Raw genomic sequence first — 576,716 nt, forward strand, 5'->3', positions numbered from 1 at the left:
AAGACTGATTGCTCTTTCTGTAAGCCATACTAATGAATGGCTGTAACTCACCCCAGCTACTCTGATTGTGTTACATAAGCATTGATAACATGGTAGTTAGTATTCTATTCGGCCTATCAGATTGGGGGAAACAGGGTTGTTCAAAGTTTATTAATTACTAAGCCATACATGGCTATTTGTATAGGGCAGAATCAAAGTTACTGCCTTGCTTCAGTGTTGTCAGTTCTCACAGTTTTATTACCAGTCTTGCAATATTTGCTCTTATGATTAAACTGCCAATTCCTGGAGTCATGTGAATATGGGAGAATCTTGGAGTTCATTTAAAAATAAAAGAAAGTTTATAGCCCTCATTGTTACAGAGAAAAGCTTTGAAAATTTGTCCCAAGTGCAACCTAAAGGCTCAGAAAGAAGGTGGCAAATGCAAATTAGTTACAAACAAATCTCATGATTTCAAGCCAATCTCGTGATTTGTAGGTGCCTGACTACTGGATGAATGGACGGTAAGGTGGATCGAAAGTTGGCTAGATTGTCGGGCTCAATGGATAGTGATCAATGGCTCCATGTCTAGTTGGCAGCCAGTATCAAGTGGAGTGCCCCAAGGGTCAGTCCTCGGGCCGGTTTTGTTCAATATCTTCATAAATGATCTGGAGGATGGTGTGGATTGCACCCTCAGCAAGTTTGCAGATGACACTAAACTGGGAGGAGAGGTAGATACGCTGGAGGGTAGGGATAGGATCCAGAGGGCCCTAGACAAATTAGAGGATTGGGCCAAAAGAAATCTGATGAGGTTCAACAAGGACAAGTGCAGAGTCCTGCACTTAGGACGGAAGAATCCCAGGCACCACTACAGACTAGGGACCGAATGGCTCGGCAGCAGTTCTACAGAAAAGGACCTAGGGGTTACAGTGGACGAGAAGCTGGATATGAGTCAGCAGTGTGCCCTTGTTGCCAAGAAGGCCAATGGCATTTTGGGATGTCTATGTAGGGGCATTGCCAGCAGATTGAGGGACGTGATCGTTCCCCTCTATTCGACATTGGTGAGGCCTCATCTGGAGTACTGTGTCCACTTTTGGGCCCCACACTACAAGAAGGATGTGGAAAAATTGGAAAACGTCCAGCGGAGGGCAACAAAAATGTTTAGGGGACTGGAACACATGATTTATGAGGAGAGGCTGAGGGAACTGGGATTGTTTAATCTGCGGAAGAGAAGAATGAGGGGGGATTTGATAGCTGCTTTCAACTACGTGAAAGGGGGTTCCAAAGAGGATGGATCTAGACTGTTCTCAGTGGTAGCTGATGACAGAACAAGGAGTAATGGTCTCAAGTTGCAGTGGGGGAGGTTTAGGTTGGATATTAGGAAAAACTTTTTCACTAGGAGGGTGGTGAAACACTAGAATGCATTACCTAGGGAGGTGGTGGAATCTCCTTTCTTAGAAGTTTTTAAGGTCAAGGTTGACAAAGCCCTGGCTGGGATGATTTAGTTGGGGATTGGTCCTGCTTTGAGCAGGGGGTTGGACTAGATGACCTCCTGAGGTCCCTTCCAACCCTGATATTCTATGATTCTATGACTCATGAGTCTGAATGCTTTGGATTGGCAGTACTGCTGCTTCAGACTTTGAGGGGCTCCAAACCTGCAAATTAATTCCTCAGCTAGGGTTTTTGTCATAGCACCAGCTTCCTGGTCTGATAGCCTGTATTTATTACCAAAGGGTACAGAGAAGACATTGAGGTCAATGGTAAATGGGACAAAATACAACATAGTTTTACAAAAGGTAGATCGTGCCAAACCAACCTGATCTCCTTCTTTGAGAAAGGAACAGATTTTTTAGACAAAGGAAATGCAGTGGATCTAATTTACCTAGATTTCAGTAAGGCATTTGATATGGTGCCACATGGGGAATTGTTAGTTAAATTGGAAAAGATGGGGATCAATATGAAAATTGAAAGGTGGATAAGGAATTGGTTAAAAGGGAGACTACAGCGGGTCATACTGAAAGGTGAACTGTCAGGCTGGAGGGAGGTTACCAGTGGAATTCCTCAGGGATCGGTTTGGGGATCAATCTTATTTAATCTTTTTATTACTGACCTTGGCACAAAAAGTGGGAGTGTGCTAATAAAGTTTGCGGATGATACAAAGCTGAGAGGTATTGCCAATTTAGAGAAGGACAGGGATATCCTACAGGAGGATCTGGATGACCTTGTAAACTGGAGTAATAGTAATAGGATGAAATTTAATAGTGAGAAGTGTAAGGTCATGCATTTAGGGATTAATAACAAGAATTTTAGTTATAAGCTGGGGACGCATCAATTAGAAGTAACGGAGGAGGAGAAGGACCTTGGAGTATGGTTTGACCACAGGATGACTATGAGCCACCAACGTGATATGGCTGTGAAAAAAACTAATGCGGTCTTGGGATGCATCAGGTGAGGTATTTCCAGTAGAGATCAGGAGGTGTTAGTACCGTTATACAAGGCACTGATGAGACCTCATCTGGAATACTGTGTGCAGTTCTGGTCTCCCTTGTTTAAGAAGGATGAATTCAAATGGGAACAGGTACAGAGAAGGGCTACTGGGATGATCCGAGGAATGGAAAACCTGTCTTACGAAAGGAGACTCAAGGAGCTTGGCTTGTTTAGCCTAACCAAAAGAAGGTTGAGGAGAGATATGATTGCTCTCTATAAATATATCAGAGGGATAAATACCGGAGAGGGAGAGGAATTATTTAAGCTCAGTACCAATGCGGACACAAGGACAAATGGATATAAACTGGCCATCGGGAAGTTTAGACTTGAAATTAGAGGAAAGTTTCTAACCATCAGAGGAGTGAAGTTCTGGAATAGCCTTCCAAGGGAAGCAGTGGGGGCAAAAGACCTATCTGGCTTCAAGATTAAACTCGATAAGTTTATGGAGGAGATGGTATGATGGGATAACATGAATTTGGCAATTAATTGATCTTCAACTATTAGCTGTCGTTATTCCCAATGGCCTGTGATGGGATGTTAGATGGGGTGGGATCTGAGTTACTACAGAGAATTCTTTCCTGGGTACCTGCCTGGTGAATCTTGCCCACATGCTCAAGGTTCAGCTGATTGCCATATTTGGGGTCAGGAAGGAATTTTCCTCCAGGGCAGATTGGAAGAAGCCCTGGGGGCTTTTTGCCTTCCTCTGTAGTGTGGGGCATGGGTCACTTGCTGGAGGATTCTCTACACCTTGACGTCTTTAAACCATGATTTGAGGACTTCAATAGCTCAGACATAGGTGAGAGGTTCTTCGCAGGCGTGAGTGGGTGAGATTCTGTGGCCTGCATTGTGCAGGAGATCAGACTAGATGATCATAATGGTCCCTTCTGACCTTAATATCTATGAATCTATGAAAAACAAGATCCTTGCCCCAAGCTTACAAACAAAGACCCTGGTCCAAACAGTATCAGGGCCTAAGCCCATGATCCAGGAAACTCCTTCATGTGGGCAGACCCCTGCATCTGCCCAGTGGGATCCACTATTTTGCCAATTAGGTCAATAGATCCTACTTTAGCCAAAAAAAGTATCTACTCCTTAATAATCAACTGTTCTGTCACCCTGAACAGAAGCTACTGTCTGAGGTATTTAGCTATCAGACACAAGGGCTCTCCAGGCAGTTTCATGAAGCCTAGGCTTCAGACTAAGAAGCACAGACTTTATTTCCAATAAATCCCACATATTTTTGTAAGGTGTGAGCCCAGGATTAATTTTTTGCCCTTTGGGATGGTCCTGGGTTCCCATGCTCTGGCTTTAAACCTTACTCTTATGGAACCTTGTATCTTGTCCAGTTTTTATGGCAGTTGCACCCACGTAACTGAGAGCAGGAACTGGCACATAGTACCTCAGCTAACCCTTTTTAAAATATCATGTCATCCTGCTCAACACATCACAGGCAGAAGTCACCCAAATCGGAGGCCTCCTGGACTATGACTGGGGAGACTGGGTGGATCCCCTGAAGCTCACTCAGGGCATGGGGCTCTCCACCCTTCGTACTCCCCAACGCGTACTTCAGGAGGTAAGGGCAGCCTTATCGCCTGCTGCTCGGGTTTACCTCGAGCGGGTCCTGCAGGAGGGTGCTTCCCACCAACCCTACACCCCAGGCCCTCCGGATTTCTTCGTAGGGCCCCTGCCCCCGTGAGGCCTCCCCCCACCGCCCCACCCACACACCGTGAGCCGACTGCATGACCTGCAGCCAGTTCATTTTCGAATTGTGCCAAGGGTGCATCTGTACACAATCGTGCGCCATACTCTCCATTTCCTCACCCACGTGTCCCGCCCCGATGCTAAGTGTCATGACCTATTGCCCCTATTGAGGGTGAGGAACCCCTTTGGGCCAACCTATATTCCACCTTGGTTCCACAGCCCACCGGGGATATCAGTTGGTGGCTCCTCCATGGAGCCATGAGCACGGGTGTGTACTTGGCGCCGTTCACCCCCGTCCCTGACGCCTGTCCCTTTTGCAGTGTGAGGAAGACCCTGGTGCATGTATACCCAGAGTGCACCAGGTTGCAGCCCCTATACCAGCTCCTCCTAGACAGCCTTTTATGTTTTTGGCTGCACTTTTCCCTTCACCTTCTTATATACGCACACGCTATCCGTGGCCCCACAAAGTCGCAGGACCTCCTTGTCAGCCTTCTCCTAGTGCTGGCCAAAGTGGCCATCTATAAGACCAGGGAGAGGAGGTTGGCTGAGGGAGTTTCCTGTGACTGTGGGGCCTATTTCTGATCCTCCCTCCGTTCACATATCCGGGCAGAGTTCCTTTGGGCGGAGTCCACTGGCTCCCTTGACACCTTTGAGGAGCAGTGGGTGCTGTCTGATGTCCCATTCTAAGTCCTTATTTTTGGTCCTTTGACCTGCACATGTGTCCTTGTTATTTTTTTCTGTTTGTCCTGTAACTACTCGAGTTCCTGGGCCTTGTGGATCCTCCTCATAGGCTGGGTGAGGGTCCTTTAGCAGTGGGAACCCAATACGAAAGACCTGAGTACAGAGAAAGGGCCAATTAACCCTGTGACAGGCTGCACCTGGAGGAGAATCAGGGCTGATGATGGAGACCAGCTGAACAAGAAGCAAGCTAAGCGGCTATAAAATCAAAAGGTATGATATAAGAGCCCTAAGAGGGCTGTAAGACAGGAGGCCTGTAGTTGATTTCTGGGCTTAGAGAAGGAAGCTAAGGGAGAACAGAAGCCCTAGGATCCTGGCCCTGAAGGAAAAGTGTACTCAGAGGTAGGCAGAGAAGGACTGTGATAGAGGTGAAGTAGGAAGTACTCTAGGGAAAAAGTATCAAGGTTTGGGATAGTGTGGACCTTATGTAGACTGGCTGTAGGGTCCCTGGGCTGGAACCTGGAGTAGAGGGTGGGACTGAGTTCCCCTGCTAGCCATTGAGGAGGTGGTACAGACTGGATAGTGGAGCAGAAGACTGTCTAAGACAGTTTTTTTTCCAGTAGGACTTCCTTATCCTAGAAGGGGAGGACTATAGTGACCTGGCTGGAGGACCAAGCCAAGATGAAGGAGCACCCTGAGTGATGAAGAGGGTATAACCTGACTCCTGAGAGAATGAGACTATGGGCTGAAACACTGAAAGAAGGAGTGTGACTAGTTATGAGCTAATCCCTGGATAAGTGACAAGGAGGTACCCCAGCAGTGAACCACGTGACAGGCTCCCTCCAGGTATTCAAGCCCCCCTGCCCCAGGTATTGGCCCTAGTTTCCTTCCTCTCCATGCCCATTACTGCTAGGTTTCAGTGGAACAGTTAAATTGTTGACCAGCAGGAGATGTTTGTGTAGTAGCATAGAAGAACTTTCACTGAAGCTGGACTTATATTATGGAACAAATTCCTATGACAGATGATGAGCATAGACTTAACTGCTTTCAGAACTAAATGCAACACTCCTTCCTTTTACTTAACTTTCCTTCTGTAAGTTCTTCCTTCTTGAACACACAAATTGTGAACTCGGAATGCTGTTTCTCCTGTAGATTGGAAAAAATGAAAGACAGATTTACTATTTCTATTTTTAAGTACTTGGGCAGTGCTCAGAGACCACAGTGATGTGGGCCATATAAGTACATTGATCTCTTAGATAAGTTTTAAAGCTACTAGTGCAGCACAATTTGGGGGTTATAGCAGTGTCTTGAATTTTGAGCTCTTATCTGCTCCAGCTCACTGACACATTTACAGCCTCTTTTAAAAGTCCTGCGTTGGTTGTTGCGTAAATGAACTCTGACATCTCCATTGTGCACGTAAGTAACGAAATGATCACAGGCTTAGGGCTCTCCAGTCACATGCTTGAATACAGTCTGGCAGGGAAGAAGTTAATGGAGGATGGGGGTGTGGGGAACAGGAAATGCTCCAGCTGCAGGTATAAAGGAACATGTCTCAGAGTATAAAGGTTCTCTAGACAGGAATGCTTCTGAGCATGAGAAGGCAAACTAACAGAAACTCATGGTGCTCACAGAGGCTCAGGATAAAAGAGGCTTTAAGTTCTGGGAAAGAGTGGGTGTCTTGAAATGTATGTAGTAAAGGGTAGTTGAAATAAGCTGGCTGTCTGAGCTGGAGGGAGCTGTGTATTATACTTCTAGGAGAGGTTAAAACCACTTGGCTTGTCCTACATGGTTGCTGGGGTCTGGATGGTGATGGGAAGGAGTTGCAAATGGCTAAGGAGCCAGAGTGGCTAGGAAAGCCCTTTTGGCCTTGCCTGCCTACCAAAGAAGGGGTACTCATTAGCAAGAATTGACAGCAGGCTTGTGCTTTTTCTGCAGCAATGCAGCCTGGCTCCAGCATCTGTGTCCTGAGCATTCAAACTGCTGCTCTTCTGTGTTTGAACCTCTCACCTTGAAGAGAGCTACAGCATTCAGGAGTCCACTAGAAGCCCTGCATGCTTTTAATCCTCCATAGGCAAATAAAGGGATACTTGACTGGTGAGTCTAAGTTACTAATGAATGGTTCTAATTCATGGCCTTTTCTCAGTTCATGCTACTCAGAAGATGCTCCAAGTCACCTTATACAAAACTTCAGAGTAAGAATCCTGTTTCCCAAACCACTGCATGCCTATTACTGTCTGTATTACAGTGGTGTCTGAGGGCCACAAATGAGATCGGGGCCACGTTGTGCTAGACACTCTGCAAACACCATAGTAGACAATCCCTGCCTTGGAGAGCCTGTAATCTAAAGAGGTAACTCACAGGGTGGGAGAAAGTAGCATCTGCCCTTAACAGAATGGGAAATTTGCACAATTATAGTGTGATTTGCACAATATCACATAGAGGCTGTGGCAGAGTTAACTGATCCCAGATCTCCTGAATCCCAGTCAATACCTTAATTAAAGATCATCCTTTAACAAAAAGCATACAAATATACTTATGTACAAAAAACAAATAACTAAAAGTATAAAACCACTAGCTCTTGTCTACTGCTTTGATGGGGTTGAGCAGTGCGTGTTGGGATCAAATTTCCAGAGCTTTCATAGTATGTCTGTTGCAAGAATACAAGAGAAACATATGGAGCAGGATGCTTGAGCAGGGGGAAGTAAGATACTTCTGAGAAGGCTCTTTGAAAAACTACCAAATAAAGCTTAAGCCTTAAACCATAATGTCAACCTTACTATTTAACGTGCTCAGCATGTGTCCAACTGACCTCTACTGGATGGAGTCAGAAAAACTTATGTGGCTGAGCCTATATTTAAAGGCAGGTCACTAGCACTAGAAATGGGAAAGATTTTTCACATGAAGCTTTCTGTGGATAAATGAAGATTTGGTGATGTCCAAACATTTGCTTAATTTTGGGGGGGAGCTTACAAAACTTCAGAATGGCCAGTTTCAACTTTTTTTAAAAAAAAAAAAACCAAAACACTGGGCTTTTTTGTTTAAAATGGCATGTTTCAAACTTTCCTCTCAGCTTTTAAAAAATCATAAAGCTCAATTAACCATTTTTTGGACAGCATTTTTTAAAATTTTAAGTTACCTATAAACTGAAGAATCCATTTTCCCTTCCTCTTCCCCTTCCCTTTCCCCCACCTGCACTGCCTCAGTTTTACTAAACACTGCTGCGAATGGTGATTCTTCTTGAACCGAATCCTTAGAGGGCTGTGGTTTTGGAGCAAATGTCTAGAAATTTTTCTGGCACTTGTGAGGTTTGACTGACCATTGCTGTGACCTGTGTGTGGTCATGAGTTTGTTATAATGGATGCTGTAACAAGTTGTGCAATTGATCCTTTGTTTTGGGCTCAGAGAGATCATGATACCCAGCTGAGTCCTAGGTGTATCAGAGACGCCAAGACAAGCACCTAAGGCAGTGGTTCCCAAACTTGTCCCGCCGCTTGTGCAGGGAAAGCCCCTGGCGGGCCAGGCCAGTTTATTTTCCTGCCACGTCCGCAGGTTCGGCCAGGTAGTTTGGCCCATGCCGCTTCCAGCAGCTCCCATTGGCCTGGAGCAGCGAACCGCGGCCAGTGGGAGCCGCAATCAGCTGAACCTGTGGATGTGGCAGGTAAACAAACCGGCCTGGTCCACCAGGGTCTTTCCCCGCACAAGCGGCGGGACAAGTTTGGGAACCTAAGGATATAGTCTACACTAGATGGAGGGGAGGAAGGGGGAACAACACTTAACTTTTGCTAGCTAACCTGGGTTAAAATATCAGTGAAGACATGGCAACTAGGCTTTTGACTCAAGCTAGCAGCTCTGGATATGTCTACAGTGCAGCTGGGAATGAGCCTTCCAGTCCAAGTAGATGGAAATGTGCTAGCTTGGCTCCACCTAGTGTGCTAAAAGCAGCAATAAGAAAAGGAGTACTTGTGGCACCTTAGAGACTAACCAATTTATTTGAGCATGAGCTTTCGTGAGCTACAGCTCACTTCATCAGATGCATACCGTGGAAACTGCAGCAGACTTTATATACACACAGAGAATATGAAACAATACCTCCTCCCACCCCACAGCAGGACAGTGGGGTGGGAGGAGGTATTGTTTCATATTCTCTGTGTGTATATAAAGTCTGCTGCAGTTTCCACGGTATGCATCTGATGAAGTGAGCTGTAGCTCACGAAAGCTCATGCTCAAATAAATTGGTTAGTCTCTAAGGTGCCACAAGTACTCCTTTTCTTTTTGCGAATACAGACTAACACGGCTGTTCCTCTGAAAAGTAGCAATGTGAATGTTGGGTCCTTGGGTTTTCGAGCTCACCTAACCCCCTGGGTCTAAGCTCAGGTAACTATCCTGAGCCTCCACTGCAGCTGTGTTGGCTACACTGCTATTTTTAGCCAGGCTAGGGCAAGTCTGTCTACCTGGGCTGGGAGGTTTGCTTTTGCTTCTAGCTACAGTACAGATACCCCCTCTAGAGAAGCCGAAGGTTGAACTTGAGTTGCTAATGTGAGTTAAAAGCTGATTTGTTTGGGTCTTTGCTGTTCTGATGTGAATTAAAAACTTATTTGTAGTATAGACAGACCCTATGATAGTTCAAGTCCTCACTGAAAAACAGCACTGTTACTACTAAGTGCAAAAAGAACAGGAGTACTTGTGGCACCTTAGACTAACAAATTTATTTGAGCATAAGCTTTCGTGGGCTACAGCCCACTTCATCGGATGCATGCAGTGGAAAATACAGTAGGACGATTTTATATACACAGAGAACATGAAACAATGGGTGTTACCATACACACTGTAACAAGAGTGATCAGGTAAGGTGAGCTATTACCAGCAGGAGAGCGGGGGAAAAAACCTTTTGTAGTGATAATCAAGATGCGCCATTTCCAGCAGTTGACAAGAACGTGTGAGGAATGGGGGGGGGGGGGGGGGAAATAAACATGGGGAAATAGTTTTACTTTGTGTAATGACCCATCCACTCCCAGTCTTTATTCAAGCCTAATTTAATGGTGTCCAGTTTGCAAATTAATTCCAATTCAGCAGTCTCTCGGAGTCTGTTCTTGAAGTTTTTTTGTTGTAATATTGCAACTTTTAGGTCTGTAATCGAGTGACCAGAGAGATTGAAGTGTTCTCCAACTGGGTTTTGAATGTTATAATCCTTGACATCTGATTTGTGTCCATTTAGTCTTTTACATACAGACTGTCTGGTCTGGCCAATGTACATGACAGAGGGGCATTGCTGGCACATGATGGCATATATCACATTGGTAGATGTGCAGGTGAACGAGCCTCTGATAGTGTGGCTGATGTGATTAGGCCCTGTGATGGTATCCCCTGAATAGATATGCTGCTACTCTGAAACCTGCTTCTAAGTGGGGTCTGTTAACTGCCTTAAGGGTGAGGTTCAAGTGTTGTCTATGCTAGGTAGAGGGCGCTGGTTCTCTGGACACTGTTTGCTGTGGCAGTGGTTAAAAGCAGAAGCACTCTGATTCAGAAATGCTCTTGCTAAGAGTTTGCGTGACATAGGAAATGTAGTGACTCAAGACCTAAGCATCATCACCACACTGCCCTTTCACTGAAGGCATAACAGTGTTTTAGTGTCACTGCACATGGCTCACTAGTGCTGAGGGCTTTTCACACCAAAATTGCCTCTTAGTCATTTCTATTCATTTCAACTAGACTAGACTTTGGGAAGTCAGACTAAACCTCATGACTTTGTTTAGCCACCTTGGCAGAATAACATAAAACATAATGAAAGAAAACCAAAGATTTAGTTAAGGGAGAAGCCTAATATTAAAACTTGGACTGCCTTGGTAGCAGCAACGTATTAACGCCTAGGCAGACAAGGCCTAGGCCTAGAGGGATTCTCTGTTTTGAATCTGATTACCCTGTAAGGTATTTACCATCCTGATTTTACAGAGGTGATTCTTTTACTTTTTTTCTTCAATTAAAATTCTTCTTTTAAGAACCTGATTGCTTTTTCATTGTTCTTAAGATCCAAGGGTTTGGGTCTGTGTTCACCTATGCAAATTGGTGAGGATTTTTATCAAGCCTTCCCCAGGAAAGGGGGTGTAGGGTTTGGGGAGGATTTTAGGGGGAAAGACGTTTCCAAGCGGGCTCTTTCCCTGTTATATATTTGTTAGACGCTTGGTGGTGGCAGCAATAAAGTCCAAGGGCAAAAAGTAAAATAGTTTGTACCTTGGGGAAGTTTTAACCTAAGCTGGTAAAAATAAGCTTAGGGGGTTTTCATGCAGTTCCCCACATGTGTACCCTGGAGTTCAGAGTGGGGAAGGAACCTCGGCAAATTTATAATAGCAGCCAGAGGCTGCTTCCCCCAGCTCCGGTTCACACCCTCTGCCCCTGGCCCCGCCCCAACTCCACCCCTTCCCCACCCCCTCCCTGGCCCTATTGGTCCCCTTCCCCAAATCCCTGCCCTGGCCCCGCCTCCTCTCCTGAGCAAACCACATTCCCCCCTCTTTCACCAACCTGTTTTGCGCACAAGCACTGGCAGGGAGCTGGGAGAAGCAGGACCTGGCGGCGCCCTCAGGGGAAGAGGCAGAGCGGAGGTAAGCTGGGGTGGGGAGCTGCTGTGGGGGGGGGGCGGCAATTATTTCAGGGCCTAGGGGCAGCAAAATCATTAATCCGCCACTGCTTGGTAGTGACTCTTCTTCCATTGGAAATGAGGTGCTGCCCTGTTACATAGCAGAATCAATCCAATAAACCATACACTAGTAGTCTTCCTTCATAACTCAGTTAACAGGTAGGTATAAGTGCATTATTTCAGTGTTACACAACAAGGATGACAAATAGAGGGGCTGGTTACAACTTCCATCACTTAATAATGGTGATGGTGGTAAGTATGAAAGGGGGAGGGTATTGACTACAGTAAGCATGAAACAACTCCAGTCAAAACTAACAATTTTGAATATAAATGTTAAGGTGGCAGAAGGCCCAATACTTTTTTAAAGCAGTGAAACTGGATAGGAAAAGAAAATACAGCATTGTATTGGGGGTGGGGGAGTAGGTGGAAGAAATACAGAATTATTAGTAGGGCAGTGAAAATACATGACTACAGAACTATATGCAGGTATCTTAAAGGTGGTCTTTCATCAGGGTTGTCTATGAATGCAAACTAAAAAGTGATAAAATGGTAGATTCAAAAAGGGGCAAAAATACCTGAGTCTACCAGGCTGGGCAAGCCACTTTAAGAAAGGTTTTTAAAAAATCAGCCTGGATTTTTGCCCATTTCCTCAAGGCAAACCTTTAGCTACAGGTAAGGAATTCTCTTGTCTTTCTGACCTAAGTTTGGCTGCTGCTCCCTCTGACATTCATTTCTCACAAGCCTGCAGCAGATCCAGGATATCTGTACCTTTCTTCCATCCCTCCCAAAAACCCAGTGCCTTAACCAAAACCCCAGACTGGAGTAGTCCCGTTCTTAGGGGATGTGTGGAGCTGGATCCCTGCTTCGTGACTCAAGTCTCTCTACTAATAACACTTAGCTTCCATCTTCCTTCCCCAGTCCTTATGCAAAAGGATAAAAACTAATAAGAATTAAATTAATAATCTATAGCTGGGGTTCCCAGACTTTTTGCCAGAATGACCCCATTTAATGACTTCCCTAGACAGCATGTTTCTTTATCAAAATGCTGTGTAGTACCAAGTCAAATGCTTACAGAAGTCTAAGTATATTACATCAGCACTATTACTTTTATCAACCGAATTTGTAACTTCTTAAAAAAATGTTTTTGTTTGACAGGATCAATTTTTCCATAAAAATATATTGATTGGCATTAATTATATTACCCTTATGTAATTATATATTACTCAAGTCCCATATCAGCTACTCCCTTATTCTGCCTGGGATCATTTTCAGGCTGACAGACCAATAATTACCTGGGTTGCTCTATTTATAATTTTTAAATATTGGCACAGTGTTAGATTTCTTCCAGTCTTCTGGAACTTCCTAAGTATTCCAAGAGTTACTGAAAACCTACACTTATGGCTCAGAGAGCTTCTGTAGAGCTCTTTTTTAAAACTTTTGGGTGCAAGTTATCCAGGCCTGATTTAATTTTTCTTTACTGATAAAGAAAAACATCACTCTTTAGTTTTAATTTACTACATATGTCTGAATAAATCTGATTTTTTTAGTAAATATCAGAACTGAACTACAGATTTTCCTTCTTTAAATACTTACCAAGGGTTTGACCTTTGAGCTCCTATGTGCTTAGTTTCATTGACTTCAATGGGGAGACTCATTTGAGTAAGGGTCACAGAACCTGATCCTTAGAAAAGTTTATTACACACAAGCTAACACATTTTGGTGCCAAAAATAAACTGTTTTTTGTTTTGTTGATGCTGGATTCTATTTTAACCTTCAAAAAGGTTGATATAAATGGCAGAGCGCAGAGGATTTTAAAAATATTTTAAGCATACTGGGAGATAACATCGCTGCTAGCTTTGTCATTCTGTCTGCATATTTGACAAGAGGGTAATTCCCAGTTCTCTCTCATTGTTGAAGGCCTTCTTAATCAAGAAAGCCAATTATTTATTGAACTTGCTAACACTGACAAAGATTCATGGTTGATATTAGCTGTCAAAAAGTTGGTTTCATACAACTTAGTTCCTTAGGCTGGGATTGGACTCCTGGTTTGAATCTTGCTCACATTTTACTTGTTTTGCTTACTGACATTTCAGTTTGCTCGAGTCCCTAGGCTGTGTGTACACTACAAGGACTGTAACAGCATAGCTATAGCACCGTGGCGATCCTGGCATAACAGTGGAGTGTAGACAGAGCCTACAGTGACAGAATGGAAGCATTCTTCTATTGATCTAGCTGCATCTGCACTGGGGGTTAGGTTGGCACAGTTACAGCTGTAGGTATGTCCACCTAAATTTAAAGTGTAGACCAGGCCTTAGTACAATCCAACCAAATGATCCCAGGGGTCTGTCTCTATCTAATCTAACCCATTTATTTTCAGTGCCTTCATCCAAGGCTATATTCTAACTAAACATTCAGCCCACTTCTATAACTTAGAGAAAATCAGCCGAATGTTGCTTTCCCACAGGAAACTAGAATTTAGCCCTGTGGTAGCTGTATATCAGGAGGCAAGATGGCCTATGAAATGTTGAGGTATAGTACATGAGAGGCAAAAGTTGGGTGGAGAACAAAGGGCCAGTCTTGGTTATGTTTGCAACTTGCAAGTACAAAACATAAACATGTTACACAATTTGCTCCATCACCATCAACTTTTGTTTGTGTGAGTATGTAGGCAGTAGATAAGCCCATTTGCATTGACTATCAGAGCAGTGTGGTGGTGAGCAAAAATAATTCATGTAAAGACTGAACAAGAAGAATGCATTTGACACAAACAGGCAGTCTGGAACATGAGGCACACATTATCACCTTCTACCTTTTGTCCCTTGAACAAACATAACCATTTGTGAATGGCAGGAATCTGCCATCACCTCTTTGCTCTCAAGTCCCCCATCTCACTTAAACAGCGTCTCAGGGAAGTGCTACAATGCCAGTGGTGTTACACATGGTGCTGGAGGTTGGAAGGCAGAGATAGTATTTGGAGTCCACATGCTTACTATGGCTGCCATCAGTGTCAGCCTTGACCGATCACACAGTAAGACCCAAATTTACCATGTTTCCCCTGTGTTTAAAGGGTGGGATTTTCACAAGCATTCGATGCTGTCCTAACTCTGGTCCTGTTGAAGCTGAGGGGAACTCCCGTTGACTTCAGTGGGAGGAGAACTAAGACATGCTTGTGAAAAATCCCACCGCAAATGCACAGGCAACATCTATGGTAATTGTGTGGTGTAGCCTGGTCTACAGTTCTGGGTTACTTTAACCAAATACCCACCTCAAGGTGAGGGTTTACACACAGTCTGTGAGAGTTTAGCCCCTTAGTAGATAACCTGCAGTAGAGAGGTATCAATAGAAGAGGGACCCCATGATGCACAGCAGAGACTACAGTTCCTAGTGGGTAGGTATCTACATCACAAAGCACGCGATCCTGTTTGCCACTTCGGAGCATCCTCTTGGCAGGCTCAGCACAGAGGCCAACTATGGACCACGCTCTCTTGATGTAGAGATGGTCTCCCTTACTCAGGGTTGAACCATGTTATCAGGGCAAACTGGCGAAGCTTGCATTGCAGGGTGCCCCTTTTGCTTAGTGCAGCTGTGCAGGAGACAGTCCTGTCCCCAGGTGCAAGAGGGTGGGGTGGCAATAGCGCTGCTAGAAGCACTGAGTAGCCCACATGGCTCACATTTGTGGGGTACGGCTCTCCCTGCATACCAAACAGCACGGAGAAGGCTGCAAGAGGGGCATCACAGGTTGCACCTTTATAAAGAGATAGCAAGTGTCAGCTGTTACCACCCTGCCCCTGCACAGCTAGAGGCAGTATGCCTTAAACATGCTACCAGGCACTTCTGCTCGGGCCCAGCATCCCCTCCTGTGAGTACCTGTACCTTGACAAGCCTCTGTTGGCTCTTAATATGTGTCTATTTACATTAATTTGTTTGAGTCCTAGAGCTACCCCATCAAGCTAAACTATATGTCCAATATAAATTATATATTTGCTATGTAAAGTGTGTGTATATCTTCACATCTACTACTAAGAATACCTCAGATTGTTTTTTTTTAAAAATCAACTGAACCTTTTTACCATTTGTGCTGTTTCTATTTTTTGTGTAAACAGTCTGAATGAGCTCTCCCCTGACATCTAGCGGTGAGCTGTGGAAAAAGACTTCAGATCATTTGGGCAAGCAATCCCATCGTGCATGAACACACCCATCCTGCCTAGGTGCTCAGCATGATGGGATTGCTTGCCCAAATGATCGTTTGTGGCTGCTGTTGGATCCCCGGTCACCTTGTTATTGGGGCGGGGTAATAAAGAGTTGTTATCCTTGTTGTGTGAACCAAGGGCAGAAGAACTGTATCTGGCATACACCCAATGGAGGGACTCGCTCTCAACGGAATGTCACTTCCTAGGCAGGGGACAAGGGTTCCAAAGCCCAATGAGTTGACAGAAGGTGGGCCCTGTTTAAGGGTCCTAGATACTATTTGACCTACCTGCTCTCCATAGTGTAATAAAAGAGCTAATTTAGATTCAATAGAGTCTTGTTACATAACTGATAAATAACTGATACTTAGATCTAAGTATTAGACCTGCTGTGGATAGTGTCTCTATTGCAAGAGACTGCCCAGTGTGAACCAGAAGTGAGATTCCCCAACTAAAAGCTGAAATCACTGAGAGATGTGTTAAGTGTAGGGGGCACTGAAGACATCTTAGCAAGTGGCCAGCAGAGTGGCTGGTGGAGAGGTGTGGCAAGCAGTCAGCAGGGTGGCTGGTGGAGAGGGCCAGAGCAGAGCCCCACAGAGACACGGCAATCCGCTTTTGGGGCAATGAACGAATGCCTGAGCAGTAGAGCATGTAAGGTGCCTCCTTACCCCCCACCCAAGGTGGGAGGTGATTTCTGCGGATGAACCTCTGAACTCTGGGGCTGCACTGGCCAAGGACAGCAACTGTGAGTGGGGTACAGGGAAGGGAGAGGCACATTAAAGAGACTTTTGGGTTGCTGGACTTAAGACCCTGAGGGGAAAAGGACACTGCCCAACTTACTTGGGGGATGGGTCTTTTGCTCAGGGTTTGTGTTTATGAACCCTAGTTGTGGTGTTTTCCCAAATTAATGCTGAGTTACTTCCCTCCTTTTATTACAAGTTTTTGCTACACTCAGACTCTGTGCTTGCAAGAGGAGAAGTATTGCCTCTTAGAGGGGCCCGGGGATGGTGTGTAATTGTCCCAGGTGACTGGGTTGGGCTCGAGCCGGTTTTGTGTTGTGTTGTTGAAAAGGAACCCCTAGATAATGAACCTGGCCCTGGTTGCTGCTGGCTCCACCTGGCAGAAGTGTTACATTTGCATAGAATGTTTTCATTATCCAAATAGAGAAAGACGCCTCAGTTTTGCTACTGTTAATTGTTCCTGTTCTGTTTCTCATGTATTGTTAGCTCCATGCAGCAGTTACTGGATTGCAAAGGCTGAAAGGGAATGTCCATTTGTTTAACACAAGAAAACGCTTTCTATTGGAATTTAAAAATCCTCAGTTGTGTGTGTTAGAAACAATGCTTATACCTTCTGTATATTCAAGTAAGCACTCTGTCTCTTCAGCCACCATACTACGCATGTATTTTATTTCCCTATGTTGTATGCAGTGTTGTATCTGTGTCAGTCTCATAATATTAGAGACAAGGTGGGTGAGGTAATATCTTTTATTGGACCAACTTCTGTTGGTGAGACAGACAGTTCTGTGTAAGTTCGAATGCTTGTCTTTGTGTAAGCTCAAAAACTTGTCTCTCTCACCAACAGAAGTTGGTCCAATAAAATATATTATCTCACCCACCTTGTCTCTCATTTCTCTGGCTTTCCTAGTGAGAGAGTACAGGTACAGAGGCAGGTAGTGGGTAAAGTAGCACCAAACCTTCCTTTCCTAACCCCAATAGTGACTTCTTGATATTGATTTAATTGGCAGCAGCAATAAAGCCAGAGAGACACAGAGTTAGAGGTGACTGTTTCATTCAGCCACACTGTTGCATGAGGTGGGCTTAGCTGGGGAATACTGCATTCAGAGAGAAGCTAGTTTAAGGGTTATTTTAATTTGTCTCAGATGTGGAAAAGATCTTATAGGTTGCTATGGATGTAAATGATCCTGGCTGAGTAACAGCCCAGCTGTCTGTGGTCAGATGCTGCACCCCACCTAGTGCATCTGTAAAATAAAAATCATTTTGAGGCATGATTTACAATCTAGACCCATAAAATGTTTCCTGGATAGTACTTGTTTCCCTTGTATAATGTGGTTTTTGAAAGCCTCTTGAAATCTGCTTTCTGCTCCAACTGAATGCAATCATCTTTGAAATCAGTTTGGTGATGGATGGTGGCAAGCTGCCTGAAGCTGACTGGCATTTTGCCTTTCTTGTGTATATCTCTGGAGTGGTGAGTTAGTGTCTAGTATCATCTTGGTGTCACAAACCGAGGTGGGAGGAGACACTAATTAAAAATACTTCTAGCTAGAATCAGAGGAGGAAAAGACCTAGCAGGCGAATTAGTCAATCTAGATCATCTTCATTGAAGCTTACAGAGCCCTAGTTCTCGTCTCAAAATCTTTATTAGCAGAGTTGCCTGGAGAATGACAGTGGCATTTAAGAGCAACTTTCGAGGTTGCAAAAATCTGTTTTGTTCTACATTCATTGGAACCAAATCTTTCAACTATGTTCACAAAAACAGAATTGTGTCAAAAGGTGGGGGCGGGGGGAGGGGTGTTTGGACTGAATCTGAAGCTTTCAATGTGGGAAGAGGTGTTGATACCAGAGAGAGGGCATGTGTTAGCAGCAGCCAGCCAGGTAGGGCACTAATCTGGGATGGAGGAGACCCAGATTAAAGTCCCTGCCTGATTCAAAGTAGAGTCTTTCATCCTAAATCACTTTGATGCAGGGCAGCGAAGACCTGAATTTGTCTCCCAGTCACCAGACTACAGAGTGTGAGAGAGTCTCTTGTTTCCCTTCCCTTCCACCCCCCACCCCCAAAAAGTCTTTAGTGAACTAGTCTATGTTTGATTAAATTTTATTCCAGCCAGCTCTAGTTATTATTGTAGGATGGCCACAACATGCTTAGCATCACTGTTCTGCCACTTGCTTTTGCCACTTCCTCTCCCCTTCCCTAGTCTGAATGTCCAATTGTTTGTCCTCTTGGTGAAGCTAATCCTCACCCTCAGAAGTGCTGTCATAAATATAAAGGGAAGGCTAACCACCTTTAAATCCCTCCTGGCCAGAGGAAAAACCCTTTCACCTGCAAAAGGTTAAGAAGCTAAGATAACCTCTCTGGCACCTGATCAAAATGACCAATGAGGAGACAAGATACTTTCAAAGCTGAAGGGGGGGGGAGGGGGAAAAAGTCCTCTTTGTCTATGTGATGCTTTTGCCGGGACTAGAGCAGGAATGCAGGTCAGAACTCCTGTAAAGAGTTAGTAAGCAATCTAGTTAGATATGCGTTAGATTCTGTTTTGTTTAAATGGCTGATAAAATAAGTTGTGCTGAATGGAATGTATATTCCTGTTTTTGTGTCTTTGTAACTTAAGGTTTTGCCTAGAGGGATTCTCTGTTTTGAATCTGATTACCCTGTAAGGTATTTACCATCCTGATTTTACAGAGGTGATTCTTTTTTATTTTTTTTCTTCAATTAAAATTCTTCTTTTAAGAACCTGATTGCTTTTTCATTGTTCTTAAGATCCAAGGGTTTGGGTCTGTGTTCACCTATGCAAATTGGTGAGGATTTTTATCAAGCCTTCCCCAGGAAAGGGGGTGTAGTGTTGGTGAGATTTTTTTTGGGGGGGAGACGTTTCTAAGTGGGCACTTCCCCTGTTTTTGTTAGACACTTCGGTGGTGGCAGCATAAAGGTTCAAGGACAAAAGGTAAAAGTTTGTACCTTGGGGAAGTTTTAACCTAAGCTGGTAAGAATAAGCTTAGGGGGTCTTTCATGCAGCTCCCCACATCTGTACCCTAGAGTTCAGAGTGGGGAAGGAACCTTGACATGGTGGCAGAGCGGTGGGATCATTTTGAGATCAATTTGAGATTTTTTTGAACCAGAAGCACAGATTTTAAGAGGACATTTTTTTTCCTGTGGGCTGAAAACAGGTTTTAAGCTGAAAGTGGTTAGAGTTTTTTGTTTCTGCCTGGGGGCCAAAGCAGAGACAAAAGGGATTTGTCTTTTTTGAGCTGGAGTTTTCTCTACCTCAAGGCAAGGTAGTTAACCTCCTGCAGGGAAATTCACAAGTTTTTTCACAGACCTGAAGAGGTTTTGTTTTTTTGTTTTTTAGCTAAGAGCAACTAGCGGGTTTTTCTGTCTATTTGCCTGGAGACAAAGGAGTTTTCTGTAGGCTGAGAATACTATCTGAGAACATAGGTATCAGGTTATAGCATAACCTATCTTTTTGACAAGCCGCTTTTTTTTTGTTTTTGTTTTATTTCTAACTCTTGGGTGTAAAGTTAGTTAAAAACAGAGAGGCAAACATGGCAGTGCCCAAGGCAGAAAAAACCAAAGAGGCTGCCCACAGGAGAGCTATGGAGGCAAGGGAAAAAGAAATGGAGGAGAAGGAAAAAGAGGAAGCATGCACTGGAGATGGAGAAGGCAAAGGCTCAGCAGAATAGCAATCCTTCTCCAGGTACTGCTTCATATCCCAGGAAGTTCCCCACCTATAAGGCAGGAGATGATACTGAGGCCTTCTTAGAAAACTTTGAAAGGGCCTGCCTTGGGTACAGCATCTCTAGAGACCAATACATGGTAAAGCTGAGGCCACAGCTCAGTGGACCCTTAGCTGAGGTGGCGGCTGAAATGCCTAAGGAACACATGAACCAGTATGAACTGTTTAAAACCCAGGCGAGAGTCAGAATGGGGCTAACACCCGAGCATTCCCGTTGGCAGTTCAGAGCCCTAAGGTGGAAACCAGATGAGTCATTTACCTGACATGCCTACCACATTGGGATGCCTGGATATTGGGAGCAAGTGTTAAATCTCCAGAAGATTTGCCCTTCCTAATGCAAATGGAGCAGTTCTTAGAAGGTGTTCCTGAGGAAATAGAAAGATACATCCTAGATGGGAAGCCCACAACTGTAATCAAGGTGGGGGAGATTGGAGCCAAATGGGTGGAGGTGGCAGAAAAGAAAAAAACTAGTAGCAGTTGGGGCAAATATCAGAAGGGGCAAACCGGAACAAAACAGGTGGAGGGAGGAGAGAGAAACAATCCTGGTCACAGTTGGAGTGGATACCAGAAGGGACAACCTCAGACCACACCTTACTGCCAGGGGCAGCCCAAGGCCCCAGCTACACCCCAAGGAACACTCCAGATACCTTATTGTCCCACCACACTGTTCTCCAGCAACCCACCTCACCCCAGTGACCCATTAGCTGGATGATGTTTTAAATGTAACGAGCCAGGGCATGTAAAGGCCAACTGCCTCAAGAACCCCAACTGATTACAGTTCATTGCACCAGAATCACACCAGAGGTCCTCAGGCCCAGATACTCTTGGAGTAGAGGGAAACTGTGAGTGTGGGTGGGTCGCATGGAGGGACACCGGAACACAAGTATCAGCTATCCATGCTTCATTAGTGGACCTCAATTTAATCGACCCAGAGATCCAAGTGACAATTCAACCCTTCAAGTCCAACTCTTTCACTTTGCCTACAGCCAAGTTGCCTGTCCAGTACAAAGTCTGGTCAGGAATGTGGACTTTTGCAGTCTATGATGATTATCCCATCCCCATGCTGTTGGGGGAAGACTTGGCCAATCATGTGAAGCTAGCCAAGAGAGTGGGAATGGTCACCCGCAGCCAGGCTAAGCAAGCCATCCCACCTAGCTCTGTTCCAGAAACTTCTACCAGGACCCCGTAAGATGGAACCAGACCCCATGCCAACGTCTGCAACAGCAGTAGTGAATTCAGTCCCAGAGACCCAGACAGAGCCAGTCCCAGAACCGGAAGCAGTGGAACAACCAGCACCTGAACCATTGCCAGCACTGAATCCAGTACTTGCAACCCCAACACCAGAGGGCCCCACTGAACCTGCACCAGCAGCAACAGATAACCCTACACAAAAGTCTCAGCCAGAACCTGAACCCCAACATAGTGCACCAGTGGAGAGCGGTTCACAGTCAATGGAAACGGTCCCTCTGGAAGCGATGTAGGGGATGCGACTAAGCCTAGGGCCACAATCCAATGAGGAACTGATGTCTCCAGCATCAAGGGAACAGTTACAGACCAAACAGGAAGCAGATGAAAGCCTCCAGAGAGCTTGGACGGCAGGACGGAGCAACCCACCGCCTCTCAGCTCTTCTAATCGATCCAGTTTTGTTGTAGAAAGAGGACTTTTATACAAGGAAGATCTTTCTGGTGGACATCAGGAAGACTGCATCCTCAGAGACAGTTGGTAGTTCCAACTAAGTACCGGGTCAAGCTCTTGAGCTTAGCCCACAATCATCCTAGTGGCCATGGGGTGAACAGGACCAAAGACCATATGGGGAAGTCATTCCCTGGGAGGGAAAGGGCAAGGATGTTTCTACCTATGTCTGGTCTTGTGAGGTATGCCAAAGGGTGGGAAAACCCCAAGACCAGGTCAAAGCCCCTCTCCAGCCACTTCCCATCATTGAAGTTCCATTTCAGCGAGTAGCTGTGGATATTCTGGGTCCTTTTCCAAAAAAGACACCCAAAGGAAAGCAGTACATACTGACTTTCATGGATTTTGCCACCCGATGGCCGGAAGCAGTAGCTCTAAGCAACACCAGGGCTAAAAGTGTGTGCCAGACACTAACAGACATTTTTGCCAGGGTAGGTTGGCCCTCTGATATCCTTACAGATGCAGGGACTAATTTCCTGGCAGGAACTATGGAAAGCCTTTGGGAAGCTCATGGGGTGAATCACTTGGTTGCCACCCCTTACCACCATCTAACAAATGGCCTGGTGGAGAAATTTGATGGGACTTTGGGGGCCATGATACGTAAATTCGTACATGAGCACTCCAATGACTAGCACAATGTAGGTGTTCTCTGTATTAATAGAATAATACCAGTGAAGAATTATTCCTTAACAGTGAGAGGAAGGGTTGCCTTGTGGATAGGGCACTGGATTGGACACAGGAGATCTGGGCTCAGTTCCTACGAGTGCCAGACTGCCTGGGTGCCCTTGGGCAACTCACTTGCTTTGGGATTTTCACAGGCAGTTAGGTATCCAGATCTCATAACCGTAACCCTTTTAGGCTAGATCAGAAAGCAGGTCCTGACTCTGTTTCAACCCAGCCTTTTTATACAAAAAGCTTTGTCTGTTGGTCTGTGGGAAAACCCAGTTTGAACTAGTATATGCCAATGTCTACAGGGGGTGGTACCTCACTCTGTAGTAAACACCTCCAGTGATTTACCCTATTCCTCTTCCACCACTGTTTTCACTTCCTGTACGAGTGTTGGTCCCTCTGACTTCCACCCGAGTTGCCTATGCTTCTTGGCCCACCGTGATACGTAAACAATTCATAAGTTTAATACAATGTGGTCCCCAAAGATTATTGCATGTTGCAATATCTCACACTTGGCACCCTGGCAAATCAGGCTGTTTATCTAGGTAATTAAATATGGATTTTTGTTGCCTAATTTTAACCACCCATGTTAAAAGGTTTTATTCTGAAAGACTGTTTCTTCCATTACTTTACTGGCTTGGCAGAGTTAGTAGTAGTAAAAAAATTGTTTTTTTTAGTGAAGTTAGCAGCTGTGACTCAACGACTCACAGGGAGCACATCTGTTGAGGAAGAAGGGGCAGATCTTGCATAATCCCTTTTCTGACCATAACCACACTGTAATAGATTGGAATGCAAACTCCAAAATACATGACTGAGCGTCTGGCTCTCTGCAGAACATCTCACCCTCAAAAGTCCGATGGCGGCTGTTTGTGTAGTCACCTTGTTTAGCAAATTGTCCAGGACAGCCCATCGTTCCGTGGTTGTGACTTTACGTAGTGGGGTGATCTGCTCTTTCACAGGTCTGGAAAGTCCCATCTGCAGTGTAGCATCTCTAGTGGAACAAAATACTGCAGGATGCTTTTGACTCTAAGCGTATAATAATATTCATAACAAGAGTGTCTTCTTCTCCCACACCAAGAAAGAAATGAGGGCTGGAAAGAGGACTCTTCTATGATCCTCTGGTAGATGATCTTAAAAGTCCTTGAAACATTAACATCTGTACAATTTGTGCGCTATTGTCACAGTTCAGGGGAACTGCACCCTTATTTCCCCCTCCACGCTTGGAGGACCACGGCCACTCTGGGCTCCTGGCTCCTCACTCGTCACCTCTCTTGGGCAGAGATCTGTCTCTCTCCCTCCTAACCAGGGATTTTTCCAGGCTGCACATTTTCCTGCCTACACAGTTATTTCCAGCAAGCCAGACTGCCTATTTAGGTAAACATCTGCACTTTGCTCTTTCTCCGGAGGCCATAAACAGCATAATTTCCCTGTTCTAAATTACCAAGCAGTTCTTTCTATGTAAGCACATTTATTCTTAGGGTGAAAGTGTTACAGGGAGCTTTTTAAAAACAATAAAAGAACCTCCACACCTGTTAATAAGCTTACCAGAAATTACCCCACTTCCAACAAGGGCTCTGGTAGGAGTCAGTCCTTCAATCCCTGCCACTGTTTTTTTTTCTTTTTTTTTTTCTGTAGTTACAAGATATAACAGCCTTGGCTCAGAACAAGCACACCTATGAACGTTAGTCTTTCCTTTATACAGTGTGGGTCTTCAGTTTCCGGGAGCAGCAGACAATGGTCCTGTCTCAGGGCATAGCTTCAAAAGGCTGTTTTTTTTCCACAACTAGGAGGGTGGGTGTGGGGCAGATTTGCATTCACTTCCCCCCTAGAGATTTCACAGGAAATCCACTTCAGAGGTATACTCCCAAAAGACCATTCTTGTGTCCCAAGTTGTTCAATTATAGTCCTCTGATTGTCCAGGCTAACAATAATACATAATCTTTGTGTTGAAAACAATGGATTCCAAAGACACTCTAGCTGAATTCAGTAAGGTTTTCCAAGGCTAGTGCAGGAAATAGCCATAGCTGTCACACCTAGAAACTGAAACATTACTGGAGAAGGCAGCTGTAGGCTCCCTGAATCCAAAGAGTCAGTCATGGATTCCCAGGATAATCTCTCTCCAGAATACATTGTTCATTTAAGGGCAATTTAGAAAGTCCATTAGTATTTTGGGCCTGATCTTGCAAGGTGTTGGGTTCCTCTTGAAAGATGACTAGCAGCCTCAGTTTCCCTTGGCTTCATTTAAGGGTGGAGGGAGCTCAGAACAAGGGTTGCATGCATGAAGAATGATCTAGTATTCCATATCCTACTGACATCAGTTGGACGGCTTGTACAGCTACAAAGGGGTGATATTGATTAAACTGGAATTCTTTTAGTTGGCCCTAAGAGAAAGACAAGAAGTGTGATTGGCAGTCAAGGTAAATTTTCAGATCCGATTTAATTAAACTTGTGCACTCAAAAAAAACAAAAAATGAGAGCTGTTTCTCCATTTGATCAGGATGCTGTGCAGCCAGTGCTGGGGACTTGATAAGGAAGCATTGAGCTGCCCTCACCCCCGACAGAGAAGTATTTAATCTGAGTATTTCTAACACTGATTGCTGGGCTGTGCTCAGTTCCCAGAAAACTTGCTTTGAAGAGCAGTTTCATCAGGGGATATTTACCAGTCTGTGCAGAGAATCATAGAAATGTAGGGTTGTAAAGGACCTCAAGAGGTCTTCTAGTCCAGCCCCCTGGCAGGACCCAGTAAATCTAGATCATCCTTGACAGCTGTTTGTCCACATGTTTTTAAAAACCTCCAGTGATGGGGATTCCACCTCCCTTGGAATCCTATTCCAGAGCTTACCTATCCTTTGAGCTATAAATTCTTTCCTAATATCTAATGTAGATCTTCTTTGCTGCAGATTAAGCCCACTACTACTTGTCCTACCTTCAGTAGACATGGAGAATAACTGATCAGCATCTTCTTTATAACAGCTCTGAACATATTTGAAGACTATCAGGTCCCGCTCAGTTTTCTTTACTCAAGGCTAAACATGCCCACTTTTTTTTCTACCTTTTCTCATGGGTCAGGTTTTTGAAACCTTTTATCATTTTTATTGCTCTCCTCTGGACTCTCTCCAATTTGTCCACATTTGACACGCAATAATGGACACAGTACTCCAGCTGGGGCTTCACTAGTGCTGCATAGACCAGGACAATTACCTCTCCTTGGTCTTAAATACAACACTTCCATTAATATAGCCCAGAATACTAGCCTTTTTTGTAGCTGCATCATATTGTTGACTCATTCAATTTGTGATCCACGATGACCCCAGCATCCTCTTTAGCAGTACTAACACCTATCCAGTTATTCACTGTTTTGTAGTTGTGCATTTTTTTCTTTCCTAAGGGTAGTACTTTGCACTTGTCTTTACTGAATTTCATCTTGTTGAATTCAGACCAATTCTCCAATTTGTCAAGGTTGTTTCGAATTCTAGTCCTATACTCCAAATGCTTACAATCCCAATTGGTGTCATCTGCCAATTTTATAACCATACTCTCCTCTCCATTATCCAAGTCATTAATGAAAACATTGAATAGTACTGGACTCAGGACTGACCCCCCCCCCCCGGGGGGCCCCACTAGATACGTCCTCCCAGTTTCACCACAAACCATTGATAACTACTCCTTGAGTTCGGTCTTTCAGCCAGTTGTACACCCACCTTATAATTTATCGAAACGAAATTTTCTAGTTTGCTTATGAGAATGTCATGTGAGACTACAGCGAAAGCTTAAAATCAAGATATAGCACATTTATTGCTCCCCTACTAACAACAGGCAAGTAACCCTGTCAAAGAAAGAAATTAGACTGGGTTGACATGATTTGTTCTTGACTATTCCTTATAACCCTACCATCCTCCCAGTGCTTACAGATGTTTTGCTTAATATTTTTGCCAGTCCCTTTCCAGGTATCAAAGTTAAACTGACTGGTCTGAAATTCCCGTTTTTTTTTAAAGAAAGGCACTTTGCCCTTCTCCAGGCTTCTGGGACCTCAACTACCCCGTAAGAGTTCTCAAAGATAATGGCTAATGGTTCTGAGATTGCTTCAGCTAGTTCCTTAATTACCCTAAGATGAATTTCATCAGACCCTACCAACATGAGTACATCTATCTCATCTAAATATTTTTAACCTGTTCTTTCCCTATTTTGTCTTGCATTCTTTCTCCCTTGTTGTTCATATTAATTGTATTGAGGATCTGGTCACTACTAACTATTTTTAGTGAAGACTGAAGGAAATAGGCGTTAAGCACCTCAGCTTGCTTGATGCAATTAATTATTTGCTGTCCTTCCCTGATAAGTAGAGGACCTTTCTCCTAATGTATTTAAATAATTGCTTTTTATTGCCTTTTTGTCCCTTGCTAGGTGTAACTCATTTTGTGCCTTAGCCTTTCTGATTTTGTTCCTAGATGCTTGTGCTTTTCTTTTATATGCCTCTCTAGCTATTTGTACGTTTCCACTTTTTGTAGGATTGCTTTTTGATTTTTCAGGTCATTAAAGAGCTCCTGATGAAGCCATGTTGGCGTCTTACTATTCTTCCAATTTTTCCTTTGCATCATGATAGTCTGAAGTTGTCTCTTTTAAAATTGTCTCCTTGAGAAAGTACTAGCTTTGCTGAACTCTTTTTCCCCTTAGATTTTTTCCCATAGGCCCTTACCTACCAGTTCTCTGAGTTTGTGAAAGTGTGCTTTTTTTTTTAAGTTCATTGTCCTTATTCTGCTGCTCTCACTCCTTCCTTTCCTTAGAATCCTGAAATAATCATTTCATAATCACTTTCACCCAGCTTGCATTCCACCTTCAGATTCACTACTAATTCCTCCCTGTTAGTCAGAATCAAGTCTAAAATGGCTGTCTCCCCCTCCTCCCCCGGTTACTTCCTCCACTTGTCAACACTCAAAGTGTTGTCCCAGACTAACCAAAAGTTGTCCCTAATATATTCCAGTAAATTACTGGAAAATTTGTGTTTTGCCAACAGATGTGTGGGTAGTTAAAATCCCCCGTTGCTACCAGGTCTTGTGTTTTGGATATTTCTGTTTGTTCAAGAAATGCTCATCCATCTCCTCTTCCTGATATGGTGGTCTGTAGTAGACTTTACCATGATGTCACACCTAATTTTTACCCCTTTTATCTTTACCCTGAGACTCTCAGCTGGCCTGTCTCCTACCTCCTGGACCTCAGAACAAGTGTGCATATTCTTGATGTATAACCAGCATGTCCTCCCTGAGCAAGCTATGCTCCTCTATACCAATATTCCAGTCATGAGATTTATCCCACCAAACCTTGAGTGATGACAATTAAGCCACTGTTTAGCTTATGTACTAATACTTTCAGTTCTTCCTGTTTATTCCCCATACTTCTCGCATTTTTGTCTTGACATCTAAGATGTAGAGCAGATTCCCCCTCTGACATCCAGTTGATGGATACAGACGGGAGTACAAGGAAACAATGAGACCATATTGGTCAGCATGATAGGCAGTTTTCCAATCGCCAGCAGAAGGAGGGATTTGAAAGAGGATAATGAAGTAGCTTTCCACATTTGCTGCATGCTCCCCAAAATCATGGACGTTTTGGGATCACACTGTTAACATTTCTATTACTCATACTACTGGAGAGCATTTGATCCTATCCCCCTGTCTGCTCCTTAAAGTTTGGATGATAAATGTTCTAAATTAACTTGAAAGACTTATTGCAACTTCTGATGTCTGTTTTGTGACTCATCTGGAATTCCAGTGACTGCTAGGAGATACAGTTGATGATGATGGGTGGTAAGAGAAGCTACACTGTGGAATGATTATACATTTTCAAATTAGTAGTGTCTCATAATATCAGTTCTTATTAAACCACTGAGGAAGTCGCACTTTATTTCAACAGACAGTGTTTTATGGTTCTAGAAAAAAATAGTAGCCTGACTGTGCTTTGGTTTAAAAGGAATCTAAGCTGCTGAAGCATAGATGGCTTTTCAGTCATATGTCTGGCAATTTTATAGATTGTTTGAGGCCAGAAAGGGACCATTATGAACATCTAGTCCAGAGGTGGGCAAACTACAGCCCGTGGGCCACATCTGGCCCATGGGACCGTCCTGCCTGGCCCCTAAGCTCCTGGCCTGGGAGTCTAGCCCCCGGCCCCTCCCTGCTGTTCCCCCTCTCCCTGCTGCCATGCCGGCAGCACTCTGGGCAGCAGGGCTGTGCGCTCATGCAGGGCAGCGCAGCAGCAGTTCTGGCTCTGGCCGGGCAGCGCAGCTCCAGACATGCTGCTCTTAGTGGCATGGTATGGGACAGGGGACCCCCAGGGGCAGTCAGGGGACAGGGAGCAGGGGGGTGGTTGGATGGGGCAGAGGTTTGGAGTGGGGGTGGTCAGAGGACTGGGAACAGGGGCGTTGGATAGGGGGTGGGGGTCCCAGGAGGGGTGGTCAAGGAGCAGGGGGGTTGGATGGGTCAGGGGTTCTGAGGGGGGCAGTCAGGAGGTGGGAAGTGGGAGGGGTCGGATAGGGGGCAGGTGCCAGGCTGTTTGGGGAGGCACAGCCTTCCATACCCAGCCCTCCATACAATTTTGCACCCTGCTGTGGCCCTCGGGCCAAAAAGTTTGCCCACCCCAATCTAGTCTGACCTCCTGGGTAACATAAGCCATAGCATTTCATCCAGTTACCCCTGTATTGAATCTGTGTTTATCCAGCACTAGATTCTATCAAATCCTTTCAATAATTATTGGCTTTTACTCTCCCTTCTCCTTCACCAGACCAATCAGGTCTATCTTTCTTCGAATGGTATAATATTAAAAGGAAAGAAATTATTCATTCTTGCTACCAACTCAGCCAGAGTATTTATATAAAAGATCTTCTTCTACTCCAAAGCACAGACATGCTGTCAGCAGTTGTTACTAAGCTAAATTTGGCTCTAAAAATATGTTGAGTCAAATCATTGTAATTGTGATTTTAATTTTTTGGCCCTTCATTTTCTGTCACATAAGCACTGGAGTGGAGTCTGATTCTTTACACTTTAATTTTAGCCAGTCATAAATCAGAATTCGTAAGTGAGCATCAGACATATTTTGCTACATTATTTTTAACAGAGTGATTAGTTACACTTTAATTTTAGCCAGTCATAAATCAGAATTCGTAAGTGAGCATCAGACATATTTTGCTACATTATTTTTAACAGTGTGATTAGTTAAAGGGACACTATAAAGGATGATAGGTATTGGAATAACAGCTATTCACTGACTTTGCTGCTTGTCCTCTCCCTGCATGACTGCTCCACCTCCTGGCACTGATGGTAGGCATAAAACAGGCAGCTCGCAGGCTTCCTTCTGTTAGCTGTGCCCTGCTCATCTCAGCTGTTGAAGACCCAGTTTGGCTGATTGACATTTCAACGTTTTTTATTACATAATTGTCATGAATTTCAAAGTTGTTTCCATTTCACAGAGTTCAAAATGGTCAGTTTGATCCATTTTCTATATTTCACCAACATTCTCACTATTTTTTTTTACCAAAAATCTTTTTAAAAAGTCTTCATTTTTTTTTGCTTACTGAAAGTCAGTTTTCATGCTGCAAAGCACATTTTTAGTAAATAATGATTTTGATAAAAATGTCAATACAATTGTCGACAAAAATTGCAAGAAATTTCATGAACAGAACATTTTGATGTTGACAGTTTACTTTTGAGGAAAGTTTGGATTTTGGGAAAACTCATTTTCACAGTCAGAGGAATGTTTATGCAAATAATTTTGACCAGCTCTGTTCAATGCATTTGGCTGCTCTTCACCCACTTCCTGTGAAACTTTGGCTTGAAGTGGTTGCTCTGATACTGGGTGTAAGAGTAACTCCTGGAGTCAGTGGTACCCACTCCTGTTGGTTGGTGACTGGGTATTTCTCATACAAGTTTGATGACAAGTGTTAGGTGACCAGGGTCAAGAATAAGAGTTCAGTCTCATAGCAGCACTCCTGTGTGTCAAGCCTGAATTACATGGGGTTGGAGTAAATTAAATCTCTGGCAAAAATGGAGCAAATGAAACTAGGCAAATTGCTTGTTCTGGAGGGGAACTGGAGGAGGTGGCTGCAGATCCTCCAGACTTTTCTGGAAGAATGTGGTATCACAGAAAACTCAGAGTTGGTGAAATCCTCAGCACTGCTACATAGGGATTTGCAAATCATGGCCACAACCCTCCAAAGGGTTCCACTCCTGAGAAGAATCCCAATAAATCCAACGGGACCCTGTGCAGACAGAGGTTTGCATGGGTGGATTTCTTTGTACACCCAAGTCTCAGACCCATGCTACTAGGTATGGGGCTTACTACCAAGAGCAGTGGTTTTGAAATTGGAACAACTCACGGTGATGAACCTTACAATGGGATTATTCATAGTAGTAAGGATGTGTGGGGTGAGGCCCAAGGTTTGCACATTTTATTGGTTAGTATTTTGACTTTCAAAGGGTGAATGAACGTGCATACGAGCAGAAAAACACAGCATGCCAGCTATCTGGGGGGTGGGGCAGGAGTTTCGGAGTCTATGTTAAAACGACTCTGGAATGAGGATGAAAGCTTCACTGATGAGGCAGAGTGCTGCAGGAAGGGAGCCCTACAGGGGGGAAGCAAAGAACATAGCCCTGCTTCCTTTGCCCCTCCCCCACCAACAATAGAATAAAATTATTTGTTACATAATATTAAAATACTTTGGTTTCAAATGCTTTTAAAGAATGTTAACAATAAAACACAATTGTAACAATAATACATGGATTTGGTTTCATTATGTAATAGAAATGCTTCAAACTACTCATATATGACAGATCAAACCTGGGTTAGTTCTGTGGGTAATACTCCATGTGGCAGGTTCACATCCAGTGACCTGCTGTTGTCACTGTGATGAGTAGACTTGGTGGGGAGCAGCTTCTTCTTTGCACAAGTGTCAGTTGTGTAGCCTCTGAATCTTGGTGGATCCACTATTTATAACATCTCATCTTTCTACCTCAATTCCATGTGGCAATCAAAATTATAGTGCATTTCAGGTTAATCTCCAGGGGTCAAATCCCACAGTCCTTACAGATTATACTCTGGCAAATTACGCTGGAAGTCAAGGGAGTTTCCCTATGTAAGAACACGCTAAAGACTTAAGAGTCTGATTTGTATTTACGCTAAGACCCCTTGACATGGATTAGGCATTTAAAAGGGCGTAAATGTAACATACATCCAGTCTAAGGCTGCTTTATGCTACCCAAGTGAGTAAAGGGGCCTTCGTGTACATAAGAATCAGGCCTCTGAAGATTTATCCCTTAGTAGATGTGATAATCAGTCAATATTTCCCTACACAAATTCATGTACATCCAATTTGTGGGGGGTGATATTCATGAGCCTTTACCTTGGAGAGTGCTGAGTGCCCTCCATTATCCCTGCATCTGGCCTCACGCAACACACTGGGATAAACTGCATTTCTCATATGCCTTTGTCCCTCTCACTGGCACTACCCGCTATTCCCTCCTTACAAGAGTGACATCTAATATCCAAAGCCTTTATGCAGCTTTCTAGCTGCTACCATTTTTTTTACAACAAGCAGCCGCAAAATGTTGTGACCCCAAATTCCAAATGATACTAATGTGAGATGCAGAACAAGGGATGGACTTGGTCCTGGACCAGAGCCAAGTCTGAAGGCCAATATCTCACTAGTTAGCTGGGCTAGGAAAAAGAGAGCATAGCCCTTTGGAGAGCTGGAGCTCCCCAGCTGTCCAATGAGAAACCACACCTGTCTGTAGCCCTGGCAGGTCATAAAGTACCAGCCCTTAACATTTCATCACTGATACTTGCAGAACTTTGATACTTGTAAAATGTATTAGCTCTAATTTGTTCTTTTCCTTTTTAAAGTTGAGCTCATAGTACTTATGCTTGTACAGATGGAGGAGTACAATAGATGGGCCAGACGGTCAACTAGTGAAAATAGTGTAAGCAGGGCTGCCCTTACCATGAGGCAAACTGAGGCAACCATCTCAGGTGCCAGACTGGGGTGGGGGGATACCACTAGGACCAAGAGTTTAGAAAATTGCGTCTGCTGTTGGTGCATATGTATTTTCTCTGCTCTAAATGCACAGAGATGGTGGAGTGCTGTGCTGGAGGAAGGAGGGCACAAGAGACATAACAGGCAGGCAGGAGAAAAGGTGAGAGGGAATAACAGAAAGCAGCAGAAGCTGCAGGGAGAGAGGGGAACCTCTTATATACCTCTCTAGCACCCCCGGGAGCCTGGACTGATTAACTTCTCAGGGAGCTTTCTGTTTTCTGTTGCTTCCCTGAACCCACTTGAGGAGAACAGGCAGTCAACTAAAGTAGTAGGAGCCAGTTAGGCCCTTAAGACACTGATATCTTCCCTCACTCAGGCCCTGCTACCAGCCTGCTTATTTGTCCCCTTCAATTGAGTGTTGAAAGCCACTATAGCTGGCACAGAACAGCAGTCATGAGTGAAAGAAGAAAACGCCCCTCTGGGGCAGCATTCAGAAAAAGAAAGGAAGCAAAGGAAGCTTTTCTATCTAAGCAGGAAGGAGCTCTCCTGAGATACATAGACACACATGTTCATGATGAGCCTTCCGGCCCCAGTGAGGATGTGAGTGGTGAGGAGATGCCTGATCTTCCAGTTAGAGTGCAGTTGACCTGGCAGTTACTGCAGCATCCATATCTCCATCTCAAATGGATGTAACCATGCACATTCCTGAAGAAAAGTATAGATCAGAGAAGAGTGTGGTGGAGGCGCAAGAAACAGTTTCTGCTGAGTTTAGTTCCTTAAGTCTAGACGATCCAGGAATGTGGACCCACTTGAGCAGTAACCTGAGGGACTTCCTTATACTGCATGGGCCACAGCAAGTGAAAAACTTCATGTTCCCCAAAGACAATGAAAATAGAAGTTTCCATCCAACACATTACTGGCGTGAAATCCCCAATGATGACAAATGGAGAGGCCATGGCTTATGTACACAAAAACCCAGAATGCTGCAGACTGTTTTTGTTGCAAACTCTTCCAGTCCAATGTTCCAGCCACACTGGGTTCTACAGGAACAAAGGACTGGAAAAATCTGTCTAGAAATCTGGAATGCCATGAGAAGGTAGCAAATCACCAGAGAGCCTTCCATGGGTGGAAAGAGCTTGAGATGAGACTAAGGTTAAAGGCCACCATAGATGATCAGCATCAAGAGAAGATTGCATCAGAGTCTCTTTACTGACAAAATGTTCTGAAAAGGCTCATTGCCATTGTGAGAATGCCTGCTACCCAAAACCTAGCACTGCGTGGCACTTCAGATCAGCTGTATGTGCCAAACAATGGAAACTTCCTTAAAATTGTGGAGCTGATGGCTGAGTTCGATGCTGTACTCCAGGAGCATCTAAGAAGAGTGACCACCCAAGAAATGTACACACATCACTACCTTGGAAAAACAATTCAAAATGAGATCATACAGTTACTGGCAACAACAGTCAAACAGAAGATTGTGGCAGATCTGAAGTCGGCCAGGTATTACTCTGTTATTCTGGACTGCACACCAGACATCATCCATACGAAACAAATGCCTTTAATGGTGCATTTTGTAACAACAACAGAACCTAGGGAAAATGTCCCTGTAATGGTGACTGTCAGCATTTTCTAGAATTTATTGACATTGATGATACTACAGGAGCTGGTATGACAAGTGTGCTTCTTAAAAAGCTGCAAGATACGGGCATTGCGATAGCTGACATGAGAGGTCAAGGCTTCGATAATGGTGCCAACATGAAAGGAAAGAACAGAGGAGTGCAGACACGGATCCGAGAGTTAAACCCTCAAGCTTTTTTTGTCCCATGCAGTTCTCATTCATTGAACTTGGTGGTCAGTGATGCAGCATCAGTTTCTAGTGAGGCTGCTGAATTTTTTAATGTAATTCAAAGCATCTTTGTATTTTTCTCTGCATCAGCTCATCAATGGCAAATTTTGAAGCAACGTCTGGGAACATCCTCTCTGACACTGAAACCACCGAGTGCCACACGATGGGAAAGTCGAGTGGAGGCAATAAAGCCTATCAAATACCAAATTGGGAAGATAGATGATGCCATAGTTGCCATTATGGAGGATAATGCTATGACAGGAACTGTTTGTGGGAGAACACTGGCAGAGGGAAATGGAATCGCCAGAAACGTACATAACTTCAAATTTCTGTGTGGCTTAGTGTCGTGGCATGACATACTCTTTGAAAGAGAGACTCCAAGGTGTTGACCTTGATATATCTGGAGCAATGGAACAACTAGACAAAGCAAAGTCATACCTACACTCTTACCGGTCAGATGAGGGATTTCAAAACGTTCTGAAGAGTGCACTGGCAGAGGAACCTCACACTGAAGCTATTTTCCCACCCATTCAAGAATACAAAAGTCACCGAAGAAGACGACATTTTGATTAAGAGGCACGGGATAATCCCATAAGAGACCCCAAACAACAATTCAAAATAGAATTCTTTAACCAGGTGCTAGATTGTGCAATACAGTCAGTGGAAGAATGTTTCATGCAGCTCAAGGAACACAGCAGTACATTTGGGACCAGCAATGCAGGGCACTAGAGACAGTGTTGACACATGAGGACATGCGTGATATTGATGAGAGTGATTTAGGTGATGAACTGAAAGCCCTTTCAAGATACATTTCAGCAGGATCAACTCCAAAGGCTGTTCTGGAATATATGTGCACAAATAAGATGACCACCCTCTTTCCAAATGCTTTTGTTGCTCTGCACATACTTCTAACAGTTCCTGTAACAGTTGCCCGTGGAGAACGCAGCTTCTCCAAGCTGAAGTTAATAAAAACACATCTACACTCCACAGTGACACAGGAGAGGCTGGTTGGCCTTGCAACCATCTCAATAGAGCATGAGCTGGCCCAGACTGTGGACCTTCAGCAGGAAGCAGTTCAAATCTTTGCAACCAGGAAGGCACGGAAAGCACCACTTTGATTATTCAAACAGATAAAAATGCCAGTGTTTACTATGCAGACAAGAAAAGTTACATTTGCTGTTCAGGCGTTTGAAAGTTAAGTGTTACTTCAAATTTTTGAACAAGGCATTTTAAGTTGTTAGTTCTCCTTTATTGGGGTAGGTAGCAGAGCAGTACCATGAGAGGAGCAGAACAGGAAGAAGGCAGAATTGAGACCTTTCAAAGTTTTGGCCCAAGCGAGGGGGCATGGGAGAGTCATTTGAGCTCCCTGCCTCAGGTGCCAAAATGTTGTGGGCCGGCCCTGAGTGTAAGCCTATTGAAGTAAGTGGAGCTTTGTCACCAGCGGAGGATCTGACCGATCATTTTTAAACATTCCAAAACATGTCTACCTTCTAAAATAACTTTGGGTTTTTTTTCTGTAAGATATATGGTGTAACTAATGTACTTGATGAGAGTTGGTATAAAGACTTCATTGGCATGAATTTGTACAGTTTGGAGGTGGGTTGCAGGTGAGATTGGGAGAGCTGCTGTGGGCTACTTCTCATGTGTATATATGCATACTTTTAGTTCTCTCTTTGGTTCTTAAATATATTACCTCTGACTAAGTAGCTACCAACACGTGCTACATTCTAGTAGCAGCAAATAGGGCCAGGCATTAGGCAAGTAGCAAAAAAGGAGTCTTTAGCAACTAGAGAAAGATTGTGATAGATAGATGAAGGGCTGTTTCATAGTGGTTAGGACCGATGGCTTCAATTCCAGTTCTGTTCACTTCCATGTCAACAGGATTTGTATATGGGAAGGGGTAGAGTGCCCTTTATGAAATGTTAACTAATGGCACTGGTTATTGAAAGGACAATCCTTGTTGTCTGAACTCGGGTAGACTCCTAGTGATAGACTTCCAACACAGAACTCTAGACTTTCTTTTGACGCAACAAATATTCTTGGAACAATGGTTGCCATGTAAAAAAGAAAATTCCCAATGGTTATTAAACTACACTGAGGCTTCTGAATTAGAACGTGAAATAACTGAGACAAGCATAGCTGAATAATTGCAGTATCCTCAGAGACCACTATGCAGTAGCTAATGGCAATCATAGTAATCATACTGTGGGACCTATTCTTCCTTCTGCATGCTTATAGGGCCTGATTCTTCTCACAAAAATGTAATTCATTACTGAGGTCAATAGATGCAAACAAGTTTGATACTGGTGAGAGGACAGAACTAGCTCTCTGTTGTAATAATTCCCATTAGTGTCAATGAGGTAAGGCTGGTGGAATAGTGCCCACTATTTGCCCATTTCATTTAAAAAAAGATGCTTTACGGTATCTTTTTGCATATGCACAGAAAGATACAGCATGCCAGCTGTCAGCATTTGGGATGTGGTGTTAGGAAGAAGGTTAAAAAACCCTGGAGTAAATGAAGCAGGCAGGTGCTGAGTGAATGTCATGGTCCCCCTTTGTCACCATATTCCCTTTTGCTTTAAAAAAACAAACAGAAAAACCCCACACACTTCAAGACTTTTCAGTTTCAAGTATATATTTTAATCAGTTAGCAATAAACAGGACAGTCTACATATCAACTTTAGTAACGCATGTAAAAGAAATACTGAAGCTCAAGAGAGCTCAAACAGTGGGTAGTTGAGCAGTTCAAGTTTACTGAGTATAATACTGAGTTTACCAAGTTTACTGAGTATAATACTCCATGGAGTGGACTGGAGTGTCGGTTGACTTCATGTCCCATCTGATTTTCCTATTTATTTATTTTGCTTGCAAGAATATGTCTTCATCTGTGCACAAGTGGCAGCTGTGTAGCCTTTGGCTTCTAATAGACAAATCCAGAATATGCAGCATGTCTTATCCTTGTACCTTAGTTTCATGAGGTAACCAAGAGACATTCCACAGTGTTCTAAATTAATCTCTATGGGACCAATCCTGAGTTCATACTCAGGTCATACTCTGTCAAACTCCTCTTAAAGTCTATGCAGTCTAGGGGAATGAAATAAAGGCCTGCAGATTTATCCCTCACTAGCACAAGCTGTGATTGTTGCAATATTCAGTAATGGTTTCTCTAGATGGGTTCATATAGAGCGTGTGTGTGGTGGTGATAATCATTGGTTTATTTGAAGTACTGAGCAGCCTTCAGCTCTGGTGAGCACACGTAAGGTGCTGAATATACGCTTACACACTATTCAATGTGTAAAACCACCTGGGAAACTGCAATCATGCAACTTTGACCCTATCCCCTGCATTTTACTGACTAACCCATCTGTACAAGGCCAATATCTCTCACACAGACTATCTGCTGCCATTTTACCTCCTTTGCTCTGAAGGGCACTAGCTGAGAACTAGTAATATCTTAGACCGGAGACTAGGTTGAAGTTCAGTATCTCACACATCTTCCAAGCTACGAAGGACAGAACACTTCCCAGTGGAGAGCAGGGACTCTTCCTCCCTTGTCATTAAATAGTGAACAGCAACTGGCCCCAGCACTGTCTGGATACCAGACTTTAATACTATAACATTAGGATTCTGAGGAAAATTGGTTTGGGACTATTTTTAGGTCAGTGAAAATTAACTACAAGAGGCTAGTAGCATTGAGTCATTCCAAATGGAGTGATGCAATATAGTACCATTAACATTTTTAGAAACTCTCCCTAACTGTCTAACTTCTAAATTAGTAAATTGTACAGTGTGTAGTGGAAAAAAATTGTGTGGTGGTTGGTATAAAGGTTTCATATCAGCATAAATTTGTCAGCATTTCCCCAGTGTTTGAGGAGGAAGGGTTTGGATCAGGTCTGGGCCTATGTCTCATTACATCTATATAATTACACACTTTTAAATGTCATAATTTCATCTTCATCACATAGTATTTCATGCCTCTTTTCAAAATCCCCACAAACCCATGTGTCCCTCCTTGTGGTCTACTATCTGTGTCAGAAACATGGATCCTTCACAACTCTGCCCTATTGTGATGAGCATTCTGAGAGTGGGGCATCTGATCCTGCAGTATCTGCAGCCCTGCCAGAGTTGCCACAGGGAATGTGATGATTCCTTGGAGGCTAGATTGCTATGTGATATAGAAAGAAACAATTCAAGGTTGTTGGCAGCATTCATGGGGTAGCGGCAGATGGTGGAGCGCTGGTTCTGGACCCGAGAAACAAGCACTGACTGGTGGGATCACGTTGTCATGCAAGGTAAGGATGATGAGCAGTGGCTGCAGAACTTTCAGATGCGCAAGGCCACATTCCTGGATCTGTCTGCCAGACTCACCCCAGCCCTCTAGCACAGGGACACCAAAATGAGAGCCACGTTGACAGCTGAGAAGCGAGTGGCAATTGCACTGTGGAAACTTGCAACGTCTAATTGCTACCAGTCAATTGGGAATCCATTTAGAGTTGGGAAATCCATTGTGGAGGCTGTTGTGATGCACGTGTTCACAGTCATTAATTACCTCCTGCTATGCAGGACTATGACTCTGTGCAGGACATAGTGGATGGTTGTGCAACAATCAGGTTCCTAAATTGTGGTGGGGCAATAGATGGCACGCATATTCCTATGCTAGCACCAGAACACCTTGCCACAGAGTACATCAACAGAAAGGACTACGTTTCTATGCTAATGCAAGTGCTGGTGGATCACTGGTGACACTTTACCAACATCAGTGTGCGTTGGTGAGGGAAGGTGCCTGACACGTGCATCTTTAAGAACACAGGACTATTCAGAAAGCTGCAGGGACTTCAGTGATCCTGGGAGACCCAGCCTACCCCTTGCTCTCATGGCTCATGAAGCTGTATGCAGGCTACCTCAACAGCACCAAGGAGTGCTTCAACTAGGGGCTTAGCAGCTACAGAATGATAATTGAACGTGCCTTTGGTCATTTTAAGGGTCGCTGGCATTTTCTACTTAAGAGATTAGACCTCAGTAAAAATATCTCCATGGTTATAGCTGCCTGTTGAGTTCTGCATAATATCTGTGAAACAAAGGGGAAAGTTTCCACCGGGGTGGAGGGTGGAGGTGGAGCAGCTGTCTGCTGGATTTGAACAGCCAGATACCAAGGCTATAATAAGAGCTCAGTGTGGAGCTATATGGCCCAGGGACGCTTTTCACCATTTTAATAGTGAGCTGGCATAGTGTGTGTTGCTATAGTGTGCTCTACCTGGCCTTGCTCTTTTGCTGCCCGGTATGAACCTTGTAGTGATTTCTGGGCATGTAGGAATATAACATTGCCAGTGCACCTATTAATACTGTCGATCAATGATGTATGGGTTCTGTGACAAAATGAAGTAACAGGAAATTGGTGGGTGTCAGACCTGCGCAGCACATGTTGTGAACTAACAAAAGGTGAATTATGTTCCAAAAAATAGAATGTGTCTGTCGTAGGTCAGTGTATGTGCAGCTGTGATTGTCTTTAATGTTCCCCCAGGGTGGAGTGGTCAGTGTAGTGCAGCAGCCCTTGATGCCACATGGAATGTTGAGGGGCAGTGTAGGGAGGTCCCGATATTGAGTTCTCAGTGGGCTGCCAAGGGAGGTGAGCATGGGATTCTTGGACCTGCAGGGCTACCAGAGTCTGCAGCATCTGTGTTTGCTGCCTGGTGCATCTCCCTCTCCTTTTCCTGCTTGGACTGCCAAACCTTTCTCCTCTCCACTCTTTCTTTCTCCATGCTGTCTGCAAGGGTCATCCTCCAGGCCTTGGTCTCAGTCTCTGATTCAGCACAGGCTTGCAGCATCTCCTGGAATATGTCCTCCCGAGTCCTCTTCTTTCTCCTCCTTATCTGGCTCAGATGTTCTGTGGGTGTGGAGGGGAGACCCTGAAGGCCGCAATGGCAGCAGTTGAAGATACGACACACAGAGGTATCACTGTCAGTTATTCATGACAGAAATCGAAACTTAGGATATTATACTCACTCCTGTTGATCCCCACAAGGCGTAAGCTCTACATTCTCACTTCTCCTTAGGACTGATACAGCAGGACACCAGTCACAGCACCAACCATAGTGAGTATGGGCCTCAGGGTAGGGAGGGGTTGGGGAAATGAGGGATACTTGGGAATAGCTCACAGGCATGAGTATATGTGTATAGGGCACTGGGACTGAATACTGGCACTGTTGTCAAAAGGCAGTGGTGATTTTAGCTGATACCTCACTCCTGGGGGTAACAGAGGCAGAAAGAGCACAGTTGCTGCTGGCCTCCTGATGCCACCCGGGCCCCACTGTGTGCTGCAGTGGTGCCTGCCAAAGTAATCACTGAGTGGCATGGGAAAGTGTCCTACCTGGCAGAAGAAATAAGGCAGCCTTTCCCAGAAACCTTCAGCTGAGGATTGCAGAGTACCTCTGTGAAAGTTTCACTGAGGTCTCTATGGAGGATTCATGGGATCATAGAATCATAGAATATCAGGGTTGGAAGGGACCTCGGGAGGTCATCTAGTCCAACCCCCTGCTCAAAGCAGGACCAATCCCCAATTAAATCATCCCAGCCAGGGCTTTGTCAAGCCTGACCTTAAAAACTTCTAAGGAAGGAGATTCTACCACCTCCCTAGGTAACGCATTCCAGTGTTTCACCACCCTCCTAGTGAAAAAGCTTTTCCTAATATCCAACCTAAACCTCCCTCACTGCAACTTGAGACAATTGCTCCTCATTCTGTCTCTGATACTACTGAGAACAGTCTAGATCCGTCTTCTTTGGAACCCCCTTTCAGGTAGCTGAAAGCAACTATCAAATCCCCCCCATTCTTCTCTTCTGCAGACTAAACAATCCCAGTTCCCTCAGCCTCTCCTCATAAGTCATGTACTCAAACCCCCTAATCATTTTTGTTGCTCTTTGCTGGACTCTTTCCAATTTTTCCACATCCTTCTTGTAATGTGGGGCCCAAAACTGGACACAGTACTTCAGATGAGGCCTCACGAATGTTGAATAGACGGGAATGACCACATACCTTAATCTGCTGGCAATGCCCCTACTTATACAGCCCAAAATGCCGTTAGCCTTCTTGGCAACAAGGGCACACTGTTGACTCATATCCAGCTTCTCATCCACTGTAACCCCTAGGTCCTTTTCTGCAGAACTGCTGCCTAGCCATTTGGTCCCTAGTCTGTAGCGGTGCCTGGGATTCTTCCATCCTAAGTGCAGGACTCTGCACTTGTCCTTGGTGAACCTCATCAGATTTCTTTTGGACCAATTCTCTAATTTGTCTAGGTCCCTCTGTATCCTATCCCTACCCTCCAGCGTATCTACCTCTCCTCCCAGTTTAGTGTCATCTGCAAACTTGCTGAGGGTGCAGTCCACGCCATCCTTCAGATCGTTAATGAAGATACTGAACAAAACCGGCCCCAGGACCGACCTTTGGGGCACTCTGCTTGATACCGGCTGCCAACTAGACATGGAGCCATTGATCACTACCCATTAAGCCCGACAATCTAGCCAGCTTTCTATCCATCTTATAGTCCATTCGTCCAGCCCATACTACTTTAACTTGCTGGATATCCCAGTGCAGATAAAAATATTGCTCTGCATGGCACCCACTGCCTAACTCAGTTTGTCTTGAAATTGCAGGGCTGGAACCCCCAAAGTAGCAGGACCCATCTGTTGATTTACTCTTTTTCACTTGTGCTAGAAGAGGTAGTGAAACAACCAATAGAGGTAGAGTTGCTATCAGCTTTTCAGGAGGATGAAAAGCTGATAGCAACTCTACCTCTATTGGTTGTTTCACTACCTCTTCTAGCACAAGTGAAAAAGAGTAAATCAACAGATGGGTCCTGCTACTTTGGGGGTTCCAGCCCTGCAATTTCAAGACAAACTGCATATTTATCAGAGGTTCCTTCCCCTGCCTCAGGCTCGCCTGTGCTCAGGATTGGCTGGACTGAACTGGAGTCAAAAACTTGTCCTGGCTTGCTGCACTTTTGGATCCCCCAGTCACCTGTCCCCAAGAGTCATCCGCTTGCTCATCCACCTCCTCTGCCTCCTTGCTGTTCATGGCAGGGGCCTGTGACTTGGGCTCTTCTGAAGTATCCACGGGGCTCTTGGAGGTGGTGGTGCAGCTCTTTGTAAAAGCAGCAGGTCTGTGGCTCCGCACTAGATCAATTGCTGGCCACCCTTACCTTCTGGACCCCCTGCTACAGCACCTTGGCTTTCACATGGCACTGCTACAGGTCCCTCTTGTAACACTTCTCCTTCATTCCTCAAGCAATCTGCTCATAGATATCAACCTTTCTATAGCTGGATCTGAGCTGTGCCCGCACAGCCTCTCCTCCCCACAAACCCAGGAGATTCAATATCTCCTGAGTACTCCAGGCAGCTGTGTCTCTGCAGTGTGTAGTTGGCATGGTCAGCTGGGCAGTTGCACCCAACAAGGGAGAGTTTCTAGGTCACTATGCCGGACGACCAGGAAAAGGAATTTCAAAAATTCACAGGGCTTTAAAGGGGAGGGGCAGCTTCCTGTTCACTTGGCTCCGGGGCAGCAGAGTTCACAACGATGATCAGAGGGTCAGGAAGGGGCATTGTGGGATACATCCTGGAGGCCAGTAACTGTTGATATAAATAAGGCAATGTCTACACTAACACTACGTTGACCTAATTACATCAACCATGACTCTACATTGCTGGGGAAGGCAGTGTTAAGTCAACATAGCAGGGCAGTTATGTGAGTGGGAGCGAAATTTAAGTGTAGACACATTCACAGCTAGGTTGATATAAACTGCCTTGTGTCAGCCTAACCGTGTTGTGTAGACCAGGCCTTACAGTTGTCAGATCTGCAAATAGTAGTCTGTTCAGAAATTCAAAGCCCAATACTGAAATCTCTACATCTAGTTAGTCAGCTGACTATGTATCAGAGTCAAAGGCTGCAGGATTTGGGGAAAGTTATGTTGGCTGGATGCAGGCTTCTTTCATAGTGGTTAGGATTAATGGCTTTAACTCCAGTTTCTTCACTTTAGGTGGACACCCTTTATGAAATGTAAAATAATGACAATGTTTATTGAGACAACTTTCTTTCCCTAAAACTCTGATATTTTAATATGCTTAAGCTTTCCAAAGCAGAATATTTGTTCCTCCTGTAGGTCCTTATAGATTGTAATCAGGTACCCGTTAACCTTCTCTATGAAAAGCTAAATAGATTGAGGTCTTTGACTCTATCACTATCAGGCAAGTTTTTCCATCATTCTTGTGGCTCTTCTCTTAACCCTCTCCAGTTTTTCAACGTCATTCTTAAATTATGGACACCAAAACAGGACAAAGTACTCCAGCAGTAGTAAACCCAGGGCCAAAAACAGAGGTAAAATTACCTCTTTACTGCTACTCAAGATTCCCCTCTTTGTGCGTCCAAGGATCACATTTCCCATTTTGGCCACAGTGTTGTTCTTGGAGAATATGTTCAGCTGATTATCCACTGTCATCTCCACATCTTTCAGAGTCCCCCTCTTCCCAGGAAAGAGTCCTCATGCTGTAAATATGGCCTATATTCTTTATTCCAAGATGTATACATTTAGCCCTATTAAAACGCATATTGTTTGCTTGCACCCTTCTTACCAAGTGATCCAGATTGCTCTCTATCAATGACCTGTCCTCTTTATTATTTACAACTCCCTCAATTTTTGTGTCATCTGCAAATTTAATTAGTGGTGATTTTATGTTTTCTTCCAGGACATTAAGAAATGTTAAATAGTGTATGGCCAAGAACAGATCTCTGCAGGTCTCACTAAAAACACACCTGCTTGATTATAATTCCCCATTTACAAATACATTTAAGGGCCCTACTGTCAATAAAACCCTAACCCCACCCCTTGACACCTTAAGCCCCATCCCTTGACCCCTGCCCCCCCTTCACCGGAAGTCTCGCTCCATGACCGGAAGCAAGGTGTGTCATGTGACCCCTCTAACAACTCCTCCCCCCACCCTCTACCAATCAGGATGGGTTTTGCCCCGTAGGACCACCCAGAGAGGAGATTTGACCAATCAAGGCGAGTTCCGGGGCGGGGTGACCTGTCCAGAAATGATTCGTTTGACTCCTTTAACAACTCCTCCCACCAACCTCTACCAATCAGGCCACCCCGAAAGCAGATTTGACCAAAATAGGGCAGGTTCTGGGATGGGGTGAATTGCCCAGAAGAAGGGCATGTGACCCCTCTGCCAATCAGAGCACAGCACCATCACCCCATAAGTCCCAGTGTCGGGCAGAAGAGGCCATCTTTTACCAAGAGCGTGTGTTTTAGAAATCGTGGGAACGTGGACTCCTTCACCACCCCCGTGAGAACTTCGGAATTTGTTTTAGCCCCAAGGGTCTTCGACAAACCACAGAGACAGCGCTACATCAGTGAGAGTTCCAAGGAGGACCCTTTGGCCCAACCGTTGGTGGATCCATTTAATGTGTATCATGTTACTTTTATATCATTCTAGTATTTTTAATCAAAATGTCATACAGTACCAAGTCAACATTTGACAGAAGTCTAAGAATATTACCTCAACACTATAATCTTGATCAACCAAACTTGTAATCTTATCCAAAAAATAGAAAAATCAAGTTAATTTGACAGCATCTATCTTCCGTAAACCTATGTTGATTGGAATTAATTTTATTATTCTCCTTGAATTCTTTATTAATGGCATTTCATATCAGCTGTTCCATGAGCTCTCCTGGGATTGAAGTCAGAATGACAGGTTTATAATTACCAGGGTCATACAATTTACTCTTTTTTAATTTATAGGCACATTAGCTTTCTTCTGGAATTTCGCCAGTGTTCCAGAGTGTATTAAAAATCAGCATTAATGATCCAGCAAGCTCTTCAGCCATCTCTTTTAAAACTTTTGGATGCAAATTGTCTGTACCTGCTAATTTTAAAATGTCTAACGTTAGTAGCTGCTGTTAAACATCCTCCTGAGATACTAGTGGAATAGCAAGAGTGTTGTTATGTGATATGACTACATTGTCTCATTTTTTCACAAATACAGAAATATTTATTGAACACTAGTGCCTTTTGTGCATTATTATTGATAACTCTAACATTTCCATCTAGTAATGGACCAATAGCATTGTTAGGATTCTTTTTGTTCCTAATATACTTAATAAGGAGCTTTTTGTCCTTAATTTTGCTCATCATAGATTTCTCTTTGTATTCCTTTGCTTCCGTTATCAAGTTTCTACAATTCCTAGCTTCAGATTTATATTAATTACTACCTACTTCTCCTTTCTTCTGTTTGTGATATATATATTTTTTATTTTTATAGCTTTTTATAGCTTTTTTTTTAACCAGGTCAGTTTTTTTTTCTCACCAATCTGACCTTGTTTCTCAATTGTTGCTTTTTGGGCATCTAGTAAGGGGTTCTTAAATGATTTCTAGTTGTTGTTCACATTTTTCTGATTAAATTCTTCCTTCCAACTGATTTGGCTCATAATTGTTTTCAGCTTTGTGCAACTGGTCCTTGTAAGGCAATGGCTACATATATTACTGGTCTGGATTATATTCTGTTTGCACATTATAAATGTGATCAAGTCATGGTCACTTGTATCTAAACTACCACTAATTTTTAATTCTGTGCTTCACTTCTCTTCATCTGGCAAGACAAGGTCTAATATTGAATCCCCCTGTGTTGGTTCCAGTACTTTTTGAGGTAGGAAATTGCCAACCTGGGGTCTGACTTTTGGAAGTGTGGAGAATTCACAACTCCAACTGAAGTCAGTGGGAGCTATGGCTGTTCAGACCCTCAGGCAATGGGGGTTGAAGGAATGATCATAGGGTTGGTGTCAGAAATATCTGAGTTCTAATCTGAGTTCTGTCATTGACAGTGTGTGATCTCTGGGAAAAGACTTTATCCTTGTCTCAGTTTCCACCATCTAAAATGGGAATAACAGTTTCTTTTATCTTGCAGGAGAGCTGTGAAGATAAATTCATTAATGCTTATGAAGTACTCTGTGATGTTACACCCCCATATTCTTTATGGAAATATGCTTATGATATGGATATGGCATAACTGAGATATATTTTATACAAGATGCATCTTGTAAGGTATCATTAGAAAGGTTATAATTTACTAATGTGATTATCCAATTTGTATGCATGTATCACTTATGTATCTAAAGTTAGGAATATTTGCTATGTAACAATTACAAATGGGTGTGTACTTGGGGAAACACCCACCAGGAAACAGTCCATCAGCCTTGATGGGCCTGTAGGAAGAAACAATAAGACTCTGAAGATACTAATCTCTCTCCTTCCTGAGAAGCATCCTTGGGCATTGCTTTGACACTACAAGGTCAGGCGGTCATGTCACCTGGTACTAGACATCACCTTGGACACTGCTGGTACTTTTCCACTGGAAACAAAGGCTTCTGTCTAATGTAAATTCTATTTAAGGCTGGGGAGTAAGGGAAACAGTACTCTTCTCCATTGCCGTCCTGCCCAAGAAGAAAGATTGCTGAAAGTACCGGAAGAGACAAAGGAACTGAGCAGTGGGAAAGCCAAGGGCTGAGTCCAGACTAAGACAGGAGTCTAGTCTGTAAAGAGAAATAACTGGAACTCTAAACTACAGAAACTCTTCAACTTGCCTAAAACAACATTTAGGGTGAGAAATTACTTCTTGAAACCAGTCTCTTTAAGATCTTAAGCTTAGTATGCATATTTTGTTTGGTAATCTGCTTTGTTCTGTTTGCTATCCCTTATAATCACTTAAAATTTACTTTTTATAGTTAATAAACTTATTTCTTGTTTATAACATAACTCAGATTGTGTAATTCATATCTGGGTGTTACTATTTTGGGGATTGCCAGCACAGTTATTCACTTTGGGAACATCCAATGCCCATGGGGGGATCCAGTGGTTTAATTTCACCTCTTGGAACCAGATCCAGATGATACCAATATCTAACTATATGTTACATGGGCCCTTTGAGTTACTTACACTACACATCTGGGTAAACATCATACCTAATGACCATGATTGTATATTCAAGTTTAGCACATCTACCCAGCCTATAATAGATTACAATAATCATTGTCACCCCGTCCTTCCTGGATACCATACATTTCCACCCTTTAAACCAGGACCCTTAGAGACTCGGACAATAACAGTATGGGTAAACAGAACTAAATTGGTCGGAAATGTAACAGTACTGTTTTTAAATGGTCCACAACCCATACAAGTACCTCGTCCTCATTTGCTTAAGATGCAGCCTCCCATAGAGGTACAAGTAGCGCCACTAATCATAACCCTACACATTTCAATAAACTGGACCAGGAATAATTTGACTTTAACTCAGCTGGAATGTGCATAATATAGCTCCCCCCTGTTTGAAGCATGGTTCAAATCCTTACAACCAGAACATCCCTTCCCTTGTCAGCAATGAGGTATAACAGATACTTTATTAGGAGGCATAGGGACAGGAACAGGCATTCTAAATTCAGTCGATCTGGAAGCATTGAAAAACAAGACCAGAGTGGTAGAAGTATTGCCTCGTACTATTGTATGGGGGCAAGAGCACCAGATCGCTGACTTAGTACAAACTGGGGTAGATACAATGAACTTGCAATGGCATACTTGGGAACATGTTAACCAGGCATTCTGGGCTCAATACGCCACCATGAGGGACACAGCAAACAAAACGGCGTTAGCTTTGTGGTGTTCTGAACAACAATTATTAGTTATTAAGCTGACAGAAAGGGAGATGGATTGGGTACGAGCTAAAGATATGACAGTCTTAATTCCTCTGCTGACAAAACATAAAAATAACCTTTTCTTTCCCTCTGTTTCTGGATGGTACAAGGCCCTGGAATCTAGTGTATACACATTGACCCTCATGGGTCACATCACTATACAAGTAATATGGGTCCAGCTGCACAAGCATAGAGTCTCTCTGTGGCCATTCATAGCCCTTCTAGTTCTCCAGGGCAGTCATCTTTGGGCTCCTCAGTTGGTAGGAACATATTTAAATGAACAAGGGGAAATCATAGACCATCGTTTGTGTTCAAGGTGGACTGCAAAACAATGGGTATCCCCTACGTTACCAAAATTAGAAGAGCCCTGCTCTTTACAACATAAAAGTCTGCCAACCTGTTACTGTCACAACCCAATGGCCCCCCTCCCTCAGGGGGTTCCCTGGGGAGGCAGATCAGGATTGTATGTTGCTAAAGCTGTTGCAGGCATTGCAAGACAGTTTGGGAAGAGTTAAAGGTGTGAGTGTGGAATGAAAGGTTGCTTTGCAGGTTACGAGAGGCCAAAGAGGGAGGAAAAGAGAAGGGAATGGGTTAACTCGACGCTCCAGCTACGTTCGAAGATAAGATGCTGACTCCAGCCCAAGGCCACGGCACACAACCGACTCTCGGCTGCCTGCCAAGGAAGACAGGGGCCTGGATTCCACGCCGACCAGCCGTGAGAAAGGAGGATTCAGCTGAACAGAACTGCAGGGGCTGAGAAAACTAGTGAGACAGTGAAGGTCAGCCAGGGGGAAACAACAGTTTTTGTGTCCCTGAAGGCGGTATGTTTTGGGAACACTGAGGAAGCCACAGAAAGCTGTTTCGAACTGGTACAAAGAGCACGGGGAACAGAGGTCCCTGAACAAAACGCCCCCAAAAGACCCCAGGACTTAAAACCCCCCTAAGAGCTGAAGCAAATCGGAGATCAACAGCGGACCCTGGACAGCCTGTGCACAGGACAGGACTCCCATCCATCCTTCCCCCTCTTCTTCTGATGTTACACCCAGGCTTAGCCAGGCTCGGGTCGTGCGTGTGTGAGTATGAAAGTGTGTTAGGGCATGGGGTGCTAACACTTTCTTTCTTCCCCTGAGTGACGTGGGAGCCCCCAGCACTCACCGCTGTTATTTTATTAATAAAGCTTTAAAACTTAGTCACTTGATGTGCTCCTTCATCTCCTTCCCTAACGATCCTGCGGCCTCAGCCTGATCACCTGATGCCTCAGGCAGATTGGTAACAGAAATCTGTCACACTACTGGAATGAACTAGATAACAGTACCACAAAATTGTATTTTGATAGAAAAAGTTGTGTCTGTGCCATTGGCAGGATAAATACAACTCAGAACCGCCAGTAGAGCAGTGTATATGTAATATAACTATGTTAAAAACTCCCACCTTAACCTATTACTTTCCAACTCATGAGGATAAAAGAACTAATACACTTGATACCAGTAATAGTCTATACTTTAAGTTTTCTTTGAGGGTCAATTGGACAAGTCTGTACAAGCTAATGAAGGAAAATAAACAAGTTAGCCAACTGACTGAAGCCACACAAACCCAGGTTCAGACACGCAGTTTGGCTATTCTACATCATGGATTTGAAATATTGAGAGTATCCACACAAGTAAAGCAAATAATGGTACCATTGGTATGATATTTTTAGAGGATGGGCCCCCTCTTGGTCTTCAACTTTAAAAATTATGTTACACCTAATTTTTGTTTTCTTTATTCTGATAAATTTAATGTTAATTGTAATGTGTGGTATGTGCTGTTGGATGAAAAAACTGTATTTTAAGATGAAACAACAAGCTCACATTGTTTCACAATATATGGCCTTGAAACAATTACATAAGTTTGATCCATTCAATACCTCTGGATTGAAGGGTCAAAAGGGGAACAATGTAGAGCTGAAGAGTGAAAATTATTTTTCATATTGTAACTAAAACTCCATTCTGAAATGCTTACTCCATTTTGCAAAACTCTGCATAACCTTATTAACTTAGTTCAGATGTGTGAATGAAGTATGCATGGATAATGGAATCAACCTCCAGCCCCAGCCTGTCCTGATAAAGTGAAGTGCAACCACCAATGGCTGAAGATGCAGACAACAGCCCTGACAAAGTGAAAAGAGTCCACCCTAAAAGAAAAGAACAAAGGTGCAATTGAAACAAGATCAAAGTCAGGTCCAAGGCTGAAAGTCACATCTGCAATTGACGGGTGATCAATCACACAGTACCCAGAGGCAGTGTGACCCATAGACTCTTGTTCAAACTAAAACCTATAAGAAGAATGTGTAAGATGGAAGACTTTGGGGTAACATTCTGCTGACAACATCGAAGGGCATCGGTGCACATCCGACAGACACCCAGCTCTTCCTTGTCCCTGGCTATCCTAGCCAGTTAGCCACCACGAGCTGCAAACCCAAGCTACGGACTCAAGCTACATTCAGGACTGGTAACTATAGAGCAGCTGCAGAACATTTGATGTGTGTGTGTGTGCGCGGGGGTGGGGGTGTGTGTTAGCTATTGGTTATAAATCAAATTCTGTTCTCATAATAAATGTGGCATATTGCCTTGTGCCCTGAAAAGATCCTGTGTATTTTTATCAGCATAACATGGGAGGGGGGAGCTGTGCATAGCTCTCTCCACATTGAAGGAAAGGGCGAATTTTTATGAGCTTGCTCTGTGCAGATCTTTCTATACAGCACAAGACAATATTATTTTGGGTTTACTCACCAAAACAGGTGTGCACTTGAGTGCTGGGCAATTTTCTGGCTGAATCTCACCATAGAAAGCTGCTTGCAGACTCCGTGTGATTCTATAGCTGGTGTGCCCCTACCTGTGTGTGTGTGCTTCCAGAGGCCGTAGAGCCTGATTCAGCAAAACAGGGAGAGGAAGCCCAGGCTAGTGGAGCAGGCCAGCTCAGTGAAACCCCAGCACATCAGATGGCATCCCGGACCAGGGCATGGGGGGAATTCAACCCATCACACACTCATATGCAATGGTGAGGAATGCTCATGAGGAAATTATTAATTCAGCGTAGGGTTTGGATGATGTGCATTAAAAAATATGTGGGGACACATTAAATGATAAGGATAAAAGCAGATGTTGAGCAGCTGCCTCATTCCCTGAGCACTCTCCATCCTGTGTATTGAATATGGAGAAATAGTGTGTAATTGTATAATTAAAAGACTTAATGCATACATGCAGTGAGGCAGAATTAAGATTGCATGGGCATTTCCTAAATTTTCAGTGCTTGACTTTGCAACTTAAGTAACTTTCTTTTAACATATCAGTAGGGTCAGAATATTGACATTTGCATAGTGGCTTCAATGAGGACTGTCAGGTGTTCCACAGTTTTGAAAATATAACCTTACTTTTAGGCAGGGCCGGCCCTAGACCATATGACAGCCCAGGCAAGGAGTGTCATCAGTGCCCCCCATCTCCATTTGTTAAGCTTTGGAATACCTTACTTTTTATTACATTTGTAGCCCATTTCATGACTTTGATGCACCATTTGCATGCATGATTTATCCCAGTCATATAAGACAATAAATTTGCATGCTAGGATCTGTAAAACTGTATTTATTCATGCCAGATATAAGAAAATAAATTTTGTTTCCTCTAAGCTTATAGAAACTTTTTAATTTTAAGAATAACTGATATGTACTAATATCAAGAAATTGAACTGTGCACCAACATTGGGTAGACGAGAATTAAATAGCATTGCAGTAGGTGAGAGCCTTAGAATGTTAACCCTAGTCCCTTAGTTAAAAAGGTTGCTTTTCTCATCTTTGCTCTGGTCAGAGAAATCCAAAGACAGGCCAATGGCATTTTCAAGTGATAAAATAGCAAGTGATGTCAGTCTCCGATCAGCCGTCATCTATCGAAGATATGCTTTAATGAGCCTGAGCTTCAAAAAGCTGTGCTCATCACTCACAACTGTGACCGGTAGCATGAGCAGAATCCTCCAAGCTATTCACACATTAAGAAAAGTGTCTTTCCACTCTGCATCATGAATGGACTGGAGAACATGGAGTGAAAAGTGCTTCCCATGTTGCAAAATGTGACGGATGTTGTCCAGTTCGACATAGAGGTCTTTATCATTGCTGAAAACAGGACATATATTCTTTGCAGTACTCTGAAGAGAGATACTGAATCTAGAGAAGATGACACTGCATCCGGTGAAGGTCTGTATCATTGTTCAAGAGTGTTTTCCTGTCTGCCAGCTACTTACTAAGGTCATACAAAAAACCCACATCTTTTTGTGGTGCTTCATTTGTCCAAACCTTTATTCGATGGATATTTGAGCAGTGTCAACAAGTGAGCAAAAAAAAACTCTTGAATTTTTCTTCCAAGCTTCCCATCACCTCATCTCTGTCTCTTCTTTTGATGAATGAAAGTTTCCTTGAAGATAGGCTCAACTCCTAAGTTTTCTGCCATTTCTTTGGCAGTGGTGATGGCATTTTCAAATCCATTGTCTCTGTAGGCCACAACGAAATCAAGGCAACTTTTCATTAAAGTAGTAGCGGACATGATGTCCATTAACTGATTTTGTAATGCCTTGTTTACAGTGTTTACTTGGAACAGGATATCATGTGAACCCACAATTGAGACCAGAAATTTGAAGTCAGCAATCGCGTTTGCCAGACTTTGTGCCTCGTGTGGGATTCCAGCCTCGTCTTTACTTGACTGTGCCAGTTCCATCAGGTCGTCCTAAACCTCAGTCACTTGGTACCTCACTGGCCTTATATTGTCAATGCAGCTCTCCCAGTGAGCGTCACTTAGCGGCTTCATGGTCAGATTTGTAACATTGTCCATGAGGATTTTCCATCTTATAGTTGATGCTGAAAACAGGATGTATATTATTTGCAGTACTCTGAAGAGAGATACTGAATCTAAAGAAGATGACGCTGCATCTGACACAACCAGGTTGCAGGAAAGGCAGCCATAAGGCATGAAGAAAGCTCTCGGATTCAGCACAAGGATCCTTGCCTGGACGCCACTGTTTATTTCTTCCCTTCATTTTTGTGCTGTTGTCATAGCCTGGGCTGCGGCAGTCCTGAAGCTTTATTTTATTCTCATTCAAAACATTCATGATCAGTTCTGTTAGGCCTTTTCCAGTAGAGTCATCCACAGACCAGAAACAGATAAAGTGTTCCTTTACTGGGATACAGCCATCCTTGTCATCAATAAAACTTACTGTAAATGACATCTTTTAACTGTCATTAACTAGTGTTGGGAGTGCAGTCCATTATTATGGCATAGTACTTCACTTTGCGGAGCTGCATAAATGTATTCTCATGCACCCTCCTTGCCCATAAGGTCAATCAATTTGTTTCAAATTGTTTTGCTGCTGTAATGGTCTATAGGTTTTTTTACAAACTACTTGACATAGGTGCTCATGCATGACGTTGTCGTATTTCCCAAGGAGCTCTACCAAATCAAGTAAATTACCATTCTGTTCAGTGAACAACTTATCTGACAAGCCCCCAAAAGCCAAATTATTCTTTGCAAAGAAGAGGGTAATTAAGATGAGATGCTCAAATATATTCCTCCAATGCTAGGTTTCTACATTAATAATGCACTGGTTTTCTGTGTCTATGCATTTATTCAGCATGAACCTGGAGTCATCCGCCATCCATTTGGAGTAGGCCATAAATTGGCTGGGTGACTTTTCATGTTGCTTCAGAGCATCAGCTAAATTATGCCAGTAATTGTACCTGGAATGCACAAGCAACAATATGGCATTCTTGTCAAATATTTTGCAACAAAACCAGAACTCTTTGTCAGTTGATTTCAAGTAAACTAACTAACACTGATTCAGATTCTCAGCATTCTCGAGCACTCTTTTGCAGTATAACTTTGAAAAGTATTGTTTCTGCTTATTTACCTGAAATATCGTATCCTTGATTTTGCCTAGCCCATTCAAAATTGTACAATCAATATCAGCAGAGTTTGGGATCACCAGCCATAAAGCAGGATCTGATGCATCAATTTGTGATGTGCAAATTTTCTCATTGTTGTGTTTGTCATCATGTGACACTGATTATTCTTTATCATTTCTCTCCTTTTCATGTAAACCAGATTTTTTTTTCACTACTCTCCTTTTCATGTGAGCCACATTCTTCTTTATCATCACTCTCCTTTATGGCACAAGGAACACAGGGAAATTCTACATCACTTTCCTCACATTTCCATGCCTCAAATTCAGGTAAATCTGCTGATTCCTTAGCAATAGGATTTCCATCATTTATACTTTGCTCCTAAATTTCTTCTGCAGTGGGACGATCGCTACTGCCTAAAGCCCGGTCTGTGGTGTTCTGTTTGAGATATTTTCCCATCAAATTTGCCCCTTGCTGCAAACTAGATTGTAATTGAGATTTTTGTTTCCTAAACTGAGCTCCTGAAGGTTTCTTCGGGGGCATCTTTTATTTTTTATGGGGGGAAACAGACAGTATTAAGGAGAACAAAAGTTTATGTTCCACAGTCTTAGAACATGATTAAACATGGCAAAAGAAGTAACAGTATTTCTTTTGTATTGTTGCGTAGATAGGGATTTGACAGATATCTCTCTTTAAATGTCCTTTATTGGCTGCCACTTACACTCCTCAAGTCTTAAAATACAAAAACACTTTCACAATTCCACAATAGAACAAGGTTCACAATATCGCAGCTGGGCTTTCACGTAGTTCTTAGATCTCACTGACTGACTGGCAATGCCCCATGCCTTATATATCAGCGAAGGCCTGGCTGACAATATTCTAGGAGCTTCAAGTTAAATGTAGTTCTCAAAGTCTGGAAGGTTCCATGAGATTCTACAGAGGTCCAGAACATTCTAGGAGGTTAGTGAAAAATGAATCCACTTACGGACTACCTGAACATTTTACTTCAAACATTCTATTTTCTCTTTTGTAACTAACTACAAAAATAGCACCCCAGGTGATTGCCTGGGTCATCTGGCCTACTTTTAGGTGCCTAAATATGGACTTTGCCTCATTTCACACATCCATTTTTTCAAGATCTTGGCCATTGTGCCCACAGCCACTGCCTTCTACCACCAAGAGTACAATTCTGATTCTAATAGTCCCAACAATAAAAAAAAAAAACCACTTAATTTGATGGAACCATCTATATATAACAATTTATATGGAAAATGCAAAGATTTTCTTGAGATGGAAAATTTGTAATGCAATCCTGCACTGATTTGCATCTACTTCACTGGAGCTGCATCTCTGTTGTCACAGTAAACCTATCTGCTGACAGAGTCTGCTTTTAGGAGAGCATCTGTCATGGCTTTCAGTCTTTCTGGCATTATGGGAAGGCTTTATTGCTCTTTGACCAGAGTCATGCTGAGATGCTGAGACAGTGTGATGCATTTGTAGTCCTTGTTTGGACTAATTTGGGGAGTTAGAGTTCTGTTGATCGCTATACAGATAAAATATACCAGGACTTTACAAAACATAAGCATTTTCCAGGCAAGTCAATCTTTATATATTAAAATTGAAACCTAGTTTTGAAGTGTGAGACCAGCAGGGAACCTGTGCAAACTATGGAGATAAATTGATACTTGTCAACACAGGCTTTTGAAATTCTTATGGCAGTATTGTGCAATAGGAGCAACCTATGAATGGTATCCAAGGCTGCCTAAAATAGAAAGAATAGCAGTAGACCAATCTGAAAACAAAGGAAAAATAATAATAAATAATCAGGAAAGATCAATAGAAAAATATCTGTGAAGTAGGGCACAGACAGTCACTGCACAGCAATGAGGAAGAAGATATACAAATAAAAGGCAGGAGAAAGGAGTAGATCACCACAAATGTAATAGAATCTTTCTGAGATTTGCATTCCAACAAACACACCTGAGTCTTCCACATTCAATAGCTGAAAAGATCTCCCATCTCACTTTTAGCTTGATACAAAGGCAGGACATTACAGGTTCCGATAAGATACTAGAAGCCTGACATTTCAGTGAGGCATTTTCTTCTGGGACAATTTATCTTGAAGCTTCAGAAGCTGGGCAAGCATTAGTGACCACAGGCAGAACCATGTTTCCTGCAATTATTATTGGTTTGATCGTTTTAGGAATTGAGTTCATTACAGGGATTATAGCAAACGGATTGATGATCGTTGTGAATTGCAGTGAGTGGATCAGAAGCAGAAAACTGACCTGTTGTGACATGATCCTGACTAGCCTGGGCATCTCCAGATTTTTCCTACAGTGCACGATAATCATTAACAATATCTTATTTCAACTACCTCACACTATGAATGAACAGTGTGCTATGTTGAGAACATTGGCTGTTGTCTGGATGTTTCTAAATACTCTCAATCTATGGTTTGCCACCTGGCTCAGTGTCTTCTACTGTGTGAAGATCGCCAACTTCAGCCAACCTCTCTTCCTCTGCCTGAAGCGGAGAATATCAGGGCTAATGCTACAGCTACTCATAGGATCCTTTCTGGTCTCCTTGGTCACCTGTTTCCCTTCAGTTAATGGCATAGACAGAAAGTACATAAACAATTCAATGAATAATCTGTCAGAAACCACCACCAGCGAATGTCAATATAAGGTTGATTTATCTTCTAGCTTCTTTATTTTGTCCATGCTTGGATATTCCTCTCCCTTCATTATATTTATGATGTCCTCCATACTGTTAATCATTTCCCTGTGGAGACACAGCAAGAGGATGGAAAAAACCACGAGCAGCTCCAGGGACACCATTACCGAGGTTCATTTCAGAGCAATTAAAGGACTGATCTCTTTCATTTTCTTCTACATTTCTTATTTTGTGGCACTAGTAATATTTTTGTTAGAAATATCTACCATCAACACCTACTTCTTATGGATAGTGATAATGGGTGCGTATCCCTCTGGGCACTCTGTTATCCTAATTCTGGGTAATCCCAAACTGAAGAGGGTAGCAGTGAGGGCTTTGCACTATGCTGGATGCAGGCTGAGAGATGCGGTTTCACAGAACTGCTCATGATGAAACTTCAAAAAGACATCCCCTTCTCCCCTCTATTTATTTATCAAATATTTTCCCCTACTTCAGCATGCACTAAGATTAGAAGATTTCCATCTAGAGCTTTGCTTCTTGTGGATAGTGATAGAGGACCACGTTAAACTTAGGGTACATGATTTTTTTTTCTTAAATGTTTGTGAATGAATAACTCATGGAGGTCAAGGGCAAAATCCTCTTGATTGTGAACTATATTTCCTGAGATTGAGGAGTCGAAGTCTTTGAACTTATACAAGTATCCAGTCATGCAGGGGTCCTAAAATGAGAGAGGTGGAATGGACCCCCCCCATCTCCAAGCTGCAAGATCTCCACAATCCCAGATGCCTGCAATGACCTCCTAATGATCTGAGGGTCTTGACATGAAAAGACAAGAACATCACATTAACAAATGAAAACAAAAGATGGCCTAGAAGATCCGCCCCCGGTGTGATGAATGGTGCTAGTGGCTGCCACCAGGTGAGTCTTTGATGCAGAGACAATCACAGATCTAGTTAAAGTCAATGGGTGTGCTAAGCATTCTTTCAACCTCTACCAAAAATTAATCAAGTCCCTTTAGATACTAGATAACTACAAACAAAGGAGGGGCTATCCAAGGCATATGGCGAGTCATAGTTAAATTGTGTGGGCTGAAGAGTTGCCCTGATTGCAAATGCAGGGGGTAAGATTTTGGTTTTGCAGCCTTTCTGTGCTGGGGCACAAAGCCAGGGGAAAGCCTGGGGAAGCAGTTGTGAATATGACCCTGACAAGAAGCAGATAGAGAGTGTTTCTGGGGCACAGAACTGCTGGAGTGGCAGACCTGGGAAATTTTGAGCCAGGAAACTGCCTGAAGTTCTTTGTTCCTACTGTATTTAGGGGAACAGGAATTTGTATACACTTCTGTAAATAAACCAGATTACCCTAAAAAATATCACCCAGCTTGTATCACCAATTTCTCATCCTAACGGAAACAACCTGGCAAGGCCCTGAATATTGGCTAACTGCTCATGCCAGTTGGGCAAAATTGGTACTGGGACAGGAGAGAGCTGCTGACCCCAGTGGGAACAGATAACGAAGGTGCTCCCAGAAATCAAATCAAATCAATATCAAATTGGGATTTAACATTAGCCAAAAGAAATTAAAACAAAAGCTGAAGATGTCCCAGAAGGAACGAAAGGAAGAGCTGGAGATATTAAGTAAGATCTGTAGGATTACTAGAAAGAACTGAAAAATGACCTGGAGTCAGAAATAAAAACTTTTTTGGAGCAGCAGCTAGAAAATTCCTAATCTGGATGTAAGAAATCAAAATATAACCTAGAGAAGGAATTCAAAGTGTTGCAGACCACTTTGGACATCAGCCTCCTGGGTGAGGAATCAGGCCAGTCAGAGAGCTTGGGTACTTTACAATATTTTTCTACCCCATTTGCGTAACCCACAGAGGCCCAGCAAGGAGAAGTTGACTTGTTCCAGCTCAAGTAATACAAAAGACCATTCTCTCTGAGAGAACAAATCCTTGTAAGTCTTATTTGGCTCAGTTGAACGTCATAGCCCAAATGAATGGTTGTAGAGATGGGGAGAGGCAGCTTTCTGGCTGCCAATTTGAGTGGTCAGCTCGGATGGTGCTACAGAATTTACCCGAGAAAATACTGTATTGTCTGGATTTGTTACAAGCTCTTGACAAGCAGTTTGGAGCCAGCCATCAGTCTGAGCTGGCAAGGCACAGTTGAGGGCTAGAAGGAGGGGGAAAGAAGAGACCCCAGACAGAGGACCCGAGGAGACTTGTGTTCCTGGAATATCCAGGTACCAGTGAGGACTTCCAATACAAGTTAGCAGTGTTCATAAAAGCTCAGCTGAACTTCATCCTAACATAAGAATGGCTATACTGGGTCAGACCAAAGGTCCACCCAGCCCAGTATCCTGTCTACCGACAGTGGCCAATGCCAGGTACCCCAGAGGGAGTGAAACTAAGAAGTAAGGTTCAAGTGACCTCTCTCCTGCCATCCATCTCCACCCTCTGACAAACAGAGGCTAGGGACACTTTTCCTTACCCATCCTGGCTGATAGCCATTAATGGACTTAACCTTCATGAATTTATCTAGTTCTCTTTTAAACCCTGTTATAGTTCTAGCCTTCACAACCTCCTCAGGCAAGGAGTTCCACAGGTTGACTGTGCGCTGTGTGAAGAAGAACTTCCTTATATTTGTTTTAAACCTGCTACCCATTAATTTTATTTGGTGGCCCCTAGTTCTTATATTATGGGAACAAGTAAATAACTTTTCCTTATTCACTTTCTCCACACCACTCATGATTTTATATCTCCATCATATCCCCCCTTAGTCTTCTCTTTTCCAAGCTGAAAAGTCCTAGCCTCTTTAATCTTTCCTCATATGGGACCCGTTCCAAACCACTAATCATTTTAGTTGCCCTTCTCTGAACCTTTTCTAATGCCAGTGTATCTTTTTTGAGATGAGGAGACCACATCTGTATGCAGTATTCAAGATGTGGGCATACCATGGATTTATATAAGGGCAATAAAATATTCTCCATTTTATTCTCTATCCCTTTTTTAATGATTCCTAACATCCTGTTTGCTTTTTTGACCACTGCACACTGCATGGATGTGTTCAGAGAACTATCCACGATGACTCCAAGATCTCTTTCCTGATTAGTTGTAGCTAAATTAGATCCCATCGTATTGTATGTGTGATTGGGATTATTTTTTCCAATGTGCATTACTTTACATTTATCCACATTAAATTTCATTTGCCATTTTGTTGCCCAATCAGTTAGTTTTGTAAGATCTTTTTGAAGTTCTTCACAGTCTGCTTTGGTCTTAACTATCTTGAGCAGTTTAGTATCATCTGCAAACTTTGCCACCTCGCTGTTTACCCCTTTCTCCAGATCCTTTATGAATAGGTTGAATAGGATTGGTCCTAGGACTGACCCTTAGGGAACACCACTAGTTACCCCTCTCCATTCTGAAAATTTACCATTTATTCCTACCCTTTGTTCCCTGTCTTTTAACCAGTTCTCAATCCATGAAAGGATCTTCCTTCTTATTCCATGACAATTTAATTTACGTAAGAGCCTTTGGTGAGGGACCTTGTCAAAGGCTTTCTGGAAATCTAATGTCACTATGTCCACTGGATCCCCCTTGTACACATGTTTGTGGACCCCTTCAAAGAACTCTAATAGATTAGTAAGACATGATTTCCCTTTATTACCTTTTGAGTTTTTGGCTAACTGTTCTTCAAACTCCTTTTTGGCTTTTCTTATTACATTTTTACACTTAATTTGGCAGTGTTTATGCTCCTTTCTATTTACCTCACTAGGATTTGACTTCCACTTTTTAAAAGATGCCTTTTTATCTCTCACTGCTTCTTCTACATGGTTGTTAAACCACGGTGGCTCTTTTTTAGTTCTTTTACTGTGTTTTTTAATTTGGGGTATACATTTAAGTTGAGCCTCTATTATGGTGTCTTTGAAAAGTGTCCATGCAGCTTGCAGGAATTTCACTCTAATACTGTACCTTTTAATTTCTGTTTAAATAACCTCCTCATTTTTGCATAGTTTCCCTTTCTGAAATTAAATGCCACAGTGTTGGGCTGTTGCAGTGTTCTTCCCACCACAGGAATGTTAAATGTTATTATATTATGGTCACTATTTCCAACCGGTCCTGTTATAGTTACCTCTTGGACCAGATCCTGTTCTCCACTCAGGACTAAATCAAGAGTTGCCTCTCCCCTTGTGGGTTCCTGTACCAGCTGCTCCAAGAAGAAGTCATTTAAAGTATCGAGAAATTTTGTCTCTGCATTTCGTCCTGAGGTGACATGTACCCAGTCAATATGGGGATAATTGAAATCCCCCCACTATTATTGAGTTCTTTATTTTGATAGTCTCTCTAATCTCCCTTAGGATTTCATCGTCACTATCATTGTCCTGGTCAGGTGGTCGATAATAGATCCCTACTGTTATATTCTTATTAGAGCATGGAATTACTATCCATAGAGATTCTATGGAACATGTGGATTAATATAAGATTTTTACTTCATTTGATTCTACATTTTCTTTCACATACAGTGCCACTCCCCTGACCTGTTCTGTCCTTCCAATATATTTTGTACCCCGGAATGATTGTGTCCCATTGATTGTCCTCACTCCACCAGGTTTCTGTGATGCCTATTATATCAATTTCCTCCTTTAAGATGAGGCAATCTAGTTCACCTATCTTATTATTTAGACTTCTAGCATTTGTGTACAAGCACTTTAAAAACTTGTCACTGTTTATTTGTCTGCCCTTTTCTGATGTGTCAGATTCTTTTTTATGTGAATGTTTCTCGTCTGATCTGGCCCATACTTTATCCTCTTCCATCCTCTCCTCCTGACTAAAACCTAGAGAATCTCTATCAATAGACTCTCCTCTAAGAGAAGTCTCTGTCTGATCCACGTGCGCCTCTGTAGCAATCAGCTTTCCCCCATCTCTTAGTTTAAAAATTGCTCTGCAACCTTTTTAATGTTAAGTGCCAGCAGTCTGGATCCACTTTGGTTTAGGTGGAGCCCATCCTTCCTGTATAGGCTCCCCCATCCCAAAAGTTTCCCCAGTTCCTAATAAATCTAAACCCCTCCTCTCTGCACCATTGTCTCATCCATGCATTGGGTTTCATCTGAAGCTCTGCCTGCCTACCTGGCCCTGCACATGGAACTGGAAGTATTTCTGAGAATGCCACCATAGAGGTCCTGGATTTCAGTCTCTTTCCTAGCAGCCTAAATTTGGCCTCCAGGACGTCTCTCCTACCCTTCCCTATGTCATTGGTACCTACATGTACCACGACCACTGGCTCCTCCCCAGCACTACACATTAGTCTATCTAGATGCCTCAAGAGATCCGCAACCTTCGCACCAGGCAGGCAAGTCACCATATGGTTCTCCCTGTCATCACAAACCCAGCTATCTATGTTTCTAATCCTGCAGCTGAAGATCATGAATGTGTAATAGGACCCATGGAATTCACAGGAATGGTGGACATGGGCTCAAAAGTAACAGCTATTAACTCAGACATGCTAAAAAGGCTAGGGAATGGGGGATCCAGAACTCAGACCTGCCTGGTCTCAGATAGACAGAGGAACTAGAGAACAGGTACCTATCCAAAAATGGGGAAAACTGGGTTTCAGAAGTGGACCTCAGGGATGGAGCATGAAATCTGGATAACCACGATAGCGGATTAGCCAGTGATTTGTTTGGATTCCATTTACAATAACTGTGTAAAAATACCAGCAGATTCAATCTGTAGAACTTCCCTTTAAAGATGGGTTCTGGTGAAACAAATTACTTGTAGACAATTGATTTTCAGTGAACAAATTGTCCTATCCCTGTGGAGTAGAAACCTTAATGTGCTTTCCAGCAACGGAAAGATATGGAATGGTTGAAACCTGATTTGAGACCCAGCATCTCAGGGGAATTTTAGTTGGTAAAGATCTTGTAATTTCTGTCTATTCACTGAATGTTTCTAACTCACAAATGGGCAGAGTTTTGTAGGGATCTGCTGCTATTATAGAAAGTTTATTTGGGAGTTCACCAATATCAGGAAACATTGCATAGCTGAGTGAGAAAACAGAACCCTTTCAGTGGTCGACAGAGTGTGATTTGGCATTCCCAGAACTGAAAGGGATCCTTGTGACTGTTCCTCTCAGCCTGTTCATGTTTCAAAACCCCTTTCATGTTGCACATGGATACTAGTGCTCACAGATTGGTAGTTGTATTGACACTAGACTATAAGGACCATCTGAGAAGGTGGCAGGGAAACAGAATTTCAGTTTGGCTGTCTCAGAGACTGAGTGTAGCTGTGGAACTGAGGCTGGAAGAATTGTGATGCTCATGAATTCCCCATGAGGATAGAATGTGAGAAGTCTGTTGCAACTTAGTGACTCCACAGAAACTCTCCCAAAATGTGGAGTCTCAGTCATGTAATCCATTTAATCTTGTTATTTGTAACCTAGAACTTCTTGTATCCATCTGCCTGCTAAACACTGGTCAGGTGCTTAAGAAAAAACAGTTGATCTGAAACTTCTTCTCATGTTCGGAGTTGTTACTTGAATTGTTCTGGCTCATTGCTGTGGTCGCATAATGATGCATGGCACCTCAATAGAGGAGTAAATTCTGATCACTTCATAATAGCGAGGAAAATAGCTTATCTTGCCACTTCCTGTAGTGTTTAGTTATTAAACTTTCACTAAAAGAACAGTGTTGTGGTTCTCCGAAGTGGTGTAGCATATCACACTGATTAGGATTTGCACACACAAGGTTGTTTTATATCTGACATCTCTGCGGGATACGTGTGAATGATTTGCACAACATAATATTGAAGAACTTCAAGCACTTGCTCACTCTAGTGACCAACAGTAAAAATTGCAGGTTTCTCTGTATAGTGCAGTTATTACATTGCAGATGAAGCCAAATTTCTGCTCTGAATTACACAAGAGGAAATATGGAGTATTTTCACTAAAGTCAGTGGAGTTATTCCATATTTACATTGATTTACATTGAATCTGTTTCAATGGCTTTAAATTTGGGAGTTTATTGTGCTGGTCAAATGTATATGGTTAATGATTTTTCTATTCTATTTTATACACACAAGCAGGGTAATTGGGCAGCACCGGACAAGATGTCTGGCTGGGCTCCCCCCATCATGACAGAGCTCTGAGGGGCAGGAAGGAGGATAGAGGAAACACAGGGACATGCCCAGAGGTTGGAATCTCTTGGGATTTCCCAGGTTCTAGAGTCAAAGTTGTAGAGTGTAGGTTCTAAACCCATGGGCAGGCTGCAGGCTATGCAGGGTTGTGGGATGGGGGGTGGCAGGCAGTAGCCAACAGAATGTGGGTTTCCCCTAGAGGTAGAATGTAACAGATCAAACACTTTTGTGTCCAGCTCAGAGACAGAGCCAAATGCCATTGAAAGAGCTCCCTCTGCGAGGGGGGTGGGGAGCATGCAGTATGGTGATACTCCACAGGTAATAGAAGCTGGGAGACTGAGGCACACTCTGGTGTGGTGGCCATGATTGAAATTAAGCTGGGGGATCAAAATGGGGGGAACTGAGGTGCATTTCAGGATGGCTGCAGCCAAGATTCCAGCAGAAATGGAGGACCAAAATTAGGGAAACAGACACAGGTTGGGGTGGCTGCAACCAAACTCCCACTGGATATTGAGAACCAAAATGGGGGAAACTGAGGCACAGCTTAGGGTGGCTGCCTATAGAAACTGGGGACCAAATTTGAGAAAACTGAGGATTGCAGGGTTAGGTTCTGAGGAGTGTGCTGGCATGCTGTCTGCATTCCAGGCCCTGGCCTGTGAGATGAGGATACCTATGGCAGATGAAAAAAGCAGAGAGGCCCTCTACTAAGCTGATCTGCTTAGGCTTTGAGTTAGATGTGAGGGCTGGTATATCTAGACTCCCCCAGGATAAACTGGGGGAACTTCTGGGATTGATTGTCCAGGCTAGAACAGCCAGAAAGTTGCAGTCCATTATTGGGCATCTTAACTTTGCGTGCCAAATGGTGGCCCTGTGGAAGGCACTTTGCATCTCACTGTCAGCTGCCACCATGGGAATAGCAAAGCCCAGCCATTTTATGAGAGTTAATAAAGAGAGGAAGGCAGATTTGGGAGTGTGGGAACAGTTTCTGAATCATTTTAATGGAGTGTCTTTTTGGAGGGAGGATGATAGAGGCAGATTTAAAGGTTATTCTACTGCATTGGGAACAATAGGTTTTGGGATATTTTACTCAGGCAGGTGGTTTGGCCCAAAATGGCCCTCAGTTTGGATACAAAGAGGTATAGTAAAGGATATTACGTGCTTTGAATTATTCCCTATTTTGGTAGCAATAACTATTTGGGGGATGGGTTTTGCCAACAAAAGTGTGTCCTTTTGGAGTTCCAAGATGGCTCTTTAAATCTTAACCTATGTTTCTGTGCTAAACACATGCCTGGGATTGATAATGGCAAAGCCAAGGCATTGTCTCTACTTCAGGATGACAAAGTGTGGGCCCTGGCTCTGAGGGCCAGCTAAGAACCCGAACAGATGCTGGCAGGTTTCTGGAACATTGGCTCTTGGGGTCATACAGAGATTGGTACGGCCACAAGTGTTTAGGGCCTAGGACAGGAAACGTAATGATTTTGTGTAATTTCAGAGGAGGGAAGGCCTGTTGATGACATGGCCTATTCCAGGACACCAGATACTTCAGTAGGGGGTGTTGCTGGCAATCTGGTGGCTACCATCTCCAGGTGCCACTTGGGCTGCCGGTAAGATGAGAGGATAGCCAGATCCTTGTAGAGAGTTCTTAATTCAGAGGCTGCTGTGGGGTGGTCTTGGGACATGGGCTCTAGAGAAGATCCCTGTCCTCCCATCACTGTTTAGATGCTTGGGGATATGGGGCATTTTCTCAGTCCGATATGCAGACGTGAACAGGAGGCAGCACTGTTAAAGGCTGTATTCCTGGTAGTGTTTTCTGAAGCTTTTAAAGTTAATGAACTAGTGCCTGGGTCACCTCGGTGTACTTCAGGAAGGGCTTTGCAGTGGAGCGATTTACAGTGGGAGGAACAATTGGACGTCTGGACCCTGAGGATCTCAGAAACAGCTCGGCAGGCGGGAGGGAGGTGAAATGAGTACATAATATGGCAGGTGATGAGGCAGATATTTGCCCAGAAGGGACATTGATGAGACCACTTGGGGAGGGGGGCCCTATTTATTCATGGTGATGGAAGGCCCCACACAACATACCAGTTTGTTACAGTTTTAAGAAAGGGACTGACAAAATTGAGGCTACAGGCCCTTGAACTCAGTTAGCACTCATTGCAGACTGTGTTCTGCAGCCCAGAATGAGGGGCTAGGCAATTGGGCGATGGCATTCAAATGCATACAGGACGTATGTAGGTGAGATCCTGGGTAGAGAATCAGAGCTAATTTTCCTGTGTCTCCAATTTCAGAACTGGGCAAATGGGCCGAGCGAGCAGTGGTGTGAATCTGGAGGTTCCTAATTGGTCCTATGTGGTGAGACCATCACGAACTGCCATGGATGGAGGGGCAAGCTCTGGGACCAGCTGATGCCCCTTGTACACTCTTTCATAACCTGGGAGCAGGCACCGGCTGCAATTATTGTTCACTTTGGCAAAAAACGGCGTGGGAATGCATAATGGACTCAAAGTGATGATCCCTTAGGAGGGATTTGGGGGCAGAACCAAGAATTTTCCCCTGGGGTGTTGATTATTTGGTCTGATGTTGAATCACTGGATATGGCAGGGGGCTGGGAAGCCTCCATGGGTCAATATGATCAGGAGGTATGAATAGGGAACTAGCTAAATTAATACATAATCAAGAGCATTTGGTAATTCCTCTTCTGCACATATCTTACTGGGAAACCGAGTTATTCAGGGAGGATGGGTACACCTATCTGACAGGGAAGCAGATATATTTTTGGCCGAAGGAATCAGTAAATATCTAGGAACCCAGTGGAGGGGAGGTGGGAGTCAGCCAAGCTAAATTGCTTGTGCCACCTTGTGGCAGATGCCTAGTGTAGGTACTGGCTATGGCAAGAACATGGTTACTGGATTAAAGGGAAAGTAGAAGGATTTTAAGGACAGCATCCCTTAAGCAAGCAGGGGGAGGAGGGTCTAGTGCAGTGGGGAGCCAACCCCCGCCTTTTTTCTAGCCCCTCCTAAGGAAGTGGAGGAAGTGAGATTCAGGGCTCCTATGTCTGGTACAACAGAGAGCTGATTTCCCACCCGCACACACAGTTTATAGCCCATTTTAACCTCACAGGAGGGAAGGGTGAAGGGGTCCTAGCAAACTATGTGGCTGGGACCTGGTTGCAAGTTATGTGGAAATGATTAAGAAAATTATGATGACCTGCACTGTACAATTCATTGTTGGGGAGTGACTCACAGATATTTTAAGTGAATAAAGTTGCTGCTTATTGAAACCACATCCATTGCCTCATGCTTTCTTCTGTGCAGCCAGATAATGTGCTCACCCCAGCTCAAGATGTTGTGTCCTTGCTCTGTTGGCTGGAGGAAAAGGGATCCCTGCCCTTATAGAGCTCTCCTTTACAACAGGTGATGAAGTGGGGACGTTTAAAGGGATGCGCTGGGAAGAACAAGAAGCAGTTTGACCAAGGTATGTGTGTGGAGGGGATGGGGTGGGGTGGGGTGCGGGGGAGATCTCCCTGCTTGTGCTGACCGTGTGCGTGGAAGGTATTTATACTCTGAGTGGTCGTGGAGAAGCCCTCTTTTACCGGTAATGGGCTGGTAGCACTCACTCGCCCATGAAATTTGCAAAGGGACTGGGTTTCCTCATGACCTACTGTGGGCATTATGCTAGTGACCCTTTTCTCCTTGGGGGCTAGGAGGGAATTTTTTTCCTCATTGCTGGATTGGCTTAGGCAAGGGTGAGTTTCTTCACCTTCCACACAGCTCGGTTGGGGGTGGGGGGGTTAGATTATAATATTGCAATTTTGTATGTGGAACTTGTGGCAGATGTCCAGTGCAGGTATGTGGCATGGAAGGGATATGGTTTTTGGATAAAAAGAACGGAAATGAATTTCAAGGATACCGTCTCTTAAGAGAGCTGAGGAAGGGGAGATTGGTACTTCTAGGTTTGGCACAGCAGGGAGTCACCCCTCTTCCTTTTAGCCCCCCCTTTAATGGAGCAGAGGAAATGGGATTCAGGGTTCCTACATCTGGTACCCCTTTTATAGCCCCCTTTAGCCTCATATAAGAGGAAGATGGTGGGGTCCCAACAATGGGATGTCTGAGATCAAGTTGGGGATTATATGAAAATAATTAATAAATAAAAATGACCTGTACTGTACAATTTATTGATGGGGACTCCCAGATACTATAAATGAATAAAGTTGCAGCCTAGTTTCACCACATCCATTGCCTTCTGTGTTTCTTCCAGCGTTGCTGGACAATTGCATTGCTTGTTCCCTTTAGGTGGCTACACAGAGGATCATTCTGCTGGGTTATCAGTCACTCACCTTTCACCAGCACTAAACTCTCTACAAAGAATATAAAGAAACTTGCTATAAGGTGCCTTGTTTTCAAAAGTGCTGAGCACCCCCAACTCCCAATGACTTTAATAGGTGCTGGAGGTAATTAGCACCACTGAAAATTGGGCCAGTCCTGTTAGATATGCAGAGCTTGTGCTGCAGTTTTCCAGTTCAAAGTGTTATGCTCTGAAGGGTTTGAATTATACTAGTCAGGTGCGGTTTTAGTATCAATATTAGCCCACAAGTGTATTGATCTTTGTACAAATATTTGTAAAGGTCATCCTGGTCTGTTCACAGTGTATGGCCTCTTAGACAATTGCTTTCTTGTTCTCCTGATTCCTGGCAGAGACTTTTTGTTATCTCTCGTCAATTCTTGGAACTCCTGATGTGTCCCAAAGCTGCAAGAGGCCAAGCCTTAAAATACTGTAACAAATGCTCCAGAATTCTGTCCTTGACTGTGTCTACTTCTGCTGTGCACACGTTTTTTCTTATAGAAACTTTTCCTTCTCAGTTCTGCACAAATAACTCTGTTTTGTTCATTTTTCATAATCACCAGATGGCAAAATAAGAAGATGTATCAAAATCAATCCAGATTCTCTCTCTCACTTTGGTACTGTTGGAAATAAGGAGAGAGATTTTATTTGCATTGCAAATATTGATAATGTTTGAACTGTATATTGTTCCAAAAGCTTCAGATGGGTCTTCACAGATTCAAAGGCCAGAAGGGATCATTGTGATTATCTAGTGTGGCCTCCTCTATAACACAGGTCATAGAACGTACCCAAAATAATTCCTAGAGTATCTCTTTTAGAAAAACATCCAGTCTTGTTTTACAATGTGTCATGGATCTAGAATCCACCAGAATCCCTAGTAAACTGTTCCATTGGTTACTTATACTCACCATTAAAAAAATTTGTTTTCTTCCACATCTTCTTCCAGGTCTTCTTTTGTGCCATGTTCATTTTCTTTCATTCTAGTTTTTTAATCCAATGTTGCATGGTACCAAGTCAAATGCCTTCCAGAAGTCTAAGTATATTATATCAACAATATTATATTTGTCAACAAAACTTGTAATCTCATCAAATACAGATATCAAGTTACTTTAATGGGATCTATTTTCCATAAATCCATGTTGATTTGCATTACACTCCTTGAATTCCTTATTATTCAAATCCCATACCAGCTGCTCCACTATCTTGCCTAGGATCGATGTCAGGCTGACAGACCTACAATTACCTAGGTCATCCCATTGGTCCCCTTTAAAAATTGGCACATTAGCATTCTTGAATTCTTCTGGAACTTCCTCAGTGCTATTGAAATTCATCATTAATGGTCAAGCATAATCCTCAATCAGTTCTCTTAAACTCTTGGATGCAAGTTATCTGGACCTGCTGATTTAAAAATCTCCAACTTCAGTAGTTTCTGTTTAACATATTCCAGAGATACTAGTGGAATGGAAAGAGTGTTAGTCTTATCATATCATTTGTTTTCCCCATATACAGAACAGAAATATTTACCACTTTTGCTTTTTCTGCATTATTATTATAATTAATATTGCTACCATTTCCACTACTAATGGAGCAATACCATTCTCATGATTCTTTTTGTTCATAATATCTTTTTTAAAACCTCCTTATTTTCCTTAGACCTGATGGCCAGAGAATTCTCCTTGTGTCCCTGTGCTTCCCTTATCAATTTTCTGTAATTCCTAACTTCAGATTTATATTCATTATTATCAGCTTTCCCTTTCTTCCATTTGTTACACACACACACACACACACACACATTATATATAAAAATTGTTGCCTTCACTTCCTCTCCAAACCAGGCTGGTTTTTTAACCAGAATGGCCTTCTTCCTTGATTGTGCTTTTTGGACATCCTCACAAGGTGTTCTTAAATCATTCCCAATTATGATTCACATTTTTTGGATTAAATTCTTCCTCCAAGCTGATTTGGCTCATAATTGTTTTCAGTTTTGTGAAGCTGGCCCAATTAAAGTACTAAGTATGTATATTACTGGTCTGGACTTTATTCTACTAGCACATTATAAATGTGACCAAGTCATGATCACTTGTACCTAAGCTGCCATTACATTCTAGTTCTGTGATCAGTTCTTCTTTATCTGTTAAGAGCTAATAAAGAATTTTCCTGCATCAGCTGCAACACTTTTTGAGTTAAGAAAGTGTCATGTGTGTTTAGAAATTCCAAGCATGTTTTAGTACTGGGAGAATGAGACCTCCAGCATATGTCATTCAAATTGAAGTCCCCTATGTTCAGGCTTTTTTCCCTCTACATGTTCTAGATTGGTGTGTAAGGAGCCAGTCATCCATTTCCCTAGTCTGATTTGGTGAATCTAGTGCATTATCCATTTCTGGTAGTGTTCAGGAAGCGGGAAAGTTAATGCCCATAGCTGAGCCAAACACCACCTTGTTCCATGATTTGTTAGCTTTCTAGATACAATAAGGCAGATTGGCTAGAAGGTAAAAATACTCTTACCATGATGGAAGGAAGCTTTTGGAGGGAAAAATATACCTGCCTTGGCTTGGAAAATTGTTCATAACCACAACACAGTGAGACCGTCAAAAAGGACATGTCTGTCCATTAACCAAGCTTCAAGAGGAAATGATTGGTGTTAGAAAAAGAAAGAAGGGAGATTCTGTCTCAAATCATTTTATGCAACATATATAAGCTTCTCGAATTGAACATTGACCTAACCAGCTTAGTAAGATTTTCAGAGAGTTAAACATCCCTGCCTCAGTGCAAACAACATATTAATGCAATTTTAAGGTTGACGTTTCCACTAGGGTGACCAGACAGCAAATGTGAAAAATTGGGACAGCGGGTGGGGGGTAATAGGAGCCTATATAAGAAAAAGACCCAAAAATCGGGACTGTCCCTATAAAATCGGGACATCTGGTCACCCTAGTTTCCACCTGCACTAACATCAGGAAATTGAATGTTAAAGTTTTCACCGCACCAGTAACTCAACCCTATTTACCAATGTAGAGATGGGTCAAAGCTGGAGCCCTGCCACCTGAGCAGCACCACCTTTTGGGAAAAATTAGATACATATGTAAGCTTCATGGCTCATTTCTACACATTATAGTTTGGATTACTGTTTGTGCTGTTCAGTTTGATATACTAGACAGTATTTAAGAAGTGAGACATAATTATGTTTTCCAGAACAATCACATTTGAATTTTCTGACTTATGTACACTTACATCTTCTAACTGCTCCTCTTGCAGTTTCCTTTTGTTCTTAAAAACAAAAAGGGAATGTGACGAGGTGTGCATACCCAGCACCAGGCAGGAAAGGGTTAATCCCACACTATGGTCTCCTGCACCCCAATCCCCTGCCCCAGCCCTGATCCCCCTCTCGCCCTCCAAACCCCTCAATCCCTCCTGCACCCCAAACCCCTTATCCCCAGCCCCACTCTAGAGCCCACACCCACATCCTAGACCCCTCATTTCTCGCCCTACTCCAGAAACCACATCCCCAGCCCAAAGCCCGTACCCCCTCCCTAACCCCAACCCCCTGCCTCAGACAGGAACCCCCTCCAATACTCTGAACCCCTTGGCTCCATCTCCCCAGCCTGGAGTCCCCTCCTGCACCCCAAACCTCTCAACCCCAATGTGACGCTGTATGGAATCTGGGGGACACTTGAGGATATTGTGAATATCAATATTGTAAAATTGTAATAAATTATGCCAACTAGGTCATGTAAGATATCTGCAAAAATGTTATAATTTGCCAGATATGATAATCTCATTTATGTCTTTGTATTATGAGTTACAGATATATATATATATATATATATGTCTGTATTTCAAACTTGGGCTTTGCTTCTGGGTGACACCTCCAGACAGTTTGGCATCAGCACTGCCTGGCCTGCTTGATGATTCATTAAGGACCATTGACCCATTGAGAGAAGGCAGATACACGTTATGACTCAGCAAGGGGCATGCCTATGGACAGAACTCTAAGGCATCAAGCCAGGTGCTGGGCAGCTTGTGTTTGAAACAAAGGAAGCACAGGCCACAAGGCAAAAGACTATAAAAGGCAGCTTCATCTTCTCCATTTCATCTTCAGTCCTGCTTCTTACCTCTGGGGGAACTTTGCTACAAACTGAAGCTCTGAACAAAGGACTGAATGACCCATCCAAGCTGTGGATGTGTTCCAGAGGGACTTTCAAACCAGCAGACTCACCAGTACTGCTAGGAACCTGATATATGGACTTTGAAGTCTTTGTATGTATCTGACTGTTTCACCATTTAGCATCCTCTTCTTGTTCTTTCTTTACAATAAATATTTAATTTTAGACACTAAAGGATTGGCTGGCAATGTGGTATTTTGGGTAAGATCCAAACCTATACTGACCTGGTAATGTCACTGACCCTTTGGGGTCAGAAGAACATTTTGTGTATATGAGTAGAGTTTTAAAGTAACTTCTCACTGTACTGGATCTAGGTGGTGATTGGGAGCCAGAGACTGGGGGCTGTGTGATTTCTTTTTTTGCTTCTTGATAACCAGGGTGGGGGATCAGAAGCACATTGCTATCTTTTTCTGTGAAGAAAATTCTTTAACGATATACCATTAGTTCAGACAAATCAAATTCCTATGTAATTCTGAGTCATTCCTATGTAGCTGTGAGTGTTTCTGGAGAAAATCTCAGGATTATGCCAACTCTTCGCTTCCTGTAGACATACATGCTTACTAAAATCTGGCCTATTTCTGCATTCAAAACCATTGCCCATGTCTTTGGTCACCTCTCATCTTGAAGCTTTAGTACTAACTTTCCTGTCTCTTTACTTCTCCTATCTAGTCTATTCAACTTGCTGCTGTGAGTAATTTTCCCTTCTATTGACAACAGCAATTCCCTGTTTGAATACTTTATCTCTTACTGCATCAGATTCAAGCCACTTGTTTGAACTTCAAGGCCCTACCTAATCCTGTCCCCACCTTGATCTACGCTCTTATTTATGTCTTCCTGTTCACAATCTCTCACACTAAGCATCTGCCAATCCTCTCTCCTTATTGCTTCCTTTCTCTAGTCTTGGCTTTGTACCGTTCATGCTGTGTCCCATACTTGGAATGCACTCCTCGTTCCTGTAATTCTCTATACAAGTTTGGCCCTAGGATCTCACTGAAGACCACATATGGTAATAAATCCCTACACACTGAACCACAGGGTTTGCACAGGTCTTACTTCAGGGCATAAGCCATCAATGACCTGATGGGGTTAGGAAGTAATTTCACCTGTGGATAGGTTATTCCCTGACTATCTGTTACAGTTTCTTGCACTTTCTCTAGCGCAGTGTTTCTCAGCCTTTTTGATACCAAGAACCAGCTTGCTGCCTTCCTAAACTGTCACAGACTACTTGAGAGAGAAAAAAATGAAGTGTATTTCACTGGTATTTCTTGCTGTTTTTTCAATATTGCCAGGCATTTCTTTTTTGTACTATCTGCATGTAAGACATTTCTTATTTGCTTGCCAACACGGGTCTACTAGTACAGTTCTGATTATTTGTTAAAATAAAGTCTATTTCAACCAGTTATGTAATACAAAAATGTTAAGCTGATTTTTAAATTTTGTTTCAGATGAAGAGTATCAAAAATTTTGTCTACAACCATATATCTAATTTTCAGAGTAACAGCCGTGTTAGTCTGTATTCGCAAAAAGAAAAGGAGTACTTGTGGCACCTTAGAGACTAACCAATTTATTTGAGCATAAGCTTTCGTGAGCTACAGCTCACTTCATTCGGATCCGATGAAGTGAGCTGTAGCTCACGAAAGCTTATGCTCAAATAAATTGGTTAGTCTCTAAGGTGCCACAAGTACTCCTTTTCTTTTTGCAGATATCTCATTTTGTACATTAGAGATAATTCAGTTGATTTAGTTTAAAAAAAAAATCACACGTATTCACTCACCATACTGTTAATGAGATGTTTGTGCCTGTCTTGTAGACACAAGTCTTTCAATCTGGGGATGAATGTTTGACAAGGATACTCGGACTATCTTTCCAATGCTCAGCTGGCTGTGGTGTTTTCATTGCAGTCCTGGCTGACAATCCAATTTTGCAGAAGGATGTGGAATCGAATGGGAGGAGAGTTTTTACAGAAAGTTCACCGAGTTGTGAGTATTTGCTTCTGACTTTGATCCAGAAAACAGGTAGAGTCACTTCAGGAAATTGTAATTTAAGAGTCTTATCACTTGACAGTTCCAGCAACTTGTCCTCCAATGATGGTGACAGAGGTCTCAGTGTCTAGAGGCAAATGGATCACAAACCCATTGCTTTCATTTCAATGGATCAGAATCTGATGGGAAATAGTCCTTGAACTTTTGGAGAGTTGATTTTAGATGGGATGCAATTATTTCACATAGGAGATGCAGATCGATACCTTTATTGTCATCAATAGCCAGAAATGCAAAAGATGGATCATGTCATTATAGTCACACCCAACTCTCTCTTTCCAGACTTGGAGACTTTTGAAGGCTGTGATTTTGTCAGCCAGAACAAAGATACTCAACATACTTCTCTGCTTAGAGAGAATGAACTGATTGCAGTGATCAAATATATGTGCCAAATATGCAAGTTTGGCGACCCACTGTAAATCTTGAAAGTATGCTAGAGGAGACTTCTTTTGAGACAGAAAGGCTTCAAGTTCACATTGCAGTTCATACACTTGCTTTAATATTTTGCCATGGGCTAACCACTGCATGTCAGCCTATAAGAGTAAGTGATGGTGTTCAGACACCATCTCTTCACACATTGTAGCAAAAATGCAAGAATTGAGTCTATTTGCTTTCACAAAATTCACAATTTTAACTATACCGAGGACATCGTTAAGCTCTGAAGACAATTTCTTGGCTGCCAAGACCTCTTGAGGAATAAAGCAGTGTGTTGCTTGAGCAGTCGGTGCCACTACACCTGAATGTCTGCCTGTCCTTGTGACTGCTCCATCGGTGCACATTCCAACACAGCGGTCCCACTGATGCCCGTGTCCTCTCACATACTGTCATAACCATAGGGGTAGCCTAAATTCCTCCTTACCTGTAAGGGGTTAAGAAGCTCAAGTAACCTGGTTGGCACCTGACCAAAGGAACCAATGGGGACAAAAGATACTTTCAAATCTGGGGGTAGGGAGAGGTTTTGTTTTGGGTTCTTTGTTTTTCTGCGCCGTTTGCTCTTGGGACTAAGAGGGACTGGACATCAATTCATATTCTCCAAATCTTCCTGAACAAGTCTCTCATATTTCAGACTTGTAAGTAACAGCCAGGCAAGGTGTATTAGTTTACCTTTGTTTTCTCAACTTGTGAATTTTCCCTTTGCTAGAGGGAGGTTTATCCCTGTTTTGTTGTAACTTTGAAACTAATGCTAGAGGGGGGTCCTCTGTGCTCTTTGAATTTTCTGCTACTCTGTAAGGTTAACTACCAGTCTAAGTTTACAGAGGTGATTCTTTTACCTTTTTTTCTTTAAATAAAATCCTTCTTTTTAAGAACCTGACTGATTTATCCATTGTTCCAAGACCGAGGGGTTTGGGTCTTTGATCAATTTGTAACCAATTGGTTAGGATATTATTCTCAAGCCTCCCCAGGAAAGGGGGTTTATAGGCTTGGGGGAATATTTTGGGGGAATAGGACTCCAAGTGGTCCTTTCCCTGATTGTTTGTTAAATCACTTGGTGGTGGCAGCGATCCCAAGGCAAGAAGGGAATCTCTGCCTTGGGGAAGTTTTAACCTAAGCTGGTAAGAATAAGCTTAGGGGGTCTTTCATGCGGGTCCCCACATCTGTACCGCAGAGTTCAAAGTGGGGAAGGAACCCTGACACATATTCATTTAGGACCCAAAAGATTTCAGCAACAGTTGTGTTTTGTGGCAATTCTTCACAGCAGAGTAGATCTTCGTGAAATGCACCTTCATAGACACTGCACGCACAAACAAATGCGTTAGAAATGTCCATTGATTCATCCAACTGAATTGCAACCCAACTTGATGCTCTCACACTTTCTATCAACTGAGCTTCAATATCTTCTGCAATATCAGTGATTTGTCATGAGATAGTATCATTTGATAGTGCAATTCAACTCACTTTTTTGGCAGCTGCATCACCCAAGACTTCACGACAGGTATCTTTTACTGAAGATATGATTAGCTCTTCACCAACTGTAAATGGCAATTTGCATTAGCTATGAGTAGGGACAGCGATATAATGCTTTTAACATACCTTCATTTGATGTTACAGTGGTGTGCAGTAGTTTCTTTTGCCCCTTCACTTTCTCACTTCCATTGGAAGAACTCTACTGGCTTTTCTGCTTTGCATATCTGCACCATGGCAACTGATGTCAACCCAGTCGGTTGATTTATTTATTTAATTATTGGTTTTAATGTTCAGAAATAATTGGATGAATACAGTGATGTAAAATACAAGTACAAGAAAACTTTACATTTTAAATATTACTATTCTGTGTCAGGAAAATCTCAGGGATCGGTGCCTGTCCACTGACCGGTCATTGAGAAATGGTCCCAAATTCAAACTCCTCAAATTCTGCAGAAGTCTTACTCTGGATCACATTTTAACAGCCCAAGCCCAGTTTTAAGTGCAGGGCAGTCACGAACCGGACACGCTAAAATTCTGTGTCTATCGCAGTAACTCTCATCTGTCTTCTGGACTTTTCCCAATGAGACTGAGGTTTAGTGGCCTCCCAAGAAAATGTCTCACTCTAACATGTTTCAGAGTAGCAGCCGTGTTAGTCTGTATTCACAAAAAGAAAAGGAGTACTTGTGGCACCTTAGAGACTAACAAATTTATTTGTCTTTAAAACAAACTCTACATGAGAAGGCCTGATGACCTCATAAGAGTAGAGTTACAGCATAGAAGAGGTTGTAATGTAATCAGTACTCTGGGATGCATCTTATTAAAATGTTAATACTGAGTACTGAGATGCAGTCTGAGCTTTTTTGACCGATGCACCCCACAGGAAACCATAACTTGAGTGCTGTCACTGCCTACAGATAGCACAAGGTGGCAGCATAATCCATGGACTCAATGGCTAGGCCTACATTGTTACCAAATATGCCCGTTACTTTGGGGTATGCTTATTTATTAGAGTTACTATTCTGGAGGGGGAATGGGTTCTGTAATTCTATTAATGTACTGCTTATGTCACCTGTGTGTTCATATGGAGCTCTACTCCTCCCTTCTGCAAGTCCCCTCCCAATGGAGCTATCCTGCAGGACCTAGGTTCCCCAGGACTGGGTTCCTCCAGCCCTAGAACTAGATGAACACACACACACACTAACAGAGCAAGTCTGAACGGACCGGGTCAATCAGCATTGTCCAGCGCATTCCCTTATATGTCCCTGTACTCAATGGGCTGGATCAAGCAGCACTTTCCGCTGCCCCCTCCCTTATATGCCACAGGTTTAGCACGTCCCTATCCCACTTTCACATTACAATGGTACTGGTAGTAACCCACTTGGTGAGCAAACCCCACAGTATTTTTGTGCGCTACAGGGATCTTTAGCGTAAAAGAAGCGTTGCTGCAGAGTACATGGGGGAAGCTAAAAACACAAAAGAGTAAAGTTCAGAGAGAGAGAGAGAGAGAAGCAACCAGCTTAACCATAAAAGTTATTTATTGAATGACAGTGATAACTACACAAGGAAGGTTAAACCAACATAACAGTTACATTATTAAAGGTTAATACCTGAGGTAGAAAGGAAAACACAGAGAGAGAGAGAGAAAGAAGGGGATCTCACCCGCTCCATGAGGCTTGAACTGGTCAGGGTTCCCAGGTGATGGTGGTAGCTCAGGGTCCTGAGTGCTGGAGACAGGCAGAGCCCACAGCACAATCAGTCAGGAGAAGATGGATTCCCAGTGGAACTGTTGCATAGTTTGGATCTAAGCATCAGAACATTTACTTGGGCATAGGTAGGGGTTTTTGTAGAGAAAATACAATGGTTTAAGGGAGAACACTAGATTTATTTATGGGTAAACTGATGACTTAAGGGTTTTCTTTAGGTTGGACAATAGGAGCTGATCACTCTTGGCTCTGGGTGGTGTTTTCTTCCAGGGAGCTCACAATGCAACTAGGCTGCTTCAGTATTTTGGATATGAATCGAGGATTTATGACGAGAATTGGTCTGATAATTGCTGAGCTGGGTGGGTGCAGGCATAGGTTCATTAACATCTGGAGCAGAGATTCCCATGATGCAGTCCATCCCTGCTTTTCTGATCCCAGAGTTCAGTGCGGTTCTCTGTTCTCCATTCTGTATGCAAATTGAGATGTCTCCCTGTCCCATCTTTCATGCAGATGAGGCTAGGGGAGTTGTCTCTGTTTTCCATTCTGTATGCTAATGGAAATGTCTTAATCTTGTCACCCTTGTCAGGAGGGGTCTAGGTGTGTCTCCCAATGCCCTTCACTGCTCTCTGCAAGCCTTTTCATAGAATCATAGAATTATAGAATAACAGAGTTGGAAGGGACCTCTGGAGGCCATCTAGTCCAACCCCCTGCCCAGAGCAGGACCAATCCCAACTAAATCATCCAAGCCAGAGCTTTGTCAAGCCTGATCTTAAAAACTTCTAAGGAAGGGGATTTCAGCACCTCCCTAGGTAATGCATTCCAGTGTTTCACCACCCTCCTAGTGAAAAAGTTTTTCCTAATATCCAACCTAAACCTCCCCCATTGCAACTTGAGACCATTACTCCTTGTCCTGTCATCTGCTATCACTGAGAATAGTCTAGATCCATCCTCTTTGGAGCCACCTCTCAGGTAGTTGAAAGCAGCTATCAAATCCCCCCTCATTCTTCTCTTCCATAGACTAAACAATCCCAGTTCCCTCAGCCTCTCCTCATAACTCATGTGTTCCAGTCCCCTAATCATTTTTGTTGCCCTCCACTGGACTCTTTCCAATTTCTCCACATCCTTCTTGTAGCGTGGGGCCCAAAACTGGACACAGTACTCCAGATGAGGCCTCACCAATGTCGAATAGAGGGGAACGATCACGTCCTTCGATCTGCTGGCAATGCCCCTACTTATACACCCCAAAATGCCGTTAGCCTTCTTGGCAACAAGGGCACACTGTTGACTCATATCCAGCTTCTTGTCCACTGTCACCCCTAGGTCCTTCTCTGCAGAACTGCTGCCTAGCCATTCGGTCCCTAGTCTGTAGCGCTGCATTGCATTCTTCCGTTCTAAGTGCAGGACTCTGCATTTGTCCTTGTTGAACCTCATCAGATTTCTTTTGGCCCAATCCTCCAATTTGTCTAGGTCCCTCTGTATCCTATCCCTAACCTCCAGCATAGCTACCACTCCTCCCAGTTTAGTGTCATCCACAAACTTGCTGAGGGTGCAATCCACACCATCCTCCAGATCATTAATGAAGATATTGAACAAAACCGGCCCCAGGACCGGCCCTTGGGGCACTCCACTTGATACCGGCTGCCAACTAGACATGGAGCCATTGATCACTACCCGTTGAGCCCGACAATCTAGCCAACTTTCTACCCGCCTTGTAGTGCATCCATCCAGCCCATACTTCTTTAACTTGCTGACAAGAATACTGTGGAAGACCATGTCAAAAGCTTTGCTAAAGTTGAGGAATAACATGTCCACTGCTTTCCCTTCATCCACAGAGCCAGTTATCTCATCATAGAAGGCAATTAGATTAGTCAGGCATGACTTGCCCTTGGTGAAGCCATGCTGACTGTTCCTGATCACTTTCCTCTCCTCTAAGTGCTTCAGAATTGATTCCTTGAGGACATGCTCCATGATTTTTTCGGGGACTGAGGTGAGGCTGACCGGCCTGTAGATCCCAGATCATCCTTCTTCCCTTTTTTAAAGATGGGCACTACATTAGCCTTTTTCCAATCTTCCGGGACTTCCCCCGATCGCCATGAGTTTTCAAAGATAATGACCAATGGCTCTGCAATCACATCCGCCAATTCCTTTAGCACTCTCGGATGCAACGCATCCGGCCTCATGGACTTGTGCACGTCCAGTTTTTCTAAATAGTCCCGAACCACTTCTTCCTTCACAGAGGGCTGGCCACCTCCTCCCCATGCTGTGCTGCCTAGTGCAGTAGCCTGGGAGCTGACCTTGTTCGTGAAGACAGAGGCAAAAAAAGCATTGAGTACGTTAGCTTCTTCCACATCCTCTGTCACTAAGTTGCCTCCCTCATTTAGTAAGGGGCCCACACTTTCCTTGGCTTTCTTTTTATTGCCAACATACCTGAAGAAACCCTTCTTGTTACTCTTAACATCCCTCGCTAGCTGCAACTCCAGGTGTGATTTAGCCTTCCTGATTCCATTCCTGCATCCCCGAGCAATATTTTTATACTCTTCCCTGGTCATTTGTCCAATCTTCCACTTCTTGTAAGCTTTCTTTTGTGTTCAAGATCAGCAAGGATTTCACTGTTAAGCTGAGCTGGTCGCCTGCCATATTTACTAATCTTTTGACACATCGGGATGGTTTGTCCCTGTAACCTCAATAAGGATTCTTTAAAATACAGCCAGCTCTCCTGGACTCCTTTCCCCCTCATATTATTCTCCCAGGGGATCTTGCCCATCAGTTCCCTGAGGGAGTCAAAGTCTGCTTTTCTGAAGTCCAGGGTCCATATTCTGCTGCTCTCCTTTCTTCCTTGTGTCAGGATCCTGAACTCGACCATCTCATGGTCACTGCCTCCCAGGTTCCCATCCACTTTTGCTTCCCGTACTAATTCTTCCTCATTTGTGAGCAGCAGGTCAAGAAGAACTCTGCCCCTAGTTGGTTCCTCCAGCACTTGCACCAGGAAATTGTCCCCTACCCTTTCCAAAAACTTCCTGGATTGTCTGTGCACCGCTGTATTGCTCTCCCAGCAGATATCAGGATGATTGAAGTCGCCCATGAGAACCAGGGCGTGCGATCTAGTAGCTTCTGCGACTTGCTGGAAGAAAGCCTCGTCCACCTCATCCCCCTGGTCCGGTGGTCTATAGCAGACTCCCACCACGACATCACCCTTGTTGCTCACCCTTCTAAACTTAATCCAGAGACACTCAGGTTTTTCTGCAGTTTCATACTTGAGCTCTAAGCAGTCATACTGCTCCCTTACATACAGTGCAACTCCCCCACCTTTTCTGGCCTCCTTGTCCTTCCTGAACAGTTTATGTCCATCCATGACTGTACTCCAGTCATGCGAGTTATCCCACCAAGTCTCCGTTATTCCAATCACATCATAATTCCCTGACTTTGCCAGGATCTCCAGTTCTCCCTGCTTGTTTCCCAGGCTTTGTGCATTTGTATATAGGCACTTGAGATAACCCGCTGATCGCCCCTTGTTCTCAGTATGAGGCAGGAGCCCTCCCCTCTCACACGCTCCTGCTCGTGCTTCCTCCTGGTATCCCGCTTCCCCACTTACCTCAGGGCTTTGGTCTCCTTTCCCTGGTGAACCTAGTTTAAAGCCCTCCTCACTAGGTTAGCCAGCCTGCTCGCGAAGATGCTCTTCCCTCTCTTCGTTAGGTGGAGCCCATCTCTGCCTAGCACTCCTCCTTCTTGGAACACCATCCCATGGTCGAAGAATCCAAAGCCTTCTCTCCGACACCACCTGCGCAGCCATTCATTGACTTCCACGATTCGACAATCCCTACCCCGGCCCTTTCCTTCCACGGGGAGGATGGACGAGAACACCACTTGCGCCTCATACTCCTTTATCCTTCTTCCCAGAGCCACGTAGTCTGCAGTGATCCGCTCAAGGTCATTCTTGGCAGTATCATTGGTTCCCACGAAAACCTTTTCTCTGATCGGTTTTGATTCAAACAGAGACTGGTGGTGGGGGGTGTCTTTCATGAGTCAGACAGGCTCCATACTGCGTCCTCGTTCCCCAAAAACACAGAGTTGATTGGTATCAACATCTTCCTATAAAACAGATCAGTAGCTATACCCATAGCTAAAGTTATCTAATTATCCATTATAAAGGTATCCATTATAAGCAAACAACCAGGGCTCAGATTCATACTGATGTAACCTTTGGGTGGGCTAGAGTTTACGTCATTGCATTTCTGCAGTGCAAAAAACAAAACAGAAACCCAACTCCCACGGAAAATCACCTGGAAACCCAGAATTCCATCTTTAAGGATTTTCAGCAAGGATTGCCCAGGGTCAACCTCCCCACATTCAAGTCCAAAAGAACAACAGGCATTAACTTAATTATTTAGTACCAAATTTTATAAAATCTTATGACAAAAACATAACAACATAACATTTACAAGATAACATGGCTACTTTATAATCCATATATATTGTCTTCACAGTTATACATAAGCATAAAGAAAATAAACAGGTTGGTCCCCACAGAAACACACTGAGAAGATACCTAGAGTTCCGAAAAGCTTAGGTTGAATTCACCTGAGTCTCAGTTACAATCTTTGATCACCAAATCGATCCAGTCTGCTGCATCAAAGCAACATCTTCCCTCCATTTGCTTGTAGAAATTTTCTGCTGGAATCCATGCAGTCTCCTCCTCTGCTGAAATCATTCAATTAGCTAGTCAGCTAACAAGTTAACCAACCCCTCAGTTAAGTATATAGATTTTAAAAAACATTGTTACAAGCAAAATACAACTGATAATAACAAAATAAATGACTCTTTCCCCATCATTACATTTAAATAAAAGAAAAGTTGGTGAATCATACTAGTTTAGACAATTTAATTAAAACAGTCTGGCGAAAATCAAACAACATTCAAAGTATACAATTAAAATAAAAGTAAAAAGTTTTCTCTCACAGTTTCCCCTTTCTATGACTAACTCTGCCAGGGCTTCCCTCATGGAGGGTTAACAATATCATTAACCTGCTGAAAAATGCCTCAGGGTTAGGAAAAACAGCCTGCTTTCTGCCCCTGGGCTCAGCTTCTCCTAATCCACACACTATGAACTTGGTCTTTTGCAAAGCAGCTGCCCTGACTACTTGCCTTCAGGGAGACTGAGTCCAGCAACAGGGAACCTATTGAGCATATCCATAACTACCACACCCAATTCCAGGAACTTCTGGATGTGGAGAGCTAATTGTGCATCTGGTCAGCAACAATGACCCAGAAACAACTCATTCCTACCCACTTTGACGGGTTGGACCCCCTGGGATGTCACCTGGTGTGCAGAGATGCCACTGAGGCAGACTGTTCTGCCAGCCTCAGTCCCCTTTTACCTGGACTTGCTGGGCTAGGCTCCTCAGCCTTTTCCAGCCAAGCACTACTGCACAGAGAGACAGAGATCCGCTCTGAGAAGGTTCATCTTAAGGGGCTTGCCACAGCACCCAGATGTCCACCCCCCCCCCCTTGAAGTTCAAATCCAAAATTATATAAAATTTGCCTCTTCCCTCAATGTGGAGGAGGCTATGCACAACTTCTCGCCTACTTCCCCCTCCCCCCTCCACACACAGTTAGAAATCACATAAACTGGGTTATGCTGTAAACAAGAAATAAATATATTAACTATAACAGGTGTATTTTAAGTAGTTAAGGAGGTAGCAGACAGAACAAGGCAGATTACTAAGAAAATAAAATGGAGCACACAAACTAAGCTTAATACACTAAAGAAACTGGTTACATCTAAGTTCTCACCCTAAATTAGGTTTTAATAATCTTCTTCACAGGCCAGATGCCCTTCCAGCCTGGGTCCAGTTCTTTCCCCAGTTCAGTCTTTGTTGTTTCCAGCAGTCATCTTGGGTGGGGTAGCAGGGGAGAACTGATGACCAGGATTACCTCACTCCCCACCCTTAAATAGGATTTGCATAAGGCAGGAGTCCTTTGTTTCCTAGTTTGACCGCCCCCGACCCCCAGCTTCTTGTGGAAAAGTACAGTATTCAAGATGGGTTCCAGAATAGGGTGACATGGTCCCATGCCTCTGTAGATCCCCTGTAGCCATTCTTCACAGGCTGACCCACATGTTTACAGGAAGACTAAGCTCTTTTACAGTCCATTGTCTCTTGGTGATGGGCCATCCACATGGTCTAGCTTTTTCACTGTTGTACCTGAAGTGTTAGCAGTGGGGGGGGGGGGTCACCCAAAGTAGCATAGTTGAACTACAGCTACATAGTAAATATTCCTATGTTCAGATACAGAAATGATACAGGCATATAAATTGGATAATCGCATTCAGTAAATCATAATATTCCCAATGATATCGCACATGAGCCATCTGGCATAAAGTATATCTCAGTTATGTCATATTCATATCATAAGCATATTCATAAGGAATATGGAATGTAATGTCATGCCCACCCCACACCCCCCAATAGATGTCTTAAAGAGATATCTCCCTATTAGGCACATGGGTTACACTGGCACTTGTCTTCATTTTCTTCTTCAGAATCTCAGCCTCCATTTATAAAACAAAGAAAACCCTCTAGCTATTATGTTTGTGAAGAAAACCTTACAGATTTGAATATAGTGTAAGTGTTGCAGAGAGTTCGTGAGCCTGCAGAAAGCCTGGAATGATAACTTTGAGAGTGTTCACAATACTGACACTTAAGTTATCTAGTTAACTTTCTATTTCTCGGTAAGTAAGGAGATCAGCCCAACTTAGGTCTGATCTATGCTTAAAATTTAGATCAACCTAGTTATGTCACTCGGGGGTGTGAAAAATTCACTCGTGAGCGCCCTAAGTAAGCTGAGCTAACCTCCACTGTAGATGCGGCTAAATTCACAGAGGAATTTTTCCTTTGACCTTGCTGCATCTACACTGTGTGTTTGGTTCACTTAACTATGTCACGCAGGGTGCAACATTTTTCCATGGCCCTGAGCAATTTATCTAGGTTGATCTAATTTTTAAGTGTAAACCGGACCTTCCTGGCAAAGTGTGAATTGTAGCTTGCACTAGTAGCTGAGGCAAAGCAATAATAGCCTATTACTCCTATCAGCTGAATGACTCCTTTAGCTCATGTGATCAAGACCTGTGCGGTGGACTAGACAGGCTCTGGTTCAAATTCTTGCAGAGAGTCAGCACGTTTGCAAGTTATCTGTACTTGCTCATTTAAAAATATCTACCTTTAGTAGCTGCTGTTAAACATTCTCCTGAGATACTAGTGAAATGGAAAGTGTGTTCTTATATGCTATGACTACACTGTCTCTTTTTTCACAACATAGACCAGAAGTATTTATTGAACATTCACAGCTTGTGTGCATTATTATTGATAATTCTACCATTTACACCCAGTAATGGCATTGTTAGGATTCTTTTTGTTCTTAATATTATTTAATAAGAAGCTTTTTGTCCTTAACTCTGCTGGTCATAGATTTTGTGTTCCTTTGCTTCCTTTATCAATTTTCTACAATTCCTAGTTTTAGATTTATTTTAATGACTACCACTTCCCCTTTCTCCTATTTGTTATTTATATATTTATATAAAATAGCTGTTTTCACTTCTCTTCTAAACCAGGGCAGGTTTTTTTTCCCACCAATACAGCCTTCTTCCTCAGTTGTGGTTTTTTGGGCATCTAGTAAAGTGTTCTTAAATGATTCCCAGTTGTTATTCACATTTTTCTGATTAAATTCTTCCTTCCATCTGGTTTGGCTCATAATTGTTTTCAGCTTTGTGCAACTGGCCCTTTTAACGCAATGACTACATATATTACTGGTCTGGATTTTATTCTATTTTCACATTATATATGTGGTCAAGTCATGGTCATTTGTATCTAAGCTACCACTAATTTTTAGTTCTGTGCTTAGCTCCTCTTCATCTGCAAGACAAGGTCTAATATTGAATTCCCCTGTTTTGATTCCAACACTTTTTGAGGTAGGAAATTGCCAACCTGGGGTCTGATTTTTGGACATGCGGAGAATTCACAACTCCAACTGAAGTCACTGGGAGCTGTGGATGTTCAGACCCTCAGGGAGTGGGGTTTGAAGGGATGAGTATTGGGTTGGTGTCAGAAATGCCTGAGTTCTAATCCTAGTTCTCTCATTGACTCAGGGCTTGTCTTCACTACCAGGGGAAATTTACCTAAATTACTCTACTTCAGCTACATGAATAACATAGCCCGAGTTGATGTAGCTTTGGTTGACTTAACCGGGTGTCTTTACAGTGTTGCCTTGATGGGAGATGCTCTCTGGTTGACTTACCTTACTCTTCTTGGAGAGGCGGAGTACCGAGGTTGACTGGAGAGCGTTCTGCCATCAATTTAGAGGGTCTTACTAGACCCCCCCAAATCAACACCTGCTGCATCAATTACAGGAGCATTGATCTCCCCCGTAGTGAAGATAATCCCTCAGTGTGTGATCTCTGGCAAGAGACGTTATCCTTGACTCAGTTTCCCCATCTAAAATGGGAATAACAGTATTCTCTTATCTTGCAGGAGAGCTATGAAGACAAATTAATTAATGTTTGTGAAGCTGAGATGTTATGAGTGTAATATAATATCTCATTGAAAGGTGACAGGGCCAGAAAGAGTTAATTAACTCACTGAATGACCTGACCCCTAGCCAAACGTTAGAGACTGGTTAGAAGATATGTAAATGAATAGAGCTTTGAAATGCAAGCCTGCATTTTTAAAGATAGAAGAGTAGATGTTTGTTCAGGTCTTATGATGTAAGCAAACAAGTCTTGTCTATTGCTATAGCTTTGATTCAAAGATCAAAAAAGGAATATTAACATTTAGGAAGACACTTGAGTGAAATAGTATTATCGTCTATATGTTTCTTTGAATGTTGTGGTAACCTGTATCTGAACTGTTTAATGGATAAATTACCTTGTGCTAATTGCCAGGATGTTTGGGAGAAGGAAAGTTAAGCCTATTGTTTTCTCAGGGCAAAAGGCTGCTGGAAATGTACAAAAACCTTGGGATATGATCCTTCTTCATCTCAGATCTGCTTTGGGTTTCAAGAGAGGGAAATCTTAAACCATAAGGATTGAGATCCCCAGTCACTGACTGGAGTCACCCTGAACATGGACATTGGACTATAACCTATGGACTATTTCTAAAAGGACTTTTGGCCACTACAAACTCATCTCTGCTCTGTATCTGAACTCAAGAATTGAACTCAAGTCTGTATGTATATTGATCTTTTAACCAACACTCTCTCTCCTTTCTTTTTAAATAAATTTTAGTTTAGTTAATAAGAATTGACTGTAAGCATGTATTTCGGGTAAGATCTGAGTTATCATTTGACCTGGGTCTGGGGCTTGGGATGAGGAGAACCTTTTCTTTTATATGATGAAATAAGATTTTCAGAATTCATCATCATATGTTAAACATGTGTGTCTGGGCAGAGGCCTGAAGCTGGGTACTTTAAGGGAACTGCATTATTTGGACTTCTGAGTAACCAGGGAGGTACTATCGAAGCTGTTTTGTGCTGGCTTGGCAAATCTAAGTATTGGAATATCCACCAGCGTTTGGGGTTTGTTTGCCCCATTCTGTCTGAAGTTCACTCTGATTGAGTGACCTCAGCTGGCTCCCACGGGCAGCACCGTCACAGAAGCACTCATATTCTATGATGAGGAATGCCCATGAGGAAATTAATAACTGAGTGCAGATTTGGATGGCGAGCAGTAAAAAAAGATGTGGAGACACATTCAATGATAAGGACAAAAGCAAATATTGAACAGCTGCCTCATTCCCTGAGCACTCTCCACCCTGTATATTCAATGTGGAAAAATAGTGTGCAATCATGTAATTAAAAGACTGTCACATAATGCATACACACAGTGGGGCAGCATTAAGATTGCACAGGCATTTCCTAACTTTTCAGTGCTTGACTTTGCAAGCTAACTAACTTTGGCTTCAATGAGGACTTTGTGGTGTTCCACAGGTATGAAAATGTATCAGCTTACTTTTAGGTGCTTAAATATGGACTAGAAGCCTCATTTCACATACCCATTTTTTTCAAGATGTTGGCCATTCTGCCTGAAGCCCTGCCTGCTACCACCCAGAGTACAATTCTTGTTTTAATAGTCCAAACAACAACAAAAAGAGCACTTAATTTGCTGTTTGCTGGCACCATCTATACATAATAATTTATATGGAAAATGCAAAGATTTATTTGAGATGGAGAATCTGTAATGCAATCCTGCACTGATTTGCATCCACTTCACTGCAGCTGCATCTCTGTTGTGACAGTGGAACCTACCTGCTGACAGAGTCTGCTTTTCTAAAAGAGACTGTGATGGCTTTCGGCCTATGGACTATTCACATCCTTCCTGGAATTACGGGAAGTTTTTATTGCCCTTTGGCCAGAGTCATGCTGAGACGTTGAGACAGTGTGATGCATTAGGAGGTCTTGTTTGGACTAATTTGGGGAGTTAGGGCTTCTGTTGATCAGAATACAGATAAAATATTACCTGGACTTTCTAGGCAAATCAAGTCAATCTTTAAATATTAAAATTGAAACCTAGTTTTGAAGTGTGAGACCAGCAGGGAGCCTGTGCAAACTATGGAGATAAATCTGATACTTGTGGAAACAGGATTTTGAAAATCTTATGGCTGTATTATGCAATAGGAGCAACCTATGAATGGTATCCAGGGCTGTGTAAAATAGAAAGAATAGCAGTAGTCCAATCTGAAAACAAAGGAGCAATAATAATAATAAATATTCAGGAAAGATCAATAGAAAAATATCTGTGAAGCAGGTCACAGACAGTCACTGCACAGCAATAACGAAGAGGATATACAAATAAAAGGCAGGAGAAAGGAGTAGATCATCACAAATGTAATAGAATCTTTCTGAGGTTTGCATACCAACAAACACAGGTGACTCTTCCATGTTCAATACCTGAAAACATCTCCCATCTCACTTTTGCCTGTGATACAAAGGCAGGACAGCACAGGCCCTGGTAAGATACCAGAAGCCTGGCACTTTAGTGAGGCATTTTCCTCTGCGGCAATTTCTCTTGGAGCTTCAGAAGCTGGGCAAGCATTAGTGACCACAGGCAGAACCATGTTTCCTGCAATTATTATTGGTTTGATCATTTTAGGAATTGAGTTCATTACAGGGATTATAGCAAACGGATTGATGATCGTTGTGAATTGCAGTGAGTGGATCAGAAGCAGAAAACTGACCTGTTGTGACATGATCCTGACTAGCCTGGGCATCTCCAGATTTTTCCTACAGTGCACGATAATCATTAATGGTACCATCTTTCAATTATCGCAAGATATGAATGAACAGTGTGCTATGTCGAGAACAATGGCTGTTGTCTGGACGTTTCTAAGCATTCTCAGTCTATGGTTTGCTACCTGGATCAGTGTCTTCTACTGCGTGAAGATTGCCAACTTCAGCCAACCTCTCTTCCTTTGCCTGAAGCAGAGAATATCAGGGCTAATGCCACAGCTACTCATGGGATCCTTTCTGGTCTCCTTGGTCACCTGTCTCCCTTCGGTTAATGCCATAGACAGAAAGTACATAAACAATTCAATGAATAATCTGTCAGAAACCACCACCGGCGAATGTCAATATAAGGTTGATTTATCTTCTAGCTTCTTTATTTTGTCCATGCTTGGATATTCCTCTCCCTTCATTATATTTATGATTTCCTCCATACTGTTAATCATTTCTCTGTGGAGACACAGCAAGATGATGGAAAAAACCACGAGCAGCTCCAGGGACACCATTACCAAGGCTCATGTCAGAGCAATTAAAGGACTGGTCTCTTTCATCTTCTTCTACATTTCTTATTTTATGGCACTAATATTGGCAGAATTATTTACCAACATCAGCCCCTACTTGATATCGTTGTTGGCAGTGATAATGGGTGCTTATCCCTCTGGGCACTCTGTTATCCTAATTCTGGGTAATCCCAAACTGAAGAGAGTAGCAGTGAGGGCTTTTCCTTTGCTGGATGCAGGCTGAGAGATGCGGTTTCATAAAACTGCTCATGATGAAACTCCACAAAGACATCCCCTTTCTCCCTTCTATTTATTTATCATATATTTTTTCCTACTTCAGCATGCCCTAAAATTACAAGATTTCCATCCAGAGCTTTGCTTCTTGAGGATAGTGGTAGAGGACCATGTTAAACTTAGAGTGACATGATTCTTTTTTCTTTAATGTTTGTGAATTAATAACTCATGCAAGTCAAGGACAAACTCCTATTGATTGTGAGCTAGATTTCCTGAGATTGAGGAACCCTGGAACTAATACAAAGATCAAGTCATGCTGGGGTCCTAAAATGAGAGATATGGACTGGAACCCCATGTCCACGCTACAAGATTTTACAATCCCAGATAACTGGAAGGACCTCTAATGATCATCACATTAACAAACGAAAACAAAAGATTCCTAGAGAATCTACCCTATTGTTATGAGAGGTGCTAGTGGCTGCCACCAGCTAAATCTTTGATCTTAAGACAATCACAGACCTAGTTAAAATCAATGGGTGTGTAAGCATTCTTTCAGACTCCACAGAAGGAGCTTTTAAGTCCCTTTATATAGTAGAGATAGCTATAAACAAAGGAGGAACTGTCCAAGGCACATGGCAGGTGTGACGTTACTGACATAACCTGTAACTGTATAGATCATTGGTGTAACCACTGTTATATATTTGCTACAAAGGTTGTCAGGTAGCTGTCTATGGAAAGGTTATGATTTGATGATTATGATTATGCTATCTGTATGGGTGTACCATTTTTGTAGTTGAAGTTATGAATATTGGCTATGTACTTGTATATCAATGTGTTTTGATTCTAAGTAGCCTCAGTGAAGCATTTGATCAGCTTCTTGAGAAAGAACTATTCTCAGTAAGTGTCCAATCAAGAAACACTTAACTGACAATGGACTTTGGGAGATGCCAATCCACTTCTGAGCTTTCCTGGGAACGTTCAAACTAACATGTAAACAATGGTGTCTGTCTGTAAAGAACTGAGTCATGCATGGACATGTGACTTGCCCATGTGACTCCAGGCTCCATCTTGCTGCTGTGATCTTCCATAGGGCAGAGAATGTAAAAGGCTGCTGCCTCTCCTCCATTTTGCCTTCAAACCTGCTTCTTACCTCTGGAGGGACTTTGCTACAAACTGAAGTTCTGAACAAAGGACTAAATGACCCATCCCAGCTGTGGATGTACTCCAGAGACTTGATTTGTGCCTGCAGTTTATTCCATCACTGCTACAAGCCTGAACCAAGAACTTTGCCATTACTGTATGTAATTGATTCTATTTAACCAATTTTAGCTCTCATCTATCTTTCTTTTTATGAATAAACCTTTAGATTTTGGATTCTAAAGGACTGGCAACAATGTGATTTGTGGGTAAGATCTAACTTGTATATTGACCTGGGTCTGGGGCTTGGTCCTTTGGGATCAGGAGAATCTTTTTTCTTTTACTAGGGTTTTGGTTTTCATAACCATTTGTCCCCATAACAAGTGATATTGGAAAACTGGAGTGTCTAAGAGAATTGCTTGTATGACTTCTGAATAGCCAGTGGGGTAAAATTGAAGTCTTCTCTCTTTAGCTGGTTTGGTTTGCCTTGGTGTGCAAAGGAACCTCAGCCTTGGGCTGTAACTGCCCTGCTCTAAGCAATTTGTCCTGAATTTGTCCCTTGGGCTGTCTGAAGTGTCCCACCAAAGGGAGGGAAAGGTCGTTACAGCATGTCAGAGTTAAACTGTGTGGGCTGAAGAGTTTCCCTGATTGCAAATACTGGGGGTAAGATATTGGTTTTGTAACCTTTCTGTGCTAGGAGAAAAAAGCCAGGAGAGAGCCTTGAGAAGCAGTTGTGAGTATGACCGTGAAAGGAAGCAGATGGCAGTGCTTCTGGGGCACAGCACTTGCTGGAGTGGCAGACTTGGGGAATTTTGAGCCAGGAAACTGCCTGAAGTTCTTTGTTTCTACTGTGTTCAGGGGAACAGGAATTTGTATACACTTCTGTAAATAAACCAGATTACACTAAAAAATATCACGCAGCTCATATCATCAATTTCTTATCCTAATGGAAACAATCTGGTGAGGCCCTGAATACTGGCTAATTGCTCAGGCCATTGGGGGCAACACTGGTGTTTGGGGCAGGAGAGAGCTTCCAAAGAGAGACATTGTGAGCAGATATTCATGTTGACCCCAGTGGGAACAGATAATGAGGGTGCGCACAGAAATCAAAGCAAATCAATATCAAATTGGGATTTAACTGTGGCCAAAAGAAATGAAAACAAAAGCTGGAGATGTCCCAGAAGGAACTAAAACAAGAGCTGGAGACATTTCAAAAGTATTGAAGTAATATCTGGAGGTTTCGTAGAAAGGACTAAGAAATTACCTGGAGTCAGAAATAGAAATTTTGTTGGAGTAGCAGCTAGAAAATCCCCAGTCTTGATGTAAGAAACCAAAATATAACCTAGAGAAGGAATTCAAAGTGTTGCAGACCACTGTGGACACATGGCCACATTCCTCACATGGATGAGGAATCAGGCCAGTCAGAGAGCTTGGGTACTTTACAGTACTTTTCTACCCCATTTGTAACCAACAGAGGCCCAGAAAGGAGAAGTCAGTTTGTTCCAGCTCAAGTGATACAAAAGCCCTTCTCTCTGACAGAATAAATCCTTGTGAGTCTTATTTGCCCCAGTTGAATGTCATAGCCCAAATGAATGGTTGGAGAGATGAAGAGAGAGGGAGTTTTATGGCCACTAACTTGAGTGGCCAGCTCTGATGGTGCAGCAGAATTTACCCTGGAAAACAGACTGTATTGTCTGTATTTGTTACAAGCTCTTGACAAGCAGTTTGGAGCCAGCCATCAGTCTGGTCGGGCACAGTTAAGGGCTAGAAGCGGGTGGGAAAGACCTCAGATGGGAGACCCAAGGAGATTTGTGTTCCTGGAATATCCAGGTACCAGTGAAGACTTCAGGACAAATTAATAATTGATTAGTTCATAAAAGCTCAGCTGAACTTCAGTTTGCAGCTGAAGATCAATAAAGGAGACCTTTTAGATTCTGTGGAATTTGCCACAGACACTTTTAAGCAGTCCACCAGAAAAGAAAGTAGCCACTAATGGAGAAGACGGAAACTGATCACTAGATCTGTGTGTAATGTACACTGTGGAACAGAAATTCTAATTTGGTTCATGACATTTTTTTATGGGTTGAAAGCATTGTTAAATGTCGTTTGTAAAACAAGGGACATTGGCAATAAGGGAAAGATTAAGGAAAGCAGTTCTGCTAAATGCCAGTACTGAAAAAGTTGGGTAACAAAAATGATTGTTATACCTATGAATCTGGTGAGGACAGAGCATCACAAATGCCTAGTGAAAGTCCCAGTTTGACAAATGAGGGAACATCAGGCTGAAGAGCCAGAGCTTGAAGATATAAGAGTCAGGCAGGCCCCACAGTATTTGTTTAGATCTGGGCAGTTAAACAACAGTAAAAAGAATTTAACTACTGAATGTGTAATAGGAACCATGGAATTCACAGGAATGGTGAACATGGGCTCAAACGTAACAGTTATTAACTCAGACATGCCAAAAAGGCTAGGAAATGGGGGATCCAAAACTCAGACCTGCCTGGTCTTAAATAAAGACCGGGACTGGGGAACAGGTACCTATCCAAAAGTGGGGAAAACTGGGTTTGAAAAGTTGGACTCTGGAATTAAGCAGGAAGAGTGGATTAGCTCATAATTTGTTTGGATTCAATTATGTCCAATACCTGAATAGAAATGCCAGCAAATTCAGGCTGTGGAAATTCCTTTTAAAGATGTGGTTCTGGTTTAACAAATTACTTGTATGTACATGGGTAGCGGGTATAATAGGCAAAGCCTTCCCTGGCAGTGCCGCTGACCCACCACCGGACAACTGGGCCGCGATGACCCCCCCCTTCCCCAAGACCCCCACCACCTCCTCCATTCCACCCCACCCCTGAAGGTCCCCACTGTTCGCTGCACTGGGGGCGGGGGGTCTTCAGGGCAGGAGGAGCAGGAGTTGGGGAGACTGCCAGGAGTTGGGGAGACTGCCAGCTCAGCCCGGCGCTTGGTGGGGCTGGCCTGACTCTGGCAGCGGTGGGGCTGGCTTGGCGCTCGGGGGACCAACAGCTTGGTCTGGTGCTGGTGGGGGGGCTGGGTGAGGCGTGCAGGCTGGGGCTCCTCTGGTCGGGGAGGCCCCTCAGGGCTTTTCCTTTTACAGGGCAGTTTCAGGGCTCCTGCATGCGGGGGTGCAGGAGCCATAGGCAGAAGGGGCAGGGCCCTCCCCAAAACGGGGTGCACCCGATGCCCATGTATATGTAGACAATTGATTTGCAGTGAACAAGTTGTCCTGCCACCATGGACCAGAAACCATAACAAAAGCTAACTGGTGTTTTAGCTTTCAAGCAAGGAAAAGATGGAGAGTGGTTGAAACCTGCTTTGAGACCCAGTGTCTCAGGGGAGCTTTCGTTTGTAACGTTTTTGTGATTTCTGTCTGTTCACTGAATGTTTCTAACAAACAGAAAATGGTAAAAGAAGGAATTTCAAGTGAAAAAAGGAAAACAGGCTGTGCAGAACTGGGCCTGTCTTCAGACACTCACAGATGTGCAGAGATTTGTGGGCTCTGCTGCTATTATAGAAAGTTTACTTGCGAGTTCACCAATATCAGGAAACATTGCATAGGCTGAGTGTAAAAGCAAAACTATTTCAGTGGTTGACAGTGTGTGATTTGGCATGTACAGAACTGAAAGGGATCCTTGTGACTGTTCCTCTCAGCCTGTTTGTGTTTCAAAACCTCTTTCATGTTGCACATGGATACTCATGCTCACAGATTGGCAGTCGTATTCACACAAGAATAAAAGGACCATCTGAGAAAGTGCCAGGGAAACAGAATTTTAGTTTGGCTATGTCAGAAACTGAGTGCAGTTGTAGAAGCTCAGGCTGGAAGAATTGTGACATTTATGAATTCCCCATGAGGATAGAATGTGAGAAGTCTGTCGCAACTTACAACTCCACAGAAACTCTCCCAAAATGCAGAGTCTCAGTCACGTAATCCATTTAATCTTGTTATTTGTAACCTGGAACTGCTTGTATCCATCTGCTTGTTAAACACTGGTCAGGGACTTAAGAAAAAACAGTTGATCTGAAAGTCCCTTTCATGTTCAGAGTTGTTAGTTGAATTGCTGTGGTCACATAAGGCATGGCACCTCAACACAGTAGTAAGTTCTGATCACTTCATAATAGCGAGGAAAATAGCTTATCTTGCCACTTCCTGCAGTGTTTTGTTATTAAACTTTCACTAAAAGAACAGTATTGTGGTTCTCCAAAGTGGTGTAGCACATCACACTGATTAGGATTTGCACACACGAGGTTGCTTTATATCTGACATCTCCACGGGATACGTGTGAATGATTTGCACAATATAATATTGAAGAACTTCAAGCACCTGCTCACTCTAGTGATCAATAGTAAAAATTGCAGGTTTCTCTGTATAGTGCAGTTATTACATTGCAGATGAAGCCAAATTTCTGCTCTGAATTATACCAGAGGGTATATGGAGTATTTTCACTGAAATCAGTGGAGTTATCCCAGATTTACATTGATTACTGAAGCAGAATCTGTCTCAATGTCTTTAAATTTGGGAGACTATTGTGCTGGTCAAATGTATATGGTTAATGATTTTTCTATTCTCGAACACACACAAGCAGGGTAATTGGGCAGCGCCGGACAAGATGTCTGGCTGGGCTCCGCCCACCATGACAGAGCTCTGAGGGGCAGGAAGGAGGATAGGGGAAACACAGGGACATGCCCAGAGGCTGGAATCTCCTGGGATTCCCCAGGTTCTAGAGCCCGGACACAAAGAGCTAGCCAAACAACCCCATGGGCAGGGTGCAGGCTACGAAGGGCTGTGGGATGGGAGGAGGCAAGCAGCGGGTGGCAGAGTGTGGGTCTCCCCAACAGGCAGAATGTTACAGACCAAACACTTTTGGTCCAGCTCAGAGACAGAGCCAAAGGCCACTGAAAGCACCCCCAGCAAGGAGGAGGTATGCAGTATGGTGAGCATCTCCGCAGGTTATCGAAACTGGGGAAACTGAGGCAAGATCAGAGTGACTCTGGCCAAAATTCCATCCAATGCTGGGGAAACTGAGGCAGGTCTCAGGGAGGCTGAAGCCAAGAATCCAGCTGAAATTGGGGAGCAAATTTAGGGAAACTGAGGCATGGGTCAGGGTTGCTGTGGCAAAGACTCCAGCGAAAATTGAGAAAACTGAGACAGAATCTGGGGTGGCTGGTGCATGATTACATCTAATCTGTGAGGTCAAAATTGAGATGCATTTTGGGATGGCTGCAGCCAATATTCAATCAGAAATGGGGGATCAAAATTAGGGAAACAGTCACAGGTTGGGTTGGCTGCAACCAAACTTCCAGTGGATATTGAGAACCAAAATGGGGGAAACTGAGGCACAGCTCAGCATGGTTGCCTATAGAAACTGGAGACCAAATTTGGGAAAACTGAGGATTGCAGGGTTAGGTTCTGAGGAGTGTGCTGGCATGCTGTCTGCATTCCAGGCCCTGGCCTGTAAAATGGGGGTACCTATGGCGGATGAAAAAGGCAGAAAGGCCCTCTACTAAGCTGATCTGCCTTGGCATTGTTAGATGTGAGGGTTGGAGGAACTTCTGGGATTGGTTGTCGAGGCTAGAACAGCCAGGAAGTTGCAGTCCATTATTGCATTATTAACTTTGCATGCCGAGTGGTGGTCCTGGTGCAGGCACTTTGCACCTCACTGTCAAGTGCCACCATGGGAATAGCAAAGTCCAGCCATTTTATGAGAGTTAATAAAGAGAGGAAAGCAGATTTGGGGGAGGCCCACCAATACCAATTCTGGACTCCGGGGGAGAACAGTCAATGGGCCCCCTAGAAAGGGATGGCTGAGGTTTACCACACTACTTTTTATTCTATTGATAACACATTAGAACCCACTAAATGTAAATTGTGATGTTGCTTGATGTAGTTAACTTTTTTTTCCAGTTACAGCAGCAGTATTAAACAAATGGTGAGCCTAAATATAAGATGTAGAATTTGTTATTTTGAATTAAATATTTAAATTAAGTAACTACATTATGGCAGGAAATTGGAGAGATTCCAGCGGGGGGCAACAAAAATGATTAGGGGGCTGGGGCACATGACTTATGAGGAGAGGCTGAGGGAACTGGGCTTATTTAGTTTGCAGAAGGGAAGAATGAGGGGGGATGTGATAGCAGCCTTCAACTAGCTGGTATGAAATTAATTCTTTATAAGCTATGAAGGATCGCATACGGTACATATGCTATGGAAGAGGAAGTTGAAATAAAACATACAACACAAATTTTCATTGCTAGGAAAAGCACTGGACTTTGTCTGATCTTGAGAGGAAAGGTCTTTTGTATGCATGTGCTGAATGTGGGGTTTTGTATCTTTGGACAGAGACCAATCCTATTTATAGTGATAAACTGAAGTGCCTGAAAACATCATAGCCAAAAATGCCTTCCTGAATATTGCTAGATATTTTTTTAAGATACAAATAAGTGAAGTGACAATGGCAGTCACTGAAGTGTGTGTGTGTGTGTGTGTGCATATGCGCGGTGCTGCACCTTTGCTGGCTGGTGCCCAGAGAGCTGCCAGCTGCACTGCTGGTCCCCAGGGAGCTTCTGAGTGCGCTCTTCCAGCACGGCCAGGGCTTCCACGTGCCAGCCCGGCAGCCTTCGCCACCACCATTACTACCCCGTGTGCGCGGGGCCGGCCTTCGGGAAAACGGCACCCTGGCTAAACTTGCATTTTGGTCCCCCTGGCCCCTGTGGGCATGGTGCCCCCCCATTGTCTCTGGCCCCTGTGAGCTCCCAAGGCTCCCCACCCTCCCTTCGCTTATTTGTAATGAGACCCAATGTTTGGCTTTCTATGCAACACACAACCCTTCGTGTGGAAAGACTGTGGTGTCATGGTCCATGCAACACTATCCTTTTCTGAGCAAGGACAAAATGGACTATTGTAGAATGGTCAGCTGACTGTCTGCCTACGTGTAGTAAATTACCCTTGCAGCTCTGACTCTTATTTGGACAAATCGGATGTCATTCAAGCTGCATTTCTTTGTCAGCATGTCATAACAAAATTGAGTGCTGGTGGCGGGTTTGTGCTATAAAAGGTGCATAGCACGCTTCTGATCCCACTTGTAAATGTGAACTGGGTGGCTGAGCTCAAAATAAGGGCCACACAGCCTTTCAGAGCTCACACTATAAAAAAAGAGCACCATGAGGAGAGTTGGAGGAAGGTTCTGTTTTGGCACATTTGGGGACTTTAATAGCTTGGGAGGATGGAAGTATTTACGGTGAATTAGTGTTTGTGACCTATGATGATTCAAAGAAATGAGGACTGGTGATTAAAAATTAAGCGATTAAAATGGTAAACATAGAGTTCAAAGTTGTTTACCTAAGAAATAAAATAAATGTGCAGTCCAAGTTCCATAAACCAAATAGGATTTGAATGAAGCAGTGTCTCATCCTGATAGTACAAGCATGTTACAGATCTTCAATATGCAAGTCGAAACTCTCCTTCAGCCCAGGACCACCTGCACTATACTATTTGTAATAGTACAAATATTTGTAAAGGTCATCCAGGTCAAGGCTCAAAACTTGTGGGCTAATATTGATACTACAGCTGCATCTGACTAGTTTAATTCAAACCCTTCAAGGATAACACTTTGAATTGGTAAACTGCATATCTAACAGGATTGGCCCAATTTCAGTGGTGCTAATTACCTCCAGCACCTCTTAAAGTCAGTAGGAGTTGGGGGTGCTCAGCACCTCTGAAAATGAGCCACTTTATAGCAAGTTTCTTTATATTCTTTGTCGAGAGTTTAGTGCTGGTGAAAGGTGAGTGACTGATAACCCAGCAGAATGAGCCTCTGTGTAGCCAACTAAAAGGAACAAGCAACGCAATTGTCTGGCAACACTGGAAGAAAGACAGCAGGCAATGGATTGTGGTGTAATTGGGCTGCAACTTTATTCACTTAAAATATTTGGGACTACCCCAGAATAAATTGTACAGTGCATATCATCATAATTATTAATTATTTCCACATACTTCCGTCCCTGGTCTAAGACAGCTCATTGTTGGGACCCCACTGTCCTCCTCTTGTATGAGGTTAAAGGGAGTTATAAGAGTGGTACCAGATATAGGAGCCCCAAACCTTACTTCCCCTACTCCCTTAAAGGGGGGCTAGAAGAAAGAGGGGGTGGCTCCCTGCCGTGCCAAACATAGAAGCCCCAAATCTCCCTTCCTCAGCTCTCTTAAGGGATGCCATCCTTGAAATCCTTTTCCATTCTTTTATCCAATAACCATATCCCTTCCATGCCACGTACCTGCACTGGACATCTGCCACAAGTTCCACATATGAAATTGCAATATTATAATTTAAACCCCTACCCCAGCCCATCAGGTCCCAGCCCAGCTGTTCAAAAAGTGAAAAAAATCCACCCTCACCTCAGCCAATCCAGCAGTGAGGAAAAAAATTCCTTCCCAGCCCCCGAGGAGAAAAGGGTGACTAGCATAATACCCACAGCAGATCATGAGGAAACCCAGTCCCTCCGCAAATTTCCTGGGTGGGTGGCTGGGTGCTGCCAGCCCAATACTGATAAAAGAGGGCTTCTCCAGGACACCTTAGTCCAACTGCTTCCTGCTCTTCCCAGTGCATCCCTATAAACTTCCCCCCTTCATCACCTGTTGTAAAGGAGACCTCTATAAGGGCAGGGACTCCTTTTCCTCCAGCCAGCAGAGCAGAACGTCTTGAGCTGGGGTGACCACATTTTCTGGCTGCACCAGAAAAGCAGGAGGCAATGGATGAGGTTTCAATAAGTAGCAACTTTATTCACTTAAAATATCCGGGAGTCACACCCAAGCAATAAATTGTACAGTTCAGGTCATCATGATTTCCTTAATCATTTCCACATAATTTCCAACCAGTTCCCAGCCATACAGTTTGCTGGGAGTCCTTCACCCTTCCCTCCTATGAGGTTAAAAATGGCTATAAATTGTGTGTCTTGGAGCAGGGGGAGAAATCAGCTCTCTGATGTACCAGACATAGGAGCCCTGAATCGCACTTCCTTAGGAAGGGCTAGAAAAAAAGGCAGGGGGTCAGCTCCTCACTTTACTAGACCCTCCTCCCCCTGCTTGCTTAAGGGATGCCGTCCTTAAAATTCTTCTTCAATCCCTTTTATCCAGTAACCATGTTCTTGCCATAGCCATGCATAAGGTATCTGCCACAAGGTGGCACAAGCAATTTAGCTTGGCTGACTCCCATCTCCCCTCCACTGTGTTCCTAGATATTTACTGATTCCTTCAGCCAAAAATATGTCTGCTTCCCTGTCAGATAGGTGTACCCCATCTTCCCTGAATAACTCAGGTGCCCAGTAAGATATGTGCAGAAGAGGAATTTACCAAATCCTCTTGATTATGTATTTGTGATCAGGGCTGGGGGGGGGAGCACACTGAGATTGCTGTTTGCCCTGATTTAAGCAAAGAATGGAGCAGACAATCCCCAAAGCTGGTGGTTATTCCACCATTAGATCCACCAAGCTAGACACAAAACAGCTCCTATAATACCTTACTGGTTACACAGAAGCCAAAACCCAGCTCCCTTGAAAGCAACTCAGCCTTTGGGCTCTCCCCCAGATGGCCAAATCAAATATGAAAGTTCTACCAATCCCAAAGGATCAGACACATTACCTCCCTGGTTAATGAATATTTCAGATCTTATCCAAATACATGCTTAGAGCAAATTCTTATTAACTAAACTAAAAATTTTAAAAAAGAAAAGAGAGTATTGGTTAGATGATCATTATACATGCAGACATGAGTGCAGTTCTGAGATCAGTTTATTGTAGAGATGAGCAGCTTTGGTGTTGCAAAGAGTTCTTTCAGAATTAGTCCATAGGTTATAGTCCAATGTTCATATCCAGGGTGATCCAGATGGGACTGGAAATCTCAGTCTTACGACTCATGCTTCCCCTGAATAAAGCTCAAGCAGATCTAAAGATGAAAAGATCAGGTCCCAAGAGTTTTTATACAGTTTTCTGGCAGACTATGATAGCATCTTTACAGCAGGGATTCCTTGGGCGAAGAATAGCAGCTTTGAAGAAGAACTGCCTATTGTGTATGCATACCCAAGTAACTAGTTGCATTCATCATCATCAGGTAATTATCCATTAAGCAGTTTATAGACTATTTACCACAAACTTCCAAGTGAAATATAGATAATGACATTATCACACCCACATTTCATCTACATGTTAATATTTCCTTTTGATCTCTGAATCAATAGCTATAGTAATAGACAGGAATTTTCTGTTTACATGGCTAACATCTAACAAGATATAAGTAAACACATACACTGAGTATTACCTCTAATTCTCTAACAATACATGTTTGCATTTCAAAGCTCTAGTCCATTTAGCATGGTTATGTTAACTACTTCTAAGGAATAGCCCTAATTACCATTTACATACTTTTCTAACATGTCTCTAAAGGTTGAATTTGGGTTCCTGCTAGTTGCTTAACCCTTTCTGGCCCCACATCACAATATTAATTTACTATTTCCCTATTCACACCTCCTGATCATATTGACCCATGGAGGCTTCCCAGTCCCATGTCCCAGGCTGCAACATCAGACCAAATAATTGTCACCCTAAAGAAAAATTATTGGATCTGCCCCAAAACCCTCCTAACTCTGATCATAAATTCAACCCATTATGCGTTCCTACACCATTTTCACCAAGGTGAACAATAATGCAGCTGGTGCCCACTCCCAGATTACGAAAGAGCATTGTAACAGGGTTCACAACCCGCCTCTCTTCTTGGGGCCCACTTGCTCTTCCCAGTAAGGCTCAAGGAGGCTTCAGCATTGTGCAACACCCGTCTCTTTATTTACTTAAGGTTGTCCCACCACCAGTGTCCATCTATGTATGAGCTTTACAGGCAGTGTTGGCCTTCAGCTCTCTGAGTGACTTCTCCCTTGCTGGCCCCCTGCCTTCTGGCTCCCTTCCAGCCTTTATAGCCCTTGGCTTGTGTCAGGCCAGCAGGTGTTGCCAATCCTCAAACCGGCATCAGGCCTCTTCCATCAGCCCCAATCTGCTTCCCTTGATTGGAGCTGACCGGGCAGGGGATAAATAGGTGCTTCTGCACCAGTACCCTTCTACAAGTGTACAAGGGGCATCAGCTGGTCCCAGAGCATGGCTTTCTGTCCATGGCAGTTCATGATGGCCTCACCACATAGCACCAACTGTGAACCTCCAGATTCACACCACTGCTCCCTTGGCCCATTTGCCCGGTTCTGAAATTGGACACAAAGGAAAATTAGCTCTGATTCTCTACCCAGGATCTCACATACATACGTCCTGTATACATTTGAATGCCATCGCCCAATTGCCTGAATTGCCCTAGCCCTGAGTCCTCATTGGCTGGTACAGCCCCGATCTGGAATGAATGGGAACAAAATTCATGCACCGGTAGCCTCCACTTTGTCAGTCCCTTTCTTAAAAGAGTAACAAACTGGTATGTTGTGCAGGGCTTTCCGGCACCATGAATAAAGAGGCTGCCCTCCCCATGTGGTCTCATCGCTGTATAAATCCTCAATGCCCCTTCTGGGAAAATACCTGCCTCACCACCTTCCTGCTGCATGGACTCATCTCAGCTCCCACCCCCTCCCGCCGAGCTGTTTCTGAGAGCCTGTGGGTCCAGATGTCCGATTGTCCCGCCCACTGTAAATCGCTCCACTGCAAAGCCCTTCCTGAAGTACACCAAGGTGACCCAGGCACTAGTTTGCTGATTCTAAAAGCTCCAAAAACTGTGACCAGGAATGCTGTCTTTACCCGTGCTGCCTTCTGCATATGCCTTCTGCATATCTGGTTGAGAACTTGCCCCATTCCCCCTCAGGTGTCTAAACAGTGATGGGAGTTATTGCTACCAAAATGGGGAAGAATTCAAAGCATGCAATAAGCTTTACCTCTTTGTATCAAAGCTGAGGGCCATTCTGGGCCAAACCACCTGCCTGGGTAAGATATCCCAAAACCCATTGCTCCTGATGCAGTTGAATGAACCTTTAAACCTGCCTCTATCATCCATTCCTCCCTCCAGAAAGACATTCCATTAAAATGATTCAGAAACTGTTCCCACTCCCCCAAACAGGCCCGCCAACAGGGAGACAAAGACAGCAAATGCCCAGGAGCCTGGGCAATATAAAAGGGTGAGGGGGCCCCTGCTGCCGCCACCGCCATGGTGGCAGCCGGGAGCTCCGGGCCCTTTTAAATCACCCGCGTGAGTTGCAGCAGGCGCTGGTTCCTCTACACCCAGCCCAGCCCGTCCCCCGGCTCCTCTCGGCAAGCCGGCCACTTGGTGGAGCGAGGCTTGGTGGAAGGGGGAGGCTCGGTGGCAGGCCCAGGGGCTTCTGGCTGCCGCGCGCTGCAGACATCTGGGCTCCCCAGGTAGTGCGGCCCCCACCTCCTCCCTAGGCTCTCTGGCCCCTACCGGGCCTGGGGCAGCGCTGGTGGGAGGGTGCTGCTCACGCAGTTTCTCGCGCCCCCCCGGCCCCACCATTATTCGAATGCGGAGGCCGGGGAGCGTGGCGGGTCCCGGACCATGCTGGGCAGGAGGTAGCACTGCACCCAGTGGATACATACCCTGACCAGTGGGTGCTCCTTGCTCTAGGTAAGCCCCCTCGGCACAGGCCCCATGGAGCAACTGGAGTCCCTTTGTCCCATCCTCCCACCAGCACCCCTGGGGTAGACCCAGTGCCCCTGGGCCCGCCCCATCCCCCCATCAGCACCCTTGGGGGAGAGTGGACCTCCTGCATTTCCCCCTGTCCCATCCCCCCACCAGCACTCCTGGTCTAAGAAGGGATGTGTGTTGGGTCCAGTTCATGGGGTTCACTCTGGGGAGGGATACAGGTCAGGTCCAGTTTGGTCTGGGGAGGGATGTGGGTTGGGTCCGATTTGGAGGATTAACCTGGTCATTTGGGGGGCACAGCTGGTCCTGATTCTAGTCTCTGTGTCTCTCTCTGCCTGCGGGGGAAGGACTAGCAAGACTAGTATAAATAATGACACTGTATATAAAATGTATTAAAGTTTTTTATATTTTTTATTTTTAAAATGCTGTAAACAGTTTTTAAATTTGTCCCAGTTTCATACAAAAAATTAATTCAAGCCCTGGTAGTTCATATGAGAAATGTGAAGGATGAGATAGTGTGATGGTTCCCTTTTTGTGGGAGGGGCACATGGCTGGTGCTTTGGCCAGCTTTGGCTTTTGTTAGCTGTTTTTACCCACACACTCTCTCTCTCGCACACACAGTCTCCTCAACACACACACCAGGGCTTCCTACATCCAGATCACTTTCCCCAAGCTGGGCTATGCTGTGGGACATCAGGAGCTGCTGATCGCTTGCCCTCTCCTTAGGCATCCCAGGCGGGGGCAGTGACCTGGATACAGGGAGCCCTGATGTTGCTCCTCGCTCCCCACTCACAGCCCCCTAGGGGCAGCAGTTTGGGGTGGGAGCGAGCAGCAATGCCAGTTCAGTTTGTGCATCCAGGTCAGTTTCCCCACATGGGTGCAGGAGGGGGATGCAGGGGTTAGGAGTGAAGGGGCTGCAGGGACTAGTGGTGCAGGAGGAGGAGCAGGCCTCTAAAATTCTGTGCCTATCATGATAGCTCTCATCTGTCTTCTGGACTCTTCCCAATGAGACTGAGGTTTAGTGACCTCCTGAGAAAATGTCTCGCTCTAACATGTTTGCTGTCTTTAAAACAAACTCTACATGAGAAGGCCTGATGAACTGACAGCCTATCACTGGTACAACGTTTTTACAGGCTGGTCCCCGACCTCTAAGGGCATATTGTCTATTATGTTTCACCCGTTACTAGTTGTGTTAATATTGTTCTGTGTGTGCTTGCTAGGAATGTGTTGTCTGTGCTGCTGGACAAAAAGAATGTTTGTTAAATTACAACCACAAGCTCAAATTGCCTCTCAGTTATATAAAATATGACCCACTCAAGAATTGTTTTTGAGGGGTCAAAAGGGGGACATGTAGTAGTAGGATTTTATGTTTGTATTTTGTATAATGTAGCATGCATTAAATGTATTGATGTATGATTTAACCATATCCTGCCAGCCACCCTTTTGAATAACAGAAAGGAATGGCCTAATGGGCCATTGGTAGAGCGCCATCAGCCAGAATCTGTGTCTGGGCTGATTTCAAGGCAGTAACAGACCTTTTAGGGTCACCATTTTGTTGTAGGTTTAGCATTTTAAAATAAGTAAAAGAATGTAATGATTGTGTTTTTTTTATTTTCAACTTGATGTTTCTGTTCAAATGCTCTGTGTAAATCAATTCTGTTTTGTGTGTGAATGAGGAATGTGTGTGTTAAAAGATAAGCGTGAGGGCCATCACCGAACCAGATGTTCTAGGGAGGAACCGAGGACAGATGGAAGGGTACCAGAAGATTACAACACACCCCTGTTGAAATGTCAGAAGAAGGCAGATTGACAACACTAAAGATGAGACAGGCACCTATCAATGGGGACAAGATAGCTGTGATCAAAACCAGCATGGGGTCACTCCCTGAGAGACCTGATGAAAGAACATGATAAAGGATGAGAAGGACAATTTAGGAAAACAAGCACTTGTCAAACAACAATTGATTACAGCATGACTGTGCAAAACTCATTGGTCCCAATGAAGGAAAATCACTATATAAACAGGGTGCCTTGCCATAAAACTTTGGGTTCGTCCTGTCAAGACTTCCCCGGAGTATCATGTCATGACTGACAGAACCCGGCTCCTACCTACCCGTGATCAACCTAGCTGGCCACTAGATTAATCCAGACTCAGGACTGGTGGGAGAGAGAGAGAGAGAGTGTGTGTGTGTGAGATTGAATGCATATGCTAATTGTTGTATCTTCCCGCTCTCCTGCAGGTATTAGCTCATCTTAAGTGATCGCTCTCCTTACAGTGTGTATGGTAATACCCATTGTTTCATGTTCTCTGTGTATATAAATCTCCCCACTGTATTTTCCACTGAATGCATCCGATAAAGTGAGCTGTAGCTCACGAAAGCTTATGCTCAAATAAATTGGTTAGTCTCTAAGGTGCCACAAGTACTCCTTTTCTTTTAGTCTTCATTTAGCAAACAAACAAATAAAACCCTCTAGCTGAGATATGAGTAACCAAATAGCTTCCTTAAAGCAAAATATTATTTATTTAGAGCAAAAGCATTGCAGAGAAAATATCCCAAGCACTAAACTAGCCTAAATGCAATGCCTTCCTTTCCCTAACTCTTACCATTCCCTGGATCTGGGAAGGCCCCTTTCCTAAATGCAGTTAGGAAAGCAGTGCAGTTTGTTCCTTCCCTCTTTGTTCTTCCCCCAGTCCCCATTAATGTACTGACACAGGAAAGCCTGCTAACCCAATACAGCATAACTTTGCCACATTGACCTGATCACAGTGCTAATAAAGTGGTTGCAGCTGCACTTCAGTTCACATACCCACAGCCCACCCTCCACCCCGACAATGTCGCCTCCTGCTGGGGCTTGGGTTCCCCTCAATGGTTTGTAAGTAGCCCCCTTGTGGTGGCAGTGGCTGTTTTTACTGGAGATCAGCTTAGTGCTTCACCAGCTCTCCTGTGGTGGACTATGAAGCTGAATGACACCGTACAGACACCGGGTGATGCTGTGCATATCAGATTTAAGGATCTCACAACAGCCATTCCTGGCAGTACATCGTAGGTAGGGCCTTACCAAATTCATGGCCATGAAAAAAGCTTCACAAACCATGAAATCTGGCTATTTTGGAGCAGGTTTGCGGTATTGCCACGCTTACTTTTGCACTGCCTTCAGAGCTGGGTGCCTGGCCAGCAGCCACCATTCTCTGACCACCCAGCTCTGAAAGCAGTGCAGAAGGAAGGGTGGCATCATATGGGGGCAGTTGTCACTTGGGGCAGGGGGAGCTGGGCTGGCCTTATACGTGGGTGACTTGCGTGACTGCCCAGGGTGCCGTGGTCAGGGGGCACTGTTGTCACCCCCACACACACAGGCAGCCCAAGGCCCCTTTAACCCACAAGCTCTGGGGAGGGGCAGGGTTGGGGGGGGGTGCCCCGGCTGGGGGCTCCTACCATGTACCAGGTTCCAGCTGCTAGTCCGGGCCAGGCTGAGGAGGGGTGGGACTTCCTCTTCTGCTGCACAGGCCACTTCCAGGGCCTGGTCAGATGCACCTCCACGAGCCGCACAGCAGTAATGGCAGCAATGCCATCCCATCCCATCCTCACTTCCGTGCTGCTTCTGGCTGAGGCTCTGCCTTCAGAGCGGGGCTCCCGGCCAGCAGCCGCTGCTCTCCGGCTGCCCGGCTCTGAAGGCAGCGCTGCCAGAGGCAATATTACAACCCCCTCTCCCATGACCCCCATGTGGGTCGGGACCTCCACGGTTACAACACCGTGACGTTTCAGATTTAAATGTCTGAGGCCATGAAATTTAAGATTTTTAAAATCCTACGACCACGAAATTTATCAAAATGGACCGTGAATTTGGTAGGACCCAAATCCTAAGATCTTATGGAAGACACATCTCTGGTGTATCTCTGTGAGAATGGGGCTGTGTAGCTAGTCCAAACCTGGCACAAGCCTGACCGGCTAGTGGCAGTCCAGCAACCTACTGTGTACAAGGTGTACACAACACCTTCCACCACACCTGCCCGGGAAGCCAACTGAAGGGGGCTGTTGGCTCTTACTGAAACTAAGGCTATGTCTACACTAGAGAGTACAGCGGTACTGATGCAACTGCATCACTGTAAGATCATATAGCTGCTCTATGCCAATGGGAGAGAGCTCTCCCCTCAACATAATTAATCAACTCCCAACATGCAGCGGCAGCTATGCTGGTGGGAGAAGCTCTCCTGTCGGCATTTCACTGTCCACACTGGCACTTAGGTCAGTATAACCTACCTTGCTCAGGGGGGTGATTTATTCACTCCCCTGTGTGACATAAGTTATACCAACATAAGTGGTAGCGTAGACCGAGCCTTTGTGGTTTTTTTGGTTGTCCTTCTCCCAATACCAAGAGAAAGGGGAAGGGCCAAAGAGGAGTCCTGATGCTGGGAGTGATAGGTCAACAGGGCCAATCGGGAGAGGCCAGCACACTAAGGTTGATAGGGTGGGCAGGCCAATGAGGGAGCTGAGAGACTAGGGCCTGTCCTCTATGTGAGATGGGGCTGCCACAGCAGAGTAAGGTAGAGCCAGGGACAGAGCCACAGCTCAGAGCTGGGGGAGCCAGAGCAGCAGCCCAGAGCCGGGAGCTGAAACAGCAGAGACCAGCCATGTGTGTTGGATCAATCACCCATTGCTTTTTACATTGGTTTTAACCACATATGTGCCAATCTAATTAATTACAGGTGGTTCCAAAATCCACACTTCTATTCCTTTGGCTCTACGAGGTCCCAGAAGGGGCCATTTTCTTGTCATATTGAGCTGCATGTTAATAACCATTTTACCTTATGTACCATTTAACCACCCTCTTATCAAAACATCCTTTATCCCTATTGTAAATTTCCTGAGAACCCAGGGCCTCCCAAGTGCAGGGCAAAAGATTTTCCCATTGCCCTCCTGGTGTCACTAACTATAGTTTTGCTTCCCCAAAATCTTCTTGCCCAGCATATAGGAACAAAAGGGAGTGTTTCAGCCTAAAATGAATTGTCCCGCTTAGCCATGTCATTCCACAAGTGAATGCACTTGGGCTTACTACAACTAAATAGCAGGCTGTCCGTTCCCACCCAGCGATAACCGTCTTCTCCTGGGTAGACTTTTATTCCTCCAACTAATAAATTCACTCTCCCACCTCCCCCATGTATGCATAAGGATGGTGATGTTGCTGCCACAGTGCTAGAAATGCTGTAGTCACCAGTGTAAATCCTTTGCAATCTAAACCATGATACATTGCCAGTGCTTGCTCATTCCCACACTACTATTTACTTTGTCCAAGTCCATGCCTTTCAGTTTCAGTTTTATTGAAGTGGGATCATATCCATCCAAGGAGCCTAAAAGAGTGATTATTTCTCCTGGGATGGTGGGATCAGTGGTAATGTCGAGCATGTTGTTCACTTTATTTTCCACTGTCATCCACGGGAAGTCTCCCCAGCCTCGAATACAACAGGTTTTGGATTCACACCACCAAAGGAGGACGTCTGCAATCCAAATGCCAGCTAAAACAGCACACAGGACTGCATCGTCTCCAAAATCTTCCAGCATCCACGCAATTAGTAATCTGAAACACAAAGCAAAATAAAACTTTTGCCCTCCCTATATAGAAGGGCTATACATTAATATTTAAACTAAACTTATTAACTTGTACTCAGATATTGCTGGACCTGAGTTTCACCCCCTTCTCGGGAGTGGGCTCTTGAACAGCCCACTGTGCTCTGAGCACCCTCTTGGGCTTCAGCATGTGCAGTGATCTTAATTTGTTTGGAGTTGGTCAGGGCTATCCCCTGTCCAGCATTTCAGCTGTGAGGAGCCAAGCTCTACGATACAACTGCATTTGCTCCAACCCCTCAGACAGAGGCAAACACCTACAAGATCTCTATCAAGCATTCTTACAACTACAGTGCCCACCTGCTGAAGTGAACAAACAGATTGACAGAGCCAGAAGAGTGCCCAGAAGTTACCTACTACAGGACAGGCCCAACAAAGAAAGTAACAGAACGCCACTAGCCATCACCTTCAGCCCCCAACTAAAACCTCTCCAACGCATCATCAAGGATCTACAACCTATCCTGAAGGATGACCCATCACTCTCACAGATCTTGGGAGACAGGCCAGTCCTTGCTTACAGACAGCCCCCCAACCTGAAGCAAGTACTCACCAGCAACCACATACCACACAACACAACCACTAACCCAGGAACTTATTCTTGCAACAAAGTCCGTTGCCAACTGTGTCCATATATCTATTCAGGGGACACCATCATAGGGCCTAATCACATCAGCCACACTATCAGAGGCTCGTTCACCTGCGCATCTACCAATGTGATATATGCCATCATGTGCCAGCAATGCCTCTCTGCCATGTACATTGGCCAAACTGGACAGTCTCTACGTAAAACAATAAATAGACAAAAATCAGACGTCAAGAATTATAACATTCAAAAACCAGTCGGAGAACACTTCAATCTCTTTGGTCACTCGATTACAGACCTAAAAGTGGCAATTCTTCAACAAAAAAACTTCAGAAACAGACTCCAATGAGAGACTGCTGAATTGGAATTAATTTGCAAACTGGATACAATTAACTTAGGCTTGAATAAAGACTGGGAGTGGATGTGTCATTACACAAAGTAAAACTATTTCCCCTTGTTTATTTCCCCTCCTACTGTTCTTGTCAACTGCTGGAAATGGCCCATCTTGATTATCACTACAAAAGGTGTCCCTCCCCGCCCCCCGCTGGTAATAGCTCACCTTTCCTAATCACTCTTGTTACAGTGTGTATGGTAAAACCCATTGTTTCATATTCTCTGTGTATATAAAATCTCCCCACTGTATTTTCCACTGTATGCATCTGATGAAGTGAGCTGTAGCTCACGAAAGCTTATGCTCTAATAAATTTGTTAGTCTCTAAGGTGCCACAAGTACTCCTTTTCTTTTTACAGATACAGACTAACACGGCTGCTACTCTGAAACATTTCAATGTGGTTTTCTTCCCCAACCAGATTTCTAGCTGATAAACAGTGGGACTTGCTTTCTCACAGGTCCTGCCTAGACTGGCCTTACAGCGTGGGCTCTCTCTTTAACCAGTTGGTACATAACCATATCCCCTCTCTGCCACTCCTGGGGATTCAAGATTAGACCCATTCTCTGATCCATTTTTCAAACATTGGCTCCTAGGGCAACAGCAACCTGCCTATGAGTGCTAGCAACAACTTTTAACAGCTGTTGCGTCCACTGGTCTGTAAGGACCTGTGGTTGCAGGTTATCAGGCAGTGTCCCATCTACCCACCATTGAAAAAATTGGAAAAACCCATTCCTTCCCCACCCATTAACACAGGACTAGACCTGTTTGGCATGGCTGATAAAGCAGTATTAGAAAGGCAGGTGAGTTCTGTCAAAAGCAGAGAAATTCTTGTTATACACTTTTCAATTTAGTGGTGGAATTTTAACACTGAATTCCTGGAAACCTGCCCAGGAGGGTTGGTAAATAGATAAATTGAACAGTAATAAGTCACCAGGACCAGATGGTATTCACCCAAGAGTTCTGAAGGAACTCAAATGTGAAATTGCTGAGCTAATAGCCATGGTATGTAACCTAACATTTTAATCAGCTTCTGTGCCAGATGACTGGAGGATAGCTAATGTGACACCATTATTTAAAAAAAAAAGACTCCAGAGGCGACCCTGGCAATTACAGGCCAATAAGCCTAACTTCAGTATTAGGCAAATTGGTTGAAACTATAATAAAGAACAGAATTATCAGGCACATGGATGCACACAATTTGTTGGGGAAGAGTCAACATGGTTTTTGTAAAAGGAAACCATGTCTCGCTAGAATTCTTTGAGGTGGGTTACCAAGCATGTTAACAAGGGAGATCCACTGGATATAGCGTACCTAGATTTTTTAGAAATCCTTTGACAAGGTCCCTCACCAAAAGCTTTTAAGCAAAGTAAGCTATCATGGGATAAGAAGGAAGGTCCTTGCATGGATCAGTAAGTGGTTAAAAGATACGAGACAAAGGGTAAGAATAAATGTTCAGTTTTCAGAATGGAGAGAGGTAAATAGGGGTGTCCCACAGGGATCTGTACTGAGACCAGTCTTATTGAACATATTAACAAATGATCTGGAAAAAGGGGTAAACGGCGAAGTGCAAAATTTGCAGATGATACAAAACTACTCAAAATAATTAAGTCCAAAGGAGACTGTGAAGAGTTACAAAGGGATGTCACAAAACTGGGTGAGTGGGTAACAAAATGGCAGATGAAATTCAATGTTGATAAATGCAAAGTAATGCATAGTGGAAAACATAATCATAGAATCATAGAATATCAGGGTTGGAAGGGACCTCAGGAGGTCATCTAGTCCAACCCCCTGCTCAAAGCAGGACCAATCCCCAATTAAATCATCCCAGCCAGGGCTTTGTCAAGCCTGACCTTAAAAACTTCTAAGGAAGGAGATTCTACCACCTCCCTAAGTAACGCATTCCAGTGTTTCACCACCCTCCTAGTGAAAAAGTTTTTCCTAATATCCAACCTAAACCTCCCCCACTGCAACTTGAGACCATTACTCCTTGTCCTGTCATCTTCTACCACTGAGAATAGTCTAGAACCATCCTCTCTGGAACCACCTCTCAGGTAGTTGAAAGCAGCTATCAAATCCCCTCCCATTCTTCTCTTCTGCAGACTAAACAATCCCAGTTGCCTCAGACTCTCCTCATAAGTCATGTGTTCCGGACCCCTAATCATTTTTGTTGCCCTTCGCTGGACTCTCTCCAATTTATCCACATCCTTCTTGTAGTGTGGGGCCCAAAACTGGACACAGTACTCCAGATGAGGCCTCACCAATGTCGAATAGAGGGGAACGATCACGTCCCTCGATCTGCTCGCTATGCCCCTACTTATACATCTCAAAATGCCATTGGCCTTCTTGGCAACAAGGGCACACTGCTGACTCATATCCAGCTTCTCGTCCACTGTCACCCCAGGTCCTTTTCCGCAGAACTGCTGCCTAGCCATTCGGTCCCTAGTCTGTAGCTGTGCATTGGGTTCTTCCGTCCTAAGTGCAGGACCCTGCACTTATCCTTATTGAACCTCATCAGATTTCTTTTGGCCCAATCCTCCAATTTGTCTAGGTCCCTCTGTATCCTATCCCTGCCCTCCCGCATATCAACCACTCCTCCCAGTTTAGTATCATCCGCAACTAATATATAATCCCAACTATATATATAAAATGATGGGGTCTAAATTAACTGTTTGCGCTCAAAAAAGGGTCATTGCAGTCATTGTAGATAGTTCTCGTCTTAAAAACATCCACTCAATGTGCAGCAGCAGTCAAAAAAGCTAACAGTGTTGGGACTCATTGGAAAAGGGACAGATAATAAGACAGAAAATATTATACTGCCTCTCTGTAAATCCATGGTATGCCCACATCTTGAATACTGCCTGCAGATCTGGTCGCCCCATCTCAAAAAAGATATATTGGAATTGGAAAAGGTACAGAAAAGGGCAACAAACATGATTTGGGGTATCAAACAGCTTCCATATGAGGAGAGATTGATAAGACTGAGATTTTTCAGCTTGGAAAAGAGACGACTTGAGGGTGGTGGGGAGAGGAGAGATATGATAGATGTCTATAAAATCATGTCTGATGTAGAGAAAATGGAAAAGGAAGTGTGATTTACTCCTTCTCATAACACAAGAACTAGGGGTCACCAAATGAAATTAATAGGCAGAAGGTTTAAAACAAACAAAAGGAAGTATTTCTTCACACAATGCACAGCCAACCTGTGGAACTCTTTGCCAGAGGATGTTGTGAAGGACAAGACTATATCAGGGTTCAAGAAAAAACTAGATAAATTCATGGAGGATAGGTCCATCAACAGCTATTAACCAGGATGGGCAGGGATGGTGTTCCTAGCCTCTGTTTGCCAGAAGCTGGGAATGGGAGTGAGGGGATGGATCACTTGATTACCGGTTCTGTTCATTCCCTCTGAAGCACCTCGCGTTGGCCACTGTTGGAATACTGGGCTAGATGGACCATTAGTCTGATCCAGTATGGCCGTTCGTATGTAGGAGCCTCCTCCAGTATTTTACTGGAAGAAAGTCAGTTCATGTTAAGACTGATAGATTCTGCTTCAAACCGGATTCTTAAGCCATTGTAATTTGTCATTTTTGCCAATAGGTGGCACAACATACCTCGTGGTTTACTGTAAAATTGAGATGAACTCTTTCAACAGAAATGTCTAGAATAAAATGTTTTTTATTAAACACCTGGCGTCTTAAGAAAAGGTTGACCTAGTTTTTGTTTTAATTCACATTCCAAATATCTGTGGCATGTATGTACTCCATAACACAACTGTATTTGAGCTTTATAATTTGTGTCACATTCCTTTACGTGGAAAGCTTATGAAATATCAACCAGATGGGTTTCCTCGGTAATAGAAGGAGCAAAAAAAAAGTGAATCTGAGTGCTAAACATTTTGGGAATAGAGGGGAGAGAGCTCAGGGAGCTCTTACTTGGGCAATGTATTTGGACAATGACGATCATCAGTATTACTTATGTCACGCCTACAAAAGCAACACACATCAGGCAAATTAAATACCAAGAGTCATTAGTTACACGCCAGTTTTCTAGTTTTCCTAAACACATAAAAATGAAATAATGGAGCAGCGCATACAACATAGCAGGCTACAGACCAAACCACATTGCTCTGCAATGAACCCATTAGCCTTATCTCTCTCTGTTCCCACACAGCCAGTATTCGTGGCCAAACAGATCAATTATATTGAAATACCCTTTCTTTTTCTGGGTGGCTTTTCATATTCCAGTTCCCCTGTTACTCACTAAAGCATAGGCAATAATTTTAAGAGCACAGGCCTAGGGACTGGCTGACCTGGTTCTACTCCTAACATACTCATTACATGACTGAAATCAAGTTTCTTAGCCCCTTCACACCTCAGTTTTCCTCTCTGAAACTTTATAAAGCACTTGGAGATCATGGGAAGAAAAGCCAGTTGTGATTCTTAGCCCTGGGGTGTTCAAAGTTTGCCCAGCTGAAGGAAAACCATACCTAAATTGTATAAAATAGGCCAGCTCGCAGCAAGCTTAATTTTTACAATGGATGTGTAGCCTGGGGAGTATGCAAGCCCCATTAGATAATGCTCCATCTTCATCAGGACAGCCTGGCTGAAATATTCACTGGGAACTGTATGTTTTATGGGCTGCACTTCTGTACTAAAGATGCGGCAACTGCAGGCCACCTGGCAGACCTAAATTCCACCTAGGCCAGTAAGGGGTTCAGTCAGTGTCTGCCTTGTAACCCTTGGTGTCTTGTGGCTGTGCAACTTTGGTTCAGGACTCTGAACCCAACAGCTTAACAGCACCCAAAAGCCTGACCCTGGCTTTGCCCAACTTGGATACTCCTTGCAGGCTGATTTTAGAACACTTCCAGCTACTGATGAACTGGAGCCAGTTCGCACCGGTTCACATGAACCGGTTGTTAAATTTTGAAGCCGATTTAGAACCGGTTGTTAAAAGGGTGGGCAAACTTCGGCCTGCGAGCCACATCCGGCTCGCAGGACCATCCTGTCCGGCCAACCTGAGCTCTTGGCTGGGGAGGCTCCCCTGGCTGAGAATCCCTTTTTAATTTTTACTCACCAGGCGGCACTCCGGGTCTTCGGCGGCAGGCCCTTCACTCGCTCTGGGTCTTCAGCGGCACTTCAGCAGCGGGTCCTTCAGTGCCGCCGAAGACCCGGAGCGAGTGAAGGACCTGCCACCAAGGTGCCACCGAAGACCCGGAGCAACTGAAGGAACCAGTTCTTCAGATTTTGGCAGCTCATCACTGCTTCCTGCCCAGAATCTGCCCCCAAATCCTCCTGTCACTCTCACTGGACCATCACAACGAAGGTCTTAGGTACATTGCCTCTTCAGAGACAGCGTGACATTCTAACCTACAAACTTTACTAAGCTTATCCAGCACTGATGATTTAAAACAAAAGAAAAACAAGTTCATTAACAAGAGATCACGGATTAAGTGATATCAAGTGTCACAGGGCACTTCTTCAGCTGTCCCATGAGCAGTGCTGCTTAGCCTGCTTTCATGATATCTCAGTTACCAACACACCCAGGCTGCTTCCCTTTCAGTACATGCACATGTATCATTCAGTTCCCCAGCAAAACAGAACATGACACAGGTAAGCAGAAAACACAACCTCATCATCTCCCCTAGAGCACTGCCCATGATTACTTGTTTCTCCCAAATATAGATACACCCAGTTACTGTGTCAATTGTGTCTAGCCCAATAATTACCACCATCCAGCTCTCTGTAATGCTCCAACAGAAAGTGGCTAAGTGATACCAGCTGGACCTGAAGCCTTTTCGGGGTGGCAGCAATGTCAGTGTGTGGGATGCTCCTGCTAGCATTCTTCTGTCAAATCAAGCAAAACAGATAAAAGATAGGGACGGTTACAAGCAAATAGAAGTGAAAACATGCATCTAAAAGACTAAAACTTAATCTAGCATGATACAGTCTTTGTTCAAGATGGTTTCTCTCACCCACAGTCTCCTTTCCAGCTTTTTATTGGCCAGTCTGGGAAGGTTCCAACACAGAAATCAAATTGCTTTGTTTCTTGTCTCCTTGAAGTGAAGGATCATGTGTGGATTTGCTCTCCCTCTCTTCATAGTTCAATGAAACTTTGAGATGTCTTCTTCTGAAGGGTGCCCCCACATAAAGTTAATTGGTGCATGATCAGTAAAGGTGCCATGAGGTCTGGGGAATTCCGTTGCATGCTGATTTCTCCCTCCATAATGATTGTTACAATGCTACTTATCTCTTCTTGCAGCAACCCCCGTTACAAACGAGTAGCCCATTGAATATGGGCCACACCCCTGGTTTGATATATCAGCCTCTTTGTCTGGAGAAAACTTGTTTATCAACTCCCTTTGGCATGCCTGGCTTAAACACCTTTTAGTCACAGCCTTGAAAGCATAATATTAGTAAGTATCCACAATGTCACATACAGCATTGTTACATTTCTTTTGCAATTGTAACCCTTCTGCCAGGCCAAGTTGATAGCAGCAAGGGCCGGGTTCAGTACACAGGGGTTCCCTCTCATCAAAGCAAATGCAAAACTGGCTCGACCTGGGAAAATCTTACACACCCCCTGGGCGCCTCAAAGAGGCAATACTTCCCCTCTCGCAAGCACAGAGTCTCCGTGTAGCAGAGAATCTTTAATAACATGAGGTAAATGACATCAGCATTAAATTGGGGAAACAACACAACTAGTGTTCATTAACCAAACCATGAGCAAAGACCCACCCCAGCAAATTGGGCCACATCCTTTCCCTCGGGTTCTTGAGTCCCAGAACCCAAATGTCTCTTGAGTCCAGCAATCCACAAATCACCCAAAGTCCAAAAAAGTCCAGCCCCAGAGTTCAAAAGTTCATCTGCAGAGTGTTACTCCCCAGTCTGGCTAAAATGTGCTTGTGTGTGAGGGAAAGAGGTAAGGGGCACCTTACATGTCCTGAAGCTGACTGCCCCACAGGGCTCCGCTCTGCACAGCTCGCCACCTCACAAACAGCTCTGCTCAGCTCACTTCGCCGCCTCATGAACGGCTCCGCTCTGCACAGCTCCATCTCGCCGTCTCACGAACACTCCACCAGTCTATCCATGAACAGCACCACTGCACTCTAGATCTTCCGGCTCCCCACTACTTGACACAGTGCTCGGTGATTCTAGCTCATAGTAGTGGAAGCCTTAGTGCTGGTGCACCATAAGGCCAAAGTGAATTCAGCACAGTACCTGTAGCAAGACTCCTAATAGACCCAAAATTAGCTCTGACATTCTACAGTGGAGAGAGACAGAGGTGCAACCGGTGTTTCAGGCCCTCACAAAGGGGCCCACACCACCAGGTACTAACACCTGCCTCAAGCCTCTCTCAATTGACAGAATTTTGGAACCCATGTCCCTTGCCTAGCGAGTGCTACTTAGTTGATGGTGAGTCCCTCCATCATAACAAAAGGCAAAGTACAGTTCCAAGCACAGTTCCCATAATCAAGGTAATAACAATTTATTCTTCCCGCCCCAATAACAGAGACACTGGGGATCCCACAACAGCCAAAGTGACCATTTGAGCAGTTATGGCCTCATTCTAGGCAGGGTGGTGTGCCTATGCAAATGAGATCAGCCCCTGAAGTTCTTTTTCACAACTTGCCACACCTCACCACCAGATGTCAGGGTGGAGCTCATCCTGACTCTGCTTACACAATGATATTTTTGATCAGTGTCATTGTTTTTTAAATACCTCCCAAGGCATATTTTGCATGAAAACCATTGCAGTACTGTGTTGGATGTGAATACAGAGGTGCCTAGGGTCACAGAGATATACCCAGATAATCCTGGCAAGTGACCAGGACCCACACTTTGAAAAGGAGACAAAAAAAAAAAATCCAAAGGCCACTACCAGTCTAACCTGGCACTGGGGGAAAATTCCTGCTCGACCCCACAGAGGGCACTCAGACACTGAGCACGTGAGCAAGAATCAGCCAGACAAATAGCTGAGATAGAAAGTCCTCGGTGCCACTGTAGAACACTAACCCATCCGTCCAATGTCCCGTCTCTAGCCATAGCCATCACTGATGCCTCAGTGGAAAGAGAGAACTACAAACCTCCAAGAACACATGGCGTGGGGTGGGGCAGATACCTGCCTGTAATTTGTGGGTGAGCAGCTGAAACCCTGAGGCATCAGTGTTTATGGCTGCTGAGCCCTGCCCCCCTGGCCGGACAAGCACCCCCATTGTACAATCACATTCATACATGTGTCCAACTCATGTAAAACTAAGTCAGTTGTTTATCCCTACAACTCCAACCGGGAAGCTGTTCTGGGACCTCATTCCTCTGGTGATCGGAAACAGTCATCTAATAGATAGCTGTAATCCATATGTGGCCAGGTTACAGCCATGAGCCCCTAGGACATCACTGTATTTTTCTTTCAATACCTCTTCACCTTCCTTGATGCTTGCCCCTTAAAGAGAGTAAACATGTCCCCTCTCAGACTTGTGTATCCAAGACTGAACAAGCCAAACGCTACCAGTGTCCTCCTAGAGGAAAGGCCCTCCATTCTTCTAATTCTCTGGGACCCCCTCAGAGCACCTGTTCCAGTTTACATGCAGCTGTCTTGAGCACCACGGAGGAATGAACCCAATAGAGCATGGGGCAGGAAGGAACATGCCGTACAGCACTGAGAGGCAACACCCACAGGGCCACGGAGGCCGAGGACAGCCTTCCCCCACAACAGCAGCCCACGTGCATTCTCTCCCCACAGAAACTCCCTCTGAAACTCCCCTGTTTGCTGCTCCTGTTTGCCAGCTGAGGACTTTGCCAACCACATGGGAATATATACCACACTCCACAGATTAGCCCCACCCCATACATGTGGGGTAAGTGGAAAACATTCACACATATCACACTCCAAAGAAGATGAGCCAAACATTCACATCCACAACCGACACTCGAAAACACAGAATGGCTACTGCTGTCTACACTATATGAAACTCCATCACCTCACATAACAAGAAAAAAGAAAAAGTTACAAATTCCTTCCACATATTAAGCCTTTTCAGCAGCTCCTTTCTGAAACCAAAGAAGGACGATGCCTGAGCATGCCTCTCTCTGCCAAAAGCAAGCAGAGGAATCTGCAGCAGGCCATCAGCCGCTGTGTTTATGCCGCAGTCTCCTCCAGAGACGTGGGCTCGAATCCCACTCCTGACAGCGGCGTGCCGGCCTTTTGTTCTATTGGGCCTTTCTTCAGTTCTTTTAGGGCGGGTGGGTGGTTGCTCTTGATCTCGTCAGAAAAGGAGTTCCCAAGTCCTCCCCTGGGGCCTCGGAGAAAAGGCTCCGACATGCTGGTCTGCGCCCTGTTGAAGTCAGAGAGGGACTCTGGTGGGTGCGGGGACCCTGCCACCGCCGCAAGTGGTGGGAAAGAGAGTGCCGGCAGTACACCGCTCCCGGTCAGGGTGGCCGAGCGGTCCAAGGCGCTGCGTTAAGGTTGCAGTCTCCCCTGGAGACGTGGGTTCGAATCCCACCCCTGACAGCCTCTTCTCTGCCTGTCGTGGCAGGAGGCATTCCCTGGCCGCTTCTTGGTGGGAGGGAGCCAAAGGCCCTTTTCTTGGTGCGAGGTAAGGGGCCGTGGGAGCAGGCAGCGACTTCCAGTGTGCCTGAGCGTTGGCCACTCTGCTGAAAGCTAGCAGAGGGACTTCTTGCAGGCCAACAGAGTGGCTGAGCGGTCTAAGGGGCTGCGTTAAGGTTGCAGTCTCCCCTGGAGGTGTGGGTTCAAATCCCACTCCTGACAGCGGCATGTCAGGCTTTTGTTCTCTTGGGACTTCCTTCGGTTCTTTTCGGGCGGGCAGGCGGTTGCTGCTGATCTTGTCAGAGAAGGAGTTCGCACGTTTTCCCCCTGGGCCTCGGGGAAAAGGCACCGCCACGCTGGCCTGTGCCCTGTCGAAGCCAGAGAGGGACTCTGGTGGGCCCATGGCCCCTGCTACCGCTGCAAGTGGCGGGCAAGAGAGCGCCAAGAGCATGCTGCTCCCAGTCAGGGTGGCCGAGCGGTCCAAAGCGCTACATTAAGGTCGTAGTCTCCCCTGGAAGTGTGGGTTCGAATCCCACTCCTGAGAGCAGTGTGTCAGGCTGCTGTTCTCTTGGGGCTTGCTTCGGTTTTTTTCGGACGGGCGGACGGTTGCTGCTGATCTTGTCAGAGAAGGAGTTCGCACGTTTTCCCCCTGGGCCTCGGGGAAAAGGCACCGCTACGCTGGCCTGTGCCCTGTCAAAGCCAGAGAGGGACACTGGTGGGTACGGGGGCCATGCAGCATGCCACCCCCAGTCAGATTGGCTGAGCGGTCCAAGATGCTGTGTTAAGGTCACAGTCTCCCTTGGAAACGTGGGTTCCAATCCTACTCCTGACAGCCTCATCTCTGCCTGCCATGGTGGGAGGCGTTCCCTGGCTGCCTCTTGGTGGGAGGGAGCTGAGGGCCCTTTTCTTGGTACTAGGTAGGGGGCCATGGGAGCGGGCCTCGACTTCCAGTGTGCCTGAGCGTTGGCCGCTCTGCTGACAGCTAGCAGAGAAGCTTCTTGAGGGCCGTCAGGGTGGCCGAGCGGTCTAAGGCGCTGCGTTCAGGTCGCAGTCTCCCCCGGAGGCGTGGGTTCGAATCCCACTCATGACAGCGGCACGCCTGGCTTTTGTTCTCTTGGGGCTTCCTTCGGTTCTTTGCTGGCGGCTTCTGTTGATCTCGTCAGAGAAGGAGTTCTCACATCCTCCCCCGGGGCCTCGGAGAAAAGGCTCCTCCGCTCTGGCCTGCGCCCTGTTGAAGCCAGAGAGGGACTCTGGTGGGCCTGGGGCCCCTGCCACTACTGCAAGTGGTGGGCAAGAGAGTGCTGGCAGCACACCACTCCCGGTCAGGGTGGCTGAGCAGTCCAAGGCACTGCATTAAGGTCGCAGTCTCCCCCGGAGACGTGGGTTCAAATCCCACCCCTGACAGCCTCTTCTCTGCCTGTTGTGGCAGGAAGCGTTCCCTGGCCACCTCTTGGTGGGAGGGAGCCAAGGGCTCTTTTCTTGGTGCTAGGTAAGGGGCCGCGGGAGTAGGCAACGACTTCCAGTGTGCCTGAGCATTGGCCGCTCTGCCGAAAGCTAGCAGAGGAACTTTTTGCAGGCCGTCAGGGAGGCCGAGCGGTCTAAGGTGCTGCGTTCAGGTCACAGTCTACCCCAGAGGCATGGGTTTGAATCGAAGCCCTGAGTTTCCGCCCCCTCGGAGGTGGGACACATGGAGGGAGAGTTCTGGGGTGTTTTTTCTCCCTGTGCCACACGCGGGTGCTTTTTCTTCGACTCCCACTCAGAGGGGTCTCTCTCTGCTTGGTCAGGCTGGCCATGCTATCCAAGACGCTGCTTTTAGGCCACACTCTCCTCCGGAGACTTGGGTTCGAATCCCACTCCTGAGAGCAGCATGCTGAGCTTTTGTTCTCTTTAAGCTTCCTTCGGTTCTTTGCGGGTGGGCGGCTTCTGTTGATCTCGTCAGAGAAGGAGTTCTCACATGCTCCCCCGGGGCCTCGGAGAAAAGGCTCCTCCACTCTGGCCTGAGTCCTGTCGAAGCCAGAGAGGGACTCTGGTGGGCCCGCGGCCCCTGCCAGCGCTGCAAGAGAGCGCTGGCAGCATGCCGCTCCCAGTGAGGGTGGCCGAGTGGTCCAAGGCGCTGCGTTAAGGTCGTAGTCTCCCATGGAGGCGTGGGTTTGAATCCCACTCCTGACAGCGGCATGTCAGGCTTTTGTTCTCTTGGGGTTTGTTCGGTTTTTTTTGGACGGGCGGGCGGTTGCTGCTGATCTTGTCAGAGAAGGAGTTCCCACGTCCTCCCCCTGGGCCTCGGGGAAAAGGCGCCACCACGCTGGCCTATGCCCTGTCAAAGCCAGAGAGGGACTCTGGTGGGTACAGGGGCCCTACAGCATGCCACCCCCAGTCAGGTTGGCCGAGCGGTCCAAGGTGCTGTGTTAGGGTCGCAGTCTCCCTTGGAAACGTGGGTTCCAATCCTACTCCTGACAGCCTCATCTCTGCCTGCCATGGTGGGAGGCGTTCCCTGGCTGCCTCTTGGTGGGAGGGAGCTGAGGGCCCTTTTCTTTGTACTAGGTAGGGGGCCATGGGAGCGGGCCTCGACTTCCAGTGTGCCTGAGCGTTGGCCGCTCTGCTGACAGCTAGCGGAGAAGCTTCTTGAGGGCCGTCAGGGTGGCCGAGCGGTCTAAGGCGCTGCGTTCAGGTCGCAGTCTCCCCCGGAGGCGTGGGTTCAAATCCCACTCCTGACAGCAGCATGCTGGGCTTTTGTTCTTTTGGAGCTTCCTTCGGTTCTTTGCGGGCAGGCGGCTTGCGTGGATCTTGTCAGAGAAGGAGTTCCCACGTCCTCCCTCGGGGGCTCGGAGAAAATGCTCCGCCACGCTGGCCTGTGCCCTGTCAAAGCCAGAGAGGGACTCTGGTGGGCCCGGGGCCCCTGCCACTGCTGCAAGTGGCGGGCAAGAGAGTGCTGGCAGCTCACCACTCCCGGTCAGGGTGGCTGAACAGTCCAAGGCGCTGCATTAAGGTCGCAGTCTCCCCCGGAGACGTGAGTTCGAATCCCATCCCTGACAGCCTCTTCTCTGCCTGTTGTGGCAGGAAGCGTTCCCTGGCCGCCTCTTGGTGGGAGGGAGCCAAGGGCTCTTTTCTTGGTGCTAGGTAAGGGGCCGCAGGAGTAGGCAACGACTTCCAGTGTGCCTGAGCATTGGCCGCTCTGTCGAAAGCTAGCAGAGGGACTTTTTGCAGGCCGTCAGGGTGGCCGAGCGGTCTAAGGCGCTGCGTTAAGGTCGCAGTCTCCCCTGGAGGCGTGGGTTCAAATCCCACTCCTGACAGCAGTGTCTCAGGCTTTTGTTCTCTTGGGGCTTGCTTCGGTTTTTTTCGGACGGGCAGACGGTTGCTGCTGATCTTGTCAGAGAAGGAGTTTGCACGTCTTCCCCCTGGGCCTCGGGGAAAAGGCACCGCTACGCTGGCCTGTGCCCTGTCAAAGCCAGAGAGGGACTCTGGTGGGTACGGGGGCCATGCAGCATGCCACCCCCAGTCAGATTGGCTGAGCGGTCCAAGATGCTGTGTTAAGGTCGCAGTCTCCCCTGGAAAGGTGGGTTTGAATCCTACTCCTGACAGCCTCACCTCTGCCTGCCGTGGTGGGAGGCGTTCCCTGGCTGCCTCTTGGTGGGAGGGAGCTGAGGGCCCTTTTCTTGGTACTAGGTAGGGGTCCATGAGAGCGGGCCTCGACTTCCAGTGTGCCTGAGCGTTGGCCGCTCTGCTGACAGCTAGCGGAGAGGCTTCTTCAGGGCCGTCAGGGTGGCCGAGCGGTCTAAGGCGCTGCGTTCAGGTCGCAGTCTCCCCCAGAGACGTGGGTTCGAATCCCACTCCTGACAGCGGCATGCCTGGCTTTGTTCTCTTGGGGTTTGCTTCGTTTTTTTGCGGGCGGGCGGGCGGTTGCTGCTGATCTCGTCAGAGAAGGAGTTCTCACATCCTCCCCCGGGGCTTCGGAGAAAAGGCTCCGCCACGCTGGCCTACGCCCTGTCAAAGACAGAGGGAGACTCTGGTGGGTCCGGGGCCCCTGCAATCACCGCTAGTGGCGGGCAAGAGAGCGCCAGCAGCACACCGCTCCCAGTCAGGGTGGCCGAGCGGTCCAAGGCACTGCATTAAGCTCGCAGTCTCCCCGGAGACGTGGGTTCGAATCCCACCCCTGACAGCCTCTTCTCTGCCTGTCATGGCAGGAAGCATTCCCTGGTCCCCTCTTGGTGGGATGGAGCCAAGGGCTCTTTTCTTGGTGCTAGGTAAGGGGCCGCGGGAGCAGGCAGCGACTTGCAGTGTGCTTGAGCGTTGGCCGCTCTGCTGACAGGTAGCGGAGGGACTCCTTGCAGGCCTTCAGGGAGGCCGAGCGGTCTAAGGTGCTGCGTTCAGGTCACAGTCTACCCCAGAGGCATGGGTTTGAATCGAAGCCCTGAGTTTCCGCCCCCTCGGAGGTGGGACACATGGAGGGAGAGTTCTGGGGTGTTTTTTCTCCCTGTGCCGCACGCGGGTGCTTTTTCTTCGACTCCCACTCAGAGGGGTCTCTCTCTGCTTGGTCAGGCTGGCCATGCTATCCAAGACGCTGCTTTTAGGCCACACTCTCCTCCGGAGACTTGGGTTCGAATCCCACTCCTGAGAGCAGCATGCTGAGCTTTTGTTCTCTTTAAGCTTCCTTCGGTTCTTTGCGGGCGGGCGACTTCTGTTGATCTCGTCAGAGATGGCGTTCCCACATCCTCCCCCGGGGCCTCGGGGAAAAGACGCTGCCACACTCGCCTGCGCCCTGCAGAAGCCAGAGAGGGACTCAGAGAGACCCGCTCCCGTGGCCCCTTACCTAGTACCAAGAAAAGGGCCCTCAGACTTTTGATCTCTTTAAGCTTCCTTCGGTTCTTTGCGGGTGGGCGGCTTCTGTTGATCTCGTCAGAGAAGGAGTTCTCACATGCTCCCCCGGGGCCTCGGAGAAAAGGCTCCTCCACTCTGGCCTGAGCCCTGTCGAAGCCAGAGAGGGACTCTGGTGGGCCCGCGGCCCCTGCCAGCGCTGCAAGAGAGCGCTGGCAGCATGCCGCTCCCAGTGAGGGTGGCCGAGTGGTCCAAGGCGCTGCGTTAAGGTCGTAGTCTCCCATGGAGGCGTGGGTTTGAATCCCACTCCTGACAGCGGCATGTCAGGCTTTTGTTCTCTTGGGGTTTGTTCGGTTTTTTTCGGACGGGCGGGCGGTTGCTGCTGATCTTGTCAGAGAAGGAGTTCCCACGTCCTCCCCCTGGGCCTCGGGGAAAAGGCGCCACCACGCTGGCCTATGCCCTGTCAAAGCCAGAGAGGGACTCTGGTGGGTACAGGGGCCCTACAGCATGCCACCCCCAGTTAGGTTGGCCGAGCGGTCCAAGGTGCTGTGTTAGGGTTGCAGTCTCCCTTGGAAACGTGGGTTCCAATCCTACTCCTGACAGCCTCATCTCTGCCTGCCATGGTGGGAGGCGTTCCCTGGCTGCCTCTTGGTGGGAGGGAGCTGAGGGCCCTTTTCTTGGTACTAGGTAGGGGGCCATGGGAGCGGGCCTCGACTTCCAGTATGCCTGAGCGTTGGCCGCTCTGCTGACAGCAAGCGGAGAGGCTTCTTGAGGGCCGTCAGGGTGGCCGAGCGGTCTAAGGCGCTGCGTTCAGGTCGCAGTCTCCCCCGGAGGCGTGGGTTCAAATCCCACTCCTGACAGCAGCATGCTGGGCTTTTGTTCTCTTGGAGCTTCCTTCGGTTCTTTGCGGGCAGGCGGCTTGCGTGGATCTCGTCAGAGAAGGAGTTCCCACGTCCTCCCTCGGGGGCTCGGAGAAAATGCTCCGCCACGCTGGCCTGCGCCCTGTCAAAGCCAGAGAGGGACTCTGGTGGGCCCGGGGCCCCTGCCACTGCTGCAAGTGGCGGGCAAGAGAGTGCTGGCAGCTCACCACTCCCGGTCAGGGTGGCTGAACAGTCCAAGGTGCTGCATTAAGGTCGCAGTCTCCCCCGGAGACGTGGGTTCGAATCCCACCCCTGACAGCCTCTTCTCTGCCTGTTGTGGCAGGAAGCATTCCCTGGCCGCCTCTTGGTGGGAGGGAGCCAAGGGCTCTTTTCTTGGTGCTAGGTAAGGGGCCGCAGGAGTAGGCAACGACTTCCAGTGTGCCTGAGCATTGGCCGCTCTGCCGAAAGCTAGCGGAGGGACTTTTTGCAGGCCGTCAAGGTGGCCGAGTGGTCTAAGGCGCTGCGTTAAGGTCGCAGTCTCCCCTGGAGGCGTGGGTTCAAATCCCACTCCTGACAGCAGTTTCTCAGGCTTTTGTTCTCTTGGGGCTTGCTTCGGTTTTTTTCGGACGGGCAGACGGTTGCTGCTGATCTTGTCAGAGAAGGAGTTTGCACGTCTTCCCCCTGGGCCTCGGGGAAAAGGCACCGCTACGCTGGCCCGTGCCCTGTCAAAGCCAGAGAGGGACTCTGGTGGGTACGGGGGCCATGCAGCATGCCACCCCCAGTCAGATTGGCTGAGCGGTCCAAGATGCTGTGTTAAGGTCGCAGTCTCCCCCGGAGACGTGGGTTTGAATCCTACTCCTGACAGCCTCATCTCTGCCTGCCGTGGTGGGAGGCGTTCCCTGGCTGCCTCTTGGTGGGAGGGAGCTGAGGGCCCTTTTCTTGGTACTAGGTAAGGGGCCACGGGAGCGGGCCTCGACTTCCAGTGTGCCTGAGCTAGCAGAGGGAGATGCAGCAGGCTGTCAGGGTGGCCGAGTGGTCTAAGGCGCTGCATTTAGGCTGCAGCCTCCCCTGGAGGCGTGGGTTCGAATCCCACTCCTGACAGCGGTGTGCCAGGCTTTTGTTCTCTTGAGGCTTCCTTTCAGGCGGGCGGGCGGCTTCTGTTGATCTCGTCAGAGAAGGAGTTCTCACGTCCTCCCCCGGGGCTTCAGAGAAAAGACTCCGCCACGCTGGCCTACGCCCTGTCGAAGACAGAGGGAGACTCTGGTGGGCCCGGGGCCCCTGCAATCACCGCTAGTGGCGGGCAAGAGAGCGCCAGCAGCACACCGCTCCCAGTCAGGGTGGCCGAGCGGTCCAAGGCGCTGCATTAAGGTCGCAGTCTCCCCCGGAGACGTGGGTTCGAATCCCACCCCTGACAGCCTCTTCTCTGCCTGTCATGGCAGGAAGCGTTCCCTGGTCCCCTCTTGGTGGGATGGAGCCAAGGGCTCTTTTCTTGGTGCTAGGTAAGGGGCCGCGGGAGCAGGCAGCGACTTCCAGTGTGCTTGAGCGTTGGCCGCTCTGCTGACAGGTAGCGGAGGGACTCCTTGCAGGCCTTCAGGGTGGCCGAGCGGTCTAAGGTGCTGCGTTCAGGTCACAGTCTACCCCAGAGGCATGGGTTTGAATCGAAGCCCTGAGTTTCCGCCCCCTCGGAGGTGGGACACATGGAGGGAGAGTTCTGGGGTGTTTTTTCTCCCTGTGCCGCACGCGGGTGCTTTTTCTTCGACTCCCACTCAGAGGGGTCTCTCTCTGCTTGGTCAGGCTGGCCATGCTATCCAAGACGCTGCTTTTAGGCCACACTCTCCTCCGGAGACTTGGGTTCGAATCCCACTCCTGAGAGCAGCATGCTGAGCTTTTGTTCTCTTTAAGCTTCCTTCGGTTCTTTGCGGGCGGGCGACTTCTGTTGATCTCGTCAGAGATGGCGTTCCCACATCCTCCCCCGGGGCCTCGGGGAAAAGACGCTGCCACACTCGCCTGCGCTCTGTAGAAGCCAGAGAGGGACTCAGAGAGACCCGCTCCCGTGGCCCCTTACCTAGTACCAAGAAAAGGGCCCTCAGACTTTTGATCTCTTTAAGCTTCCTTCGGTTCTTTGCGGGTGGGCGGCTTCTGTTGATCTCGTCAGAGAAGGAGTTCTCACAGGCTCCCCCGGGGCCTCGGAGAAAAGGCTCCTCCACTCTGGCCTGAGCCCTGTCGAAGCCAGAGAGGGACTCTGGTGGGCCCGCGGCCCCTGCCACGGCTGCAAGAGAGCGCTGGCAGCATGCCGCTCCCAGTGAGGGTGGCCGAGTGGTCCAAGGCGCTGCGTTAAGGTCGTAGTCTCCCATGGAGGCGTGGGTTTGAATCCCACTCCTGACAGCGGCATGTCAGGCTTTTGTTCTCTTGGGGTTTGCTCGGTTTTTTTTGGACGGGCGGGCGGTTGCTGCTGATCTTGTCAGAGAAGGAGTTCCCACGTCCTCCCCCTGGGCCTCGGGGAAAAGGCGCCACCACGCTGGCCTATGCCCTGTCAAAGCCAGAGAGGGACTCTGGTGGGTACAGGGGCCCTACAGCATGCCACCCCCAGTCAGGTTGGCCGAGCGGTCCAAGGTGCTGTGTTAGGGTCGCAGTCTCCCTTGGAAACGTGGGTTCCAATCCTACTCCTGACAGCCTCATCTCTGCCTGCCATGGTGGGAGGCGTTCCCTGGCTGCCTCTTGGTGGGAGGGAGCTGAGGGCCCTTTTCTTGGTACTAGGTAGGGGGCCATGGGAGCGGGCCTCGACTTCCAGTGTGCCTGAGCGTTGGCCGCTCTGCTGACAGCTAGCGGAGAGGCTTCTTGAGGGCCGTCAGGGTGGCCGAGCGGTCTAAGGCGCTGCGTTCAGGTCGCAGTCTCCCCCGGAGGCGTGGGTTCAAATCCCACTCCTGACAGCAGCATGCTGGGCTTTTGTTCTCTTGGAGCTTCCTTCGGTTCTTTGCGGGCAGGCGGCTTGCGTGGATCTCGTCAGAGAAGGAGTTCCCACGTCCTCCCTCGGGGGCTCGGAGAAAATGCTCCGCCACGCTGGCCTGCGCCCTGTCAAAGCCAGAGAGGGACTCTGGTGGGCCCGGGGCCCCTGCCACTGCTGCAAGTGGCGGGCAAGAGAGTGCTGGCAGCTCACCACTCCCTGTCAGGGTGGCTGAACAGTCCAAGGCGCTGCATTAAGGTCGCAGTCTCCCCCGGAGACGTGGGTTCGAATCCCACCCCTGACAGCCTCTTCTCTGCCTGTTGTGGCAGGAAGCGTTCCCTGGCCGCCTCTTGGTGGGAGGGAGCCAAGGGCTCTTTTCTTGGTGGTAGGTAAGGGGCCGCAGGAGTAGGCAACGACTTCCAGTGTGCCTGAGCATTGGCCGCTCTGCCGAAAGCTAGCGGAGGGACTTTTTGCAGGCCGTCAGGGTGGCCGAGCGGTCTAAGGCGCTGCGTTAAGGTCGCAGTCTCCCCTGGAGGCGTGGGTTCAAATCCCACTCCTGACAGCAGTTTCTCAGGCTTTTGTTCTCTTGGGGCTTGCTTCAGTTTTTTTCGGACGGGCAGACGGTTGCTGCTGATCTTGTCAGAGAAGGAGTTTGCACGTCTTCCCCCTGGGCCTCGGGGAAAAGGCACCGCTACGCTGGCCTGTGCCCTGTCAAAGCCAGAGAGGGACTCTGGTGGGTACGGGGGCCATGCAGCATGCCACCCCCAGTCAGATTGGCTGAGCGGTCCAAGATGCTGTGTTAAGGTCGCAGTCTCCCCTGGAAACGTGGGTTTGAATCCTACTCCTGACAGCCTCACCTCTGCCTGCCGTGGTGGGAGGCGTTCCCTGGCTGCCTCTTGGTGGGAGGGAGCTGAGGGCCCTTTTCTTGGTACTAGGTAGGGGGCCATGGGAGCGGGCCTCGACTTCCAGTGTGCCTGAGCGTTGGCCGCTCTGCTGACAGCTAGCGGAGAGGCTTCTTGAGGGCCGTCAGGGTGGCCGAGAGGTCTAAGGCGCTGCGTTCAGGTCGCAGTCTCCCCCGGAGACGTGGGTTCGAATCCCACTCCTGACAGCGGCATGCCTGGCTTTTGTTCTCTTGGGGCTTCCTTCGGTTCTTTGCTGGCAGCTTCTGTTGATCTCGTCAGAGAAGGAGTTCTCACATCCTCCCCCGGGGCCTCGGAGAAAAGGCTCCTGCGCCCTGTCGAAGCCAGAGAGGAACTCTGGTGGGCCTGGGGCCCCTGCCACTGCTGCAAGTGGCGGGCAAGAGAGTGCTAGCAGCACACCACTCCCGGTCAGGGTGGCTGAACAGTCCAAGGCGCTGCATTAAGGTCGCAGTCTCCCCCGGAGACGTGGGTTCGAATCCCACCCCTGACAGCCTCTTCTCTGCCTGTTGTGGCAGGAAGCGTTCCCTGGCCGCCTCTTGGTGGGACTGAGCCAAGGGCTCTTTTCTTGGTGCTAGGTAAGGGGCCGCAGGAATAGGCAACGACTTCCAGTGTGCCTGAGCATTGGCCGCTCTGCCGAAAGCTAGCGGAGGGAGTTTTTGCAGGCCGTCAGGGTGGCCGAGCGGTCTAAGGCGCTGCGTTAAGGTCGCAGTCTCCCCTGGAGGCGTGGGTTCAAATCCCACTCCTGACAGCAGTGTCTCAGGCTTTTGTTCTCTTGGGGCTTGCTTCGGTTTTTTTCGGACGGGCAGACGGTTGCTGCTGATCTTGTCAGAGAAGGAGTTTGCACGTCTTCCCCCTGGGCCTCGGGGAAAAGGCACCGCTACGCTGGCCCGTGCCCTGTCAAAGCCAGAAAGGGACTCTGGTGGGTACGGGGGCCATGCAGCATGCCACCCCCAGTCAGATTGGCTGAGCGGTCCAAGATGCTGTGTTAAGGTCGCAGTCTCCCCTGGAAACGTGGGTTTGAATCCTACTCCTGACAGCCTCATCTCTGCCTGCCATGGCGGGAGGCGTGCCCTGGCTGCCTCTTGGTGGGAGGGAGCTGAGGGCCCTTTTCTTGGTACTAGGTAAGGGGCCACGGGAGCGGGCCTCGACTTCCAGTGTTCCTGAGCTAGCAGAGGGAGATGCAGCAGGCTGTCAGGGTGGCTGAGTGGTCTAAGGCGCTGCATTTAGGCTGCAGTCTCCCCTGGAGGCGTGGGTTCGAATCCCACTCCTGACAGCGGTGTGCCAGGCTTTTGTTCTCTTGAGGCTTCCTTTCGGGCGGGCGGGCGGCTTCTGTTGATCTCGTCAGAGAAGGAGTTCTCACGTCCTCCCCCGGAGCTTCGGAGAAAAGGCTCCGCCACGCTGGCCTACGCCCTGTGGAAGACAGAGGGAGACTCTGGTGGGCCCAGGGCCCCTGCAATCACCGCTAGTGGCGGGCAAGGGAGCGCCAGCAGCACACCGCTCCCAGTCAGGGTGGCCGAGCGGTCCAAGGCGCTGCATTAAGGTCGCAGTCTCCCCCGGAGACGTGGGTTCGAATCCCACCCCTGACAGCCTCTTCTCTGCCTGTCATGGCAGGAAGCGTTCCCTGGTCCCCTCTTGGTGGGATGGAGCCAAGGGCTCTTTTCTTGGTGCTAGGTAAGGGGCCGCGGGAGCAGGCAGCGACTTCCAGTGTGCTTGAGCGTTGGCCGCTCTGCTGACAGGTAGCGGAGGGACTCCTTGCAGGCCTTCAGGGTGGCCGAGCGGTCTAAGGTGCTGCGTTCAGGTCACAGTCTACCCCAGAGGCATGGGTTTGAATCGAAGCCCTGAGTTTCCGCCCCCTCGGAGGTGGGACACATGGAGGGAGAGTTCTGGGGTGTTTTTTCTCCCTGTGCCGCACGCGGGTGCTTTTTCTTCGACTCCCACTCAGAGGGGTCTCTCTCTGCTTGGTCAGGCTGGCCATGCTATCCAAGACGCTGCTTTTAGGCCACACTCTCCTCCAGAGACTTGGGTTCGAATCCCACTCCTGAGAGCAGCATGCTGAGCTTTTGTTCTCTTTAAGCTTCCTTCGGTTCTTTGCGGGCGGGCGACTTCTGTTGATCTCGTCAGAGATGGCGTTCCCACATCCTCCCCAGGGGCCTCGGGGAAAAGACGCTGCCACACTCGCCTGCGCCCTGTAGAAGCCAGAGAGGGACTCAGAGAGACCCGCTCCCGTGGCCCCTTACCTAGTACCAAGAAAAGGGCCCTCAGACTTTTGATCTCTTTAAGCTTCCTTCGGTTCTTTGCGGGTGGGCAGCTTCTGTTGATCTCGTCAGAGAAGGAGTTCTCACAGGCTCCCCCGGGGCCTCGGAGAAAAGGCTCCTCCACTCTGGCCTGAGCCCTGTCGAAGCCAGAGAGGGACTCTGGTGGGCCCGCGGCCCCTGCCAGCGCTGCAAGAGAGCGCTGGCAGCATGCCGCTCCCAGTGAGGGTGGCCGAGTGGTCCAAGGCGCTGCGTTAAGGTCGTAGTCTCCCATGGAGGCGTGGGTTTGAATCCCACTCCTGACAGCGGCATGTCAGGCTTTTGTTCTCTTGGGGTTTGTTCGGTTTTTTTTGGACGGGCGGGCGGTTGCTGCTGATCTTGTCAGAGAAGGAGTTCCCACGTCCTCCCCCTGGGCCTCGGGGAAAAGGCGCCACCACGCTGGCCTATGCCCTGTCAAAGCCAGAGAGGGACTCTGGTGGGTACAGGGGCCCTACAGCATGCCACCCCCAGTTAGGTTGGCCGAGCGGTCCAAGGTGCTGTGTTAAGGTCGCAGTCTCCCTTGGAAACGTGGGTTCCAATCCTACTCCTGACAGCCTCATCTCTGCCTGCCATGGTGGGAGGCGTTCCCTGGCTGCCTCTTGGTGGGAGGGAGCTGAGGGCCCTTTTCTTGGTACTAGGTAGGGGGCCATGGGAGCGGGCCTCGACTTCCAGTGTGCCTGAGCGTTGGCCGCTCTGCTGACAGCTAGCGGAGAGGCTTCTTGAGGGCCATCAGGGTGGCCGAGCGGTCTAAGGCGCTGCGTTCAGGTCGCAGTCTCCCCCGGAGGCGTGGGTTCAAATCCCACTCCTGACAGCAGCGTGTTGGGCTTTTGTTCAGTTCCCACGTCCTCCCCCCGGCCTTCAGAGAAAAGGCTCTGCCATGCTGGCCTGTGCCCTGTCGAAGCCAGAGATGGACTCTGGTCGGCGCAGTGCCCCTGCCGCCGCCGCAAGTGGCGGGCAAGAGAGCGCCGGCAGGACGCCGATCCTGGTCAGAATGGCCGAATGGTCCAAGGCGCTGCATTAAGGTTCGGAGGCATGGGTTCGAATCCCACCCCTGACAAGCCCTGAGTTTCCTTCTCCTCGGAAGTGGGGTACCTGGAGGGAGAGCCCTGGGCCGGTTTCTCTCCCTGTGCTGCACGTGCGTGGTTTTTCTTCTACTCCCACCCAAAGGGGGCCCTCTCTGCTTCTCTGCCTGCTGTGGCGGGAGGCGTTCCCTGGCCGCCTTTTGGTGGGAGGGAGCTGAGGGCCCTTTTCTTGGTGCTAGGTAAGGGGCTGCGGAAGCGGGCAGCGACTTCCAGTGAGCCTGAGCATTGGCCGCTCTCCTGACAGCTAGCAGAGGGACTTGCAGCAGGCCGTAAGGGTGAATGCGCGGTCTAAGGCGCTGCATTCAGGTCGCAGTCTGCCCCCAAGAGGTGGGTTTGAATCCTACTTCTGAGAAGCCCTGAGTTTCCGCCCCTTCAGGAGTGGGGCACATAGAGGGAGAGTCCTGGGGCGTTTTTTCTCCCTGTCCCGCACGCGGGTGTTTTTTCTTCGACTCCCACTCAAAGGGGTCTCTCTCTGCTTGGTCAGGCTGGCTGTGCTGTCCAAGGCACTGCTTTTAGGCCGCACTCTCCCCCGGAGGTGTGGGTTCAAATCCCACTCCTGACAGCAGCATGTTTTGTTCTCTTGGGGCTTCCTTTGGTTCATTGCAAGTTCCCACGTCCTCCCCCTGGGCTTTGGAGAAAAGGCTCCGCCATGCTGGCCTGCGCCCTGTCGAAGCCAGAGGGAAACTCTGGTTGGCCTGGGGCCGCTACCATCCCCACTAGTAGCGGGCAAGAGCGCTCCCGGTCAGGGTGGCTGAGCGATCCAAGGCTCTGCGTTAAGGTCGCAGCCTCCCCCGGAGACGTGGGTTTGAATCCCACCCTTGACAGCCTCTTCTCTGCCTGTCGTGGCAGGAGGCATTCCCTGGCTGCCTCTTGGTGGGAGGGAGCCAAGGGCTCTTTTCTTGGTGCTAGGTAAGGGGCCGCAGGAGTAGGCAACGACTTCCAGTGTGCCTGAGCATTGGCCGCTCTGCCGAAAGCTAGCGGAGGGACTTTTTGCAGGCCGTCAGGGTGGCCGAGCGGTCTAAGGCGCTGCGTTAAGGTCGCAGTCTCCCCTGGAGGCGTGGGTTCAAATCCCACTCCTGACAGCAGTGTCTCAGGCTTTTGTTCTCTTGGGGCTTGCTTCGGTTTTTTTCAGACGGGCGGACGGTTGCTGCTGATCTTGTCAGAGAAGGAGTTCCCACGTCTTCCCCCTGGGCCTCGGGGAAAAGGCACCGCTACGCTGGCCTGTGCCGTGTCAAAGCCAGAGAGGGACTCTGTTGGGTACGGGGGCCATGCAGCATGCCACCCCCAGTCAGATTGGCTGAGCGGTCCAAGATGCTGTGTTAAGGTCGCAGTCTCCCTTGGAAACGTGGGTTCCAATCCTACTCCTGACAGCCTCATCTCTGCCTGCCATGGTGGGAGGCGTTCCCTGGCTGCCTCTTGGTGGGAGGGAGCTGAGGGCCCTTTTCTTGGTGCTAGGTAAGGGGCCACAGGAGTGGGCCTCGACTTCCAGTGTGCCTGAGTGTCGGCCGCTCTGCCGAAAGCTAGCGGAGGGACTTCTTGCAGGCTGTAAGGGTGAACGCGCGGTCTAAGGCCACCCGAGTAGCCCTGAGTTTCCGCCCCCTCGGGAGTGGGGCACATGGAGGGAGAGTCCTGGGGCGTTTTTTCTCCCTGTGGCGCACGCGGGTGCTTTTTCTTCGACTCCCACTCAAAGGGGTCTCTCTCGCTTAGTCAGGCTGGCCCGTGCTGTCGAAGGCGCTGCTTTTAGGCCGCACTCTCCTCCGGAGACGTGGGTTCGAATCCCACTCCTGACAACAGCATGCCGGGCTTTTGTTCTCTTGGGGCTTCCTTCGGTTCTTTTCGGGCGGGCAGCTTCTGTTGATCTCGTCAGAGATGGAGTTCCCACGTCCTCCCCCGGGGCCTCGGGGAAAAGTCTCTGCCACCCTCACCTGCATCCTGTAGAAGCCAGAGAGGGACTCAGGTGGGCGCGGGGCCCCTGCTGCCGCCGCAAGTGGCAGGCAAGAGAGCTGCGTTGTAAGGTGTAATGTGCGGTGTAAGGCGCTGCGTTCAGGTCACAGTCTCCCCCGGACGTGTGGGTTCGAATCCCACCCCTTACAGCCTCTTCTCTGCCTGCCGTGATGGGAGGCGTTCTCTGGCCCCCTCTTGGTGCTTGGTAAGGGGCCATGGGAGCGGGCCTCTACTTGCAGTGCGCCTGAGCGTTGGCCTCTCTGCCGACAGCTAGTGGAGGGACCTGCCCAAATCATTCTTCCTGGAACAGCGTCCCAATGTCAAGGAAGCCTAAGCCCTCCTGGTGACAGAATTCTCGCAGCCAGTCATTGACCACCAGGCATTGACCAACCTCTGTCTCTGCTAAGTCTCAACCCTTGACTGGAATAATGAAGAGATCACCACCTGAGCTCTCAACTCCGTCACCCTTACTGCCAGACCCCTGTAGTCATTTCTGATCTGCCGAGGATCATACCTCGCTGTAGTATTAGTGCCCAGATGGGTGAGTTGCATGGCTAGTCGTCAGAGGGCCGGGTGATCCTCAAATATCCCTCCGTAATGTCTTGGATACTGGCTGCTGGCAAGCAGCATACAGCCTGGGATGCTATGTCAGGGCTCCACATGGGTGTCTCCATCCCTCTCAGAAGAGAGTCTCCAACCACCAGTACCCTACGGTTCCTCCTGGGAGTGGTGGCTGTGATCCTCCCAGCCTTGGGGTATGTGGCTTCTCCTCCTCCACCTTTGGGGGTGATTCCGCATGGCTCGTTGCCAGGGCAGCATAACAGTTCTCCATCACCATGGTGGGTGGGTGGGTTAGAGGTAGGGGTGGAGCATTGCCTGGTTCCAGAAGTAACCAGTAGCCAGTGTCGTCCCTGTGCCAGAGCCTTAATCTCTGCCCCCACGGGCATGAAAGCAGTCGTCTCTAGCTGGGTATCATCCTCAGCCTTGGAATATATCCATATGAATACTATCAATGAATTCATCATGTGCACGTATGCTCCTCAGCCTAGCCACCTCCTGTCACTCTCCCACCTGCTTCCTGAGAGAGTCCACCAGTAGGCACCTCTCACACTGGATGGTCCCCCAAGCCTGGGTTTCTGTGAGTGGGAAATGCAGGCCACAATCTCTTCAAATCCACACCAGGCTCTGGGTAGAGGCATCCATGGTTAGGTTCTCTGTCTGGATACTGGCGGAGGTAGAGGAGACAGGAGCTGTGTTGGCGCTGGTGATGAGGCACTTCCTAACCATAAGGCTTGTATTATGACTCCCTCTCTCAAACTCCCCTGTTTGCAAGCTCCCCTTGGTCACTTCGCCTCTGGGTTTTCAGCCCTACCCCCTCCATTAATCACACAATGGGTGTGTGCTCACAAGGCTGATTGAGGCTGATCAAGGAAACAAAGGCTTAAACTGTCCCCAACACACAATCCCAATTGAACCAATTTACCCTCTAACCAATGGCAGATTAATGATTTTGCCGCCCCTAGGCCCTGAAATAATTGCTGCCCCCCCATCCCCCAGCAGCTCTCGGCCCCCCAGCCACAGCTCACCTCCGCTCCAACTCCTCCCCTGAGGGCGCCGCCGGGTCCTGCTTCTCCCCGCTCCCTGCCAGTGCTTCGCAAAGGAGGAAACGCGGCGCACTCAGGAGAGGAGGCAGGGCCGGGATGGGTATTTGGGGAAGGGGACCAATAGGGGCAGGGAGGGAGTCGGGAAGGGGTGGAGTTGGGGCAGGGCCAGGGGAGGAGGGCACGAACCAGCACCAGGAGAAGCAGCCTCTGGCTACTATTATAAATTTGCCGCCCCTGCAAATTTGCCGCCGTTGGCCTAGGCATTAATACGCTGCTGCCTGTAACTGAAATAACCTGAAAGAAAAAGAAAAAAACAAACAGCCAAACAAACTCATTTACCCCAAGGTTAGTACTTGCACCTTGTTTGTTCAGCAGGGGGATCTCCTTCGCCCACTCTCAAACTCCCCTGTTTGCGGTCCCCTGTTCGCTAGCTACATGCTATAATGCATCTGTATAAATGCATTCAGACTGCGACATTTCCTACCTTAGAGAAAAATTATTCTTTCAGATTTAATTTCCCAGATTTCGCTCTCCTTTCATGTGTGGATCGCCTTTCCCACTGGGAATGGGATATCCTGGTCATTCCATGCATGGAAGGAAAGCAGAATGTTGGGGTTCACAGTTACTGGATGACTTAAAGGGGAATAGGTTGCCCTCAAGATACAAGATAATAAATTTATTCATTTCATTTTCTGGTTTACATCATGAGCTTCCAAGTTCATACGTGCAGATAGCTCCATCAACAATGTGATGTGGCGCATCCTAAACAGAAATTGTGATTGCAGAATGTTCACAGTAAACTTGAGATATGTGATGTGTAACACTCTCCAAATGATCCTAATAGCAATGGAAATGAGTTCCACTCAGCATGAACAGCAAGAGCTGCTAACTAAAGGTCTCTAAAGTGGGTCTGTTAAGAAAGAGTGAAATAGTAATTAATGAGATGTTGTACTTTTTTTTTTAACCTCATTAATGTGAAACAGCTGTTGCTTAACACTTATCTGCAGAAAACAGATGCCAGGAATAACAGATACTGCAACTAAGTATGGGTGACTAACTGTCATTGCTTTTATGGCAATACCCAATATGCCTTACAAAAAAAAACCACCTTCCATTTTTATGGAGCGTATAACCTAATTAGAGGCATAGCCGCAAGCAGCTAATCTTGTATTTTTGGAGATGGTAGCTGCCCTGCATCACACTGAGAAACAAAGAAGATCTAATGAAGAATTTCCAGCAGAGACACAGTCCAGCCAAGGTAGCACATCCCACGCAAACAGTAGCCAGGTGTTTAACATAATTTTCTCTGTATTGTTATGCCCAGTGTAAATCCATGTGGCCTGAAGCTCATGGGGTAAGGAACTCTCCGCTTCCATCTGTTGGTGAGCAGTGGGAAGAATGGCCACTCTGCTGCTTCACCTGTATAAGCCATTTATCCAGGACTCTAGATGGACAGAAGGGAAGGACCTCTCTGACCTCATCTACTGGTGAATAGGAGGAAGTATGGCTACAGAAAGAGTTTCATCGGTACAGGCTTTTGTAACAAAGCAGCCTCTGGCGGGACACAACTGAGAGTATCAATTCAGGATAAATTGCTTAGAACAGGGCAGTTACAGCCCAAAGCTGGAGTCCCTTTACTGTTAAGGCACACCAAACCAGCCAAACAGAGAGAACTTCAGTTTTGCTCCACTGGCTAACCAGAAGTCATACAAGCAATTCCCTCAGATACTCCAGTACCCTTGTATCAGCACGAACACCACTCCTTATGGGGATGAATGGTTACGAAAACCAATACCCCAGTAAAAGAAAAAAGATTTTCCTGATCTCAAAGGTCCAAGTCCCAGACCCAGGTCAATATACAAGTCAGATCTTAACCACAAATCATGCTGTTGCCAATCCTTTAGAATCTAACATCTAAAGGCTTATTCATAAAAAGAATGAAATATAGATGAAAGTTAAAACTGGTTAAATTGAATCAATTACATACAGTAATGGCAAAGTTTTTGGTTCAGGCTTGTAGCAGTGATGGAATAAACTGCAGGTTCAAATCAAATCTCTGGAGTACATCCACAGATTTGGATGGGTCATTCAGTTCATTGTTCAGCGCTTCAGTTTGTAGCAAAGGTAAAAAGCAAGATTGAAGACAAAATGAAGATGATGCAGCTGCCTTTTATAGTCCTTTTGCCATGTGGAAGGACCCTTTGTTCTTACTGTGGAAAATCACAGCAGCAAGGTGGAGTTTGGAGTCACCTGGGCAAGTCACATATCCATGCATCACTCAGTTCTTTACAGGTAGAGCAGCCATTGCTCACATGCTTCCCAGGGAGGCTACTCATATGTGGATTGGAGTCTCCTAAGGTCCATTGTCAGTTAAGTGTTTCTTGATTGGGCACTTAACCTGAAGAGTCCCTTCTCAATAAGATGGCCAAATGCTTCACTGGTGCTACTGAGAACCAAACACATTGAGATACAAGTATATAGCCAATATTTAGAACTTCAAATACAAAAATGATACACACATACAGACAGAATAATCATAACCAGCAAATTACAACTTTTTCATAGACACCTTACTTGACCTCCTTTGTACAAGATTTGGTGCAACTATAGGACCTTGGTTGCAACAGTGTTCTGTACGGTCACAGTTCACGTCAATAACATCACAGCTTTCTACCCAGAATTCTTCTGGTGACATTTTGGGAGCCACCATACCTCTACCTAAATGCAAGAATAAAGAAAAATAGGTCTTCAGCGAGAGTCCTTGATTTCAAAAGGGCAAACTTTAAAAAATCAAGGGAATTAGTTAGGGAAGTAGACTGGACTGAAGAACTCAAGGCTGAATGTGGAGCAGGCTTGGCATTACTTTAAGTCAAAGTTGCAGAAGCTAACTGAGAAGATAACTGATTTTTTTAGACAAAGGAAGTGCAGTAGATCTAATCTACCTGGATTTCAGTAAGACATTTGTACAGTTCCACGTGGGAAATTATTAGATAATTGGAGAAGATAGGGATTAATATGAGAATTGAAAGGAGGATAAGGAACTGGTTAAAGGGGAGACTACAACAGGTCATAATGAAAGGTGAACTGTGAGGCTGGAAAGAGGTTATCAGTGGAGTTTTCCTCAGGGATCAGTCTTGGGACCAATCTTGTTTAACTTTTTCTTTCATGACCGTGGCCCAAAAAGTTGGAGTGTGCTAATAAAATTTATGGATGACACAAAGTAGGGAGGTATTGCCAAAATGGAGGAGGAGCATATCATATAAGAAGATCTGGAGGCCTTTGAAAACTGGAGTAATAGAAATGGGATGAAATTTAATAGTGTAAAGTGCAAGGTCATGGATTTAGGGACTATCAGCAAGAATTTTTACTGTAAGCTGGGGATTTATCAGTTGAAAGTGACAGAAGAGGAAAAAGACCTGGGTGTATCGGTTGAGCATAGGATGTCTATGAGTTGCAAATGTGATGTGGTCATGAAAAAGACTAATGCAATCCTAGGATGTATCAGGCAAGGAATTTCCAGTAGAGATAGGGAAGCATTATTGCCATTATACAAGGCAAAAGTAAGAGCTCACATGGAATACTGTGTTCAATTCTGGTCTCCCATGTTTAAGAAAGATGAATTCAAATTGGAACAGGTTCAGAGAGGGTTATTAGGATGATCTGAGGAATGCAAAACCTACCTGATGAGAGGAGACTCAAGGATCTTGGCTTGTTTAGCCTAACCAAATGAAGGCTGAGGGGAGATTGCTCTCTATAAATACATCAGAGGGATAAATACCAGGGAAGGAGAGGAATTATTTAAGTTAAGCGCCAATGTGGACACAAGAACAAAAGGATATAAACTGGCCATCAGCAAGTTTAGGCTCAAAATTAGGCAAAGGTTTCTAACCATCAGAAGAGTGAAGTTCCAAGCCTTCCAAGGGGAGTAGTGGGGGCAAAAAAACTAACTGCTTCACGACTGAGCTTGATAAGTTTATGGAGGGAATAGTATGGTAAGACTGCCTACAAAGACATGTGGCCCATCTGTGACTGCTAGTAGCAACTATCCCCGTTGGCTGGAGATGGGACATTAGATTGGGAGGGCTCTGAGTTACTACAGACAATTCTTTCCTAGGTGTCTGGCTGGGGGTCCTGCCAACATGCTCAGGGTCCAACTGATTGCCATATTTCTGACCAGGAAGAAATTTCCCCCTGGGTCAGATTGGCAGAGACCCTGAGGGGAGGGGAGGAGGGGTTCGCCTTCCTCTGCACCATGGGGCATGGGTCACTTGCTGATTTAAACTAGCGTAAATGGTGGGTTATCTGTAACTTGAAGTCTTAAAACCATGATTTCAGGACTTCAGTAACTCAGCCAGAGGTTATGTGTCTATTACAGAAGGAGGTGGGTGAGGTTCTGTGGTTTGCAATGTTCAAGAGGTCAGACTGATGGTCCCTTCTGGGCTTAAAGTCTATGAGTCTGTGAGCTCAGAATTGGTTGGCTAGTGGAACTGAACTCAGAGGGAGGAAAAAGTCTCCTTTGTGGTGAGAGCTACTCAAAGGCCCTGCATGCTAGTGCTTCTCCTATGCTGTTCGGGGGACTCTGTCAGCAGATGATGCGGAAACAGCTCTTTGACAGGGTGCAATGCAGAAAGGGCTCTTCATTGACGCCCATCGGGGTGGTGGCAGCAGCAGCCCCTCTTGCCCACCCACAAAATAAACCCAACTCCAAACCCATTCAAAGCAAAACTCATTGTAGCTGGTTAGGTTGTGGAGACAGGCGTAGGCAGCACTTCCCCAGGGGATTGGAGATGGGCCTGCTTGAGTGCGTTGCGGGACTCTGGGACTGTGCTGTCCACTGACACCAAACCAAGGGTGGGGTTTAGTGGCTGAAGAAGGGGAAATGATGTGGTAAAGAGACATTTACCTATTGGAAGTTCACACCAGCAGGAAGGGAACCAAGGTAATGGACTACGGCTAAAGCTACTGGGAGGCAGACAGTTTTACTTAGTGTGTTCTCTTTTCACCCAGTAAAGCTTTCCTTGTTTTAGACACAAACTCAGGGCTTGTGAGTGGGGAAATATTGCCTAGTAAGGACACCCAGGAAGGTAGCTAGTGATCCCGAAGCTCTGGCTAGGGGATTGAGCCTGTGGTGATGGGTAGTTTTAAGAGAGACCCTGATCTATTTGAACTCAGCCCTTGTTGATGCCAACAATACCTCGGAGAAGGGTTACTACAGCATCGTGGATGGAAAATGCTTATTGGGCCCTTTCGAGTCCATCCCCAGTGAGCTCTTCAATCTGACAGAGAAAGGTATAACATGATTCAGTCGTAAGCAGGACAATAGTGGGACACCATCCTGACTTACACACTGCCCCGATGGAATTGTTTAACAAAAGGATCTGAGTCCCCACCCCAACTCCAAACCCATATGACTGCCTGACCTCAAGGATGCCTCTTCCTCTCTCTCTTGTGGCAGAGTCCTCGTAACCCCAACAAGACTTGGCCCAGGATCCCTGGGAGGCTTGACCCCCAGTTTTGTCATGGTCACTTAGAACAGGGGCTAGGGCTTCCCCACTCTGGGGTGCTCTCCCCTCATTGTCTGCTTCCTTGACCCACGGATCATTACATTAAGTTCAAAGCAAATACAATTTATGAAGCAACAACAGTAAGAAAAATAAGGAAAAAATAGAAAAGGTTAAGGGAAACAACAAACCCCGCCCTGTGGGCACAGGGAAGCCAAAACAGCAGTCTCTGGGATGTAAGAAAAGTGGACAATCTGTTCCTCACCTGTCCCAGGCCTCCTTCCCAGGCCTGGCTGCACTGCAGTGATACCACAGGTCAGACACCTATTCTGGCGGTGGCCACGTGCCCTCAGGCTCCAGATGGCAGGACCCTTCTCCCCAGCATTGGCCCTCCATTTGCAGTCATTATAATTCCCTCTCAAATCCAGCCTGCAAGACCTCTTGTCTGACGATGTCTCCCTACTCTTGGCCTTCTCTGCCTAAGGTCCCACCTCACTCTCGCCAACTGCTTACTGCATTCAGCTCCAGTGTTACTTGTGGCACAGCGGGCGTCCACTCCCCGGCTCTGGACCTGTAGCTCCTCATTGTAGCACAGCCCTGGCTCACCATTGGCATGGGAGGTCTGTGCGGTTTCATCTCCTGACTCTGGGCTGCTCTGGTTCCAGCTTCCCAGCTCTGCCTCCAGCCCACGTCTGCCTGCTGGGCTTAGTGTTGCCAACTTGCTATCTGCAGAAAACAAAACACCCTTGCCCTGCCCCTGCCCTGCCCTTTCCCCGAGGCCCAGCCCCTGCCCTACCCCTTCTTCAAGGCCCCACCCCCCACTCATTCCATCCCCCGTCCCTCCTTTGCTCGCTCTTCCCCACCCTCATTCACTCGCTCATTTTCACGAGGCTGGGGCAGGAAGATGGAGTGTGGGAGGGGGTACGGGCTCTGGGCTGGGTGCTCCAGAGTGGGGCCAGAAATGGGGGGGGTTCAGGGTGCGGGCCGGGGTCTGGGCTGGGGCAGGGAGGTGGGGGTGCGGGAGGGGGTGAAGGCTCTGTGGTGGGGCTGGGGCTGAGAGGTTCGGGGTGCAGGAGGGGGCTCTAGGCTGGGGCTGAGGGGTTCAGAGTGTGAGGGAGCTCTGGGCTGGGGTAGGGGGTTGGGGTGTGGGAGGGGGTGCAGACTCCAGGAGGGAGTTTGGGTGTGTGAGGGGGCTCAGGGCTGGGGCAGGGGGTTGGGGCACAGCAGGGGATTCTGGGAGCAGACTCCAGCTCCTGGCCAATGGGAGCTGCGGAGGTGGCACTCAGGGGCAGTACACGGAGCCCTCTGGCCGCCCCAGCCTCTGATTAGGAGTCATAGGGAAATATTACCACTTCCAGGAGTCACGTAGGGAGCCTGCCAGCCCTGCTGTGCCGCAACCAGACTTTAAATGACCTGGTCAGAGATGCTGGCCAGAGCCGCCAGGATCCCTTTTTGACCAGATGTTCTGGTAGAAAACTGGACACCTGGCAACCCTAGCTGGGCTGCTTCTCTGGCCCCTCTGGTTCTGGCTGCTGCTGCTCTGCCTCCAGCTCAGCTCAGGCTCCTGCTCTCTCCTTAGCTCTGCCCTACTCTGGTTCCAGTTCACACACAGGATGAGACCCCGAGCTCCTGACTCCCTCATTGGCCTGCCTGCCCTGTCTATTGGGCTTACCTAGAGCACTGGCCTCTCCCCATTGTCGCTGGGGACTGTCAGTCTCAGGGACCTCATTTCTCATCGGCCCTTCCCCTTTCTTTTTGTGTTGGGAGAGGGCCAACCGAAACCCCCACACTAAGTTTCAGTACAGGGTCAACAGTCGCCTTACACAACGGCTGGAGGTTGAAGCGAGACAAATTGAGATGGGAAAAAAGGCATACATTTTTCATGGTGACAATAATTAATCACTGGGATAATTTACCAAGGTGGATTTAAATCAAGAGCTGTGTTGACAGCTCTGCTCCAACTGGCCAGGTGTATGTGTTAGGGGAAATTAACCTAGTTAGCATATGTGACTCCATCTTTGGGTTTCCTGTCAGCCATTAACTAGAAGCGAGCACATCACATACCAAGGAAGGATCCTTCAAGGTGGACAGCTGGACAGTTTCAAGATAAGGGAAACAAAGGAGACAGGAACCAGCTGACATGCCTGAAACAGTTGCCACTTCAGGTTTTTTGCAGGGGGAAGGTGTCTGCAGGGGATTGGTGATAGATAAGGAGAAGGCCTGTTTATTGGTTTAGCCCCCCCCCCCCCCCCCCCCCGAGGCACACAGGCAGGATGTTTTGCCAACAGTATATAATCTTTGTGTAACCTGTAATCGGGGTCCCGTTCTGCTTAACTGGGCGGTACCACGCTCCAGCGTAATAAACCTACAAACTTTAAGACACTCTGCAGTCTGTCTTTATTTGGTTGCCTCAGCCTAGAAACGAACTGTACGTGTCCTAAAAGGAATAATTCGTAACAGTATGGAGTGCAGTGAAGTTAGCTCCATATTGCCAGTCCTCTCTGTGGGAAAAGTTTAACTATTGATTCCGCCGCCGCCGCCACCACATGCTGCTCTAGTCAGTGCTCACTGTGGCATCTGCTTCTGCTGCTCAACAGGTTCTTTCACACAGAGCAGAAAATTCCCAGATATGGAAACCAGACCAAAACATGATCCCTGGACAGGATTCCTATCCTTAAACAGCACTTTTCATTTCCAGGTCAGAGCCCTTTCCCCTTCTTTGTAATTAACCTGAACATTACGACCCAATCAAAAGCCATTATTTGTTCTATCAGGATGACCCCTCAATCAGGGTATATATGCTGAAGAATTCTTTGCACATTCGTGAGTGTAGTAATTATAGTAATCTGTTATCACATATACTCATCAAAACAAACAAATTGCAGCCAAAACAACAAAATGCAGTAGGTGCAATTATGTGTAAACAACATTATAATTTATGTAAATGAGTCTGGCCAGGGCTGGCTTTTCCCCTTCTCCCCAATAGCAGGTGCAGAGAGCTCTATCCCTCTAAATCTTCTAGGCCTGGGGCTTACATAATAAAATGCTAATTTCTCTGCTTGTAAAGCCAGCAGTCCTCCGTTCATGACAATATAGTCTGTAGGTACTAAACATCACACCTAGTTTTTGTATTTTACTTGTCATTATTATTTATTTTGAAATTGTTCTAATTAACATTGTTACTTTAGAGTCACAGTAAAAAATATTTACAAACGTATTTCCTTATTCTACATATCTTTCTTCAATTGTACTGGGTCTTAGTTTGATTCTTTAAAGACAAATAATTTCAAAATAATCACAAGAGAAAAGTCCTGTATTTAAAAAGGTATTTAAATTTATAAAGGTTATTATCTTAATCTTAATCTCATTATTTTAAAGGTGACTTATTTTTGGTAGGCTTAGCATTTAAATAGAGAAGTTAGTTCCCTTTGACCTTTTTCTTATACTAACCCAAGATTACTGAAATTAGTTTTTGTTAAGAGTACTAGACAATTTGATCCAAATGACTAATTCACTATTAATCATTTATCCAACGAGCAGAGCCTCTTTTTCTGCTAGTGAAATATCCATGAGCAGATCAAAATTTACTCAATTTTTTTTTTTGTTATTCAAAAATATTTGACTGTCATTTTTGGTCGACAGTTTAAGTCTGTGGATTGATCACAGTTTTCTGCAGCTGGTTAGCTGCGACTGGTCGAATAAATGACATGGATCAGAAGCTGCATATGCACATAAATCCATTTTTGTCTCTTTTCTGAAATAAAATAAATAAAATAAAATAATAATAATACTACATAAATAAATAAATAAATAAATAAATAAATCCAAGCGTCCACAAGGGCTGCTACAATTTACACTTGTACTTTAGAGCTGTCAGAGTTGCAAGTAAGGGTTTGTCTGTATATAGTATTCTCTCTGATTAACTGTCCCTGATTAATTCCATGGGGCAACACTCTTTTTCCAGATCAAGGGTTCCTAGTTCCATAAAGTAAATTAAATTAACCAGGAACAAGGCACTTTTGTTCCAGACACATGGAGTTATTCAGGATTAGCTGTTGAGTTTTCACACCTTCCTCACACCCTACCTTAATCTGTGTTAACATTCAAGTGCAGACAAGATTAAAGTTGAAGAGTTCCAGATAAAGAACTCCTAAATCTACGGTATGTATTAGGGTTGTCAACCCTCTAGGATTGCCCTGGAGGCTCCAGAAATTAAAGATTAATCTATAAGTAAAGATTATGTCATGTGATGAAACCTCCAGGTAAGTGTCCAACTAACGTTGGCAACCCTAGTATGCATCATAAATTCTCCTGGAGCACACACACATATCGATCCAACAATTATGGTCCAAGGCTCAGGAAAGATTTGAATTCTCAATTCCCTGAAACCACATCAGAACATAACACAGTCCACACTGTTTCTGTACATAGCTTCTTAATATTTTCTTAAGATCGCTATTTGTATGTTGAGCCTTCCAATTTCTACATCCTACTGCTTCTCTCCATTCACATGTCCTGGATGCTTTATGTCCTTTGTACATAAATGAAAGGTTACTCGACTAGTGAAGCTGACTGACTGCTGGACTGTCCTCTTTCACAGTTCATGGTGTGTTCTTACACTCCAAATGACATAAAATATACTCTCAAGTTTGGTTATACTTAAGTTTATAAAAAACCTTTCAACGGATACAGAGATAAATAACTAAAATCCCAAACATTTAAAAGTTCAGAGCTTTATGTGGATAGTTTATCCCAAATGGACAAATATGTCCATTACAAAGGCTTACTTTTTTTTTTTCTGTCCCAAAGCAAGACTTTTCTACAGCTACATCTGCTCACATTGAAAAGTACATCTTAGAACTAAGCTTCCAGCATTTCACAGTAATTCTGTTACATAAATGAAACTTTAAACTCTTTATCTTTCTCAGGCTGATGAATATTCTCTCCATCTCATTTCTTTCTGTGAATATATCTGAATATATGTTAGAGCTGATCAAATAATTCATAACACTTCAATTACTTGCCAAATTTAGCTTCTTTCTTCTTGCAGAAAGCCCACAAGCAGATCCCAATGTCCCCAAATTTATTTGTTGTTCAGACTGATTTAACACATATTTTGTGTGAGCTTTTATACTCTTTTTTGACTGATCATGAATAATTTGCTGTAAATATTCGATATACATGTGGCAATTTGGTGAATCTGTCTTTGTGCTACTATGTACCACTGTCAAAAAAATGAGGTGAAAGGAAACTGTGTGGGAAGCTGTGGGGGCAGTGAGGGCAACGCCAGCCCTGCGCTGAAGGGAGCGCTAGGGAGAGCGGCTTGGGCTGGCCAGCTTGCCCCACGTACAGGGCCTACAGGGAGGCCTTGGGGGGCCCCGTGCGTGGGTGTGTGGCAGAGGGCTCAGACCACCAGCACAGTGGGAGGGTGGCAGGGGGGCTCAGAGGACCAACCCCATGCACAGAGGAGGAAAGGGAGCTCAGACCAGCCCCGCATGTGGGGAGTGGGGGCTCTGGGGTGAAGGGGAGGTCACAGGTGGGTGGGTGGGGGCGCAGGACAGCCCGGGGCGCCAGTGAGGAGTGGGACCTCAGGCTGGCCCCATGTAGACAGGAGGCAGGGAGGGCTCAGGTGGCCCCGCATGTAAGGGGGTGGCTGGGGGGCTGGGGCCAGGTGGGGTGTCCAGTTTTCCCTTGGGGAAAATATGGTCACCCTATAACGATCATACATCCCTGGAGCAGAAAACTGTAAACCATAGAGCCCATGAGGGTGGGGCTCTGGAAAAGGGTGTGTGTAAGCTACTGGGGTGTCTTGGGAGGGTCTGCACTGCTCCTGGGGGCATAGCATAGCTGGACTGTGAAGGAGTAACAGACAGAATTTATGTCAGAGACGACATGTACCTGTTGATAGTGGCGGGGGTGGAGTGGGCATACTGTAAAGGTTCTGGTGATATGCAGCGGAGTTTAGGGCAGGGCATATAAACCCTGGCTGAAATCTTGGGGGGAGGCTGTGACCCTGCATGCCTCCCCTCCCACACCCACGTTGCCTCTGGTTTATGGCCAGCAAGTGTGCCAGAGAAGTCAAAGAAAGTGATAGTGTTGAAGCCAACACTGACTCAGGAAATTTAAAGCACTTAGGTCCAGCATGTTGAGAACTAACACCTGAACCTGGTGAGGGAGCTCGGCCGAGGCTCAGACAACACAAATGGCAATGAAAATGTGTGATCCCCCTTTTGGCAGTGGCTTAATACCCATATGATGTGTGTACAGGAGATGGGTACCTCACAGTCTTTGGACAGTTCCAAAGTTTCTGTCGCCTGGGCTTGCTGGTAGGTGCCCGACTTCTCCTGCTGGTGTGCGAAAGAACACAGCTACTTGGCAGAGCTTCCAGTGAGAGAATAAGCTAACCACCCTAAGGCAGTGGCTACAGCACTAGAACTACAAATAACTGAAACTCACCCAAACAAACAAACTGATAACAATCACTATAAGCTTTACATATGGATTTGAGTAAAAAGAAATGTACAATCAGTAAAAATACGGAATAATTAAAATGATGGGAGATATTAATAATGATTTGTAATTACTAAAGGCTATGTGGGCAAGCACACTAGGTCAGGTGACCACACGCTCCCCAGTGTTCCTAACCAAAAGCGTCAGTCCCTCAGTTCTGTCCCCTCACGTCTCACGTCCCCAGGTGGTGCACATGGAGAGATGGTGGAGGCCTGTAAGGAGATGCTGTTAGACACACACTATTATCCTGGGACTTCACAGTGCAGATCTTGATGCTCCAGGTAGATGAACGTCCTGTTGCAAATGCAATGTGCCTTAATGGTACAAAATTAAACCCTAACTACCTCTCTGAAGATAACACAGGTACTCATTCAGATTCCTTTTCTGCCTAAGTGGTCAGAGAGGCATGAGGGGTGGCTGGGGATGGGGTGGAGGTGGAGCTCAGGGGAGATTGTGGAGAGGTGTGAGGTACTGGGGGCCTTGGGGGAGGGGGAAGAGAGGAGTGGGCGGGGGCTCTCAGGGCAGAGCTGAGCAAGTGGCATGTGTGTGGAGCCTCAGGGGTTGTGGGGGCTGAGCAGGAGTGGGACATGAGGTGGAGTGGGTGGAGCACGGGTGTGGCCTTGGGGGGAGGAGGCCAGGCGGGGGCGAGTCTTGCGGTGGGGCAAGGGGCGGGGCTATGGTCCAGGCACCAGTCCCCTCCCACTTCTAGAGAGCTTCTGGTGCTCGCATCCAACCTCCCCAAATACAGGAGTCACACTCTGACCATGGCCCCGACCCCTGCTCTTCCTCTTCCCCCTGAGGCCCCGCCCCCTGGCCAGGCGGGAATCCAGAGGCTGATGAGCGCACTCCCCCCACTCGCCCCCCCATACCCAGAGCTGACTGAGCCACAGGCCCAAACAACTATCCCCCAACTCCCCACATGGGGCTGTCCCGAGCCCTGCCTCTGGATCCCTCCCCCCAAAACCTGCTGCTCAACCCCTCACTCCCTTCACCCAAGCCCCTTTTTGTTAAAACTGGGCATTTGTTCTGTATTCTCGTGCCAACTGATGTAATAAGAGTCACTCATGGAGCCAGGGTAGCTGTGGGGAGACCCAGACCCCCCCCCACCTACCCTGGGCAGGGTACCGGGGTGCCTGAAATCAGCCCCCAGCCCATGTCCCTGCCCCCCAGGGCATTCCACACATGGCACGAGGAGGGTCCAGGACTCCCCACAGTGGCCTGGCTTCTGGCCAGGCCAGCGGGTGAGGCTTGGGGGAAGGGGAGGAGCAGGGGGCAGGGCCCCCTGGTGGAGGGTTGGGTGGGGAGGCCCAAATGTTCTTTATGCCCAGGGCCCCAATAAATCTTAATCCACTTCTGCAAGCAGGTCTCCGGAGCCAAAATCCTGGATCCGGGGTGGGCTGCTGCAGGGCCAGCAGGCGGCAGCAGGAAAGACTGGCTGTCTCCTCCTGTTGCTGGCAGGCTGGAGGAGCAGATTGTCCCCTCCGAGGGTTGACAAGTTTCTAATCACACAAAAGCGAACACCCTTACTCCTCCCTCTGTGCCGCCCCTTCCCCCAAGCCCCACCCTTGCCCCGCCCTTTTTCTGAGGGCCTGCTGCTCACTCCATCCCCCTCCCTCTGTCACTCGCTCTCCCCCACCACCACCCACTTTCAGCGGGCTGGGGCAGGGGGTTGGGGGTTGGGAGGAGGATGTAGGGTGCAGCCTCTGGGAGAGAGTTGGGGTGTGGGAGAGGGTTCAGGCTCTGGGCACTGCTGACCTCAGGCAGCTCCTGTAAGTGGCTGGCATGTCCAGCTCCTAGATACAGGGGCGACCAGGTGGCTGTGCGCTGGCCCTGGCTGCAGGCACCGCCCCTGCAGCTCCCACTGGGCGTGGTTCCCCCATGGCCACCCCTGCGGTTAGGAGTCGGACATGCCGGCCTTAGCCCCGGCCGCTGCACCGCCAACCAGCCTTTTTAGTGGCTCAGTCAGTGGTGCTGACTAGGGCTGCCAGGGTCCCTTTTCGACCAGGCGTTCCGGGCAAAAACTGGACACCTGGAAACCTTATCCCTTCCTGAGGCTTTCCTGTAGGCTGAAGTTACCGAGAGGCTGGTTGCTGGGCCTGGCAGTGCTCTGTGGGCAGGCTTCAGGGAGACCTTCTTGCCCCTCTGCTCCCTGGCTGGTCTCGCCTCGTGCAGGGAAAGCCAGGCTACTCGTAGCCTCCCTCCTGCTTTCCCGGGTGGGGCTCTGCAAGGGGTCAGCAACTGCTTGCAGTGCTGCCTGGCTCTCTTCTGCCCTTTAGTGACTGCTGAGAATTGCTGTTGTCTCCCCTCCTCCCATTGGATGAGGGTTGTCATGGTGACTGGGGGCTGCATCCTCCCTCCCCTTCCCTCCTGCTGTCCAGGGAATCTGGGTCCTGGACCCCTCCCCGGGGAGCTCGGAACGTGTGTCTTGGGGCACAGCCCTCTTGCTAAAGGGGGAGACCCTACACATGTATCTTTTCCCCCAGAGGTTTTGGCCTATAAATTTTATAAATGCATGAAAACTATGTACAGCTTGTGTCAAGGCCTCTCAATCACCAGTTCACAAAGGGAATGGTTTATACCTCCCAGCTCATTTCGATCTCCCACTCCCCATTTATAGCTACAATAACTTTTGCTACTGTTAGCTTTCAATTGAATTCATTACCTGATTGCTGTCCTCTGTAAATAAATAATGGTTGGTTGCCCCAGGGGTTAAGTGTAGGAGGTCTGGATACAGTGCTGTGAAAGCATCTGATGTGTGGAGAATTCAGACTGCAGACTGCACAGAGCTCCTTCTCCTTCAGTGACTCACTACCCAGATTGTCCTTTGGGCTGCTTTTGGTATAACTTTGCATCAGTTATCAATTCACCTCTCTACCTTGAACATCACTTTAAAGCCAAGGGCATTATTTATGCCTGATGTTCATGACAGATTTGAAATGGTGTCTCTCGCCTTACTTAGCAGGCCAGAAATTACAAATGGATTCTGCTCTGGCTTTTTGCTCCATGTAACATTATGAGTAAATGTTGTTACAGCCAAGAAATTTGTGTTCTATAAACTCCTAGATGGGACAGATTAAAACTCTATAAAGTGTAACTTACTGGCCGCATTACAGCACTTCATTTTTCTCAGCCGGCCTGTTTGGACGAATTTACTTGGTACAATGACTGCAAGACTAAATGATACTCTAACAATGGTTACACAAAAATGTGTAGGCTATGTTGATTTTGACACACATCACCAATGGTGAGAAGTGATGGGCTCTTGGGGCTAAATTTGCCATGGATGTGCACCTGCAACTCCAACTGACTGTGATGGCAACCAGGAACACAGATCAATGGCGGGATTTGGCCCTTGTTCTACAAGTTATCCCATTTTTTGTAAGCTCTAACACACATTAGGTACTATGCATTCTGCTTTGGGAACCCCTGCAATGCCTAGACACACAAGGATACGTTAAGAAAGACAGCTTTTTTTCTTTTCTTTTTCTTTCCTTTACTTTTCCTGGGTTCGAATAAACTTTTAACATTATTTAAAGGGTAATTTTATTGTGTAAATTTGATTGTTTTTTTTTTAACTCAGTTTAGGGAAATTTATGATTATCATCATTGATTAGGGTGGTTTTCTGAGACTGTTATAACCAATCAATCGCATTGCTTTGCATTCCATAGCCCATCCTTCAACCGAACATCAACCTTACGCATGTGAGTTGTCCTTGCTTATTGGCCCCAAAGGCACTATTTGTATGAGTTGGAGTTTGCAAGCTCACGCTTTCAGATTACAAACTCCTTGGAGCATGACCCTTGCCACTTTACCTGCCTGTAAAGTACCCAGTCTGTTGCTGGTGCTACATACATAATAAATACATTTTTAATGGGCCATCCGTAAAAGAGCTTGGAGGATTTTCCTCGCTATATACTGTATCTGGATAGATAGGAATGCAGACCCAATACAGTGTTAGAGCCCGATCCTTCAATACTCCAGGGAGCAGTCTCATTGATTTAAATAACACTTCTGGTAGCATCAAAGGTTCTTAATTTGTAAGCACAGAGAAGCTCTGCTAACATTTTTGGACTATTATTAGTCCAAACTATTATACTGGCCCTGCATGAGCAGAGATGCTCTACGCTATTACAAGCGCTTCAGAATGAACTCTTGTTAAACTGGTTCTACTCCAGAAGATGTGACCTTTCTAATAGCATATGAAAAAACCTTTGAGAATATCCGTTGAACCAGCAGAATGAGTGCATAATCTCAAGCAATGTTATGTACGCCAACAGGAAAGTAGATTAATGAATTGTTTTCATGCAGGCTCAACACCGGCTAGAGTGCAATAAGGATACAAACCAGTAATTTTGGAACGTTATTCTGACCTTTGTCGCCAGAGTACTGACTGATACTAACACCTACCTGTTATTTAGGGTAATGGGGAAAATAACAGCATTTCTGATGGCACTATGTAAGCTTCATACCCACATTTTAAACTACAGAGATGAAACAAGTTCTATTATACATTTATTTTTCCAAATTGTATTTTATTCAGGGGAAAATAAAGCAATAAACAATGTCATCATGTGCTTTAGTAAGCGACTGGTCTGTGCTTGGAGAGGAATAAGCCTGAAGGCCAATTGAGCTGTTCCTGAAGTGCACCAATAGTCGGCCAATGAACACTCTGAAATAGCTTACTGCTGTTTGTTGTTTTGTTTGGCTTCTTCCACGTCTTCTATACACCTCACTTAAGTGACCAAGCTTCAGAAAAGATGCAAGAAAGGAGGAATGATGCTAATGAGCCAGGATTAGCTCTGCGAGGATACCCTATTGCATGCAGCTTGTAGGAGGTGGAGCCTGTACCTGAGCCACATCTAGCAAAGTTCAACATTAGCCTGGTTTTTGGTGTGGAATCATAGAATCATAGAATATCAGGGTTGGAAGGGACCTCTGGAGGTCATCTAGGCCAACCCCCTGCTCAAAGCAGGACCAATCCCCAACTAAATCATCCCAGCCAGGGCTTTGACAAAGCCTGACCTTAAAAATATCTAAGGAAGGAGATTCCATAACCTCCCTAGGTAACGCATTCCAGGGTTCCACCACCCTCCCAGTGAAAAAGTTTTTCCTAATTTCCATCCTAAACCTCCCCCACTGCAACTTGAGACCATTACTCCTTGTTCTGTCATCAGCTACCACTGAGAACAGTCTAGATCCATCCTCTTTGGATCCCCCCTTTCAGGTAGTTGAAAGCAGCTATCAAATCCCCCCTCATTCTTCTCTTCCGCAGACTAAACAATCCCAGTTCTCTCAGCCTCTCCTCATAAGTCATGTGTTCCAGTCCCCTAATCATTTTTGTTGCCCTCCGCTGGACTCTTTCCAATTTTTCCACATCCTTCTTGTAGTGTGGGGCCCAAAACTGGACACAGTACTCCAGATGAGGCCTCACCAATGTCAAATAGAGGGGAATGATCACGTCCCTCAATCTGCTGGCAATGCCCCTACCTATACATCCCAAAATGCCATTGGCCTTCTTGGCAACAAGGGCACACTGTTGACTCATATCCAGCTTCTCATCTACTGTAACCCCTAGGTCCTTTTCCACAGAACTGCTGCCTAGCCATTCGGTCCCTAGTCTGTAGCGGTGCATGGGATTCTTCCATCCTAAGTGCAGGACTCTGCACTTGTCCTTGTTGAACCTCATCAGATTCCTTTTGGCCCAATCCTCTAATTTGTCTAGGTCCCTCTGCATCCTATCCCTACTCTCCAGCGTATCTACCTCTCCTCCTAGTTTAGTGTCATCTGCAAACTTGCTGAGGGTGCAATCCACACCATCCTCCAGATCATTTATGAAGATATTGAACAAAAACGGCCCCAGGACCGACTTTTGGGGCACTCCACTTGATACCGTCTGCCAACTAGACATGGAGCCATTGATCACTACCCATTGAGCCCGACAATCTAGCCAACTTTCTATCCACCTTATAGTCCATTCATCCAGCCCATACTTCTTTAACTTGCTGGCAAGAATACTGTGGGAGACCGTGTCAAAAGCTTTGCTAAAGTCAAGGAACAACACGTCCACTGCTTTCCCCTCATCCACAGAGCCAGTTATCTCGTCATAGAAGGCAATTAGATTAGTCAGGCATGACTTGCCCTTGGTGAATCCATGCTGACTGTTTCTGATCACTTTCCTCTCCTCAAAGTGCTTCAGAATTGATTCCTTGAGGACCTGCTCCATGATTCTTCCAGGGACTGAGGTGAGGCTGACTGGCCTGTAGTTCCCAGGATCCTCCTTCTTCCCTTTTTTAAAGATGGGCACTACATTAGCCTTTTTCCAGTCATCCGGGACTTCCCCAGATCGCCATGAGTTTTCAAAGATAATGGCCAATGGCTCTGCAATCACATCCACCAACTCCTTTAGCACTCTCAGATGCAGCGCATCCGACCCCATGGACTTGTGCTTGTCCAGCTTTTCTAAATAGTCCCGAACCACTTCTTTCTCCACAAAGGGCTGGTCACCTCCTCCTCATGCTGTGCTGCCCAGTGCAGTAGTCTGGGAGCTGACCTTGTTCGTGAAGACAGAGGCAAAAAAAGCATTGAGTACATTAGCTTTTTCCACATACTCTGTCCCTAGGTTGCCTCCCTCATTCAGTAAGGGGCCCACACTTTCCTTGACTTTCTTCTTGTTGCTAACATACCTGAAGAAACCCGTCTTGTTACTCTTAACATCTCTTGCTATCTGCAACTCCAGGTGTGATTTGGCCTTCCTGATTTCACTCCTGCATCCTCGAGCAGTATTTTTATACTCTTCCCTGGTCATTTGTCCAATCTTCCACTTCTTGTAAGCTTCTTTTTTGTGTTCAAGATCAGCAAGGATTTCACTGTTAAGCCAGGTTGGTCGCTTGCCATATTTACTATTCTTTCTACACATCGGGATGGTTTGTCATGTAACCTCAATAAAGATTCTTTAAAATACAGCCAGCTCTCCTGGACTCCTTTCCCCCTCATGTTATTCTCCCAGGGGATCCTGCCCATCAGTTCCCTGAGGGAGTCAAAGTCTGCTTTTCTGAAGTCCAGGGTCCATATTCTGCTGCTCTCCTTTCTTCCCTGTGTCAGGATCCTGAACTCAACCATCTCATGGTCACTGCCTCCCAGATTCCCATCCACTTTTGCTTCCCCTACTAATTCTTCCCGGTTAGTGAGCAGCAGGTCAAGAAGAGCTCTGCCCCTAGTTGGTTCCTCCAGCACTTGCACCAGGAAAATTGTCCCCTACCCTTTCCAAAAACTTCTTGTATTGTCTGTGCACCACTGTATTGCTCTCCCAGCAGATATCAGGGTGATTGAAGTCTTCCATGAGAACCAGGGCCTGCGATCTAGTAACTTCCGTGAGTTGCCGGAAGAAAGCCTCGTCCACTTCATCCCCCTGGTCCGGTGGTCTATAGCAGACTCCCACCACGACATCACCCTTGTTGCTCACACTTCTAAACTTAATCCAGAGACACTCAGGTTTTTCTGCAGTTTCATACTTGAGCACTGAGCAGTCGTATTGCTCCCTTATATATAGTGCAACTCCCCACCTTTTCTGCCCTGTCTGTCCTTCCTGAACAGCTTATATCCATCCATGACAGTACTCTAGTCATGTGAGTTATCCCACCAAGTCTCTGTTATTCCAATCACATCATAATTCCTTAACAGTGCCAGGACTTCCAGTTCTCCCTGCTTGTTTCCCAGGCTTCTTGCATTTGTGTATAGGCACTTGAGATAACTTGCTGATCGTCCCTCTTTCTCTGTATGAGGCAGGAGCCCTGCCCTCTTGCATGCTCCTGCTTCCTCCCGGTATCCCACTTCCCCACTTACCTGAGGGCTTTGTTCACGTTTCCCCAGTGAACCTAGTTTAAAGCCCTCCTCACTAGGTTAGCCAGCCTGCTTGCGAAGATGCTCTTCCCCCTCTTCGTTAGGTGGAGCCCGTCTCTGCCTAGCACTCTTCCTTCTTGGAACACCATCCCATGGTCAAAGAATCCAAAGCCTTCTCTCTGACACCACCTGCGAAGCCAATTGTTGACTTCCATGATTCGACGGTCTCTACCCAGGCCTTTTCCCTCCACGGGGAGGATGGACAAGAAGACCACTTGCACCTCAAACTCCTTTATCCTTCTTCCCAGAGCCACGTACATGCAATTAGCAACCATTTATCAGAAGCAAGCACAATTCCACCACCTTATCGATTATGACATGCACTGTTCTGTTCCTTTCAAACAAGTGGCATTACCAATTTGTGAAAAGAAGGAGATGCGTCCATATTTTACTTAATACCAAAACAACCTAGGCAATCCATTTATGCACACCAGAGACAATTCATTGCCAAGCTGCCTCAGGTTACATACCCATAACCTATCAAGGTTGCATCACTGCGGCACAGTCTTAATGACAAACACAGTGAGTGTTCAAAGACAAGGGTATCTGTGTCCAAAAATAAATAAAAAGCTGATAAAGAAGAAAGGACTTGATTCTGAAGGGTGCTGAGTGCTTGCTCAGGAAAGTTCAGGATCAACCCCAAAGTAAATTCCCAGCCAAAGAAATGTACACCATACAGTGGGCACTCTTTAAAAGTTCATTCCATTTGAAAGATTCTGCTTTTCTGCACGTTATGCCCTGTACTTCACATGGAAACCTCCACAGGAAGGGGCAGTCTCTCTCAAAAGGCAACGGACTTTGTCAGTGTGCATGCTGCCTTGTATTGTACATAAACTCTGCCTGTCTAGGATTAGGAGCATAGGCGCCAGCTTTCTCATTTTCCTGAGGGTACTCGACCTCTTCTTTGCCCCAGGCCCCGCCCCACACCACCCCCTTTCCCCAAGGTCCCACCCATGCCTTGCCTCTTCCCTCCTTGTTCCATCCCCTCTCCCGAGCATGCCCCACCCTCACTCCAGCCCCTCTCCCACAGCACCTTCTGCTGTGCTGGGAGGAAGGGGGAGGAGTTGATCGGCGGGGCCCAGCGGTGCGTGATGTGCACCCACAATTTTTTTTCTGTGGGTGCTCCAGCCCCAGGGCATCCACGGCATTGGTGCCTATGGTTAGGAGTCTAGGCACTCACTCTGATGATCCAACAGTTTTTTTAATGTGTTTGAAGCCCCTCATTTGGTGTCTTGATTTGCAGTGCATGCCATATTGTAGCAGTTACAACACTGCTTCAAGTGACCATGTCTCTGATCTACTACATTAGTGTCTAGGTTTGAAATCTAAACTATATTAATTAAATGTGGAGGAAGAGATCCAAGTAGCCAAGCATCAGTGACCCTGCCTGTCATTTGCTATAATTAGCAGCAGCGGTTTTGAAAAAGACCATTATACAAAGCAAGAAACAAAAGTGAGTACAGCAGATGACAGAAATCAGACTACACACAAAGGTAAAATATATATTATAATTTTGTAATGTTGTGTACTAGTCAGTTTGGGTCCACACAGCAATTTCCTAGCTTTTTCTTTCCATCTCAGAGTGCGTGTCTTTCAACCAACTCAGCTCTCATGACACATCTCTGAAGGCCAACAGTAAATAATGGAGCCTAGGCAGTTGTTGCAAGCACCTGTCTTTAAAAAGAAAAGACAAGAAGGGGGCCACATGACCAAGCAGAGAGGATCATTAGCAGCTACTTGACATTGAAATATTAATTTTCAGTCCCATTCATGATCTCTAAGAAATTCTTATCAATAGTTTGGAAATGAGGATCGGAGCTGATGCTTTTCATCTTAAGGAAGAAGAATAGTCTAATGTTAAAACACAGGAGTGTGGGGCAAATTCCAGGTCTACTACACATTGCCTTCTGGGTGACTTCAGGCAATAAAAGTTAATCCTCAAGCTGTGTGTGCTTCAGTTCCCATCTGTAAAGCAGGGCTACTAAGACTTCCCTAACTCATACGGATCTTATGAGGCTAAATTAATGTATGTGTTTGTGACTAAAGCATTTTGAGATCCTGGATAGCCAGATGTCTAATCCTGAGTGCACTGACTTCACTCAGTGCCTATAGGAATGGACTCTAAGAATAGCAGAGTAGTGTTTGTAAAAGATCATCGTCTTGCAAAATATTTATGAGAGGACAGCAAAAGGGAGCTGCTCTGAGATGGTACAATGAAAAGGAGACATAAATAGATTTAGATTTACGGCAGTGCTCTCCTTCAGAGCAATCTGTGCTTTCTCTTTGTACCCAACTCTACAGGGACCCACTATTAAATTTACTGACTTATTTTATTAGTATCAACCGTGAGGTGATATGGATCATATTTCAGTCAGCTACAATTTTCCTCACAACAGATTGCATAGTCAAAAGCAACCTTTTTGTAAAAGCTGTTTGGTACCAATAGGCACAAACAGCTGTGAGCAAAAGTAATGCAGTCATCCCAGGAGAGCTTTTTAGTGGGGTTCTTCTTTATTACATGTGCTGTCAGGGTGATTGTTTTTTCCAGTTGCCTACCCATTCCTCATTAAGATGCCACTCCTTTTAAAACTCCCAGGAACACAATGACTCACCCAAGGTCACAGAGAATGTTACTTGCTTAGAACCCACTTTAAATTCTGAAACCACATGGCTTCCAGTAATCTGTTAAAACACAAGGGACTTCATAGGCCAGGTCCAACTTCAGATGAAATGAACTATCAGTTGAGACTCAGTAAAGGGAATGAATCAGATGATCACACCTTGTGTTAAACAATGAAGAAAACTTTTAGGTAGATGAAATGGAATAAGCCATGCTAGAATTTGGCCAAGCAAACAACTCTTTGTTGCAAACAGTGCCACAAACAGTGCCATTGGGTATTTAAGGACCTTAACAATGATGGGGCAGCCTCAGTTTCCCTTCTGCTCCTTGTTCTCTTCTTCCTTTTCTATTTTTTATGACATATGAAAATATTATGGTAATTTTATGAATAACAATTTCTGTATCAGTATTGACATTTCACTTCTGCATCTATTACTGTCTTTTACATTTCCATATAAAAATTAAGGCCAATATTTTCAAGCCTGGGTGCCTAAAGTGCTGCTAAACCCATATTTAAGCGTGAAAGTAGAAGGGTGCTGAGCTACTCTGAATCCCACATATGTCACATTTTGCAGCCCTCACATCAGTTGCTGGCTTCGACATCAGCAAGAGCTGGGGGGGAGGGTCCTCGTCGAAAGGCTCTACCCTGATCTTCACTAAAGGAGTTTGTAAAAGAAACAAGTCAATGGAAACATTAGCCATAACATGAAGCGAGTACTGCATATGGTGAGTGCTGCCAGATGGGCAGACAAATATTATTAGCCTCAGTTTTACCAAGGGGGAAAGTGAAAGGGGTAGGTGATTTGTCTACTGCCATACAGTGAATCTGTGGTGGTCAGGATTGGAACTCAGGCATCCCTGGCTCACTGGGCTGTACTCAAACCACTAGACTTCTTAAACCTACAAACTACATAATAAACAATTTCTCATAAACGCACTGTCTGTACAACCTTGCCACAAGATATTATTACAGCCCACGCACAGGTTGAGGTCCTGGAGATGGGTCTTACAGTGGTTTTGTATAATGTGGTGCTCTGCTCTCTTTCTCACACACACAAATCAAATCCTAATAGAAGAAGGAGAGGTGGATCACACAGCACAAAATACATAACATGGATCTATAACTTGAACAGCGTCACAGAGCTATGATGGCTCAATCATAAAGTAGTAATTGGGGTTAAAAACCTTCTGCTGACCAAAATGGTAACTAATAGAAATATGTTTGAACAATGGATGAGCCACAGAAAGCTTAGGCTTTATCTAGGTGCCCTACTAGGTATTATAATGTTATTCCCTAGTCTGCAGGTATCAGGATGCTCTTCAGGTGTTCTCAGGGGAAGCCTTTTCACAGCTTCAATCAAGCACCTCCTGTAGACCCCACTCACCAGCAGCTGTGAGGGAATCCAGCCACAGCTAGCTCTCCAGGTGTTTTAAGCATCTGCAGTCTGAATGGAGCCCAGGTACTCTTCCTGATTTAGAGCCTCTGGGCGCACTTCTATCTGCACCCTCTGCTAAGAGCTTATGTAACACCAACAGACCCTGGTCAGCGGTGGGCAAGATAGAATTTGGGACCTCTAAAGCTTAGCGCATAAGCCTCTACTGCATGGCTAAAAGCAGTATGCCTGTTAGCTAAGACTGTAGAGCAGACTCATTTAACTCTCTCTCTCTCTAAGTGGTCTCGGTGCCAATAGATGGGACAGACCACCACACCCAGGAGACGTGTGGGTTACACTTAGGCCACATGGCCCATTACCCAGCCCCTGGAACCAGTGCTGGCATGTAAGGCTTCTCCTGTAGCTTAACCATACCCTCTCCCAGAACTCCACCTGAAGGTGTGAACCTGCTGATGTAACTCTTCAAGGGGCCACAGAGTAACTGTAAGTTATACACACACAGACATGGTACATAGGATTCTATCACATCATTGCTCTTTCTTTAACAGCACAGGAAATACATAGTTCTATACAAAAATAAACCCTACCCCCTTTCCCTGCCTCAATTTCTTCCTCAGCCCAGAGCATTCTTTGGGCTGGACTCAGAGTCATCGGTGGCCATCCAGAGTCCTTCTATTCACAGTGCTTGGGTTCTGAAACATGGAGCCTTCTCCCCCAACTTGGCTCCTCTGGTGGCTGGACCGTTCCCTTTGCTTCTCTGGCCCAAAGGCCCTGTGTATGTGTCTCCCTGAAGCTTCCCCCCATTGAGTCCTCTTACAACCTTTTAGCCCCTTAGTCAGGAGACTCCCAGATCACAGAGTTCTACCACACAACTTTGTTGCCAGATATCCTCTCCCCCTGACAAACCAGTTCTCCTGAGTGGGAGTCAGCTTATTATGTAGGGTGTTTGATTTTGAATAGAGGACCCTCTAGAGTTAATGATCATCTATAGTCAGCCCTCTTTGACACTACCTTTGGGAATTTCAGTCCAACATGGAGGTAAGATGACAATAGAGAGGGCAAAGGGCTGCACATTCAAAAAGTTTGCAGATTGGTACAGCTACATGCAGTGGATTCATAATTTTACACATAATTCATAAATTGTAGAGGCAGATTTCCCAAATGTTCACAAGGTCTAATGGTCAGTGGTGCACTCAGGATAGCAGTATTATCAGGATAGCAGTATTATGAGACTTTCCCTCAGTCTCGCCTAGGATTATTCAATCCATATGGTCCTTTAAAGTGCTCTCAGGCAGTAAGCACACAAGTGTACAGCTTCATGAAGAATATACAAGATTTTTAATTCAGCTGAGGGGTATGTCATTGAGTGGAAGTCAACAGGGACTACTGCAAGATTATGGAGAGTGGGGGGGAGCAGTGTGATGCATTAGAAGGTGGCAAAGAGCAAGATAGAGACCATGTTGGGGGACCATCCTGTCTCCATTGCACCCCCCATATCTCTCTCCCCCCCGAAACATTTAATGGAACTGCTTGGAACCTCTGAAAAAGTTCATGTTTGAATGGAATTTATTGCCACTTAAGTGTTAGACAGGCAATCAAATGTATATATTCTATCCTCAAACCAGGCTTCCAAAGTAGTAACAAACATAGCAGGAGCAGAGATTGCTCTGTACCACGAATCTTGTTTGTGTACTTTCAATCATACTGCAAGAAGCAATCTTAGCCTGTAGAAAATGTCTATTTGAGAGGTGCTTTGTGCCAGAGGCATAATTCTACGGCTACGGAAATGGAGCACAAGCCTGGTCAGACAGTTTGTATAAGAGCGAGGCATGTGAAGCAATTTGGGTCCTCAGCTAGAGATGCCCTTCTTCACCTTCTTGTGGCATGCTGATAAGGGAGCTCTCTGGATGATTTCTTAATTGAAAAGACTACAGCAGAGGATGCTGCGGTTTTTATCCCAGACTCTACTCACACAAGATTTGTTGTCTCTCTCTTGCTCTTTCTAAAAGACGTGAATGTGATAGCTCACACAGACATTATGGGCTTCGTGCAGAAATTATGGGGTGAGGATTTTTTGGCTTGTGTTATGCAGGAGGATCAGAGTACATGACCATAATGGTCCCTTCTGGCCTTAAAATCTAGGAACCTCTCTTCTTCCTTATGATTTCTCTTTAGCTTTATGAGCTTTCTTCTAGTAGTAGTACATGACCACCTGGGGATAGGACCATGGTACAGTGCCCTCCCTCCCCCGTAAGTAGGGACCTACCAAATTCACAGCCATGAAAAATGCATCACAGACCATGAAATCTGGTCTCCTCCTGTGAAATCTGGTTTTGTGTGTGCTTTTACCCTCTACTATACAGATTTCAAGGGGAAGACCAGCGTTTCTCAAACTGGGGGGTCCTAACCCAAAAGAGAGTTGCAGGGGGGTTGTGACGGTGCACCCCATAAGGCTCTATAGACATATGCTTATGAATGTATATATGACATTGGAATATGTTTTATGCTACATAGGCCATGTAACATATCTCTGTAAAGGTTATGAGCTACTGAATCTATTCATTCTGTTTGTATGCATGTGTCATTGTTGTATTCAAAGTTATGAATATTGGCTGTATACTTGTTTGATTTTAAATAGCCTTAGTAAGGCATTTGGTCAGCTTCTTTAGAAAGGAATTTACAAGTTAAGTGCCCAATCAAGAAGCACTTAACAGACAATGGATCTTGGAAGAAGAAGTCTACATGAGGACGTTCAAGGTAGCATGTGAACCATGGCTGCTACCTGTAAGTTCTGAGTCATGCATGGACATGTGACTTGCCCATGTGACTCCAAAACTCCGTCTTGTAGCTGAAATTCTACTCAGGGGGAGGGAGGGGTATCCATCCATAAGAAAAAGTCTATTTAAACCGCTGGGAGACCCCTCCATTTTGTCTTCAGCTGGCTCAAGAGATAGCCTCTCCACTCCCAAGGATACATGAAAGAAACTGGAACAAAGGACAGTAACTACAGGGGGTGTGAGTGATTGCTGGACCCAGACTAGAAGGAGACTAGTCTGTAAAAGGAAGCTTACTGGAACTTCTCTGAGGGTGAGGTTTTTTCTGTGTTCAGTTTTCTTACTGTATTAAGCATAGACTTGCAGGTTTTATTTTATTTTACTCAGTAATTCACTTTATTCTGTCTGTTACTACTTGGAACCACTTAAATCCTACTTTCTGTATTTAATAAAATCACTTTTTACTTATTAATTAACCCAGAGTATGTATTAATACCTGGCGAGGTGGCGGGGGGAGGGGTGCAAACGGCTGTGCATCTCTCTCTATCAATGTTATAGAGGGCGAACAATTTATGAGTTTACCCTGTCTAAGCTTTATACAGGGTAAAATGGATTTAGTTGGGGTTTGGACCCCATTGGGAGTTAAGCATGTGAGTGTTAAAGACAGGAACACTTCTTAAGCTGCTTTCAATTAAGCATACAGCTGTTAGGGTACGTGGTTCAGACCTGGGTCTGGGTTTGCAGCAGGCTAGCGGGTCTGGCTCAAACCAGGCAGGGCACTGAAGTCCCAAGCTGGGAGGGCAGGGAAAGCAGGGGCAGAAGTAGTCTTGACACATCAGTTGGCAGCTCCCAGGGGGTTTCTGTGATCCCGTCACAGGGGTTACAAGAGCAATGGCTGTTGGCTGGGCGCCCAGCTCTGAATGCAGTGCCCCACCAGCAGCAGAGCAAAAATCAGGGTAGCAATGCCATCCTTACTTCTGCGCTGCTGCTGGCCGCGGTGCTGCCTTCAGAGCTGGGCAGCTGGAGAGCGGCAGCTGCTGGCCAGGAGCCCAGCTCTGAAAGCAGAGCCACCACCAGCAGCAGTGCAGACGAAAAGGGCAGCAGTACCACAGCCCCCCTACAATAACCTTGCGACCACCCCCCTCCCCCAAACACACAACTCCTTTTCGGGTCAGGACCCCTACATGAAATTTCAGATGTAAATAGCTGACATAATGAAATTTATGATTTTTTAAATCCTATGGCCATGAAATTGACCAAAATGGACAGTGAATTTGGTACAGCCCTACCCATAAGCAAGTCCTCTCTAGGCTGGCAGGACAGACTCAGAGAAGCCCAAACTCCACTGTGAGCCAGAGTGCAGACACATGAATGGGATGAAGGTAATAATGGTGTAGCCAGGCCCAACGCAGAGATGTATCATTAAGGGTCAGAGTCTGTCGCCTTTCCTCTCACTGGTTTCATTGAGACTGCTCATGGACAGAGAAACTACTCACTTTGAGTGTGGGTGAAAGAACTGGGCCCTAAGATAAGGAGGGGAAGCCTCCAGTAGCAGTCACAAATACCTGGACTAAGAGTACCAGTGTGTGAACCAATGATTGGAAACCACAGGGCGAAGATACATGAATCCAAGCTAGGTTAAGTGAGTGCCAGCTCTAATAACTTGGAAACGAATAGGAAAGCATAATATATTGAAACGGGATTCGTTTATTTCAGTGAAATACAAAGAAACAGTAGATATTTTGCTTTGAATGAAAACATTTGATTCTAAAAAAGACCCCAGATGAAATACATTCCATGTAATATTAGGAATCCTTGGTTATCAAAGCAGTGAAAAACTGATGGCTATGATACCCCAGCATTAAAATCAATATTTACATACCTTTAAAGCAATGCATTATTTTTTATTTGATTGAGTGTTCTAATTGGTAACTTAGTTTGCAGCAGTATAAATATATTACGCACCTTCAAACACTGATAGCAATACCATGACCAACTCGCTCACTTAGCCAGTGATATACTCAGGTTCCAAATGTACACTGTACCAGAAATATTCTCTCTTCTTTCAAGTCAGCATGTCAGCTCAAGTCAATCAGGTATGCTGAACTTTGGTTACGTTCAGTAATGCTGTAAACAATGGGCCAAGTTCACAATCAGATAACACCAACTCATTGCATTAAGCTTATGAAAAAAAATATTTAAAAAAAAATGCTACACTGCCCGTCAGCTGGCTGAACCAAACATAACACTCCTCAGTTTTGGCCTCTCAACAGAACAACGTAAATTAAAGCATTATTATTTAAATTGAGTTAGGACAGGCCTTGTCTATTTCTACAGCTAGTAACTTCATTATGAGGTTGTTGGGTTTTTTTTAGCAAAACCAGTACTTACTGACAGATTGGTTTTCTGCAAGGTGGTTAGCCCCATTGACAGATTCAATGATGTTACAAATACAAACACTAACTAAGCAGGTATTGCTGTGAACCAAGCCCATTGTTTGAAGGAAGCACATTTCTTGCCAAGTTTAAAAATGTTTACATAAGAACATGTTCTATAATGGATCTAAGCAGTTATTATATAGTAAGCTATTAAAATCATATGTTTTCTTGGTTGCACTTTATACAAACACAAAAAATAACAATGGTTAAATCATGCAATAAAATGTAGCATTCTTCGAAAATAAAGTCTAAAAAAAATTCAGTATTCTCATATTAAAGCATTTACACTGCATAGGCATTCGTATAAGAGTGTATCATAATAAAACTCATTAAATATACAAGCATGCAGCAATTGCCTTGTGTTCACAGTTTCTAGAAATGACCGCACATTAGTTTCCTCAAATATAAATTGGTAATCCAAAATAGACTTTGCAACTACTCTCTTTTGCAGTGACAAATTTTATATTCTCATGTGTGCATTGTAGATATTGACCTATACAACAGGCCTAAGCTATGCCACTATCTATATGCTACGTGTCTGTAAATGTGTGTGAGGGATATTAAGTTTGGAGTAAGAAAGACAATGAGAAGTTACCCCTGCTTCTCACATTTGAGCTTGGAGACTACAGAATGCTTCAATTAAGTAAATAAAATATTTAAGCATATTTACTGTATTCTCCTTAGAGATTAACATTGCCACCTTGTCACTTATCTAGCTACTGCATAAGCTAGCCATGCAATTTTCAAAGTAAGTTTAGACAACTGTACTGTATGGTATACTAGTCCTTGAAGTAGTACGTTTATTTATACAGTACATACCATTATTGCCCTGTAAAGTTCACAGAGGACGTCTATTATTTTGAGGCTATAAGTGAAGCTAAAGTAACACAAGTTAAAATTTACACCTACAGTTTAAAATACAATTACAATGAATTTGTTTTCCTGATTTACAGCAAAGGCAAAACAGTTTTGTAAGGGTAGATACTGAATAGAGCTATGGGCTTACAAGGTTTTTAGACAATCTTGTAAATGAATCCAAGCTTATACCCTTAAATTGACAAATGCAACCAAATGGTCAGAGACAAGGTCACGTAACCTCAAATAGCTCAGCAGGATTGACATGTTCACTTGTCAGTCATGTCTTAAATCAACAGGCTAGCAATTGAGGTCACCTAATTGTGTCTCTCCCAATTGTGTTTGGGAGCCCATGGTTCAAGCCACAAATTTCAGATTTGGATCTTGGACAACATCACAGGAGGAGCTTGCAGGCAAGGTTTTTGGCTTGGTTCATTATAAAGCTAGGAGACACTTAATCCCAGTTTGGATTTCAAACCTCTCCCCGTAGTTCAGGGGGGTTGGATTCAGGATAATGATTTGGTCCGACCTCTAGACCAGACCATTTACAGCTCCTCTTCCCCTTCCTTCACCTACTGTGCCCTACTTTGACCTGACTCCCGTTGTTCCTAAAGATGGTTAATTTTTGTGTCTTCCAAGGTCGCATGTGTATTTGGCATCTTTGTGGCATAGCTATTGTGGCACTTGAAAGGAAGCCAGCAGAAATTATCCTGCCAGAGGCTAGATGTACCTCCATGGGGATGAGGGACCTTGCTTGGAGGCACAGGGAACAATGTGGGCAAAGCAGCTTTTTTATTATTATTTTTTCTTTTTTTAAAAGGACAGAGAGAAAAAAGTTTATTGAAGGCAAGATGTGTGAGAATGCTCAGGAGGTGCCTGAGGCACTGGTTGCTGTTCTCTTGCCATTAAAAAAAAAGTAAAATAAAAGATATATGACCTGCAATATTTAGTTTACAGGGGAAATCACTGCCCTTTGGCTTGAATATGTGAGCTCTTGAGTGCTGGGGGGTAGAAATGGCTTCAATTTGTGGCAGTGCAAATTTTTAGTCTGTCACATTCTCACTCCAAGGCCAATGGTTCTCTGCCATAGCTCTCATTACGAGTCTCTCACTGTGGGATCCCTAGTCTTTCCCCACCCCCTCAAGGGGTGTGAAAGATCTTGTCCTGTAGCAATACTTTTCTCTTAACATATGAAATATTTGTTTCCCGTTAATAGGATGATTTAATCACAAGGCAAACATGGAGCAAGTCATTGCTGACTGATGGTATCCGATGTGTTAGCCAATTGACATGGGTATCCCTATTTCCCAAAATGTGAGAGTGTGTGTGTGCCATTTCCACATTTGGGATCTCAGATAGGCACTTGGGCACATAAAATGGGTATCTGGGCATCTAAGGGCTGTTATTAGTCCAAGGAACTAAGATGCCCATGCTTGGAAAGTGAGCTCAAAGACTGCTTTCGCTGGTTTGCATGCTGTATGCCTGATGCTGTAAATATTGCTTTCATGCTGTTCTCAGGCTTTGATCACCTTTGATCACATCTGTAGCCTTCTGAAAACATCAAGACTATGAGAAAGAGCTGTTTTTTAAACAATACTTGACAGTGAGATCTATATAAAATACACATAGAAACATATATGGCCCTCTCCACCTTTTTCTCTCATGTTATTCCTATATTATAGATATCCATACATGGACCTAAAACTTTCAGTACCAGGACCATCTTTGTACAACATATTGTAGCTTGCAGTTCACTCATAGCCTACTGCACCTCAAGGAACTTAGTAGGAAGCAGTTCATAAAATTTAAGGCTAGAAGGGACCCACCAGATCATCTAGTCTGTCCTTCTGTACATCACAGGCCACCAACTGCACCCAGCACCCAACAACCAAAATTAGACCAAAGTATTACAGCCCACCAGAGATTAGACTGTTATGTGCCACAGGGAGAGAATAGAGGGACTGAGGTGCACCAGTGCCTGAGGCCTCTGCAAAGGCAGGGAGATGATGAGGTGAGATATAATCAGATGATCCTGGAAAGTAACCTGCACCCACACGCTGAAGAGGAAGGCTAAAAACTCCCAAGGTCTCTGCCAATCTGGTTTGGGGGAGGGGATGGGGGGAGGGGGGGAAGAAGGGTAGTTCCTTCCTGACCTCATATATGGCAATCAGTTAAACCCTGAGCAAATGAGCAAGAACCAGCTAGCCACGTACCTGAGAGAGAGAGTGCTTTGTGCCACTTCAGAGCCCTGCCCTACCCTGTCAAATATCCCATCTCCAGTTGAAACCATCTCTGATTCTTCAGAGTAAGACCTAATGAACCCCCTGACCACATTTTGTGGGGGGGGGAGGGGAATCCCTTCCTGACCCCTGCAAGTGACCAGCTGAAACCTTGAAGCATGAGCTTTAGGAATTTAAGACATAATCCAGAAGGGACTCTCAGAACCGTTGAGCTCTACCCTCACACCATATGCAATCCATCATACTATCCCACTCATAAATTTGTCCAGCTTGCTCTGAAAACTAGTTAGGTTTTTTGCCCCCTATTGGAAGACTGTTCCAGAATCTCACTCCTCCCGTGGTCAGAAACCTTCTTCAGATCCAGGCATTTTCCCCTAAAGTTTGACAGAAAAATATTGTAGCTGCCGTTTCTATCTGCAAATGAACATTTTATTCATCTGTAAACGTTAGCTGGTCTTTTTTTCCCCCAACTCATTTTTTTAAATGATGATGCAAATGAGTACACAGACAATCGTGGTCTTGATTTAAAATACATATTAATGTTAAATGATCTGGGGGCCCTGACTGGCCCTCTGTCGTTTCCTTCTTGTGGTAGGTAAAGATAAAAACCTCATCTACACTGGGAATTTCTTAAACCCAAAGAATCTGGGGCATTCTCTAAGAGAAAGGACACAGCCATCCAGGGAGAGGAGTAAGAAAAAGGAGGTTTCTAGGAGCTCAGGAGTTTCATTACAAAAAAGCTAGTCCTAAGCACTGAGGCCCACATTCTCAAAGGTATTTATGCACCCATTGAAATCAATGGGATTTAGGCACCCAAGTATCTTTGAGGATTTGGGCCTGAGTTCTTTTGCTCCCCCTGCAGAGCTACTGGCCCATTCCTACCACTCCTTGAAGCACTTTGAGCCACCACAGGGAAGGAGAAGAGGGGAGTACATGATCCGTGCATCTCCCACTTTGTTCTGTTCCTCTCAAAGTGAGGGAACTCGAACCACCATCACTCCATTTCAAACTGGAGAGAAGGAGAGGAATTATGGGATTGGGTGGCACCATACCTCTCAAATATCCCTTGTTTGGTCCCAGAATTACCTACACTTCACATATTTGATGTCTCCTTGTATTGTAGAAAATTATTTACCTCAGAAATGAAGAATCATGAGAGCTGAGTCCCAGGAAGAGAGAGATTTACACCAAAGGATGGAATACCACATGATTTTACATTTCTTGAATAATAATTTTTTCATGCTTCCCCCTCGCCCCCATTTTGGATCTCTGTCACAGGCTGGTGCCTTGGCAGGTAGACAGGGGATGGTAGGTCATGTACTTTCTCTGCTCTTGACAATAGATTATTAGCTCTGACAAGAGAATAAAAGTGGGCTGGGCAGATAGCAGTGTTCATTAGGAGCAGACAACTGTAAGGACCTGTTTACTGTAATCAACCCTCTGAACTTCTCAGGAGTTGGGAAGTGAGCTCCAAAACCCTGAAGGACTCTAGGGAGAGTGAGGGGTGTGAGAGAGATTTGGGTGTCAAGGAGAGGGGAGTAGCCTCCTCACTTGCAGAAAGAAATTGATGTAATATTCATAGGCACCCTGATTTTCTGCCACATTTCTTAAAATCCCCCAAAGATCTCAGAGTACTGTTGCATTTAAAAGCAAATGCCAGGTTATTTCCCATTTACAAAACTGATCACCAATCATAGAAATATGCATTAAACTATTTTAGTTATTTGTTAGTCAGTCATTGAAAACAAGCCCCATACTGTCAGCTGAGAAGTCTTCTTACATTCTGAATGTGGATTGCCTCAGAAAATGCCACCTGCAAAGTGAGGTTCATATTATTTCATTTTTAGAATAAATACCAATTGCCGTTAATATTTTTGGGATAACATTTTCAAAAGCACGTAAGTGACTTAAGATTGTAAGTCATTTTCTATGGGAGTTAGGCACCTAAATACCTTTGAGGATCTGGGCCAAAGTTCCATTTATATTCAACAGCACTTGGATGTCTAATTAACTATTAATAATAATTATCAAGGCATAGAAATCTGAAACTTTTTCATATAGATGGACAAAACTTATAGAAATAGCCGTTAGTGCTAAAATACACAACTTTATAATCCCAGGACGTTAGTATTATTCCTTTGTATTGTGGCATGAATCATTAATCTGCTATCAGCCTGATTTCTGATCTCAGCAAAGAAGAGTAGCAGGTGCCATATTTCACAGGATTAAAATGTCAATACTGTTGAGTTCACTAAAATATAGGAGCCAAATCTGAAAATGAATGGTTGGCATAAGTAGAACTAATTTCCATCTAGTATAATGGAGTTGTACTTGATTAGTCAGAATCAAAACTGATTTACAACCAAATTCAAGGTGGCATTGAGAAATAAATGGCACTAACGTTTTCCCCCCTACCTTTATTTTGAACCTTAGGCTAAATGTAACCTCAAGCGTTCTAAGGCAGTTGTAGTCCATGTACATGCAGTAGAAATGCATCTTACATAAAAATCTGAGCTAAGGGGTGGGCTGACACCTCCCTTATGGAACTCTTTAAGGGACAACTGGATGCCTTCTATAAATTGCCTTTAGGCCTGATCCAAAGATCATTTAAGTCAATGAAAAAACTCTCACTGACTTTCATTGGCTTTGGATCATGCCCTAAATGAACTTTGAACAAAATTTCTCTAGAAACCTCTTGGATATTGAATGTGGTCATTTAAGATAGGGGTTCATCTGCTGAAATTGGCCCATAGCACAGGTTTCATTGTATAGAGTAATAGCACATTACCATTAATTTGAAAAAGCCCGAACACCCACGCAGCATAATCAAATGCTACATGAGGTTTTTCTACCCTTGTCTAACTCTATTTTGAAAAGATATGTTGTTTTCTCATGCTAGTCTGGCAAGCTTCTAAGGCATATGTGCAAAGTGATGATGCAAAAGCAACTAGATCTGACAGTGTAAAATTCTTATATACTACACAGCAATGTTTAACATAAAATATAAAGTCAAATGTCAGAAACCATTGTACAATATCAGTTTCGCTACTGTAACACAAAACATATTAAAAGTTGAATAAGGGTACTGGTGCACTCAACTCAGGAGGCAAGGCTCTGACTTTAAATTATATCAAAAATTTGTTCAACTTTTACATAAATTCAAATGAACAGAGCAATAATGATTAAATAAATCAAAATTACAGGAAAAAGGAAGGAAGGGAAGAAGCAAAATACAGTGACAAAAATTAGCATCTGAAAATATATGTATATTTTATCAGTATATCTTAGGCTATAATGAAATAGTTGTAATAATTATGAAGTCCACAGGGTTATTAGAAGTCAAGTGTAGATAACAGTAAATTAAGCATTGCTCAAGAGGAGGACATTTATCATGGACTTCAGTTTGAAGAACTAGAATAGCCAGCTGATGTCTTATTACTGTATTGAGAAAAGCAGCTCTCATTTGGGGAAGTATGCACTACAGTCACAAAAAAGTTAGAAATCTTAAGTCTGGATTTCATCTTCAGTTAGGGCTAAATGGCAAGAAAATCCAATTTTTATGCACGTAAAACTCCCATTGACATTAATAGAGGTTAAGTATACGTTAGGAATGCAGAAAATGGGTAAATCTCAAAAGAAGGATTCTAAGATTTCCAAACTCGTTTCTCAGACTCATACTTTGGGCCTGTCATACACACGGAATTCAATGGGAACAGGATTGGGACCTGTATCATGGATGACACAGGGCCCAAATTTGACGCTTTTTAAACTTAATATGGTAAAAATATGCATTTATTGTAAAAAATTCAGACAAACTTTGGGCCTGATCTTGCCAGAGAACAGGCAAAGATACCCATTACAGCAGCAGGGGACTTGTATACCAGCAGGCTCTAAGAGTAGCCATAAAAACTTCCTCATGCTCCACTGGGTTATTTAAGGTTTATGCGCCCTCTATCGACCTCCCATATAATCCCATTTGCTATTTAGTCTGAGTAGGAAAGAAGTGTGTAGTGGAGGCAGAAAAGGGCTGTGACAGGCCAGATCACTTAGTTCCTATGCAGGATGTTAGAGAGACAAAGTGGCTGAAGTAATATCTTTTACTGAACCAATTTCTGTTGGAGGAAGAGACAAGCTTCCGAGTGTCACAGAGCTCTTCCACAGGTCTGGGAAAGGCACTCAGAGTATCACATCTAAATGCCAGGTGGAACAGATTGTTTTGGAGTTAACACATTCAAGGAGAGTCTCACGGCTTGGCTACACTTGTGAGTTACAGTGCATTAAAGCAGCCCCGGGCACCCTAGCTAACTACCTGTCCACACTGGCAAGGCACGTAGAGCGCTCTGGCTCCACGGCTAGAGCGTTACTCCACCTCGGTGAGAAGATTAACGCTTGTTGTGCCTTGGCTGAAACGCCCGGGTGTCAGTGTGAACGAGATGTTGCATCACTGTGCTCTGATCAGCCTCCAGAAATGTCCCATAATGCCCTTAAATCAAGTGGCCACTCTTCTCATTGTTTTTGAATGACAGCCAGCTGCTTATCTGCTCCGAGACAAAGCAGTCTGTGTGGAACGCTGTGTGTGAGAGAGAGAGGCGGGAGGGAGCAGGGGGGTCTGCTGCTGCTGTCTGAACTTAGAAGACAGCAAGCTGACATGCTCTCAGCCCCCCAAAAAGCCACTCTCTCTCCCCCAACATACACACAACACACTCCCTGTCTTACCCCACCCCACCCCACCGCACCCCCATTTGAAAAGCACGTTGCAGTCACTTGCATGCTGGAATAGGTACCACAATGCACTGCTCTCTGTGGCCGTTGCAAGAGCTGCTAATGTGGCCACACCAGTGTGCTTGTAGCTGTCCGTGTGGACAGACTGCAGCGCTTTCCCTACTGAGCACTCCGAAGGCTGGTTTAACTTAAAGCGCTCTACATCTGCAAGTGTAGCCATGCCCTCAATAAAGACATTGGATTTATGGCTCATTAAAACAATCTGCAATCCATTACCCCTCCTTTGTCCTATGATTGCAGAGGTGTTAACTGCGCACTTCACCTTGAATGATCTCTTTCACCAACAGAAGTTGGTCTTCATCCACCTTTGTTTCTCTAATATCCTGGGACCAGCAGAGCTACAACAAGACTGCAAAGAAATACGCAAGTAGCTGTGTATCAGCCTTTGTATGTGTCTGGATTTACCCCACCCTCAAGCTTGAAAGAACTGCCACAGTATTGTTGCTTCTGATTGGAGTCTGATATTGGGGAATGCAGATTTTGAATATCCCCAAAATCAGGTATATTTTGATTTGGGATTTGCATCATCTCATAATAAAGATGGGTCAATTTATGAAATTTGGATCCCAAGCTGGGGTGGCATTTAAAACACCCCGAAGTTCAGGTGTGTTCATATACAAGGTTTTGATTTGGGCCCAGCTCTTGGCAACAGTTTTGTCTTTTTGTGACTCTACCACTAGGTACTGACTTCTAAACATTCACAATATGTAGGTCTTTTGTCTTTTTTAGCAAGCTGTTTTTATGCTTCAGTATTAAACACAAGATCTTAGCATGGTTTCACAAGAGAAATAGTTAAATAAAACCTTGTGCATGAATAAGGCACTAGTAAATGTTTGCAGCAAACAACAATTACAGTGTATATTCTTTAAGAATAAAGCTGATCTCTTTAGAAAAGCCTTTGTAATACGACAGAGTTACCAATGCCAGTTAGAAGGGAGTTAGAGAAAGTGCATCTTCTGGATCCTGTTTGTGAGATCTGTGAGAAACTACTACAGGCAAATTCCTATAGGCATTTGAAAACATGCCATGCAGTGGTGGTGCTCTACAGAGCTAAAGCCAAAGGAAACAGTGGTTCTGATCTCAAATGAACCAGTGCAAATTAACTTAAATGGAGTTACTTCATATTTACTTTGGTGTAATTGCGATCAGAACCTGGTCCACTGCATTTGATCTATTTGAACTACAATAGTACTAACCCAGAAAGAATGATTGGTTATTATCCCCTTTGATGTGTTCTAAAAACTAATAAGATTTCTTTTAAACTCCGTTTCCTCTTTTTTAAATCCAAGGATGCACTTTATCTTTTGTCTAACATACCATACCAAAGCCTTCTGCACTTCTTTGGAGCTGCTGTCATTTGAAACAACTATATTAAAACCATTAGTACATATTTTATACCAAACGAAATTTGTGCCTGCCAGTCCCATTGTAGAATGGCTGACCACTATTTACTGATTAAAGTTATTTAAAAATAAACCCTTCTGTTCATAAATCAGATGGTTCATAAAAACACAGTATACTTTAAAAAAAAAAACAAAAACCTGTACTTTTTTGGATGACTGAAGTTCACAAATTTGTTCTTCTAGCACATGGGAATCCATTATACCATAATGGACCAGTACGCAATTGTGACTCTACTGCTCCAAAAATCTATCAGATGAAATGACTGCATGTGTGTCATTCATTTGGTATCAGAATTATAAGGTCAGTGGCAACCCAACAATGTCATGAAATCACTTTCTCCTGCCTTGAAAACAAATGCCTTTGCTTTCTTGTTTGACAAAGTTTTGCTCCATTGACATTTTCCATTATCTGTATAAAATGTACTAAAAATTCAATGCATTCCTAAGATCAACAATGCAAGGAAGGGAAATATATCAGTGGTTAATAATTTTTATCTTTTTATGTGCTATTGCTAGCAGAAGCTATAACTGCAAACTCTGGAATTTTTGGCTCTTCTGCCTTTGTGCAAGCACTTAATATTAAGTTTATCCCAAGACACATGATTGAAAGATATTCACCTCTAGAGCTTCTCTTGGTCCTTCAGTGAAATTTTGCAAATAAACAGATCTGATTTAAAAAATGATCTTCAACTTTGAATATACTGGATGAAACTCATTGCTGGTGTAATTGCTGAAGTCAGTGAGTCATGGAGTTACACCAGAGATGAATCTGTCCCAATTTCTTTTATAATTATAAAAAACATGCAAGAAATTGAATGACCTATTTTGACACAAAAACACCATTTCACAAAAGGATACTTTTTTGTTTGTTTGTTCGTTTTGTTTTTAAATTAACAAAACAAAGTTTGCCAGGTATGAAATCAACTAGAACAAAACTGTGAAAATGTTCAATAAAATTATTGTACAGCTTTGCACAGCCCTTCATCATTTTCAAAAAGGAGTATTTAAGGGTTTAGGTTTTTTTTCAAACAACGATGCTACACAAAATTGCTGCCTCACTCTTGAGAAATACTTCAAATTGGGAAGATCACATTGTACAGCTAACAAGAAAAGACAGCCCTTCATCTTTATAATAGATTTTTAGAATAAAACATCCTCAGAATCCAGGAATTTCAAAATTAAAGAGACATTGGTATAACAAGAAATAACCATTGAAGGTAGAGGGAATTAAAATTAATAAAAAATTTTGAAATGTGTTAGGTAAGAGGTTTGGGGGAAGAGGTTATCGTGAAAGTTGTCTGGACAAAAGAAAACGTATGGTTTTATTAGGAGACGACAAGGAAGTTGACAGCTAGCTTTAATACATTTTGAGGATAGTGTGAAAATGTAATTCGATACTGATATCAAACTATCTGTTCAAAACTATCAAAATCTCCTTGGATGGCCATATACTTGGACGGAACGATTTACATGGGAGAATACTTGCTCAAACTAGTATCTTTTGCTATGGGGGGAAGTCTGTCCTCCATTATATATCAATAGCAGCTGATCTTAGAATGACATTTCATAGCTCAGCTTTCAGTTCTGCCTCAAGGTTCTGCCTAACCAGGATGGGAGGTATGAAAACTGAAGGAGAGGAATCAAAGTACGCTTAAATTCAAATGTGAAAAATCAATGTCGAAGCATAAATGACATTCAATGTAAGAAGTAACAAATTTAAAAGTCATAAATAATTCAATATAGAGAATATAGTTTAGAGAACATTTTATACAAGTGTGCTTTTTTCCTAAAAAAAAACAAAAAAAAAACAAAAAAAACCCAAACAAAAACATTTTTTTGCCTTTTTGTAGTCTCTTATCTGTAAATATGAAATAGGGTTACAGCAGCCCCGATGTATTTCTTCATTCATCATACAGTAAAATAGTCTTTTTAATTCATGGCAGTCTTATTTGCCACTGCTTTGTTAAGTTTGTGGTTTAAGCAGTTTGGGATTTTTGTTGGTTGCAAACTTTTGGCATAGTGTGAATACCAGTCCCTTTCAAACACAGCTTTAAGTTGCTTAATGATGCTTGTGTTGTTTCCCACGTCTGCTTGGTTGATAACGAGGCCAGCTCCAGCATTTTGAGTAAAATCATTTCCTACCCAGTCAAAATTACCTATAAATAAATGAAAAGAATATGTAGTGAGACTACAACATAAAAAAAGCCAATCCAACAGAATGCAGTATTTCTTCCCACCCTCACCCTCTAGAACAATTACAGGAATATATGTATTTTCTATAAAAAGAAAAGGAGTACTTGTGGCACTTTAGAGACTAACCAATTTATTTGAGCATGAGCTTTCGTGAGCTACAGCTCACTTCATCAGATGCATCTGATGTAAAAAAAGCTGTAGCTCACGAAAGCTCATGCTCAAATAAATTGGTTAGTCTCTAAAGTGCCACAAGTACTCCTTTTCTTTTTGCGAATACAGACTAACACGGCTGTTCCTCTGAAACCTGTATTTTCTATGACAGCTCAGGAAAAAATTACTTATCTAAAGTATACTGCAATTCATTTCTGCATTTTTGTTACCTTTGCTCAGTCTGAAAGCCAAAACAGGTATTTCACTGTTCTCAGGACTGAAGTCCCTCTCCTCTGACAGAGATTCCACAATCTAGGCAATTTGTTCCAGTGTTTAACTACCCTGATAGTTAGGAATTCCAAAGCAGACTGCCAAGAGTTACAATGCGATCTCACAAAACCAACACTTCTTTATTCACTTTCTCAACACCACTCATGATTTTATGGACCTTTATCATATCCCCCCTTAGTCGTCTGTTTTCCAGTTAAGAATTACTTAACTGCTTTGGATTTAATTATCTTGAATTATTTTGTATCTGCTGCAAACTTTGCCGCATCACTGTTTACCCCTTTTTTCCAGATCATTTATGAATATGCTGAACAGCACTGGTCCCAAAACAGATCGCTGGAGGGACACCACTATTTATCTCTCTCCATTCTGACAACTGACCATTTATTCCTATCCTTTGTTTCTTGTCTTTTAACCAGTTACTGATCCATGATCCTTTTATCCCATAACAGCTTAGTTTGTTAAGAGCCTTTTGTGAGGAATCTTGCAAAGGCTTCCTGAAAGTCCAAGTACACTATATTCACTGGAGCACCCTTGTCCACATGTTTGTTGATCCCCTCAAAGAATTCTGATGAATTTGTGAGGCATGATTTCTCTTTACAAAAGCTATGTTGATTCTTCTCCAAGACATCATGTTCATCTATGTGTCTGATAATTATGTCCTTTACAATAGTGTCAACCGATTTGCCTGGTACTGAAGTTAGGCTTATCGGCCTGGAATTGCCAGGATTGCACATGGAGTCTTTTTAATAAATTCACCTTACATTAGCTATCCCCCAGTCATCTGGTATAGAAGCTGATTTAAGTGATAGGTTACATACCACAGTTAGTAGTTCTGTGATTTCATATTTGAGTTCCTTCAGAACACTTGGGTGAATACCACCTAGTCCTGGTGACTTATTTCTGTTTAATTTATCAATTTGTTCCAAAACCTCCTCTACTGACACTTCAATCTGGGACAGTTCCTCAGATCTGTCACCTGAAAAGAATGTCTCAGGTGTGGGAATCTCCCTCACATCCTCTGAAGTGAAGACCAATGCAAAGAATTAATTTAGCTTCTCTGCAATGGCCTTGTGTTCCTTGAGTGCTCCTTCAGCAATTCGATCATCCAGTGGCCCCACTGATTATTTGGCAGGCTTTCTGCTACTGTTGTGCTTAAAAATCCTTTCATTGCATAGAAAAGTCAGTGATTAGTATTTATCTTTACTGTGTGCGACTGCACATATGCTATGTCTGAATTCGGGGTAAATTAATGTCAAACTATGCCAGTACATCTAATCCTTAACTGCACAATCAACCTTCATTTGTTTATAGTCAATGTAACAACGAAAGCAGCATGATCATCTCTGTGATTATGTGCTGTTAATTGGTTCAAGTAAGACTTGATTTTTATCACCATGGTTTACTATCTATATTGTTTGAAAACCATTATATTATTATTCATTCTCAGTGTAGAACCAAGTATGGGCTAGGTTCTTTACTGACAGGTAGCAAGAGAGTGTCCATATCAGAATAGCTTAAAATCTAAGGAGACAACAGACAGAAGAGAAGGATGAGGGGAAGGTGAACTCTTGAAAAGCAATGTAGCTGAAGGATGTTAAACATGCATCTTGGTTCATTATTTCTGTATATTTTGTTTTGTTTATCATTTTCTACATGTTAAGGGAGTGGGGATGGATGGAGTGAAGAAGTGTGTTTTCAGGAAGGATGGAAGAATTTTGGATTGGGTCGGGGAGGAAGTTCCAGGTGTGTGGAGCAGCAGAGGAGGAGGTGCAGAGAAGGATATAGGAATTTAGGAGTTGCTGTACTGGATTACATCAGTGATCTAGCTAGAATCCAGACAAGTATCCTTTCTCTGATAATGGCCAGTACGAGATACGTCAAAGAAAGATGCAAGAATTTTGAAGTGAGCAATTATGGAATAACTTGCCCATAAAGGAAGTTTCTTCCTTATCCTTCAGTTAGAGGATGGCTCATGCCCTGAAGCATGAAGGTTTATATCCCTTACACACTTTTGATTCTTGTTTTTTTCTAAATCCTATCAGTTGTAACTGCAAATGGACGCAATGCTGTACTTAGTTGGGTGGCTTTAGAAGGGTGGAGTGGGTGAAGACCGTGGAAAGAAACACCAGAGTGGTAGAAGACGGAGCCATGTTGTGTAGGACCTTCAGTGCATGGAGCTGAAATTTGATCTAGGGATCTGAAGAGCAATTGGACATGGTCAGAGATGCAGAAAAGAGTGATGATTTAGGGGACATCATTTTGGATAGTTTGAAGAGGGTAAGAAAGGCGTGCAAGAGGCCAGAGAGGAAGCGGCTGCAGTACTCGAGGTGAGACATAATAAGGATCTAGAGAGGGCTTTGGTAATGAGAGCAATGGGTATATTTTGCTGACCCTATACAGAAAGCAGCATGATTTAGTGACATTACAAATGTGAGGAGAGAGGGTGAAGGTACAGTGACAGAACACAGGACATTTCACATGACGAAGAATTTATGATGAAATGTTTATAACAAAGCATTAGTTCTTTTGACCCTCAGCTATGGTCTTGTAACCGTGACAATTTTAAAGAAGGCACGCTACACACTGGCCCTAATCTCAATTCAGTGTACAGTCCAAGAAAATGGGTTTATGCTCAGGAGTTCTTCAGGGGCTACAGCTTCATCGAAGAGGTGGAGCGGAGGAGCCATCACAATGTCTGTACTCCTCACCTGTGTGAGGGGAATGGTTGCTGGATGTCTCATTACAACCCCAAATCCCTGGTGCGGTGGCTTCACACAGAGAGTGCCCACAGTGATAGGATCTCTGCTGCACACGGGGGCTGGACACCCCAATTCCTGCCTTACCCTGCCCAGTGGAATTGAACCAGTTCTGCTACAAGTAGGGTCCTCCATGTGAGAGGAAAAGAGGATGGATATTGTACATTTTGCCTTTGAAGGGACTATACCTGACTAGCAGTACAGAACACACTTTTGGAAACAACTATATGTAGAAATAACCTCATCTTGCTGTCCACATATCTCTGATAATGCCAACACATGGAGAAAAACCAAATGACCTTTATGAAAAAGTCAAAATAATTTATTCCAGCTCCAGACAGGGGACACTGCATCTTTGCGTATTCATTTAATTTTAAATAACGTAAGTTGAGAACCCGTCGCCAAAAGGACCCTGAGTGCTGTATATAGACATAAATCCTTGAATTGAAAAAATGTAATCATTTAATTTAGTTTAATCATCCTTGGCACATCGACAAGTCCACAGCAGCTATGCCTAACCCGATGCCTTTTGTACAAAAAAGGTAAATGGAAATAGGGAAAATGGTAATGTTTACACTCACCCAAACAGAAGGGAATGAGCTCTGGAAAGAGGTAAAGGATGGGAGATCAGGCCCTTCTATTCACCCTTACTTAAAATACAAGAACAAGGGGACAGTCAATTAAACTGAAAGTCAGACAACTTAAAACTACTAAAAGGATACACTTTTTTCACAAAACACAGAAGTAGTCTGTGGAAATCATTATCACAAGATGTTACTGAGGCCAAAAGCTTAGCAGGATTCAAAAAAGAGTGGATGCTTATATGATAATGAGAATAGCTGGAATTATAAGAGTAAAGATTTTAAAAATGAAAGGAAATAACTGAAGTGTTTTATAAAAGATATAAACCTTCATGATTGAATGGGTATTAGGAAGAAACTTGCCCTAAGGAGCATATTATTCCATGAATGTCTATTGTGGGGTTTTCCGATCCTTCCTCTGAAGTATGAGCATCTGGTATTGGCCACTGTTAGAGTCCATAGGATACTAGACTAGATGGACCACTGCTTGGTTTGGGTATGGCAATTTGTATGTATTTATGACTGAGAGATGTGTATCCTTAAGACGGGACTTAACAGGCAAGGCCCTGCATCAAGTCTGGCCCAGGCAGGATTTTGGATGTTAAGCTAGGCCAAATCAGTTGATGTTGAGTTTCAGGAGATAAGTCAACTACTAAGTGCCTGAATGAGAAAGATATTTCACCGATCTACCCCTTTCTTAGCTCAGCTACTTGAGCTGTGCTCTGCATTTTTTAGGCAGTGAGGAAACTCCCTATGAATTAAAAAGTAATAGATTTTTACTCAGGAGAGTTAATAAATCCAAGAATGAAAATTTCCATTCTAAATAGATTATAGTGCTTGCTTTTGCTTCAAGTTTCCAAAGGGTAATTTTACTACTCCATTTAATAAATATTTTAATCAAAATGAACGTTTACACTTAGCTGCATACAGACATTGTTTAAATATACACTTACCCTCTGGACAATGCCTTCAGATTATGAACCAAAACATGCACAGTACAATGCAGGTATTCTGAAATCAAGCATTACAGTACGCAGGCTGTGTCCCTGGGGTAAATTGCAAAGGATGAGTAGAGTGGCAACTTGTCTTTATGAAGATACCCCAAACATAGTGATGACATGGCAAATTGTAAGGCTTGTCAGTCTTCACAGAAATTAGAGATTGACACGATCCATTAGATCATCCAATCTATTCCTAAACCAATGCAGGACTGTTCCATGAAGTACATTCTATAGTTGCTTTTTCAGGCTACTCTTATTAATTCAAAAAACAACCACTTCCCTTGGGAAACAATCCATTGGAAGGAAGGAATTCAACTCTTCTACCCCAGCATTGACAAACAGCTTTGTATTGAAAATAGGAATTTTCCACTTAATGTCCAATCTTCAAAGACACTGAATGGGGTTTTTAGCTACTTAATACCCTGCTTACAATCAATTGTTATTTCAGACTTTGGGCTCCAAAGCTATAATGTACTAATCAGAACTGACTGGGATGTGGGATTACTTACCAATATAAGCAGCTCCATCAGTCACCATATATTTATTCCGATTTAATTTGGGAAGGGACGTATTCTTCTGTTCTTTGAGAAAGCAAGCATTCTCCTCTTCAAGATCAAAAAATTTCTGCAGTCAAGAAAAAAGACAATCAGGTTAATGAAAGTTCCTCTCCACAACTTTGCAGAAGAAAAAACAGAAAAATTACAACCCACCCCCTATTTTAAACTGAGAATGAGCTAGTCTTATACAACAACTAACTTCGGTTTATAGGAGATTGTTTAATTCTTGTAAAACTCTACACTTTATTTTATACCCAAACTGTTGTTCTCGATATCACATATGCCTTGGTAGCCAGTAGAAAAATTAACATATACAAAATGTGTGGCTATGGTATAATAGCAGCAGTGCAATGGCATGTAAAAGAGTGAACACAAAATCCATACTTTTCTACAAGATGAGAGCCAGAAATTTGTTCAACTCTCATTTCCTCATTCATCAAGGGGCTATAGAATTTGAAGTCAGCCTCAGGATACAGTTTGTCAGGCATGCCAATAAACTGAATTAATATTTTTATCTTATATATGTCATAGTTTATAACAGGCGATGTGCCCACCTCAGTAACTTCTTAAGAGTGAGTCTGCAATTTGCAGAGGTCAGACTTTCCATACAACAAGAAAAAAATACATTAATTTTACAATAAGGGAAAATGTCTGAAAGGGTGAGTTTTATGGAAGTACCACAAGTGCATTCTATTTACAGCTCTCATTTACAGTTACTCATTAATACTATTGTCAATGACCTTGCAGAGGTACATATAACAGAGGACAGAAGTTAGCCTGCAGAATCTTTATTCCTTGTGATGACCCTGAGAAGGGCAGAAGCCAGTTTGACTCTCGAAATTCAGATCTAGAATCTAGAAAAAGAACCCTTTTTACTTGTAAACTAGCAAAATATATGGCTCCCATGAAGAGTTTATAGAACATGATCCAAAGCCCACCGATACCAATGAGCGTCTTTCTACGGACATTAATTAGTTTTGGATCAGGCCCATAGAGAGGGGAGCTCATTTTACATTAGTCTGGATGTAAAATATTGTATCTAGAACAGTTAAAACCACTTTCATGGAAATCTTTTTGTTAAGGTAACAAATACTGCAAAATTTATTATGCAAACTGTAATGTAAATATCTCTAGTACATTAAAACTGCAAAAACACATGCTCAAATAGATAGACTTGGCTTCAATAAATATGCAGCTTTGGATGAGAGGCAAATAGCTATTTTTAGCACACTGCCGAGAATTTTTCTATTTTTTTCCCCCTCAAAGCTGCAAAATGTTTTTGGTTACAGATGTGTGTCTCTCTTTGTGTTTCATAAAAAAAAAGAAAGGTTTTTTATACTGAATTTGTTTACTGTAAATACTGCGTGACTTGAGCCAAAATTACCCATGTAGCTACTACTCAACATGGTACATCATGCCAAAAATGTGCACTCAATTCTGAATATACAGTATCAGGTACACTTGGATGTACCCCCAGTGATAAGCGGATGGCCATGAATACTTTCATGGAAAGAAGAAAAGCAAATCAGGGAGCAAAACAGTTCATTTGAACTAAGGTTACTGCTCTGTAGTGTTTATATGTGTGCTGCATTCATACAAAGAACCATCCCTCCATGGGGTTACAAATGGAATCAGTCTCTGTAGAGTTATCAAGTCAGAGTTTAAGGACAGAATGGGTCACCAGCACCACCAGACACCCACACACTAAACCCCAACAACCGAAATTAGACCAAGGTAGTGCAACCCTCAGGAGACTATTACTTGCCACAGGGAGAAAATAGGAGGGACAGAGGTGCACAGTGCTCGAGGCTCCCACAATGACAAGGAAATAACTGAGATACAGTCAGATAATCATGACAAGTGACCCTCACCCACACACTGCAGAAGAAGGCAACCCCTCCCCCCACTCCAAGTTCACTGCCAATCTGTTCCAGGGGGAAATTCCTTCCCAACCCCACATATGGCAATCAGTTAGACCAGGGGTCTCAAACACACGGCCCACGGAGTTCTTTGCCGTGGCCCACCAAGATCCCTGCGCACCCCCGCATCCCTCCCGGTGTTATTTCCTGTGGCCGCTAAGCTCCCCTCACCTGCCGCCCCCCCAGCACGCAGTGTCCCCACTCCTCTGCCTACCTCCAGGCGCTTCCCACCGGCAAACAGCTGTTTGGCAGCACTTAGCGCTTTCCGGTGGGGAGGGGGAAGGAGCGGGGAGCCACGCACTCAGGGGAGGAGGCAGAGAAGAGGCAGCGCAGGGGCAGGGATTTGGGGAAGGAGTTGGAGTAGGGGCAGGGAGGGGGTGGAATTAGGGTGGGGACTTTGGGGAAGGGGTTGGAATGGGGGCGGGGAAGGAGTGGGAAGAGGCGGAGCCTCATAGAAGGGGTGGAGTGGGGGGGCCGGGGGCACCAGGCGGGGGGCCTTTTGTACCTTTATATGAAAAGGTGTCAGTGATGCAGCCCTCGGGCCAATGTACTAGTCCTCATGTGACCCTCATGGTGATTTCAGTTTGAGATCCCTGAATTAGACCCTGAGCATGTGGGCAAGCATCAGTCAGCCAAGCACCTGGTAGAGAGAATGCTTGGTGCCACCTCAGAGCTAACGGCCAGATTAAGATCCCTAGAAGTCACAATAGATTTCACCAGAACATACAGATGAAGAAAATATTTAAATGATTCAAACAATGATCATAAAGACCTCTGCACTGTGAAGGAGCTTGCAATTAGCTGCCAGATGAACCTTTAAAGATGATACCTGAAGCCTGACCAGCGATAGCAGATACTTCAGCAATATTTGTACCGAGCAAGGTTCTAGAAATGATCTGCCGTACTTCACTATAGTGTGAACTGTTGTTGTAGCCGTGTCGGTCCCAGGATATTAGAGACACAGGGTGGGTGAAGTAATATCTTTCATTGGATCAAAGAGCGATGAGAGAGACAAGCTTTTGAGCCACACATGTCGGAGGAAGAAGTTGGTCAAATAAAAGATATTACCTCACCCACCATGTCTCTCTAATACTTCAATATGACAATAATAAAAGATGATAAAGCAGTATCCAATATCTTTGGTTCTGTCAAGGAGTCCTTTAGGTAGATAGCTTTGGGGACAAATACAGGACACAAGAGGTTATACTAGCTATGGCCAGGCCTGATACAGATCAAATCAAACCTTAATTTCTTCAGACCAAGAAAATGGTTAAGTAACATTAACTGGGGAGGTACACATGTAGTAAAAGGATTGAGAGGCAGGGTTCGAGTGATACATCTTATGGGGGGGGGGGGAAACTGAATCCACTAGAGAATTCCTTCTCAACCTCAAATGGAAAGGAAGCAGAGATGATGGTTTCAGCAAAGTTTCAGCAATCTTTGAGGGGCAGGCAAGGTCATTTTGCGATGAGATCATTGGGATGGGGGTACTCCCAGGCCAAGAGAATAAAGGAGGGTTTGATCCAGAGACAGTCTATCCTGTTGGAAACAGAGTTGATACTGAGCAACCTGTGTCTGTACCATACTGTCTCTACTTTACCACCGACAAGGGAGGGGAAGCTGCATTCTTGAAGTCCATAGGCTGATGGAACTGCTTTGAGCTTTTGGGTTAAAAAACAAAACACCCTCCCCCCAGTCCCACCCAAAAAAACAAACAAAAAAACCCAAAAACCAGGCTTGGGTTTTACTTTGCAAACAAAGGAGGAGCTGAATGGGAGAGCAGCCACAATGACCCTTTAACTGATACAACCTTGGCCCGAGACAGTGCATTTATCAAGGTACATAGCGATATCTGGTGTTAACTCCTTTTAATGCTTCTAAGGTCTGCACATCCCATTATGTGAACACAAGTGCTATCATAAAGATGATTTCATGAAGAAAAGCAAATGGATATTTTATCTTTCCAAATGACAAGGTCTGAATGCCAGGTAATTTTGTTTTGCTTTTTGTTTCCTTGCATAGTTATGTTACTTAAGGTAAAATAACCTGGCCTCTTATCACATGCAAATTGTGGGCTCTTCCTGAGATCAGCCATCAAGGTAGTATCTTAATGCCAAATTACTAAAATATTTTCAGCCAGTCTGGCTGAATTGGACAAAACTTGTATTAGGTTACTGTGTGTAGCATCACAGGCAGGGCTGGAAAGTGTGAACCCAGCAGGACAAACATAGATGGCTTGAAAATGTAATGCATACTTCAAGCAAAGCAGATAACTCATTAACTCTTTGACATCCTGGCTATTGTTCGCAGAAGCTCTCTCCTCTCGCAGAAGCTCTCTCCTCTCACAAAAGCAATAATGCAACTGGAACTTTGTTACTGAAACAAGTCAGTTGTTCAAAGGCATTCAGTACCACACACTAAATCCTCCAGTGCACACCATCAGTTAAAGCACTGCATTAGCAATGATCTATTTTGGGCTGAGGAGGCATTTCTCCTTTAAAGGCCGATTGCAAGAGTTTATAGCTGTAAAAATAAAAATGTTGCCACCTGAGATTAAATCTCCTCTTTGCTCATCCAAAAGGTGAATTTTTGTCTACATGTGAGAAAATTATATTTAGACATTTTTGGGTTATTTGGGGATTAGGAAAAGGTTTTATTATGCTTCACTCTGTCAGACAATTACCATGGGCTAGATCCATGAAGGAACTTGGATGTGACAATACATTTTTCTGGGCACCTTTCCACACAGTGGAATCTACAGCCCAAGTTAGGTGCCTAGGCTCCCTCTGCGATGCATGTGGAATGCAAAGTGTCTAAGAATTGGATCCACAAAATCCAACATGCTGAGCAGGGAGCTGTTCAAACTAGCCAGCAGGAAATATTGAGGAGAGGGGTGTGGCCTAAATCCGTACCCCTCATGGAGACTTAGGCTTTGTCTACACTACCGCTTTTATCAGTAAAACTTTTGTCAGTCAGCAGTGGGGAAACACTTGACCAACATAAGTTATACCGGCAAAATCGCTGGTGTGGACAGAGCTATGTTGGCAGAAGAGGCTCAACCCAAACAGTATGGAGGATAGCATGGAAAGCTGGCATTTCTATGGGGGGCAGAGTTAAGGCAGTATGGTTACCTTAACTATAAATTTCCATATTTGCATAGATTATAAGGCCAGAAGGGATCACTATGATCATCTAGTCTGCTTGGTTTTCTTGTAGATGCAACTTCACTCTGAATTTTCTGGGTTTCTAACTTCAGTTCACGGTTAAACTCTAATATTCTTGAAACGTAACATACACATCACAACACTGAGAATTTAGGGTGTAGGCTCACCCAGTAAGTTTTTTACATGGGATTTAGTTTGGGTTTAAATTCCTTCATTCTTGTGAATAGAATATGTGCCCCAGGGCATGAGAGTGTCATATCAGACTGACAGACAGGAAAACCAGTCAAAATAAAACAACCACCAAACTGAACCTTTACCCAAAACGAACACTGAGTGGAAACCAATTTTTTCCAGAGTTCAAGTTTAACTGTTCTTCCCCATCTTTTTTTATTTAACGTTTTTCTATAATGTTACCCTTTCTGATTCTGGCTAGAAACAAAAATGTACAAAGGAAATAAGCAAGCAAGCATAATTTAAGGAAGTATAAGCTCAGATAGCTTTGGCTGAGCTTTAGGATGTCAATCACAACAAAACAACCTCTGTAGGTTAGTCTGTCATTAGTTAAAATTCAGTAACACAGCCCACTATGCAAAAATCTTTTTGATGGACAGCATAAAGCTAATTGGAAGTTCTTATCCCATCTCTGTACCTGGGTTTAAATCTGAAGGTTGTAATTAGTGTGTTGAAAGTTACCTTACCATATGTGTTTCAGACTGAAAATCGTCTGTATGCAATATGTTTCAGATAGTATTATCACCAGGAATAAGAAACCAATAATATACAAGGAGCGTATCACAGAAAACCATCCCTGCTTGTTGTGTTCATAATTTTATATCTTACTGTACAAGTATCATTCAATGTATGAAACAAAAGATGTGCAATGTTAATACTGGTGTTCTGCAGTCAGCACTTAGTTTTCCTTTGGTTGTTACTGCGAGTCCTGCTCAGGCAAAGAGTCTAAGGCTATATTAGCCTTTCTAAGAATGAGAGGAAATATACCAGCCCAGGAACTATACTAATTAACAAACACTGTACATTATTCGGTGCTCTAATTGTTCCGAAAAAAAGAAATTACCTACATTTTCCCTTAAGTACTTAGTGGCTGAGCACTGGAAAAGATAACATTTAAAAGAACTGTACTAATAAGGTTCCACAACATTACTGATACTAATTGCATGTGTAACAGTCTCACAGACCTGTAGGCTGTTAACTAACATTAGCTCCTAGAAACTTCTACTCTCCGAATGGTTCAGCCTTTTTCTTAACTTTGCTACTATAGTCAAGAGTGTTGCTGTGACAGCAGAGTGTGGCTCAATAATGGAATTGTTATGTTATTTCATTTTAAAAGACTTTTGGAGGAGAGGAGTAGCAATTGTATGTCCCGGGGAAGAAATGTATTTCAGGTGAAACCTGAAAGAAGAGGATGGAGGCAATGCAGATTGGGATGGGAACTGCAGCCATTGATGACTAATGCCTGAACCTATCTTGGAGAACTTTATTTTACTTTTCTCTTTAGTTTTTATTGTATTTACATTATTTGAGAGCTTTACCTGAGGAGTGGAAGGAGAGGATGGAACTAGAGCAAGGAGTGGAGAAAACTTAAGTTGTGGAAAGTTAAGAATGGACATAAAAAAAGAGAATGGAGGAAGATTGATCCATAAAGGCCGGAAGGCTCTGCCTCAGACAGGTGAGTTGGGTGTATGTAATTCACATGGGAGCCATATGAACACCATACCAAAGCTGTCATGGAACTGAATACTGTCCTTGTGCCAAACTGCCAACGCTCTCATTTGCTCCAACTTCCTTCTGCATGTTTAAAACTCAGGGGTAACTTGTCCCTATGGTTTAAGGGGAATTCAAAATAATGGGAGCTGTGCTAACTGTGCCCAAAACGTATCAAGTCTGACACTGGTATATTCAGACCTCACAGGGAAAATGGATCTAGTATTGGTTGGCTTTATTTACTGAGTGCAAAAGTACATACATTCAGTGATGTACGTAACCAGCTTCCATATCAGCTATTAGTCTAATTAACAATAACCATCTTATGTGAATTACTGAAAAAAAAAATCAGAACTTCAGCAGACAATTTTTCTCAAATGGGATGGGTGCCTCAGAGAGGACTGTTCTTTTACTTCCAGTATCGTTCACTGAATTTCATAAATATCTTAATTCATTAATAATTATGTCAAATTTAATGCAACAACAATCATAACTCTACCCACTACTGTGAAGTGCAGCACATGTGGTGTTAAATACTTCTTTATACACTGCATGTGCAATGTGGCCAAGTAATAGTTCTGCGTTCAGAACTTTGAATGAACTGCATAATGTCCATGTAAAATCTGCATTTATTTTATTTACTGTGATAAAGAGGAAGAAGGTGCTAGTGTATTTGACAGTCAGATCACTTTATTCCACAATCATATAAGCAGTCCAGTGATGGCACATTCTCTTCAATTTAAACAAGACGTAAAACTGTGACTCACTTGGTTCCGTTTCTCCAGGAGAGACCAGATTTAGTGTTCTGAACACAGGACTGGGAGCCCGGATCTCCTGAATCCTAACCCTGGCTGTGACACACCGAGTCATGGGACAGTCATTTAACTTTTCTTCCTCGGTTTTGATATGTATAAAATGGGGATAATACTGATCTACCTCACAGGGGGGAGTGTTAGGACTAGTTAGTGTTTGTAAAGTTCCGGAAGATTAAAAACACCACACTATGTAAGTGATAAATATTACTATCTTCCTCAGTTTGGCTTAGCAGAACAGTGCCACTGTACAAACAAATAACAGAGAGAGTCCCTGTCCCCAAGAACGTGCATTATATGATTATAGCATGTATGTTGTTACCACTGCCATGTGAGATCCAAATTCTGCACAATTGTTACCAAAACTGAAGAGCATTCAGGAGTCAATACAGTAAAATGAAAGGAATTGTTACAAAAGCGGACCAAATTCAAACTTGTAAGGGTGTGTAACACATCACTGAAATCTATCTAGTAACTTGGCCACATTGATCATAAATTACAGTGAACAGTGTGCAGGATACTACAAAATATTTTACTTGCAAAAGGGGACTGAATTGGGGTTAATGATGCATTTACCCTTGCTACTAGTTCACTAAAGTCTATTGCAGTAAGTCAAGAGTTGTGTGTACACCAGGGCTAAATTTGGCCCAAAATTATGCATTTCTTGTGGTTTTCAATGAAATGTTAAGGTTTCCACAGCAACCCAGATAATCTTAATATACTTATTGTTAGTATTTATTTTTGTGCACTGAAAACATCTTAGACTCATTCTGAACCAATATGGTGTATACTTACAACTTTTAAACTACAGCTGGGAACCTCAATACAAATAGCTTTAAGAGATGAAACAAAGTTAAATGTAAGGGGATCTGTGTCTTTTGAGAAACTTATGAGGAGCCGGACTTTAATGCTTCGTAATACTAATGCTTCTCTTATCTTCCCATCCAAATACGGCCAGTACCTGTGGAGAAAGCACACAATACATTCAGGTAAAAAGCAATCAATTAGATTTTTACCCTGGCAGACCTAGCCCCACTAGGGAAAACTAAATACAACTAAACAAAACATGAACAGCATTTGTCTGCAGTCTAAGGAATCAAACTGAGGTGGCAGGAAGTTGTGCTAGACCCTTACCACTCTATCACCCTGCTTCACACAAAACCAACCAATCCTGGGGGCAGTGAGGCCCTACTGGCCTGTGTGAGTTAGTATGCCCAATCTCTCCCTGGGTGGGTGGTTGCAGAGCTGCCCCTGTAGAGGCAAAGACTCATTCAAAATGAACTTCTAGTCCCCCCACACCCAGTGGAGTGATGCACGTCATCAACAGTGTTAAAGTAGATTGGAATAGGAAGTGCAATTCCAAAGAAGAGGGTGAGCTATCAGAATGCACTGCTTACCCAAGCCAGGGAGAGAACAAGAACTCCTCTCAGTTTTAAGCAGAAGGAGCTGCCAACTCCTTACTTTTTAAAGCCCTGATTGTCAGCCTCTCTCCCATTCTGGGATCTCAGGCCTAGGATTATAATAACCTCAAGAAGTTCCTGCCGGGGGGAAGGGAGGAAAAAGAGGAAGAGAGATACCCAAGAGCAGGGTCCCTATATTCTTTGGGTGGGACGGGAGTTTGCTCACATGAGGACTCGGTCTCTCCCCCACCGTCACTGTCCAATTCCTGGGGAGTTGGTGAATTCTTACCCCAATGTGACAGCTGTCTCTGTGGCACTATTCCTATGGTCCTTGGCCCAGAGCACTCAACATGGGTCTAGAGATCCCACTCCTGGAGAGGGAGCAGGCCAGAAGTGAGAGAGTCTGGCAAGAAACCCAAGGGAGATGTGCAGCTCCCTTCTACCATCAATCTAGGGAGATTGCCGAAGAAACTCCTTTATTGGGAGGCTGGGGGGATAATGCCAATGGGGAAGCTATGGCAGTGCATTAAGTTTAAAGCCATGCTGCCAATAAAACTGCAAGGGACCTCTCTGTGTAGGTGGTCCTATGCCTCAAGCCACATGGATCTTTGAATTAATCAGGATAGGGGCACAGATCAGCTGGTTCCTCTATAGAGTGGGGAAAATCCTTGCCTCCTCCCTAACAGAGCAACACTACAATTAAAGTTACAAAAGATCTATTCCATTTTAAACCACTAGTATAGCTTTAGACAGTAACTTTCTCCAAAAATGTTCTTGTGGGTCTCAAAGGTCTCACATCCGGTCTCAGGTTTTGGAAGGGTTACACATAACCCCCCCTTTTTTTTCAATTATGCAAGGGTGAAAAAGGCATAAATACAGATTTTCAAAAGAGCCAGCAACCATCATTAAGGCGCCTGATTTAAGTGGCCAGATATCCAAAAGGTTCAGCTCCCAGCACCTTCCTCTGAGTGCAATGGGAGCTACTGGATACTTGGTAGTTCTCAATTTAGCCACTTATTCAGCTCCAACTGAGGGGAGGGGAAGCTGAATAATTTTATTAAGATTTGGCTCCAGTTGTAGGTCCTGAGCACTTTTGTAAATCTAGGCCATAAATACATTGTGCATAAACTTTTTTGACTTTTTTTGCTATGAGCTAGCTATAATGTAATATTGGTGGAAGTGCAATCTGTGCTGAGTTTAAAAAGGTCTGTTTTTTAAAATAAAATTATGACAGTTTCCATACTGTGTATTAGATCCTTCAATATGTTCTCTCTCTTTCATACACACAGACACTATCTGGTATTCATAAAGTGCCAATAGCCATTGTATCTAGGTGCTGAATACAGTAACATAGGAAACAAAAGTGAGTTCTACTGTTGTTTTCCTGGATCTGTCACGTCACTCATAGATGGTCAGACTAGACACATTCTGATCTCCTTCAATAGGGTGATCCACAGCTTAGAACCCAGAACTTGGAAATTCCATCTTAGGTCCCAATTCTGCTCCCAGTTAAGTCAATGGTAGAACTCTCATTGATTTCAGTGAGAGCAGAATTGGGCCCTAAGAAATTGATCCATAACGAGTAACTAAATGCCTGCTGATTTATTTTCACCAGCAAGAGCTTTCTCTCATTGCAGCAATGTGCTAAATACATTGTGGACACTCACTAACCTTTTAGCATTTGTGTCAAAGACAATAGGGAGGTAATCCATGACAGCTATATAAACAAACTGTTTGGCATCATCTATAACATTGTAGATAGCTTCAATATCCAAGACTCTGTCTTTTGGACAAAAGAGTTTGGGAGAATTCTGTGAAGACAAAAGGTCAAATGTTACACTTAAAGTAAAAGGAGAGGTGTTTCTTTGTCATCTCGAGGTGAGATTTGCAAATAAAATTACAAAATTTAGTGGAGAATATTAATCACTGGTATGTTAAACTATACAGCTGTAATTTCAAAGGTGCAAAGGGGGAATCAGATACCTAAATGCGGTTTGAGCATTACACAGAATTATAGCTGTATAGAAAGATTTTCAAAGGGGTCAATCGTGAAAATAGCCATTGCTATCAAAGTAGCTCTACTTGAGAGGAAGGTGTTACATGACACATCACAGGATTATGCTTTAAAGATTCACAGTACTGGTTACATTACAAAGTAGTAGATGTATCCTGGCCACAACACTAACAGGGCACATCATTCATCAATGTTATGAATTAGTGTTTATGACCTTAACCTGTTTACTGTTTCATGCCAGGTAACACATTGCTAAGAAAATCACCGTTGGTGAAAGGTCTAACAAGGGTCTAACCTTTAAAACGTCCCTCATTCATGTTGTCTACAAATCATCAGGCATTGCTTAGACAAGTGGGGAACATGCTAAACTCTTTATTTTGTTACCTCATCTTCCTACCTTCCCCCACTCTCTTTGTCTGCTTTGTCCACATGTTGCATACTGACAACTAATCTACTGTGGTCTGTCTGGTACAGAGTCTTTCTTCTTTATTTGTCAGTACAGTAACAAGCACAATGGGGCCCTGATCCTTGATTGGTGTTCCTAAGTGTTATTTTAATAATAAAAAAATACATAGTAGAGTAATTAAAATCATTGGCAGTTCAGAGTATCCATGCTCTCCCTGGACTGAGCCCCGAATCCTCAAAAAAAGCAACTGCATTTTCTTTTGTCTCTCTCAGCCACTCAGGAAGACTGTACTGTTGCTAAGCAACTGTACCATGAGGATTCCTGAATGGAAAATCATTGATTTACTGTGATGTTCACATCTTACACAGCAAGAAAGACTGGAAGAGAAGAATTTTTAAGACAATGAATTTAGATTCACGAAGCAAGGTAAAAAATAAAAAAATATCACTTAGGTGATTTATTTCTATTATCTGAATCTGTTTTCTCAGGATATTGTATACACAATTTGATTTACTCCAAAGATAACCGACTATTTTCTCTCTAGAAATGCTCAGGGGTACAAGTTAACAGCAAAAAGACAAACTAGCTACAGAATCCAGAGCTGCTGCAATCTCTCTTGTAAGCAGTTTGATAACTATTGTTGATCCAGAGGCATTTTGAGTCCAGCGTAAATTGGGAGAGTAAAGGTAATAGACTTGTCTACCATGTTTATTTTCCACAGGAAAGGGTATATGTTGGACTTCCTATAGTCCCATCATTGGCACCGTTGCAAAAAAAACATTGTAAAACTATCACTAACATTCATGTCTGTGCACAGATACGAAATGCAAACTGTCCATTACGACATTGTTAACATGATTACAGGAGAGACATACAAATAAATTTCTGACCACCTGTGGTCATTAAAGATCCCAGGGCATTTTTTCCCCCCAGGATTAGGATTGCTGCCCTGGCCAAATTCCAGCTTGGATAACTAGACACTAATAGCATAACTTCTCTGTGTCCTTTCAACGGGCTATAGAATACTTCTGCAGTTCCTTTCTTAGACCTTGAGATGCTTGGTGCGAGAAATGATATATTGAAAATCCTGTTTTCAAGAAGGGAAGAATCTGATTCTGGAAACCGCATCTTTCTTTCCTTCTCATTCCCACTTCCTGGACAACATTGTGGTATAGGAAAAAAAGCAAACATGAAGAAAAGAAGATTTATCAGGAGAAAGTGCAGCACAGTGGATGGGGGAGGGAAGGAAGGTGAGGTGGTGTAGAACTACCCTTCCATGGTTCAAGTCAAAACTAGATGGTAAGTATCAATCAATATCAATTATGGGGTCTCACTGAGAAAACTGAAGTGCAATATCCATTGTAGGTCTATCCTAACTCCCATTGTCTTCAGTGTATATAAGGCCTCTTGCAGAGGTCATTTCAAAACTGAGGACAGTTAGCTGGTGATATATAATTGTCCTATAGGCCCTACATGTTTAGTCTCCACCCAGGAGAAACGCTGGTATGATACGGCAGCTGGGCGCGTTGGAGTGGATTCGCTCGTGGGAAAGGGGAGAGTCGCTGGTAGGTTAAGGATTGCAGCATGAGGATGTGCTCTCTTCTTTCATGCATGCATTTATCAAGAGGACTTGTTTGGAAATACTTGGCTTCACTTTCACTCACGACCATGCTAAATGTGGTATGAAAGGTATCTTTCCCTCCACACTCCACTTGCTCAGGGTGTGTCATTCTTTGCCCTATGAGAACCTCGTAAGAGCAATACATTCTCTGTGACTACTGGCTCATTACTGTATTCTCCTCCAAGAAAGGATTTCACCAGGACTCACCATTTGTTCAGAATGGGGCAACAGGTTTGAAAATTGGTTTGAACAACTAAAATCGTATTACACCCACACTACATCTGCTTATAAAGTCTCAGACTGACTAACTTGGTGGTGGTGTTTTTAAAGTCCTTAATGGCGTTGGCCCTGGCTCTGTTTGAGATCTTCCTTGAGCATCTTCTCAATAGGTATATGCGCTCACATACCAGCTACCTTTCAGGGATTCAACCATTGCACATTAGGTGGACAGGGAATCATGCCTTTGCTGTGGGGAGTCCAAGAGTGCATTCTATTCTTCCATCTCAGTCCATTTCTCCCCATTAAAAAACAGCTTTTTAATATGCTGGGTCTTTTAACTTTCTCCTATCCCTTTCCCCTCCTCTCCTATTCGTACTGGGCATTCTCAACCAGTTTTAGTTGTTTCGATGTTGGAGATGTTTAAATGATCTATAAATAAAAGTTTCTGTTGTTATATAGCACTCTGAATGCATTCATGGGGATGTAGAAGAAGTGCTACGTTAATAAGATGATTATGATAATTAATCAACCAAAAGTCACATTGCAAAAAACAGATACTGGGCTCTAATTTTAGCAAAAATGTAACAGGATTTGGACTAGCTATAATTAAAATATTAGATTCAAAGTTAATCCATTTAGCTACAAATTCTTTGCTAAGCTGAAACGTACAGATAATAAGTTAGCGACATGAGGGCTCTCCTGTTGTTCCTTGCCTTTAAGGAACAATGTTGAGAATTACAGTACAAGGAAAGAGTAATAATACAAAAATTAATTTTCAATGCTCTACATTCATGACAGTGCTCCACATGTAGTTAAAATGTCATGAAAATCACAGTGACTTTACTATTCTTTGCGTCCGTGTAATATGAAAAGTGGGGAAAAAAGTATGGATTTCTCCACATTTGGTTACAGATTTTCCCCACAAACAATAAACCTATTGAAATGGTTATTTTCTCCCCTGAGGAGAAAGTGATCCAGTCTGTCAGCAACCAACGATTTCCCATGCACAGTTGATAACTATGGTACTTTTTCTGTAGCTCAGTTTCAGTCACTGCCATGACTCTCAATTTCAACAGCTTCTCTTGGTTAATGAAAAATCCTGGTATGTATATTCTTGTTAGGCCACATTTCAGAGAAATACTTGAGCATGTGCTTAAGTTCCATTATTTCTCAAGGACTTAAGTGCTTTCCTGAATAGGAATGCTTCCAGGGTGTTAAAAACCTAAAAGCGGAAAGGTTATACGTAGAGAACATTGGGTACACAAGAGCGCTGGAGCACGCGTAGAGACGAGTCTTTCGGAAGTGAGCTGCTGTCAGGCAGTAAGCAGCATCATGGTAGTTATTCACATGTTCTGTAAACATGTGTTCTGTCTTTTTGTGTGTGTGAAAAGACATGTGATATTTTACATGTATGGTATTAAACACCAGACTAACCCAACGTCTCTATTCAGTTACGCAGTAAAGACAATGTTGTAATAGAAGGTTCAACTGAAGCCAAATTTCTGGGTCCCAATAAAACTCGAGTGTTACATAATACTGCCCCCCCTCCCTCTGAAACAGGCAAAGAACAGATATTCTCTTAAGAACTCACCGACACAAAGACTTCTGATTTTGTCTCATTCAGCTGCAGCATCAGTTTATTTTGGGTATCATATACCCCATACAATCTCTTAGACCAACTTGGAGGCACTTTATTCTTGTATTTTAATGAGCTATACAAGGCAAATATCCTTTGTAAATCTAGGACGAGGCAGCTGCAGTTGTACACAATGACACCAAGTTCTTTCATCTGTGAAATTAAAGTTCATACCATTAACAGGGTATTGGCTGGCACATGTATCTTTAGAAATATATAGTATGCACATAAAATACATTTTTCACAACTATATCCTGTATCTGTAGAGAAATATACACCAGACAAGAACAGTGGAGAACATAAACAGTAATGGTATGTTAAAGGCTAATAAATAGACTACATGGCTAATACTAAAGTCTTGATTCAGACAAAAATATGACAGTGTGCAAAAGTTCAATGTATTTTTTTCTGAATTGTGCACCATAATAAAATATAATGCACCACTAAAGAAACTTCTGATAAATGACATCTACTTGTTACTTGTAATCTCCACTCTGAGATTATTTATAAAGGCTATTTCTTCTGTAGGTGTTGCTTTAGATCTGCTCCTCTTACAGGTGTGGGTTTTTTTTGTTTGTTTGTTTTTTTGTGCTTGTTTACAATAATAGTATTCAGTCTCTGCGGGGTGGCATGATAGCAGGTTGTGGCAGTATATCAATATCCAAAGCCAGGAGCAGTTTTGGTTTTGTAGGCACTGGGAAAGCTGAAAGAATAGAAATCTCACTAAAGGAAAGTGAGTTAATTCGCCAAGGCAGAAAGGATATGATGTTCATGCTTTATACATGGCAGGCATGATGAAAAACTGAACTTTTGTCTCTACCAGTAGTTAAATTTACTGTGGCTTTGGGTGACAGCACAGTCCAGTGAATAGGACATTGTAGTTGGAGCCAGAAGAACTGGATTCTATGCCTGATTCTGCCACTGGCATGGTGTGTGACATTAACTAAGTCACTTCATCTCTTAATACCTTAGTTTCTCCATCTGAGAAATGAGGATGATATTTTCTCTTCCCTTGAAAAGCACTTTGCATCACTTGAAAAGCACTTGAAAAGATCTATGCATAAAAAGAGCTTTATAAGGTGAAAAGAAAAGGAGTACTTGTGGCACCTTAGAGACTAACCAATTTATTTGAGCATGAGCTTTCGTGAGCTACAGCTCACTTCATCAGATGCATCTGATGAAGTGAGCTGTAGCTCACGAAAGCTCATGCTCAAATAAATTGGTTAGTCTCTAAGGTGCCACAAGTACTCCTTTTCTTTTTGCGAATACAGACTAACACGGCTGTTACTCTGAAACCTGTCATTTTATAAGGTGAAGTATTGTTATTTCCAATTCTAAGTTAGAAAAAAACAAAAATACCATGGTAAAGATAAATACTACCATGCAGTAAATGTCTTTTTCTTTTATTATCATTAGTACCACACTAGCCACTGCATTTACTGAAGGTAAAGCTCCTGGTTATCTATTGGTTGATATAATTTCTTCTATAAATGTCTACATCACATCCTGTCTGTAGTCACATTTTGTCAGTACACATAATTTCTTTCCCCTCTTTTTTTCTATAAAGGCTCAAGAAAGATTTTCACTGCTGTGGGTCACAGATACTGCTGACCTCCCAATATCTGCATTGCACACCTGTTTAAACATCTCCAAAAATAAAGGGAGATGCCATTCACATACCTAGTTATGGCTTGGGAAAAAATATCTGTTTATTCCATATTAATGCTTAAAGGGTCCATGCTGCCCTCTGACAAGTACAGGGTAGCATAACCCAGAGGATGTGGCATGGGGGGGAAGGGGCAAGTGCCAACTCTGCAGCATGCTCCACTTTTCCCCTAACATCAGAGAAGCCCCTTTGCCCTCTGTAGTGTCCCTGGGAGCAAGGCAGTTTTAACAGGAATTGACCTGGTTACAGCATCTTTCCTAAGGATCTGATCCTGCACCACTGAAGCCAATGGGAACTCTGCCACTGAAATCAAGGTGCAGGATCAAGGCCTCCCGTCCACACTGTGAAATCCCTGAGGGGAGAAGCCAGAGGGAAGCAGCTTTACAGAAACTTTTAGCAATGGGGCCTAGTGCCAATGAGAAGAAACAGAGCTTGCTCATGGATGACACTTGCCTCTCCTGACTCCCACAAACATCAGGTGGGATTTTGGGGAATTGGATATATTTCTTTATCTTTCAGTGGGGAATTAAGATAATGGCTGGATCTGATCTTCCTTCCATTTCTGTGGTGGCTGAGAGGAACAACAAAACCTAACACCCTGATAGAAAACTACTAGAAGAAACCTGATGAATGAAAACGTACATTTCCTAGCCCCTATTCTGGAAAAATCACATACAGCGGGAGCATCAGGCCTCAACATGTCACACTCTAGAAGTAAGTTATTAGTCAGCTTCAACATTACTTAATGAAATTGCATAAACAACAAGACAGCCAGCTTTTAACTTAATTCAGAAAAAAGTGGAAAATTTCATAATTCTGTGAACATGCACAAACATGGCACTAGCATTTTAGAATGTAGACTGTACTATAACAGTTCATTTTGTCAGGTTTCAGAGGAGCAGCCGTGTTAGTCTGTATCCGCAAAAGGAAAAGGAGTACTTGTGGCACCTTAGCGATTAACCAATTTATTTGAGCATAAGCTTTCGTGAAATTTGGCATAACAACTATACTGTGATAGATGCTCTGTGTCTACTTGCCTGTATGTTTGAGATTTCTCCTGCCTTCTGTTTTAGCTCAATGTTCTTTTACCATCTGAAATTATATTAGCTGTACATCATTATTTTCTAACCCTACTTTGTGCTGTCAGTGCTGCTTTCTTTTTAAGCTCCATTGCAATGGACTTGCTTACAGTATGTTATACTGTACATCAGGACTGTGTGACTTAACCCGCTTTTCATGACTACTTCTCGATTCTGTCTCAGTTATATGGTTACAATTTTTCTTTGTCTGTACTCATGGTATTCCCTCTCTCTGTCCTTTATTTTACCAATACTCTCTTTACAACTCCACTCTGCACCCTCTTCCCATTAATGGCAAGGACATAATTATGTCCTAAGAGTACACCTCAATTTGCCAGGCTTGCAGCCACTGTAATGATTTCTCTGGCAGGGAAATGGAAGAGAGAAGTTCTGTTCCTCTCCATCTACCAGCTCAGGGACTAACCCCATTGCGTGGCCTGACAGAATGAACATGATGCCGGGTGACAGTGACCAATGTTCTATAAATAGTTTTTGTAGCTCCCCTTATGTTCTGTAACATGGAAAAACAGGAAACCATCCAAGTCGCTGAGGGTGTGTCTACATTGCATGTAAAGGTGTGACTGTAGCAGTGGAAGCAGGTAACAATAGCAATGTAGATGTGGCAGCATGGACCTCAGAAGGGGCTAGAAACAAGAGCACATTCGCAGGCACCCCAGAAGGGTTGCTAGCCCATGGTGAAGCCCGTGCTGCCATGTCCACCCTGCTATTGTTACCTAGGACTATGCTAGCTAGATTAAAGTTAGCAGGGATATGGCGACCTGCACTACTATTGCAGCTTCCCTTGCAGTGTAGAGATACCTTTGGTGATAAGAGAAAAGCTGCTCTGTGACAGAGGGGATCCGCTAATCACTCATCAGTCATGCCAGTGATAACCAATCAATTTCCAGATCGGAGCTGAACCATTTCAAAAGTGCGTGCTTATCACATACATTTATTGTTTGTTTTTTTAACATTATTTAAGACTTGATTAGAAGACAATTATGAGCAATCCCTGTTTGTATGCAATCAAGCAGTCAGCCTTCTCCTTTCTTCATCTTTAGTCAATTCTACAATCAAAGAATCCTTCCTTTCCTGTGACAGAAACATCTTCCTCTACATTGAGTTTATTTTTACAGCTATGTACAGAATTCTCTGTGGTGAGGAGAGGCTGCTCTTTTCCCAGTTAATTACAAAGCCCACGATCCTGCAGGCATTTCAGGGCCTGGGCAGTGAGGATATCTGGCAATGACAGATTTTGCATGAAGGAGTATGTTGCCCAATTAAGAGGAAAAGACTCCCTTGTTATAATGTGAGGGCTGTTATTGTTATAGACATGACTTTTTAAAAATAGTTTAAGAGGAGAAGTAGAAAGAGAGGGATTTATATTGAAAGAATAATTATCTGAGGATTACTCTGTGACTTGCTCTGACTGGAACATGCAGCCAAGCATCATCTTAGAAATCTACTGCCCTGGTAAAATCCTCCAGGGTGAGAGCTGATTGGGTGAAGCAACACTACTCACCCTGAGTTTTGGAAGTTACTTATATCCTAATGAAAACCCCACTAAAGAACAGACTAGAGAGAACTCACAGCTTGAAGGGAAAAAAAAAGTCTGCAGGAAGTAAATCTTCTGAAGTGAAAACAAGAGTGACCAGTGGTGGGTGGAGCAGGAATCTCTAGGATCCTCCTTGAGTAATCATTTTAATAAAATGTGTTCTAACTCCTGTTTGCTCAAAGAAATGAATGGCCCAGTCCTGAAAGCGTTGGACATCTTGCAAGGTGCTCATTACCATTAGCTCCAAGTGTACAGGGAGCTGAACACACTGGGCATCTTCCAGGATAACATCCACAGCATTCATTTATTGCACTGAAAAGAACCTTTTAGCAAATTCGTATGACCTTTTAGACCTTGGCCTTTTAGAAACATTGCTATGCATAACTTCCACTATGTTTGAAACTAGATCCCATTGCAAATGGATGACTGAAGCAGAAGCAGAACACCACCACAGCACATTAATGCAAAAACCAAATGCACGCTACACAGAGTGTAACACAAGCCATTAGATCATGATAACTCAATTACTAAGGTTTATAATGACCTAAGCTCCTTGGCAGCTTGTAAATAAGAAATCATATAATAATAAAAATATTTAAATGCCATTCTAGAACTAAATGGAATTAATCCAATTTTAAAACACTTGCATACAGACGACACAATTCATTGTAGTGCACTGACTCCATATTTATTGCAAACTCTGAAGTCCTCTTTCAAATTGAAATAACTCTGCTGTGAAGCGAGTTAGTCCAGGCTATTGTTCGTGTGCACACAATGCTGTTGCAATATAATATATCTTATTCAGCACACAATGCTGAATCCTCCAGCTGCTACCCCCACACTGCTTTGCGGGCGACCATTACTGACCTGTCTGTTAACCTGTGTGCCCTCCCCTGCTCTGGGGTCAAACTGACTGGATGTCCCCTCCCCAGTTTATAAACTGGCGCTCAGCCAGATTTTCTCCATTTGCTCCTGGATTCCAGTTTATCACAATATCTGCGATAAGACTCCAGAAGCCCTACAACATGCCTCAAGCAGCTGCTCGGAGGCACACTGAGATCTCATCACTATCTAGGGAGACGCATCGGTGCAGGAAGCTCCTGCAGCCGGCCACTGGAATAAAGACCTTTCGTGGACATTGATAGATAGATGTCCATGAGAGGCCATGACCAGGATGCTAAATAGTGCTGGATAAAGAGCAAACAGCTCAGGAGCACCTACATGAAAATGAGGGATAACAGGAAAAAGTCTGGCAGGGGACGTGTAACCTGTCCATTTTTTAAGGAGCTCGACAGGATTTTACCGAACCATATGACCCAGGAACCTTGTGAAGCGTGGTGGCTGCTTTCTGCCTGTCCCTCCCAAGAATGAGCAGCAAGACTCATCAGAGGATGAGCACCAAGAGGGAAGTTAAGCGATCTCCCCAGAAAGCCAGGATCTCTTTGGAGTTTAGGGCACTGATGCTGACCAAGAGAAAGGCAAGCCTGATTCCCAGGCAGCAACCAGGGACCAGGACTAAGGAGGCTGATCCTATGGAGGGAACCTCGGCATGTAAATCTTTTAATATAATTTTGGTAATAATTTAATAATTATGTTTCAATGTATTATGACGATGTTATACTGCCATGCTAGCTTCTGTTCCAAGAGCCCCAATGGCTCAGCTGCAGCCACTGTAGGTGGATGTGAGCTAGAAACCTGAGTCTGAGGTCCCCACCTCCCTCCATTGACTCATACTGTCCGTTTGTGCACCTTCCCAATGTACACCTTTCCAAAATGGCAGCTACTCCGGCCAAGCAATCAGCTCCATCTCATGCTAAAGCCCCAGCTACCAATTATTTTCAGGCCCACACAATGGAGGGAACATGCCCATGTATTTATTTTCCTTTTCCCTTCCTTCAGCAGTCCTGCTGGCAAATGCCACCCCTCCCTCCCCCCGCCCCCCCCAAAAGTCACATTCACCATCTCAAAATGGCTGTCAGCTACACTATATGTCCACAGCCTCTATCCCACCAACTCCCAAGGCAGATTCAAATAAGGAAAACATTCTTTTGTGCAAAATTCAAAAGAATATTGAGACACTTGCTACAGGAAAAGAAGTTCGCCTAATGTTCTCACTTTACATCGGGTAGACATTGGCAATGCAAGCTCTTAACGCTACAAAGATTGCAGCTCCCCTGTAAATGCCCTGTAACACGCATTTTTACAGACTGGTAACAGCAAGTGCTTCAGGTAATCATTACAGACTCCTGTCTATTTTTTTCTGCACTTTTAACATGTCTTCAGGGGAGATAAAGCAAAATCTAAGGCTGAGAAACCGCTCAATTTTGATTCAGAGATTATGAGAAATAGGCGCGGTAGAGCTTGCGACTCCCTTCCACTCCTGGAACACTTCTGGGGGGACGTTATTCTTGGGGAATAACTTCACACGGTATCTTGCTAGTCTGACCTTTGCCTTTTTGAACAAGGCCATTCTCTGCCTCCTAATTCCCTGCCTCACGATTAACATCATGGACAGCCTAAAGGGGATGTAGGAAGGATTACTAACCAGCTCATCCCCAGATTCACCCTGCTAATCCCGCCGACACCAAATAAGCACCTCCAAGGCACAAAAAAGCTTGCAAAGCCAACCAGGGAACAAAATTCCCCAATGCCCCCCCACCACCACCACCACCCTAGATGCACAACTGTAAAGCCAAACAGCATATACTGCACAGGCAGAAATCCTAATACAGCCCTCCTCATGCACACACCACTTACCGTCTCCAAAGTGCTCCCAAGACTGGGAAGAATCTCAGGGCGGTAAAGCCAGACCATGCATTTAAAAAAGTGCTTAGCACAGGCTCCCTAGAATTTGAACAATAACCGCTGGTCTTTTGTTTTTAATACCTCCACAGCTATGGCACCTGCATTGGCCAGACCCTCAAGGACAGTCTGGCAAATAAGAAAGGGAGAAAATGGAAAACTCGTGATGAAATATTACAGACATCAATACAGAGTCCCAAAACACCCCCAAAATGCAGAGAGGTGGAGGCAGCATCTGGGGATGGAGGGACAGCCTGATCCTGATCAGGAGAATTCCAAGGAGATTGTTGCAGTGGCAAAGAAAAGCCTGGCAGTTGCCAAGGAAAGCATTACCATGGTCAAGGATGGTAATACAGAGGCAATTCCTGGAGGGCGTACAAAGCCACAATGCCCTATTGCAGTGCATATTACTATTAAGGCAGCAGGCAATACAGCACTGTAAACCAACACCCAGCCATGTTCTGCAGCCCCTGAACAGCACAGTTTACTGGTGTAAGGATCCACGGGTCTAGAATTTGGGGTTGGGGAGGGGGGTCTTAGGCAACCAACACCTCCATGTTGAGCCAGGTGAAGCACCACCCACCCATTCCTGGAGCATTAGATACCACAGGAAGGACTGCCCAAAGAGGTCAGAGTGACAAAACCCTGCAACAGCCTGATTGGTTCACATCAACTATTTAAACCAGCAAGTTAAGGAAGTATGGGCTGGAAGAATGCACTATAAGGTGGGTAGAAAGCTGGCTAGATTGTCGGGCTCAACGGGTAGTTATCAATGGCTCCATGTCTAGTTGGCAGCCGGTATCAAGTGGAGTGCCCCAAGGGTCGGTCCTGGGGCCGGTTTCGTTCAATATCTTCATAAATGATCTGGAGGATGGTGTGGATTGCACTCTCAACAAATTTGCGGATGATACTAAACTGGGAGGAGTGGTAGATACGCTGGAGGGGAGGGATAGGATACAGAAGGACCTAGACAAATTGGAGGATTGGGCCAAAAGAAATCTGATGAGGTTCAATAAGGATAAGTGCAGGGTCCTGCACTTAGGACGGAAGAACCCAATGCACAGCTACAGACTAGGGACCGAATGGCTAGGCAGCAGTTCTGCGGAAAAGGACCTAGGGGTGACAGTGGACGAGAAGCTGGATATGAGTCAGCAGTGTGCCCTTGTTGCCAAGAAGGCCAATGGCATTTTGGGATGTATAAGTAGGGGCATAGCCAGCAGATCGAGGGACGTGATCGTTCCCCTCTATTCGACATTGGTGAGGCCTCATCTGGAGTACTGTGTCCAGTTTTGGGCCCCACACTTCAAGAAGGATGTGGATAAATTGGAGAGAGTCCAGCGAAGGTCAACAAAAATGATTAGGGGTCTGGAACACATGACTTATGAGGAGAGGCTGAGGGAGCTGGGATTGTTTAGCCTGCAGAAGAGAAGAATGAGGGGGGATTTGATAGCTGCTTTCAACTACCTGAAAGGGGGTTCCAAAGAGGATGGCTCTAGACTGTTCTCAATGGTAGCAGATGACAGAACGAGGAGTAATGGTCTCAAGTTGCAGTGGGGGAGGTTTAGATTGGATATTAGGAAAAACTTTTTCACTAAGAGGGTGGTGAAACACTGGAATGCGTTACCTAGGGAGGTGGTAGAATCTCCTTCCTTAGAGGTTTTTAAGGTCAGGCTTGACAAAGCCCTGGCTGGGATGATTTAACTGGGAATTGGTCCTGCTTCGAGCAGGGGGTTGGACTAGATGACCTTCTGGGGTCCCTTCCAACCCTTATATTCTATGATTCTATGATAAGTTAGCCCACAGTGCCGGTCAGTATGCTTGGTGTCTTCCTCTTCTTTTTTGTCCACGTTTCAGTACCAGGTGCTGCTGGAGAAGCTGCTGCTGCCACATCATCTGCCCAGGGGTGTGGTAGGCACAGTCCCAAGTTGAACTGATCCATCTTTGAGTGCTGAAGTACAGCCCAAGCAGCCTCTGTGTACTTGAGATTGCCAGCACAGTGGCATGGATATTGTTGGGTGCATGCTGACCAACAGCAATTAGAAAATAGTATTAGCCTACCCAGAGAGGAAGCATAGGGCAGAGACAGATGAATCATGGGATTTTTTAAAAATCTGAACTATCCTCGCTTCCACTGTGCATCACACAATGCATTGTGAGAAAAATCCCAGAATACACACTGCTCAGCACAGAATAACCTCCAAGAATGCTATACCTGCAGTTTACAGCAAACCACCACTGTGTGTACACAACAGTGAGCATTGACATAGGGCATGCTGTCCCATGTGCACACTTTTACTGTGGCTTGTGTACTGTATGGTACCTGGCACAGAGAAAAAAGCTGCAGATTAAAGCCCTATGTAGAAAAGCCCTGTGTTTCCAGGATGTTTTAACTAGGGCTATACAGAATGGTTTCTACACAACAACTCATCAGAAAACACGTTGAACACATAGGAAGCTCCCATCCCATTGTAGGCATAGATACCATGATAATAGGTGCCTGTAGTAATAATAAATAATAATGTGGGAGGAAAGGAAAGTTTGCATTAATAGGAATTACAGAACCTGCATCACTCACCAACGTATTGATAGGAGGATCGATTCCATAAAGCCAAATTTGTTTTCTTGTAAAATATTCTTCTTAATAAGATTACTGTGGCAGTCTCCGCTATAACAGGATTACAGAAGAGAGTGGTTCTCATCACAAATCCAGCATGTATAATATATCTTATTCACAGAACCATCTTCTTGATTTAAAATACAAGAAGGTGTCAAGACTGTGAAGAGGCAAAGAAAGCTCCAGCATAACCTTTTCTTAGGTTTTACCGCCGGTAATGTCTACAGATTTTAGTTTCCTGCAAACTATTAAAGAGTGTCTTAATTAACACTTAGCTGGCATTTGAAATCTCTGTGAGCTTCCTGAGGCAAAAACAAACAAACAAACAAACAAACAAACATATACTCAATATCTGTCCACTTGGCTTACCAACAGTGAATGCAGTACAAGATGTTCCTCACTATTTTATATTAAAGGAAGAAAGAAAAAAACAAAACTAAGCAATAAGCCAAACAGGAATCAAATCTAACACTTTGCTGCCTCTCTTTCATAACTGTTCCCTTTTACTAGTGTTGGCAAATGCTGATTAGAAAAACTGAGTACAAATCACACACAGCAGTAGAGGCTGCCTATCCTTTCAGTCAGTGAGTAAAACAAAGAAAAGAGAAAGTGACTAGGTCATAGTATCTGGGACTGAGTAAATGGGAGATCTCATTTTGTATTTTTCTCCCCACAGAGCAATACAAAATATAAAGCTTAACCCGTGAGTCTTTTTATTTTGGAAACTGGTAAAATTTCTACAAAAGTGGCATAAAGGAATGCAAAAAATCTTAATTTTTAAGAATATTAATGATTAAATGGTTTACTTTCATTTAGATATTCCTGCACAAACTATTTCCTAAAAATAATTGTTATGGAATAAGTGAATGTTTCAATGTTTTCTTCTACACTATAATCGTATATACCCCACATTGAACCATCTTACAATAACTACACACAAATAGCGACATCTTCTACCCTGCTCTCGGAAGCTGCATGGATCATTTCTGGGATTTTCCAGTGCTCAGATTATGTTGCTATGATAGCTTTTTTCAGGGAGTTTTTTCCATACCAGATACATACTATTTTTTAGCACGTTCAGTATTTCAGGAGTAAATGAGCTCAGGGCTGCAGCACCATTCAAGTTGTGAATTTTAGTCACAAAACAATTAACAAAACTACAGATATTCATAAAAGTTATACAAATGTACATAACTTAATCATCACCACTAAAAAGAACAAATTCTTGCCTCCCCAGGAGCCTAGACTAGCTTGAAAAAAATTGTTGAAGAACACTTTTTAAAAATCTTTTAAGAAGCACTGAGATCCCCCCTTTTATCCAAATGAATGTATTTACCAGTGCTATATCTTTAGAAAGAGGGTCCAAATAAGCAAACACTATATTGTTGACATACATACCAGTATTATGCATATGTTAAAAGAGCATTATCAAGGTTACAAAGTAAAGCACTCAAAAGACAGGTAATGCCAGAATTCAGGTTGCCTGTCCAAACTTAATTTGGCCCCGTTATGTGTATGCTTTATGACGGTGTCTTTAATTGCATGATCACATACTATTTTTTCCACAGGCCAATTGGCCTTATCCAGTGTACATAATAGACTGTGCTCATTGAATGAGCAGCTATGCAATATTTTGTTTTCTCCTCATTCTTCAGTGTGTGGCTTGTGGCAAATGGCTGACACTATTATGGTGGGTACCATGCTTTTCCTTGGTGTGATGGGTCAGGGTGCTGCCCCTTGCCCCTATTCTTGGGAATCTATGGTTCTGCTAGTGCCCTTGTGTGAGAGAGAAAGGGAGCAGGGAAGGGACCCAGGTCTGCCCCTTACTCCGGGTCCCAGCCCCTTCAGCTTCTTGGGCTTCTTACCCTCTTTCCCCCTGGGCAGGGTTTTCGTTCCCCATGTACTCTGATACTCTGGTCAAAACAGCACTCCTCCAAACTACAGTCAGCTCTCCTTCCTTCCTCCTGTGTGACTGAAACAGGGTTTTTTTTATTAGGTCTCTGGCAGGTCCTTAATTGGCTCCAGGTGCTCTAATTAACCTGTAAGTAACCTCTCCTCAGTCCACAGGGAATAAGGCCCTGATCATCCTGGGGCTTATATACCACCCATCTATCACTCTGCTGCTGCCTTCTGTATCACAGGCTCCAGGCCTTATTTACTGAACCCTATTCAAACCCTGCTCTGAAGACAGAATTATTAATTTCTTTGTGGCATTTTTTAATTGCAGTCTTCACTACAGTCTCTCTTGGTTTCACAAATATTAATGAAATGTAGCTTTATGGCGCCCAACCCACTGGTATCCTAAGGAACAAGAGAAGACCACAACAAACTGGCATCAGTCCCAGACGTTCCACAATGGAGCAAATATTCATAGAAGCGTGCCAGTTTATTGTGAAGGCACAAGAATTCAAGTGCCCTGTTCACATTTCGTTTGTGGATATCAAGGCTGTGTTTGATTCTGTTGACAGGGAGTCTCTTTGGCTGATCTTGAACCTTGCAGGCCTCCCTGACCAGCTCCATAGAACATTCCATTTCCTATTAGATGACCCCTCAAGCTGCATTCTTGTAAACAGGGAAAAAGTGCTTTCTTCGGAATTAGGTCAGGTGTCCAACAAGGATGCACTGCCACCCCAAAACATGTCAATACCATCCTACCATGTAACTTGACCAGACACTAGGTAAATGCATTTTAGGCATAAACCTTTATGATAAGGACTCCCCTGATGTTGACTTTGCTGGCGGCGTGGCGCTAGTCGCTGAACCAATAGATGAGCTAGCTGTGACACTTGAGGCCCTAGAGAGCTCGCTGGCAAAAGTCAGAATGAAAATTAAGTGGGGAAGAATTCTTCTGGTTGGCTCCTTTGAACAAGCTGGGGGCTCTAGTATCTTAGCGGAAGACCATTCAGCTGAGATTGCCAGTGATTTCACCTACCTCCGCTCTGTCGTCAGTAGCATGGGACATCAAGAAAGAACTTGAAAGTTGCACTACAAAGGTGTCATCAGTTATGGGATGCCTCATCAAGAATGTCTTTCACAGACCAAACACCCTGATAAGTAAAGGGATGAAGATACAAATGGTTTGGTGGTCAGTGTTCTGACCTACGAGACTGAAACATGGCCTCTCACTATCAAGATTGAAAATCAGTTGTACGCCATTCAGATGAAGCATCTTTGAATGACCAAAACCATCAAATGGTACGAATTCAAGTAAAATGAAGAGATCCTTTTTCTAACTAAACAGGTCCCACGCTCTTAAACAATCACTGAATGCTCTCTACAGTGGTATCTATGCTGAATGCCTACCAACTTCCATGCAAGAATCATCTTTGACTTTGACCCAATGAAAGCAGAATGGAAAAGATTCCCCAGAAGACCTAAAACATGATGGCTAGATAGTGCCAACAGAAACATGCCCCTCACAGGCATTTTACCCTGTAACATACCAGATTTGGCTCAGGACAGAACATCATGGAGGTGCATAACACATTAGATGGCCTTTGTGCTGTCTAAGCAACAAGGAGAAGTAACCAACACCCTTGTGAGGTGAGCAGATGGTATTATCCCAGTTTTACAGATGGGGAGCTGAGACATAGAAAATTAAGGTCAAAATATCTACTGGTTTTGGGTGCCCAAGCTGAGATGCCTATGACCTGATTCTTCACAGTATCTAGAATTATATAGCACTTTATAGATTTGAAGTCTGCTCCTAATGACTTCAGTTGCACTTGTGAGTGCTTAGCACTTCTGCAAATAAGTCTCAAGTTGGGCATTCAAAAAATAAGGAACATAGAATTAGCAATCACCTGTGAAAAGTTTGGTTTAAATGACCCGCCCAACATCACAAATGAAATCTGCAGCAGAAGCACCGACAGAATCCAGTTCTCCTGGGCAGCATTCAACTGTCTTAACCATGACACCTTCTTTTCTCTTCCTGCAATCAGTTGCCTCATTCACTACACACCTTCCAAATGCTGCAAAAATTGAAGCATTGATCCCACAGTCTCCTTCACCACATAACCCTGATTCAGTCCCGTAGGGATCCATTGTGTACACTGAATGAGTCAGGAGTCCTGTAGAACAAGGAGTTCACAGATATTGACTGACTGTGACACTCTGTACCTCAAAGTAGCACCCTGGAACCCCCATATTCACCACTGTCACATGATGATATGTTTTGTACAAAGTATGCCTTGTGAGGTATCATTTTAAAAGTCTTAATCTGTTGAACATTAATATCTGTTGGATTGTATGTGCTATCATTGTATGTAAAGCTTTGAAGCATTGCTATATGTGTTACTGATGCCCACAGTTAAACTTTCAGTTGCAACAAAGGACCAGCCAGATGTGCTGATAGCCCATTAAAGGAAATCCCAATGGCCATCCAAAAGACTTTTCAGAGAGATCACATATACAATGGGGACTGCTTAACCAGTGGGGACTGCCTGATCTCCAAGTCACAGAAAAGATCTTTCCAACAAGCTGGAAAAGAATATAAAAGAGGGGACATGACACCATCACTTGGTCTCTCTCCCCCCCACAACTCAGCACCTGGAGGAATGTCTGGAGGTCTAAGACTTTGAACTGGGGAAGCGTGGTCCCAGGCTGTAAATGGAGTCCATTATTGAGGATCTGTAACATGCTTGTATCATCTCTCAGGGTGAGACACTGCTTGATTCAAATCCTGCTTAGTTTGTAGAACTTAGACTATGGATTTATTTTTTATTTTTTGTTTAAGTAACCAGCTCTGATCTCTATGCATGCTACTTATAATCATTTACAATTTATCTTTCTATAGTTAATAGACCTGTTTTATATTTTATCTAAAACAGTGTGTTTTGGTTGAAGTGCTTGGTAAATTTCAGATCAGTTTACAAAGACTAGCATGTGCCCATTCCACATTGAGGGAGTGACCAACTACTTAATGAACTTACACTGGACAGGCTTCACAGTACAGTTCTGGGGTGCAAGGCTGGGGAGTTGGAGGGAATTGGCTGGAGCCTCTCTATTGATGGTTCATGAGTACCCGGGACATCATTCATGTAACACAGTTGGGTGTCCCCCTGCCTGTGGATGTCTGTGTAAGTGCAGTGCCTATCAGAGGTTTGTAGCTTGACATCAGCATCACAGTGTGAGAGGCAGCCTGGATTGGTGGATTTGAAGGGCTCAACAGTCCCACAGTCCAGATTGCACCCTGGGGATCCCGTCACACTGCCATCAGAGGAATAGTGAGACTCTGGAATTTTGGGTTTCATTCTAGCCTCTGGGGAGGGCACAGAAACTTCTGCCTATTCTTGCCCTAAGCAGAACCCCTTCTTTTTCTTCAACTCATCCCCCTCTCAGTCCCGTCTCTCCCCCCGCCCACCTGCTTCTCATTCCAGTCCCATTTTGCTCACCTAACGAGTCCCGTCTCCACTCTACAGGCTTCTTAGCCCAGACTCCTTTCCCACCAAATCCTAGTCCCACCCCTCTTAACTCTCCATTCCAGTCCCAGTACCTTCACATGCCCAGTCTCCTTGCCCAGCCGCGTCCATTCCCCCCAGCCCCAACCCCTTAGGTCTCTGTCCACAGTCTCCTTGTCCAGTCACTCCCAGTTCCTCCCCTCCTGGCTCCTCACCCAATCTGTCTTTCTTCCCAACCCAGGCTTCCAGTTCCACCCCCCCCCCCCCGCCCCCACAGCCGGTCACAGACACATTTTCCTTCCCCACTGGCTCCCATTCGTCCAATCTCAGTGCCTCTCCTGCACCCCCAGCTCCTCGTCCCAGTCTCTTTGTGCAGTGAGTGCTGGCTATTCAAAGAAAAGGTCACAAGAATGTTTTAGCTTGAGCAAAACAATGTATTTTTTCACTAGTCTCGTTTTCAGAAACAGCAGATCCATTTTGGCTGAAATTTTCCAGTGAAGTTCAGACACATACCACAAAAAATTCCAATCTGAACAGTTAAAGTTTGGCAAGTTATAAACAACTGAAATCAGGGTCTGATAATGGGAAGTGTTTGGCAACCTTCATAATAGGCAGTGCTACAAGTCCCACTTAAAATAACCTCTACTGTCGAGAGCCCATGTATCTTAAAGGGCAAGAGTCTAGTTGCAGCACTTACAAGTGGGGCATGGAGATGGGCTCAAAAACATTCTCAGCTGGCTAGTTGTTTAGTTGCAGCTATAATTATGCTCTGTCCCTTTTAATTATAACCACTTGCAAGCCGTTCTCCTAACATTTCACTCCTAATAAATTGCAATCTTAAGATCTTGTGATCCTGTTAGATTTCCACCATTTAAACTGGAAGTTCTGTAAAAACAACTGTCTGACAAGATTAAGCTTCTGCTGGACCAAAACAGGAAAACAATTCCTTTGCAGTTTTGGTTGGTATCAAAATGCATTCTGAATCTGTGATTTGGACCAGATCCCAGTGGTGTTAAATTCTGAAGATTATCATTCAAGCCAGTGTGCTGAAAATAAACCAGGAGCACATGACCAGAGTGAGATAGTGCTTCCCATACTCAATGCACACATAACACTTAAATGAATTTGACCTAACATGACAGGGATATTCAGTATAAAATCATGACATATGGTGAGTGAAAGTCAGAGAATAAAGGGGACACATGAATGGGCCAATTTGGGTAGATTTGCTCCATTACATTTGGAGTGCCAACCACAGTCAGCCCAGTGTTTTCAAGTCTCATCCCCCGTAAGTAATTAGACAGAGGCTGTATTATGTGTAATTCCTGCACACTTAAAGTCCCCCAAGAATCACAACTTAGTACTTTCATTTCCACTGCTTACTGTAGAAGAGCTGCCTCAAAACAATATGGTAAGGTGGATGCTCTAGGGTGCTGACAATTCATTATATCCTGCAAGCTACTGTCTACGTTTCCTTTCCTGGTGGTGCTGTGGGGCAAGGGTAACAAACTGAAGAGTGATGTGCTATTATTTCCAATTCACAGTACAGCGTCAAATAATGAAAGATCAGATGGTACTACAAGCCACCATATTTTGCACAGCTGCTGTAATCTTACAAGGGAATTTACTAAAAGAAAAGTACACTGAGCAAGAACATGATTCTGCACTTCATCTGTACCAAAGAATACTGCAACACAGAGAGAACGGAAGTCAAACACAAGTAAAGAGGGATGTTTTGCTTTAAAAGGCCATAAAATATTAATGAACAAAAATTAGGAGGAGGAGTAGTATTTGAGAAGAATGGAGTAATCATGCATCCTTGATATAGAAGAAATCCTTTAAGTACTTAATACATTAGGGGATGTCAGTCCCCACTTCTCCCCCTGAACTATACATTATTTCTTCAATAACCTGCCCAAGTAATATGAAAAATGCTCAGTGTAAACAAGATACAGCAATACAAACACCTTACATCACAGACACAGGAAAGTCACACCATCAATAATCACACACACTCCCGTGCAATAAGGAGATAAACCTGAGTTCACCTGCTGCTGATGATGGTGCAGAATAATGAACAGAAGTGTGATGCTGAGGGCAGAAGTGACTCAGCGATATTTACTGCTATGCCCCATAATTAATACCACTTAACATAATCACAGCTCAATTTATCATTTACAAATGAGTCTTCAGTTTACATTTTCATTACTCCCTAAAAGTGGGAACAAGTGTTACTTCAGTTTTCCCTACCAGGGAAAAAAAAATATTTGCACCTGTAAGAAAATCTCCCAAGATGGTGCTTGATTTAGTTTTAGTTTTACTGCAGGACATTGAATGATTGTGAACTCTAATTTGATTTTGTTTCTGTTTTCAAAATTGGTTTTTGTTACATATGTCAAGAAAAGAGATTGTCCTGAAGAGTCAGACAAGGGAACACATTGTTCTGGCCTCCATTTCATTGCTAGTGAGCATCATCATATTTCAAATTTCATTTGTTACTTACAGGACATTAAACAGTTTGCTAATCAGTAGATTACCAGAAAATAAAAGTAGCTCGAAAATTCTATTTGCTTCTGTAAAAACTGGCATCTTGCATCCCTCCCCCTCCATCTCACCCACACATATGCTCCTTCCTCTGTTTAGCTCTACATAATGGAATTCTATTACGCTGGTCTGTCAGAACATCTCACATCTTCCTCACTCAGTTGGAACTCACAGCATGAGCATTTAAATGTTTTGAGCTTTCTCCCTTGCCATAAATAATGCCAGAAGGGCCAGCAGTCCATACTTGCCCTGCTGTACAACATAAAAGAAGAATGTGAGAGGACTTTTCTTCAGCACACTTCAGAATAAAGAAAATATTTATGTACCAACACATAGTCAAAGTGCAAGGGCTGGTGGTTTTTTTGTACTTATAGATTAAATGGAGATGTGACAGCATGTGATTGGCTAGTACAATGCATTATTGATAACACTACTGCCACACAACATGATGGCATTTCCTTTTACATAATTGATTATGGATTAATGGCCAAGTGGTGATTCCCTAAGGTTGCTGAATCACAGAAAATAGGAAAATGACAACATTTTCTTCTATACTATCAGCTGGGTACTGTTATAGTTTTCCTGAGCCATAACAGATGTTCTTTTTTTAATGTACATAAAAGGACGTTTTGCCACTTATAGAATCGTATGGGCAAAAAAATGGAAGCATTGCAGGCTAAAGATGCCAGAGATTAAACAAGTTAATGAGAAGTGGCTATAACATACATAGCTTTTACATAAATTCAACATTAAACAAAAACAATTGGAAGGAACAAATTTAACTTTTTAAAAATCTTAAATATTTATAGGCTAAAATGGATAATATATCCTACCTTAATATCAGTACAGGTTCACACAAAAACTAAAGTTTCAGTTGGAAAACTTCTGCTCAAATGGTTGAAGTTTGGCACACTTATAGACAAAGGAAAACCGGGTTTTATAATGAGAATTTTAGGCAACCTTAAGTATAGGTGATGCTACCAGCTCCAAGAATGATACTGGATGATCAAAATCTCAATTTTATACAGGAAAGGAAGGGAAGACAAGAAATATGTAATTTAAAGATACTTGGGAATTTTTAAATCCTGTTTAGCATTAAGAGGTTTACTCCAAATCTTAAAAACAGAGGATAAAGCTTATTTCTCACTGGACTTCTGTTTCTTGAACTACAATATAGGACTTACAGACAGTAAAATGCCATTGACAAAGACAAAATGCTGAAAAGATTATTTGCTAAATTACCTCAGTATATGGATACTATAAAATACAATAGGATATATATTTCTAATATATATTCATCGCCTCCACATATGCAACAGAACTACATGGAAAAGCAAACAAAAATGTTCGTTCCAAAATGTTTTAAGACTATCATAAAATTAGATTTGCAAGAAATGCCCAGTTAATTTTCTTGTTGCAAAAATCTGACTGGCAGGAGTTTCTACATCTCACTCCATATTTGTAGATAAACATCGTATTTTTGATTTGCACATAGTTGCCTGCTTAATACATTCAGCAAAATGACTCAGCTGTGGTAACTTGAAGACCTAGCACAGAGATACAGCTTGGAGATTTGGAGATTTTGGTGGCAGTAGTCTGCTCAGCAGAGTAAAGACAGGTGACAGTGACTCTCGAAAGGATCCTCTTAAGTTTATTAATAGAGGTTGAAATTTGGAAAGGGCTGGAAGTGCCATGAGTGATGCACATTTTGGTGAAGAGAACATTTTGTCACTCTATGTTTGTTCAGCTTGGTGATTTATGTATATAGAATGATGAGATATTATACTGATCTCTGGCCTCATTTTTTTCTTAGAGTGACTGATGGAGATCTAATTTTTCGCACTTGAGTATGATTTACCATATGTTTCTTCTTACAAGACAACACAACATTGTGTTTTCCCTGTGTTAGTATGGAAGGCTATTGGGCTGTTGCACTGGGGAACTCAACTGGTGCTGAGGTAATTTTGATTAAGGTCTTTTCTAATGGGCACTGTCATCTGTGCAATGTCTAGTTAGGGTGATAATCACTAACAGAGACTCAGGATACACTTTTATTATGTAATTCCATTATTTTAACTGTCTAAGTGTACATCACTGGTCTGATGTAGTATAGTGATACCGATGTCCCTATGAGATGAATCTGACCCCCATCCATCCTTTGATACCTTTGACCAAGAAAAATTGGTGAGCTAATAGCAAGATCTTGCAGGAGAGGACAGGATCTCCTACAGTGTATTTGCTTTTTCTCAGAGTCCCCAGTGGATAGTAATAAGTATTTAATCTTCCTCCTCTTGGCTGTTCCTAGACCTATGAAGGATCCTGTATGGCTTCATTCAGTCACTCTTTCTGTTCAATGTAGAGCTGTTAGGAGACAGTGCGATATTTGCAGATGATCAAGTATCAGGGGGTAGTTGTGTTAGTCTGTATCCACAATAACAACTAGGAGTCCGGTGCACCTTAAAGATGAACAGATTCATTTGGGCATAAGCTTTCATCGGTAAAAAAAACACTTCTTCAGATGCAGATGATATATTTCTACTTTTTCCTTTTAAGTCCAGATGTTTACCCAACATCCAGCAGAAGTAAAGATTGGGATAGCTACCCTGGCTTAAAAATCAATCTAGATAAAATGGAAATAATGCTGAACAGCAGAGGGAAATGTGGAAGCCTCTGCAGGGATGTGACTGCAACTTCTATTTGAGGAGTATGCCTAGCTTTTGCTGCAGAGTAAATCACATTCTTGTGGTCATAGTGGATTCACTGCTACTTCTTCATTTCATTTGCATCAGAAACACCTCATTTTTTTTTATTATTTAAGGATCTAGTTCCACCACAAATTATTGGACTTGATGCAGAAATCAGCGGGTGAAAGTATACGACCTGTGTCATTCTGCAACAGGACAGATTAAATGATCATAATAGTCTATGTTGGCCTTAAAATCTATGAGTCTACAAAGGCTGGTCTGGAGACTACAAACACTCCCATATTATGTGGAGCTCATCACAGTGGCCTATGTGTTGTGTTCTATAGGCAAAGTACACTGAACAACACACTATTCGGACTACCCTTGAAGTGCTCCCAGAAACTGCACCTTGTGCAGAATTCAGTAGCTCACTTCTTGACGGGTTGCTCTGAGCAGCTCTCACCAGTGCTATCAGGTCTTTTACACTGGCTGCCTGTTTGATTCTGAAAAAAGAAAAGGAGTACTTGTGGCACCTTAGAGACTAACCAATTTATTTGAGCATGAGCTTTCGTGAGCTACAGCTCACTTCATCAGATGCATACCGTGGAAACTGTAGCAGACTTTATCTGTGTATATATAAAGTCTGCTACAGTTTCCACGGTATGCATCTGATGAAGTGAGCTGTAGCTCACGAAAGCTCATGCTCAAATAAATTGGTTAGTCTCTAAGGTGCCACAAGTACTCCTTTTCTTTTTGCGAATACAGACTAACATGGCTGTTACTCTGAAACCTGTTTGATTCTGGACGCTATTCAAGATGTTGGTGATAAACTCTAAATGGTCTTTGGCACAGTTATCTGAACAATCACGTCTCCCATGTTTTCTCATGGAGTGTATAATCTTGATTGCTGACAGTTCCTTGAATGGACTTTACTAGGATGAGCAGCAGGATTTTCTCAGTAGAGAGCCCACATCTCTAGAACCAAAATTAATTGATTAGAGTTATTAGAGTTATTTTTGCTGAAAAAGAAACTTTGATTAGAAGACAAGAAGATGGATTTATAACCATGCAGGTCAGCGATGGAGCAATGAACAAATGATTAGAGTCAGCTGAAATCATAAATAAAAAAATCTCACACACCAAGCTGGAAACTTAATTTCAATATATTTTACAGGCTTGAAGAGACCATTAGATGATCTAGTCTGACCTCCTGGATAACACAGGCTATTCAGTTTCACCCAGTTGCCCCTGCATTGAGCCCAGTAACTTGTCCTTGACTGAACTTATCTTCCAGAAAGGTATCCAGTCTTCATCTGAAGACACTAAGAGATGGAAAATCCACCACTGCTCTAGGTAATGTGGCCAATTCTCATGATTTTATTGTCAATCTTGTGATATTAGGTGTTCTCTTAAACCTCCAGTTCCTGAAGTCCTGTGATCACATGAGAACCTCAGGTTTCCTTTAAAAAGAAAGTTTCTAGCCCTTGTAGTTGCTGAGAAAAGTTTGAAAACACGAACAAAGTGTATGCTAAGGGCTGTTTTCAGTTACACTCTGTGCAAACCTACTGAAGTCAAGGTGGATGCGTGGGAGTGAGTGAGACTAGAACAGATCACTAGAAAGGCTGGGCAACTAAAAGAATAGAGAACATACACATTAAGCTAAAATAGCTTTTCAGGAAGTTTTGAATCACACTGGGTTCTGCCTCTACACAGATCAGCAAGCTGGGAGAGTGCAAGAAGCCCCACTCTTGGGCTCCATGTGCAGGGAGAGCACACAATCCAGAGATGAACATAAGCCAGTACGGTCTGGTACAGCATAACGGCAAGAGCTGGTATGCCGTGGCAGACCAGACTGGCTTCCCCAGGCCGGCAATTTAAAGGGTCTGGGGCTCCTGGCAGTGGCCAGAGCCCCAGGCCCTTTAAATTGCCACCAGAGCCCTGCTGCCAGACCCCCTGGATAGCAGAGGTGGCTTGGGCGGTGAGTTAAAGAGCCTGGGGCTCTGGCCGCTGCAGGGAGCCCCGGACCCTTTAAATTGCCGCTGGAGCCCTGCTGCCGGAGTCCTGGGGTAGCAGCGGTGGCCAGGGGCTCCGACAGCAATTTAAAGGGCCCGGGGTGGTAGCGGTGGTCAGAGCCTTGGGCCCTTTAAATTGCCGTCCGAGCCCCACTGCCAGAGCCCTGGGGAAGCAATGGTGGCCTGGGGCTCCGGCGGTATTTTAAAGGGCTCGGGGCTCCCAGCCGCCACTGCCACAGAGGAGCCCCGGGCCCTTTAAATCTCCGCCAGAGATCCGAACCCTGGGGTAGCAGTGGCAGCTGGGAGCCCTGGGGCTCTGTCAGCAATTTAAAGGGCCCGGGGCTCTGCTGTGGTAGCAGTGGCCGGGAGCCCCTGGCCCTTTAAATCGCCCCCAAGCCCCGGGGTTCCCAGCCACCTCTGCAGCTGGTAGCTCTGGGGGTGATTTAAAGGGCCAGGGGATTTAAAGGTCACACCTCTTCCGGTTAAGGCCACGCCCCCTGCTCAGGACTCCTGGGTAACAGTAAGTCCTTTCAATTACTTTCACCCTTGACACAATCACAGTTTTTTCACTCATCTGAGCACAAGGACAGATTGTGGATATGGTCCCCAAAGGAGAAGGGGAAGAAGAGAGGCCATCGGCAGCTGTGGAGGAAGAGCACATCTCACCATAGGAAAGGCTAGCACAGCAGCTATGCTTCCCTGGGAGTCTCTGGCTTTCCATACTCCTCCACCCACAGTGCAGGGCAGTGACTAGAAGATACAATACAATCTGAAGAGTCCAGCTGTGTCACTGAGGTTCATTTGTAAATTTTAGACAATCAATTGTTATTCATTTTCAAGAAGGGCAGGCTTACTGGGTCAAATTTTGCTCTCGTTTATGGATGTAATAGAGCAGATTTTGGTCATTTTGATTAACTTGTATCAAGACCTGGACAGTTTCTTCAACAGTCTGAGACTTCCACCAATTCCAAAAATCCTACAACATTGTATATGGCCCAGAAACCAAAACTGCCATCTCAGAGGAAGGAAATGTTCATTAGTTTAGATCTTGCTAACTATATAGACATTGAAAAGGTTAAACTGGATTTTGTCATAGGCACCCAATGAAAACAACAAATAATTTTCAGACTCCTATTTGCAATGAAGTACATTAACACTATTTACCCCTTCAGATAATACAAGAAACAGGGATCACCCAATGAAATTAATAGGCAGCACGTTTAAAATAAACATAAGGATGTATTTCTTCACACAATGCAGAGTCAACCTGTGGAACTCATTGCCAGGGGATGTTGTGAAGGCCAAAAGTATAACTGAGTTAAAAAAAGAATGAGGGAAGTTCATGGAAGATAGGTTCATCAATGGCTATTAGCCAAGATAGTCAGGGACACAACTCCATGCTCTGGAGTGTCCCATAATCTCTGACTGCCAGAAGCCGGGAGTGGATGCCAGGGGATGGCTCACTTAATAATTGTCCTGTTCTATTCATTCCTTCTGAATCATCTGGCTCCAGCCACTGTCTGTCGGACGACAGGATACTGGCTAGACTGATCATTGGTCTGACCCAGTATGGCAATTCTTATATTAATAGCACCACAGCATATTTTTGATAATCCTTCCATGTGTTCTACAATTAGAAGAGAAATACTTTAAAGGAAGATCGCCATTACATCTTTGTAATATCCACTGAAAAATCTTGTTCTTTTAAAAATATTATTAATCATTCATAAATACTCCCAAAAATCATGGCCTGATCCTGTTAAATCTTACTCATGGGAATAATCTCTAGGTGTGTGAATAATTCCATTGAAACCAATGGAATAACTGACATGAGTAAATAAGTAGATTTAAACTGAAAACTGCTCTCTTATCAGGGCTTTTTAGATGTGGAATATTGCTGTAATATAAGCAATGTTATTCTAATATAGAGATGTAAACATAACACAGGATATGAGAATTAACATTAAGGGCACTGATCGCCTGTTGTAGTGCATTACATCTGAACGATAATATTGACCTCCTCTCTGTGCTTGCTGAACCTCTCAGCGGGGCCAAGGTTAGTACCATTTTTCCAAGTATGCAGGACACTTCAATGCCGTGGTCATCTTCACTTTACTAAGAGTTCTAAGTTACAGAACAGCTCTGAGATAGAAAAAGAATTAAAGGAATTATTAGTAGGACATGGCAAAGATTTGCAACTGTTTAAACAGAACATGAGGGACATAATTGTAGCTCATTCTAAAATAACACTACACCCAGTGGAAATATGAGAGAATGAATACTCTCAATCTAACTTTTGCTTGATGGAAAGGGAAAGAATTTAATTCCACTAAATGCCAGACAGAGAAGTCTTATCATAAAAGTGCCAGATGCGCCATTTCATAACTTCAAAAGACTCATTTAGAGATAAGAGGTCTCAGAAAACTGAGAGACTGATAATAGTTTTCTTTTCACTCCATGCAGTTCTATAAAGATCAGATGCAACTGTCATTAACAGAAATGAAAATGAACAGATTCTGTCTCAGCTATCCATGCCATGGTGGCTCCATCATAATAAGGTTATTGGAAAACTGGAAACAAATGTGGCCACCACAATATATTTTAAATACTGCACACAAATACACTCTTTATATTAAGAAAAGGAGTACTTGTGGCACCTTAGAGACTAACCAATTTATTTGAGCACAAGCTTTCGTGAGCTACAGCTCACTTCATCGGATGCATGCAGTGGAAAATACAGTGGGGAGATTTATATACACAGAGAACATGAAACAATGGGTGTTACCATACACACTGTAACAAGAGTGTAAACAACGTCATTCACTCCTAAAAATATTCTTGGCAAAAATGCCTTCTTAATATTTAATGTAATATTAAATTTCTACTTATTTGTGTAATCAAAATTATGCTAACCTATAGTGTGTAATATAAATAGTTTTCAGAGTAACAGCCGTGTTAGTCTGTATTCGCAAAAAGAAAAGGAGTACTTGTGACACCTTAGAGACTAACCAATTTATTTGAGCATAAGCTTTCGTGAGCTACAGCTCACTTCATCGGATGCATACTGTGGAAAGTGTAGAAGATCTTTTTATATACACACAAAGCATGAAAAAATACCTCCTCCCACCCCACTCTCCTGCTGGTAATAGCTTATCTAAAGTGATCACTCTCCTCACAATAAGAAAAGGAGTACTTGTGGCACCTTAGAGACTAACCAATTTATTTGAGCATAAGCTTTCATGAGCTACAGCTCACTTCATCAGATGCATGCTGTGGAAACTGCAGCAGACTTTATTTATACACAGAGAATATGAAAAAATACCTCCTCCCACCCCACTGTCCTGCTGGGAATAGCTTATCTAAAGTGATCATCAGGTGGGCCATTTCCAGCACAAATCCTATTACACACTATAGGTTAGCATAATTTTGATTACACAAATAAGTAGAAATTTAATATTACATTAAATATTAAGAAGGCATTTTTGCCAAGAATATTTTTAGGAGTGAATGACGTTGTTTACACTCTTGTTACAGTGTGTATGGTAACACCCATTGTTTCATGTTCTCTGTGTATATAAATCTCCCCACTGTATTTTCCACTGCATGCATCCGATGAAGTGAGCTGTAGCTCACGAAAGCTTATGCTCAAATAAATTGGTTAGTCTCTAAGGTGCCACAAGTACTCCTTTTCTTAATATAAAGAGTAATGGCCCACCTGATGATCACTTTAGATAAGCTATAACCAGCAGGACAGTGGGGTGGGAGGAGGTATTTTTTCATATTCTCTGTGTATAAATAAAGTCTGCTGCAGTTTCCACGGCATACATCCGATGAAGTGAGCTGTAGCTCACGAAAGCTCATGCTCAAATAAATTGGTTAGTCTCTAAGGTGCCACAAGTACTCCTTTTCTTTTTGCGAATACAGACTAACACGGCTGTTACTCTGAAATCTCCTCACAATGTGTATGATAATCAAGTTGGGCCATTTCCAGCACAAATCCAGGTTTTCTCACCCTCCCCCCCCACACACAAACCCACTCTCCTGCTGATAACAGTTTTCTTTGACAGGGTAACAAGCCTTGTGGATTGGGGGGAAGTGGTAGATGTGGTATATCTTGACTTTAGTAAAGCTTTTGATACTGTCTCACACGATCGTCTCATAAACAAACTAGGGAAATGCAGCCTAGATTGTGCTATTATAAGGTGGGTGCATAACCGGTTGGAAAACCATTCCTAGAGAGTAGTTATCAGTGGTTCATAGTCAAGCTGGAACGGCATAACGAGTGGGGTCATGCAGGGATCAATTCTAGGTCTGGTTCTGTTCAATATCTTCATCAATGGTTTAGATAATGGCATAGAGAGTACACTTTAAAGTTTGCAGATGACCAAACTGGGAGGAGTTGCAAATGTTTTGGAGGATAGAATTAAAATTCGAAAGAATCTGGACAAACTGGAGAAATAGTCTCAAGTAAATAGGATGAAATTCAATAAGAGCAAATACAAAGTACTCCACTTAGGAAGGAACAATCAGTGCACACAAACAACATGGGAAATGACTGTCTAGGAAGGATTACTGCAGAAAGGGAACTGGGGGTCATAGTGGATCACAAGCTAAATATGACTCAACAGTGTAACACTGTTGCAAAAAAAAGCAAACATCATTCTGGGATGTATTAGCCAGGAATGTTGTAAGCAAGACACAAGAAGTAATTCTTCTGCTCTTCTCTGCACTGATTAGGCCTCAACTGGAGTATTGCATCCAGTTCTGGGTGCCACATTTCAGGAAAGATGTGGACAAATTAGATAAAGTCCAGAGAAGAGCAACAAAAATGATTAAAGATCTAGAAAACATGACCTGTGAGGGAAGATTGAAAAAAATGGTTTTGTTTAGTCTGGAGAAGAGAAGACTGACAGAGGACATGATTACAGTTTTCAAATACGTAAAAGATTGTTACAAGGAGGAGGAGGGAGATAAATTGTTCTTGTTAATCTCTGAGGATAGGACAAGAAGTAATGAGCTTAAATTGCAGCAAGGGTGGTTTAGGTTGGACATTAAGGAAAAACTTCCTAATTGTCAGTTAACCACTAGAATAAATTGCCTAGCGAGGCTGTGGAATCTCCACCACTGGAGATTTAAGAGCAGGTTAGACAAACACCTATCAGGGATTTCAGCGTTTCTCAAACTGGGGTCCGTGAGGATACTTTAGGAGGTCTGCGGGCCCCACTGATCAACTCCTCCCACTTCCTCCCAGCATCTCCTGTACGCCTGGGAACAGCTGTTCAGTGGCGTGCAGGGAGGGGGAGGAATGGGGGATGGGGCAGAATCATGGCTGGCCATGCTGATTCAACTCCTCCTCTCCCTCCCAGTGCCTACTGCATGCTGGGGAACAGCTGTTCAGTGGCATGTAGGAGACGCTGGGAGGGAGGAGGAGCAGCGGGAACAGGGTGCACTTGGGGGAGGAGCAGAAAGAGGAGGTGAAGAGGAGGGGCAGAGGTGGAGCAGGGGCAGGAAGGGGTGGAGACTTGGGGGAAGGGGTGGAGTGGGGGTGGGGCCTGGGGCTAAACAGGGGCCTTGGGGGGGGGTTCCACAAAAATTTTTAAATCAAAATGTGGGTCCTTGGGTTGCTAAAGTTTGAGAATCTTTGTGAAAAGTTTGAGAAAAGATAATACTTAGTCCTGCCACGAGATGACCCCTTGAAGTCTCTTCTAGTTCTACAGTTCTATGATTTAGAAACTATATAAGACAACGAGTGAAGAAACCATCCTGATTGAGATAAAATTGATACCAGTGATCAAGAATTACTTGAATTTAGCATAAGAAGAACTGGATTCAAAGAGTGCAGTAGTACAAGAGTGTTAGATATCAAGAAAGCAAACTTTGGGATAGTAGGGGCTTTGTCTACATTCAATTTTTGTTCCATTGTAAATATATCAGCTTAGAAATGAATTTGTCAAGAGGGTTACAGAGATTTACCTATACTAATCCCTAAACCAATATAATTAAATTGGTACAAAAGCTGGGTGTACAATGGTCCTATAAATCCTAAAAAGAAATGTGCAATAGAATGTAGTATTAGAATCTATTAGTGTGAAGAAGCGTGGAAAACTTTGAAAGATACCATAATTAGAGTATAACAGGCTACAATTCCTCTCAAAAAAGAATAGAAGAAACTGTTAAAGCGGTGAAGTTAAAAGAAAGAACATTTAACTGGAAATAGAAAAAGGGGGAGGCAACTGAACAAGAATACATGGTCAGTAAAGGTTTGAAAAGAACAGATAATGGCACAAAGAACTGTAGAATGGGTACTTCTTACCCAAAGAGGATAATAGGAATAAGAAGGGATTTTACAGAAATAGCAGGTGAAAAAAAATACTAGAGAAAAAGTAACAACAGGGGGTCAATAATAAGGCCCTGCTTCAGCAAAGCTCTCGAGAACAAGTTTAAAGTTAAGCACAACCTTAATTGCTTTGCTGAATCAAGGCCTAAAGTAAAGAGGGGGGAAGATAAAATCATTGATGATTCTAACATGGTAATGATTGTGTACTAGTTTTTAAAAAAAATGTTTGACACCAAAAATAAAGAAGAGATTTATTTAAAAATTGATAAAAACTCAGGTAAGGAAATACTATTACAATTTGCAATAACGTACATCAGTGCATCCAGATGACAAACTAAGTTAAGAGAAACATCCTTGGGGATTAAGAGATTTAGCAAATGAATTTATCATAATAATGACACTCATCTTTGAAATGTTGAGAACAGCAAAAACATGGGGGGAAAGAAAAAGCAAACATAGTACCAGTTTTCAAATCAGGAAAGAAGAATGATCCTGGCAATTACTGAATTTACTCCCTAGAAAAGTAATGGAGCAAATGAGAGAAAATACCTATAAGTATCTGGAAAAGAACAGAATCTTTAGCAATAAGTAGAATGGCTTTGTTATGAAGTCCACATTGTGCCCGACAAACACTGATAGCTTATTTTGACAGAATGGTCAAATTAGTAGAATGCAACAGACGTAATGTGTCTCCATTTGAGCAATGCATTTAATAGTTACTTGGTATAGGAACAATCTCAAATGAGCTGAAAGCTGCTGCAGGACTACATGCAAGGGATAGTGAGAAACGGCATGTATAGAGATGGGGAAGTGAATGGTGTGATGTCATGGTGACTCATGATTGAACTGGATTTACAGAGACAGTCTCATGTATTGCAAGGCTCCTTCACATTGCTCCGGCATTACTCAGAGGCCTTGAAATGGTCATGTGTAAATAAGGCCCTAAAATACAGTGACAGGGAGGTATACAGTAAGGGCCCTTTACATGACAACCAGGGTCACAGTATTAGCCACTCTTAATAATCTTGTAAAAAAGTATAAATAACACATTAATGACATTTGTAAAAGTGAAATATGAGTGCTGACAAGCAGAAACTGGCAAGATTGGGTAGTATTACATATGCCCCTGAGGCTAGATAATACAAAGGGACCTCTGGAGAGGTTAGATAACATGGGCAAAAGTAAAATGAGATTACATTTGGAGAGCACATACATCTGATGAAAAATAACCTATAACACAGATATTCAATTGATTGGAAAAATATGAGATGCAGTGATGCTGAAAGAGATCTAAGGATCATAGTGAACAGCTATTTAGACTTGAAATCACTGATATGGGAAAATGTTGGCCCTCAGATATTCACACCAAGTTATTAAAGTCACAACTTGCCTTGTGAAACTGGATCTTCAATTGCAAAAAATGTACAATACATGACTGGACTGCAAATATAAATTTATCACCTCATGGGGTTAGGCAATAATGGTTCCTTATAGTCTCTGTATTATTACACAAAGGCTATATTAAAAGAACATTAAGATTACAAAAGACAAGTATTAAAAAATTAGCAAATGTCAGCGTTAAGGTTTCCTTTAAAAATAGTATGTAGTCAAGTAATTGACTGTATCAAATACTGTATCATAATACATACGCACAAGGGAGCTGAATTTAGGCTGCACAGGCAAACTTAATTCTGGCATTTTCTAATCCTGAATGCTTGATTTTGCAACCTTAAAAATGTTCTTCTACCATATGTTGTATGTAATTTCCTAGGTTTATAAAAAACAAACTGAAAAAGCAAATTCCATACTGTGGCTCTATATTGACACTCACACTGGTCATCAGCAGGGTTGTGATCTTTAGATCCACCACACAGTTCTGCACTTGAACTAGCAGAGTAACTGACAGCAGCAGTAGGTAGTCACCCTGTATACGGACTAGGACTAGAAAGAGATGGGACACCTTGCCAGTGGGTTTCACAGATATTTGCTGACAGCAGAGAAATGGTGAGACTCAGGAATACTGGGTTCCATTCCAGGCTCCGGAGAGGAGTGTGCTCTGGGGGGTAATACTCCTCAATCACCTTCTTCTTCAGCCCTCCAAATTGTTCCTGTCTTCATCCAGTCTCTTTCCCACCAAAGGCTCCTCATCACAGTTCCATTCTCCTCATCGAGTCAGTCCCAGTCTCTACTTCACAGGCTTCTCACCCCAATCCTAGTCTCCTTCCCCCTCAAATACTGGCCTCATCCTTACAATTTGTCAGATGGTTATATCCTGGCCAAATTTAGAATGATGTTATTGGAGGTGGCAAAAGACATATCCCTGACACAAAGGCCACCTCCTGCCAAATTTCAAGTACCTGACCAAAGGAAGAGAATACTAGAGATGTTCAAAGAAAAGGCCACCAGAATTTTTTTTTAACATGGGAAAAACAATTTATTTTCTCCTAATTTCATTCTCAGAAATGGCTGAACCATTTTGTCTGTATTTAAAAAAAAAATCAGCTTGGTCTAAGGCAGATACCCAACATGGGAAATGTCAACCAATAAAGTACACATTTGGTAAAGTTATGAGCAACTGAAAACTAGGCCATACAATGGGAAGCTTCGGGGAACTTTAATATATAAATGCACTACCAGCCTCCCCTATAATTTCAGGGAGTTTCTCAGACAAATTTACCACTGCCATGAGTGGCTAGTTTTAGGGTAAGTAGCATTTAGTTTTAGGATAAGAGTTAAAAATGAAGATGAAGCTGAGATTCAGACAAGAATCAAAATGTTGGTGGTAAAGACATTAGCCAAATCACTGAACCTTTACATGTTCATCCATAGCTAATTCACATGGCATACAAAGTATGCCTTCCTGATATAATTTTTTTTCTTGCTCTTTAAGCAAATAGATTAATGCCTATAATCTTTGTCAAGGACAGCAAGAGGAGAAAAATGGCAACAAAGCTCAGTAAACTGTGTAGGATTGATTTCTACTTTCCTCTTTGAAAACACGGATAACAATTCTCCAGAGATGATGTTAAAATGAATCTAACACAATGGTTCATTTAAGACGACACCTGATGCTGATTTCCAAGTGTCCATTTGCAGTCAATTTATTATTTCAACTTTAGACTCTGGCTCCCAAGAGACAAATAATGCTAACAAACCCGTTACAAAATGGCATTACAATTCAGCTATAAATTGGACTTAGTTCAGCACCCTTAATTGTTAAATGTTCTGTGCTGCACTTATCTCCTCCATGTTAAGTACTCTGTACTGACATGCAACATAAGCATATTCCTGTGTCTGGTCTCTTGGTCTGCAGGAAGGCAAGAGATGGGAAGAGTGAAGATTCAGGAATTATTGCCCCGATGATAATAAAAGGTGGATTTCTGCTCAACAGTGGGAGGCTATGGAATGAAAGGATGGTCGTGTGGCCTCTGGCTAGTAACTCAATCTACAAGATGCATTTATTCACTCAGGCTGCTGTGGAGGGTGCACAAGGTCTGCATAGGGAGAAGGAATCATGAGTTTGGTGCTGCTGTATAAAAATGTATGTGTTCATAACTTGTGTTGGGGTGCCTACCCCTTTAAATAGGTGTCCCTTTTTATTATTGTAGAATCCAAAGACAAAGTAATTTTTCGGAGTTTCAGTTCCACACCTATAAAATAGGAGTAAACAATACTTTCCCACCTCATGGGGGTGTTATGAGGATAAATTAATAAATATTGGTGAGGTGCTCAGATACTACACGAATTAATTAGGTAGGTAGATAAATAGAAATTCCAACATGGGAATGTATGCATGTGACTTCAAAAGAGTTCTTTTTACTCAGAGACAGAAGTACAATATGTGCAGATACAATCATAGTAAGTTACATTTTTAATGGAATAACTACATTAAGTACCCTAAATAGTCACAACGATTCTTGTATTCATTACCATATTTCACTCTTATTGATTTGTACTATGCACAGGTTTGAGGCAGAATAAGAATTAAGTCCTCTTGGGCCTACTGGATGGTTAAATTAAAAAAAAATCCATATTTTGCAATCCACATCTTGCAAGGAAAATCCATGTTTGCAAGCAGAAGAGTATAGGTCTCAGATCTACCACCCTCTAGATTGACACGACAGCTAATTCTTATCATTAACTGCTGCTTCAACAGAAGCATGATGGTTTTTCAGTGAAAATTTCTCCTCAGAACCTATCCTAAGAGGGCAGCAGAAATCATTTTTTAAAGTCACTGACAGATACAACCCCAAATCTCTCCCAAAACAGAGTTAAATCAGAACTTTACTACCAAATCTGTAGTAAGACACAAGGTGGGTGAGGTAATAGCTTTGATTTCTGTTGGTGAAAGAGACAAGCTTTCAAGCTCATCCTGGATATTCTCTCTAATATCCTGACACCAACACAGCTACAACAACACTGCAAACAATATTTATATTAGTGGGAAAGAGTCCTGCGGCACCTTATAGACTAGCAAACGTATTGGAGCATAAGCTTTTGTGGGTGAATACCCACTTCTTCAGATGCATGTCTGAAGAAGTGGGTATTCACCCACGAAAGCTTATGCTCCAATACGTCTGTTAGTCTATAAGGTGCCACAGGACTCTTTGCTGCTTTTACAGATCCAGACTAACATGGCTACACCTCTGATACTTAACATTTATATTGTAAACCAAGGTCTGAGGGCCAAAGTCCATTCTCATTTGCACTGGTGTTAATGAGAAGTAATTCCACTGAGTTCAGTTGAGTTGATCCAGTTTTATACCTGACGTAACTATGAGCACCACTTAATCCGTAGTGTCCATCAGGCAGAGATAAGGAGAGCAAACCCGACATAAGCCTCCAGAGTGCACACAAAGTAACCTGTATGTGCTCTCTGTGGAAGCACAGTGTAGATCTACTGTATCTGTAACTCCACTGCTACACCAGTAAAATCAACTGTTCCACATGCATGTGTGTTATGCAGCGTATGAGCCTGAACAGGTACAAATTCCAATACGTAAGAAGCTCTGAACAAACATTACATATAACTAAGTAGGATGGTAAGACAGGACAATCCAGTGCAATTTGAACCTTAATGTTTTTATTGCTCTTTAGTTTTTATTTGACGTAATGAGATTTGATGCACTCAAATCATTTATCTTGTTCTGGAACATTCAGCTGTATGGGAAAACATCACCGACCTAGAAAGCTACTGACTCAGGTTGGATCTTTAGTTTGGGAGAGAAGGCAATTACTGTGCTTGATGGTTCATACGGACCACATGCCCTTAGAAAGCAGACACCTTTCAATTGATCCTTTGATTTGTTGGAAGGGGTGGAAGAGGCTAATTAAATCAGTCACCCTGCATACCTTAAAGTGTTGTGATGCTGCAGAAACCATATAGATGCTGCTCAAAGGTATGATGAGTTTTCAACTGCAGAAGTCCCACTTAACCCACTCCACATAGTCATGTCTCTGCAGGTCTGTGGGATGTGCCAGTGTGGGAAGGGGGCTGCTTTTGGCAGTCCTCTCCATTCTAACATGAGCAGATTTCCCAATTAAATCCTATGCAGGAGACAATACTAGCCAATATCAGCATTATCTCACCTATATATCCAGGAGATAAAATGCAGGTGGCAGGGAAAGGGGATCGAGTCCCTGACCGGCACTACCCTGGGATCTATGTAGGTAACCAGGTATCCTAGTCTCATCCATCCCCTGGCTCCTCCACAAATCTCCAGAGCCTTCTCCTTAAGGGAAGCATGCAGAGAAATTAACGTCACAGAGTTTTCTGCTTATTTCTCCACCACCACCACCACGTAGGTTTTCCCTGAAAGGGGAGAATGCAATCCTAAAACAACAATGAGTCCCTTTAAGAGTAGTCCTTATTAACTATGGCTGGAAGTTTTAAAGGATCCTAAGGGTGTTAGATGACCAAGTCTCACTGAAAGTCAATGGGAGTTAGACATCTGATTCCCTGAGACCCCACAGAAATCCCAGTCTATATTTCTTAACTTTCCAAAATGAGATCAGACAAATATTTTTAATCAAGAGAAAATTTCTGCTGCATGTCTTTGCTCTGTATAAATGCTGGACTTTCTGACAACATCCTATTTAATAGGATGGCAAACTCTCCATATGTCTCTAGAAAGCACATGGTAAGATGAACAGTCAGGGAATGAGTTTGAAACACAGACCCACATAAATCTGGCTCCAGCCAGGCCATTAAAAAAAAAAACAAACCAAAAACACAAATATAATCTGAGTTTTCACAGGAACTTGGATTACTTCACTATGATTAGTTTGATCAAACAGGGGATTGTGGTGTCTGTGATGGAAGTCACTGACCATGTCACTTTGACACCTTCAGCTATACTGAGTGACCGATATGCTCCTTTTCTACGTCCATTGTTTTGACTGTTATTCGAGGCTCACATTTGGCAGGTCCCGCATAGTTAAAACAATATAATTTACTATGTAACTATTTTATAGTATAATAGATGTGCTATGAACAGATCTGAATTATTTTGCTTATGACAGACGAATAACTTGTCCTATTGCTTTATACTACATACAGAAATGATAAACATGAACAGTTGAGAAAAATATTCAGCTTCCTTACCTCATTTAGAATAGCTCAACAAAGTTACCCTTTCTGACGCAGTTCATATAATCTCTCCAATCAATATTAGTCAAAAAGCTAATCCTTTGTTCATTCCAAAGAAGATTCCGGAAAGATGCCCGTTTCTGTTTGCTCCTGAATTCTTTCCTTGTGTTTTCTTAGAATACACAACAGGTGGGATCCAAAAGAGTAGAGGGCCAGATCCTTGACCCAGACACATCCTTTTTTTCACATTCCACGTCTCACAGGATTTGTCTAGGCTCCCATTTGTTTATGGGCATGCTGGTAGCATGGCCAGCACACTTTACACGTCAGTAATCCCAAGCAGTGTAACAGCCCATAGGGAGCTGTTCCCAGCTGGCATAATTTACAACAGCCCCAAGGCTGGAATTTTCACTGGGTCACCAAAAGATAGATCTACAACCTAGGAATTAAGTCTCTAGCAAGGTTTCTACCACAAACTTGTGATGCACTATAATTGTTTTTTAAAAAAAGGTTACAAACATTTTTTTATCATGGCAAAAGTATATTTACTGCACGCTTGTTTCTCAAGTGGCTGAGTTATTTTTGTTCAAACATTCAACCCCTTAGATCAAAACAAGCCTGGAAAATTTCAGCACGAACTGTCTAGTCAATCTTACGTACCAATATTGTTACACACTATGCCCATAATTAGTAACATATTTCCAAAGCTCTCGTATATTTAGAAAGCAAGTTATTTTATTGTAACTCATCTATGGCCATCTAGGACTTTGTAGTTTAAACCAGTGATTCTCAAACTTTTTTTTTCATGGAACACTTGAGGCTGAGGCTGGGAAGGAGGGCCATTTCTCCCCAGCAGCCGCAGCCCTGGAGTTGGGGAAAGTCACCGCTTTCTCTGGCTGCCGCAGCACTGCACATCCCAAATTCCCCCCAACCCCACTTCTCACCCCACTGCCCCCTCTCATCTACCCTCTATTCCCCCCAAGGGCACCACCTCACCTTACATGTGTGTCTTCTCCAGGGTCCAGGCATCTAATTAGTGTAGTCATGCCTGTGCGGCTCCACTAATTAGGTGGGTGGCCCTTCATTCTCTCATGTGCGGCTGCCCAGGCATGTACGTTAGAGGGAACTATCCACGGACCACCTGAATGGAGCTCACGGATCACTGGTGGTCCACGGACCACAGTTTGAGAACCTCTGGTTTAAACCATGCTGCATATCCTGGTTACCTATAGCTCCAGGATGACACTGGGGATAAATTCAGACTACCTAGCTCCAAAAGCACAGTCCCCTATCTCTTGAGCTGAAGGAAAGTCTATATTAGCTTTTAAAAAGTACAAGACCAATGGCACACAGCTGAGCAATTCTGGTTCCACCAATAGAAGGCAAAGGTACACAATCAATATTGGCATTTTTGCTATTCTTGACACACAGGAATTTGCATGTAAAACTCCCATGAACACAGAAAAAATGTTACTACCTTTTTATGATTTCAACAGACAACTACTGCAAAAAAGGTGCATTAACAGGTGGACTATAAAAACTGTTTACTACAGAAATCTTCAGAAGACAGACTGGCTTTGTAAATAGCATGTTGCTTCTTCAAAACAATTTTGAAAAAGAGTCTCTCTCAAAATTAGGGAATTCACAGCACGGATATACTGATGAAGAGGTGCTTATTTATAAGCTTTGTATTGTTTGGCTCTAACACACATACAAACTCTGGGTTTCATGCTACAACTTCTCTGTGCATGTAACTTCCGCTGAAACCGTCAGGAACTCCACACATTGAATTTTTTCAGGATCAGACTCACTATATGGGAAAGAACTTCCCAATTTCAGTCTTACTGTATCTAGTTTGCAGACTTGAACAACGAACAAAATTGGTTCATGCTCGAAATGTTACAGAGGAGCTTCCATTATGGATAAACTCTAAAAGGAAATCCCAGTGGGTGATCTTCCAACTTTTTATGAATGGGCCTGTACCTGCACTCTTTCCTCAGTCAAATTCATCACTGAAATCAGCGGGAGTTTTATCTGAGTAAGGACTGCAGGCTTGATGCAATGTAAAGCCAAGATTTCCAGTATGATTTAATTTGCTTGTGGTTTAATGCCTCCTCTTCTAGGAGGAATTGCTGCCCTTAAGTGACTGTTAATGGCAGGTTTCACTGTGCAAAGAAGTATGACTTACAGCAAGACAGCCACTCTTCCATATAGGCAAAATAGCCACCTATTTATTCTTACCCCAAATAAAGTTATATATTTAAAAATAATAAGCAAGTTACATTTTTCTACTATATTTTTCTTTGGTGTAGATTTACATTAAAAGTATAAAGTAAATCTGGTTTTTCATTCATCAATAAAATTACCTGTCCCAATGACCTCCAGTCTAAGCTGGCACTTCCAATGTATACATGCTGTTTATCAACAATCCAGAATGATGATTGAAGGCGACCTTCATTATAAGCAGTCATATTCATATACAACACTTCTGCACCTAGGAGTTCAAAAAGGACACAACAATTAATCATTGTCCAAAAGAATGGAAAGTACATGCAACAAGCAACAAAGAGGAAACAGTTAAGGATTCCAGTAACCAAACTATTGGCTGACATCAGTTAGACATATCGTAGCTTTTAAAGCAGTCTGCAAATTTTATTTTAAACAACGTTACTGCCCTATTCTTTTAGACCTGCTGCTGTGCTTATCGATGAGTTCAGTGAGCGTATGCTCAACCTACCAAATGTCCCAAATAAACGAGAGCAGGTGGCATCTCAACACATTACTATTGTTTACCTATTTTGTCTCCTTTTATAGATCCATAGAGTTCCGACAGTGCATAATTACCAGTTCCTGCTCCATGCAGCACACAGACGTACTCTATTGGAGACATGACATTGCACATACCCTAAAGAGTATGTGCGGGGGGGGGAAGGGGGGGCGGAGGGAAAGAGACTGATCATTGGGCTTCCTTATATCATGTTGCTTTTCCAATACTGTTCTTGCAAAAACAGTTTAAGTTTTAAAGTTTCATGTCTCAAATCATACAGGTTATGAATTATAATATTAACATTTTTTAAAGTGCACAACAAAACCCACTCATTAATATTACATCCCCAAGCAAAAAACCCTTGTTATTATTTTTGTTTCTGTACCAACTTAGAAGTATGTGGACCTTTGCAAAATGTGTAAGAGTTAGTGGAAAAAGCTTGTCCCATGTATGAAAAATGCATTTCTAAAGAAGATAAGCTGATAAACCCAATAAGGAACACTTAGAAAAAAGCAACTTAAAAACTTCCAACCGCTATCCGAAAAAAAACTAAAGAATCAATATACTTTTGACAAACGGCCGGCTAAATTCAGGAAACTGAAGAAGGCTCTTGGGTTTATAGAATCTTTTTACAAATTGCCCGTCAAATTTCAGTTTAATCTGCTAATGCCAAATACAGTGAAATATCTCAGTGACATCATTTGCCCCATTGTTATGTTCTGTGGAGGTTGCAGAGGAAGGCAATCTTCTTCCTCACTTTAACACACAAATACACACACCCAAGCATGGAAGGCCCTGGACACCAAAGAAGCTATGTGTGTGCATGTAGAATGAAAGGCAGGACCCCTGAAACCTGTATAGATATGAAGTAGTTCAGTCTAGATCCACTGGTCATTCCTCGTATACAGGGATGTGTACCCACACACACAGCATGCGACTGCAGCCTGAGGAGTTACAAAGGTTACGGTAGGTAGACACAGAGACTTAGGGCTAGTCTACACTGGCAGTGCTTTAACGTGGCTTGTGCGGTTGCAGCGCAGTGCCGGGAGAGAGTTCTCCCAGCGCTCTAAAATAACCCCAAAACCCTCCACAAGGGGTGTAGCTCCCAGGGCTGGTGCACAGTCAACACTAGTGCTCTACAGCACTGAAACTTGCTGTGCTCCAGGGGGGTGTTTTTTCACATCCCAAGCAAGAAAGTTGCAGTGCTTTAAATTGCCAGTGGAGACAAGCCCTTAGGATGGCAGTAGTGCAGGTTTTCTTAGTAGAGAATGCCTGCCCTAGGCCACGTTCTTGGGTTTTCAGTACTACCCAAAACAATCAAAAATCATGACTCAGGCCCCCCAAAATCATGATTGTTTTCAAATAGAGAGCAAGATAGCAAGTGCGAAAAATCAGGACTGGAGGGGAGGGGGAAGAGATAATAGGGTCCTATGTAAGACAAAGTCCCTAATGTCAGGGCATCTGGTCATCCTAGTTTCAAATCATGAGATATTTTTAAAATAATAAATATTGAGTTAATTTCATTTAACTTCTGGTTTCTGACCCTTTCACATTTTTAAACTTCTGTGCATCAGGGTTAGAAATTTATTTTTTGGAATGACAGTTGTATTTCTCACCTAATTAAATGATTCAAGGAGCTGAGAGATCAAGAAAGACACCAAATATGACAAAACTCGTGATAAAGTCACAAGAGTTGGCCACAGTGGGCTTTGAGCAGTTTACGGGATTTGGCTCTCTAACCAGAATTGCATTTTGTGCAACCTGGATGTCATCTGCGAATATTCCAGGCATGTCATCTTTCATTCTCATCTATGCTTGGAAGCAGTTATTTTCTGAGCACTTTATACATCCGAATAAGAGCTACAACGTGTGCTGACTTTCAGTATGTGCCTTAACAAGTAGAATTAATTCTGTGTATAAATCAGAGGGCAAACAAAAAGCAATAGAGCAGGTGTTAAATTGTTTCTGGCAAAACAAAACAAAAACAATAACTTTCTTATATCTGAAATAGAGATTCACAATCAATTAGATAAGAGAAACACACCACTGCAAAGTGGTAAAAGTTTAGGAATTATTCATTATAAATAGAGTTCTCATCTAATCAACTTTAACATAAGCAATTTAGAGTGAATCAGATTTTCTTAGCATATATCCAATTTCCCACATTAAGCAGCAGCGTAAATTGCTTGGCACCCACACGAAGTAGGTTATAAATGAAATGCTGTTTGAGCTGGAGGAGGAAACACTGGTCTGAAGCAGCTACTTACTTCTTCACAAATGAATTGTTTTCTCAGATTTGCTTGAAAAAAATATTCAATCTTGAGCAGAAACTTTGCATGCCATGTGTACAACAGGAAATATCTTACCAGCTGTGCTAAACTCTATAAAATATTAGAGCTCTGTAATGATCTGAGCCAAAACCCTGGACATGAATCCCCCTGAATTTTGGAAGAAGATTGGATGACACGAGCCCATCTCTTTAAAATATCATTTTTAATTGCAACCGCTGACTCATCAATGAATGCAGTGGTATAAGACAGGCTGTGATAATACATCCTATTAAAAAACTGTAACCCACATTTTGCCAAGGAGTCTTTCAACTGAAAACAGCCAACTCATAATCAGAGCAGACAGTATCTCCAAGATATATAAAAAAAAAAAAAAAAGGTCATCTGTTGAAAGCATCTATCATCATCAGCTGCTACAAGGACTACTAATGAGACCCTAATTTTTGATGAAAGGCAACATTCATCAGTACTGATAATCGCTTGTTCTCTACAAGCCCTTGAGATGTTCTCTCAAAGTAGGCTTATCAGATCTTCAAGAACATCCATCATCCCCAGCGCAGTCCGTGTCCCCTGAAAAAATTAAATTGGACTGATTGATATGGGTAGCCATGATAGATCTCAGAATTGTACCTCAGGCTCTGTTATCAAAACTGAAAAGGAGTACTTTTGGCACCTTAGAGACTAACCAATTTATTTGAGCATAAGCTTTCGTGAGCTACAGCTCACTTCATCGGATGCATCCGATGAAGTGAGCTGTAGCTCACGAAAGCTTATGCTCAAATAAATTGGTTAGTCTCTAAGGTGCCACAAGTACTCCTTTTCTTCTTGCCAATACAGACTAACACAGCTGCTACTCTGAAACTTATCAAAACTGGTGGGTCTACTAAGTTTAATCAGAAGACAGAATTTGTGGGGTTGACTGCCCATAGAGAATGCTAGATTCTACTAACAGTCAATCATAAAAGCCTTGGTTCACTGAAGATATAGCGCCGTTGCAATGTCAGGGGCACAACTACTTACATACCAGTGCAAGTGCCTAGAGAGTTATACAGTGCTGTCACTTAAAAGTATGGTGGATTTGTATATCCCTCAAGATTTTGCATAGTATACTTTTGGCCAGACTGTCCCGCTCTTGAAGAAAAAGCCACTGATGTGAACAAGGTATGTTTGAAACTCTGCAAAGATTTCCTCACATATTTTCCACTACACCGTTCCCTCAAGGGGGAGATGTTTTAGACCGTGTGGAGGGGGAGTAAGTGGCGAAGTCTGGTAGCCCAGCAGTGTACACAGGGAAATGATACTCCATCTCTGGAGACCCTGGTTTTCTCTGTCTCATGGCAACCCAGCACCCAGGGTAGCCATTCTGCTATTGGCTTTCCTTCCCTGTCTAATGAGTAGGTAGGAAGTATGGCAGGGAAGTAATACGTGGACAAGCATTCATTTCTGAGCTGATTTCCACCAGGAACTCTGTTGGCTCACTGCAGGAGCACTTCTCAGCAAATGGCTGTTTCCCACTTCCACCTCTGGAATAGAATCATAGAATCATAGAATATCAGGGTTGGAAGGGACCTCAGGAGGTCATCTAGTCCAACCCCCTGCTCAAAGCAGGACCAATCCCCAATTAAATCATCCCAGCCAGGGCTTTGTCAAGCCTGACCTTATAAACTTCTAAGGAAGGAGATTCTACCACCTCCCTAGGTAACGCATTCCAGTGTTTCACCACCCTCCTAGTGAAAAAGTTTTTCCTAATATCCAACCTAAACCTCCCCCACTGCAACTTGAGACCATTACTCCTTGTCCTGTCCTCTTCTACCACTGAGAATGGTCTAGAACCATCCTCTGTGGAACCACCTCTCAGGTAGTTGAAAGCAGCTATCAAATCCCCCCTCATTCTTCTCTTCCGCAGACTAAACAATCCCAGTTCCCTCAGCCTCTCCTCATAAGTCATGTGTTCCAGACCCCTAATCATTTTTGTTGCCCTTCGCTGGACTCTCTCCAATTTATCCACATCCTTCTTGTAGTGTGGGGCCCAAAACTGGACACAGTACTCCAGATGCGGCCTCACCAATGTCGAATAAAGGGGAACGATCACGTCCCTCGATCTGCTCGCTATGCCCCTACTTATACATCCCAAAATGCCATTGGCCTTCTTGGCAACAAGGGCACACTGCTGACTCATATCCAGCTTCTCGTCCACTGTCACCCCTAGGTCCTTTTCCGCAGAACTGCTGCCTAGCCATTCGGTCCCTAGTCTGTAGCGGTGCATTGGGTTCTTCCGTCCTAAGTGCAGGACCCTGCACTTATCCTTATTGAACCGCATCAGATTTCTCATCAATACCTCCTACAAAGTCTACAATGCTGGAAAGTTTGGTCTCTGCATCCGGGAGCAAGCCTCCCAGCCCTGGGTTTGACAGAGGGGGTGGATCATACTATGGCTGCCACTCAAGTTTTGCCTATTTCTGCTGTCATGTGGGGGAGGGGAGTTCATAGTGGCCTCGGCAGGTAATGATGGACACTAATCCCTCCCTCAGTTCTGAGGTAACTTGTGCCATCCAGTAGACCTGATGCTGTGAGAGACAATATTTCCACAGTATTGGTGGCTATTTCACCACTTTATCTAGGCCAGCAGCCAGCTATAGTCTAAGTTAGCTTCATGCAACTGACTATTAGCTATAAACCATAAGTTCACAATGGAATTCCACACTATTTATACTGATCCGCTCAATCGAGCAAATGCAAACTCTACATCAGAGCTCAGTGGACCAAATTAGATAGGGAGCACTAAGCCATCCCTCCATGGCTCTTACTGCAAGACTTGTGAGTGTTCTAGAATCCCACCATGTTTATGAGAATGCCACTCGGTGACAGTGCAGCATCTTTGAGCCAAGCCATCCCTGTAGTAGATATAGTGCAGTCTTCTATGTCCAGAGGTGCTGGAACAATTTTTATAGTGGGGGTGCTGAGAGCCATTGAACCAAACTGCAAGCAGATAGCCTCTTGACAGCAACTGTCAGAGCAGGGCCCTCCTCAGATGAAGAATAGGTAAAGTGTATTGTTGCTTTGAAGCTATTTCCTATACATACACAGGTAAGTAGTTGTGTTCATTAACATATGGCAATTAATCATTCAAACTATCTAGGCAGTTCATTATGGCACAGACAATTAAGCTGAACACAATATAAATAATATTAGTTCTGATGGTATTTCACAGCTTTGATCTTTGAGTCAATAGAATACAGTAATGAATCATTAAATGAATCAATAAAAGACAGTAACAGGATTTTAGCAACTACAAGCTAATTAGATCACATTGTTAAACTTCAAATAAGAAAAAGTAAACACAGACAAATAGAATTAGCATATTATCTTGATTCTCTAACAATACAAGCAAACATGTTAAAGATTCGAATCTATACATTTATTTGAAATTCACATACAAGTAGATTGTTTTGATCCATTTCAGTGCCTCCGGTTAAGTTATTATGGGTCAAACACAAGTTAACCAGTCTGTCAGTGTCACAGTAAGACATTCTGCATCTTTGTATGTTTAGCTTAAGGAAAATTTCAATAGTCCTGTGTACCACAATGCAGGGGAATGGATGAAAGAGAGGAGAGGTATTTGGGGAAAGCAGAAGGTAAGGGGACAGATGCAGCAGCAATGAATGAGCCCAGTGAACCTCAATGCAGAATGCAGAACCTCAGTGTGCAGAATAGTGATGAGAAAAACAACTGGAACCCTCACCACATTAGTACCAATGTGAATCCACTGCCATGTTGCAGAAACAACAAAAATCCTAGCAGAGTAGGTAACTGTCCTGGCACTGACAGAAGAGAGACCACATAGTCTCCTCTCTTTGCTGAACAGAGAAAGACATAAACAAGTAATTTCTATGAAATATCTACTCAGAGAGCAACTTTTCTGAGCCCATACACCTCATCCATCAAATCCCCTGATTTACTGAGCTCAAGAGTAACACTCCTGCAGAACATTACTGGCCTGTTTTAGCACAGTTAGACTGTAAACCCCTCCTTGGCACACCCCTCTGTTAGGGTTCCCTCAGAGAGTACACTTAGGATTACTAGGGCATGCTGTCTCATCCCCGTTCCAGACTGGTCGGTATCATTGTCCAGTAGCTAATTTCTCCCCACCCCCGCCCACAAAAATGCAATCTCCTCCTTTTGGATTTTCAGTAAATTATTGGCCACTTGCAAGGCTTTATTTAACTTGATGGCCTTTCTGTGTTTGGATGGAGGACCCTGGTATGGGGGAAAAAGGGGGCACACACAGAGCCCCTGACATGCAAGAGACTGGGGAGCCATACAGAGCCTCTGGCAAGGCAGAGATTGGGTGATCCTGCTACAGGGTGGTAGGGGAAGCAAGGGGATGCCTGTGGCCCCTGGAATGGAGGGAGAATGGGAGGAATGGGGATGCACACAGGGAGCGTGGCAAGATGGAGGGGATGACACACAGGGAGCTTGTGAGCGGGAACGGAGTGATGCAAGGAGCACTGGTATGTGCAATATGCTTGGCCACCAGTAATGAAGTGTGAAAACCTCTAGTTTTATTTTCAGTTTCTTCTTAACTACCATTTCTACACTGTGCATCTCCCAGCCACCCTTCTGTCACCACTGGCATGATCATAATATTTAGAGCACAGTTCTCCTCTCTGCTTCTTCTGTTCTTTCTCCTGTTCCCTCACTCTGCTGAGCATCATGGTATGTATTTGTGCATCCTCTTATTGTTCCTACAGTAGTTTTTTTCCAAATCTGGATGTTCCCAAACAATTTCCAAATAACGTGACTTTCCAACAGGACTGCCCCCCGTGAACCTAAACAGCAGCCTATTTGTCCATCCCTACGAATGACAGACCTTTGGTGCATATCTATGCCTGTGTATGCTAATTTGGGCAGAAGAACAAAGATCATTCAGAATGACCGCATGGGCAACAACTTTTTAATGTAAACCAATGAAGAATTTTACCAGCACAATGTTCCCTCAGGGGGAAAAAGAAAATGAGTCTCCCATACACTGATTCACTACAGGCAGAGTAACCATCTCATATTGGACACAATCCAGTGACTCAGGCAGAGGATTATATCCCCAGAAATTTTTTAAGTTTCCTTCTTATCTGTTAGTGAAAGATCTGGAGTTGTTCCAGAAGTTCCATTAGTATGACCTGCCAGCACTCAAAGGAGGACAAGTGCAAAAGCGGAGGAATGCCCAACTTGAAAACACAATGTTCTTTTAACTACGACTCTGAATGATGAAATTACAAACTTCTTAAACTACACCATTTACTACTTTATGGCCTCTTTCAGGAATATTGGATTTTGAATGCAGTTTTAAAAAGACTTCAATGTTCTGTCTGTTCCCAAGAGGATTAGTAATTCAGATTTAGGTCGAACACAGGACAGATCAAGACTTTTAGAGAAACATCTGACTGCAATGCCTTAGTTAAGAATCAGTTGCCCTTTTCCATAACCCTGTTGGTGACACTGGGGCATGGCCACTAGGTAACTCGAGGGGATGGAAGACCACGAGTGTCGATGAAGCCCCCTCGCACTAGGCCCAGGTGTCCTTGCCCCCCCCCCTTGCCTGGAGGCACTCGCAGCAGCTCTGCGTACTAGGCGCAAGTGTCCTTGCCCGCCCGCCCCGCCTGGAGGCACTCACAGCAGTTATGCTGAGGATCTGCAACAATATGTTGCAGAGTCAGACTGCCTGAAACTAAGCAAGGCTGAACAGGGCAGATATGGAAGAACAATGCTGAATAAAGCAGCTTTATGTATAGTTTAACAAATGATACAAAAAACAAGGGAACTAGCTGGGAACTGGATTGGCTGGCTATATGGATACTTAGGGCAGCTTGCTATTGGATAAGTATGCTGAAGAAAGGATGTATAAAAGCCTGTGTAACTTTCTGCTCTGGGTGCAGGATTTGAGATCTTATTTTCCCTGTACCTTTTTGCAGCTGCAAATAAACTTTTCTGCTTCTCCACCCCGTTGTGATTATTGGGTGTAGCACACCAGGTAGCGAACCAACTCCAGCTGTTGTTTAGCCTCTTGGCACTGGGTGCCGGCAACAACCCCCTTCCCTTTTAAAAATTGTCTGGGCTGAAACTTGCTATTCTGGGACCATGTAGCATTTATCAACCCACACCCATAAACAAATCACAACAGACAAACAAAAACCCCAGTACATTTGCTCTATCACTGACAATTTTAAAATCACGGCTGGATGGTTTTGTAAAAGATATGCTTTAGGAATTATTTTGGTGAAGTTCTGTGGCCTGAGGTCAGACTAAATGATCACAATGGTCCTTTCTGAACTTGAATCTATGATCCACAGTAGCAAATTTTGCAAAAAGATTTTGAAATTTAAGTGCAACAACAGGATGAAATTTTTGCAAAAATTTGGACCCATATTTCCACTTGCTATATATGTTAGAAAAGACTTGAAGTGAAACATCATAACTTACCCCACCCAAACCTGGGAGAAATTTGAATCTGAAAATTTGACGTTTATGACACCAGTCTACCTTTATGGCTAGATTGTGCAACACAACTATATACTGATATAAAGGGGTAGTCAATTCATAGAATCATAGAATCATAGAATATAAGGGTTGGAAGGGACCCCAGAAGGTCATCTAGTCCAACCCCCTGCTCGAAGCAGGACCAATTCCCAGTTAAATCATCCCAGCCAGGGCTTTGTCAAGCCTGACCTTAAAAACCTCTAAGGAAGGAGATTCTACCACCTCCCTAGGTAACGCATTCCAGTGTTTCACCACCCTCTTAGTGAAAAAGCTTTTCCTAATATCCAATCTAAACCTCCCCCACTGCAGCTTGAGACCATTACTCCTCGTTCTGTCATCTGCTACCATTGAGAACAGTCTAGAGCCATCCTCTTTGGAACCCCCTTTCAGGTAGTTGAAAGCAGCTATCAAATCCCCCCTCATTCTTCTCTTCTGCAGGCTAAACAATCCCAGTTCCCTCAGCCTCTCCTCATAAGTCATGTGTTCCAGACCCCTAATCATTTTTGTTGCCCTTCGCTGGACTCTCTCCAATTTATCCACATCCTTCTTGAAGTGTGGGGCCCAAAACTGGACACAGTACTCCGGATGAGGCCTCACCAATGTCGAATAGAGGGGAACGATCACGTCCCTCGATCTGCTCGCTATGCCCCTACTTATACATTGAAGTCAAAGCCACTAGTCTTATTAGTAAAGGACAGTTAACCCAGGTGCAGGCTGGGGTGGGTAAATTACATGTTATCTCCACCCTTAATTCAATAACCCCAAAACTGTTAACAAAAACAGTATTAAATATCACTAAAGCAAAAAAAAAAAAAATTGCAGTAAAATCTAGCATGTTCAAAAATTCAAAATGTCCTGAATGACCAGCTAATGGCCATTCAGAGTAATCTTGAGAATCAAGCTTGGCCCACTGCCCTTACTAGTGCTCAAAGGTGCCATCTAATTTGTGGCCGTAAAAACATACTTAAAAATTTTCAGAATAAAAGTGCAGGCACTCACAGTGCTCTTTCCAAGCATACAGGCCGGTCGAAGGGGTATGGGCTCCCATATACCACATCCTGCCGGGCCCGTGGGGTAAATGCATATAAACTTAAATAATTCACCAAAACATTAAAAAAATTAAACCACCTGGTATGCCTAGCTGATTTGTTGTTAGTGCTCCTAAAATAACACCTAATATTTAAATTAAAATAAAAAATAAACAAACATTATGGCCCTTAAATCCCACACAGCTTCAATATGTGAAAAAAACTGAAGCAAGGAAAAGTTGTCACAGTGTTTAACAAATACCCTTTAATTGGACCACCTTAGTAATATGTGGTTATTACTATAAAAATGTAATAATAAAATACCTTTCATGTTTATACTAATCATGCATTATCATTATATCCAGTTCAGATGTATGGGGCTAATCTTCATCCTTTTAATTACTAGCACTTTATTTTGTTTTTGTTTTTTTGCTGTTTAAAAGGAGGAAAAGAAGTACTAGAAGGAGAGACAGGCTGATTAGTAGTTGGAGTGGAGTTATTTTGAGACAGAGTGTGGGTTTTTTGCAGTGAGAAGCATGGGATTAGGCAGTTAGTTTTTGGCACTTTACAGCAGTGTTTGAAATTAGCAGGATTTGGTAAGAGCAGCTTTTTGCAATTGTTATGTAGACCCAGTTTTTTTATTTTAATAAATGACAGGGTTGCTTAGGATTTTTGGGTAGTGTTTTTTTTACCTATGAGTAAAAAGACCTAACACATTTTATTAATGCTTGGCAGTGTTTTGCAGATTTCACGGCTGCTTGGGCACATTTAAGCACCCCCCCTTTTGGGGGAGGGGGACTGTTAGCCAAGTTTTAGCTGTGAGCAGTGTTTTTGGGCAGGCCAGCATCTTATTTTTGGACCAAGCCTGCCAGCTACAGCCAGGCAGTTATTTTTTTGTTTGTTTGTTTTTTGGCTTTTTTTAATTTATAAAGGAAACTTTTATTTTTTATATACTTTTGTTTAAAAATGAACACATACACTGCTTATTATACAGCACTTCAGTTTTTTATTTAATTTATGCTATCTAGCTATACTTTTTAGTAAAATGACTTTATTACAGTGCTTTGGAGCAAAAAGCCAGGACAAGCACACTCACTTTTGAGGAGTTTACTTAGTACAACTTTTGGTGTCCAATAGCTTTTTTTTTGCCCTTTGGCTAGAGATTTGGGGTAGCCAGAAGGATCCCATGTGCAATATGGGGAGTGGGTTAACTTTTTATGTTTTTGCTTTTAAAGTTTGTTGGTGTGCAATTCGGTGCCGTGACTTGGATGGTAACGCCTGACTAAAACAGCAGCACCGCAGCTGCTACGGACCGTCCCCCTTCGAACCCCAAGCGCCAAATAAAAAGTAAAAGACGTTTTGACATTTCTGTTGGGGTATCGAAAAAAAACTGCCCGTGAAGCCATCTGTCCCTTTTGGGCTCACACCATGCGAACTTTTGCTTATGCAACTAAATCAAATGCAGAACAGGGTTGGGGAATTGGTTGCCCCATGTAAGGTTAGTTGTATGCGTACGTGGGGCTAAAAAATATGTTGTTGCCCCAGGGTAAGCCAATGTGTGGCTTAGGTCAGACCTATGTATAAGTTGAGGGGTTATGGTAACGCCCTCAAATTAAAAAAACAAAAAAAAAAAAACAATGCATCATAATACAAAAAAATAAAGGCCTTGGTGTGTGTGTAATGTACGTATGCCAGTGTAAATAAGGGTCACAAAAAAAGCCCAAAGCTCTCTGCAAAGCCCACAAGCTTGTGACCAAAAATGTCTCTCATGCAAGCCCTGTAACTGCACCTAGTAAACCAGTAAAAGGTCCTGACCAAGGCGGGCTGTCTCTGCATGGCATATCCGGCAAGGGGCCTGCCTGGGTCTAGAATTGTCTAATCCCATCTTTCCTCCCCCTCTCCTCCCTGCCTAAGACACTAACTGGTCTGACCATCTCACTAAAAGCAATCAAAGTAAGCAGCGCCGTCTCTCTAAGACTAGCCAACGCTCTTTGCTAAAGGAAGGTGTAAAAGGGTCATGGACATCCTCAATAAACCTTTTCTGTGTATGTAACCCAAAAAGGTGGTGTGGTTATTTTAGCTTTATAAGCCGCTAACTTAGTGGACAGGGCACCCTATACGCTTGGAACTGGGTAAAAATCAGTCCAAGACTACTCCAGCTCCACCAAAGGGCACACCTGCTTATTATATGTATGTGCATTACAGTCCTAAAATTTGTAGGTATTTTAAAAATTAGAATTTTTACAAGCGTAATAATCCATTTAAACAATTCCCACTAAAAGCTACCTTCAATTTAAATAAAATCATACACCTCAAAAAAAGCCACAAAAAACCTCCATAAGTTTCAAGTGCAAAGTCTAAAAACCTCCCAAGCAAAATTAAAACTCAAATGCAAAATTTAAAACAAAATGTAAAGCATCCAAACGCCTCCCTACCCAAACTATTTTGCTAACCCCCTTGACTTCCCAGTTAATTAAAGCTAAAATAAAAAAAATTAAAAAATTAAGAAACGGGTTAATTAAAAAAATTAGCTTGTCCTAAAAATAAAAAAAAGCTGCTTTGCATTCAAAAATCAAGACAAACCATGCCAAGCACAAAAAAACTGCTTTCAGCACCAGCTAGCTATAAAAAAAATATAAAAAAAATAAAACAAAGGCAAATAAATTGCAAAATTAAAATTACATTTGCAAAGGTTAGCCACCTAGTAAAACCCAACATTCTGCCTTTGCAACCCTAAAGCCGGTGTGGTTTGGGGACACTAAAAAAGCCACAGGCAGCCGGCCTGAACTAAAATAGCTCCCAAAAACAAAAGCAAATTCTAAACTTTTGCAGCGTATCGCTAAATAATCTGTGCACAAAATAACCTCCCGTCCATCTCTCTCCCTCTCTCTCTCTCCTACCCCCAAACCTGGCCAGCCCCAAAAGCCAATGTTTGTAAGTATAAAAAGGTGTCAGGGTTTAAGCATTAACGTTTTTCTTCCCGCAAATAATAAGAAAGTGTTCCCAATATTCTTTGCTATTATTTTATTAATTAATGCTCTAAATTCAGTCACATGGTGTGTTCTCGTCATCTCCGCCCTACAAGCCTGTAATCTTAGCCTAATCAACTAAGGCACAAGCAAATTAATAATAAAAATCTATCACAGTTTTAATAATAAATTAAAAAAAAACCTGCAAAATGCACACCATCTATCTTTTTGCCCTTAATATTTCACATTTGCTTTATTTAGCACAATTAATATTACATGTTAAAAATTGCATAATTAAAGGTAAACCCCACTCTCAGCCGCAGTAAGTCTAAAAACCAAAAAGGGGCTTAGCATTCCTCTCTCTACCCCGGTCAATAGTAATAAAGTGCAAATAAATGTACTCCTCGTTGTAAAAGTCCAAAATGGTAAAAAAAAAAACCCTCAGAAAGTCTCGCTCCACGCATATAATCCTTAGTGCATACAACCTTAGCCGTAGCATGCCTAAAATACAAAAAAAAAAAAATTAAAAAAAAATATATATATATGTACCTAACAGCTAAAGTTAAGCAATTAAAAGCACAAAATATAAACCAAGCAGCAACTCAAACCTACACGCCAAACAAGTTGCAAGCCTTAAAACAAAACTTCCAAGCAAAAAAAGCAAAAAGCACCTGTCTAAAAGCACTGGCTAAGCAAGTACCAGTCCTTCAAAAACTTGTCAAAATTTAACCATTTATGCTCAGCATACGCTGTAACAGCAATGTATCTGCCATAAAAAAAAAAAATTAAAATGCCAATTGGCCGTGCATTCTGTCCATGTAACAAGCCTCACAAAAAACCCTCAAATAGCCCTAATAAATAAAAATGTTTAAAAAAACAAACAAACCCCAAAAGGGGTGGGGGCTAATTGAAAAGTTCACCCTCCTTGCTAATTAATAGTAAAACAAACTGGCACCCATAAAACGTTATGTTCAGCAAAAAAAGCAAAATCAGGCCCAAGCAAGCAAGAATAAAAAAATTTCAAAACAGGTTAAAAACTCTAAAAGCATAATAATAAAAAAAATTACAAGCATAAAAAGTGTCAATCCCAAAACAATAATTAAAATAATAAAATCTAAGTTAATTAAAATGGCATTAAAAATAAGCAAATAATTAAAAAAAATTAACTCTGTAGTTGCTTAAAAAAATTCAGTAACATTTTATAAAAATGCTAAAAAAAATCTTAATTTCTTTGCAGCCATTCTAAAAAAAATTAAAAATGAGCCCTTTTCCAAAAAAAGTCTGTAAATAAATCCAAGCAAAAAAAATTATTTAATTAAAATCATTTGGCTATAAACAATTTAGTCAAATTAGCTAAAAAAAAATAAAAGGTTTTATTAAAATTCAACCGCCCAAATATATAAAAAAATATAAATATATAATGCAACTTAACTAAAATCCTATTAGGCTCTAAGGGGCTACAATAGGTGGTGTTTTCCGTTTTAAAGTTGTATGTTGTAAAAGGAAAAATTAAAAGTAAAAAGCAATCAAAATTCTAATAAAAGTTAATTGTGTCCCTTTTTAAGTAAATATCTTTAAACTATAAATAGCTTTAAATCCAAAAGCAAGCCAAAAAGCATATGTATTAATGCAAATTACCTAATAAAAATAAAAGTCACTAAAACCTAATCTGCCTATAAAACAAACAAAAATATATAAAAATAATTCCTCTTTTTTTGCCTGCAATCAGCAATATGTATATAATATAATATAATATATATATATATATATATATATATATATATATATATATATAAAAGCAATAACTAATCCACCCCCCAAAAAATAAACATATGTTCTTTTTGTTTTTCAAAAAATTCACTTTTAATTAAAAAAATTGTTGTTTAAATTGCACACCAACAAACTTTAAAAGCAAAAACAATCTTCACTCTTAAATTAAAAACAGCTTTTTTCAAACAATTACAAAAAAATACAGCTAACAAAAAGCATCTCTGCCTCAGTTTCTTCAAAATACAAGCAATATTACACAAGCATTTATACTCTTTTATAGCATGCATTAATGAAAAACATTTACATTTTATTTATATTATATCCTATCTATTTTAACACTTTTTTACTTTTATTTTTTAAAATATTATTATTTCAAAGCTAGGTCACACTAACTTTGCATTGCTGTTTTCCCACCCGCTTTTAACGTAAGCCCTGCTTCTACAAATCCCGCAATATACAGCTAAAACTTAGCATAACAATTGCTCTATTTCTAACAAATTAAAATAGCTGCACTTAAACCCTCTCTTTCCTGTTTGCACACCATATATTTGTGTGTTTGCCTTGAGAAGTACCTTAAATTTTGAGAGCCTTCACTAATTCTGAAATCACTATGTTTCTAAACATAGATGCCTGAAGTTAGATGCAGACATCAGTGCTTACAAGCCTGAACACTGACACAGGCACCCAACTTTAGAAGTAAGACTTGAAAACTTCCCCTGCTCCCTTACTAAATTCTGTGATTATAATGTCATCTCAGGGCTACCTGCCATATAAGGGCATGTAGGCGGCAATGGTGTGTTTTGTCAGTTTCAAAATCAATCAATAGTTTTGGCTTCTTCATCAATCTTAAGACAATTTGGCTGTAAAGCCACAAACCCCTAAGATTCCAAAAGTAGGACCACAACAATGAATACAGTCTCATTCATGTTATAAAACAGAATTACATACAGTATAAGACACCATGTCTCCTGTATCTCAGTCAAATGTAGGGTGGATAAATACATTGATTAAAAACATTTTTTATTTATATCATGATTTTTTGCATTGCTAATTCTTTACTTTCTTGTTTTGCACTTTTTAAAAACTAATTTCCTAACTGTTAGTAACACTTCAGATTTTGTATTTTTTTACCAAGAAGTTTCACACTTAAACACTCATCTATTGTGAAAGAGACATGTCCAGGGTCTGATTAACATCCTTACTATGAGATCACCACAAGCTCAAACATAAAATTGCTCAGCAAATAGTCCATACTATACTTGCAGCCAAAACCAATTTCTGATATATTGCACAAGTCAAGAATGCTGAAATGCTTCTACATTATATTTCTCCATTGGGGTTTGCAGTTTGAAGTTAGTGGGATTCCTATTCTTAAATTACTCACATGCTTTTGAAAAATCCCATCTTTAGGTGCTTAATCATGGAGTTTAGGAGCCTAACTTTAGGCTACTGTTTTTGCAAATATTGGCCCGTATGTATAACAGTTCACAATGATTTAGTTAATGTACTGAAAATCTGAATAACTTTTTATCACTAGTGAAGTGGTATTGTTTTGAAATGACAAAGATTTTATGCCTCTAAATCTTAATAAAAAATATGTTAGCCCTGTTGCTTCAAATGCATAAGTACAAGTAGGTCCACTGCAATTAATAGGATTTATTCATGTAAATAAAGTTACATATTTGCTTAAATGTCTGTAAGAATTGGATCTTAATTTTCAATACTTTGTTTTGCCTAGAGCAGTTGTGTAAAATTCGAATAAGGTACCCAACCAGAAGTGGCACTTTAAAAAAAAGGAATGGAACTTATAATTTAGTTCATTATAAGTTTTAATTGCAAATAACACAAATTTTCACATTAGTTTTACAATGCCTCAGCCTGATTTAAATCAAACATTTTAATTTTTTTAAAAAAATCAAGGGACTAAAAATTACTTCACCTTGCTCCAATGTCTAATCTACTAAACCACACTGACTGTCACACAAGTCACTGAGACTTCCTGTTTCTCACTTTCCCTATCTGTAAAACAGGGATAAAAATGCTTACTTATCTACTCTGGTATATGTAGTTGTGTGCACTGTATCTTAACTGATTCCAGGAGGTGAGAAGGAATGAGTATAGGATGTTTGAAGTGACTTTGCCTATGCTTTTCCATACTTTTTTTTTATGGTTAGGGACAATGTTAATTTTAAATTTTCTGACTTGCTAATGATTGTTTGATTTTCTTCTTAAAACTACAAACTTATGAGGCATTTTTTTTCTCCTTAAGTAACTAACATTATTTTCAGACTTAAACATAGATTAAAAATTGTTTTGTGTGTGTGTATAGATAGATAGATAGATTGCATATGCATAGTTTTGCATGTACATATACACAGATTAGGGCAAACAGGCAAGTCCTCTTATATATGGCACAGCAGATATGGATATGACATCAATGACAAGCCATCAGAAAATTAAAACTGTATTTAAAGTTGTAAAACTATTTCATAATAATGAAACCTGATGGGAACAAATTGTTTTCAAATGCAACTATGTGCAATGGAGTACACTGTTTGAAAATCCAATTTTATTTCTATCATGCAACTTAGTAGCCTCTTAGCACCAGTCGTCATCTAAAGAAAATTTCCTGAGTATAAAGCTATGCATCGTTGATTCTTATGACACTACAGATAATAGCTTACAACAGAAATTAGTGGAAAGGATGTTTTGTTTTTTAATTTTTCCATGTGTTTTTTCTTCCTTATTATTTGAGGGAAGGCTGTTCATTTAGCAAATGCCCCTATAAAAAAAGATTGTTGGGAAAAGTATTTTTTTTCCTCAGATGATTTTGAAGACAGGCATATTACTTCTTAAGGAAAGACTTACTACATTCTCAGTAAAACCATTGCTACAGTAAGACTGTGTTTTCTTTGTAAATGAAAATAGCCCTCTTCTGTATTAAAAAATTCAACATTGTTATGCAATTACAAATATAATAGAGGGATTAGTAAAAGGGATTAGATACACTGCTTTTTCCATGGACAGGCATTTGCTATCTTTTTAAGTTACTATTATGAAGAACTGGAGTCATTTGTAAAGCTCCTGAAACATCCTAACATTCATGGACAAGTTTTCATCACAGCATATGGGTACATAGGAACCTGACCTCCTACATGCAAATGAAGCTAAATTCCTATTAGTTTTCATTTATCAACATAATTTCATACACATATTTATACATTTTAATATCCCCAACAAACATAAAATTAAAGAAACAACATGGGTGAGGCAATATCTTTTACTGGACCAGCATCTGGTGATGAAAGGTATTACCTCAGCCACCTTGTCTCTAATATTCTGGGACCAATACGATTATAACAACATTGCAAATAACATTAGAGAGAGATTTCGGAGGGCTTTGGTTAGCATGGGATAATTCTTAGAAAATTACAGGAATATGGTGTGAATGAATGCCTTTAAACTAGTCTGCCTCTCTAATTATTTCAGTCCAAGGTCCACAAAATAGCCAAACATCATCCGCAACCTATCATATCCCATAATGCTTTGAGTGTAAAGGGTTTGGTCCCGTGTTAATTTTTCAACCATTTTGTGGGTTTCAGCTCAAATAAGATGGCTGGGGGGCTGGTGCTGCTTGGTGGGGGTCCTCTGGAGTGGTGCAGTTTGGTGGAATTGAGCATGGAGGCTGCTGGGTGGTGAAGTTTGAAGAAAAAGTGGTTGCACCATTTCCTGCTATTTTTCTCTCCCCTTTTCCTCTTAATGTCATTTCACTGCTCTCTAATTTTCTTCATTTTATTGTTTTCTATCTAAGTGGGTACCTTCCTGACCCCATCGTAATAGTAATTGAGCCTCTCAGGAACATTCATGGACTGATTTTAGAACACTTTTGTGGTATTGTCCCCACTTTACAATGGGGAACCTAGGAGCTCACGGAAGTCAGCGGCAGAGCCAGGAACAGACCCCAGACCTCCAATCCAGTGCTTTAGACAGATGGCCATTCTTCCTCTCCCTTCTGCTGGTCTCTCCCTATCCTCTTGCCCTCCCCTCTTTCCTCTGGTCCCCACCCACACCCCTGCCCTCCCTCTTCCCCCTCAATTCCTCATTTCTCTCACCTGTCTACCCGCTCTCACATCCACTGAGGAAGCCCTACTTTTTACTAGCTGACATTCTTTCTGCGTTCGTCTTAGATTTTTTTTCTTCAGTTTTCTCTGTGTTGGCTTTTCACATTCTCCCTTTGGCTTGCTTTGTTCCTGGTATCTTGCTCCTCCCGGACCTTTTCCCATCCCACTTTCCCTCCTGTTCCTTCACTCTTTCCTCCTTCCTCCCCCACCCATCCACTTATTCACCCACATTCGCTCACTCAGTCTCACACATTCATTCATTCATTCATTCATTCGCCCAGTAACTCCACTTCTTTCACTCTCAAACTTGCCTACCATGTCTGTGTACTCAACTGATGGAATGATCTCTCATTTTTGTCAGAGGCCTGTACTCTAATCCATACCCTGAAAGACTGGTGTGGTTATTATTTTATTATACATACCTAATTGCACCCTCCTTAAAAGAGAAAAATAGACTGTTTTTTGTCCAAATCTCAGAACATACTAGCATAAGATATTGACCCTAATTCACCCCTGGGGTTAACTCCATTGAAGTCAATTGATTTACAACAGGGATGAAGCAGACCTACAGCGTCAGCTGATTTCAGCAGCACAACCACCTTCAGCAAGTCAGCTTAATTATCAGCAAATACACATTATTGAAGACAATCTACTAAGTACATTAGTCAAAAATTACGAAGCAAGACAAATGAAATGTAAGAGCCAGTTGCAAATTGGAATTTCTGTCCCACAGGAAATTCCAGTGTTTGAAAATTTGTTTTCATCAGAAATCACGTCAAAAAGTGGAAATATCCTCCTCACTCCACCCTACCCCCGCCCAGCAGAATGGAAGTTCTGAAAAAATTTGTTTTGGAAATGTTGCCATGTTTCATTTAGACATCCCTGGATCAATATGAAATGTTTTGACATTACTGGATTGAAATGCTTCCTTTCAGTTTAACATTGATCTGTGTTCCCCTGAGTTGCTGTGATGCCTCATGGAAGCTGTATTTGTTCATGTTATGTCATGCACTGGATCTTCTCTATGGGCAGGAGTTCCCGGCTGCATTATATGTCCCATGATGCACTGCAGGAGCTCAGGCAAATACAGATTAACATCAAACTAGTCTGAAACTAAAAGTTTCAATTTGGTCTGACAAACAGAAATATTTTGATTCAGGGCAACCTGAAATAAACAAAATAAATATGTCAATGTTCTGTCAGAAAAATTGCAAAAATCAAAGTTTTCCAGTGAAAAATGGAAAATGAAAAATAATTTCAATGGAAAATTCCTAACCACCTGTATGAAATATCTACAACAATCTTTTACTTCACATACTGCAAGTAATGGTTAATTTTTCTGTTAACATATTATATTTTTCCTTTTCACAAACTGTAAACCCAAGTAACCCTCTGATCATCAGGCACAGAAATGCTGATGATCCATGTTGGTAGCAGGCTGCTCATTCCCTGAGGAGCATATAATATTCTGTAAACCTGTGGCAATGGGATTATGGAAGGGATACGGCTGGAGGAAATCTGGGTCAAAGAATGGTCACTGATTTTGGGTGCCCAATTTGGTTCTGATTTTCACAAGTTCTCGGCACTTCAGTAGAAGTTAATGGATGATATGGGTCCGTGGCATCTCTGAAAATTAGGTTTAAAGTGTCTAAAGTTGGGAGCACAAAATCACTGGCCACTATGGTAAATGTGGGCCCTGGGAGTTTCTCTTGTTTTCTCAGCCTGAACAATACCTGAAGTTGGACTTTTATTTCTTACCATGGGCCAATGGGCTTTAAAAGGGCATGACATTTTTATAATCATTTCTGTTTTAAAATAAACGATGCAAGACAGATATTTGAACTTGACTGTAGCATGAAGAGTCTTATGGATTTATCACTGCTCAGATCAGCCTGTCACATATTTTATGGAGTGCCAACATTTTGTTTTGGCTCCATGGCTAATACATACATAAAATGGAAACTATGAAGAAACACATGGACTTGCCTTAATGTCACAAGTAGGAAAATGCATGCAGTACACTGAAGATAGAAATAAAGCACACAGAAAAATTATTCTGCTGCTTCTATCCTTTAAAAATACACAGGAGACACAAATCAATATAAAGCAATACATTGTCAATTACATGGTTTCTTAACATAGCTTGACTTCCATCCAAACAGTCTATCACAACACCAACAGCAAAAGGCTAGAAAACTAGTGGTCCAAAATCTCTTTGTTATTAGGCAGGTGAGGGAAACATGCAGAGTACAGTCAATAGAAACAAAAACACCCCGAAATCACAGGTTAAACCCTGCTGTTCGAGCCACACAGCAAAAAATAGAAAGAAAACACTGTATGGTAAGAGCTCACAGAAGAAAGCAGTACAAGTTCAAAGATGTGGCATTCAGACCCACAAGGTTGAATTTGTACTGTTTCTGTCATAGCCCCTGTCTCTTCATAGAATTCTACACTAGGCTCCCAGTGCCTCAAATAGAGCAGAGCCCAGTGATCACCTCACTCTCTCAGGAAGTACAGACATTTCAGCTCAGAGCATCAGCAGTTGCACTATGCGGTTGGTGAAGAAGGACCCAGCCAGGTTCCTCCCCACTGAGACCTTGGTCAGGCCAGGAACTGGCAGCATTGGACCTTCAGCACCATTCCTACTTCTCCCACACCATGTGGTATGCAACCCTAGTAGCCACCTCTCTGGGGAGGAGTCAGACATTTGGGACGCAGATACTCCCCAGTCCAGAGCATTTGTAGCTGTCCCATGGGACAGAGTAGAGGGCATTATCTGAGTCCCTTGTGTTTGGACACCAAAGGGCATGGGATTTCTGGGGATGCTAGGGCCCTCGGTGCTCACAAGGCATCATGTGGGGCTGGAGTCCCAGTGCCCATTTCCTGGGGATGGACCCATACCCTGTGGAAGCACTGACTCTCCAGCTGGATGCCTTAAGAGCTACACAAGAAAGCACTTTCACTTGATGTCAGCAGCATTCACCAGGCTATTTACACAGGAAAGGAGACTTGTCAGTTAAGAGGGGAAGAGGAGACAGAGCAGGCCTGGGGTATCAGGGTAGGCAGGAGAAAAAGGGAGAGGCTTAGATGGAGGCTTAGATAGTATGCATGGGTGAGGCATGATAAGAGGGATGATAAGAGGCACAGTGAGTGTATGGGCGACTGCAGGATAAAAAAAATAAAGGGAAATCAGGCTCAAAATACTTATAGGCTAGGCTGGTAGCACCACCTTTTATTGAGGCTGCCCAACACTTCCTATTATAAAACCTTGTTTTCAGTTGATTATAACTTTTCCAAACTTTAATTGTTTGTGCTGAGATTTCTCATGCCACATGTCTGCCTCAGGATGAATTTTACTGGAAAATTTCAGCCAAAAGGGTTCAGCTGTTTCTGAGAACCAGGCTAGACTAAAATAAGCAATGGCAAAAGGACTTTTTGGCCAGTCTGAGTCTACGCTAAGGCTTTTGCTGCCTTAGTTGGAGATGTAATTTTTTCACACTCCTAACCGACAAACTATGTCAGCAAAACATTGCAGAGACCACACTTAAGTCCCATTGAAAGTCAATGTTACTTAGGCTCCTAAGTCACTTTTGAAAATTTTGCCCTGCACCGCCAATGTCACGGTATTGCCTCACCACAGTCATGCTGGTGTTCTGGTGGATGCAGCATATGAGGAAGTCTTTCAGTTTGGAACTAAATCTTTGATCGCTTGCCAACGATTGAAAGTCCTACCTTGAGAGACATCAGTAAAGAAAATATACATGAAAACAATAACTTCCACCAGAAACTAATGAAAAATAAATTCAAAGTGTACATCTATTTTACTGTGGGTATCTGAGGACTATGAAATAATAAAATAGGACCAATCCTATGTCACAGTAAATCAAAATGCCAAGTGGTGTATTCTCAAACTGACTATCAAAGGCTTAGCAGTGTGACTTCCATTAGCCGCTCTTTTGAAAAACCCCAGTTTCAAAGTGTGGCTAGAGCTGTGTTTTTAAAAAGTCAACATTCAAAATAAGGAAGCTCCATGAAGACACTGGGGGGATTTATTTTTCTTCTTTTATTTTTTTTACAACTTGTTTTCTGTAACCCTGTGAAATAGCTCTTTATTTCATGCCCACATTATTTCCTCTTTGCAGGATGACTTACCCCCATTCTGTTGGCCACCACAGCACAGGATCCTGTTTCACTCTTCCCTGCAAAGTGAATGAAAAAATGAGCCTGTTTCTGCTGCTGCTGCTGAATTTCAAAAGGACGGGAGTCTTCACATTGCACCCCCAGCCTCTCCTACAGACCCTGCCATCTGATCCTGGGTCAGGAGGGACTGACAGGGAAAACACTGGAATTAAATCTGCCTCACCCCCATATCAGTGGAGCCTTATCTGTCAAGAACACTCACAGTCCCATGGAGCATCCATAATTCTGAATGTTGACATTGTAATGGTACTGTGCACAGCTCAAAGCTTCCCTTATTGAGCTGAGGATGCATTATACCCATGCAGCACATGCAAAGCCGGGCATAATAACGAGATAAAAGAGGGGCAAACTAAGCAAAAGAGCCAGGCCAATGACAAAATGGAAATACAGTTCCTGACAAATCAAATATAACCCCCTCCTCCCCACCTTCAAACCCTCAAGCTGGGGATACCCCTTATCCCTTACAGGCCACTCCGGCTTCATTTGAAAGTACTGAAAATGGTTGATCATGCTATTATAAATCAAAGTAACACACTGGGGAAACGGAAATGTTATGCCATGCATTCCACTGATCCTTTTTACTCCCCTTTTATATCAAATGCCACACGGAAGCAATTGCCAGGAAGAAAAACGTTTACTTTTCTGTCCTCAACATTGATAACTAAGAGGAAAGCTGGCCTTTGAATATTTTGGCAGGTCTGAGACACAATTCCCCCTCACCCACCATCTGCCCTCCTTCCACTCTTAATGTAATCAATTCCTGTTCTTTATCACACCAGTAGGCACAGGACACCCCTAAATTTAACTCACTCTAATAAGCGTGTGTGTGTGTGTGTGTGTGTGTGAGAGAGAGAGAGAGAGAGAAATGTCTTTAGGACCTTCATTCCAATTTCCTCCTGCACAAGTGGAGCCCCACTGCTTGTTCCTTTCACCCTTTGCAGTAGGTTTACATCAGTTTCCCAGGCTCTCATCACAAGCACAGCAGTTGGAGGGTTACTTTAACCCCCCCCCCCGGACCCCTTCCCCCCAAAAAACCCCCTGGGATTATCTTGTAATTTCTATTTCCCTGAGATGGGAGAGTTTGTAGCCTCAGGCTTTGCATCACAGAAAGGCCACCTCTTAGAAAACCTTAAATCAAACCATATCCCAGGGTACAACAGGCTAAAAAAAAGAACTGAAACACCCCCTACAGCAAATGTTCTCAACTTTTTCTATGCCATGACTCTATGTTTACAACAGAAAGAAGTTTTGGCACTCATTCTCCCATCTGAACATAAAGAAAGGGAAGGTGGTCATGACCCCTTGCTAAGAACCTACAAGTAGAGAGGAGGGGTTTGTACGGATATCGCCTGTATACCGGTCCCAGTGCAGGCAGCAGGAGGCTTATGCTGGCTGCAAAGCACCTTTCTGCACTGGGGCTGCAGCTGCTGTGGTCAGTTAACCGGGGGGAACATGGTTTGCACAGAAAAGGGGAGGGAAGGAGGCAGCTGTGGGAACTTTTATTGCAGCACTCCAGAGCCTGCCAGGTGTTCCTCCCTCAGCAGCAATGTGCCTGGGATCTGCCCACTGCAGCTGAGTCCCCTCAGTGTGCAGCAGGAGGGAAGGGCAGCCGGGTCCCTCTTCCATAGCTGGGCACTCCCACTCCCCCACTTCTGCAAGCACCACTTGGAGCACAGCCAGGCAAACTCCGGGGGGCGGGGGGGCGGGAATGGGAAGAGGACAGGATGTCCAAAGTTAGGCCACATGAGGAGGATCACCCCCTCCCACAATTACTGCCTATCTGATTAGGGAAAGGAGTTATTGGTACGATGGGATGACATGATTTTGGCAATTAATTGATCTTTAAATATTCATGGTAAATAGGCCCAATGGCCTGTGATGGGACGTTAGATGGGGTGAGATCTGAGTTACTACAGAGAATTCTTTCCTGGGTATCTGGCTGGTGAATCTTGCCCATATGCTCAGGGTTCAGCTGATCGCCATATTTGGGGTCGGGAAGGAATTTTCCTCCAGGGCAGATTGGAAGAGGCCCTGGGGGTTTTTCGCCTTCCTCTGTAGCATGGGGCACAGGTCACTTGCTGGAGGATTCTCTGCACCTTGAAGTCTTTAAACCATGATTTGAGGACTTCAGTAGCTCAGACATGGGTGAGAGGTTTATTGCAGGAGTGGGTGGGTGAGATTCTGTGGCCTGCGTTGTGCAGGAGGTCGGACTGGATGATCATAATGGTCCCTTCTGACCTTAATATCTATGAATCTATAATAATGGGTCACCCTGGCTCTAGGAGCAGGTGTTGATTTGCTGGTTTTCTCCTCTTGTGAATTCTGTGTATGGTTGCATCTAAATTTACGAAAATGCAGTATATCATTTTTTTCATTAGCAGTTTATCACCTCTGTGAACATTATGTTTCTTCTTGCAGTAAATTGCCTGTGCTCTGAAGTTCGGGAGGAACCAACATACAATGAAAGAAAGACAGATGTATAAATGAAGCATGCACACAACCAGTTGAAGCATAGCTGGAGTTTGGCAAGGAAAAAAAAAAGAATCATATCAGAAAGTGACACTCCAGCAAGAGCTGAATATAAAAGGCACTGATCAAACACTGAATTTTCTGTTAAGTGCTTCGTATCTCATACAGCACACCCCTCCACATAGCATGATGGTTTTATATAGTATGCAAAGTACAATCATGGATCACAAAAAAGCAATCATTTGAGTGAGAGTTGAACATCCCTAATTCAACATGCTCCTGCTTTTGTTAGTCTCTCACGGTATACGTGTGAGAAGCACCTCAGACCTTATTCTATGTCCCATCATCATTTATATTACAGTAGCATTGAGCATTTAGCACTGAGATTGGAGCCCTATTCTGTGGGGCCCTGTACAAAACCACACCAAGTCGAAGTCCTTGCTCTAAAGCACTAACAGTCTAAACAAACAAGACAGATGAAGTACATACCATTACATCCACCTTGAGATGTGGGCCTGAGGGAGACTGTGTGACACACTCAAGGTTGTCCAAGAAGCCTGTGGTAGAGCTGGGAATTGAACCCACCTTTACTGCAGCCCAGTCGAGAGCATCAACCACAAGCCTGTCCTTTGCCTCATGGGAAAAGCCCCCTAGGTTTGCACCAATGACAATCTTTACAGTAAGACAAAGTAGGTGAGGTAATATCTTTTGTGGGATCAACTTCTTTTCATGAAAAACAAGCTTCTGAGCTACACAGAGCTTGTCTTCTTCGGATCTAGGAAAGGTATTTTTCCCAGGTACCTTTCCCAGACCCCCAGAAGAGCTCTGTTCAAGCATGTCTCATTCGCCAACAGAAGTTAGTCCAATAAAAGATATCACCTCACCCACCTTTTCTCTCTAATATCCTGGGACTAATATGGCTACAACACTGCAAACAGTCTTCTCATGTGAGTAATAAGAAATTTGTCCTAGCAGGAGTGTATTTCAAGCTGAAATATCACTGACTACTTTGTGAAGTCCTTCAATGGCCATGTCAGATATCAAGATGCCATGAGAAATGAGTAAGTTCAGCTTATAATAAAACTGTCAATGTCACATTCACATTGTGGATTTTGATGCTCACTCTCAGCATTCATGATATCTTCACATTCACGTTTGAGTTTCACATTCATTGTGGATTCCTAAGAAAAACAAGAACTGAACACACCTGCCACCACGCTTCTACTTTTATAAAAAGAAAAGGAGTACTTGTGGCACCTTAGAGACTTATAGAATTTTTTAATTTGTAGGCATTGCCTGCATCATCTGTTTCATAGGGAAAGTAGATTCAGGTTTTTTACTTTTTAAAAAAAACTTTCATGCTTTACCTCACACTGTCGGTATTGTTTATATTACAGAAACTGACACACTGCTGACAAAGGCATGGTTACAGTGGCACAGTCTGGCTAGGATCCACAGAACCAAGTCAATTAAGCTTTAGATCAGAACCCCACGCTATTCAAAATTTGAAGTTTGATATCGAGAGTTTTAAAGGTTAAAGTTCAGTGGCCAGCAGATCGAGGGAAGTGATTATTCCCCTCTATTCGGCACTGGTGAGGCCACACCTGGAGTACTGTGTCCAGTTTTGGTCCCTCCACTACAGAAGGGATGTGGACAAATTGGAGAGAGTCCAGCGGGGGGCAACAAAAATGATTAGGGGGCTGGGGCACATGACTTACGAGGAGAGGCTGAGGGAACTGGGGTTATTTAGTCTGTAGAAGAGAAGAGTGAGGGGGGATTTGATAGCAGCCTCCACTACCTAAAAGGGGGTTCCAAAGAGGATGGAGCTAGGCTGTTCTCAGTGGTGGCAGATGACAGAATAAGAATCAGTGGTCTCAAGTTGCAGTGGGGGAGGTCTAGGTTGGATATTAGGAAACACTGTTTCACTAGGAGGGTGGTGAAGCACTGGAATGGGTAACCTAGGGAGGTGGGGGAATCTCCATCCTTAGAGGTTTTTAAGGCCTGGCTTCACAAAGCCCTGGCTGGGATGATTTAGTTGGTGTTGGTCCTGCTTTGAGCAGGGGGTTGGACTAGATGACCTCCTGAGTCTCTTCCAACCCTAATATTCTATGATTCTATGAATATAGAAGGCAGCAAACAAGCAGCAGTTTGAACATGAACAAAGAATGGCATATCTTTGATTGCAGGAACTAGACGCTAAGGCAAAAGTGGACAGACAAGCTCCAACTCAAGAAAAAAAAATCAGGGCCCTATTCCTGCACCACTAAAATCAATGAAATCAATGGGAGCTTTGTCACTGATTTCAATAGGCAACAGGTGTCAAACATAGAACTTCCTCTCTGCTGTTGACCCTAGTTAGTATTGAAACAATGATGTCTAAGATGGCAGTTTCTGCAGTGTAAACAGGATCCTAGACATGATATTATTGATGTAGTCAACACTACAGCACAACTGTTGTAAACTATTCAGTTACTAATGAAACTGCAATTCAAGAATAAAACTAAGTTACATCATTCTCTTGTGCTCAACTCCAGGCTGTAGAATGATAGGAAAATGAGCATGTAGAAGGAAAGGCACAAACACTTGCACTCCTGCAGTTTTGTCAATTAATTACATAGTTCAGCAGTTCACAACATAATGAAAGACAGTGCTAAGAACCATGAGCATCCTGGAGAAGTCCTGTCAGAGCTTCTTTACTAAGAGCATAGAATGTGACTAGACATTTAGGGTAGGATTTTCAAAGTGCTCAGCACTAAACATTAGTGAGAACAGAGTTAAGCCAACGCTGAATACTTTTGCCCATTGACTTGAAAAGAAGCAAAGCTAGGCCAATACTGAGGAGGATAGAGTTAGCCAAGGTTTTGTCGAAGAAATATTTGTTGGAAAATACCAGTTCACCAAAACCAAAACTTTTTGCAGGAAAGAGTCAGTGTCAATGAGTTTTCTGTTTAGAAAAAAAAATTAAAATTGTTGAAATATCCTGTTTTGACATTTTCAAAATGCAGATTTTTTGGTCCAAAATTATTTTTTGTTTCTAAATGAAAGTTAATTTATAGTTAAAAGGTTAGGAATACTTGTGGCACCTTAGAGACTAACCAATTTATTTGAGCATAAGCTTTCGTGAGCTACATGCATCCGATGAAGTGAGCTGTAGCTCACGAAAGCTTATGCTCAAATAAATTGGTTAGTCTCTAAGGTGCCACAAGTACTCCTTTTCTTTTTGCGAATACAGACTAACACGGCTGTTACTCTGAAACCAGTTAAAAGGTTGAAATCTAAATAAAGATTTCTGACATGATCAAAATGAAACAATTCAATTGCCCCAAACTGGATTTTTTTTTCTTCCAGATTTTTGGTCTACAATTTTTAGTTGTTGAGATTTCAGCTTTTTGGTCTCATTTGGGATGGGAAAGTTGTTTCCCACACAGCTCTAATGCTCAGTGCTATTGAAAACCCTATTATATTACATATAATATCTTATCACAACAACTATTCATTTAAATGTCAGAGGGGTAACCATGTTAGTCTGTATCCACAAAAACAATGAGGAGTCTGTTTTTTTACCTCTTTTTTATACCCAAATAATTTTGTTAGTCTTAAAGGTACCACAGGATTCCTCGTTGCTTTTATTCATTTAAACATTTCAATAATAGCATAAACATTTGGGAGCCTTCACAAGCCCACAACACACTTGGACTGTTGGATGTCTGGCCCAGCTGCTCACACTCTTCCTACAGCTCTGGAAATATCTGTTTGTCAGCATATCAAGTGAACGTGCAGAAACTTATCTATTTCTATATTAAGCCAACGTTTATGTATCTTCAGACTAGTGTGACATGATTCATAGTCACATGAAAGTGCTCGATTCTGTTTTGTGGTAGCTGGTAAACATGTCAAATAATTAAAACAAAACAAAAAAATGAAGGGTGATTAAATAATAAATGTAAACAGAATTTATTATTTCAAATACATTATAATTTAAGTACCATGAATAACTGGTAAATTCAGAAGTCAGAGCTGTACTTATTAAGCCCTCTGTCCCCTACAAATACAGAAGTCAAACTCCACCTATGCCTACAGGCATGATAGCTGTAACCTGTGCAGCACCTCAGAAGTGTGTTAAGAGAAGCAGAAAGAGGTACTAACCACATTTCATTTGATCTGTAAGACATCAGAGTGCTCTCTATTGTCATTCCTGAGGTACCAGTTTTTTTTGAAAGCCACAGCCTTTATGGCATCTTGAAGTAGCGGTAACTCTAGCTGCACGAAACAAACAAAAAGTGCACATCTCTCTCCCTACTGATCTAGCCCTCTCCCCTTTCTCCTTCTTCCCCACAATGGGCTGAATCTTCCCCCGGTCTCCCTGTTGTGTCCGTTCAACATAGAATGCAATTTTATTCAAGTGTTTAGTTCCCCTGAACACTATGGGGCTATTCAGATGAATAGAGGCAGCAGGATCGAACCCTTATACTGCAAGTTTCTTAGCACAGGAACTTTATTTTATTTCAAAGTCTCAATAGTGCCATATGATACATAACATACTAGCTGTGCTGGCTGTTGTGAGAATATACCTGCTATTTATTTATTTTGTTCTTGTGATTCATGTCAGTGTTGCCTATCAGATGGATAGGGTCCCCTTTTTATACCTGCATCAGTCAAAATAAATAAATACAATAAAATGAATATGCAAATAATAAATAATTAATGGGAAATTGATATAGTAAGAAAGGAGGGAAACTGCAAATAAAACAGAAAAAAAAAAAAACAAGACAGACCAACTGAGCAAAAATCCACCACTATCTCTCAAAGAGAATTAACAGTCACTATCAGCTAAAATAAGATCATAATTAGCAAGGGATTCAGATTTCATACACGTAATAACTGACAAAACAAACTGCTAATTGCAGACAATAAATCTACACTATTGAAGGACAAAGACTGGCACAGAATTATGCACAAGGAGTGGGAGGTTTACAGGAAGAGAAACATTTCAGTCTAGTAGACTGAAAATATAACATACTAGCCAAGAAAAGGCTAAAACCACCACCTTGAAAACAAGCTGTAATAAGCTACTAACAGAAAGCAAAAAAGGTACAGAAAAGAAGTATTTATACAAATGCTGGCCCAAATTCTGGCCCTGATACAGGCGTAGCTCACAGGGGAAAAACTCATGCTGGGGATATATGCTCATGGGCACGAGAAACAAGGGGGATAAATTCTGATTCCACAGAAGCTAATGATCCTGGATTTCAACCCAGGACTTTGTATAATGTAATGTTTTGAAGTAACTGTATAATGAGTTATTGTTCATCTAGTAACAACTTAGGCAATATTTGCCAGAGATATGTTTAAGGTTATTTACCCTTTCATCTGATGAATGAACATTTGTAATTAAAACCCCTTGATTTGACTTCTGGTGTCTGCTGAACTTAGATTAATAATTGATAGAGCTACGATTTTGTCATGGAGGCCATGGGAGTTATGGAGCCGCCCTGGATGGCTGGAGCGCCCCAGAGCACGGAGCTGCCCCGAGGGGCTGGGGGGCCCCAGAGTACAGAGCCCCACCATGGGCAGTGTGGGAACCCTGCAGCTTTGAGCCAGGCGTCCCCTGGGTGGTGTGGGGAGCCTGTAGTTCCTTATTCTGTCAGGCATATTTTTAGTAAAAGTCACGGATAAGTCACGGGCTTCCATGGCTTTATTACCCGTGACCTGTCCGTGACTTTTACTAAAACTATGCGTTACAAAATCTTAGTTTTAATCATTGACAACTGTCCTGTATCTTCTGACTTTAAAGGAGGTAGAACATGGAGGGAAGAAACTGAGCACTAAATCAAAGCTGAGGGAACTGAATAATCTCCTCATCGAAACTGGCACAGGCTGCTGTCGGCATAGGGACAGCATAAGGGTGTTAAGACATGTTTAAAAAGATGGCTGTCCAAACCCATCTCTGGTATAACTCTCCTGAAGTCAACTGAATTACACCAGAATGGATCTGGCCAAGGAAAGTACTTGTTCTCTCTCCATGATGCTCCTCCCACATATTAAGAACATAGCTGCTACTAAAAGCTATAGCTCAGAAAGACAAAGCCAGGCCTGGTGTGGAGAGCCAGTGCTAGGCCCTCTGCACCACTTTTGCCTTGCATAGAAGCTATACAGGGGGGATGACTGGCTGTGCAACTGAATAGGGACACTTATGGCCTCCCTTCCCTTTGCCCCCCATCCCACCCCACACCTCCAAGTGCAGAAGAAATGCCCTCCACTCTGACTTATGTGAGGATGGCATAGAAGGTCACTTGTGTGGGGCAACAAGATTGTGGGGAACTGGGAATAGGCCACAGATCTATTTCATGTGGATCCAGAAGCCTTGGTATCCAACACAATCAGCCTGGAGGAGCTGCATGGAAGCCCAGCATCCTGGCCCTGAGTTGTGATGAGAGAGAATTTCACCTCCCCAGTCACCCAGCACTCCACTTGCAGAAATGCTGAATGCTTAGGGCTCATGCCAGTGGAGTGAATTTGGCCCAGAATCCTCATTTCTCCCCCGCTCTCTCTTTGGCAACTGGACAAAATCCACCTGACAGTGAAAGAGGAGTCTGTGATGCCAGGCACTTTCATAAGCATCAGAGCCAACTGGAAGCTCATTTTACTTCATGGCCCTGCACTTCTCCAAGCCACATCACACCTGGGTTCTCTAGGTCTCTAGACAATCACAATAAATGAGTTGAGTCCAAATGGCTTTGATTCTCTCTATTGGGACTAGTCAATAATGGATTTTTCTCCACTCTCCCAATTATATTTGTTGGATCAGGAGTTGAACTAATAAGAGCTAACACCTATGCTTAGTACCTAATTTACAGACGTGCTGAGCACTCAGCTGCAAATGAAGTCAATGGGAGCTGTGCTTTGCATATATAAAGTGCTATAAAAATGCTGTACTATGAAAAATCAGTGTCTCAAGCCTGGTACTGTCATTTTTGGCCTTAATTTTATGTGCCTCAGTTTTCCACCTGTACAATGTGGATAATAGTACTTGCCCACCTCACAGGGAAGCTGTGAAGATGAATTCATTAACATTTGTGAAGCACTCAGCACCAACAGTGATAAGCACCATAGAAATGCCCAGAAGGAAATTAATTATCTATTCTGTGTGGGATTTGGATGATGTGTGGTAAATAAAGCCTGGGGCCACACATTGAATGATTAAGATAAAAAGAAATATTACACATTTCCCAAAGAAAGAATGCCCATTGAGGGAGTGCTGCCCATTCTGTGCACTGGGGGCTTGAGTCTCCTCTCACTCAAGTCCATGGAAAAACTCCCATTAACTTCAGTGGTGCAAGATCAAGCCCAGAGTGAAGAAGTCGTCCTGTGGAAATGTAATCTTCTCATTAAAGACTGTATCCTAGTGCACATGCACAAAAAGGCTGAAAGAAGGTTGCACAAAGAACCTTAATTGTGACATTTCCGAACTTTTGAGAGCTTAACTTTGCAACCTAAACAACATTCTTTTAACATAGATTTATTAATGTAATTTATATTGCCATAGCACCCACAGACCCTAATCAGAATCAGAACAGCAAGAAGGCACAGACCTTCTTCCAAGGAGTTTGCAGTCCGGGAAGCCAAGTAACACACAAAGGGTTGGGGGAGAGAAATTAAACAGTTTTATTCTGTCTCCCTCTCAGTCAGTTCGGTTCTGCTCTCCCATTCATGTATTCTCTACTTCTTGTTGCCCAACCAATTAAATTCTGTCCCCAGATTCCATCTCTTCCTCCCCTTCCCAACATCATATGTTTACTTCTGAGGCCCAGGCAGCTCATTCCCAAAATTCCCCTTAGCTGGCAGGGATTCAGATAGATATGAGGGAAGGCTCCTGGGCGGGGTGGGTGGGGGTCCACACTGGGACTCCTGCTGGCTAAAGCTGCCAGGGTTGGGCGAGGGCTCAGCAAAGCCACCCCCACAGTGATTCACACCTCTCCCCATTACTGAACAGGAAGAGTCCTGGCAGCTTCCTGCTGTTCAGCACCTCTCTCTGCTTCTCATGAGTCCCTGCTGAAGGAGCAGAGTGAACCCTCAATGACAGCAGCACTATTGTAGATGGCTGGGAGGCCCTGGCTGCAGCACCTTCAACTGCTTCCAGGCAGCACATCAGCAGGTATGTGCTGGGACTGGAGGCAGAGTGGCCCTCTTCTGACCCCAGGCACCAGCCAGCACAACATGGGAGAATGGGGGTGCACTGAGTGCCCAGACCACAGGAAGAGAACACACAGCTCTCCCCTTATTTTCCTCTGTACATCTGTTGTCTCCTGTATTTGTCAACATGCCTGCACCTGCTTTGTCCATGTCTCTGGCTAGAAATATCTACCTGAACTTATCTCACTGTCTGCCTGTAAAGAGACATGGCCCCTATTTTCTTATAATTTTCTTTGAACTTTTTTCTATCCTGTTTTAGATGTGAGCTATTGACAGACAAATATTCATCTGTTACAGTTCTGTTAGAAACTTATAATCTGGCTGTCTGGACAACTCTGATAAACACTAAAACTTTTTGTATGACCTACATACACACCGTCCTAAATAAGCCATTTAACATCTGGTAACAATCCATATTCGTTCCAACATTTAGCAGCACTACTGTGGGAAGATTTTTTTAAAAACCAATCTGATTGCAGTAGCTATCAAATATGCAACAGTAAAACTATAAAACATATTTTCCAAACCATCCAAACTAAAAACTGATCAGTGCTGCATCTCAAATATTACAGGAGGACAAAGCTACCCCTTTTTATATTCTGATGGAGTCTTACAAAATTTTCTCCCTGAATGTCAAAAGAATGTCAATCCTCTGAAAGGAAAAATGTTCCTTCTCCTATCTAAAAAACCTAAAAACTGATCTTGCCTTTTGACAAGAGACTAAAGCATTATCCAAGGAAGATGAAAAACTCAGGAAGTGATGGGTGTTGGATGTATTTAACGTTTTATATCTAACCAAACAAGAGGGGTATTTATTATTATAAATAAAAAAAAAAGTACTATCTGCCATGCAGTGTTCTTCCTTAGACACAAAAGGCAGAGTTCTTATACTGGCTGGGAAAACAACAATAGACCGAATTATACTTTACTTATACATATGTTCCAAATGAACAATCACAGGTCTTTTTAAAGAGTCAAATCTAACTGATTTCTAGGGATGCAGCTGGCCAGGGTATCACAAGAGGAGATTCTAGTAATTCCTTTAGACAGACCTGGCAGGGTAAATGGCAGAGAAAAAAATGAAATGCCTGTCAAAGCAAGTAGCTAAGGCAGCACTAGGAGATATTCGCACCTGTGTCTGCAATGGACAACAGAACATTCATTCATTTAATATTTATATATTTTCTCCCATTCACTGTGCTTTTGTTAAAAGCATTAGAGAACTGGAGAAATTTCTCTTTCTGCTCATGTACCAATTAGCTTCTAGTTGACAAGAGCAAGTAGTACATACAGAATTGTATGGACCATAAATCGCCTGTTCATACAAGATCCTTTAATTTCAACAAGGCAATAAAAATCGCCATAACTGATTAATGGCACACTAGAAACTAACCTACATCTTCTCCGGGAGCCAGCAGAAGTGGTAATTAGGGGGAAATGATTTCCCTAGCTTCCAGGAGATAAAATTTAGCCCAGACACAAGTGAAAGAGCTGTATGGCCAATTAGCACATTTGGAAAACATCCACAGACTGATTCCATAATCAAGACATTCCCCAGAGATATTGAAACTTAGCAGAAATAAACAAACCAAACATGGAATAAGAAAAACAACAAGATTTCATTATGAGAAATCCAACTCCACCTTAGTATGTCTTGGAAAAGGACAGAAAAAAACTTGACATGTCCTCCTTCCTCAATTACAACACTCCAAACACAGGACTGTAGTCTGATACACCAAAATGATCAGATACAAGTGACTTCCTTGGATTCTAAGAGAATTGCTATAATTTAGAACAGTCAACTGATATATCCACAAACTCATTAGAATACTTTAAAATTTCCTTTAGCAGAAACCTGAGCGAGACAAAGGAAACTGAAGCTAGCAAAATTATAAAATCCTTAGACTTAGGAAAGGCTTGCAGCCCTGATGAGATTGCAACAGACTTTGATGAAATCCTTACTGCAAATTCTCCTCCTTGCTGAAGTTTTTAATTGTTTGTTTAAAGCATACAGTTCCAGTTTTGATGTTAAATTCTAATATCAGCTGGTGCCTCAAAGAGAATAAACCACCAGAAGAATGTTCTCACTGCAGACTCCATTTATTCCTTCAAAATTAAATATCATAGGATCATCTACCAAATGGTCATGGTGGACTCTCCACCACAGGCAATTTTTAAATTAAGATTGGATGTTTTTCTAGCAGATATGCTTTATCAAACAAGCATTAGTGTGGGGCACTTCTATAGCCTACGTGACACAGGAGGTCAGAGTAGAGGATCACAGTGGTGCCTTGTGGCTTTGGAATCTATGCATCTATTCCTCCACACTGCTGGTGGATGTATGGCAATGAGGCACTCAGCAACATCATTGGCAGTGGCCATATCCCCAAATCCAAAGTTTTTATAACTCAAACAAATGTAATTATAAAAATCACAGATCTAGATATAACTCTAGATCCATCAGCCTACTTACTAGGGGCCTTCCTGCAAATATCCTCTGGTGGGGCAACATAGAGAAACCTGTTCTTGGCTAATTATGAAAAAAAATTAAATGCAAATGTACAGATCCCATCTCTATAACTGGTTGGCTTGAAAGAATCTGGAACATTCTAACCATGGAGAAATGAACCCGTTCTCTCAAAGGGTATGTCTACACTTTGAGCTTGGGGTGCTATTCCCAGCTCAGGAAGACATACCTGCGATAGCTTTGATTGAGCTAGTGTGCTAAAAATAGGGTGTAGCGACCGCACCCGGAGCAGCACGACAGGCTAACTTTCCCAAATATATGCCTAGCATCTTGGATGGGTATGAGTCGAGGTGGCTAGCCCCTCTTGCCACTTAAGCTACTGTGCTATGCTGTGATACAACATAGGGCCTTTTTTTTTTTCCAATCTGTGAGAAGAGAAACCCCATTGATTCACTTGCTGCAAACATATTTTAGAAAATGTCTGTCTCGCTCTGGTTGACATCCAGATTCTTCTCATAGTCATAATGGAATAAATAACACCTTTGGACTACAACAGAAATAACCAATTGTCTGATATGGGCAGAATGGTAATGTGATAGAAAGTGATCTCTTTTAGCAAAGCAAGAATTTCATTAATATTTCTCTTGTTCCATATCTAATTATCAGCTTAAAAGAAACTTCATAAAATACAAATTAACAGTTTTCATTTGGAAAAAGATTCTTCACTTCTTTTCTTAAGCAAGTATGTAATATCGCTGTGCTCTGTTAGACACAGGGATAGTCTTAAGTACATGCTTAAAGTTAAACATATGTTTAAGCACTTTGCTGAATTAGTGCCTTGAACACCTGCTGATTTCTGCATTTCAGAGGTGGATGATAGGATTCATATGGAGAGTTTGTTTTTAAATTTAAAATTGTACCTGAAATTAAAAAAAAAACCCACCACTTCTAGCAGATTTTTTACATCACTGTTCTACTTTTGCTTCAAGTAACACCTAAGATTACCAAAACTGAAAGAGATTTAAAACATTCTCTATTTTTCCAGTTTCCAGTTTGTTTATTTGTACATTTGACATTTTCTATATAGTCAGTTTCATTGTTTTTCATGACTAGTCAGCAAGCTGCCCCTGCTTGGTTAGTTAGAACATTTTTTAAAAATACAAAACTGTGATTGTGAAAGCTCAAAGGTCAGCAGGGTCTCAGAGACAGGTGTAGTACCTGAAGCTACATTTGACTTTCATTTTTTAAATTGGCTAGATTTCAGACAGGACAGTGTATGTTTCAGTTTCTAAAGAGCTTTACAATACTTCACAATGAAATGCATGATGTATATGTGAGAGATCATTGTAACATACATTGCAGATAAAAAAATCAGATAACAAAACAGTCGCTCATTATAGAACAGGTTGCATCTTGCCATCAATTGCCTGGGGAACCCCCACTGAAGTCACCGGGGTTTTCCATAGAAATTGATGGCAGGATTTGGCAAAAGTTACGTCAATACCATTGACATGTTATTTTATTTGTTTCACTGTTCCTCAGAAGAGAAGAATATCTCATCCCAGCGTGCAATAATTCTTTCAGGTTGCATTGCCTACCATTAGTATGGTTGCGATGACTTAAAATTGTAATCACATGGCCACCTTTTTACCACTTACAAACTGCAAATATCTGCTCCATCTAAAGTGATAAAAGAGTTTTTGGAAGATGAATGAAAACTCTGAGCCAAGGTAAGCTGAAGAATTGTAGGGTATCACCATTGAACAAATAGGTTTAGATTTACACATATTTTATTTGCGTCTATGAAGCAACAGCATTTTAAGTGAAAGAAAAGAGTTATGCTAATATAGCAGTCAATGGTATAATAACGTAAAGACCTTGGTCTTACCCTTTGCTTTCAAGTCGTTTAATACCTTTGATTCGGAGGGCAGTATATCACTCACTAGTTTTATCTCAATATTTCGAGACGCCAGTTCTAGCAATTTTTCAAAAAGACGCTGGCCCTGGGAAGAATAGTAAAGGAAAGCAAGGTTAATAAAACTAAGAACTGTTCAAATTACACAGCAATAAACAAAAGACACATATAAAAACAAAATTATATTGGACAGTAACTGGAGTAAACAGGAGTTAGTCCACAGCTACGCTGAAAGCTGCCTAAAGACTGTCTCAACCCCTCTCTTGAAAAACCATTTTGAAGATCAAATTTGCCTCTCACTTATTCCAGATTGTGGTCAGTGGTGTTGCACAAGTATAACTGATCAAATTTGGCCCTCAGTTCTTAATACTGCATTAACAGTTTAGTATTTCATTTCCTTGGTTTAAATAAAACAGAGACAAATGATTTATTTTGTACTGAACAATTAGGGAGGTAGTCCAGGAGTAGTACTAAGAGGGTTCAGTTGGGCACTGGTTTGTCTTTCTGCTGTTCTTGAATATATACAGTTAAACTGGTAATGAAAGTGGCAAGTTGTGCATGCTTAAGTGTATCTTGTTCAAACATTCATACCTTTTCTATTTCAGCCACATTTTGAAGATTTTGCAAAGAGTGAATTTCTCACTGAAGACAAGATACATGTTATGTCTGATCTTTCAAAACAAAGCTATTTTGGAATCCAATAGGTTTTTTTAAAAAATGCATTTTTAAATACTTATATAATTGTAAAAGCTAAAAGGGATTTTGGCTAAACTTTAAAAAAGGGAATCATTGCACTGAGACCAAGCATGAAATATTTAAATCCAAACAAAATATGCTGCTAAATTGTAAATACCTAAAATGAAGGGTCCAGAATATAATGTCCAGCTCACTATTAACTATGGTATGCTACCACAATATAATGAGGATTTGTGTTTAATTGCTACTATTTTAACTCATTAAATACAGATGTTATAAGTGATTAGAAGAACATAAAATAAAAAGCATGCAGAAGTCTTGCTTTTATTCAACTGACTTAGCCAGGGTTTACCCTCAAAATACACATACGTATTTCCCAGGAAAGTTAGTGGGAGATGTGCATGAACATCCCGGAGTAAAATCTAGCACAAAAACTTTGAAGAAAAAAATAAGCAAGTTTTCAAGAATCACATCATATTAACCTGCGAACAAAACATTCTATACAACACCAGCAAGAGAAAAACATCTACAGAACCACGCCAGTCAGCTCTCGGCAAAAAACGTGCACCCTTCCCAAGTACACTGATCACATTAAAGCCTTAACAGGGATCATGCCAGGAAAATTATCCATGCAAAAAATAGTATGTGATCATGTGATTAAATATCCTAGTGCATATGCACAAAGGGATGCAATTAAGGTTGCATAGGCAAGCTAAATTCTGGCGTTTCCTAACTTTGCTTGACTCTGTAACCTAAATAATGTTGTTTTAACATAGCTAAGGCTCCACTCAAACCCCTTCCTGTCCCTCCCCACCTGCACAGGAGTGAGTAGCAACCCCCAGAAGCTGCTCTCCCTCCCACACACACTTCTGTGGTATAAATAGTCTGCACAAGGAAGTAAGGGAGCATTTTCCATCCCTTTATTCCACTGTGTGGACAGGAAAAGCGGCTCACTATTGAGTCCCATGTCATTGTATGCTTAGCATAAGTGAAGTACAGGACGTCTCTTAACCTGTCTGCAATCCATCTCCACTTCTAACCATTCATTTTCAATGTGCTATATATACATGAAAGCAAAATAAGAACAGCAGGCTTTTTAAAAACAAGTTGAAATGCTCCCTCCAAATTATAGGGAAGCCACAGGGCTGCTATTACAGTAAACAATTGTTTATTTTTTACTTGCGTTACATTCAAAACCACCGCCCAGCTCCTGTCTCAGTACAGAGCTCACAGAAACTCTATGAAACAATTGGGTTCTGCTGCTACGAATGCACCAGTGCATCTTAAATGGGTATAGCTTCTAATGGGGCTTCCCAGTTCATCTCTTTTCCAGGGCAGAAGTCACTGACCAGTTAGATGTAACAGGAGACTCAGAAAACATTTTCAGTCAAATTACAAATTGCTCACTATAATCCTGTTCTGCCTTTCCTAAGATCACTAGATGGCCCTACACACAGTATCCCACTCTCCTTATTCCCTAAGGACAAATGGCATAGGCACCAACTCTGTGGGTGCTCCGGGGCTGGACCACACACCGGCAGTCCCGCAAATCAGCTCCTCCCACACTCCTCCTTGTGTGTCCCGCTTGCCGGCAGGCCCCCACCAATGAGCTCCTCCCCCTCCCCGTAGAATCTCACACCCACTGCAATCAGCTGTTCATCAGTGTGCAGGAGGCCCCCCGGGGGAGAGGCAGAGCGATGGCATAGTGGGCTCAGGGGAGGGGGCAGAACAGGGGTGGGAAGAGGCATAGCAAGGGTGGGGCTTTGAGGGAATCATAGAATCATAGAATATCAGAGTTGGAAGGGACCTCTGGAGGTCATATAGTCCAACCCCCTGCCCAGAGCAGGACCAATCCCCAACTAAATCATCCCAGCCAGGGCTTTGTCAAGCCTGACCTTAAAAACTTCTAAGGAAGGGGATTCCCCACCTCCCTAGGTAATGCATTCCAGTGTTTCACCACCCTCCTAGTGAAAAAGTTTTTCCTAATATCCAACCTAAATCTCCTCCACTGCAACTTGAGACCATTACTCCTTGTCCTGTCATCTGGTATCACTGAGAATAGTCTAGATCCATCCTCTTTGGATCCACTTTTCAGGTAGTTAAAAGCAGCTATCAAATCCCCCCTCATTCTTCTCTTCCATAGACTAAACAATCCCAGCTCCCTCAGCCTCTCCTCATAAGTCATGTGTTCCAGACCCCTAATCATTTTTGTTGCCCTTCGCTGGACTCTCTCCAATTTCTCCACATCCTTCTTGTAGTGTGGGGCCCAAAACTGGACACAGTACTCCAGATGAGGCCTCACCAATGTCAAATAGAGGGGAACGATCATGTCCCTCGATCTGCTGGCTGGGGTGGAGTGGGGGCAGAACGGGGGTCAAGCACCCCCAGGGAAATGAGGAAGCTGGCGCCTGTGACTAAAGGCAGGATCCAACTCCCACTGAAGATCTTAGGGGCTCAAAGATGTTTAAGATTGTACTTCAGTAGCCTGACCGATGGCTGTTGGTGCACAGCGAAAGCAGCAATCTACTCTGAAAATCCTGAGCCATATTTTTACTATCAAAAGACACCCAATGGCATAAAACCCTAGAAAATCCAGTTTTCTTTATCCAAATACAGTGTTTGTATTCTTAAATTGTAAAACATTGAAAATCTCAATATAGAAAATGTTAAATAAAAACCAAAAACATTTAATAAAACAGCCAAGATCATGATGTTAATGAAGGCCATGTAGTGGCTAGAGAGAGTGGTAATATGTGTAAATATGAGTAAGAGTGCTGAGAATTGTTGGAGATATACAAATGAAAAGATTTGCCTTTTTCCTATTTGTCACTGCATGGTCTATGCTCTTGGCAGGTGCTCAAACCCACGCTATGCTGAATTTAGACTCTCAAAACAACTATGAAAAACACTTAACTTTTTGTATTTAAAGCCTCTTACATCCCGTACTAGTAACTAGGGGAAATGTTACAAATATTTCCTAATACAACTCAGGATTAAATCTCTTAAATGATACACTGTATTGGTTAAACTATCCTGCTTTCTTTCCATTTAATATTCCAGACCCAGCTGATAAGATTTCTTGATATGTTTATTTGTAATTTTACTATTATTGTTCTCTGCAAAAGAACAAGGGAGATGATCTGAACAGTTTTGTCACTGCTGTCAGCAGCCTTGAAATGTTTCTATCAAATAAGAGTCCTCATGCTGTAACTCAGGGATTGGTGAGACAACACCAGACTGCTGTGTGACTACACAAGAGTCTCCAATATCATTTCTTACATAGTCAGCTTATGAAATCTGAGAAGAAATGAGGTACCAGACCAAGTACCATGAAATTGCAGCATGCTATTATGTAACCTTTATCAAACCATTCCTCTTAGGAAGCTGGCTATATTCTCTTGCATTTTGCACAATCTATTGCAAAAAACCCCTGAAAAAGGCAAAGTATGATGTAACAAAGTATGTTTCACATGAATAAACTGTCATTCTCTGGACAGTTTTGGATCTAAATTACCAATGATCCACAATGTCAATCCCAGCTATAAATGCCCCAGCAAATGGGTGCATTAAAAGCATCACTGAATTGAAAAATAAAAGTCAAGAAATGAAGCCAATTTCTTCACTTCTCACCAGATGACCTGACTTTAGACTGGCTGATTTCTGTTGCTGCTGTTATCTTTATAAGCATGCATGTCTCATTCAAAATAAAACAGGGGAAGTGCAAGAACAGAGAACTACATTTATTACAGACGCACAGTAAACTGAATTATTTCTCCCTTCAATAACTTGGGTACCTAAAGTTTTGACAGTGCTTCACAGTTTTCTCTCTGTGAAAAAGCAGAGAGTATAATTCATGCAATTTTTATTCATTTATTGCATTAGTACTTTTAATACTTGTCTAATGGCCAACCCTCTGGGTACATTTACAGCTATCAAGCATAATAAATATATCATAACACACTGGCAGCAGCGGATAGGAAAAAAAAATCCTAAATTCAGCAACCAATACTTATTGTAAAACAGAGACACTTCCAATCTTCCAGCTGACCTTCCAAGACAAAGGTGTGAGCATCACTTTCTTGTATCTTCAGCTGGAGCTCAGAAATGTCTCCCCCAGCCTGTCAATGGGGGCCAGGTGCTGGGCTGTTGATCAGATAAGCAGAGGAAAGACAAGCCCTGAGAGTAAGAAGTAGGGGAGGGGCAAACTTGGCTACTCTGTGGCTTGTCCCAGAATGCTGCCTGGATGGGAAAGAGAACAGGGAGGAGAAGAACATCTCTCCTGCTCCTATCCTTGCTTGTTGTGAAGACCTGAGGGCATGCACTAGCCATTTTGGTGGGGTTGCTACCTTGCACTATAATGGAGGTATAGTTTGACCTGTGTGTCCAAAAAGCTGTGGGTCTGAGTGACTCATCAACATTTTTAGGATCAGAAAGGAATTTTTTTCTCCAGGGCAAGACCAACAAGGAGTCTAGTGGGATTTTCTGCCCTCTTTGCAGCACCCTGGAGGTCCAGTTTTAGGTTAAGAAGAAGAGTAAGGACAGGATTTTAAAGCTATACATTTGTGAGCAAGTTTGAAATTTTGTCACAACCTGCAGAGAGTGTCCAGTGTGGATGAGAAGCTCAAAGGGGTAAACATGCGACCTAGGACAGGACTAGTGGACCCTGTTAGCTTGAAGGAATAAGAGGAGACCTCACATTGTTGCAGACTGAGCCACCCATCATGTGTACCCTTATTCCCTCTCAGCTGCATCAGTGTAACTTCTACTCCTGGGGGAAATCTGCTCCAAAAAATTAAAAATTCTGTGCACAATATTTTCAAATTCTGCAACATTCTGTATATTTTGTCAAAATAACACAATATAATCACAGTTTCAATTAGATTTTTTTAATAAACGACCAAAAGTATCAGCAAGTATGTCTAACAATACAGACAACAAAAAAGATTCAGAAAATGTTTTTTGACACAGATTTCCTACTAGGCATATTAATATAGTACTCTTGAGTAATAATTAATTTAAACTACAATACAGAACCATATTTCCTGCAGTCCCCAGAAGCAGTGCAGAGTCAGGGGTAATGGATGAGCTGAGGGAGAGGGAAATAATTGCTGGGAAGGAGCCTGGGTGTGAACTTGGAGGGTTGTTGGGTACGGGTGGGAAAAGTATGGAACAGGGTGTTTTTATGGGGGAGGGTTGACTGTTAGGGAGCTTCCCCCATGCAGACCCTGGCTGACTGCTAGCCTCTCCCATTCAGTCAAGCACGTGTCCCTCCAACCCCACTCAGACACCACCCCACATCCATGTGTCTTGTACCCCCTCCCCATCCATCTCAGTGCTCCCACCCAGCCACTCTCCTGTCCCTATATGACCTTGCACACACACCCCGTCCCTGTGTGTCTCTGTGCCCAGACTCAGCCACCCCCCCTGTCCCTATGTAGCTCTGCACCCCCTCCCACATCACCATGTGGCCCTGCACCTCCCCTCCCCCCGGTGACCCTGTGCCTCCACTCCCATTCAGCCCCTGCACCAGTCTGTCCTCCCCCACTAGCCCTTTGAGTCCCTGTCTGACCCACCCCCCCCCCCCCCAAGCACCCACACTGTCTCCTCCCCATTGCCCATCTCCTGACCTGGCCTGACAGGTGCTGTGAAGAAGGCACTACAGGCTCTCTCTTCCCTTGCTGGCTGGGAGCAACTGCTGTGGTCTATTGCCGCAGCACCCTCTGAGGGGCAAAAGACAGAACTGCAGCAATTTTTCCGCAGAAGCTTTTTTTCTGCGCAAAAAATTAAAAATATGCCTGATTCATTAATTATGCACACATGCAGTGGCACAGAACGCCCCCAGGAATAAGCTTTGTCAGTGTAGCACTGTAGTGTAGACTTGCTCTGAGAAAGTCGCAGACATTTTTTGCAGTCTTTAGTGGAAGTAATCACTCACTGTTATAAACCTGTCAGCAGGCTGAAATAAATAAATAAATAGAGCTGAACATTATGAAAAATACATTTACTTTTGCTTATTTAAACTTTGCATTGAGAGAGAGGGAACAAACCTGCATGCCTCTAATCCCTCACCTTACCTACTCTGCTAATGACAACCATAGCTGTAATTTTTGCTTTACATCTGAATGCATCACAGTGAATTAACTTGATGCTCAACTCCCAATTTTTCAGTTTGCTATTTTTGTTCTCTGTTTGGGATTTGTTAGGCTCTGCTGGTTCAGTAGTAAATGACATGTTGAATTTTTTCAGATTAAAATGGTTTTGCTTCTTTTCTTTTAAATTCATGCACATACCAATAACTGTGAACATCTAAGGCATTTTCTCTTCAAATTCATCTGCTTGGGTTTCAAATATCTTAGAAAATAAAATGTAAATAAATTTACATTGTAGACTGTCTTGCCGTTTTGACATGTACTGAGTTTATTATATTCCAATATTTATATGTATTCTTAAAGGATGAGTGGGGAGTAAATTGTGCCTTTGGCTTCCCACCTCAGTTTTTCACTTATTTAATTAACATATAAATGCACATTTTAGGGCAGCATGAGGTTCTATTTGTTTTTAGGAAAGAATGGAATTATACAGAGTCCTACTGAAGGTTATAAACTTCCTGTTTGAGAAGGAGAATCCAGTTCATGACTGAAAATACTGGCCATCCAAAGCACCATATTTTGTTTGTTTAGAATACTGGTTGTTGTCTGTTATGCAGTAAATGGAATTTTGACCATCTAGTGTGAACAGGACTAGAAAGAAAGAGAATGGTTTGTGACAGTGTAATATGGTGGATTCCTTACAACTGAAATAGTTTCCCCATTTTTCATTTTTCACCTGATTCCCTGTCATTTTACTGAACAGCCTGTTTCCCCCCGAAGACTCAGATAGCGTAAAGTAAGAACTAGAAGAAGATGTGCACTCTACTTATTAGGGTCTGAAATATCTTAGTTCATCAGGGTGAGTTCGTTCAAAAATATATCCTAGTAGTCTATCCAGAGACAGGCTCTTATATGCTCAGTGTTTGATGATGTAGCATAATGAGGAATGCATTTTTGTCCCTTTCTCCATTAGACAAGAACTCTTGTTATTCTGGAAGATTTTGATATCATAGGACTGGAGCAGTCAGAGAAGGAAACTACAGGATAAAATGAGACATGGCCCTTTTTTTTCCCCCACGTAAATTCTGTCCACCTACTTAGACTGAAAAAATAATCTAATAACTTGTTCCTCTATCTAATTGCCAGGTAATAATTAGAAGACCTAGCTTTGACATAGTACTTTTCATGAGTAAGTGTCAAATAATTGTACATCATTATCCCCATTTTACAGATGGGAAACTGAGGAACAGAGTGAGGAAATGACTTGGCCAACGTCATCCAGAATGCCAGAAGCAGAGCTAGGAATAGTCCCAGTCTTTCTACTCAGTTGCTGTGTGATTCCTAAGTGTTCCTCCCCACTCCTGCACATTTTGTTATAGGGGAATGGGAATAATGGTGGTAGTTTGAAATGTTTAGCGGCTAACAGGGCCAGTGAGAGAAATCCCATCCATGGTTTATGTCAGTTTAATTACATGGTGGTTACAGTAATTTAAATCATGAGAGAGAAAACTGGTGTGTCTCACTTCTTCTCCACCATTTCCCACAACATGTAGCCCCCATCAACATTTCCAGATCCTCCTCCCCTTCCCATCTCATTAAGCCAAACTTCAACACTGTAGAACCCATTAACATATAAGAAGCTGCTCTTTGCTCTCTCCTGCTCTATGCCACTGAATTCACATATCGCAGGCAGCAGTTTATTGGACGGTCACACACTACCTTGGTTATTTAGCCAGAGTTGTACACTGAGTTAGGCTCCTCACTCCAACTAACCACCTCCAGTTGGTACTCTTGACCCTGCTTCAACCAGACTTTTCCAGCCATACCCTAAGGTCCACCTAGTCTACACTCCTCCTAAGAAGCCCCCCACTCCACCCTACACACATACACTTTGGCCAGCTCCCACCCCACACAGGGGTGATGTGTACCTTAATTTTAACTTTTTGGATTTCAGATGACTAAATTTGCATTGCCTGTGTGTCTCCCTCTCCTCCCTGCCCAACCCAGCTCACATGGAGGGGCAGGAAGAGGGGCCCAAAGACATCCCAAGAGAAGTAGAGTCCTCCAGAACATACATGGAGCAGGATGATTTCTGTGTAAAGTAGAAAGGTTTTCTTTCCCACTGCCACTGCAGGTGTGTCCAAAATCATAGCTGACTTGATACCTATCTTTGGGATAATGATTAACTAATTGGTTATTGTTTAATAAAGAATACTTTATTAACCACCAGATGTTTAAACCCAACAAGTTCTGTGGCTGGCAATCTGGCCAAAGAAGACATGCAAACAGAGTGTTATATACACACACACACACACACAGTACTTCAATTTTACATGAGAGTTTTACCTTTTTTCCTTTTCCTACTTGCCATATTTTACAGGTTACGAGTATAGTGGGTGGGTCTTGTTTTTAGCTCTACCTTTATTTACTAAGGCCATGTCCACCCTAGAGACCTTACAGTGGCACAGCTGTACCGATGCAGCTATGCCACTGTAACATCTCACATGTAGCCACTCTATGCCAATGGGAGAGAGCTCTCCCGTCAGCATAATTAACCCACCCCCAATGAGCAACAGTAGCTATGTCAGTGGGAGTGTCTCCAACTGACATGGCGCTTCTGTCAGGGTAACTTATGGTACTCAGGAGTGTGTTTTTTCACACCCCTAAGTGACATAAGTTATACCGACAAAAGTGCTAGTATAGACATAGCTTAAGTTACCTTTTACAGTTACATCAGCCATAGAATTTGCTTGAAAATATGATGAACCTTATAAATCATTGCTATATTACTAAACTACTACATTAAATACCCCTAAACAAAAGCAAATAGTGGTTATTAGCTTTGTTTTAAAATATATTATCTAAATTTTAGAAAAAAGATTGTAACATGGCTTTATAGGCAACCAATTTAATTTTAAGCCAAATGTATGTTAAAAGCAATTTGCTTTTTCAGTTTCTTTTTTTTTTTTTTTACATACAGACAAAACTGCTAGGGAAGTTACTTCCCTTTTAGTCTACAGCAACATATTGGCTGCTGGCCAAAGACTTCTAATGACTTTTGACTGGTTTCTGTAAGTTGTTTGTTTCTTTTAAATATAGATTAACCGGGAATTACAAATTAAGAGCACAAACTTAATATCTTTAATGTTATAATTACTTGATAAATTATTAAGATGAAAAGATACTTAATGGAATCTTTTAAAAGGAAATTTATTTCACCCATATACTTTGCAAAATTGTTTCTACCTTTATTACAGCTGGCAGTCCTCCCCCACTGGGTTACAAAATACATAGTTACAAGGCCTCTAAGACCTGTGATTAACTAAGCTTCCATTATTTTCTTATAAGTGGAGATTACTTCTTTTGAGACTCCCACTCACTTGACCATTCCTTTACTTGATTTTTAAGCTTCCTACAATCAGCTTTTTGGAATTCCCCTTGTCTTGCAAGGATGACCCTACTAAATATTACTGACACCTTAAAGGAGTGAAGCCAAACAAAATTATAATTAATAGAGCCCACCTCCAGGGCTCTTCGATACTCTTACGAAAGTATAACTTTCATATCCTTATTTGCTCTCTTATTCAACTGGTTATTTTTATACAAAATTCCTTTAAAATCCTCCACAATTCACTACAGGGACTGTCATTTCCTCCCTTCTCTATCCGCTGCCAGGAAGCATTTGTGATGTTTTCGTCCCTTTCAGCTACTACTGGCCAGAAATCCTTCAGATCACAATGGGCTGGTAATGTATAACCACCACTTGGGGCGTTGTGACCGAGGTGTCCCACAGAGCTTCCCTTAATCTTCTGTCAGGGCACAGTCCAGAGAAGTCTTATATTTCAGGGACCCTCTGGTCTGTAAATGACTGCGGGGTCCCAACACTCCCGTTTATTCAGTTAATATCTGGTACTACTATTCATATATCACAATATCTACCCATTAACATCTGTACATTTAAAACAAAAATAATTCTCTTCTTGCGAAATTGCAAAATGACTAGTCCATTACAATTCACTTCTTTTTCACGGAAGACTTCTCCCCCCAAACTCCTTTCTTGAGGAATTCCAACCTGTGTTTATCTTCTTGAGAAACAAGAGGGCACTCACATCCATTCTCTTATTTCTTATCTTTTATTTCCTTTATGGGCTCATAATTTCACAATGACAAAAGAAAAAGAGATAGAACTACACAAGAATAAAACAGGAACTGAGAAGTGGTAGTGACATTCCAGGTTGATTGCACAGCTGTGGCAGTTTGCCCTGCTCAGAGTCAGACTATGACAAGGATTTTATTCCCAGGCTAGCACCAAGGATGGTCTTGACCTATCCCTGTCTCACTACAGGGTGGTCTTCTTCTCTATGTGCTCTTTCTGGTGCCATCTGGGGTGCCAGATCTGTAATTTAACTGATGGATTTGTGTATTGATTAATCTCTTAGACTGCAGAGGTCAATAAGGGTTCAGTCTCCTGAGTGGTTACAAAGTCAGGAAGTTCATTATTAGTATCATTAGAATGAGACACCCGAGACGCACACAAGCAACAATTACAATTGATCACAAGTTCCTTTATTAACAAATACACTAAGCAAATAAACAATCCCACAACACTGAAGTACAACAGCAGATATAGAGAATGAGTGCAAAGCGATTAGCCCTGCAACTGCCATCATTCATATCTCCTGCTGGGGAAACCTGGAGTGTCAGTCATTATCTTCCTCTTCCTCCTCACCAGAGGGTGTCATCCTGGTGTCTCCCAAGGCACACAGGCTCAGATACAGCTTTTTTAATGTGTTATGCTGACACACACTGGGGTCCGTACATATTTATGAAGGCTTCAACTCCTTTTCCTTATCTATACTTTCACAGCCCACTAAGTTTGGAGTGGCCACTTTTATAGACTAACTTGTTAGTTCCTCTTAGGCTTGTTAACATTTATGTCATTCAGTCATCATAACAACTTGTTGTTAACACATTGCTGACATCCTATGTTTGGAAAAATCCCAAAAATACTATATCAGGCTTTAACTGATACATTGCAATATATATTTCCTAAATATCAGCACATCTATTCCTTTGACTGTTTCATCTCATAACATAGGCTGACATGAGTAACTGATGAGTCACCCTATTTTTAGGCCTGAGACCTTGACTGGCTAAGCTAAATATCTTACAGGCCTGAGGCTTGCAAGTCCTTAATTATAACATTAATAGTGATATTTCACCTCTATATCCTAAATATACCCGATATCTTTTACTATTGGCTACAACCCTCCTTAACCACCCAACTTCCTCTGCTATCACTCACATTCTCCAATCCCTCCCATCCTCGCCCCTCCAACTCCCCTAATCCCTATCCCCTCCCCCTTACCTGAGACCCGCAAGTCCTCTCCCACCCATTCCATTCATCCCCTCCCCATAATACCCTATCCCTCACTACAGGCCCAAAACTCTCTCCCCCATTCCCACTTAATCACACCTCCCCTCCCCAGTGAACATTCACATATGTAATTTGTTAGCTTTTCAAAAATAATGTCAGCACCTTCTGAATATGCTTCCGTACTCAGATTTCTTTTAAAAAAAAAAAAAAAAAAAAAAAAAGCCACACCACTCAACAATTTGACAGTGACAGATTTTTTCTAAATGTTTACAGTTCCTTCTCAGATTTCTGCCCAGGTGGATTTCAAAGTTGCTAGAATCTGTGAACTTGATAAAAAAAATATTTTTGGGGGGAGGGGGGGAAATCTCAGGAACCCCTTGTTCAAATAACCCCACGTTCAAATAACCCCACATTTGTATAATTAACCCTACCCTACAATCCCATAAGGCATAGCTGAGTTGGGTTGTCCCTGCCCCCTCAGATCCTGGCACACAGAGTGGAGAATGTGTGGCTGAGCAGCACACCCTGTCCCTATTCTCCCCCAGTCTCCTGTTACTCACCCCGGTATCCCCTCCCATTCCCCCATCTCCGTCACCTGATCCCCCAACCTGCCTCCCCTATTCCTATCTGCTTTTCCACCCCAGCTACCCTCTCTTCACACTGAGCATTTGTTTGTGTTGTTTATTTTCTTTTCACAAAATAATTTCAGCACATTGTGAAATATTATGCTTGTACTCAGATTACAGTTCCTCAAAATACAAATTGCTCTTTGATGGGGCAGATTGGAGCAATATGCCTGTTGGTTCCCACCCCGGACCTGGGTTGGATTTGAACTGGAAGTAGTACTCAGATTTAATGACCATTAAATTCCCTCAGAGCCACACATGTCCAGGGATGGAGAGGTAGTTTTCCAGATAGTTAGCCTCTCTCTGTGCATGAGTCTTAGAACTGTTTGGCATGTGCCTACCTGCAAAAGAAACAATTTTTCAAATAACATTTTAATTTGATTTCTCGCAAAAAGCTGGTGAGTGCTATACACTCTCTTGGGGGTAACCTGTGAGGGATGGAGATCCATGTGCAATGATGTGAACCCTGGTTTGACCTTTATCTGTCTGAGTAAGTGTTGCCAAAACAAGTCAACTTTAAGGAAAGCTGGGAGATTTCAGGGAGCTGTATCTTGGGAATCTCTTGGTCAAATGGCCCCACATTTGGATCACTGTCCCTTCCCTGAACCCCCAGTGAAGCACACCAAATTTCAAGGCAACCCAACGAACCTTATGGATTTTAGAGCACTGAGAATGGTTGAGCTTTACACATAAAGCTGGTTTTAACCTTAACTATAGCAGAGATCCTACTCTGCTGCTCTGCTATAATAGACTGCATAATTAGGAAGTATTCCCCCCCCCCCATCCCAATATTCAGCCAAACAGCTCTGTTAAGCCACAGCTCCATAGCTCAACAAAGAAAGAACATGAGCAGCAAGATACAAAACTAGATTCCGAACAGAGGGGTGACAGTTTAGACTAAAACATACCTGGCAGGCAGATGGATGACTGTGATGGAGGTCCCATTGGGAAGATACTATGTCAACAGACTTTTCAGCCATATTAAGCAAATTCATCCAGCCTTGGAAAAGAGACAAGTGGGATGGTGCACTGTCTGAATAGTTTATACCTTCAGGAATGTTTTCCACAAGAGCAACCCTAAGAGGAGACAAAAAAAAAAAAAAGACATTTAATAAAGCCACTTTTTACAAAGTCTCCCACTTTGTAAAAGTATTGTTAGTTTGGGGGACTATTTATTGGGCCCATGATTTAGGGCCTGATCCTCACACATGCTCTAAAACCTACAACTCTCAGTGAAGTCACTAAAGTCTGTCTAAACTGCAGCTGGGAGCCTGTTCCCAAGCACCGGTAGACTGACACACACTAGCGCCTCTTGAGTTAGCATGGTAAAAATAGCAGTGTAGCCAGCAGTGCAGGTGGCAGCTTGGGTTATTTGCCTGAGTGTGCACCCAGAGAGTCTGGACAAGTTTGTATTCAGGTGGCTAGCTCATGGTACCCCTGGCTTCACTGCTATATTTAGTGCAGTAGCTCAAGCGGAGCTAGCATATGTTTGTCTAGCCACACTGGGAAGCAGTGTAGACATACCCTAAGAATTTCCAGTACTTAGCACTTCTCAGGATCATGTTTTCTATCCCCATACAATAAACATGGATCTGAACAATTTTTAATGCTATATAATGAATGAGGTTCCTGAAGCCCAGCAATCTCTTTCATGCAGAACTAGCTATTTAACCCTTAACACATTAAGGATGAGTACATTCATCCTGAGGATATTAATAAACTAAACTGGTCTCCTATCTCCTTTTTAGCCCACCACCAGTACCATCTCCCCTCCCCATATCCCCTCTCTCTTACTTGAGCAACACTTCCCTTAAGAGCCCCCCTGCTCCACGTGGAAGAGAGAGACTCCCTAGCACCCTTACAGCTGGTTTTTTAAAGCATGGAACAGCCTCTAGGCTCAGATTAGCAAGCCTCCACTCCCAGTTTCTGCTCTGAGCCACCCACCCTGCTTCTGTTTACCTACATGATGCAGTGATCAGGAACCATCAGCAAAGGAAGGCAGGGGATACAGCTATTTCATCCTGTACCCTTTCCCCTTTTTGCATCTACTTTTAGGAAAGCTCCTTAAAATTGTTTTCTATATTTTGCTTGACATTTGCAAGTTACATATGTCTCAATGTATTGAAAAGTATAGAAATCACTGCTCTAAACAATTGTTCAAGATAGGTCGCTGTCTGTCAGGAAGGAGAGGCAATTCATGCAGCATACTGCTTCACTGCTTGACTTCCTCAAATTGAAAACTTTAGCAAATTATAAGGCCCTACTTTCCAACAAAAATCAGTTTGTTTGAAACAAACAGGTCCAATTATGTTCTCAGATACACAGTTGTATTTTTGTATTGGGAAGCAAAAGGTATGAAAGTAGCTGGCTAAGCCTTCTTGATAGAAATCCTAACATAATCAATTCCTGCCAATTCTGACTCTTTCCAATAAACACATATATCCTCATTTTTTGTCTTTGGTCCAAATCGTGACCCTAACAGCATCCCAGTGCAAGAGGACAAGGGGCTCACTGGTATCTGATAGCGAGTTTCAGATGGCTTGAGCAGTTCAGTGTACCTAACTCACTAATGTCATAATTGTATCTAAAAGGTGTCATGTAAGATATCAATAGAAAGTTAACATATTAATTGTTAATATTATTGCAATATATAATGTACAAAGGACAAATTCAAAATTACAAACATACTGGAAATAGGTTAGTAAAGCGTGCCTGCCTGACGGGGCTAAAGTTACCCCACCCTAGACAAAGGAACGGGGGTCTACCACCTTAAAGGTATCTCCAAGATATTAAGCAACAATGGGAATTCAATTTACATCGAAGGTAAACAAGACCATCAAGCCAACAAAGGGAGGAGACAACCACTCAGCATCACAGCAATGGGAAGAGATTGCAGGAAAGAGTAATTTGCATTTTAGCAAACATCAGCAGGGGAAGAAAACAGCATGGAACATCCTTTACCAGGTGACTCCATGTTGCCTTCCTCACAGCTTGAATGAGCTTTATCTTGTGGGGAGCAACTAATCTTCAGTGAACCTTTAAAAGGGATTCTTCTGGACTATAAAAGAAAGGGGGTAAGAATCCCCCAAGTGATCTTTCATCTAAAGACAACAAAGGAACTGAGCACTTTGGACTTTAGCAGAGATCCTGATCAGAGGTGTGGTCAGCCACCTTGCTGGAATGTAGTGTGATGAGACTCTGACCTTGAACCAGAACTGCAGTTTTATTAAGTCAGTCTCTAGAAATTGTTTTTCACTTTTAATTCCTTGTAACAATATTCTTTATATCTGAACTCATGCAAAATCCTACTAATGCACTTTTTACCTTTAATCTAAATCAACCCAGTGCTACGTTTGATTTAAAGTGAATGTTAACACCAGTCAATGTGGCAAGCTGCTGGGTATTATATCTTTAAAAGGAACAAGCAAACATGAATCGCTCTGAATGGTTCAGGAGAGGACTAGATACTGCAGAGCACATGGTTTTTGGAAAACTCGGGACTGGCAGATGTTGCTATCATCTTGCCAGACGTAACCAGAGCGTGGCTGGGGTGTAACAAGTAGGCTGCTGGAATTAGAGTTGTGAGTCAGAGCTGCTTAACACACAGATACTCAGTGTGCATGCTTGTCTGTTGACTGGAAGCTTCCAGGCATGGGCACTACCATCAGCAGAGCATTTAAGGCACCCAGAGTGACAGAGCAGGCAGTGACAATCCCTCACTGGTCTGAACTGCACCTCAGACCATGACACAAAGAATGATGGGTTAATTCTGGTAAAATGATCCATTCATGTACCTTTACTATTAATACTAGGTTAATTACCTACTTCATTAAGGCAGCTATGCAGGACTAGATTGGAAATAGAACCATTTGTATTTGAAAATTAATATTTAGTGTTTAGAAGCCCTAAACCACCATCTAATCTTTCTGTTTTCACTATAGGTCTTTTTCTTTCCACTAGAAAGATTTAGATTATGTGCTGAATTTATTTTTTTAATAGGTTGGGTGGAATTTTAAGTGGCAGAGTACTAAGACCCTGATGCTGCTATCTGACCCTACTGCCCATGTGAATCATAGATTCAGGGTATGGCTACACTTGCAGATGTAGAGCGCTTTGAGTTAAACCAGCCTTTGGAGAGCGCAGTAGGGAAAGCGCTGCAATTTGTCCACACGGACAGCTTCAAGCGCACTGGCGTGGTCACATTAGCAGCTCTTGCAACGACCAGAGAGGAGTGCATTATGGTAGCTATCCCAGCATACAAGTGGCTGCAACGTGCTTTTCAAATGCAGGGGGGTGGAGTGTGACAGGGAGTGTGTTGTGTGTATGTGGGGGGGGGAGAGTGGGTTGGGGGGCTGAGAGCATGTCAGCATGCTGTCTTGTAAGTTCAGACAGCAGTGCACTCCCTCTCTCGCGCTCTTACTCTCTCTCTCTCTCACACACACACACACACACACAGTAACGGCTTGCTTTGTCTTGGAGCAGATAAGCAGCTGGCTGTCAGAAACGGAGCTTTCAGAGGGCATATCCACATTCCTACAGCAAGTTAAAAAACAATGAGAAGAGCAGCCACTTGATTTAAGGGGATTATGGGACATTTCCGGAGGCTGATCAGAGTGCAGTAATGCAACACCTCATTCACACCGATGCCGAGGCGCTCTAGCGGGGGGGGGGGGGGGCGTGGGTGAGGGGCAGCAAATGTTATTCCACTTACCTAGGTGGAGTACCAGCAGTGCTGTAGCCGCAGAGTCAGAGCGCTCTACATGCCTTGCCAGTGTGGACGGGTAGTGAGCTAGTGTGCCCGGGGCTCCTTTATTGAGCTGTAACTCACAAGTGTAGCCAAGCCCTCAGAGAAGACGAGCTGAGAGGAGACCTTTATGATCATCTAGTCTAACCTCTTGCATAGTACAGGCCATAGAAAAACCCCACCTAATAGTTAATTCATCCCATAACTTCTGTTTGAGTTGTAGCATATCGTTTAGAAAGACATCTAATATAAAGCTCTCATATAGGTGAAGGGAAAATCAGGCATGATGGCATAACCAATCCTGCAATAATAGCATACTAAAAACAAAGTAAAATACTAAGTCTAACCTTTTGGCTAAAATTAACCCTTTCATGATCACAAAGTCACTAGTAGGAGACGACAACACCTTACACTTGATATACCCACTTTTTCCATATTTGATGCTCTTTATATATTTAATCTGATTAATCTTTACAATATCTGTGAGGCATGTAGGTAATTTTATAGAGATGGGGGAAAGTGAACAGAAAATTTAAATTACTTTTCCAAAGTTGCAGAGGGAGTCAGTGCTGGAGTCAGGCTTCAAACTCCTGTTATGGAGCAAAAATACAGTAATCAATGTAGCCATATTTAAAACCTGGCAAAGAACAGAACTAGACCTCATTAATAAAAATCTGAGCTCAGCCATATGACTCATGCTTATTAATTCCCAGTGAGTTCTGGCTCAGTCTCAGGGCTGTTCATTTATCTTTGACATAATTCTATGGCAAGAAAGCCTGAAGGCCTGATTCTGATCTCACTTACACCAATTTTACACCATGGACTAAACAACGCAGATACTCCTAATTTACATTGGTGTTAATGAGATCAGAATCAGGCCTTGGATACTGACAGTGCTCCCAGACCGTGTGTGTCCCCCTGCAAAGTTTTTTTTGTTGTTGTTGTTTTTTAAAATGAGTTTAAAAAATGTGGTTATTTGTAATAAGTACATGATTATGAAAGGTGTGCTTTATTGGTATTCCAGTCTTCATTCCATTTGAAATTATCTGAAGAATTGTATGTAGTTCAGTTTGTCTGAAGTCCTCTCTCAATCCAGATATCATCCTGGAGAACATTAAGTTCTGATGTACTTGAGGGTTACCATAACATCTGAGTTCATTTATGATTAAAGTCCACAGATAGGACATTAAACATTTTTCACCTAGGCATCATTACTGATGTTTCATTTCTTTATTGTCTGATATGATAACTGATGGGTTTCTTGTTTTTTTATTTCTATTGAACTGCAAAGGTTTCTGAGATTATTCATGGGAGTAAACAGTAGTAAGTGTTGCAGGATTGGACCCTAGATTTCTACCTTCTTATTCTTCATGTCATTGTTGACCAAATAAAACAGATTTAAAGTGATTTGTCTGCTAAATTATCTATCTGTATTATGGTGATGGGATCCGTAGTCAAGGGCCAGGTCCTCATTGTGCTATGTGCTGTACAAACCCAGAGGAAAAAGACAGTTCCTGCCCCAAGGAGCTTTCCATTTAAGTAATGTGAACTGTAGAGATTTCTGAAAAAAAATCAGTAAAAAGATGTGAACATGGTTTGCAAGATCAGATCCCTAATATGAATATAGACAGGTTAGTAGTTAACCAGAATATACAGTATAAAGGAAAAATGAAATCAAAAGTATGATGTTACAAACAGTATTTGCTCCCAAATTAATTACATCTAAACCCTCCAATATATAAGAAGCCACTAAATTAACTACACACTGTAGAGTAACTTGATCATTTCTGGCATGAGTGAAACATGTTTTCACATTTTTAATCATTTTATTACATCATGAATTTACTTGAAGTGAATTTGGGAACAGTGGAGACTGGATTTAAATGGTATATGGACTCAAAGTAAAAGTAAAAAGGAAGCTATATAATTACCATCAATTGGACACCATCACAAGCTGTTTGTATTGCAGCCCTCTGTATATGGCTACGCAGGTGGTGTCGGAGAGAAGCCTTTGGATTCTTTGACCATGGGATGGTGTTCCATGAAGGAGGAGTGCTGGGCAGAGACGGGCTCCACCTAACGAAGAGAGGGAAGAGCATCTTTGCGAGCAGGCTGGCTAACCTAGTGAGGAGAGCTTTAAACTAGGTTCACTGGGGGAAGGAGACCAAAGCCCTGAGGTAAGTGGGCAAGCGGGATTCCGGGAGGAAGCACAGGCAGGAACGTCTGTGAGGGGAGGGCTCATACTGAGAATGAGGGGCGATCAGCAGGTTAACTCAAGTGCCTATATACAAATGCACAAAGCCTTGGAAACAAGCAGGGAGAACTGGAGGTCCTGGTGAAGTCAAGGAATTATGACATGACTGGAATAACAGAGACTTGGTGGGATAACTCACATGACTGGAGTACTGTCATGGATGGTTATAAACTGTTCAGGAAGGACAGGCAGGGCAGAAAAGGTGGGGGAGTAGCACTGTATGTAAGGGAGCAGTATGACTGCTCAGAGCTCCGGTATGAAACTGTAGAAAAACCTGAGTGTCTCTGGATTAAGTTTAGAAGGGTGAGCAACAAGAGTGATGTAGTGGTGGGAGTCTGCTATAGACCACTGGACCAGGGGGACGAGGTGGATGAGGCTTCCTTCCGGCAACTCGCAGAAGCTACTAGATCGCATGCCCTGGTTCTCATGGGCGACTTTAATCATCCTGGTATCTGCTGGGAGAGCACTACAGTGGTGCACAGACAATCCAGGAAGTTTTTGGAAAATGTAGGGGACAATTTCCTGGTGCAAGTACTGGAGGAGCCAACTAGCGGGAGAGCTTTTCTTGACCTGCTGCTCACAAACCGAGAAGAATTAGTAGGGGAAGCAAAAGTGGATGGGAATCTGGGAGGCAGTGACCATGAGTTGGTCGAGTTCAGGATCCTGACACAGGGAAGAAAGGTAAGCAGCAGAATACGGACCCTGGACTTCAGGAAAGCAGACTTCGACTCCCTCAGGGAACGGATGGGTTGGATCCCCTGGGGGAATAACATGAGGGGGAAAGGAGTCCAAGAGAGCTGGCTGTATTTCAAAGAATCCCTATTGAGGTTACAGGGACAAACCATTCCGATGTGTCGAAAGAATAGTAAATATGGCAGGCGACCAGCTTGGCTTAACGGTGAAATCCTAGCGGGTCTTAAGCATAAAAAAGAAGCTTACAAGAAGTGGAAGATCGGACAAATGACCAGGGAAGAGTATAAAAATATTGCTTGGGCATGTAGGCATGAAATCAGGAGGGCCAAATCGCACCTGGAGCTGCAGCTAGCAAGAGATGTCAAGAGTAACAAGAAGGGTTTCTTCAGGTATGTTGGCAACAAGAAGAAAGTCAAGGAAAGTGTGGGCCCCTTACTGAATGAGGGAGGCAACCTAGTGACAGAGGATGTGGAAAAAGCTAATGTACTCAATGCTTTTTTTGCCTCTGTCTTCACAAACAAGGTCAGCTCCCAGACTGCTGCGCTGGGCAACAGCATGGGGAGTAGGTGGCCAGCCCTCTGTGGAGAAAGAAGTGGTTAGGGACTATTTAGAAAAGCTGGACGTGCACAAGTCCATGGGGCTGGATGCGTTGTATCCGAGAGTGCTAAAGGAATTGGTGGCTGTGATTGCAGAGCCGTTGGCCATTATCTTTGAAAACTCATGGCGATCTGGGGAAGTCCCGGATGACTGGAAAAAGGCTAATGTAGTGCCCATCTTTAAAAAAGGGAAGAAGGAGGATCCTGGGAACTACAGGCCAGTCAGCCTCACATCAGTCCCCGGAAAAATCATGGAGCAGGTCCTAAAGGAATCAATCCTGAAGCACTTACACGAGAGGAAAGTGATCAGGAGCAGTCAGCATGGATTCACCAAGGGAAGGTCATGCCTGAGTAGTCTAATCGCCTTCTATGATGAGATTACTGGTTCTGTGAATGAAGGGAAAGCAGTGGATGTATTGTTTCTTGACTTTAGCAAAGCTTTTGACACGGTCTCCCACAGTATTCTTGTCAGCAAGTTAAAGAAGTATGGGCTGGATGAATGCACTATAAAGTGGGTAGAAAGTTGGCTAGATTGTCGGGCTCAACGGGTAGTGATCAACGGCTCCATGTCTAGTTGGCAGCCGGTATCAAGTGGAGTGCCCCAAGGGTCGGTCCTGGGACCGGTTTTGTAAATGATCTGGAGGATGGTATGGATTGCACTCTCAGCAAATTTGTGGATGATACTAAACTAGGAGGAGTGGTAGATACGGTGGCAGGTAGGGTTAGGATACAGAGGGCCCTAGACAAATTGGAGGATTGGGCCAAAAGAAATTTGATAAGGTTCAACAAGGATAAGTGCAGGGTCCTGCACTTAGGACGGAAGAATCCAATGCACTGCTACAGACTAGGGACCGAATGGCTAGGCAGCAGTTCTGCGGAAAAGGACCTAGGGGTGACAGTGGACGAGAAGCTGGATATGAGTCAACAGTGTGCCCTTGTTGCCAAGAAGGCCAATGGCATTTTGGGATGTATAAGTAGGGGCATAGCCAGCAGATCGAGGGACGTGATCGTTCCCCTCTATTTGACATTGGTGAGGCCTCATCTGGAGTACTGTGTCCAGTTTTGGGCCCCACACTACAAGGAGGATGTGGAAAAATTGGAGAGAGTCCAGCGAAGGGCAACAAAAATGATTAGGGGTCTGGAACATATGACTTATGAGGAGAGGCTGAGGGAACTGGGATTGTTTAGTCTGCAGAAGAGAAGAATGAGGGGGGATTTGATAGCTGCTTTCAACTACCTGAGAGGTGGTTCCAAAGAGGATGGATCTAGACTGTTCTCAGTGGTAGCAGATGACAGAACGAGGAGTAATGGTCTCAAGTTGCAGTGGGGGAGGTTTAAGTTGGATATTAGGAAAAACTTTTTCACTAGGAGGGTGGTGAAACACTGGAATGCGTTACCTAGGGAGGTGGTAGAATCTCCTTCCTTAGAAGTTTTTAAGGTCAGGCTTGACAAAGCCCTGGCTGGGATGATTTAACTGGGGATTGGTCCTGCTTTGAGCAGGGGGTTGGACTAGATGACCTCCTGAGGTCCCTTCCAACCCTGATATTCTATGATTCTATATTTATAATCTCAGCCTTTGAATTCTCTACCTCCTTCTTCCCCCCCTCCCAGAAGTCATTTGATTGTCTGTTCTCTGTATTTTGTGCCTGAAGCCTTTGATCCACAGATAAAAATGTATGAAACTGAATGGGTTGCTTCAGCTGGTACTTCTAATTAGATCTTCAGTGAATGCAGGCAGAAATCTTCAGATTTCTGGTGTTAAATACAGATCTTCCTGCTGAAACTCAGCACTGGGGTCTGGGGCTTCACATTTGGAGCTGTGGTGCCTCTTCCTCAAGATTTTTGGATTGTGGGTGGAATAGGACAATGTTATCTTTAAGCCATGAAGCCGCTTTCATTTTATCCCTTCTTCAGATTTCTCATCTCTTGCTGTTTTCAAATCAAGACAGGATGCCTTCCTGGAAGATCTGTTTTAGTCAAACAAGTTATTGAGTTCAATACAGGGATAACCATGAAATTCTATGGCCTTTAAGCAGGAGATCAGCCTAGATAGTCTTCTCTGGCTTTATAATCTATGAACCTAGTTTACAGTCTGAGGCCTCAATGCAGAGAAATACCTAAATATATACTTAACTTAAATCTATTAGCCCCCATTCTATTGTTGCCCAACTGTGACGTTATCTGATTAAAGTTTGACCAGGCAAACCATTGTTGCTACCACTGTTATATAATTACAACAAATCTTAAAGTGAGACACATGGCCAGAGGGGGTTAAGCAGTTTGCAGGCTAAATGACCAGAGTCAACCTTTACAGATGTGTTAGCAAAATATACAAACGGTAATTAGAGCCATTCCATGGTAGAGAGGCTAGAACTTTGAAATGCAAATCTATCTTGTTAGAAATTAGAGGTAATACTAATTTTATGTGCGTACTCATATTTTGTTAAATGTTCATCATGTAAACAGACAGTTCCTGTCCGTCACTATAGTTATTGATTCAGAGACCAAAAGGGCACATTAACATTGAGATGAATCTTGGGTGAAATAATGTCATTGTCTGTAGGTCTCTTAAAGTTTGTGATAAATTAACATAAGGCAGTCTGTGCAGTTAATTACCAGTGAGATTTGGGAAAGAGAAGGTTACATCAAAAGCCTATTGTTTACTCAGGACTATATGGTCAAGTGGCTGCTAGAAAACTATATAAGAGACCCTTAGGTCCTGATCCTTTTTATCTCAGGCCTGCTTAATGCTTCATACAGGAGAAGCTTCAGTTAAAAGGTTGAGATCCAGTCCTGACTGGACCACTCTGAATATAAACATTGGACTATAACCTATGAACTACTTCTGAAAGAACTATTTGCAACTACAAAGCTCACCATCTCTGCTATGAATTTAATCTCAAGAACTGTACTCATGTCTGTATGTATACAGATCTTTTAACCAATACCCTCTTATTTTTTAAGAAATTTTAGTTTAGTCAATAAGAATTGGCTGTAAGTGTGTATTTAGATAAGATTTGAAATATTACTTAACCTGGGAGGTAATGCGTCCAGTCCTTTGGGATTAGTAGAATTTTTTATATGATGAATACGATTTTCAGTAATCTTCATCATATTTGACTTGGATATCTGGATGGAGGCCTAAGGGCTGGGTTACTTTAAGGGAACTGTGCTGTTGGCTTCTGGGTGACCAGTAAGGTATACAGAAGCTGTTTTGTGCTGGTTTGGTAAATCTAAGTATTGGAATATCCACCACCTTTAGGGATTTTCTGCCCCATTCTTTGAAGTTCACCCTAATTGAGTGACATCAGTTGGCTACCCTGGGATTCCTGTCACACCAACTCTCAGCCTTTATCTATATTAGATGCATTATTATTTTATCTATTGCTTGTACTCCCCTTAATTTCTGCCCATTCACTCCATACTTTTTCTACAGTCAAAGTCTCTCAGTTTCCCATTGTCATTCCCACATACCTTGCAGCTATATCCATTCATCCAATCTTCCACACTTAAAAGGTTAACATGTCTAGGCACCATATATAATGCTCAAGCTTGGCAGGTTCTAAAGGTCTCTCTCAGTTTTTAAACCAGCTGAGAACCTGCTGTTAATTAATTACCTCAATGAGATTATGTTGTTTTACACTAGCTGAGGGTTGGACCTTAACACTCTCCCCCTAAGAAAGGAATGGCAGTGATCAGTTTTGGACTGCCTTCTTCAAATTCTCCTTTGGAATAAGGAGCTGCCTCTGCATAGTCTGAGAAGCACGAGACTTATGTTCAGCAGCTACAGAAGCAGCTTTTTGCTGGACTGGCCCCTAAATCTGTTTGAAATTTAAAAAGAAGAGGGGAAATCCTATCAAATAGGATGCCATCATTATCAGAATCTACCCAACAATAAAATTCCATTCTGGTTCAATTTTCCTCAAGTGATGACCAACATATCTGTGTTGTAACATCCTATAGTTAAACAAGGCTCCCAATATAAAAATACATTCACCAAATGTGTAACACTGTGAATGAGTTCTAAAGAAAAGTATTGTTAAGTGATAGTGATTTGTACAAATTTGCATTTCAGATGCAACTTTGGGCTGTTAAGAAGGTTCTTTAAGGCAAAACTACATTCAGAAGGAGAGAAAGAATTGGCCTTATTGTTTTACAATGTTATCTCAGCCTCTTGAGGGCATTTAATTTCCTTTGAGCCAACGCAATCCTCCCTCACAGAAGCAAATCTGAATTTTTATAAGAAATTCAGTATGCATTGATCACAACTGTTTTAACACTACAATGAACTAAGATATGTTGGGTGCCAGCCATATCAACACACACACACACACAAAAAGGACTAAATGGAAAATGATGGAGGCTTATAGTAGTTCACCTGTTACTAAACAATCTTTGCTAACTCTGTTTATTGATATTGGCTTCAGTAAAAAGGAAAGTACTGAAGCAAAGCACACTTCTCTTTAAGCACTTGAGTATCCTATTGACATGCATGGGATTTCTCACATATATCAAGTTAAATATATGCTTAAGAACTTTGTTGAATTATGGCCAACCCTATAGGCCAATCTAGCCTGGTACTAATAACCCTCATTTTCCTCTGAAGTCAATAGAAATTTGACTCATCTGGGCTCTTATGTTTCTGACACCCAGACTATAATTACTACATAGTAATTATTTTAAAATGTAGCACACTATTGCTCCCATGCATAAATTATTGAATTTATTGTGATGCACAGGCTCCACCTGGCATAGAAGGAAGCTGCCCACCTTATCAATGACTTGCACCACTGTGGACACATCAGGCCCATGCTCAAGTCCCTTCACTGTCTCAGTCAGCTTTCAATGCCAGTTTAAGGCCTTGGGCCTAACTTTCACAGCAATTAATCCACGAAACACTGAATGAAACTGTGATTTGCCTGTTATTATATTTTACCGGCTTTAACCTCTCAATAACTCATTCTTTTTTCTTACCTAAAAAATCTTTAGTTAGTTTACTATAGAATTGGCTACCAGTGTTATCTTTGGATCTGGGGTAAGTGACTGGTCCCTTGTGACTTGGAGCAACCTGATGTGGGGTGATTTTAGGTATGAATAACCTTTTATCACAAAGTCCAGTTTGTCTGGGTGGCAAGATAGACTCTCAAGCCTAAGGGAACTGTCTGAGACTCTATGGTAAGACTGGTATACTGATCCAGGAGTTCACATTTGTTACTGGCTTGGTGAAATCTAATTATAGAATATACCACCAGTTTGGGGTGTCTGCCCTTGTTTTCTGACAGTATGCCCTGAGACAGGCACTCTCGGTGGTGATTCACTATAGACAGTGAGACAGTAGACATGAAACTTCAAGATCTTTGGCTTAAAGGGAAGTAGTGACAAAATTGCTGACACCTTCTGTAATTCTTGTGTATCTGTTCAAGAACCCATTCAAAATTATAATACACCAAAGCTCTCAAATCGACCTAAGGTTCAATGCCTAAATAAATATGTTCAGAACTCAACATAAAATGAAAGTGTGTCTGGACTGATCGATAAGGCCCCTAGAGATGTCAACCAGGCAAAATTTAAACTAAATTCATACAGCACCCAACAGACTCTCTCAATGTATTGATGGAGAGTGAAATTTCAAGATTAGTAATCAATTAAAAAACCCACCATGATCTGCACATATTGGGCCCTAAGATCCCTCATCGGTTGTCAAACCTTTGATTTTCCGAAGTGTTTTAGCTGAAGAATTCATATATTGTTACCAGAAACAAGTTTTTGAAGGTTTAAAAATAATCTTCTCAGTGAAAAATTTGTTTGTCTGAAACACTCTGAAAGTTTTCATATAAAGAGCAGAAGCATCTTTAGTGTAAAGAAAGTGTCTTGTTCTCCCAGATACCAAATCATTAGTTCCAGAGTGGGTTAGAACAGAGTCTCAAATATTAAAGATAAGAATATAAAGATCAAGTGTTGCTCATGATGTGTTATGCTCACGGCTTTCTTTGTCCGTAACACAGATACGAACCTTGGGGGTGTACATGAAATCCATTTAATGGACAGAGCATGAGAAAGGAAATTGCCATCTGCTCCAACTAAGTATGTGCGCTTTCTTTAAAACCCTTCCATTAGCTCTTTGTACGATACAGAGACCATGTCATACCAAAGTTGTAGAGCTGGTGTGTAACAAAGTTCCACAGCTTCCTGTCACATTCCAGAAGAACAATTTCATATTAGATTGTGTTCTCACATACACAATGTTCAAAAATAGTAAGGAAGAAGCTGTCATGCTAGAATCTTTAGTTAGTAGTATTGTAGTCTCTGAGCAACTAGAAAGTTAAAAGTGGTTGTGTTAAAAACCAATATTAGGGGGTGGAGGGGGAGAACACCTACTCAGTGTGAGTAATATTGAAACAAAAAAAGGTATACTTTTTGGGAAAAAATAAAGGCTATTTATTGCTCAGAAGAGTTTCAAACTCCTCCATACACATGAAATAAAAATAAATACTACTGTGTATGTCATACCATTGTAAAAACTACTAAGCATTTATCCCAGGAAGAAGGAACCACAAATCAATATGAAATTCAGTAAGATTCAACAAGTAATATATCACTTTTAAGGCATAAGTGAAAACAAAACTGCAAAATGTTGGATGCTATAAAGGGAGGAGTGGGACAGATCAAGGACAACAGAATGGAAAAGAGTACAAACATAGAATTTGTGTATTGCACTTTCTTGAATGCCATTAGACACAAATGTTCAAACATGGAACAGAGCTTTTAATCACTCACACCTGGAAGTTGATCCAATCTATCTACATATTGCCAATGGAAACGAGTTCCCAGAAACAAAATGAAAACAAAGGAATAGGAGATACAGGGTTAAGAGAGTAGAGCTGATGAACAGCAAGATATATTTAAGTTTTAAAAATAAAACAAGGGTTAAGTACATTTGTTAGTAGAGGAAACCATTTTCAATGACAGCAAATAGACTCCAAAAGTAAGCCATAAACTGTTCTGAATTTTGTCCAGAGAACAAATTCACTTTGCTTAATACCTATACCCAGAAAATCCACTAAATAGTTTGCCAATGTTATAAAGAAGGAAACTCAGATAATTGTACTCTACTGAACAAACCAAATGTTGCAAGCGTAGCTAGTGCTATTGCAGTCATGTTTCATGCACCAAGTTAAAGCAGAACTTTTGTACAACTCACTAGATTAATTGCAAATATATTTAGAATGCTTTCCTCAAAGGCTTTTATATCTCACCACTTATGATAGCCCAAAAGACAAACAAAGTAATGAAAGGGAGGTGCTGGGTGAATGGAATGTAAAAATGAGATTAATAAACATATAAGTTTATTTTTTATTTACCCTTCAATGAAAATTGTTCCAATACAAAACAGTACTCGGCCATATGAGTAGGAATTTAGTAATGGCACTAAACACTAAGTGTAATCTGATGATCGCAAAGTGCCTTGTAAACACTAATTAAGTTTCTGCACCCTTGGAGATGGGGCACAGTAGAAAAAGATTCTCCCCATATTACCTTCGGGGGAAACTGAAGCTCAGAGAGTTTAGGTGACTTTTCGAATATCACACAAGACAGTAGCCCAGCTAGGATTAGAATCCAGTAGCTATAACAGATAAACTCTTATGTTTTTTCCTAGTCCTGCTCCTTTGATAATGTTGTTCATTATTATTGTATTTTAAATTATCTGTGATTAGTTATTTTATTTTGCCATCTTGAGAGCTCTGATAGAAAGAGGAGACATTTTACAAACAACATTTGTATTATTTTAAAAGATCAAATAATTTATCTTTTATTTGTTATGATTTAGAAATGATCCTGAACGAAATTGCCGTTTGGATTTCTCGAAAACGAGAGCTAGTACAGACTTTGTAGTTTGAACCCATCTCTTAAAACTTGAAATATTCCCCTGTTCATGAATCCAGTCCAGACTGAGGAAAGAGAAGTGCTGTTTACATTATCAACTTTGTAAATTAAATTGCAGTTATAAGAGAAATCACTGATCCACAATTATATAGGATCATGAAGCTGAAGTTACTCCTGCTTTAAGAATCTTTGAATATTAAAGAAAAAACAAAGTCACCTCACTGCCTTCCCACTATGCCCCAAACAGCACTGGTTTAATAACTGTGAGGCTATGCACAAAGACAAGCATTCTGCATGGCTTCACATTTTATGTCATTAATCAGATAATTTAGCGAGGGCCCCAACAGCTGAAATCAAGTTTAAAAAATTACAACTAACTCAGTCACTTGAGGTTAACAACATACCTGTAATGTGCCCAAACTGTTTTTCATGTTAAAAGATAAATTATGTTTTAAAAAGATCATTTAATTTACACTTTTGTGTTTTTCATCTAATGATCATAAAAATCCTTTGTAAACATTAATTAATCCCCATGTGGGGCTTAGCAGAGAAATATTTTCCCCATATTACATTTGGGGGAAAACTGAAACACAGAGAGCTTAAGTGACTTTTCCACTGTCACACAAGACAGAATTCTTTTCTACTTTAGACCTCGTCCTAACAGATAAAGAGGGACTGATCACAGAACTAAAAAATAACAATGCTTATGTAAGGGGACTGTTGCCCCCTTACTAACATTCAGTGGGGGTGTTTTATTTGCTAGCTCCCAGTACTAAAAAGGGGGAAGGGTTGATGGGGAATCAGGACTCTGAGACGGACAGCCCCCAGGAACAATGGGGAGAGGCCAATGCTCCAGGTCAGCCTGAATAAGAGGGCGGGCAGGCTAATCAGGGAGTCAGGAGGCCAGGGAGGTCCCATCCTCCATGTGAGCTGGAATTGCCTGGGTCAGACAGAGTGGGGCCGAGCTAAGGAGAAGGCAGGGGCCCAAGCTAAGCTGGGGAGCAGAGCTGCAGCCCCAAAGCCAGAGGCACAGCCCAGAGAGAGCAGACTTGCCCTGGGAGCAGAGCTGCAGCAACCAGAGCCAGAGGGGGCAGAAAAGCAGCCCAGGAAGCAGGTCAGTGCTGGGAGCAGAGTCACAGAAGCAGCCTGCAGAACAGACCTGTCCTGGGAGCAGAGCTGTAGCAACCAGAGGCAGAGGGGCCAAAGAAGCAGCCCAGAGAGCTGGAGGCAGAGCAGCAGCCGTGCTGAGACGGAGTGGTGGAGCTGGGGCTAGAGCAGTCCAGAGCTGGCTGCGGTGAGCAGCTGGGGAGAGCGAGGAGGACCCTGGGCAGCGGGCCAAGCACAGGGAGACGCCTCAGCCAAGAGGCTCTGCAGGCTAGGCTTGGATCGTAACCCCAACAGGGTGGGGGCGACACTGGGAAGAAGGGTGCTACCACTTAGAGCCTGAGAGCGTGAGGCCACCACCAGAGCAAGTGTCCAACCCACAGCATCCCTGCAGCCAGCCAGGGCCTGGGACTTACAAGGAACAGACTGAACTTCCCTGACATTCCAGAGACACTGTTTGTGATGTTCCCTGCCACAGAGCGGGTTGATGTGTTTCCTTTAACCTTTCCCATTTTTCCTTATTCTTTTTAAAATTGATTCTTGATTAAATAACTTGCATTTGCTTTAACTTGTATGTAATGGTCAGTGGGTCAGAGAAGTGCCCAGTGCAGAGAGAGTACCCCGGAGTGGGGACACCCTAGCCCCTTTCCTAGGTGACCACAGCAGGGTTGGGGGTCGAGTCCTGGGCCCGGCCTTGTTGGGGTTACAAGGACTCTGCCAGACAGGAGAGTGGAAGGGAAGTCCTCAAGGGCAGGGAGGCCACTGGGTAAAGGAAGTGGGAGCGAGGACTCAGAGTCTTTCGCTAGCCCACTTCACTGGGGTAGTGCAGAAGCCAGGAAAGTTCCCCACAATAGCAGGACTATTCCCCCACTTACACTTAGGTACAAATGATCAGGGAAGAAAGGTAAGCAGCAGGATACAAACCCTGGACTTCAGGAAAGCAGGCTTCGACTCCCTCAGGGAACGGATGGGTAGGATCCCCTGGGGGACTAACATGAAGGGGAAAGGAGTCCAGGAGAGCTGGCTGTATTTCAAGGAATCCCTGTTGAGGTTACAGGGACAAACCATCCCGATGTGTCGAAAGAATAGTAAATATGGCAGGCGACCAGCTTGGCTTAACGGTGAAATCCTAGCGGATCTTAAGCATAAAAAAGAAGCTTACAAGAAGTGGAAGGTTGGACATATGACCAGGGAAGAGTATAAAAATATTGCTCGGGCATGTAGGAATGAAATCAGGAGGGCTAAATCGCACCTGGAGCTGCAGCTAGCGAGAGATGTCAAGAGTAACAAGAAGGGTTTCTTCAGGTATGTTGGCAACAAGAAGAAAGCCAAGGAAAGTGTGGGCCCCTTACTGAATGAGAGAGACAACCTAGTGACAGAGGATGTGGAAAAAGCTAATGTACTCAATGCTTTTTTTGCCTCTGTCTTCACTAACAAGGTCAGCTCCCAGACTGCTGCGCTGGGCATCACAACATGGGGAATAGATGGCCAACCCTCTGTGGAGAAAGAGGTGGTTCGGGACTATTTAGAAAAGCTGGACGTGCACAAGTACATGGGGCCGGACAAGTTGCATCCGAGAGTGCTAAAGGAATTGGCGGCTGCGATTGCAGAGCCATTGGCCATTATCTTTGAAAACTCGTGGCGAACGGGGGAAGTCCCGGATGACTGGAAAAAGGCTAAAGTAGTGCCAATCTTTAAAAAAGGGAAGAAGGAGGAGCCTGGGAACTACAGGCCAGTCAGCCTCACCTCAGTCCCCGGAAAAATCATGGAGCAGGTCCTCAAAGAATCAATCCTGAAGCACTTACACAAGAGGAAAGTGATCAGGAACAGTCAGCATGGATTCACCAAGGGAAGGTCATGCTTGACTAATCTAATCGCCTTCTATGATGAGATTACTGGTTCTGTGGATGAAGGGAAAGCAGTGGATGTATTGTTTCTTGACTTTAGCAAAGCTTTTGTCACGGTCTCCCACAGTATTCTTGTCAGCAAGTTAAAGAAGTACAGGCTGGATGAATGCACTATAAGGTGGGTAGAAAGTTGGCTAGATTATCGGGCTCAACGGGTAGTGATCAATGGCTCCATGTCTAGTTGGCAGCCGGTGTCAAGTGGAGTGCCCCAGGGGTCGGTCCTGGGGCCGGTTTTGTTCAATATCTTCATAAATGATCTGGAGGGTGGTGTGGATTGCACTCTCAGCAAATTTGCGGATGATACTAAACTGGGAGGAGTGGTAGATACGCTGGAGGGCAGGGATAGGATACAGAGGGACCTAGACAAATTGGAGGATTGCAAGTTTGGTTGATAAAAGATAATAGTGCCGACGCAAAATACTTAAGACTTCTGTAAGGAGATTGACTTCATACTGCTCAACATTTTGATTAAAAAACTAGAAAGATATAAAATATGGCAGGCATTAAATGGATTAAAATCCAACCAACTGTAACGGGTGGTACTCACCTCTTGAAAGCGCCTCCCTTGTCAGAGTGCATATGCCTGTACTCACTCTCTATTTGTGATGGGTATTCAGCAACTCAGCCCTCTGGCTGAGTCTCACACAATCTGTATGCGAAATACAAAACAACCCCCTTCCAAGCTTCAAGTCCAACACAGGGCATATCTCAGTGCCCTCTGTAACATCTCTATCTGCAGCCCTATCTCTAGGCTTGCTCCTCAATCAGTCCAGCAGGGCCTAGCACAGTACACTGGTTCGAACGATCTCTCAACCCTTTCTAAGCTCTCCTAAATGGCCCCTGCTCTGGTATAGAGTGGTGCCCCATGACTCCCCCTACCTGGAGGCAATGTCTTCACCCTCTTGGGGCCTTTCTGGCCCCAGCTTTCTTGCCAGACCACTAAAAGAGTTCAGTTCTCCCTTCTTGGGTGCATCAAAAGTCCAGGCCAGTGCCTTATGGGGTAGGGGAGAATCCAGGCCTGCCCACTACTCTGGATCCCAGTCCAGGGACCCTATAGATAGCAGCCATTCGCCACATCATTTAAATAAACTGTGTCACTACTACAATTCCCTGGCCACTATCCCACAGCCCCAGCACATTCATCACCCTTACCTCAGGGCCTTGTCCTGGTTGAGTACCAGCAGCCAGCCCAGATCTCCTTTTCACTCCCCCCAGTCTCTACCAGCACGGTTCTGTCCAAGCTCCTATAGCTCTCTCAGCCAGCCCCACCATCCATGCTCCTCCAGCAAGGAGCTGAACTCTGTTTTTGCACTGCAGCTCCTTTTATATGGGCCTGCTGGGCCTGGATTGGCTGCATCCCATGACCCCACTCTAGACAGCATGGAGGACTATCTCCACTGCCCTTTTCTGGGGTGGGGTGTGGCAGGGCCACAAGGCCTCCAGCAGGGGGCCTCAAAGCCTAAGCCACCCTGTCACACAAATACATCTCACAATATAACTGTAAACAGGGAATTATCATCAAGTGAGTGTATTTCCAGTGGCGGCCTGAAGAGATTGGTTCTTGCCTCTATGCTATTTAACATTTTTATCAATGACTTGAAATAAAACATAAAAACATCACTGATAAGGTTTGCAGCAGATGCAAAAATTAGGGAAGTGGTAAGTAATGAAGAGGACGATACAAAGTGATATGGATGATTTGGTAATCTGGGTGCAAACAAACAATATGTGTTCTAATACAGCTAAATGTAAACATATATCTAGGAACAACGAATGTAGGCCATAAATACAGAATGGGGGACTCTATCCTGGAAAGTAGTGCCTCTGAAAAAGATGTGGGGGTCATGGTGATAATCAGTTCAACACTAGCGCCTAGTGTGACACTGGCCAAAAGAGCTTATGAGGTGTTTGAACGCATAAACAAAGGAATCCTGGGTAGACTGTAAACTCTCTGGGACAAGGACGGTATCTTTCACTGAATGAGAATACCAACAGTAAATAACATTTGACTGCAATTTGTCCTTCAAATTTATAGTCATGTAAATTTATAATGATGGATTTTAAAAAGCATTTTGTTTGCTTTTGCTCTCAGAGTGTTATACATGCCAACGAGTTCTCAAGAACTATTTAGTATACCAATTATATTGACATAATAGACCATAACAGATGCTTCAGAACCATTTTTGTTACAATCTTCAGCAGTGCGAAGATGAACTGCTGAAATATTCTTTTCTCCTTCAAAAAAAAAATTGTAAGCTTTTAATAAGAAAAAAGATGCAGAAAAAAGTATGTTCTATAATATATTCTTAATTTAAAGGGAAAGTTGTCCATATGTATGCAGTGCTTTTTAATAAAACACTGATCATGCCCAATTAATGTAATACTTTTAAAAAATTTTTAGATTATCTCAGAAATAATCCATAATATATCATATACTGCAGATGTGATACCTTTAAAAGCAACTGTAGTCTGGTGGTGAATTCATGTTTACAGTCTTTCAGTGAATTCCTCATCGAGTGTTTTCAGTGTACAAATAAAAGGCCATTTCTTCTAACTGCTAGCCCTGCAAGGAGGACCTGGGCTCTTTCCTGATCATCTAACATTGCCAGTAATAACAGTTCTGCCAGGCTAATTAGGGACTGAGTGACACGTGAAACAAATTTAAGTGACTGAACTTTGTAAACCATTCTGTTACTGTGAACGAAGGCACACAATCCATTTCAGTTCCTTCTCCCACTGTTGTTTTGGTTCTGCAGATTTAATAGGAGTTTAAAGTAATCAAGAATTTATTCGGTCAGCAGCTCTGACTCTGCCCGCACAGAAAAGCAGGTTTGTTGAGTAAAAAGGTGCTACTGTAACAGCCAGTTTCAGAGCAGAATCCCACACTCCTGCTTTTTAAGTCTTTTTAGCAATTAGTAATGAAAATATCAGTGTCTTCTACTACTACTATGTAATTGAGAACCTGTCCACACTGACACACAGGGTAGTCTACACTGCAATTAGACACCTGCGGCTGGCCCCTGCTAGAGCTGCAATAAAGTTGCAAGATTTTAAGTTATAGGTATTTGTTTCCTATTGTGATGTTTCATTTCAGGATTATGCCAACAAAGCTGCCCATCTTCCAAACTGCTGAGAAAGATTTCAGGATCTGTATCATGGGTGGAACCATATGAAACTGCAAAAAAGTTTTCCACAAAATGTTATCCAGTTATTTTGCTTCTTTGTTTCAGGCAATTTCTCACCACCCAGGTTTTGATCTTCTACCCATGAGAGATTTTTCTTTCAAATTTCCAATCTGAAAAATTTCAAGTTCAAACTTTATGGACCTATTACAATTCAAATATGCTTACTGTTGCTTGGAAACGTGATCATTTTCTCTGGCAGTTGACATACTTAATAAAACTTGGTAAATTTTGTTATGAAAATAGATGATTTTTGAGTTTGTGACTGAATGCCCAATTGACTCCTTAAAATTTGAGTTATCATTTGTTGTGAATATTTCTCACACCAACCACCACATTAGAGTAAAGTAACCTTTCTTGTTTGGGCAACAAACAATGATTCAATGAACACAGACGTTTTATTGCTGTTGAGCTACTCTTGCTGCCCAGTTATTCACTAACCTCAATCCCGGACATTTGCAGGCCAATCAAGCCACAGAATTCAAATGAGGCAGGTTTGGGGGAAAAAAAATGTATGTGATATCTTAAATGTTTTGTTCAATACCCCCTTTTTAAGAGGGTTATACTTTGAAAAACTACCTTCAGATTAGTTTAAAATGAGGGAGTCTTAGTAGGTGTGAATCTATCTATGCTCTAACATAGTACTTCATTAGTGATCTCTGAAGGCTATGATCTCTGACGATTATACAGATCTGGGCTTATAAACTTTTAATGCTGATTCTCTTCTGTGCTTCAGTTCAAAGCCAACTTCCTAACAGTATTATTATATATTTATATTACAGTAGGGCCTGGTAATCAGTTAGGGATACCATTGTGCTAAGCACTATGCAAACATGATACACCCTGCCCCAAAAAGCTTGCAGTCTAAGGCAGAAAAGATATAACAGGTGAATTAAATAACCAAGCAGCTTGGGGTGCGGGGTGGAGAGAGGACAAAAATAATCGGATATGCCCAACTCTTAGGCTAGTCAGAGCAGCAACCACAGCTCAAAACCTACGTAGCCAGTATCAGGTTCCATTTACTGTATGCATTATGGAAAAGGTATGTTTTGAGAAGTGACTCTCAGGAGGAGATGGTGGCTTTACCGGATAGAATATAAAGGCTTTTTTAAATTTAAAAGGTCCAGGGTTGATGTGAACAATAATTACTGCTCATGATTTTGCTTAGTAATTATGAGTTCCAATTCAGGTCAGGTACAATTCTGTTCAATCAGATCTTACACAGTATTGTGTTAGTATCACACAACCCCCAAATGGGGTGGTTATTGCTTTGCCTAAAACAGTTTTACTTTGTGCTCCTTAAACAGAAAGGGGCATATAGTCATAATTTCATACGTTTTGTGAAAGAAAGTGTTGACAGTTGCATTTTAACTTCCAACAGAAATACAATCCATCTTCATGAATAGCAGTAAAGGGCTTTTGCTTTGTCTCTTCCTGTCTCTGACATAGAGATCCAGTAGTTTTGTTACAAATACATTAAACTTCATTACATTCACACAACTCCAAAGCTAAGCATAATGCTGACGAACAATGAATATGACATTATTATTTAACACACCATGCACAGATACTCTAGAACTCAGTGAACAATGGGACAACACCCCCACTGTGCAATTATAATGGAAAAAAAACTATGGACAAGGGGACGCAAATAGAGGTAACAAAACTTTTCATCTTACAGAGATAATGAGAGACACGGGGCATTTCCTGGGGATTAATGAGTCTTAACCAGAGTTAGTTGGCCCGAGGCATAGCTAAAGGCATCATCTTTTCCTAACCCATAATTAATGCCCAGAAAGTGTCCTGTGCTACAATTATGACTTAACACTCATGCTTGTCTCATCTGGATGGCATCAGAGGACAGCAAGTTAGATATTAAGACAAGCTAAAATAAATCAAACAATTGTCCATCTTCATTACCAGAGTATTAGCCAATTAGTTCAATGGACTTCTTTTTATTTTAAGACCAATACAGTTAGACACACCATCACCACTGTGGATTGCCTGGGAGTCAAGGAATTGATAGAGAAATAAATGTTTAAACAAAAAGTAGAGTGCATAAAATGGTCAGTTATTCCCAGACAAAAACAAAACAAGCCCTCTCCCTTTGTTTTTAGCTTGTGAAGATATCCAATAGGCTTTGGATCTGGCCCATAACGTCCATAGAAAGTCTTCCATTGTCTTCAGTGGGCTTTTGAATCAGACCCTAAGTCAGTCAAAACAAAACAAAACCCTAAGTCAGACACTTTAATGTTATTTTTAAATAAGGTTCCAAAGTCTGAGCTAAAGATCTGCAGACATTATTGTTCCTATTTACAGATGAGAAACTGAGAATAAAACAAGACTGTAAAAAGTATAGAAATTCACAGTAAAGGTTCCACAAACAACTTTAACTCTGACCCTGTATTTCTGTAATGGCTCACTTATCTTGTGGCATACAAGGTACATACATAACAAGGGCTGGTGAGAAATCAGAGATTACATTGCTCAACAAATGTACAGCAAAAGTGTAGCTGGACAAATACTGTGAAAAATCATTCAATACATACATTTTTAAAAACCCACAACATACTATATTAATCATATACTATTGAACCAGTCCTAACAATAACTATCTACCCACACAGTACTGTCTCAAGTCAGGGTTAAGAATCAATAAGGGTAGTATAATGGACTACTATTGTGTGTATGAGGTTAAGTGGGCTCTCTGATTTACAGGGGGACTGTGGATAATTGACCACGGTTTCTGAGAATAAAAGGTGAGATGTTAGAGATTTTCACTATCAATAAGTGATTTAAGGCTTAGGCAAATCTGATTTGTTTGGTGGGCATACATGATGGGCGGGAGGAGGTTCCTTGTAGATCTGTCTTTATAGTAGGTGAGGCAGATGTAAATTGGGTGTTTAAACAAAAAGAAAAAATAAAAAAGATAGTGGAATATTTCCAAGCCCTGTCCACAAACCATGTTCTACCCATTTGAGATTACAAAATGAGAAGATGCTCACAGTGGCTTGTGCAAATATTCAGAATATGCTTGTGCATGCCGTGCTGGCCTCCTGGCTCAGCTGCCCCTCTGTGGATATCAGATGCCCCACTGGACTCTTTAATCTTTGTTCACCTGCATTGGGCTTGGATGCCCTGTTGGACTCCTCTGCACTCCTTGGGTTTTGCTTCTATTGGTATTTGCTTATATGTCTCATTAAGCTCTGCGTACTCCATCTCCCCTCCCCCCCTCCATCCCCAGGTGTGGCTCACGTGCTACTCAAGTATATTGTGCAGATCTTCAGAATATGATTGTGCCTCTCGTTTGTTGTGTGCTTTGTCTGGAAGTGAAATAGTTAATGTTGATATTAATTTATTCATTCATTCATTACTTCTATATTAACATATCTCCGAGATCAATGGGACAGTTCACACTTCTCAGAGCTATTGTTTCAGGGCGTCTGCAGACTCAGACATAAGGACTCGTCACTTTATTTTTTAAACAACAGCTTATATTTTGGATACCAGGATGACAGCCATCTGAAAAAGTAACATCTTGCTAAGCTGACAAAACCCCATGTGATCTCTTAAATAAGGTCTAAGATTCATACTGAAAGCGGAGACGAAGTATATTGTTTTAACTGTACCTAGTGTAAAGGACAGCACTTCAGAGAACATGTCATCTTCACTTTATATCTGAGCAGTATGTCCCATTTTCGGGGATTGAGAACTAGAGAAATTTTGGGGTTGTGGGAGGGGCAGAATGAGTGTTTAGTACTACCATGTTTTTCTTTACTTTTCAACTCCTGATTTTGGGGAGTGCGCGACATCCTTTGAAACGGTCCTGGACATAAACTAACAAACAGACACTCTGCAATTTCAAACTACAGAATTGAGAGATAAAAAGAAAATCAGTATGACTATTTAATCATGTATTATTTTCTGATCAAAGTTGGCTGGCTATACCAAACCAGAGCAGTCTGCTAATTTCATATTCCCTTTGAAATAAAATCCTCACATCATTTCACTTTTTACAGACACCTTTTAAAGAAAAAAAAAACTACAAGAACTTCATCAAGCCAGTATTCCACTGGCATAGGCAAAGGCAATAAGCTATCTTAAAATCCTAGAAATTTAGGACTGAAAGGGACCTTGAGAGGTCATCAAGTCCAACCCCCTGTGCTAAGGCAGGTAAATCTAGACCATTCCTGACACTGACAGGTGTTTGTCTAACTGGTTCTTAAAAACCTCCAAGGATGGGGATTCCACAACCTCCCTTGAATGCCCATTCCAGAATTTAACTATCTTTGTAGTTAGAAAGTTTTTCTTAACATCTAACATAAATCTCCATTGCTACAAATTAAGCCCATTATTCTTGTCCTACCTTCAGTGGCCAGAGAAACAAGTGTAGGGCTGGACGAGATCTCAACAGGTCATCTAGTCCAGTGCCCTGCACTCATGGCGGGATTAAGTAATAATCCTGACAGGTGTTTGTCTAACTTGTTCTTAAAAACCTCCAATGACAGATTCCACAACCTCCCTTTGCAGCAATTTGTTCCACTGTTTAACTACCCAGAAAGTTAGGAAGTGTTTTTCTAATGTCCAACCTAAACTTCCCTTGCTGAAGTTTGAGCCCATTGCTTCTTTTCCTATCCTCAAAGGTTAACGAGAACAAGTGTTCACCATCCTCCTCATAACAACTTTTTATATACTTGAATATTGTTATCATGTCTTCACCCCGCCAGTCTTCTTTACTCCAGACTAAGCAAACCCAATTTTTTCAATCTTTCTTCATTGGTCATGTTTTCCAGACCTTTGATCATTTTTGTTACTCTCTTCTGGACTCTCCCCAGTTTGTCTACATCTTTCTTAAAGTGTGGTGCACAAAACTGGACACAATACTCCAGCTGAGGCATCACCAGTTTTGAGTAGAGCAGGACAATTACCTCCCTGCGTCTTATCTATGACACGCCTACTAATACACTGCAGAATGACATCTGCCCTTTTCACAACAGCAGCACACACTTGCTTCATATTCAATTTGTGATCCACTTCAGCTTCCAGATCCCTTTCAGTAGTATTATCACCTACATATTTATTCCCCATTTTGTATTTGATTTTTTTCTTTCAGAGTGTAGTACAGACTTTTGATTTCAGACCTGTTTTCCAATTTATCAAGGTTGTTTTGAATTGTAATCCTGTCCTCCAAAGTGCTAGCAACCCCTCCCAGTGTGGTGTTATCTGGGTTATACCTTACTGATGCTCTGCAAAGAATCAACGGGTGCCACCAATTAACATGCCCTGCTGAGTGGGGCTTACATGGTATTCAGTTAGTTTCCAGTCTTAGGGTTTGGGGTTTTTTTTTAACTAAGACTGTGGTATCTAAGCTGTAGCAGGGACCCCTCCTAGTGCTTTCTTGAGCATTGGGGAGTCTTTGTTCATCAGCAGAGCAGAGGGCAGCATTTAAGTCCTATATTATCTGGGAAAGGTATAGAAAATGAGTATTCTGCACCAAAGTTACGAAGTACTGATATACAGAGAATCAAAATACCAGTGATTTTACAGAAGGCAGAAATGCTCAAAACTCTGCATTCCAGCTGTAAGAATGCACCAAAACTCTCATGCAGCAGGAAAATATTTTTAAAGCCATTTCTTGGCTTCTTGCCCTTCAGCAGAAGGAAATTTGCATTTTTACAAATGCAAATGCAAACTTCTGCCTGTCAACACTAAAATATGTGAATGGGCTTTTCAGCTGGGCAAGGAGGATTTAGAGATGGTCAATGGACTATTACAGCAGGTTGCGGGGGGGGGGGGGGGAAGGGGAATTAATAATGGTTGATGAGTCAAGAGAAGCCAGTTGACCTGACTAGACTTTGCACTCCAGAGAATATTCTATGGATCAATTTCATCTTTATTAAAAGACACCCACACATGTGATTTCATGACCAATAGGCTCTGTGCAGTAAGGAACATTAAAATCCCTATCATTGCTTGATCTTAATAATGGGAAGTAACTTTTTCAGAAGTGTATAAAAGAGAAAGCATTACCGATTTCAATGTTGTCTCCCATATATTAAATATAGATGCAAATTCTTTTTAAAATGTAGAAATATTGGATCCAATAAACTCCACGAGCTCCACTGGTGGAAGCTGGCAGAACCCTGGCACTAGCAGGAAGCCTACTTTGGAGGAGGCTGCAAAAATGCAAGCTGCCTGCAGCTGCATCAGGGGACAGGAGATAGTTGCACAACCTATAAAGTAAGTAGGGCTAGCCACTCAGGGATGACGAGATGTCAGGAAGCCTGGGAGATGATCTGCACATCTCCCAGAAAGAGTCCCTCACAGGGCTCCTATGGGGCCCCAGCCAGAGTGTAAAGCCACCATTCCCGGAAAAGTTTTTACTGACTATTCTTCCCCAAAGGAATGAGTCTGTTCTTGAACATCCTGCCGTGAGTAAATTAAGCCCCAGGCTTAAAGCAAGAGGCAAGAAGAGGGAAACACGGATCCCACTCCTCTGCTTACAGCAGAGGGACAGCTATCCCTCCTCACCTTGTCTCGGTTAAACAAAGTTCCCCCATATCTCTCCCTGCTCCTAGGTTGGGGCAGGGAGAGCTGCACTTCCTGTTTCAAACCACTTGAACTATTGATCAAACCCAATAACTGCAGTCAGGCAAAGAACCATTATTAGAAGTGTAACAGCATAAATTCTATAACCCCAAGTCTATGTCAAAGATGACATCCCATAGGCACAGTTATCTGATAACCCATCATAAGATGCATTCTGCTCTCAGTAACACCTGTACACACACAGTGAAGTAAATGAGCCAAATTCTGCTTTCAGTTATAGTGATTTGATTTCAATTGAGTTATTCCAAATTTGCACCACTGTAAATAGTGGGATTAGCATTACCTCTTGAGGGTAAGAGAAGATAATTTAGCCTGGAGGTTCTAAAAAAAAATACCATATTTTATACCCCTAATAGAGCCATTGATTAAGCATGACCCAGAAAAGCCCTCATGTGAAATCCTAAATGAAATGCAAGTGTGCTGCTGGAGCTAACAAAGTCATAAACAGAAGAAAGGGAAGGTGGGGAGAGAGAGAGAACAAGGATAGAGAAGTGTATCAAGGAAGGAGGGGAGAAAATCAATGAAAAAGGGAAAGGAGAGCAATCAAAAGACTCCATCTCCATGCAAAATTTCATTAGAGCATCCAGGCCAAGAGAGAATTAAGGCCAAAGAGCAGTAACATTGCCTCACCTCACACATCATGTATTGTATAACTTGTTCAAGCCTGATCCTGTCTTTCTGAGCATTCTTGGGCTTATTACCTTGCAAAAAGAAAACCTGCATAGAGTAAGAGCCAAATCTACTTCATGTGCTGGGGGTGGTATGGTGTGGGGTGTCAGAGAGGGCTGTTCAACCATTTATCCCTGCTGCAATCCCCAGAAGCAGATACAGGGCTCTATGTAAATTTGTGCAGGGTCAGGGGTTTGTTTTTTGTTGGTTTTTTTTTTTTTTTTTTTTTGCATTGGTGTTAAATTTGGGAGGGATGAGGCAGGGAGTTGTGTAGACTCTAGGAAAGCATGATTCCCAAAAACCTAGGATGTCTGCCTGCAACATATAACAGCTAGAACAAAATATCTCAGAAATCCCGCAAATTTACACAAAACCCCAAGGTTACAGAGTTAGTTGTGCACCTGTACTGAACCAGCATAAATACATCACATCTCCAGCTTTGGATGCCCATCAGAAATAACTCTAATCCCTAAATTCTTTTCAGAGTTACTGCTTTCCAGGATAAGGTCCACCATCAGATAAGTGTGACCTATATTCCTTGTTCCTAGATGTATGAGCGTGCATTTGTTTGTACTGGGAAAGCTAGAAAACAGGAGGCTGAAGTGGGCAAGGAAGATTTCATTGCTAAAACAATGGACGAGGACTCAATGCAGTCAGCAGAGTCTGACCCTTGCTATGTAAGAGGAGCATTATATTTTTGTAATCCTCAGGCTATATCATGGGAGATGGGACTGGAATCAGTAAATAAAGATTAACTTTTTCCTGGCCCTCCTGTAATGAAGGTGATACACATGGTTCCAGAAAACAAAAAACAAGAAAACCACCCTAATCTTTACCAAAAAAGAAGCCACCTGAATCCTTGTGTCTGAAGGGAGCGCCTGTATTTGGTGGCGAAAAGAATGGGCCCACTCACTGAAGTTTTAGAACAAGGATCTAATCGTTCATCTTCCGGGGATGCCATACTCCCTTGCAGTGATAGGTGCTCAGATATTACATTAAAAGGTGAGAAGGCTGGATTAGATTAGACATTGAGAAATCTACTTTTGAGTGCATACAGACAAAGTCCCAAATGGCTATTCCGAGTGAAAACTCCATGGAACATATTTTTATGCTCAATTCTCCAGATCATGCTACGACATTTTAATGAAACCAAAAAAGATGAGGCAACAAAGATTAATGAGGCTTCATCTGAAAAAGAAACAAAAATGGACACATTCTGTTGATTAAACTTATCTGTGCAGTACACCTGATATTCTATTTATTAAATCAAATGCAAACAAAGTGTTAACAACAACAAAACCCTCATCATTTCATTCTCATTAGCCTTGATACTGTAATTGACAATCTATAGCATATGCTTCTTAACCATTATACATTTGACTTGTTTGTCTATTTAAAAAGTGTCCACACTCTAGACATGAAAGATTTTTTCTTAAAGGTACACTGTCAGGGTAGAGAAATATATGTTTATGTTACTAATAATAATTTTGATTGCATTTTCTCATTTCCCCCTCTCACTATTTCTCTCAGCTTTGACAACAGACTATCAGTTTCACTTTTGATTAGTCACTTTTTGGTTATTTTATCTTTGGTCCTCTGGGCCACTGACACACTGTTTGGGCTAATTTGTTTCTGTATATCTACAGGTGAATAATACACCTAATCATGGTGATGTCTGGGCATTGTTTCAATTAGGATTTTTTTTTTTTTTTTTTAAAAAAGTCCATGTCTACTGATCTTAGTTTTCTATTTACAAATTCTATATTTTGAGCCAAATTAAATTTTTTGTTTAAAAATTCACCAATTTATTTATAAATAGGGCTGTCAAGCTATGAAAAAAATTAATCTCTATTCATTGTGTGATTAATTGTGCTGTTAAACAATAACAGAATACAGTTTATTTAAATATTTTTGGAGGTTTTCTACATTTTCAAATATATTGATTTCAATTACAACACAGACTACAAGGTGTACAGTGCTTGCTTTCTATTTATTTATGATTACAAATATTTGCACTGTAAAAAACCAAAAGAAATAGTATTTTCAATTCACCTAATACACCTAGTATTGTACTGAAATCTCTTTATCATGAAAGTGCAATTTACAAATGTAGAATTATGTACAAAAGTAACTGCATTCAAAAATAAAAATGTAAAACTTTAGAGCCTACAAGTTCACTCAGTCTTACTTCTTGTTCAGTCAATCGCTCAGACAAACAAGTTTGTTTACATTTGCGGTATATAATGCTGCCTGCTTCTTGTTTACAATGTCACCTGAAAGCGAGAAGAGGTGTTCACATGGCACTGTTGTAGCCGAAGTCGCAAGATATTTACGTGCCAGATGTGCTAAAAATTCATATGTCCCTTCATGCTTCAATCACCATTCCAGAGATCATGTCCCTGCTGACGATGGGTTCTGCTTGATAAAGATCCAAAGCAGTGCAGACTGACACATGTTCATTTTCATCATCATGAGCCAGATGTCACCAGCAGAAGGTTGATTTTCTTTTTAGGTGGTTCTGGTTCTGTAGTTTCCGTGTCGGAGTGTTACTCTTTTAAGACTTCTGAAAGCATGCTCCACACCTCGTCCCTCTCAGATTCTGGAAGGCACTTCAGATTCTTAAACCTTGGGTCGAGTGCTGTTGCTATCTTTAGACATCTCACATTGGTACCTTCTTTGCGTTTTGTCAGATCTTCAGTTTATGTGTTCTTAAAATGAACATGTGCTGAGTCATCATCCGAGACACTATAACATGAAATACATGGCAGAATGTCGGTAAAACAGAGGAGACATACATTCTCCCCCAAGGAGTTCAGTCACAAATTAAATTAACACATTTTTTTAATGAGCGTCATCAGCATGGAAGCATGTCCTCTGGAATGGTGGCAGAAGCATGAAGTTACATACGAATGTTTAGCCTATCTGCCACATAAATACTGTGCAATGCCAGCTACAAAAGTGCCATGTGAATGCTTGTTCTCACTTTCAGGTGACATTGTAAATAAGAAATGGGCAGAATTATCACCCATAAATGTAAACAAACTTGTTTGTCTTAGTGATTGGCTGAACAAGAAGAAAGACTGAGTGGACTTGAAGCTCTAAAGTTTTACTTTGGTTTGTTTTTGAGCGCAGTTATGTAACAAAAAAAAATCTACATTAGTAAATTGCATGTTCATGATAAAGAGTTTTCACGACAGTACTTGTATGAGGTGAACTGAAAAACATTTCTTTTGTTTATTTTTACAGTGCAAATATTTGTAATCAAAAATATAAAGTGAGCACTGTACACTTTGTATTCTGTGTTGTAATTGAAATCAATATATTTGAAAATGTAGAAAATCATCCAAAAATATTTAGTCACTTTAAATTGGTATTCTATTGTTTAACAGTGTAATTAAAACTGTGATTAATCGCAATAATTTTTTTTTAGTTAATCACATGAATTAACTGTGATTAATCAACAGCCCTATTTATAAACATTATTAGAATATTTTTCTAGGTACAGAAATATACAGCATTTGCCCACTGGAGGGTAAGCATTTGCCAACAAGTATCACAGAATGGCACCTGGAGATATGCCATATATAATATGGAAGTTAAATAGCAACTGGTATCTATTAACAATTGCTTCCTTTCTAATGGTGGCCCTGGTACACAAGGACACTTCAGTGGGGGTGAAAGTCAATGGTGTCTTTTTTTGTTTGGTTGGTTCGTTTTTGCCCATGGCATATCTTTTGTCTGGGCTTTTTCTGACAGCTCTTAATGCCACTGTTTCAGCTTACTTGTTTTTAAGTGTAAGTGTTCTATTCCTCCATTGAATGTACAAGGCATTTGAGGCTTGTTCGTAGAAGTTACTGAATACTTGTCAATGGGAAATTGGAGGGAGCTGTGCACTTCCCACTATAAAGTGTTAGGCCCTGATGACTCCCAGGGTCTTCAGATCAGGCCTTCACCTCGTGGAGGCACCAATATTTACTGTTTATATGGGACTGATAGCCTAGAACTCATGAGTTACAACCTGGGGTTTGCCAGGGACTTGCTGGACAAGTCACCTCTGAACCAAGTTGTGTATGCCCAGCACCACTGAGAATCAATCCTTCAGGCATACTCTCAGTTTCCCCATCTGTAAAACTGACCTAGTAATCCTAACATACCTTCCTCACCAGGGATTTGAGAAGATTCATCAGTGTTTGTAAAGCTCCACATACGTGGTATTATTACGTAAGTAGGAAAAACGATACTTCATTAGTTGTTTTCATTTTATTTCTACATTTCATTGGTGCTCAGATAGGCCCACAAAGAACTTTTTTTAGTGAGGACTAAATGTTGCTGAGAAATACAGTATCTCAAGACAGTGAGAGGGAAATTAGTTGATTTTTTTAAAAAAACAGGAAATAGTAATGTATTTTTCTGTCATATCATATAGGCTGTTTTATATGTTTATGATCTTTTGCCATAGCATGTTATGTGGAAAAAAAATTATTCACTGAATATATAATAAATAAAGTTAATTTTAATGGAATAAATGGTCAGATAGCAGTACATTGAGAAATGTGACTATTGTTGCTATCATGCCCTCAGCCTATGTCCTCATTTATTTTTCTTTCAATTTATTAATGCATCTTTTCTTGATTTATGTATCTTTCAACTGTTTACTTTTGTTTCTTGATGCAGTTTGTGTAGGAGTTCTGATACATGGCTGTACTTGCTAGGTCATTGTCAAGAAGAAGAAGATGATTTTTTGTTCTTGAAATCAACACATTTCTGTATTATTATTGCTATTAACTAAAAGAGACTTGCAGTAAGAAACCCCCAATCCCACACAGAACAGGATCAAAGGCGCCACTATATGCTGCCAGCATTTATACAATCCAGCAATCCCTTACATTTAATGCCCTTCATGCAGAGACCAAACAAGATACTTTGTGAAACAATCAAGGAAAATTCAAAGGTAAAAAGCTCTGGCAGCAGCTATTTGCAAGCTGCATTGCTGATTCAGCAGATATACTGTAGCTAAAGATGGTAATAAAAATCCACAAATGAAAGGAATAATGTACTCTTGAAGCATCTATTCCCAAAAGATATAGGCCATACTCAAATTACAGAAACACAGTGTTATGGAAATTCTCCAATATGCCCTAAGAGCACTAACATAGATGCCCATAAGAGGGCTGATACCTACAGGAGTTAATATCTATAATGATGCTTTTAATAAAATTAGGGATTAATTATGGCAAGTCTATGTTGATTTAGATGCCATTAAGAACTGAGAGGGAGAGGGGAGAATCGATGGGTCAGACTCTGGCCAATGCAGGGAGAGTAGAATGAGCACCCCTAAAGAGCTGCACATAATCTATACGTTGCAAAGGTATCATTACTATTCCTATTATTGGCCCATATTTTAGCCCTAAGCAGTTGGGCAGTAATACTCTTTCAGAGTCTATTAAATAGCGTTAACTGAGATACTAATAACTGCTCTGTACAGTGAAATCTGTGAAGTATCTTTTAATAGGAAACCTCCCGTCTTTAGAGACAGTACCAAAAATATCCTCAAATGTACCCAATACAGTTCTACTCTGCCTTTATTAGGCATTCACCTCTGTTATGGAACTGATTTTTCTATCTACCTTAGGTATCTGTATGGCCCACATCAGTGCAATTTATGCTCACATCACCCCCATGAAACAGTACTTACTTCCCTGTCATCCCCATTTTACGGATGAAAAAATGAGGTACAAGACGACTAAGGACAGAAGAGACCACTGTGATCATCTAGTGTGACTCCTTTCTGTCACAAACCATAGAACTTCTCCAAATTAATTCATGTTCGAACTAGACCATATCTTTTAGAAAAAATCCATTTGTGATCGAAAGATTTCCAGTGATGGAGAATCGACCACAACTTCTGGTAAATTGTTCCACTGGTTAATTACCCTGTTAAAAAATTGTGTCTTATTTCTAGTCTGAATTTGTCTAGCTTCAGCCTCCAGCCATGGGATGATGATAGAGCTTTGTCTGCTAGATTGAAGAGCCCATTTTCAAGTTCTCATTTCCCATGAAGGTACTTATAGACTGTGATCAAGTCACCCCTTAACCTTCTCTTTATTAAGCTAACCAGATAGACTGAAAGAGCTTAGTCACTACAAGGCATGTTTTTCCAATCCTTTAGCCATTCCTGTGGCTCGTCTCTAAACCTTCTCCAGTTTATCAACATCTTTCTTGTTGACACCAGAACTGGATACATTATTCCAAGGTCACACAGCAAGTTTGTGGCCAAGCAGGGACTTGAATCTGGTCTCCCAAGTCTCCAGCTAGTACCCTAAATGTTAGCTATTCGTCTTCACGGAGCTTTGTCATTCTTTTTAGTGATCACATAAAAGGCAGAGTTCACCGTATATATAAACAGCACTGATGATTTTGGAAGAGAAACATTTGTGTAAAATTAGTTTTCAAAAAATCTTAAAATTGTTCATATTAAAATATAATACATTTTAGCTATTATAATAAAGAACTTTACATTTAAACTTTTGGCAATTATTTGTGCATGTTTCATATCTCTAAGCTATTAGTTTTCATATATTTTTCTCCAGTACTCAAACAGTAAAAACAAAACTATCATGTTAGACATTGACTCAAGTCAAACGACAAAAGGAGATACCCACCAAGTGACAAAGAATAGCGTAAAGCAATTCTAAACAGTGAGTATAAAGAATGATGCTAAGGGATCAATCAAGATAGATGAGCTACATGATAGATGAGTTTAGCTATATTCCAGCCAGAGTCTACTCTAACTGACAAGAGAGCTCCAGGTATCATCTGTGCTCCTGTATGAATGCAGTGTATTCATCCTGAGAGCTGCAAGGGTTAAAGAGACCTTGCTCTTTTCTAGGAATCCAAGCTAGTGCCATTTAACATACATCACACAGCCAGCCACAGAGGCAAGGTAAGTTCTCCCCTTCTTGCTGGAGGCCAGGCAAATCACCAATGGCCATGTGAAGAACCATTTCAGTACTATGTGCAGAATGAAACCAACTTTGACACTAATCAAATATGATGTTGTCAAAGATAAGATTTGCCACTCCAAGCATTTCAGGAAAGCATATGTCATCAGACAGAGGAAAAAAAGAGATGGTCATCAGATGGGTGTTTGCTAGCTAGAATTTCTTAAGATATTTTTAAAGTCAGGATGACAGGAAGAGATTTCATTTGTGGGAAAAAATGGCTCCAGATGAAAGAAAAAACCAACCAGTTTTGGTAATATAGTGGACTGTCACAGGGTCTATGCCGGCACTCCCACTTTTGTGCCTGCACCCTGTGTTTAGGCTGGTATAAAAACGAGTCCCACCACCTTCGTCAGTGGTTTCACCTTTGTGTTTTTATTTACAGTGTTCTTCTGCAGTCCTAATTCCCCCAACAACAATCACACCACAGACCCCTCCCAGGGTCTTCTGGCCCTTGAGGTTCCTTCCAGTAGGTAAAGAGACAGAGAAACAGCCCTCCTGTCTCCTCCCTGGCCACCCCGTCACTGAGATTTTCCCAGGGCTTTTATAACCCTCCCAGTCTTTAGCTCAGCTGTTCCTACTTGGCCCAGCTTGTTGCGCTGAGCTAGCCCTCATTAGGGCTTGCAGCTGGGCTCCCTGCTGCATACCCATGTCTCTCTACCTGGCCTTTTGACCAGAGACCGTCTGCAGCCAGCATTTTGGCAGGGCTTTAAAGGGGGTTTTACCCCTGCCCTGCCACATGGACCAAGACCTCTAAATGGTCTTTTTTTCCACAGACAAGACAAGAAGGGATCAGAAGTACCAGGGCGTCATTGATTGTAGCAACTAAATTTATCTTTAATTAACAAAAGTATTAGTTTAAAATGCTTTAAGGGGATGGGGACTAGGAGTTTTAATCTGGGTCTGCCATCTTGAATGGTTATGCCTTTAAGGGACAGCCCCCGGTGACAGCAGTGCCCAGGCTAAACTAATCATTGCTTCCTAGATATGCAGGGCTGGAAAGAACCTTTAAAGGTCATCGAGTCAAGCCCCTACACTGGCAGGACCAGGTAATCTAGACCATTCCTGACAGGTTTTTGTCTCACCTGTTCTTAAAAACTTCCAGTGATGGGGATCCCACAACCTCTCTTGGAAGTCTATTCCAGAGTTTATCCATCCCTACAATTACGAAGTTTTTCCTAAGATCTCACGTGAATCTTTCTTGCTGCATATTACACTCTAATTAGTTCTTGTCCTACCTTCAGTGGACAACTGAGAACAGTTGATCACTATATCCTCTTTATGGGAGCCTCTCTCATATTTGAAGAAATATCCGGTCCTCCCTCATTTTTTTTTCTTCAAGGATAAACATGTCCAGTTTATTTAGCCTTCCCTCATAGGTCAGGTTCTCTAAATTTTTTTATCATTTTTGTTGCTCTCCTCTGGACTCTACAGTTTGTACACATCTTTCTTAAAATGGACTCAGTACTGTAGTTGAGGCCTCACCAGTGTGGGGTAGAGTGAGACAATTATGTCCCATGTCTTACATACAACACTTCTGTTAATACAACCCAGAGTACTATCCTTTTTTGTAGTTGCATCATATTGTTGCCTTGTTTAATTTGTGATCTGCTATAATCCTCAGGTTGTTTTCAGCAATATGACACCTAGCCAGTTATTCCCCATTTTGTATTTGATCTTTCCTTCCTAAATACTTTGTGCTTGTTTTTAATGCTTATGGCTCTGGCATCTGGAGTCAGGCAATTACATCAGATTCCACACTTTAATTTAAGGGGAGAAAAGAAATTTCCTAGTGCTCATAGCTGCAAAGAAAAGCTTGAAAATGTGACCCAGTGTAACTGAAGCAGAAATATCTGCAGACAGCCTGACAAAACACCTCTGAGAGGGGCTAACTGCCCCACGCATCTCAATGGAGTGTTAACTCCAAGACCCCCAGCAGAGGGACGTGTGTGTGGCAGGAAGATAAGGGTGCAGTGGGTCCAGCTCACCCAACCAAGCAGATACATATTCCAGGATTTATCCCATCACCCAAACGAGTCCCCCTGCCACCATTCTTGCTCTCCAGTGGAGAGGGGAACTCTGCTGCTGCTCGTGGGGTAGATTTGTCGTCTTCTCACATTTGCGGTGCTTCCCAAACCACCCAACAGCAGCTTCATCAGCAGATTGAAGGGACCTAAGGCCACCATGAAGTCTGGTTAGTTGACATTCATCGACAACATGTGCCATTGACTGACAGATAACACACATTCACAAAGTGGGTCATCACACAGACTCCTTGTGTGGAAGTTCAGAACCTGTTCAGCAGAGACCAAAGGTGACATGGCAGGTCAAATCCTGGTGGCTGAACCATCAGATCAGCAACAAGGAAACCATTCCAAACATCTTTAGCTGGCCACTCATCACGCCATAGGGTTGCTGCTGACAGATTCCGATCTGGCAGTTGAGACTACGATGGGTGCCTCAACGTAAGTCGTGCTCTGGGGTGACTGAAAGTATCCGTGTACTGTGGGAGACCTGGATTGGCATGTAGCTTTTCCATCTGTCTGGCTGTAGACTCCCTGTGATGAATGTGTTGCTCAGAACTGGTAGCCAATGGAACAGGAGTGGGGTGGATTATGCTTGTGATGATGATCATGTTTGAGTTCAATTCAATATTGACCAATTTAGTGTGAGGTGAACGACACCAGTCAGAATTCCGCTGAGGAACAGCACAGCACCAGGGCTGATGTGTGAAGTGTCTGTGCGCCAGCACCCCTGCGCCCCTTGTCAAACCAGCTAATTTGCTGATTAGGTTATTCCTAGCCTGATTTTGGCAGCAGTCTTTTTTGGGGGTAGATAAGGGGGCTCCATGACACTGCTTTTACTCCTTTGGTACGGCAGCTCCTTGGCACCGCACTCCAAGTGGTAAGTGAGCCAGTCACAGGAGGCACCATGTCATCATAAGCCTAAGGGCCTGGGATTGTCTTCATCCAGCTCTGCTTAGTTTAGGAGCACACTGCTCAAGGGGGAATGCCATGAAGCATTCTGGGATTAGACATAGCCTAGCCCTACATTTAAACTCAGAGCTCATTATATGAGCAACAAACAAGACTAAATCTAAACTATGGCACGTTCCTCTTTGATTCATTGCTCTAATGGTGGAGAAGTGATTAAAAATAATTGGTGTCATTGGCAGATGGTTCCTGGAATCATAGGCAAAGAATAAGCCTTGGTTGAACAGTCAAAGAACCTTGGGGCAGAACAAAAATTCAAAGATTCTAATGGAAATTTTAACTGCAACTAATGTCATTTCCTTAGAGAACAATACTGAAGATTTATGTAGGAAGTTTAATCTGGACAAGTGGTTCACCGGCCACAAAGCAGGATAAAAAGACCCCCATAAACTGAACACATTGATCTACAAAGAGATAGGGACCTACTTTCTCAAGGTGACAAGATTTCCCCTGACCAGAGTCCACAAACGCAGAGCAGAGAATTGAACCAAATGCTGTTGTAACCCTTTGGCCAGGTGGAGTCAGCTGCAACAAGGGCTGGGTTCAATATCCAGGGGTCCCTCTTAACAATACAACACAGAACTGGCTTGAGCCCCAACCCAGTAATCTGGGAAAATTAAACACCATCCCTGGGCGCCTCTAAGGGGCAATACTTCCCCACTCGCATGCACCGAGTCTGTGCATAGCAGAGAAAAACTAAATAAAAAGGGGAAAGGAACCTGGCATTAATTTGGGAACACACCACAACCACGATTTGAACACATCTGACCATGAGCAAAACTCCCACCTCAGAGTACATTGGGCAGTGTCCTTTGCCTCCGTTTCTTACCTTGCAGTGTGAAAGTCCAACAAACAAATGTCCCCTTAACACACCACACTCCACTCACAGCTGCTGTCCTTGGTCAGCGAAGACCCAGAGCTCACAGGTGCATTCACCTGAGTTCACCTCCCACCTGGCAGGGGGTGGGGAGGAAGGAACATTGAACAATGCCCCTGCTGCTGCTACTGCAATGGGCTCATGGTTGCTGCTGTTCACTCTGGGTTGCTGCATGCTGCCTCTGCTGTACCGGTATTCACTCTGCTGCTGTCATTTGTTGTGCCATCATTCACTCCACCATCCCGTTGTCTGCTCCACTGCCAACGGCCCTGTGCAATCACCACCTGCCTCCGCAAGTCAATCTCTTGAAATTCCATCCCGTTCTCCGTGATTTCAGAAGCTAGTGGGGAAACCTCACTGCTAGTGCGGGCTGGGCTGTCTCACAGAAACACTGTCCCGCAGCAGGTCTAAGGCTTAACACTTAAACCTGCTTATCAGTGATTTCAGCTCTGGTGATCACTTAACAAAACAAAAGACTATCGAATAATCAGCTCTGTCTTTAAACACTGGAGAGGAGCAGGTCAAATGGTCCCTATGACTCAGGCAAAGCCCACACCACCAGACAGAAACACCTGCTCCCATCCTCTCTCCCTCCACTGGGATCTAGCATCTGAACCCCCTGATTAGCAAGTTCAGTTCAGTTGAGGATGAGCCCCCGCCATCAGAACAGGCTGAGTGCAGTTCTGTTGCCCTTTACTCACAGAATGAGGAAGCCAACATTTCATTACCCCTGTATTCAATACTAATGTGATTTGTAACCCAAAATCAGCCAAAACTGATCACTTGGGCAACATAGCTCCGTCTGCTCATACCTAGGCAGAGTAGGTGTAAATATAGTCTGGCCCTGAAGCATTTCCCCCCCAGCTCATCATTAGCTACCAGGGGAGAGCTCATTCAAACCTTGCTCACACTCTTAAAAAAAAAAAAAAAAGTCCCAAGAAAACAACACAGAAATGTCCCTTTTGTCCCCAGCCAGGTGGGGTGTGCAGAATAATAAGAAAAACTTACACTTTGGAAAGCACTAAACCAGCACTTCATCTTAATAAACTCAGGGGGAGAACACTAGGTTCAGCCGGGACTCTGAGGAAGACAGTGATTCATGAATTCAGAGAAAACTAATTAAGGCCCAGTCTTGCTCCCACAATTGAACCAATGATAGTCTTTTTATTGACATTAATGGGAGTTGGATCAGGCCTTGAGTAAACTTGGTAAACTTTTTTACTTTTATTTTCTCCTTTTTGAAAATGTTTTGCATAGGATTGGACTAGAAAAATGAAACCCTATACCCTGAATTTGGTTATATGGCTAGAGAAGACAGAGCAATGTACACTCTAAAGTTACAGGTTTATCGTTAATATCAATAGGCATTCTGTTTTCATACATCTTCTTAAAAATAAAAAAACAGCTGCTTACTGGTCGACACCTGCAAGGTTCTAAACCACCTCCACTGAGGTGCTGAGCATCTTCAATTCCCTGTCAATACAACGGGGGCTTGAGATGCTGACCAGCTTGCAGGAGGCACCCAGCTCTTTGCAGTATCCAAGCCATAGGACTCTTTTTGTTACTGGGGGAAAAATAATGATGATGGCAGGCCATAAGGGTAATCTTAAAAACAAGGAGTTTTACAACTCATCCCCCAAAATGGGAGAAGGCATTTTTATGCTGACTGGCTTAAGTGTATGGTAAACAGAAATTTTGACAGGCATATATAACAGGCATGTTTTCAAAATCATGAAAACCCTGCTCTGTTTAGACAGTCTATTATTATGCCTGTCACATTTTGTATGTTAAAATTAAAACCAATAAATAAACCCCCCACCAAACTTGTAGAACTCATGCAGTGCTAGAGAAAATCTCACTCCTCTCCCCGGATCATCACAATTTATCAGAGACACAACATGACAAAGCCATGGAAGCAAGCACTACAGTCTGCTCACTTAATGTCATAAAACCTTGCTTTAGTTTATAGTAGAGAGGACATACATAAGAGGTTTATAAAAACAACAGAAAAAATAAGCCATAGGCTTCTATTTATCTTCTCAGAATAGAAGAACAAGAGAACAAATATAGTGTATTTAAAATATTTTATTTTAGCTGTGGAACTCACTGCCCCAGGATATTATTGAATCCTAGAACCTAGCAGCATCCCAACAAAGATTCAGTGCATCCACAGGTGCATTTGAAATGATACAAGGAATCTAAAGGATATATAAATACTCATGCAGTGATGGTCCCATCAATTTTCAAAGCCAGTGTGGGAAACGGCAGGAGGCTATCCCATCCTTCCTAGACTATGTCTACACTGCCCTGCAGGTTGTACTACAGGGCTGTGAATGGCAGTGTACACTAGAGTGCTGCACTGTAACTCCCACTTCTGGATGGTGTCAGTGTGAACTAAAAGGTACCTAGTTTGCATTAATGTAGTAATCTTCTTCAAACACAACACCATAGCAGAGTGGCTGCAGCAGCATGTGTGGTAACTCAGGTTAGTTCCCTGAGTACAAACCAGCCTGACTGCTTAGGTACGTACTTGTGTGCGTACCCTGAGCCATTGCCCATGCCTCCGCAGCCATACTGCTATTTTTAGTGCACTCGCTCAAGCAGAGCTAGGACGTGTCTGTGTAGTAGCCGCTCTGGGCAGCATCCTTCCAGCTGCTGTGCAGACATATCCTAAAAAGCACCACCTCGTGCACAAACACAGAGGCAAATTTCCTTCAAAGCAAATACACCCCAGACCCCCACACAAAGGCAGATTTCCAAAAATCACTTGCCTCCACCCATCACACACACAAGCGAGCTCTCAAAACAAACAAATCAAAAAATTAACCACCATACCCCTCCACCATGCCCTTAGAAACATGGGCAAAGGCTCCACATAGCTTATTTTCCACTCTATTTCTCTTCCACACTGCTTCCAAAGAGCTACTGAAGGGAGCAGTCAGCCACCTAAGCCAACTGCTGCTGCCATTCTAGAGGCTCTCCAGACAGACAGTGGAAATCTGGAGAGATAAAGTTGCCCCATGCTCTGCAGGAGCCCCAGCAGCCTCTGTCACCAGCACAGAGGAGAAGATGACTCATATTGAACAGATGATGCTGTAGGGACTGGATCAAGGTTTCTTGTGACACCTCGGTTTAGACAGCTGAGACACAAAGACCATTTTTTGCTATTATGATCTGCCTTTGTTTTTCCCCTGGATAATTCCACTGTAGAATTACCAGCCAGTTTCAGTAAGGCAGTAATGTCTTGGCTAACAGCACATCACAAACTAACCAAGATTTATTAATAATGGTTCTGACATTAAAGAGTACTATCTTCAAATTACAATAATCTAATTTTATAGATGCACTGCTTAATGGACCCACAGCAAGAGTTCCCAGACTGCTAAGCATCTCCTCTTAACCAGCTGCATCTGTCAGTGCCTCTCAACAATATTCCTATGTGTGTCTCTGGAGAAAAATTTGTAATAAAAAACAACACGCAAACTACAACAAACTTTCTAACCTGATATGACTGATTTTGTTAATGGACTTCTATTTTTCCACTCTCAAAGTGCAAATTCATGTTATTAATTTCAATAAAAATGATTTAAAATGACAACTATATCTGTTTTTCTAAGCAAGGCATCCTGAAAGTTCATAACGAAACAATTACATCTCATTGCGCCAAATCCTAGAAGTTCTGAAAGCCCACATCTTCTACTGCAGTCAACAGGCATCACAGGTGCTCAGCACCTCTCCGGAACTGGTCCAACTGAATTGAAAATAATCATTTTAATTATAAAGAGTATATCTGCACCAGTGTGAGAGTCAGTGGAAGAGATTGGAAAATAATGTCTTACATCTGGTTTAATACAGTTATACCTATCAATTGAGTTCAGCTGCAGCCTTTCTGTTAACAGTTCTGATCTAAACTTTGAAGCCAACAGCAGGGCATTTCTGATGAACTCAGAATCAGCTGGTTTTATTGGTTTGCCAGAGCCCGAGTTTATTGATCTTCAGATCAGGGGGCATGGCCTCTCTGTTCTTCAGGCATTATGAAGAACAAGAACGAATATAGTTTTCCGTGCTCGTGTCTGTTGACTTCAGTGGGAGATACAGGCTCTCAGCATCTCTAGGATTTGGCCCAACAAGAAGTGCTTATTTTCTTAGAGCTTTCAGAATGCTGCACTTAGCAAAATGGATATACTTATTTTCGTAATTAACAGTGCCTGAAAAAGACTATTTTGGAGTTGGATGGAGATGGTATTTTCAATTTTTCGTCTTTATGATGCTGGTTGGTAATTAATTTTGGCAGTGTCTATTTTCTCTTAATTGTTATCAGGATGTTTGTATTTTTTAATTAACTGCTTTTTTAAAGATGCAAATGCATCCAGAGGCTTGGGAAGTGGGCCATTTTTTAGAAGTGTGGAAATTAAGGAACAATGAAATGACCTTCAGTGTTTTAAAAATTAAACATATTTTTTAAAATAACACACATTAAACCTTTTCCAATTACTAAACCAGCAGAACGAAACTGGCTTGCAGCCTGTAACAATCTGACCCTATGTTGCTAGGGTCACGAATGACCTCACTTTCAGCAAGATCCCGGTCACCAGTGGGTGGCTCAAAGAATGCAAATAATATACTCATATATATTTCACATTTTGTTCAAAAATGCTTCTTTTATGACCTTTTAATATGCTGAGCAAAATCTGTTCTGTATTCCTATAAAAATACCAAATTAATAGCATACTGCATCACTCTCTTGACATATGTTTGTTACACAGACTCCCAACAAGAATGCAAAAAACAGTGAAGACTGAGACGATCTGTGCAAGGTACCCAATAAATGTCTTTGCACAATAAAAATGAAATGATTAACAGAAGACATGCCTGATGTGAAGGAAGCATCCTAGCTAGAGAATTTATATTCACAAATAGCCATTTTATGTAGGTTACATAGAAATGCTTTTTGCAGAAGAGATCTGAGACTCACAGATTAGTCTTCTTATTTATAAATGCTACAAAAAACATTCCTAAATGGGGCTGATAATATCCTGATCCCTCTCGGTAGCTATAAAAAAGGAGACCAACACCAAGAAAACGAGGCAAAAATCTTTGTTTTCACTTTGCTGATTTTTTGGAATAAGTAGTTTGTTTGTTTTTTTATATATCAGAATTCTCTCAAGACAAATTATGCTAAAAATCTCAAAGTTGAAGATGACTTCCAAGAGAGACATAAACCTTAAACAAAACTTTGAGATTTTCATCCGAGCAACAGCAGCATGTCCCCTACACAATCTCTAGGATGCTTGAGCTATTTAAAAGACAAACTTGAGTCAAAGAACATACACAATCTTACACTGCACATTAATTCCATCTAGAAAAGGGAGCTTTGGATTTTTCACCAGTCTGCACATGTAAACTGCAGCTCCTGAATTTCAGCAAAAGTACTCAGACAGCTGAAATATAAAAATTCAATAATTCTTGCCTTACTTTTTCAAAGTGCTTACCCAACATAGTAATGATATGCCATGGAACAGCAACTGATCTTGCACCACATTAGTTAAGTCTGCAATATGTTAAATACATAAGGGTGCCCAATTTCATCACATCCAGGAGGATAGGATCACAATCCATGTTAGCAGGTGGTCAGCACTTTGGATACTGTAGTGACAGATGCTATTAGAAATACCTTGGGCAAATTATACAGACAGCATCGGTGTGTTTTCTGGGCCAAGTATTAGCAGTTAGATCATGCAGTGAAAGACAAAGTCTGATTTCAATTTCATCACTGTAATTGCAGAGAAATCCCATTGACTTTAAACATATTAGGAGTCAATGGGTTTAAACTGAATTTACACCAGCAAAGATTAGAATCTAGCCCTCTGACCAGAAAGGAAGAGAGGGTGGTATGTACCAATTAACACAGAATAGTATATAGATCAATATTATTCACAAAGAGAGATTAAGCACAAAGTACATTTTTAGCCCCATTTGTTTGCAATTACAGTTGTGAAAAAACAACCTAAATAATAATAATTCAGTTATTATTTATGTCATGGCAGTGACCATTCTGTGCTAGCTATGCCCAGCTGGGTTTTGCCCCACAGATCTCACAACCCAAGACAGCAAAGAAAGGCAAATCTGGATATAAGGGGTAAAATATTCCGAGGTTGTATTTGCCTATTTTTAAAATACATATTAATTATCCTCGCTGGCTCTGTAGCTAGCCATTGTCAGTTGGCTAATTTCTATAGGCATCATGTGAGAAGTGGGTCTCGTCGGAGGAGGGGTTTTGAAGAGGGGAAGGAAGTGTTCTTAAGACCCAAGAGGATGTTCCATGTGTAAGATGGGGTATGGAAAGAGGAGTGGAGACAGTTGTGGAAGAAGCAGATGATTATGACTTGAAAATACTGGCATCAGTCACCGTGGAGAGGCGCTGAGCAAGACAACTGAAGACAAGAGTGGATAAGTAGAGAGGGAACAGTTGTGAAGGGCCTTGATGGTGAGGACAAGAAGCATGAGATGGATGGGTTGAAAATGGGGAGCAAATGGAGGGCTCCAGACAGAGCCCTCTATCTAATCTAATCACCAGGGTTGAACAGAATTTGCAACTGGGCTGCACTTCAACAGAACTCTGAGTGAGATCAGAAGACATCATAGCCACCACCCCCTCAGCCACTCTTGTTCTCATTATATGAGTCAGTTATGCTTGGAGTGTGTCACAAAGAACCATCTCATTTGCCCTCCCCAAAATCCTAAGCACAGTGGTGTGGGTGTAATGAACAGCAAACTGGTTACACTGAAGGTAACAGTGCTGCAAAAATGTTGTCAGTCTTGCTCAATAGAGTCCAGGGGAGAGGGATATGCAGATCTAGCAGCTGTGTGAACCACCTCAGTCCTATTCTCTGAACTTTCACAGGTATGGGCTCAGGTTGGCCAATGCACTGACTGTCAAAGCCAAGAGTCACATCTTCACAGCATAAAATTTAGCTTCCAGAAGAGTCTCCAAGAGAAGCAACATTAAAATGGTTACAGTCAGTGCAGACTGGTGCACTGAAGAATTATGAGAAACTGACAACAGTGTCAGTGGCCAAACTGCAAAGTGCCAATGATGATGACCAAAGAGAATAATCTATTTCAGAACAACATTATGGCTCTCTCATATTCATTCTGCCTGTGTATGAGGGGGAAAGAGAAAGCTTCAGGATTCTTATTCTGCTTTATTTTGCCAGAGTTAACAAACCAACTGTAATGTCATAGAATAAAGAGCATAGCATGCTGGGAATGTATTTTTTATTAAGCATCGTTATATAAACACATTGATGTCCTCGCCTGCCCCAAAAGAGAAGTTTTGTTTGTTACCTCTTACCGACAGTTATTTTGACAATTCTTTTCTGAGAGTCCATCCTCATCTTCTCCCATTATATCCACTGCTGAAAATATCAGTGCAACCAGAATCGCAAAGCAGCACACCAGTGCAAAGATCACAATGCATTTTTGCTGGGACTGAAAGAGATTAAGAAGATTTTAAAAAATATTTATATATATATATATGTATATATATATATATATATATATAAAGTTTAATGGAGTGGGCATCATTTTAGTCAATGAACAGAGATTCTAACACTTTTCAATAGGATCTAAAACCATTTTGAATATATTCCTGACATAACTCGCAACATGAAACACATTTTGGGATGAAAATATTCTTTCAAAACCATCCTTTAGTATCATCTTCAAGTTTACATTAAATGTAGCAGTTATTGTTAAATAATTCATGTCACAAACAACATTAGAATTATAGAACTAGTTTTCATTTATACCATGATTAATGTATTATCCAATAAAATAGCCATTCCTGCATTAATTACTTTTTTCTGATTAGGCACCATAGATATGGCATATTTGACAGTTTGGCATTGCAAAAGTCTTGAGAGCTTTTGTTTGTTTACTTGAAAACAAACATGTCATCACAAGAAGGCTGAAGAGCTAAATGGCATTTCCTATTTCTGTATGTGGTAGCTGACATGAAAATTAGCGCAGTCAATTAATTGTAGTTAACTCAAGTGATTAACTCAAAGCAAATTAACTCGATTTAAAAATGTAATCGTGATTAATCGTAGTTTTAATTGCACTGTTAAACAATAATAGAATGCCAACTGAAATGTATTATAAATATTTTTGGATGTTTTTCTACATTTTCAAATATATTCATTTAAAATTACAACAGAATACAAAGTGCACAGTGCTCACTTTATATTATTATTTTTATTACAAATTTTTGCACTATAAAAAAAGACAAAGAAATCATATTTTTTTCAAATCACCTCATACAAATATTGTAGTTCAATCTCTTTACCGTGAAATACAACTTACAAATGTAGGATTTTTTTTTTTTTACATAACTGCACTCAAAAACAAAACAATGTAAAACTTTAGAGCCTACAAGTCCATTCAGTCCTACTTCTTCTTCAGCCAATTGCTCAGACAAACAGGTTTGTTTACATTTACAGGCGATAATGCTGCCTGCTTCTTATTTACAATGTCACCTGAAAGTGAGAACAGGAATTCGCATGGCATTTTTGTAGCTAGCATTGCAAAGTATTTACATGCCAAATATGCTGCATATTTGTATGCCTGTTCATGCTTTGGCCACCATTCCAGAGGACATGCTTCCATGCTGATGACACGCATTAAAAAAATAAAACATCAATTAAATTTGTGACTGAACTCCTTGGGGGAGAATTGTATGTCTCCTACTCTGTGGTTTTACCCACTGTCTGCCATATATTTCGTGTTATGGCAGTCTCAGATGACGACCCAGCATATGTTGTTCGATTTAAAAACACTTTCACTACATATTTGACAAAAAGCAAAGAAGATACCAATGTGAGAATTCTAAAGATAGCTACAGGACTTGACCTAAGGTTTAAGAATTTGAAGTGCCTTCCAAAATCTGAGAGGGATGAGGTGTGAAACATGCTGTCAGAAGTCTTAAAAAAGCAACACTTCAATGCAGGAGGGTGAACAGACGTGCGGTTTTTAAAGGGACGGTCCCATATTTAAGCCCTCCTGCAGGTGTCCCGACTTTTTCTTAAAAATCAGCAAAGTGTCCCATATTTTCTGTCTCCCCTCCCCATCAGTACTGGCAGGTCCCTGCTGCTGGCTAGATCCCTGCTCACTAGCCGCCCACCCACCAGAGGTGCGTTGGGGAGCGGTCTAGTGGCCGATGATGGGGATGGGTATGAAAGGCTGGTGGCAGGGCGAAGATGCAGCGTGCGGGGCAAGCCGTTCCCCCTGCTGGTCCATCAATGCAGACCCTGCTGCGTATTGGCTCTTGGGGGGAGGGATAGCTCAGTGGTTTGAGCTTTGGTCTGCTAAACCCAGGGTTGTGAGTTTAATCCTTGACGGGGCCATTTCAGGATCTGGGGCAAAAATTGGGGATTGGTCCTGCTTTGAGCAGGGGGTTGGACTAGATGACCAAATTGGACCTGAGGTCCCTTCCAACCCTGATAGTCTATGGTTCCTGGCCAGCAGGGCCATGCTCCCCCATCCCATTTCCAGCTGGTGCTGGCAGTGGATGGTGAGTGCGGCCAGGCAGCAGCCCGTTGTGTGTCATTTTTGCTACCCACCCATTGGCCCTTTATGTACCCCCCTTCTCACTCCTCTCCCTGCTTTGCCCCTTCACCCCCCTCAGCCCCGTTGCTCCTCCATATCCTCCCCGGCAGGGCGTGTCTCGCTCCCAGCGCTGTGCGGAGAACCAGCCCCTGGTCGGAGCATTCAGGTCACCAACAGCCTGGCCAGCAGGCTCCTTCCTTTCCCCACTACCTCTGGCTGGGCCAGTGCCTGGGAAAGCCCAAGACTCTCTGGCCTGGGGTGCTGACCAGGAGGAGCCAAGCCCTGCATGTGCCAAAGCCCCATACAGCGCTGGCATGGGGAAGCCTCTCTGCCCCTCTGCTAAGCTCTGGAGTGCGGGGGAGCTGGGAAGTGATTTTCAGCCTGTTCATGCCCCAAACCTGCAGGCTCCACAGCCCCAGGGCAAGGGCTTAGCACCCTCTTCACCTGACCCCCTCACCACCCTGGGTCCTGCCCCCAGGGCGTGCAGTGCTGCTTTGTTCCCTAGGCAGACTCCTCTGCTGAGCCATCTCTCTGGCCCAGTTCGCTGAAGCCCCTGCAGTCAGGTTCCCTGGGCCCTAGTACACAATGCTCCCTCAGGGCTTAACCCCTTCCTGCCCGCACTGTAGCCGGGGGACAGGAGGAGTCTGGGTTATGTCCATGGCCAGCAGCAGCCTGGAGGTATTAGCTGCCTTTCGACACTGTGCGGGCAGGAAGGAACAAGCTGCTTCCAGCCACACGGGAAGTGGGGAGAAGAGATGAGCTCTGCAAAGACACAGGCCCGGTCACTCCTTCCCCTCAACAGTCTAGTGTGAACCATGGCATAAATCTGGGGTGGGGGGGCATGTGACCCTGCGTGCCTCCCATGTGTTGCCTCTGGAAGATGTGGTGCCAGGTACCAGGAAAGGTGCGTCCATCTCGGGGCCCAGCCCAGCATGAAGGGTGGAGAGTACTGGCCAGGGAGGGTCAAGTAGGTCAGTCACGCCCCTCCCCCCCACCCCCCGTGAGAGAAGTGTAGGGGGGGGAGAGAGAGTGTGTGTGGGGGGGGGGTAGGGGTGTGTGTGTCACCCCTCCCCATGTGAACCCTAAAGCCTTAAAGATAAAAAGGTAAATAAAAAGAATCCAACTACACAATATTTCTTTTAAACAGGGACTCAGTCAACTTGATGTTAATTTGAATATTTATACTGCATAATTATGATGGATTGCCGTTGAACTCATTTGAAGAAGAGTAATTTTACCAGGTGTCCCGTATTCAGCATAGGAAAATATGGTCACCCTACAATGCAGAAACTATGGAACCTGAACCACCAAAAAAGAAAATCAACCTTCTGTTGGTGGCATCTGACTCAGATGATGAAAATGAATGTGGATCAGTTCGCTCTGCTTTGGATCATTATCGAGCAGAACCTGTCATCAGCATGGACACATGTCTTCTGGAATGGTGGTCAAAGCATGAAGGGATATATGACTCTTTAGCACTTCTGGCACATAAATATCTTGTGATGTTGGCTACAACAGTGCCATGCGAATGCCTGTTCTCACTTTCTGGTGACATTGTAAACAAGAAGTGGGCAGCATTATCTCCCTTAAATGTAAACAAACTTGTTTATCTTAGTGATTAGCTGAACAAGAAGTAGGACTGAGTGGACCTGTAGGCTCTAAAGTTTTACATTGTTTTGTTTTTGAGTGCAGTTATGTAAAAAAAATTCTACATTTGTAAGTTGCATTTCATGATAAAGAGATTGCACTACAGTAGTTGTATGAGGTGAACTGAAAAATATTATTTCTTTTATCTTTTTTACAGTGCAAATATTTGTAATAAAAAGTAATAATATAGTGAGCCCTGTACACTTGGTATTCTGTGTTCTAATTTAAATGAATATATTTGAAAATGTAGAGAACATCCAAAAATATTTAAATAAATGGTATTCTATTATTGTTTAACAGTGATTAATCATGATTACTTTTTAATCTCGCGATTAATTTTTTAATAATTTGACAGCCCTAATTAAAATGTTGAACTGTATTTCCTTAAGCTTAGAGTAAAAAATACTGTCGTGGTAACTCAGATATGACTGTTCAGTAACTATGGGTAAATGTGAACTTTTTAAAGGTTACCTATGAACATGTGTTTTACACATATTAATGAAGTGTGTAAATTATCTTATTTGCACAAATGAATTGTGCAGGTATGTGCTATATGTGGCTATCACTACCCTTAAAGCTTCACCATGTGAAGAACTGCACAACATAGACAGAGAAAGAAAACAAAACTAAACTGCTGCTGCCAGTTACTGATTTCATTAATATTCAATTATTACCCTTGTAACTGTAATTTCTTGCCTAGAAAATACCCAAACCAGAGTTTATTGTATCAAGCAGTCTTGAAGAGTATGAATCTCATATTTACAACTGAACAAGCAGTGGCACAAGTCTAAAGATAGTACATACTCTCTCCACTGTCAGTCAGCATGGGGAGGGATAGCTCAGTGGTTTGAGCGTTGGCCTGCTAAACCCAGGGTTGTGAGTTCAATCCTTGAAGGAGCCATTTAGGAATTTAGGGCAAAAATGGGGGATTGATCCTACTTTGAGCAGGGGGTTGGAGTAGATGATCTCCTGAGGTCCCTTCCATCCCTGATATTCTATGATTTATTTTAATAAAAGTAAGATCACCACCACCACCTCCCCTTCTCACACAGAAAGGCCCAATTTTGCAATATGATTTGCACCCACAATTTCTATCTGAGTATGTATTCTAGCTCAGTAGCACTAGGAAGGAGTGAGTTCATACTTCAGAGCAAATCATCTACTGTGTACCACTGTTACCAAAGACTGAAGTACATTGCCTATTTAAAACACAGCAAGCTCAACTTTGTCCTCAGATGCAGAGAGAGAATGTTACTTTAGTTCAGTGGAGGCTGTATCCTTCTATCAAGGACAATATTGGGCCCATGGTGTTAAGCAACACACATTTTAAACATCATTAACACTGGGCAATTTCATAAATTTAAAGTCTATGTTTTATATTATGAGGATGCTTGCCATGCATATATGAGATTAAGGCTCCTTTGCACATACACATCTGTCCTACAGTAGGAACACAGAGTGCAAGTATAACAAGGCTGTTTGTACACTGAAGTGCTCTCTCTGATAGCAGAGCTCACTGCTGTCACAGGACTCTCCTCCGCCTTCGCACAAGATAAGATGAAGGAGAAGAGTTAATAGCCAGGCTGTAACACTAACCCACTGCAACGGTGCTGCGAAGAGGAGAGCAGTCCTCACCCTCACCCAATTTCTTTTCAAGTTGTTCAAGCTCAGCAATATTTAGTTTCATTTAAGTTTTTCTAAAATTTTTGTTGGAACTGCAGGCCAGATGTTCTAATCTACACAGACTCCTGAGCCCACCAGGAGTCCTACTGACTTCCACAGAAGTCTGTGAGAGTACAGGTGTCCCCTCACCCCGTCCCAATTTTTCACACTTGCTGTCTGGTCACCCTATCACTAGTGAACTGAATGACCTTGCTGGTAAAAGAATTTCTATTCAAATAGCAAATCCTTGAGCCATCCAGTTCCAGGTACTCATTTTACTCACTCAGAGCCTCAAATCAATGGAACTCCTCACATGAGTATGGCAAGCTGGATCTGGCCACCAATCCCATCTTTGAAAAGTATTCCTATATTTATATGCCTTTTTAAAACAAGTAAACCTATTTTAATTAGGATACCTCATTATACCTAAATTATATTTGCCAGCACAGTACCTTGGATTTATATATCTTTTGCAAGCTCTGTTCAGGCAAAAAGATAGAGAGAGAAACCCTAGGTTTTCATGTTCATTATCATGCTAACAGAGAATGCCCTGAGGAAAATGCATGGTCACACACACAAAGGGAGAGGGAGATCTTGGGAAAGGTCTCAAGATGTTAGGTTAGTTAGGAAAATTGAGTAACGCTGTCATGAGGTAGGGCTATGCAGATCCAAAGCGGTGGAGGGAAAGTGGTGGCTTGGACTCTCTGATCCCTGTGGCCATGGGTAGGAACAGATCATTTGTAAAGACAAAGTTCAAGGTTGGAGCCATCAGACTTTAAGAAACTCCATCTCGTTCAGAATACTGAAACATGTTTCTTCAGCAACATGGGCTACCACAAGCACATCAGACTTCTTGCTACACTGGCTTCCCATAGAATATTGAGTCAAATTCAAGGTCTCAGTCCTTACCTTCAAGGCATACAATGGCCTTGGCACAGAATACCCAGAAGATCGATTAATCCCCTGGGATAAGGACCATGGTTGGCAGCTCTGCTCTTCAGATTAAATGGAACTTTCTATCATAAGAGTAAAAGCTTGTCTGTGTGGGGTATAGAGCTTTACTAGGGGTCTATTTGATATTGTGGAACAAACTCCCCTAGGACCTAAAGACCACCACAGACCTTGCCATCTTCCACTGTAAGTGCAAGGCATATTTCTTCAACCTACCTTCACTAACTTAAAGCTCATAGTAGCTTGTACATTTTAAAAAACAACCCCAAAACCAAAATCCCACCACAACAAAAACACCACATGGCATATAAAGTTTTCCCCCTGGGGAGAAGATGAGAGACAGAGAAAGAACAAACTACTCATGACAGATGTGAGTCACGTCACTCAACACACTATCAATCAGAAGAGAGGATGGTCTGCTGAGAAGAACCCGCTTTGTCAGTTTGCTATTAATAAACAAGTACGTCTAATGACAGTTAAGGTCGCATCAAGACCCACCCCCCTCATGTAAAACCTTAAAGGTATAGCAAGAAGTAGTTGAGGGAAGAGTCTCCTGTATTCTTTCCAACCTTTATATTATCTATAACAGTGGCAATAACACACTCCAATACTCCATAAGGCTTTCAATTCCATCTCCAACGGATACCCAAAAGCAGTACATACCCCCCCCCCACCCCCAAACTCATGTAAAACCTTGACAGAGACCTCATATGCTCTTACATCAACAGATTGGCATTTCTGACTGTCACACAGCCCTTTCACTAGACGAGTTACTCCCCCTTAATCCAACATCAATGCTTTTTTGTCGGGGGCGGGGCACGGGAAGATTACCTGGGTAGTATTTGGTAGGCGTAGGGAAATTTAAATACATTTTTTACATTAATTCATAGAATATCAGGATTAGAAGGGATCTAGTCCAACCCCCTGCTCAAAGCAGGACCAATCCCCAATTTTTGCCCCAGATTCCTAAATGGCTCCTTCAAGGATTGAACTCACAACCCTGGGTTTAGCAGGCCAATGCTCAAACCACTGAGCTATCCCTCCCCCCAAATTCCAAACTGAATATTTAATTAGATATATTTTGTGCTTGTACCCAGAAATATTTGATGGGTATATTTTTAAAAGGATAAATAACTGATTAGTTAAACCTTCTGGCACAATTAGTCAGACTTTATACACAACAACATTTATGCATCCAATTTAAAGGATTTATCCCTAAAATAGACTCACAGTTCTTTTAAAATGAACTCTTTGAAGTGATCCGTGGAATACACAGATATGCACCCATGTAAATAAGTAGTAGCAAATTCAAAGTTGCACTGGGGATCAAACTGTACCACATTAGTCAGGATTATCCAGAAGAGAAATGATAGCCCAGTGGTTAGAGCAGTGGTGGGCAAACTGCAGCCCGCAGGTCACACGGGGCCCATCCAGATAAGCTGATTGCAGGCTGCGAGACATTTTGAGGATGTTGGCCATCTGCAGGCACGGTCCCCTGCAGCTTCCAGTGGCCGTGGTTTGCCATTCCCAGCCAATGGAAGCTGCAGGAGGCAGCGAGCCATAGGGATGTGCTGGGTTAGAGGTACTAGTTTAGGACATGAGGCACCTAGCTTCAAGTGCCTGCTCTACCACAGGGTTCCTGTGTGACTTCAGGCAAGGAGCTTAGCCTTTCTGTACCTCAGTTCCCCATGTGTAAAATGGGGATAAGAGTACACCCTATCTGACAGGGGTACTGTGAGGTCAAATGCCTTAAAAGAGTGTGAAGTGCTCAGATATTATGGTAGGAGGGGCCATAGAAGTACCAAAGAGAGATAATTAGGATGTATTGATTCCTGATTATTTTGTAATCCTCTTCTCCCTCATCTGAGTCCCAAACAAAGAGATACTACGGAATCAATATGATGAACTAATCTGAATAGTAATGTCCTGCTATAAATAGTTGGTTCGTGGTAACTTTCGGCCATGGTTAACACCTGGAAGAAAAAGGTCAGAGCTGATGCTTCAAGCCTTGCCCTTTATTCTTTGATCCAACAGTTCAGACATATAATACGCTGACTGTAACATTTACCATAAATATTAGAATAATAAACTCTTTAGGAAGACATCCAAGGCAATAAGGGTTAGTTATGTGACCTTCTCCTCCACAAAAACGTGTCATGTTACAAATAACTAGTAACATTCAGAGTTCAAAATCCAGTAAGAAAATCAAGGACTTCAGCACATCAGATAACCCCTAACATAGCTCCATCTCACTTAGAATTAATGTGGGGGAGAATAGTCTTAACAGGTATAGTGTGTCTACTGTAGATTAGGGCCCTAAACTCCCAACCAGACTGATGTTTTAATCCAGCATTCACCTAAATTTAAGATTCTACTGCAATTTGGCCCTACCAAAAGAGGCCATGGACGGTACTCCAGTGTTTTGCACATTGCTCTGTGGAAGTAAGGGCACAGTTGGGCCCAGCATTTGCTGCAAAGGGAAATTGTCTCATATTGCACATTATTAGATCATACTTATGCTCAATAACTCTACAAATTCCTCACCAGTGGAGTCTAGTGCAGAGAGGATTTCCATAGCAAGACCCATTTTTACCACTTATTAATTAATCCTGCAGGATGTCTATTAGGGCTCTCAACAGTGATAACATCAATTCAACCACCCCAATGGGAATTTACTGTTGGGGGTAAAATTTGCTGGGACACAAGGCTACAGTCAATTTCCCTTTTCAACAGAGAGCTTCTTCACATGATAAGAGGGAAAGTGGCAAGGATTAGTAACTCCCCAGATTCAAGCACTTCAGACAACAGCCTGCTGGAAAGTGAATCCAGCTATGAACACACAAAAAGCTTCCAGTTCCTGTGACGTTATTGACATAAACTGTGACCATATAAATCATTGTTGCAACTACTGTTATATATTTGCAGCAAATATTGTACAAAGGTTGTCAAGTGAGGGGTCTATGAAAAGGTTATGATTTGCTGGTTATGATTATGCTATCTGTATGCATGTATCATTTTTGTATTTAAAGTTATAAGTATTGGCTCTATCCTGTCTGTATTTCAAACTTGTGCTTTGCTTCTAAGTGACACCCTAGACAATGTGGTGTAAGCACTGCCTAGCCTGTGTGATGACCCATTAAGGACCATCAGCTATACAACTAACCCACTGAGAGAAGGCAGATACCCCTTGTGACTCAGCAAGGCATGCAGGGACATGCCCCTGGAGAGAACTCTAAGGTTTTTCCATGCCATGTGCTGGGTGGCTTGTGGCTGGAAGAAAGCACATGGCAAAAGGACTATAAAAGGCAGCATCAGCATCTCCATTTTGTCTTCAATCCTGCTTCTGACCTCTGGAGGAACCTTGCTACAAACTGAAGCTCTGAACAATGGACTGAATGACCCATCCAAATCTGTGGAAGTACTCCAGAGATTTGATTTGAACCTGAAATTTATTCCATCACTGCTACAAGCCTGAACCAAGAACTTTGCCATTACTGTATGTAATTGATTCCATTTAACCAATTTTAGCTCTCATTTATATTTCTTTCTGTGAATAAACCTTTAGATTTTAGATTCTAAAGGATTGGCAACAGCGTGATTTGTGGGTAAGATCTGACTTGTATATTGACCTGGGTCTGGGGCTTGGTCCTTTGGGATTGGGAGAACTGTTTTTCTTTTACAGGGGTGTTGGTTTTCATAACCATTCATCCCCATAACGAGTGGCACTGGGAAACTGAAGCATTTGAGGGAATTGCTTGTGTGACATATGGCTAGCCAGTGGAGAGAGACCAAAGTCCTCTCTGTTCAGCTGGTTTGGTGTGCCTTAATAATAAAGGAAACCCAGCTTTGGGCTGTAACGGCCCTGCTCTAAGCAATTTGTCCTGAATTGATACGCTCAGTTGTGTCCCGCCAGAGGCAGCATCGTTACAGTTCCTCAGAGGGCGGCAGGGCTTTCCATGAAATGGCTGCTGAGCGGAGCTAACTATACGCTGTGAAAAGCACTTCTGCTGCCTTGCAGAGACAAGAAAAGGGAGGTAAGGTGATAAAGGGTACTAAACAAGAAGAAAACAAAAAGGAAAAAAAATCTAACAGCAGCAAAAGGAAAAGAGCAAACAATAAAAAAAGGAAGAAAGACTGAAGAGGTGAGAGAGATATAAAAGAACAAGTATAAGAGATAGAACTAAAAAAAATAGAAGACAAAAAAGAGACAAAAAAAGGAAAATGCAGAGTGAAGGGAGACCCAAGAAGCAGAAATAACTTTGACCTAACAGAGCTAAAAAATGGTTCTACCAAAACATTCACCCCATGATGATCAATGCCACACTTAGCTATTAACTGTGAATCAAAGTTCTTATTAGAACCCTGCTTTATAAACCTGGTCCGCTAGCCTAATTTAAAAAAATGTAATTCAGGCTTTCCAAAAAATCAGCCAAATATCCCCAGTTAGCAGCTCACTATATTTCTTACAGGGGATATGTAATTCTTGCCACAAACAGTACCATTAGAAAGAACCACAGGTTATAAATAAATTAACTTGCTACGCTGCTCTTCTCGAGACCTGATATATATCTGTCTTCTGTTCGTTACTAACTAAATGAGTTTTGGGGGTCTTAGATCCTAAGGAAAACCTAGACTAGAATACCAGAAATATTGCAAGTCAGGATTTAGCATCTGGTGCAGCAACTTTCTCATGTTGTGGCTGCCTCTTGCCACTGATTAATACTCTCATTTTCATAAACATTAAAACTCACTACCAATACAGTTTTCATAGGTTGTTTCAGTTTCCATTCTAATCCTCATTTTTCCAGTTGCCCAGACTTTTGGGGTCAAGTTTTCTATGTTTGCTTTAAGCCCAATGGTGAACATTTTTAAAAAACTGAACTAGTCTGGCCAATTTTGAGTTATAGAGCACGTTTCCCAAATGTTTCCCAAACAGTTACACATTTCCCAAATGTTCTGGATGAGATGTATTCATAACTCAAAAATGTGAAGCTAGAAATTTCAAAGGTGTCTCATTTTAAATTCCTCATTATGGAAGTAAAAACAGCCTAGGTTTGAACGAGATCAGTTCAGTTGTTTAAATTAAAAATATTTTAAGTTAGAATATCTGCAGACATGTCTGAACTATTTTTCTGTTTGGTTTTCACTGTTTACTGAAGTAGGCTGGAGCATGGAGGACTAAATTCTGCTCAGTTGATGGGATGAAATAGTTAACTTTTAGTTGTAAGAGTCTACAAATTACCCTGAGCCAACTTAAGCACTTTGGTCCAAATTAAACCCTGGGGTAATTCCATTGCTTTTTACCTATATAGACAATGTTCAGCGTCTTTAGGGTGGGATTTTCAAAAGCTCCCCACTCAGAGATTCCAACGTTGGAAGGGACAATTGTGATCATCTAATCTGACCTCCTCTATAACACAGGCCAAAGAACTTTCCCGAAATAATTCCTAGGCACATCTTAGAAAAACATCCCATCTTGATTTAAAAGTTGTCAGTAATGGAGAATCCACTACAACTCTTGACAAACTGTTCCAATGGTTAATTACTCTCACCATTACAAATTTATGCCTTATTTCCTGTCTCAATTTGTCTAGCTTCAAATTCCAGCCACTGGCTTGTGTTACACCTAGGGTGACCAGATGTCCCGATTTTATAGGGACAGTCCCGATTTTGGGGGCTTTTTCTTATATAGGCACCTATTATCCCCTACCCCCGTCCCGATTTTTTACACTTGCTGTCTGCTCACCCTAGTTACACCTTTCTCTGCTAGATTGAAGAGCCCATTATCAAATAGTTGTCCCCCATGTAGATACTTAGAGACTGTAATCAAGTTACCCTCAACCATCTCTTTGTTAAACTAAGTAGCTTGAACGCCTTGATTCTATCACTATACGGAAGTTTTCTAATTCTTTAATCAATCTCATGGCTCTTCTCTGAACTTGAGTGGGGGCAGAGTAAAGCCAAGACTGAGCACTTGTGGATCCTCCCCACTCAAGGTTATGCTTTTGTGTTGTTTGGTAAGGGTGAGAAATAAAACACAAAAGAGCCAGGGCATTCAAAAGGTTTTCTAACAGATCAATAGCTTTGCCATACTGGGCACAAGAATGTTTTCAATTGACATTTTTCTTTGTTAAAGGTCAACATTTACATTGCATTGTATAAGCCTGACCCTGAATGCTTTGTGCACTAAAGGGCCCAATCCCTTCAGAAGTCAGTTCCCTGAATTCCCAGTGAAGTCAGTGGGAGTAGAGGATGCCCACTACTTTGTGGGATTAACTCCTATTGCAGTTAACAAAGTTAAAGATAACGAACAAAGGTACAATGCTGCCCCTTCTGAAGTTAATGAAAGTTATTAAGAGTAAACATAAATCTATGATTACCACAGTGTAGAATCAGTGTTCCTAAAGTATAGGGGAAAATTCCTGATATTTCAGATACAACTGCATGATATGATTGGTCACCATTAAAAAGTCAACATTTATGCACAAGCGTAGAGAAATACACTAATTTTATACTCTTGAACTTTAACTGACATATGGCAAAGCCACTGCTCTATTTAAAAAAAAAAAGATAATTGTGATTTTTTGCCATCTTAACAGTGGAAAAAACTCTAAATTAAAGTGACAGAGAGAGAGAGAGACAGACAGTCATACAATTCACGAAACCCACTAAAAGAACAGCTTTAACATAAAAAACAACCAACCCTGTGATAAATGAAGGGGGTGGAGGGGTAGCTCCCTTTTATGGACACCCAGCCAGCCAGTTAGCTATAAAATCCCTGTTAGTAGCTGTTCTCTACTTGCTTTACCTGTAAAGGGTTAAGAAGTCCATAGGTAAAAGGGAGAGAGTGGGCACCTGACCAAAAGAGCCAATGGGAAGGCTAGAACTTTTTAAAACTGGGGAAAAAAACTTCCACTTTGTGTTCTGTTTGTTCTCCTGGAGAGCAGGGACAGGGCTTGAATTACGCTGTAAAAAGCTTTGGGCCAGCTATGAAAATCATCAGATCATACCTAGAAACTACTTATTTGAAACCCCAGATATGCAAGTAGATCAGGAAATGTCTAGGAAGACGTGATTAGGTTTATCTCTTTTATTTCTTTATGGCTTGTGATTCCTCTGCGCTAACCCCGGGTGCTTTTGTTTTGCTTGTAACCTTTAAACTGGACCTCAAGAAGCTATCTTGATGCTTAATCCTTGTAATTGTTTTTTTTTTAACCTAGCAAAAAGCCTAACTTCCAGATGTATTTTCTTTTTGTTTTTAATAAAATTTACCTTTTTTTAAAAAGAAGATTGGATTTTTGTATCCCTAAAACAGAGGTGGGCAAACTATGGCCCGCAGGCCACATCCGGCTTGCGGGACCATTCTGCCCAGCCCCTGAGCTCCTGCCCCGGGAGGCCAGCCCCTCCCCTGCTGTTCCCCCTCCCCTGCAGCTACGCCACCACGTGGGCAGCGGGGTTGCAAGCTCCTACCACTCCAAGCGGCATGGTAAGGGGGCGGCAGCGGTGCGTGCACGGCGGTGAAAAGATTGGGTAGGAGGTTCTGGGGGACAGTCAGGGGACAGGGAGCGGTTGGATGGGGTGGAGGTTCTAGTGCAGTCAGGGGTCAGGGAACGGGTGGGGTTGGATAGGGCGTGGGAGTCGCAGGGAGCCTGTCAGGGGGCGGGGGTGTGGATAGGTCAGAGCAGTCAGGAGACAGGGATTTGGGGGGTTGGATAGGGAGTGGGATCCTGGGGGGGGGGGGTTGGGGCAGGGGGTCCCAGGAGGGGGCAGTCAGGGGTCTAGGAGCAGGGGGGGTGCAAAGTGGGAGGGGGAGAATAGCGGGCGGGGGCCAGGGCCAGGCTGTTTGGAGGGCACAGCCTTCCCTACCCGGCCCTCCATACAGTTTCGCACCCCGATGTGGCCCTCGGGCCAAAAAGTTTGCCCTCCCCTGCCCTAAGAGGTTTGTGCTGGTAGCAACAGCTGATTTCCTTTGTTTTCTTTCTCAGCTCTTCCCTGGGGGGGGGGGGGGGTGAAAGGGCTTGAGGGTACCCCACAGAAAGGAATTCCCAAGTGCACCTTCCCAGGTTCCCAAAGGGGTTTTTTTGCACTTGGGTGGTGGCAGCATCTACCCATCCAAGGTCAGAGAAAAGCTGTAACCTTGGGAGTTGAATACAAGCCTGGAGTGGCCAGTATTCATTTTTAGAATCCTTGCAGCCCCCACCTTCTACACTCTACAAGTGCCAGAGTGGGGAATTAGCCTTGACAAACCCCCCCACACATTCCTATCTACAGTATTTTCCCTAATATAGTTAGTTTTAGTAATTTTAGTTATACTAATGAAATTTGGGAAAATAATACTTTTTTCCATTATTTTTAGTTTGCCAGGAGTATGTGTAGAGTCAGTTAAAGATTTTTTCCAGTCAGTTTCCTTTGTTGATGATGTGAATCTTTCAAAGCAACAAGAAAAAATATTTAAAAAAATATGAAAGTGTGTTTGCAAGTCCATAAAAATTGGCAGGAAGACTCAGAAGCAGGTGTAGAACTATACTTGTAACTACTTTTAACTCACTGTTTAGATTGACTACATTATAAATTGCTAGCGTCCCTTTAATAGTGGAGTATAAAAAGTTCAAGGACCCAAGGAGTTTTCAGATTATTCAAAACCTATTTGCTTTTCACCTAATGTCATAGAGCACAATAAGGGGGAAAAGCAGTCATATTAGCCTGATTATAAACTGATACACGTTCATGAAATGAAAACAGTATAAGATATGGGGTGTTTATTTTTAGCTCGCTGAATTTCTAACTATATTGTGAGTTCATATTGAAATAATAGCTTGCTGGGCTAAGTGGCAAATCTAATTCCATTGTTACAGAGAACATAACCAATGTCACATTCACAGTATGAATTATATTCTACTTTACAGAGTGATAAAGAAAATAAGGAGAAGCTTAATGTTCCATAGCTAACCAGGGAGATAAAGGTAAACTAGATAATTATAGTGATTATGTATATCTGATCTGTGCTTTTATTTCACTTGAAAAAACTGAGAGGTAATTCAGTAACCATGTATTTTATCTTATGAAATTTTGTATTTAAAATTAAATGAGCACTATTGGAAATTTTTATATCTAAAAGTTATTCAATTTGTTAGATAATACACTGACTGACTGAAAAATATGACACAGTGAGAACAGGTGCCCATTTCTGTTTTGTTTTTTATGGGTAGGCAGTTGCCAGGCTGTGACCATTCTTTATTACACCTACCACGTTGTCTCACACTTACCTTGTGCTCCCCCATATAGTAGCTGTATTCCTCTTTGACTGTCAGCACTTTAGAGCAAAGACCACCTTTTTATTATGAATGTGTACAGTGTGTGGCACAACAGGTCCCTGGTCCTGACTGAGACTCCAACGCAAAACTCCATTACAAATAATAAATTTTAAAGAAATTGGTAAATGCATCCTGGGTCAAAGAATATCATGTAAGATGTTAAAGGAAAGGGAGTGTCACAATGGTTATGAATATCACTGTAAACAGTTATGTGTGTGTGTGTATATATATAAAGGAAATATGTTCTTGTAGTTTGTATCAAGGTGTTAAATCCAGCAGAGGTGAAAGACTGGTTTCCTGCAAGACCAAAGATGTTTATCCATCTATCTGTTGAAATACAAATTGAGTATCATCTTGTTCACAATCACCAGTCTGAGCTAAATGCAGATGAAGGACTGTGAGATTTAACAGGAAGAGAAGAACAGCAGGAGAAAATAACTTTATATGAGGGTGCACTTCAGAGGTTTACTGGACTAACTGGGGCAGGGGAACAAGGTAGCACCCTGTTATCCTGCACATAGGAACGAAATGGTCAGTGTGTTTACATTTATAAAAATGGGATCACAACCAGCCGTGGTTGGAAATGCTGCAAAAGATTTTGGGTGAGATAAATCTGATCTAGATAGGAGGTTAGTCTGTTAAAGCTAGTCTCTAGGACTTGTGTTATGATTTTGGTTTGGATATAACCTGTTTCCATTATCCTTATTCACTCTTGCATCTTGATCTTTGATGATAAGCTTATGATTGTTTCCACTGTAACTATATTTCAGTACAGTGGTATTGTACAGGGAGCTAATCCTGATTGAATTATTCAAGATGGTATATACACTTTCCCTTGGGGATAACAGATCTGGTATTACTGTGAGCGTTGAGTGGATAAAGGGCTAGATACTACTGTAGTTGTAGGATTTTATGTTTCTATTTTATAAAATATAAAATGAAAAATAAAAAATGATAATGTAGCATGTATGAAATGTATTGGTGTATGATTTGATCATATCCTGCCAGCCCCCTTTTTGACTAGCAAATAGGAATGGCCTAATACGTCATTTGGTAAAAATACATCAGTCAGAATCTGTGTCAGGGCTGATTTCAAGGCAGTAACAGACCTTTTAAGGTCACCACTTTGTTGTTGTAGGTTTAGCATTTTAAAATAAGAAAAAAGAATGCAATGATTGTTTTTCTTCTGCATTGCAACTTAATGTTTCTGTTCAAAATGTTCTGCCTAAATCAGTTCTGATTTGTGTGTAAATAAGGAATCTGTGTGTTAAAAAAATAAGTGTAAAGGCCATCACTGAACCAGATGTTCTAGGGAGGAACCGAAGACAGACGCAAGGGCACCAGGAGGCTGCAACATGCCCCTGTTAAAATGTCAGAGAAGGACAAATTAAGGACTCTAAAAATAAGACAGGCACCTATCAGTGGGGACAAAACAGATGTAATCAAAACCAGCATGGAATAACACACTGGAAAACTTAATAAAAAAAACAAAATAAAAAATAAAAAAACAATGACTCATCAAACAACAATTGATTACAGCATGACGCTGCAAAACTCATTGGTCCCAATGAAGGAAAATCAGTATATAAACAGGGTGCCTTGCCATAAAAACTTTGGGTTCGTCCTGCCAAGACTTCTCCAGAGCATCATGTCATGACGAACAGAATCTGGCTCCTCCCTACCCATGATCAACCTAGCTGGCCACTAGATTGATCTGGACTGGTAACTATAACATTGACCGGCGGGACTGTGTGTGTGTGTGTGTGCGCGCTAATTGTTGTATCTTCAATAACGCGGTGTGTTGCCTTTTCCCCTGAAAAAGATCCCAGGTGCTCCTTATAAGCATAACATTTTTTGGTGGAGAATTGTGAAAGGGGGAAGACATGCACTGTAATTGTTGAAAATACTGCTAAATACTAATAAAAGGTATACCATACGTATAAAGTGATCGATCATTCAGGTGTGCACACCCCTGGTCGTAGAAGTGCCAGGCAATAGGGGGAGGATTAGAGTCCTCACTCTGACCCATCTGTCAGGAAAAACTACACAAATAAAATATATACAAACTGTCTAGGTATATACACCCCCAGTCATAGAGGTGCTGGGCCGTAAGGGGGAAAATTAGAGTCCTCTTTCCTACCCATCTGTCGGGGGGAAATTGCATAGGTGACTATACCCTCGGTTGTAACAGTATCGATCCCAAAAAGTACAAGGCTTAGCGTTCCCTCCTCCTGCCAGGCAGAGTTTTAACTGGGTATAGACTTTTTGTATTTTGTAAAGTCGCAGCACAAGTGCAGGCAAATAAGGAATAGATTTCTGTAAGACCTCACTCTGAAAGATTTAGGAATGTGGGATATTGTTGTGATTTCACAATTTTTAAAAAAATGTTTAAAAAAAGGGACCAGGAGGTATGGGGGCTAGTTAAGAAGCTCACCCACCCTCCTTGCTAAATTGATATTGGAACAAAGCCTGTGTCCACGAAGGGAAGGGTTCAGCAAGGAAAGCAGGATCAGGCCCAGACAAGCAGGCAGGCAACAAATAGAGATTAAAAAACAGGTTGGGAGCCCCTGAGGACATAGTGGCAAAAGTAAGGAAAGGACTAAGTACAGGCACAGGGAATTGAAATCTCTGAAACAATACTTGGAGTGGCAATACTGAGTTAATGAAGGTGTCATTTTGGGAAATAAGCAAGTAATTAAAGAAAATTAACTCTGCAAAGACTAAAAAAAGTAAGCAGTTAAACATTGTAAAATATTTTTGAAAGTATTATAGAAAAAAAATTCTTGGTTTCTTTGCAGCCATTCTGAAGGGGAAATGGGCCCTTTTCCAAAAAAAAAAAAAAAAAAAGTCTGTAAATAATCCAGGCAAAAAAACAATCTAATTTAAATCATTTGACTATAAACAATTTAGTCAAATAACGTCCCCCAAATGTATACAAATGTAATCTATGTATAGTTGTGTATAAATATATTGTGTAAGTATGTGAAGTGTTTAAAACCTAAAACCAACACTCCTGGCTTGTAAAACTCTGTTTTGTAGGTTTAAAATAAATTGGGTTTTTGTTTTGTTTTTAAATAATATCACTAACGAATTCACCCTTTAACTCCCCTGTGTGGCCAGTGCTAAAGGCAAATGGCCAATCCTGGTGTTTAACCATTAATTATAGAAGAATCAATAAGGGCACCATTCCTATGGCTCCTATTGTGGCTGATATGACACAGGTCATACAAAAAGTGCAAGCCACATCTAAATATTTCTCAGTTATTAATTTGGCGAACTGTTTCTTTGCCATACCCCTACATCCGGACTCACAAGATCAGTTTGCCTTTACAATAAAGGAGCAACAATGGACCTGTCAAGGTTCCTTCCCCACTCTGAACTCTAGGGTACAGATGTGGGGACCTGCATGAAAACCCCCTAAGCTTATTTTTACCAGCTTAGGTTAAAACTTCCCCAGCCAACAAAAGGCCCTGAAATAATTGCTGCCGCTCCCCCCCCCCCCCCCGCAGCAGCTCCCCACCCCAGCTCACCTCTGCTCTGCCTCCGCCTCCTCCCCTGAGCGCGCCGCCAGGTCCTGCTTCTCCCAGCTCCCTGCCAGTGCTTGTGCGCGAAACAGGTTCGCGAAGGAGGGGAGGAAGAGGGGGGGAACATGGTGTGCTCAGGAGAGGAGGTGGGGCCAGGGCAGGGATTTGGGGAAGGGGACCAATAGGGGCAGGGAGGGGGTGGGGAAGGGATGGAGTTGGGGCAGGGCCAGGGGCAGAGGGTGCAAACCGGCACTGGGGGAAGCAGCCTCTGGGGGAGGGGGGGAGGGATAGCTCAGTGGTTTGAGCATTGGCCTACTAAACCCAGGGTTGTGAGTTCAATCCTTGATGGGGCCATTTAGGGATCGGGACAAAAGATTGGGGATTGGTCCTGCTTTGAGCAGGGGGTTGGACTAGATGACCTCCTGAGGTCCCTTCCAACCGTGAAATTCTATGATTCTATGATAAATTTGTCAAGGTTCCTTCCCCACTCTGAACTCCAGGGTACAGATGTGGGGACCTGCATGAAAACCCACTAAGCTTATTTTTACCATCTTAGGTTAAAACTTCCCCAAGGTACAAACTATTTTACCTTTTGCCCTTGGACTTTATTGCTGCCACCACCAAGCGTCTAACAAATATATAACAGGGAAAGAGCCCACTTGGAAACATCTTTCCCCCTAAAATCCTCCCCAAACCCAACACCCCCTTTCCTGGGGAAGGCTTGATAAAAATCCTCACCAATTTGCATAGGTGAAGACAGACCCAAACCCTTGGATCTTAAGAACAATGAAAAAGCAATCAGGTTCTTAAAAGAAGAATTTTAATTGAAGAAAAAAAGTAAAAGAATCACCTCTGTAAAATCAGGATGGTAAATACCTTAAACAGGGTAATCAGATTCAAAACATAGAGTATCCCTTTAGGCAAAACCTTAAGTTACAAAAAGACACAAAAACAGGAATATACATTCCGTTCAGCACAGCTTATTTTATCAGCCATTTAAATGAAACAGAATCTAACGCATATCTAGCTAGATTACTTACTAAGTTCTAAGACTCCATTCCTTTTCTGTTCCCGGCAAAAGCATCACACAGACAGAGAGACCCTTTGTTTCTCCCTCCCTCCAGCTTTGAAAGTATCTTGTCTCCTCATTGGTTATTTTGGTCAGGTGCCAGTGAGGTTATCCTAGCTTCTTAACCCTTTACAGGTGAAAGGGTTTTTCCTCTGGCCAGGAGGGATTTTAAAGGTGTTTACCCTTCTCTTTATATTTATGACAGGACCTTTTGTCAGTTGCCCCAAAAATATTACAACAGCCCAGCTATTGCCACCAGCATGTTGTGAATATGCTAAACCAGTTGAGCCCAAAAAAAAGGCCTTTTCTGTTTTCATATGTAAACAACATTTTAATATTTGAGGAAACTAAAACACAAACACTAACGAAAAAAGTTTTGACATTAATTCAGGAAACGGGGTTCAAAGTAGCCTCAGACAAGGCTCACTTGGTGCTACCTCAGGTTACATATCTGAGCATAGTAACTGAACAAAAAAAAACAACCAGGTAAATCAAAGAAAGGTAAGGTCACTGCTAGAAATGCCAGCCCCTACTGACACCCACTCTTTAAGAGTTCTGCTAGGAAAATTCAATTTTCTTAGACCACACATTTATAAATACGCTGCCATTAACTTAGAAGAGGACTTGAACTCATTCAGGGACATCTAGACCATGGATTGGCTCAGCATGCTGAGCTCCATGCAGTTTATCAGGTTTTAAGGCAATATGAAAATTCCCCACGGCCCATGTATATTTATGCTAATAGTGATTTTTGTGTAAAGGGGATACAGTTTTGAATACATAATTGGTATAGAAACAGTAAAAAGCAGCAAATAAAAAAAATTGCATATTCAAAGGAATGAAAATAAATTTACCAGTGGGTAACCAAAAACCCTAAACAGTTAAAGGTGCAACATGTAAAGACACACAGTAAAGAAACAGTATGAGCTAGCATTTGTAACCAAAAGTCAAAAAAGGAATGTTGGTGCTCACAGCCAACAAATGGCACTACAGACCGCCCTAACCAAATTCCAAAAAAACATAAGAAGACAGGAGTTACTTAATGTAGCCCATCAGTTTATGTATAAAGAAATGGAAAAAACTTTAAAAAGGCTAAAGCAAGTAGCAAAATGGGAGTGTATGAAAAATGATACACTCCGAGTGTGTGTTTGTTTGCTTGCTGAGGAAGTATCCGAGTGTGTGTTTGCTGGGAGGGCAGTGTGAGAGCCTGAGTGAGTGTCTGATTGGCTGCTAGCCTGCAGGGGGCGGGCATTAGGGTGTCTGTTTGTTTGCGTCAGGGAAGCCTGGCTGTTTAAAAGTAGCCAGAGCCTCGCGAACCAGCTGAGCGGCGGCGAACCAGCAGAGCAGCTCACAGCAGGAGTTTGCCTGGGAGTTCGCCTGGAGTGAGCCCAGTGAGGCTTACGTCTTGCAAACTGCTCTGAGGAAGCTCATAGTAGGAAGGTGATATGGAAGGGGGGGGGTTCAGCTGTTGTGACCTGCACTGGATGTGCCATGTTTGTCTTTCTTCCACAGGACAGAAGCGACTTTGTCTGTACAAAGTGCAAGCTGGTCTCCATATTGGAAGAGAAGATTGAAGGTCTGGAGCAACAGATAACGACCCTGCGTTGCATACGAGAAACTGAGGATTTTCTGGACAAAACTCAGGATAGGCTTCTAGGGGCACAAAGCTCTAAAGATATAGAGCAGGTTGCACAGAGGAGCCAAGAGGCCAGTGAAGAAGCTTGGCAACATGTGACCTCCAGAAGAGGTAAGCGGAATGTCCGGGTTCCAGTAACACAGACACAGATAACTAACCGCTTTCATGTTCTCTCCACAGGTACCGTTGCGGAGAGTGGACCAGATGATATGTCTGGGGCGAGAAAGCAGAAGGAGACTCCGCTGGTTAAGGCATGAGATGTGATGTCCTGAGGTTGGGGGTTCCACGACCACCACTCCCAAGAGGAGAAGGCGGGTGGTGGTGGTCGGGGACTCTCTCCTCCGGGGGACTGAGTCATCTATCTGCCGCCCTGACCGGGAAAACCGAGAAGTCTGCTGCTTGCCAGGGGCTAAGATTCGCGATGTGACGGAGAGACTGCCGAGACTCATCAAGCCCTCGGTTCACTACCCCTTCCTGCTTCTCCACGTGGGCACCAATGATACTGCCAAGAATGACCTTGAGCGGATCACTGCGGACTACGTGGCTCTGGGAAGAAGGATAAAGGAGTTGGAGGCGCAAGTGGTGTTCTCGTCCATCCTCCCCGTGGAAGGAAAAGGCCTGGGTAGGGACCGTCGAATCGTGGAAGTCAACGAATGGCTACGCAGGTGGTGTCGGAGAGAAGGCTTTGGATTCTTTGACCATGGGATGGTGTTCTATGAAGGAGGAGTGCTGGGCAGAGACGGGCTCCATCTTACGAAAAGAGGGAAGAGCATCTTTGCCAGCAGGCTGGCTAACCTAGTGAGGAGGGCTTTAAACTAGGTTCACCGGGGGAAGGAGACCAAAGCCCTGAGGTAAGTGGGAAAGCGGGATACCGGGAGGAAGCACAGGCAGGAATGTCTGTGAGGGGAGGGCTCCTGTCTCATACTGGGAATGAGGGGCGATCAACAGGTTATCTCAAGTGCTTATATACAAATGCACAAAGCCTTGGAAACAAGCAGGGAGAACTGGAGGTCCTGGTGATGTCAAAGAACTATGACGTGATTGGAATAACAGAGACTTGGTGGGATAACTCACATGACTGGAGTACTGTCATGGATGGTTATAAACTGTTCAGGAAGGACAGGCAGGGCAGAAAAGGTGGGGGAGTAGCACTGTATGTAAGGGAGCAGTATGACTGCTCAGAGCTCTGGTACAAAACTGTAGAAAAACCTGAGTGTCTCTGGATTAAGTTTAGAAGTGTGTGCAACAAGAGTGATGTAGTGGTGGGAGTCTGCTATAGACCACCGGACCAGGGGGATGAGGTAGATGAGGCTTTCTTCCGGCAGCTCACGGAAGCTACTAGATCGCATGCCCTGATTCTCATGGGTGACTTTAATTTTCCTGATATCTGCTGGGAGAGCAATACACCGGTGCATAGACAATCCAGGAAGTTTTTGGAAAGCGTAGGGGACAATTTCCTGGTGCAAGTGCTAGAGGAGCAAACTAGGGGGAGCGCTTTTCTTGACCTGCTGCTCACAAACCGGGTAGAATTAGTGGGGGAAGCAAAAGTGGATGGGAATCTGGGGGGCAGTGACCATGAGTTGGTTGAGTTCAGGATCCTGACGCAGGGAAGAAAGGTAAGCAGCAGGATACGGACCCTGGACTTCAGGAAAGCAGACTTCGACTCCCTCAGGGAACGGATGGCCAGGATCCCCTGGGGGACTAACTTGAAGGGGAAAGGAGTCCAGGAGAGCTGGCTGTATTTCAAGGAATCCCTGTTGAGGTTACAGGGACAAACCATCCCGATGAGTCGAAAGAATAGTAAATATGGCAGGCGACCAGCTTGGCTTAATGGTGAAATCCTAGCGGATCTTAAACATAAAAAAGAAGCTTACAAGAAGTGGAAGGTTGGACATATGACCAGGGAAGAGTATAAAAATATTGCTCGGGCATGTAGGAATGATATCAGGAGGGCCAAATCGCACCTGGAGCTGCAGCTAGCAAGAGATGTCAAGAGTAACAAGAAGGGTTTCTTCAGGTATGTTGGCAACAAGAAAAGCCAAGGAAAGTGTGGGCCCCTTACTGAATGAGGGAGGCAACCTAGTGACAGAGGATGTGGAAAAAGCTAATGTACTCAATGCTTTTTTTGCCTCTGTTTTCACTAACAAGGTCAGCTCCCAGACTGCTGCGCTGGGCATCACAAAATGGGGAAGAGATGGCCAGCCCTCTGTGGAGATAGAGGTGGTTAGGGACTATTTAGAAAAGCTGTACGTGCACAAGTCCATGGGGCCGGACGAGTTGCATCCGAGAGTGCTGAAGGAATTGGCGGCTGTGATTGCAGAGCCATTGGCCATTATCTTTGAAAACTCGTGGCGAACGGGGGAAGTCCCGGATGACTGGAAAAAGGCTAATGTAGTGCCAATCTTTAAAAAAGGGAAGGAGGATGATCCAGGGAACTACAGGCCAGTCAGCCTCACCTCAGTCCCTGGAAAAATCATGGAGCAGGTCCTCAAAGAATCAATCCTGAAGCACTTACACAAGAGGAAAGTGATCAGGAACAGCCAGCATGGATTCACCAAGGGAAGGTCATGCCTGACTAATCTAATTGCCTTCTATGATGAGATTACTGGTTCTGTGGATGAAGGGAAAGCAGGGGATGTATTGTTTCTTGACTTTAGCAAAGCTTTTGACACGGTCTCCCACAGTATTCTTGTCAGCAAGTTAAGGAAGTATGGGCTGGATGAATGCACTATAAGGTGGGTAGAAAGCTGGCTAGATTGTCGGGCTCAATGGGTAGTGATCAACGGCTCCATGTCTAGTTGGCAGCCAGTATCAAGTGGAGTGCCCCAAGGGTCGGTCCTGGGGCCGGTTTTGTTCAATATCTTCATAAATGATCTGGAGGATGGTGTGGATTGCACTCTCAGCAAATTTGCGGATGATACTAAACTGGGAGGAGTGGTAGATACGCTGGAGGGGAGGGATAGGATACAGAAGGACCTAGACAAATTGGAGGATTGGGCCAAAAGAAATCTGATGAGGTTCAATAAGGATAAGTGCAGGGTCCTGCACTTAGGATGGAAGAATCCAATGCACTGCTACAGACTAGGGACCGAATGGCTAGGCAGCAGTTCTGCGGAAAAGGACCTAGGGGTGACAGTGGACGAGAAGCTGGATATGAGTCAGCAGTGTGCCCTTGTTGCCAAGAAGGCCAATGGCATTTTGGGATGTATAAGTAGGGGCATAGCGAGCAGATCGAGGGACGTGATCGTTCCCCTCTATTCGACATTGGTGAGGCCTCATCTGGAGTACTGTGTCCAGTTTTGGGCCCCACACTACAAGAAGGATGTGGATAAATTGGAGAGAGTCCAGCGAAGGGCAACAAAAATGATTAGGGGTCTAGAACACATGACTTATGAGGAGAGGCTGAGGGAGCTGGGATTGTTTAGCCTGCAGAAGAGAAGAATGACGGGGGATTTGATAGCTGCTTTCAACTACCTGAAAGGGGGTTCCAAAGAGGATGGCTCTAGACTGTTCTCAATGGTAGCAGATGACAGAATGAGGAGTAATGGTCTCAAGTTGCAGTGGGGGAGGTTTAGATTGGATATTAGGAAAAACTTTTTCACTAAGAGGGTGGTGAAACACTAGAATGCGTTACCTAGGGAGGTGGTAGAATCTCCTTCCTTAGAGGTTTTTAAGGTCAGGCTTGACAAAGCCCTGGCTGGGATGATTTAACTGGGAATCGGTCCTGCTTCAAGCAGGGGGTTGGACTAGATGACCTTCAGGGGTCCCTTCCAACCCTGATATTCTATGATTCTATGATGTTAAAACATGGGTATGAAATTGTGTACGGTGCACTCAGGACAAGGCTCGTCCTCCACACTGGCAACCCATAATGCACCAACAAAGGCTTGCACCGTGGCACAGGGTTAAAATTAATTTTATTAATAAATTGACAAGAAGTAAGACAAAATTCCATTACTTATTGGTAATTCCTTTTCAGGATGGGTGAAGGCATTTCCTACTAAAAATAATAGCACCAGGGTAATGGCAAAAAAAGTTTTTTAATAAGGTAGTATGTAAATATGGCACCCCCAAAATAATAGATTTTAACAATGGGGGAGCCTTTGTAAAAAAAAAAAAAATTACAACAATCCTAGCCTTGGGAATTAAACAAAAGCTCCATATAGCATACTGGCCTCAGTCCTCAGGCCAAAGAGAGCCCATGAATCGCACTATTAAGGAAGCACTCCGAAAAGTAATAAATCACACATGCAAAAACTGGCCAAATAAACTGCCTCAAATTTTGGCTGCCATCCACAGCAGTAATAAACAAAAATTCAACCCTTTCAAATTCTGTTTGGACATCCAATGCGACTAATAATTAATCCTAGTTACCTGGTACAGGGTCAAAAAAAAGCTCTAATATAACTCAGCGTAATTATTTTCAATAGCTCAAACAGTTAAAAGAAAATAAAAGCACCCTCCAGTATAGGGTTAATCAGGACATCAAACACAAACAACAAAATTCAAAAACAAAGGCCCACAAAAGCAGCCCTGTGGGAAACAGGCGACCAAGTCATACCTTAAAGTGGGGAAAAGGAGGCACTCACTAAAATCAAAATAAATAGGCCCTTACTCCATAGTGAATCACCTTAGCTCAATTTCACAAATTAAATTGTTTACATTAAAAATAATGTTTAGATTCTTTGCAAAAATGACCACCAAGAATATTCCTGGTAAATAGGCCCAACGGCCTGTGATGGGATGTTAGATGGGGTGGGATCTGAGTTACTACAGAAAATTCATTCCTGGGTATCTGGCTCGTGAATCTTGCCCATATGCTCAGGGTTTAGCTGATCGCCATATTTGGGGTCGGGAAGGAATTTTCCTCCAGGGCTGATTGGAAGAAGCCCTGGAGGTTTTTCGCCTTCCTCTGCAGCATGGGGCACGGGTCACTTGCTGGAGGATTCTCTGCTCCTTGAAGTCTTTAAACCACGATTTGAGGATTTCAATAGCTCAGACATAGGCGAGAGGTTTTTCGCAGGAGTGGGTGGGTGAGATTCTGTGGCCTGCGTTATGCAGGAGGTCGGACTAGATGATCATAATGGTCCCTTCTGACCTCAGTATCTATGAATCTATCCCGGAATCTGAGCACAATGCGCTGCTTAACTGCCACAATTTTATTCCAGAAAAAAATAAAACTCCAGTGTAAGGTTTGGCTTTACCTGCTTCTGGAAACTTTTAGTGCCCAATAATTAGAGAAATCATAAAAGAAAACCCCACAGCCCTCCTTATAAGCCAATATTTAAAAAATAATTCACTCCCCGCCAACCAATCATGAATTCCTACCCGTGGTCAGGTAATCCTCATAAAATGGTATAATAAAAATACTAGCCAAATCTTAAAACCCTTAAAAAATACCAATATGTATGCCTAAAAAGGGAAAGTGGAACTTAAGGTTCACCTTATAAATACCACAAAATTACCAAACCACTAAAAAATAGGCGTTAAAATAGAAGGTCCCTATAAAAATACCACCTAAAGTTCCAGCTACCCACTATTACTATATCAGTAAAATAAACCTGTTAAAACAAAAACAATACTAACAGTTATTGTGGAATACTGTCCAATACCCCGTAGTAAACTGAACCAAGGTTCCCGAACACATGCACCAAAATGTAAACATTCAAAAAAGGTACGCCAATTAAAATAAAAAAAACAAAATTGTTTGTAACTCAAAGTAATGGAGCAAAAATTTTGTTAAATCCATTATTAGTAAAAAATAAAAATGGGTATAAATTGAACTCAGTTAAACGTGTCTAAATTGGAACCCAACTCACCCTACTCCCTTCCTGCTATAACGGCCTAAATAAATACACATCAACACTTCAATGGCCAAGCAAAACAAAATGTAGTGAACACCATATTAAAAAAAATGGTTTTAAAGAAAAAATTATAAATACTACAAACCTAAAGGTAAATAAAAATAAGTTAAGTTCCTTATCACAACTTCAAAATAATCTCATTCACGAGCAGGCAAATACTACTATAAATTTGGTACAAATAAATCTAAAAAACCTAAAAGCAACATAAAACTGTTCTTGAGGGGTCAAAAGGGGGATATGTAGTAGCAGGATTTTACGTTTGTATTTTATATAATTGAAAATGAAAAATAAAGAATTATAATGTAGCATGCATTAAATATATTGGTGTATGATTTGATCATATCCTGCCAGCCACCCTTTTTGAATAGCAAAAAGGATTTGGTAAAAATACATCAGAAATACCGGAATCTGTGTCTGGGCTGATTTCAAGGCAGTAACAGACCTTTTAAGGTCACCACTTTGTTGTAGGCTTAACATTTTAAAATAAGTAAAATGATTGTTTTTCTTTTGCATTGCAACTTAATGTTCCTGTTCAAAATATTCTGTGTCAATCAGTTCTGTTTTGTGTGTAAATAAAAAATGTGTGTGTTAAAAAATAAATGTAGAAGCCATCATTGAACCAAATGTTCTAAAAATAAATAAATAAATAAATAAAACCCAAAACAAATGCAAGGGCGCCAGGAGGCTACAACACGCCCATATTAAAATGTCAAAAAAGGGCAAATTTACAAGTCTAAAAATAAAACAGGCACCTATCAATGGAAACAAAATAGCTGTAATCAAAACCAGGATAAAATAACTCCCTGAAAAACATAATGAAAAACAAAATAAAAAATAAAAAAACAATTAAAAAAAACAAGCACTCAAACAACAATTAATTACAGCATGACAGTGCAAAACTCATTGGTCCCAATTGAAAAGAAAAATCATCATATAAACAGGGTGCCTTGTCATAAAACTTTGGGTTTGTCCTGCCAATACTTCCCCGGACCATCACGTCATGATGAACGGAACCATGTTCCTCGCTACCCGGGATCAACCTAGCTGGCCACTAGATAGAATTGGACTCTGCACTGGTAACTATAAAATCAAATAGCAGGAAAGTGTGTGTGTTTGTATGTGTGTGGTGTAATTGAATGCATATGCTAATTGTTGTATCTTCAATAAATGCGGCATATTGCCTTTTCCCCTGAAAAAAATCCCGTGTGCTTCTTATAAGCATAACACTACAATGGAATACTTCAAAGGGGAGCGGGGATTGGTGTGCACTTATTGTTACCCTGCAAGGCAAAATAAGGGCTGACATTGCCCAGAGGAGATTGTTTGGGTGGTTCACAGGCTGGTGGTATCAGGGCGCTGACACACATTTAAGCACAAGCAAGTGGAGAGGACTGGAGAAAAAGGCAGGTAATAAGCTGACTCTCAGTCCTGGTCACCCTTGCGACCCATTACAAGGGTGTACCAAGCTAATGTCTTTGGTTCAGTGCCAATCCTTGCACAGATCTCCACATTTCTGTAGAGAAGAAATGTGGGGAAGAAATGCCTTTGCAGCATTTCCTACCCTTGCCTCACTCCAATGCCTCTCTGCTGGCATTACAAATGAAGTCAGATCCATGGTGCTTTAGGATCAGAAGAGATGAGGTGCCACTCCCCACAGCACCATCCCCTACCTTGCACACAAATCTAAGCAGGAGGTAAAGCAACTCTAAGTTACCACTCCCTGCAGCCACACCACAAACGCTACCTACCAGGGGGAACCTCATAAACTTCTACTCATCTTAGTCCTCCGCTGTGGGCCCTTTGGTTTTGTTTTATGATAGTTTCTAGACAAGCAGAAAGAACCTAAACCTGTTAAAGATTCCATGCTTTATCCTCAAGGTTCCAGTATCTGGGACTGTCTGAATCTAGTTTCCAAATACCACAATGTACTGATCTGACTTATCATTTGTGAAACACGGGGTCAGCAACATACCCAGAACTCCTAGCACAAATTACACTGACTCAAGGACTTCAACATCTCAAGTAGTTCTATTTTAATAACAAAAACAAAAAGACAAATGAGACACAAATAGCAAAACTGGTTCTTCAACTGGACCCTAAGTGCCTTCATTTGCTTCAGGTCCTTCCTCTATAAGAGTCTTCATCAGTATAAGTTTCCTTCGAGAGTGCTCCAATTATGAATCACTCTTAAAGGGACATTCATTCCTCTGTGATGGAATTCACCCACACCATCAATAATGCAGTACCCCACTGAAGATGATGAAGACAGAAAATAACTGAAGCACTTTGGCCAATGTTTTTGGATGCCCTCATCTTCCACCTGCACATTATCACACCTGCTCCTACTGTGTTTGTCCTGGTCCCTCTCTTCTCTAAACCAAAAGTCTTCGTACTCCCAATACTGTCGGGCCTCATTTTGCACTCTACCATTGAAACACACTGTGTCCTCTGCTCTCTTCCCACAGTGCAGTGTAGCGAGGGGGCGTGGTCTCCCTCCCTGACTGACAGGGAAAAAGCTGCAACCGCCCTCTGCTGGGCACAGCCGGAACCCCATGACCACCCCGCCAGAAGCAGAGGGGCAGGACAGGAACTGGAAATATAAAAGGCAGCCCCACCAGATCAGTTGGAGGACAGCTGCCAGAGGAGCAGGATGTCTCCCCCCTGCTGCTAGAGCTTGGACCTGACAGGGGCCGCTACAGTGCCACAGACCCAAAAGGGACTGCTGGAGCTGGCAGGCACCGGGAACACAGAGGAGCTGTTGGGGCAAAACCTTAGTGAAACTAATGATGACCCTGGAACCCAGGTACTCCCTGAATGGGAGTATAGGAAGGAGCCCAGGGAAGCCAAATAGGGTTCGGCTGTGTTACTGACTACAAGCTGGCCAGCATGTTGCGGCCAGATTTCCCCACTGACCCAGTGGGGGATCACTCCACCACTGTTAGGGCACTGGGCTGGGACACAGTGGAGTCAGGTGGGCCTGTGTCCCCCTACTCCCTGCCACCCCACCTTTAGGCCAAGAGGCCTGTATTGGTCTGTCGCCCACCCGAGCTAGGATGCCAGATGGTTTTGTCCCACCAGAGAATCGATCCCCCTAGACTGCTGTGTTGGTCAGCCTGACTGCAGGCTGGAGCCGATAATTGTTTGCTGCCCTGCCCTGGCTGAGGGCCAGGGCTCACAGATCCAACTGCTGCCTGGCCTAGACTACAGGTTTTGGCCTATTAGCTGTTGGCTAATTTCCCCCTGAACTGAGTCACTCCAGAAGCATTGTAGTGAGAGGGCGTGGTCTCCCTCCCTGATGGACGGAGAGAGAGCCGCAACTGCATTACATGCAGTTATGCGCTCAGAATGCAAGTTATGGCTGAACACACACTTGAATTCTGCCCCCTTGCATGTATATTTTACAGTACAGCGTTTATTTACATGGTTGTGTACCTCTTCTCAAATAATACATTATATTGTACTTGTCTTTCCCCAGGCACTATGAATCCACTTGGAGTAAAAGTTTGACAAACTTCTCTCAAATAGCCAAACTATAAGTTTTTCTTTGTAAGGAAACACTACCAGTGGCCTGCTCAACAAAATTTTTGCAAGGAAAAATGTTCTTCAACTGTTAAAACCTTTTCTTTTCTTCAGTGTTCATTTGTCAGACTTTGAGAGCTCCATTTTCCTAGAGAATTTAGAAGTTAAAACTAGAGATGGGTCCAAGCCAAGGCCCAGATGTGAAGCAATGCTCTGAACTCAGATTCAGATTTTACCAGTGAACCAAAACCCTGGATCTGAACACCCTATTGATTTTGGGAGTGTTCAGAATACACATCCCGATGGTATCTTTCTGCCTCAGGCACATCACTAGTTTAACATGGTCATTAGGTCAACCCTGTAAGCAAATAAGGTGATTTCTATCGTGAGTCAAGCACGGCACAAATCATCAGTTTGATTTTTTTTTTTAAATAAATGCCTTGATCAACATCTTAGCGAGACATAAGGTGGCTGAGGTAATCTCTCTTATTACCTCTCTTCTTCTGTGTGGCTCGAAAGCTTGTCTCTCTCTCTACCCAACAGAAGTTGCCCCAATAAAAGATATTACCTCACCTACCTTGTGTCTCTAATATCCTGGGACTGACATGGCTACAACAACACTGCATTGATCAAAATCTAACAGGTAACTCAAAACATCTGAAGCCTTGTAAAGTATCCACATATTACCAGGAAGATATGACATTTCACTTTTGCTTTGTTTTCACATACTTCAAGAGAATTATGGCTTTCTTGGGCTTGTTTGCTTCTGCCACCCTTTATAACAAACCCCTCCTGCTACAGCCAGACTCTCAGGGATTGCAGACTTTATCCTTTTATATGACTCTTATATACTTTTAGAGGTAATTTAAAAGAGTAAGTCTCCACACTTTGTCTACTTTGGATAGACAGTTGGATTGGGAATTTTTAATCTTTAATTGTTTCTGTCCAATGCTTAATTACTTAATCCCACTCTCAAGAAAAATGAATAATAAACTGGACTAAACCTGCACTGCTCCCACAAGATACAGATAGCATCTTTGCTTCTCTATGTGCCTGGGACCAAATTCTAGTCATAAACACCAATCTAAATCCGGAATAATCCCACTGAATTAATTGAACTACTTCAGATTTACATCAGTGTAAATCCACTGGTTTCTGTACTTTAGCTATGCTACTTATGACTGAGAAAGTGACCTTGCACCAAATGTATCAATAGGCTGAAGCACCAACCAAAGATGAAGAGGCCTAGGTGCCAGGTATTCCATTCCTAGTGTTTCATTTTCTTGTGCAGCTTTCAGTGTACACTTCACAGAAAAAGAATAGAGGTACAGAGAAAAAGAAAACAGGACAAACTGCACTCACTGTCCCCTACGTCATACTACTTATGTTCTAAACAAAGACAAAAATACCTTATAAAATAAGCTAAAAAGCCTCAGCTATTTGGTAGCACCACTACAGAACATTAGTCATTCTAGATAGGTCTCCAGATTGCTGTAACTGAAGCACAGAAACAAAGTTTACAAATAGGAGGAAAAAAATTATCTGTGTAGATCTTCAGCAACACCAGTCCACATTGATGGAGGCCATTTAGCAATCTGCGAAGTTATTAAAAATATTTAAGAACAATTTTCAGTGACTGCTCTGAGGACTTTGCCTCTATCACAACATCTATTCAAATGAAGACGTTCACCCCATAATGTTTTGCAGAAGTGCGAGCCAATTTCTAGGTGACAACTTACCAGATTTCTTTGCCTCTCTACCATATGAGAGTGAGTGCAGAGGCTTTAAGAGCCTATTTGGGACCTTTAAAAAATGGTGACTTTGCTCAGTAGCTCTAAGACTGTTGTTGGTGGGTAGTTCTAATGGTCTGTCTTCCTCTAGGCAACCCCAAAGACAGCATATGTCAATATACTTCTTGACTCAAATGGAAAGCAATAGTAACTCTGGGAGACAGCTGGAACTATTTGGTACATCACTTTAACCCTAAGAGAAATCATGTAGGGGGATTGATCAGATATGATTGTCAACTTCTAACTATGTTTGCGGAGATAAATGCAGCAAGGTACACAATTTTCAGTGAGAGTATTCTTAAAAGTTTCATCTTGTGGTTTGGACATTATAATTTTCTGAAGAAAAAAGAAAGATGGGTCCGATGTTCCAGTCCATTAGAGTAACTGTGTACCAGTATCCCTGAGCTGAGCTGCCCTAAAGCCATGGAACTGGCCAGTCAAGGATTCCAACGGTGTAGGAGAACCCTTACGTAGCATACAGCTGCAATATTATTTATTAGATGCTCTCATACCTTGTGACACAAGGCAATCCAGTCTTTCCACTTCCATCTACCTAATGCCAGATTTCTTGCTCCACTGTAGTCTGTTTCCATGACAGCAGCACCTTTGTCAATGGTTTTTGTATGTCATCTGTTGTTCTCCTCTTTTGCATCTTCCAGCAGGTGGTATCCATTCAAGGGCTTGTCTAGCAAACTTTTTTTAACATTGTATAGTGTGTCCAAACACTTTCAGCCTTCTATCTCAAATCACTGTCTCTCCAGCCTGATGGCCATATTTTTGTAACACATCAGCATTGCTTACTTTATCCCACCAATGGGCACCAAGTATTGTTGGCAAGCATCTGTGATGGAATGTGTTATTTCTGTTGTGGGTTTCCAGCATTTGCCACATTTCAGAAGCATATAACAATGTGGGTATCACAATGGCATTGTATATCTATCTTGGTTCTTGCGTGAATCTTCTTATTTTTCCAGATCATTGCCAGAGTCTAAAAGGCTCCACTTGCATCCCAGTTCTTGCTCCCACCACCTCATGGAGTTTGCCATGGGCACTAATTGTGCTTTCAAGATATACAAACTCATTAACCATGCCACATTTTTCACGATTGATCACATATGCATCATCATTGCTGACTCCTCTTTCAATAGTCATGAGTTGCTGTAGCATCCTAGTATAAGAGCATGGCAACAGAACAGGAAGCCTAGCCTATTCTGCCCTCTGCCCTAGACTGAAACAGCTCCTGCGGGCTGTTGGCAGCTACCACAGTTTGCAGCAGCCATCAGACTGCTCTAATCCGTACTGTCAGATTGGTGCTGAACTGGCCAAGGATATAGAGGGTGCAAAGCTGGTTGAAAGCCACCTTTCCCTACTGCAATCTTGACATACTTAAAACATGGAGATTAAAATGGAGCTGGCATGTGGTAGGCTGTCGACACTAGGGCTCCCAACATCGCTAACACCAGGAGGAAATTTTTGAAAAATTCCCTCTGGTAGACGGAGCCATAGAAAAAAGAGGAACCTGGTCACCTAGATGTCATCTTATTGCTTCTTGTCAATCACTGTGAGGAAGAACATCTATACAGTCTAGAATGATGGAGATGCAGCTGGAGAAAAGTGAGAGATGGGGAAGACTTGAAAGAACAGCAGTTTAGTCCCACACTGAGTGCCAATAACTTACTAAGATAAATAATTCAGATGATTAAAAGTAGAATGTGGGAATACCCAAGGTTCCAAAGCTAAAATATTAATCAATGAATTACTGAATCACAGAAAATGTGTGATTTAGGGGGCAAATCAAGCAGCAATCCCAAGTAGAAAAGTTTGGGTCCTGCAGAGCTAAAAGGAACAGAATGATCTTCACCTCCTCCAAGGCTACTGCCTCCAGACTACAGTAGGAGCTGAAGAACTTGTGTTCATTCTACATGGGGTTGGGGATGGGTATGGACAGTAGATCATCTGTCAAACTGAGTCTGAAATTCAGGAATCCTTTCTGAGATGTCACAGTGAAGGTCTCTTAGAAGCCCTTTTTTCTTGTTTTATTTATTTTTCATTGTAGAAGCCAGAACGTCTGCTATATCAAGGAAAAAATAAACAAGATTTCTATATTTCATTGACACTGTATTTCTCATTTCTTCTTCCTATGCAGCTGTGATATTTTCTTGCTATCACTGATGGATCTTCTTTCTGTTTTGGCAAGTTTCCTGTATTCATCTTTGAAAAAAAGACATTTTTCCACTAGAGAACAAAGGTGCCTTTAGACTCTCTGAGCAACGGTGTTCGATGTGCTACAATACCATGGAGGCCTCAGTATGTTCTGCAAAAGCTTTTGTCTGCCGAAAGCAGTATCAGACAACATCAAAGTCCTTGCAGAATTATGGGACAGTGCTGAAAAATGAAAGCAACATACATCTGTTTTCTGTGCTTCTGTAGATAGCACATATTGTAAAGGATACTCTGCACTCATACTTCACTCACACCTGAGTCCGGTGGACCTTTGAATCTTACCCTCACTTTCTTCAGTGTACCCCTGCTTCTAGCAGTTAAGGAATGACTTATTGATCCATCATGACACTACATGGAAAACTGAGCAAAACATCTTAATTCATCTCACCCATATTGGTAGAGCCTTTATTAACTATATTCCGGTGTATATTCCACCCCAGTAAGGGATGGAGTTCAGATCTCCTTACTCTGCTGAAAGCAAAATGAGAGCTCCCCTTGGGACCTCTCCCTCTCTCCATGGGTCTGTTCAGTGAGCATTAGGAGATCTTTCCCTCCTTGGCTGGTGCAGAGATAGAACCCCTGACTGTTTCAGTCTACTTTAACCACTGACCATATTTGAGTTCTATGAGTTAGACCACAGGAGAAACATGCCTATGGCTCGTTTATTATTTTGTAAATGCATACTGTGTGCACCCTGGCACACAGTATGAGGGAAGCAATGAGTGCTATAACTTCCTTTCTAACCCCCACCTTTTTCATTAGTTCCTATCTCTCTCAAACAAGTTCCTTTGGGGCTGAAGTTTTCCATCCTTGGTCTCAATATAAAGATTACTTTTGTGTGGGGGTGGGGGTTGTTTTTTTTGGGTTTTTTTTGGTTGGTTGGTTGGTTTCTAACATCGAGCAAAATTGGATCAGCCATTTTTAGTATCTGAGGAATTTAAAAAATTCTGTGTTCAGACAGAAAATTGCTAACTATGGAGATGTCAAACATGGATGGTTGTATAGCCAAGGGGAAAAAAAGCAATTGGGTGAGATTCTGTGCTGTGCCTCTGAGACCACACAGCACAAAACGCATTGCCTAAGGGGAGAAATTTCCCAAAGTTAAGGTTCACCCACAATAGTAACAGGGCCACGTTGAACATACATGCTCTAGTATTTTCTATGCCTGCTCTCCTTGTTAAATGCAAACTGTAACATATTAATGTTTGTGCTGTTAATGAACAGCAAAAAACATACAGAACGTTCAATGCATCTCTATTATTGCTGCAAGAGAAACTTTAACTTTTGGAATTTCTTGATTTCTCAGGGCTTAACTTCCTAACTTTAACACTGCATGAATACTAGTTTTTGCTGTTCACCTTGCTTGTGCTGCAGAATGCCCCATTAATAATAATTTATTTAGTCTTAAAAGAAAACTCAAGTGATTAGTTCAACAACTTATGGATCCATCCAGCAAGGCACCCAACACTCACAACTGCTACTGAGTTCAATGACTGTTGGGGGCACTGAGCATCACAAGTTCAGGCCCATCAATAGCTAAAAAATAGGCACACATGGGTCAGAATGCTGGATGTGTAGGCTCCGCTGCACAGCCCAGCCAGACTATGTCACCATGGAGAGCAAATAGAATCCTAAAGGGACGGGAGGGAAAGTGTGATTGTGTTGTCGTTGCACATCCCTTGAACTCCATGCCATGCCTTCTTGGGGATGATCACAGGAATGCCCTGCAAATTCACAAACATTCCCACAGTCCATGGGCAGTTTCACAGGAGGCTGGAAAGGTTGTTTTCCACAGCTCAGTTTTAGAGAAACTTGAAGAGGCCAAATGGCTTGAGCTTCTCATCAGTTACAGCTCCAAAATGGAACAGTCATTGGACAGGAGTGGCAACCATCAGAGGAAACATTTCCCCCTTAGTAGAATATCCCATCATACTGCAGACTACAAAAGCATCTTAGCCCACTACTCTCCCATGCAGTTGCTCTGCAGAAACCTTCTCTCTGCCCTCTATTCTCTTACAGAGGGATCCAAATCCATGAAGGGCTACCAGGCCACACTGGGTGTACAGGTTGGGTGCTGCACAGTGGATAAGGCAGCTATTCAGTAGTTACTTTAGCCTCACTGCACAGTGAATGATCCAATGCCTCTTTGTGCATTAAATTCTACAGGGGTCTTTAAGACCTTTGCCTCAGTTACTATTCACTGTCCAGTATAAGACTTAATTTTGGGCCAGATTCTACGAGGTAGTTCACTCCCTTTGTAAGATTGTTAGCTCCTCTTGTGAGATGCTGAGTGCCGTAACCTTCCATTGAAATCAATTAGAATTGTGGGTGCTTATCATATCACAGGATCAGGTCCTTCACTGCAACATACCATTCCAAAGTATTTTTTCAAGACTTCTCTCTAGTGTAGGGTGCAGGAGTGAGCAAGCATTAATATTTCTCTATAATTTTTATCTGGAAGCCATTATAAAGGAGATATATTAGTGAAGAGACTCTCATCCCTCAGGTTGTTTAGTAATATTTGCTTTTTTCCCTTATGAATGGCGCATGAAAAAAATTAATGAACCTAACACTCCTTCAGAAAAACCTTTAAATATTTAGGTCCACTGGTATTTTGATTTATGGCAGTATTAAAATGCTCACACTGTTATGGTTTATTCAAATTAATGACCACAATGAAAACAGCAACAGCAGTATATAAAACAGTGCTCAGAGAAATTTAGAAACCTGACTGCAGTGCAAAAATGTTAGCATTAACACCATCTACAATAAAACAAACATAAAATAAATCCAACATTCAATCTGTCATAAAATTAATCCATCAGTCTAAACCCACCAAGAAATATATTGATCTCAGTCTTCACGGATGAATGTTTTTTTTTCCCCCATTATAATATAAGACCTTGGAGCTCCCCAGTCCCTTGTGTGTTAAGGCATATCTCACCAGCAACCAGGAAACAAGATTCATGAGGATAAATTCTAACTTGTCTACTTGATTTTTTTCCCTTGATGTTTCTTTTAAGAATGATGTGTATTAAGAAAAATCAATTTTCACAGTGTAAGAAAAATCAATACATATAAAATAATGTAAATCAGTCTGAGCTACAGAATACACAAAAGGCCACTGTATTTTTGCAAGTTATGCTGTTGTCACAGTTAATATCAGAAGTGTATTATTATTTATCATGTTTATTACATGAGTGTCTAGGGGCCAACTGAGAACGGGGCCTGATTCCCAGAATAGAATACTCTCTGCTTTACCTGATTTTGAAGGCTCACTTTGGGTTTTTTATAAAGAGTACAGATATTCATCATCACTGAAAAATAACTAAAAGAGTATATTTTGATCTCCCTGGGTTGCATGGAAGTATCAAAGGCTTGCATTAGTCTCAGCAACACAAAGAGCCAAATCCTGTTTGTTACATTCATGCAAGCAAGTCCCACTGAATCTAATGGGACTACTCTCACAAAACCTCATAAAAGTCAATGGAAAGAGCCCCACTGAGCCACTGGGAGCTGGATGAGACCCAAGGTGACCAGGATTTGTCCTCTAGAGTACTGATGTTTACTAGCCTATGTTAGTAATGACCAGAAGTCCTTATCTTATGATAATTAAATGATCTAGCTGAAATGAGTCAGTGGCTGTCTGTGGACATGGTTCACTATACACAAATCTCCCATCGCAACTGGAACTAATGGTCATTTTTCCTGGCCATCCCAATATAGAAGCCAAGGACTGAATGGCCAAGGAGACTGAACTACTCTCTTGTCCCTTAGAAGGGCCCCCACTCTCTAGGACACTCAGGGCTGAGGCATACTGGCAGCAGTTTGGGGAGCCTGGCACTGTCAGTGCTGTATCATTTCTGTGAATAAATAAACTCCACACTTCACAGGGATGTTAATGACCTTCCAGGAACATTAGCACTTCTGTATTTTTTTTTTTATAAATGAGTTATTCAAGTAACAAACAAACTATCAATTAAAAAACAAAGTAGTCAATAAAATGATAATTAAAGCTGTGTTTAAGAGACTCTCACATTTAGAAACTCCTAAGTTCTGAAGGTCAGGACTTCATTGATAATTTATAAATAGTGGAATCTCATCTGTTTAACCTATTTTTTCTTTAAAACAACCATGTTGTGCGGCCCATATGGGGAATAAGCAGGTGATGACTGGTTAAAATGGGGAGGGTAAGGTAGGGAGACACTGACTTACAAGAGTGTCGGAGACTAAAGCATGAAGAAAAATTAACTTTGGGAGATATCACTCACATTCACTCTGTCCTGGAGATAATTAATTTGATAATGTAAGCTGCTCCTCCTCCTACTTCCCATGTTCTTTACCCTTTTTTGCTTACTCTTCCTTTGTGCTAACCACTGATCTCTGAAACCATTTGATCCCACAAGAAAGTACTGCAGAGATGTCACTCAAGCTGGCATAGAGAGGTGTCAATCACACAACCCTGAGACAGTAAAGTGCCAGGGTATCTCCAGGAGGGATTTACTTCAGGGTACGGCAAACGGTTTGCATTTCCACCCTCCATAAATCTAGCTCACCGAAAACCATATCTTTCTCCCAGCACGTGTCACTCACTTTTGAGCTGAAACTGACTCTGGGTAATCCCATGGCACAAGGGATGTTTCAGCCATTTTATAACACAACACTGCTTCCCACCTCAGAGGCCTTCTGCCAGGATCTATTCTGACTTCTTCCAGTGTAGACCCAGGAGTACACTGGACTCTACATGCATAAAAGTTTAGCAAAACAATCAATTGCATTTGCCTCAGATTAAAATCCTAGAGCAGACTCAAACCATTTCTATGATGCTAGAGGGAGTCAGCAATCATGCTATGTGATGGATTTGGGTGAATTTAAGTCAGCATGGTTTTGGGGGAAGAGGGCGGGGAGAGAGAGAGAGAGCGCGCACTAGCTCTCTCTACAGCCTTAGCTAACAGGTAGCTGGCTTTTAGCTCATGCTGAAGAGGCTCATGCACTAAGCTCCACAGCTCCCCAGTTCGATCCTGCATGCCGACAACCAGGGTCTTGTTGGTGTTACACTAGGGCAAGTGGTTTTGATCACCAGAGCTCTTTAAGACAGTTATACATCAGTGTATGTATACAAATACTTCCACATATAAATCAAACATCAGTCATGCTCATGTTGATTGCATTGTCCACATCAAAACTAATATCACAATATTGCAACCTAAATGTAAATTACTTGCTTTCGGAGCAGAACTAGCAGTTAGTGGAATAAGATTAGACTTGAGGTAGCACCAACTTGCAAAGTTTGTACTGTGTTCCTGATAGCTTTCACTTGTCACTTTTTAGTCAGTTTGTCCTGTAGGACAAATTTGGTGACTGCAGTACGATGATGCTTGCATTATCTGGTGCAACATCACCCTTATAACACAATGGCAAGACACTGTGACACCTTATTATCATGTTGCAATGCCCCTCACGCCTGAGAGGAGCTCCCTATAAACCTCCAGAAAACCACTTCACTGTTCGCCTTCAAATGAATTTGTTAGTCTCTAAGATGCCACAAGTACTCCTTTTCTAATTACATTATTGCATGGTGAATTGCTTGGAGGGATGATAAAAGCCAAGATGGAACTTGATGTTGAAGAGATTTATAGTTTATGGCACCAATAATTAAAGTCTCTTCATGCTGTACATTCTGCAGAAAAAAAATGGTATTTACAACTTTCTTGAAACCCAAGGGATAAATGTCAGAGAGAAACCTGATAGAACAAGCTATGAAAAATGATTCAGTGACCCAAAATAGTATTCAAAGAATGACATGCCTCCTTAGCTATCTGAGTTAGCTACCAGAGGACAGACTTTAAACAATAACTTCCATTGCTTCCTATCAGCTTCTCCCATCATCGTAATGCTGTCATTTTAATTTATGCTTAGTAAATATTCTTGCCTTTTACAGGCCAAATCACAGACTCCTTGCCAAGCCCAAATAAACAAACTTGACACAAGGGATCCTCCAATTGCTGAAGGAGGGGAAAGGTGGGAACGCAACCTTTCTCCTCCAGCTGCAAAGCATCTCCTGAATCCTTCTCCCTCCCCACTACCACTCTTCCCCTGGGAGAGGTGAAGGGAATAGCCACTCAATCTGATTCACTAAAAAAATTCAGTTTTGACTCAACCCATGCTGATTTTTTTATTTCAGTATTTCAGAACTGCCACTGAACAAAAAAAAATTTATTATTTGTCCAGTTTTAATACTGAACATTTACAACTCACTGATGTCATTAGGAGCTGCGATTGCTCAGATCCTCTGAAAGTCAAGCCCTTAAAACCACGAAGGTACTAAGATTATACATATTTGTCTAGATAAAGATAAAGATAAACCTGAATCTCGGGAGACCCTAGCATGACATATCTGGAAGCAGCTCGTGGAAGGCCAGTTTAAAAACTGCATGTCTCAGTTGCACAGAGAGAAGCAGTGACAGAGACCCCACACAGCAGGACTCCCTCCCTCCAGGCTGCAGAGATGCTCTCCATACATTCCTACAGCCCTTCACAGAAGAGTTGGGGAATTGTGCAAGCCAAGGGTCTGTGAATGGATCCGCTGAATGTTCCTCCTCACAATGAAAATCAACATACTGCCTTGCAAATTGAGGGTTGGGTGCCTCCTGGGATTTGCCTTTTTTTTAAAAAAAAACACACTTCCAGTTGTCAGTCTTAGTAGCAAGCATCAGACTCTTTGTAGCAAACCATCTTGCAGCGATTAAAAGAATTACTTCAAAATCTTACTTACCATATGAAAAGTGAAATGCGCACGATGGCAGATGGGCATCATGAAAGAGTTTTTTGTTCTGAATAATTTTGATTTCAGTAGCACATAAGCTCTTCTGCAGTGTTCTAAAGCAAGGATTCAGACATCTGGAGAACTAATTAGTATAGCTTTAAGCTTACTTATTTTTATACTGGTTCTTTCATTTGTGCGTGTGTGTGTGAGAGAGAGAGGGAGGGAGAGGTAGATATTGACTGGCTAAATCATGATTTTACATTGCTTATAAAACAACAACAAACCTGTTATCTGTGCTTTTTTTATGACCTGTATGACACTATCAGCTGATTCCTACTGTAACTCTATTATAGTGACTGGAGTTACACTGAGGATGCATTCGGCCTGTGGGTTAAAATGCTATCACATAAGAGGTGTGCATGCAGCTCCTATACTGTAAAGTTCAATAAATACTGTTCTAGGGAAATAAGGAAACAACTCTCTTCAATATTCAGAGTCATTTTTTAATTTATAAGACAGCAGAAAACACTCACTCTAACGATGGGGAAATGTGCAGGTGGTAGAAATGTATCTGAATTCTGTCTCAGCTCTTTCGGGGATACAGCTATGGGAATTTTATCTTTCAAAATAATTTGAAATCTTCAGAACATTATTCTCTGTGGTGTTTCCTAGAAGCTATTCTCTACTAATTTAAGCAAGAACAAATAACACTGCATTTTAATTAACTGTCAGGTACAGCAGTGTACATTCCAACCCTCCTCCGGCAAATAACTATTTTAGAATCTATGATACAAGATGCAACAAAATAAATAAAATCCTCCTTGCGGTATCCCAGTAAGTGCAGGAGATAAAGCTAGAAAGAAACTAAAAAAATACCATGGTCTGTAAGATTCTGATAGTTTAGGATTCATTTTTAATTCTTAAAAGGTAAAAAAAAAAGAATACTTTATATTTAAACACACACACATACACAAATGCCATTAACAGAAAATGCATGTATCCTTATTAAAATTACAAATTAATTAGATATGGGCTCAAGAGACAAAATCTGGATACAAATTTTGCACATTCTAAAAGTTTGGTGTTGGGATCATGGGGTCCATTCAACCAATTGAAACAAAAGGGGATATTTTAAAAAATCAGATATGTATCCAGGTTGAGATTATGAACACTCATAAACCTGGAAATATTCAGTTTCACAGTTTTGGTCTAGGTCCATCTCTAAACCAAATATAATTTTAAAGAAAACTGATTTTTTTTCCTCCCAAGACCCAAGTCCAAGGTTGACAGCTTTCTTGATCTGATTTTCATGGAAGACCTGATGACATTATCAAAACCTACTGCAGAACAGGGAGTTGCAATTCTTACACTCATGTAGATAGTTGTGAAATTGGGGCATGGAACGATGGAATGTTCCCACTCTGCCTCTCTCATTTATCTCTGTCTTCAGTTGGCTGCCTTGAGAACTGTGCGGGTGACATCACCAGCTACACCACCATATGCTTTGGGCAGTGGCTTTAAGTGTTTGCAAACTCATGAACAATTGCAGGAGAGAAACAGACCCCTATAGTCCTAGCAGGCAAATAAATAAAATAAAACAAACATTTTGCTTGAATTTGAGAGACATCAGTCTCATTTATACTAAGGCTTGTATCACTTTTGCAGAATAAAGAGGCCTTAGTGTAAGTGAGAATTATGCTGGTAATATCGTAGTAGTAGGATTTATGTTTGTATTTAAAATAAAAAATAATAATGTAGCATGTATTAATGTATGATTTGACCATATCCTGCCAGCCACCCTTTTTGAATAGCAGAAAGGAATGGCCTAATAAGCCATTGGTAGAAATGCATCAGCCAGAATCCATGTCTGGGCTAATTTCAAGGCAGTAACAGACCTTTTAGGGTCACCACTTTGTTGTAGGTTTAGCATTTTAAAATAAATAAAAGAATGCCATAATTGTTTTTATTTTGCATTGCAATTTGATGTTTCTGTTCAAACTGTTCTGTGTAAATCAGTTCTGTTGTGTGTGTGAATAAAGAATGAGTGTGTTAAAAAATAACTGTGAAGGGCATCACCAAACCAGATGTTCTAGGAGGGAACCGAAAACAAATGCATGGGCGCCAGGAGGCTGCAACAGGCCCCTGTTGAAATGTCAGAGGAGGGCAAATTAACAACTCTAAAAATAAGACAGGCACCTATCAATGGGGACAAAATAGCTATAATCAAAACCAGCATGGAATAACTCCCTGGAAAACGTAATAAAAAAATAAAATAAAAAAAATAAATAAAAAACAAGCACTCAAACAATTAATTACAGCATAATGGTGCAAAACTCATTAGTCCCAATGAAAAAAAAAATCACTGTATAAACAGGGTGTCTTGCCATAAAACTTTGGGTTTGTCCTGCCAAGACTGCCCTGAAGCATCGTGTTGTGACCGACAGAACCCGGCTCCTACCTACCCATGATCATCCTAGCTGGTCACTAGATTGATTCAGACTCTGGACTGGTAACTGTAACATCAACTGGAGGAACAGTGTGTGCGTGCGTGCAATTGAATGCATATGCGAATTGTTGTATCTTCAATAAATGAGGCATATTGCCTTTTCCCTTAAAAAAAATCCTGTGTGCTTCTTATAAGCATAACAATATTGAAATCCAATTCTTGTATTTTGCTAGGACCTTTTTATCATTTCTTACCCCAGGCAAAACTCCCACGGAGGGGTGGTTCTCTAGGTTTTCAGTTAGAAGTATTTATTTATTTAAACATCATCTCATTTCATCCTTCACTTTGACTTTAGTTTTTTTCTTGCTCCTGTTTCGATGCGATCGAACTCTTCTCCTTCATATTTTACTTTATAATAGAAAACATGACAAAGATAATTTTAAGTAAATTGTACCTGAAGCTGTAGTTAACATGATTATGTTGATAGAATCATAGTGCATCAGAGTTGGAAGGGACCTCAGGAGGTCATCTATTCCAGCCCCCTGCTCAAAGCAGGACCAATCCCCAATTTTTTGCCCCTGGTCCTTAAGTGGCCCCCTCAGGGACTGAACTCTCAATCCTGGGTTTAACAGGCCAACGCTCAAACCACTGAGACATCCCTCCCCTCTTGTATGTTCTTGTATTAGAGTGAAGATGACTAAAGCAGCCCAAGGCAATTCTCACTAAATAATAAACAATGACTTTTTAGCATAGGTGCTAGAACTATGCACCCCCGGATTAAAGTGGTTTCCATCATATACAGGGTTTACAGTTGGGTCCAATGGCTCTCAGCACCCCCACTATACAAATTGTTCCAGCACCACAGCTTTATAGTATAGGGGGGAAAAAGTCTATCATTAAAATAGAGAACAATAATAGGTCCAGTGCTGCTCTCAGTACACCAATGCAACCCCATTCATTTCCGTGTTAATGTTTCTAACTTTAAAGTATATTAACAGTTAAGCAAAACCATTAGTTAAATATTATAAATTCCCCTTTATTCTGCTATGGCAGTAAATTCTCACTGAGTGCTTCTCTGTCCTCCTTCAAATAGGCCTGTGGCACAACAAAGCATAATGATCTCTCTGAGACGCAGAAATCCACCAATAAAAATCAGAGTGCAAGCTTTGGTCTGGGATCTTGGAGATTAACTGAGCTGAGGCACTTCTGCCGACCATCCCCGTTTCTTAGCTATGCACTCTTGAGGACAAGTACACAGGACATTCTTAGGGAGGGGCCCCCTATTATGGAACAGGCTTCCACTAGAAGCTTTCCACACATAGTGCACAGTTCATTTTTTTGGGCAACCTCTTCCAGACGGATCTGAACTAAGGCATCCAGCCTTGCAAACACTAAGTGATGTATGCAGTGATTACTGCTGTGACTAGATACAGAGAAAAAATTTTCATCAAAACTCTTTTGACTGAACAAAATATTTTCATGAATACTGTTGGCTTGCCACAGAAAATTTCAAGTTTTCACTGAAATTTTTTTCAACCAAAAAACACAAAATTCTTCTGGTTTGGGGCAAAAAGTTGAAATGTTCCACAGAAACAAAACAAAACATTTTCCAACCAGCTCCAGCTGTGATTAGTCTCACTGAAGCCAATCAGGGCACTAAAACACTACACCCAACAGTAAGTATTTGCAGGATTTGGCCTTAGGCCTGTCATTTCATTTCCTATTCTTCTGATTGCTTTCCGGGGGTCCAGTGGGTTAGTACTGTGTCAAATTTTGACCACTTTTAAATTAATGTATGATGTGACATGATGCCATCCATTTTAAAAATAATATGGACGACTAGAAAGCTGTTTATCAATAAAGTTCTTAAAACTTCGGTAAGTAATTAAAATTCTGCAAATGGCAAGTGAATATTATGCTACAAACCTTGCCAACAGCTGACTGTATTAATCTGATATCAAAGTTCTAGTGGTGCATGACCATGACACAGTATGACCTAAAATTAAATTTCTTTCTGGAGAAAAAAAGGATCATTGGAACACACACTGCTTTGAATGTAGAAAACAAAAACAGTTTCAGACAGCCCTTGCACTACAAGAAAATGAATCAAGCACCCACTTATTTCACAAAAGTTCTATTTTCCCCTATAAGGATCCACTTCTAATAAGGTTTCTCAAGAAGTACCTTCCATGTTTCTTTTTCCCTGCACACCTTAAATTATACTTTCTCTGAATGATCCTCCTACTCTCCCTTCATCATTGATTGGAGAGACATAATATATATGTTTATTTTATTTTTTCTACCCTTGAAACAGATCACAGCAAGTCATTTCACCATTTGTGGACTGTTGCAGTGATCCACTGAAAATGCACAACTTCTATTAGCTAACAGTGAAACAGTCCATACGTCTGCCATAAACAGTATTATTGTTAGGGTCAATCCATGTCAGCATCCATTAGCAATCTTTTAACCTTTAATCACCCTTCTGGTTCTCCTACAGTAAGTTAAAGCACTTCCTTCTATGAAAAGACAATTCTAACCCACAGTGAAACAAAGTTAAGTATTAAAACAATAACAGAGGTAGACAGCATGCATAGAAATATTTTTATACACAATCAAACCAAAAAACTAGTTATATAAATCCCCAGCTCAAATCTACATGCTTAAAAATATAATCCTAGAGCATTCTATGGTAAACGTCCTCCGATAAATTCAGTCCAAAAGTTGCATGTTCTTTGGCAAATAAAAAACAAGTTTCTTTCAACAGACTACAATTCATTGCGCCCACCAACATTTCAGAAATTTAGCAAAAAAATTCATATTTTTCCTAATTTGTTGTTAAATATCTTTCCTTTCTCCAATACCTACTCTAATACACAGTCCTGCAAAGACTTATGCAAGTGCTTAACTCTACACACATGCTTAACTTGGTTTCAGAGTAACAGCCGTGTTAGTCTGTATTCGCAAAAAGAAAAGGAGTACTTGTGGCACCTTAGAGACTAACCAATTTATTTGAGCATGAGCTTTCGTGAGCTACAGCTCACTTCATCGGATGCATACCGTGGAAACATACCGTGGAGAATCTCTGTGTATATATAAAGTCTGCTGCAGTTTCCACGGTATGCATCCGATGAAGTGAGCTGTAGCTCACGAAAGCTCATGCTCAAATAAATTGGTTAGTCTCTAAGGTGCCACAAGTACTCCTTTTCTTTATGCTTAACTTGCACACTAAGCGCGCACATAAATCTTTGAGGACTAGGGCCCTCAATACTAATCCTGCTTCCAGTGAAGTCAATAGAAGCTCTTGCATTACAGGAGCAAGATCAACCCCACTTTAGCTTTCCTACAATAGCACCCTCTACAAGGCCCACCTACACTCAGCAAAGCAGAGATATTGCTGCAGGCATCACCCCGAAGCACATATTTTACATCCAGCCACAGAGAACAAGCTCCTATAAATACAAAGTTGTGCTTTATCCATCTTCCTGATAGCTCTTTCCCCAACAGTCACTTATTCCAAAAAGAATATCTATCCCCTTTCCTTGCACCAAGAGATCAAGAAATTCATTGCCAACTTTTACACCTTAATCTGCAAATCTTGTAGCAGTGCAAGAATGAATGAGAAATTCTTCTAAGGCCCATTTTCCCAGCCCTTCCACAGCTACTAAAGAGGCAAAACTGAGCAAAAGCTATCATGGTTCAGCTGTGTGAAAGACAAGGAAATAGAGAGGTCATACATGAGGAGTTCTCAGTCTCAGCAGTGGAAGTACAGGGGAGAGAGTTGTGGAGGACTGCAGGGCATCACAGGCAACAGACTTTGCACAAGAGAAAGCAGTAAGCTACAGGCATTTTAAAGATCAGTTTGCATGTGCTGTAGTAGCAACAGGCCCGTGACAGCGCAGGCGCCCTATACACCAGGCCTCTGGACTGGGAGGAGGATTGTGTCCCCAGTCCACTCCAACCACTCCTTTGCACATGCAGGGAATCAGAAAGTTAAAGCTGCTTTAGCTACAAATTCCGCTTTTGGTGATGGACAGTGAAATAAACACTGAAATAAAGCAGTTTTGTAATATATGCCCATCACACCAGATTGTCGTACAAAAGAAAAAAAATGAAAATCAACAGTAGTACACACAGCTAGCTCAGCACAATTAGAAAAGGTCCTGAAAAGGCAAGGAGGTGTTTAATTCCACAGCTCAGCATGGAGTAACATACCCTCCTAAGAGCCACCAAATAGTCCTTTACATTTTTCCAGTGCAGAGAATGGAAGGAGCAGAAATAGATCTCATTTGTCCCAAATTTTGTTGGAGGGGGTGAGTTGAGTCAATGAAACATCATTTCTTCCTCCCCCAAAGAACTGTAAAGCCTAAAGGCTTGTTCTCTGGTTATTTGGTCGCTAATGGTTTGGGAGTGATGGAGAAGGGCATATCTGGGCAATACCAAGTGATTCCCCTACAAATCTGCAGGAGTTTGCTCACATTAGCTAATGCTGATAAAAACAGCATCAGCTTATGCAGATTCTCACTCCCCTTGTTCAATGGGGGCCAGAAAATAAACAAAGTCAGAGAAGCAATTCGCGCCTGGCTCCTGATAAAGCCATCCTGCTGTCGGAATGGGGGCCTGAGGAATAGTGGGACTCAGCACAAGATATTATCAGCTGTCTGCAGTTGACCAAAGATGTGCTGTATTTCCTCCAAAATCTGAGAACATCTCCGCGTTGGGCAGTCTACACTCCTTCACCCCCAAGGTGTAGAAGGAAGCTGGGGTCTTGTTCCACATTTCTGCTTATGGGGTGATTCAGATTCCAGATCCTCTTGTAGATTTTTCCCTTGAGTGTATAATTTGGCCCTTAAGTGTGAAGGTAACTAGAACTCTACCTTTCTGAAGAAAGAGATATAAAGGAGTTCTATTACTATGTAATCAAGCAAAAGAATTTCCTGGAGATAACCTAATAGGTTGTATTTTATAGTGGACTGAACATTGTAGTATAAAAGGGAGGTCACTGAGTTATGGCAAGTAATTTGGGCCAACCAAACATTTCACCCTTGGGGGAACACTACATCCGATTCAGCAGGTTGGCTGCTGCAGTGAGCTAAGCCTTACGCTTATTTGTTTGTTTAATGAAGCAAGCTCCTGAACCGAGGGGTTTTGGCTACTTATTGGTTTTCCAAGAGAATGGTGAAGTGATTCAGTATGGAAGTTTAAAGCCGTTTCTCTTAACTCTGAAATAACTGTCAGAAATTCAAGAAGATAAACAGTGTACTACATTTTCGAATCCTACCCAGTAGAACTGCAGCATTACGAACACCAGAGTTATGAAATGATCCGTCAACCATGCACCGCATTTGGAACCAGAATTGTGCAATCATGCAGCAGCAGAGACAAACAAAAAAGCAAATGCAGTACAGTACTGTGCTAAACTACTAAAAATAAATGGAATTTTAGAAAAGATTTGACAGGGTAAGGAAACTGTTTCTGTGCTTGTTTCATTTAAATTAAGATGGTTAAAAGCAGCATTTTTCTTCTGCATAGTAAAGTTTCAAAGCTGTATTAAGTCAATGTGCAGTTGTAAACTTTTGAAAGAACCACCATAATGTTTTCTCGAGAGTTATGAACATTTCAGGATTACGAACAATCTCCATTCCTGAGGTGTTCATAACTCTGAGGTTCTACTGTACTTTCTAACAAACTTTATATTACAAGAAATGAAAAATTACATTAATGGAACATTAAGGTTATCAATTCAAATGCACAAAAGTGAGAAAATTAGAAAATTAAAGTGTGATTTTGGCAGGAGAAGGGGCCTTTTACACACTAGAATGGTGTAAATTATAATCAAGTGCAGAACCTTAATTCTCAACAGATTGGTTCCTATGTGTATTTACTATTACATATGCTCGCTTTCATAGCAACAATACATTTTTACTACTTTTACTGCTGTTTGCATTGCATTGCCAATACAGCTATAAGAGAGTGAACTATATTCCTTTCTGGCTCATACATAAGAATTATTATCTAAATTCTAATTGCTGAACCAAATTCTGTCTTTCCAACTATGCGACACCATTGAGAGGGCAACAGATGTAATTTCAGGGAAGACTATAAAGACATTGGAATTACACTGGTGCCATGTGGTTCTGGAATTGGAACTTAGTAACATCCTTTTACTTGTAAACTGCTTAGATTTGGTCTGGAATTTACTGAGAGACCATAAACATGGAACTCTCACAATGTTGTTTTTACAGAGTCACCTTTCAGGGTAGAATGGTAGTCTTAGGGTGAGCTTCTGTGCTGAGCCTCTAACGGAGCAGCCCTGAACTCGCCACCCAAGCTTAATCCACCTTTGCACCCTCCTGACCCTGGGCTGCTCTGGCCCCACTGTAAATTATTCAGGTCTGGGGGTCTGAACAACCTCCCGAGGCTCCTCTGTGGGCACACTGCTGCCCAGAATTTTTACCGTGCCGCATGCTGTGGATCTGACACCAACATACCACTTCAGCTCCTGCCCTGCTCCTGGCATACCTGCTACATCAGGGCTTGTGAATTGTCTTTGGGAGACAGCTTTATGACTGTCCTCTGCCATGCCTGCATTGGGAGGATCCTCCACTAGCTGGATATAGGGCTTTTAGTGTACTTGTATACTCCTCTTGCCCTTTTATGAATCATAAAGGAGCCAGAGTAGGGCACAGAATCTCACCCTTAGATTTCTGTGGTATCATTGATTTGACCACATTGTACAGTATGTGCAGTGAGGGCAAGTTCATGTTTCTATGGTAACCATAAATTACATGGGTGAGAGATTGGAATTTCTGCCCAACATTTTGAAGAGCTAAAACAAAGGCCCCAAAATAAACATTAACCAGATATGTGAAAATGCATATATCCAGCCACCAGCCTGGTAGCTCCACCTTTGAGGGAGCTGCTGCCATTATTTATTTTACTTAAAGATGTGATTTATTTTTTGACCTGAACCAACCTTCATTTTTGTTTGTGTGAGAAGAGAAATTAATCTGATTTAGTGTGTGAATTTGTGCTAAAAAAGTCCCCTTTTTAATGGCTGCATTAATTATCTGCAATGTGGAAGAGGGGCTGCTTTCTGGAGTATGGATGTACCAAGCAAGTTAATGCATTATGTACACCACAGCAAATACTTTATAATTTCCTAGAAGCGACATGTTTTATGGTATACTGCCGGAGTTCTGGCACTGAGTTCAAGGGATTATATGGGTGCGAGTGAGAGAAGAGTGTGACTCTCAGCGTGGATTAAGGATGCCTGCTGGGTGAAATTAATTCCATATAAAAATTATATTAGCTTGGGAAAGGCATGAATCCTGCTCCTCTATTTGTCGTGCTTTTCTAAGCGAAAGTACCCATGCACCACAAACCAGGATGCTGACATTTCAAAAGCCAAGCACTTTTGTGTTTGAGCAAACTCAGAAATATGTATTAAGAAATGCTACCCTTTGACATATGTTGCTTTGGGGAAGAACAAAATGGGAGCTGTTTTTTTTACATTCATTTTGATGTCCGGTATGAGGAGTCACCATAGAAAAGAACTAGTGTAAGGGGGTTGCAGTACTTTAATGGTACATGATTCAACATGTCGTGTGCCGACTTTTCAGCTGTAGCATATCACCTAGGCTACACCAGGCCCAAAGCTAGTCACGGTATGTAATGTCACAGCTGAAAAACATGTGAATCACGTCTATGATTTCACCAGTGCAGTACTCCTTCAATATTATATGCCTCAAACTGCTACACCACCCAGTCACATTCTGAATAAGTACTGTACATTGTATTGTGTTCTTTCATAATGCTTTGAAAATCTAGGTGAATAAGGGCCAGATCCTTCAGCCTTTGCTCACAGGTAGTACCAGGAAAAAAAGCCAAAAGGACTACTCGTTGGGAAAGGGGTGCAGGACTGAACCTTATCTTTGAACTGAGTATTACTGAAGTCTTGACACTCATTATCCCCTCCCCTCAACTATTTTTATATTTACTGTGTATTTTTATACTGACTATTCAGATTTTTATTTTGCTATTGGGATAAAAGAGTAATCAATGCAAATATATCCTGAGACACAACCTGAATGAGTTTGAAAGCCAATTATTGGATCATTTTTTATTTGTCTTCATCAGCATGTAAAACACTTAAAACAGATTTTAGTACACCTGATGTCTTCTTTCATTAAAGATTTAATGTGCAGTGATCCCATTTATATCCTTCCAATTTTGCCTTAGATAACTACATAAGGTAACCACATTATTTTGAATATTCCCTCAGTATCCCTAAACGTACTAGAGGGAAGACTGGAAATAATGAAACTTAGTTATCTAGGGCACCTGGCAAGTTTTTAAGGGTGACCACTGTAAGACATTCAACTATTTACATTTCTTAAGGAATGTTATCATTGAAATAATTGGTATTTATTACCAAACTGGTTACTACTTTATTTTTCCCCAACATCATAAAAAGGTAATCATGTCAAACCCTCCAAACTAATAACAGAAATGGCTATCCAGTGAAATGCCCACACTAACTACCTAATCCATGCGGCTCCACTCAAGGCAAGTTTACTTTGTCTTAAACTTAATCACACTGGACATGCTGTAACCGTGTGTCCGTGGTAGTGTTTCCAGAAGCCAATAATTTTCTTAATTTGCAGTCATAGAAATAGAATTACATTGGAATTAAAGGGGACTGAGGGAACCTCATACACTTGCAGATATATATGCATCATCATTTATTATTTGTTAAGCTCAGCGGTGTACAATATGAAGTAGAAGACAAGGTCCCTGCCCCCAGTGAGCTTTCATATACTAAGTATCATTTCAAATATAAGTTAAAACCAACTGTGAGCATATGGTTTTCTGACAAGGAAGCAACAATAAACTAAAATCTCCAATATTTACATGATAATCAGCACATCGGTCATTCTTCCCCAAGCATACAGGAGAAAATATCACGGTGCCTAGATTCAGTCACAACAATATTCCAAGACACTAAGAGCCTTGTTTCTCTATAGCTATTGATTTCTCTACATAGGCTGCATATTGAAGAGGAAAGTCTAAATCTTTAATGCATCACTCTGTGTCCAGAATGATATCTTGGCATATATGGGCTGAGATAACATAATTTACTTCACTATCATAATTGCCTTCAGTACCACATTTCTTGTCCTCAACTGAAGCCAGTTAGGATGGGAAAAAAGTCAAAAAGCACTGATGACAGTTTATGTTTATATTCTTGTTTTTCTTCTTTACATCAACAATAAAAAAATTCAAATTAGAACAAAAAATCAAACCAGACCTAGTTTCTAATTTCTGGGGTTTGTTTGTAACACTTTTGAAAATTCTCTCAGATATTCTTTTAAATTGTCCTCTCTGATCTGAATAACAAAGAGAATAATTTTCCACCTATCAGCTAAGGGTCAAATAAGCATATTTTAGTGCTTTCCTCTCAAGGTTTATTTAGACATGTGTTTTCTTTTCTCCCTGATGTTCTGTAATCTCATTATCAATTTATTCCTTTTCTCTGATATGCACTTAAATGAGTGGCTGAGTTCCCACACAGGAGATTGGGTTTGGTGCATATTTCAACAAGAAAGCTTTATCTTGACAATGATTATTATCTACAATGCATACAGTAAATGCTTGCAAGACATTCCTTTTTCTCCCCCACACCTTGTAATTGTTTAAGTACCTAGTAATTTGTAAATAAAAACATTTAAATGAAATTTTCAACAATTTTTTAAAGTATTAAAAGGCATTGTTAGCGGTTTGTAATAATTATTGCAGATGTATTTTATAGTCTACTTTGCTTTCTTTGATTAATTTAGAATACTTAATTTTTAAAGAGGATAAAAACTGACCAAAAAGTTTTTCACCATTATTTTTTCCAGTCTAACACCTAAAGTACAGAAGCATGCTGAACATAATTGGGCTACACAAATTCAAAAATCAGGAAAAAAAAAGTATATATGATTTTGAACTAGTAGAGGTCAATATACATGAATATAAGCATCTCTCTCTTTTTCACTAAAAACTGAGGGAAAACATAGATTCATGTATTGTATATATGGTAAGTATACATTATTTATATTTGTACATTTAAAAATTTCAGTGGTTACACTAATACAAAATTATATTAAAAGATCATACACCTATCCTTCTGTATTGAAACCAGCAGCAGTCATTCTATATAAAATTTTAGTCAGTCGTATTCACCATTTTAAAAGATTTTATTTAAGCTACAGAACATATTCAGTGCCAAAGATATTTGTCACCAACTTGCTTTGTTGATCTCTTCCAGCAAAATATTGATAGTGCCACTGTATCCTAGTCACTTGCTGTTTGGTTTTAACACTACTCTCTACTATTTTCACCATCAGCTTCTAAACATTCTTTTCAAAAGTAATAATCTAGATCTGGTGAAAACTGAAGAGCTTCTTACCATTCTGATCCAATTTTTTTTCCTCTGAAGTCCAGCAGCAAGGAGCTGTTGCTGATGCACTGCTTACTAGAGACACCGAGACTTTGGAGGCAGAGAATGTTTTATGTGGTAAAAATGTATCACCACCGATTACATTTCAGTCCCTCAGTTGCTAGCCTTGATGCTTTGGAAATCAGCCAATCCAAGCAATAACAGGGAGGTTTGCAACAAGAAGTCTCAGAATTTTCACATGGCATGGTTCAAAAACTATTTGTGCCTCTACTACATTGTTTTTATAGCTGCTAAATGATAATTAAATCTTGGGCTCCCTCTTTCTTCCTCTTTTCTTACAAAATGGGATTCATAAATTGTTCACAAAAGGAACTTTAGCGCTAGCTAGAGCTAGGCATAGTGCAGACAGGCACTATGCCAGATTACACACACAGCTCTGCCAAGGTACCTGAATCCTGACTTGCAACACCCTGTTATTCCAAACATGGACCTCTCCTAAGCCAAGGCTCCTAACTGTGCCAAATAGCATGATGTTTTTTTGATCTAGACAAATGCCCACTTAAGACAAGCATGAGACCATCATCTTTTACTACAGCATTAATTTAAATAGACATTTCTCTGAATGAAAAGGTCAGCTGCAGGATGATAAAGCACCATAAAAACCTTAGGCAGCAATAAACTATTGGTAAAAAGGAAAACATCACAATTTCCAAAGAACTTTAGCCCCAAGTTCCCACTTCTGCCCTGAAGAATACTATGATGGGGAAAGCCCTGAACAGAGCTGACACGGGACAGTGCCATCTCCATGGACTGTTTCTTCCTTGAAAGCAACAGAAGCCTCAGGGAAACATCTGTGCAGGGTTGTGACACTGTGGATCACTTAAGTGCCCGAATTCAGATAGAATGGTGTGGAGCTAAGCAGCTGCTCCGCACCAGAAAAAACAGAAATCATGAGCTGTGTACTCCTCACAGAAGGGGAATATGACAAAGGTCTGGCAGAGGTATCCAGTGTCAGCTTCTTACAAAACCAGATGCCAGTGGGAGGTGCTGTCCAAGGAACTGCATGGAGAGTCAGGCCTTCTAAACAAAGTAACCCAGAATTCATGGGCTTGGAACTTCTTTTCTCCATCCATTTCTGGGCTCTGTTGGTTCCCTCTGAGGGAGGTATTGAGTGGAAACTCTGTGAGGGGAATCTTACAGAGTTTTCCCAAGTCCTCTGATCTCAGCTAGTGGTGGTTAAACCCATGGTATCATATGGCCCTTTACATTTTATTTATTACATCTCTCTCTAAGGCTCGAATTTTATCCATGGCACCTGAACACCTTAGGGGTCATATGCTCCTCTTTCTTTCAGATTCAGCACAAAAGCTAAGTAATAAGTTTCATCACATCATCCCCTTCAGTCATTAGATAGCTCCTAGTGCCAGATGGAGTGGCCAAAAACATGGCTTTGTGTAGCAGGGTGTGGATCGGATTTACTGGTTCACAGGAAATTTTACTGAGTTATGGATCAAACACACATTTAAATGATTTGTATTTTGCTCTTTGGGGCAGAAATTATGTTTTCCTCTGTGTTTATAAACAGCCTAACACATTTCTTTAACAATAAAATGATTAATGAAGAGAAAAAAGAATTATAACTTCTTGCTAAAAGATAACCAACCAAATTCAGACTTTGTGTATGTAGGTACAATTCCAGTGAAATCCTAGGTGCATGTACCTGCTTACATCAGGGTCTGACTCTCACCCAGTAAGTATAGTGGTGAAATCCTGGCCCCACTAAAGTCAACAGGAATTTTGCCATTGACTTTAGTGGGGCCAGAATTTTACCCATTGCTTTTTTCATTGCATGGATGTTCCATCTCTTCAGGGATGAGTGAAGGTAAAGGAGAAAACGGGGCAAATGGAGGTAAGGGCCAGATTTTTAAAGGTACCTGCGTGCCTACAGGTGCAGATAGGCATTTAGGAGGACTTCCAAAAATGCATAAGCATTTTAGACGCCTAGATGCTTTTGAAAACCCCACTAGACATTTATCTGCATCTGTAGACGCCCAAGCACCTTTACAAATTTGGCCCTAAATACTTACTAGCAGGAAGGGATGGAGTTGTGGCATGGTGCAATCAGTGGCAAAATGACATCCTTAGGACTACAGCTAACCGTGCCTACAGATTTAAAGGGCCAGCTATCAGGACAGCATATGGAAAATGGTCCTGTGAACTCCCAAAATGGGAAATGTAGTAATGCACAGAGAAATAGAAAGAAGCGAGTTTTTGTTTAATTCCCGCCTTCCTGAATGAAAGCCTGTCTGAGACTTCCAGAACTGGACCCAGTGAACTATGTACATTAAATAGCTATGCCTTACTTTTGTTTTGCTGTGACATCATGCTGACATAATAAATGTCAAGATCCCTTTTGAACATCACTTTTCCTCTTTGCTTTAAATTTATCATCACACCCATTAGTTCAGTCAAACTATCCCACCCACCCAGGCTGCTTGCTGTATTCATTTGGCCCGTGTGATATAAGAAGATTCTGCAGAAAAGTCTCTATACCTTATGGTTGTGAGGAAATTTTTCTAAATGTGATATAAATGTAAATCTGGATAGTGCTGTCTTTCTGAGTATACAGACAAACAGCCTGAAACAATGCTCTGAGAACTCCTAATCCCCTCATAATCTCAGTGGTGTGTTGACTCTAAAGCCTACCAACACCACTTTAAATGTCAGCATTACTATTTTATTGTTCATCAGTTCAGCAGATGAGATGGAGAGAGACCAAAGCCTACAGAGGGGACTGGCTGCAGAAATGTAACTGCAGATGGAAGATGGAGTCACAAAGACAGGGAAACAAAGTCAAAGTAAAGGAGACTGAGAAAGGAAGAGAAAGAAGGTGGCAAGGGTCCAAATTTGTGTCTATATTATCCCACTGAGTGATGCTGAACATAACAATACAATATTTAGCAACTAATAAATCATGATAATAACTAAAGGCCAGATTCTGCCACCTTTATGTTGAGCAGCACTTTACTTTGCAATCAGTCCCACTGAGATCTCACCTAAGAGCCACATTCTGATACTCATGCAATTCATACATCAAAATCAATGACACTCTTCAAGGAGTATGATACTACTCCATGTGAGTAAAAGTTCAGGAGTCTAGCCTTACATGTTTAAAGGGATGTTCTATTGTGAAAAGCAGCTGCACCCATGGAACCTCAAAAACTCCACCTGTTCTGTAAGAAAAGGAGTCATTTTTATAGGAAATCAGGATTAGATTCTGTTAGCCCTCCCTCATGTTGAGTAGAATATTCATCTGCAAGAATTCCAATTTAAATCAATGGGACTATGCTCCGATACTAAGAGGCACTCAGATACTACAGTGATGATCTAATGATGATGATGGTATAAGAACCTCTACAGAACCGACGACTTACAGAGTAAGATTACTCAACAGGAGTAAGAGGGGGCCCCTAAAAATTTAGTTACCACATAAAGATCATACTTTACTTTTGAGCAAATCTCCCACTGACATATGTGAGCTGTGTGTTGTGGATTGAGGGTAGTATGCAGCCTTACATTTATATGCCAACTCATGGACCATAATTAAACATGGAATATGTCCCTCTGCACAGAAAGAGTTGATTCCATTAGTTTAAATCAAAACATAGGGAAGAAAGTGTTTTCTGTGGTCAGGGAGCTGTAGTCATCTCATTTCCCAAAAAACTCTGCAGAGAGTTTATCCCTTCAATTAGTTAAATACAAAATTGATTACAAAAGAAATGAAATCATATTGTAAAAGATAACTCCCTCACATCTACCTGATGTGGCTGAAATTACAGTGGCGTAGCAGCACCACTATAGCCATGACTTTTGTTTAAAAGTCGACCTTAATAAGTCCTCTAAAATTGACATGCTCAGTCAGATTCCTTTGAAATGTGATGTGGCTCAGGAAGGTGCATGGTAGGGTTAGTGATCCAAATTTGGGGTCGAGTTACGGGTTGTGGAAAGATAAGCCCTTAAAATAGTTAGTTTTAAAAAAATGTTTCTAGATGGGGGTGGGGAGGGCTAGAGATCAAACTATTGATGTGATGTGGGTCAAAATGACTGAGTTTTACTCAGGTAGTATATGGCCCCACTAAATCATTGGGGCCCCAAATTCAGAAAGGTATTTAAGAAAATGTACAATTTTTTACAGAGTATATGCACTAGTACAGAAAAAATGGCTAGAGGGGTTCCATTCTCACCAGTTTTTATGCTTAAAGATAGACTCTTCTATGTGCTCTAAAATTTGAACAATTACTTTTACTGCTTTGAAATATGGTGTGCCTCATGGGGGACCCCTCCAAAGATCCAAGGACCCCTCAAAAGACCAGTTTCCTTCTGTTGCCTTTTAGTGTTAAATTGAGAGGTACTAATGACTGGATGAATCATAGATCTCATTGATATGGATTGCTGTGAACTCACCCTTCAATTTACATAATTTAGGATAAATTAATCACAAACCCCCACCTACAACAAAAGGAGTTCTGGCCTGAGTAGCCAGAGGTTGCTACAATTTCAGAGTTTTGGGTGGAAATTTTATTTTGGGGGGGATTGTAATCAAAGTCTTTAGGGAAAAAATTAGACGTGTTTCCTGGCAGGGAAGGATATTAGGGGGAGGAGCAGTGGGGCAGAGGGGTTTGAGGCTGCAGCAAGGGGTGGGAGTTATGGGGAGAGGAGAGAGGTTGGAGACTCAGGTGAGGGAGGCATGGGAATTAGGGGGAGTGGAGGGTTTCTGTCAATCCCACATTCTCCCCACCCATGCAGATCTAGGGGGCTCTTGGCCCCTAGGAGGATCTGAGTTCCCCTCCTATGAGCCCCTCTTGCTGCCCCCCCCCACACACACACACACCCTTCCTCATGTGAGCTGCGTTGTGGAGCAGGAGGACTTGTGCTTTACAGAGGGTCTGAAGACCCCTCCCTGCTGTGAGCCAGGATCTGGGAATGTCCTGTCCCTTTGCGTGGGCATATTTCATGCACATCACAGGTTTAGAGCACTCAGTAAGGGGATGGGGCCATTCAGTGAGATGAATGGAGCAGTTCACATGTCTAATCACCATTGCTTTAGATTGTATTCTTGTCCAAGGGGAGACAGCTGAGAACTTGGCATTAAGAAGAATGAACCACTTCTATTCCTGAGGGCATTCTGCGCCAAAAAAAATTAAAAATTCTGCACCCATTTTAAAATTCTGGAAGTTTTATTTGTCAATAAATAAATGCAGAGGCTCCAGCATGACAGTGAGGAGCACAGGCCACTGGCTGTACAAAGGTGGGAGATCACCCTGCAGCCTCCCCGCCTCCCCCTCTTCGGGACTCTGAGTCAATAGTGAGGCTGCCCCTGACCCTGACACAGCACAGGGCCTGGGTCTGCCCCAGAAACACTCTGGAGCCCGGGCCCTACCCTTCTCCACCAGGAAGGATCCAAGTATGGAGGGGCTCACTATGGGAGAGATCCCCAGGTGTGGGGGGAGAGGATTCTGTTTGGGACAATCTGGGTGCAGGCAGCTCAGTGGGGGGAGGGGATCTAGGTGTGGGGAGATCTGGATGCACAGAGGCTTGATGGGGGGGGGTTCCAGGTATAGGGGCAATGGGACTCTGCAGGGGCTTACAGGTGAAAGTAGTTTGGGCTCAGCGGAGGGGTCTGGGTGCTGGGGGCATGGGGCTGGGGAGGTGAGGTTCTGGGTGCAGCTCATTGGGGGAAAGTGGAATGGGGGTCTGGATGTGGGGGTTCAGGGTGGTGTAGGGGGAGAGTCCTGAGGCAACGGGTCCAGATGCAGAGGTTGAGGTTCAATGGGGTTGGGATTGGGTCTGGAGGGCTAGGGGGGTTCTAGATGTATGGGGTGAGGCTTGGTCAGGGTGTGTGGGTATGGGAGATCTGTCTACACAGGGGTTGGGCCAATGGGGGAGCAGCTCCCCATACAGTGATCCCACCCTTGCAGCTGAAGAGCCATGGGGGCAGGAAGCAGAGAAGGTTTCTGGGGTGGTTCTGACACAGTCCTAGCCACTTCTTGTAGGGGAAGAGGAAGTCCTGTCCTCTCCTGCTCCAGCCCAGCTGGGACTAGCAGCTGATCCCGGCTCAGGGTAGGAGCCACTGGCTGGGGTGTCCCCAGCCCTGCAGTGATTTACCTCTCCGCCAGCTGCTCCGAGTGCCTGAAGCAATGTACCTGTTCAGCTATGAAGTGGTACGTGACTGCTCTTGAAGCGTCCCTGTCAGAAAGTCATTTTTCTGTGGGGAAAGTAATCTGAGAGGGCCATGAATTCTGTGTGCATCAGCGGCACAGAATTCGCCCAGGAGTACACTTCACACCTTTCAGAGCCTGCTATACTGCAGCTGGATGTGAAGAGGAGCCCTTTGCTGCTGTCATCCCATCATCCTTCCTAAAAGGGCAACACTTCTAAGTGTTCTCTGAAACCTGCACACTGCAATGGATTTTCTTGAAATTTGCTATGACTAGCAAGGGTGTTGAGTAGGTTTAGTGAGCCAAATTTGAGCCACATGTTCCAGAGTTATAAGCCCTGAAAAAATATCAAATTTTCAAGAAGTTTCTAGGTAAGTTTTTTTCCTTTTGCACAGAACAGGAGATAAAACTATTGATGTGATGCGGATCAAAATAGTCTAAACCGGTCAAATTTTATCCAGAACAGTGCATGGCACCCACATAAGTCTTTTGGGGACCTAAGTTGTGAATGGTTTTTAAGCAAGTGTTTATTTCTTTGCTCGTGTAGATGTATAGTCTAGAAGGATTATAATGCACGTATGCCAATAAAGAAAAAAATCATGAGAGGGTTTCAGTGCAGCCCATTTAAACTTGCCTGGGTAGTTTGAGGGCATGTTCCAGCGCCATTGCCTCTCGTGAACAACCCACCACTGGTGTTTCAAGTCTGACCCTTTGTACACCTTGCAATAAAGTAGTTTGAGTTTTGCTCAACCCAGCATTCTGTAGGAGGAATGACATACCATCAGCCAAGCCTAACGCTATGTTAAATATTTACATGGCAAAAAAAAAAAAAATGCCTTTAATTCTGCCCCACTGAACTCTGCAGCTTGGAGAGAGCTTTTGTTCATCAGCTGCTTAACACAGTTAAAAGTCCAGGAGTCTTCTCTTTGGGGGCTGGTAGAACAACTAGACCCCACCCACACGAACATAACATAGGTAGAATCTCCTTAGCACCATGTGCACAGAGATCCTTAAATATCCGAGGCATCCCCAAATATCACAGCCAGGTGAGAGCTCCAAAATGGAGACAGGATGAAACCCTTCCCTTCAGTGTAGGTAGTGTCTACGCTGAAACACCACACCAGTGTGGCTATGCCACTGTAGCATTACAAGTGTAAACAAGCCCTTTGAGAAGCCACTCTACTCCCACTTCTGCTCCAGACAGATGAGGCTGACAAATGGTCAGGCCAGTGCAGAGCTTCCCTGAGTACAGAACCTGCATGCCCTTTATTGCTATGTACAAGGGCAGCATCTGGCCCTTCAAATTTCATCATTTTACAACGTCAAAATGTCTTTTCCATTAAAAAATAATTCAACGTAAGTCTGTAAATAAGCCATACACAAAGAGCCCGATCCTGCAGAAACAGAAATAAATTGGCACATTACCACTGAAATCAGTGGGAGAAGGACTGGGAGCAAAAAATACACAGATGTAATCAAAGTATTACTACACCAGCTAAGAAGCCTTGTTTTGTTGCAAAGAAAAATGTCTATAGCAGACTTGTTCTTCCTCCAGTAGCTATTATTCCTAAAGGCTGTCAGTAGATCTATATTCAGAATAGCAAAATAAGGGATAAAAATCAATATCATGTAGCACAACCTTTGTTGTATTCTCTCCCACCCTGCTTTCTTTCAGGCTGTTTTTGCCAGATTAAAAAAAACAAAACAAAATAGATGAAAGCTATTTTTCACCACTAGGGGGGGTTATATCATTGCAAGGGCTCAACTCTTAACTTTAGCAGCGCTGTAAATATAAAAAGTAACAGTATATGATTAGCTGTAACAAATACTTGAAATAAGTTTATTCAGCCAAGGTAAAGCACAGGAAAGAACCACAAAACATGCTATTCTCTGCATGTTTTCCAAAGCAGTATTTGCTATAATAACCTGTTTTTTGTTCAATAATCTTCTTTATTAAGAAAACTTATAAAGCATTTAATATATTGGGGAAGGCGCCTCATTCCTCTGACTGGGCTCAGCATTTCTTCCTCTGGCAGTGTGGGCCTGGAGAAAATCAGTCCCATTCTGGAGAGTTTTTATTCCTCACTTGGGTTTTATTTTTCACTATTTTACAAGGTGGGCCTCAGGATAGGCACCAGGAGCACTCTTCAGCCAAACCAAATAAACAAATTATCATAACAGAAAAAGGGAATACCTTTCACTGTCCCCTCTCTGGGGTGTTGCCTTCTTATGGTGGCTCTGGGGTGCCAGTCCTTCCCCAAACAGCCAGCTGGCTTGGTTACTTCCCCTGTAGGGAGGAGAGCAGCCTTCCAACCAGGCAACATCTTTTCTCCCTGCTGCCACTAGCTCTGCTACAGCTTGTCTCTCTTCACCAGAAGGGTGGGGGGAGGGGGAGGGAGGGTTTGAAGGTCACCATCAATGCTTAATTGCACTCAGGTGTCCCTAGTTGACCTGAGGTAACCTCTTTTCAGCTCTTGGGGGAAAAGGGCTTTTACCATTCTAGGGCTGACACACCTGAACCTAACAGGACCACTCTTTTACAGCTGTCCTGTCTGGCTTGTCACAATATGTACAAATACAGTAAAAAGGGGGAAAAAAATTCCCAGCACCTATTACTACTAATTACCTATTACTACTGCTTTGGTCCTCCATCTAATAACATCAGCCATGTGGAACTAACTCAGTTTTGTCTTCACGTGCAGCATGTATGGCATAATTGCATTGGACTACCATAGTCATTTACTGTACTATGTTAATAGCCACATTCATTGCAGTGTTGCTGAAAGCTACTGTTGAGGTGTTTAATATTGGATAGGATAACAAGTAGCTTAATGAACTAATCACTGGTTCAGCACCACTGAGAATATAGCTCAAGTTCATTAATGATTTAATCATCCAGTGATTTAGAGGTCTCAAATAAGTCCCAGGAGATGGTCCAAACTGTAGGTACCCTTTCTGATCTAAATTCTCTGCTCGTGGTAATGGGATCAGCTCCATTGGCTTCAAAGGAGTTTCACCCATTTACATAGCAGAGGATTTGGCCCTTGGCCTGCAGAGAAGCATAAGCCTGACTAGGTAAATGGATTCACTTCATAAAAAGGATTAAATTATGAATAAAGAGTAAAATTCAGCATCCAACCATTGTGGAGGGAAGCATTATGCCTGTGCGAAACTTAATGCCTCTTGGGTGCTGGGGGAAGGACTCCATATAATGGTGCTTTTTACACCTCTAACAAATACATAGCCAATGCTCCCCATGTTAATGAGGCCCTGTTGGTTTCTGTCTGTACACAAAGCATCAAGGTCACACCTGCCATGGTGATGTATGGCGCTCTGCAAGTAGAACCTCTAACCTGGAAGCAGTAGCAGGCTCAAAAACTGCTAACTATGGTTTAACCACAAATGGGAGATAGACCCACATTTGTGATAGGTCTGGTCTACACTACAGAGTTAGGTCAACGCAAGGCAGCTTACATCAATCTAATTATGGAAGTGGCTACACTTATATTTCGCTCCCGCCGATGTACACTGACTTAATAACTCCATCTCCATGAGTGGCGTAGAGCCAATGCCAATGTATTTAGCTTAACACAGTGTCAGTGTGACACTGCATTGCTGACATTGATTGTTACTGGCTTTCATAAGCCGTCCCACAATGCCCCACACTGACAGCACAATCAATACAAGCGTTCCTGGTGAAAGTGTAGATACGCACAAATGATGTAATTACTGCAATGGCTGTATGCTGGTGTAAGTTAGGTCGACTTAATTTTGTAAGTGTAGACATGGCCTTAGTAGGAGTTACACAAACCTGTAGAAAATGGATTTGTTTTTTCAGTTTAGTCAGGGACATGAATTTTGTTGTATCGCTCTAAATCCTTTAACAGTTTTGTGACAAAATAATTGTTTCTAGATTCAACCTTTGCAATATTTTTGCTGTGTTTGAAGAAATCCAATACAGAAGAATTTGGAGGTAGAGCCTGACAGTAGTGCCAACAGCTATGTTTCCCTCAAACTTTAGTGCAATTGGGTCACAGTTGTTTGTGACCAATTGTGACCTTCTATATTCCACAAGTTTGATGCTCTCTCAGACAGTGGGGTGCAACCCACGGAGGTCCCTCTTATACCCTTCTCCTTGGTCACGTCCCACAGATTGACCACTACTGTTCAAAGGGACTCAAACCTTTGAATAAGTAAACTTCTCTTTCTTGAGGCCAGTAACTGCAAGTCAGGCCCTTTACTGCCTGACACTAAACTTGTCACCACCGTTGCAGTGAAAAATGCCTGAAAGCAAATATAAAGGAGACAAAATTGTTTTCTTCATGACAAGCAGAGCATCAGAAGAGGAAGATACTGATTGTAAGGTAATGAGACACTCCTGTGCTAATCTCTAGGTAACCCATAAGCCAGGGACTGTACTGGTTGCTCTCACGGCAGGTATATAAACCTCACAGAAGGAATAGCAGCACAGCCTGCTCAATGTCACTTCAGGGCTTGGAACTCTCTCCTTCCTGATAGTGCCAACAGATTCCCCAAACCTTAGCCTGCTCCAGCCTTGCTCTTGTTCCCACGCTGTTCCTAGTCCTGCTCCAACCTTGCTCTAACTCCAACCACGCTCCAACTCCACTCTGGACTCCTGAGTCCAGTTCTGACCACTAGGCCTGACCATCCCCATCATGGTTTCTGACACCAGTGTCATATGACATCTCCCCACATGAGTCTCCTCAGCCTGTTGGCATTAGCCAACTTAAAAAGCTTTACTGGACTCTCTGCACACCATATTGGACAAGCTGCAGCTGACTCGGTCCTCTTTTGAGAATACATTTTAATCTATTTTGTAAAATGGGATGGTCTGGACAGAGAGGAGGCTTTTGAAAAACAAAACCAGAGAAAACTGAACTGAAGGTGAATCTGGGGGAGGAAACGAAAAGAGAAACACTAGCCTTCTCTGTATGTGTGATTAAATATTTTACGGCTATCACTAGAAGCTTGAAATGACAAAAAATTAAATTATGACCAAGACATTTTCATTTATAGATTCTCAGCAGGTGTAGAAGGAATAGATCTGATTGGATACAACACAAAATCCTTATTAAACAGCAACATGAATGAGGAACATATATGTGAATGAGACATGGCCACAGGATCTCAGTGCAAATGAATAATTAGCAAAAACAGAAAGCACATTTGTTGCTGCTTTAGGGGACACTCAAAATATACAGTAAAAGGAAAGGAAATGTTTTTATTCCTCGTCTGGAATCTTATTTCTCACAGAGGTAAGAAAATGATTTGCTAAAAAGAATGTTGCAGCTGCCATTGTCTCTTGCCAATTTAAGAGAACATCATCAGTTGAGATCATGTATCTTCTGGGAACAAATTCCTGCTAGAAAATTTCTAGACAAGATTAAGGCAGAACACATTGGTGAAAATTCTCACTGTGAGAAAAAAAAGATTAAAAGCTACAACCATGGTGCCGTGAACTGAGGGGACATTGCCAAAATGATTATATATACTGTAAATACCCTTTCTGGATTAACTCCATGAAATACAATGGTGGGATTAAGCATACCAGACTTTAGACCTGATGAGCATCATTCTTTGTTTAAACTACAAGAGTATTTTCAGTTCTATGGTGGCGTCAAGCTGTTCTCCTCTCACAGACACTCAGCATATCAGAAGACAGGCCAAAAATGGAAATACAGTGGCTTAATGCACTGGCCTGGGAGTCAGCAGAACTGTTTCAGTTCCCAGCTAAGCTACTGACCTACTGCGTAACCTTGAGCAAGATGTTTCACCATTCTGTGCCTCTGTTTCCCCTCCTGCCCTTCATCTGTCTTGTCTATTTAGACTGTGAACTCTTCAGGGCAGGAACTGTCTCTGCATTTGTACAGTGCCTAGCACCAAGGGACCCTGATCTGAGTAGGGGACTCTAGCGCACTCCCTAAATACACACAAATAAACCACCAAAACATGCTGGGATATAGCATGGTCTAGTTCCCTAGGAACCAGAGCTAGAGAACCCTGAATTCTAATCTCAGCTCTCCCTCTAACTTGCTCTATATTCTTGCTCTTAGTTTCCTAATCTGTTTAAAATAATCAACAACAAAGGAATATACAAATACTTACTTATTTCATAAGGGTATTGTGGGGATTACAGCAGATAATCTCCAGTATTGTGCTTTACATCTTCAAAGTACAGTATAGATGCCAAATATTAAATGTTAAGATATAGAGTGGCTATTTAATTTCCTGACCCAAAGGGATTTTTTAGCTAGTATTCCACTGTGGAGCTGAAATGGTTATTTGAAATTACAGTTTCACCCTCTCTCTCTCTCTCTCTCTCTTTGTATTAATGATACAGTTTCCCTGGTTTTCTCCACATTCATGTAACACTGTCCTTTGGGCATCTGTCATATTAAGCCAAAATGTATAACTATGGGGGATAATCTACTATGTCTGTATGGCAAACACACTGTCCAAAATGAACAGCTTACAATTCTGTAAGTAGAATGCAAGAACATGGTAACTGAGTCCCCAATCTACTAATTAGTTAGACCTGCCATTCTTTTATATCTGCCCTTAGGTAAAAATCCATTTTTACCAACCTAGTGGCTTTTTCAGCACATAGCTTATTGGAAAATGTTGACCAAGCTACTCTGAATGGGCTAAAAACATGCTCAACTGATACAGGTAATACCTAGGGGCCAACCAAGAACCGGTTCGCATGGTACTAGGCGCTGTACTGTATATAGACACAGACAGTCCCTACCCCAAAGAGTTTACGGCCAAACAGTGTGACGGCAGGAAACCTCATGTTAGTGCCATATTTATATAGATTTTTTTCGGGGGTAGGTTTAGTTATGAGGGGATCAGCTAAATGGGGAAAAAGAGGAAAGGATATGAAGAGGAAAGGACGGGGGAAAAGGTAAGAGGGGCAGGTGTGGAGTGAAGCTAAAATGAAGAGACTGGGGGCAGAGGTGCAAGGAAACAGCCAATCAGCACAGGGCAGAGACAGTCCAGCCAGAACTGTAGACAGTTCTGAATGCCCAGAGGTCCCTGCTTTGGCTGCTTCTGCCCCTACAGGCTGAAGTCTCAGCCTGGCTCTTCTCTGTAGTTTTTCCCCAAGGCCACATTGGCAGGGGGAGGGGAGGCACCATCTGGGTCCTAGCGCCCCTAGAGGGGTGGAGGTGTTTCTCCTCTGAACAGTTCTGGCTCCTGGGGTGTTGGGGAAAGGAGTGGCCTCAGCTGGGCCCCATTTTACATCCCCCAGTGCAGCAGTCCCTGCTTTACCTGCTTCTGCAATTGCTCCTACCGGGAGGAGTTTCTGACTGGATACAGAACTAGCTGTCTGAAAAAGAAGTGCACCCATCAAAAGCATTCTTGGATGTTCTGATGTGAACTTTCCCTCACATACAAGGGCTACCATTGCGTACTCTGCAGCACTCCAAAACCCTGCAGATGCAGAGAACAAGACAAGTATCACGATACTGAACCCTAGCACTAGGTCACCAGGTCAGCTCAAAGCAGGTCGGACTTGAAAAGCCAGCAGGGTGTGGGGGGAGCAGTTATTCATCTTCCAAGCTATAGTTCCTGGTCATTTTTATATGAAGCCTTAATCTACAAACTCAAAAATGAACAACAAAGCTCCTTAAGATTTTTAAAACTGCATATCCCACTCAGTTTCAAACACAGCATCTGAAATTTGGTGTACAAGTTACAAAGAAGGATAACTTTTTTTTTTTTGGTACAAACATTGTTTAAATGTGTGATGTTGCTTCTGGTTTACAGAATGTGTCAAACAGGGTTTTATGCTGTTACAGAATACTTTTTGCCATGGAACAGCACACCCCACTTTTATGGGGGAGGAAGGGTCAGAAAATTAGTTCATACCAAAGGACTACATTTACCAAACACTGTAAGCATATGATTGGATATAAATGCTTACTTGAAAATATACTACAGTAGTTGTACCAGAGTATTACAACCTATTAATAAAGAACCACTTATGCTATTTAAAAGCATGTAGAGTCAAGAGACTTGAGAACAAAGGAACATATGTGCTGCAATACAATTATTATTTATATTGCGGTAAAGCCTAAAGGACCCCAAACAAGGACTAAAGTCCCACAGTACGAGACACTGTATAAAACAAACAAACACAAACACAAAGACAATCCCTACCCAGAAAGCTGACAATTGAGGATTTTGACAACATGCAACCAAGAGTTGATCTAAAGCCCATTGGAGCCAATGGAAAGACTCCAGTTGACTTCAATGGGTTTTGATCAGGCCCCAAGGGAATGAACAGACAAATGGGGGCAAGGAAGTTAGACAAAGTAACAGAAGCAAAAGGGGTATTTGTATATGTTACAAATCACGGCAGGCATGATATGCTCTATGACAGACAACTTATTTTACACATAGGCCTTGTTTCACAATCCTAATACTATTCTATCGCATTTTTTAATGCATGTGTGCACAAGGGACACAATATCTTCTTTTGCTTTTCATTATTTACTTATTAACTCAGTTGCGGATAAACCAGTCTGATCAAAAGCAAAATGTTACTTATTAGTAATACACAGGAATTTATAAGTACACAGAATAAATACTGTTTTGTTTCTTGAACTGTATTAATATTGAATTGTAACTATATAAACCTAGATAAATCATATTCAATAGGAAGGGAAAGATTTGTATAAGTAGGGGCATAGCGAGCAGATCGAGGGACGTGATCGTCCCCCTCTATTCGACATTGGTGAGGCCTCATCTGGAGTACTGTGTCCAGTTTTGGGCCCCACACTTCAAGAAGGATGTGGATAAATTGGAGAGAGTCCAGCGAAGGGCAACAAAAATGATTAGGGGACTGGAACACATGAGTTATGAGGAGAGGCTGAAGGAGCTGGGATTGTTTAGCCTGCAGAAGAGAAGAATGAGGGGGGATTTGATAGCTGCTTTCAACTACCTGAAAGGGGGTTCCAAAGAGGATGGCTCTAGACTGTTCTCAATGGTAGCAGATGACAGAACGAGGAGTAATGGTCTCAAGTTGCAGTGGGGGAGGTTTAGATTGGATATTAGGAAAAACTTTTTCACTAAGAGGGTGGTGAAACACTGGAATGCGTTACCTAGGGAGGTGGTAGAATCTCCTTCCTTAGAGGTTTTTAAGGTCAGGCTTGACAAAGCCCTGGCTGGGATGATTTAACTGGGAATTGGTCCTGCTTTGAGCAGGGGGTTGGACTAGATGACCTTCTGGGGTCCCTTCCAACCCTGATATTCTATGATTCTATGATTTAAATTATATATATACACAAAAGCAGAAGATTGGAGATAAGCGTACATCGGTGTTAAAGTGCTTAGATCCATATATATCTAAGTACTTTAACACCAATATACTCTAACCCCCATCTTCTACTTTTTGTCTAGCAAACTAGATGTAAGTTGTTCCACAGTAAAATATTGCTTTATTAATGAGAGCTAAATATTTTGTGGGCCTGATTTCAGTGACCCAATTATTAAATATACTTTTTTGTAAGTATTACCAGGAAAAGTATACATGTCCATGTTGTATTTTTTTTTAATCACAGCTGTTTCTTACCAGACAACCCTTTAAATCCTGAAGAAAAAACAACTAAAATATGCCTCACCGTTGTGCATATTTCTTGTTCAGTGTAAGTACATCTTGTGACACTACTGTAAAGTTTGGTATCTCTGCTTGTAACCTGCAGAAAATATTTAGAAGTTATGGAGAAATGTCCTATAGGTTGTAAGTAACCACATTTGCCAAAGACTGTTGGTTGTTTCAACTATTTTCCTTAATTTGAGCAACTAGTGTCATCAGGTGTGGGGTTGGTTTTTTTTGGTATTTTTTTTTTTTTTTACTGCTTTTGGTCAGCTATATGCACTGGTTTGGTAAATGCTATTTTTAATGTGCTACAACATAATGTTCAGCATTTTCTCTGAATAAGTGATTTAATATGAAGAAAATAAAAGTCTCAGACATCCAGTTGCAACTTATGCTGAAGTTGCATCTAAAGTCCAGCAGATGGCAAAAGTGATTGACTCACACTAGAGCTGAGTAGTTATTCTTTCCTATATTCCCTCTCTCTAATGACTCAGAAAACATCCTTTTCAAACTCTGGACTAAGGTGACCAGACAGCAAATGTGAAAAATTGAGACAGGAGGTGGGGCGTAACAGGAGCCTATATAAGAAAAAGACCCAAAAATCAGGATTGTCCCTATAAAATCGGGACATCTGGTCACCCTACTCTGGACCTATTGCTCCCCTCTTCTGTATATTGACTAAAGCAGAGGGACCCTGAACAACAGGGTCTGGGACAGCTCTGGGACCCACAGGAGCCTCTCATCTTGTGGTAAGGGGCATGGCATTGTGAGATTCCCAATGTACGTTAACACCAACTTGTTAACATGACCTTTGGAAGATTTCGCCACTGCTAAGTAAGCACCCCACTGGGTGGTGGGTGATCCCAGGGCAAAAGCATATTAGAGGCATTGGCAGCATGGCTCCTTATAAGTGGATCTTGTGACACTGCCCTACTGAATGTACAAAGCTTCGGAGGAGTTCGGAGTTCCAGATGTGGGCTGAAGGATAGTAGCTTAGATGAGGCAGAACTCCAGGGTGCAAGGCGTGAAAGCATAGCAGTCAGTTTAATCTTCTAGAGAGAGTTCCATTTCAGAATGTGGTCATTTTCCTTTTTCTCCTTATCAGTAAACTTCTTCAGAAGTTTCTATGCAGGGGACACCTCCCAAAACAGATCAGCTTTATTGTACCATATACTGTCCAGAGCCTCACTGAAAACAGGATCAATTCATTCCATATTTTCCTTTCTTGATGAGTTGCAGAACTCAAATCAGGAAAAAATTAAGTGTGGTCATCTAGTTTAATACTATATTTATTTTAAATAATGTGCATGTAGGAGTCTCTCCATTCCCAAGAGGCAATAGGAATGAAAATTACAGTACTTCCAGCTGCAGAGTAGGCCTTGTCTACACTGCCACTTTACAACACTGAAACTTTCTTGCTCAGGGGAGTGAAAAAACACCCCCCTGAACGCTGCACGTTTCAGTGCTGTGAAGTGGCAGTGTAGACAGCGCATCAGCACTGGGAGCTGTGCTCCCAGCATTGGTAGCTATTCCCCTCGTGGAGGTGGGTTTTTTTCTTGTGGTGCCATGACTACACAACCACTAGAGTGCTAGTGAAGATATACCCTATGAGAGAGACAAAGTGGGTGAGGTAATATCTTTTATTGGACCAACTTACAAGCTTTTGAGCTACACAGAGCTTTTCTTCTTCAGGTCTGGGAAAGGTAATCAGAGGCACAGAGCATAACTCAATACAAGATGGAACAGATTGTTAAGCATAAGAGTTAACATATGTTGCCAGGGATCATTCAAAATGAAGTAGGCCATTAACACTTCTGCAGTCATAGGACAAAGGAGGGTTAGTGGGTTAGAGATTGTTGTAAAGAGACATGAAACCAGTATCTCTATTCAGTCCACTATTTTTAGTGCCTGGACTAGACACTGAAAACCATGGACTCAGTAAGGATACTGGTTTTATGTCTCCCTGTCCTAACAGCAGAGGTGTTGAAGGACCATTCAAAATGAAGTGGGCCATTGCAACGTGTGTTAACTCCTATGCTTAATAATCTATTCTACCTCATATTTAGCTGTGACACCCTGTGTACTTTTCCCAGAACTAAAGAAGAAGAGCTCTGTGTAGCTCAGAAGCTTGTCTCTGGACATATATACAATACAAACTTTGGTCAACACAAGTTACATCGGTCAAAAGCCGACACAGTTAGCATATCACTTGTGCAGGAATGTTTGTGTTAATGTACAGTCTGGTGCACCATAGGTAGGTATCCCAGTGTGCCACTCACCATTCTCCAGTGCACTATCTTTTGGGAAATTTTGGCCATGCATTGTGGGGCAGAAACAAGTCACACAGAGGTAACTGGGAGCAAGAGGTTAAATTCCCAGTGTGCAACTGTTTCCATCCCATAATTTCATCTATAACTGATAATTTTCATGCCTTTTTTAAGAATCCTACAAGCATGCAAGGCCCTCCTCACTCTCTGCCATCTCTGACAGAAGCATGGAGCCTACAAAGATCTGCACTAATGTCGTAAGTGTTGCAATTACGGGATGCACAATCCTTAAATATTTTCAGAGCTGTAAGAACTGCCCAATCAGCAGGGAACATGATTATTTCCTAGATTGCTGTGGAGAACCAATTCAAGGTTGTTGTTGGCATTCATGGAGCAGCTACAGATGGCGGAGCACACCTTCTAGGCACAAGAAATGCCACTGACTGTTGTAATGTAAGCTTGGGATAACGAGCAGTTGTAGAACTTTTGGATGAGAAAGGCCACATTCCTGGATCTGTGTGCTGAGCTTATCCCAGCATTCCAGTGCAGGGACACCAGAATGAGAGCTGCATGGACAGCTGAGAATTGAGTGCCAGTCAGACTGTGGAAACTTGCAATGCTGGATTGCTACCCATCAGTGGGAAAATACTTTGGAGTTGGAAAATTCACCATAGGGGCCATTGCCATGGAAGCATGAAGGACCATTAATCATTAATCACAGTATTCTTGCCAGTAAGTTAAAGAAGTATGGGCTGGATGAATGGACGATAGGGTGGATAGAAAGCTGGCTAGATTGTCGGGCTCAACGGGTAATGATCAATGGCTCCATGTCTAGTTGGCAGCCGGCATCAAGCGGAGTAGCCCAAGGGTCGGTCCTCGGGCCGGTTTTGTTCAATATCTTCATTAATGATCTGGAGGATGGTATGGATTGCACCCTCAGCAAGTTTCCAGATGACACTAAACTGGGAGGAGAGATAGATATGCTGGAGGGTAGGGATAGGATACAGAGGGCCCTAGACAAACTAGAGGATTGAGCCAAAAGAAATCTGATGAGGTTCAACAAGGACAAGTGCAGAGTCCTGCACTTAGGACGGAAGAATCCCATGCACCGCTACAGACTAGGGACCGAATGGCTCGGCAGCAGTTCGGCAGAAAAGGACCTAGGGGTTACAGTGGACGAGAAGCTGGATATGAGTCAACAGTGTGCCCTTGTTGCCAAGAAGGCCAATGGCATTTGGGGATGTATAAGTAGGGGCATTGCCAGCAGATCGAGGGATGTGATCGTTCCCTTCTATTTGACATTGGTGAGGCCTCATCTGGAGTACTGTGTCCACTTTTGGGCCCCATACTACAAGAAGGATGTGGAAAAATTGGAAAGAGTCCAGCGGAGGGCAACAAAAATGATTAGGGGACTGGAACACATGACTTATGAGGAACTGGGATTATTTAGTCTGCGGAAGAGAAGAATGAGGGGGGATTTGATAGCTGCTTTCAGCTACCTGAAAGGGGGTTCCAAAGAGGATGGATCTAGACTGTTCTCAGTGGTAGCAGATGACAGAACGAGGAGTAATGGTCTCAAGTTGCAGTGGGGGAGGTTTAGGTTGGATATTAGGAAAAACTTTTTCACTAGGAGGGTGGTGAAACATTGGAATGTATTACCTAGGGAGATGGTGGAATCTCCTTCCTCAGAAGTTTTTAAGGTCAGGCTTGACAAAGCCCTAGCTGGGCTGATTTAGTTGGGGATTGGTCCTGCTTTGAGCAGGGGGTTGGACTAGATGACCTCCTGAGGTCCCTTCCAACCCTGATATTCTATGATTTCTTCCATGCAGGGCTGTGACTCTTGGCAATCTGCAGGATGTAGCATATGGATTTTCAGCAATGAAATTCTCAAACTGCAGTGAATCAACAGATGGCACGCAAATACCTATTTTGGCATCACAACACCGTGCCACAGAATAAATCAACAAAAGGGCTACTTTACTATGGTTATGCAAGAGTTGGTGGATCACTGGGGATGCTTCACTGACATCAATGTTGGCTGTTCAGGGAAGGTGCACAATGCTTGCATCTTTAAGAACAGTGTTCAGAGAGCTACAAGCGAGGACTTTCTTTCCTGACCAGCGGATTACCATTAGGAATATTGGAATGTCAGTAGTGATCTTGCGGGACTCAGCCTAGCTCATGCACCCCTGTTTCATGAAGCTTGGCAATGACCACCTTGACATCACCAAGAAAAGATTCAACTCTTGGCTCAGCAGGTTCAGAATGACAATTGAATACATGTTTGATAAATTGAAAGGATGCTGGTGTTCACTCACAAAATTGGACTTCAGTGAAAAAAACCATCCCAACAACCATAGCTGCCTGCAGTGTCCTGCACAATATCTGTGAAGCAAATGGGGGAGAGTTGATGCTGGGGTGGAGGGCAGAGTTAGAGCAGCTGTCTTCTGACTTTGACCAGCCAGACATAAGGGCTATTCGAAGAGCTCAACATGGAGCTATTCGGATCATGGAGGCTTTGAAAGAGCACTTCAACATTGAGCCAGTGTTATCGTGTACGATGCTCTAACTGGCCCTGCAGTTTGTGGGCCAGTTAGCAATTGTGTAGTGCTTGGAGTACTTCCATGAATACAACACTATTAATGCACCTATTAATTTGTGGTACTTGTATATTTATGATTATTACACTTTCTGTGTCACACTGTGCAGTAACAAGTTGTTTTCAAAACCACTAGGCACTCTGCAGCATATGTTGTGAACTGATAAAGATGAATTATTTTCAAAATAGAATTTTATTCAGTAATAAAATCAGGGAAAAGACAAATCTGTGCAATTTAAAAGCAAATATATTTTAAAAATAATAAATTAATGGAATAGAACTTAACAAGGGGACAGAACATTCATGTCCATTTTAACCTACACATACCTACACATAGCAACCATGGCTTTCACACATCAGGGTATGTGACACTGTGGTTGTCCATGTCTCCTAGGATGGAGTGCTAGGGGTAGAGAAGCAGCTCCTGATACCACATGGCATGCTGAGGGGGTTTGTACAGAAGTGTTGTAATGGCATTCTTCATTGACTGCAAAGAGAGGTGAGCCTGTTATTGTTGAACCTGTAAGTCTCCAGGAGCCTGCAGTATCTGTGTTTGCTGCCGGAGAAGCCCCATTATGTTCTGGTGCATCTCCCTTTCTTTTTCTTGCTAGCTTCGCAAGTCCTTTCTCCTGTCTTCTCTTTCCTTCCCCAGGCTGTCTGCAATGTTCAACCTCCAGGACCTTTCCTCACAGTCTGATGCAGCACTGGCTTGCATAATCTTATTGAATGCATCATCCCGAGTCCTCTTCTTTCTCCTCCTTATCTGGCTCAAGCATTTCATGGGTGTGAAGGGGAAGTCCCCTCAAGGCTGCAACAGCAGCAGCTGGAGGTAAAACACACAGACGCCACTATCAATATAGGCACAAAAGAAAGTTAAGATTCAGAACTCCCCCCTTCATTGCTCCCCATAAGTTTTAAACAAGACATGTTTATTGACACTTCTGTGTCGCAGTGCTTTTGCACAGTGCCATTCACAGCACCAGCCATGGTGCGTATGGCCCGCTGGGGTGAGGGAAATGAGGATGGAATTGCTCAGTTGCAGGAAACTATGAGTATTGGGCAATTGCACTAAATACTGGCACCCCTTTCCACAGGCAGTGGTGATTTTAGCAGATATCTCACTCCTGAGGTTAACAATGGCACAGAGAGCACAGCTGCTGCTGGCATCGCAAAGCTGCCTGGCCCTATAAGCTGCTAGCTTGTGTACTGCAATGGGTCTGCTCAAGTTATCACTGATTGGTGTGGGAAAGTATCCTACTGCAGAGAAAGAAATAAGGGAGAGGAGTGCAGAGTGCCTGCATGAAAGTTTCATCGAGATCTCCCAGAAGGATTCAAGGGACATCCCTGTGTACATAAACAAACTGCTCTGCATGCCCCTCCCCTTGCCTAACCCTGCAGGGGAATGAAAAAGCAGATAACACTACCTCTCTTTGTTTTTACCACTACCTCTTCTAGAATGAGTAAATTAATGAAAAGTTGATATCTGCATCCTGTTAAGTTGGGGGATGCCACCGGTACATCATTACAATGGAAAATCCACTTACACACCTACCCGAGGTTCCTTCCCCTGCATCGGGCTCACCCGTGCTCGACTGCCAGGACTGCGGTGGAGTCTCTAACAGGTCCTGGCCATCAGTATAGCTCGACCCCCTCCAGTTGCATGTCCTTCTCTACACTGTTCACACCAGGGGGCTGTGACTTGGGCTTCTCAGAAGTATCCACAGTAGTCTGTGGGGTGGTAGTGGGGTCTCCACCAAGTATGGTATGCAGCTCTTTGTAAAGGTGCAGGTCAGCGGCTTGGTACTGGGTCGACTTTTCATCTCCATGGCTTTCTGATATGCCTGACTCAGTTCCTTCCTTTTAACATGGCGCTGCTGCTGGTCCCTGTCGTATCCCTTCTCTTGCATCCCCCACACAATTTGTTCATAGAGGTTCATGTTTCTACAGCCGGTCCATAGCTGTACTTGCAAAGCTTCTTCTCCCCACAGGCCCAGGAGATCCAATATCTCCTGTCTACTCCAAGCTGGAGTGTGTCTGGAGCATATCACCAGCATGTCAGCTGTGCAGTTGCACACAACAGAGGAGAGCTGCTAGATGTGCTCACCAAGCTGGAAAGTCAGGAAAAGGCATTTCAAAAATTTACAGGGCTTTAAAGGGGAGTGGAACCTTCAGTCTCTGTGAACCCTGAGCAGTGGAGTTCAAAATTGTGACCAGAGTGCTCAGTGTTGCACATTGTGGGACAGCTGCTGGAGGACAGTTAGGGTCAATAAAGGTAAGAGAGTGTCTACGCTCACCCTGCATAAACCTCAGTACATCAACCTTGGCTTTACGCTGTTCAGGGAGGTAGTATTATGGCATTGCTGTAATGGAGCACTTACATCAGTGGGAGAGAAATTTAAGTGTAGACACATGCCCAGCTAGGCAATGCAAGGCAACTTACATTGATGCTACTTTGTAGTGTAGACCAGGCCTCTGTCTCTTCTATCAACAGAAGTTGGTCCAATAAAAGATGATATCTCACCCACCCTGTCTCTGTGAATATTCCTGATATTTAGATCCAGCAAGGAAGATTTTTATTATCTACTTGATCATTCTCATCGGATACCCTGAAGATTCTGCAATGTTTAAACATTCTCAAGCTGAGTCTAAGTCCCAGGCTAGCACCCTACCATTGACCCTTCCTTCCTCTCATGACAGATTGTTTGGCCACATGGAGGATCCACCAGACCTCCCTTGCACAACAAATGAAAAAGAAAATAGATTTAAAAACAAACCAGCCAAACTGTAGTAAACCATTCCTATCTGCATGATAAGCAGAGGTGGTTTCTGACAGGAGTTTTGTCCCTGCTTTATTGTTTACTGGCTCTGTGCTCAAACTCCAGCATCTCCACACAGTCAGGGCAGCCCAGAGCTCAGAAGCCAAGCAGCCAATAAGGGGGCAGAAGGCCCACACTTTTCATTCTCTGCTCCCCCCCACCTCCTCCCACCAGGGATGTGGACAAGCAGGTATACACTTTAGTACCCCATTGCCACAGCCTACTGACGGGGCTACCCAGCCTCTGCTTATGCACTGCACTTATGATGCACTGCACCCCTTACTGGGCTGGAAGGGGGCCGGGTCAACATCTCTCCTCACAGCTTTCTCGCCTTCCTTTGAGCAGCCAGCCCTGGACGGATGAGAGAGAAAACAACCCAGGCAAGGAGGAACAAGTAAGGTGGTAAAGGGCCTCTTGGCCCCCATCACCTCTCTTCATTCCCCCAGCTCCTGTTATCCAAGTGTGTGTCAGCCCATGTGTAATCAGCTTTGCTCTCTGTGGGATTCAGGCAGACCAAGTGACTGAGGTTATAACTTTACCTTGTGGCTATTTGGTTCATTTCCCCAGAGATGAATCTAGGAATTGTTCTGTGCATACTGAGGTCACCCTGTGAAAAAGCTTATGTTTCACTGTAATTGACACTCAGACATTGCATACTTTTATCTTTAATCTCTACAGCGCTGCCTTTCTATCACTTGTTTCCTTGAATCTGAATATTGCATTGATTCACGTACCAGGGGCTGCTACAGAAAAGAGCATGTTATTTATATATTTGGTCAAGTCATCGAAAGCAGGTTCTCCTGTGCTCTCCACCTGTCTTTTGCAAACCAATTCCCCTAATTCAAACTATCCCTGTGCCAAATGGCATTAAATAGAAGAAAGACCATTAGGATCACAGTCGTCCCCATTACAGGGTGAGCAACGGTTCTCAAAGTCTTTGTGCTTTAGAGGGCCCCCTAACCCCTGTGCCAGACTGCCACACTCTTATACTGAATAAGTAATTTATTCCTCACATAGTTCCACAGAAATTGAACAAACTGTTCTTTTTGTTTGTATCTATCTTTGAGAAGCATCTTGCAGCATTAAAGAGGGCTCCTCTACACAGGAGAATACTCCCTGCTGCTCCAACACCAGGGAGTTTGTTTTAATCAGTGCTCAGCTCCCCATTCCTCCTATGACTTATACAGAATGCTTCACAGGCAGCTGAGCACTGGTTCAAACTATCACTTCAGGGTCAGAACAGCAGGAAAGGTTCTCCATGCAGGCGGGCTTTCGTTCTTGACACAAGACTTCTTACAGATTCCCTTCTATAGAGCTGTGGAGAGCTTGGCAGGGAAGTGGGGGTGACAGATCAGAGAAGGAGAGAGGAACAGAAAGGGGCAGAGCTAGGGAGAAGACGATAGTGGGCTACAGGAGCAAGGAAAGGGAGATGAAGTGATCTAGGCAGAGGCTTGAAAGGGGGAGATATAAAGGAAACAATGAAAAGGGAAAGGAGACTGAATGAAAAGTAATAGCAGAAGGATGGAGGGAACAAAGGGGAGAGGGAGGCAGGATAGGTGGAAATGGAATGGGGGGGAAAATAGTGAGACAGTAGGGGAAATAGAGAGAAAGGAAAACCAAATGGCATGGAAGAGAATCAAGATACTGAACTGTTCTGTGGGCCATTAAATTCTCTGATGAAGCTCTCTCACTGTACAGTAGTATTATTTGGTTGAGGGACTGTCATGTTTGTAGCCTCTATTACAGTGCAGACAACACTTATGATTTTATTGCAAGTTTTGCGATATTTGGTTTTTTTCTTAAAGTTCTATCTCCTGGAGGTGCATTGTTAGGTGAGAATTCTCACATTTGTTTAAAGAGGAGAATTACATTTCCAGCTCTCATGGTTGCAATGAAAAACTTAAAAATGTGACCTAACTTTATCCTAGAGACTCAAAAACCAGAAGGCAAATAAACAGAACACCAAATTTATTATTATTATTTTTAAATCTCATTATTTTCATGACCAGGTCTTGACTTTTGAATGCCTGGGGTGGGAAACACTCAGTAAGTATATCACAAGTTCCCCCTAGGGGTGCCAGTGCAACAGGAAAAAAAAATCGCAGAATAAATTAATTTCCATCCCTGAAAATGGCTCTCATCACGTTAGAACAATTCTGTATTATTGTTCAACAAAGAATACTGAGGCAAAAAATTGTGCCTCTCCTCCTCCTCCAAGTGCAGATATTCCATGCTGCTTGGAAGTTCCAGTTAAGACTCCCTATTTCATCTACTTGATTTAGAGGTAGGATATTATGCATTACCTAGTGCATGTCATAGCAGGGATAAAAATCATGTCATACTTTAGGTTGCCCAGTAATAACCCACAGTTTAATAAATATGCCACTGGACTAGTGGCTATTCTGGAATGAGTCTCTCATTTTTTCATGGAAAATTTCAAACTATCTTGGTTTGATTATGTATCATAACAGAACCAATTTTAAACTTCGAAATTGCTCATGAAACAAAGTTCTTCTTTTCTGGCCAGCCCTAATGCACACAATTTTCTAGGTATAGCTTTACTTGATCTCTAATTAGCAGACATGCAGCATTTCTATTTACATGTCTATGTTGGGATTTCAGTGTGTAACTTTAGGTAACAATGGTTTGAAAAATTCGGCTACAATTTCTAGCCCTGGTGGTTCACAAGATTCTAGACCTTAACTCTCTTCAGGTCTGAAAACAGCAAATGTTACTCACTTTTGGGGACAAGGAAGAAAATATTTTTGTGACAAAGATTTTTTCTTTAAAAAAGAAAGAAGTGGCTACTTGAAACTGCTCACACGTTTGGAATGTTAGCAATAGTACCATCTGAGAAGGGATTAGTGGACAAAAAGGTACAAATATGTTATCTCCTAGTTGTAAGTAAAGCTGATTAAAACTGCAGTTTTGTCAAAGTCAAAACATTTCATGAGAATGTGTCAGTTTCAATTAAATTGTCAATGGGAAAAAGTTGAAACAATTCATTGAGACTCATTTCATTTCGATAATGTCAACAAGATTAAATTCTATAAAGTAAAATATTTCATTTTCACTTTATCATTTTGATTAATTTCCTTAGACTTTTCGTTTACCAATTTTATAAACAAAGAAAATGCTGTAGATCTAAAATCAAGATTTGTGGACTTCAGTAACCCAGCTAGAGGTTATGGGTCTATTACAGGAGCGGTGGGCAAGGCTCTGTGGCCTGCAATGTGCAAGAGGTCAGTCTACATGATCACGATGGCTCCTTCTGGCCTTAAAGTCTATGAGACTTCTATGTTATAAAATACTAGCAGGTCATATACTTCACTGCACATGTAGGCCAAGCTGGCAGGTGGTGGGAGGGACAGGAAAACAGTCTCTACCCCTGAATCTGTAGTAATTTTACAGGATACTGCCACTAAGCCTAATTTTATTGTTAAGTTATCTAAGCTGCTCCTCTTCTCTTTGTTTTATCAGTTTCATATCAACAATTTCCCTCTGACAGTACCCATGACAGTACTCTTAGAGGAGAGGAAAGTGATCAGGAACAGTCAGCATGGATTCACCAAGGGCAAGTCAAGCCTGACTAATCTAATTGCCTTCTATGACGAGATAACTGGCTCTGTGGATGAGGGGAAAGTGGTGGACGTGTTGTTCCTTGACTTTAGCGAAGCTTTTGACACGGTCTCCCACAGTATTCTTGCCAGCAAGTTAAAGAAGTATGGGCTGGATGAATGGACTATAAGGTGGATAGAAAGTTGGCTAGATTGTCAGGCTCAGTGGGTAGTGATCAATGGCTCCATGTCTGGTTGGCAGCCGGTATCAAGTGGAGTGCCCCAAGGGTCGGTCCTGGGGCCGGTTTTGTTCAATATCTTCATAAATGATCTGGAGGATGGTGTGGATTGCACCCTCAGCAAGTTTCCAGATGACACTAAACTGGGAGGAGAGGTAGATACGCTGGAGGGTAGGGATAGGATACAGCGAGCCCTAGACAAATTAGAGGATTGGGCCAAAAGAAATCTGATGAGGTTCAACAAGGACAAGTGCAGAGTCCTGCACTTAGGACGGAAGAATCCCATGCACCACTACAGACTAGGGACCGAATGGCTAGGCAGCAGTTTGGCAGAAAAGGACCTAGGCGTTACAGTGGACGAGAAGCTGGATATGAGTCAACAGTGTGCCCTTGTTGCCAAGAAGGCCAATGGCATTTTGAGATGTATATGTAGGGGCATTGCCAGCAGATCGAGGGATGTGATCGTTCCCCTCTATTCGACATTGGTGAGGCCTCATCTGGAGTACTGTGTCCACTTTTGGGCCCCACACTACAAGAAGGATGTGGAAAAATTGGAAAGAGTCCAGCGGAGGGCAACAAAAATGATTAGAGGACTGGAACATACAACTTATGAGGAGAGGCTGAGGGAACTGGGATTGTTCAGTCTGCGGAAGAGAAGAATGAGGGGGGGATTTGATAGCTGCTTTCAACTACCTGAAAGGGGGTTCCAAAGAGGATGGATCTAGACTGTTCTCAGTGGTAGCAGATGACAGAATGAGGAGTAATGGTCTCAAGTTGCAGTGGGGGAGGTTTAGGTTGGATATTAGGAAAAACTTTTTCACTAGGTGGGTGGTGAAACACTGGAATGCATTACCTAGGGAGGTGGTGGAATCTCCTTCCTCAGAAGTTTTTAAGGTCAGGCTTGACAAAGCCCTGGCTGGGATGATTTAGTTGGGGATTGGTCCCGCTTTGAGCGGGGGGTTGGACTAGATGACCTCCTGAGGTCCCTTCCAACCCTAACCTTCTATGATTCTATGATTTGGTGCTTCAGGCAGAGGAGACTAAGCAGTAGCATTATGATATCAGAGGGAACTCAGCCAGTCATCACTCCCTCCTTCCAGTAACCCTAACCTTAAGCCCAAACCTTACCCCTGCTGCCTGCTTTGGCCATCTCGTTCTTTGACAGTGTTCATTTAGTGCTGCAGGCAAAGGAATCGCTCTGCCTTCAACCCCAAATGGACGTTGTTTAGATGAACTAAGAGAGTTTTGACTAGGCAAAGGTAAATGATCTTGCTTCAGCCAGGCATTGTGTGGAGGGAGCCATAGTGGAAATCTCCAGCCTCGTGCTTACTCAGTCAGTATAGCTTCTGATCTGAAGCAGTGCCCCCAGTACAGTCCTGAACCCCTGCATACTCTCAGCTTCCTCAAAGCACTCCAGAAATGACCTGCGGATTCATTTTCTGATTCATTTCAACCAATGGGATTGATGTAAATGAACTGGAGGGAAGAAGTGATGACTGCCTGAGGCCTAGTCCACACTGTACAATTAGGGCAACCCAGCTACATCATTCCAGGATGTGAAAAATCCACACACCTGAGTGGTGTAGTTAAACTGAGCTAGCCCCCGGTGTAGTCCGTGCTAGGTTGAGGGAAGAATTCTTCCATCAACCTAGCTACTGCCTCCTGGGGAGGTGGATTACCTACATACTTCCATTGGCATAGGTAGCATCTACACTCAAGCACCACAGCAGTACAGCTGTAGTTTCAAGTGTAGACAGAAGCCCTGGCAGAGGCAACTCAGGGCTTATGCATACAGCATCAAATGGGCACTGTTTGGAAACCAGACTTTTCCAAGTGTTCTTTTTCTTTCGGTGACATTTTCAACTGTCACCAAAATCAACTGGTTCTTCCCACTGACACCTAGAAATTTTTAAATTGATCAGGTGTGCTCTTCAAAAGTAGTTGTGTTACAGACAGAGAAATGCCATCAAGCTGAGTGTTAGGACTCACTCCTCACTTTGCTCAGCCAATCATATTTAATATTTTAATATAAAGGTCAAAAACAAAATTAATGAAAAATGATAAATCAAATCACCACATTTTTACATTCTCGAAACAACATTTCAACATTACTGAAACAATTTGATGTTATTGGATCCCTTTATTTCAATGTTCCTAAATCAAGTTCTTCTGAATTTTCATTTTGCAGGAAATGTCAAAACTCAGCTTTTGAGTCCATTCAGAACAAGTCCGAATTTCCCAAAGGAAGGACATTTTGGTTCCAATTGCTAAGGTATCACATGCTCTAGAAACAAAAGAAGTTAATTCTGTGGGTTTCAAGACCACATGTCACATAAATAGAAAATCCTTGATAGCATGACATGGTATAACTAAGAGTGAATTACAGTGTGTGTGACAGTAAAACTGCCAGGAAAGAATTAAGGGCTCTTTGTGTGCCACATGGTTCAGCAGGGAACTTACGGAGAGCATGCAGCCTCTTTCCTGGGGATTGAGGCAAGGGAAATGTCTCTGGGGGCTGCAGCTCACATTGGTTAGGGGAATTGCTTTGTTTTATGGTGCTCACAAGTTTGTGTTCAAACAATAAATTGTACCCTGAGGCAATTTCCTGAAAAGACGTGGGTGTGGCACTGGTTCGTTCCTGGACTGGTGCAATAAGCTAATTTACGAAGTCATGCCAAAGAAGCACCAATAAAACTATACATTATGACAGATTCTGCATACACTATATTCTACAGGAAGATTACTTTAGAATTTTATAACTGCAGATTTTTAGATCACTCCGTCTGTAAACCATGCTCCCTTAGTACCATCACTCCAACTTGTAGTCTGTCATAAACAGATATAAGTAAGATAAGTACTGATTAATGCTGCAATGCAAATAAACAGGCCCATGGCCTGTAAGGTAATTTGCTTAGTTAATCAAGACCTAAGTATCTTGACATAAGTATAACATGGCAACAATGATGTAGGTAATTGCTGGGTAAGTTCTATTTAACTGATGCTTTAACCTTGGATAACACAGGGAAGTAATACCACATTATTGATATTTTAGGATAAGTTTAAGGAATAAGTATGATTAAACACAGAAATACCATGGCAACTAATTGATGCACATGCTAGTGAGGTAAATATGCAAGTAACCAATTAACAGTGTGTACCCCTAAAAGATAGAATGCAGAAGCTTAAATAAGGAAGATGGGAAGAGACACATAGGACTATGCATAAAATACAGGAGGCATCCTATATGCTGTAGCATACACTGGAACATGAAAGACTGGTGACACACCATCACTCATACCACTTATTTCAGGATCCAGGGCTGGACATTCTGTATTATATTTCTTTTCCTTATCATATTGCAGTATTCATGGGTTCATCAGATTATTAAAGTAAATGTGATTAGCCTAAACTGGTTCTCATGTGCTCATCAGGTCTCTCATCCCGAGAAGACTCATAATATAGTAACTAATCTGGAGGCTGAACCCTTTCAGTCTCCTACATGCTAAATTGTTAAATTATAATTCCCAAACTACAGATTTTGGCTACAAACTGCACCAGACATGGTAGCCAGGAACATCTTATTTAAGGGACATGCCTTATCTAGTACCTAATAACTTGCATCCTGTAACAAAGCAGCACAGGACACACTTTGTCCCATACTTCAGCAAAAATCATACACAGGATGGTACACTCTGATCCGGATGATTTTGTATCACAGACAAAAGACGGCAGGGTTTAAAGAAACTTTGTCCCATGATATTTATACAATTGTCCTTTATTTCTTTGAAAATGTATGGAGTCAGTCAATCTAGACCTACGTAGAGAAAGGAAAAATAATACATTTTAACACTCTCTAAAACTTTTGGTTACATCTCTTACAGTGTTGTGAATATTAGCTTCATGAACTCATGACTTACCAGATCTTTTCCCCTTGGAAAGACTTTCCATAGAATTTCCAGCACCATATGGGTCAGAAGATATTGTACCTCAGATCCATCACTGGTCTGGGACTGACCATTGTCTATCATGAGCCAAGTGGTGACGCAGTCATAGGTGCACATGATAAATGCAATTTAGCAAATGAATACCAACAACATACCCTATATGGAGTGTGTTTCTTAATGTTTTAGGGGATGCTATAGCATTGCCCTTTTTGGAATTACAGAATTTGGCAATACCATTAGCTTTGTCTTATACATCACTCACATTCAAACCCATATATCCATGTTTATTCCTTAATTTGATCACATAATTGATTCACCCCCAGAGACAATAGTTCATCTGTTATTTGTTTTTGACTACTGGCTTAAGCAATATTTAAGCAGGTGCACATTTACACTTAAAAGAGCATAAAACATTAAAATGGAGGAATTCAGCTATTAGAGAAAGAAAGAATCCCCATTTAATTTTTTGGTGGGTGAGGTTTTTCTCCAAACACACTTTCTAATAGGAAATTAAATATTGTCAATGGGGGGAGGGAGTGAAAAAAATGGTCAAGTCAGGTTTTATTTCTCAGCTTTGTCTGGCTACAAATTTAATTACCAGTGATAACTAATTGCAATGGCAGCTGAAAGAAATGAAAATGTACCCATCTGAAAATATAGCAAGTTCTCCCTACCACCTTCTTCTCTGTCCCCCATCCTGACATTTTTGAGTCCCAGTCCTTCTCCTTCTGAATTTGTTTGGGTTCCCATCCCATTTTCTATGTTGCCCCTGCCCTGCCAGTCTTACACCTGTTGCTCCTCATATTAGGGTCCTTCCTATCCCTTACAATAATTTGCTGGAGAGGCTCTAATGCTGCAGCAGTGGAGGGGGGCACAGAAGGTGTTCTCAAGCCACTGATTCCAGTTGTTGACTTGATGGTCCAGAAAGCTAGAACTGAACAGGGCCAGAGATGAGGGCTTTAGTCAGCTGGATTCTTCCCCCATCCCTCTTACACTGGTGCAAGGCAGTTGGACTCTGCAGCCACATCCTTTACCCCAGTTCAGTAGTGGCTGAACTCCTAGGACCCTCACTGAGCACACTTGACTACTCCTCTTCTCCTGTGGCGCTGTTCTGAAAATGTGATCTTGCACCACTTGACCTCAATGGGTATAGGATCAAGAAATGAGTGACTGGGCAGCTGAGGAAGGTTGCTCTCAAATTGCTCCCTTCTATAGTGCTCTATCAGGTCAGCAACTGGCCAGAGTGCTGAGTGTAGGCAGTGCCAAAGGATATGGCTCGCGAGAGACCCCAATGACTCATTCTCCCCAAGCAAAATAATACTGCTTGGGGAGAAGCAGACCATTAGAAAGCTGCATGATTCCTGTGATTGTGCAATGAATTTAAAGTGCTACAAAGATATGTTGTGTTTACCATGATTAGAAGGGTTGACAACGGTGACGTCTAACTCATTCACTGTATTCACTGTCTGTCACGTATTAAAAACAGAAATGCACATTCGTTCATTATTAGCAGCTTGTACTATCATAGCATCTCTGGACCCAAACCAAGATCAGGCCCCCACTGTCCACTTACTATTTAAGGATACATAAAATATGTCAGAAATCAAATCAGTGCAGGAAACGAGTGACTGATCGACTTATTACCAGCTAATGTTGCAATCCTCTTCCCAGCACTATATGTTAATATTTCCACTCTGAATAGGGTTTAAAGCCCCTTTGAGAAATTTGAAATGTCCAATTTATCAGAATGGCAAGAAGTTATTGAATTGCCATCACTTTATTAGAAGCAAGTCTTTGTTTTTTATTATTCTATTAAATGTTTTAATTATAAATGGAAAGAAAAAATAGTGAAATGCATAAAACTACAGAAACTAGAATAGCATCTTGCTATTTATGATTTACAATAACTACATAAATAAGGAAATAAGCTGTTGATTACATTGCCTTAGCTCAATCAGAAACCAGAAATAAGGCCTTCCGTAACATATTTGCAGCTCATGCTTTTTAGCAAGGAAATTGCACAGCTGATTTAAGTGTCCATTTATATTCAACTTTACAGACATAATATTATTAGAGAGACAAGGTTCAATTCTATTGAACCAACTTCTGTTGGTGAAACAGACAAGCTTTTTAGCTTTACACAGAGTTCTTCTTCAGGTCTAGGAAAAGTCCTCAATGTAACAGCTAAATACAAGGTGGAAGAGATTGTTTAGCATAAGTAGTTAACACGTTGCAAAAGACCATTCAAGGTGAAGTGGGCAGCTAACATCTCTGCAGTCGCAGGACTGTTTTTATTAAGTTCAGGATTTTTGGTGTCTATCAGAATTATGAATTTAAACTCCTAGGCTCATTTTTAGAAGATGCGTGGGTTTTCTTTGTGGATGAGGACTCAGAGGTCAGATATGGAGTGATTGTTTTGTGAAAAGTGTTCGCCCCTAGGTGATATTGTGTTTTTCTCTTGGGTAATTTTTCTGTGTGAATTCACTTGAGGATGTAATGATTGTCTCATTTCACTCACATCATTATTGGAATATTTAGTGCACTGGATGAGGTACACCCCATGTTGCGACAGGCACACGTAGGATCCATGGATCTCTGAAGATAGGTGCGGTGATCTGTGGGTTTCTTGTATATAGTTATCTGTAGGTTTCCAGTGCTGAAGCTGATGGTGGTGTACAGGAAATTGATGCTGGCATGGGAGTGTTCTAGAAACTGTTTGATGGATGGGCGGTGATGGTTGAAGTTGTGGTGGAAATCAGGTCATTGGTCCAGAAGATGAAAACATAACTGATGTATCTCAGGTATATCATTGGTTTTGTGATGCACTTGCCCAGAAATTCTTCCTTGAGGTGGCCCATGAAGAGATTGGCATATTGGGGAGCCATCCTAGTGCCCACTGTAAAATTGTTATGGGTGAGGATGAAATGGATGAGTTTGATGATGACTGGGGGGGGGTGGAGGGGGAGAATATCTGCATATTGTCCAGTAACCATCCCAAACACATCAGTTATCTACAGCCAGGCACTCAAATACCACACACTATGTTCCAAGGAGGAAGTCTGCAATACACACCTTAACACACTTAAAACTGCCTTCACTAGACAAGGACACCCCAACAGAGAAGTAGATTGCATCATGGAACAGTCACCTAAATACACCGAGAGAACCTGCTTCAATATGGGGAAAAAACCCTCTGACTGTACACCCCTAGTTGTCACCTACCTCCACACACTAGAACCCATATGGGATACCATTAAACAATTACAACCCATGCTCAATGGGGACCACATACTAAAGGAAATCTTTCCTAAACCCTCTCTTCTGGCCTTCAAACAACCCCCTAACCTCTCCAAGTTCATCTTCAAAAACAAGCTCCCCACTAAGGTTGCCAATTCTTCAGGAATTAAAGATTATATCATGTAATGAAACCTCCAAGAATACGTCCAACCAAAATTGGCAACCCTGCTCCCCACAGACCAGAACACACCAATTTAAAGAGGCACCAAAACAAAGGTGCAAAACTTGCAGACATATCTCCACTGCTACCCACCTTGTCTTTAATATCTTGGGACTGACACGGCTACAACAGCACTGCAAATAATATCATTACACTTTCACATCTGTGTACTAATCACACACATATATTTTACACATACAGGATTTAAATATTTTGCATGTTGTACAAAAAACGAGAGTATAAAACTATATTTATTGTGACCTTTAAGAGATTAAATAAGTGTTAAGGTTTTAGAAGACAAAAATCCATACATTCTCAACACAGGTGTAATATTTTGATTAAAGACTCAGGTACTAACCACTATGTTTTTGCACAGCAATATAAAATTACACTTTGCCAGAGGGGAATTAATGAATCAATCAATCTACATCCAGTAAAATACTGAAATCTTATTAAAATACTTCTTCAAAATGAGGGGTATATAGTCAAAACTAGATTATATACTGTAAATTGCATAAACGACATTTCATCAAAACACAAAAGCAGTAAAGTCTCTGAAAAGTTCAGATAGCTATTGCATCACTACGTTAACATTCCCAAATCCTGCATTATATTTGGAAACCTTCCTAATAGTCACAATAAAGTACTGAGGGCCAAATCCCAAAAGATTCAGAGTTTTGGTTTACGTAAATAAGCATCCAGATGTTCCGGAATGAAATCCTAGCCCCTCCAAAGTCAATGGGAGTTTTGCCACTGACTTCAGTGAGGCCAGGATTTCACCCCAGATGTTTTTTTTCCTGAACCTCTGAGGCTCTCCAATTGGCAGCACAACCCTCCTTACCTTACCTGCAGAGTTATTTTCCCAGTGGGCAAGGCACAACCATCAGCCAGCCAACCAAATCCAGCAACAGGGTCACTTTTTCAAGGAGCAACAGGCTGACTCACTCCTCACATGGCCTCCATTATCTCTCCCACTCAACTCCCTCAACCCAATCTCAAATTATTTGGATTGCCCAGTCTAAGGGTACACAATGGGTTGAAAACTCCACTGTTTTTCCAATTTCAAAAAGGCAGTGCAGCAGGACTCCAGTGAATCTCACTACTCCAAAACATGGGAACATTATGCCCAGCAACTTTCAAAAGAGGTTACCTGAAGTGTAGAATTTTCATAGTACCTAAATCCCATTTCCAAAAGTGACTGATCTAGGAGCCTAAATCCCTAAGTGACTTTTGAAAACATGATTTAGACTCTTAAGTCACTTAGGTAACATTTAGATAAGGGTTGCAGGCATCTGGACCCACCATCCCAGACACTAGTATATCAGCCAACACGGGTAAGAAGAATGGTGAGGAAAGTGGAATGGCCATGCTGGGCCTATGTATCTTATGCACTAATATGACCCCTATCACTGCAGTATCTGACTGCCTCACGATCTTTAATATACTTATTCATATATCTATGTAACACAGAGGGAAGTGGGGGAGATATTCCTTATATGAAGTTTCCTAGACCTCAAAATTACTTACTTTTGGTTGAGTTCACCCATCCCAATGTTAGATACATTAGCCCACACATAGAATTGTAGGACGGGAAGGGACCTCAAGAGATCATCTACTCCAGTCCCCCTGCACTCATGGCAGGACTAAGTATTATCTAGACAAGTATTACAATTGTATACATGACATATATATTCTTTTGAAATTAGTTTAATTATCCCCAGAGCTAAGTTATGATACTACACTGTACTGTATCAAAAGATTAGAACTTCAAAGCATTACTAACTCACAAAATGTTCTATACAGTGTTATGTAAATAATTTAGCATGCCTGCAGTGATTCCACCTTGTGATATCATCCTATCTGCTCAACATAAACAGGGTTTAGCCTGCATCTGTACTTTGATGTAATCTCTCTTGATAAATTCTCTTGGTGCCCCTATCTGTGCTTCTCTATTAAAAGGTATTTGTAGCAGTACACAGTGGAGACCAATTAAGGGAACAGAGTTTTCATATAAAACTTCTGACCATAAGACATTGTGAAACCATCAGCAGTATGCACATTGTTTACCTAAACTTCAATGGGATTACTTATTCACAGGATCAAAGCACATGCTAAAGTGCCTTGCAGGATCAGTGCCTTAATGTCCACTATGCCAGAGATCATAGAATCATAGAATATCAGGGTTGGAAGGGACCTCAGGAGGTCATCTAGTCCAACCCCCTGCTCAAAAGCAGGGCCATCCCCAATTAAATCATCCCAGCCAGGGCTTTGTCAAGTCTGACCTTAAAAACTTCTAAGGAAGGAGATTCCACCACCTCCCTAGGCAACGCATTCCAGTGTTTCACCACCCTCCTAGTGAAAAAGTTTTTCCTAATATCCAACCTAAACCTCCCCCACTGCAACTTGAGACCATTACTCCTCGTTCTGTCCTCTGCTACCACTGAGAGTAGTCTAGATCCATCCTCTTTGGAACCCCCTTTCAGGTAGTTGAAAGCAGCTATCAAATCCCCCCTCATTCTTCTCTTCCGCAGACTAAACAATCCCAGTTCCCTCAGCCTCTCCTCATAACTCATGTGTTCCAGACCCCTAATCATTTTTGTTGCCCTTCGCTGGACTCTTTCCAATTTATCCACATCCTTCTTGTAGTGTGGGGCCCAAAACTGGACACAGTACTCCAGATGAGGCCTCACCAATGTCAAATAGAGGGGGACGATCACGTCCCTCGATCTGCTTGCTATGCCCCTACTTATACATCCCAAAATGCCATTGGCCTTCTTGGCAACAAGGCCACACTGCTGACTCATATCCAGCTTCTCGTCCACTGTCACCCCTAGGTCCTTTTCCGCAGAACTGCTGCCTAGCCATTCGGTCCCTAGTCTGTAGCTGTGCATTGGGTTCTTCCGTCCTAAGTGCAGGACCCTGCATTTATCCTTATTGAACCTCATCAGATTTCTTTTGGCCCAATCCTCCCATTTGTCTAGGTCCCTCTGTATCCTATCCCTGCCCTCCAGCATATCTACCACTCCTCCCAGTTTAGTATCATCCGCAAAGAGGAAGGGAAGCTAATGTCCGGGTGTCCCAGTTGCCTCTGCTCCTGCCCCCCGCTTACTCCTTCTCCATACAGAGCTGGGGGGGACACGACAGGGCTCAGGACTGAGGGAGATTGCTGGCCACAGCTGCCATCTCAACTTGCTGATCTACTTAAAAAGGCAGGTTTCAGATGTTAATACTCATCTCAATTTACTGCTTAAGCACATGTTTCTGCTCTGGAGTTAATACCTGGTATGCTGACTGAAGGGTGTCAGATGAAAAGCAGAAGGGAGCAGAAGCAGAGAGTCAAGGCTTGGTCACCTGCAGAGTTTATAAACTCTATTATAGGGCCAAGGTTGCGGTCAGAACTTCTGCTTAGTGGTGCTTCTAAGCTTTGCAACCATGACATATTTTTTATATGCTCCGCAGCGGCACATCTTTACACCCTGGTGTTTCGGCTCCAGTTTGCTACAGCCATGTATGTTCATGTCTAAGTCTATTCTACTTAAATTTTTATTGGCTATTGAATACATTCAGGTTGAGTTGGGGGTTAACTGAGAGACACTATTTTAAATCAGCATTGTTCAAAACAGTGGGATATGAGATCCCACAGTTTCCCTCCTTATTTAATATAGGAAATAATTTCACTGTGTCAGATACCACTGCATGTTAACAGTAGCTAAGTATCAACTGTTTAATGGCAACAATTCTATATAAAGGCATTAAGGGATTTTTCTTTATACTGCTGATTTTTCCAAGAAAATTGATACTGAAAATTAATTTTAAAAAAAGTTAGAAAAAAACTTTAGTATTAGGTAAAAAATTGAACCACCACTTTAGAAATTGTAGTTTTCTTCTCTTCAAAATTAGAGAATTTTAATTCAAAGAACTTTGTTATAACTGAGTTAAGGTTATGCATTGATATCTTTTTAAGATAACATAATTGCAATTTAGGAACTTAAGTTTCTTCTATATGGCAACTTGTAGGGTTCTACCATTAGCAAGTGCAGGATAAGCCACAGAAAGGGGAAAACAATAAAGGCTGGTGTTGAAAACAGTTTGATGTGTAGGTTTCTTTAAATACAACTACAATCACTTGACTTTCAAACAGTTAACTTTTGCTTTGAATTTTCTGTCTTACATCATCTGTTTTTATAACTACAATATTTTAACAATGTTATTTTACATCCACAGATCTCAGTGTAGTACCTTAATTGTATGTTAAAGGCTTTTTACTGTGATTTGAAGATCACAAAGTACTTTTTGTAAGACTAGGAGAAGACAGCCGGGGTAACTATATTCTGACTACTTGAAACAGTGGGACTACTTGCATGAATAACAACTATTCCAGGGAGTAAGTTTTTTCCCCCCAAGGACATCACTTTAAATTCCATCTGCAATTTTAACTGAATAAAGAATTTTTCCACTTCCCATCTTGAAAGGTTATGCAGTAATTTCCTTGCACTGTTAAACAGCTACCATACTTCTGTGTTCTTTGGCTTTTTCCCTGCATCATTACTTTCCTTAGTTACCTCTGTTTTGTGGTCTCCAAAGAGAGTGATATCTTGAGGCAAAATAGCATTCAACAATTTAAAAACAGACTTTTTGCAGCATGAAAGCTGAACAAATGTGCTTTGCTTCGGGAAGAGCATCAACAGGAAGCATCTTGCTCCGGTATCATTGCTGTAGGGAGGAGCATCCCAATTACCCTTTTTCAAATCACTAGTCTTCTAGGGCAGATCTGAAGCCCACTGAAATCAACAGAATTCATTCAACTGAATCCAATGGGCATTTGATCAGGCTCCTATGCCAAATGGAAATTTGTTATAAGAGCTGCAATTGTTTTATGAATAAGCTCCAAATGTTGGGAGCAAAACTGTCTACCAGCTTCCTGAATTCTCTCCCCTAGTTTACCTTTTATAGTACCATTTATTCAACTAAGTCAGTTCTTCCTTGGAACCTGGTAATATTACACCTAACCTTAAACAAGTGTTAATAGTTCCTTTGTTGCAACTTTTTCAACTGTCTAATATTTGCCTGATTTCCACTTCATTTTTTTTAATCTAAAGTGCTTGAAAAAGTAATTTACATTCCGATACAAACTCATCTTGTTCCATTTAACTCATGTAAAATACTAGTCACGTTGCAGAGCTCACCACAGCACAGAAGCTCCTTTGGGAAGGAGTGTAATGATTTACTGGAATCTGCTGATTCAGGATCTTTACCACTCTTACTTTTGTTATACCTTCCAGCCACTGATACTACCAACCATGGAATTCTTTTGACATATTTACACTCTATTGTTGGGTACTGAATTGACCTTGTTTGAGTCCTAGTCATGATATCGGTCAGCAACAGTTATTGTGGATTGCTGTAGTTCTGAATTTCCTGCTTTGTGATGTGATAATCTCAGCAATCAGAGTCAGGACCTTCATTCCCCTTATGTGTTATTGTTATGCATATATCATCAGTCCCTTAGATGAAGAATGCTATTATTCATTTAAATGTGTTTTAACAAGTGTTGTTGAGAGATCATTAAGATAAGATCAAAGTAGTTTGCTTATGAATTGCCTAGTTTTCGATTGCATGTACTTTGCTATGTAATGACAGATGTTAGACACAAACAGTTGCTTAAAAGAAAATTTCAAATAGTTTTACAATCATTAAAATTTAATTTGTCAAAGTCAAATTTCAGCTAATACAGAGGTGAAATGTAGGCTAATGTAAAGTATTTAAATTTTGTTATGGCCATGAAACTTAAGAGAAATATTAGTTTCCTAGCTCTGTGTGTATGTGTCAGCCACAGTGTTGTAAAACTCTGAAGGCTTAATGTTAGCAAGTTGGAACTCTGAGTCCATCGCTTACCACACAATTCCCTCCCTGCAGCCAGTAAAACTGCAGCATGCAAATTAACTGAATAGCGATGATTGGGTAAGTATGCCACAATTACATAACTTAAGAATGACTTGAGCTACTGAAATAGCTCTGAGTAAAACTGTAGAAAGATGATACAGCCATTGTTATTAACTTTGCTTGATAACAACCTAATGTTTTGCTGTCATTTTTTGTTTGGTTGTTTGTGTTCTTTGTTTTTAAATATAGCTTAATCGAGAGCAGTAGTGTTAATGCATGTATGCGTGTGCAAGAGAGTATTTTTGATTCTCTGGGACTATGGCTCTTTAGCTACCAGGCTCCCCAGAAAAGTTATAATCTGAAGACAAACATTGTTGAGGCCCATTTTTAATTACATTTTAACCCAAAAATTATCAACAAGTTTATTTCTAAATCATTAGAAAATGCAGTCTTTGTTCACCATTACATGTGTATATTTAAAAAAGGAAACACTGTATTAATCATACAAAACAATGAGGTTGAACCCATTTTAAATGCAAACCTTGACGCACCCTTAATTAGGGTGACTCGATAATACTTCACAACTGTAGAATTATGTTGTTTCTAGTCTCAGTTTCTAATCTGTTACACATTTAAAAAAACCATTCAAGAAACATTTCCTTTGAATTGCTCTTGTCTGGTTTAAAAATTGATCATTTTAAACAGGTTTTATTGTAAAGCACCTTGCAATGCCCATATGGAGGGAGCTGCATAAATATATTCTGTTGTTGTTACCGAGGGAACCAGGTTGCTGAGAGAGTATGAAGAACTCTGCCATGACTTAACCCAACTGCAGATAGTTATCAGCACAACTAAGTACTTTCAGAGGTCACCCACAACATTTCTCTCCCTCCCCTCTCCACTCCAGCTCAAATCTCACTGAAAAGATAAAATAGGGGATGGAGCCAAAGGGGACCCTTGTCCATTAAAAAAAATACTTCTAAAAGGAGGAGATCTAAGGGTTTCAGGCAAGTCTTCAATCAGTTGTGTCACTTACCAGGCCAATAATCTCACAGGAGGCATTAGAAAATGACTAAACTAGATTCGTAGAATGTGAGGGATTTCACTTACACAGTGATTCTGAATTGCAATATCTCTAATACGGATTTAAGAACCTTGTCCCAGAAGACAAGGTTCTTTGATTATAGTCTTCATATGGAAAAATCCCCCCTTTTAAACTATAAACTAACCTAATGTCATTTTCACCCATTAACTGCAGTGTATTTATGCATTTAGGCCGCAGTTCAGCAAGGTACTTCAGCATGAGCCTAACTTTAAGCTTTAATAGGACAGATCATATGCTTAAATTTAGGCATGTGCTGAGATACTTGCTGCACTTGGTCCTTAGCCAAGAAACAGAATATGAGTGATTTGTTTTAAAATCTGATGTGGTTTGAAAAGTTGTTTGTCAAACTAATGATAACCTATGTTTAAACTATACCATTACAGCTTGGAAGAAGGAAATCCAGACTAATGTAAAAAAAGTCAAGTCAGCAATACGTTTCTAGAGCTTTACCTCCTTAGGGATCAGACAATAGTAGTAAGATATGGAACAAGAAATCACTTAAGAAATCAGATGAATTGTAAATGAGTACATTCTGACTGGTTGCAGTGAGTTCCATATAAAGCTTGGGATATTTATAGTATTTTGTTTTCTGTACCTCTAACTTCGTCTCCCCTTTACATTTTAGTGTAAAAGAAAAAAACTTGTTACAGTTTTGAAATTCATAACCATAAGAGATTTATAAGTATTTCTGAGAGATACATATATTTACTTCATAATTCCATTAAGTTGTTTTTCTGACTCTTAAGATAAATATTGACTTCAATGAAACTTCTCTGGTCAATAAATCTTGCTGATAACCTATAGAAGTGAATATCACTGAAATCAGTTTAAATAATGCTTCCAATAGACTTATAACATTTAAATAAATGTTATGTCTCCAGAGTGTGTGCGTGCATATCTGTGTTTATAGAATATTCCTTTACCTGCATCTGCCATTACTATATGTATCAATTTTATTTATATCTATTTAGCTTTAAGCCATAGATGGTATACATAACATGGTTCACTCCTAAGTGGAATGATTTTCTTAGCACAGAAGAAATAGCATGATTGTATCAGAAGAGAGCACCAAACTAAAATATTATACCTATCCTCCATCTACATCATTCAGCATGTATATCTGTAGTATCGTCTCAGTCAGAAACATCACTACATAAGTGAATAGGCCATTAAAAATGATGCACCTCAAAGTATTACACCCTTTGTTAAAAAAAAAAAAAAGGCAGAAATGGCTAAGTTACCACCTCTTTAAAAACAGAAAATAATTACATGGCACCAAGTATTTTATAAACAAAAACACATGATTCTGGGATTAAATACTCATTGAGGTGAGGTATGTAGTAAGTGATGAAGTAAGCTGTAGCTCATGAAAGCTTATGCTCAAATAAATTTGTTAGTCTCTAAGGTGCCACAAGTAATCCTGTTCTTTTTTTGTAGTAATTTGTGTCTCTAGTCCACCACTCATGAGTGTTAAAATGATCCGAAATCATAAAAATAAAGTATCTACTTGTATACATGTATACACTTGGTACATACAGTATACTGCAATGTATTCATAATAAACATAGCCCTTAAATGTGTATTCAAATATTTCATTGTGTGCAAGGAATATCCATGTTCCAATTATTTTTTCTTAACAGTGTTCAAATGTGCTATGGGAATGAAATAGCTGGCTCAAATGAGAATCACAGAATATCAGGGTTGGAAGGGACCTCAGGAGATCATTTAGTCCAACTCCCTGCTCAAAGCAGGACCTATCCCCAATTTTTTTTGCCCCAGACCCCTAAATGGCCCCCTCAAGGATTGAACTCATAACCCTGGGTTTAGCAGGCCAATGCTCAAACCACTGAGCTATCCCTCCCCCATTAATATGAAACGGATTACAGGAAACCTTTTCACATTGATGTTGCAGCTCTGTTTCTGATTGCTATGCCAAGTTCAGACTTTATAATAAATAAGCACACAAAAAATGGGTGGGGGCTCTCCACTTGTTCTCTTCGAACAAGTGAAGTCTATTTAGCCCATCCTAGGCAATGCTATGGTACAGGTTTTTTTATTATGTATTTTATATACTGTATATTTGGGCATGCTAATGTTCAGATACCAGAACAGTGGCTCATTATCTGTTGATTTGATTATAGATGGGGTAGTCGTGTTACGTCTTGGCAAATGATAATCAACACGTAGATGTTACAAGCAAAAACCAGTTACAAACCCAATAGTTAGATTTCTGTGCTTTTTATGTATTAACACACAGCCCTCCTGAGATAAAGCAGTGACCTTTCTTTCTGACTCACAATGGGAAAACACTCTTCTTATGAGCTTACTACTGTGAAGCCTTGTTGTTAGTGTGAAGAATCAGGGAGATGTGTAGTAAGGTAGAGAGAACATTTCAAATATTTGAGAAGTATTGAATTCTATTTCCAACAGTTCTTCAGTTCTTGTGATTTTATTAGAACTGTAAACAACCTATACTTAATATTTTATTAACAGGTACAAGTACTTCAAAAGGAATATTTTTATAATATACAATTTGGTGGAGACGAAATTTAACACCTTATCAACCAGTTGTTTTTAGGTTTAATCTTAAACAGGTGTTAATGTAATATCTATAATTTTCATGCAACAGTAGGACCGTTATGCTTTTAATAGGTGGGTTTCTACCTGAAAAAAACCCTAACATGGCTTACACCAAATGTAATATTTTCTATGTATCTCAGTCATTTTTAACTCTGTCACTGTCTCCCATCCTTTCCATTAGTGAATAATTTGCAGACTGTTAAAATATGTAAACCCATCCAGCCTCTTTTGCTTCTCTATCCATACGCATCTATCTCCTTATTTTGATTATACTACACACTAACCATGGGCTTCATCTAAAAAGCTATTCAGAAAACTCTAACACACCATGCAATTTATCTCAACTCAGTTCTTTGCTTTTAAAAGTTACATAAAGCAAAACAACAACATTGCTTTAAAGCAGATGAGCCACAGCACTACTCACAAGCACCTCACAACCACATAAGATATTCACTACAGCCATCCACAGCATCAGTTCTGCTGTGGCCCCAAAGGCACATGGTTAAGTCATAGAATACCACTGCAGGAATTGATCCTTCAGGGAAACCTCCAGGACTCTACACAGAGTTAACATTTTAAAGTCCCACATAGGAAGAGAAAAAAAAATCAAATCTACACTCATGTTTTCTTTTAAACAATCCTAGGCCTACATGAGATAAATTACAAGCCAACACAGCAGTCAGCCCCAGTGCCACCTTCCCAATACATCTCCACTCTCCTCAGTGCTCAGTTTGTAGGAGGCTGGGAAATATTGCAGGGATGTTCAGTAACTTCCCAGGCTCCGCATAACTTTCCCACTCACATTTTACACAGCAGTTTGGGGACTATATTCTGGCAGGCTATTTACCTCGGTGGGCCGCTTCAGGACCTTTGGTTCGTTTCTTTCCTCCTCTATCCTTTGGGAATTTCGCCAACAGATCACAGAAGCTCACCCCTCACTCCTCCCTAGCCTTTGCTGGAGGAGCCCCAGTGGGGAAAGGAAAGAAGGGGAATCAGAAGCTGGCTTACATGCTCCAGTTGGTCTTTCCTCCTCAGCCAGACGCTGGCACTGAAGTCCTGCTGCTTGACAGTGCTGTAGAAGTTGGCTCCTACTCTGGGTAGGCTCGGGGACGGCTCTTTGGGGCGGCTCTTCAGCCTCAGCTGCTCGAAGCCCTCGTGGGGGGAAGAGGCGAGCCAGTCATGCCTGACTTCCATCTTGACATGACAAGGCAGAGTCCAAGGAAAACCAGAGGAAATCAAGGAACTAGGAGGCACCAGGTTGGGTGGGTGGGGGAGGGGAGGGGAGGGAAAGAGGGAGGCGGAGAAATAATTCAGGAGGGAGGGGGAGGCGAGGGGGAAGACGAGCTGCAGGTGTGAGGTGGGAGGGGAGCAGGGGGACTCCGGACAGCAGATGCTCCAAGATGCCGCTGCTGCTCGTTGCCCCCGCCGGCCGGCGGCTGCAGTCCGGAGCGGGCGCAGCGCAAGGCGGCTGCTTGCGGCTCTGGCTGGGACCCTGAGCCGGAGGCAGACGCGCGGGGTGGCGGCGGCGGCTGAAGAGGGAGGGGCTGGGCTCCCTCTCCAGCCAGCCCGCAGGTTGGTGCAGTGAAGGGGCTGGAGCTGCTGCTGCCGCCTCGGCCCCTGGCATTCGTTCAGCTCCTCCTCCTCCTCTCCAGCAGCCACCTTTGGGGAGCACTCAACAAGCCCCACGGTGGCTTCGAGGAAAGGAGCCGCCCCGCCGCCTCCCTGGGGTGCAGGCGGCTTCCCCGGGGGAGCGGAGGGGACTGCCGCTGAATCCAGGCGCGCTTGTCTAACTGGGGGGGGGGGGAGCCCCCTTCCCTTGTGAACGGCCCTTTCCTTGGCTGGCCAAAGTTCAGCGGCTCCCCAAGCAGGGAACGCGCGTCCCCCTTCTCCAGCCAGTTCCCGAGCCGCGCCAGCCCCGTCTGCCGCGCCTGGGAGTCAGCGGCACCGGCACGAGCAATCCCTGAGCATCCACCTGTGGGGAGCAAGCGCCCCGGCGTGTTGCACGGCCCCCTTGGGACCACTCTGTGGGGGGGGGGGGGAAAGGAGCGTGGCTGGCCACTCCCTTGGGGTGGGCTCAGCTCTTTCTCCCATCCCTCACGCCTGTATGCAGGGCTAGGTGCAGTCATCACACGTCACTCGCTTTCTCTCCCTCTGCTTTCCTTGCAGCATGCAGGTTACAATGCCAGCAGGACTCAGGTCCGTTTCACTCCGAAGTCCCGTCCCCCTCGAACTTCCACAGACTGGATTCTTGGTCAGGCTGGCAGAATCAGCACCTGTGAGGGGTTGGATCACAGAAACCCCTTGGGATTGCCAACTGATTTGAGACATAGAAAGACATAGAATATCAGGGTTGGAAGGGACCTCAGGAGGTCATCTAGTCCAACCTGCTGCTCAAAGCAGGACCAATCCCCAATTTTTGCCCCAGATCCCCAATGGCCCCCTCAAGGATTGAACTCACAACCCTGGGTTTAGCAGGCCAATGCTCAAACCACTGAGCTATCCCTCGCCAAGACTACTTCTGCCCCTGCCTTCCCAGCTTGGGATTTCAGTGCCCTGCCTGGTTTGAGCCAGACCCGCTAGCCTGCTGCAAACCCAGACCCAGGTCTGAACCACATCCCCTAACAGCTGTAGGCTTAAACTGAAAGCAGCTTAAGAAGCGTTCCTGTCTTTAACACTCAGATGCTCAACTCCTAATGGGGTCCAAACCCCAAATAAATCCGTTTTACCCTGTATAAAGCATCTAGAGAGTAAACTCATAAATTGTTCACCTTCTATAATAGCGATAGAGAGATATGCACAGCTGCTGGCTCCCCCCCCAGGTATTAATACATACTCTGGGTTAATTAATAAGTAAAAAGTAATTTTATTAAATACAGAAAGTAGGATTTAAGTGGTTCCAAGTAATAGCAGACAGAACAAAGTGAATTACCAAGCAAAATAAAAAAAAAACACGCAAGTCTAAGCCTAGTACAATAATAAAAGTGAATACAGATAAAATCTCACCCTCAGAGATGTTTCAATAAGTTTCTTTCACAGACTGGATGCCTTCCTAGTCTGGGCACAATCCTTTTCCCTGGTACAGGCCTTGTTCCAGCTCAGGGGGTAGCTAGGGGATTTCTCATGATGGCCCTCTCATTTGTTCTGTTCCACCCACTTACATATCTTTTGCATAAGGTGGGAATCCTTTGTCCCTCTGGGTTCCCACCCCTCCTTCTCAATGGAAAAACACCAGGTTAAAGATGGATTCCAGTTCAGGTGACATGATCACATGTCACGGTAAGACTTCATTACCCACTTGCCAGCACACAGGTATACAGGAAGACTTACAAGTAAAACAGAGCCATCTACAGTCAATTGTCCTGGTTAATGGGAGCCATTAAGATTCCAAACCACCATTAATGGTCCACACGTTGCATAACTACAGTAGGCCCTCAGAGTTATATTTCATAGTTCTAGTTTCAGATACAAGAGTGATATATTTATACAAATAGGATGACCACACTCAGTAGATTATAAGCTTTGTAATGATACCTTACAAGAGACCTTTTGCATGAAGCATATTCCAATTACCTTATACTCACACTCATTAGCACATTTTTATAAAATCATATAGAGTGCAATGTCCCAGCACCTAAACCGTTTTGTCTGAATATGTGAAACAAGGCTTTTTGGGAGCTAAAGCTTCCTAATGTAGCCAAGAGGATGACAAACGAGTCACCAGGGGAATGATCTTTGTTAGACACTACCCCAAGGAATTCATGCTGGCAGCACTGGTTCAAGACAAAATGAACAAACACAAAGGCTGATAAAGAATCTCAAGGAAAAAGGAAAATCGTTGGCTTGTTCTGCATGATGTTTTTTCATAGCTGTTTCAACAACTCTAATAATATATTTGCATACAATACAATAATGCATGCAAACAACAGACTAATGCATTTATAGAGCAACTTCCATTCAAAGAGTTCTAAACACTTTACAGATACTAATGGATTAAGCCTCACAGTGCTCCTTGAGTGAAATCACTATTATTACCCCTGTTTGACAAATGGGGAAACTGAGACAAAGATTAAGTGACTAAGGAAGGTTGTGCAGGTAATCAGCGGCAGGGTCAGGAACAGAACCCAGATTTTCAGACTCAAGGTCTTATGCCTTCATCACAAAATCATTGTTACTTTATAAGGTCCTACACTGATTTAGTGCATGCCAGAATTCCACAATAATGGCTTGAACACTACAGCTTACAACAGCATTACTGAAGTGTTCTGGGCCATGGTATGTAGAATACTCAGTACTGTAGTTCTTTTATGAGGAAATGAGTCATTTGTTTTGATTGTGATCTCTTTGCTGTAGTCCACTGTCCTCTCTTTTAGTAGAGGTTGAAATATGTCAGTATTAAACAGAAATAAACTAACAGGAATTTCCTTTTTCACAGTGTGCAGAACCAGTTCACTAATTCCCCACACTCCTCAGTATTATATTAAGCACAGACAAAAAATTCCAACTCCCTCATACAGCACTAAGAAATAATTATTGTAGCTCAGAATGGCATGTCAGTTTCTGATGAATGTTTGCAGGCAGATCATTTGTGAAGAGAATTCAAAAGTTGTTTTGGTAAAGAATTAAAACTGATGTTCTACAAATAAGGTGGTATTAAACTAAAATGCTATATTGTGCAGTTAACTGAGGCTACCCTTTTAAATAGTAAAAGTAGTAAGACTAGACAATGAGAAATTTTTTTAAAAGTTCTATATTAACTGTGCATATGGGCCCAATCCTGCTCCCATTATTGTCAATAGGTACATTTCAATGGTGGTAAGATCTAGTCATTGGTGCATTTAAATCATGATGATGCCAGTCTGAAAGAGAACTTTGAAAGAAAGACTTCAAAGAGTAAAACCAACTATGGAAGTAGCTATGAGGCAATGACCCTATTTTCTTAGTGTTTATGAAATACAGAGAGAAATAAAAATGTACTCAGCGGAACAAAAGAGCTTTATTTATATCAAGGGGTTTTGGTGACAATATAAAAATGTAGTGTTTTGTTCTAGTAGTAACAAAAATACAGTTACATAATATGTACTGTTTGGTTGTGTTTTATTTTTTTGATGACACTTGGGTAACAACCAAAAATACAGATGCTGAATGTGAACAGTTTTCACTCAAAAGTTTATAGGATTCCTACTTTCCCCAACAGTTTGAACTTCTCTGTATCTTTCTCTGTCTGTTCTCCTGACAATACAGTAAAAGTGGGTATTTTCAAGATGCAGCAGCAGACGGCCATCACACTCTCCCACGCCCCATGGAATCGTAATGATTGGAACATATTGGTTCAGGACCACACAGCACCATTGCATGGAAGGCAGCCCAGGAGCAGCAGAAATCCATGAAAAAGTATGTAAATACATGGAGTATCAAGGGTATGGCACAGCACATCCTTTGACCAGCACACACATGGCACAACACAGTTGGTGTAGCTAAGCTCAAACTTGCAGATACCCTATTATGAAAAGCAAAATAGGCCAGCATGTGTGCCTGCAGCTGGAGAACAGGCACACACGTTGGTCCATGCTGCTGTTCAATCAATCAAACAATCAATCCAACCCCCTTTTTATCCATGTAAATGCCACACTCCTACATGAGGTATGGGTAGAGCTGCTTCAGCTGTTGATATGATTATATTGCTACCTACAGCAATCCTGTCCTGTGATGTGTTTTCTATAGGAAGTTTCATGGTGTTTCCCAGGCATCATATCAAGTACTTCAGCTTTTCCCTGTCTTCTAATCTTTGCATGGTATTGTTTGTTACCAATGCAACATTGTGATTTGATGGGGGTCATACAATATAGTTACTTTTTAAACCCTTTAGTGGCATGCCAGGAACAGCTTGCTACTGTACTTCAATGGAATACATCACTCAGACCTCTCTCTTTATAGAGCCAACTTCTGTACAGTGGTTTGCCTTTCCTTCCTTCCCTCTCCCATCAATAGCCTCCTCTCACCAGCCAGCTACAGTTCCTTCCTCCAGCCAGTTCAAACAGCTGCTAAAAATTGGATTGTTGGCAGCCACTTTGGGACCCCATTCTACAGGATCTGTCTGTTCTTGCTTTCCTCCCTGCCTGACAGTCTCACCTTCCCTGGCCATGTCTTCTACTCCATTCTCTCCTGCTCCAACTTTCACATCCCTATCCTCCAGATACCCCCCACCCCAGCTTCTGTGTCTTCCCCTCATTTGATGTTAATATCACCCCTTCCTGATTTTTAATATCTGAAAGGGGTTGTGGGGGTTGTTAATAGCACTAAGCCTTTAGCTGCATTTGTAATTTAGGTGTCTGTGCTACTTTTAGCACTTCTGCAGGGTGGCACATAGCTCCTATGTCTCACACACATTAATAGAAGTTTTATCATTTCATACATGCTGGCCTTACAAAGTGTTACTGCTTCCTAATCCAACGCAGGACAGGCTTTCAGTGGGAGTGTCTAGTCCTTTTACTCAGCCAACTAACTTGTGTGAAAACTACAAGCTGCCTGTCTTCACTAGTCTTTTACCTCGTTAGCTAACTCAAGCTAAGAACACACCTTTTTTCCTATTAAGACAAGGCCATCAAAGCACCACCAGTCCAACCTGAAGGGACCTGCTAAGATATGACACAGGCCCTCCACTTCATTTTACTCCCAGTCTCCTGTATGCAGAAAAGTAACTTGTCCAAGCCACCACCACCATCTAACACAGCCTAATTTAGAACTGAGACAAATTCCTACTAAATCAATCAGTTCTGCAGTAGGTCACTATTTCCAGTTCACTGTATGAGCCAAATTAAACTGCTGCTTCTCCTTTTCAAACAATTTTCAAAATTACCCATACACCTGCTCCTGCCAAGACCCCTTGCATCTATGTCCATCTGACTGCTACAGCAAAAATGACTGACATTACAAGCATTGTACGAATGTCATGAACACTGAATTCATGCCACACCTCATAGAATAATTTAGTTGACTGTCACATGCACTTGCCTACAATTTTCTCCTAATCACTGGCTCATCCCATGACCCGGACATACTGAGATATCTTTTGTGATTACAATGTATCCAACAAAACGCTCCTTTTCCCTGCACCATGAATCCATGCAACCCCTAACTCTGGTAGCATACAAGGGAAAGAGGCAGTACATTAGCCCCTTTTCCATGCACTTTTAGATGTGCTATATACTTCACCCAGCCCACTGTCCCTTCCTCCCAACAGCAGCACTTGGGCATGCCATACAGAATGGGGACCAAAAGAACCAGTTCTTCCACCTGAATGGAAGTTGCTATGTGTTGTATTAGAACTGTAATACAACTTGGGGAAGAAAATGGAAGGAAGTAGACTCAAGGAGCTTGGCTTGTTTAGCCTAACAAAAAGAAGGTTGAGGGGAGATATGATTGCTCTCTACAAATATATCAGAGGGATAAATACTGGAGAGGGAGAGGCATTATTTAAGCTCAGTACCAATGTGGACACAAGAACAAATGGATATAAACTGGTCATTGGGAAGCTTAGACTTGAAATTAGACGAAGGTTTCTCACCATCAGAGGAGTGAACTTTTGGAATAGCCTTCCAAGGGAAGCAGTGGGGGCAAAAGACCTATCCGGCTCTAAGATTAAACTTGATAATGTTATGGAGGAGATGGTATGATGGGATAACATGATTTTGGTAATTAATTGATCTTCAAATATTCATGGTAAATAGCCCCAATGGCCTGAGATGGGATGTTAGATGGGGTGAGATCTGAGTTACTACAGAAAATTCTTACCTGGGTATCTGGCTGGTGAATCTTGCCCATATGCTCGGGGTTTAGCTGATAGCCATATTTGGGATCGGGAAGGAATTTTCCTCCAGGGCTGATTGGAAGAGGCCCTGGAGGTTTTTCGCCTTCCTCTGTAGCATGGGGCCTGGGTCACTTGCTGGAGGATTCTCTGCTCCTTGAAGTTTTTAAACCACGATTTGAGGACTTCAATAGCTCAGACATAGGTGAGAGGTTTTTCGCAGGAGTGGGTGGGTGAGATTCTGTGGCCTGTGTTGTGCAGGAGGTCAGACTGGATCATCATAATGGTCCCTTCTGACCTTAGTATCTATGAATCTATGAAGTCTAAGGGAAAAGCTGGAGTGACACATAGAAGGTTGCAGATATATTCTATGTGGTTCAGGTCCAGGGCCAATATGTAGCATAACTAGCATTATGCAAGAATTGCCCATCAGACAGAATATCAGTACCAACAAATTAGACAAGCTAATCAGGAAACAGAGGCAGCAGCTTCACACATTTCAGAAAACAAACTATCTTCACGGTAAGGCAGGAGATGTCAGAACTCAGCTGGGGTACTTGCACTGACTGCCATTTGGATATAAATAATTTAGCATTTTTTACATAATTTAGAATCTTTAGGTGTTGCAAAATGAGCATAGAGTCGTAGACAGATTTTTTAAAAAAGAGTAAAAATTAATCTAATGAATCTCATAATCTGAACTCAGATATTACCCTGCCAGTATGATGAAGAGTTCAGATGACTGTAGAGCTATCAGTCAAGATTTTGGCCTTTCATGCTACAACCCCCACCTTTCCAGCTACTGGCATGGGAGAGTACCTGGGTTAAATCTGCACTCCAACTATTCTAAGATGCTGTGGCAGCCTTTTGGATCTCTGAGAAACTGAGCATATGTTAGAGCAGATTGAGATACACTAACCTTTGCCAGGGGCTGGACCAGGTCTCAGAAGCCTGAGCAGAAAAAGTGGCATATCTTGCTCCCTCCTCAAAATCATCTTTAATTTCTCCCTCCCTCCCCACACAATATGCCCAAGTATAGTTTCAAATCTGGACTTTTATTAATTTCCATCTTGCATCTTCCAATAACATTCATTAGGAGCAAAGACTATTGGGGTCAAATTCTGTCCTGCATTACATCTCTATACCCCCAATGGGCCAATGAAATGATAACTGTGTAGCAAGGGTGTAACTGTGGGCAAAATCTGGCCTATATTTTTTGAAGTGAATCTGCAGCAAGCTGCTTCTCAGAGACATTCAAACTCTTTAGGCTTACATGAACAGCACTGGCTCACTTTTCTAGTCAGCAGTTAGGGCTGTGTCTATCTCAGCCTTGCTTCTTTATGCTGAGTTTATCCAATTGGTTCAGCTCAGTGTAATAGACAGACTGCTGACAAAATCTGAGCACCCTGGTATGCTCCGGCTCTGAAGGGAGCAGCTAAAATTGTTTCAGAGGAGTGAAAGAAAAAAACACTGTAAGAGACAAGACTTTTTTCAATGAAGTATCTTTACTGGAGCTGAAACCAGGGGAGGGCAAGAGGGAGCTATGTCAGTGCAGTGGGGAATTTCAGGGATAGAGGGAGATTTTAAATACATGTATAAATTATGACCCATAATACAGGACCTGTGCCCTTCTGTCATCTGATGTGAAGTGTAAAAAGGGAGGAGAGAGGCAAAAAACAAACGGCCTTGAATGGGTGATGTTCAGTAAACAAAGGAGATAAATAAAAACTTGTAACCAATCCAAGAAAAATAAAAAAGGTTCAGGAATCATTATTTGTAGCTGGTAGGGTCAAATAGGAAAGCATTTGTTTTAGGGTTCTCATTCTAAAAAGGCAGGCAAAGCAAGATTCTCATTGTGCTTTGGTGCACTGAGATGGGCTAATGCATATTTCAAAGAGCAAACAGCAGCTTAAAGAGCAATTTTTTCTTTTTTTAAATAACCAACACTCTCTCTTTATTATAAACTGGTCACTATTATTATTGTGCTGTAACTTATTTTAGCAAAATTAAAAATATTTGACCAAAAAGGTTTTTAAAGAGTTTGCTTACCAAGTTCTTACTTCTGTAATGTAAAAAGTACATATTTTGAAATATCTGTAAGAGAATTTGGTCCAGAAACATATGCACCACCAAACTATCCAGCAGCAGAGCCTACCTAATTTTATAGGTTATTATTATAGTGTAGAATACATTGAAAAACAAATACAATATCCCAAACTGACCTTCAGAAGTTGCTTCAGAACTACTAACTCAACAGCACTTATCTGTAGGCTTAGTCATGCTTTTAGAAGTTAGAGTATCTGGCATTTTAACACAAACAGTTTTCTAATTAAAATAAAGCTTATAAGAACAAAAAGAAAAGGAGTACTTGTGACACGTTAGAGACTAACCAATTTATGTGAGCATAAGCTTTTGTGAGCTACAGCTCACTTCATCGGAAGCTCATGCTCAAATAAATTGGTTAGTCTCTAAGGTGCCACAAGTACTCCTTTTCTTTTTGCGAATACAGACTAACACGGCTGTTACTCTGAAACTTATAAGGACAAGTCATTCATCTTGATTTGTGCAATGTGCTATAGATCAAGATGACTTCAAATGCTTTGCACCTAAATATTTGTACAAGTCAAGCCACCAGCTTCCAAAGAAGTGCTGGCAAAAATGACACTGTTCGTTTACTAGAATATTTCCATGCAGAAAAAGTAAGCAAGCAACAATTTCCATCACAAACTATCAGTTTTGTCCACCAATAGAGATGCTTCATGCTTTACAATAGCTGTCAGATTACTAATGTGAGTGAGAACTACCCAAATAAAGAAGTTTATTGGTATGACAGTATCTAAAGGAAGATGAAATGAGATTTAGTTTAACTGCTTTAACTTCATTATCACCTTTACTCTCTTAGGCCTTGATCCAGAAAACACTTAAGAAAACAAGTAACTGAGACTACTGATGAGAGAGTAGCCTAACTAACTTATATGGCTGTAAACACATGCTTAATTATGTAGCAGATTAGACTCTTACTCTTAAAATTAGATAGCTCCCACTATGATGCTCAGGGCTGTGAAAAATTTTCCCCCGAGTGCCATAGTTAGGTCAGCCTAACCCCAGTGTAGAAATGTCTAGGTCGACGGAAAATAACTTCCATCAATTTCTATCTTCCATTAAGGATCTGGATTAACTACATTGAGAGAAAAATCCTTCATCAATGTAGGAAGTATACACACTATGGTGCCACTGAAGCACAGCTGCAGCACCATAGTTATGCTGCTGTAGACCCCATAACGTAGACACTGCCTTAGATGGTAGCACACACCAGAGAATAGTGAGAGATGTAGCATGAGTACAATGTAAGTATTCCAAAGAGGCATTATTATTTATTTACATTAGGATACAACTGAGGTCAGGATGCACTGTGTTAGATGCTGTATCCAAGAGATAATCCCTATCCTGGAGAGTTTACACTCTAAATAAACAAGACAGATAAAGGGAGGAAGAACCAGAGCATTATCATCTCCATTTTATGGATGGGGAATTGAGGTACAGAGAGATTACATGAATTGTCCAAGGTCACAAAATAGCCTATGGCAGGCCCAGAGGCTCAAATCCAATCTCCTAAATCTTAGTCCAGTATTTACCCACAAGACCGTCTTTCCTCTTTTGTTCACCATTAAACTCCATGGGTGAAATCCTGTCCCCACTGAAGTAAATGGTAAAATTCCCATTGACATCAGTAGGAAAAGAAATTTCTTCTATTAGTGCTTAGATACTGTGGTGATTGGTAGTATGGCAACACCACAGTCCAGCTGATAGATGGATATCTCCCCCAAACATTTTGAGAGAGAGAGAGAGAGACAGACTTTCATTACATGATTTTGACAGTTGTTTTCTTGCAGACTTCTTCATGCTTTTACTTAACATTAAATTACACAGATCCCTTTCCCTGGAAATCTTGGCATTTTTCAGCTTTTCTACATAGAAATCCAAAACCAGTGTAATGTAATGGAGATAATAAAGGACTAGAAACAAGGAGTACTATGCCAGGGAAAAGGAAAACAACATTCAAAAACAGCCAAGTGGTATTAGTAAACAAAAGGGGTGTGGGAATATAAAGCAAAAACAATGCCAATGTTTTCAAAATGGAATATTAGGGAGGTGCTTTGAGCCAGTTTGTGAGCTACAGGCGTGCAAATCAAATTTAAAAAAAACTACTCCTGTTTTGACCATGAGATCTTCTTCATCAACAGTCTGGAAACATGTTCCTTCCACAAATAATTTAAAATTAAAGGACCAGATTGTAAGGGTTCTCTAGCAAAAGTAAACTACCCTGAATAAGGCATAGCATGTAACTGCACTGCCCCAGAAGCAGGGATTGAATTGTTCTGAGTCACAGTTCAGGCACTGGCTCCCACTTGATCCACGGGGAAAGCAGCATTGCCAAACCCAGGTGTTCAATAATCATGAGTAATGCCTCAAAAAATCATGAGACTGGTTTAAAAATTATGAGGTTTTTCTGTGTTAGTTTTTTAAAAATACACTTTGGGTTTCTTTTACTTGTCTTTTGGTTTCTGAGCTTTTGGCATGCACCTAAGTGAGGTTCTCAAGCTTTTCTATGCCATGATGAGCACTGGAAATTTACTTTGTCTTTAAATGAATGTTGAGACTCTCACATAGTAATCCAAGAGCTGGGGCTTTAAGAGAAACCCTCAATATCACACAAGGCATGATAAAGATCACACACATTGGCAATACCGAAGAAATAAGTTGCTCAAGTGCTTTACCTCGTTCAGTTACTCCCATTGGCTCACCTATGCTGGCTGCTGTATTAAGGGAGCAGAATTAAGACTCCAAACATACCCTGCCCCTGCCAACCCATTTTCCACCCATCTGTCTGGGTGCAGGAGTCACCACAGCCTTAGAAATAGAAGGGGTTATTTCACAGCACAGATATAAAAGTCTCCATCCTTCTCCCACTCCGCTCCCTCCCCCCACACTTTTAACATTAGATTATAAACCATATCAGTGTTGATGTTTGCAGAATTATGTGTTTAGTAAGTGAAATTGTTAAGCATATTCTTATGTGCTTTGCTGGATCAGGGCCAGAGTACACAGCCCTTCGTAGGATTAAGCCTCATGTGAGTTTCTTAGGGCAGATAGTCTTTTAAGTGCCTGTAAACAGCCATGAACATCTGTGATGTAATTAAATATTTAATGCCTAATGTATGCTTTTAATGGCACAGCCCTATGCTGGGATGGAGGGAAGCAGCCCTGTCCCAGGGATAGCTTGGGGGGGTATTGTGCCCCATCGAGTCTCTGGTGCAGCACAGGTGCGGGCTGCAACATCTTTTAACATGGAGGGGGAAATCCTTCCATTCCCAGCTGGGTCAGCAATAATCTGTGTGTCATATTTCCATGTGTTATGTGTGCTCTCAGTCAGTGGCAGAACTTCCATAACTGGGAGGTCTGCCTCTTTAAGGGCCTGTGGCCAGACAGCCCTGTTCTATTACCAGACCCAGCTGTGAAGGGGTCAAGTAACTATAAAAACCAGCAGGTGGCTACATTGAGGGAGTGAGTGCAGGAGGGAGATGGGCTTCTGCAGTAGGCTCTGACACGTAGTAATCAAAGGGGAGAGTTTGTCCTCTTTCCAGCACCAAGAGAAACAAACAAGGGGAAGAACCTTTGGGAGCCACAGCCCATGGTGGACAGAACTGTTTATGTTTTGCCTAAATTTTATGTTTAAAGAATAAAACTGTGCCCTGAAGGAACGATCTTCAAAAGATTCTGGGTGTGGTGTTAATTCTCCCTGGGCTGGGGAGATGAGCCAGCAGCCTGCACCACCAAAGTGTGGTTCACACTGAGTATGACTATACTGCAATCACAGGGCGCGATGCAGCTCAAGTGGCCATACCTGGGCTATCTTTAATCTAGCTTGGTCTGGCACCATAGGAGGGAAGCCGCAGCAGTACACAGTTCAATGCAGTCTGCACAAGCCCACCCAGAAACCTGGGTAATTACTTGTAGAGCTAGCACGTGCTACAGTGCATATTTCATGGCTTCACTGCTCTGGTAGATGAACTTGGTAGATTAAAGCTAACTTAGGTATGTCTGTCTACACAAGCTGCACTCATACCCCACAGCTGCAATGCGGACATACCCAGAGCGCAACATATAGCCTATAGGAGATGCTATTTTGAATAGTTAGAGCTTTCTCCTTTTCATCAAGCAAGAAGTACATTATTCTCTTCTGCCACCAAGGGACCCCAGAAGATTACATAGTCAAAATCAATCACAGCTGAATTAGCCAAGTTGAACTTCAGTACTGGGTTTTTCCTTTCAGTCTGGACTTTGCTTAGTCATATTATTATGACTCTGGTTGAAAAAACTCCATAGCTTTTGGTAATAAAACTACTGCCCAACCAAATTGCATACTGCAAATATTTAGAATTCTTTTTAAAAAAGAAAGTTAGTTTCAGTTTATATAGTGCCATCCATCCCACAACACTTCACAAAGTGTAGGCCATGTTTTATTTGGATCTACAGCTAGCCCCATATGCCATAGTAAGGGAGTGCCTGCCAATTATAATGGCTCCCAAATAAGTGCACATATGCTACAAAAGTAAGGCAGTATGCTGCTGGCTCAAATCTTCTTTATAAACAGCATTATCCCCAGATAATTCCTCCTGGAGTTGTGTGCACACATAGTGGCTATGGCTTGGACATGTGGGATATTCAAATTAGCATGAGGAAAATATGAGTCTTGCACCAGTCTTCGATTCCTGTCATGGAGAGAGAGCAGTGGCTTAGCTCTGAATTTTGGTGCACCTTCGGTTGAGAAGAAAACTTCTTCCTTACACTCCTTCTGCTGTGCTTGGGTTTTCTAGAAGGCATCTAAGCACAAAGCCCTGCCAGAATTTTGCCTACATACACACACCCATCCGCTTAGAGGCAGCAGAAGCATAGGGGAAAGGGAAGGGAAAAGGGGAGGCCCACCAACAACTTTCCCCTGGAGCTACCAGCATGGAATGAGTGTGGAGGCAAGAACATGGATTGCAAAGGGGAAGTGTTTGCAGAAGACACCAGAAAGTCAGTCTCTGTGCAAATAGCTAGGAATGTTAAGCTGCAGTTCAAGCTACTCTGTAAATAGTTGCTTTATTAAAAAGCTAATTTTATTTAATAAGAATGGAGTCCTCTGATGTTATTATCCAGCATGTAGTACAGGAAAAATCCACCATCAGTTTTGTTTCTGCTCGGCTAAGTAATTGAGTAAATTTGAAAGGGCAAAGCACATTTCACTTTAGTAAAATCCTCCTTAAATTTACCACAAGGGAACTCCTAATTTTCATGAAGAGGCCTCTTCCTGGTCTAATTTGAGTGTCTGAAAAAGTAAGAATTAAAACTCCTAGGAAACTGGAAAACTTTCATTTTTATTTTTTAAATTAGGTTCACTATATCAGGACAAGCGATTAACTGTATTCCCTGCTTTGGAGGCAGAGCAGAATAAATATCTACATAATGAAATCCTAGTTAATAAACTTCTGCCAGAGCAGGTTACTGTTCATCAGGCATGCCTAGAAGTGCTTGTGGATGTTCATGATAAACTATAATATTCTCTTCTGAAAAACACTGTGGTACAGATGGTTTCTTTTTATAATGAGGAGGTGAAATCAGATGAAACCTGGAGGTGTTCATTGAGTAGTTCACTGATGCATAAACTTGATTTAAAGATCAGTATTTATGAGACAGACGTCTAATCTACCTGTACCACTTTATCCTGGCAGCCAGACCTTTTCATTCAGAAAATATTTGCAGTTAGGTTGGTCCTTGGGAAAAGGTGGATGTAGCTGATGCAGTAAAAAGGTATCATATAAGTTACATTGCCTACATTTCCCATCTCCACCCCACCCCCATGACTGTATTGGATCCTGTTTCTTTTCTATAAAATGTTTAATTCCTTTTTATTATGAAAATATGTTGCTATTGATATGCTCATACAAAACAAGTGAAATTAACAATAGAAGTCAGTAAACCTAAAACAATCATGCTCTTTCTGCAGTTTACCCACACTCAAAACCCCTTATCTGGCTTCAGCAGGAATTGTGTGTGAAAGTTATTACAAATCCAGGTGCAAAATTTTGTAATGTTAAAAACACAAGGCCAAATTCTCTACTGGGATAACTCCACCGAATGACAATCGAATTACTCCAGCAGAAAATTTGTCCCATAAAACATCATTTTCTTTAAAATGTAATACATAAAAGCATATTGGAAATAGCACTGAAACAATATTGGAGCCCATAGCAAATGGACAAGCTACTGGCGGCTTTGGTACAATTATTATAGGTGGGTTTGGTAACAGCAGCATCAAATTCACATGACTATGATGTGGCTGTGATGCTGAGTTGAATGGACTTCCATCTTCAGTAGTCCCTTGCAAGTCTTCTAACTTTAGCAAGAGTCAGTATGGGAGGATTTAGGCTTCTTACCTCAACTGCATCTTCCAACCTTATTCATGGTCAGCCTTGTGCTCTATGTCCTTCAACCTCAGCTCTATAAACCTTCTGTAAAAGCAGATCAACTTCTTCACGTTGGATGTGACCCCACCATTGCAGTTGTCTTGTTTTCAACTCGTACAAGACTGCAACTTTTGCTGGGATCATCTCATTTGTGAGGGGAAAAACATCAAACAAATGGATGTTAAAAATACACTAACTTTTGGACAATGAAAACTCTTTAGTTTCCTCTCCTCCGCTGTTTTTAACAGCCATATTTCTGCTCCATGTAACATGGTTGTCATCATTACTTTTTTGAAGAGTCGTATCATAGCTGTCAGAGAGACATCCCACCACCAAAAACCGAGGCCTCTGAAGATGCTGACATGCCATTGCCACAAGACAGATCCAAGGTTTGACTTTTTCAGTTACAGAACCTCCTGCTGTCAGGGAAGTCAACAGACTGCCCAGATTGATAAAACTATTCACCCATTCGATGTCTTTCCATCTACATGGAGTGTTGTCAGGCCATTCACTTCTGTTTTTTAAAAGAGGCATGCATAGCTCTGGTTTTAGCATCACTGATATTCAGGCCCATAGATTTTACAATTTTTCCACACATCTTCCAGCATTAGCTGTAGTTGGTCAGTTATCTCCAAATAAGACAATATGATCCACGTACTCAAGATTCTCTAAAGATGAATCTTTACATTTCACAACTCCTACTTTCACCTCAATCAGCTTTGTCATCAGAGAGTCTATTAGAACATTAAATGATGTAGGGAAGAGAATGCATCCCTGATGTACTCCTGATTCTACTGAAAACTAGTCTGTAATACAATCATTGATCCTCACACAGCTAAAAATACCACAGTACAGTTCCTCCACTCGGCATACTAAATCCTCAGGCACGCCATACTGACATAGCAATATCCACACTGCTGATTGATGCACTGAGTCAAACATCTCAAAGTCTATAAAAATGCTTAGCTTCTTTTTATCACTCTAATTGTTTTTCCAATAACATTCTGCTGTGCAGATATAGCATGGATTGTAGATCAACCTGTACAGAAACAACATAGGGTGTTTCTCATTTCTGGATTGAGACACTGTTTTGGTTGGTTCATTAGAATGATTGTAAACATCTTCCCTGGGACTGACAGCAGTGTTATTCCCCTATAATTTGAGCAAGCCTCTCATTCCTTTTTTGAAAAAGGGGTGATACAGCCAATCTTTTGGAATGTGATTGTTTTCCCAAACTTAAGACAATTCTATGAAGCCAGTGAACCAAATCTGTGCCTCCAACACCTTATTCTGATGAAATATTGTCAAGACCAGGTGTTTTATCATTTCAAAACTTTTTGACTGCAAACATCACTTCCTCTAATGTCACCGCCCTGTTTTCTGCTAGGTTCATTTTTGGATTAAGTTGTACTTTACAGCTTGAAGGGGATCTATTCATTAACTCACAAAAATAATTGAGTTGTGCATCAGTATCCTGGCAGTATTTTCCATTTTTGTCCTTAACTGGCAGAATGGACATCCAGTTAGGATCTTCAAAGTCTCAAATACATATTTCTGGTCACATCTTTCAGAGCTTTCCTCAATACATTGCTCCTTACTTGTTCCACCACTGAGCATGAGCATTCCAACAGGCCCTCTCTACTGCTCAGTCAAGGTGTTGGTAGCACAGACTATTATTAAGATTTACTGATGCTTCCCATGATAAGACCCTGTTTCCAGTTGCTTAAAATTTTGCCAAACTGTAAGCATTTCTGCCAAAGCAGAAATTTTCCATGAGGAGTGTCCGCCTCTGGCTGAGTATTTTTGGAAACTTTCAGCCACAGCAGTTGAGAACAAGGCTAGGGGAAAATATGTTGTGCCCATGTTAAAAAATTCGTATGACTATTTCTTTGAGACGCTCTAACATCACCATGCTTTACAGCAGGACTTGACATTTGGATGGTGCCCTGTGTGTATGTTCAATTCCAGAGCCTGAAATGAAACCTAGGATTTCTGAGTCTCATTATTCTTCTGCTATCAGCAAATATCTGTTAAAGCCACTGGGAAAGTGTCCCATACCCCCTGTAGTGCTGGTCTAGATAGAGGATGACATTACTACTACTTGGATCAGTTACTCCATTAGCTCGAGATTTAACGCATCCAACTCTGCTAATGACCAGTGCAGGTTTCAATATGAAGCTACTTAATGGAATTTGTTTCTTCAGTTTGCTTTTTTAAAAACCTAGAAAGTCACACCCACACACACAGCTAAAAAAAAACATTGCAAAGCCAGAATTAAGGTTGCCTGTGCAATCTTCATTCCCACTCCCACCCCTTCCCCGCCACCCCACTATTGTACATATGTATTATGATACACTCTTTGTTTACATGATCATATGCTATTCTTCCTCTGCAGGACCCTTTCTTCATTCAGTGCACAGGATGGACTGTGCTCTAGGAATGAATAGGGGTTGTGCAGTGATGGAAACTGGTACCTCTGCTTCACTTTTTGCAGAAGTGAGCAGGTGTGTAGTGAATGAGTTAGGGGTCTGCAGGAAGAGAAAGGACAGTCTTATAGTGAAGGCAGTTGAATGCTGCCTTGGTCAATTGGATTCTATTCGTGACTCTGCCATCAAGTTCCTATGGGATGCTGGCAAGTCATTTCAACCAGCATTTTTATAGGTGGTTACTAAGTGTGTGTTCTTCAAGTTGTGGGTACCTGACTTGAGACCGTTGCTCTGATGCAAAGAAGTGCTGAGCACTTGCAACTCTAACTGAAGCAAAGGGAACCATGCTTTGAACATATACAGTGCTATATAAAGTTAAGTACTTTGAAAAATTAGGCCCTAGGTGTCTGAAATTGGGTACCCAAAATTACTGGACACGATTGACCTTAATTTCTCTGTGCCACAGTTCCCTATCTGAAAAATGGGGATAACACCACCCCCACACTTGAAGACATCTTGGTGAGTGGGCAGCTGGCAGAGAGGTGTGGTGAGCAGCGCGCCCAGCAGGGTGGCTGGCAGAGAGGCACAGCCAGCAGGGCAGCTGGTGGAGCAGTGTGGCAAGCAGCTGGTTGGGTGGCTGGTGGAGAGGCGCGGCAAGCAGCCAGCAGGATGGCTGGCGGAGAGGGCCAAAGCAGAGCCACACAGAGGCGCGGCAATCGGCTGGTAGGGTTGTCAGTGAGTGCCCAAGCAGTGGAGCATGTGAGGTGCCTCCTTACCACCCCCTTCCACCCAGGGTGGGAGGTGAACTCTTCAGATTAACTTCTGACCTCTGGGGCTGCACTGACCAAGGACAGTAACTGAGTGGGGTGCAGAGAAGGGACAGGCACATTAAAGGGACTTTGTTGCTGGGCTTAAGAACCTGAGGGGGAAAGGACACTGCCCAAATTACTTGGGAGTGAGTCTTTTGCTCAGGGTTTATGTTTATGAACCCTAGTTGTGGTGTTTTCCCAAATTAATGCTCAGTTACTCCCCTCCTTTTATTAAAAGTTTTTGCTACATTCAGACTCTGTGCTTGTGAGAGGGGAAGTATTGCCTCTTAGAGGCACCCAGGGGGTGGTGTGTAATTGTCCCAGGTGACTGGGTGGGGGCTCGAGCCAGTTTTGCATTGTATTGTTGAAAAGGAACCCCTAGATACTGAACCTGGCCCTCATTGTGGCCAACTCTGACTGGCAGAAGGGTTACATAGATTGTATTCAGTTGGATGTTTGGAATGTGCTACTCATCACTATAGCATGAGAGCACATTATATAACAGAACAAATAAATATTGCCATCCAGTATACCAAGGTCCTATCACTTCTAGAGTTATGAGTTAGAGCTATTGACACACCTCTCGTCTACCTAAAAAAAACAAAACAAAGCTCACTTGTAAGCCTTCTTAAACAAGTGTGTTTTACCCTTATCCTTGAAGACTGCCACACAAGCTAGGTCACAGGACACTATTAAGTCAGAACACACCTGCTCTTTCTGCTTTATGTCCAGTGAGGCAAATCCAAGGGTAGTGGCAAGGATTCAGATTATAAAGCCAGAATCAACCATTGTGGTCATCTAATCTGACGTTCTGTATAGCACAAGCCATGATGTGAATGGGGATTCATATTAGCTTGCTGAAACAGCACACATTACTCTGACATCTGTGGTGAGCATGGAGGTCTGAGCACAATCCAGAAACTCCCATTACCACTGAGAGTAATGGTGAAGAACCATGGTCTGGGTAGTGTTAACAGAGCACTGCCTGATCCAGAGCCAGCATTTGTAGGAGATGATACAGCAGCAGCTAGTGAGCAGTTTTCAGGCTTAGCACCCCCAAAACATTTCTCCTTCTCAAAGAAAAGACTGCTAAAAAAATATCTTCAAAGACTTAAAGGCCAGCGGAAAGAAACAGGAAAATAAAAGGCAAGACAGACTAGGGAACTAGGGAAAGAACAGATAAAAAGAATGTGGCCATAAAAGGAAAAGAATGAGAAACATGACTGGCTCAGGAACTGCTGTTCATCCAGCAAATTCAATTATGATGGTCTTTCTGTTTCTGATATGCAGAGGGAGAATTAATTCTTTCCCCAGCTGTCTAATCAGAGGAGCACAATCCAATTACCAAGAAAGGACTCAAAATGCATTTACTGGACCAAAATCATCCCCGTGTAAACCTTTTGACATCAGTGAAGGTACATCAAGGATAAATTTGGCTCAATGTATCAAAGCCATAGACAATGGGGTTTACTAATTCCCCTTCTGACAGAGGACTCATGTGATAGCACCTTTCTTCCCCTTTTAGTCAAATTACACAGAATAGAATAAGAGTTCATTAGCACATTCAAGGTTTTCAGTTTGGTCCCAGAACACAGATACCAACCTTGTCCTGACAAAGCTGGGTGAGCACTTAGGAGATGTCACAGAAATGAGCAGCCAAAGTGCCCCATTTTCTTCAGCCCTATCATGACCAACACTGCCATTTGCTCTGAAACAGGAGTCAGGTCTGGGTATGGAGACTTCCCCTAACAAAATGCTCTTGTAATACAAAGCTATTTAATACTCGTGTTTATATCTGAAGCACAGAATCATAGAAGTTATAGATGGAAAAGCCTATTCAGTCTTCTCAGTGTCCATTTGTCTGCCACTGTAGGATTGTTTCCTGCAGTATATACTCTATTGCTTTGAAACCAAAAAGAAATTTACGTTTGAGCATGTCTAGGGTGCCACAGAGGTCCCCTTATAAGCCAGAATTGCGAAAAGACTTTCCTAATTGTAGTTTCCATGGACAAAGCTTGCGGGGAGGGAGAGGGGAGAGTGTGTAGTGTAAGATCAGAATTTGGCCCTATACCTTTACTGAGTGTCTGTTGTGCTAGGGTATCAGTTCATAGATCTATTCTCTGGTCTCCCAAGAGACTTAGTGGAAGTTCAATTGCTCAAATATTATTTTTATTACTTATATAGTGCCATATATGTTCATGGCTCTGTGCAACAGGTATAAAGTGCCAAATAAATAACTACACTGATCAAACCACTGAAAAATGTACAGCAGACAATAATCTTGCACTATTGGGGGGATGGACAATCTGCCCTATTAGGTGTTTTCATCTGTAATATCTATTATCTGTAGATCTGTTAAATGCTGTGTATTTAATAACTACCAAGTAAGTGCTGCATCCCAGAGAACTGGCAATGATAATTGTTTTAAAATTAAGTTTTAGGAACAATATATTCTCAGCAGTTCATTTTAGCCAAAAAATCAACAAAATTGGCATTTTTATGACAATTTTTTGTTTGTAGGGTTTGTCCTTGTCTGGTACTGATATAAACCTAGACATGGTTTTGTCTGGTATCATCATGAATGCAAAAGGATGTCATTTTGTAGAGCATGCTGCTCCATGCCATGCATGTGAGGTCACGGAGGCAGGGCAATGCACTCTGCAAAATGGCATCCTCCAGGCAGTGTGACTTGGTCACACTGGCGGGGGTGGGGTTATGCAGGCAGGGGCAGGTTACACAGTTCTGGATGTTCTGCTTGCTGTAGAAGTGGCCACCCTACTTAGGCCAAGCTTTGCAAGGGGGTCCTAGGGCAGTCTGCCACAGTGCCTGAGCGGGGGGATCTTTTAGGGCTCAGTTACCTGGCATAAAGGAGCTAACATGGGGTAGGAAATCTCACTACTCTACATTTTTCTTTGTAGAAAACAGCAGCCTCTTTCAAAATACAGTTTTCATATCTTTTAGCTTTATCCTGAGAAATCAAAGGACAAAGTTTTCTCTAGGAATTTATTTACTCTTCTAAACCTGCAACATAGTTTAATATTTATGAATAAATTAAATAAATCCACAAATGTTCATGGAATAATTTCTTTAGATACTAGGTTATTAATAATGAAACTCTTGTAAATCTAATAAAGCTGTCAACCTACACTTTTTCCCCCTTCATCCTACAAGTTGTTACACACTGCAGGACTGAGACAACAAAAATATTTTAAGCAGCTAAAAATTGTGGAGGTATCAAATAGATCTTAATTATTTCTATAATTATTAGCATGATTATATTAATAATATGAATCAGCACTTACCACATGTTTCATGTAGGCATCTCTAAGCACTTTTTAGACAAGACTATTATTATGCCCCTCTCCCCATGTTAAGCTGGATAAACAGAAGCACAGAAAGTAAAGGGATTTGCTAAAAGATACATGAGTGAGTGGCAGTGTTCTTAGTACTATAGATGTTCATTCCTTGATTGTTTTACCACCTCAACTACAGGATTGTCCTTCTCTTCTGCTTCCTGTCTTCTCTAATAAATCCAAAAGTCTGCCGCCAAGATAGCCCGTCCTTTGCAACTCATATCCCTTCACTGGCTTTTATACAGAATTTAAACTCAAGGGACCAAATTCACCTCTGGCAAAATTTGGCAAGACTCCAGAGACTTCAAGCAAATCCATTAAATCTTTGCAACTCCATTGGAGCAGTACCAGCTTACATCAGATGTGAATTTGACACCCGGTCTACGTTTTCAAGGTGCAACACAGCTGTTTCCCATGTTCTTATTCTCACATCTTGTACCCTTTGCTTGGTCCACTCCTTTTCTCTTCTTCTCCCACTCTTGGTCTTGTTCAAGGCACTTATGGCTGGAATAAACCCCCTCTTCTTATTTACCAAGCAATCTCCTTCAAACCCCTCCCTCTGGCTGATTTTCCATCATTAATCTCTGCTTCAGTGCTACCTGCTCCCTCTCTCCTACTGGACTATATCACTTAAAACATCGTTCATAATACATTAACAAAGAAGCAATCAGGAATGATTCAATAAAACCACACTAAAATAAGAGTATGATTGTAGATATCTTAAAGAATACACCTATTACAATGATTTTGGTATGGAATGTTGAGTAATTAGTATGCAACAAAATGACAAAAAGAATAAAATCATAATGCTCAATACTGTTCTGTATTAACCTTCCCCATTAAGTTCAGTCCTTTGCAGAAAATGATATTTTTCTAACTTCGTATGAGCACCTTCAGGACTTCAAGGTGCACTGTAATGGCAATTTTTAGAGCAGGTACATTTCAGGTGAGCTGACTATCCCTAGAAGAGTGGCTGCACTTAACGGGGTCAATATTTGCCAATAGATACCATCATTAATACCTATTCTAAGTATGGGGGCAGAACGGGAGGGAAATGTATTACAAATACCACTTTTGGCTAATGATACATTTTAATGTTGACCAATTTGTTTAGAAAAAAACAGGGATTTAAACAAACATTTCAAATTTAAAAATATTTTCAAGAGAAGAGAGTCCTAGTCATTAAAAATATGAAGATACAAGTTTTAATGTGCTAGGGATGATGTTTTATTCATTTGTCAACATCAGCTCCCATTGTCTTCAACATGTACAATAATTCTAGGGCACTTTGCCCAATTCAATAAATGTGGTTGAGATCACATTGATTTTGACAAGGGGAGGGATACAGGTAAAGTTATATTATCCTATTTCACCACCACTCAGTGTAGATACTGAAATTGTGGTGGTTATTACTAGTAGACCATCAGCCACCATGTCCAACTGAACTCCAGAGATTAATTTATAAGGGATTTTATTTAGCATCAAAAATGCTAATTAATAGTTAAGGTCTGATTATTTATTTGTAAGCTCCAGAAATTCAGCCCAGTTACTCTGCCAAAATACCAGAAGTGCATTTGAGTATGTTGAATAATAGACGCCAACTAATGGCTTAGTCCTGAAATATATGCATGGGCAAAACTCCCCATGAAGCAAATGGGAGGATTTTTTTTCCTGAACAAGGGCTGTGGGAACAGATCCTAAATGAAGACCTGCTGCATCATGTCTGGTGCATTCATTTCCAAACCTTCTAAATCTGTTTTTGGCCCGAATCTTGTTTGCCTTATTCCTTCAGACATCACAACTATCTTCTCACATAAGAAAGGTGAGCAGGATTTGGGGCTTTTGTAATTAGGTGGGAGCCAAATCCCACAGAAAGTTACCCATTGATTTCGAGAACTAATTAAAAACTACAGTATTTGATTCATTATTACATTATTGCTAGCTCTGAACATTTTGAGACTCATGATATTCAGGTATTTTTTGAAAAACGGCTCCTGGAGTCATGTGAAAATTTTCACTTTAATTTCACACAGATTTCATTTGAAAATGAAGTAAGTTTCTAACCTTCATGATTGAGGAAAAGACTGAAAATGTGACCCAAGAGTACCCAGAGGTACAAAACCCAAACTTCAAATGGAAAGAAACCCAAAAGTATTATTTTTTAGTCTCATCTCATAATTTCTTGGCATCTGACTCATAATCTTTGCACACTTGAGGCTAGCAATAGTATTATTTCCACAAGATTATTATCCTTATCCAGCAAAATAGACAAATATTGTAAGTTTCTTGGTTTTGTCTCAGTCAAGCCATTGATAGCAGCTCTAGCGATGAGCCTCAAGGCTCCATAGAATCTGCGTTGAGAGCAAGACTCAGAGTATCAGAATGGTTTGTTATCAGGCCTCAGAACTCAACTGGGATGATCATGACTATAATAGATAACTACAGCTCCTGTGGTTTGGTGCAGTGTGACAAAAAACAAGAGTAATCTGTCATAAAGCCAGTCTCAATAGCCCAAACATTTGCCAATCTCCTACTTGATATTAATAGGAAAATTGGTATCACAGAGGAGAACCATAAAGGATCAGCAAATACCACAAACAGCCTGTTTGTGAAGAGTAGAAGGAGCCAAGAAAAAGTCAAATTACTATGTATGATACCTTGGGAAATAAAAATATAACTACTACATAAAAGATTTTGGAAGTTATTGCTGCCCCAGGCAGCAGCAGCTAGCTACCAATATTGGTAAAGTAACTCTCATGCTTTTATGAAGTGGGATTTTTTTATTTTTTTTTAGACCAGAGAAATGAAGAGCAGCATGAAGGTGGAGTCATGGGGTTGTTGGGATCTGTGTTTCCACACATGTGCTAAGAGCAGAAAAGGAGACAGCTAGAAATGGCCAGAATAATCCAGAAGAGGGGTGTGGTAGCTACTGACAGAACATACTCAGTAGTGCCCCTTGAAGTCAGTACAGAGAGACATCACCATGGGCAGGAATCGCTCTGTGTCAGTCTGATAGCAGAGTCAGAGCGCAGTGGGAAGTGTTATAAATATAGGAGCTACGAGGGTTCTTTGACTATTGCTTTCTGAAAGACAGGACTCTGGATGTACTTCAGAACATTAAACTGAGGTGCTGGAAAGGAAGCATTATCCTGCATATAAAAGTGGCTCAGTGGTGCTAGCAGATACCTAAGCACACAGAACCATTTGAAAATGTTGTGGGTTCATGGGTTTTCTGTTACACTGCAAAGGGATTTTTAAATCATTACTGTGTGTACATATAGCTAGACACCTATTGCTGCAGCACATGTGTAGGAGCACCATGATGTGCAGGCACCCAATCCTGTTTCTCCAGGTTTTGGCTCTGCACAATGGGTTTCTGTAGCTCCACTTGATATGCTTTAGCAAAACACAATTTTCTTATGAAGCACATGATATACTACATTCTGTGGCAACATGTTATGGGTCAAATGCTAGTCCCTGCAGCGCACCCAAGTACACAGGCTTGGTACAGGAGAGTTGAGTGGACCAGAATTCTCCACAGCAGTAAAAATCACTTGATGGAGCTTTCTGCAGTTCTGCATTCTTCCAGGGCATACAGTCTCTAATTCTTTCTCATAGTCCTGGTCTGGGGCTAGATCACCAAAGCTTCCTTCCTGGAGACACTGCCTTCTTTAAGAGCCCAACAGGGGCCCATCTCAGTACTCTCAGTTGGTGTCCTTTCAGCAGCACTTCTGGGGTCTCAATTTTCAACCAGACCAGCAGGGCCCATCACAGTAACCTTGCCTGGTCCGGCTAGGTTCTGGGCTCAGCCTGCCCTCAATGACCTTTCCATGGTCCTGCTGCTCTTCCAACCAGCCAGGCACCCGGTACTTCCTCTTCAAGCTCCAGGCAACAACTGACTGTTCTGCCACTGCTGCTTCCTTTCTATAGGGCCCTCTGATTGGAGCCCCTGCAGCCACTCTAGGCTACCTGGATGACTTCTCCTCTGCTCTTTTCTGGGGCAAGGGTGAGGTAAAGCCTCCGGGGCCAGCCAGTCTCAATGATAGAACACTGAGACTCTTGCAGTGCAAGGCAATTCTGTTCCCTTCCTCTCTGTGTCAGTCTTCACTCCCTATCCAGTCAGAGGCCAGGAAAGTTTTTTTTCTGATAGTAGTTTCTTTTTTCTGAAGGACATATGATAATTGATTGAAGGTTATGTCCACTGCCTGAGTCAAATAAGGGTTGGGAATATTCTAACCAATCACTTCTAGATTAAAATAAATGAAACTTTTGTTAAAGAAATAAAAAACCCCACAAAATTCAGGGTTATAACTAAATACAAAGAAAGATTACAGATGTTTCTCAGTAGTCTTCTGCTTGCACACACATTTCTGTGCACATCAAAGTGCGCATTGAAATGCTGCGCTGTAACTCCCCCATGTAGATGCTGTAGGCACAAATATAAAGATCCCTAGTTTGCACTATAGTAGTCTACAGAGTAATGTACATGGTTTACAGAGTAATATAAATAACACCAGTTGGAAGAAAATATGAAAATCTCATTCTGGGTCAAATATCCAAACTTCCCCCTTTTAACGTCATATTTAGGTAAGTTGCACTCTTTACAATTTCCAAAAAGCAGATATCCCTTCTGTAGAATTGGGGCACAATCGTGCTCCCATTGAAGTCAATAATACTTTTTTTTAATATATCTCTCAGAATGTTCAAAGACATGATTGATGAATGTCAGTTGCTTTCCATATTAGCAGAAAGTAATTTCTATAATAAAAAAAAGAAAGTGATAGGAATATTGTTAAAATTAGTCTTTTCACTCAACTTTAAATGTTTTAAATGAACATACTGCCTTCTATATCTAAAGGATAATTGACATTCTGGTAATAAAATCTCTTAAATTAGTTATGCACTACTGGACGGATGGGTCTAAATTTTCAATTAACTTCTGGATTTCATCACTAAGTAACATACATTTCAGAAGATGTGCTCTAAAAAGGATTATCTATTTAACTTTCCTACTCTTGGAACCCACTGGTCCATTTCTTTGAACAACCTTGGAACTATTTTGACTCTTTGATCTGATGACTTGCAAATTAATCATACCAACTGGAAAAAAAATATATAACCTTGTCTGAAGTAAACTTCATAGGATATTCATCTGAATAAGCCACTAACCTACTGCATAGTTTTTTCTTTTATATGGCTAATTATATTATCTTGTGTGTGTGTTCTTAGGGTCTATCTTTCATATGGTGTATTGCCTTTTTAGGTAACTAAAATACAGTGCCAGATCATGGGCCAAGCTGTGAAACTATTAGTCATGCCTGACTAATCTAATTGCCTTCTATGATGAGATTACTGGTTCTGTGGATGAAGGGAAAGCAGTGGATGTATTGTTTCTTGACTTTAGCAAAGCTTTTGACACAGTCTCCCACAGTATTCTTTTCAGCAAGTTAAAGAAGTATGGGCTGGATGAATGCACTATAAGGTGGGTAGAAAGTTGGCTAGATTGTCGGGCTCAACGGGTAGCGATCAATGGCTCCATGTCTAGTTGGCAGCCGGTATCAAGTGGAGTGCCCCAAGGGTCGGTCCTGGGGCCGGTTTTGTTCAATATCTTCATAAATGATCTGGAGGATGGTGTGGATTGCACTCTCAGCAAATTTGCGGATGATACTAAACTAGGAGGAGTGGTAGATATGGTGGCAGGTAGGGATAGGATACAGAGGGACCTAGACAAATTGGAGGACTGGGCCAAAAGAAATCTGATGAGGTTCAACAAGGATAAGTGCAGGGTCCTGCACTTAGGACGGAAGAATCCAATGCACCGCTACAGACTAGGGACCGAATGGCTAGGCAGCAGTTCTGCGGAAAAGGACCTAGGGGTGACAGTGGACGAGAAGCTGGATATGAGTCAACAGTGTGCCCTTGTTGCCAAGAAGGCCAATGGCATTTTGGGATGTATAAGTAGGGGCATAGCCAGCAGATCGAGGGACGTGATCGTTCCCCTCTATTCGACATTGGTGAGGCCTCATCTGGAGTACTGTGTCCACTTTTGGGCCCCACACTACAAGAAGGATGTGGAAAAATTGGAAAGAGTCCAGCGGAGGGCAACAAAAATGATTAGAGGACTGGAACACACAACTTATGAGGAGAGGCTGAGGGAACTGGGATTGTTCAGTCTGCGGAAGAGAAGAATGAGGGGGGGATTTGATAGCTGCTTTCAACTACCTGAAAGGGGGTTCCAAAGAGGATGGATCTAGACTATTCTCAGTGGTAGCAGACGACAGAACGAGGAGTAATGGTCTCAAGTTGCAGTGGGGGAGGTTTAAGTTGGATATTAGGAAAAACTTTTTCACTAGGAGGGTGGTGAAACACTGGAATGCGTTACCTAGGGAGGTGGTGGAATCTCCTTCCTTAGAAGTTTTTAAGGTCAGGCTTGACAAAGCCCTGGCTGGGATGATTTAATTGGGGATTAGTCCTGCTTTGAGCAGGGGGTTGGACTAGATGACCTCCTGAGGTCCCTTCCAACCCTGATATTCTATGATTCTATGAACTACGCAGGGGCATAACTGAATAGTAGAAGCCCCACATACACATGTTCCCATGCAGACACCCCAGAAGTTGGGTCTGGGAAGAGGTAAGCAGGGTCTGCACACCCACTGCTTCCCTACATGTAAGTAGATTGGGAATGTGCAAAGACTTGTCTCTGCCCCTACTTTACTGACAAACATAGCTGAATTGGCATGAGGGAAGAGAAATTAGCTTCTGCAAAGGGCCAGTAGCAGATGTTTACCCCTGGAGCAAGGGGGAAGAAGGGAAGGTATTGTGCCTCTGTGAAGTAAGACTTCTTCCCTGCTCTGCTCCCTGGGTTGGTACAACTATACATCATCCCCTTACACTGAGTATATTGTAAATCTGACCCACAACAATAGAAATTAGATGAGTGTTTGTCAGACCTACAATAACTGTTGCAGGGTAGGAGTTAATGGCCTTAAGCCAACAAGATCAATTGATGGGGGTTAGGGTAGTTATTTTTGGTAGTTATTTGCAGATGGAAAAATCTCCTGCATGTCTTTGGTTTGTTGTAATCGAATACACATTCGCTCCTCCAACAAAGCAATATTGCTAAAATACGTTCAAGTTAATCACTGAATTACTGCATATCAAAACTTGTTTGAATGAATAAATGTACTTGTTTGAAGGAGTCTGAACTCAATTTTCATATCCAGTGCCAGATCTCTGAATAGGCCTCCATGTACCTTTATTACCAAGTAAAAATAAAGGGCAAGGAGAAATTCAGTTAAGTGGAATAGTAGTTATTTTAGATGATGGCACTATTATCTATTGTCAGCATGGTACTTGTGTATTAACTAACTTGGAATAAACTTGATTCTATCCCTGACCAACAAGACTGAATTAGTAGGATTCAGCAATAGAAAAGAATAAAATGGCTGGAAAACCTATTTTATGGGGACACACAAATGTTCCTACTTTAAATTAGAACTAGGTCCAACTTACCAAACTATCACCATACACAGGGCCGGCTCTAGGTTTTTTGCTGCCCCAAGCAAAACATTTGCCACCCCAAGCTCCGAGAGCGCAACTGCCTAAGCAAAAAAAAAAAAATTTGCCACCCCTAGAATTGTGCTGCTCCAAGCACGTGCTTGCTTCGCTTGTGCCTAGAGCCGGTCCTGACCATACAAATTCTTGCTGACAAGGAACTAGATGCAATTACACAGTATTTTCTCTGCACCTCGACGGCTAGATGTTAAAGGGATTTCTCTTTTCCTATAAGTTATTAATACCTTTTCCTCGAGATGTCACTTTTATAAAACAATATTTAGGATTCTGTGTTATATCTGGTTTTTAAAATAAATAATTTGCATACAAAATAAAACTCATATTCAGGCTCTTTTATGCTCGGGTTCTCTGAAAAAATGCAACTCACGCAAAGCATGAATGTAACATCTAAATTCAAAGTTAATTTATTCTTTTTTTTTTTTTTACTGCTTCTGCAAAGGGCCCTTCCCTTTTTGTGAGTTGCGCTGGGTGTCATGGTACACCCGACACATTTAAATACCTTGTAGTATGGCAACCATACTAGCAGCTCAAAGGCTTGTAGTGCTTCCAATATTAGACGGTGTGTGTTCCATTACCTGGGGGAGAGGAGGGTGTTCAATAGCAATTATATCTTTATGGGGGTCACAGAGAGGGAGTATATATATCCAAAGCACAAAACCTCTCTCAGACAGATATTAAACATAAGTCTCCATGGAACAATTCATATATGGAGGTGATGATAATTCTGGGCCTTCATGATGCCTTAGGTCTTTTACTTGGTATTGCAAGTAATTGTACAACTTGCACACTCTCCCAGGCCAAAACTCCCCCTGGACTAGCACCTCAATAGTAAAATTAATCTCTTATTATTAGGCAGTTCAAATGGTGGGCAAACATTTTCAGTGTGTGTAAATTATTTTTGTTGTATGGAAGATATCAGCAAATGTTATAAATGAATGACTTACTTTGTGTTGTCCTTTAAGTGCTGTTTGTTATGTGAACATTTTATTAAAGAAAACCAAAATTACTTTTTTTAATTCTGACAATTTATTCTGTGTTTTTGCTTTAATATGTGTATTTGGTGCAAGCAGCTCACGGCCCTCAGAGACAGAGCATGGTCTCTTGAGGCCAGAGTGGCTGAACAGGAGGAGCTAAGGGAGTCAGAGAGGCACGTAGATGAAACTTTCTGGGACATAGTAGAGTGATCCCAACCCCCAGTTTGACAGCCTCTGTGGTGTTGAGGAGGATGAAAGTCTCGGGGAAGAAGATCATCATACTGGAGTGAAGGGAAATGATCCCCTAGTTGGTACCCTTCTTCCAGATGATGTCCTGGGATCCTCTTGCACTGAGGATACCACTCCAGGGAAGAGGACCCAAGTTATTAGGAAGAGCCAGATAATAGTAAAGGGGAATCCAATTATTAGAAATATAGACATCTGGGTTTGTGATGACTGGCATAACCGTATGGTAAATTGCTTGCCAGATGCAAAGATTGTGGACATCTTGACAGATTTATGTGCAGTGCTGGGGAGGAGCTGGTAGTCATGGTACATGTAGGTACCGGTGACATAGGGAAAGGGACGAGAGAGTTCCTGAAGGGGAAATTTAGACTGCTTGATGAAAGGTTAAAGTCCAAGACCTCCCTTAAAGCATTCTCTGAAATGTTCCTGATTCCACACACAAGGCCAAGACAGGCAGAACTCCAGGTCTATACACATGGATGAGACAATAGCATAGGTGCTGACTCCGTTTGGATGAGGGATTTAGATTTATTTGGAACTGGGGAACCTTCTGGGAAAGGAGAAAACTATACAGGAAGGATCGGCTCCACTTAAACCAAAATGAAACCAGACTGCTGGCATGTAAAATTAAAAAGGTTGTAGGGGAATTCTTAAACTAAGGGCTGGGGAAAGCCCACATATATGGAGGAGCACATGGTTCAGACAGAGACATCCCTTTGGGGAGGATCTATTAATGGGGATTTTCTATATCCTAGTAAAGAATAAAGGAGAGAAGTTGATAAAGTAGGTAGGAGCTGAAAAGAAATGATCTCATGTGTATCTCACTAAAAAGGAAGCTCTGTAGTCAGTCCATATTTGGTACAGGAACATGACATGATGTCAAAAGAAAACTAGTGCCAGAGGAGAACAGAAACAGAAGGACAACAGCAACAAAGGTTGCAGTATCTCATCAACATGCCACTATTCAATGCTTCAGAGAACTTCAGCTTTGACAAACCTTCACAGTGGACAGACTGGAAGCACTACTTTGCAAGATTTCACATTGCAGACAGCTCCACAGGGAAACTGGAGATATACAGGTATCTTCTTTAATTTGTGCTATGGGGAAGAAGGAAGAGCATATTTTTAAATCCTTGGACTTTACTGAAGACAGTCACAAATATGACTGTTAAGTGTTTCTGGCAGTCTAATGCACACTTTATACCTCAGAGAAATGTGGTTTATGAAAGAGTATTGTTTTCACCAGAGAATTCAAGAGCCAGGGTAAGTGTTGGAATGTTTTATAAGAGCTCTGCATACACTGGTGGAAAGCTGTGATTTTGGGAATACAAAACATACAAATATCAGAGACAGGCTGGTTATTGGGTTAACAGATACAAGTCTTTCACAGCAACTACAACCAAAGGCAAACTTAACTGAATCCACAGTTATACAGAAAGCAAAGCAGTCTGAACTACTCAAACAGAACAAAAGGCAGAAGCAACCTGAAAAACCTTGAAATTAGCTTAGGACACACTTGAATGTTTAAAGTCATTATCATAAAACCCCTGAGACAAGGAAAGAACTCCCAAGCTAACAGGGACAAATTCCAGCCTACATGCACAAGTCTGGACTGAAGCTAAACAAGGATGTGTTTTCCACCTACCACAAACTGAGTTTTTGAACAGATGATAAACAAAGATGGAATCAGTCCTAGCTCCGAGACAACAAAAGCAATTAGAGAATTGAATGCATCAACTAACGTATCAGAAATGAGACATGTTCTGAGGATGGCAAAGTACCCAGGTTGATACCTACAAGACTTTTCCACAGTGACAAAACTGCTGAATGAAGAAATGTTAAAGTTCAACACATCTTGGCTATGGGGGCCAAATCAAGCAATTGCCTTCAAAATGGCAAAATAAATGATCCCACCACTCCAGTTCTCAAGTACTATGATCTGAACAAACCCATAATGGTCAGTGTGGATGCAAGCAGCTATGGCCTGAGTGGTGTATTGTTGCAACACATAGCTTTGAGAGGAAGCCAGTTGCATTTTGCTCTCACAGAAACAGAAAAACAATGTGCATTGATTGAAAAGGAGTACCTGGCAAGCATATGGGCCCATGAAAACTTTTACAGATATTTTTATTGATTGGATTCATTTACACTCATAACAGACCTTACACCACTTGTAACCCTCATTAGTGGAAAAGATCTGGATCAAGCACCACTGAGATGCCCACATCTATTGATAAGGTTAATGTGATTTAACCTGATTGCTAAATATATTTCTGGGGAAATCTGATAGTAGCAGACTGTGACGAAGTGGGACTGTTCTTAATCTTTCCTCTGAATAGTGTGGGGGTGCCTCAGTTTCCCCTATGAAGTTCTTAAGTATCTAGGTGGTGCGATAAGGGTGTATGATCATTGCAGAGCCCTAGAGGGCATGTGTGTGCAGGAGTCTGGACACAGAGAATGGCCGACACCCTGTTTCCTGGCAACTGATGGCCTGGGCCCTTCCCCCCTGCAAGGTGAGAGCTAAAGGGTTGGAGAACAAAGGAATCAGGTGACCTCCTGGCCCGGGAAAGGAACAAAGCCCAGAGGAGGAGGGGCTGGAGGGAGTTTCAGTTTGGGGCTGGCTGGGACATGGAGTGAAGGGCAGACGTGGTTGTCTGGCTCACTGCCCCCCAAAATGAACCCAGCTGAGGGGTCCTGTTCTCTGCACCTGCAAGCTCTGTTTTAGACCATGTTCCTGTCATCTAATAAACCTCTGTTTTACTGGCTGGCTGAGAGTCACGTCTGACTGCGAAGTTGGGGGGCAGGACCCTCTGGCTTCCCCAGGAGCCCTGCCTGAGCGGACTCGCTGGGGGAAGTGCACGGAGGGGCAGAGGATGCTGAATGCTCCGAGGTCAGACCCAGAAAGGTGGAAGCTGTGTGAGCTGTGTGTTCTGAAGACAGGCTGCTCACAGAAAGGTGACTGCCCTAGAGTCCTGAGTGGCTTCATGAGGAGCAGTTCCAGAGCATCGCCCAGGGACTCCGTGACACAGACGCTCTGTCATGGAGCCCAACATTGCTTGATGATATTCTGGAGCTTGACAACGACATAAAGGCATAATAAATGCTGTGGACACATACAGACCAGTGTCAGAAAAGAGACTACTCCAGCTACAAAAAGCAACCACGACAGACACACTGCTTCAGGAAGTTCAAAGTTACCTTAGGGGAAACTGGCCCAAGTATCTAAAAGACGTTAAGGAAGTGATGATACTACTTTGTGATGTATGGACAATTGAGTGAGTCAAATGGACTCCTAGTTAAAGGCAATTGCATCAGAATTCAAAATGAAATCAGAGGCGAAATCCTAAACCTCAACCATGAAGGGACATCAAAAATTCATTAAATGCTGTGAAGAGGCTGACCAGTTAGCATGGTGGCTGAGCATCAGCAAGGACAAAGAATAAAAGTATCTGCATGTGAACATTGTAGAACTAACAAACCAACACAACAAAGAACCTTTAACAACAACACCTCTACCAGACAGACCTGGGAAGAGACTAGCTGCAGATTTATGTGAATTCAGAGGACATCATTACCGGGTCATTGTGGATTATTTTTACAGGTATATAGAAATAATGTACTTGGTATTCCAGAACAACTAGTGACAGACAACAGCCCACAATTCACTGCAGCAGAATTTAAGTCATTCCAAACTAAATGATTTTGATCATATTACTAGCAACCCACATTACTCACAAGAAAATGGAGAGGCTGAGAGAGCTGTAAAGCCAGCCAAGAAAATCCTACAGCAGGAAGATCCATTCCTTGCTTTTCGGAGCTACAGATCAACAGCAGCAGCAGCTTCTGGATATAGTCCAGCACAGCTCCTGATGGGAAGACAACTCAGAACCACTGCTCCAACATTGGAAAATAACCTATTCTCCATAGTGGCCAAGCTTGAAGAGAATAGCCAAAGTGGATAAAAAGGCTAAGAGAGCCTACGAATACTTTACAACCGATGTCACTCAGTCAGGGAGCAGCTTGAGCTAGAACCTGTGACCATGTTTATGTCAAACTGGATGGAGAACTCCAGCTGTCGTAAAGAAAAAGAATTCAGCATCCAGTTCATATGTGACTGAGACCAACAGTGGAGAGTTCAACAGAAACCAACATCATCTACAGTTTGTTCCTCAGAAAGAACAATCAACAAAGCAAAGTCTGTTCCTCAGAAAGAACAGTCTATAGAGTAAAGTCTACAGATGGGCAAATATAGATCAAAACGACGAAGGATTCCAAACTGACCACAGCCAGTTGTTGCAACTAATGGATATCGAGATAAGAACATAAGAATGGCCATACTGGGTCAGACCAAAGGTCCATCCAGCCCAGTATCCTGTCTACCAACAGTGGCCAATGCCAGGTGCCCCAGAGGGAGTGAACCTAACAGGTAATGATCTAGTGATCTCTCTCCTGCCATCCATCTCCACCCTCTGACAAACAGAGGCTAGGGACACCATTCCTTACCCATCCTGGCTAATACCCATTAATGGACTTAACCTCCATGAATTTAGACAGTTCTCTTTTAAACCCTGTTATAGTCCTAGCCTTCACAACCTCCTCAGGCAAGGAGTTCCACAGGTTGACTGTGCGCTGAGTGAAGAACTACTTCCTTTTATTTGTTTTAAACCTGCTGCCCATTCATTTCATTTGGAGGCCCTAGTTCTTATATTATGGGAACAAGTAAATAACTTTTCCTTATTCACTTTCTCCACACCACTCATGATTTTACTTACCTCTATCAACTCCCCCCTTAGTCTCCTCTTTTCCAAGCTGAAAAGTCCTAGCCTCTTTAATCTCTCCTCATATGGGACCCGTTCCAAACCCCTAATCATTTTAGTTGCCCTTTTCTGAACCTTTTCTAATGCCAGTATATCTTTTTTGAGATGAGGGGACCACATCTGTACACAGTATTCAAGATGTGGGCATGCCATGGATTTATATAAGGGCAATAAGATATTCTCCATCTTATTCTCTATCCTTTTGTTAATGATTCCTAACATCCCGTTTGCTTTTTTGACTGCCACTGCACACTGTATGGATGTCTTCAGAGTACTATCCACGATGACTCCAAGATCTTTCTCCTGATTAGTTGTAGCTAAATTAGCGCCCATTATATTGTATGTATAGTTGGGGTTATTTTTTCCTATGTGCATTACTTTACATTTATCCACATTAAATTTCATTTGCCATTTTGTTGCCCAATCATTTAGTTTTGTGAGATCTTTTTGAACTTCTTCACAGTCTGCTTTGGTCTTAACTATCTTGAGCAGTTTAGTATCGTCTGCAAACTTTGCCACCTCGCTGTTCACCGCTTTCTCCAGATCATTTATGAATAGGTTGAATAGGATTGGTCCTAGGACTGACCCTTGGGGAATACCACTAGTTACCCCTCTCCATTCTGAAAATTTACCATTTATTCCTACCCTTTGTTCCCTGTCTTTTAACCAGTTCTCAATCCATGAAAGGATCTTCCCTCTTATTCTATGACAACTTAATTTACGTAAGAGCCTTTGGTGAGGGACCTTGTCAAAGGCTTTCTGGGAATCTAAGTACACGATGTCCACTGGATCCTCCTTGTCCACATGTTTGTTGACCCCCTCAAAGAACTCTAATAGATTAGTAAGACATGATCTCCGTTTACAGAAACCATGTTGACTTTTGCGCAACAATTTATGTTCTTCTATGTGCCTGACAATTTTATTCTTTACTATTGTTTCAACTAATTTGCCCAGTACTGACGTTCGACTTACCAGTCTGTAATTGCCAGGATCACCTCTAGAGCCCTTCTTAAATATTGGCGTTACATTAGCTATCTTCCAGTCACTGGGTACAGTAGCTGATTTAAAGGACAGGTTACAAACTAAGTTGAGCTGACCAAGTTGTTATGCATTTGAGTCACGTACTTAGAAAGCCAGTATAATTCAAAGACATTTAACAGACTGATCCATGCTAAACTTCAAAGTTAGAGTGATACTGTATATTTTGTTACCAGTAGGAATGTAGAACTTAAAATGGGAGATGTAATGGAATACTAAACTGTATTCTACCATTCAGCCACTAAGTGGCAATACATGTAAAATACCTAATTTAAACTAACCTCAACCATACCTGGCAGAGCATTAAATGATCTCACGATGAACACATCTGGTGTGTACCTCGCTAAGAAGGAATCTACAGGAACATGACACACTCTGGCAGCCTTCTTCATGTCAAAAATCCAGAATTTAACTTGCGGGTGTTCCATCCACCACTGAAGAGTGATTTTGTATTAGACTATTAGAAGTACATTGAACAGTAATGATTTGGTTCTTGGACTAGGTTACTGTAGAATATTGAGAATACATAACTAAGGTGTCAATGTAATTCATTGTTTAAAAGTCAGACAATACAGTCTTTACACCACACCAAAAAGCTTTGTGTGTGTTCATTTCCACATAGGCAAAAAATCTGCAGGTGACATCTTGGGCAAAATTTAGAAATGACATTTTTAGTGTCATGCCATTTAAGAGGAGTGATAGACACTCAAAGAGCCTAAGAACAGCTTAATAGATACGTTAACAGAGAAGCATTGCTTTTTTGACATGGATTTGACTAATGTGTCTTCTGTTTGGTTACCCAGTATTCTTTCCTACCTTCACAGCAGAGAGGATAGGAATTCTTTGTCAGGTTTAAGTAATATTAAATACAGTATAAAAGCCATGGTGCCCTTGTATTATCGCCCACAGCCCCATCCATCTAGTACTGTCATACCAGTCAAAGGATATGTAATCTACTCATTTTGGAGATACAGTGGGAAGTGATTATTACCATTTTTAAAGATGCTACTAGTTTGAGAGATTCTCTGTGGGTTAGATTTTGGCATTTATGCTAGGGAGCAGAGCAGCACATTCTTTCTGGGGTTCCTTTCTGCACATGAAGGATGAGCTATCTGCTCCATCCTAATGATTGCTCCCCTGGGACTCCAGTCACACTCTGCAGACTGGTACAGATGCAGATGGAGCCAAAGCCTGTCTTCTCCCCCACCCCTTTTCTGTCCCCTATTCCACTAAGGAGGAGCAAGAGCAAGCAGTAGGGAGACCCTTGAGCATTTGCAAGAGTGGAGAAGTTTCCTGCATGGCTTTCTGCCCTTGTTCAGCCAAGAAAGTTCTTCTCACAACCTGGCCCTATACAAACAGTGGGAATACCATTATAAACAGTAAAATAAGCATGAAAGCGGTGATATCTTTTAAAACGCTCCCAGTGAACTTTACAGGAAGCCTAAACCATTTTAAACAAGCATGTTGTCATTTATTGTCATTGAATATTGTCATTGATCAATATTGTTAGAGACAGAGAAATAGCTTGAATCAGTTCAATAATGTGCATTTCTAAAGAATGCCACCATTTAATATGAACACTTAAATACTGCTCTCTGTGATAAAGGCTAAAAGACAATACACCTATTTTCATCTCTGTTATAATGCCATTGACTTCAACGTGGTTGCAACAAGGATGAATATGGCCTAATAATTTTTGCTTGAACTTCAGGTACTAAGGCACATTATCAGAAGTTAATCTGTTTCAAAATATTCTTAATATTACTCCTCAAAGTTATATGGAAACTGATTGATGTATGAGTGTTCTGGACAGCAATTAATAATGCCAAAAAGGTAATGAATGTATTTTTAACATTTTCCCTTATCTTTTAAGTATGCACAGGAATCAGTTTAATGTGAGCCAGTGAAATCTGGCCTATTGTTTACTTCACTTGCATAATAGGAAAAATATCCTGAATTGACTTTCTATGCCTATCTGAAGTGATCTCCAACACTGTGCATGAAAGCAGCAAGAACAGTTTATAAAGACAGATGTTTCAATAATCTTCTATTTCAAGTTACATTTCTAGGAAAGATTCCATTTAGAAACTCTTTGATTATTTTTCAACAAATAAATCACTTTATAGCAATAACTGTAGTACATGTGTTAATCCAGCACATACAACAATAACCAGGGGGTTAGACTCTGGGAAAAGAATGGTAGTAATTCATTCCAGCTCCAGTTGCAATCCTAACATAGCTGGATGATCCTGCCAAAATGATCCACAGTGAAAGAGAGAATTTAAAATAGCATCATTAGTCTTCAGAGTTGGCACACACACGATGTACGAGGTACTTCAGTAGTCTCAGATATTGTGTCTATTTTTTCTATCTGCAGGCCAAGTAAAAAAGTCGAACATTGTGAAGAAAGACTTCTGAATATTAACTGACAACAATAGGTGGAAAGTTGTGGGTTTATATGGAAGTATGAATTTTACATAAGTTACTGGGCTACAATTTGTATTGGCTCGGTTCAACAACTGGCAATAATCAGGCCTCGCAAATCTTACAAATATGTTTTTGTGTTCGGGTACCTCAAAATATATCTTTATCTATTAAGCCATTAATATATTTTAAAGTAAAAACTCAAAGGACCCTGTAAAGGTGGGGACTCACCACCAGAGTGCCTCGTGTGGCCAGGCATAGCACAGCAGCTCTCTCCTGGTCTGGTGCCTCCTGTTGACAACCTCTCTGATCCTCTGATTGTCCATCTCTTCCTGTGACTCGTCTCTCTGTCTAGGTCACAATTTAAGTCCACCCCTTCCTGGGTAACAAAATGCCCAACAAACCAGTGTCCGAGACCTCGTATCAAGTCTTCAGCCCTGATTCTGGGCTCTGTGGTCCTCACCCCCTTTTCTCAGGGTTCTCCGTCTTCACTGCCCCTTTCTCTGGCCTCCTGCCACCATATCAGTGGCTGGTAGAGGAACCCAGGATCTCAGATTACACCAGATTCCAGGCCCTAAAAAATCTATCACCAGCATCCAAGGTCTGCTCAGTCCAACTCCTTGCTGCTGCTGACCTGGGCTTCCTTCCTACTATGGCCTCTCTCAGGCCTTCTCTCCCACAATCCTTCTAGGTTCAACTTTCTCTCAGGCCTCTCCCCTGAAATCCCCCAACAAAATCTCAAACTAAAAGTGTAAACATAAGCCCAACTCCTTCCCTCCCTGGATTTCACTTTTCATCCCCTTTTAATTTTCTCTTACTCTATATCCCATTGAAATGCCTCCCAGACTCTCCCGTGGAAATCCAGTTCCTGCCCTTTTATCAGGGATTACCACGGTAGCTCGATCCCCTCCTAGTTGCTGCTTCATTTCTCTCCTGGCCTCTTGCCAGACTTCTCTACTTAAGAAAGGATCCCAAAACCAACCTTCTTTTGCAGTCCTGCAACCACCTTCTGCTCTGAACTTCCTCTATTTATTGTCTTCTTCCAGGTCCTTCATTAAGCCAGCCTACTTCTCAGATGCAGCCTGGTGACTGGCCTCTCAGGCCCACATTAATCCATTCAGAGCCTTTGTGGGGTACTCAACCCATCACAGACCCAGTCCTTCAATTCTTACACACAAAGTATTGCAAACTCCAAGAGGTCTAAAATCATGAATCAGGAATCCAAAAATCATGAGATTGTTTTTAAACAATATACTATGGTTCTTTTCATTTACCTTCTGGGTTTTGAACCTTTATGGTGGAGTTGGGTCACATTTTTAAGCTTTTCAGATTGAGATTGAAGGCATGGAAAGGGATACAGTACCCCTCTAAGGGCAGTATGGTTTACTCTACAAGAGGGAGAAGAAAAGGGCTATGGGGGAGTCAATTGGCACTCTACGGTATCATAATCCCACAAATCCTAGCCAACTTTTAAAAAGTGTTAATGCTGGCCTCATCGAGGAAAGAGGCTGTGGAGGCCTCCATTACTACCCCCCAGACTTCCTTATCACAGGGTGGGAAAGGAAAAGGCCTTCTGGCTTCACTTAGACCCTTGTCTCATTGGCCAAGGAGATATGTGTGACAGAACCATGCCACCAGATCTTGGCACTTATCTCCTTCAGGTTCCACCAGGTCCTATCATCCCTCTAGCTATTCCCTGCACATCATAAGTGCAATGAATTAATGGTGGCCAGCAACATTAAGAAGAACAGGAAAGGATTTACCAAAATCCAATGGCTGAAAGTTGAGGTCGTCAATGTTAAAACTTGGAAATAAGATACACATCAGGAAATGTGGCAAATTCTCCCTCATATGGAGTCTTTATATCAAGACTGGATGTCTTTCTAAAAGATATAGTAGAGCTCCAACAGAAGTCATGGGGCTAGATAATCACTTCATGAAATTCAGACCAGAAATAAGGCATACATTTTTAACAGTGGGAGTAATTAAACAGGGGAACAATTTACTAAGGATTGTGGTGGATTCGCCATCACTGACCATTTTAAAATCAAGATTGGATGTTTTTCAAAAAATAGGAATTATTCTGGAGAAGTTCAATGGCCTGTGTTGTGCAGCAGGTCAGATTAGATATAATTTAATTATTCCTTCTGGCCTTGGAATCTTGGAATCTCTGAATTCCGTTGTCTATGTTATACAAGAGGTCAGACTAAATGATAATTTAATGATTCCTTCTGGCCTTACAATCTCTGAATACATATCTGGGGGGAAATACAGAAAAATAGGCCTACTTATAAATGAGTGAGGGATGAAATCAATGCTGATTCTAAAATCTGACTCAAATTATGACTAAAATCATTGAGATATTGATCTCCTTTTTTAAACCTAAGTTAAAAAAAGGAGAGATTTGCACAATTTTACCAGCAGGACAGTGGGGTGGGAAGAGGTATTGTTTCATATTCTCTGTGTATATATAAAGTCTGCTGCAGTTTCCACGGTATGCATCTGATGAAGTGAGCTGTAGCTCACGAAAGCTCATGCTCAAATAAATTGGTTAGTCTCTAAGGTGCCACAAGTACTCCTTTTCTTTTTGCGAATACAGACTAACACGGCTGTTACTCTGAAACCTGTCACAATTTTAAAGTAATTAAAACCTTGTAAAATAGCTACTATGATAAACAAGAAGATAAATATATGCTCGAAACACAAATCACAAGGTGCGATAGACATATATTGTAGGGTATTAAGAAATGTATCTAATAAACTTACCAAATCATTTATGATTATTTAAAAATATATATACTGTGAATAGTGGAGGCACAACTAGTTTGAAATGGTTATGCCATCCAATTCCATTCCATGCCACCAAACCAACTTCTTATGAGAAAACGTCTCCCTTCTACAGTTCAGAACAATAGAGATGGTTCTTCAGTGGGCCAGGGAAGAAGATTCTATTCCTGTGATTTATCCCCTCACACCCCGAAATGAGAGGTTTCCGTTCCATTATTGACTTGAGAGCATTGAACAAATTCATTGGCAAGTTCTAGTTCAGGATGGTGACGTTGGCCTTACCAATCGCATCTCTATGGACCTCTATAACAAAGGTACTTGCTACTTCCTGTGAGCTGGTGTGGTGGATATATGGAAGTAGCTTCTATCTGCATCAGAGGCTCATAAACAATACATTTGACCTTCCTATACAATTTCTAGCTGCTACTACAAACTCATATTAGAAGACAGGGAATTTACATCTTCCTATAACTCAACAACAAACTCTCTACTGAAGAGAAAGACACTGGTCCTCTTAGGATATCTATCACCTTACAAAAATTTTGTTTTCTATTACAATTCCTAGGCTTTAGTAGAAATTCCACTCTCTTCTACTCAAAAGATTATGATAATCTCAACAACTATAGATAAGGATGGCAAAGATCTACCTGCCTCCTGAGAAATTTCATGACATTCTCAACTCTTTTCATTTAATACACCCTTACCTTAAAATCCAGTGTATTGCTCAGACTATTAGGATTGTTAGAATTATGTGTTCTGATAATTGCATTAGTTATGCTGAGGATGAGACCTCTTCAATCCTGGCTAAAGAAAGTTTATCAGTCTGCAAAGAACAAGGTAGGTGGGGTAATATCTTTTATTGGACCAACCTCTGTTGATAGAATGGACATGCTTTCAAACTGCACAGAGCTCTGCTTCAGGTCTGGGGAAGATAACCAGAATGTCTGAGCTAAATACAAGGTGGAATAGATTGTTAAACATAAGGGATTCACACATGCTGTAGGATACCACTTAAAATGAAGTGGGCAATAAAGGGTTAATTTGTTGAGCATAAAAAATACAAACTCAATATCCTGATGTGTATTTTGCAAGTCATCAGACAGAGTCTGGTTTGGTGGGTCAGCCCTCCAAAATATCTTTAGATATTTCTAAAACAGATGAGGTATTCATTTAAATTGACTGTCAATTAGCAATTTATGGACATTCAGAACTATAAGGCTAGTACTAAAGGCCTTCTTTCTGCACATTCAAGAATAACGAACACAGGAGGAATGCACTGCAATATACCATTAAAATTGCCAGTTAAACATCTCACTGCCTACTTGCAACTAAAATTATGGAATCTGTGTCTATAGTTGGATGAGTAAATTACACTGATCTGAGTGTGTTCTTGTGTGTACAAATGGAGCCACATAATTTTTAAAATCAGGTTTTAAAAAGTCAGGTTATGTCTTCTGATTCTCCTTTACTGACTATTTTTTTAACTCTTTCAAAGAATACTAATGAGTTAGAACACACTCTTCACCCATACAGGGACTGCCTGTTTGTCTATAGTGGATAACACACATTGAGGGTGGGGGGCTATTATTCTCTTTAGTGATTTTCTCAAGCATTTTTCCTCTCTCTGCAGTAAGGATCAGTGGTCTATAAATTCTGGGATTAGCTTTAGCTCTTTTTGTAAAGTTGTCTCTTTAAAAAAAAAAGACACTATTCAAAACGTATAGTAACTCAGGCTCATAGTAACTCAGGCTTGATGCATTTAGCAGTAACAAAAGCTTCTTGTTTTTTGAGTTGTACATAAGCAAAGGCGTACAAGACAAATAATGTCCATGGAGTGCAAGCTTTTTATCTGTTTCTGAAATAAACATTTTTGCTTTGTCAGTCAATGATATATTTAGAGCAAGATCATCACTTGCCCTGTGTGCCTGTGCCGGGGAATAAAGGCTACTTATGGCCCTTTACATTGCCACCTCCCAGCCAACGCGACAGATCTGATACAGAAGGGGAAACCTGGCTGGGTCAATCCAGGCCGTTAGGCACCCCACAACACAGGACCCTATGTCTTACCTCCTTTGGGACTGGCAATGGCAGGGGGCCCTCCTCCCATCGCAGAGAGGCAGGAGCAGCATCATGGGGTCCCCTTCTTTCCCCCAGGAACAGCAGCTGGAGTCCCTTTCCTCATGGAATCAGCCAGGGTCTCTTCTCCCACCACACTGACATAGTTGTGCCAGCAGAGGGGCCCCCCAATAACTATTCCAGGAGTCAGCAGAGTATATCTGCATGGGTGCGTGGACGGGCCTGACCTGCAGTGCTCTTCTGTTTCTGCCACAGAGAGTCTTCTGCTAGGATAATGTCAGCTGGGGGGTCCCCCAGAGCAATGGGTCTTGGTGATAACACCCTATTGATATGATGGGGGCAGTTCACCACTCTCAAAGCTCTTGTTTCATGTTGTCTGCAGATTCAGGCAGATGTCACTGCATCGGTTACTCTCAGGTCACGTTTCAGAGTTTTGCTGCACAATCAAAAGGACAAAAAAAAAAAACCCTTGGTTTTTCTAGAACTGAAAGCTGAGATTATGGTATCATTACATGATTCCAAGACCTCACGCTCTAGGCAACAGGCCTACAGTACCTATGCTTTAATTTGGCCCTGGAGGAAAGGAATCTGCGTCTAGTCAAGGGCTGGCTTCAGGAGGAATGTAACTAGTGCAAGGGAGAAGATTATGATTGTCAGTTATAATTCCCTCTGGTCAGGGATTTTTTTTTTTTTTTTTTTACTATAGTTCATTATTTTCTCTGACTGTACCTTTGTCCATAACTGTAGGAACTTTTTAGCTCAGCAGAACCATATGCCTGATTATATTTGGGCTCATTTATCATGCAAATTAAATGTTACATTGCTTCCATCTTTTTTAAATACTAGCCCTCCTGAAAGCTGTTGGTCTGATTTACAGAGGTGTAAAGTGAGTACAAGCTCACATTGGCTTCACTGGGATGTGTAAACATCTCTGTGTTTGGGTATTGGACAACTTAGAGGGGATGAGCCAGCCTGACTGATAAACATCTGCCATATAAAACATTAATGGTGAATAAATTTAGTGGTTGATATTTTAATTTTTGTTTAAAAAAATCATCAACTTTTCATTAGTCTTTGCAATACCAATAGACACAACGAGACTACACAAGGCACTAAATTGTCTGATGGATGAAAATAAGATGTTATTCTTAAAGTCTTTCATTTATTGATTGTTTTAATACCAAAAATGTTTTATCGATACAGACAAATCAGAATGATTTCATAAAGCATGAATCATACTGGGATCAACAAAATGTGAACACTGACAAATTGACCAAAACAGAGTACAATGTCTATGATTGACTGGACACCAAGCTGAATTTTAGCCATTTGTGGTTTCTTTTCCCTTTTTGTTTTGGTGGTGAAGGAATATTTACATAATATTCCTTCATATTTCACAACTTCAGACATGATAAATGAAATGAACTTTTTGTACATTTGTGAAATCAAAATGTGTAGTGGTTCACTTTGTGAACTTCCATCCTGCATAGACCCTATGTGGTTTGCACAGTTATGATACGACCCCCAGCAAAGCAAAATTGCTTCATTCCAGACATTACTAACACTGGTGTAGTAAAGATGGGGGGGAAAATCACTTTGGGCCAAATTCAGCTCTGGTCTAAGCACGCTGAATTCTACCGATATCAATAGAGTTTTGCCTGCATACACCATGGCTGAATTTGACCCATTGTGTTTTGTGTTACGGAAGCTGATCTTGGTAATGAATGTGCTATGAGCTATCCAAAGTTTATAGTATTGTTTTATTGTTCAGAGGTTTTATTGTTAATGTTATGCTTGTTGTTTGACATTCACAGAGCACCAATATAGAGTCAGAGTTGTTATATATTATGTATTACAGTATTTATAGAACAAGAAAAACATTTTTCACAACCTAATCCTAAACCACATGCTAGATCCTTTGGAGCACCACAGAGCAATTTATAAATGCAGTTGCAGTCCAAGTTTACCGCGTAGAAAAGATCACGCTGAAATGTGTTAATTGTCTCAACTACCTTAAGTAATGCATAACACTGTCATAACACTGACCGAATGCTGAGCAATGGTTACATAGTTCCTATAATCTGAATGAACTTTATAACCTAGCTGTGAATTTATTCACAACGGCAATATTAATTATGTATAATGTATTGTGCCTCCTATTTTGCTTAATTAAAAGCATTGTTATATTAAAAAGTGTTAAAAATTAATTAATCAGTTATTGCATGAATGGAAAATAGCTCATAGAAATTTTGAACAAAAGGATAACCTTAACAGAATTTGAATGCCTTGCCTTTTGAAATACAATCAAACAGCAATTTAATCCATTCAGCTGCAGAGTTTTTGGTTGCATTCATGGAAATTTACAGGTTCTCTCATTAACCAGAGGTCTTTTCTATTGTTCAGTGACTGTAACAAAAACATATGGAGAATTACATGGAAAAATAATTTTAAAACACAGAAATAAGGAATGTAGAGTCTGAACAAAGCCTGCCACCCTAGTTCATACCAATGTGTGCATGCAGCGTTCTCTGCAAATCAGCCTGAATTTACCGTATCTTGCATTTTCATAAAAGCCACAATCTAGCTATGATTTTGGGTCTAATTGATTACAACAGGAGATTTGCCTAAGTGACTACTGCAGCAAGTCAGATTGGCAGTGACCTTGGGGTTTTTCATCTTTCTCTGTTCATGTGGGTGTAGGTCACTTGCCATGCTCATCTGGGTATTTCTCACTTAATCATTTCCCTGCCATTGTGGGTACCTCGATCCCTCCTATCATCAGCCTATGGCACATAATAGTCTAGTACGATTACCAAATTTTGGTTGGACATAATCCTGGAGGTTTCGTCACATGACAATCTTTAATTAAAGATTAATCTTTAATTCCTAGAGACTCTGGGACAATCCTGGAGGGTTGGCAACTCTCTAGTCTAGTCTCCTGTGGGCTGTAATACTTTGGTCTAGTTTCAGTTGTTGAGTTTAGTGTGTGGGTACTGGTGGTTTGTGATATACAGGAAGTCAGACTAGATAATGGTCCCTTCTGGCCTTAAATGCTAGGACTCTATTGGGCCCATTTTTGTCAGAAGCACAAAGACATGATATGGTGTAAACTGTGCTACCTCATAGCATCCAGGGTTGCACCCACATTTCCACATTACTAAGAAAGATAAGACTGACCCCTAGGTTTACAGGCCCTTTGATAATGATGCCTTGCCCTTTCCTATTTACCCTCAAAGTACTGGTGTAATCCAACACCTCTCCATCATCAAGAATGACCCTATTTCTCTAGATTTTTTTCAAGAAGTTTACCCTGTAGAAAAGATCACGCTGAAATGTGTTAATTGCCTCAACTACTTTAAGTAATGCATTACACTGTCACAACACTGACAGATGATGCTCTCCGGAGTTCATAAAATATCCAATCTTGATTGCTTTAATGTTCTTTTCCAATATCCATCATATTATCAGATGCTATTCACACACACACACTGTACAAAAAACAGCGTATATCTAAAGATTTGCAGATTCGAGTAAAATCTAATGAACAACTGTCCACAATATGAAAAGGAGTACTTGTGGCACCTTAGAGACTAACCAATTTATTTGAGCATGAGCTTTCGTGAGCTACAGCTCACTTCATCAGATGCATACCGTGGAAACTGTAGCAGACTTTATATACACACAGAGAATATGAAACAATACCTCCTCCCACCCCACTGTCCTGCTGGTAATAGCTTATCTAAAGTGATCAACAGGTGGGCCATTTCCAGCACAAATCCAGGTTTTCTCACCCTCCACCCCCCCACACAAATTCACTCTCCTGCTGGTGCTAGCCCTTCCAAAGTGACAACTCTTTACATAATCAAGTCGGGTTATTTCCTGCACAGATCCAGGTTTTCTCACATCCCCCCCACCCCCATACACACACAAACTCACTCTCCTGCTGGTAATAGCTCATCTAAACTGACCACTCTCCATGTTTAAATCCAAGTTAAACCAGAACATCTGGGGGGGGGGGGGGGGGTAGGAAAAAACAAGAGGAAACAGGCTACCTTGCATAATGACTTAGCCACTCCCAGTCTCTATTTAAGCCTAAATTAATAGTATCCAATTTGCAAATGAATTCCAATTCAGCAGTTTCTCGCTGGAGTCTGGATTTGAAGTTTTTTTGTTTTAAGATAAAAAGAAAAGGAGTACTTGTGGCACCTTAGAGACGAACCAATTTATTTGAGCATGAGCTTTCGTGAGCCACAGCTCACTTCATCAGATGTGTACCGTGGAAACTGCAGCAGACTTTATATACACACAGAGAATATGAAACAATACCTCCTCCCACCCCACTGTCCTGCTGGTAATAGCTTATCTAAAGTGATCAACAGGTGGGCCATTTCCAGCACAAATCCAGGTTTTCTCACTCTCCACCCCCCCACACAAATTCACTCTCCTGCTGGTGTGGGGGGGTGGAGGGTGAGAAAACCTGGATTTGTGCTGGAAATGGCCCACCTGTTGATCACTTTAGATAAGCTATTACCAGCAGGACAGTGGGGTGGGAGGAGGTATTGTTTCATATTCTCTGTGTGTATATAAAGTCTGCTGCAGTTTCCACGGTACACATCTGATGAAGTGAGCTGTGGCTCACGAAAGCTCATGCTCAAATAAATTGGTTCGTCTCTAAGGTGCCACAAGTACTCCTTTTCTTTTTGCGAATACAGACTAACACGGCTGTTCCTCTGAAACCTGTTTTAAGATAGCGACCTTCATGTCTGTGATTGCGTGACCAGAGAGATTGAAGTGTTCTCCGACTGGTTTATGAATGTTATAATTCTTGACATCTGATTTGTGTCCATTTATTCTTTTACGTAGAGACTGTCCAGTTTGACCAATGTACATGGCAGAGGGGCATTGCTGGCACATGATGGCATATATCACATTGGTGGATGTGCAGGTGAACGAGCCTCTGATAGTGTGGCTGATGTTATTAGGCCCTGTGATGGTGTCCCCTGAATAGATATGTGGGCACAATTGGCAACGGGCTTTGTTGCAAGGATAAGTTCCTGGGTTAGTGGTTCTGTTGTGTGGTATGTGGTTGTTGGTGAGTATTTGCTTCAGGTTGCTAAAGAGTTGTCACTTTGGAAGGGCTAGCACCAGCAGGAGAGTGAATTTGTGTGGGGGGGTGGAGGGTGAGAAAACCTGGATTTGTGCTGGAAATGGCCCATCTGTTGATCACTTTAGATAAGCTATTACCAGCAGGACAGTGGGGTGGGAGGAGGTATTGTTTCATATTCTCTGTGTGTATATAAAGTCTGCTGCAGTTTCCACGGTATGCATCTGATGAAGTGAGCTGTAGCTCACGAAAGCTCATGCTCAAATAAATTGGTTAGTCTCTAAGGTGCCACAAGTACTCCTTTTCTTTTTGCGAATACAGACTAACACGGCTGTTCCTCTGAAACCTGTCCACAATATGTGCCCTTAAAAACAGGGCGTGCTGATCCAACGTCTTAAATACTTTTAAATATACATCCTCGCTTTCAGATGCTAATTTAGACCTTTTCAGAATTCATTTCTAAACAATTGAAACAATTCTCTTAATATTGTAAATTAAGATTGCTAACTACACATTTTATTTACACATACAGAAGAGAGATGTTATATATTAAATAAATAAGAATTCACTAAACAAATCCACTGAGGAGCTGTAGACTATGGAGATTCATAGATTCCCAAGACCAGAAGGGACCATTGTGATCATCATGTCTCACCCCCCTTTATAACACAGCCCATAGAACTCCCCCAAAATAATAATCCTAGAGCCTATGGTTTAGCAAAAAATCCAATCTTGATTTTGAAATCACCAGTGATGGAGAATCCACCACAACCCTTCGTAAATTAGACTAACACGGCTGCTACTCTGAAACCTGTAATAGAGTAAAAGCGGCAAAGAGTCCTGTGGCATCTTATAGACTAACAGACGTATTGGAGCATGAGCTTTCGTGGGTGAATACCCACTTCGTTGGATGCATGTAGTGGAAATTTCCAGAGGCAGGTATAAATATGCAAGCAAGAATCATGCTAGGGATAACGAGGTTAGTTCAATCAGGGAGGATGAGGCCCTCTTCTAGCAGTTGAGGTGTGAACACCAAGGGAGGAGAAACTGCTTTTGTAGCTGGCAAGCCATTTGCAGTCTTTGTTTAATCCTGAGCTGATGGTGTCAAATTTGCAAATGAACTGAAACTCAGCAGTTTCTCTTTGAAGTCTGGTCCTGTAGTTTTTTTGCTGCGGGATGGCTACCTTTAAATCTGCTATTGTGTGTACAGTGAGATTGAAGTGTTCTCCTACAGGTTTTTGTATATTGCCATTCCTAATATCTGATTTGTGTCCATTTATCCTTTTACATAGGGACTGTCCAGTTTGGCTGATGTACATAGCAGAGGGGAATTGCTGGCACATGATGGCGTAGATTACATTGGTGGACATGCAGGTGAATGAACCAGTGATGGTGTGGCTGATCTGGTTAGGTCCTGTGATGGTGTCGCTGGTGTAGATATGTGGGAAGAGTTGGCATCGAGGTTTGTTACATGGATTGGTTCCTGAGTTAGAGTTACGATGGTGCGGTGTGTCGTTGCTGGTAAGAATATGTTTCAGGTTGGCAGGTTGCCTGTGGGCGAGGACCAGACTTCAAAGAGAAACTGCTGAGCTTCAGTTCGTTTGCAAATTTGACACCATCAGCTCAGGATTAAACAAAGACTGTGAATGGCGAGCCAATTACAAAAGCAGTTTCTCCTCCCTTGGTGTTCACACCTCAACTGCTAGAAGAGGGCCTCATCCTCCCTGATTGAACTAACCTCCCTATCCCTAGCCTGATTCTTGCTTGCATATTTATACCTGCCTCTGGAAATTTCCACTACATGCATCCAACGAAGTGGGTATTCACCCACGAAAGCTTATGCTCCAATACGTCTGTTAGTTTATAAGGTGCCACAGGACTCTTTGCCACTTTTACAGATCCAGACTAACACGGCTACCCCTCTGAAGCTTGTAAAAGAGTAGTTGCTAATTCTGCTACATGGTTGGCAATCCTCACAAATATTTGCTTTAATCAAATAATAATTGAAGGTCACACTAGTTTCTTCATATTACATCTAAAGAGTTGATTGAGGAGGAAGGGTGGGAATATGGTACCTAGAAAAAGGTGGCAGTTTGACTCCTCACTAGAAATTTGATATTTATTCATCACTATTTTAATTCCCCATTAGACACAAATATAAGAATAAAAATAAGTTTTCTGGATGCCTATTGTATCAAAAGATTATTTTTTATGGCAAACAGAGATAATAAGAGAGTGATCCCTAATTCTCCCAAAACAGACTTTACCTCATTGTGACAGCAGCATAGCAGCAAGGCCTAGCACAGGATGTAGAGAACTGAGGGGCACCCTAACTAAAAAGTTAGACAACATTTAACAGACATTCATGTGTTCCCTCAGAAACCATGTTTCTGAAGTCAGTTTCCGAATGTCTTGCACAGAAAATGATCTACAGAAAGTGGCTATTGAAACAAAAGAAATAAAGGGGGAAACCACTTCCCTTACACTGACAATGTAGCCTAGGAAACAGGTCAAGAAGGAACAATCTTTATACAGTACCACAAAAGGTTGGGAAGGTAAAAATATCTCTTTTCTTCAGACAATGCGCCAAAATCCTTCCAAGTCAGGCCCACTGCTGGTTTTTAACCACTCTGGCCAGTATTTGTATTGCCTTACTGGTTGCCAGTGAAAAAATTTAATGTGCCGGGGTGGGGGCTTGAGTCTCCCTGCTCCCCCATCTTGAGAGTGAAGTGGGAGGAAACGTTCAGTGGGGACTTTTCATTAGGTCATCCCTTTAGGAACTGTGTCTCCTTTGAAGGACATTTTTGGCTGCCTTCCCCTCCTTCCTAGCATACTCCAGGGTTGGCTGGACCCTTTAGCTGCCATCTCGATAGGAGGAAGGCCTGGGAGGAGGGTTGTTGTTGTGGGGCCACCTTCCCTGCCAGCTACTGTGGATATGACAAGGGCCCTGAGCCACCTTCCTCCCTGGATGGACAGGGGTGAGGCGGTAGGGAAGGTGTGACATTACCCAGAGTACAATTCAGACAGAGTACAATTCAGAGTACAACTCAGCTGTGTCCCCTCAATTCCCCAACCTGGGTTGCCTTTTACACTGCTTCGCTATGACAGCAACCAGTCCTGGTATGCTCTCACACATCCTCCAGCATGTAAATCACTCCTAGCTATACTGTATGAGTGCTATAGCCAGCCACTCAGGAATTGCTTTTCAAGGCAACACCAGCAAACTCCCAGTCCCAGACTTTCCCCCAGAAATGTGTGTCTTCTACTGCCCAGCACCCTCCTGGACAATACAAGTTCATATAAAGAATATTAATAGAAAATGATATTCATAAAATCTTGCCATCCCAAATGGAGCTTCCCAAACATTTCAATCCAAACACACTGGTTTAGATAAAAACAACAAAACAAATTTATTAACTACAGAAAGATACATTTTATGTGATTACAAGCAATGAGGCATACAAGTCAGAATTGGTTATAAGGAAATAAAAGGTAAAACGCAACTAACACTTCACTTAACAAGCGAAGTGAATACAAAATAAAGGTCTCTCTCACCACATGTCCTAGCAGTCTTACTGGCTGAACCCCTTTCAGTCAGGATCTCTCCCCCACTCTAATGCTGCTTCCTTTGTTCTTCAGGGGGTTGATAATGCTATGGATAGAGAACAAGGAAGAGACGATTTGGTGCATCTGCATTCTCCTCCTTTCTCTTGTGCAAGAATCATTTACAGCTGATGTTCAGGAGACCGAAAAACTGTGTGGCCAGGAACCTTAAGCTGCTTCTTTGTCAAAGAAGAGATTGGACAAGATGACCTCTTGGTCTCTTCCAGTCCTATGATTCTGTGAACATGTAGATATTTTTTTGCCAGTACCCTCCTCATCTGCCGCAGGGAGGCCACTTAATCAGGTGGTGGTATATTTGATCTCATTGACTCCTTGCTGAGGCATTGGCTACCCTTTTGTCTCTGGGGAACTTGTGTGTGATTGCCCTCCAAACCATGTTGGAACATGTCTTGCTAATATCATACAGTGGAATCTTATATATGTACATACAATGTTGCCATACATATTTTTCCAGGACAATAATGATCAGCAAATCATGAGTTTTCAAATGATACCGTACACTGTATGCTTTGTACAAAATTTAACATAGTCTTATAAAAGGGGTCAACATAGGAGTACAGACTGCCACAACAGGTAAAAGGCAAAGAAGCCATGAACCACCCCCACCTTCACTGCCACCTGCATGAGGGGGGTGAAGGAGATCAAAATGCTGGTGCGGGGGGAGGGGCAACTCAGAGGGAAAGAAGAGGGTCAGTCACGGGGTGGGGGCATGACCAGAGGCTGGTTTTTCTCCATCTTGGAGGTGGCAACCTTACCCCCTGCTTTTTTCCCTCTGAGAGAGAAAAAGCTGTGAAAAAAGCAGGAACATATTAAGTGCAAGGCCGATATTTGAACGGCTGCACTTCAAGTGATAATAATACTTAGTTTATATACCTCTTTTCATGAGTAGATCCCAAACTGTTGATAAGTTCTTGATAATGAACACAGCTTGAAAATGGGAAAATGGGATCAAGGCTTTTATCTTTCCAGGCTTTTCAGCAGAACTCAGGGGGGGAAAGGGGGCAGTAATTAGAGGGCTGGAGCTGGTTCTGATTTTTAGTCTCAGATACCCAGCAATCTGCACTATGGATATGGCTTTTTTCTACCAAAACCTTTAAGACTGAAAATGAAGTGTAACAAGCACATTCCAGAAACATAGTCCTGAACTAACCAGAAACAATACAACATCTTCCTCCCTAAATTAAACCCTGGTCAGGCAGTAAGAATTAAAACGGGAGACAGCCTTTAGTTTTGCTTGCTTTGTTTTCCCCTCAGTATGTTGCTGGTGACATTTTATGGTATCTTATTTCATATCTGGGGGCTGGGGGGTGGGGAAATAGACCCATGGAAAAGAAGCCCTTGAGGAATTCCACCATGATTTCAACAATTTCCATCCCACCATCAACCTCAGCCTGGACCAGTCCACACAAGAGATCCACTTCCTGGATACTACGGTGCTAATAAGCGATGGTCACATAAACACCACCCTATACTGGAAACCTACTGACCGCTATTCCTACCTACATGCCTCCAGCTTTCACCCAGACCACACCACACAATCCATTGTCTACAGCCAAGCTCTACGATACAACCGCATTTGCTCCAACCCCTCAGACAGAGACAAACGCCTATAAGATCTCTATCAAACATTCTTACAATTACAGTACCCACCTGCTGAAGTGAAGAAACAGATTGACAGAGCCAGAAGAGTACCCAGAAGTTACCTACCACAGGACAGGCTCAACAAAGAAAATAACAGAACGCCACTAGCCGTCACCTTCAGTCCCCAACTAAAACCTCTCCAACGCATCATCAAGGATCTACAACCTATCCTGGAGGACGACCCATTGCTCTCACAAATCTTGGGAGACAGGCCAGTCGTTGCCTACAGACAGCACCCCAACCTGAAGCAAATACTCACCAGCAACCACACTCCACACCACAGAACCACTAACCCAGGAACCTATCCTTGCAACAAAGCCCGTTACCAACTGTGTCCACATATCTATTCAGGGGACACTATCATAGGGCCTAATCACATCAGCCACACTATCAGAGGCTCGTTCACATGCACATCTACCAATATGATATATGCCATCATGTGCCAGCAATGCCCCTCAGCCATGTACATTGGCCAAACCGGATGGTCTCTATATAAAAGAATAAATGGACACAAATCAGATGTCAAGAATTATAACATTCATAAACCAGTCAGAGAACACTTCAATCTCTCTGGTCACTCGATTTCTGACCTAAAAGTGGCAATTCTTCAACAAAAAAACTTCAGAAACAGACTTCAACCAGAGACTGCTGAATTGGAATTTATTTGCAAATTGGATACAATTAACTTAGGCTTGAATAGAGACTGGGAGTGGTTGAGTCATTACACAAAGTAAAACTATTTCCCCTTGTTTATTCCCCCCCCCCCCCCCCCCCCCGCGCCCAATGTTCCTCAGAAGTTCTTGTTAACTGCTGGAAATGGCCCACCCTGATTATCACTACAAAGTGCTTCCCCCCCCCCCCCCCCCCGGTAATAGCTCATCTTAAGTGATCACTCTCCTTACAGTGATCATGATAAACACCCATTTTTTCATGTTCTGTGTGTATATAAATCTCCTCACTGTATTTTCCACTGAATGCATCCGATGAAGTGAGCTGTAACTCACAAAAGCTTATGCTCAAATAAATTGGTTAATCTCTAAGGTGTCACAAGTACTCTTTTTCTTTTTGCGAATACAGACTAACACGGCTGCTACTCTGAAACCTGTCTTATCAAACACACTCTGAATTCCTTTAAGCTAAACTTTTTCTCTCTCTTTTTTGTTTCAAGATAAAATTATTTGTATCAACATAGTATTTTTACTAAAATCTGTAGGGACACAGGTATAACAGGGAGACCCAGCACAGATCAATAGATTTGTTATATGCAGTTACATCGGTTTTCAGAATAAACAGCCAACTCAAGGACCTCTATCCATATTACTAACAAAAGCATAGTATAAATTAAAAATACATCCCTGGAAAATTCATGCTTTAACGAACCATCACACAGAGCAGAAGTTTTATGATCTCAAATTATGAAGTGTCAAAACTGCAATGCTGCAAGAAGTCATGCCAATAGAATTTTTTTTAAAACTGAGTAGGAAAGGCGAACCATGCATCCTACTTGTTTAATTCACAAAATGGTACCATTTCAATGTACAGAATCTTGGAGCGATTCAGAGGGCAGGTATATGATAACTAAAAAGGTACCATATCATCTAAATAACTCCTTTTGAGCACGTGGCAAAATTCTGAGGTGGTCAAGAAAATTTTTCAAATTTTATCCCTGGAAAAAGATTTGCAAGTGTCACTAGCAGGGAGATGGAACTCTGTTGCAGACAAGGATTTAGGCAAATCCAAGGTTACAAGATCCAGCCACAGCAGAGATCTTAACCAGACCAAAATTATTAAGACATTTAACAATTTAAAAGGACATTTGATGACTCAACCACCATGTGAGTCTTATTAGTGAAATGGGCATCCATCATATTCAAGAACAGACTGCACTGTGGTTTGTGCTACATTCGTAGCTCCTTCATGACTGAATGCAGACAGACTATTTATTAATTTCCGATCATACCTCAATCTTATTAACTCGAGAGACTACATACAAGAATTTCTAAATTTAAAATCTAAAACCTCTCTAATGAGGGATCCAGCCCTTTGTACTCAAAATGAAACAACTATACTTTGCTTTATGAAGGAAAATGCTGGTTCAGTTGACTCAGGAGCTACCTGCAAGGAAGTTATGAAAGCTACAATTTGGAAGGATGTATCCAGTGCATGTAACAAGCAAAAGGAAGAGAGACGAAGACAATACAACTAATAAGGAATTGCTCCAATTGCTTATCAACTCTAAATATAAATGCTGAATGTGTATTTAGCCAATTTGAATTTATTCTCAGAATTAAGCAACAGTGCTATAAATGGGGAGATAAAGCAAGAAAACAGATGAAATAGAATTAAAGAAAAACAAGCTGCCAACCCCCTAGCTCCTGGAGATAACCAGTTTTCTATAGATCCTGAAGATATTAGTGAACAATTCAGTAAGCTTTATACTTCAGAAGGACACTTTGACTAAGCTGGTTTTGGCTTATTCATGACTCAGTTACTACATTTCTGCCAGACCTGGCTCACACTCAGTAACCCAGTAACAATTCAGGAATTTAAAAAGGCAGTTCATGACTTGGCACGTGGCAAAGCCCTGAAACAGATGGGTTTCTCCCAGCTGATTTTTTATAAAATGTTTCAGAGACAGATAGCACTGATCCCTGAAAAGAGATTTTTCAAAACAACTTTAGAAAGGTATCATGCCCCTACATCTGAAAACAGCCTTGAATACTGTAATACTTAAAAAAGATAAGCTATATCATACTTGTGAAGACTTTTGCCCTATATCTTTGCTGAAAATAGAATGCAACATCTTAGCAATAATATTAATGACCTCATCCCTGTCCACATAAAGATTAGATAGTGCTCACGAAAGGGATGCTCACAGCAGACAATACTAGAGAAACTGTTCACCGTAGTCAAGCTCAAATGATGAATTACACTACAATTGATAGATGCACAGCACTTGATAAAATTAAGTGACTTACCTAATTTTCTGTTTTGAAAATAATTGGTTTTGGATTAGCCTCACCCAAGTGCATAGCATTTCTATTTAATGCACCCTTAGCTTCAATATTAACAAATATACTAATGTCTACTACATTCCAGTTTGGCAGAGGTACTTGATATTTAATTTGCCACTGCAGTATTTGATTATGCTTATTAGACAAAATCTTAATGGAGAAGGGGTGATGTTCCCCTCTGGTGTTGTCTGAACCAGTGATCTGCTAGGCCACTCCAATCCTTGACTCTGGGAGCCAGCCTTACCCTGCTCTGCTGTGAGAACCCTCACTCCTGGGCTGTTCACGCACAGCCTCTGGCATGTAAGCTGCTCCCAGCTACTTGCAAGCGAAGGACACTAGTCAATATCTCCAGTCCCAGACACAACCCTTGGAACCTCTGTCTTGCAGTGTCCAGTTATGACTGCTGGATGCTGCAAGCTTATATAAGTTCATCAATTTAACAAAGAAATTGATATGTGCCCGGCTTGTTGTCCCAACGAGAGCCTGACACACTTCAAACCAAACACACTGCTTCAGATAGAATAAACAAACAGATTTATTAACTATAAAGATTAATTTTAAATGATTACAAGTCAAAGCATAACAAGTCAGAGTAGTTACCAAAAGAAAAGAAAATATAAGTATGCAGTCTAAACTCTCAGCCATACTGCCCAGTCTAACAACTAGATTCAGCAGTTTTTCTCACCCCACTGGATATTCCAGTCCTTAGTTTTCAGATTTGTTCCTTAAACTTGGGTCAATCTCCTGTGTTGGAGTCTTGTCTTCTTCTCAGTGTCTTGGTTGCTTGCAGCAGAGGTGGGGGCAGGAGAAGGGCCCAGTATGTGTCCACTCTGTGTGTTTTATACCCTCAGTCCATATGCTTGTAGAACACAAGTCCAGGCATGTCTCAGGGGCATTGCTGAGTTTCTCCCAGCAAGGTTGAGCAATTCCCCTGCTGGGGCCTCATGCAGTTGAGTCATTGCATTGTAGCTCACTTGCTGGACAATGGCTGTAGATAGGCTGTTTCACACCCTGCTTAGGCGTTGGTTACTTTCCTTGCTGTTGCTTCTGGGGAGTTAATATCTGGCTGATTCCTCCAACTTACAGCATGTTTTAGTGACCACCATACTACACAATTCTCATAACTTCATATGCATTAATGATACACATATATGGATAGAGAAATGACTTTCAGCAGATCATAACCTTTCCTCTGATACATGTACAGCATGCCTTGTAAGGTAAGATCATGATTATATGAAAATGAGGAACATGGGGGTTACAGCATGCTCCCCCAAGGTATAGAATGTCACAAAAGGTATAAATATTGGCAAGAAAACATATTAAACAATTATTCTGATGATATATTGACTATCCTTAAGAACATGTCCACATCTATGACTCTACTTTATGACTTAATTGTGAAGTTTGGACAGATCTGAAACTATGTCTTCTCACTTTTTCCAAGATACACTGAAAAAAATAATTGAAGAATACAAGTTGTCCTGGTGCCCTTGAGTACTTCCAGTGCAATTGGTTCTCCTCCCAAAAAAGTCAAATGGAAATTATTTTTTGCTTCTTACTGGTATTTTTAATATGCTGCTGCAGAGATCGACAGAGAGAGAACAGATTGCCTTACAGAGCTGTGCCAGGCACACCTGAACTAATACCCTGTGAAAAACATCACATATATTCTAGAGAAAAAAGTATGGTATCACTGACTGTACCTCTTGGGAGAAAATATTTGCAGGCATCCTGGAGAAGCAAATTAAAGAATCTATGTGGGAGTATGACATGATCTGTTAGGCAACAGAAGACTAAAATAGCATCTGTATCTACACAGACACATCATAACCACTTTTTAGCAAAATTTTGGCTTATAATACAAACAGCATGTATGATCTCTGACCTCATATAAACCCCTCCCCCCAAAAAAATTCTACCCTAGATATACAAATTATATGCATTCTTGGGGTTTGTAGACTTCATCAATGATATAGCTCTTTTCTAGTATTTTTTGTAGACATAAACCTTTCATGCTTCTGTGGCTGCCCTTCAGTTGTAGATAAGTCCCCAGTCCCCAGTCTTAAAATTAAATGTATTTTTGAATGCAAACACTGTGTTCCAAGCCTGCTTAGGGGCTAACTCCTGCACAACTTGTTCAATGAGTAATCCCTTTGACTTCAACTGGGCTATTTATTTGAGTGAACAGAACAGAATGTGGCCATCTAATTTAGGAGATCTTATGAAATAAAGTTGTTTAAACTTGTAATAGCAAACAATTATGATTCCATTCAGATTGAATACAGTCTCAGAAGACCAGTAAGATAATATATATCTTATGGAAAGAACCACAACATTTCATACACTGAAAAGCATTGGGCTGTTTCAGTGTTCAAGAATAACTAAAACAATTCAAAGGAAATATATGAAACCCAGTGATTCTGTTGAAATCATTGGGATTTAACAAAACCTCACGGTTGTCTGTTAAGATAGGTCCTCACAGCCAGATGGGGTCAACACACTTGGCCTAGCGGCGTTCACGCTAGTGCTCTGAAAACAGCCGCGTAGACAGTACTTGGAAGTTGCAGCAGGTCAGGCTCTGAAACCCATCCTCCAGCATAGGATTCAGAGCCTGAGCTGCAACTTCAAAGTGCTTTCTAGACAGCTATTTTTCGAAGTGTTCACATGAGCCCTGCTAACCCAAGTGTGGCAACCCAAGCAGGGAGGCTCACTTCCACAGACGTAGCATTAAAGACGTGCAGACGTATCATTAAAGTCAATCCTCTCTCTCTTTTTTGTTTTAACATTAGTAAAGGCAACTATTCTGTTTTTCCATGTACAAAGAACAAACAAACTGACCTGCAGTCTTTAATGACCTACATTAAGGAAAATAAGAACAAAACTTAAGTCTTCAACAGAGAACATAATGTCATCTCTATAAAAACCGGCTTCACAGAAAGGTAGACTTAGAAATGTAAAGGGCCAATACAGAGGAAACAGTCTTAACAGTTATATAGCTACACATTCCACAAAACCAAAATAAATTATCATATACAATTATATTAAACTCTTTAATGTAAGAGTGTCTGTGAAAAATCTGGAAACCTGGTTCTAAAGTGCTCCTCTAGATCTCACTGGATGAGGTTCTAAAGAAGTTCTGCTTGGTTATTGAAAATGTAATGAGTTAGTTATTCTCTTCATTTTAAAATAGTTGTAAATAGTTATAAGAAATGGAAGTTTTGTGCATTTTATTCTCTCTCTCTTTTTAAATGTTTATATAATGTAAGGATAACTGAACAAGATAATATTGTTGTGTTTAAGTATAAAAGAAAGATAGCATGAACTGAGAGAGGACTTGATAGAGGTCTGTTCAAAAACTAGTGCCAGCATCACCAGCTGAGGATCCCTCCAGTTGTATAAAGAAGGCATAACACATCCCACGTATGTAGTCAAGAGGAGTTCCATGGTTCAGGAACTGTAAAGTTATACTCATATCCAGAATGAAACAGGAAAGATAATTAAAGAAAGTCTTAAACAACAACAAGGTTGAAACTGGAGCAGCCTGGTAGGGATGAAAGGTCTTGATTTGGCTTCACAGAATTGATAGGTAATATTTTAACTAATTTCTAGTAATTACTTCCATTTTATTAAATTATTCTTTCCTGAGTGTCAGACTAATACTGTAAATACGTTAACGGCGGGAGTTCATAATATATGCCCAAGACTTGTGCATTTCAAGATGAAAACATCTGTCTGGAACTCTGACACCTAGAAATCAATTAAAATTAAAAAATTAAAGTTCAAGGTTAACATGCAGTTCACCTTGTGGAGTTTGCTTTTATCATAAAAGGATTTAGATGCACCTCCAGAAAATCCTAAACCTAAGGGAAATAGGTAACAAATTGATAGGAGAGAGTCATGATATTAGGGCTTGGCTACACTTGCAAGTTACAGCACAATAAATGAGCCCCAGACGCACTAGCTCACGACCTGTCCACACTGGCAAGACACGTAGAGAGCTCTGACTCCGCGGCTAGAGCGCTCCTGATACTCCACCTCGGTGAGTGGAATAACGATTTGTGCGCCCCCACTGGAGCACCACAGCACCAGTGTGGATGCCCTGGTCTCTAAGTGCGCTTTGATCGGTCCCCAGAAGTGTCCCAAAATGCCTGTTCTAGCCACTCTGGTCATCACTTTGAACTCTACTGCCCTGCCCTCAGGTGACCAACCGTCAGACCCGCCCTTTAAATTCTCTGGGAATTTTGAAAATCCCCTTCCTGTTTGCTCAGCCAGGCGTGGAGTGCTCTCAGTGAATCTTTCCAGGTGACCACGTTTCCACGCGCCAGGCGATCCCCAGTTTGGAGCAATGGTGAGGTGCTGGACCTCATCAGTGTTTGAGGGGAGGAAGCTGTCCAGTTCCAGCTGCGCTCCAGCCGTAGGAATTACGGTACCTTTGGGCAGATATCAAGGGACATGATGGAAAGGGGCCATGACTGGGATGCACTGCAGTGCAGGATTAAAGTGAAGGAGCTGTGGAATGCCTACCGCAAAGCCCATGAGGCAAACAGCCGCTCCGGTGCTGCCCCTGTTTCTACAAAGAGCTGGACGCTATGCTTGGGACCAACTCCACCTCCACTCCTAGTACCACCATGGACACTTCAGAGCCTGGTTCAACAAGGAGGGAGGAGCAGCAAAGCAGGACCGAGGGTGCTGAGATGGAGGAATTCATCCCGGAATCCCTAGATGCATGCAGCCAGGAGCTGTTCTCAAGCCAGAAGGAAGGTAGCCAGTCACAGTGGCCCGTGCTTAGGGAAGAACAAACACCAGAGGAGGTTCCTGGTAAGCAGCTTTTATTCTGGGAAGGAAATTATTCAGTGTGGGCTCTTGGGGTGAGGAGGGTTAGGGCTGCATGCATGCCTAGATACGGAATAGCATGTTGATGTGCTCTTTCACATCACGGTAATCGGCCTCAGTGATCTCTTCAAAGGTCTCATCCAGAACTTGGGCAATGCGCTTGCGCAGGTTTCTCGGGAGAGCCACTGTGTTCCTTGTCCCAGTAAGGCTAACTTGTCCGTGCCACTGTGCCATGATGGGCGGGGGGACCATTGCTGCACACAGGCAAGCTGCATATGGACCAGGGCGGAATCCGCATTGCAGTAGAAGACCCTCCCTTGCTTCCCAGGTCACCCTCAGCTGCGAGATATCTTCCAGGACGATCTCCTGTGGAAAATGTGGGGACAGTGTTTAGTATAGGGACCCCCTGCCGCTGTTGGCTCTCCCCAAGGCACAGAAACCCAGAGGACAGTTGAGCCATGACACAATCAGTAACGCTTGACCCTGTGCTTACGCACCATTTTGGGGCTCCGGTGGGTTATGTGTGCTCACTTTGGGACGGGCAAATTATGCTATTGTGTAGACAGTGCTTGCCCTTAAGTACGGGGGAATCATTGCTCTGTCTGCCTCTGTTAAGTGTTGCATTTTGCCTTTACAGATGCAACCTTGAGATCTCAGCCATCCATGTTATCACTGTCCGAAAGACTCCAAAGAATCAGAAAGAGGCCACCCAGAAGCAAGGAAGACATGTTGCATGAAGTAATGCAGCATTCAAGTAATGAAAATCAAAAAGTGCAGGAGTGGCAGGACAGTGATAGGAGGATCCACCAGCAGAATGAGGAGCGCCCAACACAGAAGCACGGTGCTCTGGCAGCAAAGCACGGATCGGCTGATAAACATAATGGAGCGCCAAGCGGACTCGATCCAGGCGCTCGTAGCCATGCAGGCAGAGCGCTACTGTGCCCGACCCCCCCTGCAGCCCTTGTCCCAAAACTCTTTCCCTTGTGCCCCCATGTCACCTCCAACCCACTTTCCCCTACATCATGGCTCTTACCACCACCAGCCGCCTCCAACACCTGTAGCTTCACCACCCAGCTCTGAAAACTATGACCCTTACCCACTGCACTCAACCCCCATCACCATGCAGTATAGCCATCCTGAACTGCAGCACTCATTGTACAGCACTCCAGACAGGAAGGCTGAGTACGATAACAGGACATACGCAAATCTGTGATTGTACCATTCCCCAGCCCACCCCCTTGCCCTTTCTGATTCCCAAGCAGTTGTGTTTCTTTTCAATAAATGGTTTTTCTTTTAAATAAATGGATTTTTTGGCTTTGAAAACATCTATTATTGCATAAAGTAAAAAAGATACCTTAGCCCAGGAAAGAAACAGGCACTGCAAGTCAACGTAGCAAACACAGATTCCTACTAACATTGGAACCACAGCTCTTCACTCCCGTGCAGGGCACCAGACATTACTGGTGGCTTTCAGCCTCAAATTGCTCCCTCAAGGCATCCCTAATCCTTGCAGCCCCGCGCTGGGCCCCTCTAATAGCCCTGCTCTCTGGCTGTTCAAATTCAGTCTCCAGGTGTTGAACCTCCGAGTTCCATGCCTGAGTGAATCGTTCACCCTTCCCTTCACATATGTTATGGAGGCTACAGCATGCAGATATAACCGCGGGGATGCTGTCATTGGCCAGGTCCAGCTTCCCATACAGAGAGCGCCAGCAGCCCTGTAAAAGGCCAAAAGCACACTCAACAGTCATTCTGCACTGGCTCAGCCCGTTGTTGAACTGCTCCTTGCTGCTGTCAAGGCTCCCTGTGTAGGGTTTCATGAACCAGGGGAATGAGGTGGATGAGGCTTTCTTCCGGCAACTCGCAGAAGCTACTAGATCGCACGCCCTGGATCTCATGGGTGACTTTAATTTTCCTGATATCTGCTGGGAGAGCAATACAGTGGTGCATAGACAATCCAGGAAGTTTTTGGAAAGCATAGGGGACAATTTCCTGGTGCAAGTGCTAGAGGAGCCAACTGGGGGGGAGCTTTTCTTGACCTGCTGCTCACAAACAGGGAAGAATTAGTGGGGGAAGCAAAAGTGGACGGGAATCTGGGAGGCAGTGACCATGAGTTGGTTGAGTTCAGGATCCGGACACAGGGAAGAAAGGTAAGCAGCAGGATACGGACCCTGGACTTCAGGAAAGCAGACTTCGACTCCCTCAGGGAACGGATGGGTAGGATCCCCTGGGGGACTAACATGAAGGGGAAAGGAGTCCAGGAGAGCTGGCTGTATTTCAAGGAATCCCTGTTGAGGTTACAGGGACAAACCACCCCAATGAGTCGAAAGAATAGTAAATATGACAGGTGACCAGCTTGGCTTAACGGTGAAATCCTAGCGGATCTTAAACATAAAAAAGCTTACAAGAAGTGGAAGGTTGGACATATGACCAGGGAAGATTATAAAAATATTGCTCGGGCATGTAGGAATGAAATCAGGAGGGCCAAATCGCACCTGGAGCTGCAGCTAGCAAGAGATGCCAAGAGTAACAAGAAGGGTTTCTTCAGGTATGTTGGCAACAAGAAGAAAGTCAAGGAAAGTGTGGGCCCCTTACTGAATGAGGGAGGCAACCTAGTGACAGAGGATGTGGAAAAAGCTAATGTACTCAATGCTTTTTTTGCCTCTGTCTTCACTAAAAAGGACAGCTCCCAGACTGCTGCACTGGGCATCACAACATGGGGAGTAGATGGCCAGCCCTCTGTGGAGAAAGAGGTGGTTAGGGACTATTTAGAAAAGCTGGACGTGCACAAATCCATGGGGCCGGATGCGTTGCATCCGAAAGTGCTAAAGGAATTGGTGGCTGTGATTGCAGAGCCATTGTCCATTATCTTTGAAAACTCGTGGCGAACGGGGGAAGTCCCAGATGACTGGAAAAAGGCTAATGTAGTGCCAATCTTTAAAAAAGGGAAGAAGGAGGATCCTGGGAACTACAGGCCAGTCAGCCTCACCTCAGTCCCCGGAAAAATCATGGAGCAGGTCCTCAAGGAATCAATCCTGAAGCACTTACATGAGAGGAAAGTGATCAGGAACAGTCAGCATGGATTCACCAAGGGAAGGTCATGCCTGACTAATCTAATCGCCTTCTATGATGAGATTACTGGTTCTGTGGATGAAGGGAAAGCAGTGGATGTATTGTTTCTTGACTTTAGCAAAGCTTTTGACACGGTCTCCCACAGAATTCTTGTCAGCAAGTTAAAGAAGTACAGGCTGGATGAATGCACTATAAGGTGGGTAGAAAGTTGGCTAGATTGTCGGGCTCAACGGGTAGTGATCAATGGCTCCATGTCTAGTTGGCAGCTGGTGTCAAGTGGAGTGCTCCAGGGGTCAGTCCTGGGGCCGGTTTTGTTCAATATCTTCATAAATGATCTGGAGGATGGTGTGGATTGCACTCTCAGCAAATTTGTGGATGATACTAAACAGGGAGGAGTGGTTGATACGCTGGAGGGGAGGGATAGGATACAGAGGGACCTAGACAAATTGGAGGATTGGGCCAAAAGAAATCTGATGAGGTTCAATAAGGATAAGTGCAGGGTCCTGCACTTAGGACGGAAGAACCCAATGCACAGCTACAGACTAGGGACCGAATGGCTAGGCAGCAGTTCTGCGGAAAAGGACCTAGGGGTGACAGTGGACGAGAAGCTGGATATGAGCCAACAGTGTGCCCTTGTTGCCAAGAAGGCCAATGGCATTTTGGGATGTATAAGTAGGGGCATAGCCAGCAGATCGAGGGATGTGATCGTTCCCCTCTATTCGACATTGGTGAGGCCTCATCTGGAGTACTGTGTCCAGAAGAAGCATGTGGATAAATTGGAGAGAGTCCAGCGAAGGGCAACAAAAATGATTAGGGGTCTGGAACACATGACTTATGAGGAGAGGCTGAGGGAACTGGGATTGTTTAGTCTGCAGAAGAGAAGAATGAGGGGGGATTTGATAGCTGCTTTCAACTACCTGAGAGGTGGTTCCAGATAGGATGGTTCTAGACTATTCAGTGGTAGAAGAGGACAGGACAAGGAGTAATGGTCTCAAGTTGCAGTGGAGGAGGTTTAGGTTGGATATTAGGAAAAACTTCTTCACTAGGAGGGTGGTTAAACACTGGAATGCATTACCCAGGGAGGTGGTAGAATCTCCTTCCTTAGAAGTTTTTAAGGTCAGGCTTGACAAAGCCCTGGCTGGGATGATTTAATTGGGGATTGGTCCTGCTTTGAGCAGGGTGTTGGACTAGATGACCTCCTGAGGTCCCTTCCAACCCTGATATTCTATGATTCTATGAACCATGGCATTAAAGTGTAAGCGGGGGTCCCTAAAGATCCCAATGGGCATTTTGACTTCCCCTACGGTGATCTTCTGGTCTCGGAAAAAAGTCCCGGCTTGCAGCTTCCTGAACAGGCCAGTGTTCCGAAAGATGCGTGCATCATGCACCTTTCCAGGCCAGCCTGCGTTAATGTCAATGAAATGCCCACGGTGATCCACAAGTGCCTGGAGAACCATAGAGAAATACCCCTTCCGATTAACACACTCAGAAGCTAGGTGTACTGGTGCCAGAATTGGAATATATGTGCCATCTATCGCCCCTCCACAGTTAGGGAAACCCATTTGTGGAAAGCCATCCACAATGCCATGCACTTCACCCAGAGTCACGGTTCTTCTGAGCAGGATGCGATTAATGGCCCTGCAAACTTGCATCAACATGATTCCAACGGTCGACTTTCCCACTCCAAACTGGTTAGCGACCGATCGGTAACTGTCCGGAGTTGCCAGCTTCCAGATTGCCATAGCCACCCTCTTCTCCACCATCAGGGCAGCTCTCAATCTCATGTCCTCGCGCCACAGGGTGGGGGCGAGCTCCTCACAAGTCCCATGAAAGTGGCTTTTCTCATCTGAAAGTTCTGCAGCCACTGCTCGTCATCCCAGACTTGCATGATGATGTGATCCCACCACTCAGTGCTTGTTTCCCGAGCCCATAAGTGGCATTCCATGGTGGTGAGCATGTCCGTGAATGCCACAAGCAAACTCGTGTCATCTGTGTTACTCGAGTCGACATCATCGTCGGAGCCCTCACTGTCATTTTGGATCATAAGAAATAACTCGATTGCCAAACATGACGTGCTGGCGAGACTCGTCTGCATCCTCCTCAGCAGTTCGGGCTCCATTCCCATAGACAGAAAGGGAAGACAGAGCGCGCAGTACAAAAAACATTGAAAGATGGCGCCAAATGTGGACGGAAGCACAGGGATTGCTGGGATGCGAACCGATGCATCACAGGGCATTCGGAGAGGACCCAGAATGCCCCGCCCCCCCGTCCCTTTCCCACAAGCCACAGCACCAGAATGGGAAGAGGTGCTCTGTGGGATAGCTGCCCATAATGCACCGCTCCCAGTGTCGCTGCAAGTGCCACAAATGTGGCCACGCCAGTGCGCTTGCAGCTGTCACTGTGGACAGACGGCAGCGCTTTCACTACTGTGCTCTCCAAAGGCAGGTTTAACTCAAAGCGCTCTACATCTGCAAGTGTAGCCATGCCCTAAGGATAAAGACAAAAAGTGTTAAAAGACATTGGGGCTGATTCCTTACAGAACTGTAAACCAGCAGTAACTCCACTGAAACCAATGGATTTACAATGGTGTAAAACTGGTGTGAAAAGAGAATCAAGTCCATTAACTTGCTGTATAGCATACAACAGTTATTCTAGTATGTACACCTGTAGCAACAGTACCTCTTGTGGACTGAAACCCCCTCCCCCAAGCAACACAAGAGGGGTCCAGCATGTGGGGCACTAGAAAATAATATTGTAAGAACAATCCTGCATTAACATAAGGATGGGCTAGTAGTTAGAACTGAATGAAGCCCGAACAGTTTGGTACTGTAATATACTCAATCTGCACCCTGCTAGGTCCAATTTACAGGGATTGGATATAAGCCATCTATGTGACAATATGCAAGGACTCTACCTAGTCCCTGGAATATAAGGAGAAGGAGAATGTCTGGGAGAAGGAAAGGCTCCCTCCATATGCTCTGGCAGTTGGGAAGATAGGCAGGGTTGGAAGTTTTGTCTTGTTACTCTTTTTTTGCTTATGTCACATCCTTTGGTCTGTGTATAAAGTGTCTCTCCTTCATAACACACCCATTTCCGCAGTACTCCTTCCTAGGCAGTCATTTACCAATTTGTATTTGTGCAATTGATTATTCCTTCCTATGTGCAATATTTTGCATTTGTCCTTATTGAATTTCACCCTATTTAATTCAGACCATTTCTCCAGTTTGTCAAGATCATTCTGAGATCTAATTCTGTACTCCAAAGCGCTTGCAACCCCTCCCAGCTTGGTGTTGTCTGCAAACTTTGTCTACTCTCTATGCCATTATCTAAATCATTTATGAAGATATTGACTAGAATCAGACCCAGGACAGATTCCTGTGGGATGTCACTTGATATGCCCTTCCAGCTAGATTGTGAACAATTGATAACTACTCTTTGGGTATGGTTTTCCAGCCAGCTGTCCACCCACCTAGGTTCATCTAGGCTATATTTCTCTAGTTTGTTTATAAGAAGGTCACGAGAGACAGTATCAAAAGCCTTACTAAAGTAGAGATATATCACATCTCCTGCTTCCCCCTAGCCACAAGATTTATTATCCTGTCAAAGAAGAAAATTAGGTTGGTTTGACAGGATTTGTTCTTGACAAATCCATGTGGATGGTTTCTTATTACCTTATTTTCTTCCAGGTACTTACAAATTGATTTTTTTTAAATTATTTGCTTCATTATCTTTCTGAGTACTGTAGTTAAGCTGATTTATCCTGTACACTTAGCATGCTTTTAATTACTTTATTACCTCAGTACCTTCCAACTTTAATAAGATGAAAGCTATAGCTAGCTATTCCTAGTTTTCATCTCATTATCAAAGTAAAAGTTTTGCTATATAAGTAGTAATCAATAGTTTACAGGAGTTCAGTCAGCAGAGAAGCTTTCAATAATAACTGGGTATCCCAAGGGCTTAAGTTGAAAGGACCAGTAATAATATATAATGCTAAATTATATATGCCGGAGCCCTATAGAAGAGATCTGAAGTTGGTAGTTCTATCACATGTGAGATAATCTTCTAAATCTCTCATGTGATCTCACCATAAGAGAAAGCTTCCATATTCAAAACCTAATACTTTACTAGAAAATTTTATCCAGTTGAAAATCTGCACAACAGCGATAATGAGATTTCACATATTAATAATAAATGCACATATAATATCAACATAAAACACGTGTAATTCAGCTTTCATATGCCAAACTTTAAACTAAGCAAGGCACATCCAAAGCATACATGTAGTTAATCAAAAAGCCCATGGGGGTACATAAAATACTGTTTTTACAACATTAATATTCTCTGAAAACTTCAAATAAGTCATTTACTATTCCAAAAAGAGTATTTTCTACAGGTTTTGAACTTTATTCATATTTTACAGCCACTTATTAAATTTATGGCATAACCTTCTAGGGAAAAGGTAGATTGGCATCAATGCATAAGATTTACTGAGGTTAGCTTGAAAAGAAGTGCGACTCTCAATTTGAAAACATGATGTGTCCATGATAAGAGGATTCAGACTATAATGGTATTTTAGAAGTAAACAGTAAAAAGCTAGTTACCCCAACTAAAGCACCATAACAGTTCCCACAGTGAGTCCATGATACTGCTCATAGTCAGTGTAGCCACTTTTGTTTTGACATCCTCAGCCGAGTGGTGACGGCACAACCAAGTATTAACGTAATTTGTGAGGTCCTAGTCTCGAAATGCAGGTCCATGCAGTTTTATAAACATAAGTGAAGATACCTGAGGAATCAGAAGTCATGACCATGTAGGAGCTGTTATTAAGTTGTATGGCAGAGCTGCCTAGTATTAATTTTGTATAGGTCAACAATGGTTGTAATTCTTGAAGGATTCAACATCCAACTTCATCGATATAATTGCTTGTAGGCAGTTATAGTAGCGGCAGTTTGCAATTTAAACCATTTGCAGAGAGAGGTTACTTCTAACTCACTGTAGTAGGGAAGAAGCTTTGTTGGCCAGTAGTCACAGTCAAGAATCCATATCTATATAATTAGAAAGACATGGCTGGATTGAGCCTGAGATTCTGAACCTTTCGATGAAGATGTCATGAATATGTGCAGAAGTAAATGTGGAAATACCATACCATGCCACCTTACTCCTATGCTGCTGCTGCTGACAGTGGCATGACCTTCAGAGCTGGGCAGTGAGAGAGGGGCAGCTGCTGGTCGACTGCCCAGCTCTGAAGGCAGTGCTGCTGCCAGCAGCAGCACAGAAGTAAGGGTTGCATGGAATACACAACTGTATGAACACATCTGCGAAATTTGTTCTTTATGCCCCGACCAACCTGCAAAAAATGTGTTATTTCTCTGCAATTTAAGTAGACCCTTACTTATAACTTGGCCAACTCAGAATGACTCACAAACTTTAGTGCCAGAAGGGACCATCATAATCATCTAATCTGACCTTCTGCACATTGCAGGCCACAAAACCACACCCTCTCCTGCAATAGACTCGTAACCTCTGGCTGAGTTACTAAAGTCCTCAAATCACAATTTAAAGACTTCCAGTTACACAGAATCCACCATTTACCCTAGTTTAAACCTGGAAATGACCCATGCTCCATGCTACAGAGGAAGACAAAAAAATCTCCAGGGTCTCTGCTAATCTGACCTGGGGGAAAATTCCTTTCCAAATGCAAATATAGCAATCAGCTGGACCCTGAACATGTTGGCAAGCGCCAACAGCCAGACACCTGGGAAAGAATTCTCTGTAGTAAGAGTCCTCCCCATTTAGTGTCCCATCATCAGCCATTGGGGATATTTGCTACTAGCAGTCCCAGATCAGGTACATGCCATTGTAGGCAGTCTCATCATACCATCCCTTCCATAAGCTTATCAAGCTCAGACTTTGAAGCCAGTTAGGTTTTTTGCACCCACTGCTCTCCTTGGAAGGCTGTTCAAGAACTTCACTCTTCTGATGGATAGAAATCTTCCTTTAATTTCAAGCCTAAACTTGTTGATGGCCAGTTTATATTCCTGGATTTAAGTATTGCCTACTCTCATGATTTTAATTGCAAGTCTCACAATACTTGTTACTTTTCTTAAGAAACCCTAGCTGCTGGAATCAGAAGATTGTATGAGAATCTCAGCTTGCATTTTTAAAAAAAGTAAGCTTCTAGATCTCACAATTGTGGCGAAAAGCTTGAAAACATGAAGTGACTGCAACCTAATGGCTCAAAAACTGGAAACCAAACAAAAAGAACCCCAAACCTATGGATTAAAAAAAAAAAAGAAACCTCATGACTTTTAAGTCAATCTGATGATTTTTTGGACCTGACATATGACATCTGAATACTGGGAGTATGAAATACTGGGACTTTCACTGGCATAAAAAGGGCACTTTTGTTCCCCTGCCAAATTTCAAGTGGTAGTATGCAAATTTCTTCAAATAAACAGTTGGAAAAATGTTTATAACAAAGCGTTAAACAATATAATTATTAGGGGTCACTACCAGCTCTGCCTGGAGTAAGCTTTTCAAGCTGATGATCTCAAAGCTACGCAATGAGCAGACGTGCCAACTCAGTGATGTTTCTTTCTAGACTACTGGTTTTCAAACTCTGCTGTGGATCAGGAGGGTCAAGTTTCTAAATAAAACGTATCCTCTTTTTGGTGCTTCTCTTGTGTACATACCTGATGTGAAAGCTTTTCTATCATAAGGACAATCCAAACATTACTTTACCACAATTCCATAGGAGGAGTTATCATACATTTCCACTTACGTGTAATATAGACTCTAGCTGCTAACAAACAAGTAATTAATTTGTCATCCTGTTTAAAATGCAGATCCTTTTCTTGAACAGCAAGTAAGTAGGTCAGGGGATCTCTAGGAAGCTGGCATTTTGTCGTAAGATGAATCTCTTTAATAGTTTCCTCTCAAAACTAACTCCTAGACACTAATTCTCACCACACATACAAGCATTTTCCACTTTCTCCACAACCCTCCAAAAAGATTGATTCCCTAATAGCAAAAATATGATGGATTTTAACTGGAGTCAAATGCTACCCATACAGTAATTTATAAATTTTCTTTATAAGCTACACAAATTGAAGGTGTCTATCCCCTTTCCCATATAGAGACTCATTTATGCAGATCAATTTCTTGTCCAAATCCCTCTCCCATCATTTCAGCTCAGTTGTTTTCTTATCAACATCTTTTTCAATCAAAATTGTATATATGTTAGAAATCAAACCTTTTGTTCCAGTTTAGTCCTGGGTCAACTTCTCAAACGTGGATAAAGGTCAAGTTAGAACCACCTCGTATCCAGATTTCACACTCAATCTATTTGCTAGAACTTTGGCATGAATTTTACCATACACATTAAATAAAGAAATAGATATGTCTGATGCACAATTGGTCAGATCTTTTCCTTTTTTAGGAATGACCACAATTTTGCCTCTTTCCATGAATCTGGAATCTCATTCCCCTGCAATATACCATTAAAAAATTCAGTTAAAATACCAACACTTACTTTAAAGCTCTATAATTCCCCCTCCCCTCCACCACCCCAGAAAACCCATTGGTTCCTGGAGCTTTATTGAATTTTAAATTCTTAATTACATCTTCAACTTCCTCTGCAGCAATTTGCCTATTGAGAGCTGCCACATCATCCACTGAGAGCTGAGGAAGTTTCATACTTCTCAAATTTCTATTTATCCTGGTCCTCACATTTTTAAGGCTCTGAATAATTTTGGCTTCCCCTCCTTCTCTGTTTTCATTGGTTCCTACTCCCTCTTTTACGCACTCTTCTCCTCCCAGTCCTTTCTATTAACATTCTCTTTCTCCAACTCTGCTTCCTGCTATCTTTCATACATCCTCTTACATCAGAAGCAACGCTCTGTTCCCTGTGCTCCAACCACCCACTTTCCTTCTTCAAATCCCGCCTCAGATTGATTTCTTACCCGAGTCCTTCTTATTGATCTTCACCAGCAGTGCCTCTCAATCTTTTGTATTCTGATGAATCACCTTGTAAACTACCAGGGAAATGTTTTTAATCTCACTAGACAACATGCCAGGCACATATCCTACAGTGTGCTATAAATGTTATCAAAAACAACAAGGAGTCCAGTGGCACTTTTAAAGACTAACAGATTTATTTGGGTATAAGCTTTCATGGGTAAAAAAACACTTCAGTCTTTAAGGTGCCACCGGACTCCTTGTTGTTTTTGTGGATTAAGACTAACACGGCTACCCCCTGATACTTGATATAAATGTTATCATTACCTAAGCACACCACGCTGGTATATTCCCTGTGGCCACAATCATGGTCTCCCAAGGCTTTAAACTGTCATTCATGTAGGACAGATTCTGCTCCTTAGCAATCTATACTTGAGGACCATACTCTTTGTTGCTTTGTAGGCCAAGCTGTACACCCAGCTTGTGGCAGGAGAGAGAACTAGCTGGAGCATGGGGTGACAGGCCTGGCTGGGGGAGACTGGCCATTGTACGGAGGCTGAAAGGATTTCAGCAGCCTGAAGTCAGAGCCACAGAACGCCAATATACTGCTTCAGGCAGAGGACGCTCTCTGGCAACCAACCCTGAGGCAACTGCCTCACCCCCATATCCAGAGCCTATATAGCAGTGAGATTAGTGGAAATCAGGCTTTTCTTGTGTTTCAGCAGAATCACTATGGTTCTCTCCATTCATACCTAGAACATTCCCTGAAATTTTTGAATTGACCAGGCCAACAGGAGAAAAAAAAATAGTCAATAAAGTTAATTCCTGCTGCCTTGACCCCCTCCTAATGCCCCCTCTGTCCGGGACCTCTTAACCATCCAGACTTGCAACCTCCCTGTTGTCTTTTACTCTCTGTTGTCCTGCTGCCTACATCCAGGCTGCCACTGACTCCTCTCTGTTCTCCAGCCCCATGCTGCCTGACTGGGCTATTTTTCCTCAGTTGTGGATTAACTAAAACACTTTCCTTGTGCCAGCACAGGACATCCCACAGCACAGCCAATTCTATACCCCTGAAACCTCGCCAAAGCCCCAGCCTTCATCACACAAGGTTTTCCATGCGTCATCATAATGTACCTCCACCCACCCAGGGCCATTCATCCGCTGATGGCCTGAAAGAGATTCTTAGGAGAAAGGCCTTTCAAATGATACCCAACTCGACCTATTTCCAACAACAATGTATTATCAAAATTTCCACTAACCAGAGGACCTGGCAGGGCAGTGAGTTCCCCCTGTCAACTTGCAGAGGGTGATGCCACTGAAATGATTATTCTGTGGGATTTTATGAAGGAAATGACACCTCCCTTACCTTTCTATCATTAATTTGCCCATGGAATTACACATGCTCCCAGAGTAAGCTTTGCAAACACCCCCATTTTACAGAGGGACAAACTGAGCTGAAAAGACTTGACCAAGGCCACACAGCAAGTCAATGGTACAGACAGGAGTAGAACCAAGCAGTTCAGATGCCTTGTGCCCTACTTTAACCTCCTAGATGCAAGCCTAAAACCCAGGGTATTGACTCCTACTTTCCCTGCTCTAGCCACAAGACCACACTCCCCAGGGACTAAATCCCAGTCCTGCACCTGAACTGTAGGCCCACCCTTCCCATTATATATTCAACACACTTTGGAAACATTATCTAATTAGTTCATCTGAGGTCTTGATTTAAACCCAAGATCCCTTTTTAGAAAATGATTCAAAGCTAATTAAATTGAGCCCCAGGCTTATTAAGAGCATCATAATAAGGACAAGATTTTGATTAGTTTAATGCCTTTTTTAAAAACTGTAATCCCCCAGATGGAGCAGTATCATTTGCTTGTTGGCTGAGATCACAGGCAATAAAACCCTTCATTGATTAGGGCTGCCTTCATCCTGTGGTTTGTGGGCACAGGGCTCCCGCAAGCTGCATGGCATTCAGGAGGGGCGACGTCTACTATAGAGTGAGATATGAACAACTGACCTTCCCCCTCCCCACCCACACACGGCACTGCAACCAATTCTAGCCAGAGTCGCTTAGCCTTCTGGAATGCTCCCCTCTGTCTCTCTGGACCCGTTCCCTCTCCTGGCACGGATTCCTCTCAGATACAATACCAAAAAAGAGGACCCCCCTCACACTCCAAGTTCCTTCGAAAATTTTTCACATGCTGCAGGGAGAAAAGTAAAAGGGAGCTCCTGCCTGTCCACATATGGCAGCTCCATTCTCAGAAAGCTTCATCTGAGGCACAAATACAGCAGACTCCCAACTCCCTGCTTCCAACTGGGCACCCTGAGAAACGGTCTCTTTTGTCCGCCACTTAAATGCACCCCCCACCAGCTCGTCTCCTCTTCGTACTGCAGATGAGACAAGATACTTACCCTGACGCACTCCTTATAATCAATGCTGATAACAAAATCCCACATGTTAAAGAAAAGAGTAAATGGACCTGCAAAAACATGAGAGCTTTGGCTGGCAACATGCAGTACAGAATACAAACTTTTCACTGCAATCTGATACACTAGTATGAAAAGAAGCTCTCTCTTCTGCAGTACATTTCCATTATTATAGGTGTGATACATACATACTTTCAGAGGGAGAGCTCTTCAATAAACTATTGTAAACCTTCTATCCTGCCTAAAATAATTATAATCTGTTTTTCCCTTGAGTTGGGTTACCATTTATTTAAGATGCCATGTATATGTACTGGAAAACCCGATTTTACCAACAGAAATATTCAATATGACGTATGCATTAACCTCTTCATAAACAGACTAAGAATTATTTGCAGAAATTATTCAGCAAATAATTTCAAACAATACATTTAAGACAGTTGTCATCTGTTTGTGCACAATTCACAAATAGGAAAAGAGGTGCAATTCACTGGATACATTATTTGATATGGATCATTCACCTGGCACTATCTGTGATGGATGACGGAGAGAATAAGATAGGCAGAAAAGAAATGACTTATCGATTAAAAGCATTATAAAAAACACAAAAACACATCAATACGTACAATTATGTTGTCTGCCCACTTCTTCTTACTTAACAGCTTTTAAAAAGTTATCCCTGCAATATTCCAGTTTATACAGCCTTGTTGCTAGCTCTTAAAATGTGCAATTTAAAAGTGTATTATAAAACAATGATGTAAATAAACATATGTAGGCACTACTCCACAGCTGGGAGTTTTATCTGAGGAAAGACTCTAGTATCAGACCCAATGTTCTTATCATTGCATATCCTATCAGCTAAAATAGCAACCTCTTAACACAGTTTGACTCTCAAAGCAACATATCAGCTGTTTGTATGCACACTGTTGCGTGCTTAAAATATCTTTACACAAGATTCCAAGATTGTCACTGCCTGTGTGTCACTCTGAAGCCTCGAATGTCTGTTGAGTCCATGTAATGGAAACAGCTACAAGCATGGCTGAGGGATCTTTATGTTCAGAATGTCACCAGGTTCAATCAACACTGGGATGTGCAGTCTGTTACCATACTCTAAGTTCTCAGCCATTTTGACCTTACAAATTACACTTGTGCAGTGTATAGCTACAGCAAGGCAGGTATCTACGTCAGGGGTTCTCACACTGGCATAGTGAGCCTCCTTAAGCAAAGAGAAAAAATAAAATTCTGCCTCCACATAATTTACAACAACAATACAAAAAACTGAAAATTCTATACTTTGCAAGAATATGAGTAATAAAGTAGAATGGCTTTGATCAATATAGTTATAAGAGTGTGTCAAAAGTACATGTTATATCACAGTTCGGTTCAAAAGAGTAGAAATTGCTGCAGCTAAAATAAAATTACAGTAATTAGGAAATCATAACAATTTTCACTTTTGGCAGTATCCACCATTCCTATCTTGTCAGTAGGAGGAGTGAGTTTCTTTCCTAGATGTACAAAGTAGTGGAATTCAGGGTTGCAGTGTAGAAAAATAGAGGCATAAGTCATTTTCCACTGAAAGACAGATGTGACACTTAATTTTGATTGGGGCCAAAGTCCTGATTCACATAGGTGGGTGAACAAAAAGGAATGAGGACTCTGTGGGTATGCAAGTGGGAGGATCTCAGAGTCCTGGCTCCAAGCCAAGCTTGAACATCTACACTGCAATTTTATAGCCCTGCAGCCCAAGCCCGAGTCAGATGACATGGGCCAAAGGCTGGTGTTTTATTGCAATGTAGATCTACCCTAAGAGTTCAGTGAGTTAAGAAACTGACATTCCACACAACCAAAAATCTGTGACAGGCATTTGTGAAAATACAGTTTCTTGTTGCTTACTAGGTCAGTCAGTCTTTCCTCTCCTTTTGGAGACAAATTATTTGCAGGGTTTGGCTTAAAAATTGAATGGGCTTCTGATCCAGCCCACTTCAGGAACGTACTTGTGTAAGTCCTCCTGCAGGCCATGTAGGTGTTGAGCAATTACATCCTCGATACTGTCAACTGACCGATTACCACACTGACACACGTCTTCCTGTGTTGGAACCATGCAAGGAGATCCCTGCTGCACACATGAAGATCACAGTTCTAGCTTGTTCATGCATGCTTCTCTCAGGTCGCTAACAATTAAAATATTTCCATCTCCTCCCTGAAGTGACAGTGAGAGTATATCTATGATTCTAGGTATGCTAACAAGGCAAGTTGAGTGTCACTGAAACGCTGTACAAATGGAGAGTTATTATCAGCAAGAGAAATATGGACTTCCTCATGCAGTTCAGTCTTGTCAGTATCTTCCCCCTACAAACTTCTGCATGTAACACTTGTGTAAAGGCTACCTCCAGCTCTTTGCATAAAATGGAAAAAACCCTTGAATTAACTGGCCAGCTCTTTATAAAGTTCACAATTTTCACTGCATCAGAAAGGACATTGCTGAGCTCCTCTGACATCTCCTTGGCAGCCAACGTCTATGGGATCGTACAACAGTTACAGACTGCTGCATCGGCCTCTGCCTGCTATGCCATTCTGTCATACAGCATGCACCATCGCTGCAAATTCCAAAATAACATCCCCAATCAAGGCTCATGTTTTGGACAAAATTATGTAACTATTTAAAAAGCTATTCACCAGTTGCTCATGTAGGGAGTGTACAGCAAAACAGAAATTCTTCCTTCAGAACAACATAACCAATATACACCAGCAGGTGTGCAGCATTCAGTGTATCAGATTCATCAGTTTGAATGGAATAGTTCGGGTTCTGAGGAACGCTTTGGATGAGCTGCTCTTTTACACCATTGGCCATGTCTGCAGTACAACATGACAGTGTGTCATTCGAAAGTGGGATCACTGTGCTGCTGCCTTCTCTCCCAGCATCACTGAGCACACATTCTTTGTAGTGGGAAGGAGTGGTTTCTCATCTGTGTTGTGTGGTTGGCAATTTGCAAAGAAACAAAGGTAAGAAGCTTCAGTAGCTTTCATATTCACAGTGCTATATTCTTCAACAATCTTTTTTTGCTCTGTTAACTCATTCAACTTCCTCTGAAAAAAAACAACAGATGTAGATGGTACGGTAGAATGGCCTGTTTCCTGATGTTGGCATCACTTACAGGATCCTATGATTGTGAAATTGACCAAAATGGACCATGAATTTGGTAGGGTCCTACGGATAGCCAAAAAAGACAGGCAACTGACACCTCTCCTGGTGCATGCCTGCACCTCCCCAGGGAGGCACACCCCATAGTTAGAGAACCTTTGGTCTATGCCATGCCAAGGATCCTAGACCATTTTGATAGGAGACATAATTCAACCAATCCCTACCCTTGTTCTACAGTTAATTGTCATGCAACAGTTTCACTGGTTGTATGAGAGAAACTGTGGAGATGGTGGATTACTTGGTCCAGTTTGCCATGCGACAAAATATGTCAAAGACACGTAATCCCACCATCACAACACAATCCTCTTTTGCACCCCACACAAATCAACAGAAAATCTCCAAGCACAACAACCCCCCCACCCCCCGGACATAACTCAGCACAAATATCCCAGCCGAACACCACAACCAGCACACACAAGAACCCCAAACACAGACAGCACCTCACCATAGCAAACACCCCTCATTCACCATGTGCACAAGTCAACACAAAATCTCCCAGCACAATACACATACTCACCCACTCTCACTCATACTAACTATAAACCTGTAAACTCGAGTGGGAAAGCCACAGTGGATCGCTAGTAACAGAGTAAAGATCTTCAGAGGTTATCCAGGAACACATTCTCTCTTTCTCTGGCATTAAAAGGGTTGGAAGTTTCACTTGTTTGGTGCTGAAGTTATGTTAAAGTTGCAGGGCTTTCCTCTCAGTAACTGAAAATCCTATTGTTTTCTCTTTGTGCTACAGAAAGCAGACGATAAATACAATTAAGAGTGGTACCTGTGCCTTTGTGTACTTCCATAGACAGTAGATACATGCTCACATAAATGTAAAGTGTTTCAGTTCACACCAATATACCTCTATAATTTCAGGTAATTGCTGATTAATTACTTGAATTGCACCTCACCTCATGTTGCTGCTTTCAGTTGCCACACTGAGCCCTATGCCTAACCACTGAATTAGTCACTTAGAATTACTTTCAGGGCTGGAGCAAAACCACAAAGAATCCTGTTGATTGGACAGAGGTGACAGGTAATAAAGACCTGCATTTAATCATCCAATTTCCTCTCAGTTTGTGGTTGGCTTATGCCCAAAAGTGTGAGAGTTTATGTCCTTTTTAAAAAAATATCCTATATCATCAAACTGTAGTTACGCTTTTTCCATATAAATGTCTAATCCTTTTTAATCCTACTAATCTCTTGGCCTGAATGATAAATTCGGGCAATTGAATTCCACATATTAATTGTTCACAGCATTAAAAAAGTATTTTCTTTAATCACTTAAGTATTTTGTTTTTCAATTTCATTGGGGAAAATGGGGACATTAATAGAATAAGAACAAGTAAATAGGAGCATATAATTCACCTTCTCCATACTATTCATCATTTTAAATTCCTTTAACATGCTTCCCTTATTAATCTCATCTCTAAACAAACTCATCCTAATCTTTTTGGTCTGTCCCAATACACAAGACTTTCCATGCTTCTAATAATTTTTCTCGGTCTTTGAATCCTTTCTATTTCTGCTATATCTTTAAGATGGAGTGGCCAAAACATTACACTGATTGCAGCTCATGGAGACATACCTGAAGGTTTTGCAGGAATGGGGCCGTATACAATATTGTCACATCTGTGTAATTCTGGAAATATTAATCAATATAAAATCACTCCTCAGCCCTCCTGGTATCAGAGGGTTCCAGAGAGGTTTGTTCAGCCCATGCTGAAGTGCATGATGCCACAGCTTCACTGCTGTCAGTACCTGAGCTAGCTAGATAAAAACTAGTTCAGGTATGTCTACACAAGCTGCAAGCACATCCCACAGTGCCAGTGTAGACAAATCCTTAGGCCTTGTCTAAGTGGGAAATTTATACCAATTTAATGAAATTGGGCTTTAAAGCTTAATAGATATAAGAGACTGTTAAACTGACATAAGTGTTCACACAAGGAGGTGGCACTAAAACTACATTTGTTTCTAAACCAATTTAATTAAATTGTTACAACTTTTTGGTGTAGACAAGGCCTTAGACACTTGCTTAACTGTATGTATGTGAGTAATCTCATTCACCTCAATGGAATTCCTAAAGCTCATAAAGTTAGGCACATACGTAAGTGTTTGCAGGATTGTGGCCTTACTGATTTCCAAAATAAATAACAGCTATACACATTTAAAATGAGCACCGTTAACTTGAATTCTAGTCAATTTTTTAAAAATGAGTTTTAAAAGTTTCAGCACTTTACCTGCTCGGAGTCCCCCTGCCAATTCTTGCAGTTTTATAAACACATGTTCTTATTTTTCAAAAATGTTTGAGAGGGTCTTTCACGCAGCAACAAAGGAGAGAGAAACCCAGGAAACAGACTATTCTGAAGAAACAATGAAACTGGCTATATGCAAATGGAAGCTACATTTACAGAGTAATTTAAAAAAACAAAACAAAAAAAAACATTTTTCCTGTTGAAATCCCAGTTATAGTAATATTAGGTTTCACCTGGAACTACAGTAGTTTTAAAACTGACAGAATTGCAATTTTTAAATTGACAGCGTCCCTTTAAACAATTCCTGCTTCCTCTTAAAAGATAGAAATAATTCAGAAAAAGTATTAAAGCTAAATGTCTTTCAAAATACTGTACATTTACTAAAATGCAGCATACTGTCATGGGGAGTGGACACTGACAGGTTTCAAAGGGAGAGTTTATATAAAAAGTTTTGATTATGTAACCCTACAGTACACTGTAACTTCTCTATTTCTGCTTAATTTGTTCAGCTCTATACAGGGAAAATATGGTTTATACATTCAGAAAAAGGCAGCACGTTAATCTTTTCTCCCTCTAAATAAGACCTGCATCAAGTCTGCTACTGACCAGATCTGGGATGTTGATACCAGTTATTTTTGTGGTGGAGCATGCCTGCTATTGTCACCCATTCAAAACTAGTTGCATCAAGTCTTGTTTCTGTTTACAAGCTGGCAGAGAGCATTTAAGCAAACAAAAGGTTTTAAAGGTGCTCAAATGGGCTATAGTCAGAAACAAATTCTTGGGGGCTGAGAGGCACAGAGGGACAGTGAGTTCATGTCACTAGCTCCAAGTTATGTTTTCCCATCAGAGTTGTTATAACTGTATAACCACACAGATTGCATGGTTCATCCTGACAGAAAGAGATGTTTGCTGGTTCACCCTAGGGCAGGGGTTCTCAAACTTCATTGCAGCGCAACCCCCTTCTGACAACAAAAATTACTACATGACCCAGGAGTGGGGACCGAAGCCTGAGCCCACCCAAGCCCTGCCAAAGCCAGAGCCCCGCTATCTCAGGCTGGGAACGGGGCCCCAAAGCCCAAGGGCTTCAGCCCCAGGTTGGGCGGCCTAAAACCTGTGCCCCACCCCCCAGCGTGAAGATCTTGGGCTTTGGCAGTGGGTGGAAGTGCTCAGGCTTTGGCTTCCACCCCAGCAAGTCTAAGGCCACCTCTGGCAATGCCATTAAAACTGGGTTGCAACCAACTTTAGGGTTCCAACCCACAGTTTGAGAACCGCTGCCCTAGAGACTGGGCAAGCAAAATAATTAACTGGGAGGGAGGGAGAACTGTCAGCCCTTACAGTCACTGGAATGCAGTGGAAACAGGAGCATGCTCCTTCCTCTGTCACAGTGGAGGACGGGGCTCCTCTCTCTGTGTCACTATTGTCTCAGAGGTTGGTCTTTGATCTCTCATTCATAAGACCCTATGTAAAAATCACAATTTCATAGATTGCACAGAAATTGTGAACTTTCCAGCAGCATGATGGCGTAAGTGGACATCCCTGCTTACACCTCCCCACTGCTGGAAAAATCATGGTATTGGGCTGGTTGAGCTGCTCATGGGAGCGTAGAGGGGCACGGTGAACCGGGGGGAGAGGGGGAAGTGTCTCACCACAGGCACCAGCCATCCGGCCCAGCCCAATCTAGGGCAGTGATTGGGGCCTGGCTTGTTCTTAGTCTGAAGGCCCATATTCCTGCTAGGGGTTGAAATCTGAGGTACTGGTTATCACGCTGTCTGGAGTGGTTCACAACCATGTCAAAAAAGCATGTAGACACCCCAAACCGGTTGTATGTTCTATAATTAGATTTCACCAACCCAGTAACAAGGGTGACCCCTGAAGCTCTATAACAGTCTTACCATGGAGTGACAGACTGGAATGCCCCAGAGGACTGTCTATCTTGCCACCCAGGCAAGCTGGGCTCACGGATAATGGTTGCCATGGTGACCCAAGATCACAAAAGATTCAGGTTGCTTCCAGCCCCAAGAGACTTATCACCAGTGCTTAATTTATACCAGGGCTGAGCCCCAGCATCTCTAGGCTTGGCAGTTCAGGGCCATGGCACATCTGAGCTTTCTGCATCAATTATGAATGCAAACAAATTCCTTAAGCCCTGGCACCTCTTTTATTACAAATGAAGCACTGCTAGTCACTTACCTTGGGTCAATTTGTACCTCAGATCTCACATCAAAGATAATCCTTGTAGACAATCTTATAGTAAATTAACTAAGGATTTATTAACTAGGCAAAATAAATCAGAGTTATTTACAGGTTAAAGCAGACAACTATATACACAAATGAGTTACAGTCTATGGTTCTAAAAGGTAACAGGGTTGTAGTAATCTGTCTGCACTGAATATCTTTTATGGTTAATGCAGGTTGACCCCGGGAATCTCTGCTTTTGTTTCCTAGCTCCAGCCCCGTGACAGTCAAACAGCAAGGAGATGAAGAATTTTCATGTCAGCCGTCTTTATTTCCTTCTTCCAGAACTCAAGCTGATGGGACAAGCTTCCTTGCACGTAGCACTTTTACATGTGTGAGAGGGCCATTAGCCCAGTCTTTGTATCGTGACTTTTCATAGTCACTCACTTAGTTTTGATAATCCTTCTGGATGGGTGGAGGAATCACTCCTCTTGCCTGGGTTCACAAGTTCAAAGCAGGTATTTTTACAGTTTTAAAGCAAAATTTACATATTGCCTTATAGCAGGGGTGGCCAAACTTACTGACCATCTGAGCCACATACGACAATCTTCAGAAATTGGAGTGGCAGGGTACACCTGCCAGGGCTCAGGTCTTCAGCCTTCCAGGGGGGCTCCAACCCCACTCCTGCTGAAGCTGCAAGCCCCAGCAGGCGCACACCCTGCAGGGCTCATGCCTCACGACCCTGCTCCCTACTGGGCAGAAGTCAGAGACAACACTGGAGGCACATGTGGGGTCATGTCCCTCCCCTTGCCCCTGATTTTTGCCAGGGTTTGCTGGCCCCGCTTGGTCACATGGTACCGCCAGGCCTCCTCCCTGCACAGCAGCTGCTGGAGCCAGCAAGCTGGGAGCTGCGGCCATGGGGACAGGCAGCAGCAAACAGCTGGGAACTGCAGGGAGAGCTATTGCTTTTACAGCTGCCTCTCCCCAGGGAGATAAAGCAACAGCCCCTACCTGCACCTCCCAGCTCTTTGCTGCTCCCTCTCCACAAGGAGCTAACATCTTAAGGTAAAAGGGGGAGCATGCCTCAGGAGGCACAACTCAAGCTGTTGGGGGCAGAGTGATCCTTTAAATTGTGCTCCCCACTCTCAGCAGGCACCAGTCTCTGGCAGAAGCCCCTAGCCCCACCACCCTGCCGAGCCTCCCCCATCCAGTCTGGTAGGTGGAGAATGGGGGAGGAATGGGGGTGCTCCGTGAGCCGCACTTTAACTGTAAAAGAGTTCTCCAGCTGCAGTTTGGCCACCTTGCCTGATAGCATGGGATACAGATATTACAAGTAATATTAATGCATGCAGCAAGCATTTTATAGAGTCTAAACACATCCTTACAAGTCTAACATGCATCTTGAATAATACTAACATACAAGTGAGGTGATCTGGTTTCCAGCTATGAATTTGTTAGTGCTCACCTGACAGCTACAGCCTTGGCAAGAGCTAGCACATGGTGTACCAGCATCACACAGGTTATAATAGTTTTAAAGGAGAAAAACAAAACACTTGAATAGGTGGAATTTTAAAAGTCAACTGAAAATGTTCAAAGTGTGAGAGTTTCACTTACTTCATCTAACAGCTTGTTTGAAATTCACATTAATTATGTGACATCTGCTATTCAGAATTAATTATTGCTTTAAAAAATCCAGCTGGGGAACAGATACTTGATCATGTGACTTAAGGGGCGAATCACGAATAATAAACAAGGAATAGTTAGTTAGCTAGTTAAAGCAAAACAGTTCATGTTCCACCCACAAGGTAAAATTTGTTCACTAAACTATTCAGCAAATACTTATGCATAATGAATATATTTGTGGAAATCTAATTTAGCTCATGAATGATTTACAGACAGAAAAAATCATAGAATCATAGAATATCAGGGTTGGAAGGGACCTCAGGAGGTCATCTAGTCCAACCCCCTGCTCAAGGCAGGACCAATCCCCAATTAAATCATCCCAGCCAGGGCTTTGTCAAGCCTGACCTTAAAAACTTCTAAGGAAGGAGATTCTACCACCTCCCTAGGTAATGCATTCCAATGTTTTACCACCCTCCTAGTGAAAAATTTTTTCCTAATATCCAACCTAAACATCCCCCACTGCAACTTGAGACCATTACTCCTTGTCCTGTCATCTTCTACCACTGAGAATAGTCTAGAACCATCCTCTTTGGAACCACCTCTCAGGTAGTTGAAAGCAGCTATCAAATCCCCTCTCATTCTTCTCTTCTGCAGACTAAACAATCCCAGTTCCCTCAGCCTCTCCTCATAAGTCATGTGTTCCAGACCCCCAATCATTTTTGTTGCCCTTCACTGGACTCTCTTCAATTTCTCCACATCCTTCTTGTAGTGTGGGGCCCAAAAGTGGACACAATACTCCAGATGAGGCCTCACCAATGTCGAATAGAGGGGAACGATCACGTCCCTCGATCTGCTGGCTATGCCCCTACTTATACATCCCAAAATGCCATTGGCCTTCTTGGCAACAAGGGCACACTGCTGACTCATATCCAGCTTCTCGTCCACTGTCACCCCTAGGTCCTTTTCCGCAGAACTGCTGCCTAGCCATTCGGTCCCTAGTCTGTAGCTGTGCATTGGGTTCTTCCGTCCTAAGTGCAGGACCCTGCACTTATCCTTATTGAACCTCATCAGATTTCTTTTGGCCCAATCCTCCAATTTGTCTAGGTCCCTCTGTATCCTATCCCTCCCCTCCAGCGTATCAACCACTCCTCCCTGTTTAGTATCATCCACAAATTTGCTGAGAGTGCAATCCACACCATCCTCCAGATCATTTATGAAGATATTGAACAAAACCGGCCCCAGGACCGACCCTTGGGGCACTCCACTTGATACCGGCTACCAGCTAGACATGGAGCCATTGATCACTACCCGTTGAGTCCAACAATCTAGCCAACTTTCTACCCACCTTGTAGTGCATTCATCCAGCCCATACTTCTTTAACTTGCTGACAAGAATACTGTGGGAGACCATGTCGAAAGCTTTGCTAAAGTCAAGAAACAATACATCCACTGCTTTCCCTTCATCCTCAGAACCAGTAATCTCATCATAGAAGGCGATTAGATTAGTCAGGCATGACCTTCCCTTGGTGAATCCATGCTGACTGTTCCTGATCACTTTCCTCTTGTGTAAGTGCTTCAGGATTGATTCCTTGAGGACCTGCTCCATGATTTTTCCGGGGACTGAGGTGAGGCTGACTGGCCTGTAGTTCCCAGGATCCTCCTTCTTCCCTTTTTTAAAGATTGGCACTACATTAGCCTTTTTCCAGTCATCCGGGACTTCCCCCGTTCGCCACGAGTTTTCAAAGTTAATGGCCAATGGCTCTGCCCTCACAGCCGCCAATTCCTTTAGCACTCTCGGATGCAACACATCTGGCCCCATGGACTTGTGCACGTCCAGCTTTTCTAAATAGTCCCTAACTACCTCTTTCTCCACAGAGGGCTGGCCACCTACTCCCCATGCTGTGTTGCCCAGCGCAGCAGTCTGGGAGCTGACCTTGTTCGTGAAGACAGAGGCAAAGAAACCATTGAGTACATTAGCTTTCTCCACATCCTCTGTCACTAGGTTGCCTCCCTCATTCAGTAAGGGGCCCACACTTTCCTTGGCTTTTTTCTTGTTGCCAACATACCTGAAGAAACCCTTCTTGTTACTCTTAACATCTCTTGCTAGCTGCAGCTCCAGGTGTGATTTGGCCCTCCTGATTTCAAAAAGGCTAATTCTATCACCAATCATATGTATCCAAAAAGGAAAAATAGTAGGAAGAATATCTTTAAGAAGGTTTCCTTACTGTTTGTTGGTTCCCCCACATCAGTTCTAAAGAACTTAAGGGTTTCTTAGCCAAGTCTTTGTCTGGATTTTGCAAACTGGCATTTTCACTTCATTTCTAATAGTTACTGGCTATCCATATCCTATTGCTTTAATCTTTTTATTTTTAGTGAATTTATGGCTCACAAAAGTTGTCAGATTGAGCTTCAGGGCTGTCAAAGACAGATACTTATCCACAGAACAGATAGGACATAGACAGCAGCAGCATAAGTTTCCCTACAGCATCCTGTACTTGAGAGCTCAGCACAATAGATAAGATAATTTAGTTTTCACGTCCACTTGATTCTTGGCATCTTTGCTGCGACTGCCAGTACTCTTGCTAATTAGTGCCAAATGTGGTGCTGATTTTTAGAATATGAACACCTGTCCATTAGAAACTGGACTCAGAGCATTAAGAAAATGGCCACTCTGACCTCTAGCAAATTCAGCTGATTTAACTGGTGACACATAGATGAAAATTCCATTACAAATCCCCTAAACAATCCAGTCTCCCTATTCAATCCCATTTCTCCCCAAAGGGGGAATGCAAATGAATGAAACTTGTCAGTGGGTTAAAACTCCTGTCTCCCTACTTCTGTGTGTGGGCACCTGATATAGCCAAGTAACTCCAAATATGCTAGTGTTTAGTTAGCCCAATGAGAAATTAGGAAGCTTAAAGATACAGCAACAATGATTGAAGAAGCAGTGAGCAAATATAGTTGTGTTAAGAGATTTTCACTGGAAAGAGAATGAGCGCCTTCTGAAAGCACAGAGACAACACAACACGGTCGCTATCCCGCCTCTGTGGAAATAATCTATGTAGGAAGTAGAAATTGAGACTGACATGAAGTTTCCCTGGAATTCTATCTACAGGTGCGGTGCGATTTGTCCTCCCCTTCCCCCAAGCCCTCAATAGAAGAGGCCAGAGGCTCCATCCCAAATCTACAGATCTCAGGGGATCCACAAGCAGCAAGGGATGACCTTTGCCTCTGCTCTGCCGCTCAGCCTTTGCCTCCCCTGGGATCATTGCAGCCTTTGGCCAGCATGGGTGCTACAGGAGCCATGCTGCTGGGGCTCCCCCAAGAAGCCCCTTCAAGAATGTTGGGGAGGGGAGTCCAGAAGGTGGATAGGAAGGAACAATAGAAGTTAATGCAGATTTTGTCTGCAGTGGTTTACAACAGCTTCCCCCATTGGTTTTCAGGGAGAATCTGGCAGAGACCAGCCTGTCACCTTGCCCTGCAATGTCCAGAGCCTCAGAATATAAATATGCAGATCCCTAGCAGACACAGCATGCTGTGAAAGTGGCACCTCCTCTCTGATTGGGATGGGGAAAAGATCCACACTTATCTCCAGTGTGTAATCTGGCTATACGCAGGAATCTGTGGAGGATGGCTCAAACAGGTAACACAAGGGAGCTATGAGTAAATACAGTGGTATGTAATACCACCTTCTCAGCAAATATTACTCAATTAACGCATCATTAGGAGACGGGGCTCAGAGAATATAGGACGGAGACTGTTGTAAGTCAAGTTTAGCTCTTGTGATTTACATTGTGTACACATCGGGATTTCAATCCCTTTGAGCTCTTCTGTCAACCCCTACTTCTGCTCTGCTAAATAGAGCATTGGGCTCTGATGGAGGATGGGAGGGTTTTCTGCTAGTGGATAAAATACGAGCCCTGGAGTTGCAATATTGGAGGAAAATCAAATTGAAAATGAAATTAGAGTGGCAATAAAGCACACTATGCCAGCCACAGAGTTTCATTCACTGAGAGGCCTGATTTCAGCCAGCTACTCGGGGTATTTCCAGTGTAATCAAACTCAGAATGGCTCATCAGCAAGTCCGTGTTTGAAATATTAACATACTGTACTCACAATACAGTCTGTCTGTCATCTGTTCAGCTCTCAAGCCTAGAGCTAAAATAAAGTGGGAATACTGTATCTCTTATTAATGAACTAAAACCAAGCAGACACCAGGTTTTAGGACACAAGAAGAAATATAACATGAAAAAGATGCAGCATAAATTACTGATTTCCTCTTTGATTTCTTTCCTACTCTTAAGCAAAGAGAGAAAGTTGATGGGGGTGGGGGGGGAATTAACTAGCTAAGAAGAGAGCTAATTGTAGTTTGGGGTCTTATTCTGGGGGCATACAATTTTCTAAAGAATCTATGCTTTCATTTAAAAACAGGGTTCGAGTCCTTCTGGTTGGGAGAAAAACCTTAATGGGTTAAAGGAAATAGCATTATTTAGTATGTGTTATATCCTTTCCAATAATAAGCTAATGTATCACTTATACATTTTGGCATATTTTAAATTGTGAAATTACCAATTTTTTTATGTACTGAATGTAAATATCTTTTTCTCCCTCCGTGGAGCAAGACACTCTAGCTGCCTATAAAGGGACCTGCTACACACATACAATCATAGCCTTTTTCAAACACCGCATTTTTGTTTTTGTTTGATTGTGTGAGGGAGCAGAGAAACTGCTGTCCAGCACAGCAAGGGTTAAAGAAAGAAAGAACCTCTGGATTCAACTAGCCCTGCCCTATGCCAGGCCTGGAGGTGGAGAAAAGAAGGGAGCCTGGCTCAGTTGGGGGCTGACTAGGGAGGAGCCAGGAGCTCTCTGTCTGCCTGCCTCCCGCAAGAGACGGCTCAGCAACATGTCAGCCAGCAGAGCCACTTGAGGCAAGTAAGGGCTCCCCTACCAAGGGGAGGATGCAAATAAGCCCCAGCACTCAAGGCAACTGGACTAGTGGGGCCATGCCCCAAACTGAAGAGACTTGTAAGAAGTAGCCCAGGGAAGCAGGTCTTGACTCTCCGCCGGGAGGGAAACACCATCTCCCCTGTTTAAGGGTTGATTTACTCATGGTCCTGGGCTGGGACCCAGTAGAAAGGGAGGGTTGGGTCCCCCTACCACCTCGTCTGGCCTTACAGACAGAAAGGCCAGCAAACTAGCCACTACACTGCCTGCCCATGGAAGACATTATCACAGATTGCTTTTTTGTTTGCAATCTTGTCCATCTGCCATTCACCAATAGCACACCACATACCTCTTCTGCATCATAGCATCCATCCTCTTCCTCCTTCCGCATCCTTCCCTCCTGCCCACCCCGCAGTTGCTCCACTTTCCCATCCTTGTTACCCTCAGCTCTCTACTCTTCCCACCAGCTCTGCTTCCTTCCTCCTCTCCATCCCTGTCCCCGCCTCCTCCCACAAGCACAAATCCAGTTCCCACATCCACACGTTCCTCTTCTTCCTTCTCTTCACCTCTGGTGACACGTGCCCCAATCCTGGCTCTCCCTCCATCCCCACCCTCTCCACCTCCCACACGTATCCCCACCATTATCTCATGCCCCATCCCTCTCTCTCTCCTCCCCTTCTCTTGCTGTCTCTGGAACACCCACTCCATCCCTAAAAAGATCTGTCTTCCAGGACCTCTTTAAATCTCACTCCCTCCAGCTCCTCGTTCTCACAAAGTCCTGGACCCCCACTACTCCTACAGCTACCCTCTCTTACAGAGGTTTCTCCTTCTCTCAGACTCCCCACCCTGCATCAAACTGTAGGCGGGGGGGTTCTTCTCCTCTAGTTCCTCCTCCACCTTCCCCCTCTTTTGAAAAGCACTGCATCAGACTCTTTACCTCTCCCCGTCTGTATTACTGTCATCAGCCCAACACTTCCTCATCAGCCTTCCTCTCTAATTTCAACTCCTGTTCTCTTTCTTCCCCTTCTCACAATCTTCCACACTCACCCTTGGAGATATCAATTTCCAGTTTCCATACTGATGAGCCATCCAACACCTTAGCTTCCAAAAGATGATGTGACCTTCTCCCTCCCCTCATGTTCCCTACCCCCTTTTCCTCCTAGTACTCCTTCCTCCTTCTCCCATCACAGATGTACAAGTTTCTTGTCTGCTCTTCTCCTCTAATTTCTACCCTTGCCCCAGTGACCCCATCCCACCCCATATCCTGATCTCCCTCACATCCATTGCCTTAGTCTTCTCCTTAACCTCTCAATCCTTTGCTTTTTCCCCCTCACAATACAAGCATGTTTTAGTCTCTACCATACTGACCCCACTTGCTTCTCCAAGTACTGCTTCATTTCCCTTTAATCTCTAAGCTCATTGAATGTGCTGTCTATAATCATTGTCTGGAGGTCTCCCTCTCCAACGACATCCTAGACCCGCTCCAATAGGGCTTCCATCCCTTGCAGCCCACTGATGCCACTCTCACCAAAGTCTCTAATGACCTCTTCCCAGGTAAAGCTGAGACCACTACTCTATCCATCTTTCTCCGCCTCCATCATCATCATCCAGCATGTTCTTCTTGAAATCTTGTCCTCCCTGGGCTGCTGTGAATGCCTTCTCCTGTTTCGTCTCCTAGCTCTCTAATTATTCCTTCAGTGTGTCCTTGAGAGTATCCTCAACTGGCCCCACCTTTCTGTGGGGGCTCCATGGGGCTCTGACCTTAGTCCCCCTCTCTTCTCTCACTACACCTTATCTATGAGTAAGCTCATCTGCAAACACAAATTCAACTATCAGCTCTATGGTGATGACTGACAGATCTACCTCTACTCAAAACCTGTCTCCTTATGTCCAAACTAAAATCTTGGCCTCTCTTTCTGACATCTCCTTGTGGATGTCTATCCACCAATCAGCGCAAGCTAACCTTGGCTAAAACACAGCTCTTAGTCTTCCCCAAAAAACTCTTCCCCCACCTCCTTTCTTGATAATTGTGGACAACATCACCATCCTGTCACTCATCTCAGACCCATAACTTGGACATCCATCTTTGACTCAGATCTCTCTAGGCTTTCACATCCAGGCTATTGTTAGATCTTGCCTATTCTTTCTGCATAATGTGTAAGATAGTGTGGATGGATAGGAAAGGCTCTGCTAGAACTCTCATCCAGGCTTTAATCATCTCACACCTCAGTTATTTCAATATTCTTTTCTCTGGCCTTGACAGATACAACTTTGCCCCGTTCACATCCATTCAGAATGCTGCTGCAGAGATCATTTTCCTAGCTCATCATTTTGACCACATTACCCCTCTCTTTGTATCCTTTCATGGGCTCCCCCTTCTCTATCGCATCAAACATAAGACAATTATCTTCACCTTCAGGATCCTTCACAGCCTAGCCCCACCCTACCTATCATATCTCATTCACTTTCAAGATGTTGACTCTGGCTTCCGATTAGCCCATGATGTCAGCTTCCACTTTCCACTTGTTAAATTTTCAAAGAAGGACCTTTGTGCTTTCCCCCATGCTGCTCCTCACACTTGGGAGGAACTCCGCATAAATATCTGCAAAACCCTCCTTAAAACCCTCCTTTTCTATGATGCCTATGAAAAACTTAACAGTTGGGTGCCGGTATGCTGAGTACTTTGCCTGTCATGTGCCCAATATGGTCTCATTGTTTCCTTTTACTCCTCCGTCTGTCTGTATCCATCCATTGTCTCTTGTCTTGTACTTAAGATTGCGAACTCTTAAGGGCAGGGACCATCTGTTTCTGTGTTTGTAGAGCATGTAGCGCAATGGGGTCCGTGCTATGGTAAGGCTACTAATAATAAAAATGGCACAACTTTTTAAACACTGCTCCCTCTCCCCTCCCCCCAAAAAATAAATCAATGTGTCACAGTATATTAATGGGTGGGGTCGTTTGTTGTTGTTTTTAACGCTGAAACAGCATAAAGGATCCTGAAGTGTTCTGGAATAAGATCCTGGCAGGAAAAATAAAAGTGGAATTTTGGTGGAGAAAGTTTGAGAATCCTTGTATACAGAGAGTTTGTTATAGATTACCTTTACCAGGATCAAAAAGATAAAGGGAGTCTATTCTAGGAATCCATTCCTTTTGCCAACCAGTTGGCTACAGCGTACAAAACTCCACATACAAACAGTTTCCAATATATGCCACAAAAAACCTTCCATTGTAGTAGCATCATCGGTCTAGAACAATACAATGGTTTTCTATGCCTGCATTTTATTGAAAATGTGACACTGAGTCCTTTGATCTCTATTCTTTGTGGGTTTCTGTATCTTTCTCCCTTCCCTGCCTTCCTAACTCTGTTCTTTATCTGCTGGTGTCTCCTCTTTTAGTTTCAGGTTAGCAGCTGCAGAAAACTAACATCGTGCTCCTGCAATGAAGCACTTTACTGGACCTGCCTGCTGTGCAATTAAATATTACACACACACACACACACCCCACAAGACAATGTGTTTTATTGTGACTTAAAATTACATGAACTAGAGAAGCATTGTATTATTTTACATGAATTTTATACAGACACACAAGCACTGATCCTAGGTTCTCGGCACCTTTGGCAATATGGACAATCAACCATAGTAAAATTCAGGCCTGACAATACTTCCCTCCCTACACAAATCACACTCCCTTCCATTGACCTGTAGATGCTTCAGTAATATAAGTGTTTAATATGACCCTGCTCCTTACTTCCCCAAATTCCAGGTAAATAGGTGGGTAGAGCAGCATGCCCTGAAATCAACAAATCCAAGCTAATTCAGGCCATTGAGAAGAGGGAGTGGGAAGCTTGAAGTCCTTTCCTGAACAATGCACTGCTGGCTGCACTCTCTCATTTATACCAAGGAGTCTTCAGATCATGTTGGTCTTCTGACCACAATTGCAGCAATATGATATGGGGAGATGTATAATTTCGGGCAGGGCCCAAGTCATTGAGGCTTTACAGCACAAAACCTACATCTTAAACTTCACCTGGGGGCGGGAGGGCATGAAATAGGCAGAACTGCAGATCCTGTAGCACAAGTTTTCTTTGGAAAATGCACTGCTCAATTAGTAGGCTGCCACATCCTGCACCAGCCAGACGACTGAAACCCTTATCATTAAAGTAACCCAAGTCTGAAGTTTTCATTTCAACTATGCAGTTACTAAAGCTGGTTGGGAATTTTCCATCTCAACGATTTTTCAGTGGAAAATCCAGTTTCTGCAAAATCTGACTGAGGAATGTGGTGTATCAAAGGAGCTGTAGTCTGGCCAAGGAGCCTGGCATAGATGGGAGAAGGGGACAAGAGGTATCCAAACGAGGTACCGCAGACAGATGCTGTTTAAGATCAGACTGACTCATTTCATTTCATTTTCGATTCCAAATGGAAATGCTTCCATTTCAAGAATGTCAAAACATTTCATTTCAGTCAAAAATCTCAAAATAAAACATTTAAACATTGCTGAAATAAATATTTTTCATAACTTTTCATTGTGAGAAATGTTGCTCGGGAACAGAAATTTCAATTTTCATTCAGCTTTGCAACAACTTTTCTTCAAAGCATGACAAAATAGAGAAATCAAGTTGGATAGTGAGGAGAAAATTCTCTTTAATACTTTGCACTTATATTCTACTTTTATTCTACAGGAAGTTTTACAAAATTGGCTAATATCATGACCCCCATTTTACAGAGGAGCAACCCAACATGTAGAGATTAATGAGTTGCTCAAGACCATGTAGAAAATAATTGGCAGAATTAGAGTTAAAACTCAAAATTCTGTCTCTCAGAATCCAATATAATATTCTTCTCTACTTTAACACAACTTAGTAAAGAGCAATATTTAGGCACCTATTTGCTTTTTGACTATGTAATTCAGAAATACACTTTTGGTTGCTCCTAAAATGGACTCTTTACAGATTTTTATCACTTTAAATCTGAAAGTCATCTGAACTTAAATCAGAGAAGAAATTTACAATAAAATTAAATTGTGTTTTTCTTTACCTCAAACCTCTTAAAGGAAAACAAGAAATCAAATACTTAACACTGGTAAATAGAAAAAGGAATCCCTTGAAAATATGCAGTTTTGGTTGCAAATTTGTACTTATACTCTGACAGGTCAGGTCTTACAAAAATAAGGTTTAAATATTGATAGAAGTAAGAAAAAATAATCCCTTGACAAAGAACACAACTGTTTTGATTGTAAACACACAGTATAGTCAAACGAGGGTAGGATTTGAACAAAATGCAGATTTTAAAAAAAAGTGTTGTATTTGTGTGTTTTCAGTGATTAGCTAGGTGCAACCAATAGTCTGCACAGCAGGATTGGAAATCAGGAACACTAGCTCTAGTCCTGTCTCTGACACAGACACTGACTCCTGTTGTGGTCTTGGACAAGTCACTTACATGAGCTTTCTGTGTCTCAGCTATCGCAGCTATGCAACAGAGAGAATAGTTACCTATCTCACATTAGTATTGTGATGATTAATTGGATAACAAAATAAAGGATGCAAGCCTGCAAATTCTTATTCATGTGAGTAGCCCCTCTGAAACCAATAACTGTTTCCAGGACTACTTGTGCGTAAGGGTTTGCAGGAGCAGGTCCCAGCTGCCGAGCTGTATCACTGAAAAGTTACACTGTTTACCATCACTCATCTGGAACAACCACAAAAATCTAACAAAGTGATATGTAAAGTAAAAAAAAAAAGTACCAAACAAGAATGATGCTTATACAGAAAAGTTGTATCCATAACCTTTTCAAACCTGATCATAGCTCCATTGGATAATCAGCACCCTGCGTTCCTATTGATAGAAGACCTACATTAGAAAGTGAATTCCGATTTCTGACTTCTTTAGATAATATCCTGAAAACAATACTTCTTAGAGTTCATTTGCAACAGCCATTGAGGAATGTGACTAGGGTCTCTCCCCTCTGCCTCCGTCTGTAACCATGGTGTCTGGAGGAGGTGATATACCTCCCTTTCCTTCCTTTAAAGGAGGATATATAGGAAGACTACTGGCTGACCACCCCCTTACTCTACTTCATAACACCCCTTTCCCTGTCCATGCTAGAATATCCCTGCCCTGCAGTCACTATCGAGGGTCCCTCACATGGAAGGATTCCTAGATTCAAAGACCAGATCCAGGTTCAAATCCAAGTTTTCAGTTCCAGTTTCTCTCTGTAACAAGCCAAATTCAAACAACCTACAACTTTGGAAAGTTTAGAGGATTTCAACTCCTCTTCTCCCTTGTTTAAAAAAAAAGTTTAGGAGCATTCAAAGTATAGGATTTTGGTTCAGTCCATCCAGAGATACAAACTTCAAACCCCTATAGATATACAAAGGACAGGCTCAGTCTATGACAGAGCTATGAAGTTCACATTTGGATCTGGGGTCTTGGTTGAGACAGACCAGTGCCTATGAGAGATGGGTCTTATTTCACTAGACCAAAGACTGCCACAAGCTTCCTTTTGCTAGAATATGTTTAATGTACATTTCTTTTTCCATTTTCAGTATTCATCTTTAAGTTGCATTAATAAGGTGGCTATTTCTATTTATTTAGGGGGTTGAGGTCAATACTTTTTTTAAAGGGACAGGGGAAGAACAGCAATCCAGTATGTAGAAGAGTATCAGAACATCTGAATGCCATACTGAGAGTGAGTGAATGCACTATGGCAAAGCAGGGTCACAGAAGAAGAACTACCAACAGAAAGAGTTATGTAATCGCAATCCCTCTGTTATTTTTGCATGAAAATTTCATTGAGTTGAAAACTGAGTCAGAGTGGCTGTCTCCAGCAATGAGGCATATTCTGCTCTCCACACCACCCCAATCAAAAGTTCAGTCTGCCTCATAACAAATTATTAAGTTGTTACAGTGAAAAAAACACCCTAAATGAGGGATTGATTTCACACCAAGAACCTTAAATGAAAAACAAAAAGGCTCTCTGATATTATAGATAGGGAATACTTACTGAACTGATAACATATTGGGTTACAGTGGACGAGAAGCTGGATATGAGTCAACAGTGTGCCCTTGTTGCCAAGAAGGCCAATGGCATTTTGGGATGTATAAGTAGGGGCATTGCCAGCAGATCGAGGGACGTGATCGTTCCCCTCTATTCGACATTGGTGAGGCCTCATCTGGAGTACTGTGTCCACTTTTGGGCCCCACACTACAAGAAGGATGTGGAAAAATTGGAGAGAGTCCAGCGGAGGGCAACAAAAATGATTAGGGGACTGGAACACATGACTTATGAGGAGAGGCTGAGGGAACTGGGATTGTTTAGTCTACAGAAGAGAAGAATGAGGGGAGATTTGATAGCTGCTTTCAACTACCTGAAAGGTGGTTCCAAAGAGGATGGTTCTAGACTATTCTCAGTGGTAGAAGATGACAGGACAAGGAGTAATGGTCTCAAGTTGCAGTGGGGGAGATTTAGGTTGGATATTAGGAAAAACTTTTTCACTAGGAGGGTGGTGAAACACTGGAATGCGTTACCTAGGGAGGTGGTGGAATCTCCTTCCTTAGAAGTTTTTAAGGTCAGGCTTGACAAAGCCCTGGCTGGGATGATTTAATTGGGGATTGGTCCTGCTTTGAGCAGGGGGTTGGACTAGATGACCTCCTGTGGTCCCTTTCAACCCTGATATTCTATGATTTGGTCTGTGCTTTTGGCAATCTTTAGCTTCAAAGGCTCTGCCTCAGTGCTGTTAGGGCCACAGCGCTGGACTGAAAAGCTTGAAGCATTAAGGCTTGATCAGCATTTAAAGAAAAAGACAACGTATAAGCAGATAACTTGATACTCAACACTGCAGAGTCATTGGAGTGCAGCAGTTTATTTTTTTAATCTCTCTAAACTTCTAGGAAACAATGTGACCAGGTGCCTGGATGGGTCACTGAGAACACCTCACCCAAGGCAGACTTCAAGAAATAGGGCAGACAATCCCCAGAACTGGTGATTTATTCTATATTTAGATTCACCAAGCCAAAACAGTTTCTGCAATACCAGACTGGTTAAGAAGCCAAACACAGTTCCCTTCAGCAATCCAGCTCATGGCTCCCATCTAGGCAACCAAGTCTTATATTGTGAGGGGTTATGGAAAACCTGATTCACCATACATGAGGTTCACCAATCCCAAAGGACGGGACACTTATCCCCAGGTCAATATGAGTCTCAGACCTTACCCAATAATCACACTGATGCCAATCCTCTAGTAACTAAAACTAAAGGTTTCAGAGTAGCAGCCGTGTTAGTCTGTATTCACAAAAAGAAAAGGAGTACTTGTGGCACCTTAGAGACTAACAAATTTATTTGAACATAGGCTTTCGTGAGCTGCAGCATGTTCAAGTTGCAGTGGGGGAGGTTTAGATTGGATATTAGGAAAAACTTTTTCACTAAGAGGGTGGTGAAACACTGGAATGCGTTACCTAGGGAGGTGGTAGAATCTCCTTCCTTAGAGGTTTTTAAGGTCAGGCTTGACAAAGCCCTGGCTGGGATGATTTAACTGGGAATTGGTCCTGCTTCGAGCAGGGGGTTGGACTAGATGACCTTCTGGGGTCCCTTCCAACCCTTATATTCTATGATTCTATGATTCTCTGTGTATATAAAATCTCCCCACTATATTTTCTACTGCATGCATCCGATGAAGTGAGCTGTAGCTCACGAAAGCTTATGCTCAAATAAATTTGTTAGTCTCTAAGGTGCCACAAGTACTCCTTTTTTTTTTTCCGCGGATACAGACTACCATGGCTGCTTCTCTGAAACATAGCAGAGACAGTGAGACTGGTGATTTGTAAAAGTCTTTCTGGAATCAATGTAAAGGGTTATGGTCCAATAGGCAGTCCAGGCATAGAGTCTGTTCAAATTCTTCCATGAGAATTCCAGGGTAATCCGGGTAAACCTGGAGACCTCAGTTTTATGGCTTCGACCTTCCCTGTTAAACTTTAAGCAGGCCTGAGATGAAAAGATCAGGCCCAGGGCTTTCCTTTATAATTCTCTAGGGGCTGACAAGCCTCCTCACAGCAGTTGTCACAGTAGGGCCTTCTTCCCAGAAAGAATAGGCAAATATGGATCTTTGAAGCTAATCTTCTATTTCTTATGCATACCCAGGTAAACTAGCTGCATTTATTCACATAAGGCAATTAGTCTGTACTTCATTATAGCATAGATAGTAAGCTGAAGACAATGTAGATAATATTAGTGTCCTGCAGTATCTCGCACATCTTTGATCTTAAGGTTAACCGGACAGAGTCACATATGTAATTAAGGCAATTAAGACATGAAAGCGAATTAGCATCTACAAGCTACATTGTTAAACTTCAAACAGGATATAGGTAAACACAGACAAATACGCTTAGTATCTATCCTTGATTTCTATTACTACAAATGAATGGGTTAATGATTGCTGGTCTAGTATCTCTCTTTGAAATTCACATGCAAGTAAGTTGTCCTGATTACATTTCAATGCCTCTTTGTTAAGTTGTTATGGGTCATAACAGTCTGTCAGTGTCACAAACTATATATTTTTTTCAACAGCATTGTACACCTTGATATTTCCAGCTGCATTTGTGTTCATCATGTTTTTAAAAAGGAAAACAGATCCTATGAAGGCTTGTAAAATAGTTGGAGGGCAGCCTGGATCCACTCATAAATAGATAGGTAAACACTATAAAGTGTATAAATCTGAAGAGAGATTATATAATAATTTCTCCTCCTTACTCAGCAGATATGCTCCCTACAGACATGTAGGGTCAGATCTTCTTAATTTAATGACAAATATACTTTTTATCCTTGTTTGTTCTGCAGAGCTACAGTTTTAAAAAAGCTAGAATCACATATATTAAATTAATAAATTACATTTAAGGTCCTGAATTTACACTCTTTATTCAGGCACCAATTCCTATTCATATCTATATACCCAAATATAAGTAGCAAACAACTTAAATTTAACAATTTTTTTCCTGTTTATATACAATACTTAGTAATTGAATTGGCTTGTTGGAAAAATATATGGATAATGACAATATATATATATGAGGTGACAGGTAACAGTCAGCATGGATTTGTCAAGAACAAATCGTGTCAAACCAACCTGATAGCTGTCTTCGACAGGGTAACAAGCCTTGTGGATGGGGGGAGCGGTAGATGTAGTATATCTTGACTTTAGTAAGGCTTTTGATACTGTCTCGCATGGCCTTCTCATAAACAAAATAAGGAAATACAACCTAGATGGAGCTACTATAAAGTGGGTGCATAACTGGCTGGAAAATCATTCCCAGAGAGTAGTTATCAGTGGTTCACAGTCATTCTGGAAGGGCATAAGGAGTGGGGTCCCGCAGGGATCGGTTCTGTTCAATATCTTCATCAATGGTTTAGATAATGGCTCAGAGAGTACACTTATAAAAAAGTGTGTGGACGATACCAAGCTGGGAGGGGTTGCAAGTGTTTGGAGGATAGGATTAAAATTCAAAATTATCTGGACAAACTGGAGAAATGGTCTGAAGTAAATAGGATGAAATTCAATAAGGAAAAATGCAAAGTACTCCACTTAAGAAGGAACAATCAGTTGCACATATACAAAATGGGAAATGACTGCTTAGGAAGGAGTACTGCAGAAAGGAATCTGAGGGTCATAGTGGACCACAAGCTAAATAGGAGTCAACAGTGTAACGCTGTTGCAAAAAAAAGCAAACATCATTCTGGGATGTATTAGCAGGAGTGTTGTAAGCAAGACACGAGAAATAATTCTTCCGCTCTACTCCATGCTGATTAGGCCTCAACTGGAGTATTGTGTCCAGTTCTGGGCAACACATTTCAGGAAAGATGTGGACAAATTGGAGAAAGTCCAGAGAAGAGCAACAAAAACGATTAAAGGTCTAGAAAACATGACCTATGAGGGAAGATTGAAAAAATTGGGTTTGTTTAGTTTGGAGAAGAGAAGACAAGACTGAGAGCGGACATGACAACAGTTTTCAAGTACAAAAAAGGTTGTTACAAGGAGGAGGGAGAAAAATTGTTCTTCTTAACCTCTGAGGATAGGACAAGAAGCAATGGTCCTTAAATTGCAGCAAGGGCAGTTTAGGCTGTACATTAGGAAAAACTTCCTAACTGTCAGAGTGGTTAAGCACTGGAATAAGTTCCTACGGAGGTTGTGGAATCTCCATCATTGGGGATTTTTAAGAGCAGGTTGGACAAACACCTGTCAGGGATGGTCTAGATAATACCTAGTCCTGCCTTGAGTGCAGGGGACTGCACTAGATGACCTCTCGAGGTCCCTTCCAGTTCTATCATTCTATATGGTATACATTATTATAGCTTTCAGTCCCTTGGAGATACTTTTTGGGGAGTATTAACACATATTGTTACTTATGTCTTGAGGTGACTGAATATTTTGCCTTATGTCTTGAAACTAAAGATGCTCAGGTTTCAGAGTAGCAGCCGTGTTAGTCTGTATCCGCAAAAAGAAAAGGAGTACTTGTGGCACCTTATAGACTAACAAATTTATTTGAGCATAAGCTACAGCTCACTTCATCGGATGCACAAGGTATCACAGGTACTCCTTTTCTTTTTAAAGATGCTCAAGTATTCAAAGGAGGTGCCATTTTAAATGTCACCTGTCAAAACAATCTATCCGGATCATACACGTATTGAGATAATCTGGACCTTTTGTACCAATAAGAGACATGGCTTCTCTCTTTAAGTGCTTTGCTGGATCAAGGCCTTAAGTAGGTGCTTACCTTTAAGCATGTGAAATCAGTGGAACTACTCTTGTGATTAAAGTTAAGCATGTGCTTAAATGATTTGGTGGATTGGGGTCTAAATCTTCAGTTTAAAGATCATCTTTGGAAACTATTCTGAAAATTCACAGCATGGACAATAAGAGATTTTGGTTTCCATTCATTTAAATGAGAAACTAAGGAAACTTCACTGTGGTTCTCTTTTTTGTTTCATGTAGTTGCTATAACATAGCATAATCCAACATAAAATGATGCACAATTATATAAAGCATATAAAGACACCGTCAAGTAATCTTTTTTTTGTAAACGAATACAACTAAAGCTGGTTAATCTGTATACTATAGGTCTGAACTTGCTCTCTGTTAAATCAATGGTAAAACTCTCATTGACTTCAATGGCCCCAGGATTGGGTCCTATCAGTTTCAGAAGTAAAACTAAATGTGGCTTATTATTAATTTCTGCTACCCTGGAGTGTATGTCCCCTATTCTTAAAATGATTTACATTAATAAGAACAAACACTCCTCTTACTACTTCTCTAAAAACAGAGATACTTTATGCTGTCACTGTACAACTCTCTCTCACCCTGTTCTTTTAAGATAATTTCAGCAAGAGACAGCTTAATATTTTCGTTTCTTGCTCTGTTTACTGTACCATAGCCTTTATATCCTTTCTGCAGTAAACACTGGAATTCTGAATTCTCTACACGTTAGAACCCCTGGAACGGTTTGAAGTTTTCCCTTTTTAGCCACCATGTTTGATGTGAAAGAGAAAAGCACATGCATTATTTATTCCCCGAGTTAATACAGTGCTATCTAAAGGACACACCAATAGCTTCAACTGACAATTTACACGACCAAAAATGCTGAAAACAGGATTCATCTCAGCCACTCTGATTCACCAGTGTGAAGTTCCCACAGCAGCCATTTTATACAACAAAAGATGCGCTTTATCTAACCCTTCTTTTGCAGCTATGTTTTCCACAGATTATTTTCTTTAGAGAGTGGGGGGGAGGGAGATGGAGGGTAAGAAGCATAAGGAATGGTTTATTCCTAATGCACTTTTATCCTTTCAGTACTAGCACTGAACTACAAAAAAATTAAAAATTTAACAGTAGTAGATTTTACTAAAGTATTCATAATCCTCAGCCTCCAGGGCTGTCAATCAAGTCACTTTCACAAGTGCAAAATTCACTTTGAGAGAGAGAGAGAGAGAGAGAGAGAGAGAGAGTGTGCATACATATAAAATATAAAAAGAGCTAGTTGGTAAAAAATTGTTACCTCATACTTTCTAAACAGATATACTGCCGTTTCGTTCTAGATAAAGTGTAAAACTAGAAATAGATCATAGGCCTTCATTTTTAAAATAGTTTCATGACATACGATTACTATCCTATAATGCTTTCCATTTTTAAACATTTTCATACCTTTAAAAATGTTTTAGTTTATGAACAATAACTTTTTTTTAACCATAGAAGGGCAAGAACACTCTTTTCCAAAACAACCAAGCAACTAATATAAAGCAATCTGCTGTGTGTGGGGGCGTGGGAATAAATATATGATTTATAAAAAAAAAAAAAGATTCTTCCTGACTGAGAAAGAGTATTAGCTCCAAAGGAGAAAACAAATATCTTTTTAATTTAAATTCCATGCAGCTGCCCAACTTTCACTTTAATTCATTAGTCAAGTTAATACCTTGTATAACACTATTGACTTCAGTAGAGTTACAACAGAGATAGATTTAGCTCATTAATATGTTTTAGTAATGATTTAGTTCCAGTGCCTCACCCTAGAAAGGCAGTCTACTCATTTACCTCTCTCTCAGTAAAATAATACCTCATGAAGTTCATCGTATGTCATTATATGTTCTACATAATGCAGAATTAGAGAGTTTAGATCCATCCATTTAAAACAGATACAAGATCCAATATTGCCATCCTTTCATTTGTAAATTTTCAGATGGCATTCATTGGAATTAGTGGATTTTCTCTGTGGCAAATAAAACATTACAACCCTAACTATTAATGAGATTACCACTAATCTACTCAGTTTTAAAACTAAATAGCCTTTCCATGACTTCTAACTTTTTGAAGACAGGAAATGGAACCAGAATTAAGAAAATATGAAACCTAACAACTCTTTCAGCCAGCTCATTTATTACAGTAAAGACTCAGTGAGAATTTGGATGATTGTTATTCCCACTTCAGTATACTTTCCAACTGGCAGAGTAAATTTCATTAAACTTGATATTTACAGATGAAATACTGTATGAAGCAGATGGAAGAAGTGTTAGGAAAACAGTATGCATTTCAGTCACATGTTTTCCCCAGAGATGCTTACTACTCTCCCCTTCACTGTTAAACATGCTAAAAGTCAGCTTAGACTTTTGCTATTTGTCTCCCTCGCAGATGCCTTACAATGTGACAAAGGTAACTTGGCAAATATTTGTAGAAACATATCTGAAAACTGTTTGGATTGATGGAAAGTCTTCAAGTCACACTAAGAAAAGGAGTACTTGTGGCACCTTAGAGACTAACACATTTATTTGAGCATAAGCTTTCGTGAGCTACAGCTCACTTCATCGGATGCATTCAGTGGAAAATACAGTGGGGAGATTTATATACATAAAAAATATGAAACAATGGATGCTACCATACACACTGTAACGAGAGTGATCACTTAAGGTGAGCTATTACCATCAGGAGAGAAAAAAAGCAAACACCTTTTGTAGTGATAATCAAGGTGGGCCATTTCCAGCAGTTGACAAGAACCTGTGAGGAACAGTCGGTGGGGGGTGGGGGAATAAACATGGGGAAATAGTTTTACTTTGTGTAATGACCCATCCATTCCCAGTCTTTATTCAAGCCTAAGTTAATTGTATCCAATTTGCAAATTAATTCCAATTCAGCAGTCTCTCGTTGGAGTCTGTTTTTGAAGATTTTTTGTTGAAGAATTGCAACTTTTAGGTCTGTAATTGAGTGACCAAAGAGATTGAAGTGTTCTCTGACTGGTTTTTGAATGTTATAATTCTTGACGTCTGATTTTTGTCTATTTATTCTTTTACGTAGAGACTGTCCAGTTTGACCAATGTACATGGCAGAGGGGCACAGCTGGCACATATTACATTGGTAGATGTGCAGGTGAACGAGCCTCTGATAGTGTGGCTGATGTTATTAGGCCCTATGATGGTATCCCCTGAATAGATATGTGGGCACAGTTGGCAACGGGCTTTGTTGCAAGGATAGGTTCCTGGGGTAGTGGTTCTGTTGTGTGGTTGCTGGCGAGTCTTTGCTTCAGGTTGGGGGGGGGGGCGTCTGTAAGCAAGGACTGGCCTGTCTCCCAAGATCTGTGAGAGTGATGGGGGTCGTCCTTCAGGATAGGTTGTAGATCCCTGATGATGCGTTGGAGAGGTTTTAGTTGGGGGCTGAAGGTGATGGCTAGTGGCGTTCTGTTATTTTCTTTGTTGAGCCTGTTCTGTAGTAGGTGACTTCTGGGTACTCTTCTGGCTCTGTCAATCTGTTTCTTCACTTCAGCAGGTGGGTACTGTAATTGTAAGAATGCTTGATAGAGATCTTGTAGGCGTTTGTCTCTGTCTGAGGGGTTGGAGCAAATGCGGTTGTATCGTAGAGCTTGGCTGTAGACAATGGATTGTGTGGTGTGGTGTGGTCTGGATGAAAGCTGCAGGCATGTAGGTAAGTATAGCGGTCAGTAGGTTTCCAGTATAGGGTGGTGTTTATGTGCCCATCGCTTATTAGCACCGTAGTGTCCAAGAAGTGGATTTCTTGTGTGGACTGGTGCAGGCTGAGGTTGATGGTGGCATGGAAATTGTTGAAATCATGGTGGAATTCCTCAAGGGCTTCTTTTCCGTGGGTCCAGATGATGAAGATGTCATCAATGTAGCACAAGTAGAGTAGGGGCATTCGGGGACGAGAGCTGAGGAAGTGTTGTTCCAAGTCAGCCATAAAAATGTTGGCATACTGTGGGGCCATGCGGGTACGCATAGCAGTGCTGCACACAAGATATTGCTCAGGTACACAAAGATCAGAGGCCAAACTCTGCTCCCAGATACACTTGTGAAATCAGAGTTTCACAGATATAGCAGAGACCAGAATTAGAGTATCACACAAAATGAACAGCCCAAACTAACCAAGAATAGTCATGGATTTATCCATATTCTTTTTCCAAAGGGGCTCTTATTGCAGTAGTGTATATTCCTTATATTCCAGTGTCTAATATCGATGCATTGTTTTGTAATATATTAGTGTCAGATTTTCTCATTTCAGAGATGAAATCAGGGCCCTGTTGAAGTCCATGGCAAAACAAATGTAAATTTGTTGCTTATGCCACCAAAAAACCCCCAAAACTAAACATGTTAAGGGAGGTAAAGAAACTATGTATAGTAGATAAGAAAGGCTGTTTCTTACAGAAATTTCTTATCTATCCACACAGCTAAAGCTCTTATCCAAGCCCATCATCTCACATCTCAATTACTGAAACATTCTCCTCTCCGGCCTTGACAAATGCTATCTTGCCCCACTCATATCTATCCTGAATGCTGCTGTGAATATCATTTTCCTACCCTCTCATTTTGACCATGTCACCCCTCCACTCACTCCCCCTCTTTTTATTGTATCAAGCATAAGCTGCTTGTATTCACTTTCAAACTCCTTTGTAGTCAATCCTCACCCAGCCTAACATCTCTCAGTAGTTATCGGGCTGTCAAGGCTTACCTCTACTGCCTGCTTGTTAAATATTCAAACACGCACTTCCGTGCTTTCTCCCCTGCTTCCCAATGCCCTTGGGACGTATTCTCCAAAAACATCTGCAAAGCTACCTAATTATCCACCTTCAAAACCCTCCTCAAAACTCTTCTTTGATGTCATGCCTACATAAAAAACTTAACAGTTGGGCAGTGACCTCTGCACACCAGCAACCTATTATGCTGTCCAGTACTTTCCATGGACTCCCCGGTCTGTCTGTATCCATCTGTTGTCTCTTGTCTTATACTTAGATTGTAAGCTCCCTGGACCAAGGGCCACCCTTTTTGTTCTGTGTTTGTGCACTGCCCTGCATGCTGGGGTTCTGGCCCATAACTAGGACTCCTTGGCAGCACAGTAATACAAATAAATACTAAAAAGAAGAGTGTTCAGCTAATTGTGAGTGCCCCAAACCAGACTTCAACCCCAAACCTTACCAATATTTAAAATTAATGGAACAAAATGTGTGTATTATGCTGGTTATTTCTTCATTGAAATGCCCAAATTTTTCCTAATTTGTATTTTTGTTTTGTCCTATAATTTGTATATTAGATGCACATGTGTAGCAGTTTCAATCATGTCAATATACTATCCTGTTACAGTAAGTTATTCCACATACATAGAAGTAAAATGTTTGTATTGGCAAAGAAGAGCCATTTTCTAAATGTCTGAGTTCAGAGATCCTTGAAATCTTCTCAGCATGCCTACATCTCCACCTAGCACACCTCAATTACAAAAAGCTCACCACTTTGTTGAGAATCCACTAGATGCATATTAAACAAGGGGAAGATAAAAAAAATTTTTCAACTCACTGTCTGTTCATTAGAAAATCTTCCCTGATTCTAAACTTTGCACTAGGGACGAACTGCCAGATTTAACAGAGGAGCCAGTTCAATCTGAGGGAAATTGTTTGGTGCAGAGTGTTGACTAAAAATGATAAGTGCAGAGCCAGTTGGGAAAACAAACAGGTGTTGTCACAGCTGGAAAGAGCCAAGCAGTGTTTTTAATATTGGCTACTGCCTCTGTTTCAGTCATTCTAAACAGACTTACGAAATTCCAGGGAGGGATGCTATAATGATGAAGAAAATTTGCAAGTGACTAAGTGGCTAGGTTCTACTAGCTACCCTCAACTAGTTTTGAAAACCATGGTTTATCTAGTGTGTCCCATTAACAGAGAAGGATTCAAGATCAGCCAGGTAAGAGTGGCAATGGTGGTGGCTACTAAAAGGAAATTAGAATAAAACACACCCCTGGCCGACATCAGCTTCACCGACAAAAGTGCTGGTGTAGATAGTGCTATGTCGGCAGGAGAGGCTCTCCTGCTGATAGAGCTAATGCTGCTCGTTGGGCATGGTTTAATAATGCCGGCAGGAGAGCGGCACAGCTGTGCTGCTGCAAGGTCCACAGTGTTCTTAATAAACACAATGAAACAAAGGCTAGGACATGCACGTAAACAAAGGATTACAACTCCAAAGAAAAGATACCGCTCAAGCTGTGATCCAGAGGAAAAGAGAAGGATGAAAGAGATGTAGGAGAAGCAGGGAGGTGGTAAAGAGAGAGGAGGCATCATTGAGAGGAAGCTTTTGTGCCAGCTCTGTAAAAAGTAGAACCAAATCCAAGGGCATTTGAAGATTCATTGACTTCATTGACTAATGAGCACCACAGAAGTGAAAGAGAAGGAACAATGTAGCAGTGGTTCTCTACTATTGGCAGTGGCATGTGTCAGCACATTTTCTCAGGCTGCAATATGACATTGGACCACAACCTGTATTGATGGAGACATTGTGATGAGGTTTTATTATTGAAAGATTTTTAGATGCAAAAACATTGGGTGTTAGTGAACTCTAGATCAAAGGACACTTTGTTTGTTAGGATGGATAACACGGAATTATAGCTGAAGTTTCATCCAGCAAATCCAGCTCCCATACAATCGGTCCCCCTAAAAAAATATTTGATTTAGAGCAGTGACTCTCAACCTTTCAGGAGTGTGATTTGTCTTGTGTACCCCCAATTTTGACCTCACTTAAAAACAACTTCCTTACAAAATCAGACATAAAAATACAGAAGTGTCACAGCACACCATTACTGAAAAATTGCTTACTTTCTCATTTTTACCACATAATTATAAAATAAATCAATTGAAATATAAATATTGTACTTGCATTCAGCGTATAGTATATAGAGCAGTAAAAATAACATGAGGTAAATGACATCAGCATTAAATTGGGAAAACACCACAACTAGGGTCCATCAACCAAACCATGAGCAAAGACCCACCCCAGCAAATTGGGCCATGTCCTTTCCCTTGGGTTCTTGAGTCTAACAACCCAAATGTCTCTTGAGTCCAGCAACCCAAAAATCACCCAAAGTCCCAAAAGTCCAACAACCCAAAAGCCCAGCCCCAGAGTTCAAAAGTTCATCTGCAGAGTGTTACTCCCCAGTCTGGGTGAAAGTGGGGGGGGGCGGGGGGAAAGAGGTAAGGGACACCTTACATGATCCGAAGCTGACTGCCCCGCAGCTCCATAGGGCTTCACCAGCCATCCCACGAGCCACTGCGAGCCGCTCCGCAAGCAGCGCCAGCCGTCCCATGAACTGCTCCGCTTGCCGTCCCGCAAGCAGCTCCCACCATCCCACGAACTGCTCCACCAGCCAGTCCACAAGCTGCTCCAGCTGTCCCACGACTGCTCCACCCCGCTCAGCAATAGATCTTCAGGCTCCCCACTAGTTAACACAGTACTCACAGCTCTTAGTAATTTTAGCTCTTTAGTGATTTCAGCTTGTAGTAGCGGTGCACCATAAGCCCAAAGTGAATTCAGCTCAGCACCTGTAGCTAGACCCAAAATTAGCTCTGATGTTCCACAGTGGAGAGAGATGGAGGTGCAACTGATGTTTCAGGCCCTCACAAAGGGGCCCACGCCACCAGGTACTAATACCTGTCCCCAACTGCTCTCAATTCATAGAGTTTTGGAACCCATGTCCCTTGCCTAGCGAGTGCTACTTAGTTGATGGCAAGTCCCTCCATCATAACAAAAGGCCAAGTACAGTTCCACTGTCCTTGATTCCCATAATCAGGATAATATCCATTTATTCTTCCTGCCCCAATAACAGAGACTCTGGAGATCCCACAGCAGCCAAAGTGACCATTTGGGCAGCCACGGACTCATTCTAGGCGGGGTGGGTGTGCCTATGCAAATGAGATCAGCCCCTAAAGTTCTTTTCCACAACTTGCCACACCTCACCACCAGATGTCAGGATGGAGCTCATCCTGACTCTGCTTACATCTGTATGTAATTTCCTTAAAATTTACAAATTTTAAAATTGGAAACAAAAAAAATTCTGTCTGTAGTACCATACTGACACCCCATCCCACCTCACCAACAGCCATCAATCTGCAGCACAACCCTTTACTAATTGTGTTAACATCTTTCCACTGCTACCAGTTACTATTAACTTCTGTGTGGACCTGCCACTATGGGAAAAGACACACTTTACCAATGGGTTTCACAGCCATCTCCTGAGCAGCAAAAGAATGTAGGTATAACGGGTTCATCTCCAAGTTCTGGAAGGAGTATATTCTCATCTCTACAAACCCTTCTGTTCCTATCTATCCTCTCCTGAGAGTTCCCGACTCTTTCCTCTAGCTCCTGCCCCCATTCCCATTCCTCTGCTCCTGTTCCCAGTCCCTGCCATTGTATCCATCTTCCTGCTGTTGCTCTTTTGCCACCCATACTCCTGCCCTTCCCCTTGTGATGATTTGAGAATCTGTCTGTACAATTTAAGAATTCTGTTTGATATTGGGGCCTTTTCATATGTATCGGTGTCAGACTGAAGACTCCATTTTGGATGTGGGGTTCTTTACCTTCTCCATTGCCTCTTTACCTTCATGTTGGATTGAAATTCCAAAAGGTGGTAGTAGAGAACTGACCATAGGCAGAGGGTAGAAATATTCTTTGGGGAGGACTCAGTAAAACTTAATAGCTAGTGTGGTCAGGAACATTATGTGGTGTTCAGCATTGTGTAGTTCATAGTTATAGCACTGATGGCATATATTGCCATCTATATTCAAGCTGCATATTAAACTAAGGGACCGCTACTAAATAATAGTACCAAAAAAGTTTTATTTACTGCACCCAGCATTTGTCCATACCCTAGCTGCTAATCGGTTTATCTTTTTTCAGTCCACTTAAATCAGTAGTAAAACACATTCAGCTTGCAAGAATATGAATAATAAAAACCTTGCTCTTATTTTCTTATTCCAATAGAAGTTGTCTGTTTGACATGGAAGCACAAATTTTCACAAATTCTGCATAATCAACGTCTTTGGTGGTGTTATATTCAAAGATCAGAGTAGCCAAAGCCAAAAACCTTTCCTGCTTCATTGTTCTCAAGTGCATTTTAAATTGACACATAGCTGCAAAGGACGTTTTAGGCTTTTCTAAGCCAACAGGGAATAGAAGTGCTAACTGAACCAGCTTAAAGAAACTGGGCTATTCCAAGGCTGCTCAGTGTGGGATTTCAGATTTTCTAATGTTACAACATCTCCACAAGATTCAATATCGGAACATGCAATTTGCATTTCAGATTTTGCTAAACTGGCATGGATTCCTATAATCTTCCAATAGATTTCCAGCACTTTGTCAGCTGTGACAGGTTCACAAGCCAAAACAGCATCTGCACTTTGACAAGCATGAATGTTTCCTCAGAAAACCTTTTTTAATTTCCCTTGTTAATGCATTAATAACTGGGGGGAAGGGGGGGGAATTTGCTGGCACCACTTTTGCTTACAGTTAAGTGGCTCAGCTGGAAAATGTTCTCGCTCTCTCCACACCTCAAGTACAACACAAAGTTGTTCAGTTTTAAACTCTTCGTTGGCCACCGAACACTTTTGTCTTCCTCTCCCACAATCGCGTTTCCAACATTTTTGACCTATTGCAAGACATCGGCCCAGACGCTGTTCCATAATTTTTCATTTCTCATATTTCCAAAGTTGCAGTGGTTACGAACTACCTTTTCTGCTGAGGAGAGAGTGTGGCCTTTTTGGCTTGCAGTGCCTTGTGAGCAACTGGAATGACAGCAGATGATCAAAAACTACAAGTCATATAATAAAATCTACTTTTTGGCACTTGCTGCAGTAAACCATTTGCTTAAACAAAGCTTTGATTACTTTCTGGCTGGCTGAGCTCATTTAGACACTGGACGAGAGTTTTCAAGGTGGATTTGCAAGCACTGACATTTCTTCATCTTCTTGCCCTATGTGGATCGCTCAAACTAGTCTATTGAACAGGCTTGATTCCTAGTGAATGCTGTACAGTCTGTGGAGCCCAGGCATGGAGAAATAGCAATACAGTGATTTCAGAATGCTGAAAAATCTCAACACCGTTCCGTTTATTTTACAAGCATCTGCAAGAACAAGGTTAAGCTTGTGAACCATACAATTGATATAGATGGCAGGAGGGGTGGAGGGTTATTTCTAGTTTTTTGCCTGACAACACTCACCCAATCATAAACCTGAGCCACTCTAGGAATGGTGCATATTCCAATTGTTTCGACTCTTTCTTTGAGACTATTGTAAACTCCCTCCGTACTTCATGAGCCAGAGCTGTCTTTACACAGGAGAAACCTCCCATGTACGTTTAAATCAGCACCTACATAACCTACACAGATTAGGAGTTGTTCTTCTTTAAGAGTGTCCTTCATCAGCAGTCAGGCAACAAAATCTAACATTCTCCATTTTCTTGGCTATGTGTTTCTTCACCAAGTCAGCTGCAATGCGCAGCAACTCATTTTGAATTTCGTGAATTGTTAAATTAAACGTACCATGCAGTTTTCATTCAGATTGCTCATCATATTTCACAAAAAAGCATAACTTCAGAAAACTACCTCCGTTTTCCATTGTTCATGTTTCCTCACTTTTCCTTGGAATGAAAGCTAAAGCAGCAAAACAATAATTTTCCTTGTTTTCTCATTTTTTTTGTTTTTCTGAACAGCGATCTTGTGAGAATCTGAAAGCAAAATACAACTGAGTGTGATTTACTAGCCGCCTGGTAATCTCTCCACTTTACCATACACGCTAAGTGAATATTACAGTTTGCTGAAAAACTAATCAGATACGCAATCTTTTTTTCCAATCGCACACCCTGATTTCTGTGCAAGTATTATCCTTAGTAGCAGATCTTTATAAATATGACTAGCACAAGCAACGCTGCAGTACCCACTCTTACATCATCATCACCACCAACCATGCATAGTTTACTGAGGACTGCTCACCAGCCAAAATGACCACAGTTGAGGATGTCACACCAAGCAGTGTGGAGTAAAGTACCCAGAGCTGGCTCAGTCCTGCAAATTCACAAAACTCTGGGGCAGCCCCATGGGCGGTGCCAGGTGGTGTCATGGCATGCACCCCCTTGAAAATCAATAGAGTATGGTGTGCTGGGGTGTTTTCATCCATCCTGGCGAGATGATGAAGAGTGTACAATGCCGGTTTTGAATAAAATGAGCAACTGAAGAAAGGCCATTGAAAGATTATGACATTTTGCACAAAGTCAAACCACTTTATACTCTGTGACACTCACAGCACATATGGAACACCTATAGCCGCTCCAAGTCTGCTTGTAAGAGTGTCCCGGTTTCTGATCTATATAGCAATACAGGTAGTACACACATTTGATAGTTCCAGAACTTTCTCTAAGCACAAAGGTGTTTTTGTGCCTGTCACAGGGTCACTCACCACACTGGCACCTCCTGCTGGGCACTTCGGGAATTAGCTCAGTCCCAGAAGATGCGCCCTCAGCTGGTGGTGGCTCTCCCGTCCTCACCTCTGCCCACAGACCTGTTACAGCAGACGCTGAGAGAAAGGAGCTGTGTCACCATCCAGTTTCCCCCCTTCTGGGGGACTCCTCCAACAAGAGTCCAGACACTCCTCGCAGCAGCTTGGCAGTCCACAGCTGGGCCGCTCCTTCAGCGGCTAGTGGGGAGGCGGGGGGGGGGCATAGAGGTGCCCAGGCCCACCCACTACTCCAGGCCATGGCCCAGAGACCCTGAAAACAGCAGCTTCCTGCTGCCTCTTCCTTCCAGCTCACTGTCTCTATTCCCTGGTCCACTTCCCCACAGCCTCTGTTCCTTCTACTCCTGCCTCTGGCCCCAGCTCTTTTACTCTCTTCCCAGGGCCTCGAGTCTGTAAGTCCTGCAGCCCATCAGTAGTCCTCCTTAGCTCCTCCAGTCCCTGCTAGCACCTGCCCTTCCCCAAGTGCTGTTCTCTCTGTAGCCCTCTAGGAAGCCTGTCTTTTCCCTAGGGCTCCCTGCAGCAGACTCCCTGCTCTGGTCTGCAGCTTCCTTTTATATTGGCCAGCTGAGCCCAGATTGGCTGGTCCAGCCACCGCCCTAATTGTCTGCAGCTGCCAACCTAATTGGCTGTTTCCCCTGCAACCCCTCCTTTGGCTGCCTGCCACGCAACCACTCTAGGCTGGTTTTAACCTTCTCAGGGCCAGTGCGGGACAGGCGCCCTGTCATAGTGCCCATAAGCAAGACATGGACTTAATGCAGGAGGCAGTGAGACCAGTTCATTGAATATCCAGTTTGCTGCAACCCTTTGAACTCTGCTTGCAGCCTAGGTGGATGAACTCATTAATGCTCTGCATGCTACTTGACCCCACCTGTCCAGGGATTCTGGTGGCCCAGCTCCAAGCTCTTGGACATGGTTCTTCTGCCATGAGACGTTCAACCTTATAGTGTGGGCAGCATGTTGGGTGGGGCTGATATTCTCTCCACATTCAAGGCAGCATCGTTGGTGTAGGTTCAGTTAATACTTCTTGGCCAACCTTGATTCTGATGCGTGAAGCATAACATTTTAATATCCACTTGATAGTTTGACAGAATAGTGCCAGTGCAAAAATGCATCCCTACTACACACCTAAACTTCTATAGAAACACAGTGAAAGCCATGAACCAATGCACACACTCACACCAGTGCCTGTGTGAAGATTGTGTACCAGATTTGGCAGAACATCTGAAATTGCACATTGCAAGCAAAGTGCTGACCTACTTACCAAATCAAAAGCTGCTTCTGTTGTTGACATATGCCACATGAAGCAGGCAGTTAAATTCCTGATGCAGCTCAGCCAGAAGCCAAAGGGTAAGGACTGCATCCACTATCAACTGTCCAAGAGTGAAACCCTGATTGCTGTGGATGACTATGTCTGTTAAGAAGCGGCTGTATCCTATCAAGCAGAATATGAACAAAGACCTTTCCAGGGACTGATAACAATGAGATCTGCCTGAACACTCAGAGAGAGATCCTTTGCCCTCATACAAGGACACTATGATGCCATCTTTCCATTATGCAGGCACATTGCTTGATGCTCACACTTTTAAGAACAGTTGATGCAGGCCGATGCTCACTGGTTCCAAGGTACCTTTGAGCGGCTCAGGGGGAATACCATTAGGTCCAGCAGTGTGTCCATTCCATAACTTTTGGATGGCCTTTTGTACTTCCTCAAATGACAAGAAATCAGTTTTGTCCCTGGGCCTGCAGCCTTGCAGTTTTCCAGGTAGTGGTGAACAGTCATCAGCAGGGTGCATGGTTCAGCAAGCTTTCATAACGTGCTTTCCATATGTCCAGTACCTCATCCATCGATGAGCAGGGGGGCCATCTGGTTTCTCAATGGGGATGTTAGAAGGCTGTTTATGGCTGCTAGCCAACCATATGATGGCTCTGTAGGCAGGATGCAGATTGTACTGTAGGCCATCCATCATCAACCAGGGAGTTGTAGATCATACAGTCACATTTTGCCATGGCTTAGGTAGCAGATTGTGGTAGTGTAAACTGCTCTATTTCAGGGTCTGGTCCATACCAAACTCAAGGTGTGCTGCTCCTTATTTGACTTTAACCACATGTAAATCCACTTCTCCATGCTTGGCTCCAACATTGTTGTGGACACTTACCTGTCACTGTGACCAACATGCTAGCAGAAGACACAACATCTGCAGAAAAGGACTCACTCTACTACGAGCTAGTATCAAAATTCCAGTCATCTCCACCATTTGACACACTACAGGTGCTCAGAGATTCTAGTCTCGTGACTGTTGTGAAATCAAATCAGATATGAAATCCCTTTGATTCTGGTTCCTCAAATGACAATTCTACCCAGCTTTTGACACTGTGTGCCACTGAAAGCTTGTCTGTTATGGGCGCCTGCCTTAGGCACCTTAACAATCATTGCTGAAGTTGGATTTCAAACAATGGACATAACATGAAGAAGACAGACCATCCGCATCAGAAATTGTTCCACAGTGAAATCTCACTAGGTCTTCAGCAGTGCAGAAGCACCAGCAAACTCAGACTACAGATTAGTTCACAGATCAATAGAGCATAGATCAATGTGCAGCAGCAGTCAAAAAAAGCTAACAATGTTAGGAATCACTAGGAAAGGGATAGATAATAAGACGTCATAATGCATCTATATAAATCCATGGTACGGCCACATCTTGAATACTGCATGCAGATCTGGTCATCCCATCTCAAAAAAGATATATTAAAATTGGAAAGGGTACATAGAAGGGCAACAAAAATTAGGGGTATGGAGCACAGGGAGGACTCAGTGACTGGACCCCCTCACAGCAATCTGCTGAGCTGCCAGTAGCGAGAGCAGCCCGACCGGACCTGTGATATCCCTCCTCCTTCCCACTCCTATCCTTCCCCATCCTCAACTCTCGTCTTCTCCATCTGCTGGCCTTGTCCCCCCTCCCAGCTCCTGCTCCTGATGCCCATCTCCCCCACATCCTGCATCCCTTCTTCCCCACCCCCAATTCCTCACCCCACCACATTTGAGACACTTAGCATGGGAAACTTCAACCTGAAAAGTTTAAGTTGGGTAAAGTTATAAGAAACTATAAACAGGATTTAAAATCAAACATTTCCAGTAATAATGATTTTTATTATTAGTCTTAACTACCAGTGTTGCTAACTATACCCCCTATAATAAAGTTAATCAGGAAGATGGCAAATTAAGGCCAGTTAAGTTCAATATAAAACAGTTCAAAAATCATTGACCTTCTTTCACAGGGAGTTGTAAAAACAGTATTTCTTACTTTAATGAATCTAAGTGTTCAAAGAGATATTCCATCAGGCACAATCAAGTTTTACATGGTTTCCACTTGAAATCATAAACAGGCCACAGTTTGCTGAAAATTGACCAGGGCTTAGTAAAAATATTCAAGCCACAGCAAACCTGACGAGTTTTTCCTCAATTCGGTTTCTATAACAAAACGTCTGCAACTGTAAGCGGATTCTTCTTCACCCTAAGTCTTGAAATAAAGTCTGGATATCTTTCTAAAATGATATACTATAGCTCAAACAGAAGTTATGGTCTTGATGCAGAAATTATTAAGGGAGGTTTTAGGACCTGTGTTCTGCATAGGGCCCTACCAAATATCACAACTATTAAAAAGGTGTCACGGACCATGAAATCTGGTCTTCCCCCATGATATCTGTGGTGGGGGGTTGTGTGTTTTTACCCTATACTATACAGATCTCAAGGGGGAGACCAGCATTTCTCAAATTGGGGGTCCTGATCCAAAAAGGATTTGCAGGAGGGGGGGTCACAAGGTTATTTTAGGGGGTCACGGTATTACCACACATACTTCTGCACTGCCTTCAGAGCTCGGTGGCCAGAGAGAGGTGGCTGTTTGCTGGGCACCCAGCTCTGAAGGCATCACCCCACCAGCAACAGTGCAAAAATCAGGGTGGCAATACCATACCATGCCACCCTTACTTCTGTGCGGCTGCTGGTGGGAGCTCTACCTTCACAGCTCGGCTTCCTACTAGCAGCCACCGCTCTCTAGCTGCCTAGCTCTGAAGGCAGCGCCGCTGCCAGCAGCAGCGCAGAAGTAAGGGTAGCAATACCGCAACCCCCACTACAACCATATACACACATACACACCTTTGCAACACCCCCACACACACACACACACATACACACACAAAACTCGTTTGTGGGTCAGGACCCCTACAATTACAACACCGTGATATTTCAGATTTAAATAGCTGAAATCATGAAAGTCACGATTTTTAAAATCCCATGACTGTGAAATTGACCAAAATGGACTGTGAATTTGGTAGGGCCCTAGTTAAGTGGGAGATCAGACTAGACAATCAAATTGGTCCTTTGTGGCCTTAAGCATTTGTGAATCAAGTAATAATGCTAGAGTCAAGGGACAAAGAACATTCTATCTTGTAGCAGAGATACTGTGGAAACCCCCAATGCTCCTACCCCTAATTAATTCACATCTTTATACAATGCCTTAGATGTCCATAGTTTTTTGAGAAGAGAATAAGGTCTCCACTCTCAGGCACAGACTAAATAGCATCCTAAAAATGGTCAATACTTCATGAAAATCCACTGACTTATGAGAAAGAAATCTTAAAAGGAAATATCAGAAAAAGGAGAAGCTCTAATTCAGGACACCCCAGTTATTATTTATATGGTTGTATAACAGTTCACAAACATATAAGAAGAGAAGGTTCTTGCCCCAAGAAAGTACAACAACCTTAAAAAAATCTTGCACACTTGACCATATCTTTCTAAGGACATTTTTTTTAAAGGAGCCTCCAGCTCCATAATATGTCCTAGGAATATTTAATACAAGTCTTGGTATACTATTTTCTTATTTCTACTGATAGTCTCAGTCTAAAGCAACAACGGCAGAGGTTTACACCAACTTTACTTTAGTTCCAGTTTGAGCAAAGGTTCAGGGCAGTTTTTATTTGATCTAAATTGGTTTGCCAAATAAAATCTATAAATAATGTGTTTAACTTCTTAAATTCCATAGAGTATATATAGTTAGTAGTTAATAAACTCCAAATACAACTGTCTAAGAATTGAGTGGAGGAAGAAATTAAAATATTCAATACTGTTGTCCATATTCAGTCCTGGTATAATTGCATTGACTGCAATGGAGTTGTACCTATTGACACCAATTCACTGGGTCTGAATTTTGCCTATCACATCTCCCAGTTGAATTATTGATTCCCAAAATGTTTAGTCAACAACAACATACAACATTGTCATGATACTGTTGTGAAGCACAGACTGGGAGTTTGCAATGATATGGAATATAATGTCAGTGTTTAAAATCTTGCACAGTTTTCACTGAATCGAATGTTTGCCATCTGTGACTAATGAGCACTGCTAAAAGGTAGGGATGATTATTGTTCTTTATTTATAGATCAGAACCTGTTTCGGGTAGATCAACATGGATCTAATCTGAAGACTTTCACTGATAATGTTTCTCTTTTCAAAACAGTGGGCATTTTACTACAGCCAATAGCAAACTTATCCATCTAAAAACTCTGCCTTAGGAAGCTAATTAAAAAAGCTAATAACTTCTCTCTGTTTAAATTCTTTGCCTTAGTAAAGGACTGAATAGGCTAAGCCCCCAGTCAGGACGATTTTTAATAAAAAACTGTTATGGAAAGTTTTTCAAGGCGAGCTCCCAATAATATAGAATAAAAATAGCAGGCCAGGAGGCAAAATTCAGAAATGTGAAAATCTTGAAAGACATCCTGACATTATGCAACATGAATCTTAGATAATCTGGCAGAGCAAAATGAAAAAGCACAGTGGCCAGTTTCCAACTCCGCTAATTATATTCTACCTAATTTCTCCTCCGGTTTTCAACTGGATTATATTCATTTCCTGACCTAAACTGTTATATAATGTTGCATGTGCTGTTAAAGAGTTGCCCCAATTCACCCCAGACATGGCCCCAGAGATTTGTGTATGTGTATAGTTTTTACTGTAAAACACTTTGGGAGGTGTAAGTTGTCCAAGCTAGCTCCAGTATTTGTTAGATCTCCACAAGGCCAGCTACTGAACCATAAACATAACCTGTTTTGCCTTAAGTCCAGCTAATGAAGATCATTCCATGAATGTATATACACACACTCAGTATTCATGGTATAACATGAAGCTTTTTGTATTTGTAGAAGAATGCAACTAAAGAATGAAGGTGACGGAAACTGTCCATAAAACTAGAACCTATCCCCCTAACCACGGGCAAAGTACATGGTAGAGGGTGAAGGGTTTTGGTTTTCTGCAACATTGGTCCACCTCTTCTGGAGAGAATGGGCTGTCTAGTTTGGATGGCCTCCACCTCTGTAGAAGGGGGACCAATCCCCTGGCTAGGCTATTCAGGGAGAGTAAAAAGAAGGGAAGATATGAACACTCCTTTAGCAGAAAATCAAGATACTGAGAACAAAATTAACTAAAGGACATGGAGAAAGGAAATTCTTTAATCACCAGTCACCAATACTACAAGACTGGGTAACAAACAAGAGGAATTTGAATTGCTTATTTAGGAGCATAAATTCAATCTAGCTGGTGTTACTGAAACCTGGTGGGTGATTTGCATGATTGAAGTGCTAAAAATCAATGGTTATAACCTGTTTAGGAAGGCTCAAGTGAGCAAAAGTGGTAGGGGAGTGGCACTCTATCAAAAATTACATTATTTGTTTCCCAGTAACTGATAACTCAGAAGAAAATGCTTATGGATCAACGTCCTAACAGATAAAACACAAGATGGAGTATTAGCTGTTGTCTGCTACAGACAACCAAGTCACAATAAGAAATAGGTTTCAGAGTAGCAGCTGTGTTAGTCTGTATCTGCAAAAAGAAAAGGAGTACTTGTGGCACCTTAGAGACTAACAAATTTATTTGAGCATAAGCTTTCGTGAACTACAGCTCACTTCATCAGATGCATTCAGTAGAAAATACAGTGGGGAGATTTTATATACATAGAGAACATGAAACAATGGGTGTTACCATACATACTGTAACGATAGTGATCAGGTAAGGTGAGCTATTACCAGCAGGAGAGAAAAAAAAACCTTTTGTAGTAATAATCAAGGTGGGCCATTTCCAGCAGTTGTTCCAGCAAAACAAGCATCTTCTGTTTTAAACATAGGGGGTAAAAAATGGTCACATTCAGATAGCACTCCCTGATACCTTTTGGCAAATGTTGGCTTTTTAATTACCACCCTTGTACTTCTCCATCTCCCCTGTTATTTCTTTTTCTGTTAACCTGTTTGATAAACAGTGCTGGGGACAGACATTTTCTGGGATGGGTTTGTGTGTACAAGTCTAGGGGGTCTGGCAAACATTAATATCTGAGGACCGTGAGAGCATGAAAGTGAATCGCTGAGCATAAGTATAAAGCAAGGTAGGTATCTAAAAGTGCAACCTGACTGGTTATTTAATACAAGCATCAGACAGCTTTTTGCTGAAGTTTGTGTGGCAATAATCATAGCTTTCCTTGCCTCTAGCTGATGGCTGAGATCTCTTTCAAATGTAATTCCTCAAACAGCAAGTGCCATCAAGTTACGAAATGTGAAATTTGGCTTCTTATATAGTTTTATGTACATTAGTCTGTACCATGAAGACATCTCCCCATTCCAACCCTTAAAAACAATGACATTGCTGTATACAATTTCTTTTAATGGTACCTCATTTAAAGATCTAATGAAAGAAATGTATTTTCAAACTATGATTACATTGTCTGACTGAAATCTACCCTACTTTTGCAACCTATTTTCAATTTTCATTTGCAGACAGAATAAGCCAGATAATATGTAGGGCTAAGGTTATTCATTTTCATTGTCATGGTCTCTAAATAGCTACAGTGTCTAGAAAGGATGACATCTGGTAGTATATAAATACCATACATAAGATATATTTCTTTTCCAGTTTCTATTACACCAGTCAGCAAACCAATTAATTGCCCAGACTGCTTCAATGTGTAAAGCAGAGCACAATTAAATATGTCCCAACAATTACCTGGGAAGATACTCCCAAGCATCCATATTTTGGCTCATGTTGTGATTCAGCTGGCAATGTTGTAGAATATCCAGTTTCAGAAACAAACCTGTTTGAATAAGTCAATGCAAATATTGGCCAGTGTTTTCCAATGTGGGTGCCTAAGGTGATACGCTGAATGCATATTTACTCAACAGGCGCTACAGATAGTCAGCACCTCTGAAAAAAAAAATCAGATCACAGAGGTAGGGTCCTAACTTGAGGAATCCACAGTTACACATTTTGGCCAATCGTCATGGTGAATTTTTATATTTTTCCACTGAAAAATATTTTCCATGATTTAACCAGCTGTACAGCAAACCAAGGAATTCTCACTACTCGAGTTGTTCAGAAGCTGGAACAGACATTCAGACACTGAGATGCTGCAAGTTTCCAGGGAAGAGAGTGGGGTTAGAGGGTATGCTTTGCAACGTTCCCTAGAAAACACTAGTGACTGTGCATCATAGCCGCTATACAGCCTTAAGAAAGCCCATCTCGCTTTGCTGCGGAAGAATAGTGTAACTGCATTTATGTCAAGTATGCATGTATGTTCTGCTGCTTGGGAATGTGGGGATACCGTGCAAGTTTCAAAGAGCCACTCGTGAAAATCTGAAAAAAAGGGTAGGTGAACACTATAAACATCTCCAATTTACCCCTGGTCCTTTGTGCCTTTCATCTGTATTGATGCTCTGACATGTTTTGTTGGATAAGTATTCTGGCTGGGATTGAACAAAGTAAAGTACAGCTCCTGCTGAAATGTCTGCAGCTTCCACCCACAAAAAGATTATTTTACTTCCCCCTCTTATAAGAGCATGATTCAAGATCAATTTGTATTTTAGGCACTCTATCCGTTAAAAAGGTCATTAATTCTAAGAACAATCTCTTTGCCGCGGTTCTCATTCTCTTCTCAATTGAAAAAAATCCTTTGTTAAAATCCTTGAATTGCCTGGGGTTATTTTAAGGCTAAAGCAAGTCTCTGAAGTGGAAATTTCTTCATCCCTTGATGAAAAAAGTTACCTGAAAAACATCCTGTTTTGAAAATGACCTCTTAGATGTCATGGGTGCTTTCAGGAAGCTTTGTATGCTCCCACATGAGGCAGAGGAGCAGGGAGAGCCAAAGTCATTTGTTTTGCAAAAGCTATTAGGTATCAGGAATTCCAAAATCCATCCCCTTTTAGATTTGAGTCACACTTCCCAAACCCAAACAAACAAACCCACTCACCTTGCATATCTTGCAAAGGACCCAGATTTACACACAGATTACATTTTCATAAAAACTCAGTTGGTAATAAAGGGAGAATCGATTTAGGCCTCCAGGACAAATCTCAGCTAATTTTTCTTCCACACGTCAGTGGTGGAAATGGGCAAAAAAATTCTACCAGAACTCTGCTGCAAGGCAAGAGGTTGTTCAGTGGGTCTCTGTCCCCCACCCCCTACCAGCAGCTTCTCTCACTGAGACCAGGCAGTTGTTGAGCAGCACTCTGCTTCCCCCAGTCTGTATCATCACTGGGACAAGGGGAATTTCTTCAGACATTTTCCCCACTTTGTGGAGCAGTCTGTCCTCTTCCTTTCAGGCTCTTTTTGCCTCAGTAACTACCAGCTAATGGAGTTCCTTTTTCTACTCCATTGAGCAGACCCAAACAGGGAGAAGGTCATGGAGACAGGATAGCAGACCTGGAAAGGAGAGAAGGTCTCATAATCCCACCCACATTGAGGCACCTTCTGTTGATTGCTAGCAGGGACAGAGGGAGGTTATTAGCATAGCTGCAAAGGAGGAAGGAGAAACGTGCAGAAGACTGCAACCAAAACTGACCAGTCACTGGTCAGAATGAGAATTGAGGGAAGGACACTTCATGCCAGCATATCCCATTGGAGTGCTCAGGCCTGACTAAGGGGGAAACGGAGGGAGTATCAGGGGCCTGAGCTCCGTGGGTCCCCCCAAAACATATGTAATGTCTGTGTAAATAAAGCAAAATAGTGAACATGATGTACCAGGGCCCCTAAGTTTCCCTCGACAGGCCTACTGGTGTGTTCAGGTCTCAGATTTATTAAGTTCTATTACAGTTTCAGCACTGTGCACACCACTATTAGAGCTATGGTCCTACATCCTTCCTTGCAAGTCTTGCCTGTGTAATCTTACCTGTGTGAAAGAATAGGCCCATAACAGTGCAATAGGCATGTATCATGGCATCTCAAGGGTTCATATACTAATGTAAGGGGACTGTTGCCCCCTTAATAACATTCAGTGGGGGTGTTTTGGTTGGCTAGCTCCCAGTACTAAAAAGTGGGAAGGGAAGGGTTGATGGGGAATCAGGACCCTGAGACTGACAGCCCCCAGGAACAATGGGGAGAGGCCAATGCTCCAGGTCAGCCTAAATGACAAGGTGAGCAGGCTAATCAGGGAGTCAGGAGGCCAGGGAGGGCCCATCCTCCGTGTGAGCTGGATTTGCCTGGGACAGACGGAGTGGGGCCGAGCTAAGGAGAAAGCAAGGGCCCAAGCTGAGCTGTGCCAGATCCAGTGAGAGCAGACCCTGTCCTGGGAGCAGAGCTGCAGCAACCAGAGCCAGAGGGGCCAGAAAAGCAGCCCAGGAAGCAGGTCAGTGCTGGGAGCAGAGTCACAGAAGCAGCCGGCAGAGCAGACCTGTCCTGGGAGCAGAGCTGCAGCAACCAGAGGCAGAGGGGCCAAAGAAGCAGCCCAGGGAGCTGGAGGCAGCAGCAGCAGTGCTGAGATGGAGTGGTGGAGCTGCTGAGGCTGGAGCAGTCCAAAGCTGGGTGTGGTGAGCAGCTGGGTAGACGGAGGGGGACCCTGGGCAGCAGGCCCAGCACAGGGAGTCGCCTCAGCCAAGAAGCTCTGCAGGCCAGGCTTGGATCGTAACCCCGACAGGGCAGGGGCGACACTGGAAAGAAGGGTCCTACCACTTAGAGCCTGAGAGTGTGTGGCCACCACCAGAGCAAGTGTCCAACCCACAGCATCCCTCTGCAGCACAGCCAGGGCCTGAGAAGAAGCCTGGGACTTACAAGAAACAGACTGTGAACTGCCCTGACATTCCAGAGACACTGTTTGTGATGTTCCCTGCCACAGAGCGGGTTGATGGGTTTCCTTTAACCTTTCCCATTTTTCTTATTCTTTTTAAAATTAATTGTTGATAAAATAACTTGCATTTGCTTTAACTTGTATGTAATGGTCAGTGGGTCAGAGAAGTGCCCAGTGCAGAGAGAGTACCCCGGAATGGGGACACCCTAGCCCCTGTCCTAGGTGACCACAGCAGGGCTGGGCATCGAGCCCCCAAGGAATCCTGGGCCCAGCCTTGTTGGGGTTACGAGGACTCTGCCAGACAGGAAAGTGGAAGGGGAGTCCTCAAGGGCAGGGAGGCCACTGGGTAAAGGAAGTGGGAGTGAGGACTCAGATCCTTTCGCTAGCCCACTTCACTGGGGTAGTGCAGAAGCCAGGAAAGTTCCCCACAAGAGCGGGACTATTCCCCCACTTACACTAAGCTGGTATTTTTCTAGTGAAAACAATGGGTGATGATGGAGATTGCATGTGATATAGGCTACTGGTCACAAACTTAATATTTCTGAAGATGTTTTAAAATTACAATATTTTCAGATATAAAATACATGCTTTAAACTGTTTTCTGATCATCATATATGCTTGTGAGATCCTAACAAACTCTCAGATCTTTCCAGCTATGATAGAGCATTCCATTGTACTACAAGGACTAAATGTTCCTTCCCTTTCCATTAGGAATTCCAGCTAGCCCTGACAAAGCAAAGGGCAAGCAGTACTCAGTTTTTATGGTTTGAATCACAGTAAGAATAGAATAAGCTTTCCAAAGAAATATATAATTAGGCTTGGAAGGATTAGTTTTTTGTTGGTAAATGTCAGAAAACATCAATTTCACTGTACACAAACAAACCAGTAAAAGATACTTCCATTGATAATAGTCAAAATTCACAGATTGGCAAAGTAAGAAAAATACTTCTTGAGTACTTATTAAAGTTTGGTTTAAGGATATTTACTTTGTCCATTTCCTGGACACTACTGTGCTTGTAAGCGATGGTCACATAAACACCACCCTATACCGGAAACCTACTGACCGCTATACTTACCTACATGCCTCCAGCTTCCATCCAGGACAAACCACACGATCCATTGTCTACAGCCAACCTCTAAGATACAACCGTATTTGCTCCAATCCCTCAGACAGAGACAAACACCTGCAAGATCTCTGTCAAGCATTCTTAAAACTACAGTACCCACCTGCTGAAGTGAAAAAACAGATTGACAGAGCCAGAAGAGTACCCACAAGTCACCTGCTACAGGACAGGCCCAACAAAGAAAACAACAGAACGCCACTAGCCATCACCGTCAGCCCCCAGCTAAAACCTCTCCAGTGTATCATCAAAGATCTACAACCTATCCTGAAAAATGAGCCCTCACTCTCACAGATCTTGGGAGACAGGACAGTCCATGCTTACAGACAGCCCTCCAACCTGAAGCAAATACTCTCCAGCAACCACACAACAAAAACATTAACCCAGGAACCTATCCTTGCAACAAAGCCTGATGCCAACTCTGTCCACATATTTATTCAAGTGACACCATCATAGGACCTAATCACATTAGCCACGCCATGAGGGGCTCGTTCACCTGCACATCTACCATTGTGATATGTGCCAGCAGTGCCCCTCTGCCATGTACACTGGCCAAACCGGACAGTCTCTATGCAAAAGAATATGTTGACACAAATCTGACATCAGGAATCATAACATCCAAAAACCGGTAGGAGAACACTTCAACCTCTCTAGCCACTCAGTAAAAGACTTAAGGGTGGCAATTTGCAACAGAAAAGCTTCAAAAACAGACTCCAACGAGAAACTGCTAAGCTTGAATTGATATGCAAACTAAATATCATTAACTTGGGTTTGAATAGAGACTGGGAGTGGCTGGGTCATTACACATATTGAATCTATTTCCTTAGGTTAAGTATCCTCACACCTTCTCGTCAACTGTCTAAATGGGCCATCTTGATTATCACTACAAAAGTTTTTTTTCTCCTGCTGATAATAGCTCATCATAATTAATTAGCCTCTAACAGTTTGTATGGCAACTTCCACCTTCTCTGTATGTGTGTATATATATCTTCTTACTATATGTTCCATTCTATGCATCCAATGAAGTGGGCTGTAGCCCATGAAAGCTTATGCGCTAATAAATTTGTTAGTTTCTAAGGTGCCACAAGTACTCCTGTTCTTTTTACTTTGTATAGTTTGACGTGCTGTTGACGTTTTGAATCTCAACTTCTACTCTCATTAACCAATTATTTTCTGACTCCCTATCTGACCCTCCCAATAATTTCCTGCAACTGTGAAAGTTTAAATCAATAACATTTTTAAATGCTTAAAAATCAACATCGATATTATCCATCAAAATTATGTAAAAAAATATATAAATTGAGCTCTGCCAAGCGTAACTATAATCCCCCCCCCCCCCAAAAATATGGTAAGTGAAACTTGAGAAAGGTGGAATCAAAGTAACTACTTCTATTGTTCGGAATACAACACAAAATCTTTTATGGTGACAGCCCCTACAAGTACATATAACAATGGGAAACTCTCAGTTCGAACATACAGCTGTTAGCTGGCTGCCAGGGAGGCTCTGTTTTGAATAAGTCCCTATTTGGATGCATCTGAAATATATCATGATGGATTTTTACCAAGATAATTACAACAGATATTAAGACTAAGACCGCCTAGTGTAGGGCTGATCATGAATATAGGAACCAAAAGTGGAAATGCATAAATCTAATTATAAAGCCTCATTCTGTTGTCTGTCTGTTAAGGTATCTGGTTTATATAAGATCTTCTGAGACAGGCAGGAAGCTCTCTGAAACCAAGTGCTGTCTTACTGATGTAAAAAAATGTCCTCCAAAAGAGAGAGCTGCTTTAACTATAAATGAGCAAAAAACAGTTTATCTAGATGATTTTCTGGGTGTGGTAATGTGCTAGATTTTTAACATTTTTACCTTGGAAAGAATGGAAGCATTACGGGAATATACGGAGCATAAGGGGAAAAGGCTAAAGCTAAGTAAGAGGAACATTCAGAAATAGCTGGAGAGTGTTGTGAAGGTCACGGGAGACACCTGTCATATTCTGTGACTATTACATGCCCGTCTTTTTGTTTGATTTGTATGGGGTTGTTTCCTATATTATAAGGGTTCAATCAGGCATGGATTAAGGCTGCATGTAGATGGGAAAGGGGACAAACATTTCTGGTAGCTTCCGTTTACCGATAGGTAAAATACAATGCAATGCCAGTGGGCTGCATAATCCAGTTTTACAAGGCCTAGGGCGCCCTGGGCAGAAAAAGCGCTTTGGTATCGTGTCATGCCCTGAGGTTCAACCCAGAACAGAGAGGTTGTGTCCCCTGCTCATCCTGTACCCCTGGGTGCCTTAAATGATCTGCTGCTGTAAAACTCAGCCTGGAAACCATCGGCCAGAGACAAGTATGAAGTTTCCTGAGTCTGTGTTCTGTGCAGCCCTGGTTCAGGACTCTGACCCCAGCAGCCTGCCTACAATGCAAGAGCCCCACTCTGGCCTCCACCAGCCTTAGTTACTTCTAGACAAGTGACCCTAACACACCTCCTCTTGGAACACTCAGAGAACTAATAAGGGCCATTGTTCCTCTAAAGAGACAAAAAGCACAGCAGCTTATTGCCCTTCAGTGGTTCTCAAACTTTTGTACTGGTGACCCCTTTCACACAGCAAGCCTCTGAGTGCAACTCCTCCCCCCTTATAAATGAAAAACACTTTTTAATATATTTAACACCATTATAAATGCTGGAGGCAAAGCAGGGTTTAGGGTGGAGGCTGACAGCTCATGACCCCCCCCATGTAATACCCTCTCAACCCCCTGAAGGGACCCGACCCCCAGTTTGAGAACCCCTGCCTTAACTGGTGTTAACAATCACTTCAATTCCAGCATGGCACTGTGTTGTTTAGATGAAAAGTAGAACAAGTTTATAAACAAAAGATATAGGTTACTAACAAAAGTAGAGATAAAGACAAAATGGTTATAAGCAAACAAAAGTAAAATATGCTTTTAATTGGCTAAAACTTAACTCAACAAGCTACAGTCTTGGTTCAAGGTAGATTTCTTACCAAACTTTTCCTTTACAGCCATTGCTGACTTTCTCTCAGTCAGGAGTTAATTTTCCAGTGATACCTTTCGTGACAACTTTTTAGATATAGATTATGACAACAGTGAGTTAGGTGTAGTATGTCAGGCTTGACAAGCTGCTGACACAGAACAGTAAACCACAGATGGCCTTCTGTGATACAGACGAATAAAAGAACACTCTCAAAGAAAGAGAGAGAGAGAGAGAGAGGCAGGCGGAGACTGCTAGGGTACAGACCGTCCCCACCGTCCCAGATGTGGTGGCATCCAGGGTAAGCTAGCCCTACCTAAGATTTAAGTAATCAGATGTGTGTATAGATCATTAGTTGTGTTTAAACTTTTTTCTTGTTATGCTTTCTTCCCCTGTTAAGACTAACCCTCCTCAGGTTTCTGATCCCAATCCCAGTCTCTCTGCCAGGCAAATCCTAGTCTCACCCCTCCAGACTCCCTGTCCCCATTCTAGTCTCCCCACCCAACCATTCCCAGCACACTCCCCTCCCCACCCCTTATCCTCACTTTCCTTGCCCAGCTGGTCCCAGTTGCTCCCCTGCCAGATCTTTGTCCGATCTGTCTCACTCTCATCCTCTGGCCTCCAGTTGTCCCCATCATTCCACAGGCTCCAAGTCCCCATCTCCATCTCGGGCCGCCTCATCTAATTTCAGGGTTCCCCCATTCACCCACTGACCCCCCAACTAGGCTCCTTTCCAGCAGTGCTAGTGTTTCCCCACAGCCCAGATCCTCACCAGTTCTGTCTCCACTTCCAACCCTGCCCAGCCAGTCCCAATCTGCATTCTCCCAGCTCCTCATCCAGTTTCAGTCTGCACTGCACCCAATGGCTCCCAGTCTCCCCTTCCTGCTTCCCTACCCAGCTCCTGGTTCGAGTCTTCTTGCCCAGCCAGCCCTAATCCCCACTCCAAGTCTGCACCCTACCCCCAGGTTTCTTGTCTCAATCTAATCTTCCCACCCCTTACCACTCCCTCCCTCCCCACCTCCTCTACACACAAATCCAGCTCTTATCCCTTTTTCATTAGAATCATGCAGCTTGTGCCCTACGGCAGGGGAGGACGGTCATTGAGAGCATAGGAGAGAGAGAGGCTCCCTCCTCTTAGTTCCACGTCTGACCCCAGCAGCTTAGAGCTGCAATTGCAGGGAGAGTCCTGCTCTGCCCCCTTGCAGCCCTAGATTGGACCATGCCCAGCATGGATGGACTCTTCAAGGAATTTAGCTGAAAAGCTCTAGCCAGTCTCTACTGTGCATGTGCGAAAAAACTAATTTTTCAAAGATTTAAAACTTGGCCAGATTTGGGAGGATTATCACAGGGATGACAAAGGCCACCACCAGCCAAATTTCAAGTCCCTGCTCCAAAGGATAGGGCCCTAGAGCATCTCAAAAATAAATAAACATATACATAATGTCACCAGAATTTAACATGGGCCAAACAACCTAGTATTCACCATCTCATTCTCAGTAATGGCTGAACCATTTTGGCCAAAATTTTCAATATATATTATAGATATATTTCCAGCATGAGGCAGACACCTGGCATGAAAATTTCAGCCCAAACTGTTAACATTTGGCAAAACTATATGCAACTGAAAACAGGGTCTTATAATGGGAAATGTCAGAAAACACCACCTATCAATAAGGTTATCAGCCCATCCTATAATATGTAACCCATTCAGCATAGTGCTCAGTCCTCTCTAGAGGTGGCTGGCCACAAATAGAGGTTGAGGAGTTCACTGAAGCTTTGGTAACAGAGGTGACTTTTCTAGCTTAAGCAGTAGTGGCTCATGTGTTAAGATCCCAAGATCACAGGTTCCGTGTCTGCTGCTTACAACCCCCCAAGAGGCATATATAAAAACCAATCTGAGGTTACCACTGTGCTAATTTATGAATCCAACTTTGATCCAGTCTCCTATAATGTATTACCATCGTTGTTGGTTATTAGCATTTCTGTAAAGAATTTTAAGTAAACCAAGAAGGGATTGTAACTCATTCAGATTGCACTGACTCATTATTTGCCTTTATGTCTTTAATTAAACAGAAGCTAGAAGCTACCATTTAGTCTTTATGTATCCATTTCATCACAGCTGAGGGAAATATATTTTCAAGAAGTCTAATTAAGTCTTTAAATCAAGATTGGATGCCTTTCTAAAATATATCTCCTAGACCTTGAGCTTAATTTACTGGATGGTGGCTATGGTCTTTGTTATGGAGGAGGTCAGACTAGATGATCAAAATACCCACCCTCCCCGGCCCTTCAAACAAAATATCAGGTTCTACCATTACTTTTCCTTTGGCAATCCTCCATGATTAACAAAGATAAGTTTTCCCATGAGAATCTTATAAAGAAGAAAATAAATGGAATTACAGTTCTTTCACCATGGACTACCAAACTTATTTCACAAACAGAAATGGGAGAAAACCAACAATTTCCAACATCATCCTACCCCAGCACAAGTCAAAGCAGGGTGATCACAGTGGCTGTACTCCCACAGAAGTGGAAGCATGTACAGCACAGAGTGGATTTAATGATTTGGTATGGTGACGAAGCTCTGTCCTTGTCTCCATGGGTCCCGCGTTTCCTGGTGGATTTCTCTAGCCTCAGAGGCTCACTGTGACCCTCCATGTAACCCTTCTCTCTCTAGAGACAAGGGTCACAGTCTACTGCGCCATTTTCATCATAAGCCAGCAAGGGAGGTGAGGAAAAGCTATCCTCCCTTGCACAGTCTCTGTTGTCTCCCAGTCTCAGTGATTAATTGGGGGAAGGGAGAGGGGGGGCCCAGGCCCCCCCTCTACTCCGGGCTCCAGCCCAGGGACCCTAATAGTATCAGCTATGGTAGCTGACCTTTTAGAAACATGACATATACAATTCCCTGGGCTACTTCCCCACAGCAGCCCCCACTTCCTCAGGCTCCACTTCACCCTTACCTCAGGGCCTCCTTCCTTGTACCTGATATGGTGTGTACTGCTCAGTCTCTCCAACAGCACAACTTCCTCCCACAGCTCCTGACATCCACACCCACCTGACCAACTGGGAGGCTTTTAACTAGTTTCAGCCAGTCCCTGATTGGCTTCAGGTGTCCCAATCAACCTAGCATTCTCCCTGCCTTCTTTGGAAAGTTCTTAATTGGCCCCAGGTGTCTTAATTCATAGATTCATAGGTATTTAGGTCAGAAGGGACCATTATGATCATCTAGTCTGACCTCCTGCACAACGCAGGCCACAGAATTTCACCCACCACTCCTACAAAAAAACCCTCAAACCTATATCTGTACTATTGAAGTCCTCAAATCGTAGTTTAAAGACTTCAAGGAGTGGAGAATCCTCCAGCAAGTGACCTGGAGCAGCTGCCATTTAACTTATCCTGGTATCAGGGATTTGTTTAGCCTGCAGCTAATATATCTATCTCTCACTACTTTTCTATAGCCATCTGGCCTTGCCCCGTCACAGTATGCATTTCCCTATTAGGCCACACTCCCCTACCACTAAAGAGGAGTGATGTGACTGCTGTGCAGCAGTGCTCTCCTTCATGCAGAATCAAATTCTTTTATGTTCTCTTTTTAACTTGGGCTTTTACATGCAGTGCTCCTCACCTGTGCTGTACAGGCTCAAGCCCAAGATGAGGTGAGGTGGTCTCACAAATTCAGACCTTCATTTTACCCCATCATTTTACCTTGAAGTTTGGTAGCAAGAGTTCTCTTGCTCATACATACAACACAAACTTGCAGGATCTGATAAATCCTTTTACTATAATTCCTTCTGCCTGCAACATATTATATACATGTTATTACTGAGAGGTACAGATCCAAAATTTATGGCACTTGGGTAATTTATGGTATCCCAGGGCACATTATGAGACTTTTTTAAACCCTTGTCTAATAGGTTATCCAATGCTCAGAAAGAGGAGCAGCTCATAGGAGATGAATTTCCTGATATTTTTTTTCCCCTCAGCACTTCAACTTTATTCAAACAAATAAAATGTGCTCTGGCTAATTGCTTCAACTGAATAACAACAGAGTTGAAAAGGCTAAGAAGATAAAAGGAAATAAAATTTGAAAGAAAAAAAAGCAAAGAAAATTCTCTGAAAGAAGAGATTGTGCTGGAGAACAAGCTATCAGTTATGAATAATAATGACAAACAGTTATCAATTAATAAATAACAAACCCCATTCTTTAAATGTAGTCTGTACACAAGATTTCAGTGAGTTTTGACTGCATGGGAAGTTTGAAGAGTCTGTGTCCTTCCATTATTAAGATGATTTTGGACAATGGAAGGTCTAAATTTCTTCAAGATTCTCTGTTAATTTCAACGCCTACTAATCAACAGATTTACTTGAAAATTCTCTGAAAATTCATTCTGTACTGAAAAAGTAAGCACTGAAACACAGGGGAAGATGTGCTGTATTCTTCATACATAGCAAAGAGGTTGAATTGCATCACCCCAAACGGGGTATCATTAAACAATTGCAACCAATACTCAGTGGGAACCACTTTCTGGAACCCCCCCTTCTGGCCTTCAAACAACCCCCAAACCCACCAAACTCATAATTAGAAACAAGATCCCCACAGACCAGGACACACCAACTCAAAACAGCATCAGACCCTGCCAGAATACAAAATCTGTAGACATATCTCTACTACTCTGATGATCAATAACCCCCCGCCCCAACACACCTTTCAAGATCCATGGGTCCTACACATGCCCATCACAACATGTGGTGTACCTCATCCAGCACACTAAATGTCCCAATAACAATTATAGGGGTGAACCCAGACCATCACTATGCTCTCAGATGAACTCACACAGGAAAATGGTAAAAGACCAAAACACCATATCACTTGTGGACAAGCAAACATTTTTCACAAAGCCCTCAGTCCTTATCCTCAACGCAAACCTGCACAACATCTTCAAAAGACAAGTCTGGGAACTGAAATCCATTACTTGCTAGACACTAAAAATTGTGGACTCGGTAGAGATACTGGATTTATGGCTTTCTGGATTTACAACAATCTGTAACCACTAATTCTCTCCTTGTTTGTCCTACGACTGCAGATGTGTTAACTGCCCACTGCACCTTGAATGGTCTCATGCAATATCTTTTAACTACTGTGATAGACCCAGGCCAGTTGGGTACAGCAGAGTAGCAGAAGGCAGATATACTGGCCACTGGATTAACAGTTTTCTGTTCCCTGACTGACCAGAGCAGGGGCTGCTCCATGCTAATGAGAACACCTGACTCCAATTAACCTGCAAAGAGTCAGGTGAAGCCATTAAGGTAATGTGACCACCTGACTTTAATTAAGGCCCCTCTGATAATATAAAAGGGCTCACTCCAGTCAGGCAGAGAGGAGCCAGAGGAGAAGTGCAGCTGAGGGGCTGGTTAATGAAGACACCCTCAAGTCATTGGTAAGGGAGCCCTAAGGCAAGGGTGAAGAAGGGAGAAGCAGGAGAGCTGTGGGGAAGTAGCCCAGAGAAATGTAGCAACTCTGGCAGTAAAAGATTGGCTGCCAACAGCTGCTACCAGTAGGGTCCCTGGGCCAGAACCCGGAATAGAGGATGGGCCCGGGTTCCCCCCAACCCACCACTACAGAAACACCTCCTGGGAGGGGAAAACAGGCTCCTGTCAGGACAGGAGGCTAAACTGTTTTGGCATGAGGCCACAGGAGCAACAGAGACTGTGGGAATTCTCTCACCAACCTCCATTGCTGGTTTATGATTAAAAGGGCTCAGTAGACTGTATCCCTGGCCCTAGAGAGAGAAGGGCTACGTGGAGGGTTGCAGTGAGCCTCTGAAGCTAGCATAAACCGCCTGGAAGCACGGGACCCATGGGGACAAGGTCGGAGCTCTGCCACACTACTTATGCTAAACATTCTGTTCCATCTTCTATTTAGTAGTGACACTGAGTACCTTTCCCAGACCTGAAGAAGAGCTCTGTGTCAGCTCCAAAGCTTGTCTTTCTCACCAATTAAAGATATTACTTCACTCACATAGTCTCTCTAAACCTTCTAGGTTACTTTTAAAATGTCAACCATAGATTGTGTGGTGGTCTGTCCTTTTTTGCTTTTCTCCCTCCCCCACCATTCCTTTTTATTTTTTTTCTTCCCTACAATCCCTTGCTGTTTTTTTGCCCCCAACAGCATTCATCACCTGTCTTGCTGCTCCCCATCTGTTTGATGTACTGATGAGCCAGGCTGAAGGAGGTCAGCTAAACTGAGGCAGCACCACCTGCAGTGAACGAAGCAGCACTGTGTCTAATTGACAGGAGGCAGCAAGTTCAGCTAAGCCACTTTCAGATAGGCTCACTGGAACATTAACCAGACAGGACAGGAAGGGTCAAATACCAGCAAACAAGTCATTAAAAATTACTGCTACAAGCACCTGAGCTGCATTAGAAATCTGGAAGGGCTACATGGTGCCCACAGACTGACTGCACTTTGGCCACCGGTGAATTATCTGAACTTTCCACCTGGCCAAGGAAGGCTATTTATTTGGACTGCCTTTATTGTCAGTATTCTTACTAAATCATCTTGGCTGGTTATGCAGCAGTTCACATATTTTGAAAGAAGAAGAATATCCAGATGCATGCTACCGTGTTATAATTTAGAGTTTGCTTAAAACAATTCTGTATATTCAATCTGTTGGTTGATGAGCTTTATCTCCTTGATGAACAGTTCTGCTAAAAATAGCTATGGGAGGTGATGGAGAATGATTCAGTGAAAACAAATGGAACTTTACAACATCTGTTCCACTCTGATCAGACAGATTTTATTAAGGACTCTTGGTCGCATACAGATTATACTGTAGGCAAAGCTCAAATGAGAAACAAAAACAGCTCTCTAGATAACACTATAGAACAGGCATTAAAAAAATAACGTGAGCTTCTTAAAAACCTGTAGGGTATCAGTTTTCTAAACTCACATAAAGAGGCATACATTCATCAAGCAAATGTAGTTTGGTTGCAGATATAATTGTAGTATACCGCAAGGGTATCCTGTTGTGCTACCCTTGCTTTGAATATTATAACTTCACTACCCAGTGTCTTTTAATAAAATTGAATTGTGCCAAGAAAGAGCAAATTGTTGCTATTTTAAAGCTTTTAGAGGAGCTGCAAGGCTTTGCCTATCTAATGCTGATCTTTTTAGAATTGTACTACTAGTCCACTATTGCAGAGTTTTCTTTGGCACAACATTATAACTAATAACAGCACTATTAGACATAGAAATTCAAATAATCATTATGGTGCACATCTTGAAAACAAGGAGCCAAAAATGGACCTGAGCGGTAGACTTGCATCATTTTTAAAACCCATGAGTCCCCCTCCCATTTTTGTGCTCTGCGCAATCACTTGTTTCAAGTTCCTAGTATTGCCAGTCCTAAAGATTCAAAAATCTTGAGTCAGATCCCCCAAAATCATTAGCCCAAAATTCATCAACTTTGTAAAATGATAAATATATTTTGGTCTGTCTTTGATTTTGGAGCTTCTCATGCCCACCCTTAAGATGTACACGAGAACAAATAGCTTAGAAGTAGCTCGCTGTCACGCACACCTTGAATCTAGCTCACTTTGCTTCTCCAAAATCTCTATCCAGATTTGCCAACCTTAAACAGTGAAAAATGAGTCAAGCCCACAAAGTCATAATTTTAAAAAAAAAACAACATTGAGGTTCTTCTTATTTTTTCTACTTTTTGAGCCTTTAATGAATCATCTTTTACAGCTTCTCTCCCCAACCATGAGGGCTAGAAACTTACTCCTTTTTAAAATGAAGCTGAGATCCTCGCTTTATTACAAGACTCTAGAAGCTGGGGCTTTACCAAAAACATCAAATATCATAAAACACAAAAAAGGAAAGGAAGGAAAAGCCTCAAGAGCTATCCATACTGCACATCTGCCAATCACTTACTTAGTAGATTTCTAAATGCACCTTTTTCATTCTGATGGTGGCTTTATATCTTCCTTTAATCCTTTGTAACAAACTTGCTGGGCTCTTCTATGGACCCACCCCATTAACAGGTGTTGGAACTCTGTATGGAAATACTAACTGCTTCCTGATAACTAACTGTGATACCTGTATCTTGTTAAATCCACCCTGGATATAAGAAAGGTGGATGTAACCGTCTGAACAGAGGAATAGAGGGGATACTAAGGGAAGAACCGTCGGAATAGCTGAATCTGGGTAGAAGGCTTGTGCTGGAGTTTGATGTTTGTATTATATTAACTTTTTAATAAAACCAAAGCCCAAGAAGGGGCTGAATTTTGAACCTAATTAGTGTGTTGAGTATATTTTGGAGCCACGAGGGAACACAACCTTATCAGACCCCACCTAGTATGGGATGCTTTGAGGCTCTGTTCAAGATATCTGTGACACTGGCAGACCAGCCAACCTGTGTATGATCCTTAACAACTTAACAAGAAGCATTACAATTGTATCAGGACAATTTACTTGCATGTGAATTTCAAAGAGATGTACTAGATCAGCAATCATTAACCCATTCATTTATAGTAATAGAAATCAAGGGTAGATACTAAGTGTATTTGTCTGTGTTTACCTACATCCTGTTAGAAGTTGTCAATGTAACCAAGTTAGCTTTTAGATGCTAAAGCCTTTTCATATCTTAATTGCCTTACATTATGTATGTGACTGTGTTCAGTTAACCTTAGGATCGAAGATGTGAGATAATGTAGGAAGCTAACATAGTCACCTACATTGTCTTCAACTTATCTATCTTTGTTATAATGAAAAGGAGTACTTGTGGCACCTTAGAGACTAACCAATTTATTTGAGCATGAGCTTTCGTGAGCCACAGCTCACTTCATCAGATGTTTACCATGGAAACTGCAGCAGACTTTATATACACACAGAAATCATGAAACAATACCTCCTCCCACCCCACTGTCCTGCTGGTAATAGCTTATCTAAAGTGATCAACAGGTGGGCCATTTCCAGCACAAATCCAGGTTTTCTCACCCTCCACCCCCCCACACAAATTCACTCTCCTGCTGGTGCTAGCCCATCCAAAGTGACAACTCTTTACATAATCAAGTCGGGCTATTTCCTGCATAGATCCAGGTTTTCTCACATCCCCCCCACCCCCATACACACACAAACTCACTCTCCTGCTGGTAATAGCTCATCTAAACTGACCACTCTCCAGGTTTAAATCCAAGTTAAACCAGAACATCTGGGGGGGGGGGGGTAGGAAAAAACAAGAGGAAACAGGCTACCTTGCATAATGACTTAGCCACTCCCAGTCTCTATTTAAGCCTAAATTAATAGTATCCAATTTGCAAATGAATTCCAATTCAGCAGTTTCTCACTGGAGTCTGGATTTGAAGTTTTTTTGTTTTAAGATAGCGACCTTCATGTCTGTGATTGCGTGACCATTGTTATAATGGAGGACTGGCTAATTGCCTTATGTAAATGAGTAACTAATTTACCTGTCTGTGCATAGGAAATAGAAGATTAACTTCAAAGCATAGGTCCACAAATGACCTGCATGGCCTATTCTTTCTTGGAGGAAAGCCCTGCTGTGACAATTTCTGTGAGGAGGCTTGTCAGCCTAGTAGAGAGCTATAAAAGTCAAACCCTGGGCCTGATTCTGCATCTCCAGTCTGCTGAACTTTGAACAGGAAAAAGTTTAAGTCATGGGACTGAGCTCTTCCAGATTGTTATTTGGAATATCCTGGAAAATACATGGAAAGACTTTACATCTAGCTTTGCAAAGGACGTGAATACCAAAAGTGTCAAGCAGAGATCAGAATCAAAATCAGGAAGCTACCCACCAATGAACCATGGAGCTGAAAGAGAAAAAGGACCTAGAAAAGGAGGAAGAGAGGAAGTATAATCTGGACATAATGGCAAAACATGGACAGATCCCAGAGTAACCAGTCTCTCCTTCCATTCAAGGACTCTCAGTTTGGACAAGTTGTGCCCTGCATACAAGGAAACATACAGCATTAAAGAATACCTTTTCCACTTTTGAAAGGCTATGTGAAGTTCATAATATTCCTAAGGTCAAGAAAGTCCCCATACTCATTGCAAAACTCTCTGGGAAAGCTTTACACGAGATGCAGATTGAGTAGGCTTTGAAATAGTCTGAATTTAAAAAGCATTTCTGCAAAGCTTTCAAATTTCTCCTGAAGTGTATAGGTGATAGTTTCACTAGCTTCCTGATAACTAACTAATGTTTATGCTTTACTGTTTCAATTTCCCTTACCTCAAGCAAACAGAGAAACTGTAACCTCTTTAACTGTTTCCAGTCACTACACTTGAGACTCACTTAAAATTGGTATATCCATGCTTAAAATTATAAACCTAATTTAAAAGACCAAGTTGTGCATAAACCTTAATTTGCTGTGCAACTGTGACATAGTAGGGCACAATCTAGACTAGTAGGGGGCTGTGTCACCCCTGCCCTGAATCCTCGGGTGCCTTATAATGCCTTGCAGTAGTAACTCCCACCTGGATAAAATGCTTACTAATATCTACTTAAACTATCTTAGTTGCAAAGCAGACATTCTCACCACATGCTCCAGCAGATTACTGACCAAGCTTTCAGTAACAGCTGTTTATCTTGTCTTCTCAGGTGCAAAGAATGAGGTGGGCACGGAGAGAGAGAGAGGGGTGTCTTGGGGTGTTTGTCCCTCCCTCTTATAGTTTCAGTCCCCCCTCTAGAAAAACATTTCCAGCTGAGAACCAGGAGACAGAGTCTATGTGGAAGGATATTACCTGCTGTTTTTTCCAATCTGTTTGAATTTCCTTTTTTCCCCCTCCCTGCTTGATGACACTGCTTATTGCTTAAATGCAAATTAAAGCAAGCACACTTTCCTTCCTTTGTTTAGGACACACCTGACTTCTGCCTGGGCAAGAATGTGGGGTTTGGAACATGTGTTAATAACATCATACAGGGGAATATTATAAATTCACATACAATGTTGCCACACATTTTATCAGGACAATACTGACTAGAAAATTGAGTTTTCAAATGGTACTATACAAGGCATTCCTTGTACAAAGATTATTACAATAGCGTGTAGAGTGTGAACACAGGGGTGTATTCCAACACAGTAACATATTTTATTGGAACAACTTCTGTTGATGAAAGAGACAAGCCTTTGAGCACCACCAAGCTCTTCTTCAGGTATGTCTGTCATCGCTTTTTAAGAGGGAAAATTTCTCTTCTGTTGGTGATAGTATCATAGGTTTATTAATTTCCAAGTCATCCTTCCAAACTGCCACATGGAGTTAAAAATGTGTCTTTATTTTTCCAAAAGTAGTCCAATTCATTCCTTTCTGGTTTGGGTAGACAAGGCCAGCCTGACAGTTTCATTATCTCCGATGGTTTGGAGGAGCGATAAATGCAAGCTCCTCAGATGCAGGACTCCTTAGAAGACCCAGATAGCAGCCACCTCTGATGGATCCCCCAAACAATGCTTTAGCTGTTTCCACTACTACATGCCCCAGGCTGCCTCATATTAGGAAGTAGGCAGGAGTGGAGAGGCAGCTGCGACCTAGAGCTCTCAAGCTGTCCAGGTGTGTGCAGTAAATCCTGATGAGCTCCAAAGGTTATTGGATGAATTGGTTTCTTTTTAAAAACATTTCTCTCAGTTTTGGGTGCAAATATATATTTTGTTTTCTCTTTTGGATCTTCTGTGACAGGCAGATGCATTTACAAGCATTACCATAAGATGGGGTGCATTTTAGAATTCTCATTAAAAGCAAAGGCCACTATATGATTTCAGATCAGTTAACATTGTTGCATAATTCCCAGTTTGCCATGTAGTTCAGAGTACAGCACTACCAGATAAATTGGGGATGTCAGGGGGAAAAAGGCTTTCTGCAATTTAGGGTGTGGCACACTCTAATGAACGCAGTGCCCTTCTGAGGACTGAAAAATTGTGATATGGACCTGATAGAATTTAATTTTTGTAACAGTTATTTCCATCAAAATAAGGAAAAGTAAGAGAATTAACAACAGAAACTCTAATTGTGAAGTACAATTTACTGATAAATATAGTAAACACCTCATGTAGCATTTTCATTCATACATCTCAAAGTACTCACAACAATGGGTATGAATCACCACCATTGAAGAAACTAAGGCACAGAGAGTGACCATACTTGCCAGAGGTCATTGACAGAATCAGGAACACAATCCAACTCTCGTCCACTAGATCAGTCTCCTCTCTCTCTACCATTTATACTTCTCTAAGGAAACTACTCCTCCAGGGAGTTGTGCAAAATAAACAAACAGAGTGCCTCCCAGGAAGAAATCCTCTTGACACTTTATCACTCCAATTGCTCTTCATCTGACTGATTTGAAAAATCAAATCCACTTTTAACATCTACAAATCACCTGCTTTTGACTTGTATTTCACACATCCAGACTGGATTGGGAGTGCAAGTGTGTTTCACTGGACCTTTACGACAGCTCAGACTTTTATTACAAGTACTATTTGTTATTAAGATGAATAGTTACTCTCTCCTCACTCAAAGACTATGTCTACACTACTACGGTAAATCGATCTATGCTACGCAATGCCAGCTACATCAATAATGTAGCTGGAGTCGACATACCTTAGGTTGAGTTACCACAGGGTCTACACGGCGGCGGGTTGATGGAAGAAACTCTCCTGTCGACTTACCTTACTCTTCTTGTCAGAGGTAGAGTACAGAGAGTGATCTGCAGTCGATTTGGCGGGTCTTTACTAGACCTGCTAAATCAACCGCCAGTGGATCGATCTCAGAGCATTGATCCCAGCTGTAGTGTAGACCTGCCCAAAGATAATGATGTTCCAGTTTAATAAAAATCTTAGAGGGAGGAGACATTTCCTTTTGGTACTCAGATATTATAAAATGTCATTTTACAAAGAATTACGTAACCCCTTTATGTAAATGAAAAATGTAATCAGCGTTGAAGTTTGCAGAGCTTTTTTAAATTTAATTGTATGATTCAGACTAAATCAATAGCTTCCAGAACTGATGGTTTTAGGTTATTAAATTACAGCTAATTAAAACTCCGATCAGGTAACACACAGTCCCAGATGATTCCACATATAGGACTACATACTTGAATCTGTACAACAAAACTTCAATTTTAAATCAGGCATGAACCAGAAGGCAACGTATGTTATACGTATCTCTGCATGACTGATACCCAAGAGTTTACTATTATAACCCTCTAGATAACTAAATAGGATCACAGAAAGATGAATACATTTTAATATATCAAATGAGATGACCAATCACAGAACACTTTCCACATGCTATCATTTTTCTGACCAGCTTTGGAGAGGTGTTAGGTGTACCCTAGAGTTCAGAGTGGGGAAGGAACCTTGACAGGCGCTGACTCTGTGGGTGCTCCGCGGCTCAAGCACCGACGGAAAAAAATAGTGGCTGATCAGTACCCAGGAGTCAGAGCTTGAATGTGGAATGTGATGAGTTCTGTGCTGCTAACAACTTCTGCCTTTGGGGCAGGGAGTTAGTTTATAAACAGAGGGTGATTAAGATAACACAAGACATCATTACATTAAATTAAGGATCCTTAGATGATCTTGAAAGCATTCCCAGGTACTCCAGTTACAAGATAGGAAACAATGGGTAGAAATAAATGGTCCATTTTCAGATTGGAGAGAAGTAAATAGTGGTGTTCCTCAAGGGGCTTGTATTAGTCTGGGATCTCACAAAACTGGGTGACTTGGCAACAAAATGGCAGATGAAATTCAATATTAAATGCAAAGTAGTGCACATGGCAAAATATAATTCCAACTATACATAAAAAATGGTGGTGCCTAAATTAGCTGTTAGCCATCAAGAAAAAGATGTTGGAGTCATTTGCAGTATTCTGGAAGCACTATGTTTCCAGAGTACTTCAAACATACGAATCCTTCTGTGATGGGGTGCCTGCCCCACAATGGGCTCTAAGGGGTTAATAGAGCCCTAGGTAGGCTGTGTGGGAGGCCATCAATCAGAGAAGGGAGCAGCTAATCAGGGCCAAGCCAGGCCCATTTAAAAAGGGAGCTGCAGGATACAGGATGGCTGTTTTCTGCTGGGAGCCCAGAAAGGAAGGACTGTGTCTCTGGAGGGCTGAGAGAACTGCCAGCATGCTGGACAGAGCAGTGCTGCTAGCAGGACCTGGGGAGTGCGAGACCAATCCTGGGTGAGGCCCTGAGGCAAGGGCAAAGAGGATGCTGGGCCCACGAGGAAGTGGCTAGGTAATGC

General features: G+C 42.7%; 2 protein-coding genes, 1 long non-coding RNA gene and 22 other non-coding genes across 31 annotated transcripts; 23 read left to right on the top strand and 2 right to left on the bottom strand.

The window, feature by feature from the left end:
- The first annotated feature begins 56,172 nt into the window (after positions 1 to 56,172).
- Positions 56,173 to 57,111, top strand: LOC142071478 (taste receptor type 2 member 40-like). Its single transcript, XM_075126224.1, has one exon. The coding sequence runs from the start codon at positions 56,173 to 56,175 to the stop codon at positions 57,109 to 57,111; it is 939 nt and encodes a 312-aa protein (XP_074982325.1).
- A 51,930-nt stretch (positions 57,112 to 109,041) lies between these two features.
- LOC142071598 (uncharacterized) lies at positions 109,042 to 116,575 on the bottom strand. Its single transcript, XR_012667731.1, has 3 exons — positions 116,309 to 116,575; positions 116,063 to 116,180; positions 109,042 to 109,315 (listed from the first exon to the last, which is right to left on the bottom strand). It is a non-coding gene; the product is annotated as an uncharacterized LOC142071598 (long non-coding RNA).
- A 3,186-nt stretch (positions 116,576 to 119,761) lies between these two features.
- TRNAL-AAG (transfer RNA leucine (anticodon AAG)) lies at positions 119,762 to 119,844 on the top strand. The gene has a single exon. It is a non-coding gene; the product is annotated as a tRNA-Leu (tRNA).
- Positions 119,845 to 120,887: 1,043 nt separating this feature from the next.
- TRNAL-CAG (transfer RNA leucine (anticodon CAG)) lies at positions 120,888 to 120,970 on the top strand. The gene has a single exon. It is a non-coding gene; the product is annotated as a tRNA-Leu (tRNA).
- A 996-nt stretch (positions 120,971 to 121,966) lies between these two features.
- Positions 121,967 to 122,049, top strand: TRNAL-AAG (transfer RNA leucine (anticodon AAG)). Its single transcript has one exon. It is a non-coding gene; the product is annotated as a tRNA-Leu (tRNA).
- Positions 122,050 to 122,511: 462 nt separating this feature from the next.
- Positions 122,512 to 122,594, top strand: TRNAL-CAG (transfer RNA leucine (anticodon CAG)). Its single transcript has one exon. It is a non-coding gene; the product is annotated as a tRNA-Leu (tRNA).
- A 493-nt stretch (positions 122,595 to 123,087) lies between these two features.
- On the top strand, positions 123,088 to 123,170 carry TRNAL-AAG (transfer RNA leucine (anticodon AAG)). The gene has a single exon. It is a non-coding gene; the product is annotated as a tRNA-Leu (tRNA).
- A 463-nt stretch (positions 123,171 to 123,633) lies between these two features.
- TRNAL-CAG (transfer RNA leucine (anticodon CAG)) lies at positions 123,634 to 123,716 on the top strand. Its single transcript has one exon. It is a non-coding gene; the product is annotated as a tRNA-Leu (tRNA).
- A 238-nt stretch (positions 123,717 to 123,954) lies between these two features.
- Positions 123,955 to 124,036, top strand: TRNAL-AAG (transfer RNA leucine (anticodon AAG)). Its single transcript has one exon. It is a non-coding gene; the product is annotated as a tRNA-Leu (tRNA).
- An 888-nt stretch (positions 124,037 to 124,924) lies between these two features.
- Positions 124,925 to 125,007, top strand: TRNAL-AAG (transfer RNA leucine (anticodon AAG)). Its single transcript has one exon. It is a non-coding gene; the product is annotated as a tRNA-Leu (tRNA).
- A 462-nt stretch (positions 125,008 to 125,469) lies between these two features.
- Positions 125,470 to 125,552, top strand: TRNAL-CAG (transfer RNA leucine (anticodon CAG)). Its single transcript has one exon. It is a non-coding gene; the product is annotated as a tRNA-Leu (tRNA).
- Positions 125,553 to 126,045: 493 nt separating this feature from the next.
- On the top strand, positions 126,046 to 126,128 carry TRNAL-AAG (transfer RNA leucine (anticodon AAG)). The gene has a single exon. It is a non-coding gene; the product is annotated as a tRNA-Leu (tRNA).
- A 442-nt stretch (positions 126,129 to 126,570) lies between these two features.
- On the top strand, positions 126,571 to 126,653 carry TRNAL-UAG (transfer RNA leucine (anticodon UAG)). Its single transcript has one exon. It is a non-coding gene; the product is annotated as a tRNA-Leu (tRNA).
- Positions 126,654 to 126,883: 230 nt separating this feature from the next.
- On the top strand, positions 126,884 to 126,966 carry TRNAL-AAG (transfer RNA leucine (anticodon AAG)). Its single transcript has one exon. It is a non-coding gene; the product is annotated as a tRNA-Leu (tRNA).
- Positions 126,967 to 127,854: 888 nt separating this feature from the next.
- Positions 127,855 to 127,937, top strand: TRNAL-AAG (transfer RNA leucine (anticodon AAG)). Its single transcript has one exon. It is a non-coding gene; the product is annotated as a tRNA-Leu (tRNA).
- Positions 127,938 to 128,399: 462 nt separating this feature from the next.
- On the top strand, positions 128,400 to 128,482 carry TRNAL-CAG (transfer RNA leucine (anticodon CAG)). Its single transcript has one exon. It is a non-coding gene; the product is annotated as a tRNA-Leu (tRNA).
- A 493-nt stretch (positions 128,483 to 128,975) lies between these two features.
- Positions 128,976 to 129,058, top strand: TRNAL-AAG (transfer RNA leucine (anticodon AAG)). Its single transcript has one exon. It is a non-coding gene; the product is annotated as a tRNA-Leu (tRNA).
- A 463-nt stretch (positions 129,059 to 129,521) lies between these two features.
- Positions 129,522 to 129,604, top strand: TRNAL-CAG (transfer RNA leucine (anticodon CAG)). The gene has a single exon. It is a non-coding gene; the product is annotated as a tRNA-Leu (tRNA).
- Positions 129,605 to 130,081: 477 nt separating this feature from the next.
- TRNAL-AAG (transfer RNA leucine (anticodon AAG)) lies at positions 130,082 to 130,164 on the top strand. The gene has a single exon. It is a non-coding gene; the product is annotated as a tRNA-Leu (tRNA).
- Positions 130,165 to 130,606: 442 nt separating this feature from the next.
- TRNAL-UAG (transfer RNA leucine (anticodon UAG)) lies at positions 130,607 to 130,689 on the top strand. The gene has a single exon. It is a non-coding gene; the product is annotated as a tRNA-Leu (tRNA).
- Positions 130,690 to 130,919: 230 nt separating this feature from the next.
- TRNAL-AAG (transfer RNA leucine (anticodon AAG)) lies at positions 130,920 to 131,002 on the top strand. The gene has a single exon. It is a non-coding gene; the product is annotated as a tRNA-Leu (tRNA).
- Positions 131,003 to 131,890: 888 nt separating this feature from the next.
- On the top strand, positions 131,891 to 131,973 carry TRNAL-AAG (transfer RNA leucine (anticodon AAG)). The gene has a single exon. It is a non-coding gene; the product is annotated as a tRNA-Leu (tRNA).
- A 462-nt stretch (positions 131,974 to 132,435) lies between these two features.
- On the top strand, positions 132,436 to 132,518 carry TRNAL-CAG (transfer RNA leucine (anticodon CAG)). The gene has a single exon. It is a non-coding gene; the product is annotated as a tRNA-Leu (tRNA).
- Positions 132,519 to 133,788: 1,270 nt separating this feature from the next.
- TRNAL-AAG (transfer RNA leucine (anticodon AAG)) lies at positions 133,789 to 133,871 on the top strand. The gene has a single exon. It is a non-coding gene; the product is annotated as a tRNA-Leu (tRNA).
- A 30,852-nt stretch (positions 133,872 to 164,723) lies between these two features.
- PLD5 (phospholipase D family member 5) lies at positions 164,724 to 434,539 on the bottom strand. Of its 7 annotated transcripts, none has more exons than XM_048843741.2 (10): positions 434,256 to 434,539; positions 333,854 to 333,990; positions 286,895 to 287,063; positions 273,172 to 273,286; positions 234,844 to 234,971; positions 197,152 to 197,349; positions 192,972 to 193,111; positions 190,696 to 190,861; positions 182,236 to 182,350; positions 164,724 to 176,910 (listed from the first exon to the last, which is right to left on the bottom strand). In XM_048843741.2, exons 1-10 carry the CDS (start codon positions 434,439 to 434,441, stop codon positions 176,684 to 176,686), a joined length of 1,581 nt encoding a protein of 526 aa, XP_048699698.1. In that variant the 5' UTR covers positions 434,442 to 434,539; the 3' UTR covers positions 164,724 to 176,683. The 7 variants fall into 7 exon arrangements, with proteins under 7 accessions (XP_048699698.1, XP_048699699.1, XP_048699701.1 ...); XM_048843742.2 differs by lacking the exon at positions 434,256 to 434,539 and adding an exon at positions 388,970 to 389,318; XM_048843744.2 differs by lacking the exon at positions 333,854 to 333,990 and having other exon boundaries at positions 434,256 to 434,536.
- Positions 434,540 to 576,716: the final 142,177 nt, after the last annotated feature.

This window comes from Caretta caretta, chromosome 3 (genome assembly GCF_965140235.1).
Source record: "Caretta caretta isolate rCarCar2 chromosome 3, rCarCar1.hap1, whole genome shotgun sequence".
Taxonomy (NCBI): domain Eukaryota; kingdom Metazoa; phylum Chordata; order Testudines; family Cheloniidae; genus Caretta; species Caretta caretta.

What these genes read in the sequence shown, in the direction of transcription:
- PLD5 (XM_048843741.2), bottom strand. Translation starts at nt 434,441, where the DNA reads ATGGAAGTCAGGCATGACTGGCTCGCCTCTTCCCCCCACGAGGGCTTC. An exon ending in GGAAAGACCAACTGGAGCAT is followed by an intron (nt 333,991 to 434,255) that starts GTAAGCCAGCTT and finishes AATCTCTTTCAG; the next exon opens with TCCCAGCAAAAATGCATTGT. An exon ending in AATTGTCAAAATAACTGTCG is followed by an intron (nt 287,064 to 333,853) that starts GTAAGAGGTAAC and finishes GTCTCCTCTTAG; the next exon opens with GGTTGCTCTTGTGGAAAACA.
- LOC142071478 (XM_075126224.1), top strand. Translation starts at nt 56,173, where the DNA reads ATGTTTCCTGCAATTATTATTGGTTTGATCGTTTTAGGAATTGAGTTC.